The sequence below is a fragment of the Agelaius tricolor genome, unplaced genomic scaffold (genome assembly GCF_023055355.1).
Source record: "Agelaius tricolor isolate 1412-34295 unplaced genomic scaffold, bAgeTri1.0.p SCAF_1, whole genome shotgun sequence".
Lineage (NCBI taxonomy): Eukaryota > Metazoa > Chordata > Aves > Passeriformes > Icteridae > Agelaius > Agelaius tricolor.
In genome coordinates this window covers 92229276-92805991 of record NW_027269261.1, presented here as the reverse complement: position 1 = coordinate 92805991, position 576716 = coordinate 92229276, and the positions used below count along the sequence as shown (strand labels likewise).

The window sequence follows — 576716 nt, the reverse complement described above, 5'->3', positions numbered from 1 at the left end:
TGGACAGCTCAAGAAACTATTTCAAATATGCAACAGCACTATCCTCTTTTCCAAAAAAAGAAGCACAGCCCAAGATAATGTTATTTTCTTGTTCAGTTTTAAAGATATTACATATGGGCAAATCTTCTAGTTTGTTGCCTATTGGAGCAAAGGAGTGCTATGAGCTCAGTCTCAGTGATATGATTAGGAGAGGCCACTGGAGAAGAACTGATTGATGAGTAAGTACTAGGCAGTAATCAACATATTGTATGTATTTCACATAAAATCACATCATCATCCATGAAACCTGCCATATGCTGAGGTGGCTTTTTTTAGAGAAAAAAAAAAACTAACCAAATGAAAGAAGACTTAAAGTCCCAAACTGTCATTTTAGATGTTATCAAAGATGGACAGAAGGTTCCTTTGGGGATAAAGGGAAACAGCTGAGATGCACAGAAACTTCTGTTATTTGTGTCATTTTTGAGAGGCTCTGTTTCTTTGAAGACAGAGCGAAACAAAAATCAAAAAATGAAATAAAAACCAAACAAACAAAACCAAATAACAAAATAAAACCAAAACAACAAAAAAGACTACCAGAAAAATCAACAATAAAGAGAAAATTCATTTAATTCGTCTCCATGTCAGACAGTTTTTCTTATCAGAGGAAGATGTACTCCTGGAGGAAGATAAGCCCAGGTCTGTACCTGTCATCCTTCTTGAGTCCAGGCAAGCTCATGTCAGCTCCAGATCATGTAAGAAGGCTTTGTTTTTAGTGCCTGCCCTAGCTGTAAGGTTCACTGCAGTGCTGCAAGATACCAAGCTGGTCAAAGGCACCTTTTTGAAACAGAAACCCAAAGCAGAGGAGATCTGGAGTTTGGAACACCAAAGGAGTATGATAAACTGTCTTGTAGCTTTCATCCCCAGCTGACACCTAGAACCATGCTCAGATCTTAAACAGGCTTTCAGGAAGGAGCTGTCCCATGGGGTCACTAGCCTTGCCCTCTGGGTTCCTCTCTCCACGGGGCCACAGGTCCTGCCAGGAGCCTTCTCCAGCACAGGCTTCCCACGAGGTCATCACAGGCTCCTTCAGGCCTCCACCTGCTCTGCTGTGGGTTCCTCCAGGGGCTGCAGGTGGATCTCTGCTCCAGCCCATGGTGCTCCATGGGCTGCAGGGGCACAGCTGCCTCACCCTGTCTGCACCACAGGCTGCAGGGGAATCTCAGCTCTGGCACCTGGAGCACGTTGTCCCCTCCTTCTTCACTGCCCTTGGTGTCTGCAGGGCTGTTCCTCTCACACATCCTCATTCCTCCCTCCAGCTGCTGGCTTTTGGGCAGTTTCCTCCCCCTCCACTTCTTATATATGTCACCACAGAGGCTCCACCACTGTCCCTGGTGGGCTCTGCCTGGGAGGGAACCAGCTGACATTGTCTCTGTCAGATATGGGGGAAGCCTCCGGCAGCTTCCCACAGAAGCCACCCCTGTGTCCCCCTTGTTGCCAAACCCTTGCCACACAATCCTGAGACAGCACTTCATTTATTAATTTCTGGCTTCACATTCCTGTTTATCAGTCACAACTTTAGCACAGTTTCCAAGCTCAGTAAAGGTGGTTTTTTTCCTTTGAATTAATTCATTCTTATTTACTTAACTTTTACTGAAATGTGTGATATACATTTTATGGCATAAGCAGAGTGGCTTTTAACAAGTTAGATAAGTGCAGGTCCCCATCCAGCCAATTACCCAAACTGAATGTTCACAAAGAAGCATATGTTACTGAGAATCCTGCCTTCTCACCAAAGAAACAGGACAAAATCTCATTTTTTCAGTTTGTTCCAGGATCAATGGCTTTTGTTTGTTCCTTAGGAGCAGCCATCTCCTTTCCTTTCCTCTGGCACCTCACAAAGTACTCCTGAAAAGTAGAGGTCCCTTGGGAGAAAGGAAATTTACTGGGTAAAAGGAATGCTATAAAAGCTCAGCTACTTTAAAAATCTTATTTTGCAGATAGACTCACTAGACTTCAGTACAGAGAGTAAATCATTATAGAGTAATTAAAAGGCGCCTCACATATTCTGAAATGGCACATGTGTAGTATATTATTAAGTTATACAACAGCATAATCAGCCACATGGGAACCCCTATGAAAAGTCCAGCTTTCAAGAGGCAAGTAAAGGCATAGTCATAAGACAGACATGCATACAAAGAGGGTACTGTATGGTCCCAAAAATTGTCTTTTGAGAAATGCCATTTCACCACTGAGTGGCTATTTTGCCTGATACTATTCATTTTTATAGGTTGAAGCTATTACTGTAGTTGTGGGAATTTTTATCTTAAAAAGGTGGTGATGAGTCACCTGGTCAATTTAACACAAACGAGAACTCACTGGAGGCTTTCTGAATGGTAATGCCTTCCTAAACTCAGAGCTCAATTAAGCAACCGAAGACTGATTTCCTTTAGGAGAATTAAGGCACAGGTGGAAGTAAGAAACATGGTTTGGATAGGAAATTTCAGCCCAGAAATGATATTGTAGATCTGGAGTTTAACAGGGAGTTTTAATCAGTTTGGAATAATGTTTTTATACAACAAAAATGAAAAAAGTTTCATGTAAACTTCAGAGGCAATGTCCACCCAGCAGAGCATGTTTGGGCACCCAGACTACACATGGGTCTAGGCATGCAGGGAGCTGCAGGAAGGTGTTCAGGATTGTCTGAAAGTCCCACCAGGAAAACTCCTGCCCACTGCCAGGCTGTGCTGTCATGAAGAGAGCCAGGAGTTCAGACACAGCCTGCCTCATGCTGGTGCATTGCCTGTGCCAGCCCCTGGCCTCCCCTGCACAGACAAGTGGCCAGGAGCACACAGGAGTCATGCCAGGCTCCCCTGTGCATGCCACAGCTCTGCTGATGTTTCAGCCATAGGACAGGCATCTTCCCACACGAGGCCAGAAAAAGCTCTGACAGTGCTGCTGGGGATTCCTTTGCCCCTTTTCAGTGCTGTGACATCTCACCAGCAGCCAGCATAAGAGCAAAGGCAGAGTCATGCTGCATTAACTCTCCTTGCACCAGCAGCCACAGCCTGCCTGTGCTGCAGGGTGGGGTTTCCAGCTCTCTTGGGAGCAGCCCTCTCTGAGCCCTCCATCCAGGCCCTGGTGCCTTTGGACAACTCAGTGCAGGGGAGATTACACAAGAATTTTCATGTCTTCCTTGCTAACAAATGCAGAGGCATGGTTTTGGTAATGTGTTCTCTTCAATAAAGGAAAATCTTTCTTAAAAGAACAATGGGGTTCTGTCTTTTAAATGGGCTGTGTTAAGGCTGTTGATGCATATCTGAAATATTTTCATCACATTTTGAAAGAGATATTTATGCAATATTTTCTTACTAGTTTTTGGAAGCTTTATCAAACTTACTAGCTTTGAGGATTCCCATATACAATTCATTTTCTTTTCCTGATTTTCTTTGTTTATGTTAGTTGGATGGAATCATACCATTTTTAAAATGCACTGACTGCTGCTATTTGCAAGCAGGACATAGAGGACTTATGGAAAAACTTGCTCTGGAGGTGCAAGTAGAGAATTCGCTGTTGGTTTACCAGATTAGCAGGAAGGTACCTTGCAGCTGAGAGGCCAACTTTTAAAAGCTGTCCTTGTTCTGCCAAAAAAGTAGGCTGGACATTACAAAAGAGACAAGTACCAAGACTGGAAAAGCAATTAATACTTGACAGATACCTTTCAGGAATAGGATATTTCCTAATGTCACCACCTTTGCATTTGGGTAGGTTTCTAAAAACATCCAGTATTTTTATCATACATTATCACTCTTGGAAAATGCTAAAACGTGGTCTCACAAGAGCTACAGAGCATGTTCTTGGTTCCATTTTGAAGGAGACCCTGGGCAGCCACACTATGAATCTGAGCCTGAGGGACAGCTTTGATGCCACTAACCTCAGGGAGAAGGAACCGCATTCCCACTGCATTCATTAGGTGTAATGGAAGTGGAAACATAGGTTAGGAAGAATGAAGAGACTGAAATAGCATATGAGAATAGGGGGGTTATTTTTACACTCCAATGCACATGGAGTGCCCATTAATTTTAATAGGAGCTTTGCACTGCAATTATTAATAGGAGAATGTGGCCTGTTGTATTCTTTTATGGCACTCTGGCCATGTTCAGTGACACTGCAAAGGAAGGCTGAAGTACTGTTGGCATATAGGGAATGGAAAAGGGGGAAAAGAAATGAAGTAGCTGGAGTAGAGAGTTTCCTATAATATAAACCAAGATTACTTGGGAAATAGAGCTAGGGTTGAGGTATCTGACAAGACACTTACCCTAAGAAGAGGAGGTCAGGCAAAGGGATTTTACTGCTGCAGGTTACTGCGGAGAGCCCCATTTACTTTTCTAGAAACAGCAGACAAATACATCTGAAGAGATAATCCAGCTATTAAAACACCTAAATGTTTCAGGCTGTCACTAACCTGAAAACCTGGCTGTGTTGGGCTTAAGGCTGCTAGAAATATTTAAAAACCTCCAGGTGGAGGGTTGATGGGTGCACCATTATCATGACAGATGCTGAGTGAAACAAACCAGTTCTCTATGCAGGCCTGTTGGGATGGTCAGCAGAGTCTAAGGGAAAATTCTGCCCTCCTCTTCCAAAGCTAGGAAATGGTCTCAGCTGGCACATTGAGAATCTGTGTCACTCTGCCTTGCTACATGTCCTGTGTACTATTACAGCTAATATTTCTGGAGACTACCATGATGACATCACCAGGGACTGTGAGCTTGTAGAGCTACATACAAAAACCAGTCCCAAAAAGCCAAACATATTCATAGACTCATAGAATGGTTTGGGCTGGAAGGGACCTTAAAGACCTATCAACTAGACCAGGTTCCTCAGAGCCCCATCCAGCCTGGCCTTGAACACCTCCAGGGATGGGGCATCCCCAGCTTCTCTGGGCAACTTGTTCCAGTGCCTCACCACACTCACAGTAAAGAGCATAATAATGTATGAGTAAAATATGGGTTTTGCATGGAGCTCCATAAATTGATAAATAAGTCTAGACAAGATGAGGTGAAGTATGACAGTGAGGCAACATGTCTGGCTGCAATCATACCATGCTCTTAACTTCATTGTTATCAGTTGCCTTTCCTACATGTTATGAAATGTCAATACTTACATAATGTTAGAATCATATTTTTACTTTGTGGACCTATTTTTCATTAAATTAAATGCTTACAAGCATCAGTTTAATTTTCCTTCATTACAGACATTTTCCTTAGTATAACAAAGAGCTAAAGGAATATAAAAAGCAAATTATTTCTAAAATCCTGGTGCTTTTATGCCCATTAACATTGGCTTTTCTGATTCAGAGTAGAAGTTAAGATTTATTGAGTGACATCTGGTTAATTAAACATCTATTTCCTATGGTGTGCTACAGGAATCATAATGCAGAAAGTCAACATTGAGAGAGTAATTAAAGTGCACTTAAAGAGCAGAGCTAACCTTGTAGTTCACTGTAATTAGAAACAAAATGGGAACAATATGTTTGGAGAATTACCTCCTTTATTAGGTTGCCATCAACAGAAACCTGTTTATATATTTGAATTCTCATTTTGTAAGCTTCCATTTTACTTGTACCCATCAGTGTAACTTAATACCTCAGTGTGGATGATTATATCAGAAGTAAGCAGAGCTCAGTTCTCTTTTCAAGACATGCTGTCTCAGGGGCACTGAAGTTGCTTTGGTGTGCAGCATCTCTCCCTAGGTTTTCATTCCATTTTCTTTGACTGTATCCACTGCAGAAGATTTAGAAAGTTACCATCAGTATTGCAGTCATTGGTAAATACCTGTTAGAAAGTGTAAAGCTACCATATCACCAAACTCTGCAATGGCCTTTCCCTGGGTTTCTGTCAGGTTGTGCTTTCAAAGCCTCAGCTGCTTTTTGTGAATAGCAGATTTCCAAGAGAATCTGGCTGTGAGAGGGAAGGGAGCCTGGGGTAGTAGGGAAGAAATGTCAAGCTGGTCAAGAAATTTTCTGTGTTGTGATAAAGTAAAGGTACCTCTAAACTGCACAGACACAGAGATCTGTGTGGCACGTTGTGCTGTGGCACTGCTCAGCTGGCAGATGTGGAGGTGGCCATCCAGCCCTTCCCCACCAGGTCTCACCTGAGCCCTTCTCTCAGAGCAGTGTCCCCACCGACCTGCTCCCTCGGCTGACACCCTCCCGCCAGCACAGGGCACCAAATCATCTGCCAGGCAGGGAAATATGGACCCTCATTTTCATTACAACTGACATGAAGGAATACACTAAAATCCTCAACTGAGATCCACCAAAGTGACCTCCTTATGTTGGTCCAAGGATTCTGAGTTATAGAGGGTTTGTAATGTGCAGGAAATGGCCAGAGAACAAATCCTGTTTCAAATCTTCCGTGTTTAGAATACTACTCTAAGTAAAGTTCAAAGTAAAAAGAAAAATTAAGACATAAAAATAATTCAGCAAAACCTAAAATCCATGAAGTAGTCTCAAGGATTTTTGTTTTCATCAATGAAGATAAATTTATTTGAGCCTTCTGCCTAGGCTACCTAATGTCATAATTCTCTTCAGCTTGTCAGCGTGGTTATAAAAAGAGCAATTATAATGTCTAATATTATGGCTTAAAGGAATGCAGAGCAGGATTTAGTAAATATTTACATAAACAAACTGCATTTTTATTCCAAGGAATGAGAAAAATTCTCTTTTATTTATAAAGAACATGAATGCAAGAGGCAAGTCAATATAAGGCAGAGCCTTATGTGTGAACATGGAGTACAGCAACCCAGAAAAGTGTGCTTGATCAGATTCTGGCATGGGATTGCTGGCAAGAGCTCCCATCTGGTGTATCTGTCACAGGCACAAGGATGACTGCAAGGCTGAAATACCATCAATATGAGCTGTGGGCCATGTCTGGAAGATCAGAAATTAGGCAAATGAAAATATCTCAATAGCCTGACTCACCTAACTTTGGTGCCTACCTGAACAAAGAAAAAACCCTCAAGGTGAAAACTGACAGTGGAGGCATTTTACCTACCCCAGCTGCTGCCACCATGGCATATGTTTGTTTACAAGAGCTCTAAGGATTCAGACACTGTGTTTTTCTTCAGCAGAGCATCTAGACCTTTAACCCTTTATCTAAAAATCTTGGTGACAATCCCTCCACAGCTCTCCCACTGGGTCTCCTGGGTCAACTTGTCTAGACATCTCTATACCAAGGGTTTTATTATGCAAACTTACACCATATGATTAATTTTATATTACTAGCCTCAGCTCATTTTTACATGTTGATTCTGCCTTTGACATGTACCAATTCCAGGTTTTCCATGGTCTGTCTTTCTTGATAGAAATTTTGCTATTTGTGAAATGTTCCTTATTTTTAAGAACTGTTATTTTAGAATTAAAAGAAAAAAAAAAAGAAAAAGAAAAAAACAAAAGCAGCAATAGAAAAACAAAAACAAAAACCACAAATTAAAAAAAAAAACCACACACAGTATTTTGCCCTAGAACAGAAGGAATGTCATTATTTTGCTTACACCTGACATCAGACTTTGGCCAGGCACATGTTCTCTTCCTCTATTCCCCATTTTAACCTTACAAAGCCCCTCTTTGGAGGTAATTGTCCTGGTTGTTCATCCTAAATCAAGCCCCACATCGGCCAACAGCACAAGCTTCAAAGAGCTCTTTTAAATAAATTAGTGTCACAATAACTTTCTTTGCAACTCGTTAGCATTCCCATTTCAGGTAGAAGATAATATATGCAACACATTAACACTCTTTACAGAACCTTTATGTTTCTTTTTAACTGAACAAGCGTGAGAATACATCTAGTTTCTCCCCAACTCTGCAATCTAATAACTTACTTAGCACACTATTACCAAATTGTACATTACTTTTATATTACCTTTTCTTGCAATTTTGCTTTCAGAATTGCCATTCTGTCCTTTTCTCATTTCTCAGAAATACTTTGCACTCTGCTAGGAATTTATTCAAATAAACATCAAGACTGATCCAAGCACCTGGATTTTTTTGTTTTCTCTTTAGCAAGTATAGGAAAAAGTGCATGAAACCAATAGGTGTACTCCCAGTGTTCCAAATGTTTCCAGTGATGGCAGATTTTGTCACCACCCCACAGTGTCCATCACAAAACAAATAGCTTATAAGTTTCTTTGTGCTGATCTCCACTCTGTCTTAATGGTCCACTAGTACTCCTTGTTATATCCCAAATTTTATGTATTCTGTGGAATTGTTTTGATAATATGCACAGGATATGGAAGATCTCATGAGGCTTACAGCAACTCCTTTGTATCTAATATCCCTCAGAATATCAGCAGCAGCACTATGCCTCTGTTCTTCGCCATATCAGACCACTGTAAAGAAACCATGGAGGGAAAAATTTATCTATACACAAGCCTAAGAATGAGCTGCTGCCCTAAATATCATCTGGCCAATCACATATAGTGAGTATTTGGGAAAGAACTCAAAGCCAGAGCAGTAAAATTAAGTTCTTATTAACTGAATTTTTTCTCATTGTTAACCAAAACATCAGTTTCTGTGCTCAAGTCTGCCATTTTGTGATCACATGACACAGTGAATTCAATCTGGAGCTCTTGGCTGGCATCTACCACACACAGAGTGCTTCTCTCCACAGAGTGTAGTCTGACTTTAAAGACTTGGAATGGGACGAAATCCATTGTGTGCTCAAGGGCATTTCACCATTTAACTGAATTCCTGCATCTCATTTTGAGTCCCTGAAGTTCTCTATGTGTTTCTACCTATTCAATGGCTTTGTTTGCAATCTTAAAGTTTGGGGTTTTTTCCATGAGAGACCTTTCCAGGGAATGAGGAGCCAAGTTGCACTGTGCTGGATGACTTCCAGCTTGCCCTCTTGCCTCCTCTGCTGTGGCTCTTCTTGTTCAGCCAGCAGCACTTTGCCACATGGGTACTGCTCCCTTTTCCTCTGCAGACAGCCAAGTGCAGGTTTATCAGACTTTGGAGTGAGTCCTTTGCCAGAAGGTTTCTCAATCCACGCTGGGCAGGCAGATTCATTGCCACCACTGTGATATCAAATTTAAAGGGAAAAAAAAAAGCTAAATAAGAAAATACTCATCTTCAAGTCAGATGTGTTTTGTCTGAGGCCCCAGAACTATTTCCTGGCTTTTAATTATGGTCTAATGTAATGTACATTTTAGCTATAGCTGTGTGCCTGCCCTAACCAAGGGCTAGGTTATGATTGCACACATCTGTTACTCCAAACCTGCCCCTCACCTACTGCATTTCCCGATGGGTGATGCCATAAATGCCAGCAGAGTATGGAAAGGTGCCTCTCTCAGGACACACAGGGAGCATCTGGATGAAGACATAGGCTCAGTCCTCCCTAGAGGATAAGTGCTTCAGCTGCTTAGGCCTTTTGGAAAGGGCAGGAAGGATCTTGCCATAATCACGTCTGTAAGTAACACGTGAATTCCAAGCAAACTCCCAAACTGGGGGCAATTTCGGTGCCTTTAGCTTCATTTTGATATTCCTAAAGTGTTAGCATTAATAGTATTTAAAACTAAGCAAATATTTCCAATTTGTTTCACTCCACAGTTTTATTTTCATTCAATATTAGATGCTGAAAATCCAAGGTGAAGTTTGAGGCTATGTGTTTTCTCTTTATTCTTTCCCTTTTCTCTCTCTATCACCAAATGCCTGTCATTTTCTAATTTCATTCTTTTTTTCCCCAGTTTCTCTGATCTTCTGAAAACTTTCTCAGGCTTTAGTATCAGTTTCAAGGGTGTTAAAATAGCAATTAATCACATTTTTGATTTTTCTCCTTCTTCCTGTGAGAATTTTTGAAATGGAAGAAATCTTGAAAAGGTAAGAAGTCAAAAATAGAATAAGAAAAAGTTCCTCTGAATCTAATTAATTTTATTGCACTCAGTAAAAAAATGTGTATGCAGATGGAAGTTGTTTAGGCTGAGGTGGAGAAAAGTTAAGATAATATTGATTTCAAAAGATCTGGTGAAAAGTATCACCTGAAAACAACTTAAACAATAAAAACCAATCTAATATTATTTGAAAAGTTGTTTTCCTCTTTCAATAATCTTCCATTGCTCTAGAGGAGAACTACTATATTCCAGTTGAAGGCATAAGCAGAAAAAATATAAATATTCTGAAGTCATCCTTGAATTGTTCATTTTAATTAGGGGTTTTGTAAAAAGAAGTTCCAGAGGGAACAAAAGAGTCCCAAAAGCATCCATTTGTGAAAAAAAAAAAAAAAAAGTGCCTGTGTACAGTCACCAAACCTCTACATTGGAGCTCTTGTATTTCACATATCTCAAGGTTTACTTGACTTCACACTCCACTTAAATTGTTAGATTTTAAAAGAGAGTCTACTTCTAAATGAACAATCTTGTATTCCAACCACCTGCTAAAGTAAATATCAAAGCAGTTGCCAGTTTACCAAAATACTCCAAATGAAAACTGTAGGTGTCTACAAATAGTGAAGTGAGACTACTACTATATTTGCATGCACCAGAACAGGAAAAAAGCCCAAGTACAAATCTAGGGCATGAGGATAAGTAGCTGAAGCAGACTGGCATTTGTACCAGAAGGGAGGTACATCTTGCACAGGGTGCAAGTCCAGTAACCCCTGTGCCAAGACAGGAAACAGCATTATATAAACAACATTATAGACCCTACTGCAATATTAGAATATTGGTTTAGTACAACTGACAGAAGCACAAGAAAGAAATTAATTGAATTGTGTTGATTTAAATCAATTTAGAGGAAAGAAACCATTACAATCTCATAAATAAAGGTTATTCCAATTACAAATCCCAGCATTTCATCTTTTTAGGAAGGGATTACATGAATCAAGAAGTATTATAGGGGAAAAATATGATGGTGGGAACATAATGAGTTAAACTGAAATCTCATTATTGAGGAAGATAAGCAGACTGCATGATAAGTTGTTACTCCAATACAAGAGAAAATGAGGAAGAAGCAAAGCAAATAAAACCAGGAGAAGCTTGGTGCGTAATGTGTTTTAAACAAGCTAAGAATATACCTTGTATGCTTTAAAAAGTATTTTGTAACCTGTGAAACACACTCACCCAAATAATTTATCTGAAGGAGATCTATTCATGTATTCATTGCTCTTTGCCAAAGTCACAGAGCTAGATGAAAGCCTTTCTTTTTGGCACTTTTATACATTGATGGCATATGGTGGCAGCATCTTGTATTACTTATTTGTAATTGGGTACACAGAATTACACAGTCTAAACTCATGCCAGGAAAACTTCTACTGAATACTGTTGTGCTCATGAAAGCCTTCTATGACTGCTCACCAGGACAGGAGTGCGCTCCAGACTCAGTGAAACTTCTTCAGTTAACTTCAGTGGATGACAAAGTCCAACCAAAAACATGACATATTCACACAAGTGCAAAAGGAATAGCCCCAGCATAGCCCCAGCCTACAAATTAGTGATTCTCACTTGACCATAAACCTCTCTCCTTCCCTCCCACTCTTTTCATATAGAAATATCTCCATAATTTATTTAAATCACATTAAGTAAACCAGTAAATTAATTGATTTATGTATTTTGAGAGCAGAAGGAACCTCCAGGATCATGTATTCTGGTCTTCATAATGAGGATGTGGAATGTAATCCAGTTACTGCTGGGTCACCATTATCAATGTCACAAAGTGATACCAGCAACAGTCTTCAGAGAAACACACAGGCTTGATCAGAGACTTCAGGCCATGGCAATCCAGAGCAGCTAAGGACACCATGTACCTCTGGTTGACTACAACATGTTAAAAAAAACCATCTTATTTCCATTTGGGGTTTACTCTGATTTGGCTCAAGGCACTTGTGAAATCTTCCACTGGCAAACTGAAAGGGATACCAAACCCCTTTCTGCCAGGGTACATAATTTCAAACTATGATGAGGTGACCTAAATGAAAACAAGCAAAGAGCTGTGTATTTCCTGAAGAAAAAATTAGTATCTATCATCCCTAAATTAGAGAGACGAATTAGTACAACCATTGTAATAGCTTGCATGAAGCCAAATTAACATTGGCTGATATGTTTTAAGGGGAAAAAATAATTTCTTCTTCTATTTTGTACACACCACTATTTGTTGAATATTAATATATTTAGATGTTAAATTCCTATTCCCCCCACAAGGCATTATATAGTAATATATATGCAAAATATTAAAAGAGAAATAGATTTGCCTACACATCAACATTTCAAATGCTCATTAACACCAGGACAAACAAAACACCGTGTTCCAATCCTCTCTACATCATCTGTTATTTGGAAACACTAGGTATAATGAGGCAGAACCTTAATATTTGTCGGTGAAAAAATAGTTGTTCTTCATCTTTCATTTCCAACAAACATGATACAATGCCCTTACACAGGTTAGAAACCAGAAAGCCCCAGGCCTAGATAATGGAGACTCAGATCCACAAGACAGATGTGCCCAAGAAGGAACTTTTTTCCCATGTACTCACCAGCGTTTTGTGGTGCTTCTGCCACTGCTCTTGGTCCATCTCCTCACTGTTGGTTCTTTGCATCAAAACAAGAGAATAGGGAGTCTGTTTTTCATTAAGGACTAACCTGAACATTTTGTGTGGATGCTCCAGTGACAGAAAAAAATGTAATTTATTGCACATGTCTTTTTCAATACTACACAGTGAATTTATTAATCCACTGTGACCAGTGCTGAGACCAGTTGAGATCACCAGTCAGTGGCCATATTTAGTCAGACTGCAGCTTTATGACATATGATGTTGTTAATGTTATTAGATACACCTGGGGAGCACGCAACAGAGGAGACAAGATGTGTTTCAAGGAGTAGAATGCTCCTCAACAGCACAGACATTTTGTTTTCACACCTGTTCAGACAGCTTCTACTGTGAATGTGTAATGACAGGTGGGAAAAATCTAAAAAGTAATAACACGATGTATGCTGACATTATTTCAGGTTACTGTTTGTGAGGAAGTTTCTGATGGGAAAAGATGGAATTGGATGATAAAATATCCTGGAAACTCTGATTCTAACCTAAACTATATATTTTGTGAGACCAGCCGTGTTGCCAAATCATCAATTCACTACTGTCCCCATCTTTTCCAAAGTAATTCTCAGACAAGTTCTGTTATGACAAAGGATTCTATTGGAAAGGTGTGACATTTTCCATTTATTTTGTGTTAGAATAAACTACAAAAAGAAAACAAAAAAGAGAGTATAAAGGATCACCAAAAAAATGAGGCATTGTTTTTCTTAACAAAAAAATGAACAATGCTGGAACAGAAATTTCCAACTGCAACAGCAACCCACTAAAGAAAACTGTTTGCATGATAATATTGCAAATCATGGTAAATTGGTTTTAAAATATTTAATTAAATCACCTTTTCTTGCTTTTCAGTGGTATGTAGATTATTTTATGTGAGGAGCTTTTTTTAAAATTGGTTTCTTGTGTTGTAAGAGTGACATTTTTAATGCTACCCCTTGATAACAGAAAAGAAATCAGAACAGAATAACTAGCCTTATAAAAATGTAAGGTCAGTAATAAATGCATTGAACAATTTTACATTCTTTCTTGTCTTTCTCCACCAAGGTCTTGAGCAGCTTTCAAATCTTTTTGTAGTTTCCCTGTTTTTCCCCTTCTTATCTATTTGAGGGATGGAATCTGCTCTGAAATCTGAGTAGCACCAGAAAGCTTTAGCAACATATTACCAACTTTCTAAATATATGTGTGCCAGTGAGGCATTTCAGCACACAAGATGCCTGACAGATGTGTATAAAGCTGAAATTTGAGGGTATGTAGCTATTGCTATGATTTGTAACCTCTTTTCCTTTCTTCAATCCTGTAAATCTGCTAAACAAGATAGGTATACCTGTTAAAGAAGGTATAAGTCATCAGAAAAAAACTACCTCCTTCTTCTCAGATATTTGGCATTCTACAAGAGCCATCAGCAGATGCCATTTAACTTAAGACAGAATCATTTCCAGCTTGCAGGAATGACAATGTAATAATATAGGCATAAAAACAACCTCATAAGCATCATACAAACTGACAGCCCTTTAGCATGCAGCTCCAGCAGTGGCCAAAGATGACTCTTCAATGGGTCAGGAAAGTGCCATGAGTGTGAGGGACAGGTGTCAAGATGGACTTTTTAAAACAAATCCCCTGGGCTCCCCATGACCCATCTCCTCTGTGGTGAGACTCTAGGAAAGCTCCAGCCCCCAAAGGGGCTTTGCAGCTCAAACCCAGCTTAGCAGCACTCGCTGAAACCACTTTTCTTGCGGCTTTTCCCCCAGAGTGAATCTGCTGAATTCCATACTGCCATCATCAGCCTCCAAAGGACTTTATTCCTAATATATCAGTGGCACCAGTCCTCCTTTTAATCCTATGGAAAATAAAGGTGAGCCTCGCAGCAAGGTGGGCTCCACTTGGCCAAAGCAGGCAGCAGGTGTCACCACCAGGACCAGACTTCGGGGGATGGCAGCATGGGAAGTTGGTATCACTTGTAGTTGCCAGCAAATAAAGAATAGGGGATCACAACTTTTAGGCAATGTGCCATCAAAGAACAAATTAAACACTGGTCATATTCTAAAAATCTTCAAATATTTGTTGAAATAAGAAGTCTACTTTTCTCAAGGCATCATCTTTCCTCCAGTATAATTTCTTCTCTGTCACATGAGGAGCAGTGAGTTTGGTGTGTGGCTGACACTTCTATTGCCTGCCTTGACCATGGCAGCAGAGATTCATCATCACATCTCCTGGTGGCCAGAAAATGCTTGAACCTGATTGATGCTTTAAAAAAATGTGGAAACATACCTATTAGTACTAACCTTTCCCCAGGAAAGCACTCAGCAAGGACAGTCCCACACTCCAGTTGATTTCTACAATGGTCTCCCCAGGTTAGGAATGATTAAGGGAGTCCTTGTCCTCGTTAAGTCCTATTGCCAGGGAATAAATGAGGAGGGAGGAAGGTGGCTCGTTGATATTGCCAATAACAAGCAAGAGCCAAGAAAGTGAGGGTACAAGAGGTGTTTACAGTCACCTGCACAGCTGAATCAGCTCACTCACCAAAGAATATTTATTGGCTAAACAGATCCCAAATCATTTTCTGTGCTGGATGGGAGCTACTGGCAGAGCTACAGGGCAGTGCTGGCTGGCTGTGCATGTGCAGGGTCTGAAGCTGCTCCCAGGTGTGGAAATCATCCCTGTGGCAGTGCTCCCTGGGCAGCTTTCATTAGAAAGGACTCGTTTGCACTCTAAGGACCCTACTCACAGCAACCAGAAGCAGACTGCAGGTAGTTCAGGAAATTAAATGCCAACATCTGATTAGCAGAACAAGGCCACTGAAATTTTCACAGTGAATTTGTAAAAATTCTAGATGGCTATAAGGCTGCACTATCAAATAGTAAGGGAAAGCATCCCAGTTAACTTGTTCTTCCTTAACTCTGAAATATTGCATTATGATACATGAAGATTTTAACTTGTGCTTGTGCAAAAAATGGATCTATCATGACACATCTTATTTCTCTGGAAATTTTAAATATAAATTAATAGAAATAATTAATACTATAAATAATAAATAATTAATTCTTATTAATGATAATATGAATAATAAATAACTTCTACCATAAATAATATCAATTTTCTGATCTTTTTAACCATATGCTCCTCCACAGACTGATAGGGCCTAATATGAGCAAGAATCAGACCCCTGTTTGCCCCTTTTCTGTTCAGCACCCTCAGTATCCCTCTTCAGAACTGGATAAAACATACCACTTATCAAAGTCCTGGTGCACAGCAATTAGTCATTCAGTGACTCTAATAATGACACAGTTTTAGGTCAGAGACCTGACACAGCTTTAAATCTGAAAACTGAAAACCTTTTTTAATAGAGTAAGGCCTCTTATTCCAGCCATCTAAGGCTATATCCACAAAGACTTACATCCTATAATTAGAATTTGTTCTCTAGGAACTGCAAACATAACAGATGGTCAAACAAAGGGCAAATCTGTGGTCTGCTTGGGATAATGCTGAACATGAGCTTGTTTATATCAGGTTGCAGAATGAATGGAGTACAGTATGACACAACAACTATGCTTTCCTCACTTGGCAAGAACCAGACAATGAAGTTACTGCAGAGCTTGCATTGGTGGAGCTGGCAGTATGGTTCATCTTAATAAATTGCATTACTTTAGACTTTTGATTTGTTTAGAACAAGTCAGGACTCCTTCAAGACAGCTAACTCATGTCCTTTTAATGCCCAAGAATAGGCAGTAGTAGCACTACATACTCACACACATATATATGTGCATGCCCCTGTATACATTTATACTTCATGGATGCAGCAGCCAGCAATAGTTGGGAAGCCACCTTTGTGTATAGAAGGTGTCCTTCCACTCCTTCTCCTCCTTGCTCATCATTCCAACTTTCTTTCAAATCTACTTCTATCCCACTTATTTAGGTATGTGAGCTTTGTGAACAAATATATTTAAATGCCTCAATACTTAGGATTCCATGTCCCTGTCAATTGCTGTTTCTACTGCTAAATACACAGAAATTTATGATGTTCAAGGCCATTGTTCTCTCAGCATCATTAATATCAAATATTCACAACTTCTGACTCTTACTAGTACTTCTAAATACATGACTTATTAAATGCATGTAATCAAACTGATACCATGCACTTCATGTTCAAGTTTAACCCTGTACATGTATTAAATCAGTCACTTGTTGACAGAGGGCATGTCACTCATACAAATTATTGAGTTTGGAAGAAGCCATGAAATGGATGTAACAGGGACTGCCTCTGCCACAGGACAACAACTATGCACTAAATAGTTTAGCTAAGGTGGTAGAAATCCAGATCTCCCTACCCAGCTGGGTGAAGCATTGAGAAATCCTCCAGTAAGACAGACACATGGAGAGAAAGGTGCTAGCTCTAAAACAAAGGTGTTTTCTTTGGTGTGAGTAGGAGAAAGAATGGGAAATGGAGACAGGGAAACTAAAATTTTCTGATAATTCACATAAACTTTGTCTGAAAAATCAGCTGGTTTCAATACTTTTTCTCCTGGTATCTCATTTAAATATTAGGAGCAGAAACAAATCTTGACAGCAACACTGAATTTACTTGCTTTGATTTCTCAGAGAAGAATTTGTGACACTGAATTTTAGAGGCAATTCCAAAGAAAAAGAGGAGATACAATAATACAATGCATTTTAAAAGCCTCATGTCATGTTTCATTTACTCTTGAAACATGACAGATGAATTTCTGACAGCAGAAGATGATACTTTCGCATTCATGTATTTCCTAAGGAAAATAAGTACAAAAAAAAAATCCCTCAAAGGAAGAAAAGCCTTGTAAAATGCTTCAGCATCAGGGGAGAGGAAAGTATTCTGGGAGATAATTTTGTGACAGCAGACCAAAAAATGCCATTGATAAGATTTAGTGACTTCTCTCAATCATGAAAGACAAAATCTGGTTTAATAAAAGACAGGGCACAGAGGAATCATCTTAGAGATTTTCTGTTTGTTTGTTAGGCAATCACTTCTAAATTAGCTTTGAAATTTCTGATCCTTTGATACCTCTTGAGATTGCCTGCTTTCTTTGCTTATTGTTACATATATGTGATAACAACAAAGGCTGAGGGAGCTGGGGCTTGGCACATGAAGCTTAGACTGGAGAGGCAAGATTCCTGCTCATACAGCCTGATGTCTCCAGGAGCCACTGCCTTGGCCCAGCAGCTGGCTGTGCACGGGACACGTGCTGCTAACAAGCCACCAGCCAAGGGGACATGAAGGTCTCATTGAGGGACATCCCTGTCAGAGCACAGAAAAGCCCTGACCACACACCTGGCCAGCACAGCAGACAGCTCCTTGCATGGCAGGCAAGAGGAGGGAGTCATCCAGGACACTGTGCTCCTCATCAGAGATTTGAGAGCTGACAAGAGCCTGCGTCTGCCAAAAGGGCTTGGTAGGGCATGACAGGTGCTGGTGGCTGGTGTGGATCCTCACACTTTGTTAGAGAGCCCTGTCATCCCCCAGAGCCCCAGCTGGATGGCACAGCAGGAGCAGAGCTAATTACTGTGCAGGGAGGAACATGATGGAAATGTCTATACAACATAGTGCTTAACTTTCTTTTCTTAATAGAGGGGCTATTGAAAAAGATGCTTTTTACCTCATTGAGAGTTCCAACTCAACATCTGAGTTTCAGCACAGTTTTCCATTCAATTAGGACTATTAAAGTCATCTTGACATTTGAGAAGTTAAAATGATTTACAGAATACATAAGCTTGAGCTCAGTAGATAAAAGAAGCTGTTTTTTCATTGTGAGCCTTATGGATTTGATACTAAAAAAAGGCAGCATGTCCTACTCAAATACTCCCCGTTACAATGCCAGATGGGAATCTGGCACCAGAAGCTGGAGCTGGCAATAAGCAGGGGTCCTGATTTGTGATGTGAAAGGCTAAATAATGCTCAGAAATAACTGTCAATCATTGATAGAGATGGAACCATTTTGGTAAAATGAAGTCTAAGTAGCCCATCTGAATAATTTATTGTCACAGCATAATCTGCAGATTTCAGCTGTGATTACAATATGAGACTCTATTAAAGACTAAAAAGTACAGAGAATAAAGCTCAGAATAAATCAGAATTGTAAAACCTCTGTCAGCAAGAGGAGAGAAAAAGTTCTCAGCTCTGTGTGCTGAAGGCATAATTTTGGGAGTTTCTGAGAATTTGGTGCATGAGTTCAGATGACAAGTTAGAAATCTAAGTAGCATTCTTGGGTTTTTTTCCTGAAAGATGTTGAAGTTCTTGAAGTTAATGCAAATTGAGAGCATCAACATTTCTGATAATTCAAGAACTTATGAATAGAGCTTTCAGTTTGAATTCCATAAAATTCAATGCTTGGACACTGCCACAAGAAAACTGCATATTTCTGAGGAAATCTCTGTCTCTGCAGATTATTGGGTTTTGACAGATAAACTAACACACTAGGACCTATTCTTCACTTCTGCCTCTAAGCTCTATTATTAGTATTAAATTGTTAGATAGATGAATAAATAAAATACTGAAAACACTTTATAAATGTATCTTAAGTCAGACAGTTGGACTTAACCCCTTTTCCCACAACAAGGGCCTGCTGCATTTTCCCTTCAGTAACCACTCTATGGGATGAGCCCTAACTTACCCTGAAATGCTTTTTATGACTTGGACAGCTGTATGGATGACTTGGACTTTGGTTTCATTCTTGGGGTTTTGAAGGCACAAATGCTTTCAAGTCCCCCCCAAAACAGCTTTGGAGATGGCAGCTGTCTCCTTCCTCTCCCACAGTGGGGTCTCAGTCAATGACAGCAGCTTCTGGGCAGTTTATAATGAGCATAAATAAGGAAACCAGAGCTTGCTGCACAGGCTCTGAGAAGCACAGGAATGAAGGAAAAATGAAAAATGCAGTGGTCCAGATTAAAACCTGATGGATAGAAAGGCAGCAGTAATGTTTGCACAGATGTCTCCCAGTGGAACCTGTCTTCAGTCTCTCCCTGTTAGGGCTGTGATGAATGACATGGAAGGAACAAAGCCTGTGCTTTCAATTCAGCAAGAAGAGGATGTAAACTTACTTTAAAATTAAAGAAAAACCTAAAAATGCGCTTTTCTCAGCAAAAAGTGTTAACTAGATTAAACCTCCCACTGAGAACAGGTCTAAGCAGAGGGAAGAGAGCTGTAAACAAAAGATTTCTTACAATTATATTTGTGTCTTCTGGCCATTGTTGGATCCCCAAAGACTTCCAAGAAAGGGAAGAGAAAGAAACAGATCCTGGTATAGATGAAGGCAACTGAAAAGTATTCCAGGCAAATTTGGACACCTAAATTCAAACTGCCTCACTGGGTTTCTTCACCAGCTGTATTCCCTGAACATCTGAAGATATAGGCAAAATGAAAACAGCAACAGCAAAAATTTAATAAAATAACTCTAAGCTGTAGAAACATGAAACAATAGTGCATACAGGTAAACAGCTGAATTTCAGAATAATCCCCTACATTTTTGGAAGGGATTTTTTTCTACCTTGTGTACTTTCTGACTAAGGTCAGCCTTAATCGTGGCTGTCCCATTCCCTCCACCCTCCAATCCAGGGGAACATACCAAAGTTTCTGTGCTGGCATCTATGGCAGAAGAAGCATTTTTGTGTTTTCCAGTTTTTAGGGGCAATAATGTGTTGCTGGGTTAGACAACAGAGAGTCCCACCCAATACTGATCTCAGTGGTGACAGTAAAGAGGTTATTAGTGGGAGCACAGGAGCCTCAACACTTTCTCATACTTTACTTTTACTAGATTAACTGCATATTCCTGCCAGTTTCTGTTTATGTGCTTGTTGGACACAGATGTGTTTAATCCCTTTTTCAAACTGCTGACATGTCCTCATTCATGTCCAGTGGTGTCAAGCTCCAGAATTTCACCACCTGTTTTCACAGCAGCCTTTCCTGCATCTGTTTTACACCATTCTGCTCGTTTCAATCAGTGCCCCTTTTCGGGATATTTGATGACTGCTGATACCACAGGCAGCACACCTGGGATCTCCACAGTTCTGAGAAACCCCACTGAAATTCCCCTTCATGCTTCTTCCCTACCAAGGAGGTGACTTTTCAGGAGGTATGGTTGATTTAGAAATATTGTTTTCATTAATCAGATGTAATTTGTCAAAACTGGCGATGACTGTGGAGTAACGAGAGTCCTTGGAAAGTGCAGTAGTCAGCAGTGTGAAATGGCGTTTACCAACAGTAATTATTGTATTTCTGTTCCTGTGCTTAGGTAAAGAAAATAGCTGTGAGAACGGTTGGCAAACCAAGTCCTCATGATAAATTCCATTCCACCAGCAACCCTGTGCTTATTTTGGTTAGCTCCCTTGCCCTTCACTTCACAACACAAGTAAAACCTGCTCTAGTGTGTGGCAGTTTGTAATTTATCCATCAAAGGTATTTATAGAGCGCTGGTCCCCGGAGAATTCATGCTCTAGACCCACTGATGTGTTAAAAGAAAGGGAATAGAGCTTATTACAAGGGACTTCTTAAGCATTTTTTCTTGGCAACAGGCTGGATGAAGCAGACCTTCCTTTGAAAAGCCAAAGGTTTTAGGAAAATATTATTAAAGGAAATGTTGCTGTCTGAAAGCAAAAAAGGTGAAGAAAAGGAGATAGCCTAAGCTGTACAAAAACATCTGTTTGAAGAATAAATGTGAATAAAGTTCAGAAATCAATACTTTTTTTCCATATAGTGAGAAAATTATTTCAGTTCATTTATTTCAGGAAGTTCCATTCCTGCCTAAAGCACCAAGATTCTGAGCACCCAACTGAAATAAAAGGTCATCCTGGTCAATCAGAGTCATGTTTTCATCAGCAACACTGGTTGTATGGTGAGGTCTCCTTCCCAGTGAGACAACCATGGCATAGGAATAGGTTATGGGGAGTGAGGTCTAGTATGGGACATGAGCTTTTAGGATTTTCTCCTTTGACAGTGCGTTATGCCCATCATCCTAATATTCATCTCCTCTGAAAGAGCTGGAAAAGAAACAAACCTGCAGAACCACACAGGCTGAAAAAACTCTGGTTTTAGACTTCTTATCTCCAGCCACTAGACAAATGAAGAAACTTGTGTCTCACTGTCTTAGGGTGTGATTTATGCCCTGCTCAACACCACCCTGAGGCCAAACTGACACTAGCAAAAGCAGCTCCATGGGAGCCAAAGTCTAAGCCAGACACGAGGTGTATGCTGTACATCAGCTCCATAAACACTTAGAAATATTGTGTGCAAGAAAGATGAATGAAGGCTGTTAGCTGGACCATGGGGGCTGCTCTACACATGGCAGGTTTGCACTGTCTCAGCACAGGGTGAAGAGCTGCTGCCTGCCAGCCCCACGTTACTCCTCCTAGCAGATCAAGCCCACCCAGATACCACAGATGTTGTCAACAGCCTCCTTCCCTCTCCGCTCTGTCTCCAGAGGGCACTGTCAAGAAGCCTTCCTGGCAGCACTTTAAAAGCAGATGAGATCAAGCATGTATTTAAGAATAAATATATTTAAAACAACCAAGCCCTTAAAACCCATCTGTTGCTGAAGAACATAAATTCAAATACTACTCACACTCCCTTTAGCTCAGTGCTCATGAGAAAGAGAAAAAAAAGATGAAGCTATTTGCTGATTTCCTTGACAGTATTCATATGATATTTCCCTCCTTGGGACTAAAAAGCTGGCAATTTTTCATGGCTATGCAGCACAAAGTGGTTCGTTTTCAGGCAGGTTCTCCCACAGCCACTGGGCAGGAAAAAGTGAAGGGTGTGAAGACTGAAGGTTGAGGGATATTAGGGGGTGAGACCTAATCACCCTACAACTAACAGCAGGTGAAAAAGAGACAAAAAGCTTGAGTGAGATGGAAAAAAGTAAACTTCCCACAGCAGGAAACTGGAGCTCCTTTAGTGAAAATAACATTCATTAAACTAGGAGACCCTTTTCCAATGTCCAGGAGTGGGACAGTGGATTCATGTTATCCTTACTCAGCCTTGCTGGAAGAGGTGAGCAGAGTTTTACCTCCCACAGGTGAGAAGTGGGCAGTGGGCATGGCCAGCACAGGCACTACATTAGAAGAAGAGGAAAAGGGACACCAACTGCCCCATGGAGCTGGCTGGGAGGCACACAGCTGGCAGTTTGGCATTCCAAATTACTTCATTTCAGCAAAGGCTTTTTATCTGTCATCACCACAGGAGCCTATGGATTTTCCTTTGTAAGGCAGCAGATGGCCATCCAGGTAACCTCACCGTGGGTGAGAGAGGGTCTAGGAAGCTTCTCACAGCAAATCAGGCTGGCTTCTCTCTCCTTCACAACCAACAAGGAGGGAGTGTCTTGGGGGAAGTCCCAGGTCAGATGGGCAGAAATCAAAGCCACTGGCTTTGCTTTTGGCTGCCCCCTCTTGCCTCCCCCCCTCCTGGTGATGCTGGAGGCAGCAGAGGCACTCTGGGACTGCCTGTTATCAATCTGATGTGATACCAAGGCTTTCCAGCAGAGCACCAGTGAAAGAAAGGAACAGCAATTTAACAGCCTGTATCTCAGCTAAGTAGAAATGAATTTTCATGGGCAGGAGTGGGGAGGAAAAAGCATTATCTACCCCAAGCACTTGTCTTCAGCTGAAAATCTCAAAAGCCTGATACGAGCAATGCTGTTAGACTTTCTTATAAAAGGGCTCCAAGGATTCTTATAATAGCACATAATACCCTAAATATAAGGTTGCTACTGACTTTCCTAAAAAGAGATAACTATAACACAAATGGTACTTGATTAAAAAAAAAAAAAGTTTAAACGACATGTTCTAAAGAAATTTCCTCACCCAAGACATTTCTGTTTAGTTAATAGAAAAAAAATATGAACGGACAGTATGCTGGGCATTATTTTTCATCAAATCAATGGCTTCCTTTTCTTTCTTACATGTGTTTTATAAGAGGAAAAAAAGTCAAAATGGTCAGCAGTAATCCTAAGACTAAAAAATATAAGTTATGAAAATAAGTTAGAAAACTATGTTCATAAGTAGAGTTTTAGAGAAGTGACCAAAATCATAAATGACTGAGATAACAGAAGCTTTTTTTTTAGCTTAAGTGCAGAAGACTGAATAAGGAGAACACAACTGGAAGTTAAAGAAACATAAATTCAAAGTAAACTTTAAAAAATCACTTTACACCTCTCATAGCTGTAAGCAGGTTGAATGACCTGCTGCTCAAGGCTGTGAGGTGATGACCTTGGGATTGCTCAGGAAGGGGACTGGACTAGAAAATGTTGCAAAATAAGGAAACTCCACTAAGTGAAATAGCTGTTACTTCCTGGTTCCCATGTGTTCTTGTTTTATAAATGTTTCTGCTTTAAATATCATCTACCCATGCTGGTAAATCTAACATTATGCACTGTGATTTTCCAAGCTTGTAAAAATATTAAGTATTTATTAGACCAAGAAAGTGATAAGTTTCTGTAAGAACTTGAGATTTAAGTAACTTGATATTTAGGATGCAGCATGTAACCATTCAATCATTCTGATATTTTAGATAGATGAGAAAACAAACACTGCTTATCTCTGTACACGTAACAAGTGTAATCATGCTAATGACAGAAATCATAACCCAACACAGATGTGACAGACCTAATATAACAGATGTATATTCTATTACATCTGTGCTAAAAGGGAAGTTTTCTTCAAGATGAAAACACTGAAATGAGCTCTTGGCTACCATCATCATTACATGACAACCTGGAAAGATCCTTGTGAATCAGCATCTCTTTGGTGCCCTGCTAACCACCCACAACCTGCATGGAGCAGGACTGCCTTTGCTTAGCTTTCCTGGAGAGTGCTTCTGCATGGCAGCTGTGAGGCACCAAAGGCAAGGCTGTTCTTATTTAGCACTTCCACTTTCTTGCCTGCCATAATAATTTAAACATGGATTCAGAAAGCTGCTCTGGCTCATCAATTCAACAAGGCAGGCAGGAAGGCACATTTGAAATCCTTCTGAAACAAGGGCTGAGTCACTGCTCCAGAGCCAATAAAATCAATGTCTTCCGTGGAGTTTGGATCAAAGCAAAAGCTGGTGTGGTTGGGGATTTTTCTCCCCACCTGCTGCATCCAGGCATCCTGATGGTCCCCATGCAGATCAGGCAAGTCTCTCTCCCTTTTGAGCCATGTCTTGATGGCACAGAAACTTAAGCAAGCATCCTTTAGCTGTGAGGGCTCACATGCACTAATGGATCAAAACATGGCAAGGGTTTGATTGCAGGCACCAACATGAACCACTCCTCCAAACAGAGAGTGAACAAATGCTGGTAATTGAAATTTGGCTGTTAAAATGCAATTCTTCAAGTAGAATAATTTTAAATGTGGGCAGTTCATCAGATTTGCTAGATGGTATTTTTTTTTCTTTTTTACTAGGGTTATCTTTCTTTTTGTTTTTGGCTTGGTTTTTCTTTTGTGTGTGTGTGTTTTGGGGGGTGGGTTGGGCATTTTTTTGTTTGTTTGGGGTTTTTAGGGGGTTTTTTTGGATGGATTTTTTATATGTTCTATAATAGAGATGGTTCAATTGAACTTAGTTTCCTCCATTACACATTATTGCAATAGTAGATCCATATAAGTAGGAGTTTAGATCATGAGTACAGAGGTGACAGTGGCAAACAGAACAACTCATGTTGTGGACATTAGCAAAGGCAACCTAAGTTTTAATTTTCCATTGGTTTCTTCCCCAACAACCTTTAAAAGTTTGAAATGCATTTAGTCTTAGTCATCACACTGGCTGAGGAAAAAGCAAGGTTTCAGAGCAAGATTTAATTAGCTGTCTCCTAAACATGAGACAGAATTTTACTTAGGTTTGGGGTAATTTTACATTCCTTTCTAACTTCACATCCCAAAAAGACAGTATTTTTCAACAAACCTCTGTTCAAGCCTTGATTTATTTATGTAGATAATAAATGGTTGTGAGGTAGTTGTTCTATTCTTCCTTTGATCCACTATTAAAAGTGTCATTATTTACACGACTTTGATCACACATGTGGAGTAAATTTAGGACAAAGAGCATTTAAAACAAAAGATAGAACCAAAGATAGCTGTATTTTCTTGAAAGAGACAAGATATCATCTATTAGATTTTTCTGTTCTGTGAAAAGTTCTCCAGACCCATTTACTGAAGGTAACTCAGATCATTTCTGCAGCTAGTATCAAGGAGAGAGTAAAATATCCAGATCAAGATGCTGACTCAGCACTTGTTCAGTCTCTTTGAATGACTCCTCAGAGATGCCTTCATCTCTCCCCATGCCGAAATGCTGATGAATTTGCACTGCTGGTGTCTGCTCTTATCATTCTCTGGCCACAATGCATAAAGGAGAAAAGGTGCTGGCCCGTGGGTATGGCCTGGCACACAGGAAGGATGGCAGGGCAGTGTCAGCCCCTCTATATTGCACTCCTCAGAAAATTATTCCACTAAGTCTGTGTTTAAAGGGAATTTGGCAGGTAGAGGTATGCAAGTCTGTGCACTGGTCTTTTATGTGGCTGCTTGGTATGTGTCTCCATCTCCAACTTTATGAAAGTACTTCTTTTTTAAGAGCTGTCACTCTCCTATTTTATATAGGAAAATATTGGTTTAAAGAGAGAGATATGAGCAGTCCATGAATTTTCTCATTGTTTCATATGGGTTTCTATAATTTCTTAAGAAAGAATTACTGGTCCATAATCGCCAAGGCCAGTACTGTAGGGATTTTTTGTTTGGGCCTTCTTTTTCTATGAATAAGTGTTTGGCATTTGCCAGTCCTCTGGGATGTAATATTAAAGTCTGTACCAAGTTGATAGAAAAACTCTTAGAGCACAGATTAGCACAGTATAGGAAATGGACAGAAAGTGTATGTCGTGTTCAACAGTTTGACAAGTATCTTCTCTTGATATCTTTAACCTCCAATAGTGAGTTAGTTCTCCTTTCCATAAGGAGAAATACTGGGCAAAACTCTTTTTTTCATCTTCTGGTGAAAATGGAAGTGTGAAAATGGCCCAGCTCCTGTGCTGTGTTCACATTACCTCTGACTATCCTACTTGTTCTCAGGCTCCCCAGCTGATCTCATCTTTGATTCTGCTTCCAATTTTCAGAAGAACCCTGCTCACTGAGGTCAAGAGAAGTGACTGTAGCAAACTCAACACAGCTCAGACCTGCATTGTGCAGAACTGGAATGGATCCCTTTGGACATAGTCTTTGCCCCCTTCCTGAAGAGCAAGAGTACAGATTCATTTCACAAACAAGTCTTAGGAAAGGGAAGGAAAACAGTTATCTTTTATTATTCGATTTTATTAAAGCTTCTCCCCAAAAAGAGGAGCTGTGTGTCTTCAGAGTCATCTGTGCCCTCAATACTTTCAACATTTGCACTAAAATGGTGAAAAGAGTGAAAAGGGCATTGGGTCATACTGTACTACTCATATTTTATTCATGCTTTAAATTACAAGTTTAAATGAGAAACATCAAATATAAATCTTGACAGATGCTTACTAATGTTTTCTTTATTCATCTGTATGAAAATGTAACAAACACTTCAGTCTGAAAGCTTATTTCTTTTTTTTTCCTGAAAAATTAACAGAACTCTTCCTGTTTGTTCACAGCAATAAAGAAATTACGTACATATACATAATTAGCTGCAATTTAAATATAGAAACATATGGATACATGGAGGAAAATATTCCCAAATGTGCCTATTTCTGGATTTCAGTGGGTGTTTAGGTTATTCTGATAGAAATTACATTAAAATGAGAGCATATATATAGAATTTTGTTAATTCTAATGCAGTTACTTGACTTGCATAATGGTGCATAATTATGTAATTTGGGTAAATATCCTTAGTACTTGCGCTGTGGAACTATCTGAGAAGATGCTATTGAGAAATGCCAGCACATTGTGGTGGCATGCATGGGCTGGCTGAAATAAGGCAATCACAAAAGCTCCTCTCTGTCCCATTTCTCACAGGAATTGTCACTTGGTCACTGCACTGCAGTCACCCTTGCCTTGCTGCCTTACTTACATCCATGTTTACATTTCTTTCATATCCACTGGCTTCTTCATATGGGTTTCACTCCTAATTATTTTCCTCTACCAAAGAAGTAAAACATTGCTGGCACTTCTGATCTTATCTAACCATACACAGTGAGCCTTTCATTTTCCAAGGGTTTCCATTCATTTTCTGGGTGACCATTCAGCATGAGAAAAGAGACCAAAACCAGCAGTGACTTCTGACCTTGGTCTCAATTCAATAAAGCACCAAAATTGCCCTTTCACTGCAAAGGCACCACATTGGCTGCAGGTATCAAGACACTGGGAGGCTGGAAGATGTAAGAGATGGCCACGGGCTACCCTGTGCCAGGCACAGACATTTCCAGGCAAAGGGAGGAGCAGCAGAGAGGAGCAAACCCCCATTCCCTACTCCCTGCACTTCTTGGGGTTGAAAGATCAGCAGAGAAGCAATGAAGCTGAGCAAGGAAAATGGGGAAGGAAAAAGGTGCTGGTTTAATGTTTTTAATGTTGCTTATCCCTACTCTTATGTATTTAATTGGCAACAAATTAAAAATTATTTTCCCCTAGTCAAGTCCTATTTTCTGTCCCCATCCCACTGCAGGGAGTGAAGTGAGCAGCTGGTTGGGAGCTTGGCTGTTAGCTGTGGCTAAGCCTCAGCAAAAAGATTTTGTTTGGATGTTTGTGTTCTAAATCACTCAGACCTAAGAGAATTTCCATCAAGCCCAGAACTTCAGAAACAAGACTCAAGTCCTACCTGGGCTCTGCTCTCCTCCTATTCCTGTTCCAACATCTCAACAATCCATTTAGATGCAACAGCTAAGCAAAGCATTTGAGCAGAATTTAGGCATTAATGATTCGAAACCTTCTTCATTTTCACAGCTGAAATACTGGTTCAGTTCTCTTTCTGCCGCTTCCTGGGAGGCCTCCAGAAGTGTGCCACATTATTCTTACTTAGCTTGCTTTCTCAGAGTACTAAACTGGCCTGTATTTCCAGCTCAGGCATAGTTTAACAGACCTTCTCTGAGTATCTCCCAAGAGAGGAGGAAGGTAGGCACTCACACACACAAAGAGAATCAGGAGAAATCTGCAGTGAGACAGAATTAATCATTGAACAGCTGCTAACAGGACCATTTGTTGGAAGATCTAACTTTTCTTGAGTAAGAAATGTTACTGCTGCACTTCCAGGGACTGCTGCTGTTCTTGGGGAGAGGGGATCTGGGTTCCCAGATCTGAAGTTTGGGGCCTTAGCTCTAAAAAAATGCAACTTTTAGTTTGATATTCTGCTCTGCAACTAATTGCAAATCTCACTAAGGGGAAAAAGGCTTTGTTATGTCCTATCATTTTGAAGGGAATGGGCATTGTGATAGTCAGTGACCTCTTAAAGTGAACACATTCACCCTTGTTCTGAAACTCTTTAACATTGCAGGCATACAGGGAGAGCTAAAATCTGTAATTTTTTATCTGCTTTTGCTGGGGACAGTTCTGCACCCACAGATATTCACAATGTGTTAGATGAATTTGCTCAGTATTCTTCCAACTCAGAAGTCCCAGTGTCCTTCTAATGTCTGCAGATATTCTTGCAAAGGATGTCATTACCCCATCTGACAAGTTCATGCAGCAAGCATGCACTGAGTACACTTGAATACAAGCACTGTTTATTGAACTTTGTCAAATACCAGTCATTATTAGTGTCCTGGGTTGACGATAGGATGCTTTTATCCCCAGTTGTCTCATTCTGTTTATGTTGAATAATAAGTTTTGCACCTTTAAGAGTGTTCCAGAGAGTGAAGGGGGGGAGAGAAGAAGCGGCAGGTTTTTTTTCAGACACTGCACTCACTCCTCCACATTCCTGCTCCGGGACTGTTGTTGTCTGTGGATGGACAGACAGCGGGACAGAGCTCTCTTTTGCTTTTAGTTAGTTTTAGCTAGCTGAGGCAAAGAAGTTCCCTGGACTTTTGTTTTTTTCCCTTTTCCTTGGGCCTCTTGAAACCTGCTCTGGACTGAACACCCAGGGGAGCACCGGCAGCTGCACCTGTGGCCCACCGGGCCGGGCCTGGCCTGCGACATTTCCAGCACCGGAGGGACTGATCAGAGACTGAGTGAGCTGAGCCACAACCCGGGCAGGGACTTTCTCAGTTTGTCATCTCTTTTGGAGGGGCAAGGGATTTTATTGTTTGATATTGTTTAGGTTTTATTGTTTAATAAACAGGTTTTTTCCACCTTTCTCCAAGGAGGTATTTTCTCCCCGACCAGTTAGGGGGAGGGGCCGATTGGATCTGCTTTCCTACCAGAGCTCCTTTGGGGGATTCTCTCCCAAATTTGCTCTAAACCTAGACAAATGCAATTAGAAAGAAAGTAACTACTACTTCAAATCAGCTTCATACTTTAGTTATAGGTTTCTAATATATCTTTAATTACAGTGATTACAAGCCTTTATAAATTATCAGCTGAGTCTTTGCCTTCATCTCCATCTGCTTTAATTTATTGTTCCTAAAAAGAGGATAATTATCATTTGCAACCAACTGCTCCTTAAACACACTCGAGAAACGGGATTTGTTCCTGAAGCTCTTTCTCAGTCGTTTCTCCCTTTATCTTTTTTTAAACAAGCACATTTCATGTGGTTTCTCTTTTTGACCAACAGACAGACCAGTCTTACAGACTCCCTAAATGGCCACCACAAGTTTCTGAGTTTAGAAGGGCTTCCAGTGGATGCCAGGAACCTGCCCATGAGGACCAGGGTGGCCACCCATGCCCTGGCCCCTGTCTGTACAAGAGTCACGGTCTGCCAAGGATGGCAGCTGCAGTGTGTCCCTGCCCCAGAATGGGAGAGAGCCTTGCACTCATCCAGTCAAGCAGAAGGGTCCCTGCAACTGCAAGGAGGGAATTTTTTGTCAGTCTTCTGGTCTGAGTGTGGTGACCTACAGATGACAGACATTGGCATGAGCCTTAAGTGGGCTGTGGACCAACACCTGATGGGACAGCACATCTGGAATAATCACAGAGGGACAGCAGAATATCAGCATGGCCAGAGGGACTGGGGGCCAGTGCTGGCCCATGGCTATAATGGCCCTCAGGGCTGGTGACCAGGGCAGTGCTGGATGTCATGTGAATGTCTGACAGCGTGTAGCATCTGAGCTGGCCCCATCATGGGCTGGAGGCAAGCCAGTGCCCAAAGGTCAGCACTGGAAAGAGCATCACAAAGAGTCATGGAACAGATGAGAGAGGCTGGGCTCAGGTAATGGGCGTGCCTGAGTGTGTGAAAAGCTGCTTCTCTCAGAGCCTGTCTCTTGCTTGCTCTGCTAAATTAGGCCCAGCTTTGCAGCATTACATCATCTGGTGTTCCTTTTCCTCCCATTAAGATTAGGTAAATCACATCATAATGAATTGCAAATTTGGAATGTTCATTAGAAAAAGACCCAGGAATATTTTATCTTTGTCGCAGTAACAACCCTAAAAGAAAAGGCTGCTGGAAAATTCTTATTACAATTTTGAACTTATATCGGCACAAAGGAACCAAGAGAAAGCTGAAATAGCTGTAGATAAGATCTTATTTAGAAAAGCAGGGCCATGGTACAAGGAACAGAGCCATCAGGGTAACAGGCAATGCTTCTCATGAAGTTTTGTTGACACAAACAGGACTGCTGTGAGTGAACTAAGGAGACTGGTAATGAATCAAGCTTAATGTAGCATTCTAAATTCAGTGCTCTGTAAGAATTAGAGGTAGGTAACAGACAGCAAGACTGTAGAATCTGTCCATTAGAGACAGCTTTGGCAGAGGACAGATAAAATAGCACTGTAAAATACTGCACTTTCAACAGCAGACTAAAATCCATGGTTGCTTTTGGGCAGAACACTGTTGCTGCCTTTGGCTTGCAGTTGATGTTGGTCAGCAAACCCACAGATGCTTGATTGAATTTATCCCTTTGTTAAATTCATAGGAAATTGTGCAGACAACCTAGATGTCCTTTATTAGCAGAGTCTTAATGATTCATCCATGTATCAAGGAGAAAAAAGGAAGGTAAAGAGAATCATTTTCTCATAAACATGCAGGATAATCACACAGAAGAAAGCTGCATTGACTCTTCTCTTTGGTTTTTAATGCTCCCCCATCCTTTTCAAGTGGATTTCTGAAACAATAGGAGTCGATCTAGTGCTAAGGGAAATATTTAACTATTTCAAGACTTTTTTCATCTCAGGCTCATACCTCTGAGATCAGTAGTGCTTATCAATGTGCTATCAGATTACTCAACAGTACAAAGAAGATCCAGGGCAGACATGGGCAGATGGTCATATTTCTGTTGAATAACCTCCACAAACAGCAAGGGATTTATTCCAGTTTTATGGAATCAGGAGCAGTGGCTGCAGAGGACAGATGAAACCTGATCTTGTGTAAAGCTTCTCAGTACGAAGTTAGACCATCCAACTTTTCTGGAACAAAATCTGAATCCACAGGGTGACTTCATATCATGTCAACCCACTTCATTTTGAGTCCAGTATTAGGAGCTCAGAGCCAGACATACATGCCATGAGCTAAGGTCAAAGGAAGTCCCTTCACAGTACCAGAAAGGTTAAATCACTTCTGAATTCACCTGAACTCTTTAGAGAGAGTATTTTCTGTTGACTCCAGGAGAGTTATACTAACACCAACCAAGGCTTAGTTAAAAATTAAAGAAGTTTCTGATATTTTAGCACTGAAAATAACTAAGTTTTCTGATATGCAACCAAGATTTCTGATGTGCACCATGCAGTATGAGTATGGCTGCAGCAGCAACAGCAAGGACTCAATAGCCTGGACAGAAATGTAAGCTATAATGTCCTCTGCATCCTCACACTGTGACTGCAGGCTGGAGCATTGAACTACACAGCTCAGGCTGACATCTTGCAAGTCTCCACTGTGGTCTCCTTGCATGCTTGCTTGTGCATGCTGTTACATGTGGCACTGTGCTCATTTTGCAGGACTGGTGGCAAAAAAGGAACATGCTGGAGTCACTCAAGCCTAGAAGATGACCTTTAGTATTTAATTACAATGTTGTGAGTGAACACCATTCTTGTGTTCAGTGGCCTTCTATACTTCTGCTTTTAGATTGGTAGTGTAGACCTTAAACCTTTTCATCCCTGGATGATGCAAGTTTGCTTGAGGGATATATTTCCTTAAACTTGTACATATCTGGGGAGAAATTCAGTTAGCACAGTGCCTCAGAATCTCATGTTTCTCTATAATCCAAATTTGTTCATTTTAAGAGGAAAAACAAAGACATAACTGTTGCATAACACCCATGCCAGTGTGATTTTCATCACCCCTGCAGATGATCCAAGCTGCACAGCAAGCATTTTGCAGGGCTCTTTAACAGCAAACATAACTCAGTTCTTTAGATTTTGCCTTACTTTTCTCATTACCTTCTTGCAGGAGGCTTTTTCCTGGCTCCAGGGAGAGCAGAGATCAATAACACAAATCTAATATTAGAAACATCTGCAGAAGAGCAGGATCCATGGGTGTGCTCCTGGCATGCCATGTCCCCCCCAGCAACCGTGCCAGGACGTGACCCTGGACCACCCCAGCCACACACCAGGGGATATGAACACCCCAGCACCCGCTCCCTGCTTGCAATAACTGTATCCCCTGCAAGTAATTGGAAGAAGGAAAGGTGTAGAATAATGTCTACATGATTATTTTCATCCACTGGTATCTGAAGGGAAGATTAAAATTATTCTCAGAGTTGAGAATAATATTGTTGCAAGGCCTAAGGAGCTACAGGAGTTTGAAAATAGGCTGGATATTGCTTTTTCTTCAGTACTGGGCTCAACTGGAAGACAGTTTGCAAGTCTGACAACAGGAGACGGCAGTTTGCTACACAGCCCTGGAATTGTAGGGTTCTCACAGAGCAGCATCATTACCAGCACCCTCATCCTGCAGCACATGGCCAGGTATGCTTAGAATTTCATGGGTTTAATATCCATCCACACAGATCTTCGAGAGGAGACTTATGCTCCTGCCTACAAGCTTCTCACTTCTGCCAAGATCTAGAGAACTGCATTTTCAAGTAAGACCATTTGTTAATGAAATGCAAAAATAGCTAAAAATTTGGCTTCTTTTAGCTCTTGTTTCCCAGCGGGAAAGACTGCATAGAGTTCTGTAATAGCTGTCTAATGGCATGAAAAAAAACCAGTATCCAGATGTAGCAGGGTTATTTTTTAGTTTATCCAGTTTTCTACAAGACATTATCTTCCACAGCACCCTTCTTAACTCTTTAGCAACATAATACTCTCTTTGCAGCTTGTTCAGCTCTCTTTCCAATGCTTAAATATGATTTCAAAAATAACTCTTTCAGAAGCCACACAATAACATTTCAAGTCAGGTAATCAGAATTTGACTTAAGGCAAATGGGTAATGAAATTATATCCAGTATTGTACAGTAACCAAAAATAAATTGAGAAGAGAGTCCTCTTGTAGGCTGTGGCTCAGCACCAGATATTGCTGCTCCCAGAGGAGGCTGTTTGGGATGGAAAGCAAAATCTTTCCCTTCTCATACACCAATTTAATCCCAGAATGCCAAGGTTTTTCCATAGAGACCACATCAATACCTCCCACAGTAGGCTTCTGGGGAAGTGGTGAGGGAGAGGATTTGACTTCAAGTGCCAATTTCAAGTTAAAATGGACACATAACTTACAGAAATAATTAGACCTGAGTTGCTTCTAGGAATAATGCCTCCAATTAGTGAAAACTTACTGGCTGGAAAGAAATTGTCTAAAAAAACATAAGCTAGGAGTGTCAGGGAGTCTGAAAGGAAGCTGTATAATGACAGTAGCCAGTTAGTGGAGAAAAGGAGGCCAGCTCCTCGCTTCCCAAGCTCTTTTTATTTGAAGTCAGGAATGACAGACAAGTTCAAAGACTAAGGTGCAATTGAAACAATCTCAAGGAAGACTCTATAGCAAATAAACCTACCTTCCCATTATCAGCACCCAGCATGAGACTGGAGGAGTAAAGGTGAAAGAAACTAAATAATATGCTTCAACCTAAGGCAAGAGTAAAAACCTCTATGAGACTGAAACCTGTATCTCCCTTATATCCATCCATATGCACAAGGAATGGATATATTAATATCAATTTACTGTATTTTTTCCATCAGATACAGAGAGGGTAGGGCAAATATTGCCTTCTTTTCATAAATTGGATATAACCCAGTATTATAGGAAGAGCCTTGAAATATAGTGAAGTGCATTCGATTTCCAAATCTCTATTACAGTGGCAATAAAATTAAAGAAAGCAGAGGCAGAAGTGCCTGTATGCAAATTGATGCCTTGTAAAATTGGAAGTTTTTAAAATGTATTTCTAAAATGCAGAGCAATAAACCCATGCTCGCATTATCATCACTGCTCAGGCATTTAAAGATTTGCTAGACACATTCACCATGCCTGCATCCCGCTCCTTTTTTCCCCAGTACAATCTCATTAAAAGAACAGCAGGATAACCCTTCTGACATGTTCACATAACAACACAGGCAAATAGGTTACTTTGGATTCTCAGGCTGGTTTTCTTAGTGTAAGTATTGTCCATCTTTGCTTTCTCATCTGTGTTTTTAAGAGCATGGATAAGAAGACAACATATACAATGAATCCCTCTCAGTTTGAAAAACTAAAATTATAATCTAAGAAAGTCACAATATAAAACAAATGTCAGTACTGGAGCACAGTACAGATGGAGGCTGAGGGATTCTTCCAGTCCAGGCAACTCACTCTGCACCTTTGGAACAGGCTGCAGAGTAAACCAGGGCCTTGCCCATAAGATTGTCAGACTTGCCAAGAAGGAGAAAAAGCTGAGGAGAAAACGCTGAGGAGCAAGCTGGAAGTGGATGATGGCATTATTATTAGCCCTTACCTGTGTTCCTACTTTAAAAAGGCTGTGCCCCTGCCAGGCTGAGGGAACTGGTGGATGCTGTCCCAGTCTTGAGGTGGGTTCTTGGATCTGGATGACCCACAAAGTGCTCCACAACTTACTGACCCTGTATGTCTTGGAAGATGATTGTTGACTGATGCTTTGTTACTGTCTTGTTGGGTTTCTGAGAGAATGGGGTGGGGGATGAGAGGCAGAGTGAGGCTTTGTGCCTTGGAATGGCTGGCAGGTAGTTGTAGGGAGAGAGCATCCCCTAATCCTGCCAGCAGAGCCAGGCAGTGTCCTTTTGACTGGAGGCCAGAGCACGTTTCTCAAATGGTGGTCTGCCCACTAGGCTGCTCATTTCTGGCCAGTGCACATGGGGACAGACACTTCTGCCAGACAGACAGGCTTGTATGGACACAATCATGACCTGATCTGCAGAAGGGAGGCCACTGTAATTTCCTTCATGCTGTTGTTACACCAGAGGAAAGGGATTCTCCCTCTGTCACCTTCTGAGTTGGGAGCCATGCCTGGAGCACTCAGAGGCTCTGTGAGCACCACATTCCTGATATACAGCACATTCTAATGAACACAGAAAGCTTCACAGGGCACAGACAGTGCTTTTGCTTTGCAAACAGGATGCAGAGGCATGGGCAAATGGCAGTCACATAGAAGTCCCCAGTTCTCCTGATTTCTAGATTGTAGCTTTATCCAACTCACTATCTTCAGGAAGCTGTTGCTTTTAGTCTGCGCTGTGCCAGAGCCACCAAGCCTTAAGGTCTTGAATGCCCAGCAAAAAAATAATCTGCAGCCCAGAGATGTCCCAGAGCTTTAAGCCATACAAGCTGAGCTCCTGATTCACCTGCTGGGCAACCTGCCAGTAATTGATCTGCAGCACTTCATCTTGCTGCAAGATGATATCCCTGTCAGCTTGTGATATTACTGAATTCTTAACGATATTAAAGAATTTATGTGACCAGCACTAAAGGTTTTTAATTTTTCTTTTACTTTAGAAAAATCACTTCTGCTACAGAGAACTTCATCATAACTGCCACAGGGAGGGAAATGAAAATGAGGATTAGCCAGCAGATAGCATCTGTAGGTCGTATCTGAGGACAAGGAAAGGAGCAGGGTCATTTTAATTCCAGAAGCAATTTGGTTGCTGAAGCTTGTCTCCATTTACATTTAAGTGGTTATTGCATCCTGCTTATGTACTTATGTCCATTGTGTAAGTTCATAGACAACTTTTCGCTTTTTTAATCAAATATATCTAGAACATTTTCCCTCTGTTCTCTGTCCCATAACTTAAGCTTCAGCATTGTTCAGGAGACTTATTTTCTGCTGACTAGATTTTTTTCAGGTCTTTCTGCCACATCTTTTTTCAGCTTTTCAAGAAAATGGTCACCTTCCTTTTTAAAGGATTCTGAAATCTTTCATGGGCATCCAAAAAAGAATGAGTTTCCCTCTTCTAATTTTCCATTGGCATCCAAAAAAGAAAGCATTTCTCTCTTCTTTGCAGTACAAAAGCATTAGAGGTTTTTTCAGTCTTCTAGAGGGTGAAGGTCTCAAAACAAATATAAAGTTATTTTCCTTAACAGTCTTACAAGCTTAACATCAATGCTTTCCGTGTAACAGCTCTCACCGGAACAAATTCATATAATCCCTGTACCTCAGAAAGATATTTTGCAATTACTCCAAAATATTTTTGTGAGAAACTCAGGAAGTTTTAGTGCGTTGCTTAGAAGTTAACATCTGCGATTTCCTACTGAGTTCTGAGATTTAAATCAATTAGCAGTAATTGGAACTGTTTACAGAGGCCTTCCAAGTGGAACAAGCATATGTTGGAATTTGAAACTAAATATTTAAGTCCCTGTACCAAGTGACTATCCTGCAAAGTTTAAAAATATTTTGACCGAATGTGTTGGGTTTTTTTAGTAACTTGTTCTTAGCAGAAACTATTTCTAGTGTTTTTTAAACAAAAACTAAAATCACAAGGTTTGGAGGAAAAAAAGTTATTTTCATTTTATTTTTATGTTCTCTACTTCTCAACATGTAAATGATTGTGCTGCACTAAAATCTCATGAGCCTGAAAGAACATCAATTAACTCATTAATTGTAACAAAACAGCTAAACTTGCATGGAGTACTCTTGAAAATTTTCTCCTGTGTATAAGTGTAATAAGCCTACCACATCAAATGACATTCAGAAGTGCTGTGTGCAGTTTTCTTAAGGTATAAAAGGGATCAGTGACAGCAGTAGTTAGTTGTGCAGGACTGTACAGTGCAGTTTTGAACAAACCTGATGATTTTTCAGTATGGAGAAGGTACTAATTCAAGAAGTTAACTGGGAGTTTGCTGTACCACTTCCCCAGAAGTGAATTCCCCAATTGCTCCCAAGCTACTGCACCACGATGAGAGAAGGAACAATACATTCCCAAGATTTTCATGGTTTGGGAGCTTTCTAAACCTTCAAATGAGAAAGGAAAGTGGATGGATCAGAGTCTGTAGTCCCAGTTTTTAAGTGGATTTACTAGTGCTAGCACTTCTGGAAGCTGTCTTTATGGAGGAGGCCTAAAGCAGGTGCCAACCTACTGCAGATGCCTCAGCACCTTCCCCTTATGGGACAGGGAGCTCTGAGAAGCTGTGAGACACAGAAGCTGAGATGCACTAGTGATGCTGAGGAGCAGTTTCACCTCTACAGTGAAGGGTTTGCAGGACTGTGAGTGCAGATGTAAAAATGACTATTGCATATTAGAACTGAAGCAGAAAAGATTAGTACAAATGCTTATTTCCATACTGTTATGTTGTCAGGGAAATCCATAACAAACATGACCATTATTGGAGAAAGCCAATTCAGTGGAGAAACGCTTTTAAAAAGTTGAAAGTCAATGGGAGACACAATTATATTTTATTCAGGTCAATAGGCACTTTCACTGAAGAGGACAATTATTGAATAGCAAACAAGAAGATGCAAAGCCATAATTACTCAGTAATGAACCAAGCCTGGAGGTGGCTTAGCAACTATAACCTGGGAACAACCTCATCAGCCATCTGCCAGTAACTTTTTAAAGCCAAATGAATGTTTACATGAAGAAAAGTGGGAGCAGTGGTGGGGGGCAGTGAGAAGGAGGGAGGGGGTCTGTTAGGGGGTGGGTGGAAATGCACACCACACAACTTCTTTGTGGATATACACCTGAATCTTCAAAGAGTGCTCTATGTCCCCACTGCTCCCTTTGCAAGTCTCTTTCCCAGGGGCTGGGGCATGGGGGCTGAGAAAGTCACTGATCCCCATAATGCCTTTGCAAAAGATACAGAGGTAACCACTGACAGGCTCCAGCAGGGCCACCATCCAGGCCTTCCTCTTGCTGTTGCCACCAAGACTTTTTCATAGCTTCTTCTCACAGTCATGTTTATTCCTCTTCGAAAGGCAGGAGCCTGCTAGATGCCATTTCCCCACATTTTCAGCCAGGTGCCTTTCCTCAGCTGGATGTTGCATGTCCTGTTTCTCCCCTTCTCTTCAGCCCTCTGTGTTCTTTAGCCATCCCACCAGCACCCTTGCCTCTCCACCCAAGAATTTCACTTCTCTGTGTTGAACCTCATGATGTTCCTGCCAGCCCATTTCTGCAGCCTATCCAGCTCCTTCCAAATGTGAATGTTGGCAGCACCAACATCTGGCACACCACCCACTGCACCCATTTTTGTGTCATCTTCATCCCCCTGACCCACCTCACCTGAGGGGAAGCCACAGCTGGGGTCCAGCGTGGAGTCCCACTCCTGGCTCTGCCCTGGGGAGCAGCCAGGTTCCAGCAGCCCCATGTCTCTGCTCCTTGGGCTCTCTCCAGTGCAGAGGTGGATGGAGGAGACTGTGCTCCAGAAGGCTGTGTCCCTGCCCCACCAGGAACCTGAGAGCCACTATTTATTTTGCCTTGTGTAACTTGGGTCATTTTAATCCTGCCTGCCCTGCACAGCATATGGATGAAGGCTGTTTGTGCAATTATCTTTCCATAACCTAATTCTGCAGAACGTGGTTCTAATCTACATCTGTATCTCCTTTCCACTGCTCTGACATTGCAAAAAGGCACTTAAATCCACTTCAAGAACCTTTGATCCAGAAAATGTCATAAAGCAAGTGAAAATTACTATTACAGCCTTCCATAATTCTGTATTTCCTTTAACTGTAGTTGTTCCTTGTTCTTTCTTCTCAAACATTATTTTGTGACTTATTTTCATCCTAGCCAATCTCATCTTATCCTCCACAAGCTTTCTGCATATAAGGCAGGTGATGCAAATTAAGAAATGCTTCCTTCCAAAATTTGTCACAGTCCAATTCTTTCCCTATGCTTTCCATTTTAAGCCCAAAATATCTCTAATTTGAGGAGCTGAGTCTGTGATGATTGTGGTGATGACAGACCAGAACAACTGATGTTTTTGGTGGTTTTTTGTCCTGACATCTCACTCCATTCTGATTTAAGAAAGGCATTCAAATTGCCTTGACATATTTACTTTGATTCCAGCTTCACTGTCTTTAGATTAATATACTAATACTGAAATATTTTACAATAATTCCTAAGTCTTTATTTTCTGTTGAACAACATGGGCCTCATATTAAACAGTTTCAAGTGTATTTGAGAGACGAAAGGTGACAGAACTGGTAATTACCTCATTTCTCATTAAAGATGACTTAGTACCCCAGGGACCTATATTAGAATAAATATTCTATCTCCTGTTTATTAACCTTTGTTCTTGAAAATGGTGAATGAGTGCTGATAAAACTGTTGTTATTGCAACTGCCTCAGGAGCTGCCACCCAGTCTCTAATATAATTTGGAGTCACCTTACCAAGAACAAATTGAACTTGACTATATTATGCTCCAGACTATCTTTATTTCTGACAAGTCCTTTGAGCCTAAATATACAGATATTATTACCTGATGTTTCACTATCTGAGTGGAATCTACTAACTCTTGCATAGTTTTATATATACTAAGATAGCATATAAAACATATAGCACATATAACTTATATAGCACACACATATATACACATATATATGGCATAGATAAGATTTATAGCATATAAAATATGTATATGCTGTAGGGAATCAAGTGCAGAAATACACGGAGTCCCTAAGTTACCTGGGATAATGGGTTTTTTTTTTGAGGGTAAACTCTCTTTTGTTAAGGAACACAAGCTTTCTTATGCTGTATGAGAGCTGTCATCTGTCTTGTTTTCAACGGAAGTCAGAACATTCAAAAGAAAGTTCCTAAAATCCTTAATTTGGCTGCTATAGTGCAACTTATTTGCTTATATACAAGACATGTGTCCTGAAACAGAGTCTATACTGCTTCAGTAACTGATTATTTAAAATCTGGCAATTTCCCTTTAATGCCAGTACTAATGAAGTGTTATTATTTCAGCTGCACAACCTTTAAAAAAACAGAACAAACAATGAGGAAATAAAATAAGCATTGGTTTAATAACAAATCAGGACTGTGCCTTGATGGAGAACAGTCAGTTGTGGAGTAGCTGAGTGTAACCATGCAATTTGGGCAAGTTTGGTAAGACTAAGTTGAGTAAGAAACAAGGTAGCAGAAATCAAGAGGACTAAGCTTTTAATGTGCTCAATTACCATTTCCAAAGAAAAGTAACCCAACAGGATTTATTACCCTTGTGCATATTAATATTTTCAGTCTCTAGAAAGACTAGACAAGTTAATCCTTCATAGTTCTACCATATATTACTTCACATAAAACTTCAAAATTTTTTCCTACCAAAAAAAGTAACAAATTGGGTGTCCTGAAGGATTTCAAAACTATCAAAAATACTTAGGGCTGAATTCAAATATCCTGCTATGGATACCTATCATGGACACTGAAATTATTTTAGCCATTGGCTGTCTAATATGCCTCAGCTGTGGACACCAGACAGTGGATGCTCTGAATCACTCAAACTTCTAAATAGTGCATAGAGGAAGGGATAGAATGTGGTTCTCTAATGCTCAGCCTCTACCAAAACTAATGGATCTGGACAACTGGAAGTTTTCACTGGCACTAAAAAAACCCTGGAGAAAAAAAAATCTGGTATTTATATAGCCTCTTAATTTTTTGCTATAAAGATCCCCAAGAATAATGACAACGATTTTTGATAAGAACTGGAAGATATACTTAGAAGCTAGCTACACTGATTGCTTTTTAACCTTTTAACTTCCCTGCCTGATGGTCACACTGACAGGTTTGACACTTTATTTAGTGGGGATTGGTATTAATATCATCTTGGCTAGACATTTGACACCTACTTCACCTTATTATTTTCCTATGCATCTCTTCCAAGGGCTGATATATTTTCAATAACATTTATTGCTAGGAGAAGCCACTGGAGCACAGAATGACAGATGAGACTATGAAGACTTCTATCTGTTATCAAGCTCAGTACTCGTGAGTGATGTGGGAAGCCACACCAGAGGCAGGCAGCCAGGACATTTCCTAAAGTCCCTCAAAATTATACATGTTATTGAGTTTGGAAGAGAGTGCTCAGCTGCCCTACTAACTGAAGATTGCACAGGGAGAATCAAAACACAGTGAGTCCTACATTTCTCTGCTTGAGAGCCCTGGTCAGTTATTTAAGACTGCAGAATCTCAGTTTTACTGTATATGACAGGTATGCCACTGAAATATGCTCAGTATGATTTCAAGTGGAAAAAAACAACACAGTGGGAAATACATGGCAAGAGAAGAAAGTCCATGTCTCAGCTTTTATAGATAAGCATTTCCACTATAGAGAAATAGAGTAGAGAGCTAGAGTCTTTATCATGTTCAGGGTACATTTTACAGTTCTGTGAGAGGTTGAGTGAACAGCTTTGACAGGTGAGATCATAAAAGGTGCAACTGGATCAGTCCAATTGATACTCCAGGAACAAAGTTCTACTTTTCAGCACCTTCGTCCTCCATTTTTCTCCCCTTGCAGGAAAAACTAAAGCAACTAAACCAAGGTGAATGTCTCCTGCTTTGTGAATTGTAGCAGTGTGCTGTATGGTCAGAAAGCCATCACAGGGGCATGGAGAAGAGGGCAGAACTACACAGCTGGCAGTGAGTCTTTAGATGACACCACTAGGCAGAGTCTTGTCTTAGATATCCCATCCTGGTGATGAGTCTATTCTTCACACACCGATGGTCAGATCTCCTCAGGCAAAAGTAGGATCTGAATCCATGCTTCCTGCAGCCCAGGTAAGTGCCCTGCCCACTTGGTCAGCTTTTAAAACTGGGACTTTCATTTCTTCAGTCCTGTTAAGAAGTAAGCTTAACATTCACTACCACTTTCATTAAAAAAAAAAAAAAAAAAAAAGCACAGCGCTTGACTCTGGGAAAGGATTTCGAGTTGCTAAGACACAGGAGCCTGTCTCTGAAGCACCTCCTGCTCACCAGATTAGGTGGCTGCTTGCATTTTTCCCATCCCTGGGACCCCCAGGGATGCAGCCTAGTGGGGCTATGCACAATGTGGGCTTAGTAATTCCACAGGGCTGCTCCACCAGTCCCACATGCTGCAGCATTTCACTTTCATTTGTCAAGCTTGCTTTCAGTGTGCCCTCAGCCTTAAAATGGTTGCTAGGGAGTGCTGCTTTTTGCTTGGGAAAACAAAAAGAGGAATGTGAAAAAAGCTGGGTAAATACTTAGGTGCATGCGTTATTACATCTATGCCTTTGTTGTCTTGCTTTGGAGATGGCAGCAATAATTCCCTTTGCTGCTTTAGGATTTAGAAGTCAGAGTAAGATGCTGGCAAATGTTCTGATATAATTGCTGGTAAACTGCTTGTACCCCCAGCCTACCAGGAGCTGCTCATGAATGCAGAAAGAAATGGAGAAAGATAAGCTCACTCTTATCAGGGGTGTTCACTCTTTCAAAGAGGACTAAAAACACAGCATGGCTCAAGTGCACGGGTGACAAATTCCCACAAGATCACCGAGATTTAGGAATGCTCATCAGTGTCCTGCTAAGAGCCCTCATTGTGGGAAGAGAGGACTTCACCTCCTCACCTCTAGGTGACCACTTCCCCAGTTGCCTATTAGGGCTGTGGCAGCCTTCAGCAAGGAACATCTTGTTTAACCAAATGCTTTAACTCCATCTGAGTTAAAGCAAAATCCAAGTGGGAACATTTATTTACAGCATCCAAAATAGACACTGCAGCAGTAAGGGTTTTAAAGCATAATAAAGAAGGCTATAATCAGCCTACTTACAAGAGAAAATATAAAAGGTCCTTTTTACTCCATCTCCTTCTTATTTGCTGCAGGTAGTCTTCAGACATGTCAGGGACACTGTCTCCCTGCATGCCATGTGTCACAGGCTGTACTTGTTAGAGAAAAACCTTTCCTCCACACCACCATCTGTAACTAATCTTCTTTCCAGGGGCTCTGAGCAGATTTATTTTTTCCTTTAGAAACTTTTTGTCTTTCTATCTGAAACTTACTTCCTTTTAACTTACTCAGCAGATGATCTTGACACTTCTCCAGTTAAATTAAGAAGTCTCACTTCTCTGGAGATGCAAATGTCACTTTGTCAGAGCAGCTGTCATCCCCTGTACTTTACTAGCCAACAAGCACCTTCTTGACTGAGTTCCACTTTACCTGCTGAACCTTCCTTCCCTGCTATGGTGACTCAATTGCTTTTCATACAAAAGTGTCTCCAGGCACCGAAGTTTGAATTTAAAATGAGATAGAACATTCATAAATATCCTTGGCACAAACATCCAGTGCAACAAGTGAACACAGTCATTATCATCTCTTGAATGAGATGGTAATGCTGGGCTTAAGGCAAATGAAGGAGACAGAGAGGAAAGCCTTTCTTCCAAACACACATGAAAATATCTCAAAGCATTGACAACAGAACAGCCTTTGGCACCTGTAACAGATATTTTCCTGGCAAATGTCATATTTCCAATCCACATTAACTCTCTGTGGAACGAGAGGCAAATACAAATTGCAGTTGAAGGGGAAAGTCCAAGCTTTTTTGTATGTACACATGAATAAGGGTCAATTATTTCAAGAGTCACTCTCAGGATGACCTGTTTTCTTTAGGGCATTCTATGTGTTTCTGGATGGGATGACAAGGAATGACAGAGGAGCTGACAGCTCTATTAGCTGCAGAAACAGCACAGGTGAAAGCTCTTGTATCACCTCTGAATAATGAGCTGGATTTCAGAATGCAGCCCAGATTCTTGCAGGACAAACCATGATGTGACAGATTAGTGGTAGATGAAGCAACACAACCTGAGGACTTCTTTTATATCCAGGGCCTTTACTAATATACCTAACTATAGATAGTGCAAGAAAGGCAGGAAAAGTCCTACATAAGAGCTGCAGGGTCAGAAGAAAGCAGATTTCAGTGACCTGGAAAAGGTTTCCTGGGCAAACCTTTAAGCAAGACGCTGTGGGTGACATCCCAGTGTTTTCCTTGTGAAAACATCCTAGTGTTTTCCCTGGCCACACTCCAGTCTATTCTGCAGGTCAGGTTGATTATTTCTCACCCTTCCCTCTTGCAGCACAGCTGTTGGGTCTGGACATAGCAGCTCTAAAGGTGCAGGGGAGAGATTTTGTCCCAGGTTCTACTCCAGAAACCTTCCTTTGTCTCTTTACAATCAAGCAGGACAAGACAGGAGTCCTAGGGAGGAGCCAGGCTGTGTTCCTGCACCCTGGCAAGCCCATTCAAAAAGGCATTAGAGTGTGATGATCAAATGCAGCTACACAGAGTCCAGGTCAAGGCTGGTGTTTGCCCACAGCCAGGAAGCCCTCTGTTTGGGAATTGCTGACATTCAGTGCATTCAAACCAATGTGGCTTTACCCCTACTAAAACATGCACTTGAATTATAACAAGCAGCTCAGACATGGGCTGCTGCTAGGTTTGGCTAAAACATTGGCTGTTGCTCTTTTTTGTTTCTTCTTGCTCAGTTAGCTGTTGTAGGAATGTGCTTCTTCCAATTTCTTCCAGAGAAATGCTTAACTCATTTTTCCTTTTTTTTTCGCCTGTGAAAAAAAATTGTAAATAAAGATTGAAGAAAAAGGGGAAATTTTTTTTTAAGTAACAAAACACCAAATCATTTTTGTTTTCATCCTGAGGTGGTATGATGGTATGATTTACTGGGAGGGGAAAAAAAGGGGAGGAAAATTAAAATTGCCAAGAGAATTAACATATTCCAATAGATACTTAGGTTACTAGTTTTGTGGAAAAAAATGGGGAGGTTTTGGGGTGAAGGTTTTTAACCTCTTTTAATTCTGTATTCAATAGATGGCAAAAGTCAAGAAGGGATCAGAAACAGGCTCCCTATTATGTGCAAGCATAGAGACAGACACACAATAGACATGGGGACAATATTGTCTGCCATATTCCTAACTCAGATCCTTGTCAGTGTTGCAAGAGAGTGAAAATCCTTGTAAGATTCTTTACATTCTTTCATGTAACATCTCTCAGCAGCTGCTCTCTCCCCGCATTAACACAATTCCCAACACATTAAATAATAATAAAAAAGTTATTTCCATTGTTTAGCTTATAACTTATGTCCAAAACATGCAGAAGGTTCTTCATTTGTGAAACTGTGAAAACAAATTCAATGGGGAAGCAGGAGATGCTACCAGTTCCCTTTCAACTGTTCTCTTACTGAATGTACTAAAGACATTTCTCAAACCTACTTTCAGATAGAGAGTACTGGAATTGCTGTATCTTTGCAGAGAAAGAAGTGCCAAAGATTGTATGTCAGCCTGAGAAGAGCAGATATGGAAAGTGTTCCATGAGACTAGAGAGTGACAAGGAATTTAGAAGCTGCAAGGCATTAATGAGGTGCATTGATTTAATTAGCTAGCATAACATCATTTATCATGGCAACCACGAGAGACGTGCCCATAACAGCGACTGCCTGAAGGTCACACACACATGTAACATCTCTCCTAAGCCACACTAATGTCCAGCTGTAAAGACCTGTTCTACCCAGGCTTGGAAAGAAGTCAGTGAAAGACAATTTTGAAAAGCTTCCACATGAGTAACAGAGTGATATGTGTTGTCATCAGGTCCATTCAACGCCTTAATAACGTGAAGTTTCTGGATTCTCAATGTTTATGGGACTTAAATGTGGGAAGTAAACAGTAAGGACTAATTTTAAGAGTGTTATCTGTAATAGAGTCAGAATCATCAAGTTTTAAGACATTTCATGGTTTTATAACAGCACATCCACACCTGTCAGTCTTTTCTGCCTACTGTGTCTTGCCTGTTCATTATTCAGGAAAGAACTTAAATAATGATGAGGCTCTGAAAGAATTCTCAGTAGCAAAAACCTTCATAAGGGCTCATTTATGGTCTCAGCTACCTAGGGATAAGACTCAAGAGCACTGATGAAGTGAAAAGAGTTCCTGGGGACACATGCTGGCATAAATGGGTGTTGCATATAAGCTAAGCCTTATTAAATAAGGGCCTTGTTACCCTTGTAGAATCCTGGCTCAGGCCTGATATTTGGCTAAGTAGAAGAGGACTATGGGGAAGTGACACAGCTGAATTAGAGGTAAAAAAACAAGTTATATAACCATTATATGTTCACATCATCGTGTATGCTGGTTGGTTGAACTATGTCTGTTATGATTTAAAACTGTGTAACTGATAAAGGCCTCACTGCTTAAAAAGACCTGGGTTTTGCAATAAAGCTGCTCTCCTTTGCACCTGCCTGGGGACTCTGTGTTCCTTTGCTTTGTACAAATGGGGGTTTAATTTGGCCCTAAATTAGAAACCATTTGTCAGCTGGGAGCTCAGATATCCAACGGCATTCAGTGCTGCCCCTCTGACACTCAATAGTTTTCCAACTGGAATTTCCTTACATTAGTAAGGAAATTGTCAATATTTTAATTAAGTTTTTAATGTAATTTTCTTTTTCATTTTCTGAAAGCATTTTACAAACATTTACAATGTGTTTTGAAAGTGTTCATATTTATTTCAGTTTTTAAGCAGTACGTGGATCTGTTAACCTTTCCTAAGCATGTATTTCTTTAATTGAAACTCCTGTTTTTAAGAAGGCATAATAGGATCCATGTTGATTAACTTCCTCATCCACCTTTCTATCAGAAAGTACAAGAAAGGCATCCCAGGAGCATGTGCCTTCCACACCTTCTATGTGCTGGCCTGGAAGCTCAGCTTCACCCCTGACCACGTGAACCCTCGAGCAGGGGAATTTCAGGTAGAGTGCAACAATTCAAAACTTTGTAAAGAAAAAGCCCTCCTGCATTTCATGGGGTGGGAAAGTGTTCAGCACTGAGACTACACAAGTGACAATCTGTGGGGTAGGATTTGGCTGCAGGGACTTCTGCTGGTGCATCTTTTGGATGCCTGAGTTGAACAAGGATGTTGGAAATTAGAACCCCCTCATAACTTTGTCGGTGAGTCTGTTCCTGCTGTATTTAAACTGCCTTTGCATTGGTTGCACAGCAGAGCCAGACTGAGGGATTTTTTCTGTTCCAGAGAGAAAGTGGTGTTAGGCTGTTGTGGCTCTGTTATGTGCAGAACATCTCCTGACATCTAGTTCTAATTCTTCTCCCTTCATCTCCTTCACCCCTTGCTTGTTACCTTTTAAAGTTTCCTTTGGGGTAATTTAAAAACATATTATTTTTAAATTTAGTACAGTACCAAAGGACCATTTCTAGCACAAAATGGCCAACATAATTGCCCAGAGAATCTGGTGTCACTTTCAGAGGTTAGAGGGCTGTGTTCCTGCTGACAAAAGAAATACAGGTTGCACAGACATCAGAGTATTTGCATGGTGCATGAACAGCATGAAAGGAAAAAGCCTGGAGAGTAAGGGTTTAGTGAGAATGCAGGCAGTCATCAGGGCTCACTTAAAGAGTTCAGCTTTTGGCTTTCTACCCTGTTTCGTGCAGTATTTGCTGTTGGACCCTGCCTTATTCTTCAGGTGCTATTTCTCTTGTGGGCTACCAAGTGGGAAGGCAATATTAGCAAATAAGTGAAATTTTGTCTGATACCATCTATTAGGAGGGACAGGACATTTCTCTGCCTGCACCTCTGTTAAACCTTCCTATATTACATACCCTTCCTAATGACCTGTAGGATGTTCAGCCCAGCTAATATGATGAAACTCAGATTATACAAAAAGAGCACATACTTGAGAAGTCACCTCTTTATGCTTCTGTTGGTGGCAACAAGGGGAGGCAGCATCCCTCCTAGGTCTTAGCAGCTGCCTGTAAAAGAAGGGACACCTCTGACAACTTATCTGAGAGTCTGAAGTACAGATTTTCCACTTTGGAAAAGGGGTCTCCCAGAATACCTTGCAAAGACAGGACTGTCCCCGCTTTTGCATGCAAATGTTAGATCTGGGTGTTAGACTGGAGTTACACTTAATCCATGCTCCTTTATATGAGGCAGGAAATTCCAAATCTGTGATCAAAGCAACACACATACTATGTAACCCTTTTAATGTTTCTTTTTCAAACAGATGGAGTAGGACAAAACAAGCAGCACATGTTTTAAGAAGACTGGCTATTACATTAATAAAAACTCTGTGACAGGATAACTGTGCTGCTGCACTTTAACAAAAAGGAAAATTCCCTAGACTTGCATGAGCTATTGGCTCATTGGCTAACATAAACCTGCAGTCTGTTTGCTGGAGAAGCCCAGGTACTCTGCCAATCTCAATGAAAGAAAAACTGCAACTAGAATAAACACCCTGGGATCTTGAAAAACTTGGGAAGATATCAGCTGCTGTTAAACAGCACAGAAATAAAACACTTGTGAAACTAATAAATACATATAAACAGGTTTAAGGTGTCCTCTTTAGGAACACTATCCCATGAGTTAAAGATCTGAAAATTTATCTTTTAACAGCTCTGGCACACAAGGAGCTAATACAAGTATTTACCTATCTCCCCTGTGTAAGTGCTTCACTTCTTGTTCTTGGCTACATAAATCAAAGGCAGGGTAAACACATTACAAGTTAAGAGAAGGAAATAATATGATCTCCTAGCAGACACTGGGAGCAACAGCTTTCCACTTTCGTGCCAAAATGCCACACAACTCTCAGTCTGGAAGAAGATATGCCTTCTTTTAGAAATAGTCTGTAGCAAATCCATATTTCATCTACTAAATCCTTGACTGCTTAGCCTAAAACTCACAGTCTTTTAATATGTTTCTCCTCAGAATATCTCTTTCAAGACTAGACTGTGCTTTTCTCTCATTTTGTAGGCATAGATAAAGACAGAGCTATAGACAGGTGCAGATGCTCAAAGAGGAACAAAGTGTCCAAATCCCAGAGTGCCAGCCACAAAGCCCCAGGATATCCAGTTACACTGGTCAAAAGCCAGAGTGGGAAGAGATGGAAAAAAATCTCTATTCTGATATAATTTGACAGTGAAGAAGGGTGGACAGAGTCCATATAGATGCTCCTGATACATAAAAAAATACCTCAGAATTGTGAATATACCTGAAAGTGGGAGACAAATGGATAATATAACATTGACCACGTTGTCCACATTCTGTGCTCACAAATCAGTTTTCTTTTGACAAGACTCATTTTTCACAGCAGTATCTTTGTCTCCAAGCCCTTGCCAAACAGTTATAACTTCATCAGTGCATTTGGGGATACATTTAACAAAATTGCCTTTCGCAGAAGTGAGATGGTACCAAAGCAATGCAATTCTGAAAAACAAAAACGCAGAGGGAAGAAGAAAAGCTATTCTGAAAAACTAGAGAATATGACCCTTAAATTCCTAATAAAATGCCCCAGTGCATTGTTGCTTGCCTATTATTCTCTTTATGAATTACAGGAAAATAAAATTACCATAATTTTGCAATGTGTGCAACATCATTTCATTACAAGGAAAAGAAGCCAAAATTGTGCTTTATTATTGAGGAATGATGTCAGTATTAAGACTGCTTGAATGTGACCTTTGGTCTTGAGTTCTTCATGAAATCAGATGCACAAGGTGCAGTTAGTGACCTAGAGAGACTGGTCTCTGAAGTTGTTTCAGAGGCTGTGTCTAAACACATGACAATCTCAGAATTCCTTAATGCTTTCCTCTAAATAATCAAAAACATTTTCATATACACCAACAAACACTTACACCCATGCTGAGATTTTGTGACTAAAACTTCAAGGCATAAAATATCAAATGTTAGTGTGCATGTGTCCCCTTGTCCATCACTGTATCATCTTTGATTAGAGGATCATTTTTAAATTAATAACTAATAATAGTTTGGCTTACCTTCTGCAGCTGTACATATGGCATTTGTTGTGGATGTATTAGAGCAATAAAGAACATGATATAATATATAGACCATATTAATAATCTTCAGGAACTCTGCTCATTCATCTCTCCTTCCCCTCATAATACCAGGCCAGTAGCCCTAGCAGGCTTTTGTTTGAACAAGGCTCACTTGACATGGGTTGCTGCTTGAAATGTGCTTAAGCAAGAGAAAACATTTCTAGCTGGGGATGGAGGCAGAGGAATGCAGAACATCCTGAGGACAGAGCAACCAGCCCTTGGCTGATCAATGCAGCCTGCATTTGAGAAACACTACTAAGTGACAGGGCAAAAATTTTGTGGTGTATACTAAATGTTTCAAACCACAGCTTGTAGATTAAAAAAGTTCCTTCCAACTAGAATTAAATAAAACTTGCCGGTGACCTAACACCTGCTGTCTGTGCTGCTGTCTCATGGAGCTTTGAATCAAGTCCATGATCTCAAAGTCCTCTCTTTGAGACACCTGGAAACCTGGGCTCAGGATAGCTATCGCACTTCCCACAAGAGAAAAGCCTTTCACAGTGGCCTCTTCACTTATGGAGGGACCACACACAGGAACTCTGGACCATGGCAAATCCAAACACCTTCCGCTCCTAGGCACGCTTCTGTCACTCACCTTTTCTAACAGAGCCACCAAGAAGGCTGGAGGTTTGAGTCAAGCAAGCATGGGGGTGTCCTCCATGCTCACCCCCACAAGATCACGGAATCAGGCACTTTGCAGCTCCTTTCTGCAGAGAGCCAGGGATTGTGTGGGTCACACTTGTGAGGTGCTGCCAGTGCTGCAGAAGGCACAAAGCTGCTCCAACACAGCAGCGCTGACAAACTCCCAGCACGCACTGACGGGTCAGAGGGCTGGCACTTAAATAAAGCCTACCCAGCAGATAGTGCAGTATTATTAGCCCACCATGTAAATAACCATACATATGGAAAAAACAAAGCACAGATCTGTCTAAGGCCTGACAAGCATCTCTTTGAGAGTTTATACACTCAGGCAGGAAAAGTCTGAATCGCCCAGGCCCTGCCTGTAGCCATGCTATAGACACAGCTATCAAAGTTGTGACATCTAGCATCCAAGCTCAGACCAGCAACACTTTCTACTGACAATACCAGAACATGACCCTTGTCTTGCTCCCACTCTCATAACTCGATCTCAGCTTATCATCAGTCTGTGTTTGGTACTCACAACAGAAGGATGGAGTGTAACACTGCATTTTTTAAGGAGCATTTGCTTATTAGAGTCTCAATCTTTTTGTACCAAAAACCAAAATTAACAAACCCCTCTGGAACAAAACAAAATAAAACAAAGCAACCTCAAATTGACCAGAAACCCAGTGCTAAATAAGAATGAGATAATCCAAGAGAGATAATCTACAATTTTTACCTAATAGCTCAAGTGTATAATACTCCAACACCTCTCTACCACAGTGGGGGCTCCATTCACTAGAGCATTTGTCTTTCATGCATGGTCAGGAACAAGTACTGCCCAGTGAGTGTCAATAACAGCTGAAGGGCTGATTCTGCTTAGGAGATCAGTCCTGGCACAGGGCTCAGGAGGACAGCATCAAGATCCTGACTCCTGCTGAGGTCTGAAATGAAATTCCAAGGCTCAATTCCTCAGCAGAAACCCAAAAGAGAAGTAAATGGCTTGAGGGAATTGTAGTTCTGCCTATAAGCTGTTCTTATTAAACATGTTCACTAGTGACCATAGCAGAGTGACAGGTTCACTAGAAATGTTATAAGAACACTTGCTGATGTGACAGCCAGAAGCATCATAAATAAAGATGAGGATCAAAAATACTAAGGAAAGGATCAACATACAAAGCATGAGATCATGCACTTACAAAGTAATCGGATTCTTCTGCCAGAGAATAATGGCATTCTCTAGGTCTCCACAGTTGGAAATGGAAGGGAAGAAGAGCTGGGGTGAGCCAGCCTCCAGCAGATTTGAGAAAAAACAGAAGCACTCACAAATACATGAAGTGAGGTATTCCCAAAAGAAGTAAGAAAGTATTAATGTGTCTTTGCTAAGATGCACACCTCGAGCATAACTTGCTCACTCCCACACAACGGAGATCAATTCATGCAGGTACAAACACAGAATTTGGTAGAATGCCAAGTTTATCTTTGGGAATGAAACCATTAATAAAATTAACATTGAGGAGATAGAATTGTTTCCTAAGTACAGAATAGGGTTTAAGAACCCAGGAAGGAAACTGCCTACATTAAAGGATGCTGTTGGCACAACAACAAACAGGTGCACTACAGCTAGGGATACACTTACCTCAGAAATCTGAAGATTCCTATCAGAAGAATGAGACTTTGGGTCAGGTTTTCAGTAAGGGTAGCAAGACAGAAAAAACCAAAATCAAATAAACTGATCAGTTTTAGGGTGGATCAGGATATGAAAGTCATATGAGAGAGAGCCATATGGAAGAGTGACATCTCTAAGAGGAGATTGGGTTTAAGGGTTGGAAAAGTCTCATGGGTTCTGAATTCCAGGTCTTTCAAAAATGCTTTAAATTTATATTCTATGGAGAAAATAAAAATTATTAATTTTAATAATGTAACGTCTGCCCAGTAAGGTAGGACACAAAAATCCACTTTAAAATGTATGCACTAAAAAACAAACAGCTTGTTTGAGGTCTTCTTTATTTACTAGTCTTCTGGTAACTGTAACAACAACTTGCAATTAGTTTCTACCTAATATACATTTGTGTAAATGGTGACTACTGCTAAGCAAGTGTCAAAATCTTGAAGCCGAGGAAGGTATAGATTGTAATGCATTCACTAATAAATCCACAGGTAACTAGAAATATTTGCAAAATAAATCAGTGTTACTGTACAAGATGTTCTTTTGCATTCATGAGATCATTGAAAAAAAACAGCCTAGGAAATATGTTTTTATTTACAAATTACAATGCCAATTCCAAAACCCCCAGCTTACAGAGATGTTTCTTCATATGCCTGTTGCAATCTAAAGAGAACCTTTAAGGACATAATAAATGTCTCTTTCAGGCAGGCTGTTAATATATTTTCCTCTCCAGCATCTCAGAGCCCTCTGCTGCTCTGAGTGATGCCCTTCCTCTGTGGGGCTCGCTCACACCCTGTTTACCTGCACAGAGAGCTGCCTGAGTGCCAGAGCTGTGCTTGCTGGATTGGAACAGACACTGCTCTTTGTGCTCCCGAGATAAGGGGTTGCAAAAGTCAAGCTGGTTTTGTGCATCTCAACCACAAAATATCATCTTAATAATTACTGTGAATCAACTAAAATAGCAACTCATATCTTCTTCCCAATAGCCATGGATTTAAAAGGTGCTCTTAATTTAGTGCTTTTTCATCTTGCTTCACGTGTTTGAGAATATTTCTTCCAACAAACTCACAAAACCTCCTTCCAGCAACAAAGCACAAGCTGTAAATTGTCCTATACCTCAGTTTTCTTTCAAAGCTCAGACAAAGGATTGTTCTTGCCCTTTTCATATTATGCCCACATAAATCAAAGCCCAGTAAAGGACAAGTCAAGTAATCTGAGCAAACAGCCTACACTAAATATATGACTGGATTGTTGCATGTCATGCTTCCCATTAGTCACAGATAGAAACTAGAAACTTCTGACGAGGTTGACAAAGAAGCTGAGAGTAGAGCCATTGCATCGTGGATTTACTCAATAAGCCTGTTAAGCTAGGACTCCATCATGCAGAGCTGATAGAGCACTGACTGAATTTCTTTCTTCCCTCTGCTTTTTTTACAGCCAATGCCCTTTCTTGCAGGAACACTTGTGAGCTGTGCAGCACCCTCTAATTATGATGGCTCAGGGATGGAACTGACTCCATATCTGTCCAGATGTGTTTTCATGCTTTTCTCAGATATAGTCAGCCCTGTTCCTATCTATGTGCCAACCCAATTTTATATTCTGAAACAGGACTGACAGGGGAAGACAAGAGACTCCATCTCCCTCCTGTTACACTGAACATCGTTGGCTGATATAAATTGGCAACAACTCCACTAAATTCGGGACAGCTACATCATCTTTATTTTGTTTGATGGTCTGCCATCTGATGATCTGTGCAACTCAGCTGATGGCCACACAGGGACTTTTTTCCCAGCTGCACTGCTGAGAAAATGACCTTGTTGCTAATGGGAAAACCGTGAGTCTTATGATACAGTCAGAGATTCAGAGGTGAGGACACACATGCAGTAAAAGACAAGATGCCCAGCCCACTAGGGTTGTAATAACCCAGTGTCAGTAATGAAGGTGTAAAGTCTGTTTCACAAGCCCCTCATTGGTGGTGCTGCCACAAGGACATGGTGGAGCCCATCTGCAGCTGTGCCATCCTGCCTGTGCTACAGAAAACCATTATCACAAAAGAACGTGAATAATTAAATGCTTTGCAGTCTTGAGGAAATTATTAAAAGCACATAATATAGACTTATAGATGTTTAATATTTTGAAATAAACAGTTTTCTACTATTTACACTGGCAAATTGATAGATATTTATATTATCACTGAATATAAGAGGGTAGAAGAAGTATCTATCACTAAGAGCACCCACACAATCCATGTGTAAGACACCTAGCTGGGAATAAACTCTGTGGCAGGGAGACAATAGCACTACTGCCATGTTTAAAGAACACCAGTCAAACACATAGAACCACAGAACTGTGGGACCTGGACCCAGCAATTGCTATCCACAGCAAGAAAAATGTCATGCTATTCAATACTCATGGTCCCATTCAGGTGTTAGAAGACACAGATGTTGCTACTGAGCCATTTTCATGGGGACCTGCAGAATTCCTGATATTCATTGCCAAATGCTCCCTGGCATCTGCTATGTGGTAACTCAGCCTGCTCTGAATGAATAAACTGAAGCTGTTTCAAAAGACAAGAGCTGCTCAATGTCTCTACAATTTGTTCATCTGCAGATTTTGCAGTGCTTCTATGACAGTGATTCAATGGTAGCAAAAAAACCATGGAGGAAAACCAAAAGGAATGAGGTTGATGAGCTAAAGCAGTACCTTGAGCAAGTTACCTATCATTTATAATGGAGAGCAGTCAGCTAGCAGAGGAATGATAGTACACAAAATCTAAAATTGAAACCACAAAATGATGTTTGAGAGGAACAAAGATGAAGGCAGCAAAACAAAAAGAAAATTACTGGAAAGCATTTGCATTTAAACCCAGTATGTTTGAGAGCAGAATCATCTATTGTAAATTTTAATTAAAGCTGTTCCTTATATGCAAAAGTTTCTCTACACAGAAAAGTAAGATGGAGGCAAACTAGAACTTGCCCTCCAACTCACAGGGTAAGGCCAGTACAGCTCTCTGATTAACCCATTTGTTATTCAGTTTATCCCAACCTACTCTAGCAGGGATTTAAATGAAGCAAGAAAGCCACCCTAATTTTGGAATTAAAAGAGCCTCACTGGGACTCAATCTAGTATGCCAATTTACTATTCCAGTTAAATGGTCACCCTTTTTAAGAAGTAATAGCAAGCCCTACACAAATGCAACTGCCTTGTGACCCATTAATGACAGCAATAATATTGTTGTCTGTTGTTGCTAATGGCAAGTACAGTACTGGTCTGACAGTCATGTTTTCTGCACCACAGCAATAGCCAGCTTTATAATCTAATAACATACAAGAATTAAAGCTAACATTTTTAATATCTTCTTGGTGCCACACAGTATTTGGTAACTGCATTAGGAAAGGATGCACATCTCAGTTAATGCAGGTTGTGATGATTGGTTAGCTATTATTACTTCAGGACTAATATCATGTGTGGAACTACAGAAAGCAAAAATTAAGACAGCTTCTGCAGTGAGAAATGCAGACCGAAGGAGATAAAAATGCTGGAGAGAGAGGGCAAGCAATAAGGACCAAATGTTTTGTAAGGGCACAGCTTCTAGGCTAGCCCCTATCTTGTTCTTGCTTTTCCATCTTCATGGAGCTACTGTCTGAACACTTCAAAACTAAACAAACTTTCTGTTACAGTTGTATCCTGACATGGTATTTAAGCTAGACTAAGATATACCACTAACTCTGGATGCAAAGCAAATAACACAGTAACTAATTGTATTTTGCAATTATACCACTTCTCAAAATGCTGATGTTAATAAGCAAACAAAAAAATAAAATACTCTGCTATTTAACAGAGGGAGAAATGGAGGGAAGAGCAGTGGTAGGCAAGGGTCAAGGAAGAAGGTGTGAGGGGAGCTCAACAGTCTTTCTGAACATAAGTCCATTTTTTATAAGGGCCCATGGTTCACTGCAAAGATAACAAAGGCCAAGTTTTGCTTTTATAAAGCAGAGAGATTTCAAGAAAGTGTCAAATGAACCATCAAGCCTCAAATCCACTACTGGCTCAGTAGGAAATGTGACATAAAAAATAGGAGGGGAGAAAAAAGATCCAATAAAGTTGTCTTCAGAAACAGGAGTTCTGAATAATGTATTGCCAGGTACCTGGAGAGGACACGAGCTCTCACATTTTCTGAACATGGCCAAATTAATCTATTTTCAAATGGAAAGACATCAGAGACAATTATATATTATCATATGTGGTCTGATATTTTCCAGTAATTTCAGTAGTTAAACATCAGTAGAGGTCTCAGAGCTAGAATCAAAGAAAGGGAAAAATAACACTAAATGTGTCAAATTGCCCTGCCTTGCTGACACAGACAGGTAATTATGACCATTGAGAACATTGAGAAGGAAAATGTCCCCAAATGGGAGGCCAGCTTGAACAGAGAGATTAATTCTTTTTATTTTGGGAATTTCACAACTTTACTTGCAATTGTGGTGGGTCAACCCTGGCCAGCAGGTAAGCAAGCACCCATCACTCATGCCCAAGTTCCTTTACCAGGAACAGGAAGAGAACAGGAAGAAAAAAGCAAGAAAATCTGAGAATTGAAAGACAGTTTAATAAAGGAAGAGGGAAAAAAAAATCAAACAGAAATGGAACCAAGCAATGCAAAGGCAGTAACTCATCACCTCCCACAAACAGACCAATGCTCACGTATTCTCTGAGCAAACACAAACTTGGAAGGCACCCCTCCTCCCCTTTCTTCCTCTACCACCACTTTCACTGCTGTGTTTGATGCTGTATGGTACAGGATATCCCCCTGGCCAATTCAGATCAGCTGTCCCTGCTGTGTCCCCCTGCTAAGTTCTTGCCCCTCTTTACTGGGAAAAGTGGGTGCAGAGTGTGAAATAAGAGAAAGTTCAGCTATTGTCAAAATATGGATGTTGGAGCCACCATTGGCGCCACAAACCACACCACCATAGGCTGAAAAATATTTTAAAGATGGAATATTTTGGTGTGGTATGAATGATTTCCTTCTGCAAATTGCTCAGTCCTCCTTAGATACTTAGGTATTTACCTGTTGTTAGATATTAATTATTTTAAGATGTTTGTTATTTTAGTTGTTTACTATTGTTACTTATCTGTTACTAAGTACCTATTATTAGCAGATACTTAAAATAGAGACTCGACAAGGTAAAGGCCTTGTCAAGCCTCTAAAGAAGAGAAATGATGCCTTAAGTTTTAGCATTCATTTTTTCCAGACTCTATGCTGCCTAGGTGTGTAGTTCTGAGCTTCATATTAAGTGTGAGTAAGCTCTCAGAGTAGGTGGACAAAACAATTCCTTTTCTAGCTTGAGACCAAGGACAACCTATACAAGTTTCAGGCCCAAGAGCATAAACAACTGTGGACTGAAGAGAGCAAACAAGAAGGATGGGACTTCATAATCTGAAGGTGTAATTGGACAATTAGCCCCAATATGCAAATGGACCAGAACTTATGAAAGTGTGAGACCTCCTGACTGGTTGTCCATTTTTTTGGACCGGTGACCATTTTGGGTTCATCCTGGGTGTTGGCCCTGGCCAGGCTCTTGTACTGCCCAAGGTGTATCCATTAAAGCCTTTAAATAAATACCTACTTTATTCTTTAACTCTGTCTAGCCTCTGTTCTAGGTCAGCCTTCTCAAGGCATCATGGGAAGCTAAAGCTGTCACAGAAATTAGGCAGAACAAATGGTAAACTAATTTAGAAAAAATATTTTATTCATAAAATGACTCAACATTGGTGCATAGATAAAATATCTTGGAGCTAGATAATTTAGTCCCTGAATACAAAAGTCAGAATAATTTTGCTCTTCCTTCAATACTGAAAATGAAGATAATAACAGAGAAATTATATCCAGAGTGGGTGCTGTGAGGCCTCAGCTCCTTGTTTTTGGATGTGTAAAACTGGGGTGTCCAACACTTTGTAGGATCACTTCCTATGTTAGGATCATTTAATGAGTAAAGGGCATGTTAACTTTCCTTGAAATAATAATAATAATTATTCCAAATAACCATAAAACCTGATTCTTCAAAACATACATCATATGATGTATGCAGAAACTGTCTTCCTTCACTCTCAAGAAGAGAGGCAAACCTTAATGCAAAAACAATATACATGATAAAAATGTACGTTTTACAAAAAACAGATTTTATATTTTAAAGTTGGACTTCTAACTTCACTAGAACAAAGAAGGTAAAGAACTCATATTAGTATCCATGACATTTTAAAACATTTGCTATCAGTTGTGAACTCTCCTAAGGATATATACATTGCAATGTATATATAGCAATGTATATCCTATATATATACCTAACACTGGTAAAGGTAGTACAAGATACACAGGGAATTTCCTTTTAGCAGTGAAGACAGGATAATAGTCACCCCAGCTGGATGTCACAGGAGTGACAGGTAAGTCACTCTTCCAATGACATCTAAGAATGCACTGGATACAAAAGTTTGGTTTTGAAACACATTCAGATATGAAAAATACACCCACCCACCCCACCTCATTTTCTTTTGTATTGCCAAGGGATTTTCTTCTAAAAGTCCCACTATTGGAAGTTATCTGTACACTTTTCTCCTGAAAATAAATCTAACAACAGTTTTCAACACAGGTATCTTCGTTCTTCACATCTTCAAAAAGGCAACCTACAAAAGGAAGCAAAAAAACAGTGTGATTAATTTCAACACTGCAGGTGAAACAAAGATGCTTCTTTGTATCAATAGAAATGATATATAATAATCATCTTTTTACTTAATGACACACTAGTGCAATCAGAAAACAGAGGATGTATTGCTATTTTTCCACCTCTTCTCTACCTAACATGTCTCCTAAAAATTCCCAAACTTTCTTTTTTTGCTCAAGCACTGCCTGTATTGTAGAACTAAAATTTTTTCTTCCCCTAGAATAACAAAGACTGTTTATCTCATCTAACTTCAAAGGCTATTTGATAGTATTTTGAAACTAGCTTAGATTAAATCTTTGATACATTCCCAGTTTTGTCTGAATATTAGTTTATTTGAACAGTGCTGTCACTCTACGTCAAATACCGATTCCAAAGTCACAATGAGAAGTCCAAAGTAATAAAGAAAAATGTCCTACATTTTGAAATAACCATAATCTTACCAGAGGGGAGAAGATAAATACTTGTATATGATCAGAAGATAGCAAATTATGTACCTCTTCTCTTTACTGCACTAAATGCACTGTCTAACAGCTATTTAGAGGGAAGGTGATCTATCAAATACAAGCAATCTACAGGATTTCTGCTGTCCCAAACTCATTTGTTCTTGGTCACATGCATGCAGCAGTTTCTCCTGTATTTTTTGATTTTGTTTGGCTTTCTTCAGGATATGCAGTATACTAATGCAGAAAGTTAAGTAAGATGACTGGAAATGACACATCCAGATTCTTATCTGATAAGGAGATTGCTTCACATATTTCTTGTTGATCACAAAAACAGAAAAACAGATGTACAGATGCCTTTGCAAAAATGCAAGAAGAGAGAAAGAAAAATGACCACCAGGTTACACAACTGTCTTCTGAAAAGATACAACCTATTCCTCCTGTCTGATGAAAACATACAAGAAAAGAACTTCTGAGACAGACACTTCCTCTTTGTTCTCTGCAAGAGCTTTCAACAGTCACTTAAGTGAAGATTAAAATGACCATCAATTACAACTCTGGATTTTCAGAGATGACCCTCAATCATCACTCTACTCAATGCTGTGACAAAAGAAGTCATGAAGCATGATCAACCAGAAGGAATTAAATGCAAGCATGAAGTATCACTGAGTATCCAGAACAGAGGATAAAACACAGCTAAAACACTCCTTTTGGATCCTGTGCCCAAAGTATGTTTAAGAGAGTTATATGTCTGCTATAAAGGATGTAAAAAAAAAAAAAAAAAGCATTTTTTAACATTTTTAACATATCTAACATAGTTCTCAGAGAATCAGTCACACAAAGGATTCATGTCTAAATATCACATCTACAAGGCATAAATGGGACATGACAACAATTCTTGGTTCAGAATAGAAAAAAAATACCATGCAAGCTCACTTCCTGAACACTCTTTTGCTACTCCGAGACTAACAGCAATAACCCAGTAGAAAACTGCAGTTACTGCATGGAAGGGTTTGTACAGACAACACAACTGAGATCCCTGAAATCTCCCACATTTCCAAATCATTCTTTTCTTCTTCTGAACTGGAACTAAAATTCAGAAACAAAAATTTTCATGTCTTATATTAAACAGAAGGAAGGAATTCTTTATTATAAGGATGGTGAGGCATTGGAACAGGTTGCCCAGAGAAGTTGTGGATGCCCCATCCCTGGAAGTACTCAAGGCTAGGCTGGATGGGGCTTTGAGCAACCTGGTCTAGTGGGAGGTGAACCTGCCTGTGGTGGGAGGTTGGAACGAGATGATCTCTGAGGTCCCTTCCAACCCAAACCATTCTATGATTTAAAGAGCATAAATTTTCAGAAATGTCTATAGGCAAACCATGCCAACAATCAGCTGCCTCACCAAGGGTGGAAGTTGGCCTGCCTTTCCCATGCAAATCTCACCACACTGACACATGCCCATAAAGTGGTTTTTTTCAGCTTCATCAGCATTTTCCAGCAGTAAGCTGCTACATCAAAATAATTTCTGTCAGCTCAACCAAGGGGTGTTGTAAAAGTTAGAGACTACTCAACATATAGGGAAATTTATCCACTATGCCAAAGATTCCCATCCTCAAAGACAAAAATTGAAAGCAAAATCAATATGCTTGTCACCTTTCTCATGATTTAATTGCTCAGATTAATAGAGACATAATTATGAGCAAATGTAAAGTTTTAGCTCTGTGGAAGAGTCGTAAGTTATACAGGCTACGGATGAAACCCTGGCACCAGTCAAATCAAAGACAAAACTCACAGTGACATTAGCAATGCGAAAGATTTGTCCTTGCATTGCAAGGAAAAAAAATAGAAAAATCAAGAAAAGCAATAACCATCTCAATACACAAGACTCAAAATTTTAAGCAGATTTTTCTACCTGAGATTGCAGACTCCTTTGCTACACAGTTTTGATGTGCCATTAGAGTGGATATATTTGTTTAATTTGACTGCTTGCTATATTTTATAATGCATGAAATACACTTTTCTTCTCCTTTGAGAGAGTTATTTGCAACATAATGCTTCCCTAGACTGCTAGGCTCTCCTACTGCCCAATAAACTGAAAAGCAACGAAAGTAATAAATTATTACTGTCTGTGTTTATATTTACTACCAATGTGAATGAAAAGAGCATATTAGATCATCCTACAGCTGACATACCAGCAAAAAAAATGCAAATCAAGCTGTTTAAAAACACCTGCAACCCATGAAAGCACTTCAGAACAAAATCAACTGAAACGAAATCACTTAGGAAGTTTCACCTTATCCATCCAAAGTTCAATATGAGGCATATAAAATATTCCTTTATTATACTGTTACTGTAGATGCAGTTGGATATCTAAACAGCAGTAAATTATATGTTCTACATAATAAATGAATTACTTTAGGTTGGGAAAATGGGACTATGTGGTTTTCCCTCAGTTTTCCATCTATTAGGATACAGTCTCTACAAGACAGACAACTACTTGCTTCTTCCAGCTTTAGTAGCAATGCTTTCAGCAGTCTGCACATCCAGTATTTCACTGCTATGAGAGGATTTTGAAAGAAAAATTATCTCATCTACAAAGGTTTATTACTAAATTCAGAATAAAAGTCAGTTCTAATCAGTTTTTTTACTGACCTTACCTCAGCACATTGTCCCCTTCTGAAAGCTCTCAGATTACCCCTTCAGTAAACAATAAAGCAGCATCAGCTTTGTTAAAAATCTCTCGGAGTCAGGACAAGTTAAGATATCCAGGTACTGATGCTCAGTTTTAGAAGATGTGGTCTCTTGGCTTTCTCAGAAAAATCATAGAATGGTTTGGGGTGGAAGAGACCCATAAAGATTATCTAGTTCAAATTCCACTTGCCATGAGCAACCTGGTCAAGTGAAATATGTCCAAACACCGAGGAGTAAAAGGTGAAAGAAAACAATTGCAACTTCTTAAAATATTTTTTAAACTATGGAGACCTAATGAATTTAGAGATAAAAGAAGGTGGTTCCAGATGGCTGAAGCTGGTGAAAAGAAATCTCTTCTACCAAGTGCTACCACTAGGTGAACTGGCAGAGTGGATGACTGCTGTAAGAGAAGCAGGAGCGTGAGAGAAGCAGCTAAACAACATATTTTAAAGAAATGCAATCTGCAAATCATCTAAGCAAGGAAAAAGAAGTTCAATCTTTGAATCACCTCCAAGAATCATCCAAGGAGCAGGTTCTTACTTCCACAGTAAAACAGGAAATAATACATCAAAAGTTGCATTCCCATGTTGTAACACAAGTTTTGAAACTGTTCTTATGTTGCTCTCTTTTAAGGAGTCCAAGTGAATGGTGCATAAAAATCCCTATGTATGTCTCTCAAAGCTGACAATGAAGGATTTTAAATACCTAAGTCTCTCCTAAGAGCTAAACAAAAGTATGTAGAAGATACAGAATTTCTCTTTAGTTTTAGAGAGGGAATTGTACTTCAGTTTACTTCTGCATAATTATAAAGGAAAATAGTGGGTTGGAAGTAGTTATGTATGCTTCAGTTTCAGCAGAAGAAATTAAATCTCTGAATGCTTCCTAAAATATGACTGCTGTGGTTTTTTCCACTGCACAACAAATAATAAAACACCACCACCAGCTCAAACCTCAAGTTTAAATGTATAAAATATATTTTACTTTTGTCTTCTTTGAACATTAGGCCAATTTTTAAACACTACCATGCCCAGTTCATAATGCTACATCATGTTTTAGAAGAACACAACTTACATGGCTATCTTAAATCATATCTACTGCAACAGACAGTCTGTACATAGACAGATACCCATGCTTTAATCCTGCACATGTGCTAGTGTGAAATCAGCCGTGATGAAACGACTGCAGAGGAAACGCTGATTACACACCAGCAAGGCTACAGCCTACAATCAACATCAAATGCTCTATTTATTTCCACTCAAGACTGACAGGTAATCAAGCAATGCCATGCTATCCATGTGCACAGGAAGAGAATAACCTTCCCAAAAAGACAAGGACAGCTGTGGGCAGAGCTCTGCTCCTAGATCCAGCTGTGCTGGATGATACTAATCTCACAGGCTCATGGTGTCTCTCTGCTGCAAGTTACCATTCCTTTCTCCCCACAAAAGACCACTTCAGAGTTTCTCCTACTATCTGGTGAAATCAGACTGTTACACCAAACTCTACCCTCTGGTCTGTATTAAATGGATGGGTTTATCCTAGAAACAAGAAAGGGAGGGGCTTGCACAAACAATTCTGCTGGCAGATCACAGAGGAGAGACAAATCTCTGGTGGAAATGAGAGTGAAAAGCTGAGGATAGTGGTATTTTCCACATGTACAGCTGGATTTGAAAGATAACATATACTCAAAGCCTCAGACCAGTCTAATTCATCCAGATTTGTATTGCTACAAATGTTATGGCTAGTGCTAAGTGTTATGGCTTAAGCCTTAATAACTACAGCAAGTACAACTGCTTGTGTGGTTGCAATTATATTGCAGTCAAGATGCCTTGTACATAGAATACACTTATACCTTGGAAAAAGACTCAGAGAAAGTGATATAAACATGTTTGTGTGAGTATAACTGAACCTACATATCCCTTATCCCCATATTTAATAATGCACTAATACCACTACAGGGACAATGTGCATAAACAGACAGAGAAGGCCATAACCCTGCCTGACACATTTCTCACTCCTGTAAAATAATGACAGATCAACGAGTGGGAGGATTAAAGCATCTGCACCATGCCTAGGTCCCAGCTCTATAAATATTTGATTTCTGATAAACTCTGTGAGAAGTTTGGCATTGCCATAGGTGCTAAAAAGGGACAGAGCAGACAAAGGAATAAGGTCTTTCCCGGAGGGGAAACAGTGCTCCTTCCATTCCTGCACCACTACCAGAAGCAGTGACAACTTATAACTGTTACCATTACCCTGTGGATTAGCAACTACTGGCAATAGCTGGTTATAAATAACCACATTAAATCTTAAGAGTTCACCTGCCTATCCACACCATACAGTTTATATATTTGTTCTCACCTAACAATCTGGGATCAAGCCTGCAGATGCACAAATACCCTGTTCCAGAAATACATTTGGCACCAGTGTCAATGAATGGACACAAAGCAGATGGCATTAGATGAGCAGAGACATGAAAGAACATTAACTGCTATATTTACACTTGCTCCCACTGAATCCAGAGACCCATAAAAAAGCAGCTGTCTTTTCCAGACTTGAATGTTACCAAGCTGTTGCATATTACCCCAAGATCTCTGGGGTAGCTTTTGGGGAGAGCAAAGGTATTTTTAGAGGAAATTGGAGAGTAAAGCAGCATGTTCACTACTAGAAGAATAAGAGAAGCCAGAGACAGAATCATTATGGTTGGAAAAGACCTCCAAGAAGATAGAACCCATCAATCACTGAGATGATCCTACCTTGACAGCACACTATGTACTTGCCCCATAGGGCCTCCTGGCAGCCTGCAAACTCCCTGGCTACACTCCAGCAGCAAAGGTGTCTCTGTTACACTGATGGTTAGCTCTTTTTCCTCTGTACTCCAGGCTCTTGTGATAATAGTTGAACCTTGGGTCACTCAGTGCCTGTTTCTCCTATGGCATGGAGGTCATGTAAGCAGGATTGGCTGCTCTAATATCCCCTCCACAGCCCATCAATGGCAGCCACTTCACACAGCACGTGAACATTTCCCAACATGCTTTAAATGCCATGCAGTGAGAAGTCTGGTTTTGAGTATGCACCAGAACATGAAAAAGTGTTTCATCTAATTACCCTTCCTTTACATTTTTGGTCTAAGAAAACCAAGGGAACATCAGCCTGTGTTCAAAGCACCATAACTTCATATCACTAGGTTGGTATGTCTTAAGTATTTTACTATAGAAACAAAAACTTTTGAAAAAAAATGTCTCTAGAAGAATACAAGTCCCTTGAAAAGGGCACTAAAACAATACTACAGATTGACAGAACAGATACAGTTGTACAAGCCAAGCTCAAAATATTTAATGAAATAACAAAACTAATGTGTAGGGTCAATCTAAAAAGTGTTCAAGACTATCACTATCATGCTCAAGTTTCAAAGAAACTAAAATACATCTGGCATACTCTCTCAGGCAAACACAGCAGCACTGTGCTGCAAGACTATGTCATGAAGGCAATAATGAGGCACAGATTGTGGAACCACGCTATCCCAGCAAACTAAAACCCTGAAAACTGGGTTGAAGAAGAAAGGGATGTGGAATGGTGGCTTTGCAGTCTGACCCACTAACCCCTACAGGGCTCAGGTTTGGGTAGGGAGGAGGGGGCATTCTGCGAAGGACTCTACACCTCACTCACTCCACAGGATGTCGAGGTCATTCTTTAGCAGGGAATTTCACATCTCAATGAGTATGTGCTTCAAACAGCTTTAAGGTCTCACAAGAAACATAATTTTGGTCAGTGCAATGCTACCACAGAAGCAGAGGAACAGAGGTGGCAATGAAAGCTGGGAAGAGCCTGGCTTCAGCAGACCTATCATCTAAAGAGTGAAATTCCCCAGAACTCCCAGAAGGCTGGGGAAAGGTAAGTCCTCCACTGTACAATGTGAAAGGCACTGTACATCTCTGGGCTTTCCAGTCTTCAATGCAGGAAGAAACTGGTTAGAACACCACTCAGATAAATCACTTCTGTCCAAGCTGGAGAAAATGCGAAATACACCCAAAACAACCAATCAGAAAGAAAATTAGATTACTTTCATTCAGTTTCTAGTGGAATTAATTTCAACAAAAGCAAGGGTTTCCTCCTTTAAATATGATTTCTCAATCTGAAAATGTACCTCCAGGATTTAAGAAATAAACCCATCTATAAATCAGCATGCATTCTTTCAACCTAATCCTTCCTAAAGTATTAATTTCTTATAATAATGAAGCTGATTTGAAATGTGACAGAGATAAATTACAAAAAGCAAGAGATTCCTCTTAAGAGTACCAGGCTGTGCATGTGTACTGCAAGCTATCACTTTGCTATTGTTAACAGTTGCATGATGAAACTTGCCAAAGCTTTAGAGAGAAAACCACTGGCAGTTGCAAAAACTGTAGAAAATAAATCTCTGCATGTTTTTAGCTGATAGGAAGACAAGCAATTCTTTAACATTTTAGATCAAGTAGTTCTTCGTGTGAAAAAAGGAAAAGTTTTTTTGAGTTTGTTTTATTTCAGGATGAGATGGCTATTAATCTTTTGTTTCTTTACATCTAGGAGCCACAAAACTTCATGGCTTTATTTTGTTTCCTGCCAACTCTTCCTCATTAGCCTGTACTATTTTTATTTCCATGGCAGATGTTATTTCTTGAGGTACCCATCATTAAGACAGGCACAGAAATAGCAGTATTATTTAACTTTGCTAGTCTTACACACACTTTCTTGAATGCAAACCATAACAGAGTGTGTAATTGGGTACTAATGTTACATTGCAATTACTGATAGAAAGCAAATTGAGCTAAAAAAACCCATGGAATTTGGGATTTTCTTAGTCAACACCAGATGAAGTTTGGTTTTTACTGTAGTAGTCACCACACTCCAAACTTAAAACTAATCATGCAGTCAGAGCAGCACATGTTTCTGCATCAAGTGGTTTTAAACTGCTGCAGAAAAACATTTGTTTAAGCACATATATTCATGGCAGTTGTGAAACACAGGTTAACCTATAACAAACAAGGCACTGCAAGCTGCTGTGTCAATTAACTGCATGCTAGCTGTATCCTAAAGCTAGAGATGTGAAGAAATTAATGCCTGACAGCCCAAATTTAAACATATGATGCAGTCTCTAAAAACTTCTCAGCCTTGCTGAAAGGTGTGTCATGAGGCTGAATTGGAGGAGGGTGGGTCTGCCACCCCTGCACTCCAGTGGGCCATTCCACACTCACAGGCTGCTGTCACAGCAGGACTTGCTCCTGATTCCCTGAAAGCCATGTCACTCTGAGCCTTGGCTCTGTTTTTGCAGCTCTCATGCCACTAGATTTCTCTGTACTCTTGGGAATGTGTTTCAACTGATCAGAATCAATAATATACACTGTATCTTCCCCAGAAAGGGAAAGAACTGACACACTGGTGCTGCTGTGGCATTCAGCAGCTGCATTTTTTATAGTATTTCTGCATTGAAGGTGAGGATGAAAAAAGCCCTGAACAAGGCACTATGAACAGTCTGCTGTCTTATAAAATAAAGGGCTAAACAGATAAATATATGGATTTATTTTGTTGACCATGAAGCAAGTGAATAGTACCTAATCCAGAGAGAATAAATAGGGTGAGCTAAGTGGCCACATAACCTCTCTTAAACAGTGAATCTCCTGTCTCAAAATTAAGCTGATAAAGTATGGTGCATGTCAGGTGTGTTTCACAGCACACAATGCACTTACATCTTTGATTAGATGCTGGCTTTCCCAGATGTGGGACGTTCTGGTCATTTGCATGGCTGTTGCTCTCAATTAGATGCTCTTAGGTGGTATTCTCTGCAACAAAATTTATGAAGCATCCTATCTCACCAAAATACCCTTGTACTCTATTTCAATGCCACTATGTCTTAAAGAGAGGAAAGTGCTAACATATGTGAAAGAGATGAACTGGTTTCAGGTCTTTATTACACTGTAACACAGCTGGATTCGAAGCTGGAAAATGTGTCTTTTCCTCTCCTTTTAGACATGAAATACTGTAGCACACTCTAAAACAGAAAGGTGACTTTCAAGTGCTGCATCATACAAACCAGAAAAATGAATAATATATTCTTCTATTACCAGCTTCATTTTCCAGCTCAAATGATCCCCTCACCATAAACTAACATTTTCTCTATTACTCCCTCTTATTGAATCATTCCTCACAGTAACTCAAATTGTCTTTCTCCTATTTTTAACCACTACTCCTAATCAATCCTTCTCCTTTAAACACACACAACATACCTTTCATCAGGATTTACCTCCAACCTGCACAATGTCAGATATACTGCAGTAGAAGATAAAGTCTTGCTCACAGTTTCTCCAGGAAAAGATTACTACAAAAATAGTTATTTGTTTCCCAGCTGCAGCAGCAGGTAAAATCTAGAAGTCAGAATCCCCTTCAGGGCCTTGCTGGAGATGCCTTTCCTTGCTTATGTTTCTTGTCTTTTTTCTCCCCTCAACTTCCTTGCCCTTTATTTGAGTAAAACAGCAGGCTAAGCTTGTTTCAGGTCTAGAAGAAGCATGGTGGAAAGATAAAGAGGAACTGAACAGCAAACCTAAGAAGAAAGGAGGAGAAAGCACTATATCTTGCTATGAACTGAAGTGTAGGCAATCATTTGCACTAAATAAAAGAGATACAATTGGGGTGCATTAACAAAGCTATCATGCAGGCATCAACCAAAGAAATTACTTGGCTCCTTAACTCCCAGTGTAAAAGTAATACAGTTATCTCCTGGATTCAACACTGGCAAGATGCCAGAGATATTAATGTTGTAGGTCAATGCATCTTTGAACTTTAATTTAATGAAAATCGGTCTTTCTCTTTTTGTCCAAATTTAGGTCCCTGTTCAGAGTCTGTTTGAGGCCAATCATAAGACAACCTTCTCATCTCTTACACTGAAATGCCTTAGAAAATCCAATAGACAGGTAAAACTGACACAGGAAATTATAGAGCAGCACCAGAGGTCTCGTGCTCTGCCTTCAAACAGATTGTTAGGAAAATATTTGTTAAATACTACTGTGGTAAGGTGCTTTACAAACAAAGAGGCCACAAGGAAACAAGCCAACTACTTTGGTTAATACTCTACTTGCTGATGGCCTGGAGGGTATAACTGCAGTTTAATTTTGCTTTTGTCTCTAAACTGTTACATTTTTTATCTAAAAAGAAAATCTACCAAACCCTGAAAGAAATAGTCCACCCTCTTTGTATCCTGCAATGTTTATAGTTAGTTATGTCATAGAAACCAGTACATAGGTGTAAACTGGGTTTCTAAGAGCCTCCCTCAGCAAATGCTACAGGAGCAGAGCACACTGTGATGCCATGCTGAAACTTCTGGGATATCTTGTCACATACTCAATGTTGCCACAGTGTCAGACATGGCCATCTCTTGTGTGCACACCCATTTCTCAACACACCAAACCCAAATGTTACCTGTCATATGATTTGAAATACCAGTAAGATGTGAGGAGGGGGCAGAGGGAACATGACATAAAATGGGTGCATTAGAGAACAGAAATAAATTATATCTTTTATTGAGAGATTGGTTATATGCCCACATTTACACACAATCTTTATTTTTACATGCAATCTGAACCGTAACTCTAAAGAAAACAGTAGAGGAGATTAAAGGAGAATGTGGCACTGTTATGTAACACTTTAAAACTAGATAGGTTGAACACATCTCTTCATTAGATTATCTTTTGAAAACTTCATGGAAAAAAAAGCAAGTTCAGAAAATTAGCTGCTTAAATTCTCTCTTTGCTTCCTGGCAATTAAAACTGGAGTGAGAATAAATACCTCCCTGCATGAGGTATGAGGATTAATTTGTTTGTGTATATAAATGGGTATTTAAGTATCAACTACTATTTTATTTTTAACACTTTATTGGGACTACTGCGTTCCTACCAGAGTTCAGCTTTTGGCAAGAGATTAAGACTGAGTTAAAACAGGAACAGGTGTTTGGAAGATGATATGGCTACAATAAAAGCACAAACCAAGAAGATGAAGGAAAAAAATTTATATAAGGCATTCATTTGTATCCTGTGAAATAGAGAGACACACAGAAGAAAACAAAACCACAGTAATGAAGGAATATTCCGGAAAATATCTTCTCCTATTATGATTCATTCCCAGGGGAACAGAGTCGGAGCAGGGCTGTCCTTTGGTCCCAGGTCATCCCGTTCCTGTAAAATCTCATGATGCCTATTAAATGGCCAAGCATTCAGTAAACACTGCTTAATACTGGCTGGGTAATAAAACATTTACAAAGCCTCTAAAGGATGTAGGATTTTAAGGCCACTCTCAGTGAGATTTGAGCTCCTAAATTATATCAGGTATTTTTACAGTGTAAAAATTTTTGATTTCTGGTCTCTAAGATCCCTACAGCCGTTACTAGGTCAAACTGATTTTTATTTCTAGGGACTGAGCACATTCTTTTGCCAGCTGCAACCAGAAAAAAAGCTGAAACCACCCATTTTAAGGCTCAAACACATGAAAACATGTTTTCTTGGTAAAAAGAACCATTACTGACCTTGAAGCTTCATAAGAAAATACAGAATTTACCATTTTCAGAATATTTTTCCTGTAGCAATAAGATAATTGAAGAGAAAAGCTTTCAAGTAGTTTGTTTTTTTGAAAGCAGACTGTGCTCAAACATCAATCCTGCAATTTAAACCTCTTTTCATCAAGGTTTACTATTAATTCATACTAAAGTAAAAGTAAATAAAGTGAAGAGTTTTAAAAGCAAAGATCTGTGGGGAAGTAGGTGTTGAAAGATGTATGAGGTTTGTTACTACTATGTTTATTGCCACATTCTTGTGAGAGTAGGACATGGTGTACAAAATAAATAAAATTTAACTACGGAGATACCAGGAAGACTCTCCATGGGCAGCATGAGCTCTCAGCTCTGGGAACTCTCAGCATGATTGAACCTCAAAAGTCAAAAGTTTGACTGAGAACATCATAAGAAATTAAAATGGTTGTCTAAACTATATTCAAATCCCTTATGTCTTTCATTATGAAAAAGCGTGCCTGTAGAACAACTGAGAGAAGGAATGTAGTAATGTAATTTCTGCATGCTAGATGTTTATTTTCCTGGTATTATATGATTCTTGCATTTTAAGAAGGTTTAATGCAATTAACTTTGACTTCAGTACATTTAAATTGCATCCTTTCTTAGTATTTCTTGTCAGTAGTCACCCATGAGAGAGAAGTTTATTAAATTAGCAAGACAGTAAGAAAGATCTTAAAACAAGTTATGACAGAGAATTCTCTTTGAAAACAATACTGAAAAAACAATTTTGACCAGAGACAAATGTCCTTGTCCTTTTGATTCTAATGATTTCCTCAACAATAACATCGTTATTCCAAAGTTGAACTTTGAATCAATGTGGATCTTTGATTCTGTACACACATTGGAACACCTCTATTGTCCAAGGGAGGCAATTATTCATGTGGTGAAGTGCTTATAGGAGTCAAATCTAGACTCATAAATAGCTTTTGGATTCCTGCCTCTGATAGGCACCAGACAATTTTAAATACTTACTCTCTATCAGGACAGATTTGGAAAATTTTGATGAATGCATCAATTAATGACAACTGAAAGTTAATTTGCTTTCCAAAAGGAAGGGCTGTACAAGGAACCAGGGGGATCTTAAGACAGATGTTGACCCATTGATGATCCATAATGTTATCTGCAATAACAGGACTAAATTTGATGAAATACAAGAATTCCATGAAGTCCCAGATATAAACCAGACCAATTACTGTGAGTCTGTGAAGTAAAAACTGCTCACAGAAGCTAGGATAAACATCTGATAGCACAGAATTCAGACCAAAACCCTTTCTGAACCAGTCTCTTCATTAGATTCCTATCCCAGCATGTCAGAAGAGCAGCAACAGTGGGAAATGCAAGTTAACACACTAAAGCAGAGGTCAGACTGACCCCACTCACTGGCACAGCAACTTCCACTGCAGGGACAGGACTGACCTTTTGCAGAAATGACCTGTTGCATACTGCAGTATCACTGGAAGTTCTGAATCTCAGAAGCCTGATACTGTTCTTCTCAATTAACCATGACTATTCAAAAACAGGAATAAACCCCACATATAGGCATTTAATTATTCAAACACTCATCCCAAGCACAGCCTTTTTTAGAAGAATCCAGGATATAGCTGCAATAAAAGCACAAACCAAGAAGATGAAGGAAAAAAAAATATATAAGGCATTCACTTTCACCAAATGAAATATCAAAGATTATACATGGACCCCAGCAGCCTTCACTAATGTATTTCACCAGAAAGTATGCATTTCTTTGGTGGAAGGTTAAGCAATAACCAAATGCTCTTGCAAACTTCCTCCCCACTGTGTTGGCACATCTGCATAGTCACTGGATAATGCCAAAGAGGCAGAAGGAAGAGACAAGGTTACATGCACAAGAGCTGGGGCAGATGGAAAGGCTACCTTAGATTAGATAGGTTGCTGCTGAATAGAAAATTACCACCCTCAATACCACAGCAATGGGAGCTGATGTACAGATCATTAAAATAGTCAAAATAAAGGTATAGGCAGAGTCATGTGAATGGACACTGAATGGACATGGTATTAAAACATCTGCAAATACACTCTGAAAGCAGCGGGTTCCGTAGGCAGCTTTTCACCATATTCAGCTTTATACAGAGAAGTCACATAAGGAAGCAGGATACAGAAGGCAGCTTTCCATATCATCATATCATATTCTGTTACTTCCTGAAGTTATTTTCATGTCTGATTTATCATGGAAAATAAGGTAAATGATTCCATATGTCTTCTCTGACCTCCAAGTGATCCTGCCTAGAAGCCCCAGACCTTTGCTCTCCCCATAGATCTCTGTTACTTCTGAATTGTGAGGAAGAGTTCACATCCTTAAAGATGTGAAATGTGACAAAAATTAGGCAAACACTCAGGAAAACCTCAGGCATTTACACACAGTTAAACACAACCACCAAACCAATCTCCCAAGAAAACCTTCCGAGAACTGGATTTAAAAAGTAGAGTACAGGTGCATCTATTGAACAGTGCACCCTCTCCTCTTCCATCACTCTTATTTACTCATTTTATTTCTAATAAAAACATATCAGCTCTGAAATTGAGGAATGTGTATGCATCTACTACCACAGCATATGCTTGCACTGTGACAGAATCAAAGGATTAACAAGACAGAAATTCCTGTGAGCATTACCTATCTCCCTTTATAACCATTGTATGGAGCTCATAAACAAACTGTTTCCCCCCATACTCACTTTCTGCAGCCTCCCTTTTTTGTCCACTTTTGCCACACATTGATTGAAATTTGAAATAATCTCCTTGGATCATGCTTTTAATTTTTCAGCCAAGTGCTATGCACAGCTTTTATCTGTAATAGTAACAGATTGCCCAAGGACACACACAATGAATGAGTCATGGAAAGAGTAAGGATTTCCTGGCTCTTAATCCAATGCTCAGACAAGGCCTCTCATGTTTCCAATTTTCAGGAGCCAGCAGGTGGGGAGAAGAGAAGACAAAAGAAAAAAAAAGATGGGAGGGAGTCTTTCTTAGGTAAGCAAAATAGTCAACCAGAAAAAAATCTGCACAAGCTCTTCTCAGCTCCAGATAACTGATGTACGAGTAATCACAGAATCTGCTGAAAAGCTTATATTTGATTAAAAAAAAATGCAATGGATAGAACAGAGGAAATATATCAATCAGCAGGAAAAAGACACCAAAAAATTCTTAAAGCAGAAAGAAAAGAACAAGTTTGCTCAATAAGCCTGGAAAGAGAAGAGAAAGGAACTTACTTCCTTTCAGGGCAAAGGGATTTGGAAGCATGCTCCCAAATAGGAGCGTAGGTAGCAGCATTAGCATATGCCCACCACAGAACTGTGAAATAATCTGGGGGTTGTGAACATGGAATTAGGTGACATAAACCAGTTCTCACCTGAACACACTCCAGAAACACTGTGTGTTACTCTGGTCTATTTAACTTAGGAAGCTGATTCCCCTCAAGACCAACTATAATTAGCAAAAGATGAGGAAGATGCAAGAGACAAATACAGAGTTGATGTATCAGCATCCCCAAAATAACTAATATCCATCCTAATAATGCCACCTACTCCAAAACACTATGCACTGTTTACAAGACCCATTATGTCACAAAAGAACAGGAAAATAATATTTCATCCCCATAAAAGTAGGCCACCCATCACATTCTGAAAATGGATCCAAGCAAAAAAAACAACAGATTATGATACAAGTTGTACTCATTTTTCACTGCAAAGCACAGCTCACACATGGGCTTCTTTGACAGCACCCTGGATAACTGGCTGAAATAAAACCCATTTCAAAAATGAAATACCTGTTAAAACACTGGTGTCAGACAAAGACATTAACTGCACACATGTATGGGGTACGTAGGGGTTGCTGGTCTCATTGGGCTGGGATAATGCAATTATTTAGAGACTACCATCGAACCAATATTCACTCCTGACCTATCCATCACTGCAGAGATCTAGAGCAACATCTAACAGGTGCAATCAACCCTACACCTCAGAAATTGAATGGCTTCTTTGGGTCCCCAGTTAAACAGCTGACTGCAACAACAGCCACCACCATGGACAGCAAACCACGTCAGCAGAGGGTGAGAAGCGAGGGAGCCAGGAGGCAGCTCCTTCCAGGTTCTCAGAGACACACAAGCAGTGAGTAGCACAGCATTAGCCTGCACAGTGCCTGAGGCCCTGCTGACAAAAGGTTGAGCTACTCAATGTCCTTTTTGCCTCAATCTTTGCTGATCATCAGCCTGCAAGAATCCCAGGCCCCTGAGACCAGCAGGGAAGACTCACCCTTCATGAAGGAGGACCAGGTAACAGAAAATAGTGGACATACATCTGCATCAGGAAAAGTGCTGCTAGCAAGTTGAGGGAACTCATCCTTCACCCAAATCAGCACTGGGAAGGTCACATCTAAACTGGTGAGTCCAGGTCTGGGCTCCCCAGTACAAGAAAGATATGGACTTAATGAAGTGAGGAAAAGGCTAAGAACAGGCTAAGAAGAGACCATGAGGATGACTAAGATATTGGAGTGTCTTTCCTGTGAGGAGAGGCTGAGAGCTGGGACTGTTCAGCCTGGACAAGAGAAGGTCCAGGGGGATCATATCAATATGTAAAAATACCTGATGGGAGGGAGTGAAGATGAGAGAGCCAGACTCTTCCCAGTAGTGCCTACTGACAGGACAAGAGGCAATAAGCACAAATAAAAGAGCATGAAATTCCTTCTGAACACCTTGACTGCAAGAGGGTAGAACAGGCTGCCCAGGGAGGCTGTGGAATCTTCATCCTTGAAGGTATTTAAAACCCAACTGAGCGTGGTCCTGGGTAACCTACTCTAGTTGTCTGTGCTTTAGCAGGGGGATATCAGGAGATCATGTCCAACCCCAATGACTCTGTGACTCTAAATGTATTTCTGTTGCATGCATTTTTAAGTGAACCAGCTAACTAACAAAGTTTAGTAGTTCTAAGGCATGCTTGAACACAAATGGTTCAAATGTTTTGTAAAACTTACAAACTGGATTTTGTCTACTCCGCTCTTTTTGGGGGGTTTAGTCAGTGCAAATTTCACATTCCCTCTTAATTTTGCTGTCTAAGCTTCTTTTTATAAATCAATCTCCTTCATTCATTTGAAAGATACTTAAGTCAAATATGGACAGAAAATGCTTCTGAATTAAACCTTATCTTGCAGTTTTGGTTGCCTTCTTTTCTCCCCTTCTCCTTTGCAACCTCTTTATATCACAATATAGTATGAATCTGTCCTTCAGCTTATGGCTCCATGTAGTACATATTATTCTCTTCAAGCTTCTTTTCCTCCCCTCTCTTTTTCTTTGTCTGTTTATAAGCCACTGAATACTTGCCAGTTTCAGAGGAAAATAACAATTAGCTTTTATTATTATGAGACCATTTCTTGTACTGATAAAAATCTTATTATGCAAAACAAAGCCAGAACAATTTCTTTAACAATGACATTTTCATGTTCATTTTTAACTTCTTTTTAGAAAACATTAATGACCTTCAAGAAGAATCAATTTTCCAGATTCTTTCTTCCAATTCTTTTTCTTATTTTTTTAATCCAATTTTACCATCAAGGATAAATATATATGAACAAAGTATACACTGGAGTCATATCTCCCTGGAGGCATCACTTTGGATTATCGAAGTACAATTATTACAGCACATTGGTCTGCTTTAAGACTTCTAAAATACTGTTTAAAACATCTTCCTTAGGGCAAGGCCACTAAAAAAATATGCTGCTGAACCATAATTGCCTGCATTATAAAAAAAAATTTAGCATTTCCCCAAGTTCAGTGAATGAAAAATAGCATAAATTAGTAGAAATGTAGAAAGATGATTATCAAGAACACGTTAGAAATGTTCCAAAGCTGAGGATCACAGCATGACCTTAAGGTTTGAAAGAAATAACCTGAAATTTTTCAAAATTTTACTAGCTTTATAAGATAAACACTAAGAACTACCAAAGATCAACACCAGACACTTAACATTTCTGCATGAAAACTTTTAATAAAACTGTAGTGAGTAGAAAAAATAAAAATGAAAAATTGTTTGCCTCAGACTTCTAAAACAATAATTCTCCTAGACTTCTCACTAAACCCTTTGCTGCTTGACACACAACACGAACAGATATTTTTTATTCACTTTGAACATCTGCCACATCATTTCACTTTGTATCCTGAATTTAAGCATCTTATACAAAATTCTATTGTACTGCATATACAACTAAAAACAACTCTCAAAAGGGACTTTGATCCTAAAAATCTTAAATTGCCTTACTAAGCCAAATTAAATGAGCATGGTTGCTTCCATGTGCAAGGGTTACTTTTATAACGTGACTGACTCTCCCTACCTTTATTGATTTAAAAGAATGAACTGTCCCTTAGCTTGCTTTTTAAAATAGAGGCTTGTAATCTTTAAATCTCAGGGATCTTTCCAAAAACCTAATTTTTTTCACATTACACATTTTTTATGCACAGTCACAGATACATGTCCACTATAGGAAAAGTCACATGTCCACAAAGTCCAACTATAGGAAAAAAATGTTTTGCACTTTTCCCTATCTTCTATCTCTGGCTGATCTTCATTTTCCCAAATAAAAAAAACCAAATAAAGCCTGTTTAGAAAACAGAAAGACTGAAAAACAGAAGGAAAGAAAAGCACAGACCTTGAACACCAGGAGTAAAATTAAATTAGTTAACTGCTAGAAGCATGAAGCATTAATGAAATAGAAATAGAGAATTTTTCCCTTATGAGGAACATTTATTCAGTGTTAATTAAATTCTTTTATTCAAAATCTATACTTACCCAAGTGTAAAAATATTATATCATATCAATAACTGCAGAGTGTAAGCAAGTACTACATTACAAGCATCTTTTCCCCATCTAGTGGAGTGAGGCCTTTAAATCATTTATACTGATTGAAGTCTTCAAATAAAGGACAAAAAAAACCCAACAGAGAACCCTCTGCATGAACCAGCAGCCACAGCTATTAATTCGCTTGTCTAACAAATAGCTATCGGAGATTAGCTTCAAGCATTTGCTTGCAAAGTTCACATGCAATAGTGTTAATGAGGAACTTTCAGAGTCTGCAATAATTATTTCCCAACAATATATCCAGCTGGCTGGTTTATTCATTTGCAGGCCAGTTCTGCACCACTGAAGCCAAAGAGAGTTTTGATATTAACTTCAAAAGGTTCAGGTCCTTGCCTACAATGTTGAGCTATCACCACAAACGCTTCAGGTGAATTTCTGTAATACCACACAAACTAATTAAATGCAAAGCTGCCACCACTGAAGGACCACCACTAGAATTTTTAAGCTTACAAGATGAGGAAAAGGCTCTTAGGTCTTCAATTGGACACCCCAAATGATTGCCTAACTTTAAAAACCACTCAGTATTTGTTCATTTGAATGGTTAAAAACCACTCAGTATTTGTTCATTTGAATAAGAAGTCTAGGTAATCCAAAGTCCTGGCAATTTTTATTGGAATGGTGAAAACTGGACTGACAAGTCACTTCTGCATAAACAGAGTAGCATGTGAGATTAAGATAATATCTTTACATGAAATTCTTTTTCTGTGACTTGCATCTTCTTCAAGATGATTACCTTGTTGTAAAAAAATAGTATGGGGTTGTTTTGAGAATCATATTGGAATCACATTGAATATTTAATCATATTAAATATGTCATATTTATTCAGGCATTCAGTTGCTTTGTAAATTATCAGAATGTAGGCTGGGAAAGGAGTATAATCCAACAGTGACACTGCACTTTAGCAAGTATTAGTACTTTAACCAGTATCAGTATTGTTGTAAAAGAGTCCCTCTTGACTTCTTCATTGTTTTGTATTAGGAATGCATGCCCTGCCTTTGCAGGAAAGGCTTACATAAAATGATTAGCTATGAAGTGTCACCAGGGCTTTCTCCAGCTTCTGAGCTACACTTAAAAAATACATAAGCACTGTCTCACTTCTGACAGCTCATTTTAACTAAGTTACAGAAGCACAATAATTTCCAGGTGGAATCAGAGCTCTGCTTCATCTAAATCTAGTGTTGTAGATACAACCTTGTTGAGCAGAGTCCTCAGAAGATGATCTAATTACCAGGCAAATGGGAGAATGGTCTCTCCCCAAACTCCTCACACAGGAGTGGCCTAAAAAATTCTAGAATAAGATTCAGTAAGTCTAAATCAATCTTAGCATTGAGCAATATAGCTCAGACACATAAAAGCATACAGAACAGAATACAGTAAATTTTACAGACATTATTTAGTCACATTATACATCCTACCTTAAAATAGGAAAAGCAGTCACGTAAAGGAATATATCCTCAGGACAGTCATGCAGAATAGACACTTCTGATTAATTTGACTAGTCATTAGCTACTGCTCCACAAAAATACAGCTGAAAATGCATTTCCTTTCTGTGCAAGCAGAGAAGGCAAACTGAAATATGATAGGAAGGCTTCTGTGTGTTCAGCAGACTTTTTTTTTTTAAAGTTTAGGAAGCACAATTGATTCTACTTCGCTACAAAGAAGGATATAAAGCCCTGTTGTTCCCCCCTCCCACACCTAAAAAGAGGAAAATACAATTAGGTAATGGTAAGCATTAAAAGTTAGTGTCTAAACAGGGAAAAAGTACAAGAATTAAAGAGCTGTCTGCTCATAAATGGCATGGAAACAAAGCAAATTTGTATCTAATAAAAATGAGAAAGTAACATGGAAACTCATCAGCGCATAAAACTCAAAATGGTTAATAAATTGGGAAACAAGACAGAATTTAACTTCTGTAAATGTAGCAAATGATGAATGAAATAGACTTTGTATGAAAACATGAAATATAAAGTCAGCAGCAAGCTCTCTGGTGAGTTAAGAAAGAAATCTGTTAGCTAGTCACCCCCCATTACACAGTAATAGCCTTTTTTTAATTTGGTGGGACATATGAAAATAGCAAATATGTCAAAGACTGGAGCATCAACAGCAAGAAAACCTTTTATTTAAAACTGAATTATGCAGTTATCGATAAGAAGCAGAACAAGGGTCAGCAGTACCAGTCACAGGAAGTGAAAACATCTGAACAGTAAAACATTCAGTCATTTTCAGGATAATATTTAGAAATGCCATGCATTCTGGAAGAACTTGGAAGTGGACTGATTAGTCAAAACAGTCAGTACAATTAAAATAACATCTTCACTTGTACAAATTTTCAGGCAAGATTCTTTTCCATGCAAGGTGCTTAATACTTTTTTTTCTTCTGTTTTGCATATAAAACTCAAGCTCAGTAAAAGCAACAGAAGAAATATAGCTCCCTGATCTGGTTTCATTTATCTACAGTGCCATAGCTCACAAAAACAATGGAGACTAGGAAATGGTGTTTTAAAATAGTCTCTTTCTCTATACACCATGCTTTTATAGTTTACATTAGCTATATAGGAATACGGGTTTTTTTCTTCTTTAGGAATAATATTTTTTTCTTTCTTTCCTTCCATAAGGCAGAATCACTTCCTATTTTACTTGTCAGGCTTCTGGGAGACAGATGAAGAAACTTTAACCAAAATGCCTGGCAAAAGTCCAAACAGCAATCACATTCTGCCCACCCAACACTCCCTGTGATCTCACTCTGCTACGGCATCTTCAGATTTCTGCAAGTTTTCTACATATTCTTAAATGGTTGCCACATTTCACCTCAAGGCATGACAGCTTTCTATTGGATGCTAAACAGTCTCCTTATTTTAGTAGGTTGTGTTAATGCTTACACACCCTTTTGCCCTTCTCTTTCCTCCCACGGGAATATTCCAAATCTTATTTTAGCAGCTCTATAAAATGCATTGGCTGAGATACCTCCACACACTCCCATGTGTAAACCAGCTTCCTTCGTATCAAAAGCAGTGGAACTATTACAAAGAAATATTCACAAAACTGATCTTTTCTATAGATCAAAGCAGCAAACAACTTAGAGAAGGAAATAATAAGGAAATAATCTTGTCCTTGTTTTGGCCAGTCACAATTGGGTTGGTGTATGTCAATGAGAACATCACCAGCCTAGTAAAAGGGTAGTTGGTCTATCTCTTACACTTCAGGTTTCTCCCTACCCCTGTACAAACAGTGTTCTGTCCTGTTCCCCATGCCATGCCCATTCTAGCTTTTCTAAATCCAAACAGAGTTTTTTTTCTTTAAGAAGCAGAAGCTTTCAAGCAGGACCATTTGTCATCAGCCACCACCCCCAGAACAGACCTATGATTTAAGCACAAACATTTAGAGCACACTACTCTGTACTGACATTGCAACAGAATGATGGACTTCTGCTTCTGAGGGAAGGCAAATTGTATGTTTCTCACTGGAGGCATTACTGACTTCTTCACCAAAAGATCCATTCCAGACTCATTTTCAACTGACAATAAAAAGAGGAGAACTTAACAGCCCTCTTCCTTTTTGTCCACCATGTACTTTATCATAGTCAAGTCATCGATTCAATTATTATGCTCTGGGTTTACAGCCTTCTGTTTATTTGTCCATTTGTCTCCTTGAAGACATTATTACTGTTTCCAGCTCTTGAACGTGTAACACTCCTGAGCTGCTCTAAGTGCCTTGGCAAGCTGACCTGTCTGTTAATAAAATGCTAGGATTTATTGACAACCTCCCTCAGGATTCCTCAAAATCTTGTAATTTGTGATAACATCATATTTACTCCAGCCTATAGCTGAAAGAGAGTTGTATCCATCCGTTTTTAAAGCACTTTTAAACCTACTAAGAATCATCCTTATAAATACATCTTTTATTCTGCAGAGCTTTCTGGACTCCCCAAGAAGCTTCAAAGATTCTATCCAGACTCTTAATGGAAATGAACAAAGTTGTAGCTTTCCCTAACAACACACATTCACAAAACACACAGCATAACAACATGAACTCCAAAGGAAAATCTCCTTTATAGAATCATTGTTATCCAATGACTCAGTATTATTTTTAAAGCAAAAGAGCTCTTTGTAGCTGATAATGTGATTTCTGTGCATTTTTAGCTACAATACTGACACTTGCACCTCACATAAATCAAGCTATTAATTGCAATCTGGGTAGAGCTAAGATTATCTCAGAGATGCCAAAGTTTTGGAGGCAAGCAGCCTTATACAAACCACGTTGAACATGTATTGCAGTATTTGGTTGCGCACAGGTCTAAATATATCTTTTCAGCAGAGCTTGTTTCTCAGTCACAAACAGCCTCAATTAATAAATAGGAATGGATGGTCTAGTAGTATATCAGACCTCCCATAAGAAGACTTTATGTATATATTCAGGTACATAAAACACAGGTATTTGTCTTTTCCACAGTGTGGTGCCTATTGATAAAGACAAACTCTCAATTTCTGCTTAATTGTGCATTACCTACACAACTACTCAATCATTAGGACATAACAACTACACTTTTAGATTTCAGACTTGGAAAAATCAGAACGTTCACAATAGATGAAAACTGGAAAAATTAGTTCTGCCTTCACTCCTTTCAAGCAGTTTATTCACAGGCTATACCAGACCATCTAAACAGGATCCCTGCAATTAATTGTACATTCACATCTAAATGGTAAATGCCTGTATTGGTTTTGCAGAGCAAGGTTTTGGTAGCAGGAGGCTTCAGGGGTGGCTTCTGTGAGAAGCTGCCAGAACTTCCCCATGTCTGACACAGCCAATGCCAGCTGGCTCCAGGATGGACCCACAGCTGGTCAAGGCCTAGCCCATCAGTGGTGGTGGCTGTGCCTCTGGGATAACAGCCTTGAGAAGGGGGAAAAACCCTGCTCAACAATCTGGGAGAGAGGAGTGAGCCTATGTGGGAGGAACAGTCTTCAGACACCAAGGTCAGTGAAGGAGGAGGAGGAGAGGTGTTCCAGGTACTGGAGCAGAGGTTCCCCTGCAGCCTGTGGAGGAACCTGTGCCAGAGCAGGTGGATGCTTTAGGATATAGTGACCCTGTGGGAAGCCTGTGCTGGAGCAGGCTCCTGGAAGGACTTGTGAATAGAGAAGCCCACACTGGAGCAGGTTTGCTGGCAGGGCTTGTCACCTCATGGAAGGGATCCACACTGGAGCAGGGGAAATGTGTGTGAGTCCTCTGCCTGAGAAGGAAGGAGCAGCAGAGACAATGTGTGATGAAGTCACCATGGCCCACATTCTCAACATCCCTGCACTGCTAGGAGGAGCTGTCAAAGAATTGAGAATATATTCAACCTGAAAAGGGAGGGCTTGGGGGTAAACATTTTCAAGATTTTGTTTTACTTCTCTGTATTTGTCCTACTCTGATTTGATTGTTAGTAAATTCAATTAATTTCCCCAAGTCAAATCTGTTTTGGCCATGACAGTAGCTGGTGAGTGATTTCCTCCCATCCTTTCATTGACCCAGGAGCTGTTCATTGCAGTTTCCTGTCCAGCTAAGGAGAGGAGTGATAAAGCAGCTTTGGTGGGCAACCAGGGTCAAACCCCCACGATGACATATCTGAGCATCTTTTCTAAGAAAACTGCTTTGAACTGTATTACTACATCTTTATGCAACAGGTGGTTTTTGCTATATTCTAGGCAAAGGGAATTGCAGAAATTAATTTCTTTCAAAAGATCTTCCCTCTCAAGCAGCAGGAAACCATACTTCCAGAGCAGGCACTTGCCTGCATCTACATGTTCACTGCTTCTTACTTGGAGCACATGGGGTTTTTTGTAATTTAATCTCCTTCTGTTTATGATAAGTGCAGGTTCACTCTCTCTTAATTTCCTCTTTACTGTAGAACTGCCTTGGAAGAAAAGAACAATTTACCCTTCCAAGAAACTGATGACAAATTTTGAATCTTGGTTTAGAGCCACTGCTGTCAAGGTTCTGATTTTCCACCACTGAGCACTGAAAGAATCACAAACTCTTGTGCTTCCACAAGTAAGCCTGGCTTGCATTTTTCCTATTCATAGCTTCAGTTTAGGTTTGCACATGATTGATTTCATTCTGTTTCAGGCCAATATAAATGGGCAGCTCCTTCCCATTAGAGGAAATGTAGCCACACCACATATTAGATAGGGGAAATAATACCTTCCCATTAGCATGACCCAAGCAGCTACAGATATCACAAAACCATAGCCTAGGAATGTGAGCCTGTGCTGCAGATATGGATGAGACATATAGGGACACATAAGGACACATGGACATTTTTCAATGAGGTCCTGCATATACAGAACTGAACAGTTCTCAGCCAGGAGACATGATGCTTTAATAAACTGCATGCAGAATAGTATGAAACATTTTTGGTACAGTTTCAACAAGAAGGTAAAAATACTAATTATAGTTCAACTAAAAAATTGTTCCCTTTGAGATTGAGGTTAACAACAAACAAAAGGGATAGTCTCAACACATACACCTGAATGCTCCAGAGATACTTTTAAAAGATAGCTTACAGTGAGCACCAAGTAAGATAATCTGAGTGACATTATATAAATCAACTTAATATGGAATCATTAAGCAGCAGACAAAATAATAATTTCTTAATTGAACATAGAAATTTCTATAATTCTGCAAAGAAGTATTCAGACTTGTCATTGAAACACTAACTCGCTTAATATCATTTGCTCTTGGCAGGATTTATTAATAATTTTATATTTTAATTTGTTCATAGAGTTTAAGAATTTTTTTCCTAATTATTCTGCAGTGTTTCAATAGATTTATTATGGCTCTTATTAAATGCAAAAAAACATGAAAAAACTCCTAAATATATACATGTTAAGTTCTTTTATTTAAAAGCTGCTGAAATATTTGTATGCATGTTTTACAAAACTACGTCTGCTTTCAAATATAAGGTTTAGGTACTTCTTTCCTGTTTAAAATAAATAATTTGAAATTAAACTTAAAAACTTACACATAATAATCACAAATAAAACAGAAAAAAGTCCATTCTGTGTCATCCTGGAAACCTGAGTTAGTCAAAACTACAAAAAGCATATAGCAGGCACTTTTATAGTAACCTGCAAAAATCAAAACATCATTATTTTGGGTAAAATCTGAGTAGCCAAAAGAGGCTGGCATTAAATATTCAGAGTTTGTTCAGTGTAGTTTACATTATATAGAGTCGGTCTGCTACGGAAAACAAACATGACTGTATTTAAACAGATTACAATGTATTTGCAGTGGTTGCTTCATAATATTGTCAGTGTTAATGCAAAAGTTTCAGAGACATGGGCAAGCTTGAGAGAAATATTTTTTAAAAATTTGTACTGTGACTAGGAACTCATCATTTGCCTGTGAAATACTATAGAATATACATATTCAGGCCTCTACTTCATTTTGTGGGAGACTTGCACTAAGCAAGTAATAGCCTGTGATTTAAAAAAAATGTTTAAAGGGATAATAAGACATTTTACTGCATAAATTCACTTATTTACTATTCCTTTCTGGCATAGTTTAATAAAAGACACAATATTTTGAAAGCCATTTCTTCACTCCTAACATTTTCTTTTATTGTATTTTTATCCTTTTTTGCTGCTGTTTGACAGTGCTCCAAAGGAGTGGAATCCAGCTTAAAAGAATACATGCATCTTCTCTAGCTCCAAATGCCCAGAACAAATGGAAAAGCTGAACAGATTTTTGTAAATTTTACTCAGCTGTTAGCTTCAAAAAGGATTGTCAAAAGACACAGGTGCATCTGTTATCTTCAGCTAACTTCTTGCAATAAATAATTCTGAAATTGCTTTTCATATATATAGTGACACATAAAACATAAAAGTATCGATATTTAAAACCACCAAATATCAAGGGACACTTTAGTTCGGACCAAGCATAGACCTGAGAGACAGCAGTAATTTTATATTTTGTTTTCCATGACCCTTTTGATACTCATACACTAGAGCTACTAAACGATAATGAATACTGTATTCATTCTTATCTTTTCTGAGCAACTGATATTCTCTATTTCTAAACAATCTTGCCATTAGCAAGTTTTCTGCACTATATTAAGAGACTAAATGACAGAGAATTAACAGGCTGTTCTATGAGAAACCTTGGGTTTTCCTTCTTTTTTGAAAGCAAAGTAAATGCAAATGAGTTTTTCCTTCAGAGATGCCACTAGGGATTCTTACTGCAATGGTAGAATAAACAGTTTTTTGGTTTTTCTTAAACAGTGGCTTCACTTCTCTTAACCAAAGCAGACACTGTGCTGAAAGCTGGATGCAGCTCCAAAAACTATCAAGAGCTATTTGAAACAAAATTTTTAAGCAGCTCAGCAGTTCTTAATCACAATCTTCCTTCAATTTCAGGCAACCATAAAAGTAAAAATAAAACCATGATCTGTTTAACTCTGAAAACTGTTGTTTACAGTCTGTGGCCTTATGAATAGTGCCTTGATAGGGCAAGTAAAATGTCTGGTTTCTCACAACAAGAGCAGTAAGAGAAAATGTGCTCAACAGCCCCATATATCATCATAAGAATTCAATATCCAGGACATTTTCTGTTCACTGTGCTTGAATTCAGAGAAAGACGAGATAAGGTTAGAAAAACACAGCAGAGATTACTTGTCACTTTAAAGCATCTCCCTGTGTTAACTGTTCTGTGCTGTAGGCTCTGAAATACCAACACAGCCTCTGAGATTGTGCTCAGAAGCAGCAGCTGAGCAGGGCTGTGATAAAGTGCATGATAACTCAAGTGGGTGCTAGCTACAAGTGTTTGCAAGTATTAAGAATAATACTCAAAGTAAAGCCCAACCATTCCTAAAGCAAAGGGCTGACAGCTCAGGTGGGTGGATAGCCATACAGATTGAGTGTGTAATAAGGTAACACAGCTTTCTGTGCAGAGTAATGGAGCTGAAGAGAAAGCAGCAAAACAGCGCTCAGAGCAAAAGCAAACGAAAAAAATGAATCTTTTCTAGCAGCAAACTCCTCTCTCCTTTCTTACTGCTTTTCTCATTGCTCCAGGGTAAGTATCAAGTGCCTCAGTCAATCCTATTACCTTGATCTGAGACATCCTTAGTATGGGTGAGGGATTACAAGCCTGGGAAGGTACAAGTCAGGGCTGAAAAACCATCTTCTCCAGTAAACCCAGGAGCTGCCATCAACCAGCAAGAAACAGTCCTTCAGAGTTTACAGGCTCAGGCTTCCTAAGATTTAACTCTCTACAGCCCACCAGAAAAATGTCACTGCAATTGTTCAGGTGAAATGAGAGATGAGCCAAAGACAACCTAATATCTAGGCTCAACAGTCGGGGAAACTTATAAGCTGGCTGTAGTGAGCACCCTAAACTCAGCAGAGCTATGTAGCACAGTCTGCTGCTGCACTTCTCTCCCAGGCTCCTCTAGCAACATAAATCACACTGAAAGATCTTTACAGGGTCAAAACTGAATTGAAAAGTGATTTCAAATATTATGTTACTAAGCAGTAGCACACCAATGGAAAATAAAATGTAATTTATGTCTCAGCACTGATACAGAGTCTGCTAAGCTAGTCCCAGAGAGTACTTCCAGAGCACAAGGCAGAACAGAGTTTATTACAGATTATTAGCAACTAAGCAGATTTCCTTTGTGTGCTTTTTACAGCCTAAGCATCATCCAATGCAGATGCATACCAACTAAAATTTTGGCTTGTCAACACTGCAGTACTGTAATATAATTGGGAGAGGGGGTAAATACGTTCTCAAAAAACATGAGTGTCAATGAGATAATTTTTGGTTACCTAATTAAAAAACCTGGATTTTTAAAAGCTCCTGCAACAGGGTATTGGGAGTTAAACTCTAACTTTTAGATCATTGCATTAGAGCTGCCTGTTAGATACATTTCCAAATACTGTATGAAAACATAAAGAAAAGCACCAGTAGAAAGCAGTGGTCCATTTAACTCCTCACCATGTGTCCAACTGTGGAAACACGTATAAATGAAAGGAGAAAACTCTGGCACTTTCTGGGGTTGTTTTTCCCTTCTAATTCCTCCAGCATTCAGTTGCAGGACCCTGGCCCCTGCTGAACAAGACAGCCACTGTTCCACTGTGTAGATAACAGGGAACTCTGCAATTATTTTCAGTTCAAATACAAGTTTCATTGTAATATAGAATTAAAATGTTTTAAATTTTTCTAGACAACTGCCAGATTAAGGTCTACCACAAAATAAAGCATAGCTAGTTTTGTCATTTTGCCATTATTCCATTAAGATACATGAAATATCAGTTTTCAATTAGTGCCCTTTTATTATTCCCTTTTTGGCTCACAATCTTCACTATTTTGGATGCAGCATGATCTTATGCCCAGGCAACAGCACAATTTAGTTTCATTATTCAAGCTCTCTTCAGATCTTGCCAGCTTTTTCCAAGAAAAATACAAAAAACTAGGATCTGTAATTCTAGTATTCGCTGAACATGAAGAAGCAAGCCAGAAAAAAATCCCCAAAATTATAAGGCTGGCAAACCATTATAAAGCATCAGGGAAAAGCCTGGGCAAACTTTGCTTCTGCTTCATGGATTCACTGACTGAGATCCAAACAAGGTTTATAAAGATAAAAATAAATAAAACAATATTTTACTGGACAGTGTTTGCCCTCTAGGGCAAACATTTGGTGATATTGACTGTCTGCCAAGGAGAGTGACAGTTGGAGTCACAGAATTTTATCAAAAAAGCCATTTTCCTTTCCTCCCACTTGGCAAAATAGAACATTATCTTAGCAGAGCAGGTTTCTAACTTGGGCTTTTCAAAAACTGCAATGTGTGTTGCTGTCAAAGACAGGACATGATCACACTGCCAACTTTGGCACACAGGCAGGAAAACCACGATCTGTGCAGGCCAGTAAATGAACTCAGCCCAGTACAGTTTGCTTTCATCTGTTCCACAGAAATCTGGGGTTGAAAGGCCATGGTCAGGGGGTCTCCAGGGGATGCATGATGTCCCACCCCATGGCTGACATAACCCTATGCTTCCAGAACCATGTGCCCCTGTTGGGCAATGGTTTCTTTACAGAGGTAGCCTCACAAAGCTAAAATTACCCAGGAGCAACTGAGCACAATCATCCAGAGTCAGCCAAGGAAAAAAAGAAAAGTTTGATGTTTTGTGTACTCTGAGGTAAAAACACCAGCTGACAGACACCTATCACTTCCTGTCTCTACCCCATACACAAATCAAAGGGAATCCCAAATACACAACATGGGACTGAGTATGCACAGAAACAATACAGGACACACAGCCTCGGCATACAGGAAGAGACTCCCTTTTAACCTGTCAGGGGTAAAGCAGGGGACACTTTACCACAGACTGCTGGTAATGTAAGAACAGGAATACATCCTCTTGGATTAGACAACAAAAATGTTCACTTCTTAATAGGAAACATGGACTACTCAGCTGCATGGATTACTACTGCTGGCCAATCCTTGAAATTTATAATTATTGCAATCTATTGGCATGCAGGAAATTCTTCCATTTTATGGCCTCTAAATGTACAACCCAGTAACAATTCTGACTTTGTGTATTAAAATAACATTGAAGCAATCAGTGGCTGTTGCTGTACCCAAGTGATCACCATGTACAGATTCTCTATTTCCAAGCACACAAGATGCAAAGTGAGAAACAAGGCAGGTACCTATTTCCTAAAACAGGAGTTTTCAGCAGCTGTACATCAGTGTAACTCTCTTAAAATCAATGACTTGATTTTGTTTTACAACCATTTTTTTTGCTTCAAAATCTACAAAAAGACTACTTTTCAGTAAACATAGCACAGGAATACTAATTAGAGGTGCCTCAAGTACAAACAGGAAATACAGACAAATAGAGGCTACCTGATTTCATGTTACAAACCGTTAAGAACATTCAGTCCCACTAAGATGATGACTCTTTCATAGCTGCCAGAACAAACACAGACTCAGCATACTTCCTGCTCAACAGCTGGTTACTAAAGATTTGCATCAATACTCAACCTACAGACTATGTAACTACAGGGGAAGACAGAAGCATCATAAAAAGGCTGAGTTGCTATGTCATATTATCATGAATTCAGTTGTCTCTGCTGCATTTGTAAAAATCATACTCTCCAACCACATTACAAAAGAAATAAAAACCACAGTTTAACATGCCTGCAACAATGTTTCCTTTGGAAAATTTTTGTGACTGCTGAGAACTTCCAAAGTAACACACAGAATAATGTTTTCATGACTGGAAATCTTTATTTTGTTGCTGAGGATTTTTTTAAGCCTGAAAGATTTTTTAATAATTATTCTAGCTACTGTAGCCTAAATTTGATGAAATTTCTTTAAATTTCATCACTTTAAACTGTAATGAACTGATTAAAAATCCAATGGCATTTTCCACCTTGTTCAACATTTTAATATAACGGAGAGTCATACAACTACAGAAGACACACCCTCTGAAAGGGTTTATGGCCCCCAGGTACCTCTCTTTTTCCAAAAGTAACACATTTCTACTGAAATAGAAGCTGTTCCTACCTGAAAAGAGTTCATGCATCGAAGTGAAGGTGGCAGAGACGTGGTACTCAGACCCAGTATCAACAATAATTCCAAACATGTTTCTGATGGAAACTTTAAAGGATGAACTCCCATATCATCTTCCCATGCATCAGCAAGCCTATAAGGTTAAAAAAAGCGTCTTCATTTTCTTAAAATACATCTAAACCATGAGTTTCAATTAAGTATTAAAATGTGTCATATCACTGTGATAAATCTCTTCATGTTTTCCCTGTAAAAGTCAAAGATCAGTGTGTTTTACCAGAAAAACACGGTTTATTTAGATAAAGTGCCTTACCCATACCACCAATATCTTTCAAAAATATACATAATGTGAAAGGAAAACTTAGCCTATTTTAGAAAAATTAACTTGTGTTTCTAATTCAGTTTCATTACTTCTGAACAAAATTTCATCTGTGACTTGTAATTTCCCATTATACAATGAGTTTACACATAGAGTATTCTTTGCAGTACTTTAATATATATATTAATATATAATTATATAATGCTTCCACTTTTTATTTTGTTTCTAGAAAGATTCCATTCAATTTTGAAGACAGGAGGTCAGGCATGATTTTCAACTTACTAACAGTCTATACAAAGCAAAAATCAATCCCAGTTCACCTTATACAGATTTTTTTATTTGGATGTAGTAAAAGAGTTAGGATTTCTAGAGTCACTCATAAAAACAACATTTCAGAAGCATATTCCTGTAAACTGTTCCCACTATCACATGGTAAAGAACAAGATTAGTTCAACAAGATTTACTCAAAACACAAGATCATTCTGCTTCCTATAGTGCAGGCTTATTTCTTCCATAATACACAAACTGACAGACTGATCAGTCATCCAGTTACTTTAATAACTTTGGGTAGGTAATATCAGATACTTGTGGGTAAGATGAATGCCATTTATTCTCAGCACACCTGAGTGCATTGCTTTAGAAGACAATGCTTGCTACCCTTCCCTGTCCAAGACTTCAAAATTTCAATAAACAATCTTAGCATCGGCTTTCACTTTTAAATTCCTCCAGCTCTTCTGACTGAACCACTGCCTGTGAACATAACAGCTTATTTTAATGTACTTTCTAGAAATAGCTGCATTTTTTTAGACACTTGGGGCCCCAGCATTCAGCATGGTGAAAACTGAGCAAATACTCTCTTCACAATATCTGTGTCATCCTGAATGGTTCTTATTCTCTCAGGCCTCCCAAACCAAATGACTCACTGTAAAGTCTTGCTTCTTACACACAGGCTTGCATATACACTTTTTATACACAGCACCTTCTTAGTTCTTCTAGAAGATGTCCTACTTAGCATAATTTACACATCTTTCTTCAAAGAGTGGGTGTACTTTCACTTTCTTACCTCCATTTGTCTGAAATCAGCCACTTAAATTTCAACTCTTTGCTTTTTTTTTCTAATATTTACATCTTTTTCTCTTTCCTAATTTATCTATGCATACATAAGAATCCAACTCTGCTTTGATACACAGAAGCAAGACCTATAATGCAAAGAATGCCAGAGGGGCTTTCATCTCTCTAAAAGAAGTGTTTTCTCTCTTTTTTTTTTGTCCCCACAATAAAAGACAAAGAGAATCATATCACATCTAGATTACCAGATATATAATTTCTTTTCTCAAACCTCACCAGAATGAGTCATCTTGACAAAAGAAGATCTAAGTTTTACATGGTAAGGAGAAGGAGGAAGGCACCCCCTGGCTCTTCTAATGGCAGTGCATCACTTAAGATTTCCAACTTATCTGAGACCATACCAAAGGGCAGAGGGCAAAACCTCCCACACATTAACAACCTTTATAATATGTACTATCTCACTGGACATTTATACTGTGACACATGGATCTGGAAAAGCTGTTAAAGCTACTACAAAAAACCCCAACTGACCAGTAGGACAGGAAGGTGAGATATTTAGAAGAGACTCTGGAGTATTCTCATTATTGGAAGGTACAAACCTCCAGTTAAGTCACAAATACTATGTCAGTGTTGAATGGAAACAGGATTCTTTTATAAGACTACAGACTGCACAAGTGGCCAAGCCCAGAAAAGGCAGCCCTGAGTGGTTCAGAGTTCCAGGTTGGATGGGGCTCTGAGCAACCTGGTCTACTGGAAGGTGTCCCTTCCCACAGCAGGGGGACAGCAACTAGAAGATCCATAAGGTCCCTTCTAACCCAAACCATTCTGTGATTCTATAAATGTTCTAGAAGGAACACTTAAAGCTAGATGATGAGCCCTAAGTACTCAGGAACCAAGGAGTCTTGTTAACTGTAATCCAGAATGGAGCTTTACATTTCCTTATCCCTCGGTAATTTCATTTCCCCACATAATTAGAAACTTAACTTTGTATGCTCCTTACTCATTCTTTTCTCCACATGTTCTACAGTCTGGTGATGCAGGAAAATTTAGGTGAAGCTAGCAAAATAGGGGCTCTCTTTTTCAGAAATCAGCAAGTCTAAACAAAGCACTGTGCAGGCACCTTCAAACACACCTAGAGAGTTTGGAGACTGGAGGTGGTATGCTAAGGTTCTGGGTCTTGGGAAGGTGTTTCCAAACATCAACACCCTTTCTTCAAAGAAACTTTTCAGAACTCCAAGCAATATTCAAAACATCACAACTTACATCAGTATCCTGATTCTATTCTTGTGTTTTGATACAAGGATTTTTTGGAGATGTCTCCTCATTTTAAAGTCTAACTACTGCAGCCCTGACACCAAACTGGGGATTTTTCTTTTGTGGCTGTTGGATTATCTGAGGGAAAGAAGGTTCGCATAAAGACATTTAGCCTAATTATATTGGAATTCTTGTTTATTAATTGCTCAATTATTAATATTTCCTGAAATTATTCCAGTGCATTCCCTTATTACAAACAAAACATATCCCAGCATTTACTGCTCCAGGAACACACATGTTAGGAATTAGTTCTTGGGACTTGCCCCTTCACGGCATTTAACACAAATGGCTGTGGAAAAATCACTGCTTTATTAGATTTCTCTTTGCTCTTCTCTATTCCTGTTGCTGTTAGAAGCACTTTTCCATAATCTCTATTGTAGAGGAAAGAGATAAGCATCTATGCATAAAACAAAAGCAAAACAAACCGCAAAGAATCCACTGTTTTTCACCTTAGTTTCATGGTCTTTCCATATAAGGGGAGTTGTCTCACTTCCAGTAGAGGAGAGAAGACTTTGATTTTTACTGGAAGAGGTAGATGGGCTGATAATGCTCCTCAGGAGAGTGAGCATCCACAGAGAACAGCTCAGCTGATCACTCCCAGCACAATCCCCAGACATCACAGCACAGCTTCTATGCTGGCTGAAAGGAATAAGGGGGGAGATAAGACATAAGCTTGAGGAAAGTGAGGTTGACAACAGAAATAATGTTGTACTTTCTTCAGCAAATATTCAACTTTTCTACACCACAAAGAAATCTTGAGATTCTGGACTTCACAGTCTGACACAAAAAACATGATTCTCAGTGTCAAACAAAATTTATAAATTCTAAACAAATTCCCTAAGTCATTGTGGGGTGCAAGGCTGCACCTAATTTTGGACCAATTTTGTGACAAGTAAAATCTCACCACTACTGATTGGCCTTGTCAGTATTTGAGGGAAATGTATAATTTCAGCTTTAGATACCAGGCTTTAAAAGAGTAAGATGTAGGAAAACATACTCAGGAAAATTTTACAAACTCAGATCATGCTCTGAGTCAAAAAAAGAGCATGCCAGAGTGATTTTTTTTTCACAGGATGTTAAATCCACCTCTGCAAATCACCATTATCATCCAGTTTTGTCTGTCAGTGATCTCACCAACAGGAAAACACAAATAATTCTAAGCATTTCATCTGCCACTCCATTCTTTTTGTAAGCATTCAGAAACATATAATCACAAGAATGATTATATGTAGGTGCTTTTATTGAAGAGCTCTGGGTGTCAGGCGTTACCAACCCAAATCTGACTCTGACATGCATTCAGGATGAACATGTTTTTATATTCTATCATTATATAACTTTCATGTTAATTATTAAACTTATATTGTTCTATTGTATTTATAGATTTCAGCCAAGCATGGCTTCTCGTGCCCCCCCCTTAAATTTCTAACATAGTTTCTCATGATTCTTCTTATGATTACACAATAATTTTATTTAATTACTAAATAATCATCACATCTAACAATTGTATCATATATATACTGCTTACGCAGGTGCAATGATCTGGCAAAACACAAAGCCTAACATTTTCAGAGTCTATCTTTAACATTTTCCAGGGCCCCACTATCATTTCCACTTTCTCTTTTCTTTATCCCACTCTTCCCCAAAACTTGTATTAATCCTTTTAGCTTATTTCAACCAAATTTTCTTAAGAAAGATCTCAAAAAAATTAGATTTGGAGAAGTTTCATGTTTTCCTGATTTTCAGGAGAGTACTGAGAAGAAATGCACATAAGTTGCTCCACAGAGAAAAGCTGCTAATGGAACACAGCAACATATATACCAGCTAATCAAGTGGTGCTTGCCTGGGAGAATATGAGCATGAATTTATTAATATGGTATTTCTATCTAGCAACATCAACTACTATAAACAAAGTAAACATGTTCTTCAGAGCCCACCACACTCCCTAATGAGTGAAACAAACTGAGAGACTTGGTGCTTTTACTTAAGTGCACTCTATGTTGTGGGTTCAGGACAACTGGAAAAAAAATCTTAAATTTTGAGGCAGGAAGAAGAGTTGGTGATAATTGAATTGATCCCTAGCAAGAACAACAGACAGAGGCCTCCCCAGTGTTAATCAAACTTGAGATGAAACCTCTGCAGATCAGAGGTTGCATCTCAAACCTCAAACTCAGAACTTCCTCTGGTCAATCTAAGAGATATCTATTAGTCTCACCTATGAAAACACAATTAACAGACATTAGATTGAAAGATATAATTAGAACCTTCACATAACTTTCATTCTGAAAAGGACAGAACCACATACGATGAATGCTAATAAAACTTCCATATATTTCTGGCACACAATTCAGAACTGACCTAAGTGGTACAGAAATGAAGAAGTAAAACTCTGCTCAAGGAGGGCGATACTTGGCTAGATGCTGATGCGAAACAGCAATGTGCTATGTGCTGAACTGTCAGAACAGATCACTCCAAACAAGTAAGGAATAAAAATGACAAACTGAGACTATCTTCCCCCTTGTCCTTTTCAATGCTTTCTCTAAGGAACTGGTCATTTGAAGGAGAAATTTATATTTTTTATATGATTCTCACATTCCCATAACCAGTCAAAGAAATACAGCTAGGAAAGCAAAGTTCCCATAGTCACATGTATAAAATGTTTTTAAAAATGAAGTGGTATTTTCAAAGTTGTTTAGTTGATAATAATATGAAATCCAGGAAAATTTTGATTTCTTTAAAAAATAAAAATAAATCAACAAATGCTCTCTGAAATTCAAGCAATGAATTCTGAAAGCAGAGAGGAGTAAAACTTAAAAATTACTCACGTAAGATGAAAGTCACTTCTCTAACAGAAACAATTGATCACAACGGTTTTAGAAAATGTTTTACATTTGAATCACCATACATCAGGGAATGGTATTTTTCCACTGCTCCCTGTGGAATCCATCCTAATGAATTGTCTATATAAGTTAGAATAACATTTCAAAACTGTGTTCTTAAAAGCAAGTTTTAAAACACCAAAATAATGATTTACATTCATTTCATAATTTCTTGATATAAGTAGTAAACTAACACAGTCATCCATCAGGTCATGGAACCCACACACAACATCCTAAGTCTTCATGGAAAAATGCAATATACATGGCAAATCAGGGAAGCAAAAGAAAACTTTGCATCTCAAACTTGAGAAAAACTGATGAAGATTCTCACAAGATTTTTAAAAACTGTACCAGACTTCTGACTAGATTGCATTTATTTCAAAAGAATCCTATTCTATCAGTGCTAAAGACATTTATCAATAATAATCCTTCATTGTACATGAGATTCACTTTTAAATGCAACTGAGCTGTCTCAGCAACAGACAAAGTAAGGCTGTTTTTGAAGAGGAACAGATAAGCCCTTTTTTCCTTTCCAGAACATCCCCATCATCACCTCTAATTTAGCAAGCTACTTCTATAAATACACTAACTGAGGGTAGTCTACACAGGTCAAAACTGAATAATGGGGAAATGCAAAAGCTCTTACTCAGTGCTGCTGAGGCAATGTACTAACTATATTTTATTAATTATGATCTAGGTAAATGTGCTCTGCATTTAGGGCTCCAAATGCTGTGAAACTCTTGCAGGAGATGTTAACTGTAGCTTCAGTGCTTTGATGAATCAAGCCTGTGCTGAAGAATCCAATATAAAAACTGACAGAAGCTCAGCCCTGAATCTCAGAGCTCAGTGAATGTTGTTAAAGCTGCCCTTTCCACAAGCTACAGCTCTGAGAGAAATGACAGATGACTTTACTGAACCAAAGGACAAACCTGCTAAATTAAATAACTATTTGTAAAAGTGATTTAATCTAAAAACAATTCTTAATTATGGTTGATGATGTGTCTATATACTTAATGTACCAGGAGGCTAAGTTATTTATACCTTTAATTATCCTTCCAGCAATCTAAAAACAACATAAAAATCAATGCCTGCTCATTAGCTACTGAACTCTTACCAAAATTTAAATAATATGGACGACTAAGAAGTGCAGTATTTCACAGTCTACAGTGAAAGTACTTCTTTCCTTTGGAAAAAAACTTGCTTTGTAGAACCACTGCTTCCATCCTGAAACTAACATCTGTGGTCATGTTTTACTATTCATTATTTATCCTGAGCAGCTGGGAGCGTGAAGTGTGGCTTGGAGCCAATTTTCCCTGGGATCTTTACTAGTTGCATGGTATCCCACACCAATAGGTATTAAATCTCTCATAAGAAACAAAAACCACAAGAACAGAAATTTAACCCACTGGTGTCCCTGCAAGGAAATGAGCAAGAGAAGAGCAAAATATTTAGGGAAGTAAGAAGGCAGTGAGCATGCCTCTGTATTTTTTCCAATGGACTACAGTGGTCAACACAGAAGTTTCATCTTGAAGTTTTAAACATTTTTTTTTCGGTGTAGCACTACAGAGACAAGACTTCATTTAACTGAATTTCTGTATTTTCACATGACCTTAAATACTATTACTTGAAAAGCAATCTCATTATAAAATTACTGATATATAATCCTTACACTAAAGTGCATCATATATATGGCATATAGTATATATACTTTAATGCAGTTTATTTAATTATATTAGTTATATATACAACAATCCTATTAACATACAAAGATACATATTTCTATAAATTACTATAAGAGTTGCATATAGAAGGACATGCTCACTATTAACAGTATTCTAGCTTTTTTTTCCTGAGTAATGAATACTTTGATTGGAAAAAATATGCAAATCTGGAGCCTAGTCAAAAAGAAGTTAGCTAGAAATCCACTGCAAAAACAATTCACCAGGTCTAAAATACCCTGTCCTGCAAAATGTAAGCCCTTCTTGAACTTTCAATGTGTCACCATTTGAAAAGGGCAAGTTATTTAATACTAATAAGAAAGCCTTATAATGAAAATTCAGATTTAATCTCACCAGAGTACCAGTGTCATAATATTTTTCAGATGGGCTGACATAAGAGGTATCAACTGGTCTTGTAGTATTTCAAAGCACCTTTTAATTAAAATTATGCTATTTGCTCTGATGAACGCTTTTATGATTTAAAATACATACTCCACATGCAGTTTTCTCATTTCTAACTCCAATATATAGCATAGATTAAATAACTCATGCTAAAAGGTACATTAAAAGCCAGTGGATTAAATAATTTTGTTTGCATTAAACAACTACATATGAATCTCAATGACATTAATTTTATTAATGCATTTGAAATTATTTTATAACTTCTTGACATGCTTTGATCATTGTAAGCTACTTAAGGGAAGTCAGAAAGAGAAGTAAAGCTGCCTATTTCAAACTGTAAAGCAAAACCCAAATTACTTCATACCAACCAACATTTTTAGTAGACTCAACTGCCCTATATTAACTTAAATGTAACTACATTGGTTTTGGGACATTAATTAGGAAATGCTATTTGCCGAACAAAGCCTCTGCATAGTCCACAGAATTAAATTCTTTTTTTCTCAAAGGGTAAAGGGCAAAAGCAGAAAACCAAACAATTGTGTTAATATACTGGGCCAGACAAGGTTGTTTGCAAGCAGATTATTCCTCTGAAGCACAGAAAGCTATCTCAACATACTGCAACTTCTAGCATGGCAATAAATCTTGACATTTTAGTTCTGTCCAGGAGTAACTTTGCCATGGAGTATGTAATTTCAAAGTAATGCTCAACATACTTCTCCAGACTAAATATTCTTGGGTGTTCACCAACTTCTTTTCTACATTGCCTTTCCTTCTCCATCTGGCTGCTATGCAATTTCAAAAGCATTAATTTTAAGCTGCAAACTCTTATCACCCATAAAATATTTTCATTCCATTGCAAAACAGCACCAACTGTACAGTCTCTGTGGAAGACAAAACACAATTTCAGCTGCAAGAATCACTGAAATAAAGCTTAAACATCACAGAAGGATTAGCAGGTGTTCATCTATTCTGAAACCTGTAGGTTGAAGATTCATAGGATCTAAAATGGATGTAGGAAAACCTAAATCAAGTAACAATGTCTAAAGCAGACTTATGTTCAATGGGACACCTAGATATGTGGGACCACAAACACTCACAAATGTACTAAATTTAAAATTCTCAACAGTACTCAAACTATGTACAGATGGTCTGTGAGTACAACTAAGACATATTTAGTCTTTGTTTAGTTTCAGCACCAGGTAAGCAGAAATAGGCTCATCCAAGAATGAAGAGAAAAAGTGATTTTAATTTCATGGGAACTGGTCTTGGATATAAAATCCCAAACCTGCTGGGTATGGCCCAGAATATGCTCCACCAGCAAAACCACAGTCCATAAAGGCATAGCAGCAGCAGATCTATCCACAGAGCAAACCCATAGCAACAACTATCTATGGATAGAGACAGTCTTTCTTCATTCATCTACAAGATCAACAGCTTACTGCAAAAACTGAACCTGTAAAAGCAGAAAACTGATGCAAATGCTTATCAGTTACAGTGAAGGTCTTTTTAGAGCACCTGACTGAGGAATAGAAGCTCACAGAGAAAAAGCTCCTGCTGGGCTTGTGATGTCAAACATATCTAGATATAACAGGAAGAAAACAAGGCAGACAGTGAATTCTGTCACAATATATATTTTTTAAACTACTTTCTAAAAATTCCTACGTAATTTTTGCCTACCTGGGTGCAAGAGTAGAATCCACATTCATTTAATTTTCCTACAAAACCAAGAAAAGCACTGGAGTTTAGCTCTTGCTGAGCATCGCCTAAAGTCTGCTGTGACTGCTCTTTAACATCCACACTATGCAGAATTGCTGGTGCAGCTCCAAAGTACAATGCAATTGCTGACTTCTCAGCAGCAAAGCAATGAGGTCCCACTAAAAGGAGAGGCAAATTACTGTCATAAAAACTGCACGGCCAAAGCTTTAGAATAAGCTTCTTCACCTTCATGGTTGTGTTAAGGCTTTAAGTTGCATTTTTTTTCATGTCTTACTGCATCCCAGGTAGAAAGAATTAAAGTAACTTTCTGAAAACAATAAAGATCAGATTCCTGCAGCCAGATCACTGCTGATAATTCACCATAGTGGAGGATGGCAGTAGCAAAAGTAGTACTATGACTGTACAATGCAGTTTTCTTAAATACAGCTATACAACTCAGAATGATCGGATAGATTTGAATGCTTCCTAAAATACTTTTCTTCACCTTAAGCACCTCTTGATTCCTTCCTGGATACATCTTGCTCTATATTAGAACAGATTGCTCATTATTTCCCTAATGTATGACAATAACTGTAGACTACTGTGCTTGGGATGGATGCAGAGGACACAGCAGTGTGCTACTGACCTGTGCTAACAGCCTGACTGGTGCCATCTTACTTGCAAGGAATATCAAATGTGAACAGCGACACCATCAAACTAAAAGGCCTCTCTTCCCAGTATGTCTGAACCAAATACTTGAATTCTCAGGTTACATTTCTTTTTTTGGTTTTTTCTAACCTCTCAACAAGTAATGTATTTAAGGGTATGTAAAGGCCACTTGCCCCAGCAAATGCATGTATGCCTCTTCTAATAGCCCTTATTTCCTGAACGGTGCAAGTGCATAGTAGAGCTGTAGAAAAACAAAGTACTGTGTAAAAGCTCCCTCAGGGCACCTGCTGGCATCAATATAGTTACTCTAGTAAATGCAAAGTAATTCCAGACAGCTCACCCTTAAAAGGTTCATTTAATTTTAGGGAAGCCTGCTTATGGGACTAGTGATGTCTGCTGGACCGGCTGCTTTCCTCAGCAGACTCTTCTTGCAACTGTTGTTGTCAACCTATAGTTTTTTTCATGATTGACAGCATATTCCTCTACATGAACACTTGCTTTACAGATATTGTAGGAAAAGTATAACCCAAAAGGTTTATCTCCAAAATTGTGCAAATAAAGCAAATGTGCTTAAAAGTCAGGGCAGGAGAAGGAAGGTGGAGACAACTGGCAAGAAAGACAGAAAATATAAAATCACAGAATCATTTTGATTGGGATAGACCTCTAAGATCATACAGTACAGCTGTTAACCTAACACTATCAAGTCCAAGTACTGTCACAAACACTTCACTTTCCCAGAGAAAAAAAAAGGTATTTGCCTTGGTGTACTTTTTCTGTAAACCAACCTCAAGAACTTACAGAATCTTATCAAGGGACTCAAGAGATGGGTCATAAATGTAGAGCACCTTCTCCTCACTGTCTGCACATTAGCAGCATCTCCTGCATGCAGCTGAGCTTCCCACCTGAAGGCTGAGCCAATAGGCTGCCACTCAGCCCTTCCAGGGGCTGACACTAGGTAGAAGGACCAGAGAAAACTCAAAATATCTCTGCTGTCTCCTGGGCTCCACTTCCACCAAACTCTCACACAGGAATAATTTTAGAGACTCTTTCCTCATGCTTTCCCCTCTCAATGCTGGAAACTCCAATCATAAAATAGGAGACTCAGGAGGAAGACATTTATGTCTTTTTCAAAAATATTGGCATGTCTAGATTTTTGAATGCCCAGATGTTATCAATAACACTACTCTCCTGAAAGTGCCTTTACATCTCTCCATGAAACTATAATCTTTATTTTAAAATCATCAAAATGAGGTCTTATGTTAGTGAACATAAAAAATATGGTGTCAGGTATCCTATTATAAATACAAGGGCCCTTCACAGAAAGTTTCCCTCTGTACAAATGCTACATCCAGTATCCGAGAATTATTTTTCACCATGTAAAATGTGAAAGGTTGATAAAGAGGCAATCAAAAAATCCAAAACCATCATTCTAAACAGTGGCAAGGCAGATCAAATACAAGAATTCTAGTATTCTATTCTTTTGTACTAGTTCAGTACAAAAGGTTCCAAAACCCTCATGAGCAGTATGCCCAGACCCACTGAGGGTCAGATGCTTAAGAAAGAGAAGACCTATGTAATTTGAAATGGCATTTAATTCACTTCAGTTCACCCAATCACTTCTCAGGTGAGCAAATTATTCTAAGAGCAAGGGGATTAAAAAAAAGCTGGAGACTGTAAAGATAATTTATTTTTCAAAGAGAAGTAGAAGTTCTCATAATGAAAACAGGGGCAGTGAACCAAGCTGCAGTACCTTAGCAAGTTTTTTTACTAATATATCTATTTCAAAATAAATTAGTATACAATGTCCAAGATTTTTAAAAAAAAAACTTACTATTCTTGATCTCTTATAATAATTCTAAGCATCACAAATGCAATGTCAAGAATTATTTTGAGTTATTAAGCTCCTAGTTTCATCCGTGACTGATTTGTTTTCCAGTTTAATTTGTTTGAAGTCCTCCTTGATTCAATGAGACATTACTGAAGTCAGTCCAAAAATACCTGGTTTGCTTGCCCAAAACAGCTACCAGCTGATTTCCAAATTGGTAACTCTGATTGAAATATCTACAGAGCAGCAGCAACTATGTCATGTGTGCCCAACTGCAATAATCATTATTAACAAAATCTCAAATCCCAGAGATGCTGCAGAAAAAACAAAAGAAGGCCCCACAATAGCAAAACAATTCAAGAGATGAACAATAATTGTTTGGTGTTTCATCAGATTTAACTATTTACTAACTCTTCATCCTTAAAAGCAGAACTTTGTATCCAGACTAAATCATTCTACATTAAGCAAGGTAGGTAACAAGGACATTCCAAGACAATGCTCCCATCACCTATTGAAACAAAACATCATTGGGGCATAGGAGGGATTACATATTCCTGTTGGATCTACAGAGTGTAAAAATTCATGCAGATACTGCTTAAAGACCAGTACCTGTAGCTTAATCACTAATCTAGAACATCTGTGTGTCTGCATTAAGTCATACAGTACTCAGTGTCACTGCTTGAAAACACAGCAATACCATCCCCAGCCACATTCAGGCTTCCATTTTTTCTTCAAGGTTTTCTGGGACTGTGCAGCTCAGTTACCTGTAGACTGCCCTGTATGAACTCTCAGTGAATCTAAATACTTTTACAGCAAACACTGAAAATTAAAACAGTAGAAATTTACCCAAAGGAAGCTGAATAGTGTACATATTTATCAATCTATAACCCTTACAAAAGGAGAACACCTGGTTTCTTGAGAGAGACAAAGAATGCACTTAAGTTTCTGATAGACAGATTGCTCAGGTTTAAGCAAAGGAGTGAAAATATATAAAGCAAGTCTGGTGCTTTGAAAATGTGGAACTTAAAACTCTCTGGCAACCGCACTGTGGCCTCCTGTAAAATACCCTTCCTAAAAATATTAGGTTCAATTTTTATAATTTAGTTAAATGGCCTAATGTTAAATCAGATTTTTAATTTCCAAGCCTGTGGAAACAGTTTCATTTCTTAATTCCTCAAAGAAAACAAGAGGGAGTTGAACATGAAATTTCTCATGAAATACATTCCACTTAATTTTCCTTCTAGAGTTTCCCAGGAGAAGGAAGTAGAGGGATGCTAAACTGAGGCCCTAACAGTGGCATACCTGAGTAAAAATTGCCTCTTAGAGAAAGAACAGAGATTTGGGTGCTGAAGAGTGAGACTAAGAAATCTGATTAACTGTACAGGAGAATGAATTCTCCTGCTAGGGAATGAAGTCTATCTTCCATCCTCTGCTTTTCTTCAGCATTGCAAGTAGTTTTCTTCTAACAATGCTAAAGATTTTCACTGCTGGTTCCTAGTATAGTGAAATGGCCTTAAAGTTCAATGCTGCCACTCCAATTTACATTTTATATTTGTTAATAGTAACTGTGGCTTTGCAGTAAAGGAATTCAGAGGAAAGATCCCTCATACCTTTCTCTATTATTTCAATTCTATGTTTATCAAATTATCTTCATTTTTAAAGTGCCGTCTAAAGAGTAGCTTTGCTCTGCATGGCTGAACATAGGAAATGTTTTGTCTTCAATAAGGCCTTAGATATCTAATCCCAAATCTCAGTGGGCCTTGTTAAAGCAACATCATAAAATTTTTACACATCCTTATGAGTTTGGAAAAAAAAATTGTTCTATGTATCAGTCAGAGCTTATACTGACTAATGTGGCCTTAGGGAAGGGACTTAGGGTTGAAATTCCTGCATCTAGCCATCACAAATGGATTGATAGATGCAATTATGATAAATCAGCATAGGTTTATTAAGTAAGATTTTTTTTTTTTAATTAGTAGTTACAGGTGAAAAAAAGAAGACATTCAGACCCAATGCATAAATGCTGTAAAGCTGATGTAACCTGCTATTTCTGTGCACTGAGAGCACACTGGGAGGTATTTGCATCACTCACTCCTGGTACTCAGTGACCTGATGGATGAGCAGGGCTGATGAAGCCACTGGTTTCAATAGCTGACCCTGCCTGGACACCTGAACTGCTCATCACTCATGTCCTAAACTTCCGTGGTTCAATGTACAGTGTCTTTAAGCAATCCAGAATTGTCAACAATTTACTTTCAACCACATGCTCTACACTGCAGCACCTGAGGACTTGACTGTCAAGTGGCTCAGGTGTCTGTGCTGTAAAAGCAAGACAAACAGTTGGTGCAGTAACCTCACCTAAGACCATGATTGAAAAGCAGGGTTGCCTTCTGCAACACAATCTGAGTTTCCCATCTAGAAACTCCCATCTGCAGGGAGAGTGGCAAAGAGGCAAACCCAGCAGCAATGTGGTATCTATATCCTTGCCTTGTTACTAATGGTCCCACCACTGTCCCCAGGAAAGGCTCTAACCACAAACCATGGGAATTAAGCACTATGTAGAAAACATAGCCCTAATATGAGCTCACTGCCACTGTCACACCAGCCAGCAGTCTCAACACTGTCACTGGTACCAGAGGGATGGTGTCTTTGATACCCTGCCCTAACAGTATTGAAACAGGTGTGCATTCAGGGCTGTGGAAGAGCCACAAATAGTAACACTGGTTTTGTCAGCAAAGCAAACCAAGCAAGCAGCAGAGAAGAATTATCTGTGAAGAAAAAAATCAAATTAAATCAAAGTTGAATGATCCAATGGTCTGCATGATGAGATGGCACTGCTGTTACCCTGTACATAAAGCTCTAAGTTCCCTAGCCACAGTACAAAGCACTTGGCTGGGTGTTCTTACAGAGGTTATTCCTACCAGCTGTGCCACATGAAGATTTATACATGCTCCATAAACTTTAATTCCCTTTTAAAGTCCTATTATACCAAGCAGGGGGCCATTTCTAAAGTTGAAATGGATTTTCAGAACAATATAAAGACGAAAATGTTTTCTGGCCTCTGATTTTTAAACCTCTGGGTAAAATTAAATCTCTTCCACAGCACTGTTGATATTCCATATAGAAATATTCACAAATACCAGGCACTCCAGAATATTATGTCTGAATCCAAAGGGAGAAGTTATCCTGCTGTACAGAAAAAATGCTGTAATCACTGTTCACAAAAATCTCTCAGCTTGATGCTTTGAAGTTTTTTCCTGATGTACTGACTTCAGAAGAGAAGGAAATTCAGTATTTTAAGATGCAATTACCTGCAGCAAAGAAAGAAACACCACAAATAATAGAAGTGGTAGATCCCGAATTTGCTGACAGCAAGATTTATTCTTTCTAGTCATTCAATCTAAACCATTGCCAAACAAAAGCCTAATGATTGAAGTTAGAATTTCATATATGTCATATTTTCCCTTTCACACCGAAACCACAATTTTAATAGACGAATTTATTTTTATCACTCTTTTTCCACTTCACAAAAAATTATACCTCTTGCAAAAATTGTACAGAAGCTCACTCTATGCAGGTAGCACAAAGCTGAAGTATCAGATGTGGCTAGAAGTCAAATTTAACAAGCAATTAAATCCTAAATTAATAAAACCAGCAGTCAAGAGCACAGCTTCCTCTCCTAAAAGTAAACTTCAAGTTAAGTCAAAATCCTCAACCAGTATAAATTTTTTTACATCTTTTACTACATCCCACAGCTCACTCTGGAAATTCACAGCAGACCAACTGCATATCTGGAAAGACTCAACTTTCCACTTGCCCTTTTTCCATGTCCTCTGCCAGTATGTGTCCACACATGTCTGTCAGTTTTCCCCTGTGCAGGGAAATACTCTTCCATAAATAAACCCTCCACCCTTCCCAAAACTGTCCCTAGTTTTAACACCTCCTCTCCTCAGAGCTATTTCCCAAGTTTTCCCTTTCAACTATTCTGAAGCTTCCTCCTTTCTGCTACAGCAGAGATTTACCAGTGCCTGTTTAATCCTGGCTGACGCTGATGGAGCCCTTGGCAGCTTTTAGGTAGAGCTGTCCAGAGTCCTTCTGTCCGGCTGCAGACACAAGGCACAGCAGGAGGAATCACAGAGCCACCCACCAACCATGTGAGAGCACTGTGGGGGCTGCAGCCCACACAGACACCTTGACACAGTCAGATTAGTGAAGGCAGATTGTTTTGGCTCTTTAGTTTTATGAGCTTTCTTAAAATGTTATGGGTCAAGAAAAAGGAAAAGTTAGTCTCAGCTTAGAAACACAAGATACAGGATAAGGGAGGCATGCAGCCTGGCAGCCAAGTTCTGGACATGAGCAAGAGCAGAAGAAGAAAAAAGGAACAGAAAGGGGATTTAGATGGAAGACTTAAATCTATGTTTAAACCAGTGCTGATGCAAGAATTCATGTTACAGACAGACTAAAACAGATTTTTGATAAAAGGAAGCGAAGGATGCATGGAATAACTGTCGCAGACATCTTTCATGAAAAATCCTTTCTTAGGATTTTTCCTTGTTAGAAGCTGCAGTTTCAGCAACCAAAAGTAAACAATGGTTATCTGCTGCTGTGGAATGCAACAGGTAGACCTGTGATTGGTCTCCTGTAGATGTTTAGATTTACTGATCACTAATGACAGAGCTGGCTCTTGCTCTCTGTCTGAGACACAGATCTTTGTTATCCATTCTTTTCTATTCTTAGCTTAGCTAGCTTCTGAAGAAACCTTTTCCTTTCTATTTCTTTTTAGTATAGTCTTAATGTAACATATATTATAAAATAATAAATCAAGCCTTCTGATCATGGAGTCAACATTCTCGTCTCTTCTTCATCCTGAAAACCCTTGTGACCACAGTCACAAAAAACTGTGTCAACAGACACCAGCTCAATGAGAAGTCTTTCAGTAGATGACCTTGTTCAAACAGGAGATGCAACAGCTGAAAAAAAGACTGCTATAAACCTTATGTATATTAAGTTAATTAGAATGGAGTTCAGATGTAGGAGAACACACCATAGGTAAAGAAGTAAATCCACACTTGATAATTAACAAATGGTTGAGTAACAGTCCAATCAAGACTGTGGTACCAGTGTAGCTCTCTGTGCAAAGATGTTCTGAGACTAAAAGGATTCCTGGCTCAAAACATTTCAGGTGCATATGGGAAGGGGTGGGTTGGGCCTTGGCTTCCATGAGGCAATGATGTGCCCCACACACCCCCAGGCCTGTATGGCAGCCCTGCAAAGGATGCCAATCCCTAGCACAGCACAAGCAATGCTCCACACTCACCTCTGGAGCCCCACTCTAGCCCCAGAGTGACCAGATGACCAGAAGTCCCACCAGGGGAGGGGCCCAGGAAAGCCAAAGGGTATCTAAGCCAGGACATGCAGTGAGCACATCGTGGCCCTATCTCTTCTTGGAACTTCTATCAGCTGAACACCACTGGAACCAGGAGTGGTAGCTATACTTGCTCTCTTCTGTACCCTCCTGTCTTTCTCTTTCTTCTACTCATTCCTTCTTCTTACAGTTCTGAGTAACTTAAAAATGGATGGGATTGGAGCTTGCTAAGTCAATGCTTTGAGAAGATGCTTTTATGTTGATTGAATGGTGCTCTAAACTTACGTCAAAATTTTCTGATTTTCCAAAGTTGCCAGTCAATTTTTTTATTGTTTTGACCTCTTCAGAATATCTTTACTAGTATTCATCCCGTGCATCTAAGTCAGAGTACATAAAAAACCATAAGCCCTTTTAAGACTCTTTTCAAGCATGTTTTTGGGGTCTTACAGATGTCACTCCAAATTGCATCCAGAGAGCAAAAGAGTCAAGTTGAAGGTGCATTTTAAAGTCTTCTGGCAGAGGTAGAAGCTAAACTAGACATATAAAGAGAAAATACTCACCTCCCTGCAAGAACAGCTACTGAGCTGTTACTCTCATGGCCACACACAGTGGGAAAACAGACATGGTCAATCCAACATCTCACTCTGAGTAGATCTAATAGTCCAGTCTTTTGGAAATTACTTGTCTGAAGCTCTAAAATTCCACACAATTTTATTCCCTGAAACAACCCTTCCCAGCTTTCCAGTCAGATCTCCTCCACATCTTCCTCAAACATTCATGCCCACAGATGGTGAAGTGGATTGAGAACTGAATGAAGGACAGATCCAGAAGGTCCTGATCTGTGGCACAGGGTCTAGTTGGAGGCCTGGACTAGTGATGTCCCCCAAGGTTCAGTGGTGGTCCCCCAGTGTTGCTTAACCTATGCCTCCATGTCTTAGATGGAGGGGCAGAGGCCTCCTCTCCAAGTTCACTGATGACACAAAGCTGGAGGAGTAGCTGATACCCCAGAGGGCTCTGCAGCCCTTCAGAAGGGCCTTGACAGAGTGGAGAGAGGGGCAGAGAGGAACCTTCTGAAATTCAACATAGGCAAGTACCTCAGGTACTTGCCAGGGGTTACTCTTCCTGCACCTGGGGAAGAGTGCCCTGGGGCTCTACTACAGGCTGGACACTGACTTGCTGGGAGATGGACCTGGGGGTCCTAGTGGAACAAGCTGTCCATGAACCAGCATGTGGCCAAGAAGGCCAGTGGTACCCTGGGGTGCATTAGGAAGCGCATTGCCAACAGGTGAAGGGAGGTGATCCTGCTCCTCTACTCAGCTTTAGTGAGGCCACAGCTGGGGTCCAGTTCTGGGCCTCTTATTACAAGAGAGACAGGAGCTCCTAGAGCAGGTCCAGTGGAGGACAACAAAGTTGATGAGGTGACTGGAGCATCTCTCTTATAAAGAAAGGCGGAGGGAGCTGGGCCTGTTCAGTCTGGAGAAGAGGTAGCTGAGAGGGGACCTCATCAATGTCTATCAGTATCTAAAGGGAGATGTCAGAGGTTGGAACCAGGCCCTTCTCAGAGGTGCTGAGCAATAGGGCAAGAAGCAATGGGTAGAAACTGATGCACAGCAAGTTCCACCCACATATGAGGAAGAATTTTTTTTACTGTGCAGGTGACTGAGTATTGGAACATATTGCCCAGAGACGTTGTGGAGTCTCCCTCACTGGATATATTCAAGAACCATCTGGATTCAATTCTATGCCATATGCTCTAGGATGACCCTGCTTGAGCAGGGTGGTTGGACCAGATGGCCCCACAGTGGTGACTTCCAACCTTACCCACTCTGTGATTCTGTGATAGGTATCACTTATTATGCTTATTAATTATACAAATAATTTAATTTATAGCTTAAGGCCAGTATGCAGAGGAGCCATCATAAGAATTACTTGTTCTGTTTTGATGCCACAGTATTCAAAAGAGGCAACCAGCAGTAATATCCTATTGTTGCTGCACACACAAAGATGGAAGTATCCTGACCAATTTTATAAATAAGCCTTTTTTCTTTGGTCTCAAGTCATACACTCCCAATTTGCTTTAGCCTTACCAATTCAAAAATATTTCAAGTAAAAGTGGCAGCTTAAATCGTAAAGTATTGTTAGTTTACACAGCCTGTCATGGAGAAATACAATAGAAACAACAAATGCTAATTAATTTAAAACAGGCCAAGATACTAAAATCCAATAAATAAATCAAGTTATGAAGTTAAAGTAGTTAATGTCAACCATCTGTCCAATAAGCTTTCGTAAGATTTGCTTTTTCATTCCTGCCTCATTATTTGATTCCTGCCTGCTCAAATAGATCCCGTCATTTTAAAGGCATTACAGGAGTTGAGTACTTAGAGTTCCCAAGCGAACCCAACAGTCTTTATAAGTCTATGAGAAACAAACTGCAAGCATCCAAGTGGAAATCTGCTATGTTTGATGTATGGTTATAAAATTACCCTCAATCGATCAGCACTATCATATTTAGGCTACCCGGTTTTAAAAAAAGCAGTGTTACAAGGAAAGCAAAATGAGAGCTATACATAAATACAGTAAGACTTGAGTAGATGTGACATTGATTTCCTTCCAGCAAGTAAGTCTAGCCTCTAACTGTAATCAGCAAGAACACTACATGCTGTAGTTTAGGATCCCCATGTCCATTTAGCTGGTGGGAATTCTGAATTGTGGATTTATTTATTGGATTTTAATCCCCACCCAAAATCTAGCAGGACGTAATTTCATGGGAGGTCAAAAGAGTACTACACATCAGTAGTGAACTTCTGGAACTTGTCACTTGATTGTGGAGGCAGACAGCACCACAAGGCCAAAAAGTATTTATACAAACAAATGACCAAAAGACAAATGAACAGACAGTAAAAGAAATAGGCAGGGCTGTATCCTCTGACATCTTTAATACAACCACAGAGCTGAGCACTACAGGAAAGTGCTCACACACTACTCTGAAGAACATTTCTGGATGTTGGAGGGACAATAAGAACTAAGCAGAACATGCTAAAGTGCTCTGATCCAGCATGGCATTTCTTACATTCCTATCATCCTATAAGTGTTATTAACTACCTGGCAATGCAGTTGTTTCTGACAACACATTTTAAATTGGTTTCAGATAGTCTTGCTGCTTTTAATTTACCATTTTTTTGCCACCCAACTTGACAATTCTCTTATTACCAATCCTAATATTCCTCAAAGAGCTGAACTACAGCAAGATGAGTCAAAGACACATGAAAACTACCAAAATTGTGCTTACCTGAATTGCAGTGTTTCACAAATAAATATGAAGAATATGGAAAGAAGGTAAAAGCCTGAAACTTATTTTTTGTTTTATCACATTACAGAATCACAAATCCTGATTCAAAAGCATATTTGTGATCAGAGATCTTAAAGAAATATTTATCTATCTTTTCTTTAAAAAAATTAGACCATAAGAAGTAGTTAAGCAATCGCCCTTACAGTCAATTTCATATTTTTACATTGCCAATTATTCTGTAGATAGCATTTAACACTTTTAATGCAGAGAAAAAAGCAGTACCCTGCAAGACAAGTACTAATACAACAGCATTTTTCACAATACATAAGATAGGCAGGCTATCAGTCAGATAATCAACAAATAGATAAGTGATTTGGGATTACAAATCCCATTTTAAAAACCAGTAGGAATCCTTCCTCCTCTGACTTCAATGTGAAATTTCAAAAGATGAACAAAAAAAAGCAACCTAAGTAAAAAACTCAGCAGGAATGGTAAAATGAGCCGAATTTTTGAGAAAAAATATGAGAATTTGTTCAGTAGACAAAAAGTTTATTCCAACACTTTTATCTACTTCAATTAGTACTTCTAATTTTCAATAGCAAAGATTAGATACCAAAAATACAACAGCTCCAAAGAGTGGAAAGATAGGTCAGTGTTTAAGAGAAAGAACTAAGTTTCTAAGTAACTACCATAAAAGGCTGCTGCACATGGCAGGTGTAGTTTCAATAAACAAGAAAGTCAGGATATTTCTCCTGAAAGTTATACTTAAAAGTTGCGTACGCTTTTTCCCAGAGGTGAGGAAGGATGCCACTGAAGAGCAGTCTGCTGCCTAAGCCTTCAAATTTCATGAGGCTTATAGCTTCCACATGTCTATCAAACTCTGAGAAGTATTCTTTTCCTTCCTGTCCCAAAACCCTGACTGGCATCAGACTCTATCTTTTAAAAATTTCTGCCTGACTGTTCAGCCATCTCTTCTAAGGTAACTCATTCCACCTACGGTGTCAGTTCTCTTAACTTGATACCATTAAATAATTCAAGAAGGGAACAGGAAAAAAAAAAATCTGAAGCAAACCAGAACTTTCATGTTCTATTTACAATCACATCTACTCTTTTAATGATTCCAGATAGAGAAATCAGCTTACAGATAGCACAAACCAGAGAAACACTGGTCACTCCTCAGTCAATCAATTATTGATCTATGTGGTCCCATGTGTTTTCTACAGGCAAGAGTCACCAAAAAACTACGAAAATCTCAGACATTCAAAAATCAGTGAAACAGGACACAGTTTGATGTTTTTATGAGAAGTGAATTACTCTAGGGTCATATATAGAATGAAAGCCATTCTTGGGAGAAATAAACAACATTCTGGAATACATCAATAACAGCTTCATAAACAGCTAATATATGGACTGTAATAAAAGCACTAGGACTCAAACCCTCCAGGTTTTCAGCCACAAACTCAATTTTCCAGCTTATTCTTGTCCCTCTAAAGCTAATAAAATGAAAAACTTCTGGAAGTAATTTTTCAACTCCCAAATTATAAGCAGCAAATTTTTATATAGGAAAAGGTTTCTGCAAAAGCTGTAAACCATTCAGAGATGCATATGAGATACAAAAATCTATCAACTACCTTTTGACAAAGCTTTGCCTAGCACTCTACTCTAAAGGGAAAAGTGCAATTTTCCTCCCACTGTACCTACACATATATTTTCTGAGATCAAGTTATGGTCAAATTGCCATGTAACCACATTTTCAATTTTCTTCATACATTTTTACAACACTCTCACTTCAGCAGTATTTACTATTATCACTCCCAGCAGCTAGGGCTGTTTACATAAGGTGTTATTTGCCAAGAACCTGCTACTTGAAAGGAAGACCTCTTCTGTCTGCACAGCAGATTTGTAGGTGGAGAAAAGTAGCCCTGTTGAGAGAAAAGTGGAGGGAACCAACATAATCACATGCACATGATCTATAAAGGACAGAGCAGAAAATACATGAGGTATCCTTCTCCAGTGGAACTCAAACACATTTATAAGGTACTTTTTTCATGCAGTTTCTATTAATTTGCTGTAGAAGAATTTTCATAAAGCTCCCCCAGGGGCTAAAAGCCTAACTGCAGACGACTTAGCCAGAACTTGTGTTATCACACATAACACACACCTCAGTGTTTCTAGCTCTGTTTCACTGCTGAAGGAGTAAGATACAAATCACTACAACACTTTAAGGCCACCCTCAGGAAGACAGAGGAATACAGCTCTAAGGAGAAATGACAAAAACTACTATAAGTAGCATGTCTGGATATCTCTTAACCCTATTTTAACTTCACAATGCCTTAAAAGTTACTGAATGTCCTCAAGCAAAGCAGTCTAATATACAGAGAATACCCAGAGCACAGCTGTTAAGATTCCTTGCCAAAATAAAGGTATTTGGAGAGAGGCTCCACATGACATGTTCACAGTTTGTTTCTATCCCATATGTCAGTTGCTCTCCCTGAGACTGGACGAAGAGAGATGATTCTTCCTTCTACAGACAACATGGAGCTGGGAAGGGCCATCAGCAGGACACATGATGGGAACAAAAATGGCCACGACCAAGAAGGAAAAAAATTCTGAACAAAATTAGGATGTCATTTGATAAAGGCACAAAACCTGCACAAAAAAAAAAAAAAAAGAGGAAAGCTGCTCATTAGACTACAATCCACCTGGAAAGGAGCTGATGGTCAACAGAGATGAACAAATTTGACATGAAATCAGCATATTGTTGATGCCACACAACAGGTAATTAACTCCACAGCAACGCTCAGCCTAACTCAGACCACAGCTTTGTTAGAAAAGGCTTCAGGATCAGCCACCCCTAAACAGCAATAACTCCAAATGGGTAATTAGCAGTCAGCAGCCAGTAATGAACCACGGCCATTTATCCTACTTGAATGTTTGTTTCCTTTGCATTGTTAACATTTAGAGCAATAGTGAATGTAAGGTACAGTGATAGATATGCCAGTGATTTACTGGAGGAAAGAGAGTTCTGTTGCTCACTGAAGCAGTGTTGCTCACAAGACATAATTCCTAGTTTAAGGGGAAAAACACTTCTGTATCCAAGGAAGAGCATTAAGCATTAAGTTAATTACAAAGAATTGCAAAACGGAGCTCTGAATAAAGGAGGGATAAAATGAGTTTTCGAGTGAGACAATAAATTTCTTCTGACACCCTGAAAGTCTTGAAATGAAGATGACATTCAAAAGCTTCTACATTCCCCTCAAGAAAAATATTCAAGTGCATCCCCAGGAAAGGGTGCCTGAATGTCAATTATTAGGCAGTATCAGTCAGACTCTCTTTAGCAGCAGCATTTGCCAAGGAAGAATTTCACAAAGCCCAAGATGTCAATTGCTACAATGGAACCGTGCATTTATCTCACAATAAGTAGATTTCTGCTTGTGTACATAAACTAAATACAGATTTTGTTTCATTTCTTTACACATGTTTTACAAATATGTGATTGTGCTACTATCTTTAGATATTAAAAACAATACTTCTAGGTAACCTTAATCTGTTTTAACCTATGGCCCAGCTAACCAGCACAGACTCTGCAGTGTCCACAAGTAAGAAAACATCACACAGCTCAGATTGTGGCCCTGCCAGAATTGGACAGAACCCAAGTGTACCCAGGGACTCACAGGAACTGAAGAGGCCCTCTGACCTAAAACAGGATGCCAGAGTGCACACATCACTACTGGGGGTCTGCTGGGGTCTAGATTGTATGCAGACCTCCTGTTGATCCCTTTCTATTCTGGAGGTGTCCTTGCTTATTCCTCTCTCATGGGAAGCAGGTCCTGGGCTCTGAAACCTTTCCATTATTCCAAAGGCAGGTGTATGTGCAGAAGACAGCAAGGTTAAATGCTATAATTTTTATCAGAATGTGGACATCTGAAAATTTTGGAACTTGCACCAATCAAGAAATCATGTATGTATGACAACATGACACTTGAGTTCTAAATGCGAATGCATCACATTAAATAAGTCATACTGGTTTTGATATTTTTGCTTATGCTGTGTTTATTCCTGCTCAGTATAGAAAGATTTCAGTCTGATTGCACAGATTCAGGTGGTACTTGAGGCCAGCTGATAAATGAGTTAGTGGAAACAGGTTGAAGTACTAATGTCCTTTTTACTGCGCTTTCCTAGAAATATAAAAATGGAAAAACAATACTAAACAAACAGTTTAAAAGCTTAAAAAAAAAAATCTTCCCATTTTCTCTTCCATAATTTTACTTGCCCAGGAACTAGATAGAGAAAATACCAATTACTGTCAGAGAAGAATTAAAACCTCAGTTGTTCTTTATGCTCACTGCAAAACCCCAAAGATAAATACAAAGTAGTGGAGTGGGGAAAAAAAAGTTGCAAAAAGGTGATTTCTAACAAGTCTGTCCGTGGAAATAGAAAGAACTGAATATAATCTTACACTAAAATACTGCTGCTGAGAACTTCATTCAAGAAAAGCATTTGTGAATGCCAGGAAAATGACTAAGTAGATGACTTTTATCTCAATAATATGCCAGAGTAGATGAACGTGTGTTAAGATAATTAAGCTTTCTCAGTGATAAAGAAATGAAACTTGAAAAGCCAAACTGGAAGTTACACTTCTGTAAGACTTAAGAGTAGTAAGTGAAATATCTTTCATTTTAGACAGATTCTTGCAAAACATCTCCCATTCTCAGAATAAGCAGTTTAAATTATAATACTTCAGGATATATTTTGGATCCCTAAATAACATTTAGATCATAAAGGTTTTCCAAAGCCATCTTCTGAAGCTATTACATCAAAAAAGGTATTTTTTCTCTTACATGACTAACATTAACAATGTAGAATGACCTTTTCTCTAAATATTAAAATTTTGCATTCTCTCCATTCATCACAGTTCATTTCTGCTATTCACTATTGCATCTGCTTGAATTATAAAAAGAATACACTTGGCAACATGCAGGATAAACACACTATAATGAGTTACACATGCTTGTAAGTTGTAGGTTTCTCCTACAAAAACATTAAATTCATAGACACATTTGCTTGTCTCTGTGAGAAAAAAATTTCTGTTGCACTTTTATGAGGTCTCGGGCATAAATTATTTGTGTATTGACTGAGTGTGGAGTGAATGTCTTCATTCATACTTATTTAAATCTTTCCCCTAGTTTCCAAAGTTTAAAGAAAAAACAACAATAAACCCCATTTAAGTGTGACTTATACAAAATCAATGCTTTCTTTTCTGTCACTGCACAAAAAAAGCAGTAAATTATGCTTAAATCATACTTCATCACCTGCAAACATTGGAGCCATTGTTTAATCAGCATGCTCTTATCTTTGCTCTCCAACACATAAAGGCTCTAACATGTTAGGCGGCGTATGTTTTTCATAATGTCGAACTCAAAGATTGCTGAAATCAATGTTTCCTTTATGAGGGCTCCAGTACACTCAGACATATGAAAGAAAAACATTTTTATGACACTGTACTTGACTACCTTTATCACTTCTCTTTTCCCTTCTCTCAGGGCCCTGCTTCTTTTTGAAATAACGTCGTCATTGGGCTGAAAGCAAATGAAATTTAAATGCTAATACCTAAGTTACCAACATGTGCCCTTAGAAACAACAAAACTCTTTGGTCTATATTTTAATATTAAAATGCAAAAAATCTAACAACAATCTGGTTGTTCTCTGTAATAGAAACCAAATACTAGTCCTATGGCATTTTGCTTAAAAAACATTATAAGAAATATGCAAATTCAAAGAGGTTTATATCTGAGATTAACAGACTGTCCAAAGAACATGGAAGAAATACTAACGCAAAGAAAATGAATACCAGAATCTGAGTTTAAAAAAGGTTGTACTTACTCCTTATTTCTGCATTGAATGCATGGCTGGTAAAGGACTTTGAGAGCATTCCAGGATCCCACTGGTCCAGAGCTAGGTGTAAGGATATCTCCAAACAGTGTAAAACCACTGTGGGAGGAGGAACTTCCTAAAGACTCTACCAGCAAAGTGTCAGAATTTAAAAGCCAGATCTATAAATGAAAAATAATTTTGTTTACTGTACATTAGATACATTTCAATTTGTTACTTTACTGTGACCCTAAAGCAGCTGATACTAAAGCCACATTCTTACAAAGTTTCTAACAAAGTATTAACAGACATAAATTGATATTTTATTATTTAGAGAGTCTGCACAGCTTCTAGTGGAGAAAAAAGGGTAACACAATACTGATTTATCAGTATTGAAATTGCCTCTTTTTGTGGCTGTAGCACATTCCCTTTGGTAGGAACAAAAGCAATAGTCCCAAGTCATCTCTTTTAGTACCAGATGCATTATTTCTCCAATTTCATAATTTTTTAGGCATTAGTCAAACATATGGTGTTGAGCAACTGAGGGCTAAAGACAGGAAACTGAAGGACTGCCCACTGAAGTGCCAAAAATTGAGGATTTTTAGAAGATGCATGGTGGTTATGACTCTATGGACCTAATACATGAAAGGAAAAAGACAACAATTAACATGGTCTGAAAGGCATGTTGGAATTTACAAACAGCTGCAGCAGACCTTCACTTGGAAAATAAATATCAAATTTCATAATGGGACTAGAATTCTTCAGCCTTATTTGCTCACAGCAATTTGAGAAATATTTACTGGGAAGAGTTTTGAGAAATCTGAACTTTTTGCATCCCATTATGGATCTTATTTAATCTTTGTGTGATTTGGTATCAGCGTTCTGACTTGGATCCAGGGCTTTCCTGCTAAACACCATACAAATAAGTCAGGCTTTTCCTTAATTCACAGCCTGCAGTAGTGAAGTGATCCAAGTTAACAATAGAAATAAATTTTTACAAATCTGGCACCTGTATGAAATGTTTATATATGAAATATTTATCATAGAAAATGGGATTTATACAGTGTTGCTCACTAGAGAGCAATCTTCTGCTTCTCATGATCTAATCGGCTTCAAGTAAAACAAGTTACATGATGTTATGCAGCAGACACATGATATCCCCTGTGGAGGGAGAAAGCAGTCATTAACAGGACACATAGTATATGTTGTAATTGAATGTGACAGTCACAATTTATCAGAGCCCAAGGCTCAGAACATTACAGTGGAAGCTTCATAAAGAAGGAAGGAGATATATTGACAAAGATATCTTGGAAGGGGATAGTAGGAGGAGAATCACTTCAGCATATGCACATGAATGATGACAAGCAAGCACATTTGGCTTTGCAAGAGGTTGTTCATCAGTTTTGCTCTAGTAACTCACTGTACACATTTACAGCCTAAACTGCAAAATATACCTCATTAGCTAGGACCATTACACAAGGTGCTTATAGCCAAGTGCTGAAGAGAAGAAAATGAAACACAGAAACACATGCCACTGCCAACACAAACTGAACAGAGTTTCTTCCTTTTGAAATTTCTAACAATTCTGTGTGGAAGGAGCTTCCTGGGATGCTTTTCAGCAGGAGACTATCCTTCAAACTAGACAAGGGAACAATGTAGCAACAGCTGTCTGCTCCTTTCAGAATCCTTCTGCAATATGCTGCAGAGAAAGCAACCAAAGCATTTCATTTGCAACATAGTCCATTGGAAATGCACCTCTTTCTACACAAGTACCACATGTGGCATCTCACAATCATGTTCTAGAACTTGTATGAATATCTTTGTCTCACCAGCAACACAACAGATCTGCATTAATAATTTAGCACACAATATAGAGAAAGTAAATGAATCTCTGGGGGTGGAAGGATTCCCAGCCATGAGCAAAATCAACTTCTGAACTATACTTACTTCTTTAGGCAGCATTTTCATTCTTTTCCTTATGTATGAATTATTTTTTGATCTTGTTTTCAATCTGAGTGAACAATTGCTCACTCAGACTCAGTGTGTTAACTAAGAATTGTATACATGTATTTCTGGCTAACAGTTTCATATTTTGAGCTGTGCTTTCAACTATGTTATTCACAATGTGCAATCTCTCCTTTCTTTCTACTTCTTTGTACAGCAGAGCTGGCACAAACAAATTCCTTCCATATTAACTCCAGTAAGAAAAGAAACTTTGCAGAAGATATATATACATAAAGTGTAGAATTAATTCACAATGCCATTGATTACCTTTTCTGAAATGACAGAATCAGAAAAAAGTATTGAGGGGGCGGGGTTGTTGATCTTCCTTTCATTGTTTTCTTTTGGTTTCAAATCACTTTGTCAAGAGACTTAAAAAGATTTTCTTTGGGGACAAGTGGCAACAAAACTACCCCAGTTATACTTCAAGGGACTTGAACCAACAGCTGAAATACCACGATTTAGATTCTGTGATCAGTTTCCCTATATCTCAGTCTGAGTTTCCAGCATCCAATTGTGGACAATTAGGCATCAATTTGAATTTAACATGGGTAAAAAACCTGCTAAATCTTTTTCTTTTTCCTTGCTAGTTCTTTCCTAGTTATTGCAGACATTACCATTACTTTCATCATCACCCAGGTCACTAATGCAAACATCTTTCATTACAGCTATTTCATTCTCACACTCAGAGTGTTCAGGTAAAGATGTCATTTCCTCGTATTTCACAAAGAATAAAGCTCCCTGAGAGAGCTGGGCAGCTAAGTCTCAGCAAGGTTCTCATTATCTCACTGCTTGACCACTGCAATGTCCACCTCACCTCCAATCTTAAGAAATACAAATTGGTTCTGCTCATGCCCTTCAAGACAGGGACAATAATCAGACTGACAGGTCTCTCCCATTTTGTTACATACTAATTTTCTTGGGATTTCTTCCCACTCCTCTCAGCTCACTCCTGAAATACAAGCTGCCTTATTTTCAAAACACTTTACAGTCTAATCCCACTCCAAAAAACACCTTTCCTTCAATACTGAAAGAATGGAGATAGTGTTCAAAGAGTCTAAACCACCACTGCACACTTTTTGATTTTCACAGATGTAATCTTTTTGGGTCTTATGAGGTTGATCCCATCCATGAGATGAATTCCCTGTATCTATCCATAAAATTACTTATTTACTGCTTTCAAAGCTACACTTTTTGCAGTAGAGACAAAATAGGTATCTATTGAGATGCTGCTATGCTGACCAATAATGTCCCATTTTTCTTGTGTCCTCCTATCTCACTATCTGTTTGCTGTCTTCCACTTATTCTCAGCTTCTAAATCATGCAAGTACAAGGCATGGAACCCTTCAACACTGGAACAAAGAGAGGAGGCAAGTGATTCACAAATGTGAAGAGGGCAGAGATATAGTTAGGACAAATAAGGATACCTGTATGTACCACTTTTTTCCCTGAAACAAAGAAACTTTTTTAAATTGACATCCTTTAAAAATGAAAAAAAGAAAACCCAACATCCTAAGTAGTGCATAGCGTAAACAACAGAATATGTGTAACTTAAAAAATGGAAACCCATATTATGGTATGTGCAAATAACAGAATTGATAGTGTTAAGTGATACATCCAGAGGAAATGAGGAAAATAAGTATACATATTATTTGTGGTTTAAAAAAATTAAAAATACTTGTGAGAAACCTTAACCTTAATTATCACATACACAGCTTCAGCTGTGTGTATTCATGTAGGTAAGCACAAACTTTGGCTTATTATCAAAACAAACAAGTGGGACAGCTGGTTCATGATGCATCAGTGATGAGACTACTTGTGTAACTTGGCTGTGTGCTCACAGCCTCAAGCACCCACGTTTTACTGTTGAGCTATTGACAATCATTAATATAAACAGAGCTTACATTAAACTTGTGTCCACAAGGCCTCCAAGTCCTAAGACTTAACCCATGACTCCAGAACAGCTGTTGGTGTGTACACAGTAGTGAGAACCTCATCCTGGACAGGAGTAAGGACTTTCTGATGTTAAATACTAAAAACACCTGCAAAAAACTAACAACTCACCAATATAAAGGAAAAGATGCCAATCAGAAGCCAGTCCCTATCTAGTTCAGCCTACTCCTCTAATCAATACATTGGCAAAAATGCAGCTCAGAGCTAAAAGTAACGGCAATCTACTAAATAAAGTGATTTTTCTGTTAAAAAATAATCAGTCTGCTGTATCTAAACGACTAGACTTAAGCACCAGAATTTTACATAACTTGGGAACAGATAAGCTACAAGGGAAAAATCACAATAATTTTTGATGACTCCTCAATTAGAATATATATAATTTTAGGTATGCTTATGAAACCTTCATTTTATCATCACAGAACAGATATTTCTCAGTAGTTGTACAAATGTTGTCTTGGCATTAAAATTTATTTAAAGGCAACAGATATACACTTCCCTCAGCATCTGCATGATCCAAAATCATAGAACTCGGACAATGCATATGTACAACAGTTTATATAATTACATTGCCTCAAGAAAGTGCATTTATAAGTTTATCCAGGGCACGAATCTCTAATCATGTATTTCTTTGTGTCTATGAATTATTTCTATAAACTGCAAAAATACAAATTCTATACCCATATTTAGTTTGGACATAAAAGTAAAAAAACATCTCTGGTTATAAGAAGTATACAGTATTAAGTTAACTCTTATCCATCTTAAAAATTTGAGGAATCTAGCTGTCACCATCTAAATACCAAGCTTAACCAAGTTTAACAGCATTAGAACATTTGGAATAAAGGGCAATTTTGTTTTTGTTTTCACTTCACTTCGCAGTGCAATGTACTGACTACACTAATAGTCCCTGCTGACTTGAGACAGTGCTTGAGAAAGATGCTATACAATTTGATTCACTTCTGGTGATTAAAGAGAAGAAGTGCTGGAGCAAGAAGGTGAAATATAGATTGAAAAATTAAAACTTAAGCTTTCCATATTTTCTGGATACAAAATAGTGTTTTTTCTGTGCTACTTATAGTGCATTTGTAGTGTATTAATAAAATTTCTATGTGCACATCCAGTTAGAGTAAAAACTTGTGGATATTCTTACTTCAACAAATGTACCTCAGAACCACTTCAAGAACTGGAATTTGTTAATTTTTTTAAACCTACAATAATGAACACCATAAATAATACATTTTAGGAACTGGGATACATGGGTTAATCTTCTTCACCAAGATGAAGATTTAAAAACTTACCAGAATATAGGTTTTTCCATTATCTCCTTTTATGGTGAATCTAAATGTGCTTTTAGCAGAGGATAATTCCAAAAGACACTGAGCAACAATGCTCTGTACAAACTGAGACCTGTTTAAGAATTAACCACATTATTATCTGTTTTCATAGCAACTACAGTCATTCATGCACTACAGGTAAATGAGTAACTCATACTTCAATTCCACTACATCCTACAATCACATTTTATTGAAAGATGGGGCTTCTTTATCTTCCTCTCACTCAACACCAGAGAACTTTTTATTTCCTACAACAGGAATTTTTTTAATAGATCAGGATTCTAAATTGCTTTACACCCTTTATTTTGGCTGACACCAACTGTCAAAGGTTGAGTAGAAGCTTTTCCCCATTATATTTTACACATATGAACACAAAGTTCAGAATTATGCATGTTTCAAATAGAATTCCCAAAAAGAAAGAATTGTGATTAAACCATTGTACATGATACCAGGTAGCTAGATCAAGTTCTGTTTCATCTTAGTCTTAAATTCAAACTGAATTACTTGAAAATTCAAAAGTCTCACTTCAAATTAAACATTTCAAACTTTACTTAATTTAACTTTACATGAAATAGACCTCTGTTTCCATAATTAGTAACCAGGCATTGTGCAAACTTAAAGAGTTCAAAATAAAAAAGTATTTTATTTTGGCTTAGCACCTCAATAGTGAGACACTGTGACAAATTACACACAATCTCCTGCATCACACACAAAGATGAGCAAACAAAACTGCACACGAGTGAATTCAGGCTACTTTGCCTTTACAATGCTTAAATCTGTGATGATTATATAAAATTGCACTCTGTTATTATATGCAATTATTCAAGAAACTACAATATTAGAGCATTTCTAGAATCCCTTCTAAAACGTATGTGATTATTTTGTTACCTTGGTGTTGGACTGAAACCTCCCTCAGCTGATTGAATAACCACCTCAGTGACATAATATTTAACGGTACCTAAAATGAAAAAAATATTTTTCAACTATAATAGAATAACCAACTTAGTAAGATTAGACTGTAAGTCACCATATCACTACACTAATCAAATATTTGTTCAGTAGTCAATTAAGAGGTGCAGCAGACAATCATATTTTGCTTGGGTTTGTAGGAGTAGAAGCAACCATAACAAAAAAAATCTACACTGCCTGAAGAAAACTGCTCCAAGCTAATTACAAGACCAGCAATTTCTCATTCATATTGATCTTTGTTTAATGCTGGGAACAATCATCTTGAAACCAAGCAAGTAAGAGCTCAAGCCAAACCCGAAAGATGAATTGAAAGAACTTTCCTAAAGCACTGAGATCAGCATAGCTTACATAAGTATTTTAGTACCCTCTGCTGCTTAGTAATGCTGCAGTGAATCACTAGAGACAGTTTTAATAACAGCTCACACGGGGGAATAATTTCCTTCTTTGCTCAAAGAGCAGAATGGAACTTCTTTCCGAAAATCACACTCACTCAACGTTAACACTGCATACATTCTGAATTTCAATGTAACTGTTCACCAAAAGCTCCACTAAGACAGCTTTTCACACTAAATGGAAGTATTTGAGGACATAATTTAATCCCCATCAATGAAGGCAGGTCAAAGATGATCATATTGAAGATCTGTGCTGCAAATACAGCCTAACCAGAGGGCCAGCAAAACAGGTTAAGAGTCATAAATTCATTCTACTAAGTCTCAAGGTGTGAACAACTGGAAGATTAATTTGGTCCACAAGTTTTAAGGATGGAAGGGTTTCATCTGATCTCTGTCCACACATACCATTAAAACTGGATGAAAGCAAACATTTCAGAAGGACACTTAATCTGTTTTAAACTCTCCAAAGGCTTGGTAACCCCCTCTCCAGGTAAATACTACACTTTCTAAATTATCTTCAGTGTTAGGAAGTTATATTTTACCTCTAAATTTAATTAAGTCCGCTCCATATTATATGAGTTCTTGGAGAATGGAAGAAAAGACAGTTCAATCTCTCTAGTTCCTCAGCCATTACCCTGAGTAATGAATTAGTGCTACTGCTACAAGGGTATTGGGAATTCAGATGTTTGCTTGCAGAGGGATAGAAACTGTGATTTCCCAAGAAAAAATCATACAAGTAAATGTGGATAGAGTTGGGGGAAGGAATAGCCCATTGGGGAATCTCAAGGCTGAACCTGGTCTCCACAGCTACAGCACTCTAATCGTGCTTTATCTTCAAAACACTGATACCTACTCATGAGGAAGCACCAAAGCATGCCAGTCTAAGTTTGCTCTCTAGTCTCTTTTCACAGAGATGGTTCTGCCTAGACTTACATTATACTTCTCTTTTGTTCTCTGAACTCTACCAAAATCTCCAGCACTACTGAAGAAACATGGCCAAAACAATGGAAATCCTATCTAACTTCAGCCATGTGCAGAGTCCATACCACATCCCTGCACATTGACAGTGTTTGCCTTTCCCCACTCCCACTGATCTATTACTCATGACCTTGTTATTCATGCTCTTTTCCCAGCACTCCTTTCCCAAAGTCACATCTTGCTTTGAGGGCTTTCAAACATTGTACCTTAAATTTGGTTTCATTAAAGCCTGTATTGTTCAGATCCCTGTACAGGACAATCAGAACATTCTGTAACAGAGGACACAGAAGATCTTCTGTCCTGTCTCACCTTATGGCATTTCTTAAACAGGCTTTGCATTTTCTGAGATGCTTTTATATTCACCAGATCTCTGAACTGAGGCAGGCTCACTCTGACTGACACAGTGGAAGAGAGGGAGGATGAAAGAATGAATCCTGCTAATAACAGTCTTATCATTGCTTCTCTTCCAAGAACAGCTGAATTTTAAAAACAACCAGACACTCTTCTTTACAACACTTAAGGTAAACCCTGCTGATCCAATATAATTACAGCTTTTAAACCGATAATCCCATCAGCTCATCATCAGATGAAGCATAACCTGTTTCTTTGAATAGGCTTCCTCCCCACAAAACCAGGCTGACTGTTAGCAATCTTCAGCTTCTAGATGTGTTGATCAAGTTCTGAATTTACCTTTCACTTATTCTGTAGAACTGACAGGAAGACAAGCAACCTGTAATTTCTCAAATCTTCACTTTTACTGGGATTCCTAGTAAACTGGAATCATGCATTGTGCCTTCCAAAGGTTTGGAATTAGCCAAATATGCCACAGAAATAAGGATAATCAAAATTCCTGCTGAAAGTAATTTTCAAGGTCTAACACAGGAAGCAACAACAACTTCATCTGTTCCAGAAGGGAATGAGACAAACACACAGGAATTAACACTGCACCTTATTGATAAACTATTTTCCTTCAGTGTTTTTAACCTCCAGTGTCCAATGGCTGATGCAGTTAAGTCTAGTTGTGTTTGGACATCTCATACCTGATGAAACTGTTTCTCCCAGCATTGTCTTGCAGCGCTTACAAATTACTCTGGTATTTTCTTTTGACTTCTGTGGGACAAAAAAAATAATCATTTAAATGTCACTCAGATATTCTGAAAATGGAATGCATAGCTTAGCATAATTTACAGAGCAGACAGGAAACTTTTTACTTGTTTCTGTCCTCTTTGTGTTTACATGCACACATATTTGCCTTAACTACTTCAGCTTTCTACACTTGGACTTGTTTGCATGTTTCATACTAATGTTAAAATCTGGCAATATATCCATACAGCACAATCTGTAATGGCTAACAGGAGAATCTTGTAATCTTGAGTGACTGGATAATAAAACAATAAGCTAAATTTGATTGTGCTAAGGGCAAAATAATGCATCAGAAATTAAGTACTCCCTAATACATACATAAAATAGTATGCTGCAATGTGACTACCATTACTCACTAACAAGTTCTAGTAACAGTTCACTGTGGACAGTTTTACAGGAGTTGAATACCAGTTCAACGTTCAGCAGAGAGCAGAAAATGTCTGCAGATTATTTTGAGTTACTAGGAAACAGCAGAAATACACAACACAGCATGATATGCCAGAAAGGTGCAGTGGATTCTGTTCTTGAACAACCCTTCTCCCTCTATTCAAACAAATACAGAAAAGGTATTGACAAAGAGTAACTGTCAGAAGTGCAAAACAGTTTCCATATGTAGCATGAAAATACATGTAACAGGAGAACATATGGAAGACAGAAAACTGAGGGGTATCATTGAGATACCTCAAATCACAAATGTTTAGGAAAAGCTGAACAGAAAAAAAACCAAACATATGCCCTCATAGCTCATGCTATGAAATTCCAACCCTGTTTGTATCAAAAAAACAGGAAGGCATTTGTCACACGATGCATAATACAGTTTAGTACTCACGATAGGAAAGCATTTTTCATATTAAAAGTATAAACAAGTTCAAAAAGCCTTCATAAGTTCAAAAGAAGCAATGTCATCAAGGGTCTATTAAAAACAAAAAATGCAGATAAAAATATCTAGTTCAAGGAGTCTCTACACTCTCCAGAACATCACTGAATATTTGCCTTAGCTTTATGTATCTATTACCGCCCTTTGAAAAAGATCTCACATCTAGATGAAATCTACCCTACTAGACTCCTACTAATTACAGTGTTAATATTTAAATTCAATACATCAAACAAGCAAGCACAATTCTTACTTTAACCCAAAGTCTAAACTTCAGAACTGGTTCTGTGTGGGCTTATTAACCTGGTGTAGCAACTAGAGCTCTGATCTGAAAGCAGTACACTTATATATAACCTTAATGATGGTAAAAAACAGAGAATCGAACTAAGAGCCTGAGAGCTGACTATGTTGGAAGTACAGTCCCCTTGTTATGGAGATCAGGAATATAATCTGATTCATATATATGCAGTTATCTCCTTTCCCAATACCTACCTTGCTAGTCCTCTCAAACATATGCAGTGAAATTACTTGCTCAGTGTGAAAAGCAAGGATAAACAGACAAGGTTTTGTGTAAGCCAGTGTTTCAGACTGGTACAAATACTGCACAGGACAAGTGCAGAATACACACTACTTCCTTGAAAGCTACAACTTGAGTATTTTTTTCTGACTATAGTTACAGGCGCTGACTGAGAACTGTGCCTAAAAACATCACTAACTCCTTGTATCATGCTTCAATGGAAAAAAGGATAGTTTTAGCTCAACTAATTAAAACAATTTATCTGTTTGACAACTTGCAGCTGCTGGCAATCTGCAGATGCAGGTGGATCACAAGCCTAATAGTTTCTGTTCCTATTCCAAAGGATCACTGATATGGTGTCAGGAAAAATATTTTCCCCAAGAGATACTATTAAGATGCTGCAAAACCATGTGACATTTAAGAACTATGTTACACTGGAAGACTAATAGATGTGAAAAATATGTTTGCAATGGACGGATGCTGTCTTGGTCCCACTGGAGTCTGGAAAAGATTGTTTAAGCATCTCTGGTACATTCCTGCTACTATTTTGGTCATAGGCAAACACTTTCCAAAGAACTGCAATGCAATTAAAAAGGAACTTTCATACTGGGGCAGACTGCAACACTATTCTCTAAAATGAGAACATTTATGCCAATAGCAATCTGTCTTGCCTGTAACTTTCTATTACTCATATTATGGAAGAAATTTCTGCTTCAGTATGAGGGTTTTTTTCCTTATTAGTCTAGCTTCTGCTGGATCTAACAGTTGTGCTCATTTGCTTGGCAACTGAGTGATGCTGGAAATAAGCAAACACAGAAATGAGAACTCATTGCAAGTGTGAAAGATGTAGAAAAAGGGATTGGATACAAACAAAGAACAAATTCTCAACTTCGATGCAAGTATAAGGAAGCAAACATGAAAATTCATCACACTAAACTACTATTGTGTGCCCCAACATAAACCAGCCTCCTCCCTCATTCAAAAGTTCTGTTGTTATCCTGGTTCAACCAACATCTCAATAAAATCTTTGTTCCACATCCTTTTATTACGTTTCTGCTTCCAAATCAATCCTTTATGCACATTCTCTTTGATCAAGAAGTGTGCAATATGAACTCCATGAGCCCTGCCTCTTCCCATATTTATTCCTGGTGTTCTAAGATCTCTTTTAAGACTACTGAAATGTGAGAATTCATTTTGGCAACCACTGGCAGAAAGCATTGTCCTCTTGAGAATTTGGTATCATCTACTCCACTTCCTTCTTAAGGAAACTTAGAAGAAATAACTCCACTGTCACAGAGTTAAGCCAAATTAATCTGCTTCTGCCATGCTGATACCTTTCCAGCATATCAGTCCTTATTTTCCTCTCTGCATATTCTGTTTTTCAAAGAACAATGGAACAAGAAACCAAAGGGACCAAGCTGCAAGCCTTGCAGATAGGGACCACAGGACAGAACTGCTCCCCACACAGAGGGGTTGCTTGGAGCACTGCACCAACAGCCACTGAACTGTGAGAATCCTGGTGATTCTTCCTGGAGATAATACATATCACTATAAGCAGCAGGTAGAAATCAGGCAGTCTGCTTCTCAAGAGATAAAATGTTTCATGCTGGAAATCTCTACAGAATAAGCCATCAATTTTTACAGGCACAAATCGCCAAGGCAGCAATGTACACAGTTTAATACTTCGAATTGCGAGAAAATACAGCATGTGTAGGCCCAACCCTTGTTGTACAGGGTAATCTACTGCTTGTTTGCATTTGCAGTACAAATGTTCTGGCAGATGTTCTTCCATGGCAGAAGAAAAGATCATTGCTTGAATGGATGTTCTTCTGGCAGAAGAAAAGACCATTGCTTGAATTTTCATACAAGTGCTAGATGTCCAAAAGTAAAGCACTGAACTGTCTTTCTTCATGGGTTTTATCCCACCACTGAAACATAAGCACCAACAAATGGTGATGGGCAACATCAAATTTTGATGTTTCTAAGCCAAATGACAGCCTTCTTTGTACAGACTTGGTTGATGAATCTATCCTACCCTGGAACACCTCACAAACATCAACATGAAGAGCTATAATATAGGATGGCAGGTTCCTTTCACTAGACAGAGCAGTCAAGCAAACTCAATTTCCTTACTATGCTTTAAGAACCTAAGTCAGCCACATCTAAATGCAAAGCACGCATTCTGATATTTTCAAGTCTTTCTAAAACTAAAAAAAAAATAAAAAAAAATAAAAAAATCCCACTTCTCTTTAATCATAGTCATGATTATGCCTCAAGTCACCGTGTAAGAAAAAAACAATTGCTACTTCAATTTCCACCTCATTCTCTGCTCTACTACCCTTTAACAAACACCTAACCCATCACAGTTATTAATTTACTGAATTCTGATTCAGTCCTTCACTCATGATAATTTTGGGGGAAAATATCTGGGTTTAGAACTACGTAATTAAGCAGTTTCTGTTTCTAGTACTAAATTCTACTCGCATACTGAGGTCAGTATCAAGACTGTGGTGTGAGCTTTAGAAAATGTAAAACATAGCCTGGAATATTTTCTGGCTTCTGTAGAGTTGAATATCAAGAACTCCCTATTACCTTCAGACCAGTTCTGTAATACATACAAATTAAATAAACTAGTTTAAAAAAAGTACTTTACAATGAAAAAGTCCAAATAACTTCACCTAAGAACTATTTCAAGAAAATACTTTACCAAGTTGGAATCACTCTGTGAAACATGGTGTCCAGCCTCTGAGCAGCACACGGGAGATTCAGGTACATGTGATTCATTTCTTGAATTCAACAGAAGAAAAGTGTCTCCAACAAAACAGTCACCATGCTGAGGGTGCAAAGTTCTTCTGGCAAAGGGGTCGGGGTGACAACACCACTCTTCAACTAAATCACTCCAGTTTTCACTCGGTAGAGGAAGAACTCTGAGAAATTTCCTTAGAGGGAAGAGAAGACAAATACTTCAGTTATGTTACAATTCACTTCTAAGTCACTTAAAGAGAGTTTAGGCTTCCTACAAATAGTGGGGGAAGTATGGCATTTTCTCAAAAGGAAGTGCTTGACTCTCTTTCCAGCCAAAGGCACTTTCTTTGGGTATATTCTGGGAAAGCAATTGCTGATTTTCCTGCCAAATCTGTGATGAAGCATTTCCCAAGGGTGAATCTTCAATGATTTTAAGGCAGAATTTAACACAGTCCTCTCTTGAAATGAATCACATGGCAAAAATAAAACAGTTCTACCCAGTCATGAAAAATATGACAATGAGCATTTGCAACTACATGTATTATTACTTCTTGTACTGTTCCCTTGCATCAAATGTTGCTATAAAACCAATAGAAACAGACTCATGCCACAGCAAGATTCAGCATGTTGTCTCAGATACAAGACTTGAAAAAGCTAATACCTGAAAAAAATACCACAGTGCATCTTCAATAAAAAAACCCAAACAAACAAAACAACAAGCAAAGGATAATTCAATCTTAATTTAGATTCAGATACTCGGATCTGACTTTAAGAAGTCACATACAAAAAAGGCAAATCCCATCCTCCTGGGTAGCTGTATGGACCAAGGATACTGTTTCTGGAAAAATACTTTGTTTTCATTATCAGTTGTATTGGATTTGCATTTTCTGCTCTCTGCCTAGTTTCCTTGAATGGTTACCCTATTTTTTCAGCTGTCGCCAGAAATCTTCACCAGAGTTTCTTGATTTTACTCCTTACTTAAAACTTGCAAATACAACTTTGCTTATGGTGCTACTTTGCAAATAAAAACACAGCTGCTAAGCCAACAGTTAGACATCCTCCCTCTCCTGCAGCTCCCAGACTAACATTTTCTGAAGATGTCATTTCTTCTCACTGTAGCTTCTTGGCCCTTTTAAATTGTTCCGTGGGTGAAAGAAAAATGTTTCACTAAAAAAAATCCCTTTTATCTAGATACACAATACATTTTAAACTCTGCTTGCTCCACCTGCAGATGAAAGTTGGAATAACTGATCCTCTGATGCAGCTTTACCAAAACTAAGATCACCTCTCAGCACTGCCCATGTTTGTCTTCATTTTCTGTGGTCTTATATATTGTTTGAGATACTACTCAATCCTGCCAAAGTGACAGTTTAGTTCTGATGTTGGTCTAATTGATTCTTTACAATTAGTTCCAGTGCCTGGACTCACACTACAAAAAAGTCTTCCTGTATTGCTTTTTACACAATAGTAACAAAAAGCTCAGCAATGTTCTTACAAGGGAAAAAAAAAAGACATTACCATAAGCTGCAGACTCATGCTGTCCTGTTTCATTAAATCAATGTTTCTTTACTCTCACAGTCTACAGCATAAAGATTTTCACTTCTTTTCCAACAAAAGCAGTTTTTCCAACCAGTAGGAATTTCCTAAACAAACTCCTCCTAACTCTGAGCTATACAGAGAATAAACCATTTCCACTGTATTTTAGGCTTTTGCCACTCATGGGTGGGAAGCCATATCCTGGGTTACCAGAACTGGAAAAATGTAAAACTCATAAAAACAGAGCCTTCCTAAAAAAACAAACAAACAAAGCAACTTGAGGCTACTAAATAACATGATAAATCCTAGAAAACAGGGTGATTTATCTTTCCAAACTTGCTCCTAATAACAACTGAGTTTGTACTTGAAAATAGCCACCGAGGCTGCATTCACAGTCAGAGAGTAACAAACAATGCTTAGATTGGTACCTTTAGGAGTAGCTTTCTCCTGAAAGTGTCTAATCTAGCCAGGCTGAATCTCCTGCTGTAAATAGTTCCCAGATTCCAACCAGAAAAGTAGGTGATTAACTTATTTTTAAAAAGTTTGAAGTTGAGCACTAGTCTATAAAAGCCCTGCTGTAAGGATATAACTCTTAAATGATCTTCCAGTCTAAGGTAAGTGTTTGACCATAGAGACCCCTGTAAGACTGGACGAAGAAAAGTAAACCCAAATGTCATTATTAACTAATACCCAGTAATACCATTCTGTCTACTGAAAATACTGAAAACTGGAAGTAAAATGGACTTTAGACTTTTAAACATATAATAACTGTTCAGTTCTATCAGAGAAAAAGAAAAACAACTGCATTTCTTTAACTGCAGTTTCCATTATTTACCTATTAAAAAATCTTGGGACAGCTCAGCTTGTCAGTTAACTGTCAGGCTTAACACTACTTATGTAGGAAAAGTGTAATTAGATTTCCCCTGCCATGAGTTTTTCCATGGAATATTTGTGCAGTACCAATTATTATTTGTTAAATTCAGTCTCTCCTGTCCAGCTGACGAGGGGAGTGATAGAGCACCTTTGGTGGGCACCTGGCATCCACACACCACAAGCCTTTAAGAATATCTTCATGACAGAAATAAAGTCTTAAAGACTTATTATATATATGAGGTACACTTAGCCCAACTGGAAGGAGAGAAAGAAAAAAGAAAGTATCCCTAATTCTTTGCAGCTCTTGCATGATGGAAGAAAAAAAAATCTAATCATTTTCTCTAATGTATGTAATGTGAGGGCAATTGAAAAGAATGAAAGAGCATAACTCTCTGAAGAGCTATCAGATTTATGGAAGGAAACAGACTGAGGCAGAGGATTTCAGAAAATGTATAGAGTAAATTTTTGTGCACCAAGGAAGGATTATTTACATTTAACCCTTTCCTAGTACATTTCTTAATTTAACCTTTAAAAGGAAGACTTCCTATGCAGTCTCTAACAGCAAAAAAATAAGCTTTAGAATAGGTTTGGGGTGGTTTGTTGGTCTTTTTTTTTTCTTTCATTTTCACCTAGATTCCTCGTGCTTCAACTGAAGATTACTGCCACCCTCTTTGCAGCAACTTCCTAAATATTGGAACAATCTTATGTCTTCTCCACAGCCTTATCTACACTACCCCATTTATTTAAATTTCTTCTTAAAGGTATGATTTTCTAGATCTCAGGTGTTTCTTATTACAGACCCCTGCTTAGTAATTCAGACTTTAATATGCTCTCTTTCACACAGTTCTGCAATTTCCTTTCAATCCTTCCACCTTTGCTGTCACTGTCACACTTAATTCTTCCTGGAGAGAGGAACACATGAATTTTGTAGCTGGAAGTTCTGACTATGCTACTCTCTTCCTTTTGTAAATGCTGGAACAGAATGTGTTGGATACACTGGCAGCTCCACTTTTCTACTCGTGTCTTAGGTTTTTTTAGTGGCAATATTCAAGGGATTCAGAGGCTTCCTCCAAGGAGAAATGCCAAGTAAAAAGGCATGAACATGCATTCTTTTTCCTTTCTCAAAAATTCTGCTTGTGTCACATTACAGGATGCAGAACCAAAAGATTTAAACTACATGGATATGAATTTGATGTGCTGAAATTCAGGAAAATTCCCACTCAGAGATGCAAATATAAACGGGCAACATGTTTTGAAAGCAAATGTTACTGAATACAAAGTTTCACTACTTTACAAATGTATCAAAATAAGAGTTATTACTAGACTTTCTGATGAGATATTTCAGAAGAGAAAGTTAAGAAATCATCATTCAGTTACATTCAGCTAGCCATAAATCTATACCTATGACAAGAAAGTAACAAATTTAGAGAATGGGACTTATTTGTATTACTGTTTTGAGTACTAGGAGCCACACAGATCATAAAAGGCTGTAAGTACATCTCTAACAATTCTTATATATTCAGCTGAAGCCATCACTATTGTTCATCAGAAGAGCTAGACAATGCAGCACCATTTTATTAAAATTCTCATTCACTCTGCAGACTTTTTAAGGAACAGAGATAAGGACGAGTCACACAGCTAAGACATAGTTCCTGTTTCCCAAATTTAGCATCCCTGAATTATGTGGAGGCAGGCTTTGCTTAAAAGATAAAAGGAAGCTGTGGTCAATATCCCCATTCTGAGCAGCCACTTTATAATTACAGGATGATGACTGAAGGAAATGTATAAGAGACTGAAAAGAACTGAAAAGGATACCTGAAATACAGAGAAAGAAAGAAATCAAGGAGCAAATGAATAAACATCTAAAAACTGCTTCAGGTAATTTTGCTTTTTGTCATCTGCAGAGCTTCAAATGTGTTCTTGTCTACCAGTTTCAAAATAAATACCTTTTAGCTGTCTCAGAGTACACAAAATAACATGAATACCAGTCACAATGGCATTTATTGCTATAAATACAAGACACTGCAGTACTCACCGGTCGTTCACTACGATGTCACCACAGGACTGACAGTAAAAGATGTAATTCTTGTTGGGTTTCAGGCTTTCCCTCAAAGTAAAAACCACATCTATAGATGGAAGGAAATATATTAATCTTCAAAATAATGTAAAATTTTCAGTCACTTGTACAAAAAACTCTTGCCAAATACCTCAAACCAAAAAGGAAAAATCTAACAGACAAAGAAAAAGGCTGACATTTTAAACACAACCTTAATTTTTTTAAAAGCAAGTATTTAGATTTAGGAAAAATTTGTCATCTCCACCTCATGCCCCATATTACTAAGTAGGAACTGTATATGTGAATAATTATTTTCAAGGTGCAAATCCTCTTTAGAAGGGAAGCTGATATATTGATATAATTGAAAGGATTATAAAAATCAAATTCAATGCCACTCTTTTGTAATGATATTTCTGACAATCACTGTATCTGCAATATGAGGGGACACACTGATATGTTACACAAATAGTCAGGATGGGGAGCAGGGTCAGGCACTAGTTTTACATTTTCAGGCAGGTAAGAAACCAACCACTGTGGAACCACTCCAGGAAAAGATAGTGAGCAACGGCCTCTGCAGGCCAAGAAAGCAAAAAGAGTCTCATAAAAGGCAGCTCAAACAACTTCTCCAAAGTAAAAAAAAGAAGTTATAAAAGTCTCCCTAAATTATCTGGCAACATTAAGTGGAAGGAAAATAAAACTTAAAGCCTAGTTCTAGGTATGAATATGCTTTGCATCACCCACTTTCTCAAAATTAAAAATCAAAGTTTACTCTCAGCACTGACATTCAGTATTTGAAATTTAGGATACAATCAAAGAGAAAAGTACTTTAAAACATTCCAGAATTTCAACTATTTTGCATAATAATATAAAACATCAAAGGGTAACTAAGACTATCCAATATACATGTTGATTACCACCTCGTTCACATATTTATTTTTCACTAGCATGACTTTCCAAGGTTGATTTTTAAAAGTACATCGTTGGTCTTTTGAAACATGTCTTGTTAATAGGACACATTAAGTAATTTTAGTATAACTGAGTTGTCAAAGCACAGGCATAATTACAGATTAAAGTACAGATGCCATCTCAGCATACCAACAGAGTATTCCAATGTGCTTCTGGTGTTGCATTACTGTATATTATGTATTTTATCATCCTTTTCTACTTTAAAAGCTCAGAATGGCAATTGTGTGATATTTAATATATCTTTCTGTGTCACATCGTATGAAATGAATCCAAACATATTGGGCTTGGATGCCAGGATGAAAGAAAGCAACAGCTGTACTCTCATGCCTTCTATTTATTGCAAACACATCCTAGACCTGAATTAGCATCATGGAAGTAAAGAAGGTAACTTTGCAGATATTACCTGTGACATTAACCTCTGAAACCCCAGCTATGAGAATAATGGGTCCCAACACAAACCCTTTCTGATTAAGTGATTAAGGCTGGATAAGCATAGCGGTTGCCTGGATGAATCAGATTACTCCATTACCAATAGGATGGGGAGGAATGGGTACAAATTTAAAGAAAGAGAGTTTAGGTTAGATATTAGGAAGAAGTTCTTTACAGTGAGAGTGGTTAGACACTGGCACATGCTGCCCAGGGAGGCTGAGGATGCCCCAACCCTGGCAGTGTCCAAAGCCTGCTTGGGGAAGTCCTTGAGCAGCCTGGTCTAGCGGGATGTATCCCTGCCAATGGCAGCGGGAGCTTGCGACTAGATGATCTTTAAAGGCCGTTCCAACCCCTTAGCATTTTATCATTCTACGATTTTCACCTACCAAATGCGGAACAGGAGAGAAAGAAAATCACTTTGAAGTACTATGGGGAAGCACAGGAGGGGAGAACTGTGAGCAGATCCCAAACACACCTCGTTTCCCTTTCATTACGTCATTTTTGCACTTTCAACTTCTAAAACTGACAATTCCAGAGGGTGTTTGCCCTACAGAATCCACACTTCACAGCCTCTCTCAGTTAAACCTCCTATGTCCCAGGTCTCCCTCCCCCGTTTCGCAGCCCCTGCCCCTGCCGGCCCTCACCGGCGGCAGGCGGCGGGCGGCGCAGGCGCACGCGCAGGTGCAGCCCGTCCCCGCGCAGGCGCCGGAGCCCGCGGCACGAGGACGGCGCCAGGCTGACCCCTGCCGGCAGCGCCGCCGCATCGCAGCTCCCGCCGCTCCTCACTTCCAGGGAATCCGCGCACACCGACACCTCCACCGGCGCGCTGGGGAGCTCCGCCGCCGCGCTGCGGAGGAAAAGCAACGGGTATGCCTCAGGAAGGAGCTGTCGGGGTGCGCTGCTGCTTTACACAGGCCGGCCCGCAGCTCCCCCGCAGCCCCAGTCGCGCCCCGAGATCCACGCGGTGAACGAGGAGCAGCCGAGAGAAACAGTGCACCGTTCTCAGGAAAAATTTATTTGCACAGTAGTGCCGAGCCGAACAAGCAGGGGGAGGAGCCCGCAGGCAACCCGGTCCCCGCGCTGAAGGCTAAGGACGCCGAAAGCCAGACCCGCCGCGCCCCCCGGCTGCCCCGCACGGCCCGAGTGGCGGCGGGCGGCAGCGCCCCGCACTACCGGACAACCAGCAGCGCGCTCTGTGTCGCCCGCCTGATCTCCATGAGGAACGCTGCCGCCATGCCGGCACCGCGCAGGAAGCGGCCGCCCTCCCGCCGGCGCAGGCGCGGCGCCGCCCCCCGCCCGTCACAGCGCCGCCTGCGTGGGATCACAGAGTCGCCCCTAACCACATCACCCAGCGCTGCATTCGGGCGCCTCCTCAACACTTCCAGGGATGGCGACTCCACCACCGCCCTGGCAAATCCTCTCCAGCCCTTGACCGCCCTAGCGGTGGAAAAGATTTTTATAAGGTCTAATCTGAATGTCTCCTGTATCACTTTAAGGGCATTCCCGCTAGTCCTGTCACAGTAGGCAAGGCAGAAGAGACCAGCCCCCAAAAACTCCTTTCAGGCAGCTGTAGAGAGCAGTGAGGTCCCCCCGACCCTCCTCGAGACTAAACAACCCCAGCTCCTCAGCCGTTCCTGAGGCTGAGGCTAAGACAAGTTTTCTAGAGCACCGTTTCCCTTCTCTGGACGCTCCAGCACATTAATATTCTTTTTAAACTGAGGGGCCCAGAAACTGATCACAGCACTGGAGGTGAGGCCTCCATTGCAAAGCAGAGGGACCACCACTGCCCTGGTCGTGCTGGCCACACTGTTCCTGATACAGGCCAAGGTGCCACTGGCGTTCTTTGCCACCTGGGCACTGCTCGCTCCTACGCTCCTCGCCAGCCCCCCTCGATCCTTCTCCGCCGAAGAGCTCCCAGGTCACTCCTCCCCAAGGCCGTAGCACTGCATGGCGTGGCTGCGATCCAAGTGCAGGATCCAGCAGCTCGGCCCCGACGGTGCCCTCGGAGGCAGTGGCGGGAGGGTGTCCCGGGGTCTGCTGCGCCCCCGGCTTGGCCGCTGCTGGCCGTACAGTCAGGCCTGGGGGCCCAGGGACGAGTCCCTTCGAGTCCCGAGCCCCAAGGTCCAGGTCTGCGCAACCGGCTGGTCTCACGGGGTTTTCTTATGCCCAGTCTCTGCTGTGTCAACATCGGGCTGTCATCTCCTGCTTTCCTGCCACACCACCGCCGGGAGGAGCCTGGGTCTGTTCTATCGGGCACCTCCCCACAGGAGCTGTGGGCTGTGCTTGGGGGTGCGTGCTCCGGATTCGTGGCCAAACAGGGTTTATCGTAAACTGTTTTAGCTGTTGCTGAATGGTGTTTGCACACTGTTAAGGCCTCCTCAGGGTCTCGCTCTGCACCACCCAGCAAATAGGCTGGAGGTGGGGAAGAGCCTGGGGCAGGGGAAGAGGTTGTACAGCTGACTTGAATCGACCAAAGTGATGTTCCATGGCACATAACATCAGGCGTGACAGTAAAAACACAGGGCATAGTCCTTCCAAACTGATCATTGCTCAGATATTGACTGAACATCAGCAGTCTTGTTGTTGGAGGTGGTGAGTGATTGTCTGTATGTTATTTCCCTCATCCACTAAAACATTATGATCTTAACCCACAGTTTTTCATGCTTTTGCTCTTCTGGTTCTACCCCTGAGCTAGCAGCCGGCTGGGGTCACTCCATCATGACTGCAAAGTTCAGTCTGTGCAGAGGCCTCTGCTGAGATTGCTGGCAGGCTCCCCAGTACTAGGGACTGTGTCCTGTGGCACTACTACTCACCCCTTGCCTTGTGAAGAGAAAACCCTTTCCACCCTTTCTTGCAGCTTTACAAGTCTTTCTGAATTCCTCCCGATCCATGTGCACCTAGCTCTTGAATGCTGTCACATTGTACTCATAGCAAACTCAGGCAGCTGCTGCTCAAGGGTGAGGTTTTCTACTGCCTCTCATGAGATCTTTTATCAAGAGACTGTAAGTCCACCCTGACACGCCTGTGTGACTTTCCCTTACCCTATGAACACTGCCACCACTGCACACTTCATCCAGGATGCCACCCTCACAGTATGTAAGAAGTTGATGCTCAGTATTCAAGGACACCATAGAAAGAAATTTTCACTTGAAAAAAAGGAGTCTTTCTGCAATGTTAGAAGTGTTTACTTTTTAAGAAGTCACAAGACCCTCTGTGGTTGCAGAGAGTTATTTGAAAACATGATCTGTAAAGCTTCAAACAAATAGGCAAATTTGCACAGGTTACTTTTATAGCAATGTATGATCAAATACAGGATTATAGTGAAATAATTCATAGTCCTTGGAGTTATCAAAACCAAGTAGGAGAGTCCCAAAGAAGAAAATGGAGTAGGGTTAGATTTTGTGGGGAAAAAATACAGCAGGCAATAGACAGTTTCAACTGAGTTATTTTGTTGTTTTTTACAAAGCATGAATTTATTGAAGTGTTCTAAGATGGGACTGTACTGTCTACATGCTGTTCTGAGTGTGGTGGTGTGGGGTTCTGTTGTTGTTGTTTGTTTCCTTTTTTTTTTTTTTTAAGGAAGAAAAATAATTAGTCCAAGTGGTGGGTTTCATTTCAAATTACTTCACAAACAAATTTATATTGTGAACTAAATTGTTGTGGACAAGTAGGTCATACGTCAAACATAAACCCCATGTAATTATAGGAGAATTGACTCCTAGTATTAGTAAAAGGGCCTTTGATGTTACAAAGGCTTAGCAAATCTACAAAGTTGTGAATAATCTTAAGTGTTCACAGGGTGTGAGCCTCACTTATTCAAAATTGTCTATTATAGGTTTCTCACCATTTCTGCTGTGAAATAATTACAGAGAAAGGAAGGTAGATTTCTATAGAGCTGGACCCAGCCCAGTATTTTGACTCCAACATCAGTAAAATAAGGAAGAGCTCCGTAATGTGGTTGTTTCCAGGTACTTCCCCTGTGAGTACATCCCTACCCAATTCCTTCAGTGTCCACTTATAGATGTGTTTGTCATCAATATGAATAATGTATCCTTCAACCTACAGATAGTGTCCAAGTCCCCAGCCCCTGGTGCCAATATGTTTTAGAAGTTTTCTGCTTTGTAGAAAATAATTCTCTGTGCCTCCTCATTCTCATACTCTGGGGTTTAGTTAACAACAACTTTGTTGCCTTTTGTGATTTTGTAGAATTTGATCAATACTCTACTTTGCCTTCTGTCTCTGCATTGAACAGTCACAGTCATTATTGCTGTTGCTGTAATATAGCAGTGACATCTCTCCACAGTGCCTTTCCCAACTTCTCTACATCTCTCTTGAGCTGTGAAGACAAGAATTGATGCCATAATCAATCTGAGGCTGCACCAGCCTTTTACACAGCAGCCAAACAACTACCTCTGTCTTGTTCTCAATATTCTTCCCAACGACATACAATGTTTTTTTGATTGCCACTGCACATAAAGTCGATGAGGCAATTTGAAAGAAATGTTTTGGAGCTCTGAGCTGTAAATGCCACAACTAAATTCAGCACAAGGGAAGCTTAGAAATCCAGCTGCTCTGCAATGCAGTAGCATGTGAAAGCACATGGTCAGTTATGGGCAGTCACTTCCCCTCTGTGAAGTTCACCACTGTTAAATAGCTCCAAAAGCACGACCAACCTAGTTAACAATTACTTCTCAAAGGCATTTATAAGTATCCTCAAAGAAAAAAAAATTAAGTGTACTATTTTAATAAAAATACATGACACGTAGAGTCATACTTGATGCCTCAGAAAACCAGTGGAAATTGTCAGCTTTCCAAAAAGTTACTATTTTTCATTTACTGATTCCTGGTATAGTTTAATGAGAAATGGAATTGCATTTACTCTTTATTATTATCCCAAGTCTGGAGAATAAAGTTAGACTTCATTAAATATTGGCTGGCAACGTAAGTCACCGAGTAGACAATTTATAAATATTATGAGATTTTCCCCTGGCAATATTTTAGAAATATTGTCTTCAGACAAAGCCTAAAATATTAATCATGTAAGCTGAACACACCTTTTATTTTTTTATTTTGCAGTTACTCAAGTAATTTATAACCATAAGCTCTGTTTGCTATTATGAAGCTTGCTTAAATTTGAGAACTGTAATGATGACTTAAAACGAACAGATTACAGTCTAAGAGTTGTACCCTTTGTACTGTGGAACTGGCCAGTTGAAAAATCACTCTTGCAATGCAGTAAAAAAATGTCCTTTGAATACCATCCTTGTGGGCACCCATACACTTTCATGTGTAGTAAGGATTCAAGCATACTAACCACAAGAAATTTTAGAAAATTCCCATTACAGCTACTGCTAACATAAAGGTAATATCACATCATGGCATCACAGACCAGTTTGGGTTGGAAAGGACCAGGTCGGGATTGGCCTCTTCTGCCAGGCAACCAGAGAGAGGACAAGAGGACATAGTCATAAGCTGTGCATAGTCATAAGGGGAGGTTCAGGTTGGACTTCCAGAGGCAATTCTTCACAGAAAGGGTGGTTAGACATTGGAACAGGTGTCACATTCCAATGGAGATGTTTAAAGAAAGACTGGACATGGCACTCAGTTCATGGTGTGGTTAACATGGTAGCGTTTGATCGTAGGTTGGACTCGATGATCTTAGAGATCTTATCAACCTAATTGATGCTGTGATCTTAGAGATCATCTCCTTCCAACCCCTGCTGCCGTGAGCAGGGACACCTTCTACTACAGCAGTTTGCTCAGAGCCCCATCCAATCTGGCCTCGAACACTTCCAGGGATGGGGCATTCACAGCTTCACTGGGCAACCTGTTGCACTATAATTTTCTAAAGAAGCCCCCGCTTTCCATGTTTACCTGCGCTGTATTTGGTAAGCTCCGTAAATACCAGGCGAGATAAACAAACACGCACTCCCGCGGAGCCCGCGCCCCTGAGCACGCGTCCCGCCAGGGGGCGCAGCGCGGCTGAGCGCAGCGGGCGGGGCGGGGCGGGCGCGGTGCACGCCGGGAGCTGTCAGGGCGGCGCGGGGGTGCCGGTGGCGGTCGGGCTCTTCCGGCTCGGGTCGCTCAGGTAACGCCGCTCCCTCCGCTCCTTCCCCGGGATCTTGGCACGGGCACGCAGCGCGGCCCGGCGGCGGCTGCTGCTGCTCCCGCTCCCCTCCCTCCACCCCCGTCGCCGTTCCGGTGTTGGGGAGGGTCCGCCCCTGGAGCCGAGCCGAGCCGAGCCGAGCCGGCCCTCTGCTCTGCTCTGCTCTGCCCTGCTCTGCTCTCCCCTCCCCTCCCCTCCGGCACTGTCGTGGCGGAGGACGGCCGGGCCATACTGGGCTGTGTGCGAGGGGCAGGTGCTGAGGAGCCCGGGGAGAGCGGTTATAGCCTGTTAATTACGCTGCATCCATTGACCTGTGGCACCTGTCCACGCTCCCCACCGTGCTCTGTCCCCCCGCAGCGCGGAGCGCGCCCGGGTGAGTTTCGGGCTGCGGAGCCTCTCCCCCCGCCCGCACCGGCGGCAGCCGGCGGGGCCTGGCTTCGCCCTTCGTGGTGGAGCTTCCCCAGGGAGCTCTTCCCGCCTGCTTGGGAAGGAGCTTGGCGTTGGGCTGCTAGGGTCGTCCTGCTTTGACCTTGGGCGTCCAGGGGACTGCGGGCCTCTTTTAGGTGAGATTCCCGGTTGCTGGAGTTACTGCGTGTGTCGTATTTGGAAGGATACATGGGACATACGGCTGTCACTGAGTTGTGTGATGCAGGGTTAAATTTCATCTGTTGATGCAGAGATGGCCTTAAATCTTGTGATGCCCGTTCGAAAAGCATAAATATATGACAGCTTCTGGTGTTAAACGTTTTTCAGAAATAATATTTTCATACCTGTGACAATAACCAGAGAAGCTTGAACAATTTATCTCTTTAAGTAACCTAAAATATGTAAGATATGAGGTGCAGGTTTTAAAGAGCTTCTTCTGGGTGACTCAACCGTTGTTTTTGTTGCTGATTGCAGGAACCCTTTCACTCCTAGATCTTCTTTCAGTATGCAGTAATAGTGAAAGTGTTATGGTTCTCAGGTTAACTGCAGAGTGTTACTGATACCTAAATTCGGGCTGTAGGAGTGTGAAGAGTTGGGAAGACTGTATCTAAGGGGTAACAACAGGCTAGATACTTGCGGATAATAAGGGACCACATTATAAGGTTGAAGATCCTAGTCTCTTCATTTTGCTGCCAAGGCTTGGCCTGTGTTAAATACTTAAGCAGGCCTGGCTATCAAATTTACTTTCTTTGTTTGTAGGGGTTTATTTTGTTTTGTTTTGGGGTGGGTTTTTTTGGTTGGTTTGTTTTAGGTTTTTTTGGTTTTTTTTCATGTTGGTACCTTTTCAAAAACAGAGTGGAATACTTTAGACCTTTTGGTAACAGTGTGATGCCTAAATATTGTGATTATCCAAAATGTACAGTAATTTTCAAAATGGTATGTATGAATGTTACAAGGGGGGATGTCAGTTTGGAAACAGGCAGAATATTTACAACATAATTTGTGGATTTGTTTTCATTGACATGAGAATTGGCACTTTTGGAAACTAAGCAGCCTGTAAGTGATGTGGGGAGAGGCTGCATTTCTAGCTCACTTCCCAACTTGTTGGTAGCACCTGTGATGGTAGATATTTAAACAGCATTTTGCACAGAAAAGGTATCTTATATCTTCCATTACTGGAGTGGCTGTGCATTTGCATGGATGGTTCTGTTCACAACATAGGCAGTGCTTTTCCTGTGTAAAATTATTGGCATGCCATGCAGACCATTAGAAATGCTCATTGCGGGCACAGCAAGCTGTGTGGGTAAGGTGGTGCTGTGGTTCAAGCCCAGCCAGCAGCCAAGCCCCATTCCCCTATCTGTGATACAAGGGAGAGAATGAGAATGATAATAGGAAGAAAACTCATGGGTTGAGATAAGGACAGTTTAATAGGGAAAGCAGCAGACATGCAAGGAAACCACAGCAAAGAATTAATTCACCCCTTCCCATGGCAGGCAGGTGTTCAGCCATCTCCAGGAGAGCAGGGCCCCATCACACCTAGTGGTGGCTTGGAAGAAAACACCATCGTTACAAATGACCTACCCCTTCCACTTTCTTTGTATGCTAAGCATGATGTCATGTTGTCTGGAATATCCCTTTGGGCAGTTTGTGTCCCCTGTCCCAGCTCTGTCTCCTCCAAACATCCCATGCACCTCCAGCCTGCTCACTGGCATGGCAAAAGTACGAAAGTACAAAAAGTAGAAAACGCCTTGGCTCTGTGTAACCCTGTCCAGCAATAACAAAAATATCTCTATATTATCAACCATGTTTAGCACAAATCCAAACCAGCCCCCTACCAGCCACTGTGAAGAAAATGAACTGTACTCTGCTGGTGTAAGTGGGCTCAGCCTGTAATCTCCTGCCATTGTTTTCTGTTTGAATACAGGGAGGACACTTCCCTGTGTTCACCACCAAGAGAACCCTCAGTTCTCTTGGCCACCATTCCTGCTGTCCACCTTTAATGTCTTCTTGCTTAGCCAGGAATGACTGCTTGCTCTGGGTTGGCTGGCTGAGAATGCTTATTGATATTCTCTTTTCTTCCTTTTCTTTTCTTATTTTTTGTCTTTGGTGGAGCTCTATTATGTTAAATCTGCAGTGTGTAGAAGAGAACCAAGAAGAGATATGAAGTGTGTTGTTAAGAACCTCTGTTTTGAGAAGGGTTGAAAAAGTAGGAGATAGAGGCTCACTAAATGATGCCTGCTAAAGCATGAAATAGGAAAATGGAAGTAATTTTTCTATATGCACGTAAATTGTCTTCCAGATTAATGACCATGTTGCTCTGACTTGTAGCTGAAAAGAAGCTGAATGATAAATAGAAACAGTAAGTGATGTGTTTCCCTCTGAGAGGCCGGGGAGAAGAAACACTGCAGGATCAACCATTTTCTCCCAATAACTGAAACTAGAAATGAAAAGAAAACACCAAGGAGAATCAGTAAATAGTTTTACTAGTCAACACATTCCTATTTTTATCAGAAACTTGTAGTTCAGTATAAGCATTAAAAAATAATTAGAAGTCAGGGAATAGTGCCTAACTGGGTTTTTCATTTGCAGAAATTGTAGCAAATTTAACCTTTTATTTATGTCTTTTGTGGCTTACTTCTGAGGATAGGGAGAGTGAACAAGTTTTGGTCCAGGCACCATTTTCAGAATAGTCAGGAAAGGATTCTACTTTACAAATTCCTTTGAAATCTACCTCTGGAACTGGGAAACCAGATGCATTGTAAAATGTAACCACAGTCTAGATAATGCAGAGATATATGCACAACATATGACACTATTTCAGAATTAAAATCAGAATAAAATTATAGAAATTAGCTGAAATTTGAAATTAATTAATTGCTAATGCCTTAGACCTCAGGGCATAATAAAAAAGGAAGATGGACCAAGTCTTGCCCTAATGCATTGTATTAGGTTATCCAAGTAAGGTAAGGATAAGGATATGAGAGCTCCTGACTTGTGCCTTTCTGAAAAGACCTATCAGGATCGTTAGGAGACAGAATGTTAAACCCACTTGAAGCTACATATTAGAACAATGGGTATGGATTAATGAAAGGCTATTGTGAGCAAAGAATAAATGAATAAATTACCTGGCTACCACTTTTTTGTTGCTAATTTGGTAGATTCTGTGTTAAACTGTGTATCACAATATTTTGAGAAGTCTCAATGTGAAGACACAGCATTACCCTGGAAGCAAAGCTTCTCTCTCAGTACAGAGTACTGCAAGTGTAATGTAAGACAGTGAACCTCATCTAAGTCTTTTTTTTTGTGTATTAAGCTGAAAAGTATCCCGAAGTTGGCAAACTCTCCTTTAAAACAAAGTGTAAAAAAAAGTAGTAAAAAATATAAGTGTAAATGAAGTGATTCTGGTTTGAATTTATTTCATTGTTATGTTTGCTATGGATTTTTTGCTGTTGTTTATTTATTTTAAATGTTTTACATATTAATTTGTCTTACTAATTTGACAAGAGTAAAAAATATGGAAGAAAGAAAAAGAATACCTCAAGATAAGTCTCCTCCCAATAAATGCTTGGGAAAGAAAAGCTGGCTAGGTAAAAAGGAATTGTTTTCAGAGGGAATATAGGGACTATTTGAAGACACGAGGCTGAAACACACAAAAGCGAAAATAAATTGCCATTTATTTGAGGAAGGCTGTCGTGTTCCTGTGCTCAAGCAGCTGGAGAGAAGATAACTATTTGACGTGGTGTACTTATCAAGCACTGCTTGACACGGAGGGCAGTGTTCCCAGGCCAGGGGGTGTGTGTGAGAGCTGGGCAGTCCTGTGCCACGGAGGGCAGTGTTCCCAGGCCAGGGGGTGTGTGTGAGAGCTGGGCAGTGCTGTGCCACGGAGGGCAGTGTTCCCAGGCCAATGTGTGTGTGTGAGAGCTGGGCAGTGCTGTGCCACGGAGGGCAGTGTTCCCTGGCCAGGGGTGTGTGTGAGAGCTGGGCAGTGCTGTGCCAGGGAGGGCAGTGTTCCCTGGGCAGGGGTGTGTATGTGAGAGCTGGGCAGTCCTGTGCCACGGAGGGCAGTGTTCCCTGGCCAGTGTGTGTGTGAGAGCTGGGCAGTGCTGTGCCACGGAGGGCAGTGTTCCCTGGCCAGGAGTGTGTATGAGAGCTGGGCAGTGCTGTGCCACGGAGGGCAGTGTTCCCAGGCCAGGGGGTGTGTGTGAGAGCTGGGCAGTGCTGTGCCACGGAGGGCAGTGTTCCCAGACCAGGGGGTGTGTGTGAGAGCTGGGCAGTGCTGTGCCACGGAGGGCAGTGTTCCCCGGCCAGGGGGTGTGTGTGAGAGCTGGGCAGTGCTGTGCCACGGAGGGCAGTGTTCCCAGGCCAATGTGTGTGTGTGAGAGCTGGGCAGTGCTGTGCCACGGAGGGCAGTGTTCCCTGGCCAGGGGTGTGTGTGAGAGCTGGGCAGTCCTGTGCCAGGGAGGGCAGTGTTCCCTGGCCAGTGTGTGTGTGAGAGCTGGGCAGTGCTGTGCCACGGAGGGCAGTGTTCCCTGGCCAATGTGTGTGTGTGAGAGCTGGGCAGTCCTGTGCCACGGAGGGCAGTGTTCCCCGGCCAGGGGGTGTGTGTGAGAGCTGGGCAGTGCTGTGCCACAGAGGGCAGTGTTCCCTGGGCAGGGGGTGTGTGTGAGAGCTGGGCAGTGCTGTGCCACGGAGGGCAGTGTTCCCAGGCCAGGGGGTGTGTGTGAGAGCTGGGCAGTGCTGTGCCACGGAGGGCAGTGTTCCCTGGCCAATGTGTGTGTGTGAGAGCTGGGCAGTGCTGTGCCACGGAGGGCAGTGTTCCCCGGCCAGGGGGTGTGTGTGAGAGCTGGGCAGTGCTGTGCCAGGGAGGGCAGTGTTCCCTGGGCAGGGGGTGTGTGTGAGAGCTGGGCAGTGTTGTGCCACGGAGGGCAGTGTTCCCTGGCCAATGTGTGTGTGTGAGAGCTGGGCAGTGCTGTGCCAGGGAGGGCAGTGTTCCCTGGCCAATGTGTGTGTGTGAGAGCTGGGCAGTGTTGTGCCACGGAGGGCAGTGTTCCCTGGGCAGGGGGTGTGTGTGAGAGCTGGGCAGTGCTGTGCCACGGAGGGCAGTGTTCCCTGGGCAGGGGGTGTGTGTGAGAGCTGGGCAGTGCTGTGCCACGGAGGGCAGTGTTCCCTGGGCAGGGGGTGTGTGTGAGAGCTGGGCAGTGCTGTGCCACGGAGGGCAGTGTTCCCTGGGCAGGGGGTGTGTGTGAGAGCTGGGCAGTGCTGTGCCACGGAGGGCAGTGTTCCCTGGGCAGGGGGTGTGTGTGAGAGCTGGGCAGTCCTGCTGGGGGACTGCGAGGGCACAAAGCTCCCGGTGCTCACAGGCGGTGCGGGAGCCGCGGCGAGGGCGCGGCTGTGCTCGCACCAGGACACTCGTTCTCCTTGTGACAGTGCTTTTCCAACCCACTGAACTTGTGGTTACCATGGATGTGCCTACGGCAGGTAAATTCCTTCCATATCCTGTTCCGAGTAATCCCAACAACCTCATTGCTAATATTCAATCTCAGGAGCTCTTTATGAAGGTGAGAACTGACACTGTGGGATGGTGTTGCAGGTTTGATTGTGGATAGCTGGAAAAGGCCCTACCAGCTCAGGGAGCAAGCCAATCTTTTTTTGGAGCATGGCAACAGTTTCTTTTGGTCCAGGGAGCAGTAGTTGATACACTATATACAATGTTACACATTACTTTAGAGTAAGGATTTTATGTTTCTGTTTAGCTCAGTAATGTGAACGTGACTGGTGACTCCAGATTTTATTTCATGTTCTAGTGGAAGGTGTCCCTGCCCATGGCGGAGGAATTGGAGCTAAATGTGCTTTATGGTCCCTTCTAATTCAAAACAGTCAATGATTTAGAAAAACTTCCTATATATTTGTTATTGTTCAAGTGTCAGCTGTGAGAATGAAATAATTATTTTTAAAATGTCTTTAATCAAATTGCTTACACTTCTCTGATGGTTGCACTCTGATGGTTGCAACACTCTGAACACTTGTCAGATTGAGTGAACGGTAAATTTTAGGGGTTTTGGGGGTTTTTTTGTTTGTTTTTTTTTTTTTCTTCAAATGTGTAATTTAATATGAGAGAAATAGTGACCAGTTCTAGATTTAGACTGAAATATTGGTTGTTCAAATACAGTGGTCAATAAAGGGAAGAAGGGGACAGAAAAAGTACTTGAAAGTAAGTGTTGAAGAATAACCACAATTTCAAGGAGGCATTTTCCCATTTTTCTCTATGTTGTGTAGTTCTGACTTAAATTGCCATCTGTTTTTTAGTAAGACATGTTAGATGTTTAGCATAATTTAGAATAAGAAGCAAGGCTATCTGGGGCTTTGTTGATTTTTGGATGTAAAATGATCACTGATTAAGCTATAACTTTTTGCATAGATAATTCAGCAATCATTTGTTGTAAGACAGGAAAATGGGGAAATGTTATTCTAGTAAGAAGAAAATATTTTAGTTAATGGTTGACCTGAGCTGTAAGAAAGAGGCAAATCAGCATCTTTCATTTACTGAGTGACATAAGTTCAGATCTGTGAAATCTGAATATGTGATTTGATCTCATGAAGAATGATACTTTAAAAGCAGAGACTCTAGTGTAAAATTCTGGCATTCATGAGGGGCAAAAGTACTTAACTTTAGAAAAGATGATGTATGTTATACTTTGCCAGAAACACTAAGGTAGCCCTGAGCAGTATGCAGGCAATGGTGCTCAAGGGCTGAAAGAAAAGAAACCAGAAGTGTTCTGTTGGTGGGTCTGGAGTCAAATTAAAATTTTATTCCAGTATATCAAACTGTTCCTTAGTTCACCTGTTATATATTGAGAAGCTGTAATAAAATAAAATTGAGTAGAGGGGTTAAAATGTCACCCTAAACTCAGTTTCTAAGAGGCAATTGGAAGAGATATATATTTGTCCATGAGAGTTAGAAGTCTTTGGTCACTTTCTTCTCCCCTCTGATAAACAGACATAGATTTGATATTTTTTTTTAATTTCAGAAAAATTGTGCTCTAAAGCATATTCATTTAAGGTTTGTTTATAACTATAAATTTGTTTTATTAAGTAGTAACTAGAGCAGCCAAATCCTTAGAAGAGTTTGTTCCTCTTTATGAACTCCTATCTAGTGTAAGCCACCTTTGGAAGACCATATGACAGGAACAGCAGAAAGAGCATTTTACATTACATACCTGAAGTACTTGCATCAGTCTGTGCTCAATGATAGGTTTATTCCAGTCTTTTTCCTGTGAAGAACATGGAAAAGAAGGAAAAATGTACTTATTTTCTTTTTACTGACAGTTTGATTTTTTTTTTCTGTAATAATAAATAAACTTGTTTTGTAGCTTTATAAGTAAGGAGGCTACACATCCAGTTGGGTACCTGAGCCAACCTCTGTAGCACAAGCCTTACATTTTCTTGCATTTAATTATTTTTTGATATAACTCCCAGGAAAACATCTTGTGTTGATTTAGAAGTTGCCAGTATGTGTAATGCAGATTATTATATAGATTTGATTTAATTAAATTTTGTTGTGAAAAAAAATTGAACATCTAAAGCAGAGCTGTTTTTTCACTGGAAAAATATAATGTGCTATGTCCACTTGTGAATATGACTAGGTAGAAAAGTGTACTGAGAAGTTATTAATCACAATATTAAATCTTACTAAGTGTAGACTGTTGAAGGATACTAATGACATAATGGCTAGTTAATAATACTGCTAGGTGGGGTTCTTTTGTTTTGTTTGTTTGTGTAGTATGGGAGAGATTCTTCATTTGTTATTCTACTGAATAGCAGTTGGCCAAAATAACAAGTTCAAATGGTTCTTACAGTTCAACAAGTTCAACAAAATAACAAGTTCAAAACGGTTCTTACTCTTCAGAAGACATCAGAGATTCCTGTTTGAAAAATTCTGAAGAAGAGGACTCTGTGGAAAGTCAATCTAGAAACAGATGATTAGCTGTAATTGGAAAATTTTTATCTGTGGTTATAGAAGAATGTATGTGTTTTCTGTATATGAATTTTATCTGAAGAGTCTGGTGTGGGATTTGCAAGACTTATTTTGCTATTCATGTTGTTAAATGCTTCTGAGGGGAAGCAAAGCATAATAAATTACCAAATGACAAGGCTTCTGTTTTCTTTGTATTCAAATCTGTGTTTGTATTGAGTCTATTTAAATACAAATGTTTTTCTGCAATTGCTGGCTTAATATGTGGGCACCATACATGGCTTAAAAAGCAATACCACTACAGTGAAATCAGAATTTTTTGTCATCCGCTTTTTAATTGTCTACTAGTTCTTTTACTGTACGTCCCATAGCTGCCTTCGAAATGGTACACAATTTAAAAAATGCCTTGGAATATTGCATTGCAAAGCAGAAACCCTGAGGAATTCAAAGGAGCAAGCTTGTGAGCTCAGATTCTTACAGTACTTGGAAAAAATTTTGAGATTTTTTGAAGTGACTTGATGTATGCAGATTTGTACTCCACAATCAGCCACTGGACCTGTACCAGTATTTCAGTATTGCAGATTGGTATGAAACATACAAATAGAGCAATTATCTGATGCTTGAAAAATACAGGAGTGGAATAGGAGCAAATCAAACCTGAAGAGGAATTTTGGGGTAAAATAGATAAGGAAGAGCTTATGAATCAAGTCTTATAATCTTGTGATTGAATCAGAACAGAATCCAGATAAAAGCTGCATTTGTGGAATTGATTTGGTGATGCTGCTGTTCTCTCCACATTCCTTTGGCTTCAGTGAAAAACATTTTGAGCCCTTAAACAGGTGAATAGTTTGTGTTGAGGTGAGACAGGAGGCACTTAGGTACAACAGCTATGAAGAATGAGCACTTGCTGTGGAAACACAGCTGAAGCAGTATTGTTTTAACATGAGTTGGAGGAAAACCAATACCACCTCACTGGTGAAAGCTGCTCTGGGAATACACTATGCACAACCCTCAGCTAAAGAGCCACAGCCTCGGACTCCTATTCAGAGTCATGTGCCAAGACTCCACAGACATCCAGGTGTACCCAGAGTCGTGTGGTATCCATATTTTAATCCCTGCTAGAAGGTGAAGTAGAAGGTAGTAAGTGTCAGGACCTACTTCTGCAATCACTCATGATTTAAATATAATTATATAAAATTATTTGAAAGTGTATAGTACATCTTAGTTTCTTCCTCATTGATAATAAACTTTCTGCTGGGACAGGAAGCATATTTACTTTTTGACATTCATTTAAAAAGTCATGGCCATCTAACAGGTCAGTGATTGCCTATGCCAGACTCATGAGAATGGCTAAACCTTCAATCTGAGAAGTTTGGCCCATCTCTTCTGGTATACAAAAAGGGGGAAAAAAGCCCCAAAGGATGGTGCTCTTCATATTTTTGTTTAAAAAGAGAAACAAATAAAGAACATTGCAAGGAAAGTTGGCCCTCATGCCAAATGGTGGTTGTGTAATGACTAGATAAATGCTTTGTTCTGTAGGCTGTGTGATGGTGTAGCAGAAAATGCTATTTTTCAATTTTTATCTATCAAATTTTATTATTTAACCCATTTTTTCAAAGTAGGAAACCATGGAAGAATAAGATTGTGATACTTAGAAGGAAATAGACACTACCAAGCTTTACATTGTATTGAAATACCAGCTGTAAAATCAAATGTTTTTAATTCTACATTTTTATTATAAATGAAGAGAACAGGAAAGTATTGATAAGAATACATTATGGAAACATGAAAAGATTAAAAACTACATTGTGGAATATCTTCAGACTAAACAAAAAGAAAACCATAGTAAGTAAATAAACCAAAGTTTATTTTTATGGATGAGAATACATAACAATTGACATTCCTGTAATTTTAATGATTGTAGAATAGAAAAAGTCCAAGGTTTATAAAAAATAATACATAACATTTACGTAGTATCCTCTCTGGGTGCCTCACTTATTATGGCTACTTATGATTTGTCTAAAACTGAAGTTTCTTTGTGGGAAAAAGTATGCAAGAAATTCTTTGCATAAATTCTTTTGGAAAAAAAACCAACATTTTTGAGACAAAAAAATGAGACCATAACTGTAGAGTACTAAGAAAACAGAGTGTGTTTTTTCTTTTCAATACAAAACTTCATAATGATTATATTTGCACAGCCAGTGTGCAGTAGACTTGTCTAAAAGTACGGTTATTCAGATCAAGATGTTAATGTATGTTGTTTTCAAAATTAATGGATTGTTCTGATTGGTTTTTAAGTCTGAAAGGAAGCTACCTGTTTATCCCTGTGCTCTACCTGGTTTGTTTAACCTTTGATAATCCTTTATCAGGCCACTCTCAGCTCTCAGGTCTTTGAAGCACTTGAGGAAGACAGAGCCTTGTCCCCCACTCAGCCATAAGAGGTTGCATTTATGCTTTAGCTGGATAAAAAGGATTCTGATGCATTCTTCACTCTAAAAGAATTATTTACTGTGTCAAGTTCTTTCCCCATCCACTGTGCCTGTAAAAATTTGAATTGTGCTGCTTTTATATGTTGGTTCTTTCTTCTTTTTTCAGTGTTAATACTTTATTTCACTTTTGGAGATCAGGCTTTGGTGGTTGTGCAGCTGTCTCTCTGAAAAATCTGTTGGCATTTTACAGGTTTTCCAGAACAAACCTGATCTTTTTTGGGATTTAATTCAGAAGTGGTTATTATAACATGAAACCATGTGAAAAGGGCTTGGTTGGTTTTTTTTTTTTTAATTAAAAGCAGTATCTAAGTGCTTTATGCCAGTGAGATATTGTGAGGTCTATCAATTTGACGCTCAATGTGTTTTTTAAATAATGGTTTGCATTTCTGTTTTGTCTTGGAGACAGTTTGTCATTATTACTGTGCCATCAGAATCAAGAGTGTAGAAACCTTATAATTTTTTTGCCTTTTTATTCACTCCTTCCATCCAGCTCTTTTAATTTTGTCTGTCACTTTCTAGTTTTTCTCTGTTCTTGCAACTTTCCTTACCATACCCAGAAGACAGTCTGATGAATACTACTTCTTTATACGTGTTCCATGGTTTGTTTGGTTTTTCAGTCATGCTTCAGCCTGCACTGCTGCACACGATTTTTTTCCCATTTCCCTTTAATCAAGACAGAAGAGAACAGCATCTGCTGAGTGTGAAGTCTCTTCTAAAGCCAAGTACAAAAGAGATCTCAAAAAGTTTCCCGCAATAACACCTCCATGAAAAGGGGCACCAAATCTGCCTTTTTCACAGATGTGCTGCAATAGCATTTCTAGCTGAGTTGTATTTGCTTGGGGTAAACATAGCCTTAAAAACTCTTTTCTTTTAAAGGTTAATGAACCTCTGCTATTAAAAAAAAAGTAGTCTATGACCTATAAAAGTACAGGGTGGTGTTTCTGGAACTAAAATATCTTAATTACTTGGTGTAGACTATCACACAACGAAAATATATTGGGCAAATTGCAAAAGCCTATGATTACAGAACACTGCTAAACATGTACTTTTGTTGTGCCTGGATGACAATAATATGAAAACAAAGTAGGGTTGCATCGCTGGATTAGAATAGCACGTCTTGTAAAAGGAAGTGTTGATGCACAGAAGTCCTCTTGAATAGTGTGTAACTATTGTATGTATCCTTCAGTTTTGTCTTCTGCTTGGAAGTGATTCAGAAAGATTGGTGTCTTCTGTTTGCAGAAAAGCTGGTTTGTTGTAAAGTGGGGGTTTCTGGTGATGGACCCAGAGAAAGTAAAAAAGAAAATGAAAAATCACTTTGTTGCATTGTTTAGAACAAACAGTGCTTTTTGGGAGAGAAAATGTATTATTTTTCTAGGGATTTTTTGTTTGGCTTGAGATGTTGTGGTTTCTTATTATTTGTTTGGGTTTTTTAGTAGGACTTGATGTTGAATATGTGTTAAATATTTGTTAATATTTGTTTACAATGTGTTAGCTTTTGTTTATAATTTGTTGTAACCTGATTTCAAATTTTTTTAATGTCTTTGAGGAAAATGTAGTGCTGCTTATACATATTTTAACAATCATTTCAGGGCTTTTTCCTTTTAACTTTTGACTAGGTAATGTCTGTACATGAATTGCAAGCTGGTCTCTAGCGGGGACACCGTGGGAGGATGAACACGGAGGAGCTGGAGCTACTGACTGATTCCAAGTACAGGAACTATGTAGCCGCTGTTGACAAAGCACTGAAGAACTTTGAATATTCCAGTGAATGGGCAGATTTAATATCAGCACTTGGGAAGCTAAACAAGGTATGCTTGACAAGTGCTCTTAAAAAGACTCAGGAATTGCAAAAGGTTCTGGTGTAACAGTACAGAAATGTGAGGTTCCAGCCATCTCCTGCAAATATTTCAGTGCTCTGAGCCAAATGTTGGGTGTGTGCAAGGAGCAAACAAATCAAACACTTTTCTTTCTAGGGTTGAACCCTTTGTAATTGGAACTAAAGGAAGAAGTTATTTACATTTCTAGTGGAAATAAATGCAACATCTCTTTTATTAGTAATATTTATTTCTAATATTGTTCAATGGTACAGAAATAATGTGAAAAATAGTAACTGATATAGATGTCAGCAGTAGTTTTATGAAGCATAAGTTTTAAAATGAGGCTCATATCATTCATGGACCAGAGAATGCTATTGTTCTGATTCATTTTAACAGTTAATTTTAATGGACAATATCATTTTAATCTTTAATAGCACTTCACAAATGCATACAGATCATGATATTCATAAAAATCTTGTTGTAGTCAGTTGTATGTGTTTCTAGGCAGCCTCACTCAGGAAAATGACACTATAGTTGGAAGTTGGATCATTATTTTGCATAAAATCTCATTTCTTTCTTTTTTTTTGATTGTAGCAGTTCTTGCTGCATATTCATGCAATGTGAAGGCTATGATATAGAGAAAAAAAAAATCAAAATATGTAAAAGCAACTTTGTTCTCCAGTCCTGAAGTGATTGCATAGTTTCAGACAGTAGTAAAGTTTTGTATGTGATCACACTCTTTAAAGATATCCCAGGCTCATGACCCACAGTTTATTAGTCCTCTTTGAGCTAGTGATAATGGATTTTATGAAATGGAAATAGCAATTTTTGTCCTCAAATGGATGAGTAAATGACAAATGGACAAGCTATAGGCAAGAAGCCCATTACAAGCAAAGTTGCCTTGGTGAAATTACCTGTAATGAGTGTATAAGTGAAAAGCATGGCAAAGAAAAAGCTCCATGGTAAATTTTAATGGCCTTGGCTTTTTTTCTTGTAACCTAGGTTTGTGTGGTGACTTATGAAACACATCCAAGAACTCCTTTATAAAATGTGCATTTGATGTTTAACATCTTTTGTGCTGTTTTTCTCTTTTTGTGCTGGTTTACCAGGTGCTACAGAACAACGCCAAGTACCAGGTAGTACCCAAAAAGCTGACGATTGGCAAGCGCTTGGCACAATGCCTGCATCCAGCTCTGCCGGGAGGGGTTCATCGCAAGGCACTTGAAACATATGAGATCATCTTTAAAATCATTGGACCCAAGCGCCTGGCCAAAGATCTGTTCCTCTACAGGTACAGTATTTTAAACAACTCCATTCCAAATGTGTAATCAAGATCCTTTTGTTTTCCTGCATTTTATATTTGCAGTATTACTTTATTATATAGCAAGAATCAATCAGAAGCAATTTCTTTCCCTCATGTTATTGGTGCTTGTCTAGTATTTTTCTTCTCAATATTGTATAACAGAAGAGAAACAGATCACCTAAATTTTTGTTGGGAACTGATTTAGTGCAAGAAAACCTGGAATTTATTATTTTTTCATTGAAATGAAGTGTTCTGCCTCTATGTACCATATGTATAGTAATTGAAAAGTTAGCACCTCGTTGTATTAACATTACATTTTACTATTTTAAGTGTTGTTGGAAAAGAATCTGAGTATAGTTTGTTGCAAAAACCTGTACTATCAAATTAACAGAACAGAAAGGTTTTGTTTTGTTAGCATGGGGGGCGAGTACAAACTTTTTCTCGGTCTCTGGAACTGATGATAATGAAAAGGAAGGATAACCTTGAAAAGTTAAGTTTAGTCAGCATATACTGATTCCTAGACCTCCATGATGAGATGTACATTTTGGGTTGGGTAGGGTGGGCAAGACATTAATTTATTTGTTATAAAATGAATAGAGGGATGTGTGCACACTGTCACACGTTTCTTAATCTTTACCTGTCCCTAGAGATTAAAATTTCATTGGTTTGAGAAATAGCAGGATAAAATGGAATTCTGTTTTGGAAGAAAAAGTGTGCATTAATGCTTGGAAAGAAATTGCATGCCTTAGCATCAGCTCTTCTGTCTTGCATGGTCATGATATTTATATATAATCACATTGAGGATGGGAGTGTTTCAGTTCTCTGTTTCCACATGCTTTAAAAGACACTGTGAACTCATAGCTCATATTTTGTGCTTGTACAGTGATTCAGTAGCTGCAAGATCTCATTAACAGTAAGTTCTAGGGTAATGGAAAATGCTACTTTGTATAATCTAACTAAAAGCTATTGTTACTGCTGCTAGGGCAAAGACAGACATTCACATTAAGGCATTATCAAAGATTCCAGTATTTGTCATGAAAGCAGAATGCCAGTGTCTGAACATCAGATCTTGAAGTGTGAGTAATAGCCTTACAAAGAATGACTGTGGGTTAGTGTGCTGCTTATTGAACAAAAAGACATTTTCTGTAGAAAAAAGAAGCCAACTGACAATGGTTAAGGACAATTTCTGCTAGTCAGATAAAGGCAAAAAACATTTTTACCAAAAGTTTTGTATTTTGGAACAAGTTTTGTAGGGTTTTTTCCTATGTTATGGACAATACCCTGTATACATAGGTATTTCTTTTAATAGTAGATTTGTAGGTATAAATTTTAAGACCCTTTCCTTAAAATTACCCGTTTTACTGTTCTTTGATTTTCTTCTTCACATGTCAGGGTCTTCTAACCTGAGTCTTTAATGACTTTGAAAATTGAAGTTGTGTTCACAGGCATTTGATTATTGGTACAGTTTGTAATAATTTATGATATTTAGTAGCAGTAGCAAGTATTATTTTAGTATCTATGTAACTTCTTCTTAGGAGATCACATTTATAACTTTCGTGAACTTACACTCACATTCAAGTAAATTCAGAACATACTTCCAGTTTTTTCAGGCCCTTACAGGCTGTGTTATGAACAGAAATGCAAATAGGGTTTATTGTTAGTTTTAGAATCTGCTTTCAGACTGAGTTTCTAAATTTCCAAAGTAGATATATGCTTTGATGCTACTTAACAGTTACCTCAAGGTTACTTGCTGAAATAAAACACCATGGTTTTTCTTTCAGAAAATTATTTCTATGAATTTCCTCAAATTGTTGTTATCCAATCTTGGTTTTTTTCCTTAATAAGTGCAAAGAAAATGTATTTTTAAATACAATTTGCATTGTGATGTGGTTCAGTGTGGGCAAAATTAACATTTTGTTACGCAGAGATGCTTCTGGTTTATCATATTTATTTTATTGGTGAAAGACATTAATCTCTAGGCCTTCAGTGCTTGTTCTCACAATAGTAATAAAACTCACAAGCCTTGGGGTACCAACCTGTCCATCCAAAGTCAGTCATATTGTGTGTTTGTCTATGCCTAAGCACAATTCTAAGATAAAAATCTGATGCTTATAATAGCTATACTGGATGTGCCTATAGCAGTCTTTAGAGAGAAATAAAATTGTCATATGAGAAGCTTCTTTAAAAAAGGTAAAATTTATTTTTCACAGTTCTGGACTATTTCCACTCCTTGCCAATGCTGCTATGTCTGTCAAGCCAACATTATTGAGTCTGTATGAGATTTATTACCTCCCTTTGGGGAAAACATTGAAACCAGGACTGCAAGGACTGTTAACTGGGATTCTGCCTGGGTTAGAGGAGGGATCAGAGTATTATGAAAGGTAAGGATACTTATGTTAATAAGGTGATATGCTTCATCTGGGGGTGTTTACTGTAACTTTTCACTATGTACTTGTATGTGGATTTTATTGTTTTCAAAGTGGTTGCTTTTTAATTTGATGCTGTCATATTGCAACAGAATGGTATGTTAGGAGGTTCTTAGCATTAATTAGGATAAATGAACTGTTAGTTGTTCCTGCTAGTAGTTATGGAAAGGGAATTGACATTAAGCAGGTTAGCGTTATATGCCAGTCTCTTCTCCCAGGTAGCAAGAAAAAGAACAAGAGAAAAGGGCTTTAGGTTGTTCCAGGAGAGGTTTAGGTTGGATGTTTGGAAAACTTGCCTCACTTAAAAGTTTGTCAAGCATCACAACAGGCTGCCTGGGGAAGTAGTGGAGTCACCATGCCTGGAGGTATTTAAAAGCCATGTAGATGTGGCACTTTGGGACATGGTTTAATGGTGGATTTTGCAGTGTTGGGTTGGACTCAATGATCCTGAAGATCTTTTCCAACTTCAACAATTCTATGACTCTTGATATGGGTTGAAATACATAGCTGAAGCATCTGGGCTGCTGAGGTAGCATCTTAACATATTAAAGGATGAAGTTACACTCCATCACTTGGAATTCTTGGAATTGTTCACATCTTGATGTTTCCAACTTCAGAAACTTGAATTTTCACAACTTGTACGTCAAGAGCAGTTCAACACTGTCTTTTTCTATTTCTATGTAGGCAGACACACACACACACAGTGTAGCTGGCATCACTACAGCAGGGAACAAGGTCTATCCAGCTTGCCTCCTGGGGCCTGCCAGAGGGTAGAGAGGTGTTGCCACATGAGTTGGAGGAAATGAGAGCAGGGGAAGGGATTGCTTGTGCTCAAAGAATTAGGGTATTTTTATGCCTTGCTATTACCAGATGGACTCAGTGCAAGGAATGAGAGGGCAAAAGCCATCTGCTTTGATTCTTTTCTTCAGCAGCTATGCTTTCCTGGTGTCTGTCTGAAACCTCTGTCTGTCGCAACACTTGGCTTTAAGCTGCAAATGAAGGAGTTATTTGGCTCTTTGAACATAAGGAGTACATAAGGAATATATAAAGAGAAGCTGTGGGCAAGCCAAAAGCATTTTGCAAGCCAGATTGGTCCACAGGCTTGCTCGCTGGATTGCTCTGTTCAGGCTGCATTATAAGGTTCAGTGTATAACTGGGCCTCTCTTGGACTCTCAAAAGGAAGTTTTGACCTTCCTGTAACAATTAATTTTAATACTTCTTAAAAATGGGGGCAGGGGCAAGAGCTGTGATATAAGCCCTGATGCAGCTGACTTGGTTTTGCTGCAGGACAAACACACTGCTGGAGAAAGTTGCTTCAGCTGTGGATCAGTCAGCATTCTACAGTGCTCTCTGGGGGAGCCTCCTCACCAGCCCTGCCGTGCGCTTGCCTGGCATCACTTACGTCCTCTCCCATCTGAACAGGAAGCTTTCCATGGAGGATCAACTCTACATAATTGGCAGTGACATTGAATTAATGGTAATGTTGTAATGGAACAATGAACTTATAATAAGTAAGTAACAACATTGAAGTTACTTACTTATTATGTAATGTTTTTTGGGGGGGGGATTTAAATGTGTTCTCTCTCTTTGAACCTGGCCTTTGAAGAGAAAAAATGCATGTTTATTATAGCTCCAGTTAAACTGATGTTTTGGTGCATGGTAGGAGTGTTTCAAAGCTGAATTAATGTATCAGAACTGCTTAGGTTTTGTGTAAAACTTTCCATTTATTACAGGCTTCAGCTAGAAGTGGTTGCGTTTTGTTGCAATTTTTGGTTCCTTTTTTTTTCTTAAAGATAGAGAATAATTTTGTCTTTTAAACTTAAGATATTCATTGGTAGTGTACCAGAAGCAAAAGCTGTTTGTATAATTTAGGGGATCTGTTGATTTTATATTTCCTCAGTGGTGAAACTTTTAATTTTCCTGTTTTATCTTGTTTCATTATTCAAAATTTAAAATAACTTGATTTAGTACTTATCATTGTTTGTAAATAACTGTTCTTATTTTTGAGTGCTGTCTTATATCTACCTCCTTAAAATAATAAATAACCATTCTGGGGGGGTCTGCCATTACTTCAGGTGGAAGCAGTAAGCACTTCAGTGCAAGATACCAGTGTTTTAGTACAGAGGAGCACATTGGACCTTATCCTTTTTTGTTTTCCTTTCCACATGAGCCAGGTAGGTTATTAACATGAGAGATGAATTGACAAATTCCTAAATGTACTTCACTTCCTTAAGTCAGTAGCAGTATTTGGTTGGTTTTTGTTAATGATTTTCTCCAAGCTACAGCAAGAATCACATGTAGGAGTTTCTCTGATAGGTTTGGCTATTCTCATGTCATGATCTCTGCTCTTCTGCTTTTTAACTTGATGTGTTAACTTTGAAGTTAAAGTTAACTTCTGTGCATGTAAGCACGAATTATGTTTAGTCTATGCAGAAACTTTTAATTTGCTCCAGTTTGATGAGAAAGCAAATTACTTATTCATTTCTAAGTTTCCAATTCCCAGTGTTCAAAATAAGCAAAAGTTAATCCTCTTAGCACAACAGATTCAGAGCACTAGAGAATTGAAAATAGTTTTTGGTTTTGGGTGAGTGGTTAGCTCTAGCTTTAGTGGGAGATAGACCTTACAACTACTAGATAATTTTTTTTTGGACTGCATTTATTGTTAGTTATGTCCTGTTTTTAAATGATCCATGAATTATGTAACTCCTAGAGGAAAACTTATGTAAGACTGATTCTCATCTTGTTAGAAATTAGGAAAAACCTGCACTTGTATGTAAGAAAGAGCTATGATCTTGCTTGTGGAAGGACTTAATTCACATTTATCAGTTACTATAGGAGTATTTGGAGTGTGTCTATTTAGGTACTGAAATGCTGAAATTATCAATACAACATTTTTGCAATATTAAGAATTACATGAGCATTTAAAGTAGTAAGAAACTGAAAAAGTACGTTAATTTTTTTTAAACTGGATTTTAAGAATTTTCTTCCAAAGCTTTTGCCTCATAGTAATATGAAATGTCTTGTAATAAAAAGGAGCTGTTAGTAAAATCTGTTATTTTTACTGTTTTTAAAGGGTGTGTGTTATTATATAGTATCTGCTCCAAACAATAATCATATTTTGGTTTTCTAAGAGCAAGATTGTGTTTTCTTGTGCTATGAGGAATTCAGAAATGTCAAAACATGAAACTAGCTAGGTTTTAATGAACATTTAGCTGCTAACATAGAAAAAAGCATTACTTTTCATAGTTAAACTTAAATGTGTTTCTAACTTCTTCAGGCAACGCATCCAGACATGATCAGAATTTTGTCAGCAGCCCTTCACGTAGTGCTGCGCAGGGATATGTCACTCAACCGAAGGCTTTATGCATGGCTCCTGGGTAGGTTTGTATTTCATTCCATTGGCACTAAAAGTGGAGGATGGACTGGATTTTCCTTATCAGTGTTTGCACTGCTGGGTAGAAAGGATCTTGGAAAAATGAAATACTCAATTTCCTTCATAAGAGAGAAAGGCACTTTTTATGGACATAGAAGATGAAGAATGTCATCCTGGAACTCATTCCTGTCATATAAATTGTTGATGCATTTTCCTCTAACAGCATTATGGGCCATATTCAAGGGTAGAGCCTGGTGTAGTAGGCTCATGGAAGCAGGCACTCTGAAACTTTTTCTCTAAAAACATAGGCTGGAGAAAACAGAGAATAGGCATTATAGAGTGTAAATGGTAGTTGGAGCACAACAGTATGGAAGATAGAAAAGAATGCTGAAGAGCATTGGTATTACAGTATGCAAACTTCAAACTTCATTAGATCTTTGCCTGATTGAATTAACAGATCACCAATCACTTCTCAACACCTTTCTGGAGTAAAAATTAAGTAATTTGGAATACAATTCTACCAAATGACAGAAAATCAATACAGTACAAATTTAAATTTGTATACGAAACCAGCATATAATTAGAAGAGGGTAGCAGAGAATTATAGCTATTAGAAGGCTCTTGACCATTCAGAGAATAGTTAGAAGACTAGGGATTAGAAAATTTTAGAAAAAAATTACTCTTATTCAGTCTTGTTATTTTAAGGAAATGAAGCCTGTAGTCACATGAATCTGATATGTTACTCTTTAAACCCATTTTGAAAGAAGTCAAAATCATGGAAGTTCCTAAGTGTGTCCCAGGAACTGGAGACTGAATGAAGAGACATGAAGTGGCTTCTCTACTTGATATGTTTTGCAGTCTGCTGTTACCTTCTTTGACTCCCCAGCTCACCAGCAAGCACATATGTGCTTCTTGGGCTACCCAGAACCTTGCCCAGCTGATAGTTATGATGTTAGAGGAAGGTAGCCTGTGGGTAGTGACTGGGGAGGAAGTGAGTAGCAAGGGCCCTGAGAGAGAGCTGAAATTGTGAGAAGGGAAAAAGTCAGCAACAGTGTTCTGCATGAGGGGCTTGGTTGTGTTGCTGTAGTGGTTTAGAAGTTAAATATGAGAAAATCCTGCCTTCTTTGGTTAATCATTCTTCAAGACACTGACTTGCAAAGGATTAATCTTTTAAAGATAGACAATGAAATGCAATGTTGTGCTCCATACCTGCATTTTCAAATCTGGGGAAGAAATAGTTTCTAGATTAAACACTGCAATCATGTTTCATCTAAATTTGATGGATTGGATATGTCTTTTGCTATTATTGAAAAAGGTATTTCATATATTTAAAATATTGTGCTGCTTTTTTTAGTTGTAGAATCTTCTTATACAGCTATTTCATGAACATAGTCTCCACTGAAAGTCATACAACTTTGGAGAATACTTTTACAGTGACTTCCATGTCCTGTGTTGTGAACAGCTACTTCATCTATTTGCTATATATTTGGACAAACTTTCTGACAATATTGGATTTTTGCATTTTTTTTCTTTGGATGTTGTGCTGCTTTTCTATTATCATGATATTCTATTTCTAATATAAGACATTGCAGATGGAGATCAGTTATGTTGAAAGACTGTCTGAATTCTGTTGTTCTGTATGGCTTTATTTAATTCTGGTGTGTGCTATTCCTTCTTGTTGTTTTACAGCTAAAGGTTACCTATTAACATTCTCTATGAATAGAAATTGTGTACATCTCCTTAAATCAGGTTATCTTAACCATTGTTAACCAATAGATTTTTTTTTCTTCCTTAAGCCTATTTTTTGTGCAATTAAAAACTTACTGGGAAAAGAAAAGAAACTTACAATACAAAGATCCACCCCATTAGTGTAATTTTGAACTAAAAAAAATTATTTTTGTAGTGTGACTAATATTCTTTCTAACACGTTGCTGTGTTTTGGTGATCATCTCTGTCTGCATACTTAAAACACTGAATTTTGTGTTCTCATTAATATGGAAATATTTTTATGTGACAGCTTGTGGCTTTATTTTAAGGATTGTGGGTTTTGCAGCATTTGTGGATATTTTTCAATTGTACAAGATGTAATTGGTTGATAATATTGCATAAAAAAATTATTTGTGTGCAAACTGCTTGTGTGAAAATATAACTTAGTTTCCCTTATTAAACTCTATAAAATCATCTTTTTCTTGCCAACATGACTTGGACTTCATACTGGTAAGTTACCAGTGCTAGTGTGTTGATTTCTAGTTTAAAGAAATTGGCAGTGTATTCTATTGAACTGCAAATATTTATCTGCTTTGCCTTTTGTTTGCTTGAAGGTTTTGATAACAATGGTGCCCTTGTAGGACCCAGAAGTACAAGGCACAGCAATCCTGAGGAGCATGCCACTTACTATTTCAACACCTTCTCTAAGGAGATGTTAGTCCAGGTAGCTATACAGTTTTATTTATACAGTTTTCTTGGGGCATATATTTTTATAAACAGATCCTGATCAAAGTTGCTGTAACTTTATCTTTTGACTTGCCAATGCAATGTGACAATGTAATCTTGTCTTTTTGTGATATTTGTCTCCTATTCTTCCAAAACATTCTCAGTGGAAAAATGAGGACCTCTAGAATAGCAGAATGAACAGACTAAATATTAGATTTCTCCCTCTCCTTTTTCACAGTGAATGAAGCATACGTGGATGTTACTCGATTATGAGCCCAGCACACTGGAGCCTGTTCTTTCATGAAACTGAATTGGAGAATTCTCTTCTGTAGATATGGGAAACTCCTCTGTGTCTTGGGAATCAGAAAAAAGTTATCAGATGGCACTCAAAATCTGTGTTAAAAGGGTCTTTCTCTCCCCTAGGAAAAGGGAGCATCTTCTGCTCTCTGTTGGCAGCCAGGAATAGTTGAGAAAATTGGCAGTTAAACTAGTTTACCCTTAAAGCCTTCCTATGTGAGCTGAGATCACTGGTTCTAAGAATTGTGCTGCTTTTCTCACAGTAATCGAAATACAGATGTCTTTTAAATTTCTGTGAGTCTGATATTGAAGTCAGGAAGACATTTTATCTTTAAGGCAAATTGATAAGGTCAGGATTTTTCTGAGTCAGAGCTGTGATGCTGTGTATGGGAATGGCAGTGGCAATTCTAACAGTAGTAGCTGACAAGAATATTCAGCTCAGCCCGGTTCAAAGCTGACACCCAGCACAGAGCTAGCACCTTCAATTTTGTCTGAAAGTTGTGAGATCTGCTGTTCTACTGATGAGGAAGAGCCCTCAGAATTCCAATATTCCAGCAGCAAGGACCTTGTTGGCACTCTCTCACTGTTCGCTTATCACCCTTCTGCCTTCCTTAGCAGATGATTCAGAAATTACTCAAATGTAAAGGAGAGGCCTGAATGAGATACAGTTTCACCTGTACCTTATATAAAAAAGCCATGGTGAGCTTTCAGCAACATTTAGGCATGGTTAATAGTTAAGGTCTTTTTAAATCTGTGCATCTTTCAAACTTAATCAGTGTCAATAAAGCTTTTCTGTCTGAAGAGTATGGACATCAGAATGTATTTTGTATATGCCTTGCCTATACATAATACAAATGACATATAGCTTCTAAAACCTTTTGCTGTCTCTTGAAAGACTTTTAAAGCATTGCTCTTTTATGCCTTATTCTCTAGCAGTCTCTTTGTGTTCTGTTTTATCCAGTCAACTCATATCTTATTCATAGATACAATGTACTGAAAATTCTGGCCTTCTAAAGACATATGAAAGGACAGAAGATTTTACTTTTAAGATACTTGCTGATAATACTTGGTTTGTAGCAGATAGCAAGGCCAAACTGGTTTTCATGGCTATTTTTTATCTCTCTTTTTTTTTCTTCTTTGTCCTTTTTTTTGAAACTGTAAAAGAAACAAACTATCTCAGACAGTCAAGTCAGCCAGGCAGAAAACTAAGCAAAATCTGTCGTCATCTCATGGGGCTTTTTTTAATTCTGCAGCTCATTCCCTAAACTGCTTTGGTATAGAAACTCAGTCTTCCCATTTATTTCAAAGTTGTCATTGCTATTTAGTCAAGAAAGTATTCATCCTCATGAATGAGTATATCATAGGAGGATGGTGTTTTATTAAGCCCTTAATATCTACCTACTTTATCTTCTCAAATAATTTGTTCATTAATGCTCATGTATTCTGTTTTATTCTTAAGAAATTAATTGAATTACCTGCCTATAGTACTCTATTTTGATTTTAAATAAATGCAAGTTACCAAGTTCTGTTCACAGAAATGTTCTCAAAGGCAAAGTTGAGAGAACTTAATAATGGAAGACTGAGCTGCAGTGAGATGAAATAGTGGTCTCCACTACTGAGAATTTTCCCTTTATGTGCAGCTTTTATTACTTTCTATCTTTCTTATTATTTTCCTGATATGTTTTTGCTCTTTGTAGGCAATGGTTGGAATATTGCAAGTTAATGGACAGGGAGAAGAAAGCACATTAATGCAAGACTTAAAGCCTTTTCGAATTCTTATCAGTTTGCTGGATAAGCCTGAACTGGGTAATTTTCATTTACTCTTTTTAATTTGTTTCATGTGATTCTGCTTTGAAATTTTTTCTCTTTTTTATCAAATTGAATAAGTTATATGCTTAGTACTGTCAGGTTACCCAGATTTCTTAGATCTTCCAAGCTGTATCTATGTTTTGTATTTAATTTAATGTGTTCATCAGATTTACCTTTTACCAAATGCCATTTCTTCTACTTTCCACACAGGAAACAGTAAGTCAAAGTCATAGAGAGAACTAAGTGTATGTTGGAAGATGTGCACATTGGATCTTTTTCATTTCTTTCATCAAATAATGACTTTTACTATTATAAATCTCAGCTATTTCTTTTGGGAATAACCTGTTCTTTCTTTAATATACACACAGAGAGAATAGACATTAACAATGAAACAGTTAATTTTTTTTCAGAAGAACTTATGCAGAGGAAGCAAATCTCTTTTTTTGGTTTTGTGGGTGGTTTGTTGGGATTTCTTTTTGGTGTTTCTTTTCAATTTTCCCTCCCCTATTTAAAGTGTTTAAATGCCCTCTTTAGCAGATAAGGGCTGAGGACTATGGGACAAACGTATTTACAGTTAAGACTTGGATATCTTGCCTTTTTCTTTGGAATACAGTTTTGAAGGTGAATGAAAAAAATCAAAGTAGTTTTTTAAATCCATTATCAGATTTGAGGGTGGGATAATAAAACCATAAAAATAAAATAATTAAAGAAAATAATTGATCAGGACAGAAGAACTACAAGGAACAAAATATCTGTCAGAAATTTGCCATCTTCCTTGTAATTTATGTTTTCTAGGGATCAGTCTAAATGTTCAGAGGCAATGTATATGTTAAGATTTCATGCAGAAGCAAAGCTTTGAGGATTCTTTCAGCAAAATGGGATAGAATAATCTAAAAGGATTTTTGCTTAACTCCGTGAGCATACTCTTACTGAAGGCAGCTCAGTGAGATTAGGAAGCACATAAAAATGATATCTCAAGCATGATTACTTTTTAAATTCCTTTAAAAATAATTTGGGGTTTTTTTCTTCAAAATTGAGATTTAGCTCAAATCCAAAGGAGGAGCTGTTTATAGAATCATAGAACGTTCTGTATTGAAAGGGACCTTACACATCATCCAGTTCCAATGCCCCTGCCACAGGCAGAGAAACCTCCCACTAGACCAAGTGGCTCAAAGCCCCATCCAACCTGGCCTTGAGCACTACCAGGGATGGGGCATCCATGGCCTCTCTGGCAGCCTGTTCCAATGCCTTATTACCCTCTGGGTAAAGAATTTTTTCCTAGTATCCAATCTAAATCTCTCTTCTTTCAGTCTAAAACTGTTCCCCCTTATCCTATTCCCATCTGCCTGTATAAGAAGCCTCTCTCCCTCTTTTTCATAAGTACTGAAAGGCTGCAATGAAGTCTCTCTGAAGCCTTCTTTTCTCCAAGCTGAGCAATCCAAATTATCTCAGCCTGTCTTCATGAGAGATGTTCCAGCCCACTTGGTATCTTTGTGATCCTCCTCTGGATTTGGTCCAGCAGGTCATGTTTCTATGTTGGGCATCCCAAAGATGGATGCAGTACTCCAGGTGGGGTTTCACAAGAGCAGAGTAGAAGGTCATAATCACCTCATTTGGCTTGCTGGCCACATTTTTTCAATGCAGCCCTGGCTGCAGTTGGCTTCTGTGCTGTAATTTACACACTTTCAAAAATACTTCCAAAAAGGATATAGCAGACTATATCCTGAGCTAAAAAAAAAAAACTGTCTCAAATTAAAAAGAAGGATGATGCTCAAAAGATTTTATCTTGTATTTGCATTTAGATATTTGAGTGTGTTGTCCATATGCTAACAGTATGAGATAGCTTAGGGATGAGTATTTCAAAGTGTTTTGACTGAAAGGCACCTCTGATTAAGAGTCCATGAAGTCCATGTACATGTTACTGAGCTGGGCTAGTAAAAAGGGTGCGTTGGCTGGAACATGATGTGTCCTGCTGTGACTGCACAGCTTTTGCACTGGTGTGTTTGCACCAGCTGCCTTTGTACACACATTGAACATGGGGCTTGTGCTTTGTGTACTCCCAGGCACTACAGTTGTCTCAGTGTTTCTGGAATGCAAACAAACCAAACCTTCTGACATTCAGGTAGTTTATGAGATTGAACCAGAAGAAATGTTGTGGTTTCAATGACTAAAGCTAGCTAATGATTCCAATAGCTTTCAGCTGTGGACTGTTTGCAATGCTATAATTCAAGAGTGTGACTGCTGGTATTTCTCCCTAGGCCCTGCCATCCTGGAGGATGTGTTGATTGAAGTGTTTCGAACATTATATACACAGTGCAAAGCAGAACTGGAGCTTCAGACAGAACCATCTTTCAACAAAGATCACACACAGCTAAGCAGGTAAATAATGACTATAATGTATTTTGTATTAAATAATACATCTTTGTTGCTGGAACCATGACTGTGAAGCCTGTAGGACTGTGGCATGTTTTCTGCATGGTACAGGAGCTATTGACATTAATTCCAATTTGTGTTCAGTGCAAAGATGTGAAGTGATTTGCTTTATTATTTTAATTTTTTTAATATTTAGCATAATTTTTATTCTTTATCCATGACAAAAATGTTTGTTTGATTGATTGTGATATTCTTTATATCTGTGTTCTTCAAAAACAAAATAGACTGAGTTTTCTTGTAGTAGAAAAATTAGGACTGCTACAAGAGAGCCGGGGAGTGGGATTTAGAGTTTGAAGATTTTTATTTAATATTTTGAAAGGTGGAGAGGACAGGGGTGTTCAAAGCTGGAGAGGGTAGGAAACAACTGTAAGAACAATTATGGTAAAAACAGATATACTAAAAATGTGTTTAAAAGATAAATATTAAAGAAAGAGGAGAAACCTAGCAACTGTGAAAAGACATTGGTATGAGCAGCCTGCCAATATCCTGAGCCCTTGAGCAACAGCTACTTGTAGGGATGGGAGGAGGATCATTTGTCAGTGTTACTTGACAGTGGGTAAACTCCCAGCGATGTGTAGTTATATAACTTGAAAAATAAGTATAAAAATATGAAATGTTCTTTCTATTTTCTTTCAGCAAACTGAGAGAAAACAAGAAAACAGCAGAATTGATTAAAACTGCCAATCTTCTTTTCAATTCCTTTGAGCCTTATTATATGTGGGATTACATTGCTCGTTGGTTTGAAGAGTGTTGTAGGTAGGTGATAATATTTAATCTCTGTATGGGTGAAGTTAAAGTTAATTTTTGTTTTGTATACTTTTTTCTTCAAAGAAGTCAGTCTCATGAGATCATTAAGCCTGTAAGTATTTTTTTCCTCCCATCCCTATAATTTCAACATTTTGGCCAATTTTCATCAGAAGTGATTATGGGTCTTAGCAACATGAGTTCTCATAAACTCAGTGTCTGGGTTAAATCAAGAGACAGAATTAGCCCCTCTGCTGAAGGAGAGACCCCAGAGTGACCTCAAAGCTAGTTCTTGTTCTGTCTGGCCAGTACAGGATTACTCATTGTACAAATCACTTTTGGTAAAATTGACAGATTTGCCAGACACCTGATGTGTCATCATTTGTCCTGCTCTTTTAGGGAAAAAGAAGGGTGGGGATTCTGTGCATGACAAGCAGGGCTACAGGAGAAAATAGCAAACCATACATCAGGGAAAGTTGAAAATATTAGGAGGGAATATAGGAGGGAAGGGAATGAAGGGACCACAGAAGAACTGAGGTTTTTGCTGTGGCAAGGGATAGATGATGTAGAGATGTCAAATGAAATTAGTAGAATTTTTTTTTCCATTGCTTATGGAATTCCTTGATAAAATATTAAGATACTTGGACATGAATTTGTCTATGAGCCAACAGTGTGCTAACTGTGTGTGTGTCTTGGGCTACATTGTGAGGACCATGGGCAGCAGGTGAAAGGAAGTTATTTTTCCTTTCACTTAGTGTTTCTAAGGACAGACGTGGAATATTGTGTCCAGCTTTGGACATGCCACCTGAGGAGAAGTGTTGAGAAACTGAAGAGACTCTGGTAGAGAAACTGCTAAGCTGGTCAGTTATAGGACACTGCATTGAAGGTTGAGGTAGGTGAGTTTGGTTTAGCCTGGCAAAGAAGGAAATTGAATGGCACCTTATGACTTCCTGAAAGGCATTTGCAAAGTTCATACAGCTATACTTTTTATAACAGCTGATGGAAAACAAAGGACAGCAACAAGTGCTCACTCAAGTGGTCAGGTTGGACTTTGAGAAAAGCTTTGCTAAGGACATGTGCAGCAGTGGAAGAGGTGGAACAGTGGAAGCCAGGAAGGCTGTGGAACTTTCTTGTGAGATTTCCAGAACTCTGCTAGACAAAACTGTGGACAAATTTATCTAGTGTTTTTAGCAGTCCTGCTCAGTGTGAGAGGTTGATCTAGATGTCTGTGACTTGATTTTTGTGTGTTGGGCTGAATTGCTAACATAGTCATCTACAGTCAGGTAACATGCAGGTGAGTATTTCACTTCATATAAGTAGTGTTACTGTCAACATGTATACAAAATTGCATCATCAATAAATGAAATCTGGAGAATTTTTTTGTTTGGATTTTTTCTGCATCATTTGCTGTATTATTTAAGTTTTTGTCTTCCGTGCTCAATTTTCTGTAGCGTGAATTTCCTTATTTAACAAATGAAGACTGTTTGTTTTACACCAAATGATTGGTTACTGCTTTTTCTGAAAGGATGGCGTGGGGCCAAATAAGGTACTTAACAGTAAAATGAGAAATTGCTTATTGGTTTATAGTGATTATCCCCCAATATATACAGCTTTGCATTAAGTTACAGAAATATGGTCAATGTAAGGGGAAGGAAAAATATTGTGAAACTCCATTTGAATTTTGCAGGAGGACTTTACATGCCAGACTTCAAACTGGGCCTGGAGGTGATAGTGAGCAACCTGAGTTACCTCTGACAAATTTCTGCTTGTTAGTGGATTTTTTGTTGGATATTGTTTCTTTGGTAAGAATTCCTTTATCCATTACTAACATTGGGATTCTGTATATTTATGGTCTGCAGAAATACTGTATATACTTTATTAATTGCTTTTCTTGAAAATATATTGACATAAATTGACATTAAAATAAGTTTTTGGTTCATTGTATGATTCTTGATAGACTGGTTAGACATAACTCAAATGGGTTTTATGATGCTTATACCTGAAAATTTTAGTCTGTCCTCATTTTATTTTCTGTGTATTCATTGCAGGCCTAGTCTTATGTAGTTTGATATGCTAGTTTAAATGTGCAGCTTTCTTTTAAGGATCTTTTAAATGTCATGATAAGATGTAGCTTCTTTTTCTGTTGTCATTGCTTAATGTAGCAAAGACTGTTGGAACTGTTTTTTCTATAGCTGTCTTTCCTCAATTCTTTGCTTTCTCATTTCAAAGCCTACTAGAAGTATGAGAGTGCTGTGTCAGGTATGGCAATCAGCCTGTTCTTCCTTTAGCTCTTTACTTGTTTATGTTTCATTCTTAAACTTTTATCTTAAGATTAATAAAGTAATAGTAGCATTCTTCAGCCTTCTTATGATGTTTTAAATGTATTTGTTGTATAGTGAACAATATGTGCTAGATTGAAAAAGAGCCAAATATATTTCTATTTGTTTGTTACCCAACTTTAAAGTTAATTTTATAAGTATTTTTTAGTAAAGCATGTATTTCTTATTCTTGGATATTAAGATATTAATTTTCCTTTTTCCGTGTTCAGTGTGTTTAGAACAGAGTTAAGCAAATGATAGGTAGCTCTGTTATAGAAAATAAATTTCAGGATGGAATTTGGTGTGACAAATAACAAGTTTTTATTATTACTTTGCTACTCCTATTACTAGGAGACTTACATTGAGATACAGACTGAACACTTGCCTCAGCTGTTGCTCAGGATGATTTCTGCATTGACAAGCCATCTTCATACTTTGCACTTGTCTGAGCTTACTGATTCTCTCAGACTCTGCTCAAAGATCCTTAGTAAGGTTCAGCCTCCATTACTCTCTGCTGGTACAGATGGTATCCTGCAGCTTCCTACTGGACAGAGCAGCTCCATCAAAGAATGGGAAAATAAAAAGGTAACTGATTAGGTTTTGCATCATCTTGCAAAATTGCTTCTTATGTGGAAAAAAGAAATGGGTTTTGTACAGCCTGTGTTGAACACCCTACAAGTCTTTGATTATATGTGAAACCTGGGTAATCAAAATAAATCATAATTGTGGTAAAATTTCTTGAATCTTAGGGTTTTTTACCCAGATATAGTATTATAAATGTATAAATCACTTCAGAATCAGGGCCTAAGAAACAACTAATCAACTAAAGTTTGTAAAGCACTTCAAGAGTATCATGAAGTAAAATAACTGGACTGAAAAGAATTCACCATTTTGATTACATATCAGGCATATGTAAATTCTCCTCTCACCTAATTTATGTGCATTGGTTTAATACCCATCATGTATTTAACTGTCACTGTTAAGTTCTTAGAATAATTTATTAAAGAAATAAAATAAACCAGCCAGCAGCTATTTCTCTTTTATCTTGGTCCACTTTGTTCTATGCAGCCATGGCTATGTTAAGTGACATGCCCTGAAATCCTTGTTTTCCAGCTGAAAAAACTTAAGGAACATCATAGAATAAATTAGGTTGGAAGTGACAGTTGCAGGGCACTACTAAAAGCAGGGCTGATTTCAAAGTTAGATTTTACTTTAAAGCTAGGTCATGTCACTCAGGATGATATTTGTCTTAATTTTGAGTATTTCCAAGGATGAAGTTACCGTGACTTCTCTGTACAGCTTGTTTGTTTGCACTGTTATTTAATCAGAATTTCCATTGCTGCTGCTTGTGTTGGTTGCTTGTGTTCTTTCACTGTGGATTTCTAAACATATCTAAATCTTTTCAGCTGCCTAATGGGAACTCACAGAGAGCAATAGAGCCATCTTCACACAGCTTTTAGCATTCTTTTAAACTAAGTAAATCCACTCTCTGAGCATTCCTTCTACTTCAGGAGCACGACCTGTGGTGATTTTGCATTGGGCATACTCAGTATATCAGAGTTTCCTTTGTACTAATGAGAATAAAATTGGATACAATATTCTGGTTGTGGACCTAAAACTGCTTAGAGGGGACTTATTACTTCCCTTGATTTAGTGACAGTACTTCACCAAAGGAGTCCACTGCTGGCTCACATTCCCATAGTCAATTAGGACTCCAGCATCCTTTATTCAGGATCCTATCCTTATTCTCTCTAGCTAATTGATACCTGTCTTGTTTTGTTCTTTTGGGGTTTTTTTTTTTTTTGTTCCCTTTTTTTTGTTTGTTTTAATAAAGCCTGCTTTAATTGAGTGATACTGCTCTTAGAACCTTCAGTGGCCTTCTACTTCCAATTACATCTGTCTCATACATGGCCATGGTTTCTCTTAAGAGATAGTGAAATGATTTGCCATGCTTCTAATGACTTTTAGATTGTATTTTGTAAAATACAATAGAGACATAGTCTCTTCCAGCTTTCTAGTACATTACTTTAACCATTTTCTGCAGTAATATCTCAAATTTCCATTCTTATTCCATCTCTGGTAAAGCAAGACATTATTCACTGTAAATAATAATGTCACTGTTTTTATTTACTCATGAAAAGTTTTTCATATTATTACATAAGGTTCAAGTTCTGTATTTAACACAGGTAGTGATTAGAGTCAAAACAACTGGGCCTTAGGTCTTAGGCAACATCTGCCATCACTGGTAAAATGCAGGATTGGAAGTAAGTGGGCACCTGCATTTAGGGCCACTGACTGATGCATTTCTATTCCAGTTGTTTCCCTACCTCACATTCTCACCAGGAAACAGACACTATACTACCAGTTACTCTGACAGTAGAGTGCTAGAGCAGTGCAAAAAGCCACTGTGGGTGCTTTTTCTGAGTAAAAGCCATTCATCTATTTATGCATATTCTGAATTATAAGAAATTAAGACATATAAGTCATGAAGAACTGTTATTGTTGCAGCAATCTCTCTTTCTTATTTTGAGGAGATGATTTATTTTCTTTGTAGTTGCAAATGATTAGTAGTTTTTAAATGAGAAGTTTATATCTTTTTGTAATTATAACTTTGTATTTGATGGTTTATGATGCTGTATAAATTAATAATACGCCTATATATTTCAGCACTCTTTCATCATAGAGTAGACATAGTTATGATATGAAGAAAATGTTAAAACCAATAATATTTAAATATTTTTCTTGATAAACAGTTTTCTTTTAATGTTAGCTTAGTCTGGCAGGCTTACAGTATCATTTTGCATGAAATATATGAATACATTTAAAACTCTGGAATAAAATTGCTGCTTTCAAATGAAGATACTAATATATATTGTTTTGCTAAGACCTAAATAACCTATTTTCAGCAGTCATTAAACTTTTATATTGCTCAGGTGCCATCAGTGTCACTTGAAAATCCTAATGATGTGTTTGAAGATGGTGAAAATCCTCCAAGCAGTCGATCATCAGAAAGTGGATTCACTGAGTTTGTACAATACCAGGCAGATACAACTGATGACATTGACAGAGCACTAAATGAAGGTCACAGTGCACCTGGCATCCCTATTGTTGGTAGCACATCCTCAGAGACTGAGACAGCATCAACCGTGGGTTCTGAGGAGACCATTGTACAGCCTCCTTCCATAATGACACAAGGGACAGCAACTCGTAGTGGGAAAACAATCCAAAAGACTGCAATGCAGTGCTGTCTGGAATATGTCCAACAGTTTTTAACCAGATTCATCAACCTGTATATCATTCAGAGTAATTCCTTGTCTCAGCCCTTAGGGGCAGAGCTTCCGGTAGACCCCACTAGAGCGCAAGGACAGAGCACAAAATGGGACAGAGAATCACAAGATGATGCTAAGGTGAAGAAAACAGCCAAGAAGAAAACACCAAAAGAATACCTGCCTGCCTTTATTGCTGCTTGTCAGCTCTACCTTGAATGTTCGAGCTTTCCCGTTTACATTGCTGAAGGAAACCGCACTTCAGAGTTACATCCTGGGAAGCCTGAAGTTGGTAAGCTGCACTCTCATTTGTTCTTTGTTTTTTAAATAATATTTTTTAAATTTCTGCCAAAAAAATTTAATGTAATACTGTCGTGTTTTATGTGTTCTATTGTTTGCTGTTCCTCTCAGTAATCAATTTTCTTCTATGTCAACTAGTTTATGTTTGGAAAATAAATTATTTTCTCATAGATTTTTAAGAATATTGCTGGCATGGAATTTGACAGTAATTAATATTGGGGTGGAAAATATAAATTATGCAAACTGAAGCCTGAGAGTAGAATCTATGTTGTTGAGTCTTCCTCTTTACTGAATGGATCCACAATGTTTCTTTGTCATATTGCAATAGCCACAGCTCACATCAAATATGTTTTTAGCTTCCTTTTATCAGCTTTTGATTGACGTGCACATTGTTCACTTTGGTAATACATGGAAATTGTAAGCTACTGACCAATAAAAATCATACCAGCTAAGAAATTTAATTAATACTACATTGCTCCTATGAAAGGCACAGTTCTTGCAAAAAATTCTTCTATAATTGCATTAAGAAACAAAATAAAAGTGGTGAGTTTTGGTGAGATATGGATGTGTTCACAGATGTATGAAACTATTCAGATACAGACGTGATTAAAACACTGACAGTTATGGATTACTGTAAATTGTGACATTTTAGGATGAACAATCCTTTTTACAGTTTGTTGAGTCTTCAATTTACAGTTCCAATTTTGGATCCACTTCTGATCTGCAATCTGAGAGTTACTTCTTAGAATGTTTTCATGGTGGATATGCTTGGAACATGCAGGAAATAGTGACACTAATTTTGTCTACTGTCGCAGTCGTCTCTGGTTTTATTTTTTTCTAGGAAACTTCCTAGTTGCAGCTTTTTGTTCTTATTTACAATTTTTAAAGCAAGGCTAAGTGGTGATCAGTGCTTGGAGTTGGATAGTGTTTTTGGTTTTGGAAGCAAGCATGCTAATTTAACATGACTGCTTCTGTTTCTCTGGTCTTTAAGATGTGTTGTTTATGTCTTCATTATAGGCAGGAGCAGAATGTATATTTGACTTTGTAACATCCAAACATATAAAATGTTTGTCAGTTGAAGGCAATTTGGTTATAGCTGTTTATTAATTATGAGCATGACAGTGCCAAAGATCTGGTACCTTTTATAAAATATCTATCTCAGAATATTTGTGCTTTTATAGCATGACCCTGAAAATGCTAGCCATTTATTTATTTATTTCTCCCAAACAGCCTACAAATGAATGTTGTGTCCAAATACTAAAATGTCAGCTGTTTGCTCATTACTTTTTGGTGCACATAACACTTGCTTTTTACTGCCTTGTGCACTGTAGAGCAGAGAGCCTGCAGAGCTTGAGTACTGTGTGCCTTGTATGAGGGCAGTGCTTCTAGGAATCCCTTTCACTTTTGGTAAATGTCTTGGATTTGTGTTTCTTGTTCATCATCTGAACGTTCCTATTGGTGAGTTATCATTTGCAGTCTATTAAACAATGTAACTTTGAGGAATAAGCATCAATTGTAGGTAGGTAAAACCAACAGGAAGGATTTTGTTTCAAATGTAAACATCTGTTGTATAGAATGTCAGGTCAGATGAGAATAGTGCTGGGCCTATTTCCCATAACAGAGAATTGCACTGGAACAGAGAATGGAAGAAGGTAGTTTCCATAATTCTCACACTATCATATCTATTGATATGAGGCTTTTGTACTGCAGAAGAGGCTGTGTTTGTTGAAGGGTTCCTAAATTTGGAATGTTATGATCCTATAGCTCTTAATCACTGGTCAGTCTGTTTTTTTGAAGGAGACGAGTTAATCTGATATTTAATATAATTGTCCTTTAGTTCTGCTGTATGCCTAATTTCTCAGCTATCTTTAATTGAAGAAATTGAAAAGGGAATTGAGTGAAGCTGAAAACAATGGTTATATCTGTACACTTTAAAATACAATATGGAATTGTTAGGTATATTTAGACTCCAGTGGAGCTGTGGGTATAAATTAGAAATTGCATCATTCTTCTCTTAATTCTAAAAGGGGGCTGTAATTGTGCCTATTAAATAACACTTCTTCACTTGTGTCTGGTTCTGGTTGTAATTTGCCTTTTTAGGAACATGATCAATAGAGTCCTTTTGAAGTTTTAAGAGAAGTTAGTTTGGTATCTGTAAAATAAAAGGATGCAATATTCACTTGGAGAGTTGACTGTTAACTTTGGAGAAAGACACTTCCAGTATCAACCCAGACTATGGCTTGATAAAGTGAGAGGACAATAAAAAGGGGGAAGCAACCAACTACAGTGAAAACAGAGGATGGTCTAATGGATCATTGCTCTGAACCAAACCATCAATTTTTCTCCAATACAGACTTCTATTTTTAAAATGTTGCCAGGCAAATCTATTTTTGTCAATTTAAAATTAGTCTGCATATGTGTAATATATTATCCTAGGCTCTATAAAATATATTACAGAATTATTTCAGACTACTATCTAGGGTGTTAAGAGGATTAACCTTTGCAGGTTCCTGATTGCTGGTGAAGAATTTTGTGAAGAAGAAAAGTGAATGAAAGGATGTGCTAGCTACTTAAAGTCCAGTTTTTTCTGAAGCTGGAAATCAATCTGAATGCATTTCCATAAAATTTTTCTCTTCGTTGTTAAAATTTTTCTATTAATTTTCGATTACTAAGTGTTTGAAGTTATACAGTATTGCATTGGATTATTTTTAAGATACATCAGGAAGTATCTTCCTCTTGCATTTTCCTAAATGGACAGGTTAAAATATGAAGGGACAATTGCACATATAATGATAGAATACAAGAGGAAAATTCCATAATATTTAGATTGTTATATAAATGCATAATCTGTGGTTTTTGTTTCAGACTGTGAACAAGTACAGCCTCCGCTGTGGCTGCAGACTTTAATGAATGCTTGCAAGCAGGCAAGCAATTTCAGTGTTCAGGGTGTTACTATTTCCCTCGTGATGGACTTGGTTGGATTGACTCAATCTGTTGCTCTTGTCACTGGAGAAAATCTGAACAGTGTGGAAACTGCTCAGCCTCTTAGTCCTAACCAGGGAAGAGTGGCTGTCGTCATCAGGCCTCCTCTTACTCAAGGCAATCTGAGATATATGGCTGAAAAGACAGACTTCTTCAAGGTTAGATGCAGTATCTCATTGCTGTTTTCTTTAGACTTTTTCTGTCTGGTGAGGAATAAGTCTTGGCCCCTTTACCATCCTTGATGTGCTAAACCAAATTTTCTTGCTGAATATTTTGATAACATTTGTAACCTGTGTTAGAATCTAAATGAAATACACAGTAAGTTTTTTCCTGCTGACCTTACTGACCACTTGTGTGACACTTCTCTTACTGACCACTTGTGTGACATTCCTCGTTTAATTGAATATTTTAAAGATATAAACAAAACCTGATTGAATAGCAGCATTAATCAGCAAAGGTATAAAACTGAGATGTGCATAGTGTAGGACTATGTAAACAATTTTTGCATTTGTGTAATTCATGTAAGAAATCTTTTGCAAAAGATAATCAGCAGCAGCGTATATTATGTAGTTAATTATATTTCAATGAAAATTTATTTCTGTTCTGACTCCTTAACAGGAGTTGTTTTTGTAGTAAGTTATTGCAGTGTTCTGAACAGTTCCTTCTCTTCATACAAGAGGAACCATTTTACAGATTGCCTCTTGGTCACGGGATGTCATCAGATGTGATGTCTCCCATTGTTGCATGGAGCAGAACAAGGCATGATAGTCATTCACTTGTGTCTTGCAACTTTTCTTTTCGTGTACAAAGCATATAGCTTTAACTCTTTGGGACCAGCTGGGTGATGGAACTCCTCAGCATCATCAGAAGAGTGTGGAGCTTTTCTACCAGCTGCACAACCTCGTCCCATCTTCCAGCATTTGTGAAGATGTTATTAGTCAACAGCTGACTCACAGAGACAAGGCAAGTTGCTCATGTATTTACTTAAAGATGAGTAAAATATATACAGAAATATATTTAGATGAAGGACCCCTCAGAGGAGGGTATGAATAACTTCAATATTGAAAGAAATATTGCCTTACATTGTTTCACATGTTATTTTAGGTCTGTGATGAGTTTCTAGTTTCATGCTAGGCAACAGAGGTTTTTCACCATTCAGCAACAGGCTTATGCAGGAGACTTTCTCTCTTATCAAAGTCATGTGATGCTTCCCAATACTTAAAGCACGTGCTTAGTTTTTGCTGTTGTTAGTAGGAGTTCTTATCATGACAGGTACTTATTTTTTTTTTCCTCACCTAGAAATTTGTTTCACATAGAGGCTGTCAATTTGACATTCAACTTGAGACCTGTGTAGTGCTTTAAATTTCAAGTATATGAGCAATTTTCACAGCTGCAACAGTATGAATAGAAGGGAAGTACTTGCTTACACATTCTGGCAACTCATGGTTGTGTGACTTCAGGAGTGCTTTCCTTTTTGCCATTCTACCAGAGTTACCAGGTCAAGAAGAGTGAATGTGAGCCCGTCTGTCAATCAGTGCAGTTCACAGCTTGCCATATTGTTGAAATTGGTGATGATTTTTAGTGTCACTTAGGCTGCTCTGTAAACTGCTGTGACTGTGGATGTAGAACTTGGTTATTTCTGCCTACCTTCTGGAGAAAGCAGTAATTTCTTACATCTTCACAGCATGGATTGCAACGGCTTACATGGAGTTATCTCTATGTGTTTGGGAATTGGTATTTTCACTCTATTCAATAACTCAGTGTATTATTTTGTGTAACTGTATGCATTTTGCAGTAGTCTTGTGGATTATTTTCCTGTGAGAAACATATTTTTCTAAATACAAGTGATGCTATCTCTTTTGGTTTTTGTTTTTGGTGTGGAGAGGTTGTTCTATTTTTAGTTTGTTTAACATGAACTGTTTGGTTTTTTTCGTCATTTTCATAGCTTTTACCTAAAGTTTCCATTATTGTGGCAGATATTGGATAGATAAGAAGCTGTTGCAAAGCTTCTTAAGTTGTATGATGTAAACTAAGTCTGGAAGTACGTCAGATTGTTAAAAAAATAGTTGTTTTAACAGTTTTTAGTTTTGTCTCACTTTGGTTAAAGGTACAAATACCTACAGTTCATGTCCTATAACCATATATTCTAACAACAAACAAGTGAAAATCTTTGTCGTCGTGTCTTTGCTTATTTAGTAATTTAGTTAAAGCCCTTAGAATACTCGAAGTAATTTTGATTATTTATTTGGTGTTGTCCTGATTGCTGTGCTTTGTTAACTCTTACTATGGCTTACTAGCTTCCTTGTCTTTTCGGGTGAAGCTGTTTTTATACATGTGTTCAAGTCATATCACGACATTTGCTGTTGTTTGCAGCCTTGCTGGAATAACTCTTTGCCTGGATCAGCCTCAGTAAGGAGATAAACAGAACAATTCTTACTTTACACCATTTTTACCATTAAATATCCTGAGCTGGACTTCAGTGATCCTTGTAGGTCCCTCCTAACTCAGGATATTCTATGATATTCTGCATATTAGTGCTATGACTGTATTAGTCATTATGAATCCTTCGGGCAGTAAGCATGTCCTATTGGTCCAATTTGTTCCAGAGTTAAATTTACATGTTAGGGAAGAGCTCAATCTACATATCTAGCTAGAAAATTATTCTGTTTCTTTCTAGTATGGCAGTAATGGCATGAAAATAAGTTGAATAGAAAGAGACAGGCTAAACTTTAAGGCAAGATGGAGATAGGAGAGAATCCTTTCATGGTACTCAATTGCTCATAGGCACGTATTGTTGGCTTCTACTGCTTTTAAGATTAAAAAATAGTACATAATCAAAGAAGTAAATTTCATTATATCTTATATCATTTAGGATGCTGTATGACTTTCTTTTTCCAGTTTTATCAGAAGTTTTACATTCTGACAGATCTAACTTATGGTTTGGTTCACAGAAAGTAAGAATGGAAGCTCATGCCAAGTTTGCAGTGCTATGGCATCTCACACGAGATCTTCATATTAACAAATCTTCTTCCTTTGGCCGCACCTTTGACAGGTTGGTGATTACAAGTCTGATTCAGTTGAAATAATTTTACTCCAAAATCTTTGACGGTATTATACGGGGCAACATAGGGTGTTGAAAAATTGAAGAACTACAGTGTAGATGTGAGAGGAAGGAAGAAGGACAAAAAATGAATTTGTGGACAAGAATTTGTGTTAGACAAAATTGTTTTCACAGTGATGATTATGTAAGCTGTAAATTTTCCCTGGGAGCTATAAAGAGTGTGGGGAACGAACGGTGACAATATTCATTGACCATCACTGTGCTGTATATTGAGTTTAATATCTGAGTTCTTGCTGTGTTTTAATGTAGGAGCAGGAGAGAGAAATCAACCAAGGATTGAATTATATTATGTAGAAAGTAACAGTAAAACTAAAAAAAACTTAAAAACCAAATAGCAAGCAGGTGCTAAAACATGAGTTCTTTTGTTTAATCTGTGTTTTGTGTAAGAGGTCATTTATGGCAAGCAGCAGAGGATTTCTGTTTTGTGTTCTGGTATTGGACTACCTTCTTAGAAAAGACTGAAGATCTGGACTCTGAACTGCTCGTGTCTTCCTCAGCTAGTGCAAATGTTGTGGAAAAGTGTTTATTTAGATTTTGTATTGCATACTTAGCTGTAAAGTGTAGAGTAAAAAGTTTATTTCTTTATATTATGCTGTCACTCATTGCATAAATGGTGATAAATTCTGTGCATACAGCTAAAAGCTTATGTACTACTGGGGAATGTAAAACAGTTGGTAAAATTCAGAGTCCACTATATGTATTGTTTTTCCATGTCCGAAAAGGATTCTCAAGGCTAAAACTGTTAAGAAACTAATGATTGTAGGAACTGCTGAATTGTCAAGTATATTTCTCCTCTCTATTCTTGAAGACAAGATCTTTGAATGTTTTATTTTCCATATATGTTTGTGAATTGGCTTTTAAAATTGTATATTTTTTAATGGCATACCACTTACAAGACAACCAAGGCTTGTTATGCTAATAGCTGTACAAATACTTGATCTTGCTACTATTAGAGCAACTGTTAAAAGTGACTTTGTTACTAGCTCTTCCTGCCCATTCCTTCATTGGACTAGACTAAAATATAAAGAGCAAGTTCAAAGTTTTGATTCCAAAGAAAATACTGCTTTGTATGGAGAAGAGACTGGAGTATGTACCAACATTAAATTTGTCATGTGTGAGATTGAAGTGGGATTACTCTGTGAGTAGTGGACGATATCCACTGGATTGTTTCTTCTTTCCATTCTAGATCTTTGTTTATCATGCTGGACAGCCTCAATAGCTTGGATGGTTCTACTTGGTCAGTGGGACAAGCCTGGTTAAATCAAGTGCTTCAAAGACATGATATTGCAAGGGTTCTTGAACCTTTGCTCCTACTGCTTCTCCATCCAAAAACTCAGCGAGTTTCAGTTCAGAGAGTACAGGCTGAATGTTACTGGACTAAATCTCCCAATCACCCTGAAGAAGAAAATGAAAAGCAGTTCATGCAGAAGTTCAGCTGTGCTGATGGTATGTACACAAGAAGCCTGTAGGAAGTTTCTTGATTTCTTTGCTTGCTGTTTACATGCAAGGTTGAAATCATAGTAGAAATTTTTGAGAGTAACTGAAAAAACTGTTGGAATAACTATGGCTTATATTTGCATTTGTGTGGTATTTTCCTAATTCAAGTTTGTGTGCCCCAAGTACTGTTTAAAGTTGTATTGTTTTTACATTAAAATGATATGCAAGTATTTTAATGCAGAGCATTTTGTTACATCTTACTGAGTCTTAGTAGAGCATAAGAATATGGCTTGACGCTTAACCAAGAAATTAAACATTTTTATGGATGATGCGGGGCTGGCTGAAAGCATACCAAAAAGTTTTGAAGGTGTTTGCATGTATTGCATAATTTTAGTTTAGAATTTACTAATTCTGTTTCTTGTGAAAATAAAAGCAGATAAGACTGCATAATGCTTCATGGAGAATTATGTTGTTTTGCTAAGGTATACTGCTAAAACAATTTTGCTTTGTTTTTGCGAACTTGTCATTTGCTTATTAACATATTTTTTCTTCTGTGAAATAGAAAGACACTCTTTACCCTGCCTTCATAATTTGAAGTCTTAATAATAGTTTAAATTCTAAATTTTAATTCTGAATTCTTATTCTGAAGAACAAAATCTTATATGTATACATTTTTTTGTGTTCTTCAAGCATTCTCCCACATGCCTGTAAGCCAAGGACAACTTATTATACCTAAAGAAGGCAATGAGAAGCAGCTTGGTGTGGATGAAATGGAGAACTTCAGCCTGACCGTCAATCCTCTGAGTGACAGGCTTTCCTTGTTAAGTACCAGCAGTGAGACCATACCAATGGTTGTGTCTGATTTTGACCTTCCTGATCATCAGGCTGAAATACTGCAGAGTTCTGACTCTGGCTGTTCTCAGTCATCTACTGGAGACAACATCAGTTACGAAGTGGAAACAGAAAGCCTGAGTGCTCAGGATAGCTCTCAGACTCTGAAAGAAGACTCACCTGATGAAATCGTGCAACAAGTGGTTACAGATCTTATATGCAAAGTTGTAAGTGGTCTTGGAGAAGAAGTTGAATCGGTTAAAGACAGTCTGCACTCTGAGGATGCTTCATGTAAATTCAGCTCATTGGATAGCTCTGTAGAGGTTACAAAAAGTGATGATCAAAATATTCAAAGTAGCCAAAGTAGTTTACTTAGTAATGACAGCTCACAGTTACTATCAGCCTCAACTGAGACTGGACTTGAGAGCTTAGGAGATGAAATGTCAAGAAATAACTCTTCACCTTGTATTGCAGAAAGTCAGCAATCCTTCTCTGATCTTACTCTTTCTTCCACTGAATCAAAGTCTAGAAAACATAGCCACAGTAGTATTCAGTTCAGCTTTAAAGGAAAGCAACCAGAAAAATTGTCAGAAAAAGAAACAATTGTTAAAGAGGCTGGTAAGCAACCAGGTGCAAAACCTAAGGTAAAAATAGCCAAAAAGAAAGATGAAGAGAAGAAGAAAGCACAAACAGAAAAGCTTAAACAAACAAATGTCTTCTTTAGTGATGGTCTTGATTTAGAAAATTGGTACAGTTGTGGAGAAGGAGAAATTTCAGAAATAGAAAGTGATGTTGGATCCCCAGGAATGCGAAAATCTCCTAACTTCAATATCCATCCGCTGTATCAGCATGTGCTGCTTTATCTCCAGTTGTATGACTCTTCAAGGACATTGTATGCTTTTTCTGCAATTAAGGCAATTCTGAAAACAAATCCCTCAGCTTTTGTAAGTGCCATCTCCACTACCAGTGTCAACAATGCATACACTCCTCAGCTTTCATTGCTCCAAAATCTTCTAGCCAGGCATCGAATATCTGTAATGGGCAAGGATTTCTATAGTCACATCCCAGTTGATTCTAACCATAACTTTCGGAGCTCTATGTACATAGAAATTCTCATCTCCTTGTGTCTATACTACATGCGGAGCCATTATCCAACTCACGTTAAAGTCACCTCACAAGACCTCATAGGAAACCGCAACATGCAGATGATGAGTATAGAAATTCTGACACTCCTCTTTGCTGAGTTGGCAAAAGTGATAGAAAGCTCTGCCAAGGGCTTTCCTAGTTTTATTTCAGACATGTTGTCCAAGTGCAAGGTTCAGAAAGTGATCCTGCATTGTCTGCTGTCTTCTATCTTCAGTGCCCAGAAATGGCACAGTGAAAAGATAGCTGGAAAAAACATAGTGGCTGTAGAAGAAGGCTTCTCTGAAGACAGCCTTATAAATTTTTCTGAGGATGAGTTTGACAATGGTAGTACTCTGCAGTCACAACTTCTGAAAGTACTTCAGCGGCTGATTGTGCTGGAACACAGAGTAATGACTGTGCCTGAGGAAAATGAAACTGTGTTTGACTTTGTCATAACAGACCTGGAGCACATTGGTCCCCAGCAGCCGATGACTTCTCTGCAGTATTTACATTCCCAGCCAATAACCTGCCAAGGCATGTTTCTGTGTGCAGTGATACGAGCGTTGCACCAGCACTGTGCCTGTAAAATGCATCCCCAGTGGATTGGCCTTATCACTTCTACGTTGCCTTACATGGGAAAAGTTCTTCAAAGGGTGGTTGTTTCAGTGACTCTTCAGCTCTGCAGGAACTTGGATAATTTAATTCAGCAGTATAAATATGAAACTGGATTATCTGATAATAGGTATGTAGATGTAGAGGTATAATTTTTTTAACTGAATTTGATTGTTTTGACTTACTCTGCTGTCAGATGAACTCATTAAAAAAAAAATTACTCTTCTTTTAGGCCTCTCTGGATGGCATCAGTCACTCCCCCAGATATGGTTCTCACTTTATTAGAAGGGATCACAACAATAATTCATTACTGCCTCCTGGATCCATCTACACAGTATCATCAGGTGAACTTATCTGCGTGTCTGAGACATTCCTAGGCAATTCATGTTAAATCAAGGACTGTGATTATATTAGCAGTTATGAAGATCTGGGTGACAAAAATAACAAATATATTGTCTTAGCTATAAATATGGGGGTTTACTGACAATACAAACAGAAAACCACATTTCTTTGTATGATACTTTTAAGAGAATACTCTTATATTTCTTTGCTTGTTTTGGTTTTCTGTTACCCTGAAATAACAGAAGTTTAATTCCTTGACTTTAAGACCTTTAAAATTCCACTTTATAGAGCTGCCTTTGTTGTGTTCACCTTGCAATATGTCTAAACATTATCCTTCTGTTCCTTCTGTATATTTACAATTTTTCTTTTTAGTCAAGCAGTATTTTTAGATCTGATATTCTGAGCATAGTGTCTCTTAAGAATTTGGTCCAGGTTCCATGAGACACTTTTGCCCTTTTTCTCAGTTATCTTGTTTTTGTGCTTTTTCACCATTATTACACCCCTTCGCTTTCCATTCATTTAAAAGTGACTGAAAGTGGGTTTTGCTTATGTAAATAAATAATTTTGCCTAGAGTATTAGCTAGACTTACAATTCTGAAATAATTGTTTTGCAAAGGTATAGGCAGAGGGTACAAAATTGATTGCTATAGACATGAGACCTCCCGTGTTCAGAGTACATTTTTATATTGCACAACTCAACAAAAGTTTCTCTATTATTTTAAAAGTCTCAAAGCTGTACATATTTTAAGAATTAATGAAAAAATTATGAAAAAGAGTTAAGGTTGAAAGCTTCCATGTTAGGTAAGTCAAAAGTTTCTTTATTTTAAATATGCTGTTTATGTTCTTCTCTGTCTCCTCTTCTCTCCCACTAGCTTTTGGTTAATGTAGATCAGAAGCATTTGGTTGAAGCACGTAATGGGATCCTCTCTATCTTGCATATGATCATGTCTTCTGTGACTTTACTGTGGAGCATCCTGCACCTTGCAGATTCTTCAGAGAAAACTACTGCTGCTGCTGCTGCATCCATCACCACTATTAATCTTGGGTCAACTAAGGTTAGAACATCAGGAATAATATCATTTAAATTGTTCATTAATATCTTCATCAAAATAAGTTCAATCCTCTTCCCTTAAATCTTAATTGAATTTTTATGCCTTTGTCCTCATCTACTCACTCAGCACAAAAAATAGGCTTTTATAAATGAATATTGAGTATGCTTTTAAGCTAAAATTTATCAGTTCAGTGCAATATGTCACCTCTTTGCTTTCTGCAGAGAAAAGATTTTGAACGTAATGCTAAGATGCTTATCTGAAAGGGTATGTGTTCTGCTTTCGTATTTCAGAATTTGAGGCAACAAATTCTGGAACTTCTGGGTCCAATTTCAATGAATCATGGTGTTCACTTCATGGCTGCTATTGCATTTGTATGGAATGAAAGGAGGCAAAACAAAAATACTTCAAGGACAAAGGTACGTTTATATTACAGTGGTCACTTCAAATAGTTCTAATACTTCTAAGTGATTTAGTGTTAGGAAGAAGAAAATTCAGACATTCCAGTGAAAAAAAGACAATGAAGTATGGACAATATTTGCATTTCTAATTAGCAACTGTACTGTCAGGGAGGTACCACTAGAATGGGACAATCTTCCTGAATTCTTCAGGGGAAGAGTAGGTGATACCAGGTCTCTAGATGAACTGTTAAGTGATAAAATTTCAATCCCATGAGGACAGCTGCCTTAGTTTTGGCATAGCCATTGTCTGTGTTGATAATCTGTGACATACATCTGGTTCTTTTAGGTTATTCCTACAGCATGTGAAGAACAACTTCTGCTGGTTGAGCTGGTTCGCTCTATCAGTGTTATGAGAACAGAGACTGTCATACAGACAGTGAAAGAAGTTCTGAAGCAGCCTCCAGCCATAGCAAAGGACAAGGTATGGAAACTCTACAGATCCTATTGATTTATATGATGTCCTCTTGAAGCAGCTTAGAACACTGATGATATGGGTACTTCATTGACAAAGCTGAGCAGCACAATGTGAACATTTTCACTATATCTAAGAGATAAATGAAAAGTATAACTTTACAGAGGGATGTCTGAAAGGGCATTTTTAGTGTTCTATTTAATTAAGCTATATGTTTAGGCATTGCAGTAGCATTATAGCATTGTCAATTTTACCCTAGTGAGGGGAAAAAAAAGCCACTTCTTTCTGATAACACAGGTTTCATATTTTTTTCTAGAAGCATCTTTCGCTGGAAGTCTGCATGTTGCAGTTTTTCTATGCTTATACTCAAAGGTGAGAATACAAACCCAATTTTATTTCTGTCATCCGGAAACAGATAATCAACTTGAATATTTTACATCTTTTTGTCACAGGATGATCAATAGTCTGTGTAATATAAATAGTAAAGAAAGAATGGGTTTGATCTGTAGGTTTGTTAAAAAAGGTGGTTTATTTTGTGAGTTCCATAGTACTGCATCACTTTTCTTCCTCCACCTGAAAATCCTGCATGTAATCTGCCCAAAGAAAGCTGATCTTAATTGTGCTGTAACTCATTCATGCCATTCCAGCTTTGTAATGAAAAGCATCTTTTAAGAATGCTGTTCTACCTTCAACTGTTTCTTAATGGTTTGATATAGCAACCTCATATTAAAAGAAGCTGTAAGGGTGTTGATTCCAAATATCTGACAGCAGAGATGCGATGTAAAAAGAAATTGGGGGAATACCTGAGGGAGATGATGTTTTCATCATTGACATTGCTGCTGTCTCTTCCTTAGGATTCCAGTGACCAGCTTAGTAGACAGCTGGGCAGCCCTGCTGCTTCTGTTAAAGGATTCCATACAGGTTGGTCTTCCAGCCCCAGGACAGTTTCTCATACTTGGGTAAGTGCTCCTGGTATTTGCAATTTTCAAATATGCTCAAATGTAGGTGTGTGAAATTATTCTGAAGTATTAGTGTTTCTAAATCTGTCCCTTACTTTTGACTCATAGAGTTATTGCCTAAGTTCTGTGGGCCTTATCAAATTAGTTTCTTCTCTGAGGAATGGCTACATATATTAAATTTTATATTATAGTATGATATAAGCCACAACCTCACCTTAATGATTATTTCAGTGATTCAGGCTCTTTAAGCAACAGATGTAAGTTTCTGATTTTTCCTAAAAAATAACAACAATGACTATTTCTTAGGTATTTGAAGCCCACTAGAGTGGGCTGAATTCTCACCATGGAAACAGTTTGTGGACTGTTAGAAATATAACTTTGAATATATTTTCTGTATAATGCTTCAAGGACGATTTTCTTCAATATTTTGAGTTTATCTTCCCTAGTAAACTGTCTCTGAAGATATTTTTGTATATAATCAAGTAAAACCTGTTCTTGTTAAACTCTTATGATAAAAATTAACTTAAGGAACTTGAAAAGATGTTTCCTGGAATATTGATAAGTAGCAATCCCTGTGGGTTTAGTAATTAAATATTGCACAAATAAATGTCTTCAGATTTGTCCTAACTCTGAAAACTGCTGAATAATGTATCATGAGAAGAAAGTCCATATTCAACTTCTGTATTTTTTCAGTGTTCTTAATGAGTTCATCATGAAAAACCCAAGTCTGGAGAATAAGAAAGATCAAAGAGATCTACAGGTAAGAAATTTGCTGTATGTGTCTTTTTAAAATAACTGAACAATAAATCATAGAATCAGAGACCTGGGTTGGAAAGGGCCTTAAGATCATCCAGTTCCCAGCACAGGAAGGATACTGACCTCTTGGAGCAAGTCCAGAGGAGGGCCACCAAGCTGATTAGAGCAGCCTCTCTTAAGAGAAAAGGCTGAAAGAATTTGGTTTGTTCAGCCTGGAAAAGTGAAGGCTTCCAGTACCTGGAGGAAACCACAAGAAAGATGGAGAGGGTCTGTTTACAAGAACATGCAGTGATAGGACAAGGGGGAATGGCTTCAAAGTGAGATTAGATTCAGGTTAGATATTAGGAAAAAAATCTGTACTGTGAAGGTGGTGAGGCCCTGGAACTGCTTACCCACAGAAGTTGCAGTTGCTGTCACTGGAATTGTTTAAGGCCACTTGGATGAGGTTCTGAACAGCTGGTTTAGTCTAAGGTGTCCATGTCCATGGCAGTGGGGTTGGAACTGGATGCTCGAATGTACTAGAAATATTTGATACCAGTTCTGTAGTATGAAACTACTCTTTAATATCTTCTCCTTATATTTACAATTTTTTGAAAAAGCTCTCCTTTTCTGTGAAGATATTAATCACTGGTAATATAGAAATTATTTGAAAGCAATTCTATATATGGTTATATGGATTTTCTACATGTCAGGACAATGAATACAGCCCCTCTGCACAAAGTTCTTAAAATGTTTGGGGTTTTTTTCTACCAGGATGTAACACACAAGATAGTGGATGCCATTGGGGCAATTGCTGGTTCTTCCCTGGAACAGACCACTTGGCTAAGACGAAACTTAGAGGTTAAGCCTTCCCCCAAGATTATGGTTGATGGAAACAACTTAGAATCAGATGTTGAAGGTAGATTCATTTTCATCTTCATTTAAAACAAAACATTAATTTTCATGCTAAAATTAATCAAGAGAACACCTTTGCTATATTTGAATATATGTCAAATTCTTCAGTATTGTTCTAGCACTAATGTGTCTGGAAAGCTTGTGCATCTTCAAAATGCTTATTTTTAAAATATGCTGTAAGGTAAATAATGGCTTGAGAAAGCTAACTTTGGACATTTTTTATTATTATTATCTTCATTTAGATATGCTGTCTCCAGCAATGGAAACTTCAAATATAACTCCATCTGTTTATAGTGTCCATGCGTTGACCTTACTTTCTGAGGTAAATGTTTCCTTGGAGATAATGAATAGTGTCTTTTAATAAACTATATTGTAAAAAGCTTTGGACTAGAAGCTTGGAGAAAGAGATTTAATGGGAAACACTGGTGTGAACAGATTCTGGGTCTTGCCACATAAAAGTTTGTTACTAACCCATTGAGATGGATGAGGTATAAAGCATGGCCTTTCAGATGTGTGGTATAGCCAGCCTTTTTGATTGTAAGCTTTGTATGTTTATCTTTGTGTTACATCTTATTTACTGCTGATAATTACAGTCAGTCTTTGCATTCTTTCTTTGTTAGTAGTTTATTCTCTAGACTGCTTTAACTAGGAATTTGTGCTTCTGTGCTTTTACCTTAAATGTGTTATAAAAATGATGGAATCTTTATACTCTGGATTTTGCATAGTACCTGAAATGTGATCACTTCTATCATAAACTTGAATGTTCAGTAAAGAACATTACACACAAAAAAAAATGCTGAATGGTATGTAAAAACCAATTTAAGAATGCATTATAACATATCTTCCTCTCATTTTATAGGTTTTGGCTCATCTCCTGGACATGGTTTTCTACAGTGATGAAAAAGAGAGAGTTATTCCTTTGCTTGTAAATATTATGCACTATGTTGTGCCCTACCTCCGTAATCACAGGTATCTTTAGTTTATTGAATTGATGTAGATGCCTACAGCCAGTAGAAATTTGGATGGTGGCACTTAAGTTAAAACAGGCATGTTAAGGATTAGATGTCTGTCAAACTTTCTATAGAGCAACAATTCAAAATTGGTTTATGTGACTTTTTCTTTGTTTAGTGCTCACAACGCATCCAGCTATCGAGCTTGTGTCCAGTTATTGAGCAGTCTTAGTGGATATCAGTATACAAGGAGAGCATGGAAAAAGGAAGCCTTTGACCTCTTTATGGATTCCAGTTTCTTCCAGATGGATGCTTCCTGTGTTAACCAGTAAGACTTTATTCTTCTTGTTTATATCAATGGCCCTTACAAATTTCATATATTCCATTAACATAGGGACTAAAATTTCCCAATAGATCTTTACGGAGAGAAATAGAGATTTTCTGTGGTTTAGGTTACCACATGAAATATGAAACTGCTATGAGGTATATTTCTATGCACAAATCTATTTTTAAAAATGATTCTCTTAAAATTAAAAAAAAATTCTGAGGAAAACATGGATAGCATTTTGTAGAAACATAGAATGATTTGCATTGTAAGAGACCTTAAAGCTGGTCTAGTTCTAATACACCTGCCATGGGCAGGGACACCTTCCACTAGACCAGGTTGCTCAGAGCCCCATCCAACCTGGCCTTGAACACTTCAAGGGATGGGACATCCACAGCTTCACCAGTCAACTTGTGCCAGGACATCACCACCCTCACAATAAAGAATTCCTTCCTAGAATCTAAATCTGTCCTCTTCAAAAGTGGGATTACTTTACTTTAAAAGTAATTCCCTCTTGTCCTATCACTCCATGCCCTTGTAAAAATTTCTGGAGGCTCTTTAGGTACTGGAAAGCTTCCAGAAGATCTCCCTGAAGCCTTCTCTTTACCAGTCTGAACAACCCCAACTCTCAGCCTGTCTTCATAGGAGAGGTGCTCCAGCCCTGTGATTATCTTTGTGGCCCTCCCATGGACCTCTTCAAAGGAGTCCAGATCCTTCTTATGCTGGGGGGTCCCAGTGCTGGATGCAATACTCCAAGTGGGGTCTTACCAGAGCAGAATAGACAAGCAGAATCACCTCCCTTGATCTTTTGGCCACGCTCTTGGTGCAAACCTAGATGCAGTTGCCCTTCTGGGCTGTGAGCACACATTGGCAGATAAAATTCAGTTTTTCATCTTCATCCACCATCAGCCACAAGTCCTTCTCCTCAAAGCTGTTCATTTCAGTATTCATTTTGTGCCCAGCCAGTATTTGTGCTTGGAATTGCTCTGACCATTCTGCAGGACCTTGCACTTGGCCTCATACATCATAAGGTTTGTATGGGCCCACTTCTTAAAACTGTTAGGGTCCCTCTGAATGGCATCCCTTATTTTCTTGGAGAAGGGGGTTCAAGAAACACAGTTTCAGATCAAATAACACCAAGTAAATGGTACCTTATGAGGCAGAGAGCTTGGATTGGAAGCTTTAGCCTAAACAGAAAGAGCAGAAAAAATTTGCAAATGTTCCTGAAAATTCTTGCTTTTTTCTTGCTTTTCTGATTTGTGTATGATTTTTCTCTTTTAGTTGGAGAGCTATTATGGATAATTTGATGACACATGACAAAACCACGTTCAGAGATTTGATGAGTAAGTATTGATATAGTGGTGACTTCTCTCCAGTATAAACATTAAATAAATGAAAAATAAGTATCTTAAAGAAAACACTTGTTCAACATTTCTTCCAATTTGATTTATTCAGTGTTTTTCATGTTTTCTTTGACTTTATGTTTCTGGAGCTCCATAAATAACCTGAAGTGAGAGAATTTGATACCATCCTGGCACGCAGTGAATTTTGCCTATATGGCAAAGCTGATTAAGCAGAGTGGATGGGGGTGGTTTTTGGTTGGTTTGGGTTTGAAGATCTGACACTTAACTGCTTAAAAAAAATTGATCCTGCACTTTATAATTTTTTGAGCATCAACACATTCAAATTTTGTTTTTAAAAAATGGCTAAACTCTTTCCCAAAAGCCCCTAAACCCAGCCACTATTGTGTATACTTGCAGGGTTTCCTTCAACTTTCATTTTGAATTTCTGGTTACGGATTCAAATTGCAAACCATACATCATCTTAACATCTGCTTTCAAACCCCAATATTGCGAAGAAAGAGTTATTTGTGCAGAAGGGAAATTCATCAGCTCTTGGCTGCACTTTCCCTTTTCTCTTTCAGCACGAGTGGCTGTGGCCCAGAGCAGCTCCCTCAATCTGTTTGCTAACAGAGAGGCGGAGCTGGAGCAGCGCGCCATGCTCCTCAAGAGACTCGCCTTTGCCATTTTTAGCAGTGAGATAGACCAGTACCAGAAATACCTGCCAGACATACAAGGTCAGTAAATATATATCTGTCAGTGGACTTCTTCCTGTTATCTGTGGAATGCTTGTGTGACAGTGTAAAAGCAATTTAAATTTTTGTCCTGTTAGATCAGTGTGTGATACTGTTTCCATAGCTGAAACGAAGTTTCTGCAGCTTTTGGTTAAAATGTTTTCTGTCTTAAATGACTACAAGATATGCAGATTTTGTGGTTGCCAGTTGTCTTTAATCCAGATAATTTCACTGATCTGTCATTTTATCCCTTGATCAATATCCTTGGATACCTGCACAATATGTCATGTCAACCCAAGTGTTGACATGAACATCTGAAGTGCAAAAACCGATCAATTAGGGAAAAATAGGAAAACTGACCTTGACATTTTGAATTCTTGAGTTCTTTTGCCGGTGTTTTTTCCTCAGTTCAGTTTATCTGTCATATTTATCATTGAAGTTTATTTCTTACAATGAACCTTTACCTTAAGTGACTGGGAATGGAAACTGCTAGGATCTTCTTCTTAGGTGATGCTAATAGTTAGCAGCAGCTTTTAGATGTACCATTTTTTCATGGCACCAAAGGGACACTTTGGTCTCTTCTCCTATATGGAAAATCAGTTGCATCAACTTTTTTGTTTTGTTTGTTCTAGAATCTATTTTTTATTTGTTTATATTTATTTTTTAAATTTAGTTATATTTAATTTTAATTAAGAATATTTGGGTTGTTGGTTGGTTTTTTGTTTTTTGTTTTTCTTTTAATTTCCAGTCGATTCAGTAGCTGAGATTACTATGTTCATGGAATAAGGTGATTTTACTGGTCTGAACTGCAACATGCATGTGTGCTGGTTGGACTGAAAAATTTCATTGTGTCTGCCTCTGTATATAGAGGTGATCATAATTCAATAAAATCATATAATCCCTTTGTAATTTCTCAAGTATTATGATGGTGCAGTGTTTTAATAACAATAATACATCTGAGTTGTTCAGGATGATTTTGTATTGTTTGGAATCTGTTAACTCCTCCTCTGGTAATTGGTGAAACTCTGCATAAGATAAGCAAAGTTCCCAGATGCACTATTGCATTTATCTAGAGAACTTACCCAAAATAGGCAACTGCACTCTTTAGAGGTTTCTCTATTTTGTTCCTTCTTTGGTGGAGTGGTTATTTCTTCATGTTGACAGAATAAAACCAGTAAAGTACTGGAGCACTACCATGGCAGATACTTAAAGTTAACATTGAGAGTAAAGGAGGGAAGGAGAAAATTCTCATTGGAATTATTCTGAACTGAGGGATCCTTCTTGGCTTTTTGTTTCAGAAAGGCTGGTAGAAAGTCTCCGGTTGCCACAGGTGCCCACCCTTCATTCCCAAGTGTTCCTGTTTTTCAGAGTATTACTCTTAAGAATGTCTCCACAGCACCTTACCTCACTTTGGCCAACCATGATCACTGAACTGGTGAGTTGCAGGTGTCATTCATTATTTAGAAGACTGGTGGACATCTGAGACACAACCTCATTCTTCCTCAAGATTTTTAATAAAATCTCTTCTAGAGATTGTACAAATAAATGTGCAATGGCCACAAACTGAAAGCTGACTTATTTTCATAGTCCTGATGTCTGTTTTTTGTGATGAAATTTAGTATCTGTTAGCTTAGACTGTTTCAGCTGTTCAGCTGTCTCCTGAATTAAATTTGCATTTGCCCTCATTGTTCCCTACTGAATCCTACTTCAATTTCTGTACCCTCTCCACCACTCCCACTCCTGCTCTTCTTTTTCAGTGTTCCCTGTTTCTTCTTCCAGCAATGGGGATGAGAATCCATGTATAGGAGTCAGAATCAATGTTTTATTGGCACTTGATGACCATTCAGTTCACATTGTGACTAAATGTTGTAACTAGATTTATACAAGGCTTGGCTCAGATTTCTTCTTTCTCATTTTACTTTTCATAACAAAACAGTGAAAATACCTGTTTTCAGAGTTTCTGCCTGCAGAATCTCCTGTGTTGGCTGTTTGACACACTCTTTTGGGTTTCAGCTTTGGCAGTGGGAATGGAAGAGAATGGTTGGTGCATGCTGTGATCCATTCAGCCTGCTATTCAAGGAGTTCCCAAGGGACTGAATAACAGAGAAAGCAAACCAGAATCATTGCTGTGATTAATTATATTTTCAATCTGCAGATGCCTAATGTAGCCCCTTAATAACCACAGATCCAAGCAATAGAAGGAGGAAAGCTATATAAAAGATTTTAAAGTGTGTTGTTTTAGCAATAGATGTATTTAATTTTAAGCCTGTCAATAGTACAAATACTAGAAAACCCATTCTACTCAGTGTAGTCTTCTGACTCCTGTGCTGTGCCCTGGCCTTTACACAAGTTACCACAGTCTTGGAACTACTTTCAGCTAGCAGGACTGTGGTGCTTCTGGGAATTCACACGTGAGCCTGACCTGCTCCATTAAACAATCCTTTATTCTCATTTAGTTTTGGTCTTGCTGTCTTTCTAGGTAGTGGAGGGGATTAGCCTTTGAGAACTTTCCTGGCCATAAAAGAGACAGTTCCTTGTGTCCTTTGTGTTATTCAGGTTAGATATAAGGGATGAGAGAGCTTTAAGGTGCCAGTGTCCACTCATACAGGAAAGGAAATAAAGCTCCAAACTATTTGTCTAAGGCTTATTACTCAGGCTTTCCCAAGTCACAGTCCATTGAAAATGGTATTGAAATGTAGCATTTGATCTTCAGGTGCAAGTGTTTTTACTGATGGAACAGGAGCTCACTGCTGATGAAGACATTTCCAGGTAAATGTATGAACTTCCTGCTTGTTTAACTTTATAAAAATTCCTTGCTGTGCTGATGGGGAGTGAAGTAATTCTTTAAAATACTTTGTCTTAGAGCTATTGAGCTCAAATGAGAAGGACAAGTAAAGGCTACTTCAGTCTGACTGCAGTACCAGGGACAGACTGTTCAGGACAAAACAAAAGAAGTTGTGCTGTCAGATTGATCATAAATCACTAAGGGAAATTATAAGACACAAGTGTCTGAGTTCTTACAATGTCTGCCAGACTAAAATGCACTGCTGCTGCAATTAAATTATGTGTGGCATGACTTACACCTTTTCTGTGTCATACACTTATTCTAAATAAGACTGATGCACCTTTTTCTTTGTCTAAATGAAAGCATAGTTCCTTCTCTTATTAGGTAAGTGAAGTAGGTAATTTTTCTTGTTTTATTATCCATTTTTATCTCATCTATTTTCTATACAGTGTGATCCAATTTCAGTTAATTCTAGGAGCAGAGGCAGATTTCTTAAATGAGCCAGAGTTATTTGCCCAAGTTTTGCTCACTTTTTTCCTAGGTTTTTTGTTTTGTTTTGTTTTTTGGAGAGGTTTTGCCTCAAGTGAAGTAATATCAACATGACTGACAATTTTAAACTTCCTCACAATTTAAATATCTGGGAATAAGATACAGTACAACACATTCATTATACACTGACATTTTCTCACATATAATATATATATGTATTTGTATATATGCATACAGAACTGCACTCAGGGCACAGACTTGTGTTGGGATTCGATTTATGAATTCAGGATAATGCTGGTAAATAAAGAGTTGTGTGTTTGTAAAGGCAAGTAAGAAAAATAAATTTTTCAATGTGGCAGAAGGTTGTTATGACTCACTTCCCTGCTATAATATATTTTAGAACTTCTGGCCCATCTGTTGCTGGTTTGGAGACAACTTATACAGGTGGCAATGGTTTTTCCACATCCTACAACAGCCAGAGGTGGCTGAACCTGTATTTGTCTGCTTGCAAATTTCTGGACTTGGCTCTAGCTTTACCATCTGAAAACCTGCCTCAATTTCAGATGTGAGTAGAAAACGTTGTCACTTAAGTTTTTGGATGTTTTTCCATGCCTCTTGGTAAAATTCTAGTGTATAAAAGTGTTTGGTTTTCTGTTTCCCTTCTTTCTTTGGACTTCAGCCAGGGCAGCCCATACTTCACTCCCTCACAGTATCTGAGTGGCCCCCAGGGGAAATGATGCTGCATATCAAATTAGTTCAAGCTGGTTTGATTTCACCTGTGGCAAGAGATTTGCCACACTTGAGAGATCATTAGTAGTAGTGATTTATTCAAGCATTTTGTTTTTAAAGTTCTTAGTTGCAGTAATGCCTAAGAACTCAAAATACACCCACCCATCTCAGTGAGTAATGCATGAAATCAGAGCACTGCATGTCATCTCAGCATGACTTGCTTAAATTGCTCCTGCACAGTCTGTCTGGAAAATGTGGCAACAAACCTTCATAGAAAGGGGATCCCATAGATTAATATTGGTCAGTAGTGGGTACAAACTGCTTCCTCAGTGCCTCTGCAATCCTGTTCCATTGGGAAAAAAATGAATGCAAAACCAGTGGCATTTGCTGGAGATCCTGGGAATGAGAGGCCACGAAGGACAAAAGAAAGTATCGTGCCTCTTCCTTTACACTGCACACTGGTGACTGTGTGAGGGCTGCTGTCCTGGCACAGCTCTGTAGACATTTGGTCACCCCTAATTATCCTGCAGTTTAAAAGACACTCATGTGGGTTGGAGACTGGAAGGATTTGTGCACACTGTGTCAGATTGTGCCCTGTAGTATTTCTAAATCTAATGTTGAACATTTTTGTCATTTATTTTTTTCTTGTGATGGTCTCTGATACTTCACCAGATTTCCTCATCCACTCATATTTTTGATTGCTCAGAAGAGCCTGCATGTTCAGTATGGATAACATCTGCTTGTGTTATCTCATGGCAGGTATCGTTGGGCTTTTATTCCAGAAGCATCAGATGATTCAGGCTTGGAAGTCCGAAGACAAGGAACACATCAGAGGGAATTCAAGCCCTACGTGGTGCGCCTGGCAAAGCTGCTGCGGAAAAAAGCAAAGGTATGGTGCTTTTTTCTTTTGCTTTTCACTGAAAGGTTTCATGTACAGTAACACACAGCAGTGTTTGGGTTTGAATATTTTAATTTTTTTTAACAATGAAGAATGGAAAGGATTTTTTCTGGTGTAGGAGATTCCAGCTGAAGGAATCTCAAGTCAGGCAAAAAACACATGGAAGTATAGAAAACAAACAAACAAAAAAGCCCCAAAATGAATCAAACAAACCACAGAAAAATTTATAACCTGCTATGGTTAAAATTATTATGATCACTGACTTTGGATTTCTAAATTAAAAGTATTATTTAAATAAAAAGTAAAATATGCTCCATTATCTGATAATAAAATAAACACTTAACATAAAATCACTTTCAGACAGCCAGTCATATATGAAGATACTAGTCTGACTACCTACTTTTTTGAAGTAGAAAACCAGTTTTGTTAATAACAATCAAAAATTTTAAAAAACTGTTGCATTCTTAAACATGACAGAAATAAGAGTGTTGAGACTGAGCAGAGGCTTGGACTGTGATGAACAGAAGAAGGCAGAAACAGTTCTGGGGAAATCTTGGCTGCACAGTTGGTAGAGTGGGAGCAGAATGAGGGCTGTCATTATGTTGGTGCATGGGATTTATTAAACCCCAGTTTATGGGCTTGGAGGCCTGATCTGCTGATGAAGCCAATGGAAGCTGGCCAAGCCCTGTCCCAGGGAGATCCCTTCTGCTGCCACCAAGTAAGAACTGTCAGATATTTTTGCTGCTCCTGCTGTGAGGACAGAGACCCCTGGGGGCAGTTCACTGGGAAATGTTGATGGGTGAGCCAGGGAAGCAGGGAGGAAGTGCAAACCCATATGGCAGAAAGTTTTGAAGTTTTATTCTCAGGTTTCTCTGTGTAGATGGCTTTGTCAGGTCTGTAACAGTGGCAAATCTCTGTAGCTACTGCATTTACAGTCTCTAATGTCTTCAGTGAGTTAAAGGAACTACTGCTGAGATACAAGTGGCTACATTAAATTTAGGGATCACTTAGTTGCAGGCAGATCTGAACTATTGAAGCAAGGCTCACAATTATGGGGGACAAAACTAGTGTCTGAAGCATATCTGCATTTTGCATTTTATAATTTTTTTGAACCATGAAGATGAGACTAAATTTCTCTTCTTGCATGTATAAAGGAGGAATGAGTCTTAACTGCCTGCTCCTCAGGCATAGCCTCTAACCCTGCTGTTCAATGTAGTATCTGTTAGAAAGTTTTCACACTCCAAGTAATCTCTGTGCATGAATTTATACATCATGTGTGATTTATAAATATACATGCTGCTGGTAAGTACTGTATGCTGAGATAGATGCCTGAAGTCAGGACTCCCACAGTATGCTTCAACGATTCAGAAAACTTCTTGGAATTTCTGGAACCCCTTAGTCATGGCAGCAGTTGCACACTGAACCATAGGTAGGTGTATAATGATGAGATAAACACGAGATAATGAATATTTCCTTCAGGCCATTTCCTCTTTATACAGAGGAGAATACTATTACATATAGCTGTGGGGTTTTCTTAGAAAATAACTGCAAAAATTGAGTGGATCCTTATTTTCCTTCAGGGCATTCTGACTCATGTTTAGATTCATGTAGTATGGTGTTGCTCAAGCTCTGTTATCTGAGGGAAATGTGCTTAAAAACCTCCTTTGGCAGTGCTGGAAATAAACAGAGGCACAAACTGGCAGTGCTGGTTTTCTCTAGTAGTGTCTTGGCCACTCTAGCTTGAGTCTGCCATTTCTGGATGACAGATTTGTTGGGGTGGGTGATGTTTCTAGCTGAAGCACAGCACCCAACCAAGCAACTGCATGGCCTTCATGGCAGAGTATTCTTCTCATATTTGAAATGCAGTCTGAAAGTTCTCCTCTTTCCTTCCACAGGACAAACAGGAGGACTTTAAGACGGTGGTTTTGGAGGGAATGGAGATGGCCAAGCATCAGGTGAGGGTGGCCTTTGATGCTTGAGTTGTGAAACAAGCTTGCCATAATAATACCATCACCTCAAGGCCCTGGGCACTATTTAGCATTCAGTAAGAACTAAGAGAGATCAGATTTGTTATAGAACAAAGCTGAGAGACTTTTGAGGTATAAGAACGCTTATTTTTACAGATAACTTTAATTTAAAAAATTGCAAAGTTTTAAATTTGGTTTCCTGTACAAAATATATTACAAAAAGCTGATGTTAGTTCTAAGAAGAATTATGATTGCAAATCATTATAAAATTAAATTGTAGAATAATTTTTGTCAAACCGCAGGTGTGAAACACACAATCCCTGGTTGGTCTCCATCAAATTAACTGTTGTTTGAAGCATCCATGGAATTAGTGGTGTTTGCCTAGCCATACTGCCATGAGGCAATGGCTTGGAAGGTTGTATTTCATTGCTCAGAGCTGGAATTTGCACATGCACCCCATTTGGTTGGCTGCTGTGTGACACTGACACTTGCTGTGTGCTGGGGGCACATCCTGTCACCACTGGGTAATGCTAAGCATTGTACAGAAACAGTATGTAAGAAACTTCTCCTCCTAGATACAATTATAAGTTTTTTTAAGGAGAAACTCTAAAAAATAGTAGCTTCATTTAAAGAAGGAGGCATCAACAACTCCTTTTGTATTGGAAATTTAGTCTTCCTGTTGCTGTGGTTTGGTGTGAGCCTTTCTTTTCAGAAGACTTGTAAAGCTCAAATAGTGGTCTCCTGTGGCAGGGAGCCAAGCCCCCAGATACATTCATACTGAATTTAAACCTAATTGGGGTTTGCAAAATGGATGCCCTGTAGGCTTCTCAGTTGCAGGATAGTTGCTTCATTTAAAGGGTAAAACCTGTATTTGTTTAAGTATCATGTCTTGAAAAAAATCTATTTGCTCAAAGGCTGTGCAATCAGTGATCCTTACCTTATCCTCTGCTCCCATTGCTGTCCTTTCCCCTTCATTATTCTTTCATTACCAAGTGGACCCCCTGCCTCAGCCATAGGTGCTACCAGGGCAGTGGGACAGGGGTGGATCCACAGGTGGCTCTTCTTGGTGAGGACTTTTGTGCTTCTTTTCTCCTTCTTTGCAGAATAAAATCCAATACTGCTGGAATTCTCCTTCATGGTAGAAGCTCTCTGTACTGGTTTGTCAGTAACAGTACAAACAAGGTGTTTCTAGTGGTGATAGTACCTTAGTGTCTAGATTTGAGTATGGTTTTTGACTCAGAGATAAAGGAAATAGGGAAGAACTGTATGACAATCTGGATGCTGGTGCTCAGGTACTTCATATGCAGATATTCAAGGCAGCCCTAAGCAGGGTTACAGCAGTGTGCTGCTGCTGGTGGGCATCTGGTGTGTGACTGCTGCCTTTGCTTGTGGGGTTCCTGAAATTCTTTCCTTTGACATTCCCCCCATGAAATGGAAGGAACATAATAACTGAGTTCTTCTGAGAATACACAATGAGTAACTGAGCCATTTTCCTTTGAGAACAACTTCAAGTGTTTCTCAGAATGTCTGTGTGTGTTATTTGTGATACTAATAATAGCACTGCTTTTTGCCCTTCCCAAAAACTCTGATCTCAAGCTGCAAAGTGAAAATGCTTTGGATCTATTTTAACCTCCTTTGGGATGCTGGCAGTATCAGCTGGTGAAGTGAGTGTGTGTCACCAGAGAGGAGCCTGCTTTGGAAAGCAGCTAAAGTAGCTCAGAACTTCAGCTGTCACCAGCTTGGGCCATTTGTGTTGCCCACAGGATGCTGCCTGGGAGCAGCTCCACAGGGCTGCGTGGTGGGGGCTGCCTTGCTTTGGGACAGCCCTGGGCTGAGGTGTTGGACTTGAATGCTCACTGTGACTCTTCCATGAGCATCAGCTGACTGCCACCTGAACACTCCCAAGCATTGCCTCTGCAGGCTGTGGTGAGGGGGAGCAGAGGACCAGCTTTGGAAGCTCCACTTCAGCATTGGTGTCTTTTGTGGATAGGACAAATGGTTTTGGACTTTAGAAAAGTACTATATTATACATTAGTCTTTTGTTTTCACCTGTGCTTTTAATGTTTTGTCCTGCATTATTTCCCATGTCTCTATATTTGCAGAAAAACCCAGAGGAGGATGGCTCAGGGAAAACACTAAGCTGGGAACCAGGTCACTTGCTTTTAACCATCTACACCGTTCGCAGCATTGAGCAGCTCTTGCCTTTCTTCAATGTACTCAGCCAAGTTTTTAACAGCAAAGTGACAAGCAGATGTGTTGGACACTCAGGGAGCCCTGTCCTTTACCCCAACTGTTTTCCAAGTAAGGACATAAAAATGGAGAACCTCAAGACCTTCTCCAGCAAAGCAAGACAGAAGATAGAAGAAATGGTTGAGAAGGATTTTCTGGAAGGTGTCATAAAATCATGAACCAAACTGGTACTACTCAGCCTATATGTAGTGTAACTATCTAAATGAACTACTGTATCTTTCCCAGTTGTATAGTATTCTTTTCTTATTTTGTATGTAATGAAATACTTAATGTTGTATTTAAGTTAAATATTTGTAAATAAGAGAAGTTCTGGATGTGGCCTGAATCAAGTTTAAATATTGGTGGCTCATATTGATTATGGTGCCTACTATTTACAGTAAATGTTTTGTTGTCTTGAGTTCTGTCTTTAAAAAAATGAAAAAAAAAATACAAGGTGCACATTTTTTCAATTTGTTTCCAGTTTATTTTTGTCTTTTTTTTTTAAGATCTATTGGAACTTGTGCTTATTTAATAACCTGTAAAATGCTATTATGGCAGGAGTTAAAGCAGTACTACAATGAACTGTTTGTCAGAGGTAGACACCCTGAACCAAAGTATGCCAAGGAGGATACTGGTGTGTTTAAAACATTGCATCCTGTTGGCCCAGCTCCTTCATGGTGCTGGGGAGCAGTTAAGGCCACAGAAGACAAATTTGTCTCTAACCCTTCCCTCTCAAGTGTGATTATAAATACTATTACTGCAAATCACTTTCTAAATCATGTCATAAAGTATCTAATGAAGATAATATTGCAATAATAGATTATTATTTGCAAATATTCTTTTTCCTTATATTGTTCCCCCCTCAAAATGAGGTGAACTGAATCTGAAGATGAGTGACAGCCTCTGTCTTACACTGTTTGCCCACAGCTGATTGGGCTCCTGGGGGGAAGGTGGGGATGATGATCCTGCAGCAGCCACTGTGAGCACAGTCACAGCAGAGCTCTGGTCATGCAGCCATGGCCAGTGCTCTGAGGGTGTGGGTGTTGGAGGTCAGGCACAAAGTGACAATGAACTAAGCTGGGGCAGGGAAGGGCAGAATTCCTTCTGGACATGGCCAGGGCTTGTCAAGAAGTTAGACAAACTCGGGGAGGGGAACATTCAACAGCAAGAGCATCTCATTTAGAGGTAAGTTGATAAAGGAGGTTAAGAATAAGCAGAGTGATATTACACTCAGTTCTGATCAATCCTTACTACTCCCAGGAAGGGCTGGCTCTGTGCACAGCAGCACATGGTAAAAAAAATGATATTAAAAGATAAGGGAAGTTGTGTGCTTTAACTCCATTCATTATATAGGCTGGGGTGGTGCTCCTTTTCCACCAGCGAGGTGGAAAACAGCCAGGCTCACTTCATGGGCGAGTGCATCTGCATTCTCCTGTGGAATGTTGGAAAAGTTAGTTATGCTGCTGTCAGCATCAGAAGAATGGAGCAAATACATGATATTATGGCAAGCATTTTCCTGGAACTGTTGTGTTCCCTATATTGCTCCACCAGCTACTGCCATCATGAAAAGCAGGTAGGAGCATGTGAAGTGGGGAGAGCAAAACCACTGCTTTTGCTGTCACCTTTAAGTTCAGATCTGGACTAACTTAACAGCAGCCAGAATTTTTTTTCTATTTTGCCTCTTATGAAATTGTGTAGTTAAGGACTGCTTTGGTAACTTTCTTCTTAACCCTGAGCTCTCAGAAGGCTGGTTGTCTTTTCAAAATCATCTGGTGTTAAATCTGCCTTTATAAACATTTATATTTTCATTTTGAAGATAAACATTGAGAACATTAAACATTACTTTTCTAAATAAAAGAAAATCCAAAGTGACTTTTTGTGATCACAGTCTTTTTTCCAAATTAAGCATTTGTTAAGTGTGATTAAATGACAAGTATGGAAGCAGACTTCCTTCATCACCCCCTGCTAGGCAGAAGATTGTTTCATGTGAACAAGGCCATAAATGAGTCAAGCTCTGACCTGTGTGTCTGCTTCAGCATAGATCCTGACGACGTCCTCTGTTCCCGACGGACGGACAAACGCCCGGGACAGTTTGTACTTCTTCACAAGGGCATCGATTTTCTCCTGCAGCCCCGGGGGCGTCAGTGCTCGCCTTTCTGCATCTGTTGTGTCAATAACACGCCTGTCTGCCACCTGTGGCATCACAAACAGGATAAGACAAATTCAGGGCTGGCTATGTCGTGCTGCCTGGAGAAGGAGTTCAGTTTGGGAGCTGCTAAAGGCTACTCAGACACTTGGGGGCTGCAGGATCCCTGCAGCATCTGCTAACCAAGTCTTGAGAGGCGTCAGCTGCCCCTTTTTTAAAAAAGGGTCAGGTCTGAACATGCCTTCTTGGTCAGCTTGAAGTGAAGCTACAGCTTCTCTCAGTAGATCAGAAACTTAAATAGTTTCCTCCAGTTCAAATAGAGCCCAGAGCTTCCGTACTGTGTCTAACAGAATGCTGCCACATGGCACCTTCTGCTCAAGCTTTGTCAGAATGCTGAAAGGATACAGAAGCAAGAGCTTGAACATTCAAGTTATACAAAGTGGCACAAAAAGAAAAAGCCAGCTGTCCAGCAGGCAGAGGCCTTAGAAAAAACAGGATTTTTCTAATTTGAAAGTTGGAATTTATTCTTAAGTTAAAATTTGAAGAGTTTTGGTCAGGTTTTTCTATTTAACATAGTTGGCTATTATTTAATATTTTTAAAGTCATATTTCTATTTTAGTCCAAGTGAAATTCTTGTCCCTCCTTCAGGTTTTTTCTCAGTTTCTTTGGCCTATTTCTGCCCTTTCATAGTCTGTTTCAGCTTTAAAATAAAAGCAGGCAAAAGATGCTGTGAGCAGGCCCCCTGAGGCTGCTGTGGCCTGAGCCAGTGTGGCTGGTATCTCACCTGGACCTTGAGCAGCCGATTGGGAAGGTCGGTGTAGAGGGCGTCCCACTGCTGCACGCTCAGACCCTTCAGAGCCAGGATTGCCTCGATCACCAGCATGTCCGACACAGCATCGCCAACAGTCTGCCAACAGGGAGGGAAAAACACTGCAGCAGAGAGCACAGGGAGGCAGCACTTCATCAGGAACCCTCCAGCAGTCCCCAGCAGCAGCCTGACAGGAGCTCACAAACTGGCTAACCCTGCCAACACCGTGCTCCAGTACCCTCAGTTTTTACCTGGTTAATCAGGTCAATCATGTTTTCAAGCATCTTTGCTGCTTCTCTTTTCTCATTATCTTTCTCCTCTTTTACCAGCTGTCGAATTTTAGTTTCAGCAGCTTTACTAAACAGGACCTAGAAGAAAAAGATAAGAGCTTGTCAAGATGAAACCAGGATATATGCAGTAGTGAGGACAAAACTTTTACCATCTAAGCCCAAATAGCCATCATTAAAGTTCGCTACCATGAATTCCCATCCCCCCACAAAGCACAGAGGAGCTGGTGGCAATGCTGTGATAAAGACAAAAGGAGTAAAGAAGTCTATCTTCAAACAGGAAGAAAAAGTCTTGTTTATAAAACTAAGCAGAGAGTGAGAAGACCTCCTTCTCCAGGTAATTTAACTAAAATTTTGTGCCTAGTGGCTGATCATATGGATTACCTGCTCATACTTACTGTGCCATGTCCGTTTGCCTCAAAATAAACACCCACATCAAACTCCTGGGCCTTGTGGTGCAAGTGTTTCACTCCTGTTTTGACACAGTGCACAGGGACCTGCAGGCCAAGGGTGTGCAGAGAATGACAGCAAGGTTACAGACTCACCTCAGCAGGCTGGAACTGAGCACCAGCCTGCAAGGACTGTTACAAACTAACCCCTGTTTCATGGCCACTGAGGCCCCCGAGCTAAAATGCTCCACTATTTCTGCAGACCCAATTAAAAAATATTTATTCCTGTGAGAAATAAAGGCTAATTAAAGAAATAAACTCCAAACCTAGAAAAATCCAATTTAGTTTATAGCTTCAGGGAACACACTAGATTCACATACAAACAGAAATAATACCTTCCCTCAATTCCTGAACATTTAGCTTGCTGCAGGAAATGAATCAGTGTCAAAGTATCAAGGAGCCTCTACTCACTCACTTAGTTGCAAAGCTATAAAGTCCTCAGTTTGTTTAAGTACCAAGGGATTTAATTAAACACTTTTAAAATTAATAAAAGCTGACTAGAACTTTTTAAGCTCTGCCCTTTTGTATCTCTTTTGCCACCAAGAATTTAGTCACTACTGGAGGTTTGAAAGAGTAATTTATTTTTGCTTGATTTTAATTTTCCTAGCAATCACATTACAGTACATTTACTTTTAAAATAAAAAAATGTAAACTACCTAGGAAAAACACGGAGAATACCTTCAGTGTTTCCTGGAGGTAGCGTGTTGAATTCCCATTGGCGTATGCTGTTTGTACCACTGCCATCTTGAAGTCCTGTTTCACCTGAGCAAACCAATAAAGCAAGTTTTACTGTCCAATAGGCACACAGCCAAACACAATGGATAAATGGAAAGATAATCAGAACTTTTAAATGTACAATTAAAACTCCTGGGTACTAGAGGGAGGCACCAGCTCACTGAGAACTTCTGTAGCTGTAAAAAACAAGAATTCTGTTCAAGTATTTGTACATTCCATATTGACTTTTCTTGGGTTTGGCTGAAGCAGCTCTTCAAGCTTAGACTTTCCAAACCCCTTTTTGGCCACAGCACTGAGGTACAGGACTGATCTCTTTTTAAAGCTGGTTCACTTTAGGTAGATGTAGAGAGACCACATACCAAGCAACACAGCTTCCTTAGACTATTTTATACTTTAAAAATTAAAATGCCAGCATTCATTTCATATGTTAGAGTTACCTTGGCAAGAAGTTCTTTTAGGAAGATACTAATTAAAGTTGCTATTTTATCTCCATCAATCAGGTGAAAATGGCCAGCTGTGTCCTTATAATAATAAACAATTCTATCTGCATCACCATCAAATGAGCAGCATCTCTCATTGGGCTTCATGTCCAGCCCTAGTGCACAGAGATACAAATGCAAGTTAAAGACAGGAAAAGAAACAAAACCAGGTAATTTATTTCAGTGAGTGATTAGGAAAATACATTTTCTTTTCAGAGCACAGATCTGCATACAAATGACTCCACTGAGGCACAGTTAAAGCCAGGATCCAGACAGGAGGCACAAGCATCCATCCCCAGCAGGTCCTGCCACTGTGCTGCTCCCAGAACTGCATTTCTCCAGTACACAACCAGCGTGGGAAGGGGAAGCAGCACCATATCTTGATGTTCAGATTTGGCCAGCAGCTGCAGTGAGAAGACAGCTGTCCAATGGAGAACTCAGTTTAGCCTCACAAAATCGCATATCCAAACCAGCCTGCTCTCCCAGTTCAGGGCTTTGCTTTTATACAATTCTCAGAAAATGGACTGAAATCTTTTCCTCACTGGTTTCTGTCAATGAGTCAGCTGGCACTGAGCTGTTAATTAACCCAGCCCTTCTGCAGGAACCCGGAAAAGTGTTTCTTCATAATGCAAAGGGAAGTAAAATAAATAGCACTAAGCCAGTCCTGACTGATCTTTGGACTCTGCCAGCTTAACATTCAGAAGAGACTGCCAAACATATTTCAGCCAGTCAGAGAGATGCTGTGCTCCTCCAAGCAGTTCACACTAACAGAGATGTGCCAAACCTGGCCAGGCTATTCCCTCTTTCCATTGCACAAGGAGAACCATTCATGCAGTCACTTAGTAAGAAACAGGGAGCTCCACTTACCCAAGGATGTGGACCCTTGCCAGACCCTGCAGAGGAGGTAAAGCAACATAAAATTACTGACTACTTACCTCCAGGTGGTTTCTGGTGAACTTTCACAAAATCTGCACCACATAAGTGATTGAGTTTCTCCTTGGTTCCATCATTATATATGTGGAATAGCACCTCTTGTGGAAAGTAGGGCTTCATTTCTGACAGTTTCAGGGCTCCTACTCCATTGGCACAGTCAATCTTCAGGTGCCTCTGAAACTCTCCGGAGCAGTGAGACTTAGTGCAAGGGAAGAAGGGGCAAAGTGAACCATTACCCTAGAGAAACCACACCTAGAGCATGCTCAATTAGAAACTTCAGGCCCAAACAGGCTAACAAACAGAAGAGATTAATTTTGTACGTTTGCATGAAGAAGACAACACCTACTATTCACCTGTTTTATCACTTCCATAAAAGCTTTGGAGAGTTTTTCATAATAACCTTCCAGTGTTGCTTTCCCATACTGCCCTTGGGTGTTTTGACAGCAGACCATGTAGTGGAGCTGTGGTGTTGTCACCAGACCATAATCTAGTGTGAAATAAAAGGAACAATACTCAGAATAGAATTGCAAATTAATTGCTGCTTGAAAGTTTTACAGTAAACAGACAAGTGCAGTACAGGAAACACCTATGGATTTTTTCAATTTTGTCTTATGAAAACATAACCCTCCCCTGCCCTGCCTTGCATGAAAGCCATACAACCACCCTGAAATAAAACTGGCACAAGCAAGGATGGAAATGTGTCTGGGCTGTTGCCCTAGGGCTGCATAAAGGAGTCACATTTACATAAAAATACTTGAAATGAGATTAGAATTGCAGAAGTGTAACCTACCATGGTACTGACCACCTAGAACCTGGATACCATCTATAACTGACTGGGACAGCTTCTTGCTGCTTGGCCTGGAAAACAACAAGTACATCTGATTACCCTGGCAAAGGCATTCATCTGTGGACTCTATGGGAAGGAAGCACATGTGTGTGGAAGACTCTACAAGCTTCCTGCCACGAGATTTAGACTCACTGTGAAGAAATCCAAACCTTTCCCTGCTGTAGGCAATTCCCAATAAAGTTTGAAATCCAACACCCTCAGGGATTGCAAACACATATAAAAGGCTGGGCACAGGTGACACCACACAGTGCCCACACAACTCCCCTGAAGACAGCACTGGTACTTCCATAAGAGCAGAATATAGCTACAGCCTTTTGTCATTACCTGGTGTCTCTACCAATAAAAACCGAGGCATCTTTGTGCAGGTTCACTGCTGCTTTTTGGCAGATCTCAGTTATCACCTTCTGTAATTCTTGCTCCTCTGCATTTGCTAGTTGTGTGGCATACTCTTCCCAGGAAGGGTGCAGCATTTCTCCAAGAGGATCAACCAGCTTTACACCATTGTCTTCCTTAGCAGAAAAACAAAAGAACAAAAAATAGTAAATCTAAAAGTGGGGAACTAATAAAATCTTTTTGAAGACAGACACATGGTTCAGTCACATTGCTTTTTAAAAGTGGAGAACTTCTGGGATGCAATAGCTTAGCTGTTTATTTAAACCTCCCCAAAGAACCACTATAACAAGCATACTAAGCAACCAACTCTTTCTCCCTTATAATTTTGGTGTGAAATTCATTCGACATTAAAATTACACAAGAGGAGATTCTAATAACCTTCAATGCTCCACAGCAGCAAAAGTCTAAATGCCTGATTTGTAATCGCTGCATTTGCATGTTTATTTTTAAAGCTTACAGATTTTACTCAAAGGTTCTTCTCTTCTCAATGTTACTCCTAGCTCCCCAACATTAGAAAGTTAAATTGCAACATGAAATGCTTCCTGTGTTACACCATTTCCACATGAGAAAAAATCCTGCTTTTGTGTACAGGGGAAAAATATCTTCAGCTAGACCAGAGGCTGTATTTACAGGGAGCAGGCTGAATGCTTTAAGCAGGTCCTAGAGTCTTCAGGGTCTGGTTCTCTCCGTGCTATGATGAGCTTTAATTCCAACAAACTGATCACATCTTTCCACCCTTCTACCAAAGCACTTCACATCATTCCACCGCACCGGTGGCCTGTTTGAGGAGAGGGCAGTCCTCCCTTACTTCAGGGTTGTGAGACGCCGTGACCATGATGCCAATGGTCGCTGTCACGGCTTTGGAGCGGAGGGCGGCCAGGATCCCCATGCGGAACACGACGTGGTCCAGGTGCTGGGCCGCGCTGCGGAACCCGGCCGTGCCGTAGTGCAGGGTCAGCCCGGGAGGCCGGGGGTGCAGGGCCGACAACTTCCTAAGGGCTTCGGAATCCATCCCTAGGGAAGGAAGGGACACGGATGGCAGTGAGAGGGGACAAGCGGCTGGGAGCTCCGGAGCGCTGCCAGCAATGCCCTGGCACCAGCACCGGGAAGGAGCCTCCACGCTGCCCGGAGAGCAGCGGATAAACAGCGGGATCAGACACACGCAGATCACGGAGGGACGAGGCGAGGAGAGCCAGGATGCCCAGTCTGGATCCAGGGAGAGCCAGGATTCCCAGTCCGGACCCAGGGATTCGAACAAGTTCCCGCAGCGGCGCTTCCCGTTTCTCACCGTGACATCAGCCGCCCGAGCGCTCGGCCGCGGCTCTATGCACTGATTGCCGAGCCCAAAGCAGCGAGTCCTGCCTCGCCAGGCGCTTGCAGGGCGGCCCCAGCGGTGTCCCCGGGATGCTGCCCCGGGCGCGGCTCCGTGCGCACCGGCACTCGGACACCAGGCCGGGCGGGCGGGGCCGGCCAGACACGCGCCCCCTGCACGGCTGCTTCCCTCGGGACCCCCGGCGACGGCGCGGGGACGCACGGGCTGGGACGGGACGGGACGGGACGTGGGGGACGGGTGGGGCGGGACGGGATGAGTGGGATGGGACGGGATGGGTGGGGCGCGATCCCGCCGGAGCCGCCGCCGCGCGCCCCGCACGGAGCCGGCGCGGCCCCGCCCACTCACGGGGTCCTGACCAATGGCGGGAGGGTGGGCGGGGCGGCGCACGCCGCGTGGCACTCGGGCCACGCCCCCGCCCGGAGCCGCGGCCGCGCAGGCGCCGCCCCGCCCACCCGGGAGCGGGCCGGGGAGAGGCCCGGGCCGGGCCGGGCTCGCTGTGACAGCCAGACCCGCACAGCTTCGCTGACAGCGCGCTCGGATTACAAAGTTGCCCCCCCAGTGCGCTGCTTTTGGCTGGGGCCGGGTTAATTTTCTTCCCAGTGGCTGGTACGGGGCTGGTTTTGGATTTGTGCTGAACACAGTGATGATGATGATGTGGAGATGTTTTTGTTATTCCTGAGCAGGGCTTACACAGAGCCGAGGCCGCTCCTGTTTTTTGTACAGCCAGGCTGGGGAGGGGCCTGGGCATGCTTGGGAGGTTGGGAGGAGGCACAGCCCGGACAGGTGACCCCAGCTGACCAAAGGCACATTCCAGACCATGGAACATCACACTCGGTATATAAGGCAGGAAGGAAGGAGGAAGGGGAGGACGTTTGCAGCGATGGCGTTTGTGTTCCCAAGAGACCCTGAGGTGTGATGGGGCCCCGCTCTCCTGGGCATGGCTGAACACCCGCCTGCCCATGGGAAGCAGGGAATTCATTCCTTGCTTTGCTTGGGTGCGCGGCTTTTGCTCTCCCTATGGAACTGTCTTTATCCCAACCAGCGAATTTTCTGCCTTTTACCCTTCCGAGTCTCCCCGATCCCGCGGGTTGCGGGGCTTGGCTGCCGGCTGGGGGTGAGCCACGACACGCAGCCAGCACGGGGTGTACGTGCTGATAAATCCCATAAATAATGTACCTCTGCCCACGCACATCAGCGCGGGGCTCCGTTCCGTTCTTCTCCATCCCTGAGCCCGGCAGGGCCCGCACGGCTCCGCCCGACCGCCGCTGCCCGCTGCGGGCTGCGAGGGCCCGGCTGCTGAGGCTGTGTTTAACCAGATTCTGCCCTTGAAGAATCGCGGGGCTGCCCTGGGGGGCTGAAGCTCACCATGCGCCGAACCGCGGGGTTTGACTGCAGTCCTCTCGTTCCAGGCGGGCGTGGAGGGCAGGGCAATGGCTGCCACGGTGAGAGAATGCCTGGAGCTCCAGCTGCTGGAAGTGGAAATGCTCCTTTCGATGTTTCCCAAGAGAGGAGAATTCAGCCTGGATGCGGATGCCGTGCCCAGCATCCAGCGCTACCTGAGGAATGCTGACGGAGCCCTGCCCCCGCAGCTGGAATATCGCATCGCTCTCCATGTCGGGGAGGCCAAGGTGAGAGCTGCCAAGGAGACTTGCTCATGGGTGCTGTTGTCTGTACTCCTTCTGCACACACTGGAAAAGGCTGCCCAGAAAAAAGGGGGTAGAAAAACCACCCCATTTTTTTGCTCTTTGAGAAGTCTAGAGTAACAGAAAATCTCAGCTGCCGCTAACACCTGTGTTGGAAATATAATATTGTAAAAATAGCCCCAAATGGCAGACTGCAATTATGAGGAGTCACAAGAACACAAAAACAAAACCAGCCTATGAGCAGAGAAACCAAACTCTCAGTAGAAGGAGTTACAGCAGTTTAACTGATTGAGGAAAGGGACTGAACTAATGGGTGTAAATACTTGCACAGAGAACACAGGTCTGAGTGCATACTAATGCACTGACTGGAAATTGAAAACAGACAAACTCAGCCTAAAAGCCATTTTCCATGGTTTTTACCTTCATGGAATGAAGGTAATCAAACAATTTACTGGGTGGCCTCATGATTTTTTCGAAACTTTAGGTACAAACTTAGGTATCTTTCTAAAATGCACCCTTTCACCAACCCAGAGAGAGAAGTTTTATGAGCCATGTAGGGAGGGCTTGTGTAGGAGTAGTGGGTTTTTTTTCCATAGCAGATCATCAAGGGACTTGGAAAGATAATTAGTCATTTCATGATTCACTTGTCTCTACAGGACTATCATATGATTGTGCACTGTAGTGAGTGCCCCCCAATAGTCTACAGGAGCTTGAAGCACTGAGGACACATAAATCCTTTCCTGCTCTTGGACTAGAGGCAGGGTTCAGCTGCCAAAGAACTGTGGTGCTCTGTTTGAAGGCACTGTAGGAATAATCAAGACAAATTCAACAGCCCAATGTTCATAAGAGATCAGATAAGATAAACTTGACGTCTCCCTGACCTGAAATGTTCATAAATCTTTTCATCCCCTATAATCCTGATTCCTCTTTATGGTGAATACTTGCTTAAAATAATGGTAACACACAGAATCATACAATGGTTTGGGTTGGGAGCAACCTTAAAGGGCAAGTTATTTCCAACACTCCTGCCACATGTCTCTATATGCAGTAGGTACAATCACAAACACCATTCCATGTAACTCTTGGCCTTTTTTTCCAGCAGCTGGGCTGAGTTCATTATTCATGTGCATTTGGTAAGGGATGAGATTATCAAAAGCCCTTGACTCCAACAGTTCATTGCTGTAGCAACACTGAGCTAGAAATATCCCTGGAGGATAACTGTGTACCTTCTCCCAAGCCATAGCATTAGTTCTGTGAACAGCACAAAAGCTGTCTGGATAACACATGGGAAGTGTTGTGAAAGTGGCAGCATGATGCAACACAAGAAAAGGAACAGACAAAAGAATGGGTTATTGGGACAAAAGGGAAGTGGGAATAGTTCCAGTCAGTAGGATGCTGCAATCTTGATTACATCTACTCATAATCTGCCTCTGACAGGGAAGAAGAATCAAGTGTGTCTTCAGTAGCTGCAGCATTAATCTTTTCTCTGTGTGTGTCTTCTGTTTTTAAGGTAAAAGTGGAGTTGCAGGTTCTCCTTCCTCATATGTACCCTCAGGTGGCTCCTCAGCTTTTTGCCAGATCAGATGCTCTGCACAGACAGCAACAGTTGCAGCTCAATACTCGTCTCACGTCTCACATCAGCTCTCTGGATCCAGGAGATCTGTGTGTGTGTGAGGCTGTGCAGTGGGTGAAGGACAACAGCCTGCCCTTCTTGGAAACCTGTCAGGCCTCATCTGAGTGTGCTGCTGAAGCAGTCAGGGCTAAGGAAAAGCTGCGTCGCATGTGGATCTACAGCCATCACATATACAGGCAGGAACTGAGGAAAAAGATTTTTGACTGTGCTAAGAAGTTAAATCTGACTGGCTTCTGCCTAACTGGGAAACCTGGTGTCATCTGTGTGGAGGGACTCCAAGAAAACTGTGAAGAGTTCTGGCGTGTTATTAGATATCCCAACTGGAAGCACATTTCATGCAAGCATGTGGAGAATATAGAAACAGAGGGAAGTGTTGATAATCTTCGTCTCTTTCACAGTTTTGAAGACCTGCAGTTTCAGGCACATGGTGATTATGGCCTGAGGAATGACTATCACATGGATCTTGGCCAGTTTCTAGAATTCCTGAAACAGCATCAAAGTGGACACATTTTTCAGATTTTATTTGGTGTTGAAGGCAAACTTTCAGACAATTGAGAGAAACTGTTTATGAAGAGTTCTAATTCTGGAGAGCAAGAGGTGTTGCTAATGCTGAAATACTTTGCCTTACAGCTACTGTGAAAAAGGAAACTTTTAACATCTGAGATGAATGGTTCAAGTAGTTCATCTCAGCTTTTGTGCTGAACTGCCACATATTTTTGAGATGTGTTCACTGATTTTCTAAGACTCTAAAACTGGCATTTGTCTCTGTGAGCCATGCTTGATAAATATTCCACTGTGTGTTAGGAATTGTACACTTCTGTTTCATCTGTACTGTGCTGTGTGAATTTCTTCCCATCTCATCTGAACCTACTCTCTTTCAGTTTAAAACATCCCCCCCTGTGTTGTCACTACATGCACTTGTAAAAAAGTCCCTTTCCAGCTTTCTTGCAGGCTCCCTTCAGGTACTAGAAGGTGCTATAAGGTCTTGCCAAAGCCTTCTGTCCTCCAGGCTGAAAAATCCCAATTCTCTCAGCCAGTTGTCATAGGAGAGATGCTCCAGCCCTCTGATAATTTTTTGTGAACCTCCTCTGGACTTGCTCCAGCAGGTCTGTGTTCCTTTTACGTTCATGTCCCAAAGCTGGATGCAATGGTCTTTTTGGGGTCTCACAAAAGTGGAGTAGAGGGTGAGAATCACCTCCCTCAGCTTGCTGGTCATGCTGCTTTTGATGCAGCCTAGGGATACAGTTGGCTTTCTTGGCTTCAAATGCACATCACTGGCTCATGTTGAGCTTTGTGTCTACCAGTACCAAGCCCCTCTCCTCAGGGCTGCTGTCAATCCATTCTCCACCCAGTCTGTGTTTGTGCTCGGGATCACCCTGACCCAGGGGCAGGATCTTGCACTCAGCCTTGAACACCATGAAGCTTGCACAGACCCACCTCTCCAGGTCCCTCTGGATAACATCCCTTCCCTCCAGTGTGCTGACTGCTCCACGTAGCTTGGTGCCATCAGCAAACCTGCTGGGGCCCCTGAGGAATGTCACTCCCACTGGTCTCCACTTGGGCATCATCCATTGACTGCAACTCTGCAACCAACCATCCTTACCCACTGAGTGTTCATCCATCAAATCCATGCCTCTTCAGTTAAGGATGTCATGAGGGAAAGTGACTGTCTGGTTATGTTAATAACAATTTTTCATCTGTTCAATTCATGGCATTTTATGTTTACACTGTTAGGCCAAACACCTTGGAAATGAAAATGGGTCAGATGAGACAAAGTTTAGTTTTCCCCCTTACATTACATAAGGAAATACATGTAAAATACAGAAAATAGAAAAAAGCCCCTATATGTGTAAAAAAATAAATATATTTAATATTACATAAAAATACAAATAACTTGAAGAATCCTTTCTTATGTAAAATTAGTATGGAGAGAATTTTCCAGCAGCTTGTAAGAGGCAATGCTGTTAATGGTTCATTAGGCAGCGTTTCCCTGCAGGGAAGCTGCTGAGTGTGGATGTGGAGGGGGAGTGTCCAGTTTGTAATGCATGATCATATTTATAATAATATATATAAATATAATATGTAGTTGAAGAACACTACTGAAAAGTCCCCTGGAAGGGCCACCAGCCCACCACCTCCCACTCTGTGCCTGAGTGCCTTCATGTGCAAAGGGGTACCAAGCAATAAAAGCAGACTCACTGCTGAGCTGCACGACTCCAACACCCAGGAACTCAACAGCACCTGTTTAAAGACTGTGTTTCAGCACACTTAGCTGATGACAACATAAATAACAGATATTATTTTATTTCAAATTAAATACAAGGAAGTGTTTTAATACCCTTCTCACAATAGCAATACATTGAAATGTAGAGGATGGCATTGAAATGCAGAGTGTTTCTGGTTGCTCAGAATATGATAAATGTCTTTTCCTTCACTGTGGTAGGTGTACTGTTTGTGTGATCATAACTTCTGCCAAAAGCACAGTGAGGCAAAAATGTTGACATGTTCCCATTAGGCACTGAGGGAGAAAGTATCTCTCTTTCTGAATTTGGGACCTGTAATTTGCAGCTGTGACAGAGCTGAGGGGCTAGACAAATAAAATTAGTATTTGGTTTCCTGGAGATAATCTCTCTTGTAAAGATTAGAGAGAAACAGAAATGTTCAAGTAACCTTTTTTTCCCAGAACCATCCAGAAAATATAGTACATTTTTCTTGGAGTGGTAATTGTTTAACAGCTAATAATTCCTCAGAGTCTATTCCTGGCATTTTGATACTCCCTTTTTGTCAAGAACGTGGAGTTCAAAAAATTAGGCCAAACATTTGCAATGATCAGAATAGTGGTTATCTTGGTGGGGGAATTAAATCCTCAATCTTATACAGGATATTACCTTAGCTAATGTTAAATGTTATTGTTAGTAATGGTAAAATGTCCTGATTAGATGTGAACAAAAGGTTCTGCAGATTTGGTTCTTCTAGAAAATTTTCATTTCATAACTCCACACAAGAGTGACCAGTAAGCATTTTCTCTGGAATAAAATATTCTAACTTTATGGTTGTTTAAAGTTTGTTGGTTTTGTTTTTTTTTTTTAAATAATAGGTTCACAAATTATGCAAATTACACTGTGACTGTAATGGATAAAATATCAAATGTATTTTTAAGTGCCCATTTATCTGCTTAAGTTCCCATTGATGTTTGTGACAAAACTCTTGACTCAAGATATAACCATTTTTTTAAAAAAAATCTGTCAAACTGTAGTGTAGGATATCTCAATTAAAATAACCATCAAAATAACCAAACACAAATATATCTCTCAGATTAATTTTTATTTTCTGATGTATAATTGATGATGTCTTGATCTGAGTTTCTAACCAACTACTATGAATTAGAAAAAGTTTTCTGCATCTTAAAAAATTAGCAATTCTTAGGCTTTCTAGGCAGAAACAACTTTAATATTTTAATGCTTTTTAAGTGCAGCTGATTGTTTGTTCTTCATTAAATATTTACAGTTTCACTTTCATGGCCTCTTCAGGCCAGGTGTAGGAGTCAGCCACGAAGTTGTTGTAATCAGTGCTGTACACCTGAGAGCGGATGAAGCCTTCGACGTCCTTGGGCTGAGGATAGGTGGAGGCCGTGTTATTCCTGTAGGCTTCTTCTACGAGCTGGAAAGATGCATTAGAATCCTAATTAGTGCTCAGAAACTATCTGAGTACACTTAACAGGATATAAAAGTAGGACTTAGTTCAAAATCAAGATAAGACTTGGCCCTTTCTGGTGCTGGCAGTCACCTGTGTTCTCACTGGCTCCAGGTAAGTACCCTGTGAATTAGACTACAACAGGATGATGTTTGTGTTTATGTGGATCTGACTTGGGCTACTTTTGAACAGGATTGTGTGTTCAGACTGTTACAAATACAGTGCTCCTCTCTGCACTGCCTTAGCTTTCACTGTGCAGTGGTGGATAAAATATTCCACAAGCCCCAAGCACTGAGATACAATTTCTGTTTTTCTCTCATCACTTGATCCTGGTTTACCATCTTCCCAAAGCACTGTAAGAAAAGTGTGGTTAGTTCAAAGCTTCCATGCTCCTTACATATTAGAGAAGTTTAGTATTTGCCATAGCTTGATAATATACTTCAAAAAAAGTAAACACATGGGAAAAAAAATAGTCCTATGCAGTGCACAGAATGGCTGGAGGAAATACAAATATTTGCTTGCTCTTTTCTCACCCAGACCATACCTAAGTGAATCAATTATGCATCACAAATACAGCTGCACATCAAAGTAGCCTCTCACATCTGAAGATCACCTACTTGAGAAACAAATATCTTCAGACTGAACATTCATCTGTGAAACAAAAGAAGTCTGGCAGACAGGTTTTATGCAGCACTGTGAAAAGATCTGCTTGAAACTATTTGGCAAACACTCTAATGCTCCTCCTTTGAATAAAAGCGAGATGTTCTTCTTCCTGCTTTCCTTAGCTCTCTTTGAAACATAAATGTTCTAGTTTGGTGAGAAGCTGAGACCCCAAATCGCCTTATTAAGACTTCTTTTCTAGGATTAGTCTGAATCCCAACTCAATTTGATTGAGAAGCACTTTGGGTGTTTATATAAGCATATCTTCAGGTCTGTGCACATAATTATTGTGGTTGAATAGGGTCTGAATTCATACCCGATGCTTGGTATTCCAAAATATTTTGATAGTGTTCCTCTCCTGGAAAAGGCAGAGGCCTCTTGGGTTGGGGTGTATGAGCCAGAATAAGTATTTTCAGGAATAAAGTTTCAACAGAGAACAGCAGAAGGAATCACTTGGTAACATTTTCCTTCTTTTGTATTTTCTATAACACGTACAAACAGAGGAGGAATTTCTATCACTGTGTTTCTGCCAAACACAGAGCCAGTTTGATTTTGCCTGAGGAATTTACATAACATTTTCACATCTACAGAACAGTTACTACTTGCCTAAGAAGACATGAACTTTGAGAAGGATTTTTCCTTTTCTTAAATATACAGAATGAGTGAACTATGGAAACTGTTTCATGTATGAGGGTTCCTTGTTATTCTTTCAAAAGCATATGAAGAGGAATTATTCACAGTAAGGTGACAAAGAGAGAATAGAATAATTTTAGGAAAAAAGGTCACAGAGGACAAACAAAAAGTTGAAGCTGATAACCATGAAGGGACAAAAGCCCTTCAGCTGTGCAGCTGGCATGACTGTGGTGAACAGCAGAGTCTGTGCTCTACAGACATACACACTTGCTGTAGATCCACAGCTCTCCCTGTATTTGGATTGCCTTTATATTTCTGAATTTAAAATGTAATTTTGAAATTGCTGTATGTCCAATATGGATTCAAGCACACCAACTTGTGTGAAGGTGTGTTAGGTGATAAAATCAAACCATGTAGAGCTGGTGGGAAGACTAAAAGCCACAAAAGGCTGAAAGGACTTACCCTCACAGCAATTTTCAGTGACACATCCTGAATAGTGACTAATGGAGGGTAGAGGCGACCTTCCTGTAAATTCTCTTCTGTAACTTGCTGTGCTATAACCTGAAATAACACAAACATGTGTAACCAGATATGCAGATGAAGCTGTAGCTTGATTAGACAGTGATATATTGTCTTTAGCAAAGAAATGTTTCTGCTTTGGCAAATTCCACAGACACTCCTTTACCCACCTAGACAGCATTTTTAGAACCACCTTTGTCATTAGGAGAAGCTACACAAGAATTAGAAATGTTGGGAGTTACACCTTTTTCTCCCTCAGACAATAAAAGCTACTTAAGTCTTGAGTAAATCCATGACACACATAAACTAGCAAATATATCTCATAAACTAGAAAATAGTTCATTGTGAGATATAAATTCCAGCCAACAATTGCAGTTGGGCCAAAGACTTCTAAAATATAGAGAAGCACCTGTCATTCTGACAGCTGTCACATTAACCTGTGCAGGGAACAGAACTGAAACCCTTAAGTGCAAAATGCTCTGAAAGAAATTACTGGCAGCTGGTATTTTTGCTATCATTAGCTACATTTTGTTTGTCATTTGGGGACTTGAAATAGCTTTTCAGGGTGATCCAGATGTGGATAGAAGGAAAGCTCTGCTCTGGATAACATCTGGTGGAGCCATGTATTACACACCAAGAGGTTCTGAAAACACCAGGCAAGTCCAGGAAACACTGAGAGTTAAAACTGATAAAAAAGCCCAAAGAGAAAGCAAGAAGTGCACTTTTAAGGGACTATTCTAGGAAGATACTTGAAAAAAAGCACAAAGAAAACATCCCACAGTTCCTGTCACATCAGGTAACAGGACTCTGTACATATGCTTGTAAACATCTAGGACTGCATCAGAACAGGTGTCTGGATGCATCCTTCCAGCAGAAATAGGTTAATAGTTTGAACTAAAGTAACTCCAGGTTCAAAAGAACTCAGTGTTCTCTTGTGCAGTCTAACTAGAATGTTGGTAGCTGTCCTAAGTTTTTTCCATTTGGAGTCAAAATGCTGACAAGAGCAATAGGCTCTTGAGTGTAACAAGGGAAGAAAAAGTATTTGTTTACATTGAAACCTGATCTTGAGAAATACAGCAGAGAAAAACCCTCTAGGGGGAGCTAAGAGAATGTAACATCAAGTTACTTCTCTTCATAACAGCAACCAGGTTATTTCAAAATGATACAGAGCCCTTTGATGTGCATCTGAATGTAAGGAGGCACTCACAACATGAGGTCCCTGATGTTAACAGCATAAGAGGGCTCTGCAGCAAAGCTGAAGAAATCAACAGCAAGTTGCTCTTACTGCAATGCATCACTGAAAATTAAAGGTTCAGGAGTGGAGTACTTCTCTTTTGTGATTCTGTTTTTGATAGAAGGCAAGCCACAAAATATTTGGGCAGTGCTCAAAGTGGGAGAGGTAGCAAGATCAACTGTACAGATGCCATGCTGTTTCTTCAGACACACTCCTGGAACAGCATTGAAAATATGCAAAAACACAAACCCAAGCATTTCCAAAGAGAACAACACCTTCTTCATGTGGTGCTTGAAAAACACTCCTTGAGAACATCAGATCAGTGGTAGGGGAAAAAAAGATGAATCTACATGTGGGATTACTGAGAAAATAAGAAGTGCCACAGAAAACATAATTGTGCCAATGTATAAATCCAGAACGTAACACCAATTTGAGCAGGGTGTGGTTTGTCTCCACATACTTCAAACAAGAATGGGGTAGAATCATAAGGGGGCATAGAAAATAAAAAAGATGATTTTTTTATCAAGGAAACAACAACAAAAAAATAGACTTGGGAGAAAAAGAGAAGTCTGAAAGGAAATGCAAAGGACAACTGAAGGTGAACATTTCTGGTGGTGCTGTAGGGAAACCAAATCATCAAAGAGCAGAAAATCCCAAGTTTCTTTTTTCACAGGACTCATAATTAAAGTGTGACACTAATTGCCAAAAGATGTTAAAATGTATAAACATGTTTTAAAAGCCACTAGGCTCATTCATGAAGGAAAAATCAATACAGGAATAAAACATCCAGCACGGGAAGGCCATACAGGAAATGTTGCCAGAATCTGAGAAGCCATTTCAGCAGAAGGATCACTCTGTATTTCTCTCATTTATCCTCTTTTCCTTTTCCTCAGCTTCTGCTAGTGATTGCTTTCACAGGAAGATATCAAGCAGTTTGGATCCTAGGTACCACCCAGTATGGCTATTTTCATGTTTTAAATATTAATTAATTCAAGTTTTTAATAGAAAAAGTAGCAAAGCCTCATTGCAGAATCTAAAGTAAAGGCAACCAAGACAAAATGGCATAAAGCAAGTGGAGGCATCCTGGTTTTTGGAGGACATATTCCCCATAATGAAAAGATTTTGTAGGATTATTTCTGAATTAAACTGCAGGTCACACATGCAGGACTATTTCATTAGTTCATAATTCTCTGCCTCTTTTGTTGTGTTTGGTAGGACTTAAAAGAATAGGCAACATCCCTTGCCATCACAGAACAAGTGCCCACAGTTAAGAGGTATTACAGCTTACAGTACCTTAGATTTATCATTTAAAGTCAAAGTTACCCTCTATTTTACTTGGCAGGAAGAAAAGAAGATTGAAATCAAAATCTGTTCTAGTTAAAACAGCTCCTTATTTGTGACTTCAATCAGATTTATTTTGAGATGTGGCAAAGCAAGAAGAAGGAGGTGCAGGCATGCAGCTTGGGCTGCTTCCTTTCTATAATTTTTTTTCAGGCAATCTAAGAAGGTCCCTCTACCCAAAATACATGTGTTTGGTTCTCTAAATTTTGCAGCATCTGGAATGCTTCCATTTCAAATAAGGAATACTAAGCACCATTCTAAAATTTTTCTGATTTTATCCTTCCAGTATAAAAGCCAAGAACATAAACCAAAAAAGAGCACTTTTGCTTTTGCTTTGCAGTGGGATTATTCAGCTAAGGGCCTTCACAGGCCTGACACCTCTTCTGGCAGACCCCTGTGGCACCCATCAGCTCAGCTCAGCCAAGCCCCTCACACGTAAGGAGACCAGATGGGAAAGCCCTGAGCTGGGAGCAGGAAGGGGAGCAGCTGCCCAGGGATCCTGCCACCAACAGAACTTTCTATGCAAGACAAAACCCACATTTTTATATGTTAAACTTTTCTAGAGGTTTTATAGGGGAAGGCAACTGTATAGCAAAACCAGCACCAAAGAGTCAGGAAAGAATGACTACCTCAAGTGAGAATTTAAAAGTTTCCTCCCAATTTCTGCTACTATTTAACTTCCCTGACTGTTAAATTTCTTTGTTCAGAACTGATTTTTTTTCTGACTTCATAGACTGTCACATGAAACACAGTTCAATCCACACATGTGCCACCTTTTGTCATCAGCTCTCACCATACAGGAACCATTTCACACAAACCAAAATGAAGCAACTTCTAAATGAAGTAGGACAACTCTAACACAGCAGTTTAGACCAGGAAGTGAGGATCACCATATCCAACTGAAATTACAGGGGAGGATTTAAAGGGAAGATATAATTATCCAAAGGCTTAGGAGATGGATCATTGCCCTTTTATGATGGTTAAAGCCAGTGGAGACAGGCTGGGCTTTTTACTAATTTTAAAGATGGAAATTGTGCATGTCTTTCTTATAGAAGGCAGGCTGTTAGCAAACTCCTTTAAAGATGCCACAGCATGCACCTCAAAAAACCTCTAAAAGTCCAACAAGGACAGCATGCAAGTGCCCACTCCTTAAGAAAGCTCTGTATGACATAGGATCACACTGGCTATCATAGGATCACACTGCCTATCAGCTGCCCTTGAGGGAGAGCCAAGGACCACTTTCTTCCCTTTAAACCATGAAGAGCACAGAAGGAACAAGAATCTGGAAGGAAATATTACTTAGAGAAGCTGCAGGAGCTGAATAATGCATTCACACATCTGCTAACTGGTGCAGCTTTTTTTCCCTCTTTTTTTAAATTGTTTCATAATTCAAGCAATTTTGTAAGCAAAAGATTCACATGAGTCACCCCAAAGCTACTAGCATCAATAATAATAATTCCTTTCAATCTACAATCAAACCTATGTGCCTGTGCATGCAAACTGTACATGTGTGCATTTACCTGTGGTAACACTGTACTGAAATCTTTCTTTTTTATCCTTCCCAACAGAAGGTATAGTTTATGTCAGGTGTCCCTAGGGCAAGTGTTAACTCTTTAAAATTACTTGTCCAAATACAATTTATAAAATAAAGACCTTACACAAAAAGCAGTATTTTCCCCATTGTAAAGTTTAGCTCTTTCTGTTTAATTGCTCATTAATACTAAGTCACTAAATTAATGAATTTAAATAATTTTGAATACAGTACCTCAGCAGTCAAGAGGAATACATTCTCATCAATATGTCTCATTCCACAGGCAATAACACCAAGGGCAACTCCTGGGAACACATAGGAATTGTTACCCTGTCCAGGATACAGAGTTTGTCCACTTGGAAGAGTGACAGGATCAAAAGGACTTCCACTGGCAAAAATCCCACGTCCCTAAATTGTAAGAAGAAAAAGAAAGCACATTAATTGAGAGATTGCTGTTGAAATATTTCTCACATCCTTTTAAATATCCATCAATAAATATCCATTTAAATAATGTGAAAGCTGGGTTGAATCTATTTAGCACGTCCTCTGAGAGGGTGTTAGAGCTGTTTGCCTGAATATGTCTCAAGAACATCAGGATGCAGATCCTGGAGATCACTGGTGATTCTCTGTGGCTGTCTGACCTGATCTGTACCATTTAGAAGGAGGGAAACTGAAGCCAGCAGTCATTATTCACTTTGTGCATCCATGCCAGAAGAAGCTCCATGGGAAGTACAGAGTTGTAAAACCCTAAGTGGGCAATACTGCTATGGTAGCAACAGGTGATGCTACTGGGCTTTTTTCCTCCTCTGCCAGGACCTTGGGGGTCGCCTCTTTGTAACACACTGAGCAGGGTGAAGGCACCAACTCTGGCACCTGCCAGTACTGATAAACCATTAGCATGTTTCCCAGCAGGTTTCTGGGTAATACCAGGCAGGACTGTGGCTGGCAGAGCCCAGACTGGTGCAGGTAGGCAGTAGGGAAGAGCCAGCCTGCTTGGGGGAATTAAGGGAATTCAGCTATATGGGTACAGGTTACACCATAACACTTGTCCTGAGGACATGAGATCTGCCTCTAACTCAGCTTAGGGTGCAGTTCATGTGGGAGTGGCACTGCATAGGGCTGGTGCCTGCAGCCCAAAGGTCCCTGGCTCCTGCTCTCTAGGGAGGGAGCACCCTCAAATTTAAACACTGAATTTAGGGGGAGAAGAAAAGCCAGCCTTTATTTATGCTAGCACTGCTAAAGTGATAAATATCACTGTTAAATACTTCAGAGGCACTTTGTATCAGAAATATCCCTGTCTGTTTTAGAGAACTGGAAACTGAAATGCATTATAGTGCATTTCAAAATAGGCCACTGTTGCTATTCAGCTCTTCAGAAGAATATTCTGTTTTGTTTGGTGTCATGCACTATAATCCTGGCCTGCTTATTATATGTTTTGGTGACAAATCAAATACTTCAGAGTGTCTTTTGCTCTGTTTACCACTTGTGGTTACCCACTACAACCAACCCTTCATGTAGATTGCTTCCCTGGCTCCTGCACTGTGCTGTAATTACATCCAAGCTGTGGAGAATGGACATGCTAAATTTGTCTTTTAAACACTGAGAAACTGTCATTCAAAATGCCCTGTATTTGACAAGAAATCCAAATACACCCACTATGAAACACATATACATTTGAAATTCTAGGCTGAATTACAGGATAATGTGTTTATCAGTACTTCTATAATAAATAAGCAAGCACAGTTCTCTTAATTTTTACCGACATTTATGTAACGGGAAACTTTGTAAGAAGAATCAATTACCCCAGTTCTTAATAGAATGATTTTAAAGATTCTTTTTCATGTATTGAAATATTTTCTTACCCAAAAGAGTATTTATGAAATCTCAAATGAAAAGCATGCCACTGTGTGTATATATTACACAAAATGATACAGTTCATAATGCTCTAGTGATTGATGGTGACTGATGCTTTGGTTATAAAAGATTATGAGTGTTGCCTACACCAATAAAAGCTATGAAATGTTTTTACAAGAGTGCAAGCATGCAGTGAATTCAATGAAATTGTCTTGATAAAATCTGAAAAATCTTTTAAATTATTTAACTCATTTTATCTATGTACAGAGACATGATTAGTACCTGCCGCTCCACCCTCTGTCCTCCTCTCTTTTAAAATTTAATTTCAGACTTTTCATGACTTATACTGGAAAGATGTTAATCTTTGCTCACCTCTGTGTATTTGTAGCACTGCTCTGCAGTACATTCTGCTTTGCTGGTGGGATTACTGAGAGCAAAAATTATAGGATGTTTGTTTAGAGCAGCCATATCCTTAAGAATTTGTGGAGTAAAAGCACCACCAATTGCAGCAACTCCTAAAGAAGAAAAATACACATATAACAAATAGACAAATTAAATTAGTTCAAGGTATGACAAGCATGTCACTTGTTAAAGAACAAAGCTCCTTTCTCTCTTTCTCCCTCTTTAAAATGGAGTTCAACCTTTTTCCTAAAATGTAGCTGGAATAAAGTTTTGTATAAAAGACTTTGCAATAGTGAAACTTCTGTATTATCCCTAGCATAAGGCACAACCTATTTGCCCCTGTATGATCTGGTGAATTTCTCCTTTCCCTTTCCTCAGGCCCTTTGTGTAAGATTAAAATGTTATCATCTAACCTGCAGCTAAGTCCAGTATGGACTAGATAGATGCAGCTCTGGGTCCTAAAATTCAGTGCAACAGACTGGATAGTTTGTCCCAAATCCAGTGTGTCAGATTTCAGATTTTTCTGACATGATGAGTAAAGTCTCTGCCTTCTACATCTGAGCTGAGCTGACAAATAATAATTTTGAGTCTAGGCCTTCCCTGATGGCAGCAATTTCTTTAATACATCCCTTTTCATTGCACTGTAGATGCTTTTCTATTCCCTGTACTGTCCACACTTATAACTGCTATTCATAGGAACTGAATGCCACTCTTGCAGGATGAAATCATCTAACTTAGGCTGCACTCTGCTGCATTGCAGACTTGCAGCCAGAACTTAGATCTTGGACCTCAGACAATTCACAAAGAAAGAGGGGGGTGTGTGATGGTTTTGAGATGCCAAGTACTCCTGTATTTCTGAATAATCTACAAGAGCTGGGGATTCAAGGATATCCACACCTTCAGTGAAAATAAACAGATAAACAGATCTTGGAGTAAAACTACTTTATTTTACTGGAGGCCTCTCTCACCTGGCTCAGAGAGAGGGTAGCCTCCTTGGTCCTCACAGACCCCAGTGCCTGACACCCCATTCTGCATTCCACACAGCATCTGAGTTTCAAAATCAGGGAAAACAGCTTGTTTTTCCTCTCCTGGGGAGTGGAAATGGATTAAAACCCAGGCTGGGAGAGGAAAGCCTGGAACTTGAGCCTTTCTCAGGTCAGTACTGTAACATCTCATCACTGATGCTCAAATGAGCATCTTGACAGTGCCCAGTCTGAAAGGACAGCTTGGGATTTGCCTGAGGAGAACATCAGGTCCTTGGGGGGAGATGAAAGGGGCCCTCACTGCCCAGAACTGGCTCTAAGATTGTGCTTCAGGACAAACATTTCTTTAAGGCATCTCAGAGTATTTTCTGACTGATTCCACATGGAGCATGATATCATCTGTTACATACTATTATTTTTTGCAACTCTGAGCTCTCTGTACTTGACCTTCTATGAATGGACAGGGATGCTTATCTAAATTAAGGCTTTTCCTTGAGCCATTGCAGGCAATGAAATGTGTATAAGGATTTGCTCAGACAGAGCTAAGTAAAACAGTGGGAGGAGGGCTATCAATGTATTTCCCCATGACTCCTGGTACTCCAGGGAACATACTGAATGTCTGGTCACTCAAACCAAAAATCCCCAATATTAGTTTCTATTGCTGTTTCTGATGGAAGAGACTTCATTATACAGAATTGATAAGAGAAAGTAACCTTGAGGGAGAGTCACATAGCTTTATACATAAAAATTACCCACAGTAAAACCCATATTTCATGGCAGCAAATCTTCCCTAAGCATCCACACACCTTTATCTGGATAAATATTCCTTCATTCTACTCTTCTGTCCCTCTAGCTTTTTCAGCCTTAGAATATACTAAGTAAATTCTCTGGACTACTTGGTCTCCTCTTCCAGTCATATCTTCATGCAGCACAGGAAAAGAAACACTTCATTTACCTCACTGATGACCACTAGTAAAAGTGGATTTTACTGAACAAGGACCATGTGGTGCAGGCATAGTCATAAAGGTAGCTGTTAAAATGTAGGACAATTATCACTGTGGCATTTCAGTTTTCTAGCACCTGATGAATGAGTTTACTAGCCAGATAGATTAATCTTCAAGTCTTACTTATTTAAAAAAAAGACCAAGAGTACTTGCAGTTCAGTCCTGAAACTGTCACTGAAATACAATAACCAAAGTATAGAGAGCTGAGCAATCCTTTATTGAGATCACAGTCCTTCAGCTTTTACAAAAGAAAAGGTATTGTAAAATCTGCATTTTGGTCTGCAAAAAAGACTGCTGGCTAAGGACTTAAATGTGATCAAAAAGAAGACTCATACAGCACCCTTGTATTTGCATAGCTTTACATGAGCTTAGCTCAGTTTTCTCACTCTAAGTTATTTGTATTGTATTACATCTTCCACATTACACCAGAAATAATTTAGGAAGGTAGTAAGGTCCTCCATCAGATGTTTAAACCCAGTCAGATTCTTTCCCCTGTGAAATGGATGCATCAGAATGAAAGCAGTGTTACTTGCTTGGATAGTTACTATTTGTTCAGTTGCTTAATAGAGTCCATTATGCACCCAGTGTTTTCTGAAAACACACAAAGGTAAACTCTGTTCAGAGGAACTTGATCTTCTCTTCAGACAAAGCCACATCCCCATTTTTTCTTTTCAACAAAGAATAAGGTCATTGCCTTAAAGTCAAAGAAATTACCTATTAGCACGGACGGTTTTATATCTTTAACAATATCTTCTAGATTTTTCATTTCACGATGTTCGTGGGCAAAACGCTGTTTCTCATGTGTTAATGAGGCACGGCCCTGCATACAGAACAACAAGAAAAATAAATTTAAGTTTAATGGAACCTAATATCCTGTTTATATATCTGGTTTAACATATTCTATTTTCATTTCTATTTTTGCATCTATCATATCAAATGAAGTTACACTGTGTACAGCTAATATGCTTAGGATAATGTAGGACTGATCTATTTGTCTAAGCAGTCAATAAATTCAGTAATTTTACTTTAAATCAAAAATAGCTGTAGAACACCACAGTATTAAAATCTACTTGAGCAATTATAGAAGATTTGTAACTTAGCAAAACAAAAAAAAAATTCTCCTAGCTTTTACAACTTTGCTCTTGCCTGAAAGTATGGAGACTATATGGTGTGAGTATTTAGACTATAGTGGAGCATACATTTTTCTTCACATTTTTCATATTTAAGTAATTCATTATTAAGGATGGAATATAAAAATAATTCCAACCAGATGTGTGGTGCACCATTTCTGCATTAGCAAAATTGACTCAGCTGTGAAAAAACTTTTGCTCTGATCTCTACTGGCAATTTCCACCCACCAATGCCCAACAAGGTTTCCAAACAGAATATGATAGATGCAGGAGAAAGGGCTATAGAATATCACTGACATTGACTTGGGCTGCAAAATGGGTTTGAACTCAGTGTAACATGGAGTGCAGGGTGAGAATGGGCCAGAATTTGTGCAAATGCTGTTAGTTGTCTAAATATGCAGAGCTTTGTCTGTACACAGACATCTGAAAATGTCAGCAGAAAAGTTTGAAATGAGCACACCAACCATCCCTTGTTTTAGTCTCAGACCTGCAGGAAATATCACTGCAAAGACACTTTTCAAACACAAGTCTAGAAGATGGTTCCAGCCCTTTAAACATCTTTCAATTTCAGACAGAAACATGCAGATTAAACAGATATATAGAGAAGTACATGAGGAAAATTGAATGCTGAATATAATTTTGACCAAATAGCCAGAACAGATATGTATCATCTCCCTGGCCACACCTTTCACAACTGGTAAAATGAAGGTTTCCTTAAACAAGATTATTAAGGCTACACAGAAGTATTGGAACAGAATTCATTCCATTATTCCACCAAAGTCTATAAATTTGAAAATTTTGGCTCAATTTAGGCATGCATACTCCATCAGACATAAGCCACAATTAGCCCTTCTAACAAAACTGAGCAAGCTGATGCTTCATTTCAGACCACAATTCTGCAGTGTGGCAGCATGTGGCCGTGCCAGTCCCATCCCCAAAGCTCCTCTGCTGGTCCTGGCTCTACCACTGCCAGAGCTGGTGGGCAGAAGAAGATCTTGGCTGTTTCTCATTTCCATTGCAAGGAAAAGTGCTTCCATCCCAAGGGTGCCACAGGAAGCTGTCATGTGGTCAGGGCTGACTGAGCTGCTCTGCCCCACAGCGTGCCTGCTTCTTTTGGCTTACTCATGATTACAGGGCATTTCCAGAGATTTCTCTTTTCTCTACACACTTTTATATCTGGAAGGGATATGCAGGTCTTAAGTGTTCTCCTAGAGTGATCAGCACAGAAATACTGAGCTAGGGGCACTTGATTTCCTTTGTGGATACAATGTGGAATTGTCAGCCTTGAGGGAATGCTGCAGTATTAATCATTTTTGGCATGTTCGTGCCTGAATCATTGCACCACAGTATGCATTTTGCAGCCTGCCATTTCCCAGCATCCCAGCAGATGTCCCCAACAGTCTGCACACACACTTTGGACCCATCTCATTTTAAAGCAGGAATTTTCCTTAACTTTTTCAGGGAAAAATAAGAAGTTTTCTTTTTTGTCAGCAAAGAAGAAACCTCAACATTTATGACTTCCAGACCAAGAGCTTGTCACTAGGATTAATTAAAAATACTTTAATAAAAGCCACTTCTCATTCTAATCTGCTGATTGGTTGGAATTTAAATGCTTGGTGCTGGGGAGCAAGGAGTGAGTGCCCTGGGCCACCATCCAGTCCCAGGCTGCTTCCTGAGATGGTTCCTTGATGGTTCATCATGGTGCTGCTGAGGAGGCCAGTTTTGCATCTGACCTTAAAACCTCTAGGAGACTGCCTTGGGCTACCAAGGAAAAAAAACATCACCTGCAAGGGCTGTGAGCAGCTCACTCTTCAGGCTGTGGCAGGCTGGCAGTTCTGAGCCACTCCAGGATCTGCAGATCTGGACAGGTTGCTCAGGAAAGGTGACCTTTGATTTTTTCTGCAGTAGGTAACAGCCAAGAGATCCGGCTGACATCTTAGTGGATAAAAATCTTGCTATTCTTTCATTTTCAATTTCAGTCAAAACAAAGAACCAAAATCCTTCATGAAGCAGACTTTCTTTTTTATACAGTTTTACACTTGACTGGCTTTTGAGTAGGTGTTAAAACACTTACTGATGAAACACCAGGGATTCAAAGTCCTGACATTGACAATGATCTCTCATTTAATTGGATACAAAGGAGTGCTCAAACAGCAAGGATGTGATCCACTGCAATGTTTTTCAGGCTACTAGGTCTGAGACTAGTGCTAGACAGATGGGTCAGCTCAGGTCAGATACACTTCTGCCTTACCCTAATTTCTATCTGCTCTTAATTTCACACATGATATTCTACCATTCTAAAAAAATTATACTCAAACAAACAAACAAACAAAAAACTCAATGCAAGTTAAAACCCAAAAAAATTTAATATTTACTTATTTATTCAGCTTTGGTCTGAATTAGTTTGATCCTATTAGTCAACACAGATCATGTCTCCAAGTACATATTTTTCCAGCATATTAACTAAGAATGAAATATTATGTGGCTTAGCAAAAATAACAACAGCTATGTGCATAGACATTTGTGCTTGGAAAATGCTTATAAAAGAAATTATATGGTTGAGTTGGGTTTTTTTTGTTTGTTTTTGTTTTTTAGTATTTATATTTTAAAATAAATTAGAATCCTAGAATGGTTTGGGTTGGAAGAGACCTTAAGGATTATCTCCTTCCACCCAGCCTGCTGTAGGCACAGACACCTTCTGCTAGTCCAGGTTGCTCAAAGCCCCATCCAACCTAGTTTTGAACACTTCCAGGGATGGGGAATCCACAATTTCTTTGGGCAACCTGTTCCAGTGTGTCACCACCTTCACTATAAAAAAATTTCTTCTATATTTTTAATATGAACTGACCCTCTTTCAATTTAAAGATGAAATCCCTTGTCCTATCTGTCCCTGCCCTTGTAAAAAGTCCCTCTCCAGCTTTCTTATAGGCCCCTTTAGGTACTGGAAGGCTGATAGAAGGTCTCCTGGGGCCTTCTGTTCTCCAGGCTGAACAATCCCAAGTGTCTCAGCCTTTCCTCATAAGAGAGGTGTCAGAAATGTATCTTCCTTGTTAATTCAGTGATCCTGAAGGAGCTACATAACACCTCCCTAAGTTCTACATCCAAGATATCAAGACCAGCTAGCTGATTACATAACTTCAATAGTTTAGAGGCCAGTCCTTTAGACAGTATTTTTTTCTCCACAAACTGATAAATTTTAAAGTTCTGCTTTCCACCAAGCAGAAAGGCAGCAGCAGGACCATGACTAGTTTTCCTCTGTGCCCTGCCAACAGGACAAGCAAGAAGGAATAAACAATTCAGTTTTGTGTATCTTCCTTAAAATAAGGGGTTGCCAATCCATTTAGTACAAGCTTCCAGACATCCATCCCTGAATGCCTATAGCTGGAATAAGAAATCACAGAGCTTTTGTCAGCCAGCAGAAAGAATAGGATGGAGCCAAAATGCAGATGTCTCAATTCTGGATTTGTGTGGTTTGCTGTCTTGTCTCCTTCCTGACACTGGAGTGGTGTGAAGTGGCTGGACCTGTCAGTGCTGAGCTGCTCTGACTAAAACATCTTCCAGATACACACAGCACGTCTTCTGACATGTCCATTTCCAGCCCTGGCTTAGCCAGCTTTTGTACTGTGGCTGCTGGGAAATGAGCAGTAAAGGATCCACACAAAGCAGCATAAATCAGAAACTGCTCTGGTCTGCTTGCATCTCCATAATCCTAAAACACTAACATGGCACAGAACTTACTGGTATTTCCTTTCTTCTCCTAATAGGAAAAAATGTAAAATACACAATATTTTGAAGAGTTTGAATGAGCTCTGAGGGTTCTGTGTAAGAAGCTCTGAGTCTTTTATGTAGAAACATCATCTTCAGTCACATTCAGATATGTCTTCTAAGTCCACTGTCTTGCTCTTTCAGCATCATTAACAATTCCTTCAGTCAATGAAAAGGGCTCAGAAAAACCAGCAGTTTAAAGACCTTTGCAGTACACCAAACCTCTGTACAGTCTCACTGTTTCACTGAAGCACCTCAGTGCTTACCACACAGGGAGAGAGTTTTGGACAGATTTTTTTGCAGGAGCTGCTACCAAAGGATGTTATTGCACTGCTGTTTGAATAGCTGTACAAAGACTCCTCCAGGCCAGGCATCAGCTGCCTTAAAGGTGCATTATGTTTTCTATTATGTATAGCATATGTAGATGTACATAAAGATACATGCCTCACTCCTGCATCAAGGGACACTACCCAAATCCAAACAGAAAGTCTTTCACACTGAAATCCACAGATGAACCAAGAGATTTAATGTGATATCTGTGCAGCTATTTAGAAGGGAAGACACAAACTCATAAACTCCTTCAACAGAAAAAAGAAGAAGGCCAAGTGAGAAAAAGAGGCTATATATTCTTCTTGCTTTTACTTGCCAAATGTATTCATCATCCAAAGAAAGAAATAAAAAAAGCACCAAGGTTATTTCCTTATAATTTAAAATGCTATAATCTTATATGTTTTTCTTATCTTTTTTAGAATAAGTAATTTTCTGGGGCCATTTTAGTAAGTTTGCTTGACTTGGGAAAAAAAAAATCCAGAAAATAAACACAAGCAACCAAAAAAACTACTAAAAACTAATGTACCATGAAGAAAATCATAGTATTTCTAATGGATAATCAGACTGCCTGAATAAACTACACAATATACTTTCACTAGAGTACTAAAGGTTGAGAATATTAATAACACTCACAAAGATTAATAATTCTCAAGTCCAAAAACTCAAAATAAAAATTGCAGAAATTACTTAGTGGGAAAGTGCTGCTTCTATCAGAGTATCATTCTGTACCAAGAAACCTTTGGGTTATTTTGGATTTGAACAAAAGAGAACAAAACAGCCTGAAAACAGATATTAGAAGTTACTGTGGTATCTGAGATGGAAAGTAATATGAACTAAATTTTTATTAGCAAATGAATTACAAAGGTGGACTGTGTTAAATCAGCAGATGAAGTACAGAGATAAAGAAACAATGGCAGCATTCTCTGTGACATTATGTATGAAAGATGGTGGCAATCCTAAAATGTCTCTCCTTAATGGGTCAGAGTCGTTGGTATCATATTTTATTATTACAAAACACAGTCACATGAACACCGAGACCTTTCAATTCAAGGAGCAAAAGGAAGTAACAGGACTCAGTGGTGAATAGTTCTATGAAGAAATTGTTTGTATTTTGGATTTGAAATGAAAGCAGTTCATAAGGGAGCAGTTTCAGGGAGGGTTCTGAAGTTTTTAGTTTAAGGGTCTGATCAACAGGGATCAGATTTCAAGCAAATGTACATCACAGTTTTCACAGAAAGTTACTCTTATCATCACATTATAGCCAAATTGAGGCTCAGATAACAAACAACAATGACCCATCAATAAAACCCTGAGAATTTTCATAGAAAACAGCTGTAAAAACAGGAGACCAGACTGCACGGCAGACATCTATATGGGAAATTAGAAAATGGGAGGCAAACCTTACAAATGCCACCAATGTGCAGCCTAATGCCACAGCCTCTTGGAGCTGGGGCTGCTGCAGGAGCCGGGGCTGCAGAGCAGAGCAGCTCTGTGCCAGCCAGGCCAGAGAGACAGGGCTGGGAGCTGCCCAGAGCTGCTCCTGCCATCATTCCTGGGCAGGGTTGGGAGCTGCCCAGAGCTCCTCCTGCCATCAGCCCTGGGAAGGGCTGGAAGCTGCCCAGAGCTCCTCCTGCCATCAGCCCTGGGCAGGGCTGGGAGCTGCCCAGAGCTGCTCCTGCCATCACTCCTGGGCAGGGCTGGAAGCTGCCCAGAGCTGCTCCTACCATCACTCCTGGGAAGGGCTGGGAGCTGCCCAGAGCTGCTCCTGCCATCAGCCCCGGGAAGGGCTGGGAGCTGCCCAGAGCTGCTCCTGCCATCAGTCCTGGGCAGGGCTGGGAGCTGCCCAGAGCTGCTCCTGCCATCAGCTGGGAGGCAGCTGTGAAGGAGCAGAGCCCCCTGACGACTGCGCTGTCCCACATTCGAGGCACTGCTGGCTCTCAGCCTGTCTCACAATCAGGGCAGCACAAATCTATTTATATAAACACTTGCCTCCATTTCACTGTGTCAACTGTGGCTTATTTAAACAAGAGCTCAGAGATCAGTACACAGATAAATTCATAAAATAATTTGAAGTTCTTAAATGCTGAAGACATGAGAACCACAAAAGACATGAGAACTGTAGACCAGGGAGCAAAGCAGTCCATTAGTAACTTGCATATTTCCAACTCCAAATGTTTTGGTTTTACTTGCATTTTTCCTGTGAATTCCTGCTGCAGAGTTTAAATACAAACAAACAAAAAAGTAATTGTGAAAAAAACCCCATGCTTAGGAGTCATAGGAGAAGGTAGTGAAGCACCTCCCTTTTGGGAGATGGTCTCTATGTGGCTTTTTTATCTGTTTCATCACAAGTAAATCCCTGGTCTAAAGGCTGTTGAGAACTCCAAGCAGCGACTACAGGGAGAGCTCCATGGGGACGTCCCAGAATCATGAAAGAGGTGACACAGGAGGGGCACAGAGAGCAGGCTGGGAGGGGACAAGCCAGGCTGCCACAGCCAGAACTGCAGGACAGCATCAGGTACAAGTCAAAAAATGCAAAATAAAAAGGGTGGAGGCATGGATATGGACTCACTGGGCAGGGGTTGATTGAAGTCCAAGGGCCTGCAGGTGATAGGCACCCTGTGCCACCTCATTTAGGAACCAAAAATTAGAGACATGCAAGTCCTCCCAAAACCCCATACTGAGATTCTGTAAAGTGACAGTGCCTCCTGGTCAGGCCCATCCTCTAGCACCTAAAGGTGAAGAAAATACATTAAAACTAAACCAGGCAACTTGGGCACACAACTAATAAACAGTTTGTTGCCAATTGTGTGAAAAAGACACATGATTTTGAGGAGACAATGTCATAATAGATGGCAGTAAAACATACAATTATGGTTAAGAAATACAATTCTGGTGTTGATGTTAAAACTCATTGTTAGAAAAGTAGGGCTGTTTTAGTTCTATAAAATTTATAAAGTACCCTTTCCATGGTTAATAGGTTAATAGGTTAACAGGCAGGACAAAATTTATAAAGACAATTATTTCAAGAAGATAAGATCTGAGAACCAGAGCAAATCACAAATCCACAGAACAGCAGAAAATGGAGCAAATTAATAATTATTTCCAGTAACAGAGCACGAGCAAAAGAAATAATCAACTGCTCAAATTAGGTCCCCATCTCACCAGTACATCTAATGCACACAGACTCAAAGAGTTACGTGCCAACAAAGGCAACGGGCTTTGGTGGTGTCTCTTTTAGAGAAACACCCCACCAATCACCCTTTTGCCTTGTCCTCACTTGTTTTCATGCATTACTCACTGAGCATGAGTAACGCCACGAGCATTCAGAGAGAAATTAATGTTTCCTTTTTGCAAAACTTGTACTTGATATAGAACATGACAAATGCGAGATTTAAGTGCACAGATTAATTCCCCAGGCATCAGAAAAACTGATGAAGCAAACAAGGATTGCTTTGCTGGGATGGTACATGAGTAAAATAAGGCAGAAACTGCTTTGAGTGATTGTGGCTCCTTGGAGATACTCAAGGCATTGCATCTTTGCTAAAATGTAAATGATTTTTTTGGCTCAAAGAGTCCCAGCCAGTTGCCGTCAGCCATAAAAGAACTTATCAAGAACAGAAGTGTCAGAATAATTGACTGTTGATAAAAAGAAAGCTAGAAATAATTAAAAGCTAGCAGAACTGGCAGGCAGTGGTTTATAAAAGTTAAAAACATTATCAAATTCATCTAGTATGAAATTGAAACTTTTTAAAAGAATGATTATTGATTTTTTATTTTAATCAGTAACAGACAGTCTGGATGGGATTCAGTTTGATATTATGATATTTCATTTGGAGCTCTGAAAATTCTTTCACTTGTTATATGAGTCTGGCACTGAAATTCTGGTATTATTCCAAATGTCCCCCTTTCTCTTCCATCATTCTCTAAGCAAAGACTGAACCATGTATGTACCCAGCTTTGACCAAACCATGAACTTTAATCAGGGTCATATCCAATGCCAGTTAATTGGTTGTGAGAATCTTTTGCAAATAAAATTGCCAGGGATAATGAAATGGGGGAAGGAGGATGAAAAATTAAATCCTTTTATGTGATTATCTACAGGTTTACTTGGTTACCTCCATTATAATTAATCAGGACCACAGAAATTGTTAATTCTATTTCAGTCTTCCTCTGATATAGAAGATCAATATTCTGAGGCCTTCAGCCATCAGACTTCAGTGAATATTCTTGTGCTTGTCATACAGGGTTTAAGATCACACATTTAATGGATATTTAGAATACAAATCATTCAACTAGACACAAGTATTACTTGTGTAAGTACTGTGCTGAACTAGAAAGAATAGAGTGCAAAACTGTCCAAAGAAACATTTCTCCATGGTGACTTACTCTTTAAAATTAAGGATGACATTCATCCCTCTGCAAAGGAACAACTTTTGTGCACTAGAGATAATGTGTGTACAAAAATGCCTTGCAAATTATAGAAAAACTTCACTGCAAGAGAAGCATGTTTGGCAGCCCAGGAACATTCCCTGTCCATCCTCAGCACAGGAGCAGCCATCCATGGCAGAGGGTGGGGGGATTTAAATATTAAAGTCCATTTAAATATTAAAAATGCCCTATTAACTGTATCATATTCCTAGGAAGTTCCAAGAACCCTCTTGCCTATCACCCTACCCAAGAACAATACCTGTTCTTGGTATTGCCTTAGAAAACAAAACAAAAAGCAATAAAAAGCCTCTGCAGCACATTACTGAAATGCTCAGACAACGGTGAACCTCATGAATATCCCAACATTCTCATATTCTGCCTTTCCTCACCCAGCTGACACAAAAGAATTTACTGTCATGGACTACGACTTGGCTACTAATACATGACACTTCATGACTACTATCAACACATGACACTATGGCAGCTTTAAAGGAGACTCAAAATGTGTTCACCACATATCACACATTTATGTAACCTGTGGAATTAACAGAAAGAAAAATAAGGGAACACTGAGAATAGGGGAATGGAATGTGGGAGGCATTACCCACTTTATATAGGTAAATATATATTCGTCAGACAGACTGTGATTGTGTGATAATTTAGAAATTCAGAACTAAAGATGAGTCCCAACTGATTATGTATAATCTTCAAGTACACAAGAGTGCAAAACCAACTTTAAAGTGTCTCTTAATTAAGCATTAAAATTTCCATTTGAATGCACTGGGATACTTAAGACAGTAAGTTTGAAAAAGTCACACAATTTTAAGTACATGATGTGCAAAACTTCCTCACTCACCTTTCGAAAACAGTTTCAAAAGGTGAAAGCATTCTGAACAAACTTTAAAAGACCAAACAACAGCCCCAAACTGGTATCTACAACACTGTAAATTCTCTAGAAGGAATTATGGAGCACATCTATGGACAGTATAACAAACACAGCTCTATCACCACAACATAGCAGAAAAGTTGGTCATCAGGCTTGGTTTAATAAAAACAGATGGTTCCCATGGGGGGAAAGTAAAATTAACAGGAGAATGAAAACACAGCTGCACTTGAACTAAAATTAAAAAGCCACAAAGGAAAAATTCAGCAACAAAAGCCTGATAAGTGACTTCGTGGCAGCTTTTAAGGGTGGGGAAAGAAGAAAAAGGTGGAAACTGCAGCCAGGTCAACAACAGTTCCCAGGTTATTTTTCTTAGAACTGGTTGAAATTCTACAGAAAGTAGATGAAAGGAGAAAACAATATTTAAATCTGTAATAACACATTGCAAAATCATTGATCAAAGGCTAGCATAGAATATAAATTATGTCAAAATTAGTTTAGTTGGACAAAGTAACTGCTGAGTCTTCAGCAATTCTGTTATTTCTTATACTGCTAAAGCAACTGATCAGAATATTTCTAGTACTGAAAAGGTCTCCCTGCTTCACATAGAATTCTTTTGATCAAGCAGGTTTTAGTGAGGCAAATTTTAAGGGACTCTTATTATCAGGTTTCCATTGATACATGTCTTTAGTAGTAAGAAATAAGTGTCAGCGTAGTTCATGCCAAATTTGATTAACTGGTGATCTAGGTTCTGATTTTGGTAATTCTTACCTTTGCAGTAATGAAAGGGTTTGTAATAATAGAGTTCTGATTTTGTTCTCATAAATCTTCCTCATTTTATTTCTCTTATCTCATTTCTACAAGTTTGGAAAGTTCTTCAATCCTTGCAGCATTTTTCTGCAATCAGCTAAAGCCAAAATAATTTCCTAAGTGGACCTAAATCACAGCATTCTCTATCAGGCCAGAAAAAGGAACCCGGAATAGTTTAATTATTTACTCACTGTATATATAGCTTCCCAGCAGTTAAATCTCAAGCCTCTTGAGGATTACATTGTATTTTCTTTGCAGGGAGGGTATTTTGCCCATTTTTTTTAACTTTTCAGTGAGGGAACATTTTGCTGCAGAAGAAAGCCAAGAGAGGACTTGCAGAGCCCTATACCAAGGACATGTTTCCTTTTGTCAGCCCAGGCCTTGCACTGACAGATGTCCCACAAACAGAACACAGCAGCAAGCCCCCACCCGTTCTCCAGCCCCTCAGGACAGCCAGATGGGAAAATTGGTGCTGCCAGGTCTTCCAGGAACACAAGCAGTGACCTGAAATATGCACCGTCGGTTCCTGCTGCTTGCATCAACATCTGGCCACAAATTCAGCCCTAATCTACCTCAGACAGCTGTTATGTCTGGCGATCACAAACAGTTCACAAATAAACTCCAGGCAGGACATGAAATTCAGTGGACTGCTTTTTGGACAAAACCCAAATTAAAGCTCCACCAAGAAGAATAAGCAGAGGAAAGGAACATCGAAGCTGTGTGAAACACTGATTGGTTTTGGCACTGCTTGAGAGTGCAGAAGCTCAAAGGTGGTGAGGAAAGAATGCAGTCACCAAGTCACTAAAAATTTAGAACCTATGAAAGGAATGAGTCTCTGCTTACCAAAAGCAACAGCCCAGATTCTCAGCTGACTGGCAAATTAGCAGTGAGAGGTGTGAAGGGACTGGGACAAGAACCAGGGAGCAAGAAGAAAGGAGAAAGGCTGGTTAACAACCTCGGCTGGATGGACATGCAGCAGACACCTCTTTTACTGCTTCAGGGCTGTGAACCTCCTACACTTCTGCCCCTGTTTGTCTCCTCAATCACTAGGAGGTGATTTTAGTTCAATAGTATAATTTGATATGCCCAGTTTCTATGGTGAAAGAAATGGTGCAACCGATTATTCTTAGGCAACCTCAAGGTTTCTGCAGCCACAGACAATACAAGCCTTGAAGCCTACAAGCCTTCAGTCATTTATATTTGGAGATAAAATCACTTCAAAATTATTAGATGAAAACCAAAAGGATTAAAAATACACATTAAACAAACAAAAAAAGCACCAGGGGAAAAAATCTGTGTCCTAGATACCTGCATTCTTCTGTACCTGATCAGACTACCTTTGTGCCTTCTGGCAAGAGATGACCAAGATGACCTTGGTATTATTTGCCCATCTCAATGTCTATGATTGTACTATTTTCCCTTTAACAGTATGAGTGAAAGGTGCTGTGATGCTGTTCAATAAACCAGCAGACACTGCCTGCAGAATGCATCCTCCTGATGCACAGTTGTGTGAACCACAAAAGACCTTTAATGTCAGACAGCCAAAGAACACTGTGAAGTGTGGTACCAATAAGGATGACCACAAATACTTCAAACCAACCAGCAAGGTGAAAAAGCAAAGGCAACTGGCCTGTCATCTATTTCCTTTAAGTAGTTCACAAACTATTAAATACATAACCACCTTTTAAAACACACCAGTTTCTTTATTCTGGCACATGGAATTCATATGTTTCTTTATTTTGGCACATGGAAGGAATGAGGTAAGGGTGACTGATGAAGTCTCTCAGCAGCTTCAAATTCTGACCAGTGTTGATAGCACTGCAGACCACAACATCTGCAACATGAGCTGTATCACTGGGCAGAGAAGCTTTTTGTTGCAATGCATCTCAGTTCTTGCAGAAGGATGACTTGCCTGCTATCCTAGTAATGTGCCTATACATCTTTGTCCAAGACTGTGCTAACAAATAATAGCTGCATTTAGATGGGAAATATTAAACCCTGAAGTTGAACATTTCTTTTCTTACACATTTTTTAATGAACTGCTGAAAAATTTTCTTCATTATGTGCTCATCCCTAATAGAAACAGAACAGGAACTCCAAGCATAATCATCCCACCGGCCAGTCTGTCATTGATTTAATAAACTTAAGAAAAGAAAAACAACTCACTATCCCAAGAGAGATATTTTTGCAGTTGCTTTCACAAAGAATATGTCCTTGTCTTTATCTACAGAATGCAAGTAAGTGTTGTGATATTTAAAGTAATGACAAAATTGTATTACCTTTACGACTAATCCCTTCGAGTCAACCAACCAAATTCTTTTGATAGCTGCATCTTTGGATAGCCCTTCTTTTTCCATAGCCATAAGAATGAGGTTTGCTATCCCCAATGCAGCCTGAAGGAAAAATAAGAAAAGTAAAGTACAAAACACGAAATTAAAGAAATCCCCTGCTCACATGTTTAATTTCCCTACTATTTTAGATAAGTTTTCTAATTTTAATAAACAACAATATGGAATCATTATTTTTTCATAAAATAAACCTAATGAACTGTAGCTACCATTTGTTAATTAGAAACCATATCACAGAAGAAGAGCATAGATAAATATTAAATCATATAGATAAATCATAGCATAGATGAATCTTCAGATGGCTCTTAGAGTGTGGAGAGCACAATAAATGTTGAGCTGGAAACTAGAAAATGCTAGAACTAACATTTGTTCCACATTATGATAGTTCCAGCCAGGTCCAGGACAACAACCTGGTCTAGTGGAAGGTTCCCTGCCCATGACAGCAGGGGTCGAACTCAATGATCTTTAAGGTCCCTTCCAATCCAAACCACTCTATCAGTCTATGATATTCATCTCAGCATACATGAAATATTTTTTCGTCTTTGAAATTTTTGTAATTTAAACTCAAGGAAATGACAGTCTGCATGCCAGAAAGTAAAACACAAGAGCTTTTGCTCTTATCTTTTTTTAAGATGTCCATCAGAAAGGTAAGTCTCCTTTTACCTACTATTCATGTGTTTTGTAACTCTAGACTTGGCTGTGCTCCCAGTCAAAGCAGGGGAAAGAAAAACTCATGTATCAATCTTTTGCTGAAACGTTTTTCATTCTTACTGGATTTTATAATATTTCATCCAACAGATTAAATGCCATACAGGTATAGATTGAAAACCAGGCAACAAAACAAGCCAACAAACTGGCCAATATTTCTGATTACAGACCCATACATGTATTTTTTGGGGTTCTGTTTCTTGTTCTTTATCACTGATTTTCACTGAGAACCAAGTGAGATTTTCCTTTTTTTGCAAAGAAATAATTAGTTTTATTAAGAAACAGCTCCTGCAGCAGGCGTGATAGCTACCATTACCTCTTGGCAGCAACAGCCACATTAAAACTATTGACAAAAAAATAAACATCAGACCATTAATTCATCTGCTTGTTGAACATGGAAGAAAACCAGGGGAAGGAACTCCAGAAAGATGGATAGTCTTGATGCAGTAAGGTGATGACATGGTAGATATGCATAAAAGCCACTTTGAAAACTGCAGACATAGCACCAAATATTTAATGAAATTAAAGAAGCCAGCATGAGGTTGTAGGCTTCATAAAAGAGATGACAAGCCATACTGTAGATAAGTACAGCCTGCACTTGTGTGTCAGCAGCTTAGAAATTAATACTCAAAAATTAGTATAAAAATAGTGTGCATAAAGATATTCAGAAATGGATGACCTTAATATGCAGAATACTGAAAAACTATAGTCAATGCAAAAAAAATCAAAGGGGCACTTCTTACTAAATAATACTGACTTGGGTAAACATGTTAAATTTACTTTCTCCTCTATATCTCCTCATCTTTCAAAAAATGTTTTGCTTATATCAAGAGCAGTTCAATAATTTACAGTGGAAGAGCTAAAACTTGAAGTTCTAAAAAGAGAGCAGATCTCCAAAAAATGTCTTATGAAAAAGATGAGGCTTCACCAGATGATCAGAGCTTTTTCTGTGAATTTACATTTGAACTAAAGAAGAACTTTCAGCAGGTGTTAGTAATTATTCTACTCATTTAAACGTCTTATTTATAGGACACATGTAACTCAAGTAAATATTAATAAAACTCATCATAGTACAATTTCCCCAATGTATAAAAACACCTACCTCTCCAGCTCCCTGGAACAACACTGTGTGATCTGACAATTTGTTCTTGGTGATACGCAGAGCTGCAAGAAGACCTGCAACAGCAACAGATGCAGTTCCTGAAATAAAAAAAGGAAAAAAATATCTGGTTATTCTTAAAAGAATTACGAAACTCTACATTTTAAGTAATACCACAGCACCTTTTGGCTAAAAGATACAAATACTGAGGGTAGTAACTAACAGTCGACTGGAGTTAGAGTCTGCTCTACTTCATTCTTACAAAAATTAAATGTAAGTGAGAATATCATCAGAGTAACATTAAATAAAATAAATTGATTCTATGGATGGGTATAATGGCTAGGCCATTCAAACTCTTGTAAAATATTCTAGTTATGACCTTTTTTAGAACGAAGGCTGTGAGAGTCCAGAGAGAAATATTTTGAAGAAATCCAGATACTGAAAATTAAGTTACTGGTTTCATTCTTCAAATAGATATACTTCAAGTACAGTAAAATACGAGGCTAAAATAAAGCTTCATTTCTCATGGGGAGGTTGTCAGAGTGGAATATCAAAATGAACATTTATAGAGAAGCTAAACCAGCTGAAAGAATAAAGCCAGCTTATTTAACACTTCAGCCCACTGTGACAGGAGTTTCAGGTTAGTATCTTTTAAAACATTTTTCAAATCTTTCTTTAGTAATGCCACACAGGGGAAAAGGTTAACATTTAGTTTCGTGATTTAGCCTGGGGAGGTCTTTTTTCTCCAAATCAGAACCCCAGAAAAAAAGACACCTGTCTGTCTTTGAATGGAGAAATTTTGGTCCTCATTGTGAGAGACAGCTATTAATAAAAAGTAGAGCAAAAAAAGAATTCAAGCAGGCATCTAATTCAAACTGGTTCACAGTGGCAGAGTAAATCTAACCTCTGTGATTGCTGACATATCTTTGTCTAACTTGTCCTTAAGGTCTTCTTTCAAATATGCTTATATCTCCTCAGCAAGCTATTCCAGTGCTTAACTGTATTCTAGGTTGAAAATTTCAAATCTAAACGTTTCTTTTCTTCTTCTATTTCTTTTCAGCCTCTTATCTACTACTGGAAAGCCTGTTACTTTGCAGAAAGTAATTCATTACATTTGCAGACTGATGGTGTTCCAATCAGCTTTGCTTATCTGGAACAATACCAATTCTCCCACTCTTTCAGAAAGTTAAGTTTTCTTAACTTGAACTGCTGCACCCAAACTGATACACTGCCCTGCAGGTGAATTGTCAGCTCTGTTGAGTCAAGTTGTCAGCTTCTGTCGAGCTCAAGGAAGTGGTATTTGGTCACCAGGGGCTCACATCTGGCTCTTCTGACTGAAAGACTGAAGGTGATTCCTTCTCCCCAACAAAGCCTACTGGAAGGGGAAGACTTTCTTTCATGTGTTTGTGACTTCATGCAACAAGCTTGTATTTTTCACAAATTATTATCATCACTAAAGCATAAGGTAGCCCACAAAAAAAAAAAATCAAACTCTATTCCTGCAAGGAACTTGGATCCCATGGACAGGAATATAGTAGTGGGTTAAATAATACCTCCAGCAAAGTTCTGGATTTAGAGGAGATTCTGAAGAACCAATTGCAGACAGCACTGATTTCTCTAGAACTGAAAAAGCTGTCCAGACGCTAACAATTAGGTACTGAAAGTCAAAACACGGGTTTCAACAGTCTTTGAAGATTTATAATGCCTATCTGATTCAGAGAGAGCTGGACCACAGAGAGATGAACACAGGCCCTGCAATGTCCAGTTCCAGGAATAAGAAGTGAATTCTTCCCTTTCTGGGCAGCAGCTGTCACTGACTGACTTAAGGAAATCAAAGATGGGGCCATTAATTATTTTGAGAAGCCTGCAAGAACTTGCAAGAAGGAGATCTGCTGGCTCCTACAAGTCTGTTCCCGATCACCACTGCCCTATCTGCAATTGCCTACAAGCCACACAGTTGAGGGGAGAATTCATATTGCTACTGACTTTTCCTTCATAAAAAGTATGAAATGGGTATGACCAGCCTGACAAAAGCACTTGGCCCAAAATCTGCATATTGGACGGTTGCTCTCAATAAGCAGCTCCTCTAAATTTGCTATTCACAAGTCTATTTTCTCAGAAACAAGGTGAATTTTAAAGCTGAGATAGCAGTAATCCCCACATTAAACTCTATGAGGTGCTCAAAACAGGCATTCATACTTCAGGCACACAGACCACTGATGGTCAAATATCAGTAGCTAAAACTACAGGACCTAAAAGAACAGAGGTAGTAAGAAGTCTGGTACTGGCTTCTTTGTACTGTACTTTTCTTCAATGATATCCTTTGGGTGTTGAAGACTAGGTTTGAATCTGTGGTTTGTAGGTAGCATCATCTAAGTTTCAAGAATGGTTACTTTTTCAAAAATAAAAGGTTTTAAAGTTAGAAAGTAACTTTTTGAAGTAAATCCACTTAAACAGTTAAAAAACATGTGCCTTCAGAATTATGTTTGTTACATGCTTTTGATTATGACTTTTCACTTCAATCATCAGAAATACAGGACACCTTGTTCTCAGCCCACTTAATGATTAGACCATACAAATCTGGCATTTTTTACTTCTTTAGTCATTTTTATGACTTGTTCTATCCCTGATTTCTAAATAAAAATCTTTAAAATGGTTCCTCTGAAGCATGGTTTTGGGAACAATAACCACCAGGCTGAGACACTTCCACCTCACAGTCTCCCAGAACTAGCTTGTTTCTTTCCCAGATGAAATTAAGTCTTCCTCAGGCAAGTGCCAAGCTGGCAACGACCAAAAATGGCAAAAAAGAGAAGTCAGAGTGTGCTCTCAGTTTCCCTTGGTACTCTACCAAACAATCCTCATAACCAGCAAGAAAAAAATCCCATTGTCTCATTGGATGCCAAATTCTTTCTCCTATTTTATTTTACACAGCTCTGCTTGCAGGGGAGGAGGAGGGAGCCTACATAACACAGCTTATCCCTAGGACCATCAATCTGGTCTCCTGAAAAGGAAAGCTGAGCTGGAGCACTGTAAGATCCCTGTCTTCCTTAAAGTTGTGGTCACCACAGCACCCTCCCCCATCAGAGGAGTTCTCAGAGAGCCATGAAAGCTTCTCTTCAAGTTGCTTTGTGGTGACAGAGTCAAAATGAAGCACCAGAGATTTATAACAAATGGGAATGCTGGGATACCACTTATCTTCATGGCTGATGTACTGTTGCTAAGCTTGTTAGCCAGAAAAAAGGACTGTCATTAAGTATTACCAGTTGGGATATTTTTACAAAATTTTTCACTACATGGTCTTCTGCTTTAAGGAGAAATAGAAGATATATGAAACATAAATAAAATCCTGCACTGAATGTCAATACATTTTGCATTGAATATTTGCACAGGATGTGAGCTACTGTTACCTGTATGTCCATCATGAGGATGATTCAGAGCAAAGTTTATAACTGCAATAGATAAAGGCTTAAATACGACTTTTCTCTCAAATCATGATTTGCACAGAATTGCTGTAAAAAGGGCATTTAGAAGTATTCCACACCAATTTTATTCAGCCTTTTGACTCTGAAAGGAATAATAAGCCAGTTGATTAGATTATTGAACCCACTATCACTTCTGCTGGCAGTGGCTGTCATCACTCCTCGTCAGCAGCTCCCCTTATTCCTTCCTACTGAAGGGGGGCACTGGCAGCCTGAATAGCAGATCTGTTTAACCGGAACTGCTCTGACTAACGCCATGACCTTACATTTCACCCTGAATACTGGCTCAAGTTTTTGAAATTCATCAAAATGCAATTCACATTCATCTGCCAAGGCAGATGCAAACAATTTTTTGCAGATATCATTTTGCAGAGGCACAAACAGAATTATTTGAATTCTGTGATTTTTTGAATTCTGACTGTCATTGCTGTAGGAAGCGGAGAATTAGACTGGCCAGAGCACAGGTTAAATCCCTTGTGTGCAGGATAAGATAGACATTGTTCAAGGATATGATTTTGAAAACCCATTCTATTCTCCACAGATTTCTAGAAGATTAATCAAAGCAAATTTAACAATGGATATTTTCCTAAAGCAGTGTCAACTGCTGCAACAGCAAATATTTCATCATAGTTTTTTAGGAAGGTAAGTCATGTCTTGTATAAACACTATAGATGTGAAATATCAAGGTACACTATTCTATACCAAGTCTTCATTTTCTGTGCAAGATTCTTTAACCTTGTTACAGTAAACTGCACAAATGAGCATGAACATGTTAAAAGAAATCCACAGCCTTTTGAGGTTGACACACTGTAAATGCTTGGGAGCACAGACCACCATTTCAGCAGATACAACTGAACAAAAGAAATGGGGGAAAAAGCCCCAAAATGTGAGGAATAAGAACTTAATTTATATTGGATGCAATTTAATTTAAATTAGTGAGAAAAGGCCTATTATACTGAAGCCTTTGTCCATTATTTAAAGTTTCAAAAAGTAAAACTTGTAATCAAGTGCTAGTAGTTCCTTTATGTAATTTTACCTATCTCATTTTAAAAAGCTAGCAAACAATAAGAGGGAAGAACTTTCTACAGCACATCCAAAAACCTGAGGTATTCATTCTGGACTAAAAGATTAGGAAGTGGTAAAGTAAAATTCATATTTCTCAATACACAGCATAACAGAAATCACATGTTAACATTGCCAGCCATCCAAATAGCACTTCACAGTGTACCAGGGAAAAAAATCCATTCCCATCTCCTACACATACAGGAAAAAAGAGTAAAGATCCTATGGAAAAGGTGAGATCTCAGTTGCTAGTGAGGCAAATGCTACAGCTGTGGGTAGTTGAAAAGGCCCCTCTTTTAAGAGATGGCAGCTCCTTCTTCTTGCCATGAATGGGCTTCTCAAAGCTGCTTGTGCACAGTGCCCTGCTCTGCAGCAGGCAGTGAAAAGAGGGGAAAGGCTGTAGGCACGGAGAAATGCAGCCTGTCTAAAACACCAACCATTTGGCATATTTGGAAAAGGATACAGAGTCCCAGCAGCACAGGATGGGAGGGCATTTAGTGTGACTCCCTGCTCAAGCAAGCAGGACCACCTGGAGCTGGCTGCCCTGGAATATGGGGAGAATGGATTTCTTTTTTAAACCCATAATGAGCAAAAAGAGAAACAGAGGAATACTTGTACCTACATAAGCTTCTGTATACACATGGAAAATTACACAAAAGCTACAGTAGGGTATTTACTTGAAAACAGACTGATTTCAATCTAACTTTATCACTGAGTAACAAAGAGGTGATATCCTTAATATACCAAAAGAAAAATACACTTCACATAACCCTACAGCATATGTCTTAATAGGATTTTTAAAACCATTTTATTTTTTTAATTATTTAATTTTAAAAATCTCAGCATGTTTCACTTGAAAGCCAGTGTCTCTGAAAGTAAAGCACATGCCTATGAAAGAAGTTTTCTACAGTTTGCATATCTTATCAGAATTTGAGATATATGATATAAATATCTGAACTATTATATGTCATTCCACTCTGCATTTTTCAAAATCCCGGTCAGAGAAAGAACTGGAAGTCCCATGCCCATCACAACCGTAACAACAAATCCAAAGTCTTCTCTACAATTTGACTTCAAGAAGTGAAATTTCCAGGCACCAAATGTATAAATTTTTATATTAATGTTAAAAGAATTGAATCTTTAAAAGGACAATGTTTGTAACACAGAAATTTTGATTTCTGAGAATGGCACTGATTTAACATTGAATTAGTCACAACATAACTTCCAGGTATAATTTTCCTGGTTATTCAAATGGCAGTCTGCTGAACACTTAACATACATTTTAAATAAAATCAAAATACAAAATGAAATAATTATGTTAAGTTATATGTGGTCTACATTTTTTACTTTATGTGTCTTTCTTTTCATAAAATGTTGATGCAATCAAACAACACAGCTGTTCAAAACTAATGACATCTAAGGTCATGATGGATACTGAAGTTAATTCCAATCCAGTGCAATCTCTCTGTGTAAATATTTTTATTGGCATAAAATACAGGCCCTGTGTCCATTGTGGGGGAAAGCAATGGAATTGTGGGTACAGTGAAGCTACAAGAACTGTAACTCCAGTATCACAGAGCAGAGAAACACTTATTTTATGTAGATTGTGTTATACTACAGAAGTTTGTCATTGTCAATTGAAATTCCAAAAATTCCAGTAATTGAAATAATTGACCTACATAGAGGCAGCAAGGCCAGAGAAATTTATGCCACTATTTGAAATGTATCCATGTCAGCAGTGACTGCAACCAGTGACCACATGATAAGCACCAAAAGACCCACAGAAAAAATGTATATCTCTTAAGACATGCAAACATGCCTTAAGCCACTGACTGTGCCCAAGTAGCAAAAACTCCTTCAACAGACCCACCAAAGTCAAAATGGGTGTGGAAAGGGAGCACTATGGCACCCCGGGTTTGTGAAGGGCAGGAAGGTGTGGCCCAAGCCAATCCCAGGCACAAGCAGGATTTCAGCACTGCCTTGTACCCAGGACTTTGGTTTTAGCAGATCTTGAGAGACTTGTTCAACCTCCCCGCAGCAGGGAAGGGAACTGGTTCGTTTCTTTAAGGAAATTTTAAACTGTGAATCCCAAGCCTGCTTCCTTCAAGGGTAGTGACACAGAGAACATCTCTCACCCCGAGAAACAGCTTTGTTTGGCAACACAGGTCCCAGGGGTCCATTCCCAGGAAGGGGTTGGAAAGAAAAAACCATCACATATCATATCTTTTAAAAAATTCCACTCTTTCCTCATGACACCTCCTTCCTAAATATATTGGAGATGAGCAAAGCTAGCAATCTGACCTAATTCTAAATGTTGTGAAGTTTGCCATTACAAAATTAATTCATATTTCTCCCATATGGGAAATTATGATCCCACCCCCGCTCAGTTTTGGAAAAGGTTCTCTAATAGCTAAAACCAGATAAAAGTATTTGTTTTAAACCAAAGGCTTTCTCTGATTTTCATTTCCAATAATCTGTCTCAGTATTTCAGAGAGAGAGGAAAAAAAAGCACCAAGCTGATCTGTGGTTACAAAAAAACCAGATCGGAATCCAAGGGAAAAAGTGAGTATTTTCTCCCTAAGGAAATATTGCTATTGTGTTTGTAAGAAGATATTTTGAAAATACAAATATGGAGAAATTATTATAATTTCAGAGGGAAGAAATTCACCACCTATCCAAAACCAAAGATGCTTTCTAAAATGTTAAAGTACAAAGAATTTTATTATTCCAATACATATTTATACTATTTGGTCAGAATCCTGTTCACCTTTTTCTCAATTGCTTGTGTACAGAGAGGTAATGTAGAAAAAGTTACAAAGCCTTCTCCAGAGTAAAGGATGTGACCGTACTGTAGCAGGGATTGAGACTGTTTCCAGAAATTCTTAATTATGTCTATAGGTGATCCTTAATGGTCAATCTTTAGTGGTTTTCTGTGCCCAGTGTTTTGGCAGACGTTTTCTGAATGTTCTGCAATTGTCAGTTAGGGGCAGGCTGACCCTGTGTAAATAGCTGTGAGCTAAGAGAGGGCAACTGCATTTGTCCAAGTTGGTACTTGCAGATGGGTATATGCAGCTTGTCATGTTTTCTTTATCCACTTTAGTGACTGTTAAAAATCAGGATCATATATTAGGGTATTTTTTAGATTTGAGATACTGAAAGGTCCTCATTGCATCAACTAAGATACATAGGGATCTTTTCTCTGGATATCTTATATAGAGAAAGAAATCCTCAAGTCTTTCTATGAAAGATATTAAACATTTCTTTTGATCTTAAAGTAGCTTTCTCTTGAAAAATGTTAGTACTAGGAGAAACTATGTTTAAAATACCATGTAAGCATTATCTTCAGAAGATGATGGCAAATTAGATGCAGTGTTACATTTCTTTGCTTTTATTGGCTTGGCACAACTTGTCAGCTTTACTGTTGTAGAAAACACAACTTGTATACAGAGAAAGCCACTCTTTCAAGTATCCTGGAAAAAGTCACGCTATTTATAAACTGAAAATCTCAAAGGATTGATAAAGAAGTTAGCACCATCCATTCTCATTATAGTTGCTAGGTGAAAGATCCTTAGGGTTTATAAAGCTGGAAGAGTGATGAAAGATCAAGGCTGTTATTCTACTTCCACACTACAGGAAAAGATGACATGCTATGAAAAAAAAGTTACTGAAGGTAACTAGGGATATGATGACAAATGACAGAGACCAGAAATAAATGCATCCACTTTCACCCCTTGGAAGCTACACAGATATTAAGGATGGAGATCACCCAAAAGTCACAGGCATTGTTTGTGAAAATATCAAAGGCCCCATAAGCACAAATTAGATTGCAGAAAATGAATAAATTAAAAGGCTGCACTTCTAAGGAAGGCTGATAGCTCCTACGACAGCTGAGACAAAAACCAAAGGGATACCTTCCAACACTTCTGAATGTCAAGACACCTCCTTCCAAGGTGCAGGAGAGAGAATGAAGTGGTTTGAAAAGGCAAATACACAAAAGGCCTCGTCAAGTAAGTTTACCCGTAGTTGGTACACTTTTGCTGAAATACACCCACTTCTCTGAAACCACATTCTACTTGAGTCTCTTTCTGATTTGGATTAAGGACCTTCATCCTGCAAGGAAAGGGAATTCCCTGTGGAAATCAGGCCTCTAAACAACCAGGGAAACTTCCAGATGCTGTTTGGCCTGCTATAATGAAGTGCTGTAGCCATGGCTAAACTCAGACCCTTCAGGGTAGGCAGCACCATGCTTCTTACAAAAAGAAATGACATTTTGTAATTAGTTTCTTTCCTATCTGGGAGGTTGTCCTCCATAATCTGTTTCAGATGCAGTAGAAGAACTTAATCAGGCTTATAACAGGAACAAGGTTCATGTGGATAGTCAAATCCCTAACACCAGAAAGACAAGGACTATTTGAATCCACTACCATGCACTCAGTCACTGAAATATGATCTAGATCCCAAGCATGACTCAATAAGGACTTCTGGAAAACTCCAGCTCCTAATAGTTGGCTTAAAGTGTCACTGAAAGCTATGAGAAATGAAGACAGGTTAACTTCCATTTTTGACATGTCACTGCTGAGACCTTCACATACCCAAGGAAACATCAGGGATAAGAGGTAGCTGGATACCTAGGGCCCTCTCTGGAAACCTCTCTCCAGCAGTTCATCTGATTTCAGACTGCTCTCAAGGATGGAAGCCACTGCCCTAGAGAAAGCTATTTTTCAGTGCTCTTTTCCTGACCAGATATAAGGCAACCTGAGTAGTAGCATACACCACTTCAGCCCTCCTTGTCTGTCTTCTTGGGAGGGAGGGACAAGATGCCTGTTTAGATTGAGCACTGGGGAATCCCCCTTGTTGATATTTCCAACCCTAGATATTTTCCCTTTTCCAGCTCATTCCACAAATGATTCAGATGGGAAAAAGAGAGCCAAGGGGATCATTTCCATCTAAAACTGCATAAGACTGTGAGGAAAATTACATTAATATTTAACAGAGTTGTCAGCTTAAGAACTGAAAAACATTTTGACATTTATCAATCTAGTTGCATGGAGGAACAGTAGAGCTGTTGTCACTGAAGTGACAAAAAACCAAGAAAGTACAGACCAGGTTTGAGCTTTGACATTTGCTCAAAGAAGTCAGTAATTTATATGGAGAAAGCCATTCACATATTAAACTATTAAAAAAACCCCAAACCTGAAGAGCAAACATCTAAATAAAGTATGAGGTGTAAATGAGAGATGAAAGGTTAAGAGCAAATGCAGCTCGCCAAAAATTCATGCTGAGGAAACCCAAGGCAAAACGTGACCTATACATCTATAAATATTACAATAAAGTTGATAATTTTTTCCCCTCTGGAAATTAAGATTTATTTTTGTGGCTTGTGGGAAGAATACTGAAGAGAAGAGAAAAAGTTTGTTACCTTGAATGTCATCATTGAAAGTGCAATACTTGTTACGATACTTGTTCAGGAGGCGGAATGCATTGGCATTAGCAAAATCCTCAAACTGAATGAGGCAGTTCATGCCATACCTAGAAAAACAAGAAATTATGCATTATGTTAAGAAAGTTTCAAAATTATACATTAAAACACTAGTAACATTTGTGGTCAGATTTTAAATGCAAGTATAATGTGAATCATACAACTCTCAACATGTTTCTGTTGTATTTGTTATCTTTACATTCATACAGATTATTTAGAAGGCATAATCATACTACTAATAGTATTTACTCAGTTCTAAGTTATGAATAGAAGATCAGTGGAAAAGGCATTCACCCTCTGCAGACATCTCAACAGAAGTCTGCACTGAGCAATTACCTAGAGAACAAAACCCTCCCAACACAAACCATGCTATAATTCTGTGGTTGTTTTTTTGGTTTTTTTTTTTTAATCTGGAAACTCAAGACTCCTGGCACTAGATTTGGATGTCGATACCTAACAAATCATCAATTGCACTGCTGTGCTAGTAAGATTAGTCCTAAAATGAAAGTTAGTAAGAAGTTAAGTTAAATTAATATTACCACTACAGATCATGGAATGGTTTGGACTGAGAGGGACCTTAACAATCATCTTTTTCCAATTCCCTGCCATGGGCAGGGACATCTTTGGCTAGACCAGGTTTCTCAGACCTTCATCCAACCTTGCCCTGAACACTTCCAAGGACAGGGCATCCACAGCTTCTCTTGGCAACCTGTTCCAGGGCCTCACCACCCTCAGAGTAAAGAATTTCTTCCCAGTATCTAACCTAATCCTACTTTCAGTCTGAGGCTGTTCCCCCCTGTCCTGTCACTACATGTTCTTGTAAATATTGCCCAGTCCTTATATGCATTTTTAGTAGTACTGTCTCTGGATTCTTTGCATACCAGTCACATATGGCATTTTCAATTACTTTCTTACAACAAAAGCAAAAAAAAACCCCACAAAGCAATGAAAATATATCTACAAAAACAACATAAATACTGGATTTAAGCTCACAGACATTTGCAAGAGGGCAAGATCTCTGCAGCACAGTCTCAATCCTGATTGAGCTAGAGAAGGCTTTCCTTATTTGCTAACAGCACAAATGCATGAGAGACAGTCAAGATGTCAATTCATGCTTGATCCAGAAAAGCAATACATATATATAGTGAGCAGTTCAGTGTAAATACATTAACTGAGGTTTTTTTGAAAATACATATGTTTGGCAACCACATTAAGCAAAGCTATCAGTACTTTAAAAGAACCCAAAAATTCCTGTGACTAAACTCATTTCCATGGAAAACACATATTTACAGCCATATTACAATTAGCCAAATCTATGGGGATTCCACTAGCAGGAATAGTAATCCTTACTAAAATAAATACATCTTCAGGTTTGATGGAAAAACCTGGACTTCTTCAGCAGCATAATGACAGGCAACTATTTAAAAGAAAATTTGGCAAATCCAGTACTGTAAATCACAACTGAGTTCAAATCAAAAAATAGAGCTAACTTCTAATTAATTTAAATTTCTAACCTGCTTCAGTTTCTGCCATAAATTTCTGTGACTCCATAAAGGTCCAGAAGTTGACAGTTGCATAATAATATGAAACTAATGAGATTATCATTCTGGAATCCTGGAGCTTGGTTATATGTGTTTCTTGGATGTCATTAGGATAGTCTGTTTCTTTATTTTACCATATATAACATTCCATTTTCTCATCTGTATTTTATTTTTCTCTGTTTTCTTATCCATTACCCTTCTAGACAAAGACCAAAACCCCCTGTGAGTTATATCAAAAGAGCATCCCTGTAGAAAATAATCATCCTATACTGGACACACTATCCATATGAATTCTCTGAGCCAGATATTGTGGCTGTTTAATTAAAATGGAAAAAATGCAGGCAGTCTAACTCTGGGCCTCTGAGATTGTGGCATCATAGCAGAAAAATTTCTAAGCAGCATTCTTCTGCACTGCACGTGTAACACCTGGCATCCAGGTAAAACCCTCAGACTGCAGTGCTGCACACAACCAGCAGTACTTCATAACACTTGTGAATTTTGAGGTCCATATTCTCAAAAAAGAGACAAGAAAATTATCCACTATTTCTCTGCTTGGAGTATTCTTGTCCTCAAAAGCACTAATAGATGAGACACACAGATGAGGTAGTACTCAATAGTTAATATCAGGCATTCCAGAAAATCCCTTAGCAACAATGAATTGGCTACAAAGGTGCCTCACAGTTCTGGAGGCAGTGACCATACCAAAAGAGCCATCAATTCCTCTATGACCTCCACATCTTCCTATCACAATCATTTAAAGCAGAAAGTTGAGCCAAAACCTAACCCAATATTTTCCCTCCTATACCACTCTGCAATAACCTTCCACCCTTCTCACACTCTGATGAACAGTTTTAGTTTCAGTGGCTTGTGCACTATAAAGAGGAACTGCTTGGATCAACCCTTGTGGAAGCAGAACATGTCCTCTCTGTTTGCACCTCATACCTTGCTGTCATTGCACATTTTGGGCTTGGATCTGCACCTCTTTACAGGTGGGTAGGGAACACAAATGACTGCAAGAAGAGAAGGGAACTTTGGTGCTTGTCCATGGGCAGCCATCAAACCCTGCTGTGCCTTTCAAACCACACAAATTCCAGCAACTGTGGGCTGCTACAGTTCTGTGAGTCATACTATCTTTCAAACATTATGAAAAGAGAAAACAAAGGCTGCAGCTATCCCAAAATTTGACCATCTCAACATCTTCCAGCAATACTAGATATAGCACAGACTGACTTCACTGCTCACTGAGCTTACTCTGATGATACAGAGTGCCTGATCAGGCAGGTCCAGACACCAGTAACAGATGTGCTACAAACAAAAGCATCACATTTAAAACCACCATTCAGAGACTGTGGTTGACTACTAAAAGGGAGCCTGTTAAAAGACAGCAACTTCAGGCACGTCAAGAAGATTAGGAGACAAAATTAGAAGAAATTGTCATGACAGAAAACTCTCTAAGAGGTAACTTTTATTTCAAAAATAGTGGACTACCTATTTAATATGATAGTGTGAAAGAATAGAATGTACTGCTTATTTAAGTAGCTAAACTTCATAATCATACACCTTACAACAATTTTATCTTCCTCTTTGAAATCTGAAGACACTCAGATCTCCAACATAAATGAAAAACATTTTATATGAATAAAACATTTTATATGAATATGTCACCAGCAGCAGAGTTCCTGAAGCAAGCAGACATTTCATTCTGTTACAATGCTGCACAAATGGGGGTGGGAGTGTTGATCTACAGAAAGTCTCTGCAGAGGGATCTGGATAGGCTGGATCTACAAGCCAACACAGCCATATGAGGTTCAACAAGACCAAGTGCCACATCCTACACTTAGGTCACAACAGGGCTACAGGCTGGGGGAAAAGCAGCTGGAAAGCTCCTTCGCAGAAAAAAACATGGGGATGCTGGTTGACAGTGGCGGAACATGAGCCAGCATGTGCTCAGGTGGCCAGGATGGCTGATGACATTCTGGCCTGTATCAGCAATATTGTGGCCAGCAGGACCAGGGCAGTGATTGTTTCCCTGTGCTTGGCACTGGTGGGGCTGCACCTCCAGTGCTGTGTCCAGTTCTGAGCCCCTCAAGTCAGGAAGGCATTGAGGTGCTGGAGCGAGTCCAGAGAATGGCAATGAAATTGGTGAAGAGACTGGAACACAACTCTTGTGAGGAGCAATTAAGGGAGCTGGGGTTCTTTAGCCTGGAAAAAGGAGAGTTATGGGTGATCTTATCACTCTCCACAACTAGCCACAAGAAAGTTGTAGCCAGGCTGGGGTCGGCCTCTTCTCCCAGGCAAATAATGACAAGATAAGAGGACAAAATCAAACTGCTCCACGGGAGGTTTAGGTTAGACATTAGGAGGATTTCTTCACAGAAAGGATGATTAGACATTGGAATTGGCTGCCCAGGGAGGTTGGTGGAATCACCATCCCTAGAGGTGTTTAAGGAGAGACTGGATGTGGCACTCAGTGCCATGGTCTGGTTGACATGGTTGTTTTTGGTCATAGGTTGGACTTGATCTCAGAGGTCTTTTCCAACTTAACTAACTCTGTGATATGAGTCACATAAAACATATCATGCCCAATGGCTTGCTCAAACCAGAGCCAACAGTTCTCCTGCTACCACTGCTTTTGACTCAGGGTTTCACAGGGGATAACTGGGGAGAGAGAGGAACATGTAACCAACATGAATATTCATACTGAAAGGTGGTACAAATAAATGGAAGAAAAAACCTATCCAGTGGGCAAAAACTGTCTTAACCAGAAGAAATTATGAGATCTGGTTCTACACTGTCAAAACTTAAAAAAAAAAAAAGAAGAAAATCTTGTAGACATTCCTCCTCAATGTGCAACCATAAAAATGCACTAATGAATTCTTTAATATTTTCGTGCTCTGGAAAACACTTCTCTGATAGCAATAGCTTGGCTTGAGTCCCACCTAGGGACTGATGGACTTTTGCAACCAAGTGTTTTGTAGCTGTGAATTCCTCTCTTCTGGCTGTTAAGGATGTGTCACTGCAGTAGCTGATTAAACAAATATAAATTGTCTCTAGAAAGTGATAATCCAGATCACTGTTTCCCCTTGTAAATCCTGTTTTGTCACCCACGCCTTTCTGTGTACTTGGATTTTAGATTCCTGCTCCAAGTCACACAGGCAGTCTGAATCAGGATCCAACTGGATAGAAGTTCAAAGCCATATCTCCTTTGTTTTGTTATGAAGAGAAAATGCAGACGAGAGGTGGCAAGCATGCAACATCATATTAGTCATCAAGTATGGGAGGCAAATGCTGAACAATGGATTAAAATGAACCATCCCACTGAATAGCATGTGGCTGCCAAAAAGCATCTCCAATTCTTTTCCCAATTTACAACATACTTTTTGTGACAGTCTTAGCTAAGTTTCCCCCATTTATAAGTAAATTTGTATTCAGTTGTCTATGACAACAATGTTAATGTTCCAAATAATTCTATGGAGTATATCTTTATGTAAGAGGCTGGAGAAAAATGTCCACAGCTCTATAACCATCCCAAATATACAGTACAAGTATTTTGGCAACTCAATGCTCTAAAGACCTCAACAGGGAAAACCCTCAAGAATCTGGCTTTTGGTGACAGTGGGAACTATAAAAGTTTGGGCATAATTTTGAATTCAAACCATATGATCAGTAAAATCCACGCTTACTTCTACAGCTAGGAAGGTTTTCTGGATGTATATTTGGATCATTTGTTCTTACTGCCAGCCATTGTTTTGGAAACCTTCCTAAAGGAACAAGTGGTTGCTTTTTAGGTTTTTAGAGCTTCCAAACTCCTATTTGACTACTTTTTTTTTTTTTTTTATATTTGTTCATACATGCCTGGAACTGAAAAAGCCTTAGAAACCATCAGAATTGGTTGCTGCCCCCCATTCCTAAGGAGGAGCAAACCAAAATGATAGCAACATTGGCGCTGTGTTCCTTGCCTTGTGCGTCATGCAGCTGCCCTGCCAGCCATAACCATTTATAGTCCACCAGGACAATGTGGAAATTATCTCCTTCCTCCCCGCTCCACATGCTGTAAGCTTGCTCATTACCATATATCCCACTGCTCAAAACAGATTTAAAGGATAAAGAACACTGCTACAAACTCCTCTTTGTGCCAGGGTTTGCCTGGATGCCTCCCTCCAAACAACTCTTTGGACCAGGGTGCCTTCTCCTCCTCCTCTCCTCCAAGCTATCTTTAACTTCATTTCACAAGGCAATGAAACTGCTGCAGTGAGGTCATACATCCATCCCAGCTCCTCTTCCGCTACAACTGCAACCCGCTGCTTAAATTCAATGCAACTGAACGAGGGGGTTAGAGTTTTGCACAATAAATGCTACGTGTATATTCTGTGGAAAAGGTGGCCCAGATGAGATACCCTCCAGCAAACACCCCAACCCCTCTGCAGCAGATGGGGTACTACTCATGCTGTCTCTCCAACAGTCTGATGTGCTACAGCTGCACAGGACAAAAATCTGTCCAAGGTGCACTGAGCTCCAGCCAGTTCTACAATGCAAATACCTTCCCAGAAGAGGTATCATTAAATTACAAATAACTTTCTCTGTCCTGAATTGGACCAGCAAGTCAGACAGGACATTCTTCACAGGAAGAGATTTTCTAAAGAACTTAATAGAAACTGTCAGCATCTCCGCTTTCCACATGAAGGACTTTGCTTAAAATTCCTTTTTTATTCCCCTGTAGGCAACCACTGGTTTTATTTTAGCTACAGAAAGCGCATACTTTCATAGGACTGTTTTTCATAGCCATTTTCCATTTCCAAACCAATCCTTTCCTGAATGAGCTCAGTCCATATCCAAAGTAGGCATGGAGATGTGGGAGATGGCAGCATTTAGCACCCACCCTAGTACCAGCAGCAGACCCTTTCTTCATTCACATTTCCTTAAGGAAATAAAATTCTACTGAAGGTTTCCATATTAGTGTTCCCTGGCACAACCACAGTGCTCTGGCGCTGTACCAGTGCTTCTAACACTCCTCTGCTTGCTCCTTCCCTGTCCTGAACATATGTGGTACTCATTTCCATGGCCTTTCTATCCCAGGAGTACTGAGGAGAATGGGCTGGAGATGACTCATAATTTTCTCCCTTTTTTCCCCCCAGCCACCAGCATCCAGGTGTGGACTTCACAGCTCTGGGAATAGAAAGGCTTAGGAACAGAGCAGCGCTCATTTAGGAAAGTCTCGAGAGTGGTGATCCTAGACATTGTTGTTCATAAGCAGAGGAGCAAAACCAGATTCTCTGCCCACAGTCATGCTCTGTGTACATAAAGGGCTTCTCTTAAGACAAAAGGTAATTAAATCATAAGCTAACAGAAACACTTGCTACAAGAAAAGGACAATTGCTGTTTTTAGTCTGTCATCAGCCATTTGTGTGGTTGCATCACACTGTAGCAGGGACTGCTTGGTCTTTAAATTGAAGCCTTTCAAAGTCCATTCTACTGAGACAATAAGTTGACAACAGTTCTAAACAGACCCACTCTAAGTTTTTGTGCATTTTCAAATTGCTGTTGAAGGATGCATTATGGATGCTCACTAGTGAACCTGAACTAGATTTCTTCTAGTTCAATACCTGATGGAATTAACTCCCAAATGTCTTAGGATTGTAATATATAAAGGCTGCAGAAGAAGTAAGTTACCACATTGTAAAATTTTATTTATTCTTGTTGCAAAACAATTTGGTTTTATTTTTTTATATTTTTTCTAAAGTATGAAACACAACAATGTTGTCAGGAACTGGGCTTGATCATAACTTAGACATTTCCAGTTCACACGTAGAGACTTTTGTAACAGAATTAGGGAGGATGTTGTGAATGAAGTATGAATGGAAATATATGCACTACTGGAAGCAGCAGCAAAACAGAGCTGACAACAGCGACACACAAAGATAACAAAGAACAAAGCCAACTGAAGGAAAATTTAAAATGTTTCATTTACATCAAGATGAGCAGGCCTGAGCTCTGGTAAGGCCAGAGCAAAGACACCTCTGGGACCAGGACGCTGCACCTTGAAAACAGCAACAATCCCTACCACAGCACATCACCTGTGGCGCTCTTTATCCTACAGGCACAGCAGGAAGTAATTGCAATCTGAAGAAATTCAACATGAGGACATACAGACACAAAAAATTTATGGAAGCTGAAGTAAGAAATACCCTGAGGCAAAATAAGCATGCCAGCACAGCTGCTGGATCTTAAAGGCATAGAAGACCTGTATAAAATCAAATCTATCACCACTTATCACCAGAAGCCCAGAGAAAGCATTGAAGATGTGATAACCAGGGTGCTTTTGCCTTCATTGTCACACATGAGCACGCCTGGTCAGACCACATAAACACAAACCTGCTGATGCTTTGAATATGTAGGTATGAGACTGATTAATAAAATCAACTTTTTTGAACACTGCTAACATAAATCCACCATTCTCTCTTCCATAAGAACTTTCACTGAGCGCTGTCAAATCAATTTCCTATGGTGGATTGTGTCAGGTTGCCTCCTCTCTGCTGTGAAACAGTCCTCTCAGCAGGAAGGTGGATGGATGACACAGTACTGAGATACAGCATAATGCACATTATACAAATAAATTATACTTTTGAAAGTTCACAAAGTCAGACATCAGCCAAACTCTTAGACGCAGTTCTTGACATCCCCAAACATCAGCCCCAGAAGACCAGATCACTGCCATGAAAAAATACACCACACAAACTTCCACCAATGCAGAGGACTGAGGGCTTGCCTAACACTCAGGTTAAATTGGAAGAGGCAGAAAACTATATTGTAAATTTTGGTAGTTTTCCTCCTTAGGGGGAAAAAATGGTTCCATGTGAATTTGAAGTAAACAGCAAATTGAATTACTGTGATGGTTTCTCATGAATTTGTAGTGGTCCACTTTTTACCTGATCCTGACCCCACCTAAGCCAAAAGTAAAGCTCCAGGAGCCTGAAAATGTAATTCCACTTCTCTCCTAGCTATTCTACTGCTTTTTCCAGTGTTACCACTTAGCTGATTTAACTGTCACTTAGACCAAAGAACAATCTCAAATTACCTTCAGTTTTACATTCACTTAAAAGAGATGAGTGCAGATTTGAAACAGATGACCTGAGATTTTGGTTTTTTTTCAACCTCTTCAATTCTTCTTTAGAGACTTGGCACTGTAACATTTTGGCTGAGGGAAGGAATGGTACTGAACAGATGGATTGGTCAAGTGTCTGAGCAGACTAAATCAGAAAAACAGAGAATCAAGAAAGAAATCCATCTCAGCTGGAAACAGTAAGCAGTTTTATTCCTCATGAATCTTTAGCTGTAGCTAAAGGTGTGCATCACTTCTTGCCCTCCAAAAGATAGAGTGGTCTTTGTAAAATGCTTCAAGCTTACTTTTAAAATTTTAATTAAATGGCTTTATGCTAAACCAAAAAAGAACTGTTGTTATCAAAAAAGAGCATGTAAAATGCATTATACTGTCTGATAAATCCTCCTACACAACTTAAAATAATTTGAACCTAGTTTCAAATTGGTGTTACCTGGTTACTTCATGACTACAATCTTTAAAAGTTACTGATTATTACTGTCTGATTAACATTGTCAGCAATTTTACTTTGCCAAGAAAAATATTGTAAGTTCTGAGGTTTGCCCTGGTGTTGGTATGCATCTGCACACCCTATAAATTAGATTTTTACTGTTCTTAATTTTGCAAAAGTCATCAAAAAGAGGTAAGCATAGCAGCACTTGAATGGTGGTCAACAATTGTACAGTGCCATCACAGGGAATTCTTCTACAGATCTTTCAGTATGAAAGATATTGTGTTACGTATATTACTACTCATAATTACTGTGATTAGTGGAATCACCTATTCCAAGAAGCCTGGATTCCTAAATCCAGGCAAGACATGTTTCTCTGGACACATTCTCAGATTTCTGTATGAAAAGGAGAGCTGCTCTTGGAAAAGTTAAAGGTTTCAATTTGGCTGGACAAATGAAAGTTGCATTGATTGTGTGTGGCATTTTGCTTATACGAGGTGAATTTTCTTGAGAATGAACCTTTGTATATTCACTGCCCAGACAGCAACTTTTCCCACTTTCCAAAGTGGAGAAGGGTTTTGGATTATAGAAAAAAAAAAATAAAAGATATCTTTGGCTGATAATCTTCCACCAGAAAGTTTCCTAATAATTTTCGATTGAGTTTATTTAACTGAATCTAATAGTATCAAAAGATACTACTTTAACAAAGCTTAATTTATTACTGTATTTACTTAAACATATGAGAATTCCAGCTTGGGTCAAGAGGACTACACCTTTGCTTTAACTTAAGTGCCTGTTTTGATGCCTCAGTGAATCAGGCCTGAGTGATTTATGGCAAATGCAATGCCTTTTTGGAAAAGGTTTTGTATCTTTTGCCAGAATCTAAAGATTGCTAAGTAGTCTTAGGAGGTTGAACCAAGATGATTGCAGTTCCTTACATATTTGACTACATTTGTATGAGATTATAGGTATTTTTCCCAAAATAAAAGAGGCAGCTGGATAGCCAAATTAGTAGAAAGCCTGGGGCAGCACATCTGCTCTTCCCCTCTGCTACTTAAGGTATAATGAACAGATGGAAATCTCAATTCCATCACTGACAGCCTTCATCTTGACTGTTAAAAGGCAAAGAAGTAATGAGCTTTCAGAAATGTCAAAAGGAGATTGTATTCAACAGGAATACTTAAAGCATTTCTGATAGATGAAATACACTCCAAATATTTGTACTGTTTGATCATTTATGAAACACACCTCTTCCTTTCCAAGTTCTTGATGGTGTTTTTAAGGCATTAAAATGTCTTATGTACCTGCAACACAAATTGCACTTGAGAGAAAAGCAGCATATTCGAAGCTAGACTGAAGAAATGGAGAATGTAGAACCTTAAGAAAAAGGGAGCTTACTATTTTCAAAGCGTTATTTAGACAGCATATTGCTTGATTTGAGGAACCGTGACTGTTACAGTGGAATATTACAGAATCACAGAATGGCGGAGGCTGGCAGGCACCTCTGGAGATCTTCTCACCACCCACCCACTCAAGCAGGGTCAGCAAAAGCGGGCTGGGCAGACCACGTCCAGACAGCTTCTGGACTATCTGCAGGGACAGAGACTCCAGCTTCTTTGGGAAACCTCTGCCAAGGCTCAGTCACCCTGACAGTAAAATGGTTTTTTCAATGCTGAAATTTCTCTTACATTTGTGTCTTACTTTCTCCTGTCCTGTCATTGGGCACCACTTATAAACAGCTTAGCTCAGTCTACTTTAAACCCTGCCTTCCAATATTTGTACACTCTTATGAGCTGCTGCTTCACTGGAATAGACAGCCCCAGCTCCCAGTCTCTCCTCACAAATGTAAATTCAAAAGTGAATTTACTCTGGATTAAAAAAAAAATTAAAAAGCCATAGCTAATGGACATATGCTACTGCTGAGCAACTATCACAGCCAAAATGTTAACATAAATAAAGTCTGAACAGATAAGGGATTATCAAGTATGGATAGAGCAATCTCACCTTTATATTTTTTTACAGTATAAATAGCACTGTAATGACCATTTCTGATGTCTGTAGTTAAATATTTAAATATCAAATGAAATTTATTCTAACCAAATGCCTCATTTTATGTAGAAGGCCAAACCCATTCACAAAAATGTTTTCTGTCTTTATAAACTTGCAATACACTGACCGTGACTAAAAAAATGCTTAAATAACATGGAACTCCAAACATTTAATTGACATGCTCAGCACTCTGTGGGCTGACTGAAAGGGCTTACAAAAGGTAGGTGTTAAATGGCCATCTGAAAGAAACAAAGAAAAGTTGCATTGCAGATGTAGCAGGGGAAGGTATTCCACATTAACAGAGAAAAAACCCAAAATCCTCCTAAGCAAAACATGAAAAAATAAAAGGTAGCAGAGCTGCATAACTAAAGCAGAGATGAAGCAGAGGCAGCAATAAAGCTGTGTAGAACCATGAAAGAACAAAAACTATTTTTGGTATAGGAAAGCCAATAAAGATATTTTCTCCAGAGGAAGTGTGAACACAGCGCATCAGAGGAAAGAGAGTTTGGCAGCAACATTTGGACCACCTGGAAGGAAACCCAGCTTGTATCACAAAGGCCAGAAAGTACTGTAATCCACAAGGGAGAGCATCCAAGACTATAAATGTTTTGGAATCTATTCCAATAAAGCATAAACACAGAGAAGAACTATGCCCAGGGTCCTACACATCCTAGCAAGATGGAGAGCACTGTTACTTCCTTGGAGCAGACGGGTGGGTTCTGTTTGAGTAGCATTTCTGGTGCCATTTAATTTTCCACCTCAGTACTACTCAGCAGAAATCAAATATCAGTAAAAATAGGGCCATTTCCAGTGCACATCACATGTAAGATACCCCAAACCAGATAACATTATAAAAATCAATGTAAGCATGTGTTCAACCAAACTCTTTAGGTCCTGGGAATGGTAACCTGCCATTCCTCAGACAGCATTCTTCCTTCTTTCTGCCCTTCCCTAAGCAGATTTGATACAAAATAGTGAAAACATGGATTGTAGCTTCCATACCTTGCATGATTGTAGGAGTACCAGATACTCTCTAAAGATAAAAGCACCAGGCACTTTTGGGCCACAAGTTTACTATCCTGTATTAAAAAGCTTTTCCAATCAGCTCTGCAAGTGAAACTGCAACCCAAGTTAATAAATACACGTTTAATCTGCCGCAGTTGGCATCAGCAAGCTACAGGAAATCATTTTCTTTTAGAAGAAACAAAATTTAATAGAAGTTCAGAAGGGCTTCACAGGCTTTACACAGTTGCCTTCAAGCACACTTCTAGACTCATGATGGTTGGCCTAAAACTGGAGCTCCTCCCACTCAGTTATAGCACATTTTGCATCTCCCTTAGCACACACGGTTTTCTGACCAGTCACATCAGTCTTACAAAAGCAAGTTGTGACTGCTTGGTTGGTCTCTAATTTCACATGTGATGATTAATTTAAGTTATTCTGGACCAGAAAAGGAGTGGTTCACACACTTTTTCAGATCAATAACCACATAAAATCAGTTCAGAACTAATCAGAAAATTTTTAACAAAAATTTGTCCTTAAGAAATTTGGTATTATGTAAAGGTAAGAAAGAAAACAAAACTGAGAACACTTTCTTAAGTACTCAAGTAATTACTGTTTTGAAAATATTAACCAGAATTTAAGGGAAAATCACATTTTATTAATACAAGCTAAACACATTTTTCTACTTTACTGATATGATTTACTTAAGTCACAATGTTCAAAGGTCCACACAAAGAGTAAAGCTTCAAAGATTAACCAAAACTCCTTGAATGGCTCCTCAACACTGCGAAAGTTGCCAGCACTATTAATATTTAAACAAAGTCAAGGCTTCATGTATTAACTTCAAAATCACTCTTAATTAGATTTTTACTGGGGAAAAATTGGAGGAATGTTTATGAACTTTGCCACAGAACTGGAATGCTCAAGCTCAATAAAATGGTATATTTATAAGGGTAATGTTTTTTCCAGAAGTCATCCTCAAGAAGTAACAGCCACTCTTGCTTTCATAGCAGAAAAACAGAAGCGTTCTGGAATCCCGAGAGAAAGGGAAAGTATGAACATTGTATTTTATATTGAAAAACTGGCAACATTTCCAGCTCACCTACACTGGGCATATTATTACTGCCTGTGCTAGTGGCTACAGTTACTCTTTATCATTGGGAATTTAGCTTTCTTAAAAACTGCCTTTGAAGTAAGTTCAAACTTTTCAGTCCGAACTATCTCACTGGTAAATTTATATTCAAATATTTATTAAGAATGACTGGAAAAAAGGTTAATTGGAGACTAAATTAAGCTCCCAGAAGCGATCTAATTCTATTTTAACATTTTAAACAGGTGGTTAGAAGCTCTAAATGGCTCCTCCTCATCATCTCCTCAAATATTTGAGATCCTGGGGATTATAGCAGTGATCTCAAAAGAGAACTGTATAAAATTACAGCTCTTATAATCAGGGACTAAATAAGAAAAGGAAGTGGCTGCATACTCCTCAGAACTGTTTATAATCCTCTGCTAAGCCAAATATTACCTATCCTTTTCACACTACTATTTACACTTTCCCCAGGGATCATCAGACAAGTACCAAATGGTCTCCCTATGACTGTCACGGAGTGAAGGAAGAAATTCATGTTTAAGATATTATTTTGCACTATAGGGGCAGCACACTGAGATGCACTTTTTCTCTGATTTTATTTCAGGATGTTTAGACCATAACACTACATCTAAAGCAGAATCCTTGGATAAGGCTATGGCATATTGACTTTGCAGAATATACGTGCATTTCAAATTAGCTGGCTCAGATACCACCTACAGTGGACTGCAAAGGTAGGATGTTCTAAATAGTTCAAAAGAATATTTTTTGTGGTTTTTCTAAATTCTATTACTAACCATATTATTTGCTTTTTGTATGTAACTCACTTATACCTTCTATTTTTCAATGTTAATTCAACAAAAAATCTTTGTATGTATTTTAGTGGGCTTGTTCAGCTGCTTTTTTGGAGATGAACTGTTGGAATTCTTATTGGATTCAAGCACCATTGAAGATACACTGAACATACAAGACCCAAGTCACACCTTTTTAGAAGGATTGGAGGGAAGGGAAGTTTTATACTCATTCCAGATTCTCTTTTTGGTGTTTGACATAAAAACTTTCTGTTAATTGTAATTACTGGTAAATTCTATGACTTCTATGATCCAAAGTCATTAATACATATATGTATTCCAATGACTTCAGAGAATTGATAGGAATGTTCAAGTTATCTTGAAAATATACCAAAAATACCCCAAAAATATACCTTGGTAACTTCAGTAAGTCTCTTGCTCATGATGTATATTGATGAGAGATCCATCTGCCTTTTAAGATTAGTTAATATTCCTTTTCATTAGCCAATAATGTGACTTTCAGTCTTTATTGTCCAGTGAATACTGAAATGTTCACATCCACAGTTAGAATTATTTGGTCTACCTGAGTACTCACTATTTGAGTGTATTATATGTATAATAGTGTAGCACCTACTGAGAGGAGTTTAAGAGTGCCAGGTAATGCAACTTTACTGTTTTCTGGGGTTACTTATCCACAAAACCATAGAGCTGGAGAATAGGGATTCTCCAGCTCCCTAAGACTACCCTGCATCCCAAAAACCCAGAACTTTAAATCACAGAAGAAATGAAAGGCCTTTGCTTGCAGAGATGAATCATCCTGTCACTTAATGCCAGCCAGAAACTTCTGAGTAAGGAAAGGGTATTTAATAGGTTTTGCAGAAAAAAAAATACATGCATGTGGGAAAAAAAGTGCAAAATATTCTACTCCTGTGCAATGTCTACACTATGCAATGAAGTGCATAACAAAGAAAATCAGGGTTTTTTTTTAATTTCTGTAATTTTTTTTGAGACTAAACAAGCTCAGCTTGAGCTTCCTTAGCATGGCAATTATTATTACATATCATAAAGCAGAGCTTTTAGTTTGTCTGTGTACTTCCTATGACTGTGAGTTTTCTGAAAGAGGCCTGATAATGTATTTATAGTAATAGATTACATAGCCTAAAAAGTGTAAAAGGTTAATTATGCTTATTCTATGTTAATAATATTACCTATTTCTTTCAACCACCTCTCTGAAAGCTATTTTCTCTGTCACCTAATACACATGACCTTTTTAAAGGCTATGTTCAGGTGATGCCAAGCACAGAACACCCACAAAAGCCCTGTGTGACCCAAAACTCTCAAAATACTTATTTTTTTCAGAAATGTGGGGAGGAAGCAGAAGGAAGGTATTACAATCATTTTTTCTCCAGTCATTCCAGCATCTATATGCATGATCATCTTTCTGGGAAGAAATCCTTGCATGGGGAGAAGTTATATGAAGAAATATGAGTTAATAGATTGAATGATGCTTCCAACTTGTACAGTATCAGTCGAATATCTAAATGTGCATGTGCACAATCACTGTGGCATCTGAGGTGGCTCCAAAAATCCATTCCTCACTTGCTAGTTGAAATTCAGTGGATGTATACATTCCATAACATACTGAATATAATCAGAATTATGTTGTCAAATTATGTTCCTCTAATGTAAACTGTCATGTACTACCAAAGAATCTCATCTGGGTCCCCTTAATGAAAAGGCTCCTGCTGATAATTTTCTGGTTACACAAGATAGCTTGGAGCATGGCATCTATTTCCCCTTGGTCCTTAGTCTCCAAATTCCACCTTTGTGGACAGACTTAGATCTTTGGTTTGAATCATGTTTTTATTTGCTGGTAGGCTTTAGGAGCTAAAAATATAAATAAGGTCAGAATGATTATATCATAAAATTTGGTCATACTGGCAGGATCATCTGTGTATTAAAATTTAAAAAAAAAACCAAAACCAGAAAGTAAATAGCAAATGTCTCTACTCACTGCCAATAGACAAAAACCAAAACTGTTTCCTAACCCTGTATCATACTGAACCATGTGCACAAGCAATGCAAAAGGTAATGAAAAAAACATTGCTTCCACTTCAAGAAGATATGGAAGACAGGCTGACAAAAAGAGTGGCACAAAGAAGAATAGGTGCTACACTTTAAAACTGCTTATTTACTTAATTGTACATTCCACTGCAACATTCCATTTAACAGATTAAAAGGATAAACTACTACAGCAGAAAACACCAGGAAATATCTGAATGTTCATCTATCCTACAATTATCTTGTATTTTCAAAATTAATTTTTGTGAGCTGTAATAATCAGCAAAAATTAAAATGTATCTTATTTATATTAATGAAAGTGATGAATTTTAAAATGTATTTTTCACAAGCTTTAGGAGAGGTGCCATCTGACCCAAATTACTTAATGAAAGTACAACCAACTGATCATGGAAAGGGCTGTCAGTAGGGTATTGCACCACTATTGAACGTTCTCCTTCAGGATTCTGGAAGAAACTCCTCCAGTATTCAGGAAAATATTTTCTTACACAGAAAGCCAGCCAATTTCTTTTTGTTTTCATTTATCTCAGGGCTCTGCCAGGCAGCAATAAACTAAATTGAGCCAAGAATTAGGATCAGATGGTGAACTGAGATTAGTTCTGCAAACTTCTCTCTATCTGACAAACATAGCAAAAAAAGGTCTCTCCTCATTCTACATCTCTCCCCTATATGATTTAGGAAGCTAGATCATCTGGACCAAGACATTAGCTACTGTAGTCAGGGGATACTTTGTTGTTGTTGAATTTATTCAGTTTCTTATTCAAATGCTCACAGGACATTGACACGGATGGATTTTTGGTCAGGAAACACATGTCCATTTCACTGCTTCCCTCCCCCACTTCCCTTAAAAAAGCCAGGAAAGATGTACAATAACTGTAGCTGTCTGCAAAGTCTCTTCCCTAGAGATGGGAATAATGAGGTCTTGGAAATGTTTAAAGTCTACTAAATAAGAAAAGCATCTAGCAATGATCTGGTAAAACAGTTTTAAAGCCATGAGAATCCACTCAATATCTCCAGCACTATTATTTTTAACTAAAAAACTAGGACTACAGCCAATTTTATACTTCTGGAATTATTATTGTTTTAGAAATTTATACATATTTACACACATATGTATCTTTTAAAATGTCTACATTTCCTAGCATTCCATGTAGACAACTAGGGCTTTAAATCTTCACAAAATTCAGCTAAAGAATCAAGTCCCCACCCATCTCTAAGTATTTGAAGTATAGATGTGTCCAAAATGCTTTCAGTTCTTTGCCATTTAAAATAAAAGGCACATTAAGATTTTGCAAATTCATAAATATTATATAATTTCTGGGATAATGACTTGGAGCAGTGATAAGAGACTGTCTCTAGGGATTCCTTCATGAACCTCCTGGCTGGAGGCATGGATAATACTATGAAAATAGTTAAAACATTTAAATACAGTGAAGGAAACTCAGCTTATGCAGTCTGAGTCGTTGCACAATGGCTATGACGTACGAGCTAGTGCACAGCATAAAGATTATAATAATCCCCCACAGACAAACACTACAAATAACAGCCCTAGATGTCCATTTGGCAACTTCCACATGTTGTTTCTTACCCTTCAACAACCAAGGAAGGCTAGAAGCATCACAAGAGCCATCTGGCACTAGCCACAGAGGTGGGCTCTTAGATGTAGCACTCAGCAGCTACATTTTTTCAAGGCTTGGCTTGAGTCTCCAGCAAAAAATTCTCAAACCCTTCTAAGTCATAAGCAATAAATGCCATGACCTGAGCTCCAAAGGAATTTCTTCCCTGTGAGGATGAGTGACATTGTGGCTTTTGCTCCCTCTTACAAAAATCTCCTTGTCAGCTCTCAACTTTCATATCTAGTCCAGAAAAACCTCTTTTGCCCTTTTTTGTAGCTTCAGAGTACTTTAAAGAAAGACTTTCTTAATACATCAAAGTGGTTTTAGATGCTGGAATCTCACATTTTTCCTGATCTTCTTGCAGTGTTTGCTTGATAGAATTTGAACACAGATCTAGTACATTTTGTTGTACAGGACAGCCTTATCTTTATGCCAAGAGACAAACAAATTGTTCTCCTAGTAGTACAGCGTATGCCCTAAGCAGGACTATCTGGAACATACCAGATCTCCAAAAAAGCCAAGTTTTCAAACTGCAGAACTACAAACAGATCACAGAATCCATATTTACTCCACCATTGAAGTCTCCTCAGCAAATTGTACAATCCAAAATGAAAAATATGTACTTCTTTCAACAGAGTCAAAGCTCACAGCAAACAGAATAGTTCCAGTTGAAAGAGACCTACAGGAATCATCTATTCTAAATAATCATCTATTCTATTATTACCTCAGGGCTGACCATAAGTCAAGGCATATTATTAAGGCCATTGCCCAAAAACATTGACATAATGTGCTTCTCTTTCCTCCAAGAGATGGCCAGAGAAATACAAAAAAGCTTGTTGGTGCAGAAGTAAGGCTGTGCAGAATTTAAGGTTTATCTGGACCCCTCTAAACAGATTAGCTCTGCATGCCACTATTTGAACAAGCAGATCTAACTGGAAGAGACTGAGCAAGCTGTGAAAAAGGGGGCTGCATCCCCACCATTAAGACCAGATGGCTCTTACATGGAAAACAGGTGTGATCTGTCACTGGAAAAGAACAGACCCACATTCAAAAAAGGGAAAAAAGGCATGTGGAGCAAGCCTTTCTCAAATACATTCCCATATATTTACAGTAAAACTCACTCATAATGACAATACACTTTTGACTGTAATTTTATGTTGCAGGATTAATCAAATAATACGTATCATCTACAGAAATAGTCCCCAAGTTTTCACTTTTTATTTTTGTTTAGTGATATACAACAGATTTGGAATTATACTAACAAAATGAATAGTAGTATAGGAGCAGTAGGGGACAGTAGGATACGTGGCGAAAGTTCGAAGTCTGTATTCAACACACAGCTTTTTTTGGATATTTTGCAGAATTTAAATCATAAACAGATGTTTGTGGAAAGAAACTGTCTCCTCTTTCTTACATACAATGTATTAATCACTCTAAAATAAGACTATAAAGATAGTATCTTGCTGAGTCCTTTGTACTTAGCAATGTTACTAAATACTTAATTTACATCCCATTTGGGACAAAGCTTTAGAAGCAAAATTTGGGATGCTTCAGTGATCTACAAAAACAGTTATAAAAACTATTTAAGTATTTCTTATTTTGAGTGGGGACAGTGATAGCAAGGAAGTATTAATGAAGCTGAAAAGCAGCAGTTGTTGCTTATCATCTGTTTATCCCTTAATAAGGGCAGGGTGGGAACTGTGGTGTGCTATGACAGAACCAAGTGAGGAACCAAGGATGTGGGACATACAGCAGCCAGCCAGAGCATGACACAGACAGCAGAAGTTAGGAGATCATGAAACAAAGTCATTAAATAACCAAGACAATGTGTTTAGAAAACCTGACTTAGGACTGCAAATCAGCAGCCCAAGGGGATATAAAAGAGAGAACAGCTGTGACAAAGAAGGATTAGAGATAATTATAGGGTGGGAACAAAATTGGCTAAGAAAACAGGTAGGATTAGGACTGAACAAACCTATCCAGAGAGAAGTGGTGTTCATTTTCTCATTTACCAGTGAGGTAGGGTGCTGCCATGTTAAGCAAAAAACATCCAAGACACATCACACCAGACAAGGTAATTGTCTTTAAAAGCTTCTACTCTTGCCCCGCTAAGGAAGGAAAAAAATTCAAACAGACCACAAATAATTGTGTCATGACATTCAAAATCTAACTGAGGTCTATACCATATTAGGGGGAAAAAAGTCATTCTGACATCAGCTGGTCTATCAGAGCTGCTTGAATCCACAAAATCTGGCAAATTACTTTTTTTACTCTGGTTTTGGTTTGGGTTTTGGAGAGATTTTTCACATGCCTTCACTATTCTTAATCCACAGCATCACTGGGATAGAAGTTGCAGTACTTTAGTGGTGGCGTAGTTCCCTCACTCATTATGGTTCTTGCAGCCAGGAACTCAGTTTAGAGCAGAAAAGATACAACTCACTGGTGGTCTCACACAGCACACACAAGAGGAAAGCATACAAAAAGAAGATACCAGATTTTTCTCAGCAGAGGACCATCTCTTATTACATGCACTGAGGTTACAGCAGTCATGCCTGCATTAGGAGTTTCAAGCTGACACCTCTGAGCAGCAGAACACTGGACTTTATTGACTAATAACTAAGCAAGAAAAATCAAATGTTAGCCTTATTAAAAATGAAGGAACTCAGTTTCCTGTAAATGTTACATTTAAGCAGTCTTCAACCACAGGCACAGTCTGAACCCCAGTGCCAGGTGCTGAAAGTGAAGAGTGTCCCTAGCACAGATGGTAGTTAAGTCTATAGTTACTATGAAGTGCATAGCATTGGACAATGACAAAAGCAATCTAAGCCAGGTCTATTATGGTGCCATCTTTGCTGCTCAGAATTAGTTCATAGCACCCTCTTGCTTTATGACTGACAGGTGAGTATCATGCTAGCAATTGTTTTCCTGCACCCTACTTCTGCCAACAGTTAGGCCCTTCTACTTTAAAAGCATTATACTACCAAAAATGGAGCAAACAAAACATTTTCCTTTCCAATTAAAATAATTACAATCAAAATGGAACTGCTTTCCATTCTAGCCATCTTATCTAAATGAGATACATACTACTGTTTGTACTATACATCCACATTTGACTTCTAAAACTGAACACAGGAGTGGAGTTTGAGGCCTTTTTTAAAAAACATTTTTCTATGTGAAGAAGCAGAAGTTAGCCTTGGCCACTTCTCTTAGAATGATTCAACTGCTTCAAAGTCACTTCTGTAACCCAGGAGAAGAAATACAATGAAAAAACTTCAACACGCTGGGCAGTTTAGTTAATATTCATTTTTCACTTGTAGGTTTTACCTTACAGAATGGACCATTTGTTTAAAAGTCTCTTCAAACTCTGATTTCATATTTATCACCTTGCTTAGTTTATGTCAGTGCAGTTCAATTACATACCTGAAACCCCACTAAAACACCTACATGCAAAACAATAATTTCAAATACTTGGGCAGAGAACATTACTTAAAACCTCCATCAGCAACATTGCTGTGTTATCAGCCAAAAAAAGTTACTTAGGTGAATTTTCCCATTTTTTCCAATCACAGCAGGATTCCTAACACAGAAAGGAGGCAAGACAACAAAAATGACATGAAATTTGAAAACTCTGGCAGTATTTATTCAAGCTAAAACTTGTGGTTTAGTGGTTTTCTTTGGAACACAGACTATGTTCTTTGTCAAAAATCTGTTTTGTCCCATATTCTATTAAGTGGTTCTTTGACATTACCTCTGCTCTGTGAGCCAAAACTGCTGCCAAGAAGCCTCAACTGAGAAAAAATAGCTCTGTTGACCTCATCAACTGTTTATATTCATATTAGCTCCTTGTTCTTGACCATCTAACCTCCTGCTCCAAAACACAGAGCAAAACAATTTGGTTTAGCACCTTATTCTGTCCTGCATACCTAGAGCTGTATGAAACAGCCACTTCCTTGTCTTCTCCTCTAAAGTTTTCTCCATTATACGGTTTTATACCAATAGGTGCAGTTACAAAATATAAGAATTATGGAGTTTTTAATACAACCAAAACCCAGAGAAGCAGAATGATGGCTAACAGACTTCATCAGAGCAGCTCTGTCAATAGAGCTCAAAGGAGAAGGCTCTGTCAATAGAGCTCAAAGGACAAAAGCACAGCAGTGCCAGCTCTTACATCCAGAGACCAAACTTTAGGAGTCGCCTGCCCAGCTGGAGGTGTCTGTTAATGCAATAGAGCAGCACAGCTGCAAGAGGCTGAGTAATTCAGGTAGAATGCTGGTTAAAAATGCACAGTGGATTCTACACACCATGATCTCCTCCTCGATTCTGGATTTTTTGCCAACAAGTCACTTAAGTGTCTTGAGGCTATGGGCCTGCAGCATTTGAAGGTGGTGCTGCGATTAAGTGAGGATGTGCAGCTGAATTTGACATCAGGATCATACCCAGTACTCCTCACATATATTATTTCAAAAATGGCCACCATGCCTTTTAGTTAACAGCTACAGATGAGCAGCTGGTTCCCATTTTGAAATCTGATTTGGAAAATATACAAAACCAGCTGCACTCAGTTCTCTTATCCTGAAAATATCGTTCTTTAAAAATATTTTCCATATATAATTTACAGCTTCTATACTTTTCTGGCAAAGAAAAGAAAACAAGTCCTTAGACTGTGTAGTCTAGCTTAAACTAAAAAATCACTTCTTTTATACAAATTTAGAGTAATTAAAGGATTTTAAAAAGCATTTCTTTCTATCTGTTATGGCATTCTTAAATCAGCTTATAAATGTGAAGGATGAATTATTTAACTGTTTTCCCCATATAACTTCAGTAGAATCACTGCTGTCCTACAGCTGAAGAAATGTAGCATTCCAGAAGTCATACATGTGTTCATATGATAATTAATTTTTCAGAAGGCAAGACTGTAATCAAAGATTTTAATAAAAATTTGACAGTGTAAAAATATCTCTTGATGTCTGGATCATGATATCCTGCCAGAGAAACAGACTCCATAGGTTTTCAGATGACTCCAGGCCTGCCAAATGCAAAACCTCTAACAAGACAGGCTTTCTATTCTGCAGCACCTGAAAAAGGTTAGATAGTAGATAGATAGATAGATAGATATGGCGCAGAACCAAAGTATATGTAAGAAAGTAGACACAAGTATTATTGCTAAATTTGGAGATTCTCATAGTTGGCTAAAGCACATGAGAGATGAGATTACTATGAGAATTGTAGAATTTCAGAGACTTGCACAAGTGCTTTCTGTTCTTACACATGGGACCACAAACACAGATGACATCTAGGCAAAAAAAAAGCTGGTTAAACATTTACAAAGCATATACCCTACCTGAAATTAAGACTAGATAAATTCTTTGTGGGAGCTTACAGCTTATTAAAAGAATACTGGTTTCCTCCTGTGGTTTTTCACTTCAGATTTGAAGACTCTTCCTTTACTAGTAACTATCAAAACATTTCAGTTTATCTAACAGACACAAATAAGCTTGCTCTTATTCATATGTTCTGTTGAAGGAAGAAGAACTCCTGTACAGAGTTTCTAGATCAGAGCTCTATTCCAAGAAAGAGCAAAGATCCCAAATAACTGTTCCACCAAGGTCTTTTAAAATAGGGAGAGAGAAAAAAAAATTAATTTACTTATAGCAGTAGAAATGAATCACAAAGCAATTATAATAAAATTAAATTTATACATCTTTTAACGAAGTATTTCAGAAATAGTATAATCTATGGTTCTGTGATTCTAGAAAGAAGGTTTTACTTTTTCTAGCAGTACTTAACTCCATTTTTATTAAATTCTGCATAGTTTATTTTGAAAAATCCCTGCCAGCAATCTCTTTCCAGTAGCCATTTAGGCTTACTACAGATCAGCAAGTACACGAACAATTAACTTTGATGATAAAATCCACCAAATTTTAGTGGAGTACTGGAACATACTTCACTAATTATTCTCTCACTGTTTCATAAGTAAAATGTTCGACAGCTTTCTGGTTTTGCACAAAGTTAGATCCCATTTTTAAAAGGAGAAATATCAGTGACGTGGTGCCAGAGATAAAACAGTAAAGACTTTTCTTCTGCAGGAGCCAATGCAGGGAGAGTAGTAGAAATTCTTTCCACCACATTATGAGGAAAATCTAAAAAATAAGGGATGAAAAAAAAAGCATCTTCAAATCACTCATACCCCAGTCTAGTTTTCAAAATGTGTCCCTTTTTTCTCTCATATACACCTCCAGTTCTATAAAGGATGACCTACCAGATGACTATTATCTGTTTCTGGGGATACAATCAGTTCCTTTGGAACTCCAAAATCTAGTTATTAAAATAAATTCCCTTACACAACTGCGAAGAACTTTTATGATTTTGCAATTAAACAAACACATTAGCTTAACAGATAACATGATTTATTCAGAAGTTGTTAGCACTGTTGAGTGTCTGTAAAGTGTCAGTTGACTGCACTTACATATGGTAGTGGGCTTGAAGTGTCATATTGCATTTTTCAGCCATGGGTAATATTTTTTACAGTGGTTTATAAACACCAGTGATTGCTAATGCAAAAATAAGATGTGAATCTGGAAATTCCAAAAAGGGTAAAAAATTCTGCGGATACCAAATACCATCTCCTTACCTCTAGATTAAAAAACAACAATGAATCTGTGAAATGAATCAATTGTATGATGTTGCAATTAAGAGCATCAATCTTTAGCTCCCTTCAATTAAGCAAGCTCTCAGTTTGCTTTATTGGCATGAAATTGGTATAAAGAGACTGCAGGGACAGGACAAGAGAGGCAGTTCCCAGCATTCAACTGATAATGTACACAACTGCAGAATTCAGCTCTGGAATGCTTTTGAATCCCAGTCCCAAAATCCTGGCAAAGAGTTCATATGACAAGGCTTGCACAGCTGAAACACTAACACAGCCATAACCTCAGTATACAGTTAAATACTTGCATTTCACAAGTCAGCATTTAAATCCATATTTAAGCAACAAAAGAGAAATATCCTGATTGTCAGAAGTGCTGTTTGTCCACACTTCAGTACACTATACAGCTAGGCAAGGACATATGGATTACTGCTAGAATTGTAGGATGGCCAGGGAAGTCACTAAAGTTTCCACTGCAATTTTCCTAGGAAGACTAAAAAAAAAGTGATTGAGTCTAGCAAGGGCCCTGTCTTGCAACAATCTGAAGGAGCATGGATAATTAAATTCTGGGAAAACACTCATTTGTCTAATCTGGGCCTATAGCTCTTTGGCTAATGTCACTCAATTTTTAATACAGTGATGACAACACTTTAAATAAAATAATACTTGGGTATGAAAATATCTAAACTTCAGTTCTAAGACAGATCCATGGCAATATATCTAGTCTCTCATGGTATATTTTATTTAAAAAGGATACAACTACAATGCAAAATAATATAAAAATGCAGCTATACAGCAATTTCCAAGTGCCTGACACACAGAACACTGAGTCATGATGGCTTATTGCTAAACCAGACAGTGACAAAACAAGTCAGTAACAACCAAATGATGAAAAGGGTATGTCAGTGGTATTTATTAATGGCTTACTATTTGTAGGCAACCAGGCAGCAGAGGCACGCATGGACCAGAAATCTCAGCAGCAACAGTTTGGGTGGTATACTCTGAATAAAGCACAGCAGTGTTGTTCTCTGCTAGAGGTAAAGGACCAAAGAGAGATGAAGCACTGAGGTACTCAAATCCAATTAGCCAGACCATCAGTGACTGAAAGTTTTCCTGAGAGCTGAAATATAGGTAGAAATACTTCTTGACTTCTAGTGGGAAAGAGACTGAGCTGGGATAAAAGGGAGAGATAATTTACTGCATTCTGATGTGAACTGAAGCCAAACTTTTGATATTTAACTTTACTAGAGTTTCCAAAAGGGGAAAAAAATAAAAGAAAAAGGAAAAAAAAACCCCGAAACTGCTGCTTCTGACAGCCTGGAAAACTACTGTACTTCCGTAACAACAATATAAACCTTGTTAAAATATTACACTCACACAAATTATTCAAATAAATCAACATTCACTCCATTTACAATACAGTGCACCAGCTAACTTCTGTTGGGAATGCTGCCCACCATTTGCTGGAGCTATAAAAGATGAAGGAAAGTAACTGAGATTATCCAGACCTTTTCCATTTGAAAAATCCCTTTCTAAAATAGTTTGGAGAAGAAAGGACTAGGAACAGCATGTTCTACACTTCTTGAGTTTTGAATGGTTGAAGCAAGTCTGGGACATAATTAAGCATTATTAGAATACATAAATACATCCAATTTGAGCTGCAGATGCAGTTTTGGTACAAGAGGCATATTAAAAATAGTAAAATATTCCCCCACTTGCTCTATCCTATCTCAAAACCCAAAACAACAGCTTTCCCTCTCAGTACCATGCTTGAAGATTTTGGTACTTTTTGTTTTCTTTAAAGCATGAATGAGGTTTTATTTCTTCAAGGCTCCTCTGCTAATCTTTGCTAAGAATTTCTCTTAAGGTCTTGCATCACAAGCAATAATAGGTTTCTCTCTGCAAATAAACTTGATGTGATTAGGTTCTGTCTATTCTGCTATGATTTTGCTTCACTGACAGACTCACTTTTCCTTATGCTACTTACTGCATCCAAAGAGTCTGCACAGCATATATTTGTAACATTTCCAGCAACCATATATGACTTAACCACCAAATGAACCAACAGGAAAGGGAAGAAGGATACAAGGCACTAAATAACAAAACCAAACCAACCAATCAACCAACCAAAAAAATTGCTTGCCTACATTCTTCTTTGCATTTATAAAGATATTCATGCTAGGAGTGAATTAATTAACCTACTCCCCCTTACACAACAGAACACACAGAAGCAGACGTTTTCTACCAAGTCTTCTTTCCTCCATGTCAGAGCTGCCTGGATCTGGCAACTGAAGGAGTGCCAAATGTGCACACAGGCATCCCACCTCAAGAAACACAGCGCAGTTAGTTTACTCCTCTTTTTCCCCTACACAGGCAGGTGAGGACAATTCCAAGCAGGGTATCCCACTAAGCACCGCAGCCTGGGGAAGGATTCAGGGCTCCTTAACAACCTTCCTAGAGACGGCATCATCTGTTGACAATTTAAATGTTGCAAGTGGAATCAGTTACAAGTCATCATGGTTAATCACAAGATTAGAAGATTCTCCTCAGGCAAACCATCACAGTTGCTTGAGCTATTATAATAAAATATAAATTCTGATTATGAAACTGTTTGAGTTTTCCTCTTCCACTGTCCATTATCCAAAGAAACAGATCCTCACTTAAAACCACAATGTAAAAATACTTTTTTTTTTTTCCAAGAGCCTTTTTTAATAGTCGAACAAGCTAAGGAGCCTTCTAAAAGGTCTTATCTCATGAGTATAAAAAACTCCACCTGGGAGTCTAGGTGGGCAAGGAAGCCTGGACCCAGGTAGTTTCAGGAAGAGCACAAACCCATCAATAACTGGAAATGAACCTCAGATGTAAGCACAGGAAGGAACTGAGGGTAGGTTCAGAGAACAACTGTAGCTGTAGTCAAGGCAGCCTACAGGCTACTGCCAAAGGACCCACCTTTCTCATATCCTGCTGTCCACAGTGATCCTCATTAGGAACTTAATATTCACTGCATGGTGGAAGGAGCAGGTAGTCATAGATTTGACAAATTGCTTCAAAGGGCCTAATTCCCAATGAGGGAAAAAATCTCAATACAGAAGGATCTTTGCTAAGTCTGCCATAGGAGGGAGTTGTTGCAGCAGCATTTCTTATGCACACTTTCTGACAGCCTCTTTAGCTTAATCAATATGGGAACATAGAGGCATGGTGTGAGTCTTGGTCTTGCACCACTAAAGTGCAAAAGAGGACAGAGGCACCAATGCTCCCACAACCTGTGCTTGGACAGGTCAGAATGACTGTGGTCCAACCACTCCCTTAATGATGCATACCTATATGCACCTTTTAAGTTGACTTCTTGCCAGTACATTCTCTTGCCAAAAGTAAAGACTGTATGAATTAATTAATTTAGTCACAAATTGAACTATATTCTAATGTAATCTACTAAATGAAAACAGCTATTAAAATATTTTTCTATTTTGATTTTGTGGATATATTGCTTTTACAGTTGTTCTCAAAGTTAGCTAAACCATATTTACCATAAAACATTGCTTTAAAGTAGTACATGAAGTGAAATGAAATACTGCTACCATCTGTGAATAATGTAATCAGGCAAATGAGGAATAATGACTGCATCATGGTAATTTAGGATGGAACACAGTGAATTACAATTGTCAGCAGTTTGGTTTATAGCTCACAAACTTGAGAAAAGCACAGCATATAAAAAGAGTGGGGAAGGATTTAATCAAAATATCATTACAGAAGAGAATGTAAACGACACATGGCATTACTTTTCAAGGGTCCATGACTATTATTTGTATCTTGAAGTGTAACTGAAAACTTACCATCACACACACACACACACAGAAAGATAACTTCAGTGATACAGGGCTGCTCATACACATCACAAATCCCCAAGGTTTAGCTCATAACAGTGGAATAATTCCATCTAAATCTTTGGGGTTGTGGTAGATAGGCAAGGAAATAATCTATGGAAAATCCCCCAGATTCTTTCCATTTTCTAAGTTTCCAATCTGTTCATAGGCCAGAGGTGCAAGTCAGTATTTTCCCTGCCTACTATAATGACTTCTATTGGGGATGATCTGAAGCAGAAAGCAAGCTGGTAGGATGCTGTTCTTCACTTCTCTGACATTCTGTTGAGGGGTTCAGGGTAGCATTATCTTTACCAGATTTGTGAAAATTAAACATGCTTTGAAATGGGGAAAAAATTTCCATACTCTTTAAATCTCCTCCTTGCATTAGACAAGGAAATTCAAGTCCCTGTTATTAAAAAGATGCTTTTTTCCTCTCCTTTCATTTCTTGTTCCATCTCCATTCTACATATTTTCCCCTCAAGCATTTCCATAATCCTTTCACTGCTGTACATGAATACCTCTTGGCCACTGATATATTTCTCTTTGCATCATCACAGTCGAGCAGAAAAGAAACAGGAACTGGAATAAAAAGAGAGTTATTTTCTCTGGTTACACATGAAAGTTTGGTGGCTCAATCCCAGCTACCAAAGTGTTGTTTAGCAATCCTTCCTTTCAAAGTTTCCTCTGTAAACATAGATATTTAAAAACAACTTGGCATTTGGAAAAACTTACTTGTCTGTATAAAATGTTTTATGACCCATTTCTGCACAGGGCAGAAACTTAACAAATGTGTCTGAATTCCAGTTGGTATTATGTTCTTCACTGATGAAGACAACTGTCTGTCTTTTTCTCCTGTCATAAAATATTCCTTCCACTTAGAATATTCTTGTTCCTCTAAATTATTGCACTGACACAAAAGCAAGAACCACCTGGTAATGCCCAGAGAAATTATAGTACCTGCCCTCAGAGAGGGCTGCTGGCACTGGTAAAAAATAAATAAACAAACAGATAAATGTATACATATGTAAATAAATTAAAGCTGTTCACTGGATTTTTGTCACCAGAAATCCAGATACTTTCCATATGTTCCTGCCTTCCCTCATGTGGGAAAAATCAATGTACTAGTTCCATTCTGCCATGATAGCACACTGGATACTGTACCAAAATCTTTAAGTAATGATTAGCTTAAGTTTAGTTTGTTGGTTTGGGGTTTTCTTTTCTTTTAATCCTGACTCTCATAAATAATTTTGTTTCATAAGTGGAACTTTTTTTAGAGTGAATATAAGCAGAAGCTGAGAAGGAAGAAAGTATTGCAGTTGATGAAACTATACCTTTATATGAAGCACTTTCTTTATTATCATGCCATTCATTGTATAAAGGTGACATTTCAACATGAAGCACTATAAATTATGCTGCATAAAAATTTATAAATTTAAAAAAAATTAAGATTTTCAAAATTTAACAATCATTCAAGATGACATCTAGGAAAATTCCCTGGAAGCCAATAAAAAGGGCCTAATTCTAACTGTACAGAGCGCACTGCCCTGTACTGCTGCCCACTCCTTCTTGCTCCCAGGCAATGCTGCTAAAACCTGGCTCTCACTTCTCTTAGCATTTGGCCTCTCTGGAGCATTATGAAGGTGAAAAAGATCTAAAAGAGGTATTTCACATAGCTTTCCAACTTGAACATATCTGTCATCACCCTGTCTTTAATTTAGACTTATTAAAAATACGTGACAGCCTTGTGCTTTACACTATTCATGATTATGTATGTCTTGGAGATGTACTGAAAACACCATGACAGCAGATTTCACCAGAATTCATCCCATTCCCAGAACTGATTAGGCAGTGCTAAATAAGCAAGCTTCTTTTGGAGCACCATGGCAATAACTAACAATAAATATGACTAACATAAAATTTAACAGACCAAACATGCATCTAAGATTAGCAAAGCAAATACTCAGTGAAACAGACAGCAGAAGGCCAAGAAAAGTGAAAAGAGGAAAAACATAATAGAAACTTTCATAAGGAAAAAATAACTATCATGTAACCAAAGTATACAATTACCTAGATCACCACAACGTTTGTAAAGGAAATCATGACCTGCATGTTTAACAGTCAGACCTGCTATGCCAGAATCAGCTGTAAGTGCTAAGTCTGCCAGCGGCACTTTAAACACAAATCTGGATTTAAGGAAATGTAAAATTATTGAGCAATTGGACTCAATTTTTATTTAACTACATCACTTTTCCCTTCACCTTAGTAAATGGGTATCATAACGAATGTAGGTGTCACACTACAGGCAAAACAACTCACAAGTAAACCACGCAAAGTTGGAATTACAATTTTTAAGTGCTGCACTTCAAACATGAACTTCAACCACTGCTGACCATGACAGTTTTAGCTGAGAACAAAGTGATCTTTCAGAAGGTCAAGCAAACACAAATTGCTCAAAATTGCTCAAAATTACAGAGCTTAAAAGATGTTTAAGTAACAAGCGCATGTCAACCAGACCTTCAAACATTACTGAGATAATCTTCTGCTTGACTCTGATTATTTCCTTTAGTATCAAGAACAGTGGCTCATTTTAAAGAAAGGGCAAGTTAGAGAATGCATTATGTTAGAGATTCTCAAAAAACAGACCACAGAGCAATTTCTAATGCTCTGAACATTCTTTTAGGGAGGTTACTCTATTAGAAAGGTTCACCAATGTTATCTGCAGTGTTTTTCAGCAGAGTAGCAAACATACAACAGGACAGTCACACCAGCAACTTCCATAGGAAGATTATGAACAAGGGAGTGGCAGTGGGGATGATGGGGAAAAGTGTAGGTAGTACATGAAAGAATATGGGTTTCAGGCACAGAAATTGATACCACTTCTTGGCCAAGTTTCTTTTGCACAGCAACCAAGGCAGAAAGAACAGAAGTTATGTATACCCAGGTAAGGTCTCTCATGCAGATGGGGCACAAGGCAAGACTGAGGAGCTGGAAAGTATTTCCAGGTTCCACAGCTCAGCCTCACCTTTGGGAGGCAGATGGAGAACACACATTCCACTAAGGATCCTGGCAACTGAGCTATTTTAGATATACACATTGAATGCAGAGCTAGAACTCAAAATACTTTAACAAACAAGGAAACTATGAGCAAATGTGTTATTTGACATGCAAAGAGAACTATTTTATGCATCACAGTCTAATAATAAATTTAACTACTTTCTGTATATGAAAAGAGAAGCAGTGAAAGATCAGACTTGGTACCAATACCATGACGTTTAAAATTAAACACTGAAAAATCTAAATCTTGAAAATGAAGTTTGAAAAACTAGTTATATCCAGATGAATTTTGCTGCTCATACAAGTCAAGAAACTGCAATATTGAAGGTAAATACCTAAGGCAGTTATAAACTCATAAAATACTATGCTCAAAATAAAAATTATCTGGAACCTAACCTAACTCTGTTGTCTTTTCATAAGCTACTGACCTTTATTTCTCTCAAGATGAAGTTCACAGTGGAATTCATCAATAAGTAGCACAGATATATCACTTACCTTTCAGTCACAGCTTCCATGAATTCATCAAGAAGATCATCATAGGCTTGACCTCTAATTCTCTTGTGTCTCAGCCCAATATACAAAGGATCTTTCAGCAATGCCTGTTGAAAAAAAAATGTTTGAAATACTACATGAACAAGTTACAATACTACACTCAGTTAATAAGAAAGAGACAAAAATAGAGTGTTTGAGGATTAACCCAAGCATATGAAGAACATATCAATTTATCCACCCCTACATTAAGACCAAAGAAACAAAGAGATTAAAGAAACACCCTTTTGTATCAAGGAAAAGGGATACCCTAATCTCAAAGGAAGTGTATAGTTTCCAAGTAAAAAAGTAAAGTTTACTCTGAAATGTCAGGTTTCAAAAGTATCTTTTAAAGTTTTGGTAATTTTCTATTTTTCTTTTATATCCTGAAAGTGCTCTGACCTTTAAAAAAAGCTATTTTCCTTAATTTTAGCATAATGTTTCACAAATCTCTCCCAGAGTGCATCATTTCAACTGTGTTGATGAGCTGATATTCAGAAAATGTGCAGTTTTCTAAAATTTAATATGCCAAAACATAACCAACCCATTCTCTTTTCCTTTCAAGCTTATTAGATTATGAGTTTATATTCTAGAATTCTTAATTTCAGCTATCCATGTTCCATCAGTTGGGTATGATTTCTGAATTTGTCTATGCTTAAATCTTGTACTTCTTTCTTTAGCTATATGATCCATACTTCCATAAAAACACTAAGGCTATATCACTCCATGTCTTCACTACTAGAAGGTTTGATGTATTTCCAAATTATAACTTGCAAATTACTAAATTTATACTTCCCCACAACAAGTGTCACACTTCCACTGGCTTTCCCAGGAACTCAGGTATAAAGACACTCTTTGTTGTTATTTCTCACATGCCTCTGAAAACAAATAAGCTGATTTCCCCATTGTCTATAGTGTGCAATCCTCCCACACATGCCCAAACAGCTTGCAGAATAGCTCAGAAGCTAGCAAAACATTTTTCATCCAAAAACAATTTGTAAACTCAGCAGGGTGGCAGAAATTTTTTGTACATCAGCTTCAACTAGAAAAACATTGTAAAGAAAAATACAGGCCAACTTGTCTTCCAAGTGAGAGTCTTCAGAATGCAAAATTAAGCAAAAAGTCTGGAAAGCTTTCTCTTCCTCACCCAGACTGGGAAACAGAAATCTGATTTCTGAGTTTTAGAGAAGGGCCTAAATTCCCATCCCAGCTTTGTTTTAAATTGTAAAACTGAAAAACAAAATCTTCTGGGTCACAAGCCCCTGTTAAAGAATGATTTGAATCAGTATGGAACTTAAAATCTTTGGTGGCATTCTGCTTCCCCAGGAGTTCCTGATACAGACCTATAGACAGAGATGTTTGTATCTCCCTCACATTTCTCCCCACTTCCACAAAGATGTCAAGAAATAAGATTGGAATCTTTTAAAAAAATCAAGCAGGTATTAAAGCTGAATTTTCTTGCTAAATTAATCACCAATTCAGAGCAATTTTTAATACATTACTTACAGCCATTCAGAAGTTGTTAGTTCAGCTTTTTGAAGTGAAACACAAAGCTCAAAATTAAAATTACTTTGTAAGTGAAGGTGACATTATTACACTGTAAATATTTCATTTATTCCCTTCACCAACACACTGTAGCATTCATGTCTAAGTAGCACATTTTTTTCAGAAATAATTTTGCCTGTGTATTCACATTATGCTAAATATTCTAGCAGCAAAATCAAAGTAATAATTCTGTACCTATTCTAGATGCTGCAGGAAAAACTGGCAAGAGTTTGATCTAATATTTGTCAATGTAATTTTCCCTTTTGTATAGTCTTCTTGTTTTGATATAATCACTTCAAACTTTATAGTCAAGAACTATTTCTGAAATTCTTTTTTCATTACCATTTTAAGTTTTTCTAGTTATTAAAAATTATCTCAAGAAAACCTGAAAAATCAAGGATAAATTTATGTATCTGGAGGATGAATTTGCACAAAGTGCAAATTAACTTTTCAACAACTGGAAATCTTCAGGCAATTTTGGAGAGCCCATATGAGTTGTCTAACACTTCTCACCAGATTGAGCACACAAGGTTGGAAAGAAGAATGGCCAAGCTCAGAAGCCTCTGTCAGGAACATCATGGTAGGACTCAGAAGCAGCAATCTCACCTCTAAAATCCCATTGCTGCAGTTTTCCATGCCCGTAGGCTTCTGCTATTCCATGTCCTGTGCATGGATACCGCATGTTCCACTGTCCAATTCAGAGGAAATAACTTAATCCCTTTCCAACTCTCCTAATTTTCTTCCTAAACTGATTTGCTCTTTTTGAAGAGCTTCCACAAGCTTTTTATTAAGCAATGTCTGTTTTCTCATTTTATAAAACAATGCTCAAAGTGAAAAACAAATCTTTGGTTCCTTTATTTTTTAAATTCTGAAGACATGTTTCTAAAACACTTTGCAGCCAGATTGAACCAGTCTAATTCCTTCAAGAAGGCAGTGATTCTGTGAAAGTTCAAGAGAAACAGGCATCACATTATTCTGTTCAAAAAGTGCTAAATCAGCCTTTAAACATACATAGGCTCCTACACTCCTTTTGCTACTTCTGCATTTTTCATATCTGTGAGCATTTAAATCTATAGTCAACACAAAAACTCAGAACTCCAAAGCAGTTCCATTTACAGGACCATTGCTTGAGTTTATTCACCTATCTTTGATGCTGAAATTTAATGTGAAATATTTAAAAGAATTATTACAGTGTTTCTGGAGTGTTTATAAACCTCTAGCCTGGGAAGTCTCACAAGCAGAGACAATTAATTCAGCGACACATCTCTGATGAAAAGCTTGGCCAGCTATATACTCACAGTTCAGAATTCCTTTACAGCTCAGTGCATTCTGCTTAACAAACGTTACAGTTTGACATGAAATAGCCCCAAAAAGTTCCTTTATGGTCCTGTTTGGAACAACGTATGAAGAAACCCGTGGCGGACACAAAAGAATGAAACATTCAGCAAGTGAAAAGAACAGTGGTCACGTCTGCGCCCTGAGTGGCAAACCATTGTGGAGCCGCTCCCTTTCCAAAGGCCGCTGAAGAATGAATAAGCTGCTTAAGCACATTATCCCCTTATTCAGGTCAACACCATGCAAACCAGGACCGTGGTGCTTGTTTTTTTTGGAGGGTTCACACATCTTGAGAGATTAACATTTGCTACCAACTATTTCATGGCTTTCAAAACAGATTACCAAAAAAAAAAAAGTTCCATCATACAATCAAGTATGTCAAACTGACATGATGATTAGGTACTTTTCCTCAATGACTTGGGTTTCTTTTGTTACCTAGCTTGTTGTCAAAGCTTAAAGTTTGGTTTGTTGTTTTGGAAATCAAATCTCTCTCAAAACATAACTCTCCTTTTCCCAGGTTAGTTGGTTTGTTATACATATCACATGATACTGAAAAAGTTGATGCCAGCTTATTTTTAGACATGTTTATTCTAAGACTAAAAAAGGTTCTGAAACATTCAGGTTTACCAATGTGGTACATTCAAGCTTTAACAGAAATAGTGTTTTCTAAGAAAAAAGGGCTTTTTTAAAGTTCTGGTAGTGGAAATATCAGGTAGATCTATTTAGAATTAGCTGTGCAAAATAACAAGTTCTCTGAAGCACCACCCGAGCACATTAAAACTGTAATGACCTTCGGGGGTTTTAAGAAAAAGGTAAATCATTTATGCCATCTTACTTAAAGAGATCAGCAAACCATCAAAGTTCAAGCAAGGCTGAGCTGTGCACCTGGCTCTAATTTAGCTACAAAAGCCAAACCAGTGAGAAACAGAAAACTGCACGCTTAAATATTTCATCAGTTGAGCACAAACACACTGAAATGTCATTTATTCCCAAACTTGGCACTGAGATGTTTCTTTGGAACAAATACATACTTCAGTGAACAGCTTCATGGAAAATTGTAGGGGAACATCTGCAAGACCCGAAGCCTTTCCACTGACAAAGATGGAGCAGGGATAGTTCAGAACCAATCAGTGCTACGTAGACAGTGTTTGGTGTATGGTAATGCTTCAGAGTAGCATAACCCCATGCCATTAAAATGCCAAAACCCTCCAGCAGCTCTACAATGGGAAATTATTTGCACTAGAGTCACAATCACAGAGCTAAAAGAGAATTGTATTTGTATGGGACCTCTGAAGCTTTGGGACAAAGACATGCCACATGCCAGAAATTAAACACATTTCAGAGCATGATTCATCTAACAGGGCACACAGTTACCAAAAACACCAGGGGGAGGCTGCTGCTTTTTCAAGTCTTAAAATTTTCTTACAATAATACATTCTAAATTCTTTCTGTAACTTTCTTGTCTCAGTTTTAACAGGTTGGGGAAGGGCTGGTGAGCAAAGGAGGGTTTCTGCTCTCCAGGAAAGCTGCATATTCCAAACTTCTATTTTTGTTCCACAAGATTGAAATTTCACTTGATGTGAAACTTTTTCCAATAAAAACAGTTAGCTGGTTAGGAACATGCCAATGTTTTGGACTTAACTTCAAGCTTCCATCAATACTCATCAGCCAGTAATCAATCTGCATTCATTTAAACTTTCAGCTTGGAAGCACTAACATGCTGAATCACAATTTTCTGTCCTTCAAGAACTGCTTATGGCTGCAAAGTGTTTTTCACAGCATTAAAAAGTGTGTAAGATTTCAACTTATAGTAGACTAGAAGGCCTTTCTTTTCTTTGAATAAGCTTGTTTTGAAGCCTGAAATACAGGATGATGACCTTAAAATGTGTAACAAATTCTGTGTTTCCAAATGCTAAGTGAACTTTGGATGAGTTGAATGCTAGTAATTGGGTTTGAGGGTGTAGAATACTTTGCAAAAATAAGTTGCATAATCAAAGAACTTAAAATTTTTTCTGAGATTTTGTTTTCTTTGAATTACACTAGCCATATGACATACTCACTAAGAAATAGGCCCCTCCTATTTAAACACCAGACCTTTATCAACACATTTGCAAACGTTAGCAAGGGGCTTCCTGCACAAGAATAAAAGGAGCCTTACTCTGTTTCTCCCTAAAAGAAGGAGATCTCATCTTTGGGAATCTCAGCTAATACTTTATGTAGACATCTCCAAAACAGGTACTGGCACACAGAGCAGTAGCTCTCTCTGTCCCTCCATTTCCTCCATGGGCTCCTCCATAGGACAGGATGTCACAAAAGATCCCAACATCGAATGCCAAAAATTGGTATTCTATGGTAAATTGGTAAAATGGGTCATTCTAGCTATAAAAAAAAGGAGGAAAAACCCCATACACCAGACATGAGTTTTAACAGTTGATCCCAGCTGTGCTCACCTTACCAAAACCAAGCAGCTGCCAGTTCTTTAGATACAAAGATATGGCCATACTATAATTACTATTTTCCCACCTGTAAGCCTAAAAACATCACTGAAAATTGTCCCTTGTCTGGTCAGACAAAATTCTAGACCTTCAATAGTTAAGTGTTTAAAAGATAATACATTCATAGTGCTCCTTTGTAATCAATCTTGAATGCAGTGCTTGAAAGGAATGACTTCTATGGAATAAAGTTATTAGCAAAGAGTATTATGATTTTTTGAGACAGTTCAAAATATTAAAACTTATTAAAACTCTGGTGAAGCAATATCCTGATGTAACAGAAAAGTAGTTATGGTGTTTAAAAATTCTGCTTAAAAGAATTTAAGGTTGTGGTAAAAAAAATACAGAGAATGTATTCTCTTTCATATATGTATAATGATACTACAGATTTGCAAACCCAGACTAGACATTTGAAATTATTTCTCCTTAAAGACAGGCTTCATTTATTAAGCCCAACTTGTTATTTAATTTCATAAAGTTATTAAAGTGTCAATGTGACCTTTACATCCTGCGCTTGCTTCTGCTCAGGGAGTTTACTCATTTCTAAGCTGAAGAGAAATTACCAGTTGTAGCTTCTATGCTCACTGAACCTTGTCGCTTATATTCCAGTGATTTCCCACGCATGCAGACAGCCTTGCCCAGCTGAAAAACTGTCAGCTCCAGCAAACTTTAACAACAAAATAAAAATCCCTCTAATGGCTGGAAAGAATGCCTCATGAAGGAATCTTGTAACACGCTATGAAATTACCACAGCCCACCCCAAGCAAGACTGCACAAAGCCAGGCTGTGCCAAGGACATTCTGTGGGATGTTTCCGGCGCATGGCTGTGGCACCGAATAAAGGCCCCAGTGTGCGAGGGCTGGGGGCACACCGTGGCTGCGTGCCCAGGGGCACAAGCCTCCAGCCCCCTCGCACGGCACCATCTGCCTGCCTCCCCCCATCCCGTGCCATGGCTACCACAAGGGCTCTTCCAGGAAGTCAAACACATTCCCCAGAGTGAGCACGCAAAGCTGAAGAGCACCCAGCAGCCCCCTGAGGGTAGCATTTACAAACATACCTTAGATACACCACATGTGAGCCCTCATTAGCAAGGGAGCACCAAGTGCAAAATCCAAAGACAGAAAGTTGCAGCAGCAAGGGGCAACATGGATTTGATTTTTCAGGTTTTTCAAGGGACTGCTGTCTCTTCCAAGTCAGACAATGCATTTGTGTTTGGGGCATGACTCACTTGTGTCCACGAGTCAGTTTGTGGAACCAAGTGACAGATGAAGAGCTCAAGGGCTGTTGATGGCCCAGTGGCAGAGGAGTGTTGCCTTCTAGTGTGAGTCTCTACATGCACCTGAGTCACTCTCATAGCTAAACTCCAAAATGCTGGAAATGATAAAACATTTTATAGAAATTATACTTTTATAGAAATTTTCTCTTATGATTTTTAGGTGTAATTCAAGATTTCTGAGCTTGAAACATACAGCTATTTACAGCCAGTGGTCCATTAATGATGCATATGCTCAAGAAGTTCCTTTCAAAACAACCTGGAATTCACAATGATACCTGAACCTCTCTACTTGGTGGGCTCTAAAAACTATAAGTAATACACACTACAGCTAGGCTAACCATATACAGCCATACTTTTCATTGAATACTAAAATTTAAAAAATTTTAAAGCAATAATACATCTGACATCAGATTAATTATATCTTTTTCAAAGCAATTTATCTTTCATTCCACCTGCTCACCTTTCCAGTACACAGTACAAGAGATTCACACAACAATAACAAAGCTTTTTCAGTAAGTTACCATTGATATTAAAAAAATTAGTGCAGTAAATTTACTTGGACAATATGGCAAAAACTGCTCTGTGAACCTTGATCTTTATGGCAGTTTCCAAACAGGAAAGACCTGGGAAGAGCTGCGTAGTGAAACATACCTCAAGCATAACTTTGCTAGCCAGCAGATAAAGCAAAAAAATAATGGTGTTTCCCTGAAATTTAAATGCCATTGGAACCTTTTTTTTAGGTCAAACAGCTTACATTGATTATTTTCAACCAGTTTACCTTCTAAAAACTATTAGATATATGTTTAAGAGGATGGCCATCATGAGTCATGCCCTGTTCATAAGGAGAAAATAAGGCATTTTCCTGAGGATTGGATTATATGTTTTTTATGAAGGTACTATAATTGAAAAAAGAAAAAACTGCCTTCAAAGCTAGCAAGTTAGCTTGATAGTTTTTCATATTAGAAAATGAAAACCTAAAAAGTTTTTCAATTTTAAACATACAATTGTGCCACCATCTTCCGTTACAGAAAGCTAGCTTCAAAACTAACATAATAAATTCCTTGTTAGACTGATCTTTAAAGCACCAGAGTTCTCCTAGTACCATGCTTGTGTATCAGCACCATAGGGATTCATCAGGTCCTTCTTTTAAATCTACATTTACTTCTGCACCAAGTGGCAGCTGTCACAAGCAGCTCATAACTAAGGCACATGATTACTAGGATGAAGGGGAAATTACTTCTAATCTTGGAAAAATATTGAGGAAAAGTATAGAAAGATTTATTTCCTGTGCTAATTGTGCCAATCTGAAAATAACAGAATGCTTTCTATGAACAGGGTACTCTCACCACGGACGAAGTGCATGTTCTTTACAGAACAGGTTCTCAAGCATTAGAACAAGCTGAGAAGCAGAAAAGGGGTTGAGTTCCCATTCCTGGAGGTATTTAAAAGTACATGTGGCATTTTCAGGACATGGTTTAGTGGTGGACTTGGCAGTGCTGGGTTAACAGTGCGACCCAGTGATCTTACAGGTCTTTTCTTATCTAGCAGAATTAGCAAGGAGAACAAGGAGGGTAAGTCACTGTGCATTTTAAGAAAACAAAACAAAGCAAAACGGCAAGATAAATACTCTGCATTATGTTTAACAGTCTGAGAGACCTCTCCTAAAGTTAACATCTGTCTGGAGGGATAGGGACAATGCCAATTCCATAAATGCCTGTAATTCGAGTTGGAACTTGGAAGACACTCAGAACCATGGTTTTGGAGGAACATCTCATCAGACACAATTTTAGCATGCATAACTATTTTACACAGTAAAACTGAAAACAAATGGCTGTCTGCATGCCAGTGGCATTTCTTGAAAAACTTAATCATTTGCCTATTGAGAAAACAATAGTCCTGAAGAATCCAACATCATTTAGGACTTCAGCACATTGCACTGCATGTAATCACTAATATTTTAACATACAAACAATAGTCAGAAAAATCTGAGAAATCTCACCTATTTTATTAATATAATTTTCAGAAGAAATCTCCTGAAACTCCTGGTATCTACTTTCTATAAAAGCTTTTTCTGAATCACAGAAAAGGCTCAGATGGACCATTAAGCTCCCTACACAACTGAACCCCACAGGTATCACAGAGTTAAAGACTACAATTTCTTCTTCATGAACCCTAGCTGCTACATGGCTAAAATCTCAGCCACATATCCTGTCACACATCAAGAAACATTTTACAATACCCTACACTTTGAAATACAGCTGATGGATAATGGGAACTGGAAGCTATAGAAATAGATTACTGCAACCAAACTTTCAGAAGTTTCTTGCTCTCAAAAAACATGAGGGATGATGTGCTAAAACCTACTTGAAGGTCCAGCCATAAGTGTTTATAATAAATCACATAAGGTGGCCAAACAATAATCTTTAAGAAGAGCCCAAGCAGTACTCATGGGAGCCTATATAGTACCCTAAAAGACAACTCTAGCCTCAGTGAAATGCTTTAAAGAAGTTGGAGATATTTCTCTTTCTTTTTTCCTGTAGTTAGCAGGAGTGTAGCTATCTCAATACATTACATTTTTTAGCTTAATCAAGAGAGTGATAAAATACAGCTGCTTGGGGTGGGTCAAACTCTTTTAAAACATTTAACTGTTCTATACCATTTTTGCAAAGCACGAAGCACACATCATTCCCTTTATGTTCATGCACTTACAAATTTTGTTTAGGATACGTAGCTGGAATATCCAATTATAAGGACTCATCCAGCTTTCAAAACCAGACAAAAATACAGAAAAAACCCCAAACAAACCCAAAATCAAAAAACAAACCACCAACAAAGTGAAACAGCAAAGAGTAAAGACTTATTGTTTTGAAGATGACACCATCAAAGGCTTGTTATTAATTAGCAGTATTCAGAAGAATGCCATCTTAATAATTTTCCTTCATCAGAAAAATTACAAAGATTACATAAGCCTTAAAAAACCTTCAAAGACCTTTTTCACTCATAGTTAATATTATACTAATAAAGAGGATTTTCTTAATATTGTATCAGCTTGCACATTATGACAGCAGAGTGTCTCAAGTACATCAGACTGAACAGACTTTTAACATATCAACAGATACCATTTACAGAACTGAAAATCTTGTTCTAGGTTACCAGCATATCTAATTTCTACACCAACGGTAACGATATTTTGTTGTTTTTTTTTCATTCACATGTAACTATAAATCTCTACCACTTGTTTTGACCTCTCCTCAGTTTTATTAAACTTATATCTATTTATTTCATTTACTTTCATAAGCTATTTCCACATGGTCTTTCCTTTGACCCTGACATCCCTGTCTCCTGTGACGACATTCAGACATTTTCTTTCTTGGAGCCAAATGGGTTGGACCTCTTCCTAAACCAACAAGTCACATCAACAGTGTCCCCTGAACTGAAAAAATACGTTGATATTATTTTGGTGCTGGCTTCTCAATTATATATCTGTCATACCACTAGTCAAAAAAAATAAAAAGTCATTCTGCGCACAAAGTACACTTGCTAGTGCAAGGCCAACATTTGTAAGAGTGCCTTACAATTCAAGCGTGACAAGCTTTGTCCCAGATGCTAGGCTGTCTTATGTGGAGCCATAAATAATGCATATTTTCCCACCTTTTGTGATAATAGCTATATTTATGCCCATTCCTTCTCTTGTCTCCCCCACTGCCTGAGAAATTGCTGAAGAGGCTGACAGCAGTTACTGTGAAAGCCAATGAAAACAAACACTATCTGTTGCTGTCTTCTGAGCATAAAGAATTGGAAATGTCCAATGTATCTTCAAACAAAGTCTGCCATCAATTTAGTCTATGGATATTCATGCATGGTATCCAAAATAAGCATTTCCAGATATGCATTTCTGCCCTCTTTCATAGATCCCCTTGCTCTGGAAAGTGAAGTAAGAAGAAATTAAATGGACTGACAGAACTGCCTGTAACCAAAGTACACAGCTCGTTCACTCTAGTGTCAGCTGAAACTGTGACTTAAATCCTGTGTCACCACCTATATTCTTTCTTCTAAAACCCTCCTCTCTTCAGCTTCCCAGGTCTTAAAAATCATTGCCAACACATTGTTTGGTAAACATGAAAATGTGAGGCACCACCTAGTTTTGTCACATTTTTTGTGGTCTAACAAAATAGAACATTTCACAAAATAAATAATCACAAATAGCAAATGTCACAATAATAAATTAACAGTCACAGAAAAAGAATACCATATATTCCTAGCCAAAAGGACAATATTTAAAGGATAAAAATAGATCAAAAGTAGCAGACAATTGCTGAGGTCTTCTCACGCACTAAGCAGTGGAATGGCATTTCTCATAGAGCAGTAGAATGACACTTCTCAAAGATAAGAGTTTCTTTAGTAAGAGGTTGACACAAGTTCAAAACCAAGTTTCAGTCTCTGTACAAGTCCCCTGAGTCACACAGTAACCACGAATCAGATGCAGAGAGAAGCAAGTGAAGTGCAAACTGAGCATGAATTCATGTTAACTAACTTAAGAACCTATACTGGATACTTCCAGATCTAAACTAGTCTAGGCTCTTTATATAGTCAACAAGTAAAAATAAATATTAAAAACCATTTTAAAATACAATTTATCAGACCCATTTGAGACAGTTCCTCTACAAGAAGCAGCACCTGTTCCCCTTACAAAATTATCTCAGGAGGATTAGCTTAAGTTAAGATGACAAGCTCCACGTCTCTTTTTAAGTCTTTCTGAGCTTACCTTGTTTGGCTCCAGACTCTCAAGACTAATAATTCAAACACAAGATTATAACTGTCCATTCCAGTTAACCCTAAGTATGGGAAAGAAAGAGGCAAAACCATTGCTACCTAAGTGGGTATACCAGAAAAGTCTAGATTTGGGTTTAGTACATAGGCAACATGGAAAGGCTGGATGGTTACAAGAAGACTGCAAATACATCTTTAGTATTTTATGAAAGCATAAGAGAACTTTAGGAAAGGCAATTTAGAATGATGGTGGATGTAATCTGGCACTGAAATATGCAATAATATATTATCTTATACAACATGCATCTTAAAAAGATCATACGTACTTGAAAGTCTCCTTTAATTTAATTATACTGGAACAAGGAACAAGTGGATGAATTTTTTAAAATGCACTAACATTTTGCTGTATAATAACAACAGTAAGTCCTGGGTGAAAAAATAAATATTTCCTCATTTTTTTTATGTATTTAGAAAGGACTGTAAGTACTTTTGCTACTGACAGGAAATGAGGATCAAGGTATTTTTCACCTTCTGTTAGGGTAAAAGAAGATGAGCACCATAACAGTAGTAATGTAAACACAGAATGCCTTTCTACTGCAATAGTAAAGAACAAAGACCATTACAAGTGACTGCAACATTAAAGAAAATGCTGATAGTGTACATATTCTGAAACAAAAATATTTAAAGAGAATAAATGTTTAAAATCCAGGCCCATTTATATTTGAGTTTTATTGGTAAAAGCACTGGTACTCACAGCTGTTGATGTGTGCCTAACAAAATATGAGAAAAGAAGCTAAATGAAAACAAGAGAGGAGATGCAATATGCTCCCTTGGGAACACCATGGTAAAGAATAGCAAATGATCTTCTACATTTGAGAATAAGTCAAAACTTTTAACAGCTCTAAATACTGTGGGAAATGCTGTTTCCCTCTGGGCACAATTACTTCATGAAAGGGGTAGGCAATGTTTTGTGTTTCAGCTCCCTTAATATATCATTAGTAGAATGCATTCCTAGGAAGCAGAAGACATTTGTACACAATTTTCTTGAAGATTTAATATAGCCATGGAAATACACAGTAAGACAGAAGATACAGAAGAAGTAATTAAAAAATTGCAGAAGGCTAGGGACAAAAGACAAACTCAAAGAGTTGCCTTTAGAAGACTGAAACACACTGGAAATCTCAGTATCTTGATTTATTACCACATAAAACTAGATTACTACTAAATCTAGATTTATTACTACACTTAGATATTCTCAACCCATCTGAGTTCAAATACTGAGTAAAAATAACATATGAAATTTTCAAGTTGTGAATGTATTACAGACATATTGTAGCTATTCAATAAGAGCATTAAAGAGCAAGAAAAGGAAAACTCAAAAATTACAGAAGAACATCAGCTGTCAGATACTCATGATCCACTCTAATATGTTACCCACCAGTCCCTGCACCGAGGGAAAATGGTGGGCCTGGATGTAAGTGCCATCCCTTCTCCAGAGCATTTTTTAAATCTGCAAGTGTAATATGGATGCTGGCACAGTTCCAGGTGTTCATGTTACTTTAATAAAGCATGTATAGGAGAGATTGATGATGCCATATTTATTTTAGACGTGGATCTTTTGAAACATACTGGAAAGATAACACTAAACCCCCTCAATTTTAGAGCACACATCTAAAAAATCAGTGTCCATTCCCTCTTCTAACACAAATTCAGTCCATGTCAAATAACTGAATAGATTTAAAAGGAGAATACCAATTCTGACAAAATAAAGCAGTTTTTCTCTTTCACAATGGGCGAGACAGGACTTCAAATTGAGATATCATATTACTTTTCAATATTTCTTAACACTGGAGAATGGAAAAAATTACTCATGACACTGACTCTAGAGAAATTAGCATCCGATCACATTGTTTTCTTGCCAACTCAAAGTTCAGAAAGGGGAAGAGAAAGGAATGGTCATCTATTTTCTCCCTTCCTCAAGTGCTGACTGTATACTACCAGAGAAGGCAGTACAGCAGCAAGATCTACTGGGAAAAAATCCATTTGTAAAAAAAAACTTAACTGTTAAAGGGAAGTGCAATTATCTCCTACCAGACTGGCACAGACAGGCAGCAACCAAAAAATAAAAAAATACACAGAATATTTACTTCATAAATAGTTAGTTAATTAACTATTATTAATTAATTAATGCTTGGAACTCAGCACAACTGAGCCACAGCATTACCTCTGAGCACTTTCCTTGGCCTGATTATTTTGGGAGCATGTAAAAAAAGCCTCTCTCCATCACCCAGGTTAATTTGGTCAGTAACATTTCAACATACCTAAATGAAAAGCTGCACATCTGGAAACCTGCTTTGATCACACATAGTGTCATTTGTATTGCAGAAATATGCAAAACTACTAGGGAGCACACTGGAGAATATAACTTAGAAATGGGATTCTCATATTGCACCAGATACAAAAATAGACTCTTTTTATATAGAGAGGACCAACCTCTATTCATAGAATTCAGGAAATGTTATTGCTATGTTACAGTAAAACTATCACTGAAATGTCTCCAGTTCTAACAATCATCATTCAAGGGGAAGGCAACAGGACCTTTTTAAAATAATAATAAATTTAAAAACTTAAATTTAAAATCATTAATCTCATAAAGAGAGCATACTAATTCCCATTACATATTTACTACATTTAAAAAGAAGTGTAGAAGTGGCACTACTCTAAATATGAATGCAAATTGTTATCGTCTTTTATTTAGAAATCCCTGCAGCTCTGCACAATTTATTTACTTGACACGTCTATATTTTTGATTTGATAAGGTATGAAATTGCAGGTTTCCTCTATAATCAGTTTTCTACTGTCCAGGATTCTATTTTGGTTGAAATATGAATAATAAAAGCAGATTTGTTTCTTTTTTCTCATCAGCTTTCATTTGCACATTTATATGTAGGTACTCCTCAAGAATATGAAACTTGGAAGGCTACTAAAAATTCTTAGAACAACTGGAAATAATATGGGGAAATACAGAAAGCTAGCTAGGATAAGCTGAAAAGCTGAGCCTGAATTTGCACCTCAGCTTTTCTGGACTGCATATTCCAGCACAGATGCCTGTGATTCCTCCAGAGGAGTTGGAACTGCCAGCCTGGGCATGCTCATTGACCTATTTAGGGCAACTGTGAGAACCATCACATTCCTGTACTTCAATATTTTAGTAAGTTAAGAGAAAAAAAATATTCCAAAGCAAGCATGTAGGAGACATCTTGAAATAGCAACCCACAAGTCCCTGAACTGTCACAGAGGAAGGAGTAGCTGCCTTAGCAGCTGCCCTGCATATTTCTCCCTCTTGTGCACTTTTCAGTGCTTAAATCATAGAATTATAGAATTACTTAGGTTGGAAAATACCTTTAAGATCAGCGAGTCCAACTGTTAACCCAGCACTGCCAAGTCCAGCACTAAACCATGTCTCTAAGCACCACAGCTACATAGCTTTTAAATACCTCCAGGGATGGGGACTCTACCATTTCCCTGAACAGTCTGTTCCAATGTTTAACAACCCTTCCTGTGAAGAAATTCTTCCTAATATCCCATCTAAAACCCACCTGGTGCAGCTTGAGGCCATTTTTTCTCATCATTATTACTTTGGAGAAGAGACGAACAGTTCAGATACACATTTTTTTAAAGGCAAACTGGCCATCACGATTCATCTGCACATTAAGGGTACATATATGTGACCCATCAGCTTTTTAGCTGTGTCTACACAGGTCAAGAGAATATTTGTGTGTCCAGCTTCTTTGCAGCCATTGCAGCTGCAGCTGGAATGACCTCAGATCCCTGAGCAATCCACATGGCACTGTGCTGCTGCTCAGAGCACCACAATGTCTTCTGCTAGAAAATGCCTGTGCAAAAGGTCCTTTCAATATGAGCTGTCCTGGCTCTTCCACATTGTGTAAAGGTACTGTTTGAAAGAGCTGGATGCTTTCTATCTAAAATTTATGGTAAATGGTTTAAATTTAAAACTAACACACAATCTTTCCAAATCTCCCACAACTGGCTGTTGCCAGTATTGAATTTACACATGTGATTAGTTTAGAATTGGTCTGGCAGCCATGAACTTGTCAAAGCCCATTTTCTAAGGTATCAAATAAACACAGTTCTCATTCCTCTGCTAAGCATCCAGTATTAGATTAAAATTTTTATGGTCAAAATAAACCCATTCACCATTGGTTTGACTTCTATGTAACACAAGGCATCAGTCTTGCTAGATTTCATTACTCCTCTGTCTGGAAATAGTACTTTAACAAGATCATGTCTCTTTTGTGACCCTTGAACAAAAAAATATTGCCTCCAAGTCACTGATAAAGATATTGAACTTTTCAGAGCTGAAAAAAATCCCAAGATACCTTAAACCCACAAGTGTTTTATTATTTTTCACAGAAATACATATTTTAAATTGCTTTTTCATTAGTCTTATTTCTTAAAAGTAAGAATTCAAATGTCTTTCAAGGGTAAAAAAATAAGTCAACCAAAATTCTGTAAACTCTCATTGGACCAGGATCATTTCATTTTCAGTAAGAGCCTTACCTTTAATCTAATCTTTTTGATTTTTTTCAATTCATCCCAGATACATCTAAAGAAAAAACTAGTACTTCCTCCACACCCAGCTCAGCATGGTGCAGGGAAAAAATTTATCACATTTATTTTTTTTTAATAACTGACAAAGCATTATTTGGACATTGTGATTTAAGGAATTTGACAAACTTTTCAAGCTTTTTCAACATATTCATTTGCTGTTAATAAAATGGGAAATAGGACTTTTTGCTAAGATAGATAAAATTTACATTTAAGAAGTAGCTATCATATTTATAGGGACAATCTAATACTTCCATAAGTACCATCACTAAGGAAAAGCATCAGGAAAAACAGAAAACCTCATTCTTACTATTCATAATTATTTTCATTAAGTTACTTTTCTTTAGTGTCTTTTGCTTTTTTACTGCCTATAAGGATAGTTTCTGACCTTGGTTTCTATTACTAGGCTTTGCTGTTTGGTTGATTTTATTAAAGTGCCAGTATTCACATCCCTGTAAGCCAGACTGATTTTTAGCCAACAAGGCTTGTCTCAACATTGTTTATTTCATGAGAGTTTATTCACATCTTTTAAGCAGAAAACAATCACCACTCTAATTTTGATGTTTAACTGTTCCCCTTTGATCCAGCTTGATTCTTTCCATCCTCCTTAAACCATCCCTCTTCCAGTGCTGAACACGTGTTTCAGGTAGGTCTCCACTAAATTGCAGCTGGGTATATCTTGACAGTTATTAATTTTTCTTCCACAGTCTATTTCTTTAAACATTGCAAGGTGATTTAACATTTATCTCTGCAAAATTAGATGAACACTCAGGATCCAGAGGTCATACCACCTCAGGATTTCCAACACTTTCATATCAGCACTCAGACTAATGCCTCAGTATGTTTTCATTGCATTGAAATCCCACCTAAGAAGCATCATCCTCACACCTGAAACATACACGGCTACTGGTAAGGCATAACTTCTAGTGAGATTGCCATGGTTTGTAGTAAATAACTAGCAGTACTCCAAATAATATTTTAAATGCTTTGAATAAAAATGTTCCTCAGTAATTACTCGCTCTGTCAATACCTTACAAAACAGGCCTGTTATTTTTGGCAGCAGTCAACACTGCTTCTTTTGGACACTCAGTCCCACACTGACTACATGGAACCATTTACTGGCTTGGTCACACGGGACTTTCTACTAGGTCAAGTTTTTAACCACAAATAAGCAGTTTCTATTTCTCTTGCTTATTATATAGGCAATTGTATAAAAATGCTCTACTTGCTTCTCTTTTCTCTCCTTGATTTTATGAGTAACAGGATAATATCCTAACTAAAAATACCTCTGCTAAAACTAACAGTAACAAGGACTTTAATAACCATCTCAAATTGAGTGAGATGCTCCTCAAAGTTTGTGGTTTGAGTTCTGTACACAACAAAACAATATAGGATGAGAGCTTGTGAAGTTGGGGTTTTTGAAATCTGCTTTTGGGTAAGAATTAATCTTTCTGGAGAATTCACAGGTTGTGCACCTCCGCATTATAGCTGCCAAAAGCACATTTTTAAAACTTCCTTTGAAGAAGGGAGGCCCCCACAGAATGGGAGAAGGAGCTAATCTAAATGGAAAACATCTGCACATTTAAAAAAACATGTTCAGCATAATTATTATTTATATATGCAAAAGTTGCAAGAGTGATTTTGATTGTGTCTTACTATGGAAAATCCTGACTAGACTAAGAAAACACAGCCTAAAAATACACTTATTTGTTCAAGAGGTTTAGCTTTAAAGATAAGGAATTGCAATGCAATTCTGTGCCATAATATAATCAGCTTAGACAGCAAAATGTGGATGCTTTTTGGCCATTTCAGTTCTCTATAGTGACTCATCAACTGGCTACATGAACATAAGTGTTAAGGAGGGAACAGGGGCGTGCCACTGGGTGAGAGAAAGGGTGTTGAGGGAAGAAACTAAGGGAGATAGTGCCATAGGATCCCTGACTTTGATAAAGAAGCCTGAGAACTATATCCAAGCTCCCATTAATGAATAACTATCAGGCCCATGTCATGTAATCAGTTTAGGGGTACAGCAACAAAGTCACACCTGTTCCCAACCCAAGAGCCAAATTCAGAGGTCTCATTCCCTATGGTCCTAATAAGAAGCCATATCCCAAAATGAAAAAAAAAAAACCAAACAAAAGGCATCCTCCTGATCAGAAGGTATTTCAGAGCATCAACAAACTTAAGGTCACACAAATTTTATGCACATTGTAATACTTTGTGTGCCACTCCTTCACAGACATTGAACTCAATGCCTAATCACAAGAACAGTGACATAAAAGTTGGGCTACTAACATGAATAAGCCCATTTTGCTGTTGCTGTGTGTATATATAGATGTTTGTATATATAGATGTTTGATATCTTTCAAGCAAATAATATGCTACAAAAAATTTAAAATTGCAATGAAACACCAGCATAAAAGCAAAATGAAAAACCTACTGAAGTAACAGAAGTAGCTGATGCAATTAACTGCCAAGAAACATTAATTAATGGATTACAAAACTGGCCCAACTGCTCAAAACCAAAATAACTGCTCAAACCAAAAATAAAAATGTTTTATAGCTAATGAGACTTATATGCGAATTGATATGGCTACTTGCTACAGTGCTCAGATACATCTCACAAGAAAGCCTGTCAGCTTTTAGAAGGGGGCTCTGGTGGGACAGAGAGAGAGGGGAGCAGACATTTCTTGTTCAGTAATGCTTTCATCATGCAGTGTCTAAATGACCCCACTGGGGCAGGGCTGAGGGCGTGTGTATAAAGCTGAAGATGCACACACCCAACCCAACAATCCCAAAGCCCCAGCTAAATTTACTGGTGCAGGAATGCTTTGTTTAGCTATAATACACATAAATCTCTGATACATTTATCATGCATGAAGTTTAACACATGTATCACTTATAACACAATATCTTTATGTCTACAAAAGTGTAAATACATTGCAGGTGGTTTTCTTTTTAGTTTGACATCATTCAGAGTCTTCAAGTATTGCAATATTCTTTCAGACAAAAAAAAAAGGGGAAGATCAAGGCCAAGTAATTAACCAGTAATCCCAAGAGTACTGTAAAGAAGAGAGTCAATTCTCAACAAGTTTAAACCGCTGAATTTCACACAAATGGGAAGCTAAGTTAAAGAGGGTAAGGTCCACCTACCTGAAGCACTAGAACCTCACTTGGGGAAAATTTACAGTGCTTTTTATAACTAAAGGGAACATACAACTGAATTACATAGACACCCCTTGCCAGCACAGATCAGACTACAGCCTCAAGCATTTCACCAAAATGAAATAGTTATTCTGAATCTGAATTCAAAGTTCACATCGAAAATCACTGTAGAGAAATTCTGTGACAGAAGTGGAGAAAGAATGCTGCTTTGAATTATATTTTTAACTCTATCATCCTCCTCTTCTTGAGACCAAATTTCCTACACCCTATTTTAACATGTACAGTGAATGAAGCACATTTTTAGAGACAACAGTGTCCTTAATTACTTAAACATTACAGAACAGTCCACACTGCACATTAGGATGAGTATATCTACACTGTATATTAGGATGAGACATTTTTCTTACAACTTTTTAGTTTGCACAGAATCAAGCCAGTATTATAACAAAAACCCCTCACTACCCCTCAGAAAAGGAGTTACCTCATTATCTGTTCCCACATCCAACATCACTGGTAGACACTGATAAGGTTTTACTCCTCCACATGCTGTATAAAGTGCCAGTTTACCAACAGGAATGCCCATTCCATAACAGCCAAGATCTCCAAGCCCAAGAATACGTTCACCATCAGTCACCACAATAGCCTGGAGGAAGAAATGAAGGTACGGTAAAAATCACTTCCTTGCTTGTATGTACCAAGTATTCCATTATTTTCTTACCATAATTTTTTTTTACATGTATAAACAACTCAACAGTACAAGAAAAGCAAAAAATTGTTTTATTATGTTTTACTGTGGGTTTTTTACACTATTTTAGACCTTTGCTTCACTCTAAATGGGACTTTCACATAAAACTTTTAAGAATACACAAGAGATTTAGTATTACATTACAAGAGAACTGGCATTGTTCCCTCTCACATTTTTCTGTCAACAGTATGAAAACAGAATAGGAAGGGAAAGGAAGTTATCCACAAAAAAAAGAACCACAAACTCCTGGGTTTTGTCATGTCTGTTTTCAGCAGAACCAGAGCCAGTCACTCCTACTGGCCTTTGTCATGGCTGTCTACAATTACCTGGTTCTTAACCTTCAAAGATCTACCTCTTCCTCCCTTGAGTAAATAACACATTCCATCATGCTTATATATATCAGGAAGCATGTGTTCTTATTGACAGAAATATAATAATTTAGTAATCCCCAAAAACTGCCTATGCTAATAAGACTTTTTATAATAAAGGAGAGAAGTGCTCAGTATGGCAAACAGCTGGCAACACAATAATTTTCTTGTCATACTCAGTAGCAAGCCATTTTAGTTGGAAATTAAAGATTTTTAAGAGAGATCATGAAGCACTGTAAGTGAAGAACTATTACTTAAACTCTAGAGTGTGGTTGCCAAGAATCATGTGGGGTCTCTACCCTTGGAGATACTCAAAACTCAAAGGCTGGACACAGCCCTGAGTAACCTGTCCTGGCTGACCTCGTTTGAGCAGGAGGACGGCCTAGATGAGGACCTTCCTACCTCAACCATTCTTTGATTTCCTGAAATGCAGAAAAAGCATTCAGGGTGTTTTTTTACATAATATTCAATGCAATTGACCAATTATCAGTAAAGGACACCTATAGCTAAAAAGTGTTTAAATGACTCAAACTTTGGCTATAACAGCATTCTTTCTATTGAAAAAATGAATTAAGAAATCACCAAAATCTAAACTGATAAAAAGCTCATTAAAAATATCTTAACCAATTCATCTTGGGTACAAAACAGCATTAGCTTTGTTATGCACCTAAAACCTTACTTACCTTGATGACACTTTCTGGCCAGGATTTAAGCATTGTAGCAATGTGACCCCGGTCATGGATAGAAATAAAAAGACCTCTGCAAATAAAAAAAAATACTTTTCATATAAACAGGTAACTAAATAATTATAAATCAATATAATAGAAATAAATTAAGTATAACTGAATAAAATAATACATTAAACTAATGCAAATGTGTTTCTAAGATACATAAATTCAGTTCAATAGTAGAGCTTAATTTTGTATGAATAAGTAAACTAATCATCTGCGTTTTTGTTGTCCCTGATCACAAAATGAGTTCCTCCTATGACAGTGATGAGTACTGCCCCAGAAGTCCTAATATTCACAAACAAGAATAGGCCAAAGCTTTAAGCTGCAAACAAAACCTGAAATAAGCTAGATATTATCATTACATAAAATAAATCATGAGCATTCAGTTATGTGTTTGAAAAACAGCCTCCCTATTTCTTTAGATTGCCATTTTGAGTCCACTCAGAGTTCATTTAATTCAATTTCTTATCTACTTTTTTCATGTGAGATGGTAGAAAAATATCATCTCTCAAAAACCATGAATGCACTTAAATGCAATATCTCAAAATCTACAAAGGAAACGTCAATGAAGAAGCCCATGCCAAAGATGCATTTTTGTAATTACACTTTGCATTACTAAGTATAAGGCATCATCTTCTAGAATTATTCTAAAGAATGTCCTGTTGCCCATTTAAAAAATTTTAAAGCTAAACTTAGAGAAAATTATTGAAAAAATAATTGAAATCTAAGTCTACCAGAATATGACCTCATATTCATACAAGTGGGTCCTATAGGTCTAAATAAACTAATAAATCAAGAAAATGCTCATCAGCTAGGACTGCACATATACCAAGTCAAGCAAAAAATCTCCTGCAGTGTAAAATGCATACTAACCAAGACAGAAAAATTAGTCCAAACATTATATTTAATCTCATATGTTTAAAAATTTCAAACATATTACATTATACGTTTGTATATAAATTATCATGCAATTTGTATTTTTATATTGAATTTTGCATTTCATATTTAAGGGTCTTTATTCCTTCTTTGTCAAAAATATGCAACTGAAATTCTTTATTATTTGGGACAAAAAGCAATGTGAGCTATGTTGTGATTAACCAAAGTATTTCATTTTACGCATTTTTCCCTAGAAGAAGAAATTCTCTCATCTTGGCATTTCTAATTCATTCTCCCTCTTTGTCCATTTCCCATGCTCAGAACTAACACACACAGGCTGGATATTAAAGTATCTCGGTTGTTTCTTAATAATGTTTCTTATTCTAAATTGTTGCATCTGTCAGCAAATTAATTTCTCCATCCTAGTGGAGGCAACAGGTCTTCAGGGACAGGAGGGTTAATTTTATCACACTTTTGAGAAGTTCTGGTATTTACTGCACACAAGCATATCTATTTGTGAGCCATCTACCTGAAAAAAGATGTCCCTTAACAATGAAATCCACAAAACAGCAAAGAAAAATACACGATGCTTCCTTTCTGATGTATTGTACCATGCATCATTTTATAAAACAGCCTGTGAACTGTTAAATCATAAAGTGCATCTTATCAAAATTGCTAGCCTCAAGAGACAGCTGTGACAGTGTGTGAAAGCAAGCACAGAGTGCTGGAAGAAAGCAATCTTGTGGGATCACGCCTCTCCTTGTCTCCATTCTCCAATTTACACCAACCCAATAGATTTGTGTTAAATGAAGCAAGATTTTGTATTGATTTTGTAAAGAGTCAGGGCCCAGCCCAGTGTGCCTAAATGCCCTCTTCCTTGCAAGCTAGGGAGAGAGGTCACCCTGGAATAAATTCCCCAGCAGAGGAAAATAAAGGCAGGGTGGCTGCTCCAGAAGGAATTTTGTTAGAACATTTGTAAGGACCTTTGAATAAGTATTGAGAGCCTATTTCAAAAATCTGTTCAAGCAGGATCAGATTCAAGCCACAAAGGAAAATAGAAGCTGAAGTGTGAAGAGCGATGTCAAAAGCATTCCACTCTCCTCTTTCTCCCTTTCCCTCCATTTTTTCTGTAGTTTAGTGTAAGACATTTCTGGATACACTGGCCTGACCAAGAAGATGCTCTTAAATTTAAGGGAACAGAATAGGAGAGATGATTTTTTTTCTTCTTTTATCTGGATCTCTTTAGTTATCCTTCATTTCTTTAACTGAAACACTTTTCTTCTGTAAAGTACTGTCTGCAGGTTGATACACGAGGTTGGTAAGAGGAACCCTGACTCACAGGTGTCAGCCACAAGAACACTCAGCTGGTATTACTGGGACTGAATTCACTGGCAATTCTACCTGCAGACAGCCACCAAAAGGTAGCATTACATGTGGTTTTTTTCTGTTCCATGAGGTTGTGCTATAGTTATGGAAATTACCAACTGCATACGTTTATTTTAAGTGGGATAGGGCTGAAAAGCTGAAAAGGTAGCCAGCAATTTGGCTACCTAGCAGACATTATAGTTATTTTGGGGTTGTCACAGCACAGTTACAAGAAGAATAAAGCAATGGGGCAAGCTAGATGATTTAAACAGGATTCAGATCTACATGTATTTCAGTCTGGAAATATGACTGAATTATCCATTTCAGCATCATGTTAACGATAAAAATAAGCACTGTCATGCCAGTGATGCACACCCTGCTCTACTGGATGAGAAAGAGATGGCCTGCAGGATGTGCACTTGCACTTGTCTGACAAAGCACTTCAGGATGGGGCTGCTAAAGCAGATGGACAAGTAACACATATAATCACATGGACAGGTAATACATACAATCACATGGAGAAAGAAGCAAGACACAGCAGAAAAAAATATGGGAAAGAATATGCTGCTTGTTTTTCAGTGTACACATATTCACATTTCTAAGAAGAAAAGCAACTATGGGGAAGCAGGATTAAGTTCTCTGGCACACATTTTCAGAGCAGTCCAGGTTGGCAAGCTCACTGGAAAAGCAACTGTATGTAGGTTTTACAACACAGTGTGGTCCTTTCTATTTTAATTGGTATCTCAGTTATACATACTATCTTTTCTTGCAAGGCAAGAAGGCCAATCACCAAAACTGCAAGTTAAAACTGTTCTGAAGCTTACAGCCTCAGACCAGTGTTCTAATTAATGAGCTCATTTTGAATATGGTGCAGTGCAGATTCTCTTGCCTAAGCACATATGATAGAACTTGCCAAGCACATATGATAGAACTTGCCAAGCACATATGCAGAAGTGCTCATCTGGAACCAGTTTGCTCCAGTGAGCCCCCAGCTCAGCACTGGCTTATACCAGCCCAGCCAAAGCAAGCACTGCTAGTGACACCCACTGCAGCTCGCCAGAAAATGTATGAAACTACAGCAGAGGAATAATTAGACAAAGAAGTAACTATGCCTCCTTTCTTCTCATCACACCAGCAGTAAGACTGAAGAGTAAGGGGGGGAAGCCCACATGAGGACATCAAGATCCACTCAACAAAGGGTGGATCTATCTTGGGTCACTGAGCTCACTCCACTGTAGCAAATTTTACCAGTTATGTGGAGGTCATTCTACAGCACATGATTTGGGTCTGTTTTATTAAAATTCTCATCTATGAGAACAAAGTCAACAGAATTAAATGGAGTATTTGTTTATTATGTTTCGAGGAAGCAATGATCTACCAGCACTGTATTTGTCTATTTTCTATTAAAGAACATTTTAGGAAAATGTGTCATTGTAACAGAATAATCCTTTCTTTCCTCTTCTTATAACAACAGGAGGCAATCTTAACATGTCTCAGAAAATGCCAAACATGTTGAATGAAAAGAAGTTCAGACTTTTCTCACAACCCTACATATTCAAGACTGTTATTTGAATTATGAACTGTACATAGAGTTACAGTAGAGGTGACTTCACTTCCCCAGGCAGCCTAAACCAACAAGCCTAATAATAATAATTAAAAAAAAAAGAAAAAAAAAGAAAAAAAATCTCAGGGGCAAGACAAAGCTTATTTCTCAGCCTAGACTCTTCCAAGCTTCTGCACTTGGCATGGAATAGGTAAAATACTTCTACTTCCCTGTCCCCAATGAAATTCCCTTGTATTTTTAAAATCATAAAAAGCAATACAATACAAACTTTGTACTAGGAACTAAGAGTACTTATATCCTCCCCAAAGAACATTCTGCTCTTTTTTCACCACAATTCCAATTGTGACTGTTTAATGTGGTCTCATTTCTTCATATAAAATATCCTCAATGTTTTCATTACACCTTACCATAGCAGGTTCCTTTGCATAGCAAGACCACTGAGGCCTAATAAATATAAGAGAAGGGCTGATTTAAGAAACACAGCTGTTGACAGCTTTCTTTATTTTCTTTACCTTTTCCTTTGTACAGGGATGAATTTCATTACTTTGCAGTACACAGGTATGTTTTTCAATATATAAAATAGTTGATGCTGAAATAGCAGCTGTTACTGACTGTCAGCCTGAATTCATCTGTGTTAAAGAAACCTGGGCTCTACATATTCTAGACATGGCATACTCAAATAATATTTAAACAGAAAAAGTTGTAATAAGAAAAACAAAGACAAAAACAAAAATCAAATAGGAAAGGAGCATTAAGCAAACAGTAGGTACCGCTAAAACCTCTGAAAGTGTGGAGCTATACATGAGTAAGATGTAGTTCATAAAAAAGTAAATTCAAGCAACATATGAATGACAATGAGAGTAAGATACTAATCCTGAAAAGACATAAAAGTTTATAAATATTATGTGTTATTTCATGCTTAGCATTTGGTTTTGTAAATGACTACTGATTACAAAATCTATTTTGTAGAGGACATCAAATACTCCAAAAGACAGTTGGCAGATGCTAACATCTGCCAACTCTACTTTGTTAAACATAACAGAATAATGAAAGTCTCCTATATTTTTATAGCAACTCACATGCCCAATTTGGCATAAGAATGTAGGGAAATTATTAAAATACAGAAAAACACAGTCTTCATAATCCCTGTAAATGGGAAATGCTTATGTCAAGGCTTCTGAACAGTCTATCTTCAGCTACACAAGCAAACCAACATTTAGTTTTATTTTAAGAATCTCTTCTGAAAAACACTGTTTCGTGACAGTCTTTATCCAGTGTTGGCAGCCTCTGTAGCCTCCTTTCCCATGCCCAAGTCCATCAAAGCTGCTCATCAATCCCTATTAGTGAGTGTCATGCTCCAATAGACACTACAGTTAAAAATAACATCTACAGAGAAGAGAGAAGTACATTTTGGACCACTTACAGAACCATACAGTATCCAATTTGAATTAGCCTTTAAAGCTGGCAAGTGATAAAGTTAACCTGAAAGACAGCAGCTGTAAGCCCGGCATTTGAAAATATGACCTCAGGGGAATTAAGTGTCAGAAAAGAAAGGATAAGGTTAGGAGAAATAGAAGGTACATAACTCTAGTGACTCAAAGATTCAGATGCTGGGAAAATCTTTTAGTACAAATGTTAAAACATTATTTAAAATAAATTATAATGATAAAATAATTAAAAATACAACTGGGGTAGATAGCTACTTAAGATTATAATTTTCCTGATGCAAGCCCCAGCGAGTTGCAGTGCTCTCAATGCTGCCAGAAGTGAATACAGTATCCACACTACGCTCAAGCCTGCCCAAGATCTTCAACTAGAGTCCATGGCTCTGCCTTGTTTCTTTGACAAATGTCAATGGACACTGTGTGCTTCAAAGAGACTGATCCAGGTGGCACTCACTCAGAAGAGCTGGTTCAAACAACCCCATGGGTTCCAGGAACTTCCACATAAAATTCCTTCTGCCCACATCTTGGGTTTACTCAGAAAACCAACTTCAGGTCTCAACACATTCCCTCTTCCACCTCACGTGGGATTAGGGAAGCAGGGAACCAGGGGCTGCTATTCCACAATTTGCAACATAGTGATTTATGTAACTTGCTATAACAGTCCTGATACACCTGCAGCCAGGGCCAGATCACACAGACATTGCTCCATCTGCCCTTCTGCATCTGAAACCAGCTCCAGAGCTTGCATACAGCAGACATTTTCTAAATTGTAGCACAAGAGAGTGGATGACAGTGAAAAAAAAATTACAAGCTGCCCATAGCAGTACAGACTGAAGGCAAATGACAAAAGAACAGAGACAAAACCTGCATCAGTCCTGTCTTACTACTTTTCTCCAAAAGGTCTGGACTTTTTCAACCCCTTGAGATTCTTGCTACCAAAGCATGTAATCTCTACATTATGAGTTTGAGTGTACACAGATCTTTGCAAAAAACATCTTTTTTTCTTGAAACATTTTGCTTTTACTCTGTAAAATGCCCACCAGATAGGCTCTAGAAGTGGGAAAAGAAGTCAAGGCTTTGGTGCAATAAAAAGCAACCCAATGAAGCAACCCAACCTCGACTGCTCTCATTCAACCCCAAAAAAATTATATTGTAAAAATAATCGGAGTAACAGCATTACAAGCCTTGCACTGGAAAACTTTAAAACCAATTTTACATGGTACCAAGAATAATTATAGCTTGACACTTCACTAATAATCAAAAAATCTCTAGTTAATTTTGGAAACCTTAATGTTCACCTCAAACTATACTAAAAATACTTCATAGTAAAAACTTCATGGACTTAGTCATTGCAGACATTTTGCATTACTCATATAAAATACTCTTTACTGTATATCTAGATATCTAACACTGTTTTTCATTTAGTGCCTCACCTCCTCTACTTGCACAGCATTTTGTGGTCTGAATATCCAAACTAATGATGCATCCTTTTCATACAGAAAGACTAAATCAAATAATATTTTTATAGTCACTCCTTAAAACATGAATTTATTAATTTTACTATATTCCTAAAGTATCACTAATCTAAACAATCAGCTTAACCACACAGCAGCAATTCAATGGGATGTGTTTGTTTGCAAAGGAAAAGGCGGACTCTGCAAAATGCTATGGTTTAAGCACTGGAGCTCTTTTGCTCCAGAAGTTACTTAAATTTCTCTGACAGTTGCTCAATAAATAACTTAATTACTTACACTCTAATAGGCACAAATAGAAGTATTTGAAGACTGTGAATGAGAGAACAGTTTATCAGAGCCAGACCCATTCATTTTTAAGACAAAAAATAACCTACTGTTCTGTTTCAATAGTTATCACGTTTGTATTATTTTATGGAAATGTTAACTGCGTAGAAAGCCATAAACACATCATGTTGCAATGCTGGTGATGCTTCTCTAAAAAAAAAAAAACACTTTTAAATGCTACTTAAACTGTGAAATACTCAAACAAGTGAGATCACTATCCTTATTTACTTCAACAACTTGTGCTGCCTTGGGTCACTGGAACATGGAAAATTTCCTGTATTTAGACAATAACATCCTTTAGGGCCTCTTAACTGACCTTTAAATCACCATAATTTGCTCTCAGTAACTATTAACCAGGATAAAAGTAAAGACTTACTAAAAAATGCTTATTCTTATGGCATATCCTACCAACTTCAATGCAAAAGTCACTTCTGAAATGAGACACCATCTTCCATTAGTAGAGCTGACTCTAACTGCAGAAAATTCGAACTCTGAAAAAGTACAAATCTCCCTTTACCATGTGCACATTTTTAAAAATGCAAACAAGCTGATGAGCAGCCCTATTTCTGTACTTACTTCCTGTTAAATTTACAGCATGAATGAATGTATGAGACAGACTGAATTTTTAGTATTGTGTTCAATAACAACTTTTAACATAGGGAAAACAGCTGCAGGTCCAGCTCTATCTCAGTCAGAGAAACTGAGAAGCAGCATGATTATTCTTAAGACTTATGTAATCTGATGTTAACAAAGTTCCAACACACCAGTTATTTTCTGAAATTCACTCACAGAAGAAGTATTAATATTTTTCCAGAAAAACACAGGACATATATAGTACCTATACAAAGTGGTTTTAATCAAATATATTTAAGAAAAAAAATAATGGTTTTCTGACTCAATTAAAATTACTAGAAGCCTTTATCATAAAATTTAAGAATTATAATAGATGGAACCCCAAGGAAACATTTTGGGCATTAAAAATCTGTAATATATTAACCTCATCCAACAGAGGCAAATAGCCTCATCCTTTTCCTCCTTTTTATAAAAATTCAGTCATGACCCCATGTAAAGATTCTCATTTCATGAAGTCAGGGTCAACATTTTGGGAAAAAACACAGCATGCAACAATCCCAGCTAACACAACCTAATATTGCTGGTCTTCACTACACATACAGGAAACAAAGCACAGGACACAAAGGACCTAGCGAGGAGTCAGAGCCAGTCCCATGGGTATTCAAATATCATCATCTAGCAGTCACAACAGAAGTGTTTGTGAAATGTCATTAGGGGGCTTCCAGCCTCTTCAAGGGAATCAAAGCCTCAAGTTCAGTGTCAGAAAGCACACCAGCTTTTCTGAGGACGTTGCCTTTGGAAGCCCACGTGGCATATTTTATGTCATCTTTCAAAGATGACATTTGTTTCACTCTAAGACTGAATGAACAAACCATTCACCAAATGACTGGCATTACAGCCACCCTCATGAAGAATCCCATTTCAATGCATCAACTGGAGCATTGCTACATTCTATGTTAAGAGGCAAAGTAAAAGTAGAAATAGGCACATTTCTTGCAGAGTAAGGCAAAATGGAAATCTTTTTCAATACACTATTTTCTTGAGACTGACAAGTTCCCCATACTCATATACTAGTTATTCATGAAAAAAAAATATTTGAACAGAAAGCAAACCATGTTCCATATTTTCATTGCCAGAGACAAATATCTACAAGTCATGTTTAAGAAGCTTCTTTTGGATGACCAAGGGAAACTCTCAGACATACTGTTGCCTAACACAGGCTGTATGAATAACCTGACCCTTAACATACAGTGCAGCAAGCCTGTAAATTCATATGTGCTTTCAATAAATCTAAAGAACACTAAGAGAAAAGTTAAAAGCAACCAAAAACACCCTCTGATACAATAAAGTTGTCATAATATTGTGAACTTTTGGAATGGAAATGTGCTGCTGTGTCTCGGTAAGCTGCATTACAGCTTCATCACAGGAACAGGAAGTTCTTCCTTTAGGTGGAAAATTCCACCAGAATGATAAAAACAATAGTTAATTTCAGTATACTAGAGTACTAAAATGAAGATGTGAGAGCCCCTAAACTCCCCTCTTCTTTAAGACTAAACAAAAATTCATGTTAAAAGTAGTCACTTTGGAAATTAAGAAGCAAAAACGTGAACTGGCTTTTGACCATCTTTGTGCCAAAGGCATGGGTTCTAATTCAGTACAAACTGAAGCTTGTTCTTCTTTTTTTGTGTTTCTCAGTAAATGTTTCCCTTATTTCTGCCAGTTGATTTAAGCCTTCTATATCACTGTCTGCCTTCAGCTGGAAGTCCTTGCTTTTCTTACAATAACAAATTGCTTTGTTTGATTTATGCACATTTATCTATTTGATCTATGCTCCCAGCAGGCTCTTACCCACCATTTTCTAAAAGACAGTGAATTTCATGCATGTGGCTTAATTACCTAACAGTCATTAGCCAAAAAGCAGAACTGACATTCAGTGCCACCACTTAACTCAAAGAGCAGTGGTCAGGATGTCAGATGCCTCACAAACCTTTCTCCACGCAGCTGCAAATTACATGATGTTACTGCTACTCTACAATAGATTCAGTAATGTTATTCTGACCTAGTATTTTAAAGTATATTATAATTAACACTGCTGACATTTTTAATTCAGCTGTGCCCATAAGAAAACAATTTTATGCAGCTGTAAATCTTTGCTAAAAAGGGATGAAAGTGCCTTGCAAGAAATAAAAGGGTCCACTTCTATTCCAAAACTTTTTTTTTTCTTGTCTTTTTCAGAAGCCTCCTATGCATATGGCTCTCCCAAATGGAGTATGTAAAAAGGTCCTGGACCAAAACAACTAGCTATAAATACAGAGAAACACAAGATGTATTACAACACACAATCATCCCACAATCATCCCATTTGTTATGCTCTTAAAGGCTGAAAATATTTATACTTTGTCTTCAGTTTTGATTTTTCATTTTAAGACTATCTATTTAGAAAGCTTGTAGATAGAGACAGAAAACTGTGATGTTAGAATAGCCAAGCTACTGCAAAGTCGCAGTGATTTTACGAGGGTTTTCCTTCCTCTTTCGGACTTTACCAAATACAGTTACAGGAATTACTGTAGGGTTTTTTTAAAAGCTACTAAATATCTTGTATTGGAAATGCAACAATGAGACAGTGTTGGACTGCTGAGTAATGACAGCATTTTGAACAGAGAAGCTGCTGAATGGGGAAGCAGGGGATTTGGGTGGTGCCAAAGGACGTGCAATAAATGTACAGAAAATGGGAGCTGGAGAAACTCCAGTGTAAGCACACCCCTAAAGGAAAACATCCTCTGGGCGTGGGCTGGAATATATACAGAATGAGCTAATAAAGCAGTGTAATGCCTCTAAATCACTGGCATCTCATCTGAATACTACTGGTACCTTGTTTTGCAGTATCAGATGATAACATCAGGAATTACTGGGGACATGGAAAACTCTTTGCATAGAAGGACAGAGTAGGATTCCACTATCTCAGAGAAGATCTCAATATTAAAACAAAACCCTGCACTAGATGTTTATCAGTCAAATATAACAGTTCTCTGCTACAAGCTCATGTTACCAATGCAAAAATCCCTGCTGCTGGTGATACCTAATTGTAAACACATGCAGCAACACCATTTATTTTTCATCCCACTGGTATCTGGAAGGAAGCTCTTTCCCTTCCATAGCATAGCTCTAGGAAGGGAGAAAGATACCCACACATTTTTCTTAGTACTTCCCAAGCAATGAATTGCAATGTGCTTGTTTTCTGTCACAGTTGTCTGTTTATTCATGTGACACAAGCTGCTACTGTCTGGGTTGTCCTAAATGAGTACTAGAATGGTCAGAATCCCAGTCCATGGAGATGGATACAACATGCAAACTACTGTAAAGAGCAACCTACAACTTCAGGGCTGTCCCAGAGCCACTCAAGGCAGAAGGGAGGCAACTATACCTATCATTCTGTACAAAAGGAAGGATGGAGTAACACCATATGCAGACACTGCATGGAATTTGATAGGCTGCCCTTGAAAAGGTATTGAACTAAGGAAACCTAAAGTTCTCTTATTGAAAGGAAATGACTCTTAAGATTTGTTTTCAAAGTCAAATGATGTTGACAATTAGGAAACTAAAAATCTGTCTGTTTTACAGAGGCTGTTTCATGAGGGGAAAATTTTAGTAGATAAATATGGTTTGTATAGAGTTAGACAGAGCTAATAAATAGACCTCTCCTGTACTGTATGACCTGATACTTTAGTATTGCCAGTGGAATCTTTGGCCAAGTAAGGGTGTGAAATTGAAATAAAATCTCTGCTCTTAAAAGTACATTTCATTAAGGAATATACTGCTTTGGGAAATTGGGGAGCTTGTAACCAGAAGGCAGGCATAGAGTCAAAATCTCCCAAAAACTCCAGGAAAATAGGAAGACATTGAAGAGTAACATGGTTATACTTTGATACAAGTCATAGTTGCTGATATGACACTGTAACATGCCAAAATAATACCTTATTTTAAAATGCAGATACATAGTTTATTTGTTGCAAAGAATATAGCCTACCTTTTATGTGGTATTGGCACTTGAAAGAAAATGTTAGTGAGAGTAAAGACATTTCACTTGGGATCATGTACTTTTTGTCCAGTCTTTTGCACGTAGATCCACAAGATGACTGTTTTAGTAAAGGAAACAAGAAGGTTCTAATAAATACTGCATTACTTACTGTCACACAAACTGTCTTTCCCATTTAGTGAAAAGCATCTGTATGAAACTTCTTTGTTTCAGAGGACTGTCTTAGTAGGATATAATGAAATGAGAAAGATAATCACATGCCAAAATCCACAGAAATAAGTTCCCATTAGCTCAAAGTGCAGATGCCTTTGAAAAGATAAATTTGAGTCCCCCAAATTTGTGGAGAAGGGAGATCACTCAGTTCTAACCTCACACAACAAATAGTAGAAATTATTTAAAAAATAACAGTACAAGCCAAATGAGGACAGGGATCCCCTGGAAACATCCAGGACTCTGTGAAGGAAGTGAACAAGGGAACAGAAAGGCATGGCCAGTATTTTAATTTTGGCCCTCTTGCTCAGAAACCACCAAGGATGTCTGTAGAAGAGCACTGAGTCTTGCTAGCCGTCTTCCGTAGAAGGCTGTGTTAAGAATGACCAAACACTGACTGCTGCCAAACATTTTGAGAGTTATGTTTTGAGAAGGGATGGTCTCATTTCCTCCTGCTCACAGCCAAGATGTATTCCATCCAGAAAAAACAGAGCAATGCACCTACAAACTTAGGTCTGAAAGCCAGAAATTCCATGCTTATGATGTGCTTTAGGATAAAGCTTTTATGACTGTGATCAAAAGTCCCTGAAATATTACCTGCAGAAGAAATCATGTATGAAGTTTATGAGAACAGGAAGAGGCTAATAATAGATAAAGCTCCAACTCAGACAAGACTACATGGAAGAACAACTCCAAGTGCTACTTCTGTAAATACCACCCCCTCCAAGTACTGTAGGTTGTACCTACATGCAAGCACCAAGTACCTACAAAAACCATGGAGGATGTTATATTTCATACTGCTAGGTCATCACTACCTACTCTCAGTTTGGCACAGGCTAATCATTCATGATTTTATCCTGAGGTGAAAGTTTAATAAAAAAATAAAAATTCACACTGTACTTAAATGGCAAAACATATTGCCAAAATATTATGAAAAACCACGAATTTAACAGTTCTAGAGAGACCAGATGACTACATGCATATAAACGGAAGAATATCATTATGTTTTCAAAAATCAAGACAGAACTTTTTTTCCTTCAATAACTTCTTACATGAGAAACTGGCTTAATATTTACAAAGCACTCTATGACCAAAATGAGGCCCACTGACATCTGTGCAAGATCATCACACCTTTCTCTGCAGCACCACTACTGTCTGCTGACAGACCAAGTTAAATACATGTTGGGAACAATCCAGTCTACAAGACTGTCCAGGAGAAAAGAGGAGCTCAACACTCTGATAATTCTCCTTTTCCAGCTTTTCAGAGCAGAGCAAATATTTTGCTGGGAAGATTCTATTAGTCTTACCTTCAAGCCACAGAAGCAACAGAATGCTAAGCAAAGTTTTAGCTTGATGAAAGTAAAAGCAGATCAGAATCATGCCAGAAAGTAAAATTACTGGATGCTATGACCTCAATGGCAAGGCTATACACAGGGAGAAAAAAAAAAGGAAAGAGAAAAAAGTTGCCTGGAATATGTCAACAGTTGTCATCTTCACAAAAGATGAAAGTGAAAAATGACCAAAATGTATTCCAAAATTCCTTGGTGAGAGATTGCAACTGGCATCATGATGAGGCTTTAGAAGCCACTAAGAGAAAGGTTGTCTAAAATTAGAAGAAATTCTACAGGTATACTAAATCTCTGTTGAAATGCTACAAAATAATTTGCCACTCAAACCAGATCCTTCTGTAGAACAGAATTTGAACAGTTTATTTTCAAGAAAAATTTTGCTGTTCTTTATCCCTTAATTGCAAAATATTTTGATTTCATATGCTGTCCTAACAGTCAAGACCTTACAAGAGATCAGTTAAAAAGCCTGCACATTTCCTTTTTTCCACTTATGGATTAAAATTCTATATAGCTTTCAGAAAATACTAGGAAAAATAACTGTGAAACTAGTGCTTTGTTACATCTTTTAATATAATTTTATGTTACAAAATAATCACCTCTAACTAAATGAAGATACTAATAAAATCCCTAAATAGACATATGTATACAAATATATGCTTATCTAGGGGAGGAAAAAACATCTAGATGTGCTGAAAGAAAACCTAAGGGAGCTGTTATACTGTTGAAGAAGTAACCAGAAATGTCTGAAATAAATCCAGACATCCTAATAGTCTCAATCAAGACAACACCACAGATCTGAAGGAAAGAGAGTCTCAGAAAACTTCCAGGAACTGAACTTTCTTGGCTCATGTGACCATGGAGTACTTGACAAGTTTCTGGCCTCCAGTAAGCAAAATCTGGTTTTTGAAGAGACTTGGATGCCACAGACATCCACTGAAATTAAGAAAAATAATTCCAATAAAAGCCTCATTAAAAACCACAAAAAGATTATTAAATGTATCAAGGGATCAACCTTGTGCTGGCAAGCAGACTGCAACTCCTGATGCCAAGGTCTAACATTTTCCATGTTCTGTCACAGGAAATAAATATTTCCCCATTCTCTATTTCTTTTCTTTATTAAAAAGTGATGCTATCTTGTGGCTGGCAATCTCAGCATGTAAATATTTGTCAACAAAAAAGAACTCACGTTTGCAACATTTGCATTCAATATCGTGCATCTGAATCATTGTAAATGTAAATACATAAAATAAATGTAAATAAATACATTCTTTTTGAGAAACATAAGGAAAAGAAAGGGTTAAGTCTCAAATTTGTATGTGCTGAGTGACTACACACTTCAGTGAGGAGGAAATCTGGTAAACAATTTCAAAGCTGACATAATTTGCCTTTTAAGAGACTGCACCAGACCCAATAGAGCTGCTTTAAAAATGGTTCCTAGTCAGCCTGATAGTCTGTGCCTGCATTGGGAAATTATTTCAGAGAACTCTGCCATGCCTGTGTAACTGCATCAGCAACCCAGGCTTGCTCTGATCATATTCTGATTGAAATGGCTTTTCCTTCTAGGAATGGCAATATATAAACAGTCACCTAATATTTTAACAACGTCCAAAGTCTTCAGCATAGCAGTACTTGGCAATTATACCTCCCTTCTCTGAATGCTGAGTTTACACAAGAATCTAAAACTCCAGGGTGTTCTCTATACAATGTAAAAAGTTGATTTTGGATTCTTAGAGGAAATTTCCATTGAGCTTTCCCATATTTATTCTTGTTGGATGAAAGAACTGTTGTATTTCAGAAATCTATTTACAAAAATAGATTCTTTCTTGGTAAGTAATCAAAAGCTGTCATATCTATGTAAATGCCTTGTGCAACTGAAGAATTTTTTCTTTAGGAACTTAAATGATGGAGAGAAGCTCTGAACCAAGAAGTGATCTAATAGAGATTCTGAGATAATGTTTTTAATGATAACATGAGCATTACAATAGAAGCAGAACATCATTATATTCCCAGTATAAGTAACCTTCTATCTGTACAGGTCCAAATTCCTTCCCTGACCACCTCTCTGAAGGATCCTTTCTTCCCTCATCCCCCTCAACAATTAGGAAGAAGACCATACAGACTGGTCTTCTAAATTATGTTTACGTAACAATGTGGTGTAGGTAGGTGCACGTTACAGATCTGCTATCAGATCTGTACTGTTTGCTTCTATAATAATACTCTTCATTAAACTGGTGGATTTAAAGCTGAATATTCAGAGTAAGTAATGCAATCTTGAGTTGAGTCCCAATAGTTGACTATTATAAAAAAATGTCAATTATACAGATGAGCTTCAAACCAGTGAGTCAAGTTACTTTGCAGCTGCTTCACTTGAGAAATGATGCTTAATCAGATGGTCAGCTGGTCAGCCATGAATGTTTATTCTAAAATTGCAAACTATTGCTTCAGGATGAAAACCTTTTCCTGAGCCAGAGTCCTTCTGTGACTGTAAGCACATCATGTGAGCCCATAAAGTCTTCTAAAAACACATAAGGGAGTCACAGAAGATGATCTCATTTAATGATTCCATGAGAAACCTACTTTTTCAACTCTAAATTAATTTTGCTGTTCCTTGCCTCAAGAGATAACTTGCAAGCCAGGCACTTCAAACTCATTTCACAAGGTAAAGAAGTATAATTGAATATTGGAAAACATCCTTACAGACATAAACTAAATATGATGCTGCTTTACAAACTGCAGTGAGATAAATACAATCTGCAGCAAATGAGTAATTTTAACTCATTTACCTCCAAGTCTGTTTCTAACGGGATCTGTATTAAACTATGAAATAGCAAACAGTGGGAAGAGGCAATATTAAAAAATGTTCTGAAATAAAAAACCATTATGAAAGAAAAACAGTCACTTCTCTGTAAAGACAGCACTTACATATGAGTCAGCATAAAGCAGATACAGACAGTTCTTACAGAAAATACATTTTTTTTAAAGTATGATCAGATTATACCTTGCTCCTTGATTGCAACTCCTTGAAAAAAAAAAAATCAATCAAAATTGTAAGATGATATAGCCTGAACTAAATCTTACATCTTTTACTCCTTTTCTCCTGCAGAATATTAAATTTGATGTTTATATTTTCTTCTCCATCCATCTCATGAAGGATGCTGTTTATGAGGTATGCTGGTATATAAGGCTTAATGCTAACTAGAATGGTCTAGAATGCAATTTTAAACTAAATTATATTGATTGCTTTGCATAGTTGGTTGGAATAATTTAGAAAATCTTTTTCTCAGGGAAAAAAACTTATCTCTAACAGTGAAGTGGAAGACTGCATTGTGGGTATTTTCTTAAGCAGGAAAGAGTCTGTTAAAGATCATAGAACCACAGAATGGTTTGGATTGTAAGGGACCTTAAAGATCATTTCGTTCCAACCCTGCTGCAAAGGAGACATTGAGGTGCTGGAACACATCCAGAGAAGGGCAAAAAGGTGATGAAGGCTCTGAAGCACAAGTCGTGGGAGGAGTGGCTGAGGGAATCGGGGTTGTTAAGCCCTGAGGAGGCTCAGGGTAACCTTATCACCCTGCCTTATCAACTGCCTGAAAGGAGGTTGTAGCCAGGCAGGGGTTGGATCTTCTGGCAGGCAATGAATGACAGGATAAGAGGAAAGTCTCAAGCTCTGCCAGGGAGTTTCAGGTTGGATATCAAGAAGAATTCTTCACTGAAAAGGTGGTTAAGCATTGGAACAGGCTGTCCAGGGAGGGGGTGGAGTCACTATCCCTGGAGGTGTTCAAGAAATGTGCTATGGTTTAGTCGACATGGTGGTTTTCAGTCAAAAATTGGACTCAATGACCTTGGAGGTCCTTTGAAAACTTAACAATTCCATGACTCTAATTAAACTGGGTGTTTCTCTCCACAGATGCTTCACACATCTGGGAGAAAGGGAAAAGTATGAACATGGGCAGAGGTGCTCCTTGTGAAATATTTTACATGCAAAGAATATCAAAATGAGGAGTAATGTGACCAGTGTAAGCAAAGACTTAATTTCCAGACACATTTAGCACTTCCTGGAAGGCCAATAAAATCACCATGGTGGTAAATACGGGGGCAGAAAAAGGAGATGAGTTCTCTTACTAAGGGAGGCACCTAAAAGCCATGGATCATTACATAGGTTTAAATAAGGATTCTTGAGGTATTTTTGAACTTTTTAATATGCACAGAAGTGGGAATTCTTGTTTTCTGCAGTTGACCAGATGGTCCTGACTCATTGTATCAGTCACAAGGCCAAAATGATTCTCACATTAAGGACAAAACCTTGAAGCCATAAATCTCTCTGAAATATTTCCTGCTGAGGAATTTGTAAGCAGTCATTTGTTCCCTTACATCTTGCAAGCTTCTTACTTTTGATCAATGCCTTCACTGTAAAAAACCTATTTCTGTTAACAGCTACAGCTCATTTATCTCTTTCTTTGCCAGAAAATTCTGCAGAAGGCTCCAAAGTGTTGTTCCAGTTTGCACATGAAGGCAGTGACACACACAATGCCCTCAAACAGCAACTCACACTTGGTGAGTTGATGTTCAAGAGGCAGAGTGAAACAGAAGTGTCCATCCTTCTTTCATACCACTTCCTCATCATTTTATAAATACAGATATTGTACATAGAATAAAAACACTCCAGTAACCAACCTATGAAGCAAGAAATCATTAAGCAGCACTTTGATGATTTGTGATAATTTTTAAGATATCATTAGATACACATCCTTAGATATCTTATCATTAGATAGACATCCTTAGTTTGTACACATATTGTTTGAACATATATGTGTGTGTGTGTCTATGTATGTATAAAATACCAATTACATAAATATTTATACAGGAAAAAGTCTTTGTTTTTAAGTTTCTAAAACTAAAACTAAATTTCCATTCTTCTCCTGTCGTCTTCTAATATGCAGCTAGGATTCTAAGCCAATATAATAGTGACACTATCCAGTATATATATAGTACATATACTATACAGTTTAATAGTTATAATCAGTCAATAAGATTAAAAATCTACTCATGTTTTAATGCAAATCAACCAACCCTTTGCCTTCTTAATGCAGATAAGAAATGCACAAATTATTGCTTAATGTGGACCAAAAGTGTAGCTTGGATGATCTCAATTACTGCAGTTTTGGTTTACATGCAGCTGGTAAAAAGCCCCTACAGAAACCTGCCAAGAGGAAAATAAGATTCAATTACTTTTATTTGAAGTATAAACTCACATACCTTGGCCTCCGGAATGCTAAACCATATTGTTGGCAAGCCAGTCCCACAGTGGGAGTATAAACAATAGGCATGAACTTTTCAATGTCAGAAGCCAGCACTTTATAGAAAAGCTTTTCATTTCGATCCTGAAGACTCATTAGCAGCATGTATCTGTGGAGAATTACACAAAATTAGACAGACATCAAGGGAACATATAAAGTAGATTTAGAAATAGATTTGGTGTTTGGATAGTTAAAATTATGTTTGTTCTATAATAGCCTATGTCTTATTGAAAATTTTCAAATTCCTCCTAGTCTTAACAGCACAAATGGTTCAGACACAAAGTATAACAAACTGGTTGACACAAAGAACCTGAAGCCAGCACAAAATTGTCAAACTCTACATACTCAGGAAGATAATCCCTCTCAGGTATAAAACACTGTGCTGCAATTGAGGATTTAGTCTGTCAGAACCTTATCTGTGTATATCAGTTGTTCCACTTGAAATGAGACCAGCATTAAATATAACTTAAACAAGCTTACACACTTGCCCAAAGAAAACAGAACTAAAAACATTAAGCTTTGCATGCTCTTTCCTAGATAGAAATTTATCTTAAATCCAGACTAATACTTCAAATAAATACTGAAAAACAAAGCTTTTGAAAACAAAGCAGACACACATGGCCTCTCATCCCTTAAGTCTATGTTTGACTTGAAACCTGCAATGTTATATCTACTAACTAAAAGCAATTTTGCGGAAGGTCTATATTTATTTAAAAAGAAAACCAATGAGAAAAAAAAGAACCATATAAACAAGACTGAAAGAAATCTTGAACTACTTTTTAGTACCATCACACTTACATTGAATAATTACATTACTGTTTCAAGATACCAATCAGGAAGCCAAACTCCAGGGCTGAATGTGACAAATTACATCAGTCTATGAGAGACTTCAAGTTATACCAGTTCACATAGGTATGACTGTCACTTTGTGAACACTTAAAATTTAGAAATTTAGTGATCTTACACCTTACCTGTCTATTCACTAGTTTTAGCAATGTTAAGTATTCCTGTAAAAAATAAGTAGTCTTATATACCAGTAGGCTTATATAAAATCTTTAACTTACGTATACAATTTATGTAGTTTTTTAAATTTGCAATGGATTACCAATTACTTGCACTCAAACAGTTTAATATGCCCACCATTTTATCACACAAGTGTTGAGGATACATATAAAACACATTCCTTCCAAAAGCCTAGAGATTTTTGTACTTAACTATTATTAATATGAACTTTCCTTCTGCATAGTTAGGCATCACATGCCCCAATAAAATCCAACTCATTCTTTAGGAAGACACAAATGTAGTCAGGTAACCAAAGAACAGCTTAGTAAATCTGAACGCATTCCATTCAAGTTTAGCTTGCCTATCCCTGTCCATCAGGGAAGCACTCCTTTTGGGATCTGTTCTGTAAACCTTCAACCAGCACTAGAGGCAAGGCAAGTGAAGCCAGTTTGGCAGTTGGTGACTGTAATGAGGTGAGAGAAGTGAGACAAAAGAATATCCCTGCCCTTGTGTCATGAAGGGTATTTTAGACCCTAAACAGATAAAGATCTAGAAACCAAAAAGTTGCAGTTTCTCTAAATACCATCACCATGAGGCAGCTGGAACCACCTTCCATCATACACATTAGTTTTGAATGTTCTCCAAGGTTAAATTATATTCTGCTCTTGTAATTCTCAGCTACAAATATACATACATATACACTAATTTTCTTTCATATTATTATGTTTCCCTAGAGCCTTTCATTTTCCCAGTATTTCATTATGATATAGCACATATTGCAATGTTCTTGAATTCTCAGAGCATTTTCTTTATTAAAACCTTTCTCCTGAGGATGGACTATCCCAACATTTATCCTGAAATACAAGTTCTTGCACATGTAGTTGTAAATACACATGAAGACTTTCCTTTTGTTACTAGAGAACATTTAAAGTGATGTTAGAGAATATCATGCATATTTTTGGCCCCCACTCTATACTGGACACCATGTGAGCCACAGCACCATTCCTAAGCAGTTGCTGGGGTTTTTAATCAATTTCTTTTAAAATGAGGTGTGGCTTAATAGTATAAAATACCTTTTCATCATCATTTCTTATTACACAGATCAAGCCTAGATTTTCAATGGGGTAAAGAAATTTTACAAAAGAAACTAAAAGCTTGGCAAAAGGCTCCCTTGGGGCTTCAAATGAAAAAGCTGCAGTTTTAACCATTTTTTAAAACTCTCCACTTTGTTTTTACTGTAGTATAGCGTTAAACTGGGGATTTATTTTCTTATTTATATTTATCATGCCACTTTTATATTCATGATATACTAAAGAACTTGCAAAAGGAGTAACTGCATACTACTTATATTTTCAAATATTACATACTTGATCATATGCACATAAGTATAAGAAATACTATTAAAAAGTGAAAAACATGTCTAGGGAAGTGCAATTTTTATCAGGCTTTTTAAATGGCAGGTATATGTCTTCCTTCTCAGCATTGCAATTTGCTTAGTTAAGGGCATCAAATTTCTCAAAAATTCTTTCTAATGGGAAAACCAAAAATGCTTCATACTCAATGTAGGTTGTTTATAATGCATTAGACAACAAGTATGCATCTTCTAGCAACATCCAAGTATCTACACAACTAAAACCATGAAGTGCCTTTCACCATTGTGTTTAAAAAATATATTTAAAATTCAGTATTTAATGGAATCTTTTACTGAAACTCATATTTAATCGAAAACATAATGAAAACAAGTAATAAAACAGTGAAAACAATCATTTGTGCTATAAAAAGGGAGAAAAGTATTGTCTGTCCTCAGACAAGGAGTCTTGAATAAAGATTTCGGAGAAAAGTTTCAGAGGACAAAAACCAAGGTCTGGCAAGTCAGACAGAGGAAACTGCCAAGCATTCAAATTTCAGCATGTCACCCTTCTCCCCTGGCCTGTATTTCACCTAAGAATATTTCATACTAGTCTGCTACTATGAAGGGAATGAAATACAGTAGCAACCAAAGGATATAACCCACATATCATCCAAAATCCAAAAGAAAACTGATATAAATATCAGAAAGTTACTGATGATTCTTAGGATAACTGGCCCAACTATCACTGGCATACACTTTAGAAGGCCAAATGGAGAGGTGAAAATAGAACAAATCCCACTTTTTTTTTCTCTTATCTTGAAAAATATGAGAGTAAACAAAGAAGGTGGGAGGAAAGGCTATTACTTTTAACCTGTGTAAGACACTTAGCTCTATTACTCTGCTTCATCAGTATTTATATAAAAATTCATTAAAAACAGAGAACTTTAAGAAAAAAAAACAAAATAAGACCATTTTCTCTGGAAAAGCAATTTGATGGCCCCTCTCTAATGTTAACACATCCAGTATAACGTTTTACAGCCTGACTCTTTGAAGAAAGAAAAGCTCAGGCAGAAGATGCCACCGTGCCAGGAGCAACAATTTTGGTATCAATACAGAGCAAGAAGAAAGACAATTAAGAACATACAGGGAAGAAAAAAAAATAAATTACTTGCAGAATCCATCACAGCTTTTCCAAATTAAGCTGGAGGAATATAATTTTTTCCCCTTACTGGTGTCCTTTTTGCCAGGCATACCAGGCAATTGACTTGCTGCTGTTCCACATTCATTTTGTATATGAACTCTTGGTATTTCAGAGTACAACAATTTCATGCTACAAGTTCACAAAGGCATTTCAGCAGTGCCAAAACATGTCATGCCATGGCACTAGCTAGCAACTTAGCTTTATGAATTTACACACACCCTCTTTCCAAGCAAAACCAGGCCCATCTTACCAATGTAAAATGCTGCCATACACAGCATTAATGTTTCATCAGATGATTCCCTTCTGTCTAAGGTATTTAACGGCTTCCACTCCTGCAATATCTAAATGCCTGTACTTAATCTTTGGTTCTTGGACATAAAACACACAAGTACACACCTACTGCCAAGCTCCAGAAGGAAGACAACAGCCTCCCTTCACCTCTTCTCAATAACTGTTTCTATGGGATCAAAGACTATGCCAGATGCACACTGCAAGAAACATGGGAGTTTTCCTGAAATTAGGACATTTACACTCAGTAGAAGACAATAACTGCATGCTCTTATGCAGGATTGCCCTTGAGCACCTGCCTTTACAGGGAGCCCCTGAGATTTCAAGTTCCAGTTAAAACAGCCAAAGCTTCTGACATTCTTCATCAGTGAAGAGATTCAAGGAACAATTGTGTCAGGATCACATTCACTCTTCTTTAAAATTCTTTGATAGGATTATAAACATAGGAGGACCAGAGTTCACATACTGCCTTGAGGACTGAGGTCACCACATGTAATGCACATGTTCTGCAAGCAGGCTCCTTATTGACATACTCCAATGAAATTGTCAGACACTTGACTTACAAACACTCCTGCAAGTCACATTTTGCACATGCAGATTTTTGCACTCTCAATTCACAGACAAATTTGACCTACAAAGGAGCCCAAGATGTCAATGTTTACAATCTTAAAAGGAAGTATCTTCTTCATGCAAATGTTATCAAGTCTTTTCATCAGTGGTCTCAAAGGTAGACCTCTCCATGTAACACAATGTTATTTTGCTAAAAAATTAGAGAAAACATCACAGCTATATAAAGCCCCAGTAATACATGAGGACAATATTTTTTTATCAAAACATAGCATGACATGAATAGTCAGTTGAGATCTGCTAGGTGTTCAGACAGAGTATAAATATGATTTCTTAAAGAAAAAAAAATTTGCTTGGGGGGTACTTGTGGATTTATATAATTTAATATTCTTAAGGGACAACCTAACTTAATTTGCACAATTTGCATCAATCCAAGATTATCCCTGAGAACTTATTTCTTAACTACTATGGACCTAAGTGATGAAAGCATACACTAGCTGAGGTTGGAAAAGAGATTGCTTCATCTGAACCCCCCTCAAAACAGAGACAACCAGAGCAATGTGCCCAGGACCATGTTCAGTCAGGTTTGGAATAACTCCCATGGATGGAGATCTCACCACAGTTTCTTCAGCATTACAAATGGGGCCACAATATTTATTCACACTGTAAGGGGAAGGAGAAGATTCAAATATTTGAACCATTACAAAATTACAGCTGAGAAAATAGCACAGACACACATCACAGAAAAAACTGCAAAATAAACACAGCTTTTCACTTTTTTTGGATGTTAATTACTAAAACATTATTTGAACTATTCTGACTAGTAGACACATTAGTGAGAAAAAAACCTAACTTGTAATAGTTTCAAGTTATTTCTGTGAATATTTCTCAGTTGAACTGCATCACTAAAACTGAATTAATAAGAATAAAACTGCAAAGCTGCACAGTACAATATAACCTTTATACTAAAGCAGGCATTACAATAAAACTGGCTTTATAGTACAAAATGGCAAGCTACAGTCTAATGTTCAAGACACATGGATGGAATAACTTAATGTTAGTGCTTCTGTTTTACAGATGTCTGGTCACAGGAGGAGGAAACAAATTTCTTCCTGACCCAACTATGTACTTGGAAAAGAAAAAATGCCAAAGAAAACTCATAGGTGGGAAATAATGACACCAAGTTTTTGTTTAATTAAGTATTTACAGATCTTAAGGTTAACAGGGGCAGTTTTGGAAGAATATTCTCTGAAGCAAATGTTTGTGGTTACATTTATTTATAACCACATTATATTTCTTTATACTTTTGTATTATTTTTGTCTATCATACATGGATTAGTTACACTTTAGAAAAATATTTCCTTCCCCACCCCCAAGACAGACAGGATTATCTTTCCTCACTTTCTGACACAATAAAGATAGCTGCAAAGTATTGCCACAATACTTGGAGACAATTATTTTTGTTTTATTATTCCCAGTGCAACCAAAACTTCAGCATACAGTGTTTTGCTGCAGTTCAAAAGGCACATAATTCAAAGTTTCAATACTCTGTCATTTAAAACTGACAGATTAATTCTTTCTTCCTTCCTGAAGAAATTTTTCATTTTGGCAAAAAGCCACTTGAATATCCAGAATTTTTTGCTAACAAAACCAAAGAATTAAGATACTAAAACACTGCTATGTTGAATAGCTAGATCTGTGACATTCCATCTGTGATGTTTCAAGAAGCAGGAGTGTTTTTCTGCTATGACCTGAAGTAGAAGCAAAATTTTTCCTAGTTAAAAAACACATATAACAATGGGGTAAGACCTTTTTTCCTATTGTTTTCAAGCTATAGGTGAAGAGAAATTCTGGCAATTCAAGCTGAAACAAGCAGTTGGAACTGCTTTAAATGTCCTGAAACAACAAGCTGTATTATGAAGGGACTACCTCAACACAGAGTTAAAGAGGAGATGGGGACAGAAGGACAGAGAAAGTTTTCTCCTATGGTAACATCAATAGTTGAATCAGGGGGCTTCATGAAATTTTACACTTTTTTTACACTATATGCAGGAACTCATAAATATCCAGCCTGGGAAGCTACTACTCTGTCATAATAACTAATAATGGCCTTCCTGAGAGCACTGGAGAATAGTTAACCTACAAAAGACACCACAACTGCAAGCTCTTCACTTCCAAGGAAGGCTGTCCTCATCCTACCCTGACTCCATAAAAAACAAAAGTTTGGCAACTTGAAATTGTAAAAAAGCCTTATCACCAACAGATGGGTACCTAGAGGCCACATATTACATACTGACAGGAAGACATCCCATGACAGAGAAGAGCAAGGCAGAGGAGGAAGAAATGAAGAAACAGTCCTTTGTTCTAGAGCCTATAAAATACAATTTTTTAGGAAAAAAATTTAGTATTCATAAATATTTAAAGCCCTGCTGTCATCTTATTGTTAAAGTCCCATACCTTCTTGGTGATTTTTCATGGGCAGCTCCTCACAGCACTGACTCCTCCTTCAACACAGCCAACAAACTCCAAGTCTCACCTCAACCACTTAACCCACTCTTTTGTAGCACTCTTCTTATTGGACACAGCTGTGGCCCATTAAAGGCAGGCCTGTTCCTAATATTTGGTGATTAGCATAGCTGCAACTCCTCAGGTGTGAGACTGCCTTCTGCACTATTCTCTTACATTCTATCCCTCCACAAAGCCCTTTCCAGATTTCTTCCTTAAAAATACCTAAGCACAGCAATACTATGTTAAATATTAGTTATATAACATTTTACAAATGTACTATTTTTTAATGCATATGTATCTATATGCATGTAAAGTCATTATTGACTTTTAGTTTCACATGAGTTCATTCGCTTCCAGTGACCTTTATCACCTGGTGATAATGACCAGTATCATTTTGTTATCAAAGAAAATTCATGTGAACAGCTCTGGAAGATTAGAATTTTAAAGTAGGAGTTGATTTTTTTTGAATGTGAAAGAGAATTTTTTATGAAAGTTACTCATAAATTGTTGAGTAGGATGAAGTTTCATAGCCATACCTGTCTAGGTCACATGTCAGCCTTTCAAAATTCTTAAGAATTGTATAAACCTGAGCGTCTTGACCAAGAAAGCAAGGTGGCAATAATCCATGAATATTCAATTGTTGCCTCTCCTCCAAGGTAAAAGCCATGCCCTAAAAAAAAAAACAAAAAGAAAAATAAAACCCATGTATAGATGTACACAAGAGATAATTAATTTAAGAAAACTTCTGCAGCAAATCATAGCCCAGGTAAAGTCAGCATCATAAAATCTATTTAAAATTAAACAGAACTTAGAATGGTGCAATTATTTTGGGAAAAAGGTTTTATTGAGCCATAAGAAGACCTGTACAGATACAACAACTCCATCTCAGCACAGAACAAGTTAACATCTCCTGACACCACATGAGTAGCACCTGCAAAACTGCTAAGTTATAACTGAAGAAGAAAGCAGCCATATATTCACGCCACTCATTTTCTGCTTTTAATGAGGTCTGCCTGTCCAAAACATCTTCAGAAATTACCCAAGCTACTGTAAGAAAGGTGGTGCCTTTTCAACAGAAACATGACCGTGGGTTTAGCACACCAGCATCAAGCATTCTGGCTGCTGAAGCTTTACTCTGCTGTGGTAACTACAGCCAGTTAGATGGTTACCTAGACAGGTTCTTTTTTGTTTCTATTTTTGTTGGTTTTTTTCCTCAGAAACAGTCACCTCATAGGGTTTATTCTTATGGAACAAAAATATATTACAAAAGCTTCCTGTATCATACTAGGATACATTTCATACACCATTTTTAATCTAAATTTTGAAGTGGTTATGTGACTGTGACGTGGAAAAAGTAGGAACAAAGTCCTAAAGCAACCCAGCACACTATCTGCTCTATAATTACATTAATCAAGTTGTTACCTTAAGTGAAGACTCAAGAAAAAGAAATATCTTATAATGAACACTTTACAAAACATCAAATATTTCCAAAATGTGTTTCTCCTTTCCTAGACAGGAAATGAAGGGAAACCAAGTTTAATAAAGATCAGTAACTGTTTTGCTGTAGTTCTCCATGTATGCAAGATTTCGCTTCCAAATGTGTACACAAAGGCTGCATTTTTTCCCCTAATGAACTTTCTGTGACCAGATAGGTCATGAATGTCTTCAGCTGCTATCCCATCTTGAAAAATCATGGAAGAAGGAAGAGTCAACACTCGTCACAAGTTTATTCAGTGTTGATCCCTTTTATCTCCACTAGACTTTTTTGGGCTTAAAAAAGCCACGTGTGCTCATGCACACTTCAGAATCAGTTCCAAGTGACTGGACTTCAGGGAGCTGCATAGTTTTAATGGATCTTCTAGTGCTAGTAGTAAAGTGACAATCCAGTTATTCTCTGCAATTCTCCTTTCCCCTGTTTCCATTAGTCAAATGGAATGAAAAAAATTTTTGAATGTCTGTGTTTGGCTTTACGTTAGGAATAAAATATGGACTTTAATTACTATAATAGGGTTTTCCCCCTTACTGGAAAATATATCTTATTTTAAAACAAACACATGTGTTACATCTTGCCAAATGCCTTTTTTAAAGAGTACTTCATCTTGGAATAGTCTGTTTTCCATGTATTACTACAGCTTTATAGTAAGTGTTAATTTCTTTGGTTACTACGAAAACACAGCACCCACCTACACCCCTAGGATTTATATGGTTAGAAAATCCTTTACTTGAATATTGCTCTTTGGCACAGATATTATTAATTATTCAAATTTCCAAGATGAAATGTTAATTCTTTTCTTTCCCCCTCAGATCCCATATTTACTCAGAAGAAAAGAATTATCATTAAAATATATCACCTGATAATTTAATAAGAGAAGGCCATTTTATGAAATAAGTATATCCTATTCCATCTGCTTATAATAGGGAATACTTTAACTATGTACAATTTATGGTTTATGTCTAGATTTCTTACACTAGCCTCGGATTTTCTTTTCTACATAAAAATTCTTATTTTTTCCTGTTTGAAGTGTTGTTTCTCAGCCATCCAGCAGAGAGGGCTCTAGGTCCAGCTTGGTTTACACACTCCTTTCTCTCCCAGAGATGCATATTTTGTGCACACCTGGATGGGACAGACTTCTGTCATCTAGCATCCAAACTATTATAAACTATGTCTATATTTTTATTCTGTAGCTTGTATTACAAACAATTTTTTAAAGAACAACAGTCTGACACTCTAAAAGCAGCATAAGGGCAAGAGACCACAACCATAAATATTAGCCTCTGCCAAATTAGTTTTGATTTATTCACTGCTTTATGCTTCACATACATCACAAAGATGAAAAGTATAGTTATTATCAACCTTCGCAGTTAAGAGTATGCAATTCTTCAAGAGCTGTATTTCATATGTTTCATTAAATGCCCTGGTGTGCTTTTGGCAAAACTAAGTTATTCTTCAGCCCCCTTATTACCTTCCTTTCTCAAAGGTCAAAACTTTGGTTAATTTACTTTATTGCTCTTTACATATAAATATTCTTTCAGATTCTCAGTTTTACACAGAAAGCTGAGTTTTCAAGAAATTTAACTCACTGCAAATACATTTAATTTTGAATTTGTCTCTCCATTTGTAATGTTGTGACATTTTGCAATTGTAGCAGTGATTTCTATTACTGCACATCATTCAGGACTCTTTCATTATTTAATGTCTGTGGGTTTATCAACTCCACTCTTAACTGTCTGTCCTCTGCTCATAACCTCTAATCTCCCAAAGCCCCTCATCTACAATGTTGGTGTAGTGCAGTTACACATACATCAATATTCTTCTTCATCTGCAGTACTGAAAAAGCACAAAACAGAATAAACAGCACAGCATTATCTTGTATCAGACAGCTTTTTGCACTGGCTTTCAACTGAATTTTCAATCGGTGCTTGAAAAGACAGACAGCATATTCAAAATACTTCAAGAGCCATCTCAGCCTCTATTCACAGTGAACAGAGACAAGTTTCCTCTCTTAATATAAACTAGATTGCCCTGACACAGTTTTTCTTCAGATAGAATACTCAAAGCTCATATAATTGCTAGGTTTATATAAACCTCTCTAGAAAAAGAGACCGTACTAAAGCAATATGTGCATCCTGTCCATGCACTAATGAGATTCAGCTTTACTAAAAGGGCAGCCAGTATTCATTGCAGGGATCCTTCTCCAATTTCTCCCAAGACCTAGCCATCTTTTGTTCTAGTAAATCAAAACTTTCATTTTTAAAAACTCCAACTCATTTGGAAGAATAGCTCATCTCCTCCTGTTGGCCTCACTGCAGGTGTGCCACAGAAGTATTAGCCTAAGAGCATGTAGAAGGAGGCTGGGTTAGAAGAGGAAACTATGCCCACATCCAAGGTTCTCTGTCTCAGTGACTCTTTCATCAGTCTCTGGAAGGGAAAAATCAAGGCTCATAAGACTTCAGGGCTTCAGGAGACAACCACCAACTTGAGCAATACTCCAGCTCAAGTACTCACATGTATATTTGACCTCCTGTACCAGTGAATGGGGAATGAAGAAATGAGGAGGAAGCTGAAAAGGTATAGCAAGGATGTGTATCTGGAAGTACCATAATCTCTGAATTGCTGGTCTAACATACTGCTAGAGGAAAATTACAGGCTCCAGAGTATTTTGGGGATCGACAAGCAGGTTCATCACTGTCTCAGAGTCCATCAAAAAAGAAAATAATCTCTGTTAAAAAACTCATTCTGTATATCTAAATCATAAAAGCACAGTGAACAAATTCCAACAATATTGTGTAAAAAAGCCCACAAATCTGAGGGACCCAGCTATGCTCAACATCTGCTGCCACAGCTGGAAAGAGGAGAGGTGGCACCTTGCCACTCCTTGCAGGCTCCCACCACAGCAGCTGGTATCCCTGAGCAGAGGCCAGGGAGTGCTCTGCCAGACAAAGCTCTGAGAAAACTCCACAGCTGCCTGTAATACTTGTCTGCTCCAGATCTGAATCATTTATTTGAACAAATGGACTACAGAACCCCGCAACTCCATTCTTAAAAATTCCATTCTTCAAAACAAATGAACAAAAAAAGGACATGAAAACAAGATGAATGCTTTTGGCTGAAAGACCGAAAACATTCTTCAATTACTAGGGAAGAGTTTTTTCCCCCAGTTCATCCCAAATAAAGAATCAGTGGCATCACTTCCAGTTGCCAGTCACACATCATCCCACGCTGCTCACACCACTTCATGTACAAGTCTCCAGGAGAAATCCAACTGCAGAACTAGATGCAGCCCTTAGGACACCATGATCTTTGGTATGCATGACTGTTTGCAGGCAATTCTTTTGCTGGTCAAGCTTTAGCCTTCAGCAATTTTGGCTTTTCATACTACACTAGTACTGTTAGGGAGGAATCCAAGTCAAAATTAGTTTCTTTTAAGGAAAACTTCTTTGGCTGAGGAAGCAAAAAAATGTATGCATAGTCCTGCTAGGTATGAGCTACATAAAAGCAGTTTCAGACACCTAATATCATAAACACTTAGGATCAAATCCACACAAACAAACCAACTAAAAACACAACTCTTCAAAATTTCATACATTCAAAGAAATTTTTATAAAACCTCTATAAAAATATAGAACATATGGGTTTTCAAGCATTTAAAGCTACATTTAAGAGTTTAATGATCTGCAAATCCCTTTGAGATATTTTATATAATTTGTCTTTTTAAAAAAGTCACCTTATGAACAGGCAAAAATAATTTTTTACAAGCATTTCCTCTCCATTTTTCACTTTTATTCTCCAAACATGACTTCAGAAAAATCAGATAAATACTTCTAATACTCCATGTCCAACACTCATGTCAAGGCAGAATACACCAGGAAATACTTAGAATAACTAATCTGAGCACAACACTCCATAATGAACTCATTCTGCTGAAAACAAATGTGGTTCATGGCAAGAAATTGGTGTTGGAGCAGTATATATAGCTAAAGATGTTTCTTCTGTTTTCTCTACCCATACTTGTCATGACTGCCAAAAAATATTACAAGCAGAGGCAGCTAATGCAGCTATTTGGGCAAACATCTCTGCTGCAGCCAGCGCTTTAGAGCACACCAGTCACAGGACGTACCCCAGCAGGTAAGAAAAGAGACTGATTTTTCTTAATGGTGCAAATTCACACACAGTTTTCTCTTAAGGTGGTTTCTTTTGGACCTGAAGAAAAAAGTATTTCTGCAAAATGTCAATTTGCATTAACTCAGAGGTTCATGTTTCTTCTTAAGAATACTTGCTGTAATGTCTACATACAAAAGAATGGCTTGAATAGCTGAATCTAGTTTCAATTTTTAAAAAAACCAAAATCTTGGATTACTAAAATTTTGGAGAAAAGAAGAAATCCTTTCAAGTGCTGTTTATGAAGGCTAGGGAGAAAGATGACAAATACAAATTGATAAGAAGAAAAATATGATCAACAGCAGAAAGTTATGACAGTTCAAAGATGAATAGCATGAAGTTAAGAAATGAAAACTGACTATGAAAATACAAATTTTCTGCTGCAATCATCTGGCAGACAACACCTTTGCTTTCAGAACCAAAGGACAACGATAACCATTTTTAATGTACACTTTATTTAAAGTATTATTAGTCTGCAAGTAGAAAAGTCACAGTGTGACAGATCTGCTGTCAAAAAAGTTATTTTTCCCCAAAACTATGCTCAAGTTCTCTTATCAGGCATTTCATGAGGCATATTGGTTAGTTCTGGATTATGCATCTCACATTAAGGTTTAAAAATCACTATACTGACTAGTGATTAATAGTCCATTAGATTCTCTGGCAGAGAAAAGGTGGTTTTCTTGCCTTTCTACAGTACCTAACACACAGATCTTGTACAGGTCTCAGCCTACAGCTGAAATCCCTGAGCTAGCAATGAATCCTTCTAATTAAGTGCCTTCACTGGAGTTTGAAAAACCAGACGCAGACAGGCATCTACCCTGGTTAAGATGAGGAACGAGAAAAGCTAGAGAAGGAAGACTGGTGAAGTGTAAACAGCAGAATCCAACTGAGATACAGCACTTGTGCTCCTTTTGATAAGCCCCCATGCACAGGCATCCATCACGACGTGTCAGACTGTGAGGCATGCTGAAGGTAAATAAAACAAAAAAATACAATAGCTGATGGGCACAGCTCTGAAAAGAAGAAAGAAAAGAAAAGAAGAAACTGCCCTTGTTTCAGCTATAAAATGCCAAAAGGCACAGGTTTTATGCATTTTTCTTTAAATACAGCTTTTTAACAAGTACTTTAAGTTGAAAAACTATATTGTGACATTTGGCATTTACATTTCAAAACTTTTTTCTAGAGTTGTGGTAGATCTGCTGCAGTGTGTTGAACACACAATTTTTTTCCCTAGAAACATCAAGTGACCTGAAGCCTACTCATAGCTCAATTCTAAATCCATAGGATTTTCAAAAGCAAACGTAAAAAGTCAAGTCAACAGGTGAAACTGAAACAAAAGTCAAAACCAGCTTCCAACAAGTAAAGCCCAGATAAATACAGTAGGTAATACACACACCCATGGACTCATGACTCAAAACAAATGCAGATGGCCAGAAGGAGATCAGACTTTTCTTGGCAAATTCATCATGGGAATGTGTGGGCAGCTTGGCAGCCATGCTGTGAGCTGATACGGTGATTGCACACAAGCATGATTCAGACCAGCACAGTATAAATGACACATCACACCATTCTTATTTTTACAATCCTTTAAGCTAAGGTAAATCATTATCTGAACATAAGCAAGCAAACCAGTTTTAAGAAGCTATTTCTATATATGTGTTTTATTATACACTTACAGAGTAAAATCTTTTTGCATTGCATAATCTCCCCTCACCCTAATTTTGAGAAGACTGTATTACACAAACAGCAGGCAGTAACAAATAAACAGTAAAAGAAGTCACCAAGATAATAATGTACAAAAATATATCGCATGCTGTGCTTTAATGCAGGATGATGGCTTGGGTCTAGTTAAAATTCTAAATTTAGTTATTCATATGCAATATAGGAACCTATCCATCCATGATAATTATAGGATAAAGTTTACTCTAGAATAGGTACCTTGCAGTCACTAATCCAAATTACTCCAATTACTATATTGACTACAGACCAAATTCAGATTTGCACACATAAGCACTTACTGAGAACTGGGAAGTTCAAAGGTATTGGAACAATCAACATTGCTCATTATGGCAATAGTATCAACTATAAATCCACTGCATAGCAGGCTATCACAGCACCAGGCAACAGCCAGGCACAACACTCTCTGCATCTCAGGGGCCACTAATTGCCTGTATGTGGCTGCTACATCAAGCCTCTACCATCCTTTTGACTCCTCAATCCACATGTCCTGTTGAAAAACCGCATTACTCTGAATTATTCATACTGTTTGGGATACTTAATCCCAAAGCAACTAAAAAAATTGCTAGAGCTGCATTTGAGCACTTTCAAATCAGAGCTGGCTGTCTCAAAATGTGGCTGTCTCCCTACTGCTGCTCCCACCAGGGAGCTAAAACGAACATAGGCATGAGCAAACCGGGAGCTGGACCAATGGATGCAGCTATCTTTCATTAACAACAACACCCTGATTCTGTTTTTAAGAGCAGCTAAATTAATAACAGGCTTAATAATTAATATCAGCTTGGTCTGTGTGTCTCCTGACTCAATTCCCTAGCAGAGATATCCCACCAGTGAAGAGAGACCTGTCTTGGCTCTCTTGGTTGCCCCTATCAGAGACCAAACAGCCGCCTAAAACACAGTTTAAACTACAGAGCCAGAGAAGCTGAGCAAATATTCTTATGTTGGGATTTGGGTTTGTTGTGGTTTGGTTTTGAGGGTTTTTTTTTGTCCCTGGATATTTCTGAGCCATTTTTATTCTTTTATAACTCCTTTGGGATGTACTGACCCTCAAAGAATACTACTTGGGAAAGCTCTGCCTATGGGAACCAGCCACAGGAGCAGTTTACCACATCACTTACAAACTTGTTGTGTTCTTATGACAGATTATAATTTTCAATACAGTTTACCTATGCTATAGATTAAAAACACTGGTTGTAGGCCACTTCAGAGCTCTAGCCCCCTGGATGAAGCATGGTAACAAAAATAATTTTGTTAATTACCACCTTTGTCAATACTGCTTGTCTTCTAAAGATGCATCAATGCACAGATTTATTTTTAGACATTAAATTTATAAGAATAGCATAATAAATTATAATTTGAACAATAGTTGTTTTTTTAAAATAAAGATGTAAAAATAAAAAGCAGTTTTACTAGACCATACCTGAAATTCTACTTAAAATAATAATTTACTTGTATAGTAAATTATGAATATTAAAATAAAATTACTATGAGTCAGTTCCCTATATCTGTAATGTGTAACTCCAATCAAAGGATGCTTGCAATGCTATCAGTGGAATAACTGACATGGAATCCCTATTTACAAAGGGAATTTAGATTAAAATAATGACAGCTGACATAAAATATATTGTTAACCAGAATTATGCCAAACAAAATGCCAAATAATACCTCTCTAACTGTACAGTTTTACAAATAAAGCACAGTCGCCAGGCACGCAGTCTCCAATATACAATATTTACATTTGCAAAATCAGGTGTTATTTGAGAGTCAGGCATGATTTCCATGTAAGTGGGAGAGGAATTTCAGTAACTGCCAAAAATTCCATCTGTCTGAAATAAGTACTTAACCAAATAAGGGTTAGTAAGCCCTGAAATCCTGAGGGGATTTGATAAACCTGATATGCTTAACAGATTTTATTGTTGCCTTTCAGAGACTAAACAGATTACCAACTACTGTACTCTAGGCTTCTGATAGGACTAAGCAACTAATTTCATTTCACTGGCATGATAAACAATTAACAAAAATAAATATTTTAAATACCGTAAGACAGAGTTGTATAGAGCAGAGAACAATCTCAATGCTGTGGTCTTGGCTTCTACTACTACTACAATGGTGCACACTGTCCCTGCTGTCCCAAGTGGTGACAGGGCCAGCCTGGTGAACTACAGAGGTGTGACCCAAGAGCTGATGGCACTGTCGTGTTGAGCAACACCAGGCACACAGATTATCAGGTCACTCCTGGGTAGTGTACTGTTTCACTGTGCCTAAAGTGATGAGACTACTCAAAATTAGTCCTCTGGGCACCCTCCACAGACTGAAGTCAGCCTGAGTGGGACCCTAGGTGATGCCCCTTTCTCTTTTTTAGGATTATAATGAACTATTTCAGTCAAAATAAATGACATTAATACTTTCCACTGCCATAGGTAATCCTGTGATATATAATTATAGTATTTCTATTACCACAGCCTGGTAATGTCATCTGTAAGCCTTTCTGTCATATACATTTATTGCATATATTGCACACCTATCAAGCATTTCCCATTCTACAGATGGAAATTTACTTTAATTATCTCAGTCTTAGGGGTGGTAGTACATGTAAACATGAAAAAAGCCTACCCAAACTATTTATTTGGGAGCTTGTTATATCCAATCTTGGCATTTTTTCTCAGAACTGGGCAGTACTCTGAAACCAAATATAAGGCCACATGAAAAATTTACACTCTGAATGTACCTATTAATATAGGCATAGCCTTAATTGCTATCAAACAGATAGACAGGCATTCAATTTTTGCTATAAGCACAGGCATCCTATTTACAATACTCTCTTGCAAATACTTTACTTCTTGCTGAAAAGTCACTGAAGATTCATGTTATCATGAACAAAATGACCAAAAAAAATTTGCCAACTTAAGACTTTGACTGAGTTCACTATTATTTTTCCATCTTGAATTCTTAAACATGCCATCTAGCCATCAATAGCCACAGTCATTAGTAGAACCACAGGCTGAGACTATTACAGCATCTGAAATAGCAGCTATGGGATAGAAGAGTACACATTGTCATATATCACACACATTCCTGAAAATTGTAATCTTACCTGAACTTTGCTACAATTTTGTTTGGTTCCATCCCTTTAGATTAAGACAGGAGGAAAATAAAATGAAGGGCCAGATAGACTGGGAAGGCAAACTCTTTCAAACTCAACAGGGAAAAAAAGACACAACTACTCTAAAACTTTAGTGTGACCTCTGATTTTGTAACCTAAAATTGTTACTTAACCAGTTCTACAGAGACAGCAAAGTCATGCAAAGCCTTCCAGAGTATGCAAAAAGTTAGCTGATTGAAGGAAGATTTCTACTAACGGCAGAACAATTCCATTTAAAACTGCTGCAGCAGCCGCATTCATACAGCTCTGCTTTTGCCAAAATACAACCTGCATATCAATAGTATCTGCTTGCATAGAAAAGATCAGACAGAAAAAAATCACAGAAAAAGCTGTGATAAAATAGGGTATATCACTTTTCTTTTTATTTGACTGCTCTCCAAAAGAGCCTGACTCATCAAAGCAAACAGTAGACTGAAGGAAAGTGAGCATTATGGAAATAAAATCTGAGTGGTAGTTAAGGAAAACAGCCAATATAAAACCAGCTGAATTTGCTATCAGGCACACAAGAGCTCTACCTGAAAGAAAATCCACGAAGGTGGAAAAATGACAAGAATCCTCTCCCAGGAGACCCGATGCATTTCAAGTGCTACCGTTTTCAAAGCAAACCAAGGATTCGTTGCCCTTTTATTTAATTGTGCCACACACAGAAATTAGAGTCTAAAACAACATGAAAAGTAAAACTAGACAGAAAAAAATCCACCAAAAACCCACCAAAACAAAACAACAAACCAAGAACCAATCCCTTATGTTAAAAACCAATTTTCTATGTTGATGTTGAAAAATATAACCTGACAGTAAACATTAAATACAAGTCTATTTGAAACTGAAGGAAATATTGCTTCTCTATTCTAACTTTTCACATTTTCTATGATCTAACTATGCAGACCCATTATAAGCTTTTACTATCTACATAACAGAATAACTGCTCCCTTTCCTAAAAGAAAGTATGATGCCAGACCCATCACTTGTATAAAATAAGAGTATCTTGTTTAAATCTAATTAATCTGGAGTGAGCTTTAACCACTGTCCTTGGTGTAAGCTTGTTCTGGACACACTGAGATAGCAGACCTAGAAACACAGCATCTACACAAGACAGTATGGAGCAACCAGGAACACAGAGGAGGAAGAAGTTTTAAGACAAACTGGCAAAACACAGTACTTTCAGACTAATAGCTAAGGCATTAAAAAAAATCCCAAAAAAGCATTTATGCAGTGAAGGCAGGGTAAAATAAAATGACAGATCTAAGGAAATACTTCAAACAGTAATTCTTAAGTCTTACATGGGGTCCTTAAGATTGAGATACCGATTCACAACATATTTTAGGCAACAATGAGAGATGCAGTTAAGAAAGATGAAAGATCATCAATTTTCACCAGTTTTATAACCTTTGTAGCGAACTACAAATTAAGTCTGTCCATTTCTTGAAACCTTTCAACAATCCAGAGTAATATTAACATGTCAACCAGACCAGTAACACCAATATTAAGCCCCTTTCATGCAAAATTGAACAAAAAATCCACTTACAAAACCAACTCAGACATTTGTATTCTATTTGTTTATTAATTTCCACATTACAAACCAGCACACTAAACTTATTTTATTAGTTCCTAAAGTTCAAATAGCATATTTTTTTTACAGGAAATGGAAATATGCAAAAGACCACAGATACTAAGGGCTATATTAAGAAAAAAAATCCTCTCCAACAAAGTCCTAAATGAAATCCATATCCCAGTGGATCCACAGCTCTTGAACATGAAGCATCACTTCCAGCCCTGATCACCCAAGGGGAAGTTTCCTATGGGGCACATTACCTTTCTGTGCATTGTTATGGAAATGGAGAGAGTGCTGGTTGTTTCACATGGAAAGTGCAGACACTTTGCTGCTTTAATTAAATGAATTTTAGTGTTCACCAAATACCTGGCGGTTGAAAGACCAGCTGACAAAGAAAACCATAGTACACAAATATTAGTTCATCTAGCACAGGCAATATAGCCATAGCCATCACTGACGTTTTATTAGTTTTACTATTTCTACACATATTTGAGAGCATATCTTATTTCCAGGCTCGCAGTAAGTAGATACTCTTCACATGCATTTGTTGCATACTATTACAGGAATTCCCACATGAGAATGTCAAGGATCTGCACTGTCTTGAAGGGCAAAAAATAGGGAGATAAGAAAAGAAACAGTAACAAGAAAACCCAGCAGAGACAGAGTTTGACACTAACACAAAATTTTCCATTTCTAGGTTTCATTCTTTTTCTCTAAAAGGTTAAAAGATCACAATAAAATGGCTGAAAAGCTCATAGAACAAAACACATACTTTTTTTCTGAACTCAAATGGCAAAACAAATGGAACCAACAGTATTTCAAAGAGCACAAAAATCTGCTCTTTAGTTTTAGTCAATCAAACTGCCTTTGGGGGGTTTTAGACAGCTTATGGTAGGAACTTGAAATGGAAAATTAGACCAAATTCATTGTGGTGGTTGTACCTTGGCTATTTATACTGTAGTGACACTGCCAGATGCTAGTCAGACCATTTCACGAGCAGGCATAGGAGCCTTCAGATATTCACAATCACTCCTGATGATTTTGTACTGAGAACTTAATGGCAAGCTTCACAACAAAACAAAATCCTTCATTTCACCACTGGTCTTGACTGTTTTGGCAAAGGTTACACTACTTGCTGTGTGAAGTGGAAGTGGCAACCTTCCAAACCAGGATGACTGGTTTCAAGAGGGACCAGTTAGACTCTCCTTCCCCAAAAGTGTTGGTCTCAAAAATAGTTTCTGCTGTTGTACAGAAGCATCAGTATTAAGTCTCTCAGCATAGCAAAGCAATCCTTGAAAGAAACAGATTTCTTTCACCAGTACTGGCATGCAAAATAAGACCATATGTCTAAGCTATAATATGCAAGATTTTCCAAAGACAGCTTATTTTTCTAGTAGGAAATGTAATTTACATAGACTGAACTTTAGGATTCGTTTACAAGATTCACGAGAAAAACTGGCTTCCTTATAGTATAGAAAAACCACTGCTCAGAGGGAGCAAGCTTTAATACTGCAAAGTCACTAGCCATACTGGGGACACCAACCCAATTTAGTTATGTTTATCTGCCTCTCACAGTGGCCAAGAGGAGTAGCTGACTTTTCTAGAAGAAAAGTAAGAACAGTAAGGAAAAACAAGGAGTTGCTGCTGAAAGAGCATGACAGTAAGCATGACAGTAAGCAGAAAAAGCAAGCCAAACTGGTGTGGCTGAAAGCAATGGGAATGGAAAAGTTAAGCAGAAGGCCCAAGCAGATGGGGAATGAAGAGCCAGCAAAGCAAGTGAAACAGTAACAGGATTTCTTTTCAATGAATAACTGAAAGAGAGCTCAAAGGTAGGAGTCACAGACAAAACACAGCAAGTCCAACCTGCGTAAGGAACACTAAGATCAGAGAACACACACGAATGCAAATGTGAAGGCTGAAGAAATGAAGCTCAGATGAAGACAAGAAGGAAAAAACAGGTGCTGCAAGTAATTGTGCCAGAAGAGCTTTGGACTGCTGCAATGTGCTTCACACACACTGCGCACACAAAGAACGGTACTTTGCGTCTGTTCCTAATTATGCCTGGATTGAAAGCTCAAATCACACTGCAAAAGGCAACGTTTCTTTTCTCAGGCAGGGGTGGGCAGCATTATCCCACTGGAAGCTCACAAGGAGAATCCAGAACCCCAGCCAGCTTTCAGTGGGAATTACAAATCACACAAGTTAGAGGGGAATATGAGGGTCCCTCAGACAAAGCAGGTACCCAAAACACATCATCAATGGGAAAAGCATCTCCCAGTTTGGCAAACTTTTAAAGCTGAAATCTTTAAATTACTGTGTTGAACCAGAACTATTTATTAGTCTTCTGTAAAATGAATGCTTTTGTTTAAGAGCTTAAATGAGTCTTTCATTAGTAGTACTACAGAAAACATTAAAAATCCTTCTACTAGATACTCTTAATTTATTCCACATGTGGGAGAATGAACTGAGAGGCATTTAGAGATTTCTAAACTTTTACATTCTAGAGTAGGGACACAGGTTGTGAAAGGCATATATGTGACTCAAATAAACACAGGTAATTAGAAAATTCTGATTGTATGTGTCCAGAATCCACATTTATCCTGTTACACATACCGACATATTCTTGAAAAACTAGGTAACTTCTTCCACAGACTACACAATTTGCCAAAGAAACATCTTCTGGCACAAACAATAAAAGGAAAACACAATTTTAAAGTAATAGTAATTAAGTCTCAAAGGTTTTAGTTTGGGTTGCTACCTATGATACTATGGTATCTAATGTTTGTAATTTCTCAAGTGTCAGTGATAGCCAAGTTTGTTACCTAAAAGTAGGTCAGGAGAACCTCCTGGCTGGGCTCATGTAGCTCTGCAGATCAGTAGATCTTGTACTAACAACTGTGTCAAGTTTGAATGCTTTCTCATTCTTTGCTATCAGTTACACTGTTAAAGAAATCTGCCTGTTCAAAACCAAAAACCAGTCAACTCACCTCCTTCTAAGAGGAATTTTACATTACAGGGAATTCAGAAGCCTTCAGAAATAAAACATTTTTGCTTGTTTTTTTGTTTCAGATGAAACCTTGAGTGAAAATAGACAGCACTGGCAGAAGTCCACAATAAAATTCCAGAGATTTAGCATACCTTCTAACCCATTAACACAAAACTTATCTAGATCATTACATATGTTTTCACTCAGTTCAGACAAATGCACAACAATATTACAAAAATCACCATTGCTTACTCTGTTTACAAAACAACACTAATTTCTTTCTGCTCTTTGCTTTCCACAAGCTTTCCAAGCATTTGTGCTGATTTGAGATGTATGGTCTGACTTTAGGGGTGGATTATTTAATAAAGAAATTGTAACATCCATAAATAATACTGCAGGCAGCTTGAATAAAATTCAAATAAAAGAAAACATATCACTATATGTCTTCTTCTTCCTCCATCATCATTCCACAAATCCAACCACATGTCTGAAACAGCTGACCAGAAATTGAAAATATCTGCTCAGATTAGCACTATTTGATAGATAATTATCACTGGAGGGGGAGCAGGTCTTGACTGCTTCCTATTGTTTGATTTTTTTTTTTAATTTACTTTTTTTTCCTTCTAAAGAGAGGAAATCATAAAAATGTATCATGAACTTTAAATTTAGATAGGAAAAAAGTCATATCAGACAGCTTTAAGGGGCCACAATCCAGATGCCCTACATAGGCTTGTTTTTAGGGGCAGATACATATAAGAGCACTCAACAAAAAATACATTGTGGATGTAATGAACTCACACATCACTTCATATTTTCCTGGAAGCTAAAGTCCCCATTAAAGCAATTATAAACTTTACATCTAAAGTATTTGATTTAGAAAAAAAAAATTGCCCTTAAGTTGATACAATGTGCAGGAGAGATGACAAACACAAATGACAACACTTTACCCTAGTCCCTAATGGGTTGAGAAATGGAAAACAGGACAACTGATAAGAAATAATGGGATTTCTTGGGTTAGTATCTTTTAGTAGCACCTAACATGCACATATTTGGCACTTTGGCTGTATCAAAGTGAAAATAGAAATGCTGCTTTTAACCAGATAATTTACAGTCCCACGTAACCCATAAAACCATTGCATACTTAACCATCTGAACCATCCTTACCCATTTATATTAGCTTTCATTGCTCCCTAGAAACCAGATGTCACTACTATGAATCAATTTGAACAAAGTCTTTTTAAAAAAATATAGAAAACCAGTTAACAACTGGACATAAATTTAAGAGAACAAATGTTTAAAATGTAGTTGCCCATGAAGTCCAAAGCATTATTGTATGCAAAGAGTTCATGACAGTCAAATAGAAGAGAATCATGCAGCTTGGAAAGGCCTTAAGGAGGTCCACTGGTCCAGCCCTACTCAGAGCAGGTCCAGCTGGGCCAGGATGCTCAAGGTCATCTCCAGGTGAGCACTGACTCTCTCCAAGGATGGAGATTCCACTTCTCTCCAAGCAGCCTCCTACTGCACTTGACTGTCCTCAATTTTTCCTTCTATTTTTCCTCAGAACTATTTCAAATTTCCCACACTCAAACTTGTCTTGCTGGCCTCTGACTCTTCACTGTGTCACCAGGTCAGCCAGGTCTCTTCCTACAGGCCTTCTTTCCTCTTGTTTCCCAGCATGTTCTCTTGCACAGAGTTATTCTATCCTGATGGCTGGGCTGCTCATCTGCCTTTATCTAAATTCATGACATTCCTGTCAGCCCATTTTTCAATCATTTCTAGGTCACTCCAAAAGCAGCCTGCCTTATAACATGTGCAGTCCTCAGGCTTGCAGATAGTGCAGTCTCTCTCATTACACAGCTCATCATACAGATGCTAAATTGTTCAGCCCATTATGCTTTAACCACAGTATTTCGTTATCTGAAATAACAATTTTGCTCTACTTCCCAGTGGAACAGAAATTCATAAGTAGAGCATAGAAGTAGTGGTCTGAACTGAGCAGCTCTCAACATTGCTCCCAAGTTTCCTCTCATACAAGTAAAATTTAGAATAAGCCATGTGTAATTTCTGTGATACCCATGTGAATTTTAACTTTCTCTTTACAGGCTTTTCTCATATCATTGAGATATGTGTTCTTTCCTTATCTTCCCTGGGTGTGGTTGGCCTTCCTTCAGCCTCTATTCCCCTGTGGTCCTTGACAGGATTTTCTGGACTGTGGGGTTTGTTTGGGTATGGATTTGTATTTTGTTTCTAAATTCAGGTTTTTAGAAACTGAAAGGATAAGTTTTCAAAATTCTTTAAATATGAAAAAAAAAAGTCGCAGAAATATCATTTTTAGAGATAATTTTAAGTATTTATTTTCACATTCTTATTTTAGAAAATGAGTAAGAGGTTCTAAGAAACCTCTTCTAACTTCATCTTTCTTTGGGAAGAATATAGCAGTTAATTTGTTTCTCTGTTCAACGGGTGAATACTCTGCAACCAAAGAAAGCATAATAAATATCTGATAATTACTAGCAGCTTACTGTGCTTATTTGAATCAAACTTTTCCATTTTGAGGAAAATTTTTATAGCATCATCTACTGGTCTTCCATGAGAAACTTTTATTTGGGATTATGAAAAGTGGGCAAATTATTCTAACCTCATTTTTTCCAATTAACAATATCATGTTATCCATAGTTTAATTTAACTTAATGTAAATTACTAATGGCTGAAAGATACACACGTCGTGTTCTTTGTACTGTCCTAATTATAATTAATATCACTTCTAAGTTAGATCATAAAAATATTTATAGCCCCAACATGATTTCTTTGTTTCAGTATTGTTCTTAGATAGTCAGAGAGAGACAATGTCTTTCCTCAGTATTTATATTGTGTTCACTCACATTATTTGACACAGTAGAGAAAAAAAATCTAAAGTCTGACTTTGTAAAAAAATGACATTGCTGAGGGATTTTGTATGTCAATTCTGAGCCCTGAAGAGTTGTAAGTAAAAAAAGAAACAAACAAAAAAGCCAGTGGACACTGCAGAAACATTAAAGTACACTGGTTCTGAGAGGATTACCAAATCTACCAATATTGTATTGTTAAACGGCTCCAATTATCACAGCTCAACCAAAATTCCCCACAGTAGCAGTCAGGTAATGGATGAATATATTTTAAGGTAAAATTCCAGAGGAGATCATTTTCATCTGCATACAGAAAAGTAATTCAGAATACTATTTTTTTAAACACTGCAGATGGTAAGATGTGTCAGCAAAGGACAGGGAAGAGGGAGAGAGAGAGATGCCTCTCTCAGGGAAGTTGCTTCAGCTCAGGCCCTGCAGGTACCAAGCCCCAGCAGAGCTCTGTGTCTGCTCTTGCCCAGCACTGAGCCAGCACAGATGGCTGTGCCAGGCTGGGTCACATGGAGGGAATCCCAAACTCCAGCCAAGCAGTTCCATGAGCAACAGCCCTGCTGGATGTGTCAACAGAAGAATGCTTTTGGAAGATCAGTTCCTGTTGTGTAAAACAGCAGCAAAGCTATGCTGACAAAACACTTCCTCCTGCAAGGCACACACCCCATCTCCATGAGAGGGCTCTACTGACACAGCTGCTTCAGCAGAGCCTTTGTTCAGCCCTCCACGGAATCACTGCCCATCTCTCCCCAAGAGAACCTTTGAGAGCTCTTCACATCATTGCCATAAAAAATAAAACAAGTCTGGTTAAATAGTTTTTGGTCCGTATCTTGTTTCTGCTCAACAGCCTGTGCAAACCACCCTTTAAACACATACACTCACAAAAAAACTGCTTCAATCTGGTCACACATTTGCAACCAAACAAAATGAAAACTAATATATAACCTTGGTTAATGCAGTACCATGTCTGAAATTAAGAGTGTTGTTATTCTCTTTGCTTAAGGGAGAGCTGATAGCAATGTCACATGTCATTTCTTGAAGCAGAGTAGGGGAAATGGAACACCAGTCAGGACACACTTATACAACCTGAAGTTCAGCCCCTTGAATGAGGTGATTCTTGCATGCACTTCACCAGCTTTCTCTTATATAAATACAAGAAAACACCCAACTACTCTGACAATAAAAAAAATATTCTGGAAACCTTTCAGGCTGGGACACTTAAAAATGCTGAAGTACACAATTTGTATTCTGCCTTGATTTTCAAAACCCCTATCCAGACCTGCTCTATATCCTATAAATGAATGTGTTACATTTTGTCAAGGATTAGTGTCTAACCATTAGAAGATTTACAGAACCATGTAAAAACAGTTTTCCAGGTGATCTTTCTATTACAGGACTTTTTAACTCTAGGAAGTTTCTTCCTGGGTATACACACAGCAGAGAACCAAAATAAAAATCAGAGGATACATCACCAATACTAATGAATATAAACACTGTTGTATGTTCTTTTCCACACTTCCCATACTATGAGAATTCATGGGAAAGCTGGCCTGCAGATGGTCTTACAAGGTATCAGAACATGTGTTACCTAAAAAGCTGGTTCATTATTCTGTTCTTCAATTCCACGTTTTGGTAAAACAAGCTCTAAGATCCCTTTATTTATTTGTTTTATGGGGTTTGTGCCTGAATAAATATGCAGAAAAATGTATTAATGGAGGGCCTACACATTTTTTTCAAAAACATGAGAGTTTGAGAATTTAAATGCTCTATGTTCCTGCTAACATGAGGAGCTGCTGATCGATTAGGATCCTGGCAGTGGGTCAGCAATGGGTAAGGCTGACAGACCAGCCTTTCTCACCCACTGAAACCTAGATCAGATGTAACTGTTTGTATTTGAACTGGCACTAAGCAATAGCAAGACAGGCTTTATAACATTATTCTATCAGCTTAACAGCATAAAGGCAGTTAGCTATTTAATTCTTTTTAATGGCTCCTATGAAATAGTACTTTATCAAGACATTAGACAGGAAGACAGCAATAGCCATCCAGCAGTGGTAAGAGATGCAGGAATTTGAGCACTTGGTTTGATCACTGTATGTCACACATGCATATGTTACTAGTAGCTATGGACATTGGATCCCACCTAATTTTTAGAACACCAGTTAAAGTAAGCACAGCAGAAATATTTTCATCATCTAACTCAGAGACACTATTTTATATTCACACAGAGCAAGCACTGCTCCTAAGTGAGTAAGTTTTCACTATGTATAAGTGGAAAAAGCAAAAGCATGTTGTTCATAGGCAGGTCTACATGTCAATCTTTTCACTATTTCATAATTATATTCTAACAAATCACATACTCCTCTCAACTACAGCAAATTATCTGTAGGTAGCAAGCCAGCAGTATTTTAAGTTGCCTTTGCTAGTTTTAGCAACTCACTCAGGTGGGGCAGATGACAGCTTGGAAGAGAAATGACAGGACACTCCCAGGAAAGTGCTGCCTTGTATTTTGGTGCATGTCGAATCTCACTGATCTCATTACAGGTGAAATTCTCTCACTTCCTTGTTATGAGAAGGATGGTTGCTCAAGCAGAAACAAACCATGGTATATCAGCACTAACCAGCAAAATCATAAAATGCATCTGATCAAAGTGAAATTTATATAAATGTTATTGTCTTCTCTTGCATGGATTTAAACCACGGCATACATTTGTGGTTTAAATCAAGCATACAATGAAACATTTTACTGCACTAAAACATGTTGGGGCCTACAGGATTGCCTAAACCCTGACAACTAAAGGCTTTGAATTCCTTATTTCCTAATGATACATATTAGCTACATGCACATTAGGTATTTTGCTTGAACTGGAGGCAGTCTTTTGAATCAAATTTCCTGTCACCACTCACTATATTTCACTCATATTGTGGAACAGTCTTGTAGCACTTGAAGTCAATTCTTTTTGGATAAAAAGTAGTTAGAAATAGGTTCCAGGAGTTCATCTAATATGCCTGAACTGTAAGTAGACATTCAGTTCATGGGATCAGACTACAGTTAGCTCAAAAGTACAAAATAAACCTAAACCAACTAAACACAAAACCACCACAAATACTCTGCTCACTACCAAAGGAAACAAAACAAACAAAAAAGAAATTAAACAATTTTTTAATAGCTCCAAGCCTCAAAATCTCATTAAAAATCCTTAATATTAAATATCGTGGGTGTCTGATCTACAGATCTATGCCATTTCCTACTGAAAATAGAGGCCATCAACCACAGCATTTACTACTTGCATACTGCTTGCAAATGTATACATGTGAGCACATAACTTTATTTAAGATGTAAGTGATTGGTATGGAAACTATTCTAATATGACCACAGGCTACAGCAAGTGTTATGTTTTTCTCTCCAACAGAATAAAGAAAAATGTCACATTCTTTTTTATTACGTACTTGTTAGATTTCCACTGACACGTTAACATAAGCAAGAATAATATGATTAAATTATTCTGAGTTGTGCAGTCATAAGAATTGCACATGACTCAGAACAACTGCAAATTGAAAAAAACAGCTGTACGTCCAAGAGGAACTACAGCAACAGATTTTGGCTTTCTCTCTGAAGAGGTTCCTGATCAGTGGTGATTCTGAATCATGAAGCCTTTTTTTATGCTCCTTCTACTCTATTATCATTGATTAAGTCAAGTGCAGCCCCAACATGTCTTCTTTATTGCCAGCCAAGCTTTAGAGTTTACTCCTACCTCTTGTAACCCCATAGTTAACAAACCTCTAGCAGACAAGTTTCTTCTCTAGTCACCAAGATTGCTGAGCCTGTAGAGCTCCAGCTTGTTTGAAGGTCTAAAACACAACAAGGAAGGTGGTCAGTTGGCCAGTAAATGCCACAGGGTTGCTTTACACCTTTGAAGTAGACAGTACATTCAGCAACCTTTCAGTGCAGTGGGACAAGCTGTTTAAGGAACTCAAAGGTAAAAGCATACAGGCATCCCTCTTTCCTCCAGGCTATAGGTCCACCAGGCTCCTTTTGATTTGTTTTCATTACATTCCCACATGTTGAAGTATTTTGAAGCTGTCCCTGCTTTGTCCCCTAGATAAGCTCCAGGGGTCCCCTTTCAACCCAAATTATTCTGTGACTGAGTCTCAGTTTCTAAGCTACTATTAGGGCACCCAGAAAACACTGAGAATCCAAGCAAAACCGAAAGCTGTAAAACAGCTTTAAGAAAGGTACTTGACATGGGAACAGCTGTGAGCTGAAAGTACACAGAAAAAACAGAACTAAAGATTCCAAATATAAGAGGCAGAATTCTAGCAAGACCAATTATCCCCTTTTTCAACTGAGGGAAATCAGTTATGACAGCGAGACCAAGCTTTCAACTCTTAACTACAGCAACCTATCTGTGGGTTGCTAGCCATGAGAGTTTCAAGTTGCCACTATTAGATTTTGTATTACTTTATTTAGTAACAGAGGTAGTAGTTACTTTAATAATTCACTCAACTGGAGCAGAAGACAGCTTGACAAAGTTTCTGTGGAGGCTTTTAAAACCTTCCCTTTTTATGTCTCCTCTACAGCACACTTGGACTGTGGCTTGCAGTTTAATTTACAAGCACCAAAACCTAAATGAGCTGAGGAGAGTAGAAACAACTAGGGTATAGTAAATAAAAGAAATAATACCATCACAGCTTAGTTGCTCTGTAGACCCAGCCAGAAGGTTCTCAGTCTGTGAAATTAAGTTCCTTAGTGATAATGGGATTGTTCACAAAGTAGTTATTAGAAGAATTCCTTGAAATTACTATGAACAACCTGGCTTCAGAAACAGCCCTAGATGGCCTCCTCTCAGGCCAGAAAGAGCAGGACTGGATGTGAACTAAAGGGCTCTGATATACCTTCCCTTCACAACAGCTACTTACACAAACAGAATGAACACTTACTGGACTAAATATTTCCCCAGCTTCTAGAGGGGCTGCCGTAATTACTCTGTATTTCCTTTACAGAAGTGCTGATTTCAAAATCATACACTCACCAAAAAAAAAAAAAAATCACACTTTCAAAATTCCACAAACAGCAGCAGGGGAACCAGAAACACAATAACTTCTCTTTTCTTAAAGTATTCCAAAACTTGCACAATATTGCTAGGAGACACCTATTCAACAAAATATACAAGTTTGACATAGAAGTCATGCACATAGGCAATATATATGCAAACACTTCTTCCCCGTGCTGCTGTTTTTATAAGAAGAATATAAATGCTTAGCCAAGTAACTAAATCTCTGATTGAAGCAGGTAGCAGTAATAGTAATCCCATATCAGGCTGGCAAACTGTTCTTGTTGCTTGAGTACATACAAGGTAAGTCTCTAGATCACAGTTCCCTGTTCTTATCATAGTCTTTAATCTCCTTAATTTCTGCTAGAACAACAGAACAAGACACAAACAATCCAGGAGGTTACTGGAAAGTGTCAGAGATGATATAGGAGATTCTGGGTGAACTAGTCAGGGGTGATGCAAAACTGGGTTGACTTTTCACAAATTAGGAAGACCTGACTGGGGACACAATAATCAATGCCAGCCTTAGGTGTAATGACTATGAACTAGTACAGTTCAAGATCATAAGTGAACAGAAAAAGGCAAGCAGGAAATAACAGACTGGACTTAAACCAAGGGTAAATCATCCCTGATCAACCTGATTGCCTTCTATGGCAAAATGACTGCACTTACAGACAAGTGAAGACAGAATATGCCATTTATGTCACTTTAAGCAAGGCTTTGATAACTGGATCTAAAAAAATCCATGCACCCAGTTTGGGATATTACAGTGTAGATGGGTGGACAACCAGATGGGTAAAAGGCTGCTCTTGGATGATGGGGCTAAGAAGGAATCAGTTAATGGATTCCACCGCACCTCCCAGTACGAGTGCTGCACGAGTCTGTAACGGGACCCATCCTGTTTAACATCTTTATCAACGACCTGGAGAGGGCAGTGGAGCACAAAATCACCAGGTGTGCAGGTGGCACCAAACAGGGGCAACTGTGCATATACACACCCAAGAGCAGGGCTGGCATCCAAAGGGACTTAGCCTGGAGAAATGGGCTGACAGAAACATTACGAAATTCAACAAAGACAAATGCAAAATGCTGCAATCCAGAAAGCAAATACAGGCTGCAATGAGTCGGGCTGGCGACAGACTGACTGGCTGGGAAGAAGTGGGTCTGTCAAAAAGGACATGGTGGACAGCAAACTGAGCAGGAGCCACTGGTGTGCACAGGCAAAGGCAGCCAATAGTATCCTGGGCTGTATCAGCAGCAGTATGGTATGACATGGCCTGAGGGAAATGATCATCCTGCTTACTTGGCACTCATTAGACTGCAGAGTCCAACTCTGACTCCCAACATTGCAAAGACATTGATAAACTTGAGCAAGTTCAGTAAAAGGCAACCAAGATAATGTGGGCTGAAGCATGTGCCCAGTTATGGAACTAAGCTTTTTTAGCCTGGAAAAGAATGTTTTGGGAGGAACCTAAGAGCAGCCTTCCAGCATCTATGCTGAGGCTATCTAGAAGACAGATACAGGCTCTCTACAGCAGTACACAGCAGAAGGACAAGAAACAACAAGCATAAGTTAAAAGAGAGGCTCAGACTAAATATAATGAAAAAAGAAATTCCTCTTGAGTACAAACACATATATAGGTTGCCGAGAGAAGCTGTACAGTTTCTATCTGAGAGAGTTTTCTGACCTGACAGGATACAGCCCTGAGCAACCTGTCCTGTCTCCATATCTGACCCTGCCTTGAGAAGGAGGTTGGACTTCTGAGATCCCTTTTGACAGGAATTACACTATGGTTTTATAAGAACATTTCACTCACATTCCCTGTGATATTACAACCTTGTTTCACTAAGCAGCGTTCAGACAACAATCTTCACAGAAAAAAGGATCATTTCAAGAAGCACCACAGTTTTTAGCAACAGAAAATAACTAATTCATGAATCTTGGACAAAGTATTGCAAAGCCTCATTGAGACAGGCCAATTGCAGTGCAATACACAATAAAATAAACCCCCCAAAAATTTCCCCAAAATTAAACTAACATGCTTTGACAAAACTTACTATATAGATAAAATGTCAGAGCACTGACTAAATTGGGTAAGTTAAGGGTAAACGTTCATAAAAATACTCTCTTTGCAAGGTCCTTAGCATGGAAAACTCTAAGAGAGGGAACACTTTTGCTTAGAAGGTATTATTTTAAAACCAAGACATGCTGCTGTGATTACTTCAAATACTGCAGTCCCATATGCCACATCTAACAAAACCACTCAATGGTTAACATGCATTTTCCTTTAACTACTCATTTCAAGGCAGAGTCAAACAGCAGCAAACTCAATCTAGAGAGGCTGAGGCTCTCTTCAAGCTATGACTCAAAAGAAGTTTCCAGCCAAAACAGGTTCTGCTCTTGCAAACATTTATTTTGTGTTGGAAACAGACACCCATTTGCCTATAACAACAAATAATGTGAAGTGAAGAAAGGACAGGACAGGTAGGAAAAATTCCTGTTTGTACCATCTTTACCCTAAGCTGCATTTTTCACAGTGCTAGCACAACACCCACAGCACCAAAATGAGATTAACGAGGATTTTACTATTATTATTATTAATTAGATTTGCTGAGGATAACAGGTTGAGGGAATGCAGAGCAGACTCACCAAAAGAGATCCAGCTTTGGATCCCTACAGCTGTATGTCTAATACTGCCCTATTGCTCTGTTCTCCACATGGCAGCTTCGCCTATGTAAAGTAATGAAGTGTAAGTAACAGGTCAGTACAAGATAAATGGGGCTTTTATGCATGTGCCACATTTCCTCATGGCAGCTGAAAGATTATTTCTTTGTATTTAAGTAAATAGATGCATGTAAGTATTTTCAGGGACAAAAAAAATGCTTACCATGTATACTTTGAGAGTTGCACTGCTGGCAAGTTGGAGCATGACCAGACAAGCATTACTTTTCTGTAGCTACTTATATAATTATTTTCAGGATTAGATTCACAGATATTAATTTCTCATGTAGGCTTTCATGTCACTGCTGAAACTCGTAACAGAAAAAAAGGAATCCACTTTGAATTAAGAAATAATTACAAAATAGGAGAGGATTAGGATATCATTCTATATTTTGGTGTGCAAATAGATTCATTTTGCTGACTGTTTAACCTGCATTGAGTTATCTTTCAAAGAAAAATTTATTTTCCTGGGTATTTACACTACAGAAGTGTGATTTCCAAAAATATCGCAAGAATTCATACCTAAAGAAAATGTATGCAACTCCTTTAAATTAGAAGACAGATGCATGTATCTGTTTTAGCATATTTTAGGAAAGAACGAAAAAAATTTAAAAAGTTATCTTTGACAGTAATAGCTCCAGCATACAAGATGGTTTTATTCAGCCTTTATACACAATTTCTTTGCAGGATATTTTCTCTAGGGAATCAACATCTAAATTGTTAAGTTTAGGAAAACAGTGGGTGTCAGATTTGTATCACCTCTGCCGATTCAGTAGTTAGCAAAATGGCCAGACAACTAAATATATCCTTAGAAAGTCAGCCTGCATTCACATCATGACATGCATTTGTCCTGGAGACATGAATTCTAGCTTCTTAAAGAAGTGAAGTTTCACTGAGTTAAAAACTACTGAACAGTGCCTAGAAAATACCTTTTCTTGCAGGAAGCATTGACCTGAGTTTCCCCAGGCATTCAGGTGATAAATACTGAACACTTTCTCACCTCTTCTCCCCATTCAGCTGGAAGGGAGGCAACCCTCCGAATGCTGCCCAGGACCAGGAGGCTTAAAGGAGGCAGCCAAGGGTCAGCTACCACTTCAACTAATTGGAACTAATCTGCATGCAGCACAGCATGGCCTGAAGCCAGGCACAGGTTTAGCTACACAGATGGATGAGTTCTTCCTGCCTATTTAGATCTTCATTTTACCCCCACAGCATTCAGTATGGGCCATGATTTGCAGTCCCGTCTAATGGATTTTCATGGATCTAGGAAACTGTATGGTCAGGAGACTGCATATCCATTAATACCCCCTCTACTTTTAATTGAAATACAGCAGAAAGTAAAAGGACATGGATAAAATATGTCAGGACCGTACAGATTCAATATGGGTCTACTTAGATATGACTTTTAAGGAACTATCAGCTTGCTGACTGATTACTAGAAGATTATTCCCCCCCAAGGAAAGAAACTGTACATAGAAACTATGTTATAGCAGTACAAAGACAATGATGTAAACACATCTAAATGACTAATTATACAAGACCAAGTACTTCATCCTGAACACTTCTCAAATGCTGGTTGCCTATTCAGATGAGAAAACTAAATGACTAACATTTAATATTCTTACTGCTTGACCTAGTTTCCAGTCCAGTGCCCAATCTACTACAATATTTTGTCTCTCTTGATAAAGCAGAGCTCAGTAATTAAGGGGGGAAAATGTGTGTACGCATAGGCATTACATAGTTCTGAAGTAAGACAAAGAAAGCTTTAAAGATTTGTCAAGTGTACCTCAAAGCAACCCAGAAAGGGTGTGTGTCAGCCACACCACCTGCTTAAATTGCTGGTGTACACTATGACAATTCTATGATGCTTTCCTATATTCATCTATTCTTCTTGCCTGTGTTTTAACCACTACTCCTTACTATAGAATAGTTAAGAGGACTTGGTAACTATAAAACCAAAAGAAAGTTACTTCTTGCCATAAATGACACAAAGTTCAGGAAGTTTAGGAAATAATGTTAGTTAGAAGGGTGAGTGTCTTTATCCTACAGAAATATTTCTCTTCCCAATAATTACACCTCAAAAGAAAGCACTCACTTTTTATTTTCTATTTGGTGTTTATCCCTGTACTCCAAGAAGCACAAGAGCTCAGTACCACAAACAGCCTGGCAGGAGCTCAGAGGCTCCAGTTTCACACAGACTCCTGACCTGGAACACTTTTGCTCTTACAGCAAACACGAGTGGCTACAAGACAGAGCCACACTGGTTATGTTTCCCCAGGTAAGATGCAAAGTGAGATGCTCTACTTTTTCTGAGCTTAGATAAAGTGTTTCTTTCAAGCAGCTGCTGAGGATGAGTGCTGCAAGCCCTCTTTGTACTACAGTATACAGTAAGACATCTTTTCTGATACCTCTTTACTCACCCAGATTTATTTATTTATCCCCAGCTACAATAGATGCATTTAGCTCAACCACTGCATTGTGCTAAATGTAAGAATCTGCATGATCTATTGGAATTAAAAAACATAACTCAGAATTAGCAAGCTATTTTTTTACTTGACCCTTGATTGACCTAAAAAACAGGCAGATTCCAAATCCTCTATTACATGAACAAGAGCAATACTTTATCCAGACTTCATTTACAGAAAGCTATGCAATTGGTAAGCCTCAACCTCAGAGAATCTGTCATGAACTCTTGCCTTAAAAAAAAAGCAACAATACAAAACCAGATAAACCGCACTGATTTTATCCTCTCCCAAGTCTATAGTAAATTACAAATTTGCATCACTGAATTCCAAAATACTCCTGGGATACAGGCAACTTGAAACATACTGAGATGATGTCTTGGAATTGAAAGGACAACTGTCCCACATGAGCTCCAGCCAAAGGCAAGGAAAGAATTTCAGAGAAACCTTTCAAATTAACATGTCAAGCAGTCACCTAAAACATATGATCTGAGGAAGATTGAAAAGACTGGACAGAGATAAGAAAAAACTGCTGCAAGATCTCACTCCTGCAGAAGGTGCAAGAGCCTGAATCTCAATCCCCTGAAAGAAGGCTCTTCATTCTTCCCCAGCCCTTTTTCCTAGGGCATGACTTTTAAAACTGGCTAATGCCTGGGCAAAACCAAAGCTACACAAACCTAAGGACCTTAGGGAATTACTCCAGTAACTGCTACAGCACAAAATCAAAACTTTGAAATTAATTTTCACAATTTTTTCCATTTTTCTGTAAATAGCAGCAGATAAATTTACCTTTCAATAGTAGAGATTCAAGTCAAATCAAACCAAAGTTAAGGGCTTTGGCAAACTCAGTTATTCATTTTACTTGGACAATACTATGTTCTTCTATTCTGACTTTTATCTGTAACTATTGAACTCTTTTCTACTATTTAGGTAAAGAGGCTTTACTGTCTCTTTCGTAAATACATCCCACACACATAAATCTGCTTTGTAAAGTCAGCTACATGGAGGATGAAATCCAGTAAGTCAGCTAGACACCAGTACTGTAACTGTTACAGCATGCTTCATTATCACCACTATGCACTCCCTTCCAGGACTGATTTAAGGCAAAGATTTTTTTTTTTCTTGGTCATGAAAAAGTCAGAATTATTTTTGCCTTTGTGGAAAAAGGAATTATTTCAAAATAATTCTTGATCTTCTCATGCAGAGCAGTACTATCTAAACTCCATGCCAAAAGAAAATTTAAAAAGGTATCACTCACAAGGGGCAAGAGGAAGAAAAAAACTGTGATATCCAATCTGAACTGGATATGAAATTATTTCATATCTCACAGCACCTACTCTGTTTCAATAAAGATAAATACAATTCATTAATAAGAGAGATTAATCAAAAATACTAACAGAAGACTCAAGACTGCATCTATTTAAGCAAAGTTACATTGAACCAAAGTAGCTTCCAATTTTTCAAATAACTTCTAATGACAAGAGGGATAAGAAGAAGCAGAACAATGATTTTGTTTTAATATGAATTGTTTTTTGAGGGAAAAAAATTCTAAGCCAGAAACGAGTAACAGCTGCTACTCAAACAAAGTAAGTAAAACCTAAGCATAAACATGCAATGATAAAATTCATGGTTGCTCTATGCCTCACTTATATCTTAGGACTGAGGAATGTGCTTTCTGAGCTCCCACACCAGACAACTACATCTTGACATATTTCCACATCTCTGGCTGAAAGTCAGAAGCAATCAGATCGTAAGAGCTTTTTTCCCTTCAGTTCTATGTTGTGTGTTCTTTATGTATATAAAAAGCGCTTCCTCTGCTTCCTCTATATTGTAAACAAATTCAGGTCCTGCTCAGAGTCTTATGTTTCACACAGGAATAGCCACTAACAGTGTTCAAGTAAATTACAAACACTGATTTGAGCAGAAAGTACACAGTGGCCTGCAAGGACTGCCTCCAGGGTGCCCCATGACCTCCTTCTTCTAAGGCAGGATTTTTGCTTCCGGAATTATGCAACAAATTACATTAGCAAAGCTTAAGACCAAAACATGTTTCCTTATGCATGCAATGCAGGCCTTATTTTTCATTAACTCCTAAAATAAGCTATACCAAGGAATATGCATAAGTAATTCTCAGACAAAATTGGAGATCTGTTTTTAACAGAAACAAATTTAGCTTTCTCCACAGCATTTTTAATCACTGAAATTACCCAAAGATTTGGATTGTTACAGTCATCTTAATTAAACATAAAATGAGATACGATAATATTCATCACTTTAAAAAAATTAGTCAGACCAGCCAAAGCCACTTACTTTGCAAACTATGAATATTTCAACATTGCTTTCTACACTGGCTGCTAGGAAACAAGCAATCTGCAAAGGTTAAAGGAGCTCAAACTCTCCAGATGACAATGGGTTGGTTTTTTGGGTATTTTTAAGGATTAACGCACCAGGATTAATGCATTATTAATATCATGGCAGTTTTGCAGCAGCTTCCTCTCTTGAATCCTTCTATCATTCATTTACTCTCATCTTACACTATTAAAACTGGTATTAGGATCAGGTTCTTAGGTCTTTCCCTAATACCTCCTACACAAATTTATCATCCTCATAAATGTCATGAGCTTATTTGTGAGAATGGTCCAATCCTTAGCTTTTCTACAGCTGGGAGATCCTGTTAGATCCAGCTCCTGGAGCTATCTGTAATGTGTGTCACACTGGCAGTCCTTTGAGGCAACCTTAAATTCCTACTATCATGCTGCACGTCACAAAATCAAGAAAATTAATCATAATGATAACCCAACACATAATTGCACAGCAATTTTTTTATTTCTCTGGAAGCATATAATTTCATTCTAGAAATAGAAAAAAAAAAAGAGATAAATATTTTTAAAATGTAAATTCATGGAGATTCAGTATCAATATGCCTGACAGCAATCATTTACTTCTCAATTAAAGGTATATATTTGCTGCTGAGGGGAGAAAGGTCAAGGCAAAGAAAAGAGTGCCTGACATAGCAGCTCAATCTATGAAGGCTGCATAGGGTGAATAGTAATAAAAAATTATTCAATTTATTTTGACAATTTCCTAAAGCACCTATTAGATGGCTTCCCCTATCTTCCTTGACTTCATCTATGACTTTGATTTTTTTTTTAAGTTGAACAGACATACAACCCAATCCACAGAGAGTTTGCACAGTTGCAATTCCAGAACCACAAGTCACTTCATAGGCTTTGAGAATAGGACACCAACAATAAATAACACTTCTTAATATATCAGTTGGGTAAGGCAGATTTCTCATGACTGCAAGCCCTTCCAGAAAGCAGTGCTGGTGACTGTGTATGAGCTGGTGACTGTGGATGACACTCTTCTCCCTGAATCGTAGGGCAGAACATCCTAGTGTCAAGCCAAATTCATTCTCTGCCTCTGAATACAAACCATCAGCATCTTAACTTAAATATTGAATTCCTACATCAGGTAAAACACTTGGAAGCACCAAAGCCTTTTCCCAGTCTCCTGCAATTTAATACAGAGGCTTGCTACTTCTACCTGTCCATGAGGAAGATTGTTTCAAGTCCCACCTTTCCTAGTTTGTGGGTACATGTTTGCTGTGTCATGTTTTCTGCAGTTTCCTGTACAAAATTTTGGCTACCATATATTACAAACTGTTAATCCTATTCACATTCTATTACCTTTTCCCTATACCAGATTTAGCTCCTTGGTGTTATGTTAAACCAGACAATAGAGATAATTTCTGTAAAACTATTCCCAGCCATAGGCCAGGCCTGATCTGGGCACCAAGTACAGGGAAAGCACCTCCATGAATGACAAGAACATTCAAACAAAGCTTAACTAATGGCCTACTACCAACAAACTTTATTATTGTATAACCAATCTCATTAGACAGGCACACAAACCAAGAGTGTTATTTCTGTTCTTTTCCGCCCTTTCCATGCTAGTCTTCCAGCCATGATGGGCCACAGAGCACACAGGCAACCTCCATACATTTGCTGCCTCCTTACAAGAGCTCTTCAGATTTGCAGGGGGGACAAACCACTTGCTAGTGCAGCTGAAATCCCAGGATTTAGTCCTCCACTAAATGATCCTTTTGAAGTTTCTTCAAAACAGCTGTTCCACTAAAAATTCTCAACTATAAACTGGAAAAAACTTAATGAAGGACCTAATTGAAGGGTATTAATACTCTCTTTCAGACCTCCAGAGCCTGGAGCAAGGAGACCTTTGCATGAAACTCTGCATCAACCCCAGCAGGCATGGGCAACAGCAGCCAGAAGTAAATAATGAATGAAATACACAACCCACCTGAACAGGCAAGGGAGGAAAGCATGACAAAGCAAAGATGGCACATTTTAACCTCTGGTCATTGGTTAATGAGAAACATTCTGTCACACACAGTTCTCTTCCTCCTCCCCTCCACAAGGCAAGCAGGGCTGTGGGGAGGGAACCTTGTGCCTCCTACAGCCGCAACTTCAGGTTGTTTCAGCAACAGCTTGATACAAGACACTGATTCAGCAGAATTGGATATATATATAAAGTGCAGAATGCAAAAAACAACCTCTGTATTTCAAGATATTCTCTGCAGTTTATTTTACCTAGACAGAAGTAAAATTTCTCAGTGAACTCTACTCCTATTTATTGTCAGCATCCATAAGTAGGATTAAAAAACAACACCCAAGTACTCTGGCCAGCATCTCTATAAAACCTACTGTTGAAAGGCACATTTAACTCAATTTTCATACAGAAATCCTGCTTACAAGGTGCTCTGTGCCAAGATTAATGTTTCTATTCAAATAGCATTTATAACCAATGGCCATAGGATTTCTCAATCAAAAGTAAAAAGGTCAGTTTTGTATTCAACTACTGAAGTTCACAAGAAAATTACACAACTGAAAATAGTTTTTAATGCCTGAGGCAGATTTGCAGGAAAACAGTTCTAGGTTTCAGCTTCCTGTGACAACTTACCCCACTACTCAGTTGCTATTAATGCTTTTTAGCTTACTGCATAACTTCTTCTCCTTCATTTTATTTGCTTTTAATTCAAGTCACAGAACTTTGTTCCCAACTTGCTGTCTCAGCACTCTGTTTCATAACTGCAAGAAAAGAACTGGAGGCAAACAGAAAGAAAAGAACATAACATAACCACAGCAACTTACCTACTAGGTCAGGAGCAAAGTATTGGAGGCAACAAACACTGTGAGCTATATACATTAAATAGAAGACAGTGATTTAAACACTTTGTGCTTTTTCCAAGACTTTCTCCTTATTAACAGCACGCAGGACAGACTGCCTTAAAATAAGAAACGTGGAAAAAAAGCACAGAATTTAATTTTAAAGCCCCTCCACACATACTGAAAATAAAAGCAGTCATACAAAAGACATCCTGCTTGACTACTCCTCCCTCACACCTCAACAAGGTGTTTACAGAAAGGAGGAACAGACTGCCAGTGTGACAAGCTCCTCACCCAGCCCTGTGGTACCCACCAGTGAGCCGCTATCAAGCTCACACCCTTGCCCAAAAGCCAAGCACACAGAGTGGCTGCATTCTGCCATCCTGCAACTTATGATCCTCATTGGTAAAGAGCTAACAGTTCTTGTAGAAGCCAACCTCACACTTGAAGAACTTCCTGGTTTAAGCTGCCATTTTGCAGAACAGCAACTAGTGTCAAAGATCCCAGTAAGAGATAAAAAATGTAATGCTTGTCAAACACATGGCCAAAATTGATAGGAGATCACTCTAAAATACTTCAAAAACCAGATTTATTAACTTTCTGTGCTAGCACAACCACTATACCACATATTCTTGTCAAAGACCTGAAAAATCCTGTGGTTATCCCTATCAAGATCAGAATTGCTCTGCTATGTGATCTTGAAGGAATAAGAACCAAGAACTACTACTTTTAAAAACTTCAAAGTTTTAAAGGGCAAAAAGTTAAAGGAAGTAGAAGACAGTAAGAGTGATCAGCAACTATACTAAAAAGAATTCCTCAAATTATACCTTTACTTTCACATGGAACTAACAATCTCCTCATCCAAAAAGCACTCTCATTCCTACTGGTGTTTAAAATTAAATAATCCCTTGCAATATGAAGTAACTTCCAGAAAATCTATCTCACAAATTAATTATGAATTACAGATAATTCTAATACACAATTTAAAGAAGTGTTTTCCTCCTCCATCCCCAATGTCATCAGCTTTCTTCCAGACTAGCTATCTACACAAAGGCCACGGCAATGTTCATTGGGCACTGGCCACTCCAGAGGACCCACCCAAAGCACACACAAGTTTAAGATGTGAAAATATGAACACTATCAAGGAAGGAAAGGATAGATATCAATAGAAGAAAAAATAGCCTTCTATTGCTTGGTATTTGTTAAAGGAATAGATTTATTTAAAGGAAGCTCTTAAATGCTTCTTCTATTTTACCCATCAGACAGAGAAAATTTCCCTGGAATAACTCTGATTTTTTTTCGAGGTTTGAGTTTCGAGGTTTGAGACCTCTTGCAGGGTTGTCCACTAGTGTCGAAGTCATAAAACCCTTTTTATATGTCACCTAATAAAAATCAAGTTTTCTTTTAGAGAAGCAACTAGTTGTGTACAGAACAAAATCTATCTGTATTTCACAAGCATTCTTATGCCGCTGTCTGAAATGTAGAGCAAAACAGGAATTCCATGGGCCTCTCTAAGAAGTTTGCATTTGATTTTTAGTAAATTAGTACACCTAGCATATGTAAACTGACAGGAGAGACATATGTTCATATCTTAATGACCCTCTAATCACCTGCTCATTCCCTCAGCCTGGAATTGATTATTCACCAGAGGCACCTTCCCTCTTCTGCCTCTCCTGAGGGTTCCAGTTGAGCCACTGTTGGCAGTAAGACACTGGGATGAATGGACCTTTGCTCTGTTTCAATATGGTCCTTCTGTAGTAAATCCCATAGCAAGCCGATGCACCGACAATCAACTCCAACAACTGATGTCACTTAGTGAGAATTGCTAAGATTCAGGGGCATCACATCTGGGAGACATAAGGGTAAAACACCAATGCAACTGCAGGTGGGACAGACACTGTGTGCTCTCAGATATTCAGCAGCCCTATCAGACAGTCTGTTCTGAAATTCTACAGCGCTTTAGTGCAACTAGAATAAAGAGAAAGGAAAAAAGAGAAAGAAAACAGTTTACAAGCACATTATACTCAGCAATGACAACAGCAGTCACTCAGTAGAGGAGATAAAATTAGTTATCTGGGGAGGAGAAAGAGCCCTCCAGCACTTAGATTTAATAGAGTCACTTATTTACTGCTCACTGAATTGCTCTGCAAGAATATAAAAGCAGCCTGGAAACAAAGCATTTCTTCCATGGCAAAGTTTCTCAGTCAGGGAAGAGTTTACACTTGGCAACTAATACAGGCCATTGGGAAAGTTTTGTAGTGAAATGCGTGTTTGTCTATCTTCACACCAAGATTCTGAAAATAACCAGCTTACAGGAAAACATGATTTGCTTAAATATTAAAAGGTAAAAAATTAAAGATGAAACTGTAGTGTTAAACTGTTTGCGTGCCTTAAAACTGTAAACAAAGCATAAATGAGATTTACAGTAGGGAAAGAGCAAATTACTTCCACACTTCTGTAGCTCATCAGCCTAAAGAGCATACAACTCCCAGCCAAATCTATTTCAGTGAAAAGAAGTGAAACTGTGTTTGTTTTCCTTGTAATTGCTATTTACAATGTGTTTGGTTGCCTAAGGGAAAAAGACAGATAATTACCAGAAAGTTTCTAAATACACTTTTAAACGCTAACAGCCTAAAATTTCAGACAATAAACTGAATTACAATTATTGTCCATAGACTTGGACACACATCCTCAAGTAATTAAATTCAGTCTGTTACAATCCACTGTTTGGCATTTTTTTTTGATGTATCACTGCTGCTGAGATGGCACAAACCACTCAGGGACCCAAAATGCTTCACAGGAGGTGGGGAGGGAAGGGAAGGGAAATAAATCACAAAACTACCAAACATCTTTTATTGAACTTTTTTGCACTGAAGGTTGGACACGTTTGTGAATTACTAACATAGTCAAACATTAAGGATTTAAGAATGACATTGCCTAGGGAGTCAATTTTGCCATCCAAGTAGAAGTAGAAGCCAAGCAGAAAAGAAGAAATTTGGGTGTTTACCCTGGCATTCACACATCCTTTTCTCTCAAAAGACAGGAAGGTTAAGTATAAAAAGCGATGGACAAGTGTGCAGAAATCCAGTTTTATTGTTGAATGAGTGGGGCATTTAAATGGAGCACCTAAACGGAGAGAGGGTTTTGGGATTGGGTTTTCTGTTTTGATTTAGTTTGGGTTTTTTTTAAATCTAGCACTTATTTCTTCTTACATCTGTTTTTAAAGATGTTCAAGTATGAATGGTCCCATGTAAAATTTTCAATTTGTCTGAGAAAAGGAATGTGTTATTTGAGGACATAGGCCCCAAGCTTCTACATACTGAAGCTTGCTGGCAAGCAGGTAAAACAATTCAGCTTTACCTGAATCTGTCTTAAGAGACTCTGAAAACATCATTTGCCTTCCTTTTCTGCAAGTCACTGCTAGATACCACTATTTAGTACTTACAGTCTACTTTTGTCACACAAATGCAAATAGGCCTCTTAAAATTGGCACCATATCCAAAAGAAAGTGCTGATCCTAAGAAATTGCAACTCCTTGACAGGGCCAAGGTAGCAAAAAGTTCTGGCACCTTGCAGGCCTGCAAGAAATCCCTGTACTTTAGAATCATTAAAGGAGATATTTTATTGACTTTAAATTGAATTCTCAGCAACCTGATGCTTGTTTAATGACCTTGATAATAGAAAGTGAACTGGGAGTAGCAGCTCCCACATGTGCAGGCAGGCCACAAGCTATCAAACTGGCAACCATGTGGGCAGTCCTCAACATATCTGAATTTAGTGCACCTACACAGAATCAAATATACACATATTAGGGTGTACATATATATATTAGGGTGTAGTACATCTACACCCACAAAAACATCACCTGTCTCAGTCAGAAAATGGGATTATCTATCCTTCAGCAGACCAGGACCAGACTCTTCTCACAGGCACAAAGAACATATTTTTCAGCTGAGCATTTCTAACATCAAATTTTGTTCACTGGGTGGATGTGGCTGGTAAATAAACAACTATTCTCTGCTTTACAGTACACATGTGCTGTACCACAGCTGAGAGAGTACAAAAGAATAAAACCTAACCCAGGAAGAGCATGGTGCTAACCCACCAAGGCTGGCAGTCTGATCTTCACAAAGGCTTAAGAGCTGGACTAGATAATCCTTGTGGGTCTGTTCCAGCTCAGAATATTCTGTGACTCTTTTCTCCTGTATATTAAAATCAAGCAATGCCTTCATCTTTAGCACCTCATCTGTGACAACCCATCCTTACTTTACACTGTTCAGAGGCAAGATGGAAGGTGCATGAGCATAGCAATGAGCCTGCCTCTGACTGCCCTTCAGTCAATGCACTTGAAAACAGGCCCCTTTTTATTTCTTTAAACAAGGTGAGTTTTCTGTTGGGTTGGCCTTCCTGGTTATGCTGAATCAGACTTTTTCCATGAATATTACAGCTGCTTAAACGCAAACCCAAGCAAAACAGCCTCTCCTTGGTTTCTTCTTGGGAGTTTTATATTTTGGTAAATTTTCCTTTAACCTGACCTCAGGAGACCTTCTCAGGCCTGCACAGACTTAAGACAGCCTCTACGGAAACTTTGTAGTCAAGCACCAAGACTAATAAAAGCACTATTCATCTAACTTACACATGGAGCTTTTAGTGATGAGTCAACCTGTCCAGTAAAACTACGGACACAGTTTTTGTCCAACAATTTATCCAAATCAGCAACAAGCAAAATGACTGTATATACATTCCAATGCGGATGTACAAGTCAGAGTACCATTCCAATTAATGTGCAAGGTGAAATTTGGAGGTAAGGGTCTGACCAAGGTTTCATTTGCTAGGTGTGGTTTATTATCTACTTTTAACCAATTTTCATTTTGGCAGTAGATTCAGGGCTTGTCATGCCAATTTAATTATTCTATTATTTGAACTTTGCATCTTTATCAAGGCAGTTGTGCAAACATTACTCAGCTTTATGTTTCCCAGATTAGTTTTACACGTTTAGAAAGTTTGATGAAACTGAATTGCCATTCTTAAGCAAACTGGGAATGCGTCAAAAAGGTTTTGCTGTGCTAGGGCATCTCTCAGAAAAGCTGACTGCATTAGCTGATGCAGAGCAGGGAGGAAACTGCAGTTGCATTTTAGAGCTCCAAGAGGAATAGTTGCGATAAACACATTTTCCACCCTGCCAGGGGAGAAAACGCAAGACAGCACCAATAGAGACTTCTGCCAGCAGGAAACGAGGTGGGGCATCCGTGGAGAAGAGGACTGGAAAAGAAGGACGGTACCGGGAAAACAGAAGCACGGCAGCAGGAACTCGCATCAGAGCGGCGTAACTTTCAGCAGCATCCTCCTCCCCGTGCTGCTGCTGCTACTCCTCTCCCCTGGGAGCTGCCGAGGGATGGCTCCGCGGCCCGGGCCCGCAGGGGAGGCGGCGGGCAGGGCACCGGCCGCCCCCCGCCGCCCGGAGGAAGAGGAAGCGGCGCCGGGCCCGCAGGAAGTGCGGCTGCCCCGCGCCCGCCGCCCCCGGCCCGGCCCGGCGGCCGCTGCGCCGAGACAGGTGGCGGCGGCCAGAGCCGGCCCCGGCCCCGGGGGCAGCGGCCGGCAGGACCGTTCGTCACCCGTTCGGCAGCCGCCCTCCTCGCCCAGCGGCGCACCTGCCCTGCCCACCCCTACCTTGTTGAGGTGGGGGTCGCGGAGCACGTCGTAGCCCCTCTTCATGGTGAGCTGCAGGGGCCGGGCGGCGTCCCGCCTCTTCTCGTCTCCCTTCCCTGCTTGCATGGTGCGGCGCGGCGGGGCTGACTGCCGTCAGGTCGCTGCGGGAGCGGAGGCAAAGTGGCGGCGGCTCCTCCTGCTGAGGTGACCGCCCGGCGGGGTGGGATGATCCTACCGGAGGGCGGGAGGGAGAGAGGGAGGGGGCAGAGCCGTGGCGAGGCGCCGCCGCCGCGCGCGGGGGTCACCGGCGAGCCGCTGAGTCACCGGCGGCTCCGCGCGCAGCCGGGCGGCCGCCCAGGTGCGAAGGGCAGCGCGGGCGCGGACCCGCAGCCCTGCCCTGCCCTGCCCTGGCGGGGATGCGGGCTGTGCTGCCTTCCAGCGCAGCGGAGGGGCCGCCCGCAGAAGGAGGCCGGTCTGGGATCACCTGCTGCAGGGGCTCGCAGGCGCGGCTCTGCCTCGCCACGCCGGGTTTGGCACGGGGGCTGCCGAGCACCGCGCCCGGACATCGTCGGCCCGGAGCCCGCTGACCCCCCCGGCGCGGCCTCACGCAGGAGCCGGGGCTCTGCGCTTGAGTCACGTTCAAGTTTCACTTTCCTTCTGCTCTTTAAATGGCCATGAAATCCAATCTTTCCCGAAGGGGACGGACTGCATAGCTTCGTACAGTCCGGAACACGTTTGATGCAATTAGCTGTGGGTTGGCCTCAGCTGTGGTGGTCGGGGTTATGCCTGGTCAGGATGGAGAGCACCGGGGCAGAGCAGGTGCTTAGCTGGTTTGTACCGCTAGCCCCGGTTGTTTTCAGTATGTCAGTATGTTCTGAAATTCTTTACATGTGTGCAAAGAAAAAAAAACAACCCTTTGTGTGCTATATCACTGTGACTTTATTCCTCTAAATTCATGTATGTAAGCAAAAATAATTTCCATATGGATGCTGTAGTCCTGCTGGAGAATTTACACAGCTTTAAATGTGTGACTAGAGGATTAATTTAGTAGAATTTTGTTTCTGTTGTCAAGCAGCAATGAACAGATACAGATTTTGCAGCTCTTTCAAACTTACCTCTTCACATTTAATCAGTAGGCCTTGTATCCATCCTACTACCTAATCTTATATATAAAAAAAACAAACTTCCACAGAATCTGGCTTTTACCGAATTTCCTATTAAGTAGCTCTGAGAAGTTTATTTGCAGATAACCAACAAAGGAAAGTTGGAAACATTCCAAGTTTCTATTTCTGGAAACTTGACTTGCAAGTCAGCAGAAAATTCAGTAAATAGATCTGTCCCTTGCTCCACCATCTCAGTATTATGGAAAGCAATAAACTAAAATTAAAAATTTCTTCAAAACTTTAAACCTGAAGTCTTTCTGATCAATTATCCAGCTTCCCTTGGATTTCTCTGACTAGCTAAATGTCTTCCTCCCCACCCAAGTCCTGAATATTACTATCAGGTATCAGGGATATGTGGTTTCATTTCAGCTCTTTTTTAGTTATAAAATTGAAAAGCAACATAGAAACATCCTTTCTCCTTTCTTAGTGAGTACACTGAAACCATTCTGATAGAATGCTTACCTAGTGCAATATTTTGTCTGAGAGTAATGTGTACTGATGTAATTTTTATCTTCATGTTGCAACACTGTTTATAAAAAAACCCTCTTTGATTTATGTGAAAAGTCGCTGCAATCATTGTGAGTACCTGCTCAGAGGTCTGACCCCAGCCAAGAACTCAGCCTGACTCATTCTGCCCAAGTTATAAAAGGTATGTAATGAAGCAGCTAATTTAAGTCAAATTCATTGGGATATATACATTTTTTAATGTAATCAGAATTCAGAAACCATTTACTACTGTGTTTTTAGTGTGAATTTACTCCTCCCTATCTTCCTAAAAATAAAATTTATTTCCATTTGTTATGTTCAAACACTAATAAAAACTAAATGATAACTATCTTTTGAGATAAATGAGTTGTAAGAATGGTAACAGATCTTTTCAGCTCAAAAGAAGACCAAAGAAACAAGAAGAAATGGTGTCATGTGTCACCTGTCACCTGTAAAAATCTTCCACTTGAGACCTGGAACATTTTACCATTTAATGAGATTAGTAAGGATTTATTTGTCCAAGTCTGCTGTTAGTGATTACTTTTCTTCTAGATGCTATACCTTCCTTCAAATTCAGTTGTGCATTTGTATTGCCTTTACAGAGTGTCTTTGATCAAGAGAAATTTCAGAGTGGCTTTTCTAGGACCTCAAAATATTCAAACTGTAAAAATAATTCAGGGGTCCAAAGGAGTAATGCTCAGCAGTTACATCTGCAGTCAAAGGTCATTATTCCAAAAGAGGACTGCATTGCATAATAATGGCATAACATAATCCTATTTATAGGACTATAAATAAAGCTTTTGTAAGTGACCAAATTATTTGTAATGCCTTTGTACACAATATAGATTTTTTGTACATGTTAGCCCACGTTCAGATTATTAATGGGCATTGTACATTGTTGGTGGGTTTCTGACAGAAAATACAGTGGTTTTGCCCTTTTGGCAGGCACTTAATTCTTTTTCTCAAATGGTTTCTGTATGGAACACTTTTAAAATTTACTCATGGTTTTTCATAAGTACTTATGGTTTTACTTATGGAAATACTTATTCTGTATTTCTTGTCTCTCTCAAATCTCCTCAGATGTATTGAGGATGTATGAAAACCTCCACTTGAAACTGTCCTAGGAAAAGAAAGACTAGAAGGAAGATGGGTGGTGTGATTTAACCCTAGACAGAAACTAAGCACTGTGCAGCTGCTCACTTGCTTCCTGAGAGGGGGAGAACTCAAAAAAGGTAAAACATATGGGTTAAGAACAATTTGATAAACAAAATGAAGTAAAATACACTGTAATAATAGTAATTAAAAGTGAGGTAACAAAAAAGAGGAGTAAAATCAAAAAAAGAAAAAAAAACAAGTGATACACAAGACAATTGCTCACCACCTTCTGACCTCTGACCAAACTCCAGCCCAACCCTGAGCAGCAATTGGCCCCTCATGGCCAAATCCCCTGATTTAATTTAATGAGCATGATATTGTGTGGTATGGAAAATCCTTAGCTGTCCTGCCTATGCTCCCTCCCAGCTTTTGTGTCTCCTTGTTGGCAGAGTATGAGAGAATGAAAAGTCCTTGACTGAGGGTGAACACTATTGAGCAACGCTGAAACATCAGTGTTATCAACATGATTCTCATACTAAACCCAAAATGCAACACTCTACCAGATATTAGGAAGAAAATTAACTCTATCTCAGCCAGGAACTTGACAACCTGCTTTTTCATGCCAGTAGTAAAGACAGGTTAAGTCCAGGAAAAGAAATTTCTTTATTGTATTTAATTAAGATGACTCACTATGTTTAAATATTTAAGAATGGAACTTTGGAAATATCCTTGTGTTACACTATGAGTGATCAGAGGATTTAGATTCCCCCAAACTATTTTTTGAGCCACTGTTGATTTTGGGAGTTGCATATCCTGCTGTGACACTGGGGAGGGGTTATCTTTCAGGGCTACCAGTTTAAAAGAAAAGGAAAGGAACTCCTATGTCCTGATGAAAACATCCAGTTAACTACTTTTAGGTGGTACTTGTGTGTCGTGTCTGACTTACCCCATTAAGATGTGTAGTCAAACTATTACCTGTAGCAGTTGGGTGCTCACTGTGGGGTCACAGTACTCCAGGCAAGACCTCACCAGCCCTGAATCAATGGAAAGCTTTACTTCGTATGTTTGAACCATGCCAGTGCCCTCCATACTTGTCAGCACAATGTTTGTTTTTTTGCAATAGTGCAACACTGTTAACTTCTGCTGGGCTTGTGATCTGGTATAACCCCGGGTCCTTTTGTGAGGGGTGGAGGTTGGGTAAGTTCATTGGGAGAGACTTTTAAGATCATTGAGTCCAACTGTTAACCCAGCACTGCCAAGTCCAACACTAAGCCATGGCCCTAAGTGACATGCCTACACCACTTTTAAATGCCTCCAGGGACAGTGACTAATTAAAGGATGGAGATGCTCCTTTAACCCTCCTTTTGCTGCTCATGTATTTATAGAAACATTTGTTTCTATACATTTGTTTATTGAGTTACAAATTTTTATTGAGTTATAATTTTTTTTTGTTGGGTTGGCAATACCAAGTCAAATTTGGCAGGGACACAAGGTTAGTTTTAAAAAAGATTAATTTTTTCATGACCTACAAGATAATTGAAGCATTTTTAGAATCTCTTTAACATAAACATTTTACAGTAGTGGGTAGCAATCCTGACTTGTGCTAGGGAATTTGAAAATGAAATTGGATTTTTCATCATTGGGACAAATGTTTTTAGTTAGGCTGAAGGAGAAGCAAAAATTGAACTATATAAGCAGTATAAGGTTATTGTTTAATAATGATTTTTTTTATTATCTTGAAGTGATTTTTATAACACAAAGGTGGTTTTTCTTAAAGATATACTTCAAAGTAGACAATGCACTCCTGAAGTTAAGAGCAGAATCTAGTAGAAGGTTTGAAATGCCCAAGTGCCAACACTCTCAGTGCTGCCAGCCTGGCTGTCCCTGCCCACACTCCCAGGGCTCCCACCCACCCTGCCATGGTTCAGTAGCCCATATCAGCTCTCAGAGTCATCGATCACTGCCTCAGCAGCACCACAGCCCTGCCTGGGCCTGGCCATGGGCCCTGTTGTCCTGGACCCTGACCACCTTGCCAGCCCGGCCTCCACAGCCTCATCACTACAGCCACCCAACAGTCATGAGGTGTCCCTGACCACTTGTGGGCTGACTGGCCAGCCTGGCCTCCACAGCCTTGTCACTACAGAGTCACTCAACAGTCACGAGGCACTGGGCTGACCCCACTTCATGTCCTCAGGCCAGCCTCAGCAGCACAGCACACATGGACAGGGCTGCCCTCAGCTGCCCCAGCCTCCCCTCCTCCTTCAGTGGGGGTGGTGGCACAAGCCACGACTGGTGATGCCTGCCTTGCTGGCCCAAACAGGGACACCACTGGCCCCAGCCCACACCACAGCCTGGCCAGAAGATGGGTGTGGAGAAGGCAGAGCCAGGCTCTTTTCACAGATGAGGAGTGCAGTGCTAAGAGGTGGCAGTAGCAAGGTGCACTCAGAGTACATCCAGTTAGGCTTAAGCACAACATTTTCAAGCAGAAGGGTGGTGAGCACTCAAGCGGGCTGCCAAGAGAGGTTGAAGAGTTTCATGCCTGCAGCATTTCAAAACTTGACAAGTCTGTGAACAATCCAGCTTTGAAGGTCAGTCTGTTGACAGCAAAAGGTTGGGCCAGATGAACTTCAGACATCCTTTCCAACGTGGACTGTTAGGTGATTCTGCAGGTAGTACACTGCTGAGAGTGACAAATTCTCTGAACATGCAGGCATTTCTACAGGAATTTCATTAGAGCCACAAAAGGCTGCTCCTCCTCATGAATTCACCAGCTTTCTTTGATCTCACTCTTCGGTTTCTGACTCTCCTTCTATTAAGGCTTCTATAAGGCTGTTTGACCAGTGGGATTTTTACTCAGAACTTGCTTCATACCTCTCATGCTCGATCCCTTTCTGCTAAGGGTTTTATCCTACATGCATTAAATTTAGTTAAACTGTTGAACTTCAACAACTAGTGGTAAGTATCCTAAGACTCCACAATTTTGGAATCCCTTGCTGGGTTCATAAAAATACTAAAATTATTTCAGCATAATACATACATTATATATATATTAATTAATAAAACAGTAAGAATGCCTGTTGCAATTGCTGTTAGTCAACATCCCATTGTCCAGGTGTCACAGGGAAAAAGCTGTGCCTGGCCCAGTACATGTTACTGGAGATGTTGAAGCACTGTGAGAGCATGTCCACATACACATGGCACCATTAGGAACTTCCAGCACTTCTCAAGTCAGATGTAAATTAGGGAGAGACATATAGAAGTAGTTGCATGTTTGCATAGCCACTCACACTTCACAGTAGGCCTGGAGTAGAATGAGACTTTAATTTTCCCACATGCCAGTGTTAACATATTGACTGGTAGACCATGTCCTTGTAATTATAGTAAATCTAGCACAAGGCAATTAAAATATGCATGCCACAGTGCAGCACGTTCTCAGAAGATATTCTGGCTGTATTTGTGTTTCAAGAAGATTAAATAATGCTCAAAATAAGCACCCTTTTCCAGTGTTTTTCCAAATAGTGCAGTTTTCTAAGAATTTGTTCTATTTCTACAAAAAAATACCCCAAAACTGTAGAGGCCCAGTTTTTCACTTGTTGTCTTTTAATCTCACAAGAACAAAACTAACGTGAGGAGTAATAGATTTCAAAGGTGATTTAAAATGCCAGTATTTTGAATATGCAGACACTCTGGAGTGACTTAAATGACCTACATAAAGGCGTGAAAACTCACATTCCTTCTCTTCAAGCTATTCAAAATCAAGCAAATCTTCCTTGAAATATCCTGTTAAAATTAATTTCCTGAATTGGCTGGGGACGAGGAATGTAAAATATTTCTAGATTCCAAAGCCTGCTTATCTGAAGGATAGGAAATCTTGATAGTGTTATCTTTTCATCACTAATGCAAATGCCTATATTTAACACTGCACCTAGTTTTAGAAATTTAGATGTGTACATTTATTTCCATCTCAAATATTTTAGAGGTATTTTGTAGAAGAATGTTTCAGATTAGGAGTTTAAAATTTTTAGGTTGTTTGGTTAACTGTCTCAGAACAAATTTTTCTTGGCTTCATTTTAGTTGTGCTAACACTGAATTTAGAACTGAAGATTTTTGAATGCCAGAATTAAATTACTATGACTTTATGGTATGATTTGTATCATAATGCTGGGAGTTCACTGTCTTGCTAGGAATAATAGGATTTAGAAAAAGGCCCCAAACAGCACTGTTGTTCTTCTATTATTTCTAGAGTCCACTATTGTTGTTATTAGAGTTCCAAAGTCCATACCTCTTGGGTGTATTCTCATGGCTGCAGCTCTTCACAGACTCCTTCTTCTGCACACTGTTCTCTCTCAGGTCAGGGCTCCTCCAAGGCTCTCCCTGACTGGCTTACCCGCCCTCTTTTATCCCGGTCATCTTCATCAGTTACAGCTGCAGCCCAATTAAGGACATCGCAGCTGCAGCCCATCAAGGGCAACCGGGACCTCTGGGGCAAAGCCTCTATACACATATACAAATACATTTCCTCTACTATATTTCCCCCTTTTTCTTTTACTTAAGTTAACAGTTATACAGATGTTTAATTACAATACATACATTTCTCCATGACTCACAGGTCATGCATAACACCCACACTTTGTCGCAGCTCTTGGCCACCACAGCTCTCGGCTGTCTTAGCTTCTACCAACTATCACCACAGCTCTTGGCTGTTCTGTCGCAGCTCTTGGCCGCCACAGCTCTCGGCTGTCTTATGTTGTCGCAGCTCTTGGCCGCCACAGCTCTCGGCTGTCTTAGCTTCTGCTAGCAATCACCACAGCTCTTGGCTTTTCTGTCGCAGCTCTTGGCCACCACAGCTCTCGGCTGTCTTATGTTGTCGCAGCTCTTGGCCGCCACAGCTCTCGGCTGTCTTATGTTCTGCTAACTATCACGTCGGGGTCACCACTTGTTGTTCTTCTATTATTTCTAGAGTCCACTATTGTTGTTATTAGATTTCTAAAGTCCATACCTCTTGGGTGTATTCTCATGGCTGCAGCTCTTCACAGACTCCTTCTTCTGCACACTGTTCTCTCTCAGGTCAGGGCTCCTCCAAGGCTCTCCCTGACTGGCTTACCCGCCCTCTTTTATCCCGGTCATCTTCATCAGTTACAGCTGCAGCCCAATTAAGGACATCGCAGCTGCAGCCCATCAAGGGCAACCGGGACCTCTGGGGCAAAGCCTCTATACACATATACAAATACATTTCCTCTACTATACAGCACTTTTACTTCAATTGCTGTATCAGATCTATGTTCCAGCAATAAGAGTGGAAAATCTGCAAGACTCCTTCCATTGTTTATAAAAAGAGGGTGAATTCTTTTAGCTCTGCCAATTACAGACAAAATTTCAAACAACTTCAGCACCTTTAGGATAATTTTGGAATAGTATTAGCAAGTGCACTTCCATTGTTTGCTTCCATGGTTATGTCTGGCCCAGGAATTTTAACAGTTTAGCAACAGACAAAGCATGCTCAGAAATTTTCCTCTTTTAACTACTTTGTCTCCTATACACAGGAGCCCATGAAGGGCTTTTTCTTTTCCACATGCTAATTACCATAAATGTTTTGGAGATTGTTCTACTAACTCTATTTTGTTTTCCAAATCATTAGCAATGTTAAAAACAAACCTTCTGACAAAAATGTTGGCAGAAGCTCAAACAGAAGTCCTAGTTCATCAAGGAAACCCTTCCCTCTGCAAAGGGACCTGTGTGGGGTCCTTTACATGCTGTTCAATTGCCAAAGCACGTGAGGTTGAGCACATGAGATTCCAGCCATGCTTAGGTTTTTTATGTACAAATCATTTGGACAAGACCAATTAAAAGTTAAAATCAGTTGAATCATCAGGGAAGTATGAGGCAGTACTTTTAGAGGTAGAGAATTGCCACTATGCTTTAACAGGAGGCTGTAAAGACTAGGTAAAGGGATCATGGGCATCAATGGCAATGATGCTTGCTTTGCAATACTTGTAAAAGGCCTAGGTAGCTTCAGCATGAGTACAAAACACAAGGGCAAAAGAAGTAGGAATGGCCTGGGCTGGAAGGGACCTTAAAGTCCTTCTTTAAGGTCAACTTTCTGCAGTGGGCAGGGACACCTCCCACTAGAACAGGTTGCTCAAATCCCCATCCAATCTGGCCTTGAACACTTCCAAGGATGGGACATCCACAACTTCTCTGGGCAACCTGTTCCACTGCCTCACTATCTTCATAATGAATAAATTCTTCCTAATATCTAATCTAAACCTGAAAGAGCTCAGTCTAAAGCCCCCTTGTCCCATCACTACATGACTTTGTAAAAAATTCCTCTCCATCTTCCTTGTAGGTAGTGGAGGGCTGCTCTAAGGTCTTCCCAGAGCCTCCTCTTCTCCAAGCTGAACAATTCCAGCTCTCTCAGCCTGTCTTCATACTGCAAAGCCCAGGATGTGGTTGCCTGTCTGGTCTGCAAGTACACTTTTACAGCTCATGTTGAGCTTCTTGTTGACCAAACCCCCAAGGTCTTTCTTCCCAGGACTCCTCTCAGTCCATTCTCCACCCAGCCTGTATTTGTGCTTGGGATTGTCCTGGCCCAGGAGCAAGGCTAGGGTTAGGATTGCACTTGGCCTTGTTGAATTTCAGGAGGTTCACATAGGCCTATCTCTCAAGATTGTCCAGGTCCTTCTGGATGACATTCCTTCCCAACAGCGTGTCAACCATACCACACAGCTTTGTGCCATTGGTAGACCTGCTGAGGGTGCACTCAATCCCACTGTTTATCATTTTACCAAGCTTAACACCTGAAAGAGAACACTCAAGTAAGGGCTCATAGTTCATGCTTCACCAGAGCATCATGAAGAGTGTTTCTTTCCGACCACTTTTAAGATGATTCTCAGCTCATGATTATTCCAGTAGTAGCAGTCAATGTCCCATGAACTTCTTCACGGATAGATCTGTTCACCTTGTCATCCAAAGAGTCTTTCTATACAACTCTATAGAGGCCCTCAAAGGTCTGGAGACTATAGCTTTAATACAGTGGTTCTGCATACCATAAATTCTTAATATGAAGTTAACAAGCATCTAATTAAGATTTCTACTGAGATAACAATAACTTCCCATACCAAAACCCCAAAAGGATGCTCTAAGACAATATTTTGAAGATGAACTAATGTGGTCATTTTGAAGTTTGACAATCTTTTCCAAATAGCATTATGTCCTTTTTCATAATTAAGATTATTTCTTCTGACCTTAATTTGTAAAAATAAGTCCAATGTTATTTTCTGTTGTGCAAAAGAAAAGAAATAACAGAGACTTTGTTTAAACAGCAGATTTTCTGGTTGCAGGTGGTCATGTACAAGATAATTCACCATTACTGTGGATTTGCAGTTACAGGACAAGAATGACAGAGTTTCAGAAATAATGTGGCGTTGTTGCCTGTGCATAGCAATTAGTTGGTGGCCTAGTTCAGATGAGAGTTTCAGTGTCTTATAAAATGTCAAAAGAATAGCTGTCCTAGTTAATATAATTGACTGCAAGGGACAGTTGAAGGGCATGGTTTATCTATTTAAGGAAACATTATCCAAAAATTAAACAAATTTGGGCAATAAATAAGCTGTAGGGAGAAATATGAGTAAATGATAAATTTTAGAAGTGGACCAATAAAAACATTACTGCACAGCACTAAATGTCTTACCTGTCAAATAATCAGGTGTCTTCTTGCTTAAGTTTGGGAGCAGTTTTATTGATTCATACTTGTAAGAAGAGACTTCTTGAAGAAAAACATTACTCAAAATGTGTTTAAGTGTTTGTGTTCCATAAATAAATATGTAAATAAACATATCACTACTTGTTACTGTATCCTACCATTACTGCTTGTACAGTCCTTATAATTCTTCTAGTGAATGCTTACACTACAGGTTTCCCTTATGGCTTTACCCAAAACCTCTAAATCTCCATTAAAAAGAGAATGTTATTGATTTTCAGCAAATCCCACTTCCATACAGCCCATGCAGTCTGTGCTGTGACTGCACAGCAGTGCCTCTAAAGGAAGGCACTGCTGGGGGAAGTACAACACCTACAATGACTCAGAGGCCTCTTTCCTAAGTGGTGCTAAGTAAATTCAAGTAATCCATTGTGTATGTTTAATATTTGGATTGAATATAATCTGCCATTTCGTTACTCACTCATTTGCTATTGAAAGGACTTTTGAAATTGCATCTCACTCTGCCTTCCTCCCTGCAGCTGTAAGCATACAGTCAGGCTTTCTTTTGCCAAGCTCTATTTGGCAATGAAGACAAGTTTCATGAGTCAGAAAATACAAGACTTTCTCAAAATCCTGTTATCATCTATCTTTTCTGTGTGGAAAAGTTACTCTCTGAACTTGCCCTGACAGTGCAAAAATGCTGCAGGTGGCATTATTTATGGTAACTGAACTAATGGTACTATTAGTAATACAAGAGTATTACCCTTGTTCCCTAAAAAGTTTGAGCTCCCTGTTCTCCGAAAACCACTTCTTGGTTTACTTCTGATGCCTCTAATCTGTGGCCAAGCCAAAGAACCTCCATTACCCCAACAGTTTTAGTGTTGGCTGGCCAGCACTAACCAGTCCTGCAGGAGGTGGATACAATGTGCACATAGCTGTACTGTGGAGCACCGCTGCAATTTACTGCTGCACTACTCAGCTGCTCAATCTGTCAACCAACTTGTCATTTAAAAGCATAATGGTGATCCTACTGTACTGTGCTAATTCCATGTGCTAGGAGCACTGGTCTGCAGAGAGGCAATTATGGATTTATTGTGGCTGTCCATGAAGTGGTTGTCATATTCAAGCTCTGGTTGCTGCAGCCTATCTGGGTGCTTATTCCCCCATAAATTTACCAGCAGGAATAGATGACAGCAGCTTACTAGTTAATGCTCTAGCAGAAACTGAAAAAAAGCTAAGAGAAAACCAAACATTAAGGGTTTTGACAAATACCTTCAAATACATTTGCATGGAGGATGAGGAGGGGCAACAGTCTTCTAGCAATGCAGGCTGTCTCAAAGCAAGTCCAGTCATTGTGGCACAATGAATGTGGGCTATGTTCCCAGAAATCACAGTGTGGTGGAGGTACCATTGGCATAAGGTTTAGTATCCATTTATCCTTGGTAATGCAGACTGCAGGTGGTGGATTGGACATGAGGAAATAATAATAAAAAAAGGTTCTATGGGGTACTATTAGCATAGATTAAAGATAAACTTCAGAATTCCTTATCACATGAAACAGTGCTTCTCCATCATAAGGTGACAGATCTTGCCTCATTAAATAGCCACCTAAAGGTGGTAGGCTTTTTCCCCCTTTTGTTACTAGAATTAAAAAAAAAAATAGTTGCCTCCAGTGCAAGAGTCCCCAGTTCTTTTCCACTGTGTGATATAAATACAGCATTAATTAGTGAAATATAGGTGGACTGGAAAGGAGTTTTGCAGAAGGCAGGAGCTAATGGTCCACACAGCGCTTCCATAAAGTAGGTAACTGAGTAGGCAGGATCTTTCTGTAACTTTTCTTGTAACTGACTGTAGTCAGTTTTCTTGTAATGAAATTATACTAGTGCCTTGCTTTTACTTCTCTGATCATGCCTCAAAACTGAGCTAATTAGATTTCTTTCCTGCTAGAAATTATTTATTCTGACTGAGTCAGAATCCAGTGAGTGTTTTAGACCCCAAAGGAATTGTTTGTTCTAAGAATTAGCTACGTGGGATGTGTAGTGAGTGCAGACTCAGAGCCTTGAACAGATTGTTCAGCTGAAAGGGGGAGGGTAACCTCCTTACACTACAAGATATCAATTTTAACTTCTCTTTAAAAAATAATTCAAATAGTATAACATGGTTGCTCACCGGCCAGATGTTGCTATGGTCAGTTTTAGCTACAAGGTCACACACTGTGATTGGGTCAGGAACAGAATCTGTGAGAAATGTAATCTCCTTCTCAGAAAAGCACCACTGTAATCACTATGTCCTAACAAGCATGACAGTGCCAAGGTGAACTGAGAGTATGTTCAGTTACACATAGCATTTGCACAACATTTAATCTACAAAAGGTTTTGTAAAGACCAAGTGAATAATCTTCAAGCCACCTACCTGGAAACACGTAGTTGCACTTTTCTACTTTCATTTGGTAAAACATTATGCTGACTGTTGAATACCCTAAATCTCCTTAGGTTTCCAGAATCAGCCTATGGCTTTTCTAGAACTGTGCCTTTAAATGATTTAGCAGCTTTCAAATAAACATAGTTGGTGTATATGTAAAGACATAGTCTCTTCCCCTCTGAGTTTTAAATCTGAGGTCCTTATCCAGCAAACATTTCCCTGCATATTATATTTTTATATGTGTGAGAGGTTCACATTAAACTTCCACTGGGGAATATTTACAGAAAGACCACACCTGCTGAGCTTTAGCCTTTTGGCAAGTACACTACAGAGGCCTAATGGGAATTCATGGAGAAGAAAGGTTGCCTGCATTTTAAAAGGGTGTGAACCCTCCAACTTCTGAAGCTATGTGCAAATTTATATTTAGATAACTTGAAAGCTCTGCCTATAAATTGTCAGGGAGAATTAATGAGTAGTGCATGTGCAGTATATCAAACATTTGGTGTATCAGCCACTATTTTCAAATGCACCAAAGTACATGTGTGTTCATTACTGATGGCTGTATACAATAATACATGTTTAAAGTTTAAAAAGACACATTAATTGAATGTATCTGAATGCAGAAACCAGTGACCCACTCTCTTTAATAGCTGGGAAGCACTTTTTATGTTCCAGCAAGTACTTCTAAAGGGGTTCGTGAATCAAGCAGTCCTGAGACAGTTCATCCTAGAATATAGAATAGAATAGAATATCCTAGAATAGACAGTTCATCCTGATGTTTAAAAGAAATAAAATACAAGTTCTATCTCAGCCATGGCTTCAGTTTCTGATTTTTTTTTTCTCTTGGCCACATTTTTTTCATGTACTCTACTGTAATGTATTTTTAAGAAGCTATGTCATGTTTTACAAAAGAAAAACATTATATATGAAGCAAATAACCTTTATCTTGCCTGTGGACTCCATGCTACAGCTGTAAATCTCACATTTCTTCTTTCTTACTTATTTCTGATGAGAGACAGTATGAAGATATCAATGGTTTTGGAATGTATTATTTATTTATGTTCCAAAGTTGTTAGCAGTTATCTTAATAAAACTGAGTACTCTGCAGCTCCTGCCAGCCTTGCAGTAGCTCTCAGTCCTCTTTCCCTTCTCACCCCCAGCTCCTTAGTAGGTCTATTATTTCATTTTGAGTTAAGATACAACGTGTCTCACAGTTTTTGCTCCTGAATCTTCTCCCTTACACCTAGAGATGGCATTCATATTAATTTGTAGCATGATGAGCCTTCCCTGTAGTCTCTAAAAATATGTCTGCTATCTCAAAATACATTCTCTCAAATGGCAATCCAGATTTCTGGGCACCATAGTTTAATTCAAGATGTATTAAAAGACCGCATGAAGTGAAGACTTTAAATCTGCCTTTATATTTAGCTTCTTTTTTTTTCCCCACTGGTAAGTGAACCATGTGTTGTAACAGCCTGCTCATTTCTAAAGAGCAGTGATGCTGTCTCCTGCAGAGGCTGCTTCACTATGAACTCCCTCTGCAAGATGCTGAGTTGCTCTGGCCCTCATTCATCCAAGTCTTGAGATGCTGAGCTGCTGGACTAAGATCAGTGCATAATAGTTTTCAAGATACAGCTTTGTTCCAAGAAGCATTGCTCACCATTTACTCCTGTCAGAGGATGGGGCCTAAATAAAGGAAATAATCTTGTCTTTCTGTTTTGTTTGTCTAACAGAAGAGAGACTATTAACCTAGACTGGAGGACTTTAAAATCAGCTCAACTTACAATATTCCATCCGCTTTGCTCTGTAATGATGTTAAGGTCATGATAAGCTGTATATTTCTGTGTAAAAGTTAAATTAATAGCAAAAATAAATTAATACCAAAAATAATCTAACACATTCTAACTTTGTTATTATTTCATCCAGCAATAATAAACTGGGAATTTGGCCAGTATATTAAAAATATACTTAATAAATCTTATGTTATTCTTGTGGCTCCCTTCCACATCAGCATATTTTATGATTCTGTGAATTAAGCATTTAGATGTATGTAGATTACACAGCAAAACAGTGAATAATTGATTCATGTATGTGATTACTAGTGTACCAATTAAAAAACAACCTTTTCTTGGAAGGCAGTGCAACTTTGACTTAGGACTTACACAGTAATTTATGAACTGGGAGGAGAGTAGAAAACTGTCTCAAACATACCAGGCATACGTTCTTTAGGAAAAGAAAAATTTTGGTTCATCTAACTGGCACTCATATATACACTGCATTTTAGTGTTAAATGTGGCAGTGGTGCCATCCCAAGTCACCCACTTCTGTATCTATAGCTGTTTGTGGAGGCAACACAGTAAGCAGATCAGCAGCTCAATTTAATTAAAATTAACTATTTTCCTCTGGATTTTTGCTAACTGAAGTAATTATCTGGACTCTGTATGATGCACTCAGAGCTATATACCAGCATGTAGAAGTGATGCAAAAAGGCTGGAGGGGTGGAATGCCAGCAATAGCTTCACTTGGTAGTGGCACCATATACTTGTCCCTGAGGTAACAGTGAAAACCTGAAAATTTGTTCCCAGTGTAAATGGAAAACAAGCGTTAAAAGACCTGTTCTAGGTAAATAAAAGAGCTTTGTAGTTGGCTCTGAAAAGAACTTGACCTTCTGCCAGAGACCGTGCCAGTGGATTTGAGGAATCTTGCATTACTACTGGCTGTTCCATTTGTCAGCAAATACATTGTTGTAGAGAATGTTGTGAAGATATGTTTCTTCAGTCTGTGAAGTGGTTGCATGAGAAAAGCCAGCTAGGCAAGAAGGGCTATAATGGAAAACAAAAACACTCAAAAAATATTGTTATGTATATAATTTTGCTATGTTACGTATATAATTTTGTTTCTTAGGAAGTGACTTGCAGGGGTTTGCAAATACTATCTCCTAAAAATGCTGGAGTAGTTACCCTTGTCCTCAAGCTAACTAATTTCACTGTTCAGTTTCAGTTTGCATGTGATTTCACATTTCCCAGGTGCTGGAGCAGAGATTCCCCTGCAGCCTGTGGTGATCATGCTGAGGCAGATCATGGTGAGGCAGCTGCCCCTCAGTGGAGGTCCACGGTGGAGCAAATATCAACATTGGAAGCAGGTATCCCATGGAGCATCTCACCCTGGAGCAGGGGAATGCCTGAAGGAGGCTGTAACCCTGTGGGAAGCCTGTGCTGGAGCAGGCTCCTGGCAGGACCTGTGGCCTCATGGAGCAAGGAACCCACTCTGGAGGAGGTTTGCTGGCCCCATAAGGGGACCCACTCTGGGACAGTCTGTCCCTTAAAGGCTGAACCCTGTGGAAGGGACCCACACTGAAGCAGTTAATGAAGAACTGCAGCCCGTGGGGAGGATCCACATTGGAGAAGTTCATGAAGGACTGTCTCCTGTGGGAGGGACCCTGTGCTGGGGCACTGGAAGAGTGTGAGGAGTCCTCCCGTGGCAGAAAAATGAGGAACTGTCTGAAACTCTCATTTGCTGTCCCTGTGTTCTGCTGGATGTGAGCAGGTGGGGAATTCACAAATGAAGATGAGCCTGGGATGATGTAGGGGTGGCAGGAAGGTGGATTTTAGATTTGTTCTTATTTCTCATTACACTACACAGGTTTAATTGACAATAAACTAAATTAATGCCGCTAGCTTGAGCCTAGGTTTTGCCCATGACAGTAATTGCTGAGTGACCTCCCTTGCCCTCATTTTCACCACAGAGCCTTTAGTTGTATTTTTTGTCCCATGTCCAGGTGAGGAGGGGAATGATAGAAGGACTTTTGTGGGCACATAGTGTCCAGCTAGGCTCAACCCACCTCTGTCAGTAAAAAGACATTTTGTAAGTCCAATCTTTGGATATGTGACAAGATGGCCTTTGTAATGTTATCCAGATAATCTGTAGTGATTTTAAATCCTATTGTAGTTTCTGTATCACTAGTTTTATTATTTGATTAAAATCCAGCAGAGCATTAAGGATTAAATTTGTATGAGGATGAATGATTTACAATTAGTTAGAAAAAATGAAGGTATTAAAGAATATGCCAGGTTAATTTATTTGACAAATGAGTGTAAAGCTACTTACACAAACATTTCAGAACACAGCAGCACCTGGTAGGTAATAAATTTTGTAGAAAAAATTTAAAAAGTAATTAGTTGAGGACTATAAAAACAATGCCAGGAGGTATAACTAAGCTCCATCTCACTAAGAATGCAGGGGCTGACTTTCTCTGCACCCCATAGTTGTGCTGGGTCCCTCCAGTACATGACAGCCTGTAGGCCAAGGGATCCACTGGTAGGGAAGATATTCTATACTTGGCAGTTAGGACACGGTATGGTGGTATCCAGCCTGGGATTTATACAATTAATTTGTACTACAATATCTGCTAATGCCAAGCTTTTAGTATTTTCCATTTTAATGTCAATAATACTACAGTAATGTTGACATCTAGCTTTCTAAAACACTACATGTTCTTAATTTGTTTATGTTGGCAACATTTGTTACTTTACAGTAGTGTAGGAAACACCTAGTGGTGAGTGATTTAAGCCACTTGTTGTCTGTTTGAATTCGGTCATGATTTTGCTATAACAACAGGATAAACAGCCTTGTTTGCAGCACTGCAAATGTAAAGAAACAAACTGTTCCAAAAAGTCCAACTGTGAACATTTATGGCTGTGGGCACTCTTACCTTGGGTTGTTGCATTCAATTATTGTAAAGTGTTTGTATGTTCCATATCCATTATTTCACATAGATATTAATTGTGTTCCATATACTTTGACAGCTGTTTAGCCATGAGGAGGTATTTTCATAGAAGCATCTATTTCTATGGCATGATTTCAGGCCATAATAGTAATTATCTACTCTAGGTATACTACTGTATATGTTAAGCTGAAATTGTTTCTTCTCATACATATCACTTTATGGTAATCTCTACTCAATTTTATCTGCCATTTTATTACCTGGACACTCAGTGAGTATCAATGACATACCACTTGCCTTGTATTTTTGCAGCTCTCTTGTTCTTCTATTATTTCTAGAGTCCCATATTGTTGTTATTAGATTTCTAAAGTCCATACCTCTTGGGTGTATTCTCATGGCTGCAGATCGTCACAGCATGGACTCCTTCTGCTGCATGCTGTTCTCTCTCAGGTCAAGGCTCCTCCAAGGCTCTCCCCAACCAGCTTACCTGCCCCCTTTTATCCCAGTCATCTTCATTGGTCACAGCTGCAGCCCAATTAAGGACATCGCAGCTGCAGCCCATCAAGGGCAACCGGGACCTCTGGGGCAAAGCCTCTATACAGATATTTAAATACAATACATATCCTCTACTATACAGCTCTTCACATTGGCCACAATTTTAATTTACCTCAGTCATAAGTATACCTGCAAATATTGTCTGTGGTACCTCCTTTGTCCTGGGAGGCCTTTCTTGGATTTAGCTTACATAGTATGAGTTTGAGAGGCGAGAGTGTACTGAGACAAGAAATCTTCAAGAAACTCATGCTCATAGGAGGAAAATGTTCCCTTTCCTTCTCCTTCCATGCTGGGCTGTAGCTACTTTTAGAAACAGAAGATCCCACAAGGCTCAAAGGAGGATGTCCGGGTACTAGTGGTACCTTTCTCGTGTCTTCCCTACAAAATTGGATGTCTTCTGCAGTTAGAGAGACCTAATACATCAGCCTCCACACATCATCTCCATGAGCTCAATTGCCAGGAAAGTTTATTATCTAACTTCAGAAAAATTCCCTAGGAAAAATCCCTAGGAAATCAGGGAATTTGCCATTCTGCTTGGGAATGCAGATGCTATATTGACAGTAGGTAGCAAAAGCTAAAGGCTAAGGTTATATATTAAAACCTGCTGTCATTAAATTAAAAGTGAATTTGACTGTTTCCTCTAATGAATGAAAAAGGCAGTGGTTAGGCTTGGGAATGATGCCCTCTCCCAAGCAGGCACAAGGATGTGGAGGAGTGCTCTCTTCCTCATGTAGTATGCAGATTCCCTGATTCCTTACTTTTTGCACCAGCCTTCTCAGTCCTCTTCCCTTCTCACACAGAATTAATGCTGACCTTGTACAGAAAAGCTGATTTCTCATTCATCTTCTTCCCTTATCCATCAACAACTAACCCTAAATACTGTGCCAAAGATTTCCAGTACTACAAGTCCTCTTTCCTTTGGGGGCAGGAGCCCAGGGGAATTTTCCTGGCTCTTCATCTCAAGCAGGCATGGGTTCTTATTTACTAAACCTGTCCATGTCCTCAGGCACATATTCCCAGACTCATGAGTTTTCTCTGACTCTGACTCCCTTCTGCCAAGCCTGCTGCATTCAATGATTGATCTTGTATCTAATTTCACTAGTCACAGCTTTCCTTGGCAGAACTCTAAAGGGTCTTAATTTGCTGATGTAGTTTGTCTAGTTAATTATTGAGTTTGGGTTTTCTTTCATATGATTGATATCTCTGCCGGAATTGCAGTAGCTATTAACAGAATTGTGGTTATTTCATTAAAATACAGAATGCTGAAATACATAATGATATTCTGCTTTTTCCCCTAATTACTAAAATTTTTTATATTTTCATATAATTTATTTATACTTTCATATAATTTATTATTATGAAAAAGAGTTTGACAGCCAGATACAATAAATATATGAAGGTATTCCAAAGTCATATCAAAACCCAATGCTGTTTTAATTTGAAACCTGAAATTACATGTCTAAGTTTGACAAGAAATACTCACACACACAGCTGTAGGAACAGTGTAAAACACTTATAGGATTATACCAGCTCATGAAATTCCCTGTACTTATTAAATTTGTGTCTTGTTTTCAGCTATATGTGTTATAGCACAAAGACTTGACAAGATGTGAGCAAGTCTTAGTGTTGATGACTGTTAAAAGAAGAAGACATTTGCATGGCTAGAATCTGAAATAGGATGTGTTGGAGATTTCTTTATTACACTGTTCATTTATGTAAGAGGAGGTCAAACATGAATGACATTTATGTGGATTTTTTGCATTCTGCAAAATCATGAAGTGACAGAATAAGCCTATAAACTGAAGATTGCTGCTTAATTGTCTTTCTTTTAGCAGCTGGAGGTTATTACAATTCTGAAGTTTATGTAGACTTGTCACAATATTTGTTCATAGGATTGTCTTGTACTGGAATTCCAGATCAATGGAAAACAAGGAAGCAAAAGAAATATAAACCTATCATAAGAAATACTGGATAAATAGAGGGAAAAAAGGCAGGAAAAAAAGAAAGGAAGAAAGAAAATCTGCGATTTCTGCTAAGCTAGCAAATATAACAGCTCAAAAGTCAATGTTCTTGCAACTAATTTGGATGCATGGTTTGCTAAGGAGTATGACAGTATAGAACACCATCTTCTTTGTAATTGATATTGTGGAGAAAGGAATTTGTGTAAACAGCCACCCCTCAAGTACAGGAATTTTTCTCCTCTTAAACTGTTTTCTCTTGCAGAGAAGTGTAAAGCAGTGGCATGGGAAAACAGAACGATAAAATTTTAAGTGTATTTATTGTGAGATATTTAGTTTCAAGACACAATCTCTGATACATATTTTGAAAGTGATAAAAAATGTGGATCCATCTTCTCATAAAAGATAAACTCTGGAAACAGATTCCACTTTAAATAAAGATCTGGATTACCATCCCCATTTACAAAAACTTTCAGTATCCTAAAAAAAATATAAAGGAAGCATTAGGACCACAAAACACAAGCTTTCAGACTTTATTCTAAAAATCTTTGGACTTAAATCCTTTAATTCAAGACTCATAGTTATTTCCCCATAAGAACACAAGTATTACTTGGAGGATATATAGTCCAAAAAATTCTTGTTACCTTGCTGTTTGGGTTGATTTTTTTCTTTAAATTGATCAAAATAATTTATTCTTTAATGTATCTTCTAGTCTTAAAAAGTTGATAGTTTTTTTTAAGAAATTACATTTCAAAATTATCTTTAATTATACTTACAACCCAAATCCAGAAAAAAAATTATTCTTCTCTAATTTTCATCATAGGAGACAATTGCAATAAAGTAGCTCATGATTAATTGCACCACAGTCAGAATGGGATTTACCTCCTCTAAATTTAGCCCCCTGGGAGTTTGGCAAGTGTGAAGTATTCCAAAAAGGTAACTTTAGCCATTCAAGCTAATCTTTCTAGGCTCCCTCTATAGCTTTCAATAGATTCAGAGCCAAAAATCCTAACTGCTCTGCACTGAGCCTTGAAAGCCTAAGTAAGTGCTCCTCCTTTGTCTGACATGCCTTACCAGCTCTCCTTGTCTTCACTCTAGTCATAAAATTTCTTTTGATAGCTCCTAGAAGCAAAAAGCATCTCATCTTAAAACAGATGGAGTAGATAAAGCTACAGAATATTGTGAGCTTGTAGACTAAGTTGCTTTTTTTTCCTCCATTGCCAAATACAGTTTCTGGAGAAAAAACACAGAAAGACAACTCAGTAAAAGATACAGACATTTTGAGTCTGAGGTAATGAAAGCTTTGAAGTAACTTACATCTAAGTCTCTCAGAAAGAAATCCAAATTGCATACCTGGAACACATGGAAGAAAATAATTTGCAATTACTTTTACCCTGGTCCTGTCTCAGCTGAAATCAATAAACAAATGGACACGTATAAGGTTAAAGGTTGGTCTGAAGGTTTAGTTTAACTGAAATAGTTGACTTAGAACAATGACCAGAATGAATAACCACAGTGAAGCATCTCATTCTTAGTACTTATTCCATTACACTGATATTGATACGCTGAATGCAATAAAGTGTTATGAAAACAGTCAACAAAATGAGGCAAGATAGGTCATTAGTTTTTAAATAAATGCTGCTTCACTTAATTATTTTATTTTATTCTTTTTTTAAGAAACCCATGTGGTAGTATTGGTTCAGTTTTTTAAATATTTTTATGCAGACTGCAATTTATGACATACTAGCTTTATAAATTCTGTGGGCTCATACTCTACATTGCTAATACTATCATGATGCCAATCTGTGTGCAATTTAATTTTTAAATAATCTACTGGAAAAAATTACAGCTATGATAACAATGGGCTGTGAGGCAAATAGCTCAAATGGCAATTTTTCCTTGGCATATGCTTTAATGGGTTTATATTGTGTGGAGCTTAGGTCAATTAAATGTAAAAGCAGATTCTTGCTATTAGTTCTTTCTTATTGAATGAGTATAAACAATACAGTGTAAAAATTAACAATGCTTCATATATTCTCCCTTGGCAACTATGCCTGGTGCTATGTAGGGCTACTGGTTGTGGGTTTGTTCAGCTGATTTCCAGCATGTTCAGGGAACACAAGATACTTTGGACTGAATGGAAGTCTTAACAATGAGGCTTGCAGCTGTTTCTGTGAGCTTGTGAATGCCCAAATTGGGAAATAATACCCAGAACAGAGCAAATGTCTATCACCTATTTATTTAAAATAAGCATCCTTTTTTTCTGTAAAGAGAGCCCTAGACTCTGTTTTTCACCTTTTCTACCATATGACAGCAGTTGTGACATTGCCACAAAAATCATCCTCTACAAGACTTTCTCTAACTACTTTCCTAACTTCAGGAGAAATGAAAATCTCTGTTTGATCTTTATAAAATTATTCTGTCCATAGATAAGGACCTGATCACTCTCTTTATGAATCAGCAATTCCTGAAACCTGCTGACTTTTCATCAAACACAATAAGAGATTCATCAACTAAAATACTTTAAAGAGGAGCCAGTGATGAGGGAGTTTGAAAGCCCAGTGGGCTCCGTTGTGGGGTCTCCATCCTGTGAGATGGATTGCATTGACTGCACAATTACAAAGCACAAGGCTTAATTTTGCAATTGTGTAATAGCACTGCATATGAAATCTAGGAAGCTGTTTAAGAATAACTAAATTGATTTTAGGGCTTTAGCTAATAACTGTAGCTAGGGACTAAAATCAACATGGGTAGAAAGGTCTCTGCCAACTGCTTCACTGTTGTGCGCTAGGAATGAAAGAAGAATAAGAAGGTTTGGACTAAGCCAAATTAATTTTCTATTAACAGGGTTAATAAATACATATTTGTTATTTTAACTGCTGCAATTTGATTACCATCTTTTTGAATTATGACTAAACCATGTAGTATTTTTAGCCCACCAATGTTTTCAATCAAAATTAGTTAAAACCTTGATTTTAAAAATTATCTTAATTTCCATATAGACAACTGACATTTTTAGAACTTCAAGTCTAAGCAACAATTTCAGTTTTGTAATGTTTGCTTCTTGCAAAACAATGGAATTTGACTTCTGCAAATATTAGCAGAACTGATTTGTTCTTTGGATAGGAGAATTGAAAAATAAAACTACATAAATTAACAGAGGTACATAAGCTTGGCCCACTCTACAAATTAAAACCTTTATCCAGTAGTATTTCACACTTCTAGTAATTTACAATCCTAATTAATAATTATATATTTTGACAATTATGTCTTAGAGATATTAGAAGTGAAAAAAAATCTTTTGTTGAAGGAAAATATGAATATTTCATATAAGGAGAAATTTTCCTGTCGTCATCTCAAAAAAGACTCATTCTAGAATTAATAAATGAAACTCACCAGTTGTGATTCTGTATGTTTTACAGAAAAGAGCTGATTCAGTGGAACTGAATGCAGTGTTTCCAATTCTTTCTGTCAAGTGGAAGAATAAAGAAGTAAAGAATGAAGTCAGGATCACACCATGGGAATACCATCATATTTTTCTAATTAACTCCATTCAAGAAAACCTTAATTGAATATTTTAGAGTTAAGATAATAATGCTGCTAAGCAGCAATGCAATTTGCTGAAGTCAACAAAGCATGACCATGATAATGTAAAGAAAAATTCAAAGACAGTGAATTTTCCCATTATTCATATCTTATTCCTGTAGGATTTTATTTTCTGTGCTTTAGGTTTTAACCTCAGAGTCATATTAATGTATTATTAAATCACTAACGACTGTTGTTTAAAAATCTTGGCTTCCTGAGCCCAGTTAATAATCCAGATGAGCAGTCTACCTCCCTAGAGGAATTTTCTTCTGTGGAAGCTGGTATGAGCTTCCATGCCAGCTCATAAGTTTGCTGGTATGGAATAATAAGTTTGCACACAGAATTATATTTTTGATGGGCTCTGCTTGTACACATAATTTGAAAATAATTTGTAGTGAATTTTTTCTGGAAATTTGACCCATTACTTTTGCTTCTTTACTTTTACACCACCCATTTTAGTAAGTAAATAATACATTTTTTTTGCCATGGGATACTCAAATAAATGAAATAGCTAGTAAGTTATGCACTTGGCATCCTTACAGACAGTATATGCTTGCATTATTTGGCAGAACACAAAAGTGCACGTGTATTATGAGCAGCACTTTATATCTCTGAATAGTTAAGCTGGGAGAACAGTGGTTATGCTGTTCTAGGCCTGTGTAACAACACATTTTGGAATCTCTGAATAAATTGCTGAATGAACTTCAGTGGCCATTACATTTATGAGGTTTACAGAAGGCAGATGCCCCCTTTCTAAGTATTGGCAGCTGCCACATCCCCATTTGGACCTTTAAAAGGTTCCAGGAAGCAATGCAAATTAGTCCTTAAGTAAGCAGTATTGATTGGTTGAAAATTTTGACGTCTTGAAATCCCTGGTCATGTGCAAAATCCCAAGCCAGCCCGACTGGGCCTTTCCTTTTTAATTCCTCCTCTGCAGTTTGACAGATCTTGTAGGAAAAGTGCAGAAGAGTTGATGGATTCACTGAAAATTCTGTAACTTTGCTCAGCCATTCTGAGGTTCAAACAGTCCACACGGGCTGGAGTAAATGTCTACACATTGTAAAATCTTCCTGGGTTTGAGAAAAAGGGGTAGATAACTGGAACAAGGAATTACAAATGAGAATGAAGAGGTTCTAAGCAACTTGGGACCTCCATTCTCTGGAAGAGTTTTACATTATTCTAGAGAACTCCCTTCTGTTAGCAACTGGGAAGCCTTTCTGCTGGCTGGATGCTTATTTAACTTGGAAGGCAAAGCCATTTTGTTCTGTAGTAAGTGTTTAAATTAGACATATATTCTTCAGCATCTATTTCCAGAAGAAATCAAGGGACCAGCTATTTCCATATATTTCTGGCAGGCTACAGTTAATTTTCTAATCCATGTGACTACAAATGGTGGTTTCCTACTTTTACTCAGCACTGACTGTCAAAGTATAAGGAAGTACAAAGCTGATACACTGTAAATGAACTATCTTTTTTTAAAAGCTCAGAGATAATTGAAATACAGAACAATATCATCACAGTTCTGAACATGGAAAAATAGAATGCTTTCTGGAACAAAGGTATCTTTTGTGCTCTAAGATAAAGCTGCTGAACTACCTAAATATGCTTAAACAGAAACTGAAGACTGTAGCTTGAATGCCAGTTTTCAAATGAGGATTTATTTTTAGATGCAGTTCATGAATTGCTAAACTCAGGATTTTCAAGTGGAAGTGCAGAGCTGTTGCTGCAGCCGTAGGCTAACAGAAATTGTGATTAAAACAGAACAGGTAATGGCACAAGCAGAGCAACTACATATTTTTGGATTTCTTCCAAAACCTGTATTGTGACAACTGAAGTAATGCATGTGCACATGTATTTCATCCTGCAAAAATTAATTTATTATTTGTGTTATAATTGCTTATGCAATCTCCATCTCAAATCAGGACTCTACATCATCTGCTGATATATATTGTAAATGGCATATAGACAGAATAGAGAGTACAAAGAGATCATAAAATAATGATGGTCTGCATGCTTGGTTTTCCTTGGTTTCTGCTCATCAATAGCCTAAATGTGATAAGCATTCTTGGTGTGTCACAGAAAGGAAGAGCTTTAAGGAAGCATTTGAAGGGGCCTTATGAAGTACAAGAGAAGCTCCTTTTGAAGTGAAATGGAGAGAGCCAACAGCAGAAGCAGGTGAACCCTGATGGTGTTCACTCCAACACAGTGTGTGGAAAGCACTGGATGGTGTAACAGGCAGTGAGAGGACTTGGCATCATAATAACAAGCAGCACCTTAATGAATAGAAAATGGGGAACTATAAGCCACAGGTGAAGACACTGAACTTGTGCTTGCTGTGGTGGGGAAGGATTGTACACTGAGCAGTCCCACAATTTCTGGTAATAATCTGAGTGTATATAAATGTCTGCCTCTGCTGCAAGCAAGGTGAGGTTTGTAGAAATACAAGATACAGGCAAATCCCTTCTTAGGGAGTTTTGACAAAACATACAGCTAAGGAGGATTTGGTAACTGAGTCACATGTAATTTTTACTTTAAAAATCTTGGCTGAGCAAAAGTATGTGGATGGGTGATAATTCTGAAGAGTATCAGTTTTCCATTACAAGTTGGAGCTATAACTTTCCATTTATTTTAACTTGCATGAAATTCATTCTAAAGTCAATCTTCTCACATCTGTTTTGTTTTAGTGTTGTTACACTCTGCAAGGAGACTGTGGTTTAGAGAGTTAATCAGAAGAAAAAATTGTAATGGGTAGAGGAGGAGAATCTATGTGGTTATTGAATCCCCACCATTGTTTTTCTCTCTTGAGACCTGCTACAAAGTGAAGTGAAAAAGAACCCCTTTCAGTATCTTACTTTGAGCTTTGGGTTTGTCTCTCTTACCTTATTAGTTGTACCAGCAAGAAGACCAAATAAATTAATAGGGATGAATATGATATTGGTATCAAACAATCTGTAGAATTGTTGAAGACGTCACTGAAGATACACTCTCCAGTACATTTAATTCAAAGAGACATTCAAAATAAGAAGTGCAGGTATTCTGGGATAATAAATAAACCAATATGCTACTTTTGATTTGCTGATCCCTTTGAAAGTATTGGTCTGATTCAATCTACTTCCAGGTGCTAGAGGTGTCCTGCTCTGCACTGCTTGCATTGCATGCTCTACTGTGTTATAGCTGAAGTAATCTACTAGAGAATTGTGAGGCAGGAATGAACAGAAGCAGAACTTTTTCCCAAAAAACTTCAGCTTGTATCATGGTTAATTCAGCTCTTGTTTTTCCAATTACCCTCCAGACTTATGCCCAAATTTACAGTTTTCCCAAGCAATATCAGAAAAATAAAATGATAACTTATTTCCTAATTTCTGTCATCTTTCTTTTTTTCTTTTTAATTTTTCAAAGACATTAACATGTTTTTTTTAATTTGCCTACCACATTTAAAATATATGCATGCTGTATCTTCCTTCTTCTGTCTTTCCTTTGTCAAAGTACTGCTCTTCTGGGAGAGACCCTTGAGTCTTTTTGTGACTGCATGCAGATGCATCTTTCCTGAACCTGGATGTGTCATGAATGACATTGAAAGGTTACTAGACAGTCTTAGGACATGTCTTTACTAAGATAAAATTCAAATTTAGGTCAGACTTTATTAGAAAAAAAAAAAAAAAAAGGCAAAATCATCCCTCAATAGATATTCCTGTTTATCTATAGGCTGCCTTTGAGGGTACTTCTGTAACTTCTTACTTCTGTAAGGGTACTTCTTACTTCTGTAAAGGCCTGTAACCTCTTGATCTCCAGAAATCCTTAGGGCACTGGCACAGTTGGAATAACAGTCAGGAGATGTGATTCTCTTCAAATGCTACTGTAGAAATCCATACTGAGAAAGTGTGAAGGGGTGTCTGATGAGGATGAGGCATTTCTGCTTTCCCTCTCCTTGCTGCACCATTTACTGGGTTGTTAGCATGTGGAAATGATTCCAGCAGCAAACTGAAAACCTACAGACAGCTTTAAAACTATCTGAAATATGCAGAGGCTTTGTGATCCAAGAGGGATGGTTATAAGTGATCACTTCCATCTCCTGTATCACCCACAAGAAAGATCCCCCATTTCTTTAGCTGCCCACTGCTACCAACGTGGCCCAGTCCTGCCTTACACAGGGGTGGTCACAGGTGAGAATATATGAATGACAGCTACATGAGGTGCAAAACAGAAGATGAAGGCTGCATTAAAAACATGTCCTGGGTGCTGTTTGGTTTTAGTTTTCCATGCCAGCTTCAGAGGTACAAAGGTAATGTGCACTTATCTGGGTGGCAACAAGGCATAGCTAGCAACCCTGATGCCATATTCACCATGGGTTTTGGCAATCAATATAATGCTGTTTTCCTACCAGTAATTATGGCTCTGAGAAGTATAAAATGCCTGTGTTCATTCCAGTGGAAGATTAAGTTTGAAGTCTAAAGTGAAACCTTAAAATTTCCACCATTATTAGTTATTACACTGTTAATATTTTTAGTGGAAACATCCAGGTATTTCAAGCTTGTTAATGGAATTTTTAAAGAGTGTCACTAGGTTTTCTTCTGATTTGACTTGATACCTACATTTTACTAAGAATTTAAAATAAAAACGTTTACCTTGTGATGGAATAATGTTCTGGAATATGGTTTAGTAGATGGTCCTTTTAAAATGTGTTTTTTCCTCTCAGGTTTGTAATAATTTTAAATTAATGCATCTACAGTTGAAAAATGAGTCTTGTACTCTCCTGGGCATGTTTATAATGGCAGCAAATGGTTTATAGTCACCTTCAGTTAACACTGACAATAAAGACTATTCCATAATACCCATGAATTAAAGCCAATATCCCCTTTTAAATTTTTTTAATGCAATTTCTGTTACTCCATGTTTCTCTATTTTGTCCATACTTCTAGAGGAATACTGCTTCCATATTCTGTTTGGAAGTTGAATACTCTGTTTGGAACTCAGTTTTATGCTGAATGTCACGTTTTTTCCAGTAACATATTGCTGTTAATTCCTCTGATTTCTCAGACTTTTTAAGATGTGCATTTCACTGTCACTCACCCTCTGCTGCTTTGAATGGTGAGATTAGGTGCAATGTCCCTTGCCAGTTCATCTTTCCCTGGATTCTCTTTCCCCTCTCTTGGGTCGATCATGCTGAAGGTAGGTAAAATCTAATTTTATCTAGCATGTCAATGTCACTCTATTAACTTTCCTCTGTGGTATGCTGTTTCCATTATAGGAGTTTAGAGGCTTGGGGAAGGGATGAATATCCAGCTTTAGCCAGGCAAATTTGGGGTTTCTTCCAAAGCTTCTCAGAGTCTTTGTTCATGCACTTCTTTTCTCCTCACATCAATATGTCATTTATCCATATCATGGTATGCTGCATTAGCATCTGTAATTCACTGATTTTCCAGCAAAGCTGCTGATGGGCTGTGCAATGGAAATGCCAGTTGGAGGAAACTATTTCCTTCAAAGTAGTATGCTCACAAAAATGGTGTGGGTTGGATTTTTTTTCCTTAACAGTACCTGCTTGCAACCTGCCAACACATTGCATGCATAAAAATATTTGCCAACTGACACATCTCCAGAAGTACCTCTTCTTGTGGAAATTTTCCTTGAGGAAAATGTTCACTTTGCATATATATATATGTGTGTGTGTGTGTGTGTGTGTGTATTTGTATGTAAACTGAACATTATATATATATAGATGTAAAGTGAACATTGTATATATATGTAAATAATTTCCAGGATGATACACATCAGGTAAGAACTGTAGGTTTTGTTTGTTTAGTGATGATGAGTGGGTAATCAACTCTGCTTTCCTACTAAGTGCACAAATGTTAGAACAGTGAGCCTGTCCAGCTTCATTTTCAACTGCTGCTGTAGAGGGACATAAAAATGTGCTAAAAGTCAGGAGCTGGGTGGTGACTGGGCTATTAACTAACTTACTTTCTGCACTGTTAGAAGAGCTTCTCTCCTTTGGGTCATATACTGAGGCAGAACCACATTTATTTTTCCTTGTGGCCTCACTGAAGAAAAAAACGTAAAATCATAGAATGGCCTGTGTTGGAAGGGACTTTAAAAATGATCTTGTTCCACCCTCACTGCTGTGGACAGGGACACCTTTCACTGGACCAGGTTGCTCAGAGATCCATGCATCTGCTTGATTTGATCACAAACTTGACACTGTTTTAACTCAGAAATGGGATTTCATCTGTTTGCGCTACTACAAAGTGAGGCTTTTTCATGTCTATTACTTACCCATGTATCTAGCTCCTAAACCCATATTGTGAAAATCAGGTCACAATTAGTCACCTCAACTTTTATATCCCTCCTTTTTCTCATCTCTAAGTTCCTGTGTTGATGACAGTGCACTCATTGCTAACCTCATGTGTCTGGCACCACAGTACTTTGTATGTCCAATCCTCAGTGGATACCTCGCTGTGCTGCAATAGTCCATTGGTCTGTGCAGAATTCTCCTGAATTCTAGCATTTCAGGAGAGCTAGCAATGCTGTTTGCCATCCTCTCTGTCCCCATTGTGTGCACTGCTAAACAATTACGCCATGTATTGCGGTTTTTGCGTCTTTTTCAAGTTCTCAAAGGCAGGGTTTCTAACAGAGGCCTGTTTCATTCAGGGTTTCAGTCTAACCGGTCAGCACTGTGTCACAGGCACCTCTGAACAGCACAATAACCAACCCCACTGGTCCACAAAACAAAAGGGCCTCTGTGGCAACAGGCTGCCACAGAAGAGACACTACCATGGAGACTATTCGTGATCCTGTAAGAAATATCCATTGTATTTCACATCCCTTTGTTCTGAAAGCAGTAGGAAATATCTCACGTCCATTCATCACGAGCCAATGGGTTATCCCAAGTTTGGAGTTCGGGAATTGGAAAAGTGTTAAAACTCACCAAAAACAGTCTGGGACCAAAAATCTGCCTGGGATGAGAAAAGTAGAAAGGAAGGGAAACATCTTTCAGCTGAGCTGGAAGAGTACCCACAAGTACTCAAGCTTCAACTTGAGAATTAAAGTATGAAGAAAAGGGAGTTACCTGCACTATCCAAGTAATTATTAGTTTTGGAATAAAGCACGTGGATGCATGTATATGCAAGTACAAGAAGAACTTGAAGGGAAAAAGGGAAGAGTTTAAAGCTGTCTTCTTGTGGTTAATACAACAACTTTTAATTTGGTTACAGGCATTTGCATTCTTTTTTACATCTGTGAACCTTGTTTCAGTTTTCCTGAGTTGCACTGCCTGTCTTCCCTTAATTCACATGTGAAAGAATATTTTGTGGGTAGGTGCAGTACAAGGAGGTTGCAGACAAGGCATGTTGTTGCTATGATCAAACATTTTTTGGATGTGTGCAAGGCCCACGTGTTCCTCCAGCACCGCAGGGCCAAATGACATTCCAGGAGCAGCTGCCCAGCCACTACATCCACACTCAGTGCACGTTCCCCGCAGGGAAAGCTGAAGCTCTTATCTCAGATTTCTACCTGAAAAAAAAAAAAAAATCTGAGAGAATCTTACTTGGAAACACTTTGTAACCCATTTTGTGCATTATTTACCCCAAGATAAGAATACAGAAGTTCTGTGAATTCACTCAAACCCAGGCTACAAATCTGATGGTAAAAACTTGGGGTTTTTACTTTATGTTCTTTGTGGATATGCAGAAAGAATTTTGATAAAAGTTAGTGCATTCTTGATGTTAATGCAGATTTGGTTTTATTTTTTTCTCTGACTTTTGGTTTTTTTTTTCTAATTTAGGTATCATTCTTTCAAAGTTGCAAGTGAACATCTCTCAGTCAGTATATGATCTCAAACTTATTTTTGGAACACATAAAAATACCAAAAGGGTTTGCTAATCTTTTGATGAGATAAAATTACTTCTGAAGGATAAAATTAGCATGCCGTAAATTTTCCAACAATTATATTTTTACAGTCCTAGCATGTATATTATTATTATTTTTAAAGTATCAGTACTCTGAAATCTACATTAGATACGTCTTCTTCAAACTCTATTTTGAATAAAATTTTAATGTGATAATTATTTTTTTTAAATCTCTCATTATTTATGAAGAATTATCCATATTGTATAATATTGTTATTACAAGAAATAAAATATCAATGAAACAGGCATCCTGGTTTTGGCTAGGGTAGAGAAAATTTTCTTCCTAGTAGCTGGTTGCATGCTGTATTTTGGATTTAGTATGAGAACAATGTTGGTAACACACCGATGTTTTATTTGTGGCTCAGCAGTGCTTACCCTGAGTCAAGGACTTTTCAGTGTCTCCTGCTCTGCCAGTGAGGAGGAGCACAAGAAGCCAGGAGGGAGCATGGCCAGGGCAGCTGAGCTGAACTGGCCAAAGGGATATGCCACACCATGGAATGTCATGCCCAGTGTATAAACTGGGGGGAGCTGGCCTGGAGGCACAGATCACAGCTCAGGGCTGGCTGGGCTTCAGCCAGTGGGTGGTGAACAATTGTATTGTGCATCACTTGCATCACTTGTCTTTCTGGAGGTTTATTCCTCTTTTTTTTTTTTTTTTTTTTTTGGTTTGGTTTGGTTTGGTTTGGTTTTTTGCTACTTCTGGTTTGTTTTTTTTACTATGAATATTGTTATGGTTATTGTTCCCATTGTGTCCTACTTTATTTCAATCTATGGGTTTTAACTTTTTCTGATTCTCTTCCCTATCTCACTGTGGTGGGGAGAATGAGTGAGTGAGAACCTGTGAGGGGCCTAGGTACTGGCTGGGGCTAAACCACGACACAGAATTAAAGAAAAATTGTTTAAAATCATTTAAATTTGAAATTTAGATTCCAAAATCAGGAGGGAGGGGACTGATGGATCGAAAGCACACTGATCCCACCACCCAGAGTTCAACAAACAGAAATGAACATGCGCCATCTGTATTTTCAGAAAAACAGGAAAGAAAATACAAGATAAGGGGGATCGGTTTTTCAAGGGATGATAGTTTACAAATAAAAATCTGCTTTGTGCTGCACTAATCAGCATATTCATAAATGGTCTGGAAAAGAGATGAGCAGTCAGTGACAAAGCCTGATGAGGCTATTATTTTGGTTAATAAAGATGAGACGACCTTGATTATGTGCAGGAAAGTTTATGGGAGTGACTAAGCAATAAAATTGCAGTGGAGGTCAGTGTAGATGCAATGTCCTGCACAAGAGGAAAAGGGCCCTTACTTCAGGTATGAAATGGCAGGATCTGATCTGGTCATTTCTTCTCAGGAAAGAGAGTCCTGGAGTTATGAAAACGGCCCTATGGGAACATCAGCCTGGTTATCACCAGATGAAAAATTAAAATAAATTAAAAAATCCTAGTAAGTATTAGGAAATCGGCCAACAACAAAACAATAATATCTTTTTGCTGCCACAAAAATCCATATTTTGCTTGCATCTTCTGTATAGGTAAAGAACCATAGAAATATTGGTTGAGAGGGACCTCTGCAGGTCACCCAGCTCAACCTTTCCCTTGAAGCAGGACTACTGCCAACACCAGATCAGATCAGCTGTGGCTTTGTTTATCTGAGTGTTGGAAACCACCAAGGATGGTGATTCCACAACCTGCCTGGGTCATTTGTTCCAGTGTTGCATATTCCTTTTGGTGAAGAAATTTTTCCCCATGACCAGTTTGAACCTCCCTAGCTGCAGTTGCAGCTCAACACAGCTGCCAATCCAAGTAAGCTCCTTGTTTTCTACTTGCCGCTGCCAAGAAGTGTTTGGCTGCATCTTCCTTCAGATGCTTTTCTGGTCCCTGAACATCAGCAATAGGATGGAAAACAGGAACGTTTTTGATGTAAAGCTCAGCTAACTTAAATAGAATTCTTCAGGGTGGTAGAGGAGTTACAGAGTATATGATAGAGAACTAGTCAGCACCAAATGAAGATAGCAGTAGCTAGGTTGAAAGACACTAAAAGAGGCAAGATTTTGCACAAAGATATGTTTGACCTGGAGAACTTGTTACCAGAGCAAGTTGTAGATACTACAGATCCATGTAGATTAAAGGGAAGATGGGCAGGAACCCAACAGAAGAATACAGTGAAGGTTGCTAAGAACATAGAAACTGCACCTGCCTCATAAAATCTCTGAGTCTGAAAAATTGGTGGCAGTGAAATGCTGGAGGGAACTACTGCCTTCAGTAATGCAGCCTGATATTGATCTAGCAAAGCCCTTGGTCTCACCCACTGTGGAAGCTTTTATGTTCAATATATTGTTTGTAAAACTTCACAACTTTGCCTGCATTTCTCTCTTGCCTTGTTACTTACATTGGTAATTCTTCAGGTCACTTTCTCTGGCACATGAGATGTTATTATGTTATTACTATTTTGCTTTGTTTTTAAGTTGTGCGCACAAACAACAGCAAACCCAGAACTGTAAATGAAATCTAAATTTTGAAAAAATAAGCCTCAATCTTCAAAATGTAACTGCAAGCTGCAGTTTGCTGGTCAAAGCCTTGTTTCCAACCTGTTTACAAATTTGGTTCCACTAAGTTTTTGAAGTAAAGACTTTTAAAGGAAGGATATGCCTATGATTAAAAACACAAAGCAGCACTCTGGAGAACTCATTCTGATCTCCAGCAATGCCACAAATTTCCTGCTGGTTTTGGCAAATCAATGGGCCTTCATTTAGCATGAAATGAATTTTCAGTAGATGAACTCAATGGAAGTGCTTGTGTTAAGCACTAGCAGAGCTGCTTAGTGAGGGTACTTTTCACCTTGCCTGTCTGTGTGGCAGTGGACAGCTTTGGGGAGGGCCCGGTTGTAGCGCCAGGAGGTTATCCAAGGAGGAGAGACCTCCACACGAGGCTTTCTGCCTTGGGAGGAGAAACCACAGGAACACCGAGGGAAAGGAGGACGGCAAAGAAGAACAAAGAGTGATGAGGAAAGGGGGAAGGTGCGTCTCACCTGGCCTCTGAGGCCCAGACGAGCGGGAATGGTCCAGAGGAGGGGGCAGGGAGGGTCCCTGAGGAGCAAGGCCCTTCAGAGGAGCGGGGCTGGGAGACAGGGGTGAGGGCAGGGAGGAGCGGGCAGGCCACGGTCCGTGGGAGCGCCATTCCCCGCTCCTCGCCTTGCCCAGGAGCGCCCTGGCGGGGCAGGAGGAGCGGCTCTCCCCGCTGCCGCCGCCCGCACCGCAGGTGGAGCGGTGCCAAAGGTGCGAGCCCCGCTGCCTTCCCTTGGGACGGGGTCCCTCCATCTCCCCGCTTGTCCCCGCCTCGCCCCCCGGCCCCGCAGCCTCTCCCGCCCCGTCCCCGTGCGGGGCACCCCGGCCCCGCGCCCGGCGCACGGAGAAGCCGCCGCCGGGGCGATGCGCCTCCCCGCTCCGCAGGCAGAGCCCCTTCTTCTCTTCTCTCTCTTTCCTTCCCATCCCATCCCCTCCGAGGAGACACCGGGATCTGCCTCCGCTCCCCTCGGCCCTCCCCCTCGGCTTCCTCCCTCTCGCCTTCTTTTACTTTTTTTTTTCTTTCTTTCTTTCTTTTTTTTTTTTTTTTCCTTTTTCCATCCCCTCCCCCGCCTGGGAAGACCTGGCCGCTCCCCCCGCCCCGTGCTCAGTAGCCGCGGGCGCTGGGCGGCGGACGAGCGGCGCGGAGCGGGGAGCCGGGAGCCGGAGCCCCGGGGCTGCGGCCGCCCTCCCCTCCGTCCGTCCTGCGGTCTGCCAGGTACGACCAGCACCCTTCCCGGCGTCGGCCTCTGGGGAAGAGGCAGCCCCCAGAGACCTGGGTGGGCAGGAGCGGAGCTGGGGACGGGGGCTGAGGGGCACCGGGCACTGCGAGCTAACCCGCGTCTCTAAGGTGATAGTTTTCTTGCGATGTCATTCTTCCTACGCAGGTCGTTTTTAAAAAATGATGGGGCTGAGCGATGTCAGTACCTTGAGCTTGGCAGCTGAGATGTTTTGTATAAAGTCCCTGCCTCTTTAGCCTGATGCATATATTTTTGATAAGACTAAAACGCCACGCGTTTATCTGGTCCTTGTTTTTTCATATTTGAAGCCGGTTTCACAAGACGGCTTAACAGGACTGAGGCAAGGGGAATATTTATTGGGTTTTCGGGGGTTTGTTTCTGTGCTGTGCCTTCTGCGGGGAGCAGACAGGGAGCCTCTTCACCCTTCAAAACAAACTCCTTTAATTCTGATTCATCCCCTCAGTATTAGGGCTACCATCTCCGCGCTCCTCTGGAATTGACACTAATTTCATCCAGATTCGTCACTTCTGGAAACAGATTTATCTTGGAATAGCAAAAATAAAAGAGCCGTGCCAAGGTATTTAACTTGCAGGCTTTGTAGAGGGGGAAAACTCCTTCGGATCAGGCGCGGAGAGGCAGAGCCTCCGGCGGAAAGCAGGACCAGGGAATGCCTAAGGAGAGATAAAGACCTACTCCCCAAATCCTCCTCTTCTTCCAGGACAGCCCTGTGCTTTCACACACAGGAGCGGCCGGCAACAGCGGAGAGGGCAGAGGGAAGGCGGCCATCCCGGCAAAGCCCTCCCGTCCCCGCCGTTCCTCCGCCGGGTTCCCGGTGCCCACCCGCTGCCGTCCCGGGGACGCCGCCCGGCTGGCAGGGCTGGACGCCCGGGGCCGCTCAGCAGCAGAGCAGTGGCCTGGACGCGACCTCCTCGCCCTCCGCCCGCTCCCGGCGCGGCGGAGCTGGAGAGGATCCCGGCCGGGGAGGGTCGGGAGCGGCGGCGGGCGCGGGGCCGGGGCCGGGCGCGGAGCGGCTGCGGGCGCTGCGGGAGCGCCGCCCCGCGGCCACGGCGGGCACTGCGCCGCTCAGTGGCGGCCCTTTATTTTCCCCGCCCGTGGGATTTCAGAAATGAGCTGTCACGCCCGCCGTGTAAAATTAGCTCTTCCGATGAGTACTGAAGCTCTGAAGCTGCCTAAATTTTTGCAAGAGACAGGAGCCGCGGTGTGGTTTTTTTTTTGTTTGGTTTTTTTTTTGGTTTTTTTTTGTTGTTGTTTTTTTTTTTTCCGCAAATAAGAGAGGAGGACAACATCCATACACCACTGTACAGAGTGAGTGCACCTGGAGGAGGTCAGGGGGAGCAGTGGTGGATAAGATTAGGGCAATGGTTTCTTCCCGGGAGTGTGAGATACCAAAAATTTGTTTTCTATTTTGCTTTGTCAGAGTAGAACTTTGAATTCCAACTTCCAGGTCATTTCAAGAATAAGGCCAAAAGCAGCTAAAGGAGATGGTTACTATAGCAGCCTCTGTTATTTTAGGGCCTAGAAATTGGATTTTAAATTGTGTAAGCTGAGTTTGAAATGTGCCGACTTTTCTACAAGAATAAGGAAACCTTACAGTAGAGGATGCACTGAACAGACCAAGATAAAACACTGTCAGGAAGCTGGACTGAATTTTTCTTCTGTCTGAGCTACAATGGCATGTAAATTTCTTCCATGATAGCCTGAAGAGAAACCTATTCTAGTTTGGCTTGACTATAAGCCTTTTCCTGAGCATCTGACATGTATTCAGCTGGAGTAAGGTAAGACAAAATATTTGAAGGATATCCTCAAAAATTAGGTATTTTTTTTCTGTGGATGCAGAAAGGTTTAATGTTGGAAGCAAGAAATGACAAGAGCTAAAAATAGTTTTACTTGTATGGATACGCCTGGCAGCTGGAATGCCACCAAAGTTATCGGCTGAGTTTGGAAACTGCAGGAAGAATTTCAACATTTTCATATAGCTGGAGATCTCTCTGGTTTCCATCTTGTCTTCTCTCAAGTAATTCATCATACCTTAAAGAGCTGACTCAAGAATTCCAGTTACTGTAAGCCAACCCAAAATCTGTATGGGAAAGGAGTGAAGGAGATAGAGGGCAGAGCATTTTGGGGTGTGGAGGAAGTGTGGAGAATGGGTAATTGAGGGGTTTTTTCTTGCAATCAGCTTGAAGCCTTCTCAGGACATTTCTTCCTTCCCCTGGAGGCTGTATTCTCTCTCCCTTTCTCCCACCCTGCAAAGTTATCTTTGCACCCATCTACACATTTCCATCTTCATCATCTGGCAAGAGGAGCCCTGTGTTTCCCTTTTGCCTGCAGCCTGTGCTGTGCCATGGCAACTGCTGACATTGCTCATGCTTGGAGCTGGCCTCCTCTAAACAGCAGAGATGGGCTTAGTAAAGAGACCTTAAATGCATGGCTGGAAATGACAAAGCTGCCTAGCAGAACCACTGCTCTGGTCTGTAATGAGAATTACTGTGTTTATCAAGTTCCTTGAACTTCTTCCAGTTATCCTGAAGTGTAGTTAGTTCATTCCCAGTGACAAGTGGTTCATTATAAATGAAGAAAATCTTGGCTTCCAAGACTGCCTTTGTAAGTAGTGAGCACTTGAGTCTCATGTTTCAAATTGAGGGCTCCAAGTCATCTATGGAAGGTTCTGTGCTTTGACTTTTTTTTTTCTTTCTAAAGAGTGGCAGAAGGGAGCCATAGTACTCCACCCATTTGCTTGCAGAAAGTCTCTCTATAAAGCAGGGTGAAAAAAAAAATGCAGTTCTCTATAAACCTAGTTATGAGATCATCTGGGAAGACATCAGCCATCAGAGTGGAATGACATCAACCCAGACTTTCTATGTGAACAAGCAGTTAGTGACTGAACTTTCCTTAGGGCTCACAAAGTTCAGCTACAGAGGAATATCAAATATCCAGACCCTCATGAAAAGCTGGAAAAGGGAGGAGTATTCTAGGGAAAAATAGAAAAAAATAATAATTCTCAAACCTGGTATTAGAACTGTCTTGTTCAGCAATAACTGAACCAACACTTTGAAGGTAACTTACTATATCAAAGTTAATGTTTAAATGTGTACATTCCTGCTATACCAATAAGCTAGATTGGTGTGAACAACTGGTGTCCCTCCACAAAATATTTATCTGGGATGGTTCCCCAGCTCTGCTTTCAAAACTGTCAGATATCTTTTCATATGACCACATACACCCCAGAGCTCAGATCTGTGAGTCACTGTAATCTCCAGATGTCTTAGGAAAGTCCTCACATCTTCTCCAAAACCTGAGTTAGCTACTTTAAAGCCAGGAAGGGTTTCCTTGTATTGTAAAATCTGGTGTGTATATATCCTAGTAAGTAGACTCCAGCTCAAACTTGGTGTTCCATTCGGGCAAAGGTGAAAAGTGTTAAAACTATGCTAAAACAAATCCAGCCTCTTTTTGTTGCATCAGAAGCAACAAGCTGTGGTTGAACTGTAGTGCTTACTTAACAAAAATAAACCCTTATTATAGACAACAAATATGACTATAGGGTAAAGATGCCTCAAAAATCATAGGAGTCGCTGGTCCATTACACAGCTTTGAAAGCAATGTTCCCCACTTCTTTTCCATATACTGGCTGTTTCACTGGAGAGCACCACTTCTACTATTCTAAACTAAAATTAAGGAAAGTGGTTGTGTTTGCCCTGGCCTACGCTGCCATTGCAATATAAACCAGAGAGCTTAACCGCATACAAATCCTTGAATTGCTTGGCTTTTAAAATTTAATCATAGACCCTTTCTTTCTTCACTGCTGAGGTTTCCAAGTAATTGGAATGAAGGATGTTGGAACTGAGCACAGGTTTCCCAGTGGCAGCTGCCAGTAGTTGGATAATGCCACTGACATCAATGCTGCCAAAAGAGAAAAATGGTCTTTTCAGTAATGTTTTGAGTTCAGAATCAAGAATTCTGGGTTCAGTTTCTGGCTCTGCCTCAGACTTCTAACAATGCTACATTTTTCCAGCATGTTCTCAACTAAAGATAGGAATAATACTGCTTCTTGTCTTTCCCATTTAAAGTATTCACTGTTAGTATGGTGCATCACCCCATCTAGGTGGGGCATTCCACTTGTGACCATAAGGCACACACAGCACAGTTCCTACAGCCTTTGTGGGATCCTGAAAAAGTTACTCATGTGATGAGTAACCAGAATCAACCCTACTACTCAGCTGAGCTTTGCTGCATGTAATATAACCAGGAGACTCTACACCAGCAACATTCTGCTTTCCTCATTTGTCTGTCTGTCCTAGAAGACCTTGGTTCCTTGGGATAGCAGTTAGCAAAGTGGCATTTTTCATACAGGCAGATTCATAGTTCTCATCTGGGTGAGTAGTGGAGAACCATTGGTGACTTTTCAGTCAGCTAAAGCCACGTTTTGGCCATTACATGAAAGAACACAATTGGTCTGGTTTCCCAAAGGTTCCTAAGTCTCATTAGTGTAGTCTGTCTATCCATCTCTGCTTGGATCCCAGCTTCTGAATGCACTGAGTGTTTCCAAGCATGTTCTACCTTCTACTGTATAGCTACAGGAAAGAGAAGCAGAAACATAATATGTAACTGCATATCTTTGGAATAAATAAAATCAGGATGTTCTACTTTGAGAATGAAGAAAACCAGGATGTTCTACCAAGTGGAATAACTCAGACTGCTGTCCACTGAGGGAAAAACAGGTAAAACTCACCTGATTTCATCTTCCAGTAGGTAGCTCTACATGGATGCTGGCTGAATTATCTGCATCCATCTTACTAGAAATGATTGGAAGAGTTAGAGGCAAAACAGGGAATATCTGAGGCATTTCTATTTTGAGCAGATTGTAGAATTCTATTCCACTGATGTCAGTTCTAAAATTGCACGATTATACTTAGAAGATATTAAGATAATTGTATGTATTTCTGAAGTGTATTTTCAAATCTCTCTTTCTTGTTTTAGAAAAAAATAAAATAAAATGGAGCACATGTTACTGCTACTCGTAATTTTCATACCTATATTGGGTCTCAGTAATGAAACAGAAACTGAACAAGATTTTACTTGGCACTTAAAGAAGATTCCCCAGATTGTGAGAGAAAGAACTTTCTCCCTTGACAGCCCTAAATTTGAAGCAAAAACCAAATTAGAGCTGAACAGTGTATGTGGAATTGAATGTCAAAGAAAACTGCCAGTGCCAAGCTTGTCTGACTTGAAGAGCCTCTTATCCTATGAGACTGTTTTTGAAAACGGCACACGGACCCTGACTGAAGTGAGTGTCCTCGGAGCAGTGCCTGACCCAGCTGCAAACACAACCACACGAAGGCCTTTGAGGAAGAAGAGGCAGATATATGGGACAGACAGTAGGTTCAGCATCTATGACAAGAGGTTTATGACCAACTTTCCGTTCAACACAGCCGTGAAGATCTCCACGGGCTGCAGTGGCATTCTCGTTTCCCCCAAGCACGTGCTCACAGCAGCCCACTGCCTGCACAATGGCAAGGATTATGTCAAGGGCAGCAAAAGACTGAGGGTGGGCCTGATGAAGACAAAATCCAGAGGCAGCGGCAGGAAACGCAAAGGTGCTAAAAGAAGTAGGAGAGAAATTTCTGCGGCCAAAGAGGATCCCAAAGCTGCCACAGAATTTAGGCGACCATCCAAAGGCGATGAGAGAAAGCAGAGGGGATCTGGGAGGAAGCAAGGGACCTCAGATGGCATGCCCTCCTTCCAGTGGACCCGGGTGAAGAGCACGCACATCCCGAAAGGCTGGTTTAAGGGGGTCTCTGGGGATATTGCCCTGGATTATGATTATGCTGTTCTTGAGCTCAAGCGTCCCCACAAAAGGAAATACATGGAGCTGGGAATCAGCCCAACAATCAAAATGATGCCTGGGAGCATGATCCACTTCTCAGGTTTTGACAATGATCGGTCTGGGCAGCTGGTCTATAGATTTTGTAGCATTTCTGATGAGTCCAATGATCTGTTTTATCAGTACTGTGATGCTGAGCCTGGCTCCACAGGATCTGGCATCTATCTCCGTCTGAAGGAGCCAAACAAAAAGAAGTGGAAACGCAAGATCATCGCTGTTTACTCAGGCCACCAGTGGGTGGACATCAATGGTGAACAGCAGGATTACAATGTAGCAGTACGAATTACTCCTCTCAAATATGCCCAGATTTGCTTCTGGATACATGGGAATGATGAGAATTGCACACAAGGCTGAAGAGAGCCGAGCCTCAGTTCTGCTTAGCACCCTCACTGCCAAGAGTGAAAGGCGGCCGCAACAGTGACTGGAAGAACATCACTCCACGACAGAACGTTCTTGAATTCAAAGCTCACAAGTAGTGCTATGCTGACTTAAGGAATGCTGAATTTCTAGGGGAGGGGTAGAATTGTCAGACAAAGTATTTCTAATTGTAATCAACCTAGATACACACTTAAAATCCCAAACTATATTTATGTTTGCAATTGTGATAAATTCAAGTCATTTGTGAGGAAAAAAATGGCTGCACCTGTTTGTCATATTTTCCCCAGAGGAAGGGTTGAAACATCTCAAACTGGTGTTATTAAGCAATATCTATTTTTTTCCAATGGATTTACTTTTCTCAGGGTTCTGTTCCAATTCTTCAAATGCAAGTTGTGCATATAGCATGTTCCTGTATGTGCAGAATGAACTGCATGAGAACGAGACATTATTCTGGCATTCTCTAAAGACCACAGGTCCATGTTGAGAAGCAGCACTATAGTTGATGATGGTTAGTTTGGAAAACTTCCTCTTCTGGTTGCTGTAGGAACACTCCCATGGAAATTCCAAATTTATGTAGCTGAGGGTTACACCTTAAAGAAAAATTCACTCCATTGCTCAGTAAAAACAGCAAAAGAGAAACTAACAAAAAAAAGTTTCTGTGTTTGGAAGAAGAAGACACATTTAGACATATTTAATGCCTTTAAATGTTCTTAGAGAAGCTATAGAAATCTTAAACACATGCATTTGCCTTCCAATTAATATTTGGAGAAGTGTAGGTTTAGTTTCTAGTCAAATGTTTAGCTTTACCATTGGGAGAAGTCACTGACTCCCGAAGTGGCTACTTGACAATCATTTGGAGCTTCACAGATGATATATTTTCTGGGTGCTAAACATTTCTTTAGTTTTTATAAATTACTTTTATACAAGTTCAGCTTCATAGATAGGATAGTATGTATTAGACTGGGAGTTGGAAATCGATATTTTAGTTTGGCTTTAATACAGTTTTGCACAGTGTGTGGTTTTAATCATGTTATATTCAGATTCCACCTCAACATTATTCACAGGGTGAATTAAAAATTTCTCCCAACTAAATTATAGCACCTTCTGAATGGTAGAACTATCCTGTGCTTTATAAAAGGTATCTTGTTAGATAGCAGCATTAGTTAGCAAATAATTTGGTTCAATATGTTTGCAGAACCGTGTATTTAATGAAGACACAAACTGAGCTTGACTTTTATACACCTTTAAACACAAACCACCTTCTTAAAAACTGTTGTTGATTGCTATATAAGTCTATATCTTTTATTTTATGTCAAGATTTTGAAATACACAGAATTCTTATGGTGCTACATAAATCTAATAACATAAAAAGATACTGTGCCTTTCTGATCATATCCTTTGGATTTCAATACTTTCAGAGTATTCATCACTGTATTATTTAATTTTTTTATCATAAATTTATGCTGACCAAAATACATTTTCTTCCTGTGCAGGGGAAAAAATATAAGATTTTAAAATATTTTTTTTTAATCTTGAAAACACGCTTTTGATGAAATAACATGATTTTAAATAACCCTTTTTTTTTTTTGGTATATGGTTGAAAGTGTATAACCTGACACACTGAATGTGCAGGCAATTTTGTCCTATTATTGCCAAAGCACAAAAATTTAAGACTTGCTTCCATATCATAACCTAACAATATTTCATTCATTGGAAGAGATAGAGATCTCACTTTAAAGGAAACTATTTCTTTTAATGCCAACCTTTCCAGGAAACTCAGCTTTTCGTCCTTTATTATGTTTTAATTTTATTTTGTGTGATTGTTTGCAGAAAACTAATAATAATTTTTAAAGTTTAGAAATAAATCTCTAAGATTTTAGGGTTAATTATTTTTAATTGTTGTTAACATCTCTATTAACATATGTGGCTTTGCTGACAGTAATTTTAAATCACCTCAGTCCAGTATTTAATACTCTTGCTCTATGCTACAGATTTTTAGTATCCTTTAGTCAGGTCTGCAACATTTTTCTTAAGTGCCTTTTTCCATGGTTACTGTGACAAATACGGTACCACATCGTTAATCTAATACAAGGTCCATGGATTTTTTTATAATTATTGTCATTGTTGATTTGGGTCCAAAACTGATCAAGATAAAGGGGCCTTAGTAAATTCCTTGTTTTGTTGAATCTTATTTAGGTGTACTCCTCCTCAGAAGAAATAAAATCTATATCTTTATCACTTTGGGAATTGGGAGTAAGGTAAGAATGAAAAATGTTTGATGTCAGCTTCCACATAGTCTTGTTATAATAATCATCTGTTGTAAATATCTCAGCTGCAACCTGAGGTTTCCATACCAGGTTGATAAGAACTTTCTTTTCAGAAAATAAGTACTAGATGCTCATTCTGTAGTACTAAAAGATTAAAGAGGTTGGCCAGAGCAACATAAAAATTAATTTCAATCAAACAAACAAACCTCTGTCTCTCAGTGCCCATGCACAAACACATGCAAATACACAGGCTTGGAGACCATGGTTGTTTTGACTGAGTTTTGGTGTTGTCAGCACCTTCAGGCCAGGAATGCAGGTAGAAGAAGACACAGACAAAATGCTTTTCCTGTTGTCTCAGCATGCTAGGCAACATTTTGGTCTTCCACTTGGCCTAATAGAGAAATAAATGCTTTATATAGACATTGTGACTACCTACTACAGGGACTTCAATTCATAAATCATTATATGCAATCCCAGGAATTCAATGTCCTGCATAGAGCTCTTGGTACCCACCACTGCAAATGGGACAAGAATTGCTGAGCCATCTCAGATTTTCTTAAAAACCTGCAGTTACTATCTAGTTACCAATGAGAAAATATGAGGAGGAAAATATGATCCCAGCAGATTAGATCCTGCTGTTGTCTAGAACACCAGCAGCAAGGCTGGGTTTCCAGCCCTTCTGATGTTTCCCTAAAGGATTTTTCCTCTCTCAGCTACCAGGATGTACATCATTTGTTTTCATCAGTTCTAATTTTTTCCACAAGAGTTTGTATAGTAGATCTTTTTATTTAACTGTATTCCTGGCTTTAGGAAAAAACAACTTCAGTCAAATCTCTTTTCTCCTAGAGGGCTACTGGAATTTATAAAATCAACAAGTAAGTTTTTTTCAGGGCCAAAGGTAAACCTCATATGCAAGCCATTAACATATCTAGACCAGCTTCTACAAGGTATTTGTGCATGTGTTCAATCTGAGGCTCTGAAACACACAGTGGAAGTCAAGGGGGTTATCTGAAGTGTGAAAAATTAAGTCAAAGTTTGTATTAACAAAAGAAAAGCACAACATTATGTAGGGAAATGATTTCTCTTATATGAGGTATAGAGTACCCAATGTTGTAATAATTGCTTAAAGAAACTCCTTGACTCCTTAAGATTTACCATCTTAATTTTGCAGATTTATGTGTCTATATGGAGTATGAATCAGCATGAATATGGCTTAAATAAAAAAAAAAAACAACCCTCATCCACATGTGGAGGAGAGAAGCAGCTGGGGAATTCTTTCTATTCTGCTGGTAAGGGGTGACCTGGCAGCAAATAGCAAAAAAAAGAGAATGAAAGAACAAGCAGTTGGTATGAAAGGCCAGGAAGATGGAGATGGTATGCAAGGGATAAAGAAAGTGTGCAAAGTAACAGATGAAATGGCTGCAAGGTAGCAGAGGCACCTATTGTGAGAAAGAGTAGGCAGATGGTAGACACTTAATAGTATTAATTAAGATGTGAAATTCACAAGTTTCATGACAATTTTTCACAGTTAAAGATAAGGCATTTCTTCCCAGCCAACAGCAACAAGGAAAGGGCTGTGAGAGGACTCAGGCTGTGGCAGGGCCTGCTAGCAGGCAGGGGTTTTAATCCTGATCTACAATCCTTGCCTGAATTTGCAGGGATTATGCTTCTGTTCATTCAAGGCCCTTGGAAAGCAGCAATCTGTGTTCTGACCAAAAGGCTTGGCAGTATGAACCTCCCAGTACACTGGATCACCAAGAATGTAGTGAGTAAAGGGAGTTTCTCAAACCTGACCTTTTTTTGGGATTCCTGTAAAGGCCGTTCTCCATTGGGAAAAAAAAATGAAGCAAAAATCTCAGACTTAAGGCATTAAAATGTTGGCTCCATTTTTTTGCACGCATCTAGAAATTCTAGGCAATAGATTTTTTTCAAGTGTCTTCTGTTTGTGTTTGGCATCCATAGAAATTTAATCAACTGCTTCCAATTTTAAAGCACAGATTATTGCAGATAGTTCCATCTACAAAGTCCTGGATTAAAGAATGACTGGGGGAAAAAAAAAAGAATGTTATTAAATTGAAAGCTTCAAATTTCACTCTAATCTCAAAGGATTTGGAAGTATATTTTGGTACCCTTTGCATCAGACTTTTGCTCCAAGTGTCAGAGCATTTAGATTAAAAACATCCAGAAGTAGCTTTGAGGACTCTTTCATGTTCTTTGCTTTTTTAAGACTGACAGAAAATTTTAGAATATTTTTAAGTGTGCGAAATGACAAGCCATTTGAGAAAATAAATGCAAACCTTTGCTCTGTTAAGATATTATATGATGCACTTATTCTGTCAATAAATATTTTCTGTTGTTTTTCTTTTCCTCTGTCATGATGTAGTTTGTTAGCCATGGTTGTATTACACAAACTTCATTCTCTAAGTGCCTGCAATGATTTTTCAGTGAATCATCTGGGACATTAATATCTTACAAGATATTAATGTCTCTTTAAACTTGTTCTGGGAAAAAAAAAAACTCCCTGTCTTCAAGATAATTACTCCATGAGCAAATTTGATGAGTAAAAAAAAATTAAAAATTTAGTTCAGCAAGGAAATGACTCATAGTCTATGCCGCAAGTTATTAATTCTAAAATAAGTAATTAGTTCTGTTTCTGCTATTTGCTATAGTTGCACTTTCTGCCTTGGAGAGCTGTTGAACAAGGCCAAATTAGAAGTATGTAAAATATTATCATCTTGGTTCTTAGAATTATCTTAACTCTGTGCCCTTGAAACTGGTGCTGATTTTATCTTTGAGGGTAAAAGGAGAGATTTTTGGCTAGGTCAATAACTGCTGGAAATATTTAATGGAAAGTTAAGAAATTATTGCACCTGTAATTAACAGTGTGTTTAATACAAGCAATATTTACCAGGGGTAAGGGCTTACCCACTAGCTCTTATATGGGGAGAAGTAAGTGCCACAGGGAAATAAATAGGATTGAAAGCTTTTTGACCTGGAAAAAAAGTCCTTTTGGGGCTGCTAACAGGATCTAAATATTTTCATTGCTGAAATCTACTTTTTGCCATGATCTGGGCAAATGCCTTGGTGCCTGAGAAATGTCTCTCAGCCTCCATTCAGGGAACACAAACAGAGACCCAGGGGTGACAGCTGTGTCCCCTGCAGGCCATTCCCAAGCCACTGGCACGGATGTGGTTTCTTTGGTGGAAGATACATTCCAACACATGTTATGGATCACACACTCCCTTGGGCTTTGGGGGTCTTGAACTGGAATCTTATCCAAATGTCTATTCAGCCCTAAAATGTTCCCATACAACCCAGGTCCTTGTGCAGGTATTTTCCAGTCATACTCCCATTTCCCATAGTGTTTAACAAATGTTCAAAAAGCCTTCCCCAAATAACAGACAGGCAAATCATCCAAAGAGGTAGCACCTTATGCTGTGTATTATGCATGTATTCCTAATGAATCATTCATTCCTTCTGCTTAAAATATGTCTTTAGATCTTGATAATAGCTAATCCTTCACTTCTTATTGCTAAGAAAAGAAATCAGATATACTGGAAAAGCCACACAAATGTTTACTTGTGCCTCTTGGTAATTCTGTACACACCATACATTTGCAGTTGCTATGGCTCTACTTCTTTGTCATGTGAAAGAGTTTGAAAAATTTGGATGAAACCGTATTGGGCTGGTTTTCAGACAAATTACTCAGCTGCCCTTTGGCTGCAGTTGTAGCATTCTCCCACCCCTCTGCTCCAGTTTAATTTCCAAATTTATGGATAAAATGCTGTTTAAAGCTTTGCTTTATCAAGGATGCAAGCAGCCAGGAGACAGCACACAGCAGTGGAGCCTTTGTGGCTGTATCTCTCTGTGGACATTTTGAAGCAGAGAGAAGAAGAGGACAAGAGAAGGCAAAGGTGAAGCCCATGAACAGCAGTGAAAAACTCAGTGCCTTACTGAATGGGAGAAAATGTGATTTCTGTTCTTTCCTTTTCAAAGGTAACACTGGCTTTTGTATTTACAATTCTTTTGTGCTTTCTTGAATGATTCATCAGTTAAATATTTTTGGCTCTGTACAGGAATGAACCAATGGTAGTGGGGATACAACATGGCCTTGAACACCAGCAGGGGCTTCCCCTCCCCAAAACACACACACTAAAAAGAATGCTAAACTACCCCAAAGGGAATTACTAGTAATACAAAGAGGGAGCAAAAGTCACCTCTAAGAAAAGTACCAGTTGAATATTTGAGAAAAAAGTTTATGCATAAAGGCAATAAGGCAATGGAGGCTTTATAGCTACATGTGGTATATGGGTTTTTCTGCACATGTCTGTGCAGGACATTGGTGCATTCCAGAGCTGTGGTGAGTTACATGGTGAAAGAAAATCCACCTGCTGGTTGTCTATCCCACCACCACCCCTCAGCAACAGGGACCTACTGTACTACCAAACTCTCACTGCTTATTGTGAGTTTGGGCTCAGACCTGGCCTTCATAAACAGTGGATGTGAACAGAGCCTTCCAAGGGTGTGGCCACTGACATTTTAGGTTTTATACATTTTGCTTTTCATCTACATGGAGGATGTGGGAAGCCATTTTTAATAACAGTGAGTTGAAACAGTAAGCTCTTGCAAAACAAATGCTGCATCACATTCTCCTCTCATTTACAATGCTTAGTCTTGAAGGGAAATTTGACCTATCACATAGTGTATATATTTACTTGTAGAACATTATACACTTGCCATTTGTGACCCATACATTTATTTTTCTGAAAGAAATAAAAAGGAAGTCAATACTCAAAAGGGAAAGTAGCTTTGTCAGTGTTCAATTTACTGCTCAATTACTTCCTTGCTTGCCAATTAACCTGGTAAAACAGTGATCTGTGATCCAATAATGCTGCTCATTCAACTGAGGTGCTCGAGTCCTTCACTTCTTGAAACTGCTTTTTCCTTACCAGTTCACACTAGATAAAATCAGGCCTCTGTGAGAAAACAGTGTTCAAAAACTTAAAAAACCCCACAAAAACAGCTGCTACTAATTGTATTTCATTATTTCATATCAGTTTCCAACTTCATTTCATTCTTTCCTGCCTAACTTGGATTCTTTCTAAGTGAGAGAGAATTCCACTTTAATATGTTTTAACTGTGCCCATTTTGGATTTTTCACCTAATTTTCTACTCTAGCACCAAACACCTGGAATTAAATTAAATAATGCCCAAACATTGCTGTATAACAAGGAGCTTGGGTTGCTGTTTAAGAGCAGCCACTTCAAGTTGCTATTAAGGTAACAGCTGTAAACAGAGAATGAAAGACAAAATCACTGAAAGCAAACTAGTGTTCACAGCTCTAAGACAACACATCAAATCTGGAGCTGGCCTTGGGAAATGCTTTTGTAAGCTTTGAGTCAACATAAACACAGGCTGCCAGCTGAAGGAACAATCTTGTGACATCCTTACAAAACAACTCTGGGAAGCCCTGACAGCTCCTCCTGCCACAGATGCTGATGGAGGGAGAAGCCACTGGCTCTGGACCACAGCAGCAAGCCCAGGGTTTTATCTCCTAGGCACATCCTGCTCTCCAGAGGAAACAGATTTTATTTCACTGGTTTAAATGACTGCAAAAATAGCAATGATTTGATGCTATTAATCAAGTTATACTAACTGGGCTGCAAATGGCTCCTATCACAAGATCAACTGTAATGACAGTTTCAAACAAAAAGCAAATGATCCCTGAGAGGGAGATCTGCCTGTGTGGGATCCACATGCACCTGCAGAAATTTGGCAGAAACTTGGTTGGTAGCTGGCTGTGGGTGAGGTTTATTACACCAGTTATTTGAGCCTACTGCTAAGGTAATGTCTTGTTGCAGCAGCACAGCCTCCTAGGGCTAATCCAAGGGCAAAGCCTGGAAAAGGGCAGTTATAGATGTTCCAGAAAGGTCTTGCAGCATTTCTTTATGCACCATTTGTGAAGGAGAACATCACAGCTCTACAGAAAGGGCAGAATCTCCATACTCCAGTACGTACAATGCACCCGCCTTCCCTCCCTTCTCCTCAGCACGATCAAACAGCACAAATTAAAAGCACTGTAAGTATTGGAAAGAGCTCAGGACCTGCCATGCTTCAGTATATCCCCATGACAGCCCTTTCTTCATACTCAAGGAGGAGCCAGGGCTGTAAGAACAGCCTGCTTGCCAACCCATGCTGGCCCTCATGTGCTCCTCTCTTGCCACAGCTGTCAGAGCCCACATCCACAGCCAAAATTACACAGTCCTGGGACAGAGGGGTGCAGCCACCTACTTTTCAAGGCCACAATGTAATTTTCTTTTTTTTAAGAAAAGGCTAGACTTCCAGGTAAGTATTTTTAAGCACATAAGAAGTCACATTTCTAGATCCAGAAGCCAAGTCCCTCTTCCTAATTTGAAAGCAAAATTTTTGTGTATTTTTAGGCTTGTCTGGCAACATTACTGTGGAACCAGCTCCTGGTAGAAACATGGTTGTGATGGTGTTCACAGGGGTCTCAGATTGAGGGAAGAGACGAGGATTTGACTCCGTGTTTCAGAAGGCTTGATTTATTATTTTATTATATATATTGCATTAAAACTATACTAAAAGAATAGAAGAAAGGATTTCCTCAGAAGGCTAGCTAAGAATAGAATAAGAAGGAATGATAACAAAGGTTTGTGGCTCAGACTCTCTGTCCAAGCCAGCTGGGCTGTGATTGGCCATTAATTAGAAACAACCAACACAGGCCAATCACAGATCCACCTGTTGCATTCCACAGCAGCAGATACTCAATGTTTACATTTTGTTCCTGAGATTTCTCAGCTTCTCAGGAGGAAAAATCCTAAGGAAAGGATTTTTCATAAAAGATGTCTGCAACCCATGATAAAGATAGAGCTCAGAGGTACAAGACTGGTGGGAAAAAAAGTTACCTATGCAGCAGATAATTACTAAAATAATGGCAAAAAAATGCAAAAAAACCCAAAGCCACAAACTAAATTAACTGGCATTCTTAAAAAGATTTTACAAGACTTTTTCCTACTACCTAATGGCTATGTGCATTAAAAAAAATGTTTGCTTTGTTTTGTATTGTTTTTATTTTAGTGAGATTCCAACGTCATCTCTTAGCAGAGGGCTTTTTAGGCAGCTCCATCAATTACAGAATTAGGATTTCAGCAGATAGTGTTACATGCCCTGGAGCAACTCAAAGGCAGTGGAGATGATGATGATAATTAACCTACTGATGAGACTGGTTTTTTGAAAAACAAACAAACAAACAAAACCCAATCCAGATATTATGGCCATTAATACCCACAAAACTTTCCATGAGAGCAGAGCAGTTCGAGCCTGTGTCCTGCCTCTCACTATTGTCCCTTCCATATTCACACCTGTGGTGGTTTGAAATAGCTTGGGTTTGGTGAGGATGGTTCTTTTCCTTGCATAGGTTTCATTCCCCTGCTACCTTTGTCACATACACGTGTCATGAATGAGTGCAACTAGCAAGGAAAAGAAACCTGTGCTCTCAACCTGTTAATGCTACCACCATCCTTATCTGAGAGGCATCTGAACATGCTGTGTCCTGCCTCTTCCCTCACCTCTTCCACCACCTTCCAGAGACCTGCAGCTGCTTCTTGTTTCTGTCTCTCCTGCCAGGTGCATGAGCAGGCCACATGCAGGAGAAACAGAGTTTGAGATCCTGCAGTTGAGGGTCTGAGGAGGATGCATAGTCCCATCTCCTCCAGAGCCCCTCTGCTCTGCCATCTTGGCAGTGTGCTGAATTCTCCCAGGACAGTTCCTGATGCACAAGGAATACAAACACATGAAAAGCAGGATGTGGAGAGACATTCAGACAGATTCCCTCTTCCTTCCAAATTTTTCTTATTTGATGAAGATTTAGCAGTGTGCCGAGTCTCATTAATGTCACAAAGAGTACAACAGTAATGCTCTATACTGATATTATTTAAACAGCCAAATTTCTCCCTTTTAAAGCTTTTTAAAATTATTTACTTTTAGAATTCTTATTTCTGTTCTTCTTTTCTCTTTTTCTTTTTATTTTTTTTTCCAAAATGACTACACACTATGAACCAAGGTATCCTGAAGGGCAATTGCTTAAACTACAGTTCTTTGGGAAGCTCTCTAAGAGCACAGAGGAGCATAGGCTGCCCAACAGTGCAATGCTGCCAGGGAAGGCACAGGTGCTACAGTTCAACAGAGTGCAGAGAATACCAAGACTGATATCTAGAAAACTTGATTGGCAAGGGAAGTTTGAAGACAAAGGGCATAAACCAAAAGCATGACCATGATAACTGTCCAAATACCATCACTGCTACTGCAAAGAGCAAAGAGGGTATCCCTGTGCACAGAAGAAATAACAGTTCAAGGTGCAGCAAGGAATGGTCAGGTAATACACCAAAAAAACCCCAGCAACTCTTTCAGGGTGAAGGGATGATGTTCTTCAGTAGTGTTTGGAAAGGCTGTGGAATGATGGAGGTCTTCTAGGAAAAACCTGCTTTGTATTATTCAGCTTTGGTTTTAGAGCAGGGAACTAGAGTAGATAAATGAGATTTCTATCTTATCACCCTGCCTAGCAGCCTTAAAGTGGAACTTTCATGTGCTCTGACTGCATTGCCTTTGCAGTGGAATGCAGAAAGACCATTTCTGTGTTGATCTTGTTTATCTGTAGCAGAAAGCCAAATTTTAAATGAAACAGTATGCATAGTTATGGTGATCTTTTATATTGGCAATAAAATGCTTTGGCTAAGAGAAAAATATTGTATTTCGCATGAAAGCCTGTCCCAGGAAAGCACAGATTGGATCAGCTTAGGTCTTTAGTTTGGCTAAAGAAAAATTATTTCATTTCAGTTGCATCTCTCCTCCATCTCTGACAGATCTATCAAAATACTGGATTTACTAGTTCAAGTTTCCAGCCACTGTAGGTTTGGTTTCGAATGGAAAAGTGTGGCTGGCATGCAGAACTTTGCTACTAGTAAAAAATATTCTCAAAGCCTGCCAGCTATTTTAAAGGTCATTACATGACAGAAGCACATCCATGACAGGCTCTTCATGCAAACTGCTGAACTGGGTTATAATCCATACATGAGACCAGCTATTTCATTTTAAGATTTCCAGAGCAACCACTTGCAATACTGGAGTGGTTACTAAAGTTAAATGGTTAAAATGTGAATTAGGACAATTCCTATGTTAGCCTCAAAGGGGTAAAGGTACAGCAAAGGCAGCATTGCTGGTTTGAGATTATTTTCCATGCTAATAACAGAAGGAGCTCATGGGATACAGCCTGGCTTAGGTTACTGCTTCCACGGCTTGCAATTCTTTTGCAGTTCTCTGTTTCTCTAAAATATGCAGTTGAATGGAATGTAGCTGGTTTGCCCGTTTCTCAGCACACACTCCTCATCTAAGGAGACATGGAGGTTGTTAGTAATATGTTTCCAAATTCTTGGAGGTATTTCTAAAACCTGCTAAAAGAAGCAACCCACCCAGATCCAGCCTTCAACATCTGTTTGGGGAAAAAAAAAAAAAAAGCTGTCTGAAAAATCCACAAGCCAGGCTAAATGACATGGTAGGATTAGAGTCAATCTTGATGATCAGTCATGAAACCAAATGTCTAAAGAAAATATTTTAACAGATACATAAGCCACTTTATTGCAATAAATAATTTCCAGGATTCTAAAATTTCAGGGAAATCAATCCTAGACACAAAGTACTATAATTTGGGTGGACAGAACAGTGTAACCCTTCTAAAAATTACATTTTTCTTCACTGAATATATATGTGCAAGACATATCTATCAAGACATAATATTGCATCTTAGTAATCATCAAGAATGTAATCTGTCAAGATATGTTTTAGAACAGAAAACAACTCTACACTTAGGAACTACAAGGTGCACATTTTTGGGATAACTGAAAATACTGGAGAAACCAGGTAGGCTTAAGTATACATGGACACAAGTATTACATGTCCTCCAGCAACATGGTTAAAGAGTTGCTCATGATAAATAGGTTTTCTTGGTATGTCAGACTAAAGAGTGTGCAGAGCATTAGCAAATTATACATACACACACATTAGTTTTACAATTGCTACTTACAATCCTAAAAAATAGCTGAGCATTTAAATAGAAAAATCTGTTTACTGTCACTATGTAATCTTTGTATGTTACTTTGAAAAAAACCAGTATTTTTTGTATGGTCTCTGTTAATCAATGGGAATCAACTCTCTTGTCTGTACAAGGACCATGGTAACAAGGTGTTTTCATCTGCATATTTTGGATTTTAAAATATAAAGTTCAAAAGAGAAAAAAAAAAATTATCCAAATAAGTAGGCTCACATAATTCCACATAAGTTTAGGAAGATGCTTGAAAACTGTCCATGCACGAGCCCAGATGCACTGCTGGGTGATGTGTATACAAGTGGAATTGATGGAACTTTTGTGTCAATTCAAAATGAGGTTGAGTGTGTTGAATGCTGCCTTGCCTCTCTCCCTGCCTGGGCCTCGATCATGCCTTAGAGAGCAAAACATTTCTGCCATCCTGCAGGGATCACAGGCAGTCAAATGGTTTGAGAGAGAAGCACATTTCCAGTACAATTTGCCTTGGAGCCAGAGGTTCTTTAGGCAAATTCTACACACTCAAATCTTGAAGAAAATAAAAAGAGGCAAGCAGCTGGATTTCCATCAAGACCATTTCTGAAATGAGAGTGATGGGAAAATAATTCAGGCGCAACAGTGCAAACTTTCACAAAGAGATCTGCAATACTTGGGACCCAGGCAGCAAGGAAAGTCACCAGCTACCTGCAATCTTAAATGTATTTAACTATCTATATTTATTTGAATATTTAAATAAATATATATATTTTATATTCAAAATCAGGACAGTTCATGTGCCACAAAAACACAGAGCTGGGAAAGCTCAGTGTGTCTGCTCACCCCTGAGCAGCAGGGATGATAGAAAGGTGCTGTCATGATGGGCTGGAGGTGAGCTGGGAAGTGGGGATTTCCATACACTGCTGGAAACCTCTTTTCAAGCACAAAGAGGAAGATGTGCTCCATCTCCCAAAGGCATGTCCACAGAAACAAATCCTAAACTAAAATCTCAAAGTAGCCGTGAACTTTTGCGTAAATTCAAAGGCAAATTCAAAGATGCTCTATTACCTAAGCCAGAATTTGAAAAGTAAGACAATCTTATTTATGCAGTATATTGGTCTCAGTGTTACTATTGCCCCCCTCCTCCTTCTTCCTTTGTTAAAAACTTCATTTTTCCATGTTTCAAAGAGAATTTTTCTATTTTCTGTCTTGATGTTTTTCAAAACAAATTCAATCCTGCTCTTTTAGTTGGCTGGAGAAAGTGTGGGATTACTACAGAAAGGAAGAATCACTAAAAACCCCCTTGACTGATCAACTCAGACTAACAGGGTATAATTACAGACACATCATAGACACATAAGGCATAATCTTAAAATTAACTTCAGAATTTAACTTGTCCTACGCTTGCATCTCAGTAGCATTTTAAAAAATCCTTTTTATCTATATGCTGACACACACAGAGTATGAAAGTTGTCTTTTAAAGCTTGGTGTCTGCTTGCAGCTGTATATTGTTCTTGCACACAAAATCTTTTTGCTGACATTAAACACCCACACTGCAGGCCTGCAGCAGCTTACAAGGCTGAGGGCACAGAGCTGCCCCCTCCCTGGGGGTCACACTGTACCCACAATATTTCAGTGCCCACCCCCTTCCTTAATCACAGACAGCCTGCAGCCCCAAGAGCAAGAACACACCATTAATCCCCCACAGCATTCCCTAGTGCATCCATCTTCTCCTTCCCCTCCTTAATGCAATACTATCCCCTCTCCCACACAGTCAGCCTCTTTCCAGACTTAGAAAGGCAAAAGTACAGACAAGGACTATGGCAGGGTGACGTTCTTGGGAGGGCAGGGGAGGATCCTACCCTATGTCACCAGATCCTACCAGTCCCTGTACTTTCCCAGAAAACAACTTACCTGTCTCCAGCTACCAGTTTAACTCTGAAAGATTGGCTCAGATTGTGCAGGATATGCCTTCAATAGTGCACTTAGTGGTAGGAAATCTCTGCTTCCAACAGACCTCTTAAAAGGATGGTTACTTTATAATTTTATTGTATTGAGGTAAATGGAGAAATCTGTCATCACAATGGGTCACAACCAGGTAATAATTGACATAGACTCTCAAGACACTTACAGAAGGCTGATCATTTTTATTAAGAAACCCATACTTTTCTACCCTAGTTTGCTATAGGTGGACCTAATTGGTCATCCAATCAAAACACCCTCACCACTGGCCAATTAAGAAACCACCCTTTGGTAAACAAATCTCCATAACACATTCCACATGTTCACAATACCAGGTGCAGCAAGTTAAGAATTGTTTCTCATTCTTTTCTCTGATTTTCTCCCAGTCTTTCCCAGAACAATGCCTGGGAAAGTTGTCTGTTTCTCTCTGTGGCCAGAGAGCTGCTGCCACACTCTTCCATCATAATAAACTATATTTTGAAAATATGGCTCAAACTTGGCCATGTTTCTGCCATGAGCATTTTAAGGCAGGTGCTTTACAGTGCTGTGCAGAGTGGGCATTCACCAACCCTTCTACAGGTTCTCCAACACCATCAGACTACAGGTTTGCTTTCTTTAGTCCTTGCAGTGGATGGCACACCCAGAAACACTTTTCTTCACTTGTTTCAGTTTCTGTTTCTGGTCTACTGCCTTTGCTAACTCTCAAAGGCTATTCTTACACCTCTAATTGCATGCAGAGATGTCCTGGGCAATGAAGCAAGCATTGGAATTCTGCTGCCCATATCACTTGCAGAGTGTAATTAAGGGAAGGGAAGAGGTGGTGAAGCTTCAGAATCCAAGATCTGGAGCAGAAAAAACAGCAGTGCTGTCTGCTTTTAGTATGTATAGCCTCACTCCTTCTGTACTCCCATCTCTGAAATTCATATTTCAACCCTTCATTACCATTCTAGTGTCTGCCACTTCCCACACTGCTCACAGCACTAGCAGTATATAACACATGGAAAAAAGATTTTCTATTTTAATGAAATTTCTGATATATTTCAGGTCCTGGAAGGTCTGAATCAATAACTCAGTGTATTATCTTTATGTCACTGACACTACTCCTACCACAACAAGTTTCATTTGGCTTGCCTAGGCATTAAGAATTATTGGGATGTTTTTCCTTCCCCATGCAGAGTAAGTTATCTGAGCATGCAGCTCTTATTCTGGGATGAGAGATGGGGAAGGAGGGGCAGGAGTAAATGTTTATGTCACAAAGACAAAACAATGTCAGCTGTGGCCATCAGATATTTCATGAACTAGGTGCTGTCTGCCCCCAGTAAGTAGTACCCCATAATATCAAAGCAAATCGGAAGCAAGTCTTCCTTTCCCTCTCTTTTGCCCCCACCCCAGAACAGCTTTTGCTCTTGACTTTCCTGCTTGTTTTTAGGGCAAGTCACTAGCCTTTGCAGCTGCCTTACTAAATCTTAAGAATGGAAGTTCAGGCAGCAGCCTGACTGTGCAACCAGCCTGAAAGGCTAAGGTGGTCCCCAGGATCTTAGAAGACAACTTAGAGGTTTAGTTCTCACCATCCAAACTTTCATCTGTGGAAACACCAGCATCAATCCAGAAGCCATCAACTCAAGCTACAGTATATTTACAGCTAAAATTTTCAAATAAAGCCAATTAAAATTAATGAACAAATGAAAAAAGGAGTGGAGTAGGAGGCAATGCTAACTCCAAACATTAAAAAAAAAAAAAAAAAAGAGTCCATTCTGCAGAATGAGTTGGATTTTTTTCAAACCTCTGCAATAGGCTGAGTTCAGATTCTCCAGGTGTTTACCACTCCTTAAGGCACTCACAGCTTAAGGAGGAGCTACAAAAGCCTTGTGGCCAGAGGTGCCAGCTTTCAAAGAAGTCAGCACACAGGTCAATAAGAACTTGGATAAGGGACATATCAGCTGTCTGAAATCTGTCCTCCTCTCATGAAAAATGCAGGGGAAGGAGACAGTTTCTTCTTTCTGCAGATGGGAGCACTCCTTTCCACCCACTCTTCCCTACAGCTTGTATTGAAAAGTGGTTAGTCATAGCAGGACACAGACACGTTCGTGCCTGGATGAGGAAACTCAGATGATAACAAGAACATGTTCTTGTCTACAGGCCAGGAGACAACCACGTGGCTGCCTTGCAAGCCAGATTTTATAACTCCTTTGTGCTAGGGAGAGCAAGTCACTTGTTTAGCCTTAGTCAGCATCTGGGGAAATACACTGGTTTTACTTCCCACAGAGAACAAACTTGTGCATGCTTTTCCCCGAAGCTTCCTTTTTGTCCAGGCTTCTATTTACTCACAGAATAACAAATCACACACACACACAGAGCTGTTGGCCATGACATCTACAGAAAATGAACCAGAATCAGGACAAGGGCTGTGGACATGGATGAAGTTAATGCAGAAAGCAAATTATTCTCTGGTAGGAGCATGTACCTGGCAAGGAGAAAACCCTCACCCTGAGGTCTGGCCCCTTGAAACATGGGATGTTGTAAACATTCATTTGCAATTCAGTGAGTAGCAGCTCATCCTCTCAATTTCAGTAAGACACTAATGAGCTTGTCTAAATATATTTACTTGTTTGATTATGATTCCTCTCTGAAAATGCTGTCCTTGAGAAGACATGCACAACACAGTGGTAAGAAGTCAAGCATTCTCTGCATTTGGCAAGACACAGCACACAGGCAGGGTAGGAAAAACCACGGTGAGCCTTTCTGGGGGTGCAGTTACTGACCTTGTCCAGGTCTTAATAGTGAGGAAACACAGCGATTTGCTGAGCCTTACCCATTTTTAATCCAGAAATCTGGGATGCAACTGAGAGCTCATCATAAGGCTGGGATATAAAATCAATGCCCCCTTTATCCTGCCCTGGGGCATTGCAAATCCTGCAGTGCCAGGTGATGGCACTGTGATAAGAGGGTTCTGGGCTCCCCCAAGTGCAGCCCTGCCCTCCACCCACCCTTCCAAGGAAGGCCTTTACAGTCCTGGGGCAGTCCCTGAGCCCAGGAGGCTCAGGGGGCTTTTCCTACCCATGGTTGCCATACACTGGGCACAGCTGAAAACAGCTGGGAATGGTAAAGAGATGAGATTATTGATGGGGTTATTCAGATACATAAAAGAAATGATTAAAAAAATCCTCAGGGATACACTTGGTAATTAATTGGTTGCAAAATTGGCGCAATGAGGGCAGAAAGCTGTCGATGTGGCACTTAGGGACATGGATGGGCAGGAGGTGGCAGTGTTAGGTTAACAGTTGGACTCTACGATCTTGGATGTCTTTTCCAATTTAAATCATTCTATGATTCTATAAAAATCATTCCCATATGCAGGAGACTCACCAATCAGTGTCAGGACCCAAACCCTCTAAGACTTTATTATTGTGCTCAACATCTTAATGAGTATGAAACTGGCAACAAGATATTTACTTTGATCAAGGTGTTTATTGCATCTCAGAGGGCACACATGCACTGGGGTTTTTTGTTTTTTGGGTTTTTTTTTTTTTTTGTTTGGGATTTTTTTTTAAACTGAAATACAAAGAAAAGCCATTTTGAAATTAACTTTTTATAGAACTTTCCCATTACAGTGTATGTTATCCCCACAGCAAATTCAGATACAACCACTTTTAATGGTACCATACATTGATTAAATAGTTCATTTGAAAGACTTTAGGTGAATATCTTTCCAACCCAATATGCTTTTACAGAGAACTGCCAAGCCACTTGTAACACTGATCAACAGTGACCTCATTGAAGAGTCAAGATCTTACACCAAGCCATCAGCAGAAACAGTATGAGAACAAATAAAAATCAAAGGAACACAGTATGTACAGTAAAGGGCATGGATCTCCGGATCAGAATTAAATCTAATCACCAATAATACAAAAGCTACTCACAGCGCATTCGGGGCAATGAGAAAACACTATCCTAAGGCATACACAGGTAAGCACTAAATTAAGAGATGTACAGAAGAACTGAACAGAGATGAGTAACATCACTTGTAATGTTTTGACTACAGATATACCAAAAAGTGCTCTCGTATTTGAAATCCTTTACTGCCAGCACAACTAGGGTTGCTTTTTCCCAACTACATGGAGAGAAACTGACCCTTTATTTATTTTCAGTGCATTTAGCAAGAACTGATAAATATGCCAATTATAAATGCAAAAACTTAAAGAATTAAAATAGATTTAAAAATAAAAACAGCAATAAATATGGTATTTTTTCCGATATGGGTTTTCATTCTTGGTAAATCATTGAAAAAGTATTTGTTATGGAAGTTTTCCTTTATATTACTTTAAATTATTTTAACATATACAGTGCCACAAAAATAAAACATTTTTTTTCACGACAATTGAGATTCCTGTGACTGGAAAAAAAAAAGGTATTCTGCACAATTTTGTAAGTATTTTCTTTACTATCTGGTATTATCACACTATGTTTTGTAACAGATAAAGGAGAAATTGAGTCCTAGGGGAACTTTGGGTGTCCTCAAAAAGTTATATACATTGAAACCTTCAAAAACCACAGACATTGCTCCAAATGGCTCACCAAACAACAGCTGCATAATCTGCCCCTGTGGGATAGGTTCAGAAAAGCACTAGAAGGCATCAGAAACATACATCCATTGTTTAAATTGTAAAACACAAATAACCCAAGTACACAAATTTCGAGAGAGTAGGGATAACAGCTAAGGTAGTACACATTCCTAATGTTCACTTTCACAGCTGTGCTACACGTTTCAGGAGGAAGAGAAAGTCTGAGTAAGCACTGGGTTTGGTACTGGTGGCTCACTGAGAAACTCTGAGCATCCATTTGTAGTCTCCAAACTCACGTTTTTAGCATCCAGTCAGAAAAAACGCAGCTGTGAATATAGAAAAGTATTAGATGAAAAGTGATATAACAAGTTAGTAAACCATGTTCTACAAAGAACATGAAATCTGCTCATCTCTCCACATCTCAAAGGATTTACCATCAGATTCTAGTGAGCAGCAGTCTTCCCACAGCCAGTTATGAGTCTCTCTATTATAAATACAAGTTGAAAGCAGTGAGTCCCAGCAGTGGTGTATCTCCACTCCTGGCTGTCTCTGCCAAGTGCCAGGTACACCTCTCTGGGGCTGGAACTGGGAGAAGGGTGAAGTGGAACTGGGAGGTGCCTACTAAGAGCAGCCTGAATCACTGCTGCCAGCTCCAGTGCAGAGTGGGCTCAGAACAAATTTTAGAATTAAGCTCTAGGAAGGAAGAAAAGTGACTCATGAAGAAGGCTTTAAAGTTATGTAATGATTGTCCTCTCCTCACCTTATTCTAGACTTAATTATAAAATGCATACCTTATTTCTGCATTATTATTTTTTAATTGGCTTAAGCATTAATTCAATTTTATACTCCTACTTAGGCCCTCCAGAACCATCAGAATAATGTTTTGGCCTTTATTTCCTTCCATTATGCAGCAGGAGGTACTGTTTTTTGCCTCTCCTCCATTTTTCTTTGCATTTACTCCTCTGTTCCTCCCCATTGTTGCTCTACACAGCACTGCTCAGGACCTCAGAGCCTTACCATTCAGAAAGGCAGTGCCTTGAAAAATTGTATGGCAGGGTAGAACATTAGCTGGCAGCAGTGAAGAGCTGCAAACAACTCCCCCTTGATGACAAGAATATCTAAGTTTTTCCCCTTTTGACACCTTCACACCTATGATACCAAATCTGTTTCAACACCCACAAGAGTGGAAAAAGCCTCTTCTGCACCATTTCCCTCCCCCCACAATTTGTACCCTGCTATCAGTCTATGTGTTTCAGTAATAACTTCAAGAAAATACCCAAACATGAATGCTTGGACTGAATGGAAACAAGGAAAAAAATGGAAGTTATGCATTGAAGATATTTTTTTTTTTGCCAAAAGCAACTGTTAGAAAAAGTTTATCTGTGAGTCAAGATTTCAGGCTAAAGTTAAGAGTGTGGACAGAGAATTTGGTTTTCAATACAGTGCATGTTTCTAGCTCTGCAGCTGCGATTTTATCTGTCATATTCAACCTAAACAACATCTGTGTGCCAGACATGTACCAGAGAGTGACATGCTCGAGCAGGCAGCCACAGAATACCTTATCGTTTACAAGAAATCCTTGATGTTAAGATCCGCTAATGGGTCCTTTGTTGGAGGTTTCTTGGGGCTCTGAGTAGCAGGAGTTGGGCTTGGAGAAAGCTGACAGACGCCAGCCAGGAAGGCAGGAGAAAAACAAAGCAGACAAGAATACACAAGCGTTAGATAGACACAGGCAGTTCCCACACAAGCACATTGCAAGCATAAAAAGTTCTCATTTGTCTGAAGTCCAGCCGTTTTGCTCAAGCATTGTTTGGATTCCATAACAATGTTTGGCAGGTTTAGTGGCTAGGGCTATAAATACTGCAGATTCTAACTAGCACAGCTTGAGATCCCTCCCTCCCTGTAAAACAGGGAGGCGTTAGAACCTTCAACCCACACAGAAGAGACAATTGTTAGATGTTAAAAACCAAGTTCAGAGCAAGCAGAGTGCATCCTCCAGGGTACTGAAACTCCCTGTTACTGGCAGTTAAGTACAAATTATTTGACATTGGTAATGTAAATAAGAGTCCAAAACAAACTGGAAATATGACTAGATCATACTGGGTTCCACCTTTGACAGGTATAAAAATGGTCATTCAATAGAAAACATCAGTTTTGAAGTTCCATGCAAAACTTCTGATTATGGTGGTCGAATGATTCTCCCATTCTGCCCTTACTCCTCCCCATTCCTACCTCAACTCAGGGCACAAGAGGTATTTTATATCTAGTCCTGGCACCTTGATGAGCACTCTTTCAGAAAAAAATTTCTGTGTCCCATCATGGCATTCTTGGTAAGTGCAGAGATAGTTTAAAGTGGGAGGAAAAGCAAAACTAAGTATATTCTTACTTACAGCAGTTTCAAGTTCTTTCTATTTTTACACAGAAAACCTTGACAAGCTTCACTGGGAATGTAGTTCCCTACATAAAAATGGTGGTTTGCTATATGTTGATTGCTTAGTATTTGCAAAACAAGGGCAGCCTGGTTTCCAGGGTTACCAATGAGATTTTACAGCTGCAGAATCAACTTTCATCTCCCTCCTTACTTGAAAGGCAAGATGGACTTCTAACTCACAAAAAGAAAAATACTACAGCTAAATAATTTCCTGCATCTCCTTTGGAAAGGTTTTTTCTTTTCAGTGGTATTACAAACCAAACTCTATTTGAAGTAATAGCCTGGGACAGGTGTTACAGCTTATGCTGCATCACCTGCTGAGTGTAGCTATAGTAAATTTTGGTAGGCTGTGAACAGAATAACAGTGCCTGAGAGTTCCACTTGGACCTTTATTCAAATATCCTCCAAAACCAGATCTTGGATGCAGTTAGCTGTAGGAGACTTTTCAAACCTGTTCCATTGGTCTCATACAAGGCAACTACAAAAAAATTCCAGGTGGTTCATGTGATTTGCTGCAAGGCAGGCAGCTGACCCTTGGCCTAGAGCTAGAGCTGAGCTGACATAATGCACACACATGAGCTACTTTCTAGAGACATGGAGAGCAATGAAGCATTGGTGTAGCAGCGATGCTCACCTGTACACCAGGGCCAGCGGCGGCTCCAAACGGGGGCCTCATCATGGGCTGCCCGTACATCACCGGCTGCTGGGGCATCATGGGCACCCCTGCACCTGCTGGGGGCTGCAAACCAACACTGAGTCAGCAGGGGCTGGGTGAGGGAAGGACAGAGGTGTAGCAAAAGAGACTCACCATCCCAAATGCTGCTCCTGGCTGTGGGACAGGTGGAGTACCTCCTGCTGCAGGAACAGCACTTGCTGGAGGCACAGCTCCCGCCTAAAAAAAAAAAAAAAAAGGCAAAAAAGCACAAAAATCTAACAGCAACCATCTGGAAACCACACAGAGTCTCCAGCATTCTCAAAGCTGTTCTGGAAAGTAGGACTGTTATGCAGCACATATGCAGCCTCAAAACCACAATGCTTCAAAGAATGAGAGAGCTGAATGAGTCCTTATGCTCAGCTTCTTTCTTCATGAGAAAGCAATGGTGACAGACTCCATTCTCTTCATGAACAGAGTCCATTTACTGACTACAACTCAAAATAGGCCCAAGAAAACACAGTTTCCTTCTCCTTCTCACAGTGTAAGAAAGCACCCAAATTTCATAACAGCTAACACACTATGACACTTATTGTAGCAGTGTATTTTAATAAAAGCTTAAGCAGATTGTAAAGCTAAAGGAAATAGCTGCTATAATTAGTTTACAGTGAGGAAAAAATAATTATGCACCAAGATTCATTGAAGTTAAAGCATAAGTTCACACACTTAAACCACAATCAGAACCATTACTAAGGACAGTTTAGTTTGTCTTGCTATGATTTTCATTCATATTGGTATGATTTTCATTCAAATAATAAAAGGCAAAAAACAAAAGGTTATCTTCCACTACAATTCAGGGAGAACTGTTAGTTGAGTAGTCTGACTGGATATACAGCACAAGAGCACCTTTAAAAAGGCCACCCCACCTCACTTATTTAGCACAGCCTACTCATCATCCCTTTTGGCTGCCTTCTGTGTAACTCCCATGCAGTGTCTCCTTATAGCCTTGAAGACATCTAAACCTTTCCTTTTCACAGATATATACAATCCAAATTATGAACAACTCTGAGGAGAGGCAGAAAGTATTCAAGGAAGGGATGTAAAAAGGGCAGTAGGATTTCATTATTGCTCTTGTATGGCCTAAGCATACTGGCACCATTTCTCAGGCTGTTACAGGAGCTGTATGGTCGTGCCTGTGCCTCCACATCTTTATCACCCACCTCGAGTCAGTAACATCCCACGACACGTGGAGAGCAGCTAGCACACTTACAGTTCAAAGGAGAGTGTGTCTCTGGAGATATGCTGGAACTTACAGTCCACTTCTGTGAATGCTGCATTTTAGTGCCTTTGGTTGATCCTTGCTTCCAGACTAAAACATGCCAGTTTTTTAAGAAGCTGGAGACAAGTCAAGATAACCTGTCCCAGACTTATTTATCCAAACTACTACATTTTCTGGCTAAGAATTTATGAACTCTATTCTAGTCTGAAAGTTTCAGGGAAGCATTTCAGTTAAAAATTATACTGTGCTAGCAGAGTCTCCAAACTAAAACCAAGATCTGGACAGTGAGGTATGTAAAGCAAGAAACTAAACCACACAGGTTAATGGCATCAGATGCAGTGATCTGACTGCTTTTACACAGTACACATTGTAGCTCAACATCCAGTCAGGCAGATGCCAAGAAAATGGCCATACAAACTGAATCTGCTCCTGCCTCTAAGCACAAGGTCACTCGAGGGCATGGGGTTTGATGTAATTCTGCTGATTTTAATCCTGGAATTGAAAGCTCACAAGGAAGGCAAGAAGTGACCAAAACTTAAGTGGTTCAATAGTGACACAAATAAAAGCTTCATTTTTTTCATTCATATTTATTTTGCCTGCAGACCTGGGTTTCTTTGGTTTCAAAAAGCACTTAAGTGCATGATTCTGAAGAAATATATACAACACAAATGTTTCATGAAATGGTACCAAAACTACCCAGCTTCCCAGAAAGACCAATTACTTCTCAGATGGTAAAATCACTACAAGATCAGACTGATGCTGCAGAAGCTCAAAATTTTAGGCAGTACAAGTCATCGGGTAGTTCACATCAAAGTAAAGCAGTAAAGAGATAATTTTCAAGCTTACAGCACAGAAATGGTTAATCACTACTGCCATATTCAAATTACTGGCTGAGAATTGTCTGTTGGACAGACAGTCCAAGGGGAGCTGTGTTAGAAGCTTCTAGCTAGTTTTAAAGCCAGCAGTAGTAACTGTAGTGCAGGTGAGTGCTGTTAGTATCTTCATGTTTAGTAAGTGCAGTAAAAGGTCAAAAAAAATTCACTTACACTGTACAGTATTGCCCAGCCTTTCTATCAAGAAAAAAAAGTTGATGTTACAACTAACACATGAAGTGAGGTACAGAGAATTCTTGTGTCTTCCATAGCATTATGGAACGTGCTCAGAGTCATGTCAACACCTGACTGTGGCAGCAAGGAACTGAAGTGGTTGTGGTCCCCTTTCAGAGTTCTTTCTTTCCTTTGCCAACCCAACCTCGTTCAAATGGAGGCTGTTTTAAGCCTTGTGAGACATTTGATGAGGTTGATGAGATGAGGTATTACTTCTCTTCAGAATACTTTTGTAGCTCACACATTATCAAGTTGCTCTTGTTCCAAGTTTAGATTTTTAGCCCAATTTGACCCTCTTCTCTCAAAATTAGTGCCTTCTGATACTTTTTACAGGGTAATCTTACCTTTTCCAACTGCTCTACCCTGCTAAATAAGCTACCTACTCCTAATCTAACATCAGGTACTTGATCAGTATGAATACTGTGTAGTCTTTTGATCTACTTCATCCAGTAAAACTTGTGGAAAACCTACGTACTTTCTCTCCTTATAGTACACCAGCTTTGGATCAATAATGTTTTATTTTGAGCACTTGACCTGGCCCTGATCCTGGCCAGATCTACATGGCTAATCACACGCTTGGAAATGCCCACAGGTATTAAAGGTACAGGTAGAGCAATACCTTGATACACAAGCTAGTGGATTTTTCATTTACTACTCAATTGTTTATTTATACCCACTGTAAATGGGTTCTTAAAAAATGTGACTTGAAATACTCATATAATTTACACAGAAGCAAACTCTTTAGCCTCAGTAGAGCGGAGCAGTCCCTACAGGCATGCTTGCACAGCCTCATCAAATATTGGAAGTCCAATACCAGTGCTGTCTATGGATTAACCACCTACCAAAGGACCACCTGGGACACCACCAGTTGACCATGTTGCAGGTGCTACTTTTGGCTGCCAGTTCGCTCCTCCTGTTAACTTTTTCTCTCCAGCATTCCACTGCAGGTCTCCCCTAACAGAGAGGGAGAGAGGCAGGCTATTATTTGAACACTTCCACAGTGAAAATGAAAAGCAGTTACAGCATACATTAGCATTAGACGTGCAGCTACATTAGCTTATGGTGTATGCAGTTATTAACAGAAAGATTTACTTTTAGTGACACTCAGTTTCAAGAGTTGTTAGCAGTAGACACCAGAACACTCTAAGCTGAAGTCAGTTACATGGTTATGGCCTTTGTGGTGAGAATTAAAGAGTTTTGCTTAGTATTGACTGAAGGTAACATATCACATATACCCTTGCAAAGTAGGAAGAGGGACTGCTACTGCCTATTCTACTGGGGCCAGGCAGGAGAGCTGCCTGCTAGATGTCTTTGAAAGGCCATTTCAGGGCTGGAAATCTTGCTCAGACAGCTGAAGAAGGAAAGCATTCAGTTCTGCAAAAAGTTGATAGATACAAGAGAAACAAATCATTCATAGAATAAAAGGGCTGTCGAAAAAACAGGTTTTGTTACAGGCTGCCCTACCCAGAATAAAATACACCATTTGAACAAAGTAGATTGAAGGAAGCTACATTTTGAGGCTAAACCTCATGATATGTTTGTGCACATCCCTCCTATCATTTCCACAGAGACACAAAACATTTTGAAGTCTTGCATACAGAGGAAGGCTCAGGGCACAAGCAAGCAGTTAGATTAGGAAGACAAAAACATAAATGCAATGTTGTAAGTACTTCTTTTTGCAAAAAGAAAGTTATCACTGCATGGAATGAACCTCTTTTCTATTTTGGAAGTATTTCAATGCCTACACAAGAAGTACATCCAACATCTGTAAAAATATAACACAACTATTACATATTAGCATAGCTTACTGAGGGGAGCTATAAAAATATATATTATCTGGACTCTTTGTTCATTATAAGCTGTTTGGAAATCAGCTATCCAACATGAAAACAGTAATTTACAGGAAAAAATATTTCTAACACTCAGATTCAAGACAGCAGTTTTATAAGCTATATCAAGAATGCTGAACCTTAATTATTCAGTGAACCTGTACAGAATAGAATACTTTCTTCAGAATTTTTCTGGACTGGGAGGTCAGAGCATATAACCAATTCATTGCTACTTAATAAACACTGAAATAGATGTAGTGCTTTACACCAGAGTAGAAAACTTCCTTTTATCTTTAAGCAAAGTTGAACTTACTTTTTAGAAGTAGTACCAGAAATTCCAAGATCTGAAAATTGTAAGGAAAAAAGGAAATAAAAAAGAAACCACACATTTAGAAAACTGGAGTCTGTCAAAGCAACAGCTTACATTTCATTGCATTGGGGCCTATCAAGAGCAAAAAAGTTTTGGCTGTCTTCATTTAGACAGCATCCGAGGACTGGCCACATCTACCTATTCTTCAGGACAAACATCTGAGAAACCCTGCACATGTCTTGCACTTGAGAAAGTCATTTTTGCTTCAACAGCAAATAAAAGTAACTATATTTAGGCCCACAAAATGCCAAGTTATTTGAGAGCACAAAACTATTTACCATGAATGATAACACTAGTTTCTGTTCCTCATTACACATACAGAAATAAAAAGCTGTATTCTACGTACACTAAAGGTGGACATTGCCTATAAGTTTTCCACTGCTTTATCTGCTTGGTCACACATGGAAACTTCAAATAATTTCTTTAATTACCCTTTGGAAGAAGCCTTAAGTTAAATTTTAAAGAGTAGTCTTCTCACAGGACCATTATAACTCCTGTAATTCATAAATTGCTGTTTGATTTTCTCCTCCAAACTTTGATATAGCAGGTGATTTGCAGAAGACATTTGAAGGGATTAAGAGTCTTGCTGACTTCCAAGCACAGTATTTTCCTCCACACCTAACAGCCATGTCTGCATCATAAGATCAGTTACATCTTTGTTGCGGTGTGTTTACATATACTAAGGGAGTATTCATTTTATACAACTTCAGCAGGATTACAACTTAGCCTAGGTGGGTTTCTGTTAGTTTTTTTGCAGGGGTTGCAGCTACTGATCTCTAATTACAAAGGCTCTAGCCCTTTTTCCTACTACAGGAAAGTACATATTTAAGTTCAGCATTTTAAGAACGTGTTTGGTAAGTTCTCTGCCCCTGAAAGAAGGCCTGTTCTTGAGTGCACTCATCACCCCACTGCTACTCTTTGTCTCATTAAACATGAAGTCAGCTATTTGTGTCCACCTCCTTTGCTGCTTAAACTGCCGTCAGACACTTTGGGCAATTTTCACCTTTCCACTTATTACAGAGGGGCACATCCATTAAGAGTCTGATGTGCCTCTGAAATGTAGCTGGGATGATCAGATATTACAAATCACACCTACCAAACAAATGCCAGTATTTGACTCAGATCCTGGGCTCCAAGAAGGACAAACCCAGACTAAGTGAATCAGCTATCTGAACCAAGCCTTATTCCTGCTGATAGCTTCCCCACTTTCCACAACAGAACAGGAGGATACTGAAGCAAGCTAAAATAGACAATTATTTGCTCCATGGAAAAGCAACATGCATGCCACACCACTTAAACCCAAAATTTGTCACTTACTGCCTACTAAGTTTGCAAGAGACGAATCAAGATCACTCCCAAGGCCTTTGCTCGCTGCTGCAGCAGGGACTGTTGCTGTGGCTGTAGGTGCTACAGGCTGACCAGAAGGAACCATAGTTGGCATAAGAAGATCACCTAAGCCATCAAACACTGGAAGTGAAAGGAAAGTGAGTTAGAACAGCAGCTGTGATCAAAAATGCACTGCTTGCTACTCTGCTGTTGCTCAACGAATACAGCACAGACAACCACACCACAAGTCTTACCGAAACACCATTTGACATTGAAAGTAATGCCAACAAGGGCATGCATGTCATTTTACTAGACACTGAATGTACAGTAATCCTCAAAAAACTATATCAATGAAAACTAACATGAGAAGACATGCCTATAAAAGGGATTTAATTGGAGCATTGAATCTACATAGATACAGCACCACTTCCACATGACACTATTTTTCTTACAACCATCCTTACAGAGATGTCAGATACACACACATTTGTCAGGAGATATTCATTTAAAGGTTTTTAAAATGAACATCTTGCTGCAAACACCAGTCAGAATTACTGTGGCAAAGGCAGTCTTATACCTTGACATCTCACAGCAACAGGATTGGCAGTCTCAAGATGTTACTATTCACTTGCAAGCAGCAGGGAATCGGGAAAACCTACTAACATCTTATGAGATCAGAAGGAACCAGAACCATCCACACAGACAGTGCTATTCTCCTTAGTCATCTAACTCAGAAGTTCATTTTTTAGATCCCTTGAAGTCAAACTGCTTGGTACATCTTATGCCTGAGTTCTATCTTCTGATCTGTATTTGAGGTACATGCTAATGTTAAGTCAACAGGGAGGGGTAGCATGTGCAGTGGCAAGCAACCAAATAACCAAGCAGCAGTATTATTTCCATCTTTTTTTCTTGTACAGTTGTAGAACTCACCAATTTTAAGTTTGTAGCAAGGACCCAGCATGAAAAATATAGAATGGAAGAGATGCAAACAAAATGATAGCAGTGATAAAAGTTTAAGCTTATAGTCAGGCAAAGAACTCTAGGGCAGTTTCTGTTGTGTGCGCCCTAAGGTGCCATGCAGGCTCCAGAGCATCATCAGAAGCAGTGGCAACATGACTTGCCTCTATACTTGATTTACAAAGTAGAGTTTTCCTTGTTTGTGTAATTCCTGATTCATGCTATCAAGCACATGCAAGGATGATGTATACACTAGTTTGTCTTTCACTGACATGGTAGAATAAAAAATGGGTACAGAGAGCTCTTGGGCACACACCAGCCTTATCACCACCCTGAGGTTCTTCCAGTAAGAAAGAAAAAGGAGGTCACTGATATTGCCTGTACTCAGAGCCTAAATATGGTGTCATTAACTCATCTGCTACACAAAATGTATTAGAAAATTCACAGGAAGAGACCCTGTAGCTCACCTGATGCATCAAATGAACTGCCAGTTGTAGGAGCTGTTGTTCCAAAAGCTGCATCAAAGTTAGGCTGTAGTAATCCAGTTTGAGCTGGAGTGACTGGGGATGGTGATGGAGAGGGAGCAATAAAGGAACCTCCAAAACCTTTAAAAAACACATAAGAGAGGTGAGGACGTTAGAGTCAGCCTTTTTAGACTGCTTGCCAAAACCTCAGTCTGTAGAGGGTGGAATAATAAAGACAATTCTTACTAGGCCATTTTAAAATAAAGAACATTTCAGCAGCCTATGTGAGATTCCCTATGTTTATTAGGCTCACTTCAGTATAATGGAACCAAGAGGCCCTCATAACCCAAATCCTAGACCACAGCAAGTCTCATGCTCACAGTAGCCAACCCTGAATATGGAAAAATGCACTGGCATCAGAGATCTGCCCTCATCTCTTCACAGTCTGTTCTTGACATGAGTTTGTCATAGAATAATGTAGGTTGGAAGGGATCTCTGGAAGTCAGCCAGCCACACATCCTGTTTAAAGTCAGTTTAATCAAATCAAGTTGCCCAGACATCTGCCTTAGCACCTTCAAGAGGAGCTCTTACTGGCTCTCTGGGTGGCCTGTTGTCATATCAGACCATTACAGTATTTAATGAGTTTCCCACATACATTTCCTTTTTTTACTATCTTTGTGCACCTCTAAGAAGAACCTCCTCTGCATGCTCCTGTGAGTTTAGACATCTATAAGCATCTTTTAAAGGCTGAATGAGCCTAGTTCAGCCTCTCTGCATGTGTCATATGCACAAGTCATCATCTCTGTGGCACTGAATTCACTCTGGTATACTCCACATCAAGAGATTCTCTAATGCATTCCAGAGTACCCATGCCCAGCTGCATTCCCCATCTCCCTTCCAGCACGTGCTACGGTGGCTCCAGTTGCCCTAGTGACAAAGCTTGTGATAGTGATGCTTTCTCAGGCTGCCTAAAAGAGGCTTCCTCTACTTGCCTCTTCTTGAGGAGGTGGTCTGCAGCAGATACCTGCTGAAACCCTAGATCATCACCTGCCCACTAGCCCAAGGCAAAGCTCAGTGCATTAAAATATCTGCACAAAAGTACAGATCTCCACAGAACCAGACCAGAAGCAGGTTGACCAGATCCAGGGATGACAAAGGCAGCTCACTGCAGCAATTCCTAAAGTACAGGAGCCACCTAAAGAGCCTGTCTTTCCACTTTCCTGAGTGAGAACAAGGAGCCTGGCAGAAAGGTGTGAGCCAATATCCATTAATAAGGTTCTGTTTAGAAAATTTTGTAAGCTTTTGCAAAGCCCCATAAAGTGTCTGTTTTTCCAGCTACAGAAGAGAGGACTCCCCAGCTTCTGGTGAAGATTTGTATGATGGCTGGTCTTAATTTCATGGCTTTTCACCTTGCACAATTTAAGAGCAACACCAGGCCCAGAAGCCATAAAATTCTTTAATGAACCAAGTTCCTAGCTGTCTAGAGATTGCACAAGACCCCAGGAAAGGCTGCAGAAACAGCAGCAACTGAGTTAGATGTGTTGTCTGGACACCCCCAACTGCCTGATTTTGAGGTTGCTTTTACACAGTCAAGTAAGATTTCATATAAGAACATGTTATTTGTATACATACTAGGACATACAAGCACACAGTTTAATTGAATAGAAAGATCTAGAAGGGAAAATGGCTAGACTGTTTTATTTATCAGCAAAGTTCTGGTTTTGTCTGCTGAAAGGCTTGGAGTAGGAAAACATTTCTTCCAAAATTCCTAAGCAAGCCAAGAAGGGGCAGGAACTCATTTGACAGCAGAACACGTAAAGCAATTAGGAATAGTAAGTATACTCATAACATTATGCATATAAACACTTAGTACAACCAAACACTCATAAACCATGAAGGACACGCCTTCAGCCATGATATGAACTCCAGACACTATTAAATTTAAAACTGGATTACACTGCAGGCTATACATCTGCCATTATCTAGAATGAACAAATGCTTAGCAATATGCTGCAATGTTTATAGACTCCCTCTGTCTGCCAAAAAAATAAAATCACATCTACTTGGAGCCCTTTGAAATGTATATTCAAAACATAAATAAAATAAAATTTAAAAAATCATCAATTCACCCCAACTGCTTCAGGTCTGCTTGAGTATTTAGACTTAGAACATCACTTTTATAATTTAGGTTTTGATTTAATGCAACTCATCAGATTCAGAGTGCATGTTGCTGAAGTTTAAAGCCATATGGAGCACAATTCCTGCTTGCATTTAAGGTTAGTTATGGATAATGACATAAAATATTTTGTCCTGTAATGTTTGCATAAGCAGAATTAGCTTCTGTCCACCAACCTTGTTGCACCCAGTCTCCTGATAGCACATGTAACTGCAAAACACTGTCATGTTCCAGAATCTATTAGTTAAAATTTGATCTATGGCCTTAAGCCATCTATAAACTACTACAAAGACCTATCAAAGAAATATGAAAAAAAAAGTAGTCTTCCACCTTAAAATCTGAAGCAGTCTGTCCTAAAGCTTTAGCATGCATTTACACATTATGTCCCAATTTAAGAATCTGGCTTCCTGATTGAGAATGGATGTATGCCTTATTATTATCTAGACAACTTCCTTCATTCCTGTGGCACAACTAGACAATGTCCACACTTTGAGAAGATACTTGGAGATGTAGTCATAACCTACCCACCAATTCTACAAATTGTGCTGGTTTTGGCTGGGGTAGCATTAATTTAAATCATGACACAAATTCCCCTTTCAGAAACATGGGAGAATTTAAGACAAGTCTTCAAAGCAGAAGTGCATGTGTTGGGATTTTGCCCTTTACAAAGTTCAAACTGGGATGGGGAGGAGTCAGAGCTGTTTAGCTCAGCCACTACAATACATGGTATAGCAAGAATTTTGGAGAGTAGTACACAAAGAATTCAGCTGAAGCTGCTTACCTGTAGGGTGCAGACTAAAATAATACAGTTATCCAAACTTTGATATAGGCTGTGACAGTGGTGAGAGACCTCATCTCACCCAGTGTGAGGAGAGGGTCTCTATCACTTCTCTGTCCTTGTGCTCAGAAAACCATGCTCACATCAACACACTCTCCTTGGCAAAATGCAAGACTGCTACCAAGTCAGTCATTCAAGCTACTAACATTTAGGTGCTCAACCCAATTAAAGAAACGAAATTGAATGAACTCAAAGTTTAATTAGCAGTAAGGAACAAGAAGAATAGCCTGAAATATTGCTTAACTTTAGTACTGTTAGAGACAGCCAAAGAAACTTCATGGAGACACTCATACTCTGTGAACAGTACAGAAAAATAAGGCTGTGTGGGAGGTAGGAAAACAAAGAACATGGAAAGAAGATAATCTAGGAAGTTAGCTTGTACTTCAGTATATTGCCTCCATTATAAACCACTCTAGTTTTAATTAAAACTAAACTAAAGTACTAAGAAATCTTGTGAATAATTATTTTATTTCACTATCTACACCCAAAGAACATAAAAGATTTCAAACACCATTTCTTAGTATTGCTCTAAAGTAACAAGTTTTTAGAAGTTCTTTATTACCAGCAAGTAGGTCTGCAGAAGCTGAGGAACTAGAAGCAGCCTGGGTAGTGGGCTGGGGTTCAGGAGCACTACTTCCAAAAGCATCTAAAGGGAATTCCAGAAAGCATCAAGAAAAAGTGAGACATTCAATATTAAATACATCAATTCATCACTTATCAAAAGATGACAAAAGAAAGTAGCTTCATACATCAGAAGAAGAAAATGAAACTGCTTGGCCATCCTTATTGCAGAGCAGTACCATGGATGCAAAGTTCAGGTGGAAAAAGGATGTACAACAAACCAGCACCTGAAAGAAATCTCCTTTATTTGGACCTCTTCTCAGATACAAATCAGAGCATTCAAGACAACAGGACTTTGGAGATGAACGCATTGGCTGAAAGTTTGGAGTCATTCCAGCCAGAAGCCACTAGCTCACATGAAATCTTCTCAGAGGAATATCTCACTAGTGTTTGGAATTCACTGCTTCTTCTAAGCATCACTTCTGTTTCTCAACATGCCTAGGTTGTGTCCATCCTAATTTCCACCTTGTCAAATCCCATGATTCAGATATACCCAGTTTGAGACAAGTCACCCTCAAAAGTTCAGCTGCTTTGAGAAACGGAACTGAGAGGAAACAGCATGACCATGGAGATTAGCAACAAAGAAAAAGGACAGAGCAGAATTTCACTGGACATCTGAGGAAGAGCCACACATGCACTGACTGGGGACAGAATGGCAAGTGTCATGACAACAGAAGGACCAGAAAGCTTATTTGCAGTTCGTTATGGTGCAAGTTTAAGAACCAGACGTGCCAGACGCAGCCCTAAGGCCACACAGAAAAGTTGAGAAGGGGGAAACCCGCAGCTTTAGCGAAGCGCAAAGGTAATCGAAATGAAGTGATTCAACTCTGAAGTGGTGAGGAAACAAAAATACCCACCACCAAATAGGTCAATCACACCTGAAGAATCCACCTTTGCTGGAGAGGCAGCGGGTAGAGGAGAGGGGGCTGCAAATGCATCCACTGCAGTAAGCATAGGATAAATAATATTTAGTATCAGCAAGGCAACAGTGATAGCTAAATATTTCAAAGCCACATGGGCTCCAACAGTTAGTACCACAGGTTTGGTAAATTCGGGTAATAGTCTCCAGAACTGCAAACAGAAAGTGTTACATTTCTCACACAGCAACTGAAAACCACAGTACTTTAAAGAAAACATTGCTTATTAAGCATTTTCTTATGCTTAGAGGAGGATTTGCTCTCCCAACAACCACATCACTTACTTACTGAACTTCAGTGTCAGCCACTTCATGATTTGCATCTTCAGCAAGTGCACATCTTGTGACCAAAGCAGCAAACCCAAAACTTAATATGTCTTGATATTTCAGTTTAAGGATGTAAATTGGCAGTAAGTTGATTTTTTTTTTTTTTTTTTACTTTTGGAAAAAAATCCAAACCCAGGAAGTCTGTGGAATGGCCTGTGAAAACAAGCACTCACCAGATAAGAGATCACCAGTGAGAGAACTCTCAGGCACAGGAGAAGCTCCAGGTTGTGGAGATGAAAACGTATCTTTCAGGAAGAAAAGAAAGAACGTAGTAAGTATCACTCAATTCAAGTTTACATCATTACACAGGCTCAAAGCAGCAGAGTATCAGAAGAATTCTCTCTTTACCTGTACCAAAGAGATCTATGCTAGGAGTAGCATCAGGTTTAGGTGCTGCAGGTGCATCAGGAGCAGACTCAAATAAATCTAAGGCCAAGAACACAACACATCTTTAACTCATTTTTGAAAGGCAGGACTGAAAACAGAAGTTTCCAATTTTGCACATCATATTTGAAATTAACAGGCTCTCTGCTTTGAAAGCCTAGCACACAACACGCATGCAACAACGAATTGTTCATTTGGTACTCCTGACAGATCAATCCACCAGAATCAAAGAGTTAAAAACAAAATTACCACCAAATATATCTAGAGCAGGAGGAGCGGAGGTGGTGGCGGTAGCAGAAGTGGTGGCAGTAGTGGTGGTAGTGGCAGTAGCTGTAGTAGCAGTAGCAGCAGCAGCAACAGCAGCAGCTGGAGAAGGAGTTGTTGCAGGAACTGGAGTGGCTGCACTAGTTGTAGGGGTAACTACAGGAACAGCAGTCTCTGTTGGCTTCATAGCAAAGAGGTCCAGCTCAGGAGCAGCCTCTGCACTACCTTCGGATGGGGCAAAGGGGTCTTGTAAAAAGGAGAGGGGAAATATATGTGTATGCATACTTAGGATCAGTGAGGGAGGAAGTCAAGAACAAAGCAACTATAGGCAATGCACATACTGCAAATACACGCACACACACAGAGGAGGTCGCGCTAACATCTAGCTTACTTATCCAGACATGTTACTTAATTTTTTCTAAAATAAAGACTGTCTAAAAGGCTGAGAAGACTAGTTACTAGAGGGGAGAACTTTCAAAGGTTCTTTGACGAGGCCAAAAAACCAAATATGACAAAGGACTATCCAGGCTACTGTTAAAACTCAGCACTGACAGAACTGTTCGTTAGCACTACCAAATTAACATGAAGTCACTGGGACTCGGCAACAGGCAGTTTTGTTAAGCATGCTCTTCAGTCTAAAGTTTGTTTTTACCAATTGCAAACAGTATGAAATTTTCAGAAAAACACACTGCCATGTAGTTTAAAACAAAACAAAACAAAACAAAAAAACCCCCAAAAACCAGCAAAACAAGAGACTATCTAATGACATAAAACCCACCATTTCCTGAACATGCATCAAGAGCTGCTGCTACAGGGGTTGGGGTAGCTGGTGCTGCTGCCCCTTCAGCTGCTGCAGGGGCTTCCCCAGGAGAAGCTGCAAAGGCATCTTGGGTGCAGTTTAAAAACAGAAATTAAAAAAAACAAAAAGGAATAAAGAGAAGAAAAATATAGTAAAAGAACCAAGTTAAATTGCATAGGTAGACCCCCTTATACAACATGAATGTAATTACTCCAACAGCAAGACAACTCATGCAGCGCAAAACGCTTTGTCTCTCCCCCAACCCCACACAAGCAGGTTCTAGACAGGGTCTGCAGATGGAGCTTCTTGGGTTGCCCACAATAAGCACAATGAGTGCAAAAGAAGGCATTATTCTCATTGTATAAGGGTTCAGAGCAGCATGCTCATGTACTACCCAAAATCAACTAATTAACAAAATTAACTTAAGAGCAGATATTAACAACTTGCATGCTCAAAGCCTGTATTACATGTGATTAATCTGCAACTGTGAGTTTACTTGCATAGTGCTTTGCACTGTTATGAATAACAATCCAATTACTCTGGTAGATATTTGCAACTACCATTTCTAGTCTTTGAGCCAAGTCAGTCATGCAACATCTGAAACATTGAACTTACTTGTTTTTTAACAGTACTCCAACTGGATCTTTCTGAGGCCATAATGTGATGCATAGGTTATATTTACTCAGCTTGCTTCAAACAGATCAAGATTGTTCATTTTAACCAATGGCTGGCCAGCCATAACCTGTCTGTCCTTTTAGGATCACTTCTAGGCCAACCAGCCAAGTTAGAGAAAGTGACTAGTTTGGGGTTTTGGAATGACTTGCTCATTAGGTTTTTTTGAATTTTTTTTTTTTTTGTTTGCTGCTTGCTCTTTGACTCTTTTTTTCTTTTTGTTTGCCAGCTCCTAAGTGGCATGCTTAAATTTCAAGCTATGAACAGCATTATTTCTAGGCTTAAACCAGCATTTGTGCTCTTAATTCTATGAAGTAGTCCTAATGGACTGTGCCATTTGGACTATCCTCATACGCAAGCATTTTCTCCACAAAAAAGGACAGCACAATGAGGATTAAATACTTCAAGATGCTTGTAAAGGACATTTTTCTACTGCTACAAAAATTAGCAAGTTAAAAACATCTTTTGGGAAATACTGCAATTGCACTGTCAAATTAGCACAGGAAAAAGCTTAACATGCTTTAACTCGAATGTCAATTTTAAAATGAAAACAACCATTTTAAAAACAAATTCGTGCCAGGTAATCTAAAAAGCTCAAAAGAAACATGCATCAAAACTTCAACAGAAGAGAAGAAAGCCCACTAGTCTTGTACAATAGAATTAAAATGAGTTAGTAGCAAAAAAGGCCTGCTAATAAGCCATTTCAAATATAATTCTATTTTTCAAGTAACAGGGTTGTTCAACAACAAAACTGGATGGCAGTTGTCCAAGTAAAAACATCAGAATGAGTCAAGCATCCCAGTGCTGTATCTGTACCAGACACTGGCATGCTCCATGTAGAAGGAATTCAGCACAGAACTGAACTGAAGGGTTTGCATCATCCTGCTTGAGAAGATGTTTTGTGTAACATCATGTGTGATCAGTTTTGCACTACAGGGCCAGCTTTCAGATGAAGGGGCACCCTGGACTCTTTCAAAGAAATGTATTTGTGCCCACACAAGCTTGTAGGCCAACAGCACAGACATTGGTCAACCCTACTTACAATTACTTCCCAGAATGAAAGGATAGACTCCAGATAACATTTAAGTCAGAAATTCAGAATGTATAGAGCTAGCCACTAGTTTTATGTTGGGATCACTTCAGCCTCAGAGTGATACCTATTCCTGTCCAGATTTAGGCTATTGAAGTTCCACATATAACAGATAATAATATAATAGATATTAAGGTGGGCACAAGTCCCTTCCAGCCCACAGATGCAAGGAAACAATTTGGCACCAGCTTTATTTCTTTATTTTTTACTGACACTTGTGTGTAAGGTTCTTGTCAAGTGCTGTAATTTTTTTAGCATCAGACTTGGGTTAAATGGCAGGTGGGATAAAAACTTCAGTTCGTACTGGAATCTAAATGAAAAATATCATTGTAAAAACTCCTAATATTAGTTACTCTGATAAGTTCAAGAAACCTATACGAATACAGAGACACACCAACCTGAACAGGTGACCCTACAACTCACAGCTTAAACCAAGGATTTGCCATTGGGTTTAAGCTAGTGCTTAAGTTCTTTTCAAAAGGCTCTGCTGCTCCTGCACAATTGCCCTCTGCTAAAATCTAGCCTAACATGCAAAAATGGATACAATTACATCTGCATATTTTATTATTAATAAAGACAGTTTATTTTCTTTTTTGTTCCTTCATATTGTTGTAGTAACGCTACATTTGCACATTCAGCAGTGTAAGAGATTTTCTCCCTTTAAAGCAGTCACTGTATTCTTCATATTTTTGCATCTCCTGTCTAAAAAATGAATTTAGCTTTTGACTTCTAGAATCAAGTAACATATGGTCCTCACTTGATTTTCTTGACATCCTGAAAACTTAACAAGATGTTGCTGAAACCTTTGCAAGTTCACACTGCACAGAACACCTGCCAGGAGTGACAGGTATGTATTATGTACTGCATTACACTTGAATTCATAAATATAGTTCTTACTGAAATAACGTGCAAACAAGGGGCTTTCAAAGTTGTTAAACACTGAAGTAGTGCTTCAATACATCTTGTCTGCAGAAAAATAAGTGTTCCTGCTGAGTGATCTCTTTCGTCTCATAAATTCAAGCTTTCTTTGATGCCATGGCATCAATACATAACAGATTTACTCACACAAATGATACAACTGACTTGTAATCATTAATGTATTATGAAACATGTGAAACAATCCTGTGGAAGTCACAAGTAGAGGAAAGATGATAGAACTGAAGCGTACACAAGAAACTGTTTCCAGAGTTTTTTCCCTCTTCAGTCACCCTTCATTACTATTTGACATAGAACACCTGACCTGAGTTATAAAGAAATAGTTCACTATGCTCAGAGATAGGAAGTAATAATAATTACGCAAAGTATTTGTTGTCTGTTTGGTATTTATTAACTAAGTGCTAACTTGCTATACTAGCATGTACCAGCATAAGGGACATTCCTTAGCCCTTAACAGCCAAAAGTCTTCAGCACTTTGCCTGCAGTTTCTTTACAGGAAGACCATAGTTGTGCCTATTTACAATTCAATTACCTTAATGCCTAATAACTGACATTTGCACAGTGTCTGCCATGACTTGTTACTTACACTGATTACAGAGTAATCCCACAACAAATTGTAACTCAAGTGCACAATACACATAACCAAAAATACTGTTCCCAAATTTTATTACTGAATGGCATATCAAGGTATTTTGCTTTTCTTCTGCCTTTGCATTTCTCTTTCACAGGAAGGATTCCAGCTGCTCTTTGAAAACAGCATCCTCTTAAACGTTTGTCTTTGAAACATGATTAGGAGTTCCTCAAGTTTGCCCAGGTCACTGAAAGTTTGCCTCTTAATGAGATGGAGTTCTTTAAAAAAGCTATGCTGGATCAATCTTGCATTTCTCATCTGCTTTCCAATACCATACTGGCAATGAACATATAATGCAGATCTTATCTCTCAAAGACAAAGCCCAGCCCTAGGCAACATGCAGACTCCTATCAGCTGAAGTATCAGCCATACAGTGCAGTCAACAGTTATTCCAAAGCCTCCTCTACTGCTTCTTCCTTCAGCTTGGCTACCTTTTCCCAGCAGCTTTCAGCTTCTTTCCCTACACAGACACTCCCTGAAGACTCTTTACATTCTTTCTCCTGAGATCACTGCTCCTGTACCTTCTCCTACTACACCTGACCACAAGAAATTGTGTGAAGCAACAAAGCCCTGGGAAGCTGCAAGAAGTTAAGGTGACCTTGAGGACCCTATCTCCAGTAGACCTCAAAGGTGAAATACCTACCTAATAGGATTAAGTGTAAGCATGTCTAGCATCACAAACACTAGAGAGTAGCAGTGTCTGCCCAAAAACGACCACTTCTAGCACTGCACACAGTCTTAAATTAACAAGGGATGTTAGCATATGATGCTAGAATATACTTAGAGCACAGCCTTCAGGAAAAAAAAACAAAACAAAAAAACCAAAAAAAATTCAAACCATGGGCAGAGATGTGGAAGTTCAACACAGACTCATAGATCTTAAAAGGGTCTGTCCACTGGATGTCTTGAAGGCACTGCAAAAGTAACTTTACTGCTGAGTGTGTTTAGAGATTTTTCTTATTGAGAACAAGAGGTTTTCTGCTATCATAAATAATAGAACCTCGCTTCATTCTGAAGCATTCCAGAAAAAAAAAATCAGTATGCATCTAATACATAATCCACAGGAGATTTATTGCATTTGAGTGACAAAATACATTCTCTTTAAAGGAAGAGATCAAGCCACAGAAGTCCGCATACCGCAAGAGTGAAATTCTTTCCACACTGAAGGGTGAAGCTCCACTTCTTAACATGCGTCACTAAGTTATCTAATGATCAGTTAAATCTCTAAACTAAACTAAACACATCCTGGTCTTTGCCTGACAAGCCTGGAAGCAGGCACATGATTTGGCAGTAGCTGTTTTTCCAGGCAGAGTAGTGGAAAAGGTAGGAAAAAAAATTGCATCTTGTTGCTGTAGTACTGGAAGAACAAGAACAGGTAGTTGTTTTTCTAATCCTGTTTCAAGTTTACAGTGATTTCTATCCATTTAACTATCCTTTCATTTTTTTCAAAAAGTCATATACCTATTACTAAATTAATTAATTACTAAATTAATTACTAAATTACCAAGTTAATAAATCAATAATGTAATTTGTAGTATCCAAGACTGGCTCAGCCTCAGTGCTTACATACCATAAATTTCACACTATGCCTCTGCAGGGTTATTAATGAGCACAGGCCCTGGCTTCTGCAAAATGCTCCTGAGAGCAACGAACATCAGGCTCTCTCTCACTTCTAGTGGCATCCAGAACTTTGCCCATGACAATTTTGAAAATGCTTCTCAACTGGCTGATCTTGTGGCATTTGGATTATTATCAATCTTTGTAAAAGGAGGGGTAAGCAGCAAGTAGCAGTTGTATTCCTTTCTTAGGGCATTTCAGCATTTTACCAGGGCATATTTTGGTGCTGTCTGTTGAAGCCACTCCTAAAAAAACCCCTCTAACTGTGAATTTTCAGGCTTAAGGAAACACCTTTGTAGTCAAACTGCTTATGTATGAGACCTCTCTGGCACTCCTGTCAGTAGAAGTGATAAATAAACACACCCCACGGAGAAGATAATGGAATTCAGTCTTGATAGCAAATAAGCTATTACTTATTCCTGACATTCCCTGTCCTGCTGGAAGTGTGCATGACAGAAGAGAAAACTAGAAAAACGCATTGGTCAGGTGATCTTAAACATAGTTTGTAAATGAGAAGGTTTCTCCATTACTGGGCTGGTATATTGTTAAAAAAATGTAATTTCTGGCATGCTCTTGGGAAGCCTCCTGCTCCACAGGAGTACCAAGAAAAATGACAACATACAGTGGGAAATGTATTCTCACTCAAGTGGATAGCAGATAACATTAGGGACTGAATGAGCACGACTAAACTCTAAGAATATTTTTCCTTATTTCTCCTTTACATATTATTGTTTGCATAGTTGACATTTAGTTCAAGTTCATCACCCCTTCAATTTTCTGCAAATACTTGTGAAATAAAACCCAAATTGAAGATTGCTGAAATGCAGTAATTTCAGCTGGCTCCATACTCTATTTGGAGGAAATGTCCAAAAGAAACACAACACAGCACAAGCGTGACACGTAACGAAGGGCAGGACACTGCCACATCCATCCCTTCAACTACAAAAGCAGAGCTGCTTTTCTCAGAAATTGTAGTAGAGTGCATACTTATTGAATAATGTGGAAACAATTCCTGCTTACCCCCATGTGGACCTGAGACATAAGGTTACCCAGTTGTTTTTTTTTTAAGGTTTACAGTTTTCCATACATTTTCCCATATATATGCAGCTGGTTAAACCAGAGGCCTTATTATGCAGCTGAGCTCAGTATTGTTTGCCTGCATCACAAACTGGTGTGGAGCACTACAGCAACCAAACTAACCTCCAAAGAGATCCACCTCAGCAGTGGCAGCAGGGACAGTGGTAGCTGTAGTGGCAGCAGCTGTAGTAGTTGCAGTATCAGTAGTTGGAGCAGTAGCTGCAGTAGGCTCTGGGGCAAATGGATCTGAAATCTGTGGCTCCGAGGTAACACCGGAAAGTGCAGCCAGATTATCTATATGCAACCATGTAACGAAGAGCAAACAGGAAAGGTAAGGGGAAAGGCAAAGACCACAGTTGCTCAGCTCCAGAAAGCTGGAGCTTTTGGTGAGGAGTCTTAACATACAGAGGTCTTAGAAATTAAAAATACTACTCACCCTCTCCCAAGAGGTCTAGTGATTGTCCATTAAAATGACAGCAGAATAAAAAAACAGAGTAATTAGTAGAACTGCCAGATTGAAGATGTTCATTAGCCAAATGTGCATGCTAAATCACATGTCTAGGTTATGCCTAGAAACATAATTTCTACACTTGCTTTTCTAACATTCAGGAAGTTATTTTGACATGAAAAAGCTCATTCTGTTTAATAACTCTTCAAAGCAGGACCAGTACATCCCTAGAACACTTCACAGAACAGGCACTAAAGCAAGGATACTTTAGCAGTGAGCAGCTTGCAAATAGTGTTGTTACTTCAGGATATCATACATGGCATCCCTAGTCTCCAAATATATTCTGAGAGACAAACAGGTGGTGGTTCTTGGACTTGGGACAACTGTTAAGTGCAAAATAAATAAATAAATCAACAGAGCAGCTCCTCTTCAAAAGCCTTTTCTGCATCTATGATAGAGCAAACATGCTCTGCACGAACAACTAACTGTTAACACTTGCTATGAGGAGTATGAATGTTGACAGCATAAGCATGAGCAGACTGGCTCTGCTCCAAGTTTGGCTCCTTAGTCAACTGCTTCTGAAAGCAAATGAAGCATCTTTAATGACAGACTTTCCTACAATTTGATGTCCTCTAAAATCAGTCAGATTGAGCTCCAACACAGAGTTATGTTTTGCCTAGATATAAATCAGCTATGAGATATAAAAACATGCAAAAACTAATGAGTTTGTCCTATTAAATTTTTATTCTGTAGTTAGGATAGCCTGAGCTCAGCACCTCCCTGTTTACTACCCAATAGCTCAGTGCTGCTCCTAGATTCTTTGTACCCATAACAGGGCCATGGGTTCATCTTACCCACACTGAACAGCAAGCAGAGTCCTGATGCTCTACTGTGGGTCAGCATTTGGAAGCAAAATGATTTGAGCAGGAGCAGCCCTACCTCCACAAACTTGTCCTTATTTTTAAAACACTTGTAAAAAAGGCAGCAAAAACCTACATTCAGGTTGTTTACAATTTTCATAATTGGCTCCTTGGGCAAGCTCTACTTGATGGCACAAGGTGAACTAAACCAAAATACCATTCTAAAAGAGCAGAACAGTACATTAAAAATGCAGCACTCTGGTATCCCATTACTGCACACCAGGTGAATGTCAACAGCTAGACTTGAAATAAACAACTGTTGGCAAACTTTTAAGTTCTATTAGCTCAGTCTTCAATGCCTTTTTATTCTATGTTATAGAACTCAATACAGTGAAGTGACAATTTTCCAGCACAAAAATCTATGCTTAGTCTTAATATGGGAATGATTAAAAACAATGGAGTTTTGTACAGTAATATTAAAGTAATAATACTGTTAGCAAATCCATGTTCTAAGGCACACTGTAAGGTAGTTCAGAGAAGAAATTCAAGTCAGTTTGCTTTTATATCCAAGAGTAAAACCTCACAAAGAGGCAGATTTTGACCTACTGTATGTTTTGTAATACTATAGTCTACTCTACCTGCTGAATGGCTATCTATTCTCCTTGCAGTATGCTGCAAGGCACCATATTATCCTATCTTGATGGTTTCCTGATACCATAGAAGTGTATATTTTCAGAAGTTATAGTTCATTTGGTAGATGACATATTATGTATTCAGAAATACAGTAGATTTACAACAAAATATACAGTGTACTGTACATAACCCCAAACATAATCCAAATATACTGAATATATAGCATATGCCAAAATACATAGAATCTACACTGCCAGCAAGACTGAGAAAAGCAGGACTGTTTATTGTTGATATGTCTTAATGCTGCAACATGAATTATTTGATATTCATATTTTCCTAGCTATTCTGAACCTGTAATAACTTCAGCACTTCTTCCAGCTTACTCCCTCTAGTACTATTTTCTCATGAGTTTCCACATTCACTTGCTGCAGCCCAGAAGAATAAGCAGCTCAAGTAGCAGGGATGCATGGTTACACAGCCTCCCAAAATTCCTGGGTGGAATGAAGGTCATTTTGTCCACCCTTCTGCTCAGAACAACAGTGCTCCCAGCACCAGAACAGGTCAGTCATGGCTCAGACTACTCAGGTCTTGAAAAAGCTCCAGGAATGGAGAGCTCACTAGCTCACATCAGGGATCTGCCTCAGTACTGCCCTACCTTCCAGGTGAAATATTTGTATTCTGTCAGAGAGTTCAAACAAAACCAAATAAAACAAAAGCCCAACAAAACCAAAACAAAACAAAACCAACGATAACAAAAAGCAAGATTCCAGTGCAGTAACAGGTCATCATACCTGGACTGCTGCCAGCAGTAAAGCAGACAAAGCTGAAGCTTACTAAGTTACCAAAATGCTATTCTGAAAGATAAGACTGAAGTATATTTAATGAGGGTAGCAACAATTCTAGCCATAGGAAAATAATTAGCTGTCCTTTTCTGTCATGGAGTAAGACTAAGGACACTACCAGACAATTTTCAAGTTTAAACTTTAATTCAGAAGAATAACAACACCTAAGTTTCAAACTATGGGTGTTCTGCCCAAAAAGAAAAAATTAAACCAAATCAACTTTCAATTTCTACGCAAATCAATACTTTACAATATTTCTGGCTATTTATTTTTATTTCTATTATTGCAGGAATGAGCAACTGTTTAAAAAATTAGCTCTTTGAAACATGTCAAAGCTTGTATTTCAGGGCTTGGCAATGACAAAGTAAGACAAATAGGACACAATCAAAATACTGCAGAATAATTAGTCCCAGGCATCCTAGAATAGACGACTCTCTGGTCTTGCTGTCTGGATAAGATTATCTTACTGTTAATAAAATTGACATTTGCAAGGATAAAAAAAAGAAATTAATTCAACAGATTAAACTGGAATATGCAATACAGTGTCTACATGACAGCCCTAGCAATCCTCTCTTAATGAAGTGGCTGAAGTACAATGTCATCTTTAATGAACTACAACTAAGAACAGAAATAGAGACTACAGAAGGCACCAGTGGCAGTATGAGCACTGACAGCAGAGTCAGCATGACTCAGTGTTGCATTCCTGCTGGGAGCAGGCTGGTGAGTTCATTAAGCTGCCACACAGGATCCCTTAAGATTACACCACAATTGGTTTACAACTGTATAAATTAAATCACATTTACTGGCCTAATTCCTTGTTTTAACAGAACAAGAGTGAGCACTGCCTACATTTACTGTGGTCCTCCAGATCACCAGCTGTTACTGCTGCCTGGAACAACAGGGTCAGATTTCAGAGAGCTGGTTAGTTATTCCTTTTGAAAGCAACTAGCCCTCTACTTCTATTTCCATATTAGTATTCTAAGCACACACAGAAGATACTTTATTAAAATATATCAAGGCTTGTCAGAGGTAATCACACTTGCAGCAGAACTAAGTTGCCACTGTTTGCTTTACACGCATTTTTGTTTTAAAAGCTATTTTTGTTTCTCCTCCTATTGATCTGTGGCCTTTGCCCTATGAACAGAAGAGCTGGTTTCTGCCCCCACCTTGCCAATAAACACGCAAGCAGTTCTGGTTCTTCTGTTTTGAAGTGCCTACCCTACCTGCTCACCTTCATCCATCCCCCTCCTGCTCACTTTTAGTCACATAATCCTGGCCCCCTCAGCTTTGCAGTCAGGCCCTTATAAGCAGCTTATGCATATCCCTGGAAAGAAGCAGCAGCCTTGTGCTGCAGAGGGATGCCTGACTGTCAGGTCAGCACAAGCCTGGGAGTGAGTTGGGAACATCCTGTGCTAGCAGAGAAAGAGGCAGATTTCAGTTCAGCCAGGCAGGAAGATGGAGACTGCAAGGAGGGATGCTGACAGTGAGGTTTCTCTACCTCCCCACGAAGTGCCTCCAGCAGCAGCAGCAGCAGCAGCGCCCGCAGGAGCAGGTGCTGGAGCTGCCTGCCCAGCACCGGCAAAATCTGGCTGAAGATCCAAAAGATCACTGGATGGCTTGGAAGAGCTGCCAAGAAAAGGAAGAGAGACATTAAATACTGGAGGAATTTGTCCATTTCAATCATTTTTTTTTTAATGTCTTGACTGGATTAAGGAATCAACTGTAGTTTGGATGAAATAGACTTTTTTTTCAGGCTTTATGATTAGAGCAGTGTCCATAAGCACCTCTAGTGTAGTGAGTCCCAAGAATCTGCTACAACCCAGGATGGGAACCTTAACTTGCTTCCATTTCCTGATAATGGCATTGCAACAGATCTACGAGACTTAAAATTCTTTAAAAAGACCCCAAATAACCAAACGAACAAAAAAAAAAAAAAAAACCAAACCCCAACCCAAATCCAACTAACCAAACCAAAAGAAACCCCACCACAATACCCAAAACAGAAAATGAAAAATTCCAGGCAGTGCCTGAAAACAGAGAAAATAACTGTTGTGACTGAAACCAGCATCATTCTACTTCCATATTTCATCATGCCACATCAGAAAGGAAGAACCCTGCATTTCCAGGCAATGAACTGCCTTTAGGTGGAAGAGAATTGGCAGAATTTCTATGGGTTAAGCGAGCCAGTTATTTATTTAGGACACCAGATCTTGTTCATCTAGAACATTTAAATATCAAACAATTGACTTTGGTACCTACATCAAGCTCAGTAACTCAAATACACTTTTTAACTTACCTGACTGGAGCAGCTGTAGATGAAGTTGCAAAAAGATCAACTGGAGGAGATGTATCAATAGTTTTTGCTGGAGTAGAACTAGGAGATGTAACAGTTGTGGCTGGAGAAGACTGGAGAAACATTTTAAATATACATTCAATATACCAGCATTTCTCCCCAACCAGCTCATGCACAGATGCACATACTTTAAGAACTAAATTTGGACATAACATCTTTTTATTGTGAGCTGTTTTCTCTTCTCAAATAATTTAAGGAAGACTGGACTAAATTTTCAGATGTTAGTAGAGCTGAGAAACCCCAAAGTGACTTCAAAGAAGGAAAAAAGTTTCTACAAGGTTTATTCTAAAGGAGTTGTTTCTGTAACTGTCAGACTCTTCATTTTGTCTATGGAATGAAATAGCTGTTTGTCCACAACAGCACCTCAGTACTGTAACCACAGAAATGGTGAGAGAAGAGAAATGGTTGGAAACTAGTTAAAAGTGTGTTTGCAAACCTTCAGAAGAGAGTTTAAAGAGCCATCAATAGCATTCAGGGTTAAGTCCTTGGAAAGATACAAAAGACAGCTCATCCTATGACTTTGCTTCATTAGCTGCTCCAATTCTGGATAAAGATACTTCAAGTATGGCAAGGACAGACACCCAGGAGAGTATACTGCAACTCCTCTGTGAACTCGAAGACTCAAGTTACCTTGTAGAGTGTCAATTTAATTCCAAAAGATACTGTAAGCTTTGGTACAGCATCTCACACGCTAGAGATCCCTTACCTAACAACTGAAAACAAGTCCTAATTTTAGTACTGTTTGCCATTCTGACCACTTCCAAGAAGGAAAAAGAATGGCAAATTTGAAGAGATTTTCTTCTGAGTTCTTCTACTGCCATCCCATCATCCTAACTCTAGCAGATGGGTGTAAGCTTTTTGGACTCTCCTCAAAGCTTCAGTAAGGTTTGAGACTACAATGGTCCCAATCCCTCATGTGCATCAAGGAAGAGGTGGTTAAAGCTGTAAGAATACTTTCTGAGCCATCATGTAGTTCTCACCAACTGCTCTCATAAATAGCAGTTTTTTGGTTTGCTTTCTTTTGGTTTTGTTGTGGCTTTTTTTAGTAAAGGGCTTTTCAGAAAGAAATTTAGGAACTTTCTCTAGAATCAAGCATTGAACCCCCTGCATTAGATTCAGAAGATTTCATTGAGTTTTTTCTCCACAGCACCCATTATGAGTCACAGGTATGGCACCTGGCAATGCTCCAGGGATACCAGGAGCTACTATTACTAACACCATAAAGCTCATTAGGTTTATCTGACACTCAAACCAAGGCATTTTCACTGGCAGCTCTTGCTTTAAATTAAGGTCAGCAGTCTCACTACTGAAGGTCATTTCTGAAACTAGGTATATTGGATGAAAATTTTCTTCCTTTCTTCCTTCTTCCTAGCTTTTCACATGAACATGGTTTTAAGAGTCAGAATTCCCTCCTAAAAAGCTATGGAAGGAGTGAAGGATTTGCAGAAGAAACACCCTGGAGTAAGTTTCTTGGTGACATGAGAACTAAGGTGGAATGAAAGCAAAAAAAAAAAAAGCAAAAAAAAAAAGAAGTTGAGATAAAAATATGTGTATCTTTTATGCTTTCACAAGGAGAAGTCATCACATTCAGGTGAAGTTCCTTAGCATCCTGACTGGCACAAGCACTGCAGCCCTTCAGAACAGCGACATGCTCTTATGGGGCCACTGTTTATAAAGACATTAAAAGATCTAATTTTGTCAATTAGGTGGCAAAGTCTAAAAAGTAGATTAAGAGATGGAAATTTAACTCCTTACAATGTTCTAAACCATATCACCTGAACAAGAATTATCTAGTATAGCAACTGGCAGTATTTACCTTGCTCAGAGGAGAAGGAGCCCCAGATCTAGAAAAAAAAGGGGGTTTTCAGATAAGTACAGTTTGAAACTATATTTCTGGTCATCAAAACTCCTGCAAAAAGACCAAAACCTAAGCATGAAAGCTTTCTGAAGATCTCTTCAATTGCATGCCCTCTACATTTCTTAAACTTCCATGTGCCACTTTAGACAAGGAATGCAAATTTTACTTCAAATCTCAAATAAATCTTTTAAGCTAACTGGCATCAAAGGATTATTCTGCCTTTTAAATAAGCTCTACTAAATGGAGGAAATGCAGAGATGCATGCAAATATCTTGCTTTGGGGCCTACAGGAGCCAGCAGGAAAGAGTTACTGGGGCAAGATGTCACCATATTAGAAAACCATGCAACAGCAGCAGAACACCACCAATACTGAAGCAATTCTCTAACATAAGTCTTCTGAGGATGTGTCAGCAAATTTTCAAAGTCTACTTTCTTTTAAAGAAAGTCAGAATTACTTGAAAATAACTACATTCAAAAGTATGAAAACAGTGAGTTGGAAAGTTCAAGCTGAAAGTTCTCCCACATGCACAAAAATCACACTAACAGTAACTGACAGAGCCTTAATCATAACTTAAAATGCATGTCAGTGCATTTGTTTGCTTTCATTATGAGTTATGAAAATACTGCTACATATTTTTAGAGCTGCTTTGATCTAAGAGATGAAAGGAGCTGAAGATAAAGCTGCACCAGTATTGAACTAGCATCCATCCCATAAGTTACTTGAATTGGGTAAGTCCTAGGAGCTGTAGAATAGACTAGAAGATTTCCAGATCTTCTAATCACAGAAATGACAAAAAAATAATTTAATGACTATATACAAAAGCAAAGAACAGTTTAGCTCAACTCAAAGAAAATATCTATTTTTGTGTGTTCAAGAAAATATTTTAAAAATACACATAACCATGCCTGCAAGTGATGTGTAAAGGTATGTACTTACCCTTCACTAAATTTCAAGGATAGCAGCAGTAAAAGAGAAAACAGAGGTTTAGCTTAATCCTTCCTAGACTTAGCCATGGCAAGTATCTCGTATGAAGATGCAAAATCATTAGAAAAGAAATAGATTTTGATGATAAAAGCCTTAGCAGCACACAAATCCCCAGTTTCTTCTAGTTTTCCTCATGTAATTTTAGTTCATTTTGGAAAGTGTCTAGTTGTTCTGTGTGTTTCCCCCACCCCTATTAATCAAAGAAAAGGTTGCCATTAAGATGACTGTGTAAAGGAAAGGAAAAGCCTTGTCTTATTTTCTAGCTAAATGACAAAAGGAGGTTGGGGGAAGCAAACCTAAACATCAAGTAATCTCACACTGTCTCCATTATGCCTAGATACATGGTACAACATATATACCTACTTGTTGCCAGGTTTTTTTCCTTCCAGTGAGTTTAGATGTTGCTCAAGGGTCTCCATGAGACTGCTGGGAGCCTTGAAAGTGAAAACAAAGATACACACCTCAATGTATTGCAGCAATCTAACCACAGCTTGAAATCCAGCACCAACTTCCCTGAAGTCCATTCATGCAGTTACTTTATTTACATCAGTGTGGAAATAGTGGATTTCCGTGCTAGAAGTATTCAGGCAAAGCCAGTTTTTAAAAATGTATTACTGCATCCAAATTTGCAGTGAGAAAATGTTTACCTCCACTATGCAGCACCTGAAGCCTAAATCCAGGATGTGCTGCTCATCATGCTTTAAATCAGTGTTAAACATGGACAACAGCACAGCATCCACAGAGCTGATTTTAAGATTCAAGGTCACACTTAGTTTTGCTTGTAGTGCGATCCCTCAAGAGCCCCTTTCATGACCAGAAGGTTAGAAAGCATTTGCAGCCTAAACAAAACAAAGTCCTTTCCAATGCCCCCAAAAGGAGCTACCTTTGGCTCAAGACTCCCAACATCACAAAACCTTATAGCTGTTCTCAAAATGGTACCCTGGCAGAGGTTACTCTGCAGCTAGCTTGAACTGCAGAAAGATTTCTATTTTAGATATCTATAAAAAACTAGGCTTTTTCAGGCATCCCTGATCTGATAAAAAGGTTTATTTTAAGCAACCTTTTTGTGGTCAGCAGCCAATACCCACAGGCACTTGCTGTTACAATGGCAGATAGAAAAAGTAGTTGTAAATGCAACTACTAGGGCTTAGCTATTCCAGTATAAAAATAGAGCCTGGATAAGAAGACTGGAAGATCAACAAGCAGGGAAGAAACCCTTGAGAGACACAGTAGCATATAATAATTGAATGTTTCATCAGGGTTAAAAGTTCATCAGTTCATCAGTCTCTAAACAGGGAATTCTCTTTACCAGTCTCTTTCAGATCAACCACAATTCCTGACAGCAATATCTATGATGTTTTTCATAAATAACATCTTTAATTTCAGGGCAGACATAATTATCAAACAAGTCGGTTTGTGATGCTTGGAAACAGGCATTCCTCTGCTCCTACACTGAAAAACCAGCTGGCTGGCTGAATCTTTCAGGATGCATAGCACCTGCTAGTACCAATGCACAGCTGTACAATGCACAGTGCCTGCATATTGATTTCAGCATTAAACCCAGTAACTTAACACATCCAGAAATTTAAAACGCTCAAAATAATCTTAAATGACAGATTGAGTTTAAATACATCCTACATATATAAGCAATGAAGAGACATCTTGACCTTGCTGCTTTTACAGGCATATTTATTAACTTTTAATTCATTTGGGCATAATAATAATTGGTTAAACACAAGTGACCTAGTTATAAGAATTCTCCAGCAAAAAGTAAAAAGTAAAAGGTAAAACAAACTAAAAAATGCAGAGAGATTCAGACTTTCACGTATTCAAAGAGGCTATATTGTAAGATACAGTTGTGAGACTTTAACATGTAAGTAAAAGCTATGTTTAAAAAGAAATGTTAAAGAAAAAGATTGCATACTGTTACCAGTTATGTCTAGACATTTTAGATAGCTTTCCAGTATATTCAAAAGCTATATTTAATATATATATTAAATTAAGCTATATTCCAGTATATTCAAAGCTATATTTATATAACTTTCCAGTACATTAGTCAAATGTTTCTTTTATATTATCTTGCTGTTTTATATTACAGCAAGGTAATATAAAACTTATCTATCAAACAGAACTCAGAGAAGAAGCTTCAGAAAATTTCTACTCAGATGCAACAACTTGGAAAGGAAATACTATCTGGTATCGAATTTTCAACACTGAACATCTCAATTTCTTCTAGATACAGCTTTAACATTAGATAACCTATCAGCATTGTGCTGGAACCTTAGATATGGGTTCCCCACTAGCTACTAGGGGCAAAACTGCCATAGTTCAGGAAATACCAGTAAATAAAAATGAGCCAGGATTTTTAGCTGCTAAGATGCCTTCTCAGCCTCCAAAATTTTGCAGGCAAATAATAAAGTCCAAAGATGAAAACTATCAACTCAAATTACACTATTGGCACCACTTGTCTAGCTTTACAGTGTATGTACACATGCAGTGTCAACATAAACAAGTTCTTGCAGAACACTACCAACTATTGCCATGGCTTGCTATAGGAATATAGATGTACCATCTACATAGAATTATGTACCAATTGTCAGCTGAAATTCAGTTTTATTATTCACCTTTTATTTATTTCTCTCTGAAATACTCTGTCAAGGTCTCATCCATAGGCTATACAGCATGCCTCAGGCTAGCCTTAGCAAGTGAGTCCCCAGCTGCCTTTGGGAGAGTACAGCTGTGAGGGACTACCTGAGCAGAGACTGAAGTGGTCAGGAAACTGGATGAGATGATCATTGGAGACCCCCTTCCTTCCAAAAGAACTGTTCTATTCTAAAGTGCTGGCTCATGGGGTGGAAGGTAGCAGTAACTAAGGTGCTGCTGAGCAAGTGCAGCACTGACTAATGACACAGGCTGGTGCAACACAAGCAGAAGCAGATAGAAGTGCCACAGAAATTTATAAAGTGTATTTCATTAACTGGTTTCCAGGTGATTTCTCCTGGTTTAAGGACTTAGTTCATCACTGACTCCACTGTGTTAAAAAGGAGCCCCTGAGGTACAGAGTTAGGGGAAACACTGCATCAGCTATTTCAAGATTAGGTCTGATACTGCACACACTGCTTTTGTCTGCTGAAAGGGTGGCCTGACTTTATAGCCCCATTGTATCTGAAATCCACAAAGATTAACAATCTCCACCTTCTCACGACGTCTCACTTTCAGAATTTTTAAGTGGTGTTTAACTGAGAGAGACACTATTCTGATATTGATTTAAACCAGGCTTTCAAGAGGCTATCAAAAACTGCATGAACAAAAACTATGTGAACAGCTGGGGTGTGCACTGCTAAGTAGTTTGGGTTGCTCTTATGTTCCAGTTTTACTGGCATCAAATCTGCCACAGGTGAACTCTTCATCATGGATCTCCTCCTCTAAGTAAATACCCTCTTCACATTAAACACAAAGCCACGCACCCAGGCCAGTTTGCAAATAATCCTTAAAATGGACCAGCAGCTACAGCATGTTAGGTGGTAGGACTTCACCAACATTTGCATTCCTGGTGTGCTTTCCTAATTACAGAACTTTTATTTATTACACAAATGCAAAAAGACTACAAGAGAATCTTACCTGTGTAAGATCAGGGATATCACCTTTGTCAATTCCAACTTGCTGTGGAGATAAAAGAGTAAAGGTAAAATCTAAATGCGTTATTCCACTGCAGCAGGCATTAATTTTGAGTAGAACTGCTCTTCAACTATAAGGCATCCTGTCTTTAGAAAAATATCACAAAGTTAGAAAGGACATGTTCATCTTTCCAGTAGCTACCTACAACAACCTGCAGCACTTTTTTTTCCCCCCCACAAATTAAATATCCATTTAAAATAAAAGGATAAGAAAATGGAGCTTGATTTCACACACATGGACCTCATACTCTATACTGAAATACACTGGTCATATACTGTTGTCTCAGAGGAGAGCAAATTAAGGTCTCAGTCTGCAATCTTCTATTAATAGCCCTGTTGCTTCACACTGTGGTTCTTCAGAGTGACTGCTAGTTCAGCTTTTGCAGAAGAAGAGCAAGCCCCACTTCACCTCGTAGTCTTGAAGTAGAGTCACTGTAACCCCTGTCCAAAAAGCTGACATGTGTCTCTAAAGTACTTTACTCCCTCAAGTTCAATATTCATATCTGAAATTACAAGCCATTAAGGAGTCTATCAGGCTTCTCCATAGATAAGTCAATTAGCAAAGAAACAAACTTTTTATTCAGCTCATTACTACTGTCCATTATAATGAAGTATGAAACATGGAAAATGTGCACCCTGTGCCAAAGAGCCAACTACCACAAATGAGAATCCAGCAAAGGAGTTAATTAACCATGTAATATTCCTATTATCCACATAAGAGGATGATAACAAGGAGCAAAACCGGGACCATCTCACATTACAGTTAACTTAATGCTGGCTGCAAAGACTAAAAGAACAGACTTAAAAAATCTGCCTGCTTCTATTCCCAATTACTGTATCTTTCTCTAATGTTCAACCCTGTCCTAGAAGTATGCTTTTACAACAGCATTTCATAAAAATATTGGAACATTTGAAGTTATGTCATCTCTTAATTTTAGCAGGAAAGTTGAGTTTGGCTGCACCATAGAGACATGTACAAGTCCTAAGCAGGCTTAACTACAAGACCTGAAGAAGCAGATCCAAGATCCAGATCCAATGGATCCAAGGTCCTTTGAGACAGATGCTTAACAAGTGCAATTGTTGGTGCTAACAAACAAACAAACAAACAAAAATAATCACAAAATACTTAAGTGCTGGCCTCCAGAAGACCCAAAGCCACTTACCTCTGCAACTTTAAGAAACTCTGATACTCTGGTCATTCGAGTTAGAAATCGTTTGTAGATTTCAAGAGCATCTTTACATTGTCCCTTTTTCATTTCAAAAAATTTCTCTAAAGAAATAATGTGGTAAATTTCAGTTAAGATGTCTTACATTAGGTCTTACATCAGCAAGTCTTGTTTTCACAAAAATCGTGTATCAAGAATATGACACTACATTAACATTTACATTTACTACTTGGACATTATTCTAGTGGCATCTCTTGCCTAGTATAAGTTTAGAAGTTGGGCTTGCTGAGCTGCTGAAGAATTACATAGGCCATAAAATTGAACCTCAGCTAGCCATAGCATTGTTTGTGATGTCACTTTTTTAAAGACTGAAAAGTATGCAGGTGAAGCAGCTACTCAACTTAAAATTCAAAATAATTAAGGATACATAAACACATACTAATATATGTCCTTTCCAAATTGTCTTCACTCCAAAGAATTGTATTTTTTTCACTTAAGTAGTCCCTAAAGTCCATTTCTGTCCATTATTAAACACAGCTGCCACATATTTCAACCCAAACTTACACTTCAAGTAGCAGTAGACAGCGAAATTCCAACTGAATTTTTATGCCTAACCCATTGTGTCATGCTGGTGATCACACCAGACTGCCTGAGCTTCAGAACATGCTTGAACATGCTCAGAGCCTCCTTTACACTTTGTAGGCTGATGGTAGGTAGGATTGTGGAGGGGATTCAGCTTTGGCAGTCATGCTTTCAGGCAGATCAGAAATGTTATTCAGGAGTATATAACTTCATACAAGGCTATCACATAATGTTATCACTCTCTACAGCTACCTAAAGGGAGGTTATAGCCAGGTGAGGGTTGGTATCTTCTCCTAGGCAACCAGCAAGAAGACACAGCCATAAGCTGTGCCAGGAAGGCTTAGGTTGGACATTAGGAGGAATTCCTTCACAGAAAGAGTGACCAGACTTTGGAAGGGGCTGCCCAGGGAGGTGGTGGAGTCACCAACCCTGGAGGTGTTTAAGGAGAAACTGGATGTGGCACTTAGTGCCATGGTCTAGATGATAACGTGGTGTACAGTCACAGGCTGGACTCAACAGCCTCAGGGGCCTTTTCAAAACTAATTGATTCTGTGATATATAACAGAAGAATGTGGGCATCTTAAAAATGCAAAAGCTTCTAACTTTGCATGGCATATTACACATGCTCACACAGCACTGTACATTTCTTTAAGCACAGATATGGTCACTGTCTTTAAAGTATCTTTTTTTAAGGACATGCGATGATCCAGCTTCAGATAAATACTAATGTAAGAGGGTACAGCTTAAATTTTTCTCTCATTTCAGACTAGAAGAGTCAAGAAAAATGTAGCTTTAATGAAAGTAAAAAAACTGCAGCAGATCTAAAAGTCATTCTTCACTCACGTATGGTATGTGAGATAAAAGCCAGGTTACTTACCTAGTAAGTTAATAACCCCATCATTGTAGCAAGCAAAAAGTTTGATGAGATCTTTAAACAGAAGCATGAATGCAGCATTTATGACACCATTTGTCAGTTCATTTGGATGAACCTACAAATAAAATATCAGTTATTTACAAAACAGGTGTCAAATGCAAACATTTTGGCTTACATCAGGTATTTGGTGCTGTTATAGACAGAATCGAGCACTGAAGTTTTCATGCTAAGACACTGAAGAAAATTTTGGTTAGCAGATCAAGGATTGCTTTCTCCACCACTCCAAAACAATCCACTATAGCAGAAGAGTATCCATGTCAACAGCAAACATCTTAGTCTTGTCTCCTTCACTTATCATGAGGAAGAGGAAGGCAGAGATGCTGTTTACAGTTTTAATGAAATGGACAAAAGATGTCAGTTTACAGCAGAGCTCAACAAAACCTTAATCGTCTATGAGATAATGTATTTGGACTAATGATGTCAAGATCCTTTCTCACATTAACTTGGGAAGAAAATATGTGCTTATTTATTAAAAGGTCTTTCTTTTCGTAAAAATATCTGCTCTTCTGAGAGCACTATCACAATTCCTATGCCATTTAAGGAATGGAAAGCACAATGAGACGTACTTCAAAGCCTTTCCTCTGAGAGCTGTAATGGGCTCTTCCTTCCACCTCAAAATGTATCTTGCTGCCCACCAACAAGAGAAGAACTAATTCCTTCAAAAACCTCTTTGAAATGTTACTGTGGTTTCTACAACAACTGATTCCTGTTTTTATCCTTAGGTCAGATAAACAATCCCACCAGCATTCATAGCATGATAAATATATTATACACACTTATTTCTATGAATAGTCTAGATTAAACTAATTAGCCAATTTAGTCCACAGCTGAAAACCAGATGATGATTTTGAGGAAGCCAAACAATGTACATATGGTATTTTAATGGGGTTTTTCCTCCCCCCCTAAAAGAAGCTGGTTGCCAAGAGACAGAAAATAGTGTTCAGTCTCCTGCTTTGTCCATTTCTTCCCCCTCACTGGTGCAGAAGATGAAACTCCAAGTTCTCTCTCCACAAAACCAAAAGTGCAATCTTTACATTTCATGCATATGGGCAAGGGCCATCCTTGGCCACGATACCTCAGTGGGACACTGAAAAGGGGATTTTTTGGCCCTCACTAAGGGATGATGAGTAAAGCACTACCTACAAGGTGAAAGGTGTTCATTATAATGCATCATTTATAAGTCACTGCCCAGTGTTAATACTGTGTCAGCTTCAATACATACATCAAATTCAAGTAGAGCATCAATTTGTTCCTGTAATATTGGCATACTCTTCAGCAGCTTTTCAGGAGCCATTGTTCTCATTACACCTTCAGCTCTGCAAGAGGGAATACAGATTAGAATCCATGCTGTTTCCTCTTTCCCTTCCACCAAACTGATCTGTTGTCTAAAATTTATGCTTGAAACACCTATACCTCATTTCAAACCATTTCAAAACCACAGTCTGATTCTCCTGTTTCTCATGTCATCATGAGAGCTGGCATGAAAAATCCTTTACCCAGCCACCCTTCCTGACAGCAAATGAGGAAAGGTTTTGTGTTAGAGTGATGAATGCAAGAGATTGATCTCATTATGGAAAGATGACACTGAGAGCTTAAATGACTAACTAGAAATACTGTCACAGAAGTACCTAGAGAACTGATATACTTTGTGCACCAAGTTTATTATGAATAACTAATGACAGCTCATTGCTGACATGTCCATGGATGCATAGCATTCCTTAAGTGTCATCCATAGTCTTAAAGCAGTCATCAAGCATGATCATCTTTATCTCTGATTATGACAAATCTGCACAAACATCATTATGCATTGTACTGTTCTGGCTGCAGACAGGTGTATATATATGCAGACTAGAAATGCATACCACTATTCTTACTTGTTTTATGCTATATTCTGAGGCAGCACCTTGTTCTAGGCACCAGAAATAACAGGCACAGAAAGCCTTTCCAGGAATTTAGAGCAAGGCAGGAACAGTAGGATCCCCAGCAGCCCAAACTTAAATTTATTTAACATCAAATGTTCAAGAGTGAACTTGTATGGTCCCCACTAAGGGAATGGCTTCCAGCTACACAGCAAAGCTGCTGTGGTAGACCCTAGACTTCCTGGCTGTTTGAGAAGCAGAAGAGAACAGCCTGGAAGTGATGCCTGCATTAACAGGTCAGAATCCCAAGCTGCAGAACACACCAGAACTGCCAGAAGGATCCTGTATGCAATTCATGATTAGCAGGAGCATCTTTAGTATGCCCTCCATCAAGCTGCACCTTCACGGGGTGTTAAGCCACTTGCTGTGTCAACAGTGCTTCAAGAGAGCATCTAGAGCTCTTAAAGTCCCAGTTAGAGGAGTCAGAGACCAGAAAAATATCCTCATAAATACCAACACATGACTCTGTGCTGGGTAATTTTTTTTTTTTTTAACACAGTTCTTGTGGGAAATAAAGCCAGCAGTTTACAAGCTTATTCTGTTCCGTTTATAACTGCTTGCTCTGTTGCCTGCTAATGCCTTCAGGTGTTCACTTCAGGATTTGTTTGCAATCAGCCATCTCTCTTAGGGAAAGTGTCTGGAGAGTAATGAAACATCCTAAATGTCGTTTCAGAGTGTTTCCTCCTCCAAATCCTAAACTCAGTCTCACTGCAGCAAAGTTTAATTAGGGTAAGATTTAAACTTAGCATTAGGTGCTCCCAGTTTCACAAGACACCTTACTTTGGTCTTCAATATTTGTCTTACTATCCAGTCTTTCCTCTCCTCTTTAGATAATTTTTAACCAATTACAAATACTTTAAAAATAGGGTTTTTCATTGTAGCTACACAAAGCATATAACAACAAAGTCACTGAGAAATTAAACTAAGTGTAATGCCAAAATTAAGAATTTCATGGGTCAGACAACCTTAATAATTTACATATCTAAACTTTCCTTACCCTTTCTTCACTCTTGCAAAGTCAAATGCCATTTGTCTGTAGGAAAATGCTTTTTCATTCAAGTATCTACTATAACGCCTTATAAAGGTGGACATGTCATAACCTGCAAAAAAAAAAGTTTCACATTTTATTATTTAATTTTCATGCTTGTCAGAAATTCTTTAGTAAATGATAAGATACAGCCAACAGACCCCAAGATTACATGGTTTCTGTTACACTGTGCAAATTCACATACAGAACAGTCATTACAAGACATCTTTCAGCTTCTGAACAAAAATCAGTAGTGGCACACGAAAACAATCTACCACTGTCCTCTGTTTCCAACAGATCATACTATACACCAGTGGCATGGTTCCAGGGGAAACCTGCTAGAGACCCCCACATAGTTATGGGGTAACATTACTTGGTGGCCAAAAAGTTACCCTTCTATTAACAGGGGGAAAATATCAATTTAACAAGAAGTTTTTACTGAACTTGAACTTGGTACATGACTTCCAGGACAAAGCTCAAGTTCAACTTAAACACTCTTGATGTTTCATGTATGTTAGCCACTCTGACTCTTACATGGACCTTTCAAAATCCCTCTGACTTGGTTTACCAGAACAAAGAAATCATGATGACATCCCCAGAGATTACTGCCTTCCTTGAACTGTTACACCAGAAACACTCAAGGCACACAATACTGTACAAGGTGCCTTAAACTTCAGTGACTTTCAAGCCTGTGACACCTGAGCAGTTAGTATTACATCTATCCTCCAGAGTTTTTTCCTCTAAGGCACAGAAATGTGTGCAGAAGGCAACTCATCTTCCTTTTCAATTCAGCCTCATTTTTGCTACCTTTCTAACAATCCACACCCCTCAATTTAGTCCCTGATTATATTTTCCCTTAATATCTTTCATCATTAAGTATCCCTGGCAATTCAAACATAACGCTACCAATTCTGATGCCTCATTATCTATGATACACTGTGCATTATCTATGAAATGGCAATCTAAGTTTAAAGAAAGTAGTGAAGAACACAAATGAATGCATTTAACAAAATAATTGTTGCCAAACACCAGTGTCTTTGAGCATATATATATACACATATATCGTGTTTAGCTTAGATGAACACACTCAGTATTTGTTTAGCTTTGTTCCTTCTGTTACCACATCTAAAAGATGCTAAAGTTTTTTTGGTGTCCCATGTCTACATCAAGAGATGAAATAATGTGGCATTGCTTTGAATTTGCCCGTTATTGTAGCATGTCTGTAGTCTGCATACAATTTACAAGCATTCTCTGACAGCTGAAGAATTCTATTTTTCCTCTTTTCTTTTCTACCATGAAACAAGCTTTTCTTCTGCTAATTGGGGGCACAGGAAAATTCTCTAATAATTCCAGAGGGAAAAGTAGAAAAGCAGGCTTTGTAATATTCAGAGGGGAAAAGTCTTTAATTCCTGCCTAGACTTTCTAAATTTATTACTGAGATCAAATCAAAACCAACCAGTTCTTTTGGTGCCAACAGCCCTACCATTAAGAAGTTATAGATCATGCCTAAAAAGCAGTGTCCCCAAGCAACCAAATTACTATTTAAGACTGAGTAAAATCCAAAAAACTAAATGAAAAGTTATCAATTTCAACTTTTAACACCCATAAGAGTTAAGGAGATAGCTGACCCAGCCCAGATTTCAACCAGCACTTAAAGGATTTGTACAGTTTCACCTTTTGAGTAAAAATATTGCAGGAAATGAGAAAAATTGTCCTGAAGTTGTTCAGCAGTTCATTTGTGCTCCTGCATTTATTAAGTACTTATAAAAAGGCTTCAATAGTGCATTTTTATCTTATTTATATCTTATGAATTTAGGAGCAAATTAACAATAGTATCTTATTTAAAATCTTGTTAAGATTATATACGTAAATTGGCTTACCATGAGATCCACTTTTGTCCAGAAAATTGCTGAGATTGAACAATGTGTTTCTAGATGCCAGGTACTGAATAAATCTCTGAAACACAAAGTAATTTTTCTTATCAAAGGCTAGAAGGCTTTGTACCTTCTAGCAGCAAGATTACCAAGTCTACTTTCAGCATACAACGTGACACCACTGTTTTTGTCTTAGCCTGCAACACCTTCCCCAAAACGTTTTGTCCATTCAGATTAATGACTTTTAGTCAGAATCTCTAGTAAATATGTTACTCTATATATAAAAAAATAGATTATGTGCAAAACATAAAATATATTGCGAAAGGAGCAATAAAAAATGTTAAATTCTAAGGGATTTGAGGGAGCTCAAGATTTATCTGCTTACAAAGCACATATCCAGGCTAGTCCCAGACTTCTCAATCCAGAAGCCCTCAGTTTCAGCCAAGCTGAGGGCCTGTTTTAATAACAAGCAAAGCCCCTCATCAAACACAGGGACTAACAGCCTGAAACAGAGAAATCAGATGAGAACATTGACCAAAACTTGGAATGGAAAAATAGGAGTAAGAATTTACACTGTGAGAAGTTCATTGCATGAAAACACTTTATATACAGCCAGGGAGGAACTGTTTCACAGTCATACTGAAGTTCTTTAAATGTGCTGTCTCTTTTTATGCAGACATACCTGTCTATACAGGTCAATAAAAAGCAAGGATAAGGATAACTTCATCTAAAAGGCTATCAAGCTAAATTTACAGCTCTAGGAAGATTTTAACCCTCATGCAGAGAAGGCTATTTGGATGGCAGTTTACACATGCCAAAACATCAAATTTTACCTTAGTCAAATACTACCCAGGTAGTATTTAATCCTGTGTAGCTGTTTTCAGACTGAGTGTATAAATTGTCAGCATTCTGGTACAGGCTGCATCTTGGTCTTATGTTATGGTTTTGTAAATGGAAAGACAGTAAACAGTCTGACTCTGCTGCTAACAGTAAGTTTTCTCTTCATCAAGAATCATTCTTGCCCTTTTTTCCCAGGTCCTTTCTGGTTCAGACAAGATGCCTCTGCACTACTAACACTTTTGGCTTGGAGTGTGTTCAGTGCCAACATGGCCTTGAGAGAGCTGTTCACACTTACCTCATTGCCATGGACCATTAGATGATGTGTGGTGACTAAGGCTTTGAACACGACCACCCAGCTACTATTCGTCGCTCGCTCAAAAAGCGTATCAGCCATCTGAGGGATATTCACATTTGTTTCATTAGTTGCTTGGATCAAGTCTGTAGGAGAGACAAAAGGAAGGTGTTAGGTGCTACAAGTATGATAAAAAGTTTGCAGCATGGCCAAGTTCTCAGACCACCAGGCTGCAGGCCATGGTTGTGACAAACAGGAAGTTCAGTGCTTACATTCCACAATCAAAAAAAAGAAACCAAAACAACAACAACAACAAAAATCCCAAACTGAGATTATACTAGTACATGCTGATAGCAACAGTGGTCTAACTCTTTCATCCAAAAACAACAGTTTTCCAACAATTCTGTCCTGAGCTATGACCAAACATTGTTCCATCTTTATCCCAGATGAAGGTAGGGTGCACAACATCATGTGACTTTACTGCTTGCAGGTTTTTAAGTTAATTGTCACTGTTCATTACCTCTGAGTTAGAGAAGTAAGTACTATTGAATTCTTCAACTACCGGTAACATGCCGAGCACACTGAACCCAGTCACATCAGCAAAAAGAGGCATCACCAGAAACAGAGACTCTGTCATCCCAGAGGTTGTTTTAATTGGCAAGCTCCAGCACACCTCCTAGAGCTTCTACAGAGCCAGGAAGCAGAAGAGTGCATTCAGGCACTCATTAAGACCTCCTCAACAGCGAGAAAGAACACAAGGAATGACATTAGTTTCTACTGAAGCAACTGCACCTCACATTAAGAATATGTAAACTTGCACAGAAGAGTGCATGAAATTATGTTAAGCAGTTAAATCATAAACAATGGGGCAGCAAGCTTTCCACTATCCTCTATATCCCTCAGGATCTGTGATTCACTACATCCCCTGTTACCTACTGACTCCAGTTTGGCAGCCAGCAATTACCTTCTACAAGCTATCACCTATTTTTGAGACACAGCTGGAAACTGCACACTGCAACTGCATGCCCAAAACTTCTGTGATGCTAGACACAGCCCTAGCAAAACTCATGGAGACAACTTCATGCAAGACAAAAAGTACAAAACACAGATCTAACTGTCAGGCTGAGGCTTAAAACTGGAAGACCTAAGCAAAAAAAACTTACAAGTTTAACTACTAGACTAAGCATTATCTGAAATTAAAATACTCATCTTTTACTTTCTCTCAGAGGAATCATTGCTAATGATTTCTTCCTTATCTCCAGACTAGAAATTTTCCTCCAGCTGTTGAAGTCATTCAGTCATGACAGATATTCTACCTCAAAAGCAGACAGGATGTTTTGTGACTGCTCCTTGCACACCTAAACTACGTGAGTCTACAGGACTCCAATTCACTTGGGCAGTAGGGTCACCACTTGGCAAACTTTCTTTCTCTCCCCTACATAATCCCAAGCAATGGAGAGCATAAATGCTGCTAAGAGTGGAAAGTCAAGGCTCAGAATTGAACTACTGATTCTGCCTTTGCAGGACAGGAAAATTCCAGAGGACAAATCTGTCTAAATAGATCAATGAGTCACATCAGGGACTGAGACCCACCTGGTGTGTACAGAAATCCACACTGCTGTACCAGAAGCATTCAAAAGTTCGGGTTTTGTTTGGTTGGTTGGTTTGTGGTTTTTTTTAATTCCTGGCATGTAATCTTCATGGGTTTTTTACCTTCTATTACAAAAACTTCATATATTTAAGATCCAAGAGATCTCTAGCTCAGAGTCACAAGCTTGGGAAAACCATAGTGCTTGCCTGCATACGAAATTGTTTATTGTATGGGCATAAAAACTGCAAGTTGTCCTCAGTTTCAGACCAGGGGAACAATTTTCTGGGATGATACAGGAGACAAAAATTATGTGATCCATTTGCCAAGTTTGAATGGAAAATGTATGTTGTCATGGCATTTTGTTGTCTTGGTAATAGAAGATGGAAGTTTTTTGCAGAACACCTTCTGAAATGTGTTTACTTCTATAACCTCAGTAATACTACCCTTGAAGGAGGCAGTTCTGCAGACACAAAGTATTATAATAGCAAAGTCACACTATTGAATGACAGCAGTTCAGGATCGCAGAGCTCCAAGAATTCTCCTTGATCTTGTGGTACAAACAGACCAATGATATTTTATTCTGTACTGCTGGTTAGTGCATTACAGAAGAGAGTGGTTTGTAAAAGCCTAGAAGCAAGTCACAAGTGGCTTACTCACTGTTTACCCCGCTCCAAGATTTTACTGCAGGTGACAGCATTTGTCTTACTCATACAAGGAAATGCATCAAATTTGTCAGCTTTCAGTCTTGGGCTTCAGGATGTAGATTTCTGTGAAAGAGGGATGCTATAAATTGTGTTTTGGTGCACTTTAGACAATGAAACCCCAGAGCAGTCCATCCACAGAGATGCTGGCAATGGAGACAACAAGGCACTGCTATATGATGCCACAGCACTGCTTCTGAAGTCACTCAGTCATTTCTGTCTCTTCTCCAAACTGCTGGAGGGTACAGCATCTCAGTCTGAAGCTCTGAATGTTTTAGGACATGAGTAATTATAGTGTGCAAAATAGAGAGGCATGATTAAAATTAAGTCTACTACTTTCAGTGCACAGAAAAGAATTAAACCATGCATGAAGATGTCAGTTGTCATCTGAGGCCAGAAAAAGGAGATTGGGGGTGGGGGAATAATTCTTGCAGAGCTGTTTCCTATTTAGTCACACCACAAAGATAAGGTATTCAAATTTCCTGGGTTTCTTTTCCCAGTATCACAGAGTCTCAGCTTAACCAGCACCCATCAGCATCTGGAATGAAGCACCAGCACAGCTAACTTTACAAAACTGAGCAGCAGGGTTTGGTGGCTAAGCTAAATTTTAAAATAAGAGTTGGAAAAAATAATTTTACTTTAATGTGGTAAGGAAGAACAGATACAAAGAAAAATAAATCATATGCAGGAAAAAAATCTAGAAACCACATTTTCCAAATATACAGATTCAGACATTTGCTGGGTGGACAAGAGACAACAAAGATTAGTCTTCCAAGGAAATCACAGGTACATTTGCTAATACAAAAAAGGTAATTTTAAGAAGAAACAGATGAAGAACAACCCAACAGAAACCATATGAATAATCTTGCAAAGTTGATTCCATTTGGGGCACACACAAGTAGGGCAAACAAGGATTAAAGGTACCTTCCTGAAGAAGTTTCTGCTACTGCAGGCATCCAGTACACTGACAGCTAATCCCCAAACCCAGACACTGAGCTCAAATACAAATTACAAGCACAGTCAGAGATCTGAATTGTACTGCAGCAGCAGCAAGTGCTACTTCCACAAATTTCACAGAAGTGAAGTAACTGGAGAATGAAGATCTATATATACTTTATTTGAATCCATTTGTTTACTGTGGGACTAAATCACAATTGCCAAATCACAATATGTGATTTCTCCTACTTCCTCTCTTCACATTTTTGTAGTTGCTATTTTAAAGACTTCTCCAACTAAAGATATTTAAAAAAATATATAATTTTACTTCAATATACTTTTTCTAGTTAAGCTTTGAGATGGAAAATCAATGCAGTAGAAGAAATAAATGGTTATAAATTCTCTGTCACCGTAACTTAAATCTAAACTGCAGTCTTTAAGCTCTTGGACAGGTCAATTTTTTCACCCTGACTTACGACAACTGCAACTTAATAATACTCTAGGTTTGCTTCTCTTCCTCAATTAACACCTCCATTAATAAAAAGACAAACCTGACAAAGAGAGGAAGAATGGTAGAGGGTTCAGAGCCCACTAAAGGATGGGACTAGCTTTAGTGTTTGTTAAGCTCATAAGGTAAAAAAAGGGAACAGTAAGAATGCTTCAAAGGTTTCAGAATTTCAGATTCTTTCAATTTCATTAAAAACTAGTTTCTAGTTCCTTTTTTTTTTCTTAATGAGAGAGATTATACAATACTTTAAAGAAACTCTTAGTCCTTTACCTTTCCAGATGATATCCTGGATCTGGGCAGGGCTTTTTTCCTGTTTTGTTTTGGCCCCCCTGCCCTGTCCCCTCCCCCCCAAATTCTCTAATAAGCAGACCTGGGATTTCCCAGTTCATTATTAATTATTCACAATTTACATTTCAATATGCAGAGAAACAACAGCAGAGCACAAGACCTCTCTGTTCAGAGAAATATCAGTGCCAACTTAAGAGCAGCTGTCATTCCAGACTGAATTAACACACAAGCTGCCTCAGCATCTGAGCTGTGTCATACATTCAGTTCCTAAACTTTGCCAAATCTCTCCAGCAGTAACCCCCTTACAGACCTTCCTCACTATTACTCAAATGCTACAATAGATTTCAGGAGTTTTTTTCTCACGTCCAAGTATTTAAATAATACCTTGAACCTATTGAAAAGGAAATGCAGGATTGTTCCAAACCCAAGCTAGCCAAGAACAGAAAGAAGCAGCTCAGAGTAAGAGTTTACAAGCATCAACTAAGAAAGTTAAGTAGGCAAGTAGGAGTAGAGTCCCTCCCCTGCAAGACAGAACTGTATTAGGAAGCTACTGGAGCACTGTGCTAACAAATGCAAGAGCTGAACTTCCCCGTCTGCAGAAACCTGACCACAAAATGGTATCAGAAAGCAGAACAAAGTTACCAGTTTCTGCTTCTGCAACAATTGCTCATAAGAACATCAGCTAATTTGAATGTTGTTTTCTTTGACTATCAGGCAATTCCATGGAAAAGAGTTTAAATTTGTTTCTGAGGTTATAATTTATCATTTATTATTTTCACTTCCAGCTTGCCCTGTCAACACAAACGCACATCTTGGTCTGGCTTGTAACAATGACCCCAACAGCAGTGCATGCTGTCTCCTCCTTCCTCCCCAAAAGTCTGCCTCAAGGGTTGCTGTATCTCACCTTGATGCCAGCAAGCCTTTTATGTAAGTCCAGCATCTTGCAGATATTGCCTTGGAACATCCATGCCTATGCCAACTCAAGACACCTAAACACAATCTTCCACTGAGCATGTGCTCTCCAGGTATTTTACAATCCCAATAATGCAGCTGTAGCTCTTGGGGTGCTACCTCCTCTCTCCAGCCTTACTTCAAATACCTCCTACTTCCAAAATAAACCTCAGACTCTCATGAGGACAAATACTTGCAGCAGATCCTGAAGCTTGAGAGGTCACAACAATCAGTCTTTGACCACACAACAGCACCCCACACCAAGACAAGCTTTTATATACTATTTCTTCCTCTCTGCCTACTCACAGGCATATTGTACTACCCAAAATATTAAGTGTTTTGCAGAACCTATCAATCACATGAAGGGTCTGCAGAGAGACAGGGTAAATGACTGAGTACTAGCAAATTTCTCTTGAAGTATCCTCCAATTTCATAACCTGAGATTTTAATTAACCTTAGAATCATCCTATTACCCCACTGCTCCTTTTAAAATACAACAGTGCACCCCCTCCTATATTATCAAATACCTCTTTGAAACAACGTGAAACATCTACTGCCCATACACACTGCTAGATTTTATTCCAACATACTTCCATATGGTTTGCACCCCTCTTTAACCAACATATCATTCAAGATATTTGGCTTTAAGTCATCTGCAAAAATCACCCTAGCGCATTAGCAGTGTTACATCAGTTATGCTGCACTTAATTATTTACATGTATGGATTTTCCTCCTGAGAGGTTCAGGTTCAGCTCTCTTGGAAACAGGAAATAAAAGCCAACCATCAGATGGTCTTCTACTGGATCTAAAAGGGTGCAACTACAGCAGCTATCTCTCTAATAATGGGGGAATAAGCTGTCTCTCTAATAATGGGGGAAAGTGTGACTACACTGTGTTAAAAAAAAATTGATCTTGCTTTAAGCAATTCCTTCAAGTTTCATAAACTATGAATACTTTTTACATAAAAGTTCCCAGAACTTAGAGCTCCACTGCCTCTGTGCACTGGGCAGAACAGTGTGCACTACCTTTAATGTTTACATTGGAGTTCTCTCAAGGAGAGTAGTAGAACTGACATTCAGGCCAGCTGAGCTGCAGAAGCTCAGACTCTTGTGAGGACAAATACTTAGAACAAGGACAATATTTAGAACAAAGGACAAATACTTCAACACAAAGAAGTGTTAAGGAGCACTCATTGAGGTTTTAAGTATAGTCTTAAAGACTGCAAATTAATTAGTGATTAATATAGGTTATAGATATTAATATATTTGTTAATATACAATAGATATTTGTTTTATGAACAAAGTCTGAGACCTTGCTGACACCTGTGATGCAACCAGTCAGAAGAATAAAAGTTTCTTCTTTACTCAGGAATTATATACCTGGAAAAACAGAAGATAGGCTACACAAACATTCTAGTAGAAACATACTATGGAAAGCACCTTTTTAGCCCCCCACACACAAAGCCAGAACAACAAACAAAGGGGGAAAGGCCCCATGGTCCAAGAATTCTGCCTGCTTTCTTCCCCATTACTGCTACCACAGCTTTTTAAAGCATCTTCACTACAGGAAAAGTATTAGTTATCAAGCATGGAATCTTCTCCCTGTCCAAAGTCATAAGAAGCTCAGTCTTGAACCTCATTTGTACAGAATTCACTCACTTTGAATAGCAAAGAATCTGTCTCAGGCAATAACACAAGTTCACCAAAGTAGAGGAAAGATGAGGAATCACAGCTTTAATGATCTTTTCCTCTCACCCACAGAACTCACTTCCAACCCTCTTTCCACACAAATTCTGCTCCAAAACTAGCTCAACAGAAACATGCATTTTTCTGCTCAAATACAAGAATTAAGCATTTCTGCTTAAGTTGATATGAAACACCAAGTAATTCTGGAGCTAAATGTGCCACTTCTCTCATTTATTGATTTACTGGAAGTAAGAGCTGAGTCACAAATCATTATTGCAGTGCCTTTTTTGCACAGTTCTTAACAGTTTAAGATATGAAAAAATCCATTTGTATTTGGTGGACACCAACCAATGGTTATAAGATTAAAATATAACAGCGGCTGTCTTGAAGAAATGTTATTTCCCATCCTATTGTAATATGGCTGGGGGAAGAAGAGACATGGAAAAAACCCTGCCAACATTATAAATAGGTTTTGACCAATAACTTTGCATGAAAAGGAACTTTTATCCTGCATGGCAAATCTCAGACCTCATTCTACAAGACATTTCCTTCAGCACTTCCAACCTGGAAGCCTTAACCAAAATACACATTAATTTAGAGACAAAACTGGAAACACCAGCCAATCTTCTGCCTAGCCTTCAAAGCATTTATTCAATTTCCTCTACGGGAATTGTTCTCTCCATCCATACAAGCATTAAAGTGACAGTTCTCTTGCATCTTGGCTCTTGCTGCAAACAACAGAGCAATTTTAAAGGGATTATACACTTGTAAGATTATTGCTTAGAAGGGTAACAGTCAATAAAGTCTACTTAAATTACTATTGTCAATTGCCTATTGACATTAGGCACATTCACAGCCTGATACCAGGATTCCAGCATTGGCCTGTGATTATCTTTTCAATGAAAGTGACCAACCCCCAACATTACCTCTTGACTGCATCAATTCATAACTATTATCACTTGGGAGCTCACTGGAATATCAGCAACAGGATCAACTGCAGCTTTTAGGTAGAGAGTACAGCTACACTGGAAACACAAGGATTTCATATTTGCCACAGTAGCACTGGGCCATTTACTGTAATCTCTGCACTGCAGCAATTTCTAATCCTAATCAGCCTTTACATGCTGGGCTGATCTTACACTCCAAACACATCTGGCAGAAAGTGGTAATCAGCTGAGGCATGGTACCTGAGCTCTTTCAGTCTGAGAAGAATTCTATCCCCAAATTATCTCCTTTCCACAGAAAACCATCTGGTTTTAATAAACTGCTAGAAGTGAAACTATCACTACACTATCAACTCTGCCCAGAACAGCAATTTGTAATCCACTAAAAAGCTGAACGAGACTGAAAACATATTGCAAGAAGCCTGATGTTCCAGCTCTAACACTTAGATGTTACATTTTGGGAATACATTAACAAAACAAAACAAAAATTGGGTGGGGATGAGACAATGTGCAAACAACTTCAGTGACATGGTAACTAGCTACAGCCTTTGTGCTGGAAAGAGATCAGTTGACTAGGCAGCCTCAGAAGCTGACACATCTGACTCAATATCCAGACCATGGTCCATACTTTTACTACTCCCTCAGCAAAATTATTCTGAGTCCAGTTTTTTCATCAGTGGATGCCCCATAATAACACAACAAGAAATTTTTAACTAGGAATGATATGCCCACAACCATGCAGGCAGCCCTGTTGAAAACATGAACATACCTGTAGGAAAAAGAAATCAAATGCAATACAAGCCTCTGCACGAGCCAGTGCAACAGTATGACCTCCTGGAAGCACATTGAAGCAGCTCCAACCAAGCAGCAAGTACTTTCTAACATGGCTACTATAATTCCAATCCATTGTATTGTATCTGTGTATCTACCATAAGGCAGAAGAGTTCATAAAACCAGATGGCAGCCTCATATGTGAATGCTGTGCCTTGTCTTTTTAACAAAATGACACAGTTACACACAGCTTTACCCTCTCCTTGCTATGAAAAACAAAAAAAAAGGTAAATATGGACCTGCTCAATTCCTTTTTGTCCATTCCCTCATACTACACCAGTTAAACAATATTCCTTTTCTTCTGCCACACAAACAGGTGAGTTAAAATCTCAAAAATCTTGAAAACATTGAGGTCTACGTCCAATTGACTTGACTCTTCAACATGATCTGGTAGCCTACCACATACTGCAGATTTATTGCTGTTGCAAAAAACCCCAAAATGTTAAATTCAATGGAACATCCACCTGAGAGATAGAAGATGCAGTAAGGACTACTGAACACAAGGATTAAAAAAAAACTGACAGTACGAAGTTGCTATCAACAGTTTGAATTCACCAATGCCTCTGGATTATACATTTGCCACTGGCAGTAGAAGTCTCCTATCAAGCTACTGATGAGTGAGGAACTTGGAATCCATCACACAGGCTCACATCCAGGCAGAGAAGCTTTGTGCAGAGTCAGATCTCTAGACTGGAACACCCAGAAGTGTCAATTTAACACTTTAGCATCATATGGAGCATGATATTTGAAAGGTAGTTTCTCATAATACTGTCTAAGCAATTTCCAGCTTTCTGATGAACAAGAAGCAGCTCTTTAAACTCACCTATCACAAACATAGCAAACCTTGCCTGTTAACACTTTTGCCATTCACCATCAACAAAGCAATCTGAAGTTCAAATCAACTTTGCAAAACCAGAAAAACTCTAATGTAGAGTCTTTCACAGTCATTTCAAAGAATGAAAGATCAGATCAGAAAGTTGCAGGTAAGGCTCACATACGAAAATACCATTGTTTCACTTGCCAGCAACAGAACATCACTCCTAATAAAACATACATGTTTTCAAAACACTGGCACACTAAACATGGTGAGTTGCTTCTGGCTTGCTGTGCCTTAGCAGAATGTACATTCTCCTATAAATACATTTAGATTAAGATATAAAACTTAAGATTAGGAGCTACAAGCACAATAAACATACTCTGGATTCCAGTCATGCAAAAGGATCCAAACCCAAGTCTCCATTTGAAAGGGTTGGATTTGAAAACTCCATGGCTGCTAAAAGACTGATGCAATGATAAGATAAAGTTTTAATCTATATTTGACCTTTATATATATCATGAGAAACAGCAGCCTTCAGAGGCAGGAAGCAGGCCAGCTGGCTTGTCCCCTTCATACAAGCCCTACACTCCCTGAGGCAAGAAGTGAAAGGAAGAGTCCTGTGAAAAGCAGTTTGAACTCCCCCTGAAGTGCATCTAGGTCATCTCTCCAGTCATGTTAGAGACGTGGCCCTCGCAGTGCTGTCCCACACTGTGGCAGGATCACCCTCCACCCCCCTACTCTGAGCACCTTCCCCACCACTGGTAACCCTGCACACATTTAAACAATGTGGGCGACAAGTCAGCATCTTTTATTCATGCTTCAAGCAGTCCTGTCTTTCTCTCACTTCTTGGAGGACCATTTTAGAACATTCTGTAAAGTATCAGAGTGATTTAAGATATATAACAAAACTATGCCAGAGGCACCAGGAGCCTGCCAGGCTCTGCAGGCTAACCCCTGACCATCTGCTATGGAAGCACCTGCTGCCATCATGTCATCTGCTCTCATGCAAAGCCAAGAGTCACTTTGAAGTGATGCACTGTACTGTCAGCAGTCAAGCCACAGCCTTGTATCACCTCCTAGGACAGAAAAAAGTTTAAGACACTTTCTTGAAAAGATGTGTTCTTTGGTCCCTTAAGTGCATGGTAGAACAATCTTAGCTCAAGTGGACACCAAACTCTCCAATCTATCTTTACCAGTGTTTTCATCTCAGTCTCCTAAACACTTAAAAACAATGAGCAAAGAATGCTGTTTTCTTTTTTATTCCTTCTTTGAGTCAGTAAAGAAACTTTGTCCAAGCATATGGCTCAACTGTTTTGTCAGAACTCTGAGGCCCAGTTGCAACACAGGAGTTCCTGCCAATTTGCTTTTTACCTGTGGTAATTCTGTATATTGGCTTACAATCAAAAGAAATTGATTGCCACAAGTCAGACCCAAGCTGCAGGCACGTCCTGTCAGCAACCTGCAGCTCTCAGTACGTGAGAGGAAGGGTTTGGTGGTCTTCAAGCATGATCATGTCTATCTACTCACAAAATCCCCTCTACAAAAAACATCATAACACATTTGAGTTTTATCAATAGCTAAAAAAAAAACAGACTCTGGGAAAGGCAACTGACTGATATGCTGCCTCTGCTCAGATGGCCAGAGTAAAAATTACATAAAGACACACATTAGCATAACATCAGGGCCTTTTGGCATCCAATCCCTTTCATTAAACTAAATTAAGATACAGATGTAATCTACAGCAAAGTACAAGATCACATTATCCTGGGCAGAAAAGAGACACAGAAAGGTATTTAGACTTGGCTGGTCCAGAAGTCAGTTGTAATATTGTGCACTGTCATTTCCTGTGCCTACAACCAAGCCCTGATGCCCAGTGAATGCCCCATTTGCCAGAAAATACTGTTCTAGTATTCCACCTACATTCATTTCAAGGTTGATGTCCAACATCACTTGTGTTGGACTATCGCTAGTGCAGATAGATAGTATACTACATTCCCTCTCTCAGTGAACTTCAACTCTCAACTGCTTTAGTAAATGTGTTTCACAACCTAAAGAGAAGACTTTATGAGCACAAACAAAACATGTTTTGTATTGATTTTCAGTTTTTTCAGCCAGCTCTGAAGAAAACATGATCAAAATAGCAAGATAAAAAGCATTAAAAACAGTTTTAAAGGTCCAGCATATGGTTTGCAAGATTCCAGAAAAAGCAGACCTTACCATACTCTGCAAAGTGACAAGCTAGCCTCTGCCAAGTATTCCAATTGCCTTCCAGCAATTGCCAACATCTGGTTTTTTCAGCTTAATTTAAGCCACCACCTCTCATCCAAGCAAAATTTTGGACAGAAGGAAAATCAAGCAGCCTTGCTGAATCTGATGGGGTGGGATACTCTAATATCAACTCACCAGTGAGGCTGCACACTGCAATCTTGCTGATACTGCTGACTCAGAGGAACAGAAGTACTGCTGCAAACCCTGCGCTACAGATCACTGCCTGCCAGCCTACTGGGAAAATTTCTTCTATCTTCTCATTTAGTCTGAGTTCAGGGTTCAGTCCTGTGCCAGATGACCCATCCTTTTCTTTATATCTCCTGCAATGACATCCAGACCCTGATTTCCTGCTTGCTTTACTCCTTGCTTTTTCATTTTCATGGTATTTGAAAGCCCTCACTCCAAACCAGCCAGATTATTTCTAATCTGCATGCCATGTGTTGAAGCTTGGAGGTGCAAGGTTTATCACTCATTGGTGAGGCTCCTGTATTTACCCAAGGCACACAACAGAACTTGTGCTTTTTCCACCCTTACTATCATCCTGATCTGTGCTCCAAAAAAGGAACAGGGCATGGTAACTTAAGGACATTGTTTGATACTGTTTGGACTCACCTTTAGGCTATGCTAAGGCATAGGGAAGGGATATAATGTTATCACTCCAACCCCAATTTTTCCCTATCCTCAGAAATACTGGAGCCAGCTCCTTCAGCAATACTGTATGTCCAGAGCTGACTGAGGAAGGTCTATCCCTTTGTTTTTTTCAGTGCCAGGGAGTGAACTCTATGCACATGGCAAGGTTTTAGCAGCACTGGGAAATGCTGCACTGCGACTTCAGAGAACAGGGGGCTCTTCCAGATGTTGCAGAGCATATCTGCTCCAGCACCACGGAGTGCATCCTGTACCTCCTGCTCCACCTCTAACTTTGGTGTTCCCTTTGCTATTTCTTTTTCCCACTTCCTCTGTCTGTTCAGTATTTTCTGCTTTTTCTCTGGTTTGTTTTCCTTGAGGTGCCACAAATTTTGTGGATGGGCTCAGCTGTGTGTTGCAGCAGATCCACTATGGACCTGGCTGTGTCTGGCACAGAGCACATCCTGGTCTCTTATGGAAGCCAGCCCTGCAGCCAACAACTTGTCATGGACACCCAGCACTGGGGGAAGGTAAGCAGGGCAGGAAGAGCAAAGTAGTCTCAAGAATCCTGAGCAGCAGTAGGAAAATGCTAAAAGCAGTGTGCCTCTACTACACTACCATTTCTTCAAAAATGGGAGCTGTGGGAGCAGGAAATTCTCTATGGCTACCATTTCTCAGTGCAGCTAGAAGCAGAGAAAATGAGTAGCCTTCAAAATGCTTTATGACCTTCAAAGTTATGCTGTCATCTACTTTTAAGCACTACAGAGGATCTTTCACATGGCAGAGACACAGAAGCATGGGCTGACCATACCTACAGAGCATTTTCTAGGAGACTTCACAGAATTCCTCACTAGTGTGAAAGGCCCATGTAAAGATGCACAGAAGATAAAGTGTTTAAGAGTGAGGCTGGGAAATCAGACACAGATCAAATCAAAACACAGAAAATCAATCAAACCTGCAGATTTTTTTTTGTTGTCATTTAGAAGATGTTCAATTGCTGCCAAAATCTAAGGGAGCAACACTATGAGACTATTATGAAGCATACTCAACTACTAAATAGGAGTGATTAGAACCATGTTCTGGTTACTGCCATTCTGACCATCTCATAAAAAGCTACTCCATTATCAAGGTCTACAATGGAAGTCAGTACAACAGAAAGCCCTGACTTGTCCTAGAATTTGTCATCCATGACCTTGAAAAAACATGTTTAACAGAAGGATTTTGCTTACTCTTGAAAAAGACTAAGAATACCTGCCCTCAGGACTAGTCAATCTTTATCAAGTTACACTGCTTACATGAAAAAAAGGTTAACGTTACAGTGCCTATTCATTTTCCTGTTCTCTCATCTTCCCTCTTCTTTTCCTTAGGCATTGCACCATAAGACAACTTACTCATAGAACAATTGAAATGCACAGAATCAAGTGATACTGCCCATATTTCAACATTTGGATCTTAACATGAATTCAAACTTCTACCCTGATTCAAATATATTTTGAAGAATTGGCCAAGTGTCTTAGCTTGATTAGGGCAGCCTTCTCTTGGTATTACACATGCCTTAAAAAAAGTATGGGGCTGGGGGGGAATTGAAAGTTAATGCCACTTAAATACTCAAGAACAACTAATCTAACAAGTGTTCTTATTACCTCACCTTACCCATGACAGACATTTATTTCTACTCCTATTCAAAGATCTGCATGCCTACAAATGAAGTGTGTCCTCAATACCCTTTTGGGAAAGGACATGGTAGAAGCCCACAGAAGCAGCCATTCAACATAAAAACTGATGATGAGTCCTTACACACAATAAAAGTGCTAATCCAACATCCAATAAAGTATTAAAATAAATAACTGCTTGCTTGGATGTTTTTCATTTCAGGTGTGAGAGCAAGTCATTGGGGTGACAGAGGAGTTCACACTATAAAATCCACACCAGCTATGACAACAAAAACTGAGACACAGTATTCCAGCTGATCTTCAGCAGTAACATTTAAACAAAGTCAGTTCTCTGACACACAGAATTACTGCAATACAAGATACAGTGAGACATAATAGCAGTTTCATTAGTAAAATGTGAAGGATTAAGCCCAGTGTGTACAGGGACTCTGTTCTTGGCAATTCTCTTGAAGATACTCCCACAGCTGTAGAGCCCAAGTGTCACCTGGACTTCAGAGCAATGCAGTACATCTGCACCACTATTCCCACTAGGAGAGGGCCACAAGTGCCAGCAGTCCTGGAACACTCCCCAAATCACTTCAACAGCAAACAACTTCTGAAATATGCACATCTTAGTTAACCCTGTCCTTTAACCACTGAGTCAACACACACTGAACTCTAGGGACTCCAGGTAGTTCCACTGACCTCCAGCTTTTCCCAAAAAACAGAGACAGACATATTCCCCAGGAGTAAGACAGAGGTTTCTAAGGCTAACCTGTGGGACCCAGTAACATCATCTTTACTGAGCCTAGGCAAAAAAGTTTAACACACTGCTTTTGGTCAACACACAATTCTATTTCAACACTAAAGAGCAAAGTGATTCAAACTTATTAGGTCAACACCAGAGACTGCAGAAGAAAGGTAGAACATGGCAGGAAAGAAGTGTCTGTACAAGCAAAATACTGACACCAGCCCTGCAGTTCAGTTTACCACCATGAATTAAACTATAAACTTCTTTTTTAGAGCCTCTGCTTGCCAGGTAGATGCAAATATGCAAAATTAGACTTGGGATGAAAATAAGTTCCAGCAGACACACAAGTCATTTTCACAGCCACAGAAAATCAAATCCTGCTATTCATCTGCTTTGTTTTGACTTTTTGCAAACATCTCCCAGCTCTTGATCAGGCCTCTGAGAAGGTCCTCTACCTTATGAGAACTGTTTTGAAGAAGTAAGGAGACACATGTGGTCTTTTCAGAATACACACTGCAAAACTTCCTCCTGCTGCAAAGCAATTCACTCAGCAAAATAAGTCAAGGAAAATCCCAGCCATTTCTATCATTTTCACAAACAGGAACTTGTTACAACCACCTGCAGATGCAACAACCTCACTAGTTTCCAATCCACTTCCCTAAATGAAAGCTTGAAGGTCTGTTTCTGAGTGAGATTCTATAAAAAGAGCTGAATTGAGATTTACCCACTTTTCCCTCATATATCAGGTGGTTTCACATTTGGAAGTTATATTATTTCCCTTCTCCAAAAGCATCTCCCTGTTGATACCATCAGAGTCATTCCCATTTGAGGCTTGAAGCAGACTTTTACTTGGCCCACACAATTAAGCCCTCAGTGAAGCCTTAACACATCTTTCAGAACAGTTCTAAGAATCAAGCTCCTATGCTGTGCACAAGTATTGCCTTCCCACTTGAATGCTCAGCTTATATATCCTTAATGTAGCCCATATGCCTCATTCACACACTGCAATGGCCCTTCCCACTGCATCAAAATAAAGTTGCTAACTCCTTCACAGGAATAATAATTTAGCTAACAAACATTGGTTAGCTGAAAGATAGGAATCCTTATAAATGTGGTGATTTTTAGACAACTTTTGGATTACAACAGTTTTGTAATACAAAAATGATCAGAGCTCGACTGTCCCACACCATCAGAGCATCCTAGATTTACATTCCTTTTCCCACCACAGGGACCTGAGAAGCTCATTTAATGCCATCTGGCACTACTTCCAGCAGTTGTTGAAAATTCACTAGTAGGAGATCTGGAGTTCAAGAAAATGGTAAATCCTGTTAACAAGCATAAGATAACAGCCAAATGATACTTTAGTGCTCCTTCTCATGACCAGCCTGTCCAGCACCGAGAGCCCATGCCAAAAGACAGCAGCATCTATATTACAGTCTGGATTTGAAACCTATAACAAGTACAGAAAACCACACGAAAGTAAACATTTAGCAGCTCAGCTTTTCTACATTGAAAACACTAATTCTGTTCTTTTCTCCCTTACTTACACACCACCTTTCACCTTGTCACCTATGATCTCCCTATAACCCTCTGTAATTATTATCTTCTGCAGCAAACATATGAGAACAGGCATTATTGTATCCTATCCTTACAGGACTACTTAACCCATGTCAAATAGTTGATCTCTCAATTTAATTTACAAAGCCCAGTTGCTAAGTAGGGCAGTGGAAGAGAGGTTATGTGACCTGACACCTGGCCTCTAAGACACTAAATAAAATTATGGAGTTCCCTAAGGACACAGAAGACCAATGCTAATACCAGAATTACAGATCTTCATAAGGCATCATTCCAAACATCACTCTGGAATCTCAATTTTTAATTGTCTAAACCCTTCATACATAAAACTTATTGTAAGGCACTGGGAAGTTTTACCTTTCATTCTTCACATCTTCAAAAGCTACTTATCCGACCTGAAATGCACCCAGACAATTAAACTCTGAACTGCTATTTACAGCTTGTAAAATAGGAAAAAAAAAAAAAAAAAAAGAGCAGACATATGTCTTCCCAGGAAATGATAACTTCTTTTAACTTCTTTTCCTCGTTTATGCGTGACATGCAGGTAGGTAAGAAATTCTGTGGAATTCTACTTGCTTCTGTCTTCTGTACACCCACTTTCTTGAATAGTACTATTAGCACCAGTATCCAAACACAAATCCTTTACAGTCCTTACTATAACACTGGTAGATTACTCCTACCTCACTTTAACCCTGCCTATTCCAGATAGTACTTTTATTTATATATGTATATACACACAGAAACACAGAGACACATAGACACAACACGCTTTCAAATACATGAGCTATGCTTTTTTTAAGCTAAAGCTTCTAGTAAGAGATATGGTCTGTATAGGACAGTCCAGACACAGCCTAAAGTGTTTAAAAAGATTAAAAAGTGTTGACAGCTACCAAAAAACAACATAGAAGAAACATCAATAACCAAGATGATTTTTTTAAATATACAAGAAAACATGACAGAATATATGATATCAAGACCAATTATCTACTTAAACAGTTTAGACTCCCATGAGTCTTCAAGCAATGCTGCTTACATCAGCATTTCTTGGACACATTGCAAGAGCATCTAGATATACTGAAAGACCAGTCTACTGTTTGCTTCTTGGAGGGTAAGCTACAAAGTCATTAGAAGTGAAATCTGGAATTATTTTCCAGAAGTAATGCTACCCCCTTTTAACAAATACTGCATCATCAGAACTGTACTTATAAACACCTGCACCAGCATTACTTAGTAATGGCCAGCAGCCAAGAGACTGCCTCGTATAAAACCTGCTGATCTTTACTTGAATGTACCTCTTACCACGTCCAAAAAGACCATGGGAAGCCCACTTAGTTTTAGATATTAACACCTGCTGTTGATCTGCCAAGTTCAATGCTGGACAGAGATTCTACTGGTAAACAAGGCCAATTAACATCCCACAACCAAATTCTTTCACCATTCTACTACTTGGTGTCTCCAAGCAGGGGCAGACAGTTGAAGTGAAATTGTCAGGATGAAACATGACTAGCTCATTGTTTTCCAATAAAGGTTTTGCCTCAACCTTGCTTCATGCCTTAAATAGCTAATGTCAGTCCAGAACAGATCAAAAATCTGAGATAAAGCCAACATCCATCTTCAATCAAACATTGACTCACACTACTGGACAGCTCACAAAGTTGCTGTCTGATATCTGGGACCTCAGCAACAGCCCTTAAACTCTCCAAAGGTTGCCCCAGTCTGCAGCACAGAGTTATCCCAGTGCCTTGCCATTTAAGCACGCCATCATCCGAACCTCTTCAGAAGTGGAGATGCAGTGCTGTGGAGATGGCCCCGCTCATGCTGGTGCTTGACCAGCTCTGGGAATATTATTTATGTATATCCCATCCTAGTTTAATCCTGACCAAAGCAGGCAGTGGCAAGCGCGTGTCCATTTTGCCCTGTGATTCTCTCCCCTCCGAGCCCCTGCTCCATAAGGCGCTGTTTCCACTGTCTTCCTGGATAAAAGGCAAGAGGTCATGAGGAAAAAAAATGGCCGAAAGAGCAGTATTATGCAATAAGAGAAGAAATGCAATAATAACTCATCCTCTCCTGGAGATTTCCCATCACCCTCATGCTTTGCAAGCTGGATTAGAGCAAGCGTGACAGCCAGCCGGCTCAAAGGCCCGCTAAAGTGCCCTGCGGGCAGGCTCCTCAGCCCCGGGCCTTGGCTGGGGAAACAAAAAGGGATGCTCACAGTCCAGGTGCTTTTTCTTGGGCCCCATCACTTCATGCGTGGTGGCTTTGCAGACGGCTCTGGCTACGGCCGATCCCGTAACGCTGTACTGAGCAGCTGCGATGCGATCTGTCAGCGTCTGACCCGACATCTTCGAACGGCGTGCTGGCTGCTGCCTGCTCTGCAGGGGCGAAAGACACGGGAGGGGAGGGGGAGATGCCGGGTCTGCGGCCGGGGGAAGGCACGGAGGGACGGGCAGGGGCAGGGGCGCACGCACACGGGCACGGGCACAGCCCCGCCACACGCACAATGGTCCCTGGGGCAGCCCGGCCCCTCCCGAGGCGCAGCCCCCCCGCCCCGTTGTGTAAGCCTCTGCCTCGCTGGAAGCCGCCCGGGGCAGGAAGGAGGGTATTTTAGACGCTGCGAGGAACAGATGAAGGGGAAATAATGACGGCAGCTGAAGAAGGCTGCACACAGATACGGTGCGAGCCCCCGGGATGGGGGAAGGCAGCCCTCCCGCACCTGCCTCCGCCGCGCCCCGGCCCCGCTGCAGCGCCCGCGCCGCCGCCTCCCCGGTGCGAGATTATGGCACCGTTGCGCCATGTTCTGCCCTCCCGGTGCCTCCCCCACCGCCACCCCCGGCCCCGACAGGGACCCCCCCTCTCCGCGCCGGGAAGCGGGGAGCCGCTGGATGCGGCGGCGGCGCCCAGCGCCATGCAGCATCCCGGCGCGGGGGGACAGCGGGATGGACCGAGCGCCAGCGGCCGACCTGTCAGCGCGTCCTTCCCTGCCGTCCTCCTGCCGCCGCTCCGGGGAGGGCACTGCCGGCCCCCGCCGCGACCGCTGCCCGGCCCGGCCCGCTGGCGAGGCGCCCCGCGGCGCAGCAGCCCCCCCCGGCCCCCCGGCCCCGGTAGCCCCAGGTGCCGGGCGGGCTGCCCCCTCCCGCCGCCGCCGCCGCCGCCGGGGATGCGCTGGGCGTCCACGCCCGGGAGCCGACGCTGCTATTTCCAGCCGGCGGCTTAATCCTCCCGCAGCCTAATCCCCGCGCTACTGCCGCAGCAGCGCCGCCCCCTAGCCCGGTGCAGAGGGCGGGACGGAGCGGAGCCGAGCGGCGCTGCCGCCGCCGCCGCCGCCGCCGCAGATCGGTGGCCCGGCGCAGTCAGGTGACCCCGATCCCCCCCGCATTCCCGCTTCCCGGAGTGGCGGCGGGCACGGCCGGAGCTGCTCCCACGCGGGGGCTGTCCCGGTGGGGAGCCGCGGCTCGGGGGAGACGAAGCCGCTGATGCTTCCCCGGTCTGCATCATGGTCCTGTCGTGAACGCTTAAAATAGTGCCTTGAGGGATCCCAAAAGCGCACACAGACTAGATTTGTCCAGACTGTTGTTATGGTGTCATTGTTATCAAAAACATCTGAAATATGTCCCCAGAAGGGTTTTTTCTCTGTTATCTAAGGTACCCTACGGGTTTTGGTTACAACCCAGCCACACTCGGGAGGATACATTGCTACAATTTTATTGTGCAATTGAAGCCTACCGGAGTGATCCGTGGAGTATTGGGAAATGTAGCGTACATATATTACCATAAATTGGCTGAACTTAGTTTTGGAGTAAAGTGATTTAAGTGGGTGGGGTCTAAACGAAATGGCATTGATAGCAATTATTCGAGCTGCCGGTAGAACAAATTTCAGAAGACGATGTCAGCGCATGTTATTAATTAGCTGGAGAAAACACTATGTACAGTCAGTATTGAAGAGTTGTGCACACCAAGTGATAATTAGGTTGTGTTGCATGCAAAGACACACAGCACCATTTTCATTTCTTATATCAGGAACAGAACACTGACAAGGGATTGTGGTCTGTGACAGTATGAAACAGCAGATTTCTTACTACTTCATTACTTCTTTTTCTCTTCTTTTTTTTCTTTTTTTTTTTTTGTTACCTAACAACACAGAGATTTTAAATTTCGAAGTAGCCTGAAAGCTTGAGAATGCTGTTAAATGTTAAAATAATGCTCAAAAGTTCAAGGTATCTTTTCTGTGGGAAATCTCTTCCAAAACAGCTGTAAAATGGTGCCTTGGACCACTGAAGACAGGTGTTCAGATTTGGACATTTTCAATATTGGCTAAATCGCCTTCTTTTTTTGCAGAGCAGATAGAGATTTTTGGATTTCAAGATTCAAAGGTTTTCTCAAATACAGTGTTTGACTATGGAGAGGAATTTAATTTCAAAAAGAGATGTAAAGTGTATATCACTGTTAGCAATCAGCATTAGGAGACTGCAAACTTCAAATATTTCCATAGAGAGACTCTCATATTCCAACAGTGAGAATGTGTCCATGCTTCTCAGCTCTGTTCCATATTGAGTAGCAAATAAATAAACCATGGAGTTGCACAAAAAGATAATACTGTGCTCTTTAGCATTACTGTAATCCACTGTTCAAGTGTGGACAAATTTTAGTAATACTTAGAAACTGTTTGTTACCACAGAAATGTTAACTTCAATGCCTAGGAATTTGTCATTAATGACATGATTTATGGCAGCTAGAAGCATGTCTTAGCAGAAGCACACAAACAATTTTTCCTCTGTACTTCACCATCAGTTATTGGGGTCATACTCCCAATTGATTTCAGAGGAAAGAAACAGTTGGGATCTAACAATACTTCATGTTCCATTACTGATGTTAAGAATGACTCTGAAATTTTCTTGGTTACACTGGCAGGAGTTTAGAACGGCTTGACTTTAAAAGAGAAACTTCCTTCTTAACTGGTATATTACAGAAGAAAAAAAACAACTACACAAATTGTTTTATTGTTTTGGAATTTATTGACTCCACACAGCAGAAATTTAGAATGGTTTTATTTCCTGCAAGCAGGATAGTTTTCAACTTTATGCTAGCCAAAGTATTTAATTAGTGATATTACTTTTATTAACATCTAGTGTACATCTTCAGTGTGAAGTTCTGGATACTTTATTAACTAGTCCATATTGTTATCAACAGTTACTGTCACTGAGATTCTCATCTGTGTCACCAAAAATTATGATTGTTAATACTCAGCTAATTTTTATCTTTATATTGTCAAAATATTGAAGCAAAAGATAAGTCAGATAATCTGTACTATTACCTTAAAATTTATGCAGTTTCTTAATGAAAACCTAAGGTGCTTTGAGAAGGTAAGACAAGAAGACATTAGTACTCTTTAAATTCAGAGTGAAGGGATGTGATCTACTGAAGCTGTATTACTTTTGGATTTAAAACCAACCACCACTCCCCCCAAAATCCCCCAAAACAGGAGTTCGTGCTTGTAATGAAAGCCACACAGGAGACAGGAACCACCTTGAATAAGAATACACTGTGGAGGGAGCTGTCCAGGACTAAATAGATGGTGGGGAGTTGGGGTTGCCATTTCACTGGATAGTTTTAGATGAAGTCCCAAGAGGTTGCCTGGTGTGCTGGCTCTGTGAACCCCAGGCTTACAGCTTGGCTGGTGGAGGTCTAGATGAGGGCCACATAAGCAGCTGGAAAGGGTTCTTGCTGTTAAAAATAACACAGAATCGGTGATGTCTTTCTTGACTCTTTGTAACTGTGCTTTAAACTTAATAATGAAAGCCTTAAAGAAGATATATTAATGACAAACTGAATAGCCATTTTGAAGCAGAAAGATAATTCTTAACTGAATTTGAAGTGAGAAAAATAGAGTTGGTCTGTGTTAACCTCACACTCAAGCACATGTGGAGGGAAGGAGGCACATGTAAGGGCTGATTCATCACACCTCACACCTGAATTCTGTCCCAGAGATGCCCATCTCTTGTCTGATGTAAGGCATATAGACTCTATTTTCATGCACGAAGGTGCACTGAAAATCTGAGGGTTTCTCACCATAATTATGCTTTTTTTCCTTTTTTTTTCCCAGCTTTTCTTGTCAAGTCTTCCAGTTCTTCAGCCAGCTTTGATACCCTTTCCTCCTGCCTTCACAGGCCAGGCAGACATTTAGACTCCAGCCTGTCTGTGCCTGAGCCTGCATCAGACCCAATGCTGTTGTTCTGCTTCTCCCTCTTACTCTTAGGGCCAGTGGTACAAAAAGAGCTCCTGGAGAGGCTGGCTGTAACCATAGTGATAGCAGCAGTCCTGAACAGATCTGTTTAGCTCTGGGGAGGGGGGGAAAGGACTTTTCAAAGGAGAAGCATCCTCCTGACTTTGTATCAGGTTGATGGAGCCAGGTAGTTCGCATTATGCTTTCTCTACAATGCAACAGAAGTTGCAAAACAACAGTAGGTACTCAAATCATGCAATACTCAGGACTTTCTGTGCTTCTGCTATCAAATATAACCTCATTGCTTGGTCTTGTGTAGGTTCTGTCCACAACTGTTTGTTCAGCCTCTGTTCTCACCCTCCTTAATGGAATTTGTTTCAGTAGTTCCTTTGGTTTGCTGTGAAATAAAGCAGCAATGAGAAATTAAAGATGTTTGTCAATTTTCCAGTCAGAATGATGGTCCAAGAAGGATGCAGCCTGAATGTGTTTGTACATCCCAGGCAGAAGATTCATCTCATTTTGGAGAACTACTTGAGCTACTGAATCTAAGAGAAGAGCCATACACAGTGGTAAGGGTACAGGCTGTGGCATGTGTATATATTCTACATCCCATAGGAAATGCCTTTTTTGTGTCTTTGAAGAACTTTGAAAATTAAAAACTTAATTTGGATTAGAGAGAGAATTAATAGAAGAGAAAAGTTACACAAAGCATAGCTAATGAGCTCTTTTGCTGCTGGTTAAGCCATGTCACAGTGAGGTCATGTTCTGCAGAATATGGAGTGTCTGCACATTACAGGGCTGATGGTTTCAGAGAGATGGTAATTGGCATGTTCTGTACAGATGATAAAGGTGTGTTCCTTCCCCTTACCCAGCACCATGGTTCCCACAAGGACCACCTTAAAAATCTGTATTTTCTTAGAGACCTCTATTGACTGATGCATTAATGGACACCATCATCCACATCACAAGGACAGCTTTTGCTGCTGGAGTAGTTTTTTGGGTTATGTCTGGCAATAAGACTGAGGTTAATAGACCAGAAAGGGGACAGATGGACATGTGTATCAGAAATGGAGCAAAAGTCCTGTAATTGTGAAAGTCAGTACCTGTGAAATTCCTCACTATTTAGTATTTTGTAGTCTTGATAGAGCTTCTAATGCAAAAGTCTGGAGGTATGAAGTGTATTGCACTTCCACACAACAGATTCAGACTAGCCTAAATTTGTCTTTTTCTTTTTTTTAACCTACACAGAGCACTAATCTTTTACAGATTTATTTTTAAAAGTCTGTGTACTGAAAGTTATCTAACTTCCTGCTTCTATAGGTAATATGTATTCTAATATAGTTAATGTGGAAATAGCAGCTTTCTTTTGATATTAGACAGAGGGAAGAATTAATTTAAGAAAGCTGCAAGTCAGCTTCAATACAAGTGTTTTGTATTCCATTGAAGCTGTTGATATTGCAAAGGAGAACATTTATTAAAAATATTAGATGAGGACATACTGAGCTTCACAGACATCATAAAACAGATTTGCAGGACTATAGAGAAACAGATAATTGAGTACTAATTGACATTTGTTACTCATTGACTAATTGACAGTCATGTCTTTGAATACAAAGTAACTCTGAAGGCATTGATCCCAACTGCATCATTTCGACAAAGAGGGCAGGATGCTGCCTGAAACAAAATCCAAATTTCATGTACTATAGAAATTTTGATCTATGGAAAGACAATAGGCTTTTAAGCTACCTTGGCTTTGTGGATATTCAATTTTCCTTTTCAAGAAAAACAACTTTTTTGGCAAAGATGTATTATTTTGGTATTCATTATTTTGGTATTCGTTCACGGAAGCATTTTGCTATAAATGGTGAATTGTTGTAATAATAATAGTAATAATTGTACAATTGTATTTTATATATATATATAACAACTGTATTTTAACAATTGTATTTTAATATATAACAATTGTATTTTAATACATAACAATTGTATTTCAATACAATAGTGGCTGTATCCTGGCTATGACCATCATGTGTAGAACCAGGGATGCTTCACTGACTTCTGTCTGCTCTGCCAGTAGAAGCATTAAATGCTGTATCTTACATTGAGCACAACTGGTACAAACTGGGCCTGAGAAGCAGCTAGCAATGATTTTCAAGGGAGAAAGCCTCTCTATATTCTTCCAAAAAAGAAAAGGTTTTCAAGAGAAGGGAATTCCATTTCTTTGCTCTGCTAAATCAGTGAAGGCTGCCATCCTGAAGTCTAAGCCTGGTCTCTCACCTGCTTCTCTGGCTCTTGGCAAATCCCCAATTTCTGCAAAAGCAGGGCTGCTTTCAAACAGTAACTGTTAACATACTGAATACTCCTTTGCAAATGATGTGCATTTACAGCATTTTTTTATTTTACATGTTGTCCAGTATCTGCAGGAGCTCCTGGACAGAGAATGTTAGGCAAAAGCTATTAAGACCGTGGGCCTTCAACCAGGTCCAGGGAGAGTGACCCACCTTCTCTTTAAGAGCTCTGCCAGGTGATGTAAACTGATTACTTGAGCTTTTTGACACCCTAGAAGCAGGTTTTAACCAGAGAAGAACTTGGTGTGTCTTGAATGAAGCTGATCCACAAGGAGGCTGCAAGGATTCAATAATAATTTTCCTGATGGTCCATGGAAGTGTGCTACCATCTGAACTTCAGGACTGAGCTTTCAAGCACATACTGCCTGCCCTATCTGCTCCTGCTCTAGGCTCAGAAACCCTCAGCTGTATAATAAAGTGACAGACAAAGTCTTCTAGGAAATTTCTGAAGTTATCATTTCAGTGACAGATTTGTTCAGCAGAAGTTCAATAGATGCCAGATATATGTCAAATGGCAGTACAACTTTCAACCCTGAGGGTAAAATAAATTTTAAGCAAAAAAAAGCTAAGGATCTATTTAATAGGGATGGGAGATTATGAATTGTGATATCTTATGACCAAATATGACCTTTGCTCACTTGAAGAAAAAGTTGATTTATACAATTAAATATATGAACATATGCTAGGATTTATGTATGCAAATATGTATATTATCATTATCATATATTTAGCAATACTTAATACCTAATCTTTTAATAGTTTTGGTATTTTCAGTGCACATCAAAATTTTGCTAAGGGCTGTGAGCCTAAAACTCAGTCTGCTAATGTAAGATCAAATTCTTCAGCTATTATGCTTTTGAAGTGGTAGTGTGACTGGTACAGCTTAGTGAGTTCTCACTTCCTACTCTTCCAGGCTTGAAGTTGCTCCTTAACTGAATCTGTACACCCACAGGAGGACATTTTTGATTGTACTGGCCTCCAGTGGCAACCTAAGAACCATTTTGGTTATGAGATGTAGTCAATCAACTCCTTCACGCCTTCTTCCTGACTTTATGACTCTCACATTTAATTGGTCTTGCTTGCACAATACTGACTGTGCCACAACTAGGTAAAAGACTAAGCCCTTCTGATTTTGGATTGCTTGATAAACTAGGATCGCTAACAACACTTTAATGCCGTCAAGTGCATATATCTAGAAGCAAATCCTATAAGATTACTTGCTGGAAAGCTTTTACTCTGAAAAAGGATTAGGGGTCATTGCAGGCAAACAACATATTTGAACTTTCAGTGTGATGCTGTGTGGAAAGACCTTGTGAGGCTTAAGACTTTGTAATCAGATACTCCCAACAGGATTGGGGTGTCATTTCCATTTCCATATATGACTGGAATGACACTGGCACTACAAAACTGCTTAAATTCCTATTGTCATGTCCTCTTTATGGAATTTTGAGAAAATGCATTAGAGTTTTAGAAGGCTCTTTCTGTCCTCCTTATAGGGAGGTCCATGCATACCCTCTCAGATAGCTGTATACCATGACTGTAGGCTGCTTTCCCTAAAGGGGAAGAATTCTTCTCTAAATTGGCTAAATTATTTGATAAAGTGGAAGCAGAAGAAGACAAATAATCTTTGTCAGGAGCACCTGTAAGAGTTCCTTTATTTTTGACATTTTTTTCTGTCCAGATATAGATGTCCTGTGGACAGAGAGATTCATCCTTTTGCAGAGAATAGTTGGTCAAACTACACCCAAGCCAAAAGGTTTTCCACTGGCTCTCACAGGGTCAGGACTGTACTCAGGGTTTTTACAGTTTCCAAACACAAACTGTAATGAACAGTGTTAAATGTTAAGTTCCCCTGCCCATTCTTTAGCTCACTGTGCAGTCTGATAATGACCACCTATTTGGAAAAAAACATATTCCAGCACAGGAAGAAAATTGGCTACTCCTATGTCTGCACACACCCCATGCAAGTAGGTATTTGGCATTGGTTATACCAATTATACAATCCTGATGCTTATAGCTGCTCTTCCTTCAGCACTTCTATTTAGAGCACAAAATGAGACCCTTCTTTCTTGCCCATGGGGTATTCCTCATTTCTTTCCATGTGGCTTCTTGTTGTGAGAGGATTTTCTAGTTTCATCAAAACTGTTTATACTTGAAGAGAGATCCAGAAAAGCCATCCTCAACTTCTTGAAAATTTGGACTATTGTTGTTATTGTTCTATTTCTAGAGTCTCATATTGTTGTTATCTGACTTCTAAAGTCCATACCTCCTCAGTGCGTTCTTATGGCTGCAGATCTTCACAGCACAGACTCCTTCTTCTGCATCTTGTTCCCCATCAGTTCAGGGCACTTTCAAGGCTCTCCCTGACTGGCTAACCCACCTCCTTTTATCTCAGTTATCTTCATTGGTTACAGCTGCAGCCCAATTAAGGACATCACAGCTGCAGCCCATCAAGGACAACTGGGACCTCCCAGGGCAAAGCCTATGTACAGATAGTCAAGTACAATACATTTCCTCTACTATATTTCCCCCTTTTCTTTTACTTACAGAACCAGGTTTTTCATACAATACTTCAAGTACAACACACACATTTCCCCATGACTCAGAGGCCATGTACAACACACATAGCTCCTTGCTCAAAGGCAATACTCTTTCACAGCTCTTTGACCCAAAGGCTATGTTCTCTCACAGCTCTTGGCTTCTTATCTTCTACTAAATATCCGCAGCTCTTGGCTGTCTCATCTTTTACTAACTATTACATCGGGGTCACCAATTGTTGTTGTTCTATTTCTAAAGTCTCATATTGTTGTTATCAGACTTCCACAGTCCATACCTCCTCAGTGCATTCTTACAGCTGCAGATCTTCACAGCACAGACTCCTTCTTCTGCATATTGTTCTGCATCAGTTCAGGACACTTTCAAGGCTCTCCCTGACTAGCTAACCCGCCCCCTTTTATCCCAGTTATCTTCATTGGTTACAGCTGCAGCCTAATTAAGGACATCACAGCTGCAGCCCATCAAGGACAACTGGGACCTCCCAGGCCAAAGCCTATACACAGATATTCAAGTACAGATATTCAACTACAATACATTTCCTCTACTATAGACTATAAAGGAACAGTGTCATAGATGAGGAGATAAACTCATTTTATTCTTAAGACTGTGGTAGGACTGTTTCCTCACACACTACCTCACAGTTAGGTTATCACAAGAAAGCCTAATTTCTACAGGAGGTGCAGCACTTGACCTTAGCGAACAAAATTACTACTTAAAGAATATGCATCAAAGTTGATTTCTTCTCAAGTTTAGTGTAATTGGGTAAGCACACTGTGGAAAAATACTAATTACCATAAGAAGTGCTTAAGCATCGTCCTTAACAAAGCCAAACTGCGTTTATCCCGCTGCTGTGGAATACTCAGTGTAGGAGGAAAACAAATTACCTGTTAATTGCTTTGAGTACAGAAAAAGGGACAAGTATTTCCCGATGCCACGTTTAGTTAATCCTGTGTGAAGAATAAGCACAACATTATTGATATTTTCCAATCTTTATTTAGCTATCTAATGAGACAGTTTTATAGAAGTGCTGAGTGCTAGCACTCTCCTTGAAAGTGATGGTACTCTGAGTATCTTGCACCTCTAGAAAGTGTTGGTTTTTTAAGATCCAAAGATTGACAGGAGCAAGTTATTGACCCTACCTCAGATTAGAAATTACATGTGTGAGAGCTAATACTGTGCTAAATTTGGGGTGACTTAGAGAATTCAAGGCTATTATTAGAAAAATTCAATGCTCATTTAGCATGCACACTTGTATATGTAGCCTGCATGGTTTGATCAAGAAACACTGCTTCCAGGGTGCAGAATGGTGAAAATTATCTCCAGGAAGTGTGATAAAGGAAGTGATAATCCAGTACTCCCAGAGTGGAGCCACATAAAAGGAAGAATAGCAGAGCTTGCAAGAGCAGAAGGTTAAAGATAGCTACAAATTTTTATGCTTGAAAGAGAGGAGCAGCCTCTAGAAGCAAACAGGGATTGAGATCAATATGTAGACAGACATTGCCTAACAGATTATGTCTACTGGGCTCCTTATTTATATCCCTGTGTATGCAATCAAGTACCTATCTGAAAATTTCAATCTAAAATAATAACAGATCCACGTCTAGCGGGAGCCCTCATTTCTATGTGTTGTTAATAGAAAAATTGTAGCCATTACTGAATAATATTGATTGTTGACACTTTTCCTCCACTTGCTTTAGCCTTCATTTCTATGGTGTCTTGAATTCAAAGAGCTCTAAGTACTTCACAAATGCTAATTTAACCTCCCAGCTTCTCTGTATGGAACATAAGCATTATTACCCCCAGGGACTGCCTTCTCTTTGTGTCAAGGAAGTGCTCACCACATTGCTGGTGTTGCTAGAGACCTTCCATAATAAGCTGTTTGCAGCACAGGACACCTAAGGAGCAGAACCAGTAAAAGACTATCTTTGTTCAACATGAAACAATTTTGATAATAAATCTCTAAGCACTAACTCTAAAAATGGTCAGGAAAACACAGCTGAATGAAAAAAGTTTTAGAAGATGCAGCAGGGGTGGTATGTAGAAAATATGTATATTGTGTTATGCTCCATTTGTATTTTGGTATACAAACAGCATTGATAAATACATCAGTGGCTTTCAGGTATAAATTAAAGTCAGTAAGTCTTACTGCTGTACTTAGCAATTGAGAGTATAGAAGTTCATCCTTTGCATCTTTTTTTTTGTTTTTGCATTTACAGTGTCAGACTTGGCAGATCAGGGCAGAACACTCAGTATTTGTGGGTGTTTCATCTTGATGAGTTTGAGTGGGACTACTGTAGAAGGAGGCTAGCTCACTGCATAATGCTAACATAGTTACATGTCTTTTCAAATAATTGATCATTTATGTCCCTTTAGTAAGCCTTCATAGAATAAACAGATTTTTCTCTATGACATGAAGACATTGCTTTTTACTTACACAGAATTTCACCTGGATTATAAAGCTATTTGATAACTATTCGTGGAAAGACAGAATGTGCATACCTTTCATTTAGACCAGAAAGGTGTGCATTTTATGTACATTAATAGTAGAGTCATCATTAAATAAATTAATTTCTCACTAGGGGTGAACTGGTCTTTTTCTCTCAAGACTGACATTGGAGAGTTCAGCAAATCCATTACGAATGTTTAATATCCAGAATGCTTGACAGTCATTCTAATTACCAATATTGACTTTGGAATAGATGTAATGAAGTGGAATAACTTATTTACATTGCATCTTGTCTACATTATTATTAATTTAAACCACCCATTTTTGAAGATTGAAGGTAGTTTTTGAGGATCTGGATTAGCAAACAAATAATTGAGCAGAATAATTGAGCTGCCAGTGCCCCACTCCTGCCCTATAAATGAACTGGAAACCTACCAGGTTCATCCCACAAGTATTTTTAGTGGAATAAAAACAACATATGGATAGCATGCTGTCTCTTTTCAGCCCATCAGCAGAAAAGATGGCTGATCTTAACCAGCAATAACAGTAATGGGGATGCTACATCCCTTCATCATGGTTTTTTCCAGCCAGAGAGAATCTCAGTGGTGACTGAAATGCATCAAATAGAGCCCAGCTCAACTGCACTGCTGAGGTTAAACCTAAATTAAGTGGTGAGCCTTAATTTAAAATGCTAGAGCAGTTTGTAGAGTTAATTCAAACTTTAGAGATCACCTCCGTGTTTAGACAGTTTGGATGATATGAGGCAGTGGAGGAATATCCCTGCATGTTCTGATTTTTAGTGTGCTAGTTCTTCACTGCACTCAGAAATCCTTGAAATGTTATTGAACTGCCTCAAAAAAAAAATATGAAGGGGAAAAAAAAGAAGGGTTTATTCTGTATAGCACTGCTCACAAACTGGGGAAAACAAAATCAGAACTCTTTAAACTTTCTTTTTCCATTGTGCAGTGCAGTGGCAGAAAAGGATAATGAGGTAACACCTTTTTGCCCAAATAAATCAGATACAGGCAGCCTTGCCCATGCATCCCTCACACACTTACATTCTCTGCACTAGTTACCTTGGAGGGTTAATATCTGATTGTATTATTTTACAAATCAGCCATGTTCTGGTCCACTATTCACGTAGAAAGTTTTCATATAGATGCTTTATGAGAGCATTGAATATAAGAGAATAGTTTATAAAATTACAGAATATAAATTGTTAACTTTTGACAGGTTTTCCTTATGTGTTTGATGCAGGTGTAAAAGAAGAACCTGGGTCTTATAGGCTTCATTAAAGTAAGTGTAAAACCTTGCACAAAGGCTCTGTAAGAATGATGGGATTCTTCTGAGACAGAGTAAGGTTAAGAGAGGCAGAAATTTCCAGGAGAATCAAGAATAAGTGCAGGAATCCAAATAAACCAGATACAGCAATTTTGGGAGCGGGGAGGGTTTTACCATGTTGTCATTTGCATTTCTTAGGGGTCTATGGAAATTTTCAGAAATATCTCCCTTCACAGGTCTGGAAGTTAGGTTTACTATAACTTTGGTTGTCAATCCTGACACACAAATCTGTAAATAAATAAGAATTCCCTCTGAAAATCACCAAGCCATCTTGAAGTTTGCACTGGATTTGCTGATTCTAAACAGTTGGATGAGCGGATTCTTCATGATCTCTCAGCACTGTGAGTCTGTAAAGTTGCTTCTGGCTCATGTCCAATTCAAGGCAACAATAAATTGTTTTAGTCTTTTACAGGAAGATTGTACAGACAACATGTCTGTTCAAGTGCATATGCATCTTCAGATTGTGATTTTTTGGTTTTAAGCAAGGATAATTAAACTTTTTTTCTCCATGTAACATACATAGTAAATAAAGAATCAGATAATATTTCTGAGTGGATTTAGATATGTTTCAGCTTGGGTCATTATATTTCTGTTTTCCAAAAGGACAGGACTAAATAACATAAGGTTCATAGCAAAGAAGATAAAATAGGATTTTCTTAAAACTATAACAAAAACTGCAGTCAACCTGCTTCAAGCACCCACTTAAAACAATAATGAAAACTGCAGTGAATCTGCTTTAAGCACCCACTCAAGGAACGAGTGAAAAACCAATCACTTAACATTTGATGGTCTAAAAATGATATGTTGACATATACTCAGCTTGAAATCAGCTGAAGATGCTTTGGGGATAGTATTTTCAGAGGAGGTTTCCTAAATAGATAATATTGTGATGCTTTTTACATTACCTAACATGTAAGTATTGTCTTAAAATAGTAAAAAATGTGACATTTTCCTAGAAAAATAATCACTGGAGAAAAAAAAGGGTAAAAAAATGTTCCACTGCAAGTGGTGAAACCAAGATCATTGCAGAAGCATTACTCTCCAGTTCTTACTCAGAAGGGTGAAGTCCTTGTCTCTGGTTATATTTCCTGTACTCTATAATCTTCTTCAAAGCTACATGTGGTTTTAGCCCTCATTTACACACTGGTCACTGTTATGGCAGAGTACGTTGTGCTAGCAATGCCAAAAGTGTGAAGAGATGGAGATTTATCTCCAGGAATGCAATTCATTTGTTGAAATTTGGACACTGAGCTAAGCTATTTATCTGCTTTCCAGCCAAGAAGTAGCAATTCTGAGCTACACTCCATCTTACCATAAAATAGATGTCTTCATAAAGATCACATGAATCCTGCAGGTGTTTCTCCCTTGACAATGAAGGAAATACAGGTAATAAGTTCACAAACAAATATCCATTGTGTGGGCACCTAAAATGACCTGAGTGTTAGTCCTAGCTTCACAATTTAATTTAAATTCTATGGCCTTTACTTCCCCATTAATACTGTTCTTTTCCCTGAATAAATTCTGCAGAGAAAGACAATGGGATAGGACCCTTGAAAAGTATTAGCTCTACAAAACACATAACATACAGGAATCTGTCCAGTGTCTTTGTACAGTTTTTGTATTCAATCAGGGATTTCAAGAGTGTCAGTAATTCCTTACAGCTGAAAGTTTCAATGGCTTCTCAAGTGCAGAGTGTGAACACCTGGTCTTCAGCAATAATAAAGGCTCTGGGCTGTATCAATGGTCAAAATATCTGAGACCTGCTGAGCTGCTGAAAATACTCCAGAACATCATCCTTTGCAGCCCTCTTTTATGGGGAAAAAAAGACTTTAGAAGGGTGAATTTGGAGCTCCCCACAAGTCCTGAGTTAATAGGCTTTAATATTCTTCCTTGAAACTGAGTGGGAGAGATGGGGAAAGACAAGGGAAAGGAAATTCCTTCTGTTTTGCAGGCACAGATGGAGAAGGAACAGGACATCTGCACCTCCAGCAGGCTGCAGGAGTAGCTGCTTCCATGGAAGAGACCATCAGGAGGGTTTCTGACCTATTTGTGCCATGTGCTTTTATCTCATTACTTACATGACCCAGTAATACTAGAGCAGGGAAAGTTCTGATGTACTGTCTGCACACCTGCTTCAGGGACTTCCCACTCACACAGCTCTGTGTCACACAGGTAATACCTCCCCTGTAAGTACAGCTCTTTAGGATTGGTGAAAGATTTACCTTAACATAACCATCCCATTTCCTCAAGTGGACTTTAACGTGGTTTTGCTAGAAATACAACACTAAGGTCTTCATCCAACATAAATCAGGGTTGTTTTATTGCAAAATTTAGGGAAGACTCTGTACTGTTGTACCCAGTTTGGTGACATTTAGACCCAGTGGCAGCTCTGTCCCTGTCAGCTGGCAAGGCTGGCAAAAGAGACACAGTGGGAGACTGTGTGCATGTGCATCAACGCACAGACAAGCGCATGTAACGTGGTGGAGTTTTTAGAGGTCACAGTTGCACAAACCATGAAGGCACCACAAAACCTGGAAGTATATGAAGATGTGCTCACACAGTAGCCCTCAGTGCTTTTTCTTAGCTTAGATGGATGGGAAAAAAAAAATCTTCCCTTGATGTAAAATAGAATCGATTTTCTTATATGTAGGCACCAGGAAAGCAACTGGTAGGAAAGATGTAGGTCATTGTTTGTATCCACTGACAAGTCCCTCCTTGTGGAATGTGAGCACTGGCTACAGGGCTAAAAAGGTAATAAACTATTCTTTGATGTGCAAAAAAGTTTTAGAATTTGAATCTAAGAGAGCATCCTGAATATGTTTAAATTTCCCATCCCCAGTTTTTGAACTTGTCTAGAAGTGCCAGACATAGATCATCACAACATAGATTGTTCCAACCCTCTCACAGTCAAGAGCCAGTACAAAATCCATCAGAACTGAAAACAGTTGTCATTTCATTTGTTTCTTTCTATGATTCAGTACCTTCTGTGGCTTCAAGATGCATTTGGTTGGTGGAAAATAAACTTATATTTCTTGTATTTAGTTCTTTAATTTAAGAAAACACAATGTTTTCACTGTCAGGGCATAAACTTTAATAAGTATTTTACCTTCTGATTTTTTTTTTTTTTTTTTTAGTTTGAACCACTGACTAATAAGGGACATATTTCAGTCCATGTTTCTATAATAAAACTGAGTGGTATTTGATCACCAGTTAGCCAACATTCTTGCCACAGATTTTGAAGCCGCATCTAGACATAATACTAATTCTACTACCAAAAGCAATTATGCAACAATTCACCACTCTAAACCTTTTACTCAGTGCCATCTGTGCACAAGTGGGAGAGGCTAATCTTTTTTTCCTTTTTCTTTTTTTTAATTAAAAATCTTTAAGGCCAAGGAACACAGTTAAATATGACACTGATTTTATGTTCTTGTTCTCTTGCTCACTTGGGATGGCAGTGCTCAGAGCATGCCAGGCAATACTTGTTTAACATGATTCACATGTTGTTATTTTTTTCTGTAAAATCCAACTCATTCTGTCATTGGTAAGACTAAATATCAAAAATATAAATCAGTGCAGTAGTTAAGGGTATAATATATTTAAAGAGTTTTAAAATAAGCTATAATTTAATTCAGCAATCTGACAATCAGTAAAGGCTAAGTCTTATTTTCCTACTTATACGAGTTACTACATTGCAATGAGATTAGTCACCTAACATGAGTAGGAGTTGGTTCTGTAATAAATCTGCAAACACACAAAAAATTTGAGTTAATCCTGAAATACCATTTTTAGCTTGCTCTCATTGTGTCTCTTTAATATTGTAGAGGTCTCCTAGTAGTGACAGTTTTAACCTTGGCTCTCCTGCTTTTTGAGAGATGAAGCCAGCCCTTCATCTGAAAGGTTTTTTGCATAGTTTAATATCCTCATCCGTTTAACTTGAAAGCTAGGCTAAAAAAATGAATAATAAATTTGATGAGAGCTGGTTAAAGAAAACATTGCATTGAATCTGGATTGCTCCCAGCCATCTTAATTGAACAAAGGGAAATTTTCCAAATACACCTTCTATATTGGCTGACTACCTTAGAAGTTCTCTGAAGCTAGAAGAAAAAGTCCTTCCTCTCCAAATTAAAACACATATTGTAAAAAAAATCCCAAACTATTAAAATCTGTGGTACGAAGTTACACCAGAAGTAATATAAACCAGACTCTTTCATTACAAGCTGGCACTAGATTTAAGCTGCTTGGTTTGGTGCTGGAACAGATAACAGATTTCTAGTTTTTAAGATTGTGTAATTTTGTATATTGATAAAAAACTGGGTTTTGAAAGAAAAGGTTCTCATTATATTTGGATAGGTGAAAACTCTTAAAAGTACCATCACTATTCCCTAGCAATGTGGAAGTTGGTCTGCAAGGTCTGACCCCAAACTGAAGCTGGGGCAGCCAATACCTGAAAGCAGTTAAAGAGAGACAGCTGGTGGCATCAGAAGACTCAACTGGAGCATGGGTTATTTGAAGATTAACCCAAAATGCAGCATTTCCTCAAGGCACATCGTCCCTTTGATATATTACCCCATGGCCTGCTGTGGCCATAGGTCTGCACAGCCTGATTTTCCAGCAGCGTTGGAGGGCAGTGCAGTAGCTGATGACTGTCAGGTAAAAAGTTCCAACCTTGTTATGCTGGTGCTTTCTGGCAGTAGGATGGGGTTTCTTCAACATGAAGCTGCCAAGAAATTCCCTCTGGTGGTGGAAAGGGACTTTAGGAGAGGCAAAGCCAGGCTGGTGGTGGCAAAGCCTCTCAAGGGCTTTTCCTGGGGTGGAGGAACAGCAGCATAGGGGTTGTGAGCAGTTGGCAGCATCCGTCGGCCATGACCACTTTGAAATACAACATCCATGCATCCTTTTGCAAAAATCCCTTTTAAATTAGCAGGTTCTGGGTTTTTCCTGTTATGGCACTCCCAGGATGGGGTCCACCAAACCCCATGTTGGTGGCATGTTCAGGACCTTACGCCTTGCTCTGTAATGCAGTGTTACGAGGCAGTGCACGTGGAATTGAAAGCAGTGGTTTGTACGTCATGTCTAGCAACAGCTGTGCTCCCACCATGACACCAAAGGCTTTTTACACATGGAAAGTGTATCTGGTTCTCAGGAGCAGCAGCAACATGTGATTTTCATAGTAAATAAGCCTGATCAGAGAAAGACAGCAAAAATATATATATTTAAAATGAAGGGGAGTTACTGATTATTAGCTGTACGTGGTATTTCTGTCTGCTCACAACAGCAATCTACCTTGTCTTCTCTAGACATAATTCCCTGTACTTGTCACATAAATTGCAAGTTCATGGAAGCTGCAATTTACCATTTGGGGTATGGCAATCACAGCCACATTGTATTGAAAAATTAGTATACATAGATTTTAGCTTGCAGAGGCATGTAATAAAAGAATGTTTTTAAAGAGCTATTCAGGGTCTTAAAAGTTAGGGAGTGCCAAATTTCAAAGAGAAACTGGAATCCAGCTCAATTTTTGGTAATATCATACCAAATGGCACAATCACATCCATTTCCCTCAGTGTTCCTGCCTTGTTTGTCTGAAGGATGGACAGACCTCACTGAGGGACAAGCAATCAAATGTTCCACTTTCAGTAAGCTCAAGCATTACTTACGCATTTTTTAACACAATTATTCACATCCTCTATTGAATTATTAATCTCCTCATGAGATTTACTGTGATGATCTCTTTGCAATATTATCACTGTTTACCCACATTATTTAATGCATTCTTACAGCTCTGCTTTGAGGTTGCTCTTCCCATAATTTTATGTCCAGGGACCTGAGACAGAGAGACCTGAAGAACACATGTGAAACCCAGAATTATCAAGTATTATCTAAATTTGAGAATGCCCAATTTTAGAAACTCAGAGCCTGACTTTTCTTTTTTTTTTATCTGTTCAAGTTGCAGCTAGCAATTTTAAGTGCAGCTGTGAATGTTGAGCCTTTTTCTAATTTAGACCCAGATGTCTCCAATTGGGCCACAAGAAAATGAAAAATGACAGAGGCAGGGATAGCATCAATCTCTCCAGGGCAGCATTCAATTGCCTGCAGTCCCCTGCCTCATTTTCTGCACATTTTATAACTTCTGGAGCTCTTGAAGCAGGAGTCACGCTGACAACAATGAGAACAGATACACGACCCTGAAACCCTCTTTAATTATTTGATTGCAGATAATTTTTTCCCAGCTTATTCAGTGCAGAGAAAGAATGATCTCCAGAAAAACACTGTAATGAAAACAGAGCAGGTTGCATATGAGCCTCACTTTTCAAACTCTGCCTTCTCTAATAAATCAATGGGAATATATTCATGCAAAATATTGAAATAGTTTCTTAATAAAATGACCTTTTATCTTTTTTTTTTTTTTTTTCTTATCACTGCTCTGTTCTGGAGAGAAATGTCTGTGTGGTGAAAGCCTAAGGCAAGAAAATAGGAAATTTATTTCCAGAATAACTTCTGCCATAGACTTTCTTAGTGACCTTGGGCACTCCTTATCCTTGCTGTCATTCCCTTTCATCATCTTGAGGCTTGGACTAGCACAAGGGCTGCTTCAGGGTAGTTTTGTGGTGCTTGACTCATTATTCTTGGTAGAGGATCAGATTCTTAGGTGCTATGAAAGTGTGAATTATTGTGCAACAGCATGCTGCAACAGACGTGTCCAACACAAAGTTTTGTTATGAAATACTAATAATGGCATAATTGTATTAGGAAATAAGCCCTTAAAAATTGTTTGTACAAGATATCTTTATTGATATCACTATTTTGTCTTGGCTTGAGCATGATGATTAGGTACCAAGGCCCTAAAGGCAAATATAAAATGTGCAGCATCACTACTTGGCTTCAGAGCAGTACTACACAGAAAAACAAGTAAATGCACACTGTAGGACATACTGGGCTGTCTTACTCATTGATCTGAACTACTTGGTTACCTGCACCAAAATATATTTTTATATAGTCTGAAACAATCAGAACAAAAGTATTCAAGCTTGAGAACAGAGTACTCAAGCTGTGTGTTCATGAGGGCCATGTGTTTGGGACAAGCAGACAAGGAGCTCTCCAGGAGAGCCCAGCACCACACAGGATGTGCTTGAATGGGGTTGCAGGCAGCAGAAGTGTGGAAAGATAATGCTGTAGGTGGAACTGGTGAGATGGATATTGAAATACCACAGAGTTCTTTGGTCATTTTAGAACATACAGGAGAATGCAGGCAAAAAGCACAGAAACAAAATGTCTGGCAAAGGGTCAGAAACCACAGTTGTTAATTTGGGTAGATGTTAAGATTTTACAAAGAGATTAAATTCCTCTAAAGTGGTATCTTTCTGGGGAAAATATGATAGGTGGGATAAGTCTCTTCAATTTGAGAAGGAAAGCTATAAGAAAAGTCAGTGCCTGTAATTTTAAACCGGGTAAGCTTAATAGGATAAAACTCAGGGGGTTTTTAGTGAGCTGGTAACTAATAAAGGGAAGATGTCCCCAGCAAGGATAGTGGTGGATTTTCTGTCCTTTAGGAGTCACAGTTTGGATGCCATCTGGAGGATAGGCAGTAGTCCAAGACAAAAACATCAATATCAATGATATACAGGACAATCTAATGATCCCTTTTGGCCTGACACTCCGGGAACTGAAGTTCACAGGAGTTCTGCCACTGACTTGAACGAAGGCAGGATTTCATCTTCTGTTCCCAAGGCTTTAATAATAGAAAAGGTATTAATTACCTCCACTCAAATGAAAGGAGTCAGAGTGATGTGCAGTACCATGAAGAAAAGCTGCCAACAGAAGCAGCAATGGTGTAAATTGAAACCAACTTTTTTTTTTTTTTAAGTGAGTATTTTCTGCATTTCAGCTGCATAGTCTCTTGAAGCACATCTGTGTGGTCAGTTCTAATTATAGAGCTCTTCTGGGACATAACCCTGCATACAGTGGGAACCAGAGCTGCATCGGCGACTTTGAAAAGCAGCAGATGAGAGGGGGAGATCCCAGTGATCCAGATTTTGCAAAAAGAATGGATGCAATTTTGGTAATTGAAGGCAAAGGAGGTTGTCAAAGATGGGTCAAATTGAAGGTCAACTACATTCTCAGTGAAGAGAAGCAGGATTAACAGCAATGGATAATTCTGGACTCTGGAGATGACTGCATCTCTGTCAAAGGGCCAAGAGAAAAGACAGATCCTTCTGCTTCAGTGGGGTTGACTATTGCTTCAACTTCAGAAACTGGCTTATTGTGTAGCTGCATTTAGGTGCCTTGCCAGAAGTGAGGCTGCTGGCTGTGTACTAGTTTTTGTTAATAAGACACATTTGAATGTTACAAATCTTCACATTTTCTATTTCTTTCTGTCTCTGTTGAGGGTGTGGAGGTGATGCACCATGGCAGCAACATACTCTGCTCATTAATGGCTGATGAGTTATTTACCTTCTCCCATGGAAAGAAGAGCTAGAAAACTTTCTATAATAAAAAAAAATATGTCTGGTCTAAAAAAAGATTTGTTAAAGGTCAAATACAGGAAATACTCTGATGATACTGAAGATATTGAAGGAATACTTGTGATTTTCCTGTTTTCATTTAGATTTGCATTTTGTTGCACTGGTTAATGAAATGCAAGAGATCCCTCTAAGGTATGAACAGAATCCAGTAAAGCATGGATGTATATCCAGAGTGAGTGCACAAAACCTACAAACATGTAATTGATCAAAATGTCTGTGAAGTGTCCTGTAAAAGGATTTCAACATCAACTGTTTTTGATAGTGAGTATATATAGTGAAGCCATCAGCACAGTCAAAGAATAATGGTTAATGCTATGCTTTAGATCTTTGAAAATGGAGAGAAAAGCATAAATAAATGGGTTCCAGTTTATCAACTCTGCCTGGTATATGCCTTTTTCAGAAAACCCTGAAATTCCAAACTGAGTTTGTAACAACCTCGTTCTGGAACAAAGATTATGTGACTGCTCCACTGAATCAGTGCTTCACTGAATCAGTGATTCACTATCACATTTTATTTGCATGAAGTTGCACTGGTTTTTTCATGATAGTTAGAACTAGGACACACAAATTTTGCCTTGCTCTTTTCTGACATGACCTATGATCTAAATAATTCACATAGTCTCAGTGCTTCTTGATCTCCTTATCCAAAAATACAATGCCAGTTAAGCCATACCAAGAATCACTTCAATGGAAATATTTGTATTTTTAAAGTTCCTTGCACCTTGCTGCTCTTGTTCCTTGCACCTCTTCTGCTTTTTTTCCTTTCTCTCAGGTGGTAGGAGAATGACAGCATGTCAAAGAAATCTGGCAGGTCCAGCTGTACTTCTGCCTCTGGGCTAGATTGGAAAATAAGAAGATAATTGAGTAAAAGTCTTCTTAGGAGATGTCTATGATTACTAGATTATTACGGGATAGTTTTACCATCACTGACCAAATTCAGACATGACAGTGCCACATCCAATCCTATTTTCTGTACTTTTGATATTACAAAAACCATCTAAGTCTTTATAGGTACTGCTGAAATGTTACATCAATTCACCATGGGAAGAAAAGGTCCCAGTACTACAATGGTTTTTGTCATTTGACAGCTTCATCACACTAAAATTTATCTTTCAGTGTCCCTGCACCCATTTTTTGCTATATTCACAGTTGGCTTTTATTTCTCTTTAATATTCTATATATTTTTCTTTTATGGTATATTTTGGATACAGGTCACTTTTCCTCTTTTTGTTTTTTAATTCCTACTCCCCAGATACACTTAGTGCTTTCTATTACATGTATATCTCTTACACAGTTTAGGCAAGTAGCATTATTTCATTGCATTTGGTTCCTTCTGATCCTGGAATACTTGGAAGCCATACTTACTGCTAAATATCACCATTTTCTAAAATCCAGAAAAGTAATTTAGGGCTTATTTGCAAAGCAAATGTCACAAATAGTGAGGTGCTTTCAAATTCTGAACCTTGAATCCCCTAGCTAGTATTATTCTGGCTCTTGTGCAGTCTAAAGCAGTGTAACTATCAATGTGACACAGCTGATCCTACTCAAAACACAGAATGCATCTTCCATGCCCCTTCTCTGGTTCACACACAATATATGCAGATGTACAACACCTTCACTTGAGTATTACATCAGAAACCTCACTGGTGTTGTCAGGAGATGTGCTGCATGGGTAAACATCAGATGACTGAAGCTATAGATTCAGATCTGTAGAAAATTTTTGAATAATTAGGCCATTTAAATAACCAGTTAAAATATCCTTCTTTTAAATTCAGCAACAGTTCCCACAAGCTCAACTGACTAATCATCATTGCAGCCATTAGTCATATCAGTAGAAATTATTGGTGCAATATTATGAGTAACTGGAGGAAATTCTGAAATCTGTTTAGTGTAGACTGCACCAGCTGTTTGTGGTAGCTCAGAGAAGATGGCAATGCAGCCAGTGGGGTCCAGCTCAGGACAATACATCTGAATTCAAGCACCTGTTGTTGCCCACACACAGGTATCTAGAGCCTTTTGAACATCCCTTGGGCATCCTGCTGAGCCCTCAGCTCCAGCTGCAGAAGGGTTTGGGTCTCGCTGTTGTATGTGGCAGCTCTGTGTGGATGAGTGGAATGCACAGGGGCATCTTGAACAGAAAAAGCAGCTGGTGGGTGTGTGGGTGACTCCTGCCCTCTCTCAGGGGCTGTGGGAATTTGGACAATTGTCTCACATGTAGACTTTGACATGCAGACATCTATGTGCAGGTGTTTGCCTCCTTCCCTGTATGCCATTGAGGGAGAGAGATTAATTTCAAGAGGTTGTTTAGACACACTTAGGGCTGGTCCTAGCTCTGGTGTGCTCTACAGAGCACATTTCTCCACAGATACTTTAGGAGGTCTCACAAATTCAGAAGCTGTCCACAAATTCAGAGTCAGACCCCGGGACTGAACCAAGAGGGAGAAGAGAGAAGACACAGACCTCTGCCTTGGGATGGGCAAGCTCTCCAGGCAGGGCTGGGTTTGTGCACATGCCCCTGGAGCACCACTGCCTCCTCCCCTCAGAGGATTTGCTGCTGGGGCAGGAGTAGATGGGGAGCAGTGCTTGCCAAGATTTGGATATGCAAAGCACAGACACACTGCAGCACAGCTGGGGATGGGCTTGGCCACCCCGTGGTTTCTACATCTGAGAGCTGTCTTTGCACAGCCGTGGGCATGGCCAGACAGCATTCCTAAAACAGCACAGTGATCTCTGGCTGTGGCACTGAGGGCTGGCTGTCCTTGAGGATGCACAGGAGGAAAAGGGGGATGACACAGCAACTGCCATCTATAATGAAAGCATCATTTGTGGCAGAAAACAAATGCTGTATCTTCTCTAGCACTCTGCTTCCTTTTTTCAGTAAAGAAGAAACTAACTTCCTAACTTCCTATGAAGTTTCCTAACTCCATGCCCCAAATTAATGTTCTGTGCTTTGTATATAAAGGCCAATCTGAAATTATTTAGCCACTCCAGAAGGTACTGATAGCCTTTAGGAGCTCACATGTAGCATCAAACAACTGGCAGAAAAGTGACACGTTAATATCCATGGACAGATATAAAGGTGCATTGTATATCAGTGACATTGCTGGTCTCATTAAACTCATCCATATGTACGCTTCTCTTCCTAAAATGATCCCGGGGTGTGGGAGCCAGTCTCCGGCCATAGATGGCACCAAACAACCACGAGCGAAGCAATCCCTTCTTACAGAGGGAGCTGAGGCTGAGGCTGCAGCCGGGACAGCCCCAGCAAACGCTCTGCCTGCCATGAGGGGCCAGGAGCGTCTCAACTTCTTCCAAGACACCGTTCTGTATATCACCCCAAATCAAATAACCTTCCTGAATGGCACAATTATTTTTATCTGTTCAATTCTCCTCCCCACATTCGGGTTATTTCTTTTTAAATACAGCAGCACATAGAAAGTCCTACTACAGTCACAGATAGAGAATATTGACACTTGGAAAAAGTGTGGAACAGGACCAGTGCTACCTTGAAGATCTAGCAGTCTGAATAGGTTTTTGCAAAGGGTCGAATGCCATGAAGCCTAATTTTTATATTTTCATGCAATTAGGTAAAGTAATCCTATTAATAAAATGATGAAGCTGTACTTTAAAACTTAATCACTGGTTTTTATTCCAACAATAGTTACTTGGATGTGTTACCTGTGTTTCTCCTGTGCCTCTCTGAAACTTAGAGAGTTTATAAATTCCAGCTCAAATTAATTTGTAATCATGCTGTTCTTTTTCATTTCTGTACCAATTTAGTCTTTTAGTTTAAATAGTTCTTCTCCCTACCCAGTATTTCCTCCTCAACAGAGCTTCCCACCATTAGACAGTGTAACTTGCAGCCACATAGCAACAGGCTTAAGAGGAAGACATCTGCTCTTCTAGCCTTCACTTCCATACCCTGAAGATACTCCCAGAGGTTTTCCCTCCTTTTCTCCCAGCAAAGTATCCATCTGCCATTGGGGCTAGAGCATCATGGGCAAAGGGCTTATGAAGACATCAGCTCGATGAGGCCATCTGGAGGGCAGGAGTCAGCTAAGGTCAGGGGAGGGATGAGTGAGGAATAATCAGGAAAGGGAAGAAGTGAGGGCATGGGATGTCTAAAGAAGAGGTGATGGGGTTGAACAGTGCTGCAGATAGCTCAGGGCAGACTCTCTTGACCAGCTTTGGAGGCTTCTGTCATTGGCTGCTGCAGGCATACCAGGGAGACTAGAAAACAGATATTTTGGGCCACATGTGAGGCCTTTCTCAGCTCACTATTATCTGTTGTCTGGAGTCTTGCCATTAGGGTCATCAGTCTCCTGCAGCTCACTATTCTGATGGTCTCCTGACCTGCTGGTGTCTCACGGCTCTGGGCACCTTGGAGCCCACCCATTCCCCAAGCCTGGCCACCAAAAGGATCCCAGCCTGATCCTCCATTATTTCTCAGAATACACTCCCTAATCATTTGCTTGCCTTCAAGCACACTGTGCCATTATTCTCCATCCCTTCTCCTTCCCTCAGTTATGGCCAGTGCCCTCACAGTGCCCTCCTTGCACAGCTATGCTAACAGCTTTTTCCATTTGGGAGGCTTATTACAAACATTGCAAGGGTAGAGCCAGGCTTCTCTCCCCTCTCTGAAATAGGTCATTTATTTTGAAATTATAAAAGTTAGATGAAAATTAAACAACAATCTGATGAGCAGGCAAAACTGGGGACTCATTTGCAATACTTACCCAGAGGTGGGCAATTTGTGCAGAGCTGCTATATTTTGGTCTAGCTCTCTTTGCAAACTTAATTGCATATATTGAATGAAGCTTTGTGTATCCTTAGTTAAGAATGGAGGCTATAAAGACTGCATATTGCTAGATCTGAATGTCTGCTTTCATAATCCTCAACTTGGATGCCCAGTATTATATTTGGGAAGACTCCTTTCCTTTCATTTTAGTCCATTTAATTTTAGTCAATTAATATTGACTGATACTGAATGATTGCTACTGGGACTAAAAAGGGGAAAGTACTATATGACTATGGAAACAGGATAAGCAAATTTATTTTGCAAACACAAATTTGGATTTTTAAGACTTTGTTCAGATATATCATTAAACAATAATAACAATAAGTTCCAGAAATCAGGGGTTTGTGTGTATTCTGTAGACCACTTTAGCTATGGAATCAATTATAGTTGCATTGTGAGTTTTGCCTTGGTACATGTGCAACACAAAGTGCAGAAGTAGAATATTAAAAAGGTCCAATTGGCTTAGCCCAAAAATTTTCTATTAACAGTGGCTCCCTCTGAATCAAGAGGACAGTATTTTCAGCTTCAGCTTGGAATTTATTTTCCATAAATTCCTTCACAGAAATTAAGTCCATATCAGAGTACCAGATAAATCCCCCTGCAGATCCCAGGACACCTAGCATCAAACTGCTGTCTTTTAGATAGGCTGAATATTACCTGGTTTCCAAAACCTAGGAGCAGGTTTTGTATGACCTCAGGCAGCAAAACCATCTCTACATGCACAGGCAGGTAGAGTGTTCCCAATGTCCTCAACATGCCTGAGCTCACAGAAGATGAAAAGACTTCCTTGTCAGGCCCCAGAGGTATTTAGAGCATGTACTGATGGTGGCATGGAGGGTGTTATTTTTTTCCTGACCCTGAAGCCTTCAAGCATGAGATTTGATTATAATCATTGTCCCATTGCAGAGCTGCAGAGAATTTATGTGTATCAAGAGCATGGCAGGAAGTTTCCTTTTCTCTGTAGAAGACCACCAGTGGGTATATAGGGTGACCCTCACATTTCAAGTGCACACACACACACAGACACACACAGCTTTCCCTACCACAGCCACAGGCAGGAGGGGGACAGCTAATTCACCTGAAAGCATGTAAACAGCATCTCTTTCTCTCCTGGGTGAAGCATTCAGGCATTCACTCCTCTCTCTGTTCAGCTAAGCTCAGAGGGAAATTCCTGAACCATATTTCTATTTCCAAGAGTGGAACCACTGTGGCTTCTGCATATGAGACATGGCTTTCCAAACACCTCCCACCTTTATTTTGTGAAAGGTTTTTCCTAATCTCTGGATTACTTGTGGATCTCTTCCCAAGGCTAGTGCAGTGTGGGGCACTCTCCCAGCTGGGCTGAGTGGGGGACAGGTTTTCCCCCTCATTTGCACCTTCATCCTGGCACCTCTCCTTCCTTACAGCACTATGATTTGTCTTTCTCATTTTCTCATTTCTTCTCATTGGAGCTGCTAATTTCCAGCATATTCTCTTACACTGAAGATGTGTAGAAATATGCTTTTCCCCCCAGTAACTGGATCTTTCTTTTGTAGATGTTAAAGCAAACCCTGCTGCATTGGCACTGTGTACGCAGCAGATCCAGAGTGCTAAGCAGCTGATTCCTGGTACACATTACCAATGCAATCTTCTGAGATCCAAAATCTTGCCAGCAAAGACTTTGTGACTCATCCTGTGAACCATCAACATAAATGCTGAATAGACTTGGACCAGAAACTGAGTATTGGGAGACCTATCAAAACCTGCCCAATTCATTAGAGATTTCCATTCTCATCTACCTTGGGACCTGTCTGTAAATTTCTGGATTTAGCACTTGCCTTCTTTCACCAGATAGAAGCTTTTAGATCTAAACATATAAATAAACAATATAAATTAAATATGTTAATATATATTAGATACATATCAATATACTAAATATATATAAATACTTTGCCAAAACCCAAGCAGATGCTATTGACGTATTGTCACTATTGTCCAAACTGTAGTTAAGTCAAAGACAGTGAAATTTGATTTAAGATCTATCTGCCGTGAAACTGTGACATTGATTACCTGCATTTTTCATAAAATCGTAGAATCATTGAGATTGGAAGACACTTTCAGGATCATCCAGTCCAACTGTTGACCCAGCAATGCCAATGTAACCCCTAAACCACTAAATCACATCACCCAGCAGATGCAGACACATCTTGAGCACACTTCTAGCCTCACCTCTTTGATACAACATCCTTATAGAAACCATTCCATTTGCCTATAAGGTTCCACATATTTTTCCATCTTTTTAATGTTGCAAATGAATATAATGAAATAGTTTAATACACTGAAATATTAGTGCTAGTGATGAAAAAATCTCTTTGTTTATTTCCTTTAAAATCCTAGGTGTGACATTTCTAGGATGGCATATTTGAAAGGGTGTAAATTTGATAGGCACTGCTTTGAATTTTGCCATGTTAATTTTATAAAAATGAAAAAGAAAACTTCTGTGGCAGCTGAAAATTTGTTGCTGTGGTTTATATTATTCTTTTTGCAAAGAGAGGACTGTGTAGAGAACTGGTCCTTTTATACCACTAAAGTATGCAATGGAAATCTTTGCTTCATGTGAGAGCTTCACCCACAGGCTTTTAGGAAGCAGATTTGGGGACCCTCCCTGCCACTGTGGTGGTGAGTGTTTGGGGCTGCCCTCAATTCCTCAGTGCCTGCCACACCTACCAATGCCCAGAGCACCCCCCTGGCTATTTCATCTTCAGCTTCCTCTTGAGAAGCAAACACAAACTAAATACATTTCAGCTACATGGTTGGCAGGGTTTGTGTTTGCATCCTGGTCGCATGTGGTTCAACAGATGATTTTTCTAAGCATTTAAAGAGCTGCAAAGAAAGCAACATTTCTGGTTTTAGTACTTTAATCACAGTTTAATGATGTACTGTGCTTTTACTGCTCCCTTGCTCTACAGTTTTTCTTCCCCAACACTTATTTCTGATCTTCAGGGCATATTTAAGCACCACAAAATGTAGCAGATTGCAAAGCACTTACTGTGTATCTTGGCACTAATTGCATTACCAGTTCTGTTTTTCTCTCCACAGTTATTACTTAAGATACTTATATGAGGCCTTCCCCCAGATATCTTAATTGATATTGATGTTATTGATGACTGTGGTTTGAGAACTCTTGCCTCTGTTGCTGTAGGGCATTTTGCTCCCAGATTGCACGAAATTCCAGTTATCTTTTTTACTGTATTATATTTTAAACCACATAGATGTTAGTGGATTATTTAAATTACTTTTCCTTCAGTGTGGAAATAGGCTTCCTATCGCTAGTTTGAACTCATCACTCAAGGGAAGTCTGAGAAAATATGACACCTGGCAAGGTGACTCTTGGGGAGGTTCAGGATTGCTCTGTGCACTCCAACATTCACCATAGGAGGTACAACCACCTTTGGTTGTTTCTTGTCACGTTGCACAATGACAATCAGCAGATTTTTTCCTCTTAACTGTCACAACTAATGAAAAAATCACAACAAAAAGCTTGCTGCTTCATAGGATCACACAATAATTTGCATTGGAAGGGACTTTTAAAGGTAGTCTAGTCCAGCCCCCCTTCAATGAGCAGGAAAAACTTCTACTAGATCAGGTTTCTCAGAACCCCGTCCAACTCAGCCTTGAATGTTTCCAGGGATGGAGTACCCACAACTCTCTGGGTAACCTGTTCCAGAAGTTTGAAACAGCCTCACTTAACCTGATTAACAAAATTCATGGCATGATATAAAAGTTCCCAGAATTGCTTTGGTTTTGTTCTAACCTAAGCACCAGCTGCTTCAACTGAAGTATTAAAATAAATTGTAGAGGTTTTCTACAGTCAGTTGATTTTGTAAAACTTTTGATGCTTTACCAAAATTGTCCACAAGAGCTGAACATGTTAGAAAATTCATCTCCAACTGAGATAAATTCAGATATGCTTAAATATTGCATTATATTATTTCGGACTTTAGTTGCTTGACAATATCTTTCTAAGATAACAGAGCTTTGGAGGCATTTGTGTGTGAGCTTAACTCATTCTTGCTATGTTTGAACTTTTGTGTATAATCTCTTACTACTGTTAATTGAGACAATCAGTTCTCAGGGAACTTACACAATACTAAGTGGAAAAACTAAAATAAATTAAAATGTGTCCCCAGTACAGACGAGAAATGCTAAAATATGTTGATTAAATGCTGGCATTTGTGAGTCAAGCATGGGAATCAGGTGAAGAGCAATATAAGTGTAAACATGTAATTAAAGGTGAATTCTTTTTCCTAAAGGAGCCAAGCCAGCCCTTCAAGAAACTGCAAAACCCAAGAAGTGTCCCCACTGGAGCCATGCACGAGTTGAGAGCAGTTACTGATCCTCCATGAGAGACCATGACTTGGGAATTACTCCTCAGTGCAGTTGAGGAATTAATTTGAATTAATTATTTGGTTTTAGTAAGTTTAAAAAAAGATGTTCACTTCTAACATGTCTAAGCTAGTTGAGCAGGAAAATAGAATAAACATTAAAGTACAGGACATGCTCAAATGAAACCTTATCACTAAAAAGCTTTGTAAATCAAGTGCCCAAAGTAACTAAATCTGCAGTAGAACAAGCTGAATGGGCATTTCTGAGACTTTCTGTATGGCTGAGAAGGTAAAAATATGGTTCCTTATTTGTGCCATTATGGAGCTTCAGCCTCAGTTTTTGTTGCCTTAGATGCTCCAATATCCCTGTGAGTACTGGTCTCCACTGAAGTTAAGTAGAGGAGATTTATAAAGGAGATTTAATTACACATCTAAGACTTGTATTTTTTTACTTCTATCTTAGATTCAGTTACTAAATTTCCATTTTTCAGATTTCTTATTTCTACTTATTGATATAATAAAAATATTCAAATATAAAAAGAAATTATAAAAATGTAACACATATAGTTGTGTTTGCACAGCCTGCAAACCACAACTTTGATGCTTTAGTGATTGTAACAAATGTGAAATAAAAAAATCTAGGATAAAATGTCTGTCAGGTATGCCTCAAATTGAAATTCTCAACACTTTGCTTTATTTTTTGACTGTTGAAAGTAGCTGGAAGAAAACAGGACCTTTGTTTCTTAAGACTTTGTTTCCTTCCACTATTTCTTTCCTATCCTAAGCCACAGATTGTAATCCTGTTGTCCCCACAGTCTGTCGTGGGAATATGATATGATGCAGTTCTCACTGCTGGCAAAATGTGTTTCAACTCAGAAACACAGGGAACCACATTGTATAATCTCTTTCCTCAGTTTATATGACATAGAGTCGAGTCAGCCCTAACCTATCAAATGGGTAATGAGTAAAGTGTTGAGATAAGGAAAAGAATTAGAAAGAAGAATGTTCAGGGTGTATGAGAAATAATCTCAAATTAATATTTTCAAAACTGTCAGTACCTCTTACTTACTGAAAACTAGCTTGTGCACCAGGCTCAATGGGTTCAAATATCTTACATAAGTCTCCTGAGGCTTGAGACACAAAGTCAGATATTATGAACAAAAATTTCATCCTGGGCTCTACACTTTCTGCTTAAAACTGTGCAAATTGTCTTGCAGAAGCACATGATGTGCAGTGGCAGGATCCCCCAGTAAGAAAGGCACCAGCACTGCTCAGCATAGCATGTTTCATGGCAATGCAAAGGAATGGTCTGGAAAAGGAATGAATCCTCAGGACCTGCCTTATGTCATTTGTTCTCTTGCCAGGGTGTGACTCCAGGTTTTGTATTATTTCATCACAAAGAAGTCGTGACCTCTTTCAATCCCAGCTGCTGTTTTCTTCCACTTCCCTCTTGTTAAATCAATACTAGCATAGGAAGTGGAATTTGACTCATGAATGCTCACATCTAATCTTAATCTGTTAAAATTTGAAAAGAAGAAAAAAAATCAATAACTGTACAGATAATTTTTTATTAGACACAAGGATCTTTATCAGAAAAGGAAGGTTATATGAGAAACAACATATAGGATATTGGATGCACCACAATGATCTGCAGATTTCCCACTCAGCTTTTTGTGCACCTGGAACAAGGAATGTACTTAGAATCTATTTTTATTTTTCATTATGCAAATGTGAAGATTATGAAGAATGTTACACAAAATCTCCATGGGTTAGGACAGAACATAAAGATCATGCTCTAAAGAACTGCTCACCTTGAATCTCTCTGTGGGTTCTGGCCAACAGGAAGACAAGAAGTCTCTATACTTACAAGTAATCATAGCTGCAAACTGTATTTTTCTTGCCTCATTTTGTGCACTGAGTTGATTGAAGGTAGAGCAAGATCTGCTCAGAGGATTGTCAAGGTTATCAAAATACACTCCCAAGATTTACAGCAAGGAAGGAAAATAATGAAAGATTTCATACTACTAGCACAGTTAATGAGGGAAGAGATGCAGACAGCACACATCAGTTTCTTTTCTCTGCTGATCTCTGAGGAAAAGGCAGGTCATTCTTATCTTGATGAAATACCAACAGGTGGAGTTAAAATTGGAACTCCAGGAAGAAGCAAGACATTGTTGGAAATAGATCTGCACAAGGAAGTCTTGAAAGCAAAGGAAAAATAGAAAAAAAGAAAAAGAAAAATATTTGAGTTACAAAGTACATTTTAACTACCTAATCTGTGAATGAGGATCTTGAGAATAGTGTGACTCTCCTACTCCTAGGACAACCCTTCCCCACCTGCATGGCCTGGTGTTTCTTGATAGGCCATTTTCTGAGGAAGTTGAAAACCTGAGCTTTAGTCCTTTCAGTCTGAGATAAGTCAAACAGACACATCCAGGTGCAAAACACAGCTGAGACCTCCCATATGGTTTATAAGGATCAATAATCCCTTTTCAACTGATAACTGTGGGGCAGATAAAATGGACATATCCCAGAGCAGATCACAATCTACTCTGCCTTGTCCCTGAATTTAGCACTCCAAAGGCAGTAACTTGTTTGTCTACTCAGTTCAAAATACACAACTCTGTGAATATGAATAGGAAGTTCCTGTGCACATTTTGTCTAGAGCATTTCTAATTGTAATATAATTCTGAGTTTCAGGAAGGCTGGTCAGATGTGAAAATGTAAAGGGAACTGATCCTGATGATAACGATAAGGACAAAGGGGCGTTTGGTGTTTAGCTCATGTTTTCTTAGAACAGGGCCTGATAATAAAAAGGAACAAAAGAAATGTGATGAATGAGAGTGGGGCTCCTAAGAGGAAACAAAACACAGTTGCAAACAAAGATAGTGAAATAATAGGGATCCTTTAAAACAGTTGGTGCTTTCCCGCAGAACCTAAAAGACACAAAATTCACAGAGGCCAAAAAGGCTGATTGCTAAACATTTATGTGTTTGTAAACAAGGTGTAATTTGGAGTCAGAAAGAGTCAGGGCTGGATGATGTGCTGACTGAATGGGACATTGATTTGGTCAATTGAAACTTCAGTGCTCCTAAAACTTCAATGACTTGTTTAAATAATATAGCTATCCTGTATTTCACATGAAAAATAACCTTGGACACGAGCATTTCCCTGTTTTCAGATTTTGCAAAATGAAATTTGGCATTTTGCAGTAGAACACAAAATGGCAAGCATAAAAACTCATCAAGTGTATCTGCATTTTTTGGCATCCAGTTTAGATGAAATAGAAATAATTTAAAAGTATCAAGGCAAGGCCTGATACCAGGTCGAGGCCTGATGTCTTCCAGTGCAAACAAATGCAGGTGCTTTGGTTTCCTTTTACAGAAATACTGACAATATATAAACCCCTTCATCTTTCTTCGTCTCTATTGTAGTAAAAGACATAAGAAACAACAATAGAAATCGCATTACCATATGTGCACTGCCAAGTTTAAACATGGATTAATTCAAAAGCAAAAATTCTAGCATTTCTGATGCATCACTGGGCCAGTGTGCAATTCATTCATCCCCACAGTGCTCCAAAGATGCCTGGCCTAAAATCCCTCAGGAAGAACCTCAGATACTCCAGCAGGCCCCCAGGACCTCAGCTGTGCTGCTGGTCAGGAAACACTTTACCACATTGCAGCTCCCAAATACTCTTCTCATGATGAGTTCATGGCTGTGATGCTTTCCTCTCTGAGTTTGGCCTGAGCACAGCCATTCTTCCCCAAGAGACCCAGGAGCTCCAAACATGTGAGATCATGGGGCACTTCCACAGCATGAGGATGGAAAATTCCTGTACAGCTCCTCTGCACCCCCACCTCAAACACCAGTCAGCAGATAAAAGAACAACACAAATGAAGGGAATTCTGGAGAGTGGAGTGTTACACAGCCCCTCAGATGGAGAGGAAGGTCTGCTGGCTGGTCTGGCACAGAGATGCAGTCAATGCTCATGTTCCGATGTTGGCCCCTATTGACCAATATGCAAACTCACATCTAACCATTCACATCTGCATATATGCACCTTTTACTTCTTTATGTAAGATGTAGGTTGGGCTGATGCACACTTGGACAAAAGTAACTTTACTTTGCCAGACTGTGGTGATGGAGCTGTGAAAATCTGACCTTCTTCTTGCAGTGGGGAATAACTGCAGATATAATTCTGGTAACTTGAGGGTTTGGGATTTGTTATAATTATTTTTTTTAGCTATGGGAGGACTACCTAGAGCCTTCTTAGCACAGATTCCCCCCCTCCTGATCCCAAAGAAATAGTTTCACTTATTGACACAAAAAATTCTGCTCATAAGACACAGAATAACTTCTCCGAAGTGAGAAGTGTGATCAACACATGCTTGAAAGCATTTCAGGACCATTTGTAGAAATAGCTGTAGTTGTGTGGTTTGCATTAGTACTCTGAACTATTCCCAAGCTGAGACCAGATCTTGGTGTTTTCTCATGCATAAGGGGAAGTGTTAATGTTTACTGAGACAGAATGCTGTTGCTCAAGGAGCTCAATTAAATTTATCTTTCTTGGCCTGTGGTGTCTCACACACAGAGCACCAGAGAAAGGCAGATAAGGACAACCCCATTTTCTGTGTTTTTCAAGTAACTGTGACAAGTGGAAACATCAGTCTGAAAACGACTCTATGCTATTAACAGTTTTTCTTACCAAATCCTCATTATGAAAGAAGAATGTGGAAATGGAAATAGCCAAATTATGCATTGAAAGAGATATATTTCATATGAATTAAAGATAGTTATCTTCATTAAAATAACCTGACAGGCAGCTGCTGTGCTTCATTCAGTTAGAAAGACTTGGTATTCATGTTTATTTTTCATTTACAAAAGAGAACCCCTGGGATATGATAACTTAGCTGGAGCTGTTCATCTTGAAATTTTTATTTGGAATCCAGCCTGGTTTGCAATAATCAAAGGTTATTATCGGATGGGTAGAAGTGGGGAAAAGAATATCTTAGGATTTTTTTCTTGCAAGTTTTAAATTACTTTGGTTAGAATGTGAGAACAGCAACCTGCAGATAGGCAGGGCACTGGTCCAGCTCAGTCTCTGACATCGGATGCTGAGAAGGATGTGATGGATCTGCCTTATCTATGTCTGGTAGTTTTTAAGCTTCTCCATGCTTTTTGTCTCTGTGGCACCCTCTAGCAATGAGTTTGTAATTTTAATCACACGTTATATGAAAAAGCATCTTCTGATAATTTTAAGCCTGTGATGCCCCACAGCCATGTAAAAATAGCTATTTACATTCTATATCACTAATGATTTACAGCTCTCCAATAAAATTCTTTTGGCCACCTATTTTTTTCTATGCTGAAGAGTAACATAAGAGAAAATAATCTGTAATATTTTCTCCCCTTTCCTGAGTGTTGTTCCCATTCTCTGATCCTAATTGTTGCCTATCTGTACCTTCTTTTAGTTACTGTATCAGTGGAGCCAAAGTCCAGTACTCAAGATACAGTTTCACCAGTGGCTCAAAGGGTGGTATAATCACGGTTTCTGTTTCATTTTGATACCTGCACTTAATGAGCTTTGATTAACAATGTTCAGTTCATTGGTGAAGAGTGACTTCAACCTTTACAACTCAGGCTTACACCCTCACTCAAAAAGCCATATAAACTCACCTTTAATTTATTTTTTGACTTTTGACATTTATTTATGACTAATTTCACCATTTGCAAGAAGTTCCCTTCTTGAACTTGGGATGTTGGTGCTTTTTCCATTTTTTGCAGGAATACTGTATTTGAATACCTTAGACCTCTCCAGTGCTATTCTTCCATAGTCATATGTAGAAATACTTCCTTTAAACTGCTTAGGATTAAATCTAGAATGGCTTTTCTTCTTGTGGATCATCTGACTAGTTGGGCCAAGAGTTGAAACTATCTAAACCTGTTGTCTCTGAATAATAGCGTGCTCTGAGCTCTTCCTAATCTCCCTGCAGACAGCTGCAGTCTCCCCTTGCACCTATCTGACCCTTGCAGCCTTTAATCTGAGGGTGCTTTGCAGCTGCTGTCACTCTCTGTGTGAGTCACCAGAAGCACAGCCTCAACCATCAGGTGGATTTATCATGCTGAACTTTACCCACTGAACAGGTAAATATTTTGTCAGAGTTTGCCTGGCAGACTCCCACGCTTGTCATCAACAGAGAGGGACAGGCATGCACAGAGTGTTGGGAGTTCTACCATCTTTGGGATGGAGGGGCTGTCCTCTAGATTGTCCAGGCTGACCTCCTGGTATTTAAACAGAATAATTATTTTGTTTCTGAAGAAAAATCAGATAATTATAACTGGTTTTTAACTATTGTTCCTTTCTGGGTAGGAAATTCCAACCTAAATTGATTTTACAGCACATATTCTTTCTGTTATGAATATGAAGCTGAGCTTTCTTTTAACACACACTACTGCTCCTCTAATGGTGTAGGCTTCTCTGTTATTCAGATGTATTTGAACTCCACTGTAGTACAGTATCACACTGATTATTTTCTATCAGATTCTTACTACTATAAACATTTAAAATTAAATATTCCTGTTCATTAACCTCCGTCCCCGCAGTCACACAGAGCACTTTCATGTGGAACACTGATCTAACCCCTGTTTATATGTCTGACTCCTTTTGAGTGTTTGCACCCATCTTTGTTGTCTGCTGTTTGGATTTTGTCATCTTCTCTCAGGCATGCAGAGTGTTTTCAGATTTGCCCTTTCAATAATGAGTCACTCCAACTGGCGTGCTCTCCTGCATCTGTCACCTTGTCTTCAATCCTCCATTTTAAAGCACTTCTACATTCTCTTTTTTCTTTTAATCCTGAATGCTAGCAGACCCTTTCCCTTCTACACTGAAAGCTGGGGTTTTCACACATTCTGCATTTTCCTTTGTTATATTTACTGGAAAGATGGTTTATGGAAATAAAGACTGTTAAACACAATACTTGAGATGTTCAGGGAATAGAAATCTTAAATTATCAATATGAATCTGTGTAGTGTCCTCGTGGGACACTCAATCATAGCAGCCCAGTTCAACAAGAGAGCAGAGAGACGTGGTGAGTCTGTTGATCTTGCTGACAGAGTTCCTTGGTACACATCAGTTTGGTTAGAAGGAACAGCAAACACAGTTTGTGCATAATTCATCAAAAATGGAGATCTATGTTTTTAAATAAGCAAACAAAATTCAAGTATTTCTCCACCTGCACGTACTTATACAACAGAAATAAAGAAACAGACACATTTGCACACACAGAGATGAACCTTTTGAAGTAAATGATTTATTAAAAATTATATCCCTGGCTCAGGTGCTCACTGAGGCATGCTATTCAGCTGAGCTAATTTCTTGTATCTGCCTTGGAAAGCCATTACCCCAACTGTCACCGTGGTTTGCATGTGCAGCGCAGAGGAAGACACAAAACCTGTGTCCTCCTGCTCTGGGGAGAGCTCCCAGAAAGCTTTCCAGCCTTGAGTTCCATTACAGATTTGTCCTGCTACTTGGCCTGTAGGGAATCCCATGTCCATGTGAAGCCCATGGAAAAAACACAGCCTTGTGCTGCACGTGCTCCTCCACAGTCAGCCTTACATGCATACTTAAAGGGTGTGCTGGGGAGGCTGATGCCATTCATAAATCCAAGCCTTTGCAGAATATTCACTATGCTTCCTCTCATTCCACAATACCAAGAGCACCTTGAATACAAAGGAGGATTAAGCTTGGTCAAGCCAGTACTTTCAGGGGCATCTCACTCCTAACACCCCCCCCTCAAACACTCTCATTCCCTTAAAAGTGGAATTCTCCAGAAAATTAAAGGTATTTGTATTTATGACTGAGAGCAAGAAACTGAAAACTCCATGTGGAACATCCTGTATGTGTTGTGCATGCATAAACCCTTGGGTATTTTACACAGAAATGTTGATTATAATTATAGTACTAGAACATTTCTATCTGCCAAAGCGTCTGCCTTGCACCTGCTCTCCTACCATGGAAAGAGAGCAATGAAAGAGAACAGAAGCTGCATCAGGAAAGGGAAGAAAAATAGTAACCTCTTTTGAAAAGCACCATCAGTTTTTATTCAAACAAATTTTTTCCTGGCTTCAGTGTGAGGAAAAAACAACCAGGGATCTTCCACTCTTTCCCTGCTCATGTTATAAGCAAATTCATGAAGGCATCTCAGATCTATAGTTCTTTGAAGAATTGAAATGACAGGATGGATCTTCAGAAGCTGCTATTTTCTCTTTGTCTGATTGAACAGTAACAGGTCTTGCAGTGTCAAAACAGGTTTTCTTTCCCTACCTCTGAACGTCACGTGTTTATTGGCACTGTGACATTGCCTGAGAATTCATACAGCTCCCTTGCAGGTCAAAGTAAAGTCACTGCAGGTTTCAGAGGCAGCCAGGGCAGGACTTAAAATTTCCTTTTGAGGCTTTTTTTTTTTTTTTTTTGAGGCCATTGAATCCTTTCTAGATTTCCAGTGTGCTGCCAATCAACATATGTTTTTTTTCTGATAAAAGCAAAATGTGCACCTGGAAATGAAGCTCTCAGCTATTCTGAGTTAAACATAGTGCTGGGTTTCATATATAATGAAAATTATATGTTAATATACATACTAATATATGATCAAATGCAAAAAAAATCCCCAAACTTTCTCTCAACAAGGTACTTAAGAATGCTAATTCATAAAAGTTGCTTTAACAGACCATTCACTTAATATTTTTTAGAATTATGCCTATCACTCCATATTCATGTCCCCTTAATCCTTTCTATGTAACTCAGTAAATAAATAAATAAATTAATAAACCCACAATTAAATATATATGTCTCAATGTATTTAAAATATTTATTTTAAACAGAAAGGTACTTGGTGCGCATGTGAAGCCATATTTTATTATGGGGTATTTGCCAACAATGTGAGGCATCTCTTGCAGTGCTGAGAGAACGAATACCTAAGGAAATAATTTCCAGGATTAGCTCTGCATTTTGGGTGGAAAATGCTCTTAAAATTTTTTGTGTTTTAAATTTCCTCTAATAGCAGCACCATTTAAAAAATACATATTTTTCACAATTTTTATTTAGGAAGATACATCTGACAAAGTTTAGATTTCCTATTTTTCTGTTTCCAACTAGGCCATATATATTTAGGTGAAAGTTAATTTAATATGTACTCATACATATGCAAAAATTCCATATATATTTCATGGTATATATATATATGAAATGTCAGTATTCTTGGATAGTAAGAATATATATATTTATTCTCCTATATAATGCATGTTTTATATACAACATATTTTTACAGTATAAATATAGCTAGAGATAAATATAAATTCTGTAAAGGTGAAAAACAGAGAAACAACAATAATTTAGAATGTCTGTTATAGCTACAAAGTATTTCAGTAACAAAAAAATCCCCAAATTTGTTATGCTATGAACTGCTATTTTGAATAAAGAACCAGTTTAGGAAGATGGAAGGTAAATGTAATGGAAAAATGTCAGATTCTTTTTTTATACTCATGCTGCAGCAATGCCTGGAGGCCAGAGAGATACTTGGCTGACTAACAAAATGCTAATTATCCAGAGACTTCTGTTTCACAGAGTAAAGCCACATCAGTAATTTGGAAAGTGGGATCTGAGGAATTCTTAAAGCATACTAATGAAAAAAAAAGCCAGGAGAAAATTTAAAAGATGACACAGTAAAAATTATTAATAATGTGATCTCACACTTATTGCTATCCTTTATTTCTTATTGTGAATACCAGGATGTGCAGGAATGCATTGTCTCATAATGAGACTGTGGCTGTAGCTCAAACAGGAAAGAAATCAATAAAACTGTGAGCATAGGAAGGTGATTAAAATATTGAGGATGCAGCTTTAAAAACATTGTGACAATGTTCTTCAAGGTCTTAAAAAATGACAAATTTATGACTATCAGAGAAAATTTTCAATTACCTATTTTGAAACTTTTACCTGTGTATGATACCTGTATCTGAGTATCTACATTCATGTCAAAACCAAATATTATATCCCATAGTTTTCTGCTTGATTTGAAATATATTGAATATTTTGATAAATTTGGTGGTGAATAATATCTTGAATATTATGTTTGGGCATATAAAGACATGCACAAAGGCTTTTGAGGGAAATTAAAAAGGGGAGGATCTTAGGCAAAATTTCCATCTGGAATACACCACAGACAATGTCTTACACTGACAGACAATCGTGTGCCAAAACATTATAAAGACTGTGAGAGTGAGCATCAGAAAGTTAGAAAAATGCCAGGATTATGGTTATCTACACAACCTAAATTCAGCTTGCATGTGTATATGCATTATGGCAGTCAATGACACCACCACCTCCTGTTTTTCACAAGTCCCTTCCCTCTCTCAGTGCTCAGAATAGGTGATGAGAAGGTATTGATTGGCTTTTCAGCAAATCATTTGTTCTCTGCTCAGCCTGCACACTCTGATAGCTTCCTTTTTTAGCAAAAACAAGACAAGATTTCAAAATGCTGCTCTGATGGCATGGGGATTTGGATCTAGATGATTTTAAGGTCCCTTCCATCCCAAACCATTCTGTAATATTAAGATTCTGCCAGTAACCATGGTGGCTACAGGAATTAAACAGACTCCACAGAGCCTTTAGAGACTACTGCTGCCATTTTATATCAAGTGGCTAAGTTTCTTTAAACCTGGCTGGCCAGTTTGAGACAATGAGGACTTAATTTTTTCCATAGACTTGAAGTATATAGTACTGCATTAAAGGCATGATTCTCATTAATTTCAAATGCACTCATGAGCCTCAGATCTGTAGTGTTCAAGCTATTTAGGACACAAAAATGCAAGAGGGAATTTGCACTTGCAAACCCTGGGAGGGATGGACTTAAGCATTCTACAAATCTTACTGCAGTCTTGTATCAGACAAACAAATACAGAAATGTGTCATTTGGATTCACATTACCTAGCTTGAGACATCTAAAAGCTATTGTCAAGCTAGACTAGGCATTTCTAAGTTAAACTGGTCATCTTTCAGAGACAGTAGAGACACAGATTGAGCCAGAGAGCTTGTCATCTTGCCTGCCTAGTGCATTTTTGACATTTTAGGACATTTTTAGAAGACATTCTCTTCTTCTAGGACACAATCAGTTGTTTGAAGGTTTCTATTGAACAGCAGCCTGAATTTATGTTAGATTTAAATTAAGAACTATTAAACACCTATCTATGATGAGCTAAAAGTCACATGTGAACCTCACAGAATTTTTTTTAGTTTCTGGTTTTTTGGGTGACTGACTGCAGCATTAAAATTGTTCCACATTACAGTCTTGAGGTGAATTGCTATGTTATATAAATACAAATGGAAAAACCAGGTGGGAAAAAATCATCAGGTCTTGCATTAATAGGACCTGGATAGAAAAATTCAGGCCTAAGATGCAGGATTTTGTTCTTTGAGAAAGAAGAGTAACAGTGGTACTAACTTGGAGCCTCTCTAGAAGGCTATGGGACCTTTGCAGCAGGTTTCTCAGGCTTTGCTGGAATAGAGTCTCCTGAGGTCCACACAGGCTTTGGAAAGGTGTACACTGGGGCTACAACTCCTACATTGATTTTATTCCCAACTCAATTACCATCTCCCTTCTCCTCAATGTACTAATATTTTAGTCATGTATCTTCCCAATTTTGATTTTTCATCTTACTTCTTATTAACCAGTCCCAGGTTCTAGCTTTCAGACTCTCTTTAGATTATGTCTGGGAACAAAACATCCAGGCTCAATGTCCTTCACTAAGACTGTTCTCCCAGTATTTTCCCATTTGTAAGCACTTGGAGGTCTTCCTGTCCCCAGTCCTTCACCTCAATCTTCTTACCCTGTTCTGACATGACCAAGTCATAATTTTCCAGTCCAAATTGTCCTTCCCATGATAAATGCCTTCTTTTGCCAGCTCCTATTCTAGTCACTCTTGCTTTGCTTCTGCAACCTCGCTCTTTGGTGACTGTCCTGCCTCTTCTCTCTCCATGTTCTCTGCTGCCTATCTGGGACTTGGATCCAGTCTCCTTGCTCAAACATTGTCTGTTCTTCCCACATCTTTAAGATGCCCTTCCCCACATCAACTAAAACCTACTCCTCTCCAAAAAAAAGGCACCAGAACTTTTTCATATTGCAAGATGATCTCCCAGTCCCCAGAAGTGTTCAAGCCAAGATTGGATGGGGCCCTGAGCAACCTGATCTAATGAGAGACATTGCTGCCCCTGGCAGGGGGGTTGGAACTAAGTGATATTTAAGGTCCCTTTCATCCCAAAATATTCTATGATTCTTGAAAATGGCTCGGTGATTTGAGCTGTTTTATTTTGATTGCCGTCTCCTCCACTCCCACATTCTCTCCCGCACCCACCCCCCTAATTCCTCTACCACAGGAAAATTTAGCTCAAATAAAATTTGGAAAATTATAAGCAATGAAAACTGTGATTTTAAGGGTACTGACAAGCAGCCTGAAAAACAAGTGATATCAGTTTTTACCTTTGGTACCTTTGGCACATATCTGCATCTTCATTAATAACAGACAGGCTAGCAGCCTATCCCTTGTGCTCAGTGCTACCACTAAGGATCCCTGGGAGCATGCTCAAAGAAGTGCTGAAATTCTGACACGATGGAATTGGCAGCCTCATAACATCAGTCACAAGAAGCCAGTGAGGAGCTGCAGGCTTAGAGGGTCTCTGTCAGCACCTATCTGCAGGCACCTGAGTAAGAGCTCTGACATCCCTGCAGTGCAGTACGAGATACCGAATGTGCGCCTCCGGCTGGCACTGCTTATCTTCAGGACTCACATTGCCTTTCTCAGGTGCTTGTTTCTCAGAGGTACAGCTCTGTTTCTTGCAATTCATTCCCTCTTGACAGAGGTTAAATGCTCCATTATATACATCATTCTGCATTATACACATCATGCTTAGTGGCATGCATCTTTAGGGAGATTTGATGCTGTGCTGATAGCTTGGAGAGACAAGGGAAATTGAAAAACAACCACTCTGCCTCCATCGCTATCTTTGTAGCTAGGAAAGCAATATATCTGAAGAAACAGTTAATTGAATGGAACATTGTGAGAGAGGAGATGACATTGCTAGGGACTGTATTACCAGGGGGTCAGATCAGGACACTCCAATGATTATCTTAATTTCTTCATCTCTTCTGTCAATAGCTGTTGAGTTCATTTCATTTGGCTGCTTCTCACTTATTTCCAGAGGCAAGAGGGCAAATCCTGCCAGTGCCACACTGCAGCACTCTGTGTTCCAACTGCAGCAAACACTGTGACATTATGCTGCATTATGAAATGAGCCAGCCAGACACTTCTGCTGAGTCCTGGCATCAATGATGTATCAGTGTTTCACTGACTCCAATTCTATTAAAAGAGGTTAACAAGATTGGTGCTCAGCACTGATGTCTCTGTTCCTTATCTGCATGGAATTTAAAGTGCCCATAACTCAATAGCAAGTGATATTGCTATTTTTTTAAAAGATCCTTGTAACTGGTGGCTGATTCCATTACACATTCTCAGTCCCTTAATGTGCTGCTTTCCCATGTGGATACATTATCCTTTACCATTTGCCAGCCTGGGCCTGGGAGCGGAGTGCAGAGGGGGAGGGAAACGAGGAAGCCCAAGGTGCTGTGTGCAGTCACACTTTGCCACTTGGACACGAGGGGCCTTGCACGTGTAGCACGAACAAACACAACACATTGCTCATCCCCCAGCAGACTGCAACCATCACCCCAGCACAAAGTTTGTAACAGCACCACCTCTGGGATAAACCTAAGGAACTTGGAGGGTTTCAGTCTCATTGACAGAGTGAAATGTAGTAGAGCTGTGCCCCTTCAAGTGAGGCCCTTCACTCCTGAATTACCAGGAGCTGGTTCCCAATAGCAAAAAGAGGGTGAAAGACATCCTTTCTTGGAATTGCATCCCTCCTTTTCACAAAGTTTTCTTTCTGATTAAATAGAGGAAGGGGAAGAATAATTTCCTCCATAAAATAAAAGAACAATGTTTAATACTACTACAGCCTAGTCAAAATCCAGTGAAATGAGGAGGAGTGGGATGGATATGTCCATGAAAGAGGATTCCATCCTTAGACCTCCAACATACACCCCTGTAGGAATCACCTGGCACTTTGGTTTAAGTGGAATGACTCTGTTTGATTATATACTGCATTTTTGTGTATAAATAGGATGGAAAAATACACACCAGCAATAGGACAAGCACCACCTTTATTAGCCAAGCAATCATTTTATAGCCATTGGTAACACTGGTAATGTGAATAGACTGGTCTGCTGACTTAGTTCTGTTCCTTTTTTTTTGTTGTTAAATAAAAAGGTTAATTTGTATTTTTTTTTTTATTTCTTGGAATGTAGTTTGGATCTCATATTATTTCTTGACAAAAATAAATCATTTTGTGGAAATGCTGAATGAAGCCCACTTTCAGGTACATTAGGTCTATTGAAAATACTGTATCAAATCCAAATAGTGGTAAGGATAAAGGTTGGTGAACACATCTGTGGTGGTCTTTTTGCTTTGCAAATTGATATTTTATTTTCAAACTATAACAGAAAGAATGCCCTTTGTATCATATCACAGCTAAAAAATTCTTAAGGCCTCATAAGACACCACTGCAAAGTTTTCAGTAAATTGTTTTTGCACACAGATGAACAATCAGAGTTGTTCACAAATTTCCTGTGTGAACTTTGCTTTTAGTAGGCAAAAAAAAAATCAATTTATGAGCTAACAGGCCAAACACATAAATAAATGACATATGTATGTACAGTCAATACCTTTATGCAAATATCAGACATAGACTTAATTCCAAAACTTGGTCCTAAATTGTTGCTAAAAGTGGAAGCATCAAGATGACGCTAGGCTATAAAATAATCACAAATTTTGTCTGTTGATCAGTTTTCTCAGTTCAGTCTCAGTAAGCAGAAGAACAATTTCATGTGTTTGACCTTGCTTTTGTCACTAAAACAAATTCCTGACAAGATCAAGCCAATTCTCTCCCTATATCAACTCATGCAATAATTTTCATGAAATGTCCCTCCTTTACTCATAAGTGAGAGGTATTTCTGCCTTAAGTGAGGTGAATATGAAGCCAGCTGACTGTCCTCTGTCCAGATATTCCCATGTCCCAGTGTGATTAGCACTGTCTTGTCAAATTTAGCTCTAAGCCATTTGTGAACACCTTTTTGTTTATAGTAGCACACTGAAATCTGCACAGATCTCTGTGTTTGCTTTTCTGTGTATCCTATTAACAGTGCACTACATTTCAAGATGTCACACTGCGGAAAGCCACAAAATCATTTTTAATCAATTTAAACCAAATTTTAAAAAAATTACTTTCATTCTGGAAAAATACTACTTGGTATAATTCTGATAAAACAAAATCAGGGTTTTGTTCCACTGTTGTAAAATCAGAGTAGAAGAATCACTGTACAAGAATTTTTGTACTCCATTTTAAATTCTTCAATTGCAATTTTGTCCAAAAATTCCTATAAAAATCAATTTATGGCTAAGCAGGATTAAACCCTGTAAATGACTGGCTATGATCTGCTTGGAAAATGGTAAAAGGAAATTTTTTAAATCTATGAGCTTGAGAGAAATTTTCAAAAAGCCCAGGTACTTTTATTATTGCACAAGAGTAAATAAAACTATAAACCACAATTTTTCAGTTTTCATTCCAGTATAGTAAAGCACAGTGTATTAGATCCTGTTTAGCAGCCTTCCTTTCCTAGAGGCAGTCTAGTTATATATGTACAACCTTCAACTCAGGACTTGCACTTTTTAAAAAAAGTAGAAATTCAAAAAAGCAGGAACTAAGGCAGAGAATGAGGAATATTGCTGTAGTTAGATGAGTCAAGAATGCATGAAGGAACTGCCTTTATTGGACTTCATGTTGAATTCAGAGCTATGTATTCCGCTACTGTATTAAAAGAACCAGTTTAAAGAGTATTCCATCACTCCCATTACACCAGCTATTTGTTCAGCAGTGGTATGTAGCTCCTGCTTGAAGAGATTTTAGCATGATGAAACAATGCACTGTTACTACACAATGCACAAATTGTAGAAGAGACAAACATGACAAAGCATCTTCTATTCCTGATTTACCAGTTTCCAGCCTGTATTTCAAGGTCAATGGGAAGATAGTAAAATGTTAAGGGTGTTGTTTTTTTCTTTTTGGGGGGGGGGTTGGTTTTTTTTGTTTTTTTTTTTTTTTTTAATGACGTCAATGATAACAAGTTATTGCAACGACAGACTTCTGTATTTCTCTCAACAAACAGGACTGCATTACTGAACTGTAAAGCCAAGAAGACTCACACAGTGTGAAAATATGCAGGGGAACAACAGCTGTTAGTCATTATTTTCTCCTTATCCTTTCAACACCTCTCTTTCAATTTGCTCTCTAATGGGGAAATCACACTTTCTCCCTAGGATATTTTCTCATTTCAGGCAGGTACTAAAAAGAATCCTGAGACAATTAAGAATCATTGGTCAAAGACACCCCATCTTTTGTTGCTTTTACTGTAGACATTAAAACTAATTTTTATGCTTCACCAAACAGATAAAGCTGATGTTGTGTTCTCCTAGCCCTTTGTCACTACTAATGCGATGGAGGATGTTTCTGCTTTCCTTCTTTAGACAATGAACCTTGCCTCTTCTTTTCCCTTACATAGCCTGTGTTAAATTTCTCAAAGGAGAAATGTGAAATATAAAAATTACTGCTTTCACTTCATTTAAGCCAAAGAAGAATCTGCTACCAGAGAGCTTTTAAATATTTCTTTTATGCTTTACCTCACCTGACAAGCTTCACAGTAGCTATTTGGAAAAAAAAAGTAGAAACAGTTTTGCTTATGATCACGTTTGGTTTATTGCACAAGTTACTATACTTGGCTCAGTTCTCTATTTCTTAGCTGTGAGATTAATATGTATTGTAGTTTGAGCCTTTTGTTCACTGATTTTAATTAATCTCATTCTAGGCCACAGTGAAAGTGAGGCAGGGAAAAACACAAAGAGCTACAAACATAATGTCCTACTAAATTGGACTTTTCACTGGGAAATACGTTTTTCTTTATTAATTCTTAAAGTCATAATTATCAATTTTTCCAAGTGGCCAAATGGCACAAATCTCCAAAATGATAGAGTATGTCTACTGATAAAGTTGGAATGTGTCCCAGCACACACAAGCTTGAATGTGTGCATTCTTCCAACTATTTCTTGTTCAACGTAAGTGGTTGCTTTCCTTCAGAAAGGCAAGTTGGTCTACATCTGGTTTTGACTTTAGGATGTGAAAGATTACCCTGATTACATTTCCCACACAGCTTCTAACATGTAACATTTTTTACAACTGGTACTGCTGGTACTATTTGGTGAAATGGATTGCGCTGAAGATGATGTGGAGAAGGCACAAGCCTGTAGCTACTCTTTTTAGAGCAACAGCTACTTGCAGTTACTCTTGGGCAATGCTAAGGTAGATACATTCCTATGCCTCAGACAAACTCAAGAAGGCAAAATATTATTCCAAACAGTGCCTCAGTAATGTGGGACAATAAATTACCTGGGGTTTAAGCCCTCCTTCAGCATCTAGGGCAGCTCCATCCCACCAACCCTCCTAGTCCTTAAGGCTGATATTATTACTGTTTACCAGCTCTTATGTAACTTATTTCTGCTCCTCTCACATGCATCACTGATTGCAACCTCAGAAAGAAAAGGGGAAACAAGAATAATAAATAAAAATAGAAACAAAAGTAAATTCCCTTGGTGCCGGGGAACATGGAAACGGCATGTAGAACCTTGCACGTGTAGTGACAGCATCCAGTGCTGGCAGCGGAACAAAGTATTGGGACCACATTAAAAGGAATTAAGACAGGCACGGTAAAAATACCCTATTAAAAAAAAAGTGTGTGAGTGTGTGTTTGTGTGCGCGCGCGCATATATTTAGATACAAATATATAAAAAGAGCCACCGCCGTTGCCTGAGGGGGAACACGTCAGGGAGCGCACTGGGTCTGACGCGATTAAGAACTCCTCTGAAGGGCGTCATGTGCTCCGTCACCCCGGGATGGGGTCCCTTTGTCCGTGCCTGCCATCCGCGGCCGGGCCGCGGTGCCCACACGCCGTGACTCGCCGCTCCGGGGCATAAACAAACACGGCTGGAACAACAAAAGGCCGCGGTCGCGGCTGCCGGACCCCGCCGCCGGGGCGCAGAGCGGCCGGGCGCATCCCCGGTGCCGCCGCCCCCCGCTCCGTTCCCACAGGGCTGTCCCCGCCCGCCCCCCGGCAGCTGCCATGTGTCTGCTCGAGTGCGATTAACACCGACTCGCCAAATCCCCCCCACGCCCGCTTCCCCTCCCCGGGCCATTTGGGGCATGCCCGCGCCCCGTGTTTACACGGCGGCGCCTTCGCGCGGGGCCTTTCTGCGGATGGCGCTGGCAGATGAGCCGGGGGAGGTGGGGGCTCCGCGCCGCGCAGCGCCCGCCGCCGGCTATAAAAGCCTCCGGGCCCGCGGGCGGCGGCGATAAGCGAGCGGCCGCGGACCGGCGGAGGATGGAGGGCGGCTGCCCCCGCCCGCTCTCGGCGGCGCTGCCCCCGCAGGGCTACTCGCCCCTCTCCTCCTCCCGGTGCGGGGGGCGGCCCGGTCCTGCGCTGACGGCCCTGCCCTCGCCCCGCAGCCCTGCGCCCTTCTGGAGACCGTGGGTGCCCGCGCCGGGTGAGGTGGCCCAGCGGAGCCCCGGCCCCGCCGCGGTGAGTGGGGAGCGGCGTGGCGCAGCATCTGCCGCCGGCATCGCCGCGCACTCGGCGGGGCGGGCATGCTCGGGGAGGGCCCCGTGCCGTGCCAGCGGGCTGACCTCTGCTCTCTCCTCCGCAGCCTCACAGCCCCGGCGGGCTGGCGGAAGCCTCCCGAAAGCTGGCGCAGTACACGCACCCCGTCAGGTAAGTGGCAGTGCCCGGCCGCCGCCGGTTCCCGCGGGGGACCTCGGGGTGCCAGGGGCCTGTGGCGCTGCGCGGCCAGGACAGAGTCCCTCGCTCGCCAGTGTAGTATCGTAACATTAGCTCTCCCGCCCCTTTTGTTTCCACCCATATATTTATGTAGATATTAAAGTGCCTTGGGAATGAATTGGCCATCTACGTGGTTTTTAACTGACAGATCCTTGGGCAAATTATTGTGTATTTAATATATTTGAGTTGTTGATGCGTCTCTCTGGTTTGAGACTTAAGACGTATTACACAGTTATGTGTAATAATAATAATATGGGTGTTTTTTGGTGGTAGTGGAGTTGGCTGAAGCACCCTGTTACTCATTCCCGTGATTAAAAAAGGCACGGGGCTGTAGTTCCTAGGCTGTGTTGCTGCGCAAACATCCAGCGCCCTCCCACAGCAGAGAAGCAGGTGGAGGCGTGGGAGAGAGTGGCAGGAAGAGAAGGTATGCACTGGCTAAGCCACCATTGCCGAGGAAAATACTTGTGTAACTGCTGCTTTAATGATAAAGGCAATGATAGTATCTGCACTGAGAATTCTGAAAAGGAAATAAAAGAAAATAACAGCAGTTCAATCTGTAGGAGAGTCTGTATTCAGAAATGCTGCTAGGTGTTGCAAGATGCTTAAAATAATTACAGTCAGTTTTTCCAGACAAGAAGTGCCTTTCTTTCGAATCTAGGCTCTCATCACTCAAATAGTGATGCACTAGCCAAGCAACTGTACGGGCAGACTTCACAGTGACAGCTCCAATGCTTAGGTTTGAGTGAATGCTGTTGCTGGGAACATTGGGAATGGCGACCTGTTACAAAGCTAATGTCAGTGACTTTGTTCTGCCAAGGAAGCAGTGTTCTGTTAAACAGTAGCCTAAAAAATATTTCTTGTAATTGCTAGAAAGCTGTCTACTTCTGTTTCTTCATGCATTTCTATTTTAAACAATCTGCAGTCAGCATTTCATTATGTTGTAGTGTGCTAGTCTCTTGGCTCTTGGGACTTGCGTGGTCTATTCCTTCTAGCTAATTCCAAACTGTAAGCAAAAGAGGACACTAGTTGAAAAGGAACAGCAACTTGGAGTATATGAATTACAATATATTATCATTAGCTGATAGCCCATGCTAACTGTGATCTTATCAGCATATTTTGTTAATTTCTGAATACAACACAGAGTGCTTTAAAATCTACATCCATGGGACATCTTCCTTATGGAGTCTGTTGATTGTTTTTGGAAAGACAGATGAAATATCAAGGTCTGATCACACCCAGACCTTTATCATTCCTTTGAATTTTACAATGGTGTGAAACAAGTATCAACACATACCTAGGCTGGGGACCTTCTGTAAGAAAACTACTAATTTGATTCAAATGTTTCTTTTTTGATCTTGTTTGATGCCAATTATATGAATAGTTCCAGTAGGGGCAGCACAGTTAATGAGGTACTGGAGTGGGAAGTTCCAGATGCAGAGTCTTGAGCTTTTGTAGTTTTGCTGCAAAACTCTCATTCTAAATATCTTTATCCCTTCAGATGAAAATAAGAATCCAGAGAATTCTTTTCTTAATTGAATGTAGAAAGCAACTTAGCAATTGAGCATGTAAGGAAAAGCTCTATAGGATGCTTGTTTTAATAGAATTTCACTTTGGTTTTTTGCATGTTCCTCCATGTAAAATACGTAATAACAATAAGCAAATCTATTGTATACTTGTTTCAGACTATTTTGGCCCAAGTCAAGGTGCTATGATTACTTGTATCAGGAAGCTGAAGCACTTCTGAAAAACTTCCCAGTTCAGGCTACTATTTCCTTTTATGAAGACTCGGATAGTGAAGATGATGAAGATCAACTGGAACAAGATTCAGGAACAGAATCAGGTTGCTGACTGCAGGGAAGACTAATGCTACTTCTAAGACTTAATTTAAACTTAATATAAATATGTATTATAGTATTTTTAAAGATAATTTATTTCTATGTAAGTTATTCTTAATAAAACTGAGATGCCTTTTAATTTTAGCCTTTTTCCTTTGTTCCTTTCCTGTCCTGGTTTAAGTGGGGAAGGTATTGATTAGTATTTTTCTGTCTGAGGTCCTACAGTTTGTAGATCATAAGCTGAACACCAATTTTTTGAAGCAGAGAACAGATGCCTTACTTTAAAGGGCTCTATGGTTGTGACTTTCTGAAAGTCTGAGGACACAAGGAAAACTTGTCAATGTGATTTTGTAGGCTCCATATGGAAGTGTATCAAGGAATCATTGGATTAAGTATTCCAGTTGTGTTGCGCCTGCTGTTACAACAGAGTTTCAAACATGGAGAAGAGAAACAATATAGCTGTTTTTGAAACGGAGAAAAGAGTCCAAATTCTAATCTAGTTCTTGTGTAGAAGAGTTTGCCTCACGTCACTGGTGTTCTCATGTATATGTGCTGTGTTCTTATACGTAAAAGTGAGTTTTATACTGCATTTGTTTGTAAAGTGGACATCAAGAAACGAGAAAAAGGTCTGAGTTGTAATAATAGTGAGCTTGGTTTTAATAATTGAAGCAAAGTTGCATCGTGAAGGCCAAAGCCCCTAAAAGAACAACAAAACAAACCCAAAGCTTTAAATTAAAGGCAGTGCCTGTCAGGTAGCGGCTGTGTACTTACCTGGCCCTGCCCTTGCCTTGTGTGTGCAGCTGCAGGCCGCGCTGGCTCAGTGTGCCAGCGCCATCCAGGGAGCGCTTGCCCCGTGCTCCCAGGGCCCTGCCGCAGGATCGAAGCGGGCCCGCACCCGGAGCCTGCCCACACTTAACCTTCAGAGCGCGGGGTGCACCGGCTGTGTCCGCCACAGCCTTTCGGCCTAAGCACCTGGCGCTGGGACCCCAGCTGGACGGAAAACCAATCCTAGAGCAGGGCCGAGCACCCCCCTCGCCCCCGGGGTGGGTACGCTCTGCTCCGTGCCCACAGCGATGTCCGCTCCCGGCCGGTCTCCCCCGCGCCGCCCCCGAACCGAAGCCTCCGGCCCCGCTCCCGGCCGGGCCGCGGCCCCGCCCGCCGCGGCGGAGCCTGCGCGCTGTGCCCCAGCGCTCCGCCCGCCCGCCCGCGGGGGCCCGGCTGCGGCCCGGCCCGGCACGATGCTCAACGTGCCGCCGTCGGCCTTTCCCGCGCCCGGCTCCCAGCAGCGAGCGGCAGCGGGTGCCCGCAGCAAGGTACGGGCGGCTCTGCCGCTGTTGGTCGCTTGGGGGGAGGTGGAAGGGCCCGCGTTTTTCCCGCTGCGGCGGCGGCTGCCTGGCCTGGCCCCGCCCGGCCGAGCTGCGGTGGCTGCCGGTCGGTTCCCGGTCGGTTCCCGGCTGCAGCTGGGGCAGGGCTGCTGTCGGCCGCCCCTCTCCTGCGGCCGCGGCCGGGTCTCGGGCGAGGGCCCGGCTCGGCTGCGGCGCTGGAAAGCATTTGGTGCTTCTCGTTAGAGAGGGCGGCGGTGACAGCGCTTCCGGCACTTCCTGCCCCGGCTGTGCCTCCTGTGCAGCGATGGAGGCTTTCACCTTGGAATTACTGCGTGCAGCTCTTGCTTTATGTGTTGGATCTTCATCTTTGCAGGGGTTTTGAGAACACTTGTTGTCTAGAGACCTTTCTTGGAAAGCAGACTTGGACTAAAGTAGCATTAAGAAATGTTAGTTTATGTATGCTTCAGTTTTTTTGCTTCTGTTTTTCCTGTGGTTTTGTAAGACCGCAGTTCTTTAACCCTGTTTCCTGTTGTTAAAGCTTGGATCAAAAGGGTTCCCAAACTGTGGTCTTACTTGTTTACTATTTCTTTAAATGCTTTGAAAATGCTCAGAAAATAAAGGTTCTCCAGCATGGGTGTGCTTTCTGCAAGGAATTGCAATCATGGTGTTGTAAATTGTGATTCACCGAGTCGGTATTTTTTAGAAACAGACACTCAGTGGGTCTCCATTACTCACTAGGTGCTGTTGAAAAGGAAGGTGTTAGATACCCTTTAGATCTTGTTCTGCCTTTCAGGACAGGCCGTGGCAATACTTCTCTGGAAAGCTACTAGACTTCTGTCCCAGCTTTCTCTGGGTCAGGCTTCCAGTTGCTGTAGGGCTTGTGAAAAGTCTTAATGAATGCTGTGAAGGCGAAACTTGTCTTACCTGACCGTGATTTATAAATTTCCTTTCTTTATTGCTCGTAGTTTTCCAGACCGTATCTCAAATGATTTGCCACCACAGGCAGACTTGGTGTCTTCAGCTTGCTTTGGGAAGAGTCATCTGTATGTTTGTTGCTGTTCAGTAATTTCTGTGTCACTACCCAGAACACTCCCTGAAGCACTCTTTCTACATTGTAGGGTTCCCAAATATCAGTGAATAATATGAGTTGGGTCATTTCTCTTTTGTTTTTGTCTGAGTCCTCCTATGGAGCTTAGAAAATTGTATTCTTAGAATGGCTTTTTTTTCCTTTAGAGGTTGAAGTTGTTTGTATATTTGTTATTTTTCAGGTACCTTTAAAACCAGGAAGGAGTCTTATGGATTGGATTCGGCTAACTAAAAGTGGGAAGGACTTGACTGGTTTGAAAGGGAGGCTGCTTGAAGTCACTGAAGATGAGCTCTCTAAACACAACAAAAAGGAGGACTGCTGGATATGTATAAGAGGTTGGTTGCTGTGATATTTCTTCTGTGTTTTTTACCTGGTTTCTCTTTTCTGTACTTAAAGAAGAAGCAACAAAACTCAAAAAACAAGAATAAAAGCCATGCTCCGAGAGAAACTATGCACCTCCTGTGTTTAGGCCAGGTGTAATCTTGACGTACTTTGGCATAACTTCAAGTAAGAGATTTTGTGCTACAAAGATTTTCTTTGCTTTCAAGCCTTTCAAAAGAAATCTTCCAAATTGGCATGTTTTATACCTATTTTATAGCTGCCTATGAAAATAATAAAATACAAGATTTTAGGTAATGTATCAAATAAAAAGGACTTAGCAACAAAACAGGGCTTTGAAAATGCTGACATGTACACTTGTCAGTCTTGGACAGTTTATTATTTTAAGCAGTTGACTATTTTTAAGGATTGCTTTAGAGCATCCAAAAACATATAAATATTAAAAATACTACTTCAACCTGGAGAATGGTCTTTAGGAAATAATTGTGAAAGCACATGTACTACTTCATAAAACTTAGTAGTGCAAATGACAGTTGCCAAACAGAGCAAATGTAATCTCTGACTGCAATGACAAATACCTGTGGTGACTATGCAATTCTATTTCTGTTATTATTTTAATGAAATTTTAGCTCAGAAGTTGAATCATATGTTATATGTTTAGCAATGTGTGAAGGTGGTCTGGAGCAATAGCTGTGGCTAGAAGAGTATTTTCAGAGTTGCAAATGACATTCCTAATTGTCCTACAGAAAGGAGCAAAACATTTCCCCTGCAATTTAGACATTTAGAGGCTAAAATACACTAATATCACCGTAAATTTATTAGGAGGTAACACAAATTTCTATGAAGATAGAACCACTCTTTCTACAGAAATGTCTCATTAGTGTCTCTGATCTTCTTAATCTCTTAGTGATAACATTGATCTGGTCAGGAGCAGCATTGATATTTAATAAAATGTCATGTCTGAACTTCAGCAAAAGAAAGTTAAGAATTTCTGCGTGAGGGTGATTGTATTATTGTTGGGTGTTAAAGGTGATGAGGGTGAAAGTAAAGGTAAAATGTTATTCAATAGTGGCCTTTGAGCAAAATAATAGGGTTGTTAATTTCCTGTGCTGCAGTTTCATGTGCTAGTAAAACTACAGTAGGAGGAGAGATAAGGAAACCTTGTCTGCTATGTTCATTGGTTCCTTTTTCAGTCTGAAAAAGGAACAACTACTGCAGACAGAATTACTGCCTAAAGATGCTTCTGTTTTCTTTTTAATCTCATTTTACCTTTACTGCATCTCTGAGGCTGGTTTTTACAAGAACTCCATCAAGTTGCCTCTGTATCTCGCCTTAAATTTTTCCAGGTCTGCCTTTTCTGTGTTCTCAGATAACTAGTGAAAAAAGCATCATCCAAAAATGACAGTAGCCCTCATATGTGGGCACATAGTAAAAACATATAATTATGGAAAAGGCTAAATTAGGTCTCTGCATTGGTAGTTAGACTATGTCTCTAAAAGAAAGAGCAGAAACCCATGAGAGCAGTGTGAAGTAAAAGAAGAACAGGAACTAACTTGGTTCAAAACCCCAGTGTGATCAAAGAAAGGTGTCATATAGGGCACAAATTTGTACATAAAGGGGGGTTCAGGGAAGTTAAAAATGCCTGAAGGGTGTATAAATGATATTTTTCTTTTGCTCCAGCAAGTTTGATGGTAAATTTGAGTAATATTCAGGAGGCCATGGCTATGCAGAATCTTATAATTCTGTGTGTGCAATAATCATTGCCGCACACAAGATGGCACAGTGAATACAGCCATCAGAAGATCAGGTTGGTAAAGTGTGCAAAGATCCTTTGTTATTGACTGGGTCATTGTTGTTGGCTGGGATGGTTGTTCTTGCCAACTAGGATTGCTCCAAATATGTCTGCCCCAGGCTCAGTGCTCAATGCCTTTCTCTTCTTCTGAAGTAATTAATGTACAATTCCTAATGTCTTCAAAGCTTTTTCTTCAAGCACTGGCACAGTTCTGTTTTTGGTAGCTTTGTTTTGATAATGTTAAATATCTTCAAATATTCATGCAGGTAGGGAAGCAATGATCACGTTAGCAGCAATATGTCTGCAGTTAAATCTGTTTATAGCTGCATTCTTCAGGCTCCAATAAGCCAGTTGCCTAGCAACAATAATTAGCTGGCATAATTTCGGACCTGTGAAGAAACATTGTTTTATGTTGCTGGAAGTGTAGAAACAATGCTGAGCCCTTTTACTGGGACAGATACAGCCAGAGTTGTAAGCCTTTAATGACCACGAGCTGTGTTAAGTGTCTTATATTGCTGAATCTGAAGAATGGAAGTTTTGTTGCTGATGGTGACAGTATTTATTTCCTTGTGTGGGACAGTTCATTCCTGTAGGCATTTCATTCCATGATGGTGATGGGTGGTACCGGAACAACTATGACAACACTTCAGGGAGAACTTAATTGGAAGGGAAACTGAAAACCTTTTTGTGCACTAGCTGGTTCAATTTTGTCTCTTTTTAAATCTGCCTGTGGTACTTTTACCCCCTAGCTAGGATACATCATATTCAATTTCTAGGTTGAAGTCTTAACCCAAGGCAAGTGCTGTGGCATCTGGCATCTGTTGCACTGGCATCTTCATGTAATAAGATACCTCTTGTGCTCTGTACAATTGTGTCACTTATGTTTCTGTTTTTGTGAAGTCATACTGTCTGTTCCAATTATGCCTACTGTTTGCTAGTACCCTCTTTAATTTGTGCTATCCTTTCCATTATTTTTGGAGACAGGAGTGGTTGTAGAAATGCTGCTCATATGCTTTTATATTCTGTTTTCTTCAGGATTTGTATATAATGTCACGCCGTACATGGAATACCATCCAGGTGGTGAGGATGAACTAATGAAAGCAGCAGGAACTGATGGTACAGATCTCTTTGATCAGGTGAGAGCAACTGGCAGCAAATGACACTTGCTCACCATACTTGAAAAATGGATGTTTTGCCATTATTTTTAGGGCATTTCCGTGGAAATGGTGATTTGAACTTTTTCAGTCCCAAGGAAAGGCAGCAGGTCACTGCTCAGAATGACACTTACATGCGCTGGAAGAGACATGTAGTTTAAACTTTGTATCAAAAGACAGTAATGAAAATGTTACTTTATGTTGTTAGAATTACATTTCAATTAGACTTCTTTTTTTTTTGTAGCAGAAACAGCAAAAAAGCTAGCAACAATTTGAGATACCACCTTCTTAATAAATTGCTTCAATGACTACTGTTGTTGGAGCGACCTATTTTTCTAAGAGCTTTCTCTTTTTGAAAAAAGCTTGTAGAATTCTTTGTCTATTTACTTGGCAGCTGCATTATCAGAAGAAATGCTGGAGCTTCTATTAACTTTAACTGGTGAACAACTCATAAGATGACAGTTGGTCTCTTATTTGTTTACTATTTCTTTAAATGCTTTGAAAATACTCAAAATAAAGGCTCTGAAACATGGGTGTGCTTTCTGTAAGGAATTGCAAACTTGGTGTTGTAAAATGTGATTCACTGAGTTGGTATTTTTTAGACATTCTGTGGGTCTCCATTACTCACTAGGTTTATCTGAGAAACTGCAAAAGAGCAGAAAAGAAATCTCTTTTTCAGAAAGGAAATATGTTACCTCTTTACATGTCATGCATCAGAATATGTTATGACTTCATTTGTAGATATTTTTAACATTGTAAATAAAGATGGATAATGTTTTAGCTTTGTTGAGTCCTTTGTTTAGCTTTGTTAGTCCTTTCACAAATGAAGTGTTGGTTTTGGGCATAATTCTTTGATTTCAAGAAATCTCTAGTATTGAGTATCCAGTATCAAGTTGGAGCTTGGAATTATCTTGCTGGGTCGTTATATGATGTCCTTGAAAACAAAATTCTTGACATCAGGAGTATTTGGGGAAGCCCCTGTAGTTAAGTTCAGATATATGCTTGCAACTTTTTAATTTTTTGTCATGGGAATGGAAGCAGGTTTAGATCCTGAAAATATGCTTTTCACTTTTATTGTTTCTGGCTTACGACTTTTCTGTTACTGGAGGTGTTTGTTTTCCCCTCTGCTTTAGCATTCTGTGTCTGTCAGATAGTATTTTTTTTTTCAAGAGCTTGGTAGATTGCTAGTGTTCCCCAAATTTCTGGAAAAAGTAACTGTCATTCATAATCCTTCATTTCTTTCTGTTACCTGTATATGACGAAACTACAATTTGTTGATGGGATTCTTTATCTCATCTCCTTAGCTAGTCCAGTTGAAAGTTTTTATTTTTAAATCTAGGTACCATTCAAATTTGTCATGCAACACTTTGTTTCCTTTTCTCTTCTTGTGATGTTATCCTGGATGCCTTATCAGAATTCGCTTTTCTGCCATCCATTTCCTCTACAAGTTCTCCAGTTCTGGTCTGTAAAGCTACTGCTTTTTCTTCACTTTATTTTACTTTCTTAAATAGGGAATTTCCAAATGATTCAGTGATAGTAAGACAGAAGCAAACAGAAATACACCAGCTTGGTAGGAGGTGTTTGTTTGTCTTAACTATTATTTTTTATGTTTGTTTCCTTCATCCCTTTTCCCTTTACTTGTCTAAACAAGACTAATAAGCATTGTGATAATGGCAAGGTCTTTGTTCTGTTAGTTGTGTAGCATGCATCATAAAAATGCTGTTCTAAAATATATTCTGTAGCTCAAGGTTATGATGTTCAGGTATTGCAAAGCATAAATGAGTAAATTAAACTATTGTAACTTTTTTCACAATCCTATTGTTTCACTTAATGACATGATATCTGTAATAGTAGTAAAAATAAGTACTGACTGATGTGATAGTGACTTCTAATGTGTTTAAAAAATAATCTGCTAAATGAATTATATTAGTCAATGTACAAAAATGAACTTTTCTATTTCAGTGCATAGAACAACATAGTAAGAATTCCAAATTTTATGAAAAAATATTTTGTTAATGTAGGTTCATCGTTGGGTCAATTACGAATCAATGCTGAAGGAATGTCTTGTTGGGAGAATGGCTGTCAAGCCCATTGCTGTTCCAAAAGGTGAGTTGTTTTAAGAAAGAAATATTGTCTATCATACCTTATTCCAAAATTATCTGGATATTATGAGAAATCCTAAATCACCTCATATTTATGAGGAGAATCTATTCTTGTGTAGAGTTGAAGGCTTTTGCATATATTACTTTTTTTTCACCAGATACCTGAAGATGAAATTGTTGTATAATTGAAGACTTTTAGTAATGTACTGCTATGTTTCTTCTTTTGTTTTTAGTCATTAGAAAACAGCTGTACATGTGTGTTATATATTTGTGTATATAGAAAAGACCTTTTTACTGTCCTGCCATCTCTCTTTTTTCTTCTGATCCCAGAGGGAAAACTGTCATAGGCAGCTATCATATTGAAATAAAAGTCAGTATTTTCAGTCTGGTGATTTCAGCCCCTTACATACATCTGGCAAGTTGCATATGTGTTGAGTTATTTGAATACACTTCGTGGGCAGTTATTTTTTCCAGAGGTCCTTTCATTTGAATTTACCTTGAGAAAATTTTGCTGATACAATAGACTCCTCTGAGCCAGGAGAGCAAGAAATGTAGCATAGTCTTAGAATGCAGGTGTTGGTTTCCAGAAACTTTAATCTTCAGTCTGTTTTTTGGTTTTTAGGCCACAGCCAAAATTTCCTATACCTGGGAAGCAGACATTGTTACTCAGTATTGACCCTTAGCAAAACTGCAATGAAAACATGAAAGGATTAATGATTACAACTATTTTTCTCCAATTCTGTGGCATACATAGTTCACAATTTCGGCTATCTGGTCATTCTTCAGCTCCTGCATGCTTGCTTAATACTTAGATAATATTGTCTTAACAGTTAAGTTGAGTTTGGTCTTTGTGTGAAGTGGAATAGTATTTTACATCTCCATGATACTAGGTAGCTAATTCAAGTGTGGAACTTTTAAGGTAAGTGCTACAAAGTATGGAGAAACCTCAGCAGCATAGCTGCCTCACTGAGTTGAGGCATTACAGAGACATTACTGCTACCCTGTCAACCGAGTTAGAAATTTAAAAGTAAACATGCATTTTGTTGATTTTATTAATCTAACTTTTCTGCAGCTGGAAGGAATTCTTGTTACAGCCAGTCAGTAAAACATAAACACATCTTCATCCCTGCTGGCTCTGGCAGTCCATTTTCTGCTGTTCCCTTCTTCTGCTTTGTTTGTTAATAGGACTGTCTATTTTGCTGTAGTAAAATTTGCAGGATAAAGGTTGTCAACTATATACAACCAGTTCTGTTGCCTGTGTCACTTTTAACCATTTCAGACTTGAAAATACTTAATTTTGTTAATAAAGAATCAAGCTGGTAACAGAACTACAGAGTCATTTAGGTTGGAGAAGACCTCCAAGATTGAGTCCATTTTTTGAACAGTCACCACCTTGTCAACTACACTATGGCTAAGTGCTGTGTCCAGTTATTTCCTGAACATATCCAGGGATGGTGACTCCACCACCTCTATGGGCAGCCTGATACAATACTTGACAGCTCTTTCAGGGAAGTTCTTCCTGATCTCCAACCAGAACCTCCCCATGCAGAGCCAGGAGGCTGACCCCCACCTGGCTACACCCTCCTTTCAGGAGCTGTAGAGAGCAGTAAGGTCCCCCCCTCAGCACCATCTTCTCCAGGCTAAACAACCCCAGCTCTCTCAGCACTCCTCACAGGATTTACCCTCTAGACTGATCACCAGCTTTCTGGCCCTTCTCTGGAACACTCCAGCACTGGACTTGCTGAAATCCTTCACTCTAAGATTCTCAAGGTTTACTTTGATTCCTGTGGAGTTATATATCCTCCTCCTTTGAATTATCAAAAAGTGATTGACTTACTTCTCTATTAGCCAGCAATAATTCTAGTCTTTTATCTTTTGAGACCAAATTCTGCAAAATTTGCATTTCAGAATAGAAGAATAAATTAAGTTAAGGTGCATGTTTTTGAATAGAGGATTAAATGGGTCCCATAAGTATAGAGAGAAGACAAGACTTCAAATTATGGATTACATTGCTTTCTTTTTGTGACAGAGGATGAGTGTTCAGCAGTAGGATGAACATTAGTATTTGCTGATTGGTGCAATCTCAATACAGAGCAAGGAAGGCAGATGTAGGTTTGTTACGGCATTGCTGGAAGATTTATGGTTTTTTACCTTAGGGTATTTTTCCTGTGGTGTGGTGGTTTCTTGGGAGATGGTACAATGGTTTGCTTACTGAACTGCTTAAGGAAGCTGAAGTTGTCCTTGCACACTCTAGGTTGGGGATTTTTGAGGAAGAAGAGTCTTTTGAAAATGCTGGTAATAGTTAGTTAATGTTTTGTCAACTTGTATTTTGAGAATGCTGCTTCATGCTGTGGTGGTGACTAATAGGAAATTCTGAAGTGTCCCTTCTGTAGTGTTACAGTGGATCTTTGCACTGAAGCATGTGCTGTTTGTACTTGCTGAGAAGGCCATAGCTAGGTATGTAAAAGATGATTTCAGAATCTCCCTCAGCAAACCTGTACAGCATGAAACTGCTTGCTGTCCCTGCAGGGTGCTCAGCTGTAAACATTAGCACAGTCTGAAATATTTTAATACTGCTGGTGTTTCCAGAGACACTGTTAGTGTGTATAGTAACATAATCCTTATGTTACTTTAGTGGTTACTTGGGAGTCAGAATGCATGTTGTATTATTGTTAATTCAACAAGATTAGATTGAGATCTGTGATGTCATCCAAGGAAGAGAGATAGGGCTCTGCCTTCGATGTATCTCACATCATCCGTAAAATTGAGTGCTGCTTTCTGTGCAGTGTGTTAAAATATAGTGAAATGAGAATAGGCTTCTAAATACAAGAATTACCTTTCATTAGAACACAGTTTTTGTGAACAACTTGCCCCTCCTGGCAGAAACCATAAAGCGGTGTATAGCAGAATATGCAGACAAATGTTACCTCAACCAAAAATTTATGGAGTATTTTCTTTTTACCTCAGCTAAAAATGTGTGGAGTATTTTCTTCTTACATTGAAATGGCACAACGTGAAAGCCTCTGATGAAGGTTGTTCTTAAAGAGCTCTCAAGTAATTTTGGAATACATTTGGTTGATGCTTTGCTCTCTGAACCTTTCTTAACTTCTCTCTAGCAATTTTTCTCTAACACTCACTGATGTGATGCAGAGCACTGGGAATGATATGGAAGACCAGGGAAGAAACATTCCTGTTTTGGTTTTCATAAAAGGGAGTAGGAAGAACAGATTTGTTTCTCCTACTTCCCAAACTTGGCTTCTGTAAGAGAGACTATAAATGGAGCCTTTCATATAATGACATTGTGAGATGTGCAATGTAGAGAAGGGCAGAAAGGGGCCCCAGGTATATCCAGAGGTCTAGTTTCCCCACAGATTTACTGTGAACAGAAGGACATGTGGCTGAGAGGTGCAGTGCCTTTCCCATCAAGGTGAGCACCCAATAAAAGAATTGATGCTGTGTAATTCACCTGCTTGGTCTCTCTTTTTTTTAATTTTCTGCTAGAGTCAGTTGGTTTGGAATAGTTGTAGCGTACTGTAGAATAAATGAAAAACTGAGATAATAACTTGAAAATAAAATCATATGGCAGAGGAAGCTTATAGAAAAATTTCCTTTTTCCTATGTTCCTGCCAAGGATTGGGTTCATATTTCTAAGGATTGGATTGGTCAGATTTGCAGTCTACTATGTGATGATGTGAGACAGGTGTCGTTGGAATTCTTAACAGATTCAGTGAGCTTCTTAGCTATGAAGTTTATAATTGCACAAAATAATCTGTGATTGTTTTTTTGAAGTGTCAGAGTTCCTGCATTTCCTATCCTTTAGAGCTGTGCAAGTTTTGGTGCTTGTAATGTAGCAATTTTTAAATTAGACATACTCTTTTGGAATCAGTGCTGCATTTATTTGTTGCTTCTTGATGTCTGAAGCATCCTGGTCATTCCGTTAAGACTTTCGGAATGTTTGCTTGGAGATCCTTACTTTGGCTAATTTAGCATGATGTGGGGAAGTACTGTAGCTTTTTAACTGTTGTGCTTGTTTTTTATTAATGCTTGCAGAGATTTCTTCTGCTGTGCCTGAAGACAAGAAACAGCTTAATGGTAAGTTCTCACCTGGAGCAAAGTTGGGAGTGAATCTCAAACTTATGTGAATATAATTGAATGAGCAGTATTTATCCACACTTCTCTCTCTTTGCATTTGAATGCAGTAGTCAGGCTGTAGTGATCTGTGGAAATTTCAAAAGGCAAAATCCTACCCAAGTATTGTGAATTCTGTGTTTGAAAGTATTTTAAGACTGCTGTAGAATTGTGTAGATAAGGGAGCTATGAGATGGACAAGCAAGGTCATCTTGCCTGTGAAATGCCAGGAAGATTTTCTGCCCAAGTCTTTTCTATCCAGTCAGGTCTTCCATTTATTTTGCCAGATCTTTTTTTTTTTTTTTCTTTCAAAGTGCAAAACTTTGCATTTCCTTCTGAGCTTCATGAAGTTTTTGTCAGCCCATTTCTCCAGACTCTCTGCATCCCTTAATAACCTTAACCTTCCATGTTTTGCCTGTTTGCACGATTTGTTATTGCTCTGACTGGGAGAATGTGTGCCCTGTAGGTTGCTGCTGACTGTGTGAAACAATATCAGCATTCCCTGTTCCCTAGGGAGTGCTTGCAGTAACTACTCTCCAGCTGGACTTGGTATGCTGATCACACCTTTTTGACTGGCAGTTCTACTCACTTTCTGTTTGTGTTGCAATCCACCGACCAAACCCAGCTCTTTCCAGTGTGGCTGTGAAGGTGGTGTGAGAACCTCTATCACTAGCCTTGCTGTCCCATAGGATTGTGCAAAGCAGTCCTGTGATGTGTGCAGGGTTGTAATTGTGCTGTTCATCTGGTCACATTAAACTCTTCATTTCATGCCTGCCATCAGCCTTTGGCTTCACCCACAGCTTTTCTTTATCTGTGATCACCATGACTAATAGAGCACTTTGCTTAATTGGTTCACTGATCACCTGAATCACTGTCTTTTTATTGCAGCATGAATCACTGTTTTCATGTAGCATCTTGCAGTATTTCAAAATAATTTATAAATAACTTGGTTTGTCAGAATGTTCTGTTTTATTGTGGCTGTTCATATATTTCTCTGGACCTGCAAAAGCAAATAAGAGTATGTATGAGCATGGATTCCTGTTATCCCTGGAGACCAAGCAATTCATATGTGCGTCCTCAAGAAAGGCTTAGCCCTTGAGAAGGCTTTTATCATTAGGTGATTGGTTTTCTTTTGCAGTGATCTGACTGCTCTGACATTTAGCTTCCTTGGCAGCTGCAGATGTTGTGTACTTAGGAGTAATTAAGGATCAAAGAATGAGTAATTCGACTGAGTTTTAATTGCTTTGGGTTAATTCTAGATGATCAAATAGTTTTGACAGATTGGGTTAGACCAGAGTAGCTCTTTTTGTTTTTATCTACTTCCCACGTGTTGGAGCCACTCAATTATGTGTTTAAGCTTTTAGTCATACTAGAAAATTTACTGGCATTTAGAAGATAATAATCTGGGTAACTGATAATTCATGTGCTAATTATTTTATGCATAGCCATTTCAGGTTTGCAAGGTTTGCCTTTGAATGGGCTTGAAACCAGCACTTACCAGCTATTCAGGCTGTAGCTTCCTCCATCATCATTCTATTTAGCTTCTTTGTGTTAAAACTGATGCAGGATTGCAGTTGCTTTTATCTATCTCTGTCCTCAAGTTTTTGCCAAATACCTTCAATTTATATTCTATCAGAGATTAGTACAGCTGACATTTTGAAAGACTGACCAACTGTTGCTTCCCAGCAGAAGCTGTTTCAGACTGTTTCATGCAGTTAAGTAGTTAAAGTGAATGTCTGAATTCTGTGAAAATTCCTAGCTAAATGCTGTGTAGAAAGATTTGGGCTTCTATCTTTGCTTAATTGACTGGCACAAAATGTTACTTACAAATTAGGTTAGATCAGACATCTCAAATTGAATTTATTCATCTGAATTGTATAAACAAATAATTCTGTTAAAGGAAAGTCATTCAGATAACCTTTGTGTCTTTTTGTGCTACACTATCACAAAGTGTAAAAACACAAGCTACTAACATATGAAATCGAGTACAACACAGGTACTGTGGTGTGTGGAACTCTATTCTGAAGTAGACCTCCATGTTCTAGAACACTGCTCTCCAAGAGAAAGTGCTGAATAAAAACTAAATACGAAGTGTATATAGTCTAGCTACCTGTGGAAATAAAGCCACCAAATATTGTTCAAGAACACATAGAACATTCAATTAAAAAACCAAAACCACAAACCCCAAATATACCTCAGTATTATTTATATTAAGCAAGCATCCCAGTAATTTTAATGACTGTCTGCTCTTTGCAGGTGTGCTTCCTGAGAAGAAAGGACTGGCTTCTTCTGCTAAAGATTTAAGTCCGAGGTAAGCCTTTCATTAGTCTGTCATTGTCTGTTGAACAACATTCTGTTTAAGAATTCTGTGCAATTCTTAGTAAATAGAAAACAAGTTCTTCCATAGGTAGCTCTTGAAATTTCAGTTAAATGAGTGTATGTCATTACCATCCTTGTATAAGTAGGAAAGTTGAAGTTCAGGTTTAAAACAACTTGCCAGAGGTCATATGGGCAGATGATGGTTCTTAACTTGTTCTGTTGATTCCTAAATCATGTGCTGCCTTGATTGTATACAAATGCTTGGCTTATATTTGCAGGCTCCTCACCTTTGTTTCTTGGGAAAACTCATGGAAAGTGATTCCAGTTGGACTGATTACTTTCTTGACTTTAATGAATTTGTCCATAAACAATTGCTGTGCCTTGAAAAGGGGCATCATTTCAAGCTGGAATATATTGAGATTGATAGCTGCATTCAAGTTTCTACAGTATGTAAAGCAAAGCAGGCCCTGAAAGCTCACTGTGATATGCCTGCTGGTGTCACTGATGCATCATTTTACTCCATGATACCTTTGTTCCTCAAGATCTAGCTTCTCACCTCCCATCAAAATCCCCTGGGAGTGTGTGTTCTCTGGGCTAGTTACATGCAGTCATGAAATACTGTGGCTTGTAAACAATTGGAATGAGGTTTATTTTCTGAAGTGCTCTCCAAACCTTGCTGCCTTTCTTCCCATGTGTGTCTGGCATATTCTGGCATGTGACTGGAAGGTGTGCAGCCTAAGATGTGTTGGCTGTCAGGAGTGTTTTCTCCTCCCTTTGTCCCTGTTTTTCTGGTCCAGGAGTAGTTGGAAGTTACTTCCTGGCAAGTGTAAGGCCATGCCAATAATTACTGACTGAAGGCTTTCTTTTCTTTTTGTACTTGACACTGGATTTATTACAAGGTTTGGACTTGGGAACATAGGAATGAATGCAAAAACTTGATTTGTGGAGGTGAAAGGAATTGTGGTTTTGTGGTATGTGCATCAGATCTTTAACTCTTGGAAGCCACCCTGCCTATTTAATGCTTTTGTCTGGACTTAAGATTTTAATCATCCATATGCAAGGTTCATATACTACAAAGAGAATAAATGTGCTTTTTAAGTAAAACTAATGCCATACAATTTTAACTACAGTGTACTGACTATAAGAATACATAATTAGATAGTTATTTTAGTAATTTTGTCAGAATTACTGACTTTGAACTTAGTCTTCAAAAGTAGTAAGTAATATGTTTGGCTTGTAAATATGTTATACAAATTTACAAACAAGCTCTGTTTGAAGGCTTGAGGTTAAATATGTTTTGATATACTCAAATAAAGGATATGTTTTTTTCTTGATTGTATTTTTTGTTTTACAGTTACGACTGGTTCCAAACAGATAGTTTGATCACAATTGTCATATACACTAAGCATAAGGTAAGTATAATTCATGAAGGAAGAACTACAAGATCCAGTTGTGATCTAGCTTGAATTCTGGGAGAACTTTATAAAAATTTTTGGTTTTCTTTCCCCCTTGGTTATGAAAGGACATGAATGCAGACTTGGTGATAGTTGACTGTCAAGACAAACAACTAAGGGGAGAAATCATCATGGATGATCACTCATATCTTGTAGAAGTTGGTAGGTACTGTAATTTTGCAGTTGGAAGTATTGTATTTTCATTCTACTGTATTAAAACCTTTTCATCAAACCATTAGCATTTTACATGCACCGATTAATATTTTATTCCTCTTTCATTAGAGATGGTTAAAGTGCCTTGATGTAAAGGAATTACATTGTTTATCAACAAACATCTTCATTTTTTTAGCATGTACTAAATTTCTTACATATGGACTAAAACGCAGTAAGAAATGGATTTTAAAGTTGTGTAAAATTTTTCTTCAAGTGTGTTTTTTACGATTATTAAAAAGCCCTCATTCACAAGGGCAAGTGCAATAATTGCAGATTGGTAGCTTTACCTGAGCCATTGTTAAAAGTAATGGGAAAAATAATGCCTTCATGCATGAGGCTTGTAGAAGTCATGAGTCAAATTTCAAGGCCAAATAAACATTCATAACTTTTTATTAGTATTATTAGTTTACTCAGAATTCCTGGACTTACCTATACTTTGTGTGTATATGATGGCTGTAATAGAATTTCTTTAATGCTTAACACACAGTTTGTTTGTTTTTATTTCAGACTTGGATCATGCAGTTTCAGAAGATGTGGCTGGTAATTTCTGTCTCTTGCAGCACTTCTGTATCTCTTTTAGGATAGTCCAGTCAAGAGCTGAACTTCCATGATCCTTATGAGTCCCTTCCAACTCACGATATTCTATGATTCTGATACCAGAATTCAATTTCAATTGGGAATTTCAGTTTATTTTTCTGACTCATCAGATACTTCACAGTTTTACTTACCACCAGGTCCTGACAGAGTCAATCAAACCAAGTCATAACATGAAATATTTTTTCTTAATTGTGGCATTTGGGCCCGTGAAAGTAATAAGCTGATAGTGCTCTGATCCCTCTGAGTATGACTGAAGGCTAAAAGAGCTAGAAGTTAGTTCTGTTGTGTATTTTTAAACTATTCTTTTCTTAGCCTGAGACTTTCTTGGATTCACTTGTTAATTCAAATGGAAATGGCCTTGAAAAGAAAGTAGTAAGTTGTGGTAACTAACAATTTCCAGTACATGAGGACTCTGGGTTCAGGAGTGTTTTTCTTGACCAGATGGTCTGTGAAGCCATCCTGGTTCCACAAACTGTTAAGCAAATAATGTGTATTAATTATGCATATCCAGTTAGTGCTTGTTTTAACTGCACTCTAAAATATTATAGAGAGATAGCTGGAAGTACTTTAATTTGATACTCTACTTTAAAAATTAATTACATGTGTCTTGAGAAATGAGTAATTGTTCTGAATGTCTTTATAGTTTATGTGTGAAATATTTTTTTGTACAAAGTGTAACTAAAAGTAACAATATGAAATCTTTTCTCTTTTAGTAAATATTGCTGAAAAAGTAGGGAAAGTAGAGATTATCTTAAAGAAAAAGGATAATGTTCATTGGAAAAATCTGGGACAGCCCTCTGAGGGTCATAATACTTTTATCAAACGCACAGACAGAGGTAAGAAATTTTATAGCCAGCTACCAACTATTTTAGGACTTCTTGGAGCTTGTCAGTGATATTTGTTTTTTTTCCAGGATTTCTTTTTCTGTTGTTGTACCTTCACTTCTTTCACAATTTGAAATTCTGATCTTGAAAGCTATTCAGGAATTTTCCTAGAAAGGGTTTGATTTGGAGGAGGGTTTTTTTGTTTTAGTTTAGTTAGTTTTGTCCCACAGTGGAGTTGAAGGTGAACCTAGAATTGGAAGGGTAACACTGCCTGAGTGTTGTTCCATCTCATGGTTACCTGTGTGCTTAGTGATCTCTCTGTCCATATGAAAACCTCAGTAGACCCTGAGGAGAGCATACATGGACATGTGTCAATCATTATGGGAGTAACTAGACTGAAGTATCAAAAACCTTCACTTGCAGTTGTTACTGTAGATACAGTAACATCTGTCAGTGCTGCAAGGTTGTTCCAATACTCTGCATCTCTGTAACTTGAGCTCAGATTAAATAAGGGACTTCAAGTCATGTGTAGGTACTAAAGCCAGCTCTGAATAAGCTGTGTCTACAAGCAGTAAATGTTATATATGGATTCATTTTGTGGTAACAGAATAGTATGAACTTGCTGCAGCACCAAAATATGTTACAGTGATCAGTGTGGGTTTGGGGTTTTTTTTCAGCAAGATTAAAATTTTCTGCACAATTACATTGTGTAATATAATCACACTCCTGGTGTTATTGCTGTCACCTAGTTTCTCAAAACCCTCTTGGTCCTTCTCTAATAATGCTCAAAAATTGACTGTTGGATTATAGTGTTCCTTATTCTGTGTGAAAGCAAAGCTGTGCATTTTTAAGAGCTAATGAAATGTTGCACACCGTGTTGTACACCTCTTAGTGGCCCTCAGTTACGCTACGTGGACCTTTAGAGTTGAGAGATTATTGTGGTACAAAAAGGAAGACTGCAGGAAAGCTCACCTCTCTTGCTACCTTTAGCTTATGTGGAATGTAATTTTCCTTTTGAGAGTTTCAGGCACTGTTGAGTCATCCACTTTAAAATTAGATTTTTCGGTACAATCCTCTGTATCTAAGGGGTTACAGCCTGATTTAATGTGTTGTCCACTGTCTGTTGGTCATTTTCTCCCTCATCACTTTTTGTGATTATAGAAAACAGAAAGAGAAGATAATCTAAAAGAATAAGAGATGTAGGATATAGTGGCTTTATAGATCCTTTGCAAATGAGGAAGGTTAGATGCAATTGACAAAATACATATTGAGCATTCGTAACTGATACTTTCTAGATAATGTTATATCTTGTTACACCTTTTTTTTTGCAGTTTATTTTATTCAATTTTTTGTGTATTACTAGTTCTTTTGGTAACTGTGCTTTCTAATATCATTTTACCTGAAAGGATTCCACTTTGATGGCAAGGCTGTGAATAGTGAGTGCTTATGGGAGCAATGGTGTTTAATTAATTGGGATTTTCTTGTCTTTGAGTTTTTAGTATTTCTGTGTGTATTGACCAGTTAAAACACTTCCATTGTATTCAGAACACAGGAAGAAGGGCTGAAAACCAGCCAAGATTGACGCTTGGAAGTTTACTTGATGTTATGTCTTTATTACTTGTTGATAAGACAGCATTCATAAATGAGTTTGTAAAGGATGGGTGTGTGGTGTGTGACCACCACATGTGCAGAAGCATTTATACTTTATAAAGTTATCTAATGTTTATTTCTAAATTCTACAAAAACGTGATAAAGGTCTTCTTCAGGAAAAACAACTTAATGCAAAGATGGTAATGGCAGCCTATGATAACTTTATTATACGAAGAAAAAATTAACATAAGCCCCTACTTTTTTTCTTCATAGGCTGGGAAAGTCATACTCCCAGATAAATTGCCTATGTACTCTCAAATTCCTGCTGAGTCTATACTAACATTTTGGCCAGTGTATTTTAGTCAATTGGAAGGAACGAACAGAATTGTTGAAATTTTTCAAAGTTGAAGGGGATTTTTTTTTCAAAATGACTTCAATTTCGGTTAATTGCACTGTGACTTAGGATGGTCAGGAGACGCAGAAGAATATTCAATACTGTTTCTACTCTTTAAGAAGGATTAAGTGCTTAGTTTACTGGAGAAATAATTATTTATAACCCACAGTATTGCATAGAAAACACAATTCAGTATAATTAGATTGTCAGTATAGGGGGTTGGTGACATTACTTTTGGGTAGGTATTGTGACACTGGTCATTAAAAATGCAAACAAAAACTCATGGTCATAGGTCTGGCATCCTGTGAAATTCAAATGCAGTATAAAAAAATAAAATGGAGCTTTTTCATTAAACCAAACAAAAAAACCAAAACTCTAAAACCTGACCCCGTCCAACCAACAAAAATATCATACAGCACAGTCGTAGAGGGCAGGTTTTCATGTAGGTATTAAGATGTGATTTTCTTATTGGTGCTTTTTCTGGGAAATAAGGTATGGAAGCCCACTCATGAAGGAGCTACTGCACATAAATGCAGTAGCCATATGCAATTAAAAAATTACATGTTAGTAGGGATGACTTGGAGGTGTGTGTGTGTGTTTTTTCCCATGGAGAATAAACTGCTTCTTCCTTCTGAAAATGATTCTGAACTTTTACTCAGACTCCTGTTTTGGAAAGTTATCTAATTACTAAGTTCTGCTGTTTTAAAGAGTGTGCAGCTATTGGCAGATGTTCAGTAAAGAAACAAGGTGCTGCTGCCTCTGAGGGCTGAAGTGGGATGTAATTTCCATGTTTTGTGTAGTGGTTTTTGTACAGATCAAGTGGAAGATCATAGAGGTTTTTTGGTTGGAAGTACCAGAAGGGAGCAGAGTGCTGCTGCAGCACTTACTGTGTATCAGTGAGACTGACACTGTGACAGGGTGCTGCATGACCAGAGAAAGTTTAGAAGGTATTGATTCAGTGGGAACTTTATTTTGGGAGGGGAGAGAGGCCATCCAGGAAGAGCATGGCTGGCCTTCTTGGGTAATATCAAATAGCTTGTGAAATCTAGTAATTAACTGAAGCATTTGGGGGTGCTGATGATTTGATGGTCAACAGTGAGGGGTCATGGTTGTCTTAGCTCCTAAAACTGGGCTGCTGCTGGAAGTGGTGGGAAGCCACCTTCCTTTAGCTGTGGTCTAACCTCCATTAGCTGTACTATCTCCATTAGCATACTCCATTGGCAGTAGTAGTACTTGAGGCTCCATAACCAAGAAACCTGAACAAAATAAGGATTAACATTCAGCTGGTTGGTGGGCGTGTTTGGGTGGTAAATGCTTCCTGAGATTGGGATGGAATTCCTCTACCTGAGATGGAAGGGTAGTGGAGCTATTCATTTTTTTTCCAAGCCAACAGGCTAATGCTGCCACTGCAGCATCACTAGGATTATGACTAGTAACTAAGAAATAAGAATTGTCACTGAAGTTTTGTCATTGAAGAAAAGCAAAAGAACATCATTAAAGAAAAATGTTCAAGATCCCTTTCATGACAAGGAAGAACATGCAGTATGCAGAAGGATGATACTCTCCAAAAGCTATTGTTATCTGTACAGCAGCTTTGTTACTAAAACTGAATTTGTATGCCTATAAATCAAGGTACTGTAGTTCTTGAATCCAGCAAAGGTGGAAGATGAGTTTAGAGAGTGATGTCCATGATTGTATTGTTTTTTTGTGGCAAGCCTTTGGTAGTGAGGGGCTGCAGGGCTGCTTCTCCTAGATCAGGAGCTGCAGTTCTGCCACTTGATGTCTGCAAAATGTTTAATCCAACCTAATCTGCTCACTGACTACTTTGGTCACTTTGAAAAATTAGGATTTGCTGCTAGACACTGACATCATGATGAGAGAACAGTACCTTTTGCTTCTGTATAGTAGCAAATTATAAATCTTTGGCATCTGACAGTAACATGGCTTTGTGGGTTGACAAAACCAACTGCTTGGCTTCAGCTTGCTACTAGGGGCTAGCTCCTTTTGTTGAAAGGCTTTTCTGCTTTGACAGTTATTTTTGCTTGTGGCCTCAGATTTTATAGGAATGGCTGATAATGAACTAATTTTAGTTAATGTAGCAAAGACTACAGTCTAAACTAGAAGTTTACTTAGAAAGTTTCCAAAAGTTATATTGGATGAATGAGGACAAAAGTTCTGTGTGGCAATTGTGAAAATATGTGTATTAAAAATAGGGAGATGAAGGTTATTTATGAGGAAAAGGCTGGAATTAGTCAGGTTGGAAAGGTGAAAAAATTGTCAGGGAACAGTGAATCAGTTGCTGAATCAGTTTTTTAACTTCTTTCTCCACGCCCAAATATGTGTAAGAGTATTAGTTGATGAGTGTTAAGGGTTGCATTACCAACCTCACACATCCTTTTAAGCAATTCTTAAGTCTGCAGAATTGACAGCAATCTTGGCATATTTATTTATCTACTGTACTTTGCAATCTTATTGTGTATTGTTTTTCAAAAGAAGGATAGAAAACAAATTTCCACAAACTTTTCATAATATTTATATAACTGGAAAGATGATGTTTTGTTTTACTTCAAGATTGGTATGAAGTAGAATTACTGACTTCCACTTTTTCAGGGCTTTAAGCATTCTTTTGATTCATCTGAAATGCTTGTTCACTCAAAATAAGGGATCTGTAGGATGTTAGATGAAAGATGTGAGAAAATCTTAATAAAGAAATATTTATTTGATGTCAGAAGATTTATGTCATGTTTCTGCAGGCATTTGTAGTGGATAACTCACTAGCAGCTATTTCAATAATTTAAGAAAACCAGTGTATGCAGAAAAATGCCACTCATAGACTGACTTAGCTGAAGGGGAGCTCTGGAAGTAATCTGATCTAACCTCCTGCTCAAGGCTGTTCAGTCAAGGTTTGAATACTCCAAGGACAGACTCCCTCTGAGCAGCTGTCCCAGTGTTTGACCAGACCATCCTCATGGTGGTGCCTGGTTGGAATTTCCTTTGCATCTTCTCCTGTTTCATGAGTAGCTCAGCTTTTCATGTGAGCAACATGAGTATTTTTCAATACCATGGAAAAAAAGGGAGAATAAAACGTTGCTTCACTGAAATTGCTCCAATGTAGAAAGTGTTGTTAGAAGGGTGTTATGCTCAAGTATTGTCATACATGAACCTGCCAAATTTTGAGAGGCTTTACATAAAAATATCCAATGGGATTGAGTTAGAAACCTGTTTAGGCAGTGTGGTGCTGTGATCACACTGGTATTCCAGGTTGGAGCTAAAATATTGCAGTGCTGAAACAAAGGCCTGGCTGAAAAATGCTCTCCTAAAGGTAGAGGAGAGAAAATTACTCATGATCATCTTTTTTACTGGAGGCTCCTATAAGCTCCCTGGAGCTTTCTCTTCTCCAGGTTGAACAACCCCACCTCTCTCAGTGTATCTTCACAGGGGAGATGCTCCAGCCCTCTGGTGATCTTTGTGACCCTTTTCTGGACTTGCTTCAGCAGGTCCGCATCCTTCTTATGTTGGGGACCCCAGAGCTGAACATGGTACCCCAGGTGAGGGCTCACAAGAACAGAACAGAGGTGCAGAATCACCTCCCTCAGCCTGCTGGGTGGCTGTGGGCAGTCTGGTGCTGTGCTGGTTTCTGTTTTATTTGCATCCCACCAGCTGCTTTTGTTCTGCTTAGGTGTGTACCCGTGATGTACTTGTATGGGGAGCTCAGTGCAGGTGCAATGTGGTACAAATGGTTCTGATAGTTATTGGTGCTTTTCTACTTATTCCCAGTCAATAACTCAGAGGCTCTTAAAATAACATTAGAAATGAGTTCTTAGTCCAAAATTATAAAAATTGTTATAAGTAATCATACAAGAAGCATCTATTTATTGTCTTTTTATAAGTATATAGTGAAATACACACATTTGTCACTCTTATTGAAGGATACATAATTACAGAATGACAGATTGAGACTTAACTAACAAATAAAATGTTTTTAGGAGTGTTCTACAGAAAATGCAAGTTGGTTTCTAAGACAGAAGTTACCCATGACACCAAACTCTTCTGCCTAATGTTGCCTAAGGGAACACATCTCCGTGTTCCTACTGGACAACATGTTTACCTCAAACACATTATTGCAGGTAAGAAAAATTGAGAATGTTATAATAGATATATTTACATAAATCCTTTTCATAGTTTTGGGAAAATGCCAAGTCCATGGCCACTAACTCCCTGATTGTCGTTAGCAAGTCTCTGCTTCCAGGATCACAATCAGTAATTAATAATGAACTGACTGGATTAATAATAATGGAAAGCTAATTATTGAGATGGCTGGCATTTACTGGTGACCTTACTGGTGGTCTCTACTGCCAACTCTTCCTTGAAAAAAAGCCAAAGCAGTGCTGTTCATCTTTGAAGTGTAGAGGTTATTGTATGTATATGTAGTGCATGTATATGTATCATTAGTCAGTTCCTTTTAATTTGCAGCTTTTTTGAAATGAGAAGGGTACTATTGCAATTTTTTGTTGGTTTTTTTTTTTTTTTTTTTTTCCTTCTGGGGGATTTATAGTAGTCATGGTTACTCTGCTTTACACTCCAGTTGTGCAATATTTATAATAATGTGAGGTTATGAGAGGAATGTGTCTTGAAAATCATGTGCTTTTCTTCAATGTACTATTCTTCAAAATTTTACAAAAGCTTAGAAAACAGAAGGTCAAAGAAATAGCCAATTTACTATTTTAAAGGGTACTTCTTAAAATTTGCATATTAATAGTTATACTGGTCACTGCACTTAGATTGCAGTATACATGGTAGAGACTTCTCAGAAGAATTTTTAAACATCCATTAATTGAGAACTGTTATGATCTTTTCCTCCTCCTCCTCCCTTCCTAATTCTTTAGCAGTGTCCAGCTATTGAGGTATTACTATCATTATACAATAGCTTTTTGAAATGATACTGCAAGAAAATATACTTCTACAGTATTAAAAATCTGCTGTTTAAATTTAAAAATAAATCAAGCTGTGGTACTTGAAAATTAATGAAAATGTTTAGATTTTCATATTCTTTGGGAATGACTCAAGATCTTTTCATCCTGTGTCCTGAATTGCTAAGTAGCATGGAAATACCATACTCAAGTTTTTAATTGGAAGTAGAAGGCTTCCAATTCTGTAATAAAAACTGGTGCAGTGGAAAGTAATAACTTGTGTAAAAGCATGGGATGGTTTTATTTTTATGTATATACAGGTTATTTATTTACTCTTTGCTTATTTTGGTATTTGTTTGTAGTATCTGTATGTAGAGTACTTTTCATATTATTTGAGCTGTATTTCTGTCTGCTCTCTAGGGACAGAGGTAGTAAAACCATACACACCTGTGTTGCCTTTTTTGCCACTGGATTTCCAAGAACCACCTTGCCATGATGGTGTGCATATATATTTAATGGTTAAAATTTATTCCCATGGACTGTTCACACAGGCACTTGACCACCTAGAAATTGGTAAATATATGCTGGGGGTTTGTGTTTGGTTTTGCAACAATTGCATTATTTTTAAAGATTCACTATCTGAGTATTGTGATGTTCTGATTGTTTACCTGCTTAATCAGGAATTACTGAAAACTTCTTTTAAATCTTGCTCTCCATTTCCTGAGTGTAAAGGCTTGTCCTCACTGTAAACAGGAGTTGTCCATTACAGAAAGCTCACTCCTGAGTGATGTATGTGAGCTCTATCATGCATCATAGTTGATGGCTTTGATGTCCTATGCTCTGAGAACAACTTCTTGTACTTTTGCATAAAGAAAGGAGGTCTGTTTTATGGGACTTAGGATGTACTTCCTTTTCCATTTCAGATACAGAGGTAGATTATTAATACTGACTTTGAAAATATTTGTGTTCTCATTGTGTAAAATTCATCAGGGCAAAACATTTTATTTGTACATCTCTTCTTTTAACAAGAATGATCCTTATGTGAAGTATATAGTACCTTTCTTTAAGAAACCCTAATATTACAAAGATGAAGGCAATATGAAAAGGCCTTTAAAAATCAGAATGCTAATTAGCCTGTTTTCATCAAATTAATGTTTACTTTTTATTTTTTTTAATAAAGGAGACTATATTTCTGTCAGCAATCCTGAAGGCAACTTCAAGAAGTCACAAGTTCAAACTTCAGAAGATCTCCTTTTATTGGCAGGAGGCACAGGTTTCACACCAATGGTTAAGCTGCTGAACTTTGCTCTGACTGAAGTTAGCTGTCTGAGGTATGTGGACTTCTTGACACACAAGCTTCAGTGTTAATAAAACAATTAACACAATAAAATGGTATGAAAGCATTTTTCTGGCATGCTTTAGGGAAGAGTCTGTCTGAGGCTGAGGCAACTTCCACTTATTTGCTTATTGGCTTCTCTCTGATACATTAGAATAGTTAGCTATGGTTTTCACCTGCTAAGCAGCAGTAACACATTGTTCCCAGATGAGTTCCAGTTTTCACAGATTTATATGTCACTTATGTAAGTACAGCATTAAGTATATTTGAATTCATGAAAAGATGTGTATTGCATATGCATTCTGTACTCTATAAAATCTACAGAAGAAAGCATTGCTTGTTCTTGCTCAAGGGAACAGGTTGTTATGTCTTGCAGAATTAGCACTTCTGCTTTTGAAACACAGAGAGATTAATTGTACACTAATCTTCATACTAAAGCTACAAAGGATGACATAGACTGCAAAAGTTTGTTTCCAAAAAAACGGACCCCAAATCCAGACACTATTCTTAGATTGTTATATTTCAGCAGTTACATATAATCCTATTTTGTGAGCAAAGAGACTGTACTGTTTGGTTCTTCCAAAATGTCCGGTATTGTCAGTAGCAGATAAAAAGTGGTTGACTGGCTTTGTGAAGCCAAAGGATGAGACTATCATCTGACAAAGTGGGAACTCATTTTTAGCTCTTTTCAGCACAATTTCATATGGGAGTTCAGTGTTAGTTTAGGGTGCAGCAGCATCTGTTTCCTTACTAGTCAAAGTAAATGAATTTTTCCTTCTTGCTGTGGAGGCTGGTTAGGTGCTGGAGTGACTTGAACTGAGGCAGGTTCCATTTTTAAGGCTTTGTTTTTCTGACTGTTCTAGGCAATTTGGTTCCTTGGCCTGATATTTGGTCTTTAACCCTCAATTTATTTTTTGGGAAAGTACTACCAGACTGTCTTTAATATATGTATGTTTATCTCTATGAGATACATATGTGTGTATATATATGAGCAGTATTGCATAGAATGATCTTTGCAAAGTAACTAGCCATAAGCTTGGTTTGTATATGCTAGGACACAAATTGCAGAAAGCTGAGGAGTAATCTGTACAATGACAGACTTGTCTCCTGAGGGTGCCAAAGCAACCTCTGTCTGGAGGGCTGGGTGAGTGGTGCTGAACCTCTGGGGCTGCACTGTGAATGCTGGAGAATCTTCAGCTTTCCTGGGCTGCATCTGCTGTAATGGGCTCAGACAATTGGATTTTCATTCTTACTGTACAGACAAAGTCTACCTATTGTCTTGTAAGTCTATTTCTTGCCTACTGTAAACGGGCAAAACAATTTGTTCCCTTCATAGCTGCACTATCCTTTTGTGCATCAAGTCATGATGCTTTTTCTGCAGCCTTGTTTCCTCTCTTACAGGCCAAATTAAATTTGGCCAACGTATTAACTATAAAAGAATATTGGTCCTCTACGCTTCCTTTTTCAGATGAGGATTTTTTGCTCCTTTTACTGGTTGTGTATAACTGCAGTCAGGTGGGTACATTTCTTAAAGAAGACTGAAGCACAAAGACACTAAACACTAGGTAGGGGACTAATGCTCTTCTCAAGTATAGGATGCTGGTAATCTATTCTTGATTCTCCTTGATCATTGTATCTTTGTCTCCAGCTTTTCATTCCTAAATTACTCCTCTGTTGTCATATTCATTTTTAATATAGTGTCCCACTTTCATCATTAGTCTTTTCAGAAGGTAATTTTTTAGCTTTCTATCTCCTTCCTCCATTTTAAAATCCTTTAAGGGTCTCCAACTCCTCTTTCTGAGCAGTCTTCAATATGACCTTGCATACCAGTGTTTTTAGTTCATTAAAATCTACATCCCTTGAAGTAGTTTCCAATATGTTAGATTCGCTCTCTTTCCTTACAAAGGGCTGATGAAGCTTCTTTTTTGTTGTCTAAGTTTTTGTTATCATTCTGTCAACCAGTTTTTCTTTACTGGTGGGGATCATATCTAAATTTCCACTTCTTCATTTTAGTTGTGTTCTCACTTATTTCCAGCAAGACTGCAACCAGTTTATTCCAAGTTTATAATTTTCTGTTCTTTATAGTGCTGAGTACTGAGCAGAACTTCAGCAGATACCTTTGTCTACCCCGGGGAGTAGGGTGTCTCAAAACACTATTCTCCAAATAATCAATTTCTACTTTTGTGCCCATGAACAAAATGCATGGCTTTCCTATGCACTTTTTATTGATTTTCCACCACCTGAGTAACACTCAATGCTGTGGTGCACCATGCCACTGTTTAGAGCACTACTTTTGTGTAGTGGGCTTTATTTTCCTTGTTTTCAGAGAAGCATGGGCCCTGGGAAGCATGTAAAGGTTCTGGCACATTCTAGTTTCTGAATAAGATGTTTTTGGTATTTAAAGATGGAGCATAGCTGATTTGGAGCTGTTTTATCTATACCAGGCTAGTTTTTCAAAGCTTGTTCAGTGTGCCTCATTTTGACTTATAATGCCTCTGGAAAAAACAAACAATATAAGTAAAAGGTTTCTGTATGATGCATGAAATTCTGATTCTTTAACAGAAACAATCTGCAGTTAATTTTAATTTTTGTTTTGTATTTTTAAGGACAGTGAAGCTGATCTTCTTCAACAAAACTGAGGATGACATACTCTGGAGAAACCAGCTAGAGCAATTAGCTCTTAAAGATGAAAGGTAATTAAAAGTCTTATGGAGAACAACTTGTAACATCTCTGTGTGCAGAACAAGTCCTGGGCTTAGACTAACTGTTCAGCTTTGGCACAAGGCCAGATTCTGATTCTGTAAGCTCTTATTTAAGAATATGATAGGACCTAGGGAGTGGAAGGAGATCCATTGCTCACAGATGCATAGCAGAGGCAATGTTGTTATGTTCTGTAGGTCCCATGGGAAGCCAGGGATTTGATTTACAGTGTTTAATAGATGGTTATTGGAGATGATATGTTGGCTTGGATGATTTCTAAAATCATCTAATCATCTAATAAAAAAGTTGAGAAGCTTTTTGATGCAGAAAAAATTTGCCTTAGCCTTAACGATAGAAAATAGTTATGCAAAAAGGAACACAGAAGAGAGAAGGAGAATGTACCCCAGGAGAAACATTCTGAATTTAGAGAAGTCTTCTAAAAATCATTTTGGTGTCACTGGTTATGAAAATTTTTATATAGACATTCAAAGTTTAAATAGGCTCATTTAATTTTTTCTTAATAATTGTTGCATTTTGCCCTCAATTACTATGTAATTGCAGATTAAAATGCAAGTAGTGCACATGTAATGTTAAATTAGTTCAGCAGGCCATAGTTCTGTCAGGAGACAGAGGATTATCAGGTTACCCTTTAATTTCAGTTCCCTTGCTGTTACCATAAGATAAATTGTCACTGCTTAGATTTTATGTGATAAAAATATGTTTTGTTTATGGTTAATTCTTAGTTGAATTCTTCCTCAGTAGAAACCACTTGTTCCTTCACAACACTGAAGTGAAAAATCAATACTATTTCGTACCCTAGTGATGTCTGGCACATTCAAAGCTTTGTAGTCTAGACATTGTGCAAATTTACAGTAAAAGCCTGCTCCCCCTTTCCATAGGAGCCTCAGATACAGAAGTGTTTGGTTTTTGCTCAGTTGCTATTCTGTTAGTGAGTTTTTGAAAGCAACGTTCAATAATGAGTATTTTCTCATTACTGAAATTGCACTGACATTTTCACAAGCCTTGCCAAGCATTCTTATCTCACTGCTTGTGTATTGAGCTGCACCAAGGTTTGTGAAAAAGTGCTAATGGTACAGTAAAATCTGTGCTTAAGTATCTTAATTGGTGCCCAGCTTAATGGCTGGGGCTTTTTGTAAGGTGAAATAGAAAGCTGGAATTTTTAACATTGAAAGATTTGGCTAAATAAATACGCAATATTGGAGGTGATTTGACTGACTTGATCAATAGGAATGACTAAATATCTGTGAGATCTGATACTGTGGTGGGGAGCTGAGCAGAACAGGAAGGTAATCATAGGAAACATCAGTGTCATGGTCACTAGCATTTTGTGTAGCAGATTTGTAATTGGGGGTAATATTTATGAAATATTCTTCTCCTTACCAGGTTTGAGGTTCAGTTCATTCTTTCACAACCATCAAAAGACTGGGTAGGTAAACAGGGGAAGATTTCTCCATCTCTTCTGTCTGAGTTTGTGAAAAGAAGCAGAAGAGACTCCAAAGTGCTTATCTGCATCTGTGGTCCAGCACCTTTTACAGAACAAGGAGTACAGTGAGTATTTTAAATAATGAACTGAAAGTGAGAAATTTTTTAGAAATTTCAGGTGATTACCTGTAGTGTTTCTGATTTGGTAGTCTTTAAAAAATGGCTTTCTGTTGTCTGCTTTCTAAGAAAATTTTCAAAATTTAAACAAAAAAAAGGGAATTTAAAAAATCACCTTGTGCCATACTTGAGGAGTATATTTATATTTATGTATAGCTGAGTAAGTATCAGCAATGTATAAGTTTTGTGAGTTTACTTAGTACGTCATCCAGAACTTTCTAAAAGCAACTCTTTAACAGTGACCTTTTTTCCCCAAGGTTTTAAACGCTGCTTTTAATGTGATGTTCATAGAAAAGTTGTAATAATAGGAAATAAGCTTTCTTTCTTGGTGTTAGCTTGATAAATTAAGTTACAGAAGATCAAAGCAGTTGTTCTATCAGAAGCATTTTTCTCAATTCTTTTAAAATGAATGCATTTATTTGTGTCTGTACCTAGTATTTTCCTTTTTTTAATACATGTTTTAAGATAAAAGGTCCTCTAAATTTCTCTTGAAATTTATTGAAGCCCAGCTTCAAAATATTGAATATGATGGCTTTTGCATTTTTGCAGTCCTACTGAAGTCAATATGTATTGGCCAATAATTATGCTGCCTCTTGAGAAATCTGAGATAATTCAGATGATATCTGTATGTAATTTTAGAAATTGTTTTCATCGCCCAAAAAGTTTGTGTAATATATCTGAGCTCCTGGTCATTGATTGTTTTCTAAATGTATTTGCAGGGATAAAGTAGAATGTGCATGTCTGAATAAAAACAAGGAAGTGGTGCTGAAGTTATGCTTCATCTGTGTCTGTGGTGGGTTTTGAGTTCCAAATATTAATGTTGCCAACTTGATTTCTGACTTTCAGATATCTGAAGGACCTTGGATACTCCCAAGAAGAGATACATGCTTTTACTGCATAAACTCATAGGAGGAAATCAATGTTTGTATAATTCAGTGTTATTTATTTATCTTCATGAATTTAAATAAGTGAGAAACAATTTTGTAAGCCTTGAAATTTCACTCTTGGTACCAAACTGTTTCTTGGAAGAAGCATATCTTGGAAAAGAAGTTTTATACTGTGTTTTATCTTCTTTTTGTAAATATTTTTGCTAATATTTAAGTCATCCAGGGTATTAATTTATTGTAGAGGCAAGCAAAAAAGTGTAGTATACATTATGTCAGGTCTTTCATGTTGTTGGTTCATGAGAATTCTGAAATTTGTGACAAGCTCTGATTAAGGTTTTGACTTGATAAAGCTTATTATTTCTTACTGTAAAAAGTCCAAAGAGCAATACTGTCTGAAATTAAATATTGCACTGTAACTCAGGTAATCGGTCATTGAAAAATTTTCCTTTTCATCTGATGTCTCTTATTTGACTTGCAAGTGATCCAGATACATTTCTGGCTTTGTAAACAGAGAAGAAAAGTACCTTTGGTAACATATAAAATTTACATCAAATAATAAAAAAATAATAATTTTACATTACTTCATGTGTTTCTCCAATTTTTTTATATTTTCATTTAAGTGCTATAAAGAAAGGTTTCCACAAGCTTAGTACTCCAGCTGAGGAGTCAAAACTGAGCCATGGAGTCTTGGTCTCCTACAAAACTTCCCATGTGACCATTTGACTGATGTCAGGCATCCTTTGTTGTGACACAATCTGAAGATAAAAACATGACATCACAGATACCAGGGTTAGGACCACAGAAATATCTAAAAATATTTGACAGGCTGCACTAGTATTAAGTGATGTTCTTTCCATCAGTGTGGTTTTTTACACTCCATTATTAAAAATGAATTATCATGAGGCAGTAATCTGCAGCCTAATAGTATCTGGGAGAAAAAAGCAGTAGAGCAGCTACTCCCCTTGTAGGTGTTGTCATTATTTTATGTAGGTGTTGTTTTTTTGACATCTAGTACTGTTTCTGTCTTCCTGTTGTGTTGAATTGATATTTCTTCCTCCTAAGAAGCAAGACTTGTAGTTAATGAATACATTCAAGAAAAATATCTTAATTATACCCTTTGAAGAGGCTAAAATTGCTATCTGATAGTGACTGGCTATGCTTAACTGGACTGTCATCTCTTCAGTGCCCCTCCTCAGTTTACTGGACTTGAAATTAGAAAAGGATCTGGTTGTCAGTTGTTGCCCATAGGTCACAAATTATTTCAGAAGACTGGTTGAGAGCAGTCATAATTTGGTATCTACAGTGCAGTTAAGTA

The 576716-nt window shown here is 39.0% G+C and overlaps 9 protein-coding genes across 37 annotated transcripts; 5 read left to right on the top strand and 4 right to left on the bottom strand.

The window, feature by feature from the left end:
- Positions 1-58757: 58757 nt before the first annotated feature.
- On the bottom strand, positions 58758-137369 carry UBE3D (ubiquitin protein ligase E3D). Of its 8 annotated transcripts, XM_071443999.1 has the most exons (11): positions 137239-137368; positions 136710-136912; positions 134650-134740; positions 130168-130399; positions 125967-126036; positions 123476-123545; positions 122552-122660; positions 121208-121267; positions 117315-117484; positions 90889-91027; positions 58758-59709 (listed from the first exon to the last, which is right to left on the bottom strand). In XM_071443999.1, exons 1-11 carry the CDS (start codon positions 137298-137300, stop codon positions 59689-59691), a joined length of 1227 nt encoding a protein of 408 aa, XP_071300100.1. In that variant the 5' UTR covers positions 137301-137368; the 3' UTR covers positions 58758-59688. The 8 variants fall into 8 exon arrangements, with proteins under 8 accessions (XP_071300100.1, XP_071300134.1, XP_071300118.1 ...); XM_071444033.1 differs by lacking the exon at positions 90889-91027 and having other exon boundaries at positions 137239-137369; XM_071444017.1 differs by lacking the exon at positions 121208-121267.
- A 4680-nt stretch (positions 137370-142049) lies between these two features.
- On the top strand, positions 142050-204876 carry DOP1A (DOP1 leucine zipper like protein A). 8 transcript variants are annotated; one of them, XM_071443923.1, is made up of 39 exons: positions 142050-142153; positions 154675-154866; positions 155985-156166; positions 158389-158559; positions 159892-160081; positions 160680-160778; positions 161882-161981; positions 164326-164408; positions 166405-166513; positions 168775-168895; positions 169586-169705; positions 171381-171495; positions 171923-171952; positions 172363-172596; positions 174945-175569; positions 178443-178717; positions 179370-179522; positions 181511-181611; positions 182867-183126; positions 183808-185815; positions 185918-186029; positions 186900-187082; positions 187370-187495; positions 187824-187958; positions 188266-188321; positions 188804-188908; positions 189602-189668; positions 190418-190562; positions 190801-190880; positions 191418-191527; positions 191687-191836; positions 193115-193176; positions 193758-193910; positions 195206-195342; positions 196621-196676; positions 197582-197746; positions 198670-198799; positions 200704-200763; positions 202878-204876. In XM_071443923.1, exons 2-39 carry the CDS (start codon positions 154729-154731, stop codon positions 203181-203183), a joined length of 7452 nt encoding a protein of 2483 aa, XP_071300024.1. In that variant the 5' UTR covers positions 142050-142153; positions 154675-154728; the 3' UTR covers positions 203184-204876. The 8 variants fall into 8 exon arrangements, 7 of the variants coding, with proteins under 7 accessions (XP_071300024.1, XP_071300005.1, XP_071300053.1 ...); XM_071443904.1 differs by having other exon boundaries at positions 164299-164408; XM_071443913.1 differs by lacking the exon at positions 142050-142153 and adding an exon at positions 142580-142734 and having other exon boundaries at positions 164299-164408.
- PGM3 (phosphoglucomutase 3) lies at positions 203466-211678 on the bottom strand. Of its 2 annotated transcripts, XM_071443976.1 has the most exons (13): positions 211370-211678; positions 210890-211095; positions 210013-210197; positions 209632-209699; positions 209195-209328; positions 208844-209039; positions 207867-208024; positions 207373-207456; positions 206644-206742; positions 206210-206326; positions 205935-206057; positions 205024-205197; positions 203466-204436 (listed from the first exon to the last, which is right to left on the bottom strand). In XM_071443976.1, the coding sequence occupies exons 2-13, from the start codon at positions 211091-211093 to the stop codon at positions 204350-204352; spliced, it is 1629 nt and encodes a 542-aa protein (XP_071300077.1). In that variant the 5' UTR covers positions 211094-211095; positions 211370-211678; the 3' UTR covers positions 203466-204349. The 2 variants fall into 2 exon arrangements, with proteins under 2 accessions (XP_071300077.1, XP_071300087.1); XM_071443986.1 differs by lacking the exon at positions 211370-211678 and having other exon boundaries at positions 210890-211352.
- Positions 211679-211867: 189 nt separating this feature from the next.
- RWDD2A (RWD domain containing 2A) lies at positions 211868-217740 on the top strand. Of its 2 annotated transcripts, none has more exons than XM_071443891.1 (3): positions 211868-212020; positions 212824-213042; positions 214568-217740. In XM_071443891.1, the coding sequence occupies exons 2-3, from the start codon at positions 212845-212847 to the stop codon at positions 215243-215245; spliced, it is 876 nt and encodes a 291-aa protein (XP_071299992.1). In that variant the 5' UTR covers positions 211868-212020; positions 212824-212844; the 3' UTR covers positions 215246-217740. The 2 variants fall into 2 exon arrangements, with proteins under 2 accessions (XP_071299992.1, XP_071299985.1); XM_071443884.1 differs by having other exon boundaries at positions 211868-212248.
- A 255-nt stretch (positions 217741-217995) lies between these two features.
- ME1 (malic enzyme 1) lies at positions 217996-371841 on the bottom strand. Of its 2 annotated transcripts, none has more exons than XM_071443797.1 (14): positions 371438-371841; positions 332892-333025; positions 325398-325547; positions 306877-306952; positions 305562-305723; positions 285836-285939; positions 254006-254115; positions 244049-244146; positions 242170-242283; positions 229259-229364; positions 226528-226670; positions 224536-224709; positions 220139-220237; positions 217996-218350 (listed from the first exon to the last, which is right to left on the bottom strand). In XM_071443797.1, exons 1-14 carry the CDS (start codon positions 371540-371542, stop codon positions 218192-218194), a joined length of 1734 nt encoding a protein of 577 aa, XP_071299898.1. In that variant the 5' UTR covers positions 371543-371841; the 3' UTR covers positions 217996-218191. The 2 variants fall into 2 exon arrangements, with proteins under 2 accessions (XP_071299898.1, XP_071299904.1); XM_071443803.1 differs by lacking the exon at positions 371438-371841 and adding an exon at positions 371050-371188.
- Positions 371242-417720, top strand: PRSS35 (serine protease 35). 9 transcript variants are annotated; one of them, XR_011681789.1, is made up of 5 exons: positions 371242-371483; positions 373144-373228; positions 374146-374297; positions 387307-387826; positions 397181-403756. XR_011681789.1 is itself a non-coding variant. In XM_071443823.1 (4 exons), exon 4 carries the CDS (start codon positions 411822-411824, stop codon positions 413061-413063), a length of 1242 nt encoding a protein of 413 aa, XP_071299924.1. In that variant the 5' UTR covers positions 371242-371483; positions 373144-373228; positions 374146-374297; positions 411806-411821; the 3' UTR covers positions 413064-417720. The 9 variants fall into 9 exon arrangements, 6 of the variants coding, with proteins under 6 accessions (XP_071299924.1, XP_071299932.1, XP_071299942.1 ...); XR_011681790.1 differs by lacking the exon at positions 397181-403756 and adding an exon at positions 394939-397170; XR_011681791.1 differs by lacking the exon at positions 387307-387826.
- Positions 417721-430857: 13137 nt separating this feature from the next.
- SNAP91 (synaptosome associated protein 91) lies at positions 430858-494381 on the bottom strand. Of its 2 annotated transcripts, XM_071443787.1 has the most exons (30): positions 494109-494377; positions 493361-493520; positions 475027-475169; positions 473898-473973; positions 471988-472090; positions 470294-470387; positions 469015-469126; positions 467553-467659; positions 466334-466375; positions 463076-463146; positions 462665-462670; positions 461686-461713; positions 459813-459922; positions 459015-459142; positions 455170-455184; positions 454857-455027; positions 448690-448797; positions 447897-448157; positions 447612-447689; positions 447437-447508; positions 446878-446961; positions 445962-446045; positions 442389-442526; positions 440956-441105; positions 439582-439612; positions 438282-438393; positions 435211-435294; positions 435037-435141; positions 433530-433630; positions 430858-432297 (listed from the first exon to the last, which is right to left on the bottom strand). In XM_071443787.1, the coding sequence occupies exons 2-29, from the start codon at positions 493488-493490 to the stop codon at positions 433538-433540; spliced, it is 2736 nt and encodes a 911-aa protein (XP_071299888.1). In that variant the 5' UTR covers positions 493491-493520; positions 494109-494377; the 3' UTR covers positions 430858-432297; positions 433530-433537. The 2 variants fall into 2 exon arrangements, with proteins under 2 accessions (XP_071299888.1, XP_071299880.1); XM_071443779.1 differs by lacking the exons at positions 430858-432297; positions 433530-433630; positions 435037-435141; ... (15 more) ...; positions 461686-461713; positions 462665-462670 and having other exon boundaries at positions 463022-463146; positions 493361-493515; positions 494109-494381.
- Positions 494382-541795: 47414 nt separating this feature from the next.
- Positions 541796-544769, top strand: RIPPLY2 (ripply transcriptional repressor 2). Its single transcript, XM_071443769.1, has 3 exons — positions 541796-542540; positions 542665-542729; positions 544478-544769. The coding sequence occupies exons 1-3, from the start codon at positions 542232-542234 to the stop codon at positions 544641-544643; spliced, it is 540 nt and encodes a 179-aa protein (XP_071299870.1). The 5' UTR covers positions 541796-542231; the 3' UTR covers positions 544644-544769.
- A 1019-nt stretch (positions 544770-545788) lies between these two features.
- CYB5R4 (cytochrome b5 reductase 4) lies at positions 545789-575981 on the top strand. Of its 3 annotated transcripts, none has more exons than XM_071443745.1 (16): positions 545789-545943; positions 547224-547377; positions 550209-550309; positions 552349-552433; positions 556480-556521; positions 558814-558868; positions 560231-560288; positions 560399-560492; positions 561051-561083; positions 561854-561976; positions 567935-568075; positions 569279-569431; positions 570039-570189; positions 572801-572887; positions 574299-574463; positions 575361-575981. In XM_071443745.1, exons 1-16 carry the CDS (start codon positions 545869-545871, stop codon positions 575413-575415), a joined length of 1572 nt encoding a protein of 523 aa, XP_071299846.1. In that variant the 5' UTR covers positions 545789-545868; the 3' UTR covers positions 575416-575981. The 3 variants fall into 3 exon arrangements, with proteins under 3 accessions (XP_071299846.1, XP_071299853.1, XP_071299860.1); XM_071443759.1 differs by lacking the exon at positions 545789-545943 and adding an exon at positions 546252-546401; XM_071443752.1 differs by lacking the exon at positions 561854-561976.
- The last annotated feature ends 735 nt before the right edge of the window (positions 575982-576716 follow it).

What these genes read in the sequence shown, in the direction of transcription:
- UBE3D (XM_071443999.1), bottom strand. Translation starts at nt 137,300, where the DNA reads ATGGCGGCAGCGTTCCTCATGGAGATCAGGCGGGCGACACAGAGCGCG. An exon ending in CCGCCCGCCGCCTGCCGCCG is followed by an intron (nt 134,741 to 136,709) that starts GTGAGGGCCGGC and finishes TTCCATCTATAG; the next exon opens with ATGTGGTTTTTACTTTGAGG. An exon ending in GGTTTCAGTCCAACACCAAG is followed by an intron (nt 122,661 to 123,475) that starts GTAACAAAATAA and finishes ATTCTTAAACAG; the next exon opens with GTCTCAGTTTGTACAGAGCA.
- DOP1A (XM_071443904.1), top strand. Translation starts at nt 154,729, where the DNA reads ATGAACACGGAGGAGCTGGAGCTACTGACTGATTCCAAGTACAGGAAC. An exon ending in GATCACACACAGCTAAGCAG is followed by an intron (nt 168,896 to 169,585) that starts GTAAATAATGAC and finishes ATTTTCTTTCAG; the next exon opens with CAAACTGAGAGAAAACAAGA. An exon ending in TGGAGATGGCCAAGCATCAG is followed by an intron (nt 200,764 to 202,877) that starts GTGAGGGTGGCC and finishes CTATATTTGCAG; the next exon opens with AAAAACCCAGAGGAGGATGG.
- PGM3 (XM_071443976.1), bottom strand. Translation starts at nt 211,093, where the DNA reads ATGGATTCCGAAGCCCTTAGGAAGTTGTCGGCCCTGCACCCCCGGCCT. An exon ending in CGGCGTCTCACAACCCTGAA is followed by an intron (nt 210,198 to 210,889) that starts GTAAGGGAGGAC and finishes TTTTCTGCTAAG; the next exon opens with GAAGACAATGGTGTAAAGCT. An exon ending in AGGCAAACGGACATGGCACA is followed by an intron (nt 206,327 to 206,643) that starts GTAAGTATGAGC and finishes TTTTTCTTCTAG; the next exon opens with GTCCTGTTTAGTAAAGCTGC.
- RWDD2A (XM_071443884.1), top strand. Translation starts at nt 212,075, where the DNA reads ATGTTTTTGTTATTCCTGAGCAGGGCTTACACAGAGCCGAGGCCGCTC. An exon ending in ACCATGGAACATCACACTCG is followed by an intron (nt 212,249 to 212,823) that starts GTATATAAGGCA and finishes CTCTCGTTCCAG; the next exon opens with GCGGGCGTGGAGGGCAGGGC. An exon ending in TCCATGTCGGGGAGGCCAAG is followed by an intron (nt 213,043 to 214,567) that starts GTGAGAGCTGCC and finishes TCTGTTTTTAAG; the next exon opens with GTAAAAGTGGAGTTGCAGGT.
- ME1 (XM_071443797.1), bottom strand. Translation starts at nt 371,542, where the DNA reads ATGCAAGCAGGGAAGGGAGACGAGAAGAGGCGGGACGCCGCCCGGCCC. An exon ending in ATGGAAGCTGTGACTGAAAG is followed by an intron (nt 254,116 to 285,835) that starts GTAAGTGATATA and finishes TTGTTTTTCTAG; the next exon opens with GTATGGCATGAACTGCCTCA. An exon ending in AGTGCTACAAATACACAGAG is followed by an intron (nt 224,710 to 226,527) that starts GTGAGCAAAGAT and finishes CTTACAATTTAG; the next exon opens with GGACGTGGGATTTTTGCCAG.
- PRSS35 (XM_071443841.1), top strand. Translation starts at nt 411,822, where the DNA reads ATGGAGCACATGTTACTGCTACTCGTAATTTTCATACCTATATTGGGT.
- SNAP91 (XM_071443787.1), bottom strand. Translation starts at nt 493,490, where the DNA reads ATGTCGGGTCAGACGCTGACAGATCGCATCGCAGCTGCTCAGTACAGC. An exon ending in TGCTCTAGATATATTTGGTG is followed by an intron (nt 447,690 to 447,896) that starts GTAATTTTGTTT and finishes TCTTGGCCTTAG; the next exon opens with ATTTATTTGAGTCTGCTCCT. An exon ending in CAGGAGCAGCATTTGGGATG is followed by an intron (nt 435,142 to 435,210) that starts GTGAGTCTCTTT and finishes GTTGGTTTGCAG; the next exon opens with CCCCCAGCAGGTGCAGGGGT.
- RIPPLY2 (XM_071443769.1), top strand. Translation starts at nt 542,232, where the DNA reads ATGAGCCGGGGGAGGTGGGGGCTCCGCGCCGCGCAGCGCCCGCCGCCG. An exon ending in GGAGCCCCGGCCCCGCCGCG is followed by an intron (nt 542,541 to 542,664) that starts GTGAGTGGGGAG and finishes TCTCCTCCGCAG; the next exon opens with CCTCACAGCCCCGGCGGGCT. An exon ending in CAGTACACGCACCCCGTCAG is followed by an intron (nt 542,730 to 544,477) that starts GTAAGTGGCAGT and finishes TACTTGTTTCAG; the next exon opens with ACTATTTTGGCCCAAGTCAA.
- CYB5R4 (XM_071443745.1), top strand. Translation starts at nt 545,869, where the DNA reads ATGCTCAACGTGCCGCCGTCGGCCTTTCCCGCGCCCGGCTCCCAGCAG. An exon ending in CAGCGGGTGCCCGCAGCAAG is followed by an intron (nt 545,944 to 547,223) that starts GTACGGGCGGCT and finishes GTTATTTTTCAG; the next exon opens with GTACCTTTAAAACCAGGAAG. An exon ending in AGTTTCAGAAGATGTGGCTG is followed by an intron (nt 561,084 to 561,853) that starts GTAATTTCTGTC and finishes TTTCTCTTTTAG; the next exon opens with TAAATATTGCTGAAAAAGTA.